This window comes from Balaenoptera borealis, assembly GCF_965194805.1.
Source record: "Balaenoptera borealis genome assembly, chromosome: 12".
Classification (NCBI taxonomy): Eukaryota; Metazoa; Chordata; class Mammalia; order Artiodactyla; family Balaenopteridae; genus Balaenoptera; species Balaenoptera borealis.
In genome coordinates this window covers 86,770,257-87,294,926 of record NC_138869.1, presented here as the reverse complement: position 1 = coordinate 87,294,926, position 524,670 = coordinate 86,770,257, and the positions used below count along the sequence as shown (strand labels likewise).

Here is a 524,670-nt window from a genome sequence, read left to right as displayed (position 1 = left end):
CCTCCTTGACCAAACTTGTGTCAAGCTCCTCTGAGCCCTCTTACAAACCATCTTTGGCCTGCCCAGCCCAGTTTTAGTAAAGAATCCTGTTGATTCCAGTTTGGGCAAGAATCCCGCTAAGCCAGTTTATCTAGAATCCCACCAACACCCATGATATCCAATCAAGTTCCCCTTCCTTCACTCTTGATATTTAATCAAGTTTCTTTCAGTAATTTTCCACCCAATGACTCCTTACTCTGCCCCTTTGGCTATAAATCCTCAGTTGCCTCTGTTGTATTCTGAATGGAGTTTAATCTTCCTGATTGCAATAGTCTTAAAGTCTTCCTTGTCTGTTTGACTCCATCTGGTGCAATTTTTCTTTGACAGTTTCCTCAAAGAACTTGTAGACACATCCTGGGAAAACTGCTTTTTCAGAAAAGAGAGCTAACTCAGGATTTGAGGATGCAATAAATGTAGAGAATGTGTGTCCAATGTAGACGACTGAATGAATTAATGGTAGCCAATTTCCTGAGGATACAAAAACAGATTTTAAAATTTGTCCAACATATATACACTAACAAATGTAAAATAGATAGCTAGTGGGAAGCAGCCACATAGCACAGGGAGATCAGCTCGGTGCTTTGTGACCGCCTTGGGGGGTGGGATGGGGAGGGTGGGAGGGAGGGAGATGCGGGAGGGAGGAGATATGGGAACGTGTGTATATGTGTAGCTGATTCACTTTGTTATAAAGCAGAAACTAACACACCATTGTGAAGCAATTATACTTCAATAAAGATGTTTTAAAAAATAAATAAATAAATAAATAAATAAAAATAAAATTTGTCCAAGATATGAGGATGTGGCTGGTAAAATTGAAGGCAGGAGCAGCTTTCCTGGGCTGAACATTTGCAGAAATAAAGAGCATTCTGGGTGATTGGATGTAATACATAGATACCTCAGCCAGACACAAAGCTTTAAGATCAACATGAGAAGCATCTGGATGCTTTATTAAATCACAGATTCCAGAGCACACTCTCTGAGATCATAATTTAATAGATCAAGAGTGAGGCCCAGAATTCTTCATTCACAACAAGCACTTGAAGCAGCCTAGAGATCATACTTCAAATACTGCTCTCACCTTAAAAAAAAATAAAATAAAGCAAAAAATATTCTAGCTTTATAAATGTAACAAATATTTTGTTGTAGTAAAAGAAATGAAAATTAAATTGCACTGCAATATCACTATCACCTACTAAAATAACAGAGAAGCCAAAGTTGACAACATAGCATATTGGGGAGGGTGAAGGGAGAAAGGACCTCAGTCATTACTGGCTGGGAGTATAGATTAATAAAATTCCTTTGGAGGGCAGTTTGGCAGTAGATGTGAATATTTCAAATGCACATATCCTAGGACACAGCAAACTCCTTTTTAGAAATTTATCTTGTGGTATTACAAATGCACAAATTCAAAATTACATATACATATATATGAATAACTTTATACATAAGTGTCTCTCTATATAATATTATATATAAATGTATAAGGTTATTCATTGCAGCATAGTTTGTAAAAGCAAAAGATGGGGGAAAAAACCTAAATGTCCAATAGAGGGCTGGTTAAATAATATACAGTAACCCATAGGTTGGAATACCATGTGTCCTTGGAAAAGCATAAACTGTCACTTTTTTTTATGATATCGAATGTGCTCCAAGAGATATTGCTTAGGGGAAAAGGGTAAGGTACAGACCAATGTGCATAGTATGTTATCATTTGTGTTACCTCTTTTTGAGATAAGATATATTTATTGCACATGGTATATATTCATATATGCTTAATATGATTCTGGAAGGAATTAATAACAATGGCTCTCTGTGGGGAATGTAATTAGGTGGCTGGGAAATAAAGGATGCAAGGGTTTTCTGTATAGCTTTATATATATGATATTTTAACAAATATTTTAATAATTTTAAATTAAACTATATTTTATGTATAAAATACTTAAATAACTTTTATTTTATAAAATATTTTATATACATATAAAAATATTTTCCCCCAAAGTTCTGACAAGATGGAGATCACAGCAGAAACTACACAATATTGACATTCTTCTGTTCTGCTGAAGGAGGAATCCTTGGATCTAACAGGAAATGTCATGTGGGATGTATTTTCAGTTTTGTCTCTAAGCAGAGACATACCCTCCTCCTCAAAGCCAGAGAGCCTCAGTAATGGTTAAGTATTTTATTGGGGAGGGGGACACATTAAGTTAACAAACTTGGTGAAAATTGCAGTACAATTAAAAATAGGCTGAAAATATCCTGCAAGTGTAACACAACATATAATAATTTGTTGTGTATATCTCTGTGGACGATTTTAGGCAATGTTTTGTTATATCCCTCTTCCTCGAAAAAGTCCGTGTGAGTATAAGTACACCTCTCGCCCTGAGGCAAGTTGCTATATTAGATGATGATAGGCATTATTCACATGACAAGTAGGAACCCATCCAGTGAAGAACGCACTATTTACACAGGGGCCGCCCTGAAAGTACTAAAGTCCAGAGAACCTCACGACGAGGGTGGGATTCGAACCCACGCGTGCAGAGCACAATGGATTAGCAGTCCATCGCCTTAACCACTCGGCCACCTCGTCGGACGATATTAAGATACAATCATGTCCTTCATTACTGCAGTTCCGTTCTGTCGTACTGTATCTAATTGCCTTTCTTTTCTGGTTTAATCCTGACTCAGTCCTCACAATCAGATATTTTTATATACATTTCACAGCAACCATAAAACTGAAAGTGACACTTAGAGTGGTTCGGTTACTTGGCACATATAAAATGAACAGGTAAAACCAGTACATGTCGGTATTTAAATACATAGGTCCTTGTTGAACACATGAATGAATGAACATAGCCAGGATTTCAACCCTGACTTGCTGACGCGGCTCCAGTCAGCTGCCCTGTGTTCTCCCAGAGAGTAGGGTGCCTCTGCCGCTGCACTCTGCATTCGAGGGGCCGGATTCCCTACGTCCTGATTAGAACACGTCCCGGGATTCCGGTTTTCTGGGAGAGACCAGGAAACAACAAAACCTGGCTCTGTAGTTCTTATATTTGCTTCTGAAATATGCTGGACTGCTGAAAGACTCCTTCATTTCGGTCTTGTTACCTTCTCTGGGGCTTGGGATTCATCAGTCTGCGACACACAGCAAAGGGTGAAAACGTGGTTGAAAAAAAGTATCAGCAGAAAACCCGCAAGCGTCCTGACCGGGCCGTTTTGTTTCTAGAGCAGATTGGCGTCTTAGAGTGTACGATTGATTTACGGTGGCTACCACAAACACCGAGAAGGGCCAGGTGGGGAAATCCTCACTAGTGCAGGAGCCAGGACGCCTGGGTCCTGTTGTGGTTCTGTCCCACTAACCGTGTGACCTCGGGCAGGCCACTTCACCAGTTCCATATCCACTCCTTCCCTCTCGCCCCCACAATTCCACCACCACCACCATTCTTCCCCACCCTCCCCACCCCCAGGAGGAAGCTGAACTTGACAACTTCAAATAAACTCAGCATCAATAAACCCCTTTCACTCACTAGGGTTCAATTGCTTTTCTATATTTAGTGCAGACTTTTGGAGAGAAATTTGAAAAGACTCTCACATGCCCAAATGCTGTAGCTCCTTCCTTCCTATGAAATCTCTACTTCGGTTCTCAACTTTGGCAGGAGTGACTCTCTTCTTTCCCTCTCACGTTCCTTTACTGAATTTCATAAACTCACTTTCAACATACAACATACCCTGAAACCACTTCTTTCCCACTACAGGTTTTGGCCCATAAGGAGAAGTCCAGGCTCAGTTCCTCCACTTCTCTGTTCTTCTGATGTTAAATATTCATCCCCACAGTTGTATTTCTGTTGCTGTTTGGCTTCAAGATAACCTGCTCCTCTGCTGATCCAGGTCAGCTTCCTGCATTTCTTGCTCCCAACTGCTCTGATTCCCAGGCACCCTAGGCAGGGCTCCCACATCTAGAGCTTTATCACTAGTCACCCTGACCTGTGCTCCACGTGCTCCTGAATGACTTTAGGCCCCATATAATATCATATTTGTTTATTTTGAGTGACCTCCCTAGAGAATTCTCCAACTCTTTGTGAGATCAGAAATGTCACAAAGAGTGCACTATCTAGGGGCTAATTGTTGGGAAGTAGGAGGTCCATCAGAGCTTCTAGTCAGTCATAATTGGTGAACGTTTCCTTTAATTTTCCAGTTTTTAGAGCTGCATTCTTTGCATTACTTGACTTGTGGCTGCTTCCTCCATTTTCAAAGCCTTCAGTGTAGCCTCTAGCTTCAGTCCACACATTGCCTTCTTCTTCTTTGCTTCCCTCTTATAAAGACAGTTGTGATTATATTTAGGGCCCATCCAGATAATCCAGGATAATTTTCCCATACCAAGACCTTTGATTTATTCATATCTTCACTCTCCTTTACCAAATAAGGTAACATTTACAGGTTCCAGGGTTTAAGACCTAGATATCTTTGACGGCTGTAATTTGGCTTACACAGCACATATATTTTTGAACCCAGTGATACAACTCCTGGGCACATCTCCCAGATATTTAGGGAAAACTTTACAACGATGCTTACTGTAAACAGGCACAGCATCTAATTTTGTCTTCAATCTAGTCATTAGTCCTCCTCTTTTCTCTTCTCTACTCTTCTCATTCTAAATGTTATTAATGTGTGAGTTCTCCCACAGAAAAGCCAGAGTATTTGGGCTTGGTGTGATCCCTAGTTTTTATTTTCAATCCTTCTTGAACACTATTTTCCCACTCTTATAGCTTTTTCCTCTGTACCTTCTCCTGCCAAAAATCCATAAAGAACAATTTAACCTAAAGTAGGTTTTGGAAATTTCTACTTCCATAGGTAACAAAAAACCTTTTTTCCCATCGAAAAATTACCTGGATCCTTATTTTCTCTAACAGCAGTGAGCCTGTTATCCAGATCATGTTTTCTGAGAACAAGTATTTAAAGAACATTTTTCTGTAATATGATTGATTTCACAGAGGGGTCATATTTTTCCCTGTGGTTCCCCTTGTATCCTCAGAGATCCTTATGACCAGTAAATAATATACAGTCCCAAAGACATGGGGAATTCCTGAGCTGGGGAAGATGGTGCTTATCAAAGGGATATAACTAGATTATTCCAGGCTGAGAAGTTCCAGTTTAATACCAACAACAACAAGAATAGCCACCAAATAATAAAAGCACACTCTGTTCTAGGTCCCAGTGAATAAAAGTTTTGTACATTTCTTCTTTAAACCTCACAACAGTCATGAAATATAGTATAATATATAATATATATTAAATATAATAATACCTATTATCATTTTCAGTTTACATGTGAAGAAACTGAGATTTAGAGAGATTAAATAACATATCCAACCCAGGCACCTGAGACATCTCCAAGGCCATTTCAACCCCCAAATCTGGCAGGTTGCAAGGCTCTGTAAACAAATAGATAATACTGTTTCCCTTTTCTCCCTAAGCCAGTGTTCTCTATTGCAAAATCCAAGTGGTGTTTGCTCCTGAAAAAATGTCTCTCTCACATTAGGTTTCATTGGACTTTCTCATTCAGAAAACAGAATTGCCCAGCATGACCTCTGGGGAGGGTAAAGGGATCTTGCTAATTTGCTCCTTAGGCCTCTTTTGTGGTTTCTTAAAACCTTTTAACAACTTTCTGAGGAGAGGTTAAAATGAGGATAAATTGAAGAAGAAGAAATATATGCTATAGAGCATTGCTCTGTGCAGAGTATGGACCTGAAATCTGGCCCTGTCAGTACTGATCTTGAGGATGTTTGGGCATCTACAGAGGGAGCTGCAAGTTGGAGGGACAGAGGCAAGACTCCACCATTGGATTTGAGAGTATTTTAGGAGGGGAAATGCCAATAAAATGATCCAGATATCACTTCTCATTGCCTTGTCTGCCTAAGAACAAAATGGAAAAACAAAAACAACAACGACAAACAAAAAACAAAAACAAAAAAAAACAGAAAGAGAAAAAAGAGAACTCCCAATTAAGTGTCAAAACACTAAATCAGGGGATTCAGGTCACATACAATTCTCTAGTACTCTGAAGATAAAAGCTTACCAAAAACTAGTTCATTTAATTTTCCCACATAAAAAGATTCTTGTTGAACTTTGATAGTGCATCTTGATGTTCTGTATTAGCCACTATACATCAAATCTTAGTGCAGGAAACAGTAACGAATTGCTCTTTTCTTTTACTTCAAGGTTAATCATGATATCCTTGGTAAACATTTTACCTTGGAAGGGAAATCTCTTGTGGAGATAAAACCCAGGCAGAAACAGGAAGAGGAACCCCCCAGGGACTGAAATAACATATCTCTGAACACTGTTCTTGTGTTTGAAAACTTCATATTGAAGTATAACAAACATACAGAAAAAGTACACAAATTATACTTGGCAATTTTTCATACAGTGAACCCATTTGTGTAACCAACACCCAGATGAAGAAACAGAACATTCCCAGTATCCCAGAAGCTCTTCTCCTGTCCTCTTCTAGCCACTACCCACAAGACAGGAACTAACTTAACTTCTTATACCATACATTAGTTTGGGCAGTTTTAAAATTTCATACAAAAGGAATCATACACTCTGTTGATTTCTTTCACGCAACAAGTTTATGTTTGTGATTTTCCCCCCCTTACCCCTATTTGCTTTGGGTATATCAGAGGAGGTAGGACTCGGTTAAAAAAACAAAAACAAACTCCCCAGCCCAAATTCTCATCCTGATCATCAGCTCCCTCATCCACTTCTGTTGAGCAGAATCCCAGTGTTGGGTGTTTATTTACTGGACATGAGGACAGACTCAGTCTAGGAGAGTGTGAACAAGAGAGTGGCTTAGAAAGTAAAAACGACTCAAAAAAATGATGGAGACATTTCAAACAGACATAGGAAGCCAGTTTGAAGGGACTCCCAGTGGCCAAATCTGGGACTATTTGTGCACCAAAGTAGTTAAGTATCATAATCAATTATAAACCATCGAAAAACTAGAAATCCATACAAATGATTGTTTAGTAGCATGCCAAGCACTGACTGTAAATATGGTGGAGGGACTGGAGCTGGAAAATCATTATTCTGTAACAATCATAATAAAGATTTGCTCAGACTATGCATGTTAAATCTTGGGGGAGATTTTGATGAGGAACAGGATATTTGTAGTCTTAAATCACTGTCCTACGAAGCAGGGATCAAAATTAACCTCACCAGTGAGTGACAGACAGTCCTTACCTGCCTCCAGGTATGATACTTTGAGAAGCACACAGCATTATCTACGTAGTAATCCACTAGGGAATGCATAGTCTGAATCTAATCAGGAGAAAACAGTCAAAAACCAAAGTGAAAGACATTCTATTTTAAAAAATAAAAGAAAAAAATACACTATTATTGAAATGGCACATTAATGTCATGAAAGAAAAAGAAAGGCTGAGGAAATGTCCCAGATTAAAGGAAACTAAAGACATGTCATCTAAATACAATACCTGACACTAGACTAGATCCTGTACTCTAGGGGGTAATTGGTCAAATTGGAATGCAGACTGTAGATTAAATACAGCTATTTATTTAATGTTAAATTCACTGAAGTTCATGATCGTACAGTGGTTATGTAGGAAAGTATTTAAGGGTAAGTGAACATGATGTACTGCAGCTTACTCTCACATGGGAGAGAGAGGGAGGAGATGGGGTAAAATATTAACAATAGCTAAGTCTGGGTAAAAGGTGTATGGTTATTTGGGGTAATATTTTTATTTTTTTCAAAATTTTAATAAGTTTGAAATTCAGAGGGAGGAAAAGAGAGACTGCGATGGACGTGCCCGAGAAATCAATGCATGTGAATTGGGCCCGGGCCAACTCTTTAAAGTATAGGAAGCTTCCCCCCTTCCCAAACCTTCCGAGGTACTAATAATTCTTCATAGCTCCCTGGTTCCCAAGGGATTGGTCGCGGAGAAACAGAAGCCAGTCCTGCCTTGCCTGCTCACCGTTTATCTAAATAACATCCCAGCCCAGCCCAACCCACCCTCGACTAGCTCCGCAAGGCAAGGGGACTCCAGGGTTTTGCCGGAGGTAAGTGTGGCTAAGTTGGACGATCTGGGCGCCTACTGTCCAGGACATCGTGAGCTCGCTGGGATGTTCCCTGCCATCACCACGAAACACTCAGTGGATTTTTCTGGCTTCCGGAAATGGAGATGATTTGAGGGTCTTTGTTCCAAGGGAGTTGGTGCTGGACGCGGGAACTGGAGCTCTGCAGGCGCGGACCCGCTTTGACTCCACCTCTGCTCCCTTCCCAACGCCACCTCCTCAGTGGGTACCCCGGCTGCCCAGCTACCTGCTTCGGCCTCCTGAAGCCTTACATGTGGAAAGTGCAGGAATGGAGGGAGGCTGGAGAGAGTGAGAGACAACAGATTGTCGAGACAACAGATTGCCTCTTTTCAGCCTCCTTCCTTTGGAGTCTCATTCTGTTGCTTTCTTATGAGGCCGCTGCTCAGTCCGTTTCGCAAATGGAGAATTTTACATTCACGTTCCCTCTGCAATTTACTAAATCTTTGAGAAGCAAAGAAATAATGATTATAAATCACGAAAGGAATCCGAAGAAAAGCCTTCGCAGTTGGGGGTGTAGCTCAGTGGTAGAGCGCGTGCTTAGCATGTACGAGGTCCCGGGTTCAATCCCCGGCACCTCCACCAGTTTTGAGGGGATGCATTTGTGATCAAACCACTTTTCCTTTCATCTCTCCCTTTAAACCTGGTGTCTTCTTTCATTCAATTTTCTGCCTACCTGTACTGCCTTTGTAGTAAGTAGTTTCTGCCCCGAGAGCGTTGCCACCACCAGAAATATCCTAAATCCTACGTGACAAGCGTTTTTGAAAGATAATTGGCCTGATTTCTTTGGATGCCAAGTCAAAAACAGAAAAGAAGAAGACAGAAAACAACAGACTCTCGGTTTCATTCACTTTCTTCTGAATTCTGAAGAGTTCTTAGAGCGAAAACCAAACTGGAGGTGGAATAGGAGAAAAATATCTTGTGATTTCTTCCTTATGAGCATCTGACCACCCCATACTTTGTTTTCTTGAATCACCAGATATGGAAACCGTGGGTTCCAGTCATAACCGCAAGGTTCTATGCACAGAGAAACAATAAAGCACTGTCTGTCATTGTACGTGATGCCTTCCAAGCCTAAACTGAATGATACAGAGTGAATGAAGACTGGCTGCTTCAATGAATCCAGACCACTGCCGCTTTGCTGAGATAACTTATTGGGAGTGTGAGAGATCAAGCATCTAAATATCTCCTGTTCAAGAAAATTTCAATCAAGATAAATGACATGGGCTCATTTCAGAAATAAATCTGAGTGAACGACAACTTCCACTTTGCCAACACAAACAAGTATCCCACAATACCCATATGTCTTAACCAATCTAAAAATCAAAGCTGATTTGCTTAGGCCCACCTAGTCTGAAATATTGGTTTCATAATATGAGAGGGAAAAAATAATCAGTTGTCCCTTTTAAACGTATTGATTTCTAGGAATTAGTTCTTATTCTGAAAAATAATTCTGTACAATATATATTTTTAGTAAGTTTTTATGATCTGTACCACCTATTTAAGTCACTTTAACTATATCTGTGGTCACAGAGATTTAATTTCTTCATGACAAGATAAGGATATCCACTATCGTTACTATTTTAACGCTATAATGGAGGTACTAATCAAGGAATTTAGCATGAAAAAGTAATTAGAGGAGTAGGTAGTGGATAGGAAGGGATAAAGCTCTCTCTATACATCTTGGTAGGGTTATATATCTAGAAACTACTCCTCAGAACAGAAAAGCTACTACAAATGGACAATTTAGTAAAGAACCTGGTTGTAAAATTAACACACACACACACACACACACACACACACACACACGTCTTCCTACATCCAGACTTTGGAGGTTTTTGGTTATTGATTCATTATTTTGAAAGTTGACAAATGAAGGAAAAGAATCAAGTATTTATACTACCTCTCATACAGAATGTATGTCAGGATAAACATACAGTTGATGAGGGAAAATTTTTTTCTGTAGAAGAATGACAGCTAATACATGCAGGAGGAATGATAAAATAGAGTCAACATTTTGCAACTGATATTGCTATAATGCATCCTGGTCACAATCATCAGTGGTTGCTACAACCATGAAGTGAAATTGGATGGGGGAGCTCTAGAACAGATGGAGCAGGCTGACATACCCGATCAATTTCTCTCTAAAAGTGAGACTGCTACACAACATGTGCCTCTCGACACAGTGAAACAGAACATGCCCGGGACCACCAATGAAATACTTGTACTAAAAAATTAGTGCTTCGTCTAGTCTAATAGATGGAACCATCTGTTTACAGTAAATATTGGGAATATAGGAATATGTTTAATAACATCACAAAAATGCAATCAGTCAAATCCAGAATGTGGGACATTCTCCTGGACAAACTGAAACTCAAGAAAGAAATGGCATGGGGGATAAAGGGAGGTGGAACTGATACAGATTAAATGACATGTAAGGAGAATAATAGATAAATGCAACATATTTGGATCCTGATTCAAACAAGGTAATTGGAAAAAGAAACAATCAAACACATACTGAGGATTTGATTATATTAAGAAGGTTTATTATTTTTGCTGGTTGTGATGTTATTGTGGCAGTGTTAAAAAAGAAAGTTTATAACTATTAGTTATACATGGGAAAATATTTATGGTTTAGACTAATATCTGAAACTTGATTTTTATTCCAGGAGGGGAAAAAAAAGCACAAAAAGAAACAAACAAAACTATGATAAATGCCGAAGTTGGGTGGTAGGTACATAGGTATTCATTATAGTATGATTTCTACTTTGTTTTAAAATGCCCAAAACAAAAAGCTAAAAATTTAATACTTTATATATATAATATGCTTTATATTGTATATTAAATTTATTTAAATTTTTATTTTCATCAAAGAATGGCTTCTATTTCTTTTTTGTTTGTTCTTCTTTCTCTAGTTCCTTTAGGTGTAAGGTTAGATTGTTTATTTGAGATTTTTCTTGTTTCTTGAGGTAAGATTGTATTGCTATAAACTTCCCTCTTAGAACAGCTTTTACTACATCCCATAGATGTATAGACTACATCATGAAATTTCCCAGTGGTGTGTTGTAGTCATCTATGTTTTGTTTTTGTTGTTGTTTTGTTTTGTTTTGTTTTGTTTTGATGCCAGCCTTTCCAAAAGACTCTTGATCTGAATGACGTATGTTCATGGTCCTACTGGGATAAAAGCTAATTTTACAACTTCTTGTTCTCAGCTGGGCCTAGTCAGGTGCAAGAGAATCTGAAGGCTTTAGTGACATTGATTTACAAAACACATCTTCTTTCTGACATTCAAGGCCTCTAAAATTCATACGATTCTTGCACAACAAAGTAAACAAAATATACTTTAGGGGAAAATTGACCATGTATTCATAAAGAAAACTATTCCGGGGCCACATTAGCTATATAGGCTTGGGGATGTAGCTCAGTGGTAGAGCACATGCTTTGCATGTATGAGGTCCTGGGTTCGATCCCCAGCGTCTCCAGCTTCTTAGTACTCTCTTGGCAGCATCCTAGAATGTTGGATCGTATTAAACAGATATAGCTGGTTTTCAGCACTTTAGATATTTCTGAGCATTTAAAGTTTAAACAATACGCTGCTGAAAAAAAAATATAACTTGCTTCGATTGCCAAGACCCCATCAGACTCTGATGCTATAACCCTCTTTGGGAGGAGGGGAGAAATGGTAGGGTTAAGAGAGATTAGGCTGAGACAATGGATAGGTTGGTTTCCACTCCTACCCTTTGTTTTTGTTTTTCTGTTTTTTTCAACAATTCTTTGACCTTTGTCACAAGTGTTTCTATCTCACTAGGTCATAAACAAATATTTTATTTCTCATTCCTTCTATTTTAGAAGAGATCATATTTGAAATCAACTGCTGAATACAAAGTACACTACTGGTATGAGTGGGTAAAAATATGACTAATTTCTAATAAATTGGCTGCCTGAAGCTAAGAATGTGACTAGCAGAATCATAGGCAAAGAACAGTCTTCAGGTAAGAGGAAAGACTTGGTTAGAAATGTATGCAAAGAGGGGGAAGAATTTTTACTAGCTTTTCCTTTGTTCTTTGTGTAAATGAGAAAAAGCTGCTGCTATCAATTGTCATCAAGGATATAGGCTAAGAAACAGTTTTCTCTAAAAACATAGGCTGAGAAAATTTGTTCTCGGAAATCGTATCAGTAGGAATGGAACATCCCACTATTGCCTAGATTATCTGAGCCACGTGCCTCAAAATACCTTGGCCTTGACTAAAACTTTGACTATGACTTTGACATAGAAACTCAGATTTGATTTCCCACAATTTCCAGAGTTTCGGTAAGGGTTTTCAGAAATATCTTCTAGTATTTATCTTAACACTGTAGTTTTAAGAAAACAGGATATGATTCCAATTCTCATGCAATGCATGATACAGCCACTTTATACATAGCCCTTCTTTGCTTTGATTCTCTAAAATGCTGTTTCATTTAAGTTAAATTAAATTAAACTAAATTAAATTAAACTCCACCCCACCTAACAAATCCTATAATAACTCTATCTCTTGCTTTGTTTGGTGAAAGCCTGTATTTCTATTTGAAATCCTCCCTTTCTTTTTTATTTCTTATTTATTTATTTATTTATTTTAATTTTTGAATTTTATTTTATTTATTTTTTTATACAGCAGGTTCTTATTAGTCATCAATTTTATAAACATCACTGTATACATGTCAATCCCAATCTCCCAATTCATCACACCACCACCCCCAACCCCCACGGCTTTACCACCTTGGGGTCCATACGTTTGTTCTCTACATCTGTGTCTCTATTTCTGCCCTGCAAACCGGTTCATCTGTACCATTTTTCTAGGTTTCACATATATGCGTTAATATACGATATTTGTTTTTCTCTGTCTGACTTACTTCACTCTGTATGACAGTCTCTAGATCTATCCACATCTCTACAAATGACCCAATATCATTCCTTTTTATGGCTGAATAATATTCCACTGTATATATGTACCACATCTTCTTTATCCATTCGTCTGTTGATGAGCATTTAGGTTGCTTCCATGACCTGGCTATTGTAAACAGTGCTGCAATGAACATTGGGGTGCATGGGGCTTTTTGAATTATGGTTTTCTCTGGGTATATGCCCAGTAGTGGGATTGCTGGGTCATATGGTAATTCTATTTTTAGTTTTTTAAGGAACCTCCATACTGTTCTCCACAGTGGCTGTTTCAATTTACATTCCCACCAACAGTGCAAGAGGGTTCCCTTTTCTCCACACCCTCTCCAGCATTTGTTGTTTGTAGATTTTCTGATGATGCCCATTCTAACTGATGTGAGGTGATACCTCATTGTAATTTTGATTTGCATTTCTCTAATAATGAGTGATGTTGAGCAGCTTTTCATGTGCTTCTTGGCCATCTGTATGTCTTCTTTGGAGAAATGTCTATTTAGGTCTTCTGCCCATTTTTTGACTGGGTTGTTTTTTTAATATTGAGCTGCATGAGCTGTTTATATATTTTGGAGATTAATCCTTTGTCCGTTGATTTGTTTGCAAATATTTTCTCCCATTCTGAGGGTTGTCTTTTCATCTTGTTTATGGTTTCCTTTGCTGTGCAAAAGCTTTTAAGTTTCATTAGGTCACATTTGTTTATTTTTGTTTTTATTTCATTACTCTAGGAGGTGGATCAAAAACGACCTTGCTGTGATTTATGTCAAAAAGTGTTCTTCCTATGTTTTCCTCTAAGAGTTTTATAGTGTCCAGTCTTACATTTAGGTCTTTAATCCATTTTGAGTTTATTTTTGTGTATGGTGTTAGGGAGTGTTCTAATTTCATTCTTTTACGTGCAGCTGTCCAGTTTTCCCAGCACCACTGATTGAAGAGACTGTCTTTTCTCCATTGTATATCCTTGCCTCCTTTGTCATAGATTAGTTGACCATAGGTGCGTGGGTTTATCTCTGGGCTTTCTATCTTGTTCCATTGATCTATGTTTCTGTTTTTGTGCCAGTACCATATTGTTTTGATTACTGTAGCTTTATAGTATAGTCTGAAGTCAGGGAGTCTGATTCCTCCAGCTCCGTTTTTTTCCCTCAAGACTGCTTTGGCTATTCGGGGTCTTTTGTGTCTCCATACAAATTTTAAGATTTTTTCTTCTATTCCGTAAAAAATGCCATTGGTAATTTGATAGGGATTGCATTGAATCTGTAGATTGCTTTGGGTAGTATAGTCATTTTCACAATATTGATTCTTCCAATCCAAGAACATGGTATATCTCTCCATCTGTTGGTATCATCTTTAATTTCTTTCATCAGTGTCTTATAGTTTTCTGCATACAGGTCTTTTGTCTCCCTAGGTAGGTTTATTCCTAGGTATTTTATTCTTTTTGTTGCAATGGTAAATGGGAGTGTTTCCTTAATTTCTCTTTCAGATTTTTCATCATTAGTGTATAGGAATGCAAGAGATTTCTGTACATTAATTTTGTATCCTGCAACTTTACCAGATTCATTGATTAGCTCTAGTAATTTTCTGGTGGCATCTTTAGGATTCTCTATGTATAGTATCATGTCATCTGCAAACAGTGACAGTTTTACTTCTTCTTTTCCAATTTGTGTTTCTTTTTCTTCTCTGATTGCCATGGCTAGGACTTCCAAAACTATGTTGAATAATAGTGGCAAGACATCCTTGTCTTGTTCCTGATCTTAGAGGAAATGCTTTCAGTTTTTCACCATTGAGAATGATGTTTCTGTGGATTTGTCGTATATGGCCTTTATTATGTTGAGGAAAGTTCCCTCTATGCTCATTTCCTGGAGAGTTTTTGTCATAAATGGGTGTTGAATTTTGTCAAAAGCTTTTTCTGCATCTATTGAGATGATCATATGGTTTTTCTTCTTCAATTTGTTAATATGGTGTATCACATTGATTGATTTGCATATATTGAAGAATCCTTGCATCCCTGGGATAAATCCCACTTGATCGTGGTGTATGATCCTTTTAACATGTTGTTGGATTCTATTTGCTAGTATTTTGTTGAGGATTTTTGCATCTATATTCATCAGTGATATTGGTCTGTAATTTTCTTTTTTTGTAGTATCTTTGTCTAGTGTTGGTATCAGGGTGATGGTGGCCTCATAGAATGATTTGGGAGTGTTCTTTCCTCTGCAATTTTTTGGAAGAGTTTGAGAAGGATGGGTGTTACCTCTTCTCTAAATGTTTGATAGAATTCACCTGTGAAGCCATCTGGTCCTGGACTTTTGTTTGCTGGAAGATTTTTAATCACAGTTTCAATTTCATTACTTGAGATCGGTCTGTTCATATTTTCTATTTCTTCCTGGTTCAGTCTTGGAAGGTTATACGTTCCTAAGAATTTATCCATTTCTTCCAGGTTTTCCATTTTATTGCCATAGAGTTGCTTGTAGTAGTCTCTTAGGATGCTTTGTATTTCTGCAGTGTCTTTTGTAACTTCTCCTTTTTCATTTCTAATTTTATTGATTTGAGTCCTCTCCCTCTTTTTCTTGATGAGTCTGGCTAATGGCTTATCAATTTTGTTTATCTTCTTAAGGAACCAGCTTTTAGTTTTATCGATCTTTGCTATTGTTTTCTTTGTTTCTATTTCAGTTATTTCTGCTCTGATCTTTATGATTTCTTTCCTTCTGCTAACTTTGGGTTTTGTTTGTTCTTCTTTCTCTAGTTCCTTTAGGTGTAAGGTTAGATTGTTTATTTGAGATTTTTCTTGTTTCTTGAGGTAGGCTTGTATAGCTATAAACTTCCCTCTTAGAACTGCTTTTGCTGCATCCCATAGGTTCTGGATCGTGGTGTTTTCATTGTCATTTGTCTCTAGGTATTTTTTGATTTCCTCTTTGATTTCTTCAGTGATCTCTTGGTTATTTAGTAACGTATTGTTTAGCCTCCATGTGTTTGTGTTTTTTACGGTTTTTTCCCTATAATTCATTTCTAATCTCATAGCATTGTGGTCAGAAAAGATGCTTGATATGATTTCAATTTTCTTAAATTTACTGAGGCTTGATTTGTGACCCAAGATGTGATCTATCCTGGAGAATGTTCCCTGCGCACTTGAGAAGAACGTGTAATCTGCTGTTTTTGGATGGAATGTCCTATAAATATCAATTAAATCTATCTGCTCTATTGTGTCATTTAAAGCTTCTGTTTCCTTATTTATTTTCATTTTGGATGATCTGTCCATTGGTGTAAGTGAGGTGTTAAAGTCCCCCACTATGATTGTGTTACTGTCAATTTCCTCTTTTATAGCTGTTAGCAGTTGCCTTATGTATTGAGGTGTTCCTATATTGGGTGCATATATATTTATAATTGTTATATCTTCTTCTTGGATTGATCCCTTGATCATTATGTAGTGTCCTTCCTTGTCTCTTGTAACATTCTTTATCTTAAAGTTTATTTTATCTGATATGAGTATTGCTACTCCAGCTTTCTTTTGATTTCCATTTGCATGGAATATCTTTTTCCATCCCCTCACTTTCAGTCTGTATGTGTCCCTAGGTCTGAAGTGGGTCTCTTGTAGACAGCATATATATAGGTCTTGTTTTTGTATCCATTCAGCAAGCCTTTGTCTTTTGGTTGGAGCATTTAATCCATTCACGTTTAAGGTAATTATCGATATGTATGTTCCTATGACCATTTTCTTAATTGTTTTGGGTTTGTTTTTGCAGGTCCTTTTCTTCTCTTGTGTTTCCCACTTAGAGAATTTCCTTTAGCATTTGTTGTAGAGCTGGTTTTGTGGTGCTGAATTCTCTTAGCTTTTGCTTGTCTGTAAAGCTTTTGATCTCTCCATCGAATTGCTGAATTCTCTTAGCTTTTGCTTCTCTATAAAGCTTTTGATTTCTCCATCGAATCTGAATGAGATCCTTGCTGGGTAGAGTAATCTTGGTTGTAGGTTCTTCCCTTTCATCACTTTAAGTATATCATGCCACTCCCTTCTGGCTTGTAGAGTTTCTGCTGAGAAATCAGCTGTTAACCTTATGGGAGTTCCCTTGTATGTTATTTGTCATTTTTCCCTTGCTGCTTTCAATAATTTTTCTTTGTCTTTAATTTTTGCCAGTTTGATTACTATCTGTCTCGGCGTGTTTCTCCTTGGGTTTATCCTGTATGGGACTCTCTGTGCTTCCTGGACTTGGGTGGCTATGTCCCATGTTAGGGAAGTTTTCGACTATAATCTCTTCAAATATTTTCTTGGGTCCTTTCTCCCTCTCTTCTCCTTCTGGGACCCCTATAATGCGAATGTTGTTGCGTTTAATGTTGTCCCAGAGGTCTCATAGGCTGTCTTCATTTCTTTTCATTCTTTTTTCTTTATTCTGTTCTGCAGCAGTGGATTCCACCATTCTGTGTTCCAGGTCATTTATCCGTTCTTCTGCCTCAGTTATTCTGCTATTGATTCCTTCTAGTGTAGTTTTCATTTCAGTTATTGTATTGTTCATCTCTGTTTGTTTGTTCTTTAATTCTTCTAGGTCTTTGTTAAACATTTCTTGCATCTTCTCGATCTTTGCCTCCATTCTTTTTCCGAGGTCCTGGATTATCTTCACTATCATTATTCTGAATTCTTTCTCTGGAAGGTTGCCTATCTCCACTTCATTTAGTTGTTTTTCTGGGGTTTTATCTTGTTCCTTCATCTGGTACACAGCCCTCTGCCTTTTCATCTTGTCTCTCTTTCTGTGAATGTGGTTTTTGTTCCACAGGCTGCAGGATTTTAGTTCTTCTTGCTTCTGCTGTCTGCCCTCTGGTGGATGAGGCTATCTAAGACGCTTATGCAAGTTTCCTGATGGGAGGGACTGGTGGTGGGTAGAGCTGACTGTTGCTCTGGTGGGCAGAGCTCAGTAAAACTTTAATCTGCTTGACAGCTGATGGGCAGGCTGGGTTCCCTCCCTGTTGGTTGTTTGGCCTGAGGCAACCCAACACTGGAGCCTACCTGGGCTCTTTGTTGGAGCTAATGGCAGACTCTGAGAGGGCTCAGGCCAAGGAGTACTTCCCAGAACTTCTGTTGCCAGTGTCCTTGTCCTCATGATGAGCCACAGCCACCCCCTGCCTCTGCAGCAGACCCTCCAACACTAGCAGGTAGGTCTGGTTCAGTCTCTTATGGGGTCACTGCTCCTTCCCCTGGGTCCCAATGCGCACACTACTTTGTGTGTGCCCTCCAAGAGTGGAGTCTCTGTTTCCCCCAGTTCTGTCAAAGTCCTGCAATCAAATCCCAGTAGCCTTCAAAGTCTGATTCTCTAGGAATTCCTCCTCCCGTTGCCGGACCCCCAGGTTGGGAAGCCTGACGTAGGGCTCAGATCCTTCACTCCAGTGGGTGGACTTCTGTGGTATAAGTGTTTTCCAGTCTATGAGTCACCAACCCAGCAGTTATGGGATTTGATTTCACTGTGATTGCACCCCTCCTACCATCTCATTGTGGTTTCTCCTTTGTCTTTGGATGTGGGGTATCTTATTTGGTGAGTTCCAGTGTCCTCCTGTCGATGATTTTCCAGTAGCTAGTTGTGATTCTGGTGTTCTTGCAAGAGGGAGTGAGAGCACGTCCTTCTACTCTGCCATCTTGGTTCCAATCTCGCAATCCTCCCTTTCTTGAGCAAGGATTAAATTAGCCTTTTACATGTTAAGATTGAACAATCGTGATTTATTTAACATTTTGAATATAGAAGCTAAAAATAGGTATTGTGAGGTTACGAGGTTAGGAAACAGAAGCTGGTCTTTCAATAAAATAAGATTACAGTTAAAGTTATTGAACTTAGCATAGGGAAGGTCTACTTAAGACACACAAAGAAACCACTACATAAATAAAAATATTGGTTCACTTGCCTAGGTCAAATTTAATGTGACCTTTTGACAAACTGATAAACCGTTTATATTTATATAAGCTACATATGATGAAAATTGTTATTAAAAATAAATAAGAAGCTTCTACAAATCAATTTCCAAAGGAAACCAATTAAAAATATATAAAATAGTTTATTTTTACTTATCTAATCAACAATTTGGATGAAGGTGGAACTTATGTAAGGCAACCTTGATTGTTGAATATATTAACATGCAGTGAAATATGTAATTGGGTGTGTGTGGTGTCTGTGTTTCAATCTAAAAAGAAATGCAAGTGCCATTTATTTTGACTTAAAATATTTTGGACAAGAGAATTTAATATCTTGTCCCAAAACTCTCCCGTTAGCCAATAGGCACTTATTTTGAATTCAATCTGATAAATTATAGTACCATTTATAGCTTTATACTTCAAGTTAGAAAGAAAGAATGGAAAGATGGAAGGAAGGAAGGAAGGAAGGAAGGAAGGAAGGAAGAAAGGAAGGAAGAAAGGAATTTCATGTTGTGTTTTTGCCAAAACAAAATTTTAAAAAATTTAAAGGACATTACTGGGACAGTTAGCAAAGTCTGAATAAGGCCTGTATATTAGATAACAGTACGATATCAATGTTAATTTCTGATTTTGGTACTGTGGTTATATTAGAGAATACTATTATTAGGAAACATACACTGAAGTAGGTAAAGGTAAAGGATCATCATGTCTGCAATTTACTCTCAATGATTTATATATATACATATATAATAAATTAAATGAGATAAAATATTCATATTTGGGAAATTTGAATGATGATAAATAGGAATTCTTTGTCCTGTTCTTGCAACTTTTCTGTAAAAATAAAATTACTTTAAAAGTAATAGTTAAAAGAAAAAGAAGAATAAAATATAAGTTAGGATAATCAAATCCCTTAACAAAAGCCCACATTTGGTTAATGACAGATCCAGGAAATGGATAGATACTTTATCATCTAAAACTCGATGCTCCTTTCTCTTCTGTGCATGGTCAGTCACTTTATTGCCAGCCTTTTCTCTGCATTCATATATACAGATTTTGTTTTTTTACAATAACAATTTGGTCCATTGAATGAATATTGCTTTCTTTAGAGGGAAGAAAACATCTCTGAATTGAATTGAGAGCCACTTCACTTTTTAATCTATGCCCCAGTGCAGAATCTTAGGAGTTTTCTGTTGAGTTTGCACTGTAAGGAGACCAACTCAGTTCTTTGCTGAGTATGAGGAGACTACAAAGCTCCATTAAGCCTCCTTACATAACCCCACTTGGGGTTCAAATAACCTTAGAAGAGTTGACCTCCAATTTCTCTTATTTTGGTAGTTAAGAACTTCCAATAAGAAACAGAATGGAGAGTTAAAATTTTCAAAGAGAACTCCCTGTTAGCACAAATACCTTCTCACTAAAACATTGGTGAATTCATCATCATTAGATACAGAGAGAAAGGATAGGATTATGTCTTATTGATCTAAAATTAAGGAAAAGGAATGGATGCATTTACTTTATTTCTGTCAAAGTTTTACTCTAAAAATGTCTTGGAAAAAAAGTCACTGTCAGCAATTCTTCCCCTGGAGTTGCAGAAATAGGTTCTTTCTCATTTGGGGTGATTTTCTCCCTAAAACTTGATGCCAGTTCCCTTTTACTATTTTTTACATTTATGTTTTCTGCACCTCTGGTTAACTTGCTTAAAATCTACTCTTTTTCATTTTAAATCTATCTTCCAAAAAGTAAACAATATGCTCTGCCTCTCTTTCCTACATAATTCTTCCCCTTTTTTGCAACTCAAGTGTCCCCCTCTGTGACTTCCCGGATTAAACAGAATTTCTCATATATGTTCTCCTAAATCTCAGTCATTCTTTTTTGTAGCATTTATCATAGTCATGATATTATATTTCTGTCTGTGATTATGTAATTGATTTCTATCTCCTCCTTCCTTCCCACTAAGCTCTTAACTCCTTGGAGGTGGAGACCAGACTTGTTCAGCTCACCTTTCCACATGCTGAATGAGTAGGCATAATTTTTGGAATGAGGGGATGAATGAATATTTCATAGCTATCAGCTAAAATAGATAAAGGTAGATCTTCTGCTGCTTGGGGCCAGCTGTAAGAGTTGTTTGTCTACACAGATTTTCTTTCAGAACTCATTTCAGAGATCTCACATCCAGAAATATAACTTCTTGAAACTGATATGCTGGCCCAGAGTCATGACACAGATGACCAGATGTTTGCCTCTAATGGCCCAATTTTAGTCAGCTTAGGAGAGGGAATAATAGTCCCATAAAAATCAACATCAAGAAGTAAAATATGCCCCTATAACAGCTATGTTTCCTTAATACCCATTTGTGATTTACTTTATTGGTTTATGAAAGTCAAGGATTTTTTTTTCAGTGGTTCATGGACACCTAAGAGTTTAAGGGGATCAGTGAACACCTTCAAAGAATATAAAAAATTTATCCATATGTCTGTTGGAGCACTTTTTGGTGGTGGTCATTGGCAAGTTTTCATCAGATAATCTAATGCGTTTATGTGCCATACAATTTTAAGAACTATTATTTTAAACCATACTGGATACTGTTTGATTTTATAAATAAGATTATTTGACATTTTAAACCATGACTTTGAACTGGAAAATATTAGGTTTAGACCCTAATTTGGTCATTTATTTCCTAGCTGTGATTTGGGCAAGTTACTTCATTTCTCTCCAATTCTCAGTTTTCTCATCTCTAAAATATGCATAATAATGCTTACTTTCGTGAGTTTTTAGGAATTTAAAGGTACGTGAGGAAACACAAAAATGCAACATAGTAAGTGTTCGATAAATTGCAGCCATTTTTCATCTATGTATAACTTAAGTAAGATTGCTTGGAGTTTGAGAAATCAGCAGAATATATTTGTAAATGCTTTGAATAAAAAGTTTTCCAATTTTATTCTGGAAATCTCCATTCATAATTGATCTTGAGCACCTAAGTAGTTAAATTCCAGTACAGTATAACCATATGATAGACCATCAGCAGAGAGCCTGAGGGTCATTGAGAATGCAGGTGTAATTAGAAGAACCTCCAACCAGTGGATTTGATACTGTGATTAAAGAAGATATCGGACAAAGGACTTTAGGAGGAAAAGCGGACACCTCACTAGGCCCCGCTGGGATTCGAACCCAGGATCTCCTGTTTACGAGACAGGCGCTTTAGCCAACTAAGCCACAGAGCCTGCTGCCCGGAAGTTAAAACCTCCTTTCCAGTCAAATTGTACTCAATTAGGTGAAAAGCTGAGTTAATTATAGTCACGGCTCACTCTCTTGAGTAAGTCGACCTTGCAGAACAGACAGACCCGTGACGGAGACTCCTGGAACTTAAGACTCCCATCAAGCCTAAGAAAACGCATACACGCACTCACACCATAGCAGAGAAAATGTACTTAGAACAACCATGGAATGGGAAAGAGTAGATACGAGCCGAGTGTTCGTTGTGGAAGAGGGGAATTCTCCGAATGAGGCCAGAGAAGTTCTTATATTCCATCCGATTGTAGTAATTTAGAATCCTCAAGTAAGTGGGTATTCTAAAAGTAGAGTGAAAAGCTTTAATAGCAGAATAGGTCAGTTAGAACTTCAGTCAAATTAATGGCATTCCTGGTTGATAGAAGAGGGCACACTTGTGCACTGAAAAACAAACAAAACGGAAACAAACAACCCAAAATTCCAAACACATTCAGAACCTGCTAACAGCTGTCCGCTTGTGCTCTGCTTGAGGAAATAGGAGACGGTCATTCAGGAGGCGGCTCGGTCAGAGTTCACTTAAAGGTTTTATGATTCAAATCCCAGGAGCCTTTGCCTGCCCGAGGCTGGGAAATGACCTCTGTTTCTGCAGCTCTTAGGAAGGTGCACAGATGGAAACCACAGCTCGGTAGGCTCTGGGAGGCGTCGCAGATCGGGAAATTCCTCCTTTTCTATACTACCTTCTTCTTGTTGTTTCTTCAAAAGGATGTTCTTTAGTATTTTCCTCATGGACCCTCAACTTGTAGAAGCTAAACAAACATTTACTGATTGTACAATTACGAAATTAAGAATCTATTCTTAAGCTGTTAACGCTTGCATCCTGGTTTTCTGCCTTTAATTGGAATAAGGCTGGCGCTGAAAAGGGAGTGAGTTCATCAAATGAGCAGATGCCACGGCACATCTACCCAGCTTCTGCTGCCTGGTTAACATACAAAATGCGAGGGCTCCAAAATTCTTTATTTAACCAAGTAAAGGCTGAAAGGAGCTCTGGGCCTGATAAGACCTTTGAATCCCAAAGTCTTTTTTAATTCCTTTCTTGGGTCAAATGGTCTGGCACTGTCATTTTCTATCCCATTCAGAATGTTTTTATAGTGAATATAAACTTATTTTCTTGCTAACCAGGATAGTCACTTTTTAATTTAATATATACTAACAAACTTCTATGATAAGACTCACACTACTACTCCATTCACAGTTACTGTATATTTGGAAAATATACAGTTTGGAAAACAACACGTTCAAAATAATAATGGACAAGGAATCATGGTGTTTCTGAATTCTAATTAGCTCAATTGTTTATGATCAGGACGGTATAAATTTCAGTTACAAAAGCACAATTGGGATGACAGCAGTTTTGGCGAAGTATTGTTCAAGTATTGTCCAACAAGAGTGATATTACTGAGTACCTACTATGTGTCAGGGGCTGAAATGAGTTCTATGGATACAACTAGGTACCAGATGGCCAAAGATGATAGAAAATAGAACAAGAAATTTTAATAAAAATTTAATATGATAATAAAAGAAGCACAAGGTGATAGATGAGCACCTAACAGGGCTTGTAATACTCTGTACTATGAACACTGCCCAGTTCAATACATTTTTTGATGATTTCTCTTTAATGTATTTGATTTTTTGTAGAAAAAGTATATTTTATATATATATATATATAATGTATAACTGTACAATTAGTACTTGGAAACATCTTTTAAAACTTTCATGTTAATCCCAGGTATTTAACCAAAATAGGAATCTCTGCCAAGGTGGAATGAAATAAATCTGACCAAGGCCCAATAGTAGGAAGGTCTGCAAGGTACATGAAATAAAATTATCATGAGAGTAGAAAGAGGCAGAATCCATGGAACCTATTCCAATGAGGTCCTCCCGGAAATAGCCTTGCACTCAGGAAAGCAATATGTGTGAGAACTGAAAGAGCAAATAGCATATGAGACCCCAGGACAATTTGATGCACAAGTGCTTGATTAATATTAGACCCAAAATAACTAAATGAGGGATATGAATATAGATAGTGGAACAGGGGATTTTTCATAACTGCAATGATTTCTCATTACCCTAATGAATGCTTCCTCTGTTGAGAATTGGGTGATTCAACATAACACTAGCTAGTAGATGTTATCAGTTGAATTTTGTCCCCCTAAAAATTCATATGTTGAAGTCCTAATCCCCACTGCTTCAGAATGTGACTGTAGAAGTAGTTGAGAAAAAGGGTCATTACTAATGTAATTAGTTAAGACAATGTCATTCTGGAGTAGGGCAGTCCTCTCTATTACAGTATGACTGGGGTTCTTGTAAATGGGGGAAATTTGGAAACAGACATGCACACGTATGAACATGAAAGCAGAGATTGGGGAGGGGGATGCACCTATAAACCAAGGAATACCAAAGATGGTCAGCAAACCATCAGAAGCTATAGGAGAGGCATAAAAAGATTCTCCCCCATAATCCTCAGAAGGAACCACCCTGCCAACACCTTGATTTTGGATTTCTAGCCTCCAGAATCATGAGATGATAAACTTCTATGGTTTAAGCCATGTAGTTTGTGTTATTTTGTTACAGTAGCCCTAGGCATCATCCTCTGAGTATGAGCTAAGTTTTTTCCTAAATTTTTTTTTTCCCTAAATTTTGCCCCAAACTTAACTGAAAACAATTTATTTCAAAAAGGGCTGAGAACTATATTCAATTTTCTATGATAAACCATAATGGAAAACAATATATATAAAAGAATATATATATATATATATATATATATATATATATATATATACACATTCTTATGTAATATATATATATATTTCTATATAGATATCTGAATCACTTTTGCTGTACAGCAGTAATTAACAAAACATTGTAAATCAACTGTATTTCAATAAAAAATAAAATAAAAAGAGAGCTAATGAATAAGGGGTGATAGGAGGTAAGTGTGAGAGGCTCATGTACACTAACTAAAAAGCTGAACAAAAATTGCTATAAATTTTTTATAGATATACATACATGTAGTAAAAGATTAAAATGCAGATTGAAAAGATACTAATGGACTTCAGGATGGTGGTTACTTTTATGGAGAGAGGAAGGGGAATGGAAAGTGAGGGGTGATGCTTCAACCATACTTCTAAATTATTTCCTTAGGGAAAAAAAAAAGATCTGGGTAAAGGGTACATGACATCTATTATAATATTCTCTGTATTTATACTTTAATATTTCATAATTAATTTTAAGTTCAATAAAATAAAATATATTTGCATAAACTTTCACATTATCGTATTAGAAAAATAACAAAAGTAAAAGTAAATATTAGTGCACTTGCAAAGCCCCAAGTATTCACATATTAGTTTTACATGTAATAGAGCCTCTTCCCTTAACAGATATTGCCAGAATTTCTATAGTTTCTAGAAAATAACAAAGAGCAGAGACATAGTCTTTGCCATTAAGTTGCTAAAATGTTAGTTGACAAAACAAAATGTATCTACTGGTAATGATACTGTAGCTTTACCTAGGCCACATGGAAATGGGCTTTCCCTGCAGCATAGTGACATAAGTAAAGACAAGCCTTGTAACATTTTATGTCAAACAAACATACCAGAAAGCTAATACAAGGGGAAAAAATAAAGGCAATGACTTGGAATAGCAATCTAAAGTTTCCTCACTTTGTGAAACAACCATTCAAAATAACTTAGAATTTACCCTAAAAGAAAACTTTGGGGGAAAAAAGTAGTAGGACCCTTTAAGGATTAAGCACAGGAAGTTCTATGTGAGCAAATTAGCTCTCCCCAGTATAACTTTTTTCTGTCTCTTCAGTTTATTTTCATTTTTAACTTTTATTGGTGAATAGCTTATTTAGAATACCAAAAGATATGAATATTGCATTTTTATGCATCTAGCACATTTGTTACTTTGTTCATTACTAGAAAGTTAATCCTTTTGTTGCCATTTGGTAGCAACTGTGAAATAGCTATTCCAACCCCCTTATCCAACCCTCCTCTCCTTTGATCACCTCACACTATATGAATTCAAAAAATGATCGTCAGATTGCCTTCCCTGAATGTTTAAAATCTCCCAGATTTAGGACATTTTCCTGAGGTCCTGTTGTCTAGAATGCACTCTGGTTATAAATGTCTTTGTGACGAGAAGCGCTCTAACTGGCTTCTTTCCCCTGATCTGGTTTGTTCTCTCTTTGGATCTGAAGGGCCAATACAGATAAGAAAGAAGAGAGATTAGCTTTCTTTACTACTTACAAACAGGACAAGTTTTATTTCAAATTACTGAGAGGTCATTAGTCACAATTTAAGATTAAACTGTGCAAGGACTGCCCTCTGCTACAATGTAGGTCTGTTGGATCTCATTTCTCCTTGAAATGAAAAAAATAAGGTATATTCTTCACTGAATGACCTTGGTTCACATCTACTTTTTTCTAGCCACAAGACTTTGTAGAAACTACTAAATGGAGTCCAACTCAGGGTAGGCTCAGAGGAATTCCATTGGTGGTAAATAAAAGGAGTGTTTTTAGTCTTTTACTTCAATGTTAATGTATAAGGCTCAGCAAATAGAAGACTTTTCCCCAGCTATCTGCTCTCTTATGTTCATAGAAAATTTTCCTTTTCTTTCTATCTTTGCTCCTCTTAATACTATCTGGGGGACAAAAACCCTACAGAATATGAGATCTAGTTTTACCTATTTAAAATAGTCATCTCTTGAAATATTGTTAAAAACATTATTACTTTCCTCTTAGGGACCCAGAGTCATATGATAAATTAAAATGAGCCTTTCAAACCATAATTCAAAAAGAGTCATGTACCACAATGCTCATTGCAGCACTATTTACAATAGGCAGGACATGCAAGCAACCTAAGTGTCCAACGACAGATGAATGGATAAAGAAGACGTGGCACATATATACAATGGAATATTACTCAGCCATAAAAAGAAACAAAATTGACTTATTTGTAGTGAGGTGGATGGACCTAGAGTCTGTCATACAGAATGAAGTAAGTCAGAAAGAGAAAAACAAGTACCATATGCTAACACATATATATGGAATCTAAAAAAAAAAAAAAAGTGGTTCTGAAGAACCTAGGGGCAGGACAGGAATAAAGACGCAGACGTAGAGAATGGACTTGAGGACATGGGGAGGGGGAAGGGTAAGTTGGGAAGAAGTGAGAGAGTGGCATTGACATATATACACTACCAAATGTAAAATAGATGGCTAGGAGGAAGCAGCCGCATAGCACAGGGAGATCAGCTTGGTGCTTTGTGACCACCTAGAGGGGTGGGATAGGGAGGGTGGGAGGGAGATGCGAGAGGGAGGAGATATGGGGATATATGTATACGTATAGCTGATTCACTTTGTTATACAGCAGAAACTAACACAACAATGTAATGCAATTATACTCCAATAAAGATGTTAAAAAGAAAAAAAAAGTCTTCCATTATAAAGTCTTAGCCCCAAGTTATCAGTATCAAATCCCCTTTTTCATGAGGAAATTTTATTTCAGAAAATGTAGTGTCTTTCCTTGCTTCAAGTCTAGGTCAGAGCCATCTCAAACCACTGATAGATATCACCAAATTTAAATTTTGGCAGGGGGCGGGGCGGGGAAGCTTAGAGTATATTTGTTCTGTCCTGGAAGGCACTGAATTATTAAGTGATCTACTTTCTTCCCAGTGACCAGCTTTGCAAACACAGGGATCTCAGGAAGTAACAGTTTTCATTTCACAGTCCTTGAACAACTGTGGTAAGATAAAGAGAGAGAGAGAGAGAGAGGTGCTTCTCTTTACTTAGCAAAATGGTATGTGAAATTAAGTTATATCCCATGGATCACCCCTGTCTGCCCTTGACCTGGCCAGTCTGGGGGCTGCTCCTGTATCTGTGACTACCTCAGTCACCAGTGGTGTCTCTAGATAAGCTTAGACTAACTGAGAAAGGGATAAGCCTGCAGGTATACCTCTCTTATGCCTCCTCCTACCTTTGTGGATATTTGGAGATAATTTAAATAGAGAATTTCTAGGCCAGTGGTTCTCAACCTTAGCTGCATATTCAAATCACCTAGGGGGATTTTTAAAACGCTGGTGTCCATTCCACACTCCAGACAAATTAAACTAGAATCTCTCAGAGTGGGATCCAGGCATCAGAAAATTTTAGAGCTCTCCAGGTGATTCCAATGTGCAGCCAAGTTGTAGAACCACTGCTTCACTTTCAAAGAAATTTGGGGCTCAGGGAAACTGTATTGATTTTATCTTTCCCTCCCATCACCCAGTACACACTTTACCTACCAGATAAAATAATTTAGTTAGGACACTGTTCTTGAATTGCACCTAAAACTTCTTTATTGGTTAAATTAAGGTGAGTCTTTTCATGTGGTTTGGAATAGAGAAATCTTAAAAACAATCTTTGATGAAGTTGATCATAGTCTGGTGACCTGAAGTGACAAAAAAATCAGGTAGTAAGTCAGAATTACAACTCAAAACTGGTTCCTAGGTAGAACTGTTGGTATCTCACCACTGCTAGACTTGACTGTGGGTAATACGGCACATTGAAAATGGGAGGAACAAGAAAGGATAAAGTCTGTGAACTATTTCCTTATTAACCGCTCAGCTGGTAGATGCTATGGCTACTATTTTAAGTTTGTTCGAAGTGTTCTAATATCTTTAGAGCTACACCAGAGTTAAACTATTGTAGGTCTGTAATAAATATTGGCAAGACCAATTGTTCAATACATGACAGCACAGGATGATTTAGCTAATAGAATGCAAGCTTCAGCGCACCACACTTTCAAAGGCCCATTTTAAGACCCATACTTTAATTTTGTGGTTTTTCTTAAATAGTCAAGAGGCACAAGCACTAGATCCACCCATGAATGACAGACCAAATCATTAAAGAGTCCAACATAAAGGATCGTAGCCATTATTACTTTTTAACACTGGGCTCTTGTACCTCTAAGAATTTGGTACATTCCATCCCCTAAGGTTCAGGTGCCCTTAACTACAGCCAGGCAAGGGATGCCTGGAGCTGCTGGAGGCCTTGCTGAGAAATAAACGGAACAACAGAAAACTGTTTTCTAAATTTCCTTCATTTGCTAATGTGACAAGGTGTCACAAATTGGAAGTTGAGACAAAAGCACCAAGATACAGGAGATGCTGCATTCCAAAGGGGAATAGCCCTTCAACAAAACACACAAAGGAGCTAGCCAAAGAAAGTCCTTACCCACATGAATGGTGTAAAAGGGCTAGGTTTAGAAAGAGAAGTGGATTTTTGGAGAGAATTAAAGTCAGTAACTTTAGAATCAGTGAGGCAAATTCAGAGATTACAAAAGAGATCAGTATAGAAGGAATCAAATCCACAGCGATGTGAACGCTGCGAGCTCTGGCAAAACGCACTGAGGGGGAAACATGTCTGCGTCAAAATGTTTCTACTTCACTCCTTTGTGTTCGATTTCTGAGAGAACTGTCACGTTTTAAGAAGCGAAATTTACCCAATACTTTCACAGCCTCCGGCCTGGGAAGAGTGTATTTTCTTTCTAGGGGAGCTTCCCGTGAAATCCATCTTTCTTATTGAGCCTCAGAGTATGAAACCTGAGACAGGAGCTCAGCCTACCGTCCCATCTCCCATTCGAAACGCCAGCAGCAAAATTAAGTGCAAATACTAATCCGTTCGCAAATCTTCCATTTAGAGTTTACATGAATAACTGTCATTTTGTTTTTTCATGGAACAGGGACTAAAGTCACTCTTGATTTCACTTTGTGGAAGACCATCTCTAATCCCTGCTGAGGATGGAAAGGAATAAAATTTTTAAACGGAAAGGTTACTAGCATAACCCGAGCAAACTGTTAAGTACCTGGAGGCAAGATGGTTAATCTTCAGATTCTGCAGGAATGGGCTGTGACCGTAACGCAGAAGAGAATTGTTCCCGGAGCTAGAAAACAAAAGCATGGAGATGCTGGGGATCGAACCCGGGACCTCATGCATGCTAAGCATGCGCTCTACCACTGAGCTACATCCCCACCGCGCTTACATACCGCTTTCTGAGCTACCTTCATGAAATAAAACAAATTTACATTTTAAAACAAAATTACTTCGTTCTTTTCTAAACGATACAATTCTCACCTTCTATTTTATAGAACTCTGTTACCAAGGAATTCTTATTAACCTGTATCTTGCAAACATTCAGAGACTGATGAGAATACACTGATCTCGGAAATGTGAGTAGGAAACAGTCTCACAGACCCTCCTTTTCTGAGTGCTTTTCTCGTTTGCCAAAAGATATGTGGGACAAAGGAAAATTCCTTACAGGAAGGATAAAAAAAAATACTTTGCCAATGACTGTCTTTAATTATGAAACCTACCAAACTATCCCCTCCCCAATTCCCCTCCCCAATTCTGCACCCTAGTCCCGGACTCCAGAAACCGCTATGCAACTATTCTTAGAAAACAAGGAGCCAATGAAGGTATTTCTGTTAGAAAAATAAATTCCTTCCACTCTTAGCAACTGGGAGGGATAAAGGGTAAAGATGTTGGATTGCTTCCTGAGGCCTCTGATCCTCATTTTATCCAAAGAATACAAATCAAATCTAAGGAATACGAATCCTCGGATCTTGTTCTGATTCTTTGGAAAGAAAAGCCAGGAAGTAAGAAACGTGTTACTTTTAAGACTGAGGCAAAACCTCTGCTTCCGGGTTGCTTTATTTTTCTGCAGAGGGAGTGGTCCTTTGGAATTCAGATCACTCCCTCAACAAGGGTCTCAACAAATCAAGAAGGTTTTATCCCTGCCTAGTTCTGGGAAGTCCCCGGATATGGTAACCTGTGAGCAAACCTGGCAGACTGAATAAGAATGTCAAATAGAAAGGAAACGAAAACTGAGGATACAACATGCCTACAGGAGTGGAAGTGTATGTAGTTCAGAACGGTTTGAGTTGGGAGGTGCAAGGTGGAGATGAAGGCAGAGAAATCAGCTTGACCAAGATGACACCAGCATTTCTCATCTTTTCACCTTGCTAAGAGAACCTAAATTTTATTCATGTAGTAGAGATGATGGTCCCAGACAGTTTACATAAAACATGAGTCATCTAAAATAATTATGGTTTTTCCATTTCTTTTTGCCAGGGATTGTTTTAATGGTAGATCCATGACCCTCTGGTGGATAAGTTACACTAGGCAATCAGCCTAAAATCTTCGGATTTTTTTCAGGATAAAAAGAGAAACATGTGAGGAGAGCCACACATCTTAATTTAGCATTGCTATTTGATTTTCAAATAGTAGTCTGCAAGCTTGAGAAAAACAGATAAAAATTGTATATTTTTTGTAAATAATGATTATTCCTTTAAGAGAAATGTTAAAAAGGCTTGCTGTGAATATTAGTTATCTATTGCTGAATAATACTCCAAAATGTACAGGGTTAAAAAAAATAATATTTATTATCTCAGATTCTGTGGGTCAGGAACTCCAGTGTGGCTTGGCTGGGTAATTCTGGCACCAGGTGTCCCTTGAAGTTGAACTCAGGGTGTCTACTGTGCATGCAGTGCTCTGAAGGTTGGACTGAGTCTGGAGGATCTGCTTCCAAGATGGCTCATTCACATGTGGGTAGGAAGCCTCAGTTCCCTGTCATGTCTTGGTGACTGATTCAAATGGGAGAAGACTGCACTAGGGTGTGATTACCAGGAGGTAAGGATCATAGGGGGTCTTCTTGAAGGTTAGCTAAGACACTGTGTTATCCTTAATTGTATATCAGTACTTATTACAATACCCAGTGTAAGTAAATATTTGAATCATTTTTAAAATGTAAATGAGTGGATGGATAGAGAGATAGATGCTTGCATAAATGAATAAACAGGAGAATATTTTCAGTGGCTACTTAGGAAATTTTAAAAGTGAGAAATCATGAAATTTGGCTTCAATCCTCTCCATTCCATTCAAAGAAATGGAAAATGTATAAAAATGTATAACTTATCAAAGCTAACAAAAAGTTATAGAAAATCTGATTCAATATATTACCATTTTAAAAAACTGAATCAGGAATTGAAGCAAAATTTCCATAAAATTTGATTTCCAGTCTGAGATCAATTTACTGGCATGTTCTATGAAATCATAAAGGAAGCATTAACCTCTGTGTTGTACAAAATATTCTGAAAAACAGAAAAACTATAAATTATTTTAGGAGATTAGTATAATATTGATACAAAAACCCAGTGGAGAAAATACAAGAAGGAAAAATTATAGGACCATTTCACTAATAAGTACAGAGACAAAAACGTATAAAAAACTAGCAAACAGACTTCCAGTGTCTGGTTCCATATATAAGGGTCTGGGAAGTCACCACTCCATTCTATCAAGAAGGAAAAAGCTGAGCAGACTGAAAAATCAACACCTCTTCTTGAATCTATAAGAGAGGTGCAGACACAGGGCAAATGGCTGCCCCCAAGATTGGAGAGATAGACAGGTGAGAATAAAGGGAGTGATGACTTACCTGAGCAGTGACTCACAAGTGGAAACCACAGGAAGAACCAAAACAAGAACTGTAATTGATAAATTGCTTAAGGATCCATGTAAGCAAGTCTGATAGTTAAAAACTCCAGGGACCCTGAGTCATGGCCGGGGCAGGGTGGAGGTGGCGTCCCCACACTTCTGGGAGTTTTACCCCTAGGAGTTTGACCAAATTCTAACATTAAATATGCAAATATTGGGGGGAAATTCCTTCATGCTTCCAGCAGAGTGGGGAGAAGAGGAACCATGTTGAGATATGCCAGAGCACTCTGCTGTTCTTAACAAGGCCTGCCTACTAAAGAATCTACTTAACCAGACCCTAACTTGCTGGGGTTTTGTCAGAGCCTAATTGTCCTGAAGGAAGGGAAATACTCAGTTCCAGCTGGCTCTAGACTTTCACATGAGAGAGGGAAAAACCCAACTCCAGCATACTCTAGCTATGTTGTCCCACCTAAGTCGGGGTATTTGGGGTGGGGGGGTACAATTGAGAAACAGTTGTGAAGTTCACGACCCAGAGGTAAAAGCATTAAAAGACTAAGACCTAATCATTGGACTAGAGAAAGCTTCTCCTCCCCCAACATCTCACCACTACGTTACTAAAGTCCTATATATCCTTTTATCAAGTAAACCATGTCAAGCTATACAGAAAAAATTACAAAACATATCAAAAGGCAAAAAACAATTTCAAGAGACAGAGCAAGAAGAGAACCAGACATTGCAGGGATGTTGGAATTATTAGACCAGAAATTTAGAACAACTATGATTAATATGCTAAAGGATCTAATGAATAAAGTAGATAGTATACAAGAACAGATAGGCAATGTAAGGAGAAAGATGAAAATCCTAAAACAAACAACGAAAAAAGAAATGTGCAAGATTAAAAACACAGTAACAGAAGGAAGAATGCCTTTGTTAGGTTTATTAGTAGAGTGGACATAACTAAGGAAAGACTCTGAACTTGAGGCTATATCAATAGAAACCTCCAAAACTGAAAAACAAAGAAAACAAAGGCTGGGGGAAAAAAAAAAAGAACAGACTATCCAAGGACTCTAGGACAAGCACAAAAAATATAACATATGCATAATGGGAATACCAGAAGGCAAAGAAAGAGGGAAAGGAGCAGAATATTTGAAACAATAATGACTGAGAATTTCCCCAAATTAATGTCAGACAGCAAACCACAGATCTAGGAAGTTCAGAGAGCACCAAGAAGGATAAATGAAAAAAGAAACAGAAAACTATATATAAGGATATCATTTTCAAACTACAGAAGATCAAATGTAAAGAAAATACTCCTGAAAGAAGTCAGAGGAAAAACAAAACAAAACAAAACAAAACATCTAGCCTATAGAGGAACCAAGGTAAGAATTAATTTGACTTCTATTAAGAAACCACGAAAACAAGAATAGATTAGAGTGAAATATTTAAAGTGTTGAGAGAAAAAAACACAGCCTAGAATTCTGTACCCTGCAAAATTTCAAAAGTGAGGGAGAAATAAAAACTTTCTCAAACAAAAATGGAGGGAATGTGTTCCCTGTAGACCAGTCTTGCAAGACGTGTTAAAGGAAGTTTTTTAGAGACAAGGAAAATCATACAGGTCAGAAATTCAAATCTTCATAAGGAAAGGAAGAATATCAAAGAAGGATATGGGAAGGTAAATAAAAACTTTTATTTTTCTTAGTTGATCTCACAGATAACAGTTTGTTCAAAATTATAATAGCAACAATGTATTTGATTATATGGTTATGCAAATATTGTATATATACTTATGTATGCTTATATATAACTGAAATAAATGATAGCAATAATACAATAGCTAGGAGGGAGGAAAAGTAGGATTTTTTTTATTACAAGGGTATTTACACTACCTGTGAAGAAGTATAGGGTTATTGGAAGGTGAACTTGGATTAATTGTAAATGTATACCACAAACTCTAGAGGGACCACTAAAAAAAGTTAAAGAATTATAACTGATAAGCTAAGAAAGGAGAAAAAAAAGGTTTTTGGGGTTCCTCAAAAAATTAAAAATAGAACTACCATATGATGCAGCAATTTCACATCTGGGTATACATTATTAATATTGTGATTTATAATAAGAAATGTACATTTGGCCTTCAGCCCTGCTGCTGGCACAGAGCTCCTAAAATCCTCAGAATTTCCTAGGTGATGAGAGAGACAAAGATGTTTTTGTTATGTTAATGAGGTGAGCTTTGGCCTGCTTCTAGAGTTAGGGGCTGGTTGCTAGGAGAACAGTCATGCTATTAAGGGTGCCTTCCATTTCCACAGGCTATTCCTAACCTTTACTACATTTGCAGACCTCCTGTACTGGACTGTGACCAGTTTTTCTGCACAGAAGCGTTGAGTAATGCCAAAGATGCAGCGAGAAATAAAATGGTAACTAGGTTAGTAACTATGCATAAAGAAATTCCTCTATGGTCATAGGGTGTACCCTTGAATACTGATGTGCAACTACCACATCGATACTAAAAAAATGCTACCTTCTCCTCCCCTTAAAAAAAATTACTGAGATATTTTATTTTTACTGATTATTTTCCAGTGGATAGTGGGAATGGATAGGACCTCCTTTAATTGAGCTAAATAATTCTTTGATATGCAGCTGTATTCCCTCTTCCTGAGTGCAGTCATAGGATGAATTTACTTGTGAATTGTCCCTCTGGCTTTGTACTACTCACTGCATAATAAGACACCCCAAGGAAGTTTCCAGGAAGCAGGGGAAATGGCAGTGGTTATTTAACAAAACGGAAGAGAAATAAGCACATAGATGGAAAATAGCTCGATTTAAAGGGAATGATAATGGGGGGGAAATGAGAAAGAGCTAAAATATTTTATAATGTAAGGCCAAAGGCTGAATTAGACAACAACGAAAACGAGAGGACTTACTGGAGATGCCGGGGATCGAACCCGGGGCCTCATACATGCGAAGCATGCGCTCTACCACTGAGCTACATCCCCTGCTGAGGGTCAGGTACCGGGCAGCATTCCTGTCCCTTTAAAATCTCAAAGCGTTGTGCACAATTTTGGGTTTTTTTGTTTCCAACTAGAGAGTAGCCGTCATTGAAGACGAATTACACCTAAAGCCTCTTTCGGATTATATCCAAGTAGCCCCCTTCGGAGACCCGCCGACAACACCCAACTCGTATTGTTACTGAGAACAGAGCCCAATTTTAGTAGCTTGACCACAATTATTCTTATTTTAGTAGTTTCAGCACAATTGTTTTCTCTCCCGTCAGTCAAATCGAACCCCCGGTGGAAAGAACTGAGGGATTTTTCAGGACCTTTTGAAAAATGGTCTACGAGCCAAAACAAAGGCTCATGGAAAATGCGACACAATTTTTTTGCAGCAGAGTAAGTTGAATGGTCAAATGAATCTTTGGAGCTGCGTCTTCCAACTTGATCCCGCTTGGAGGAGAAAAAAAAAAAGAAAATTGTCCAGATAGATGAAATTGCGAAAATCCTGCCCTAATATTTGTCCCCAGAGGCAACGGCTTGTCCCACAGAGACCTTCTAGCCCACCCGACCACAGATAACCGGAGTGGTTATCTGTGAACTTTGGCTTCATGAAGAATCTTAGATTTAAAGAAGCCCTCATTCCCTTGTTTCCCCCTTTCCTTTATCCAGTGGCCAGCTTCTCGTTCCGCAGGCTACTTTACCCCGTGGAAGAATGAACCTGGACAAGACCTCCTAAACCAGCATCCGGGTCCGGAGCGCTTCTGCACCCGCAGCCCCGCTGCACTAGTACAATCTACTGAAAGGGCTTTTCTGACCCCAGACCCAGCTGCAGTGATTTTTGTCTCTCACTTCAGAAGTCATACAGCAGAGAAGAGAAACTCTTCAATAGTGAAAATGTCAATACCAAAGGCACGATTCATGATGATAAATTGGACTTCATTAAAATTAAAAATTACTGCTGCTCTGCGAAAGACACTCTTAAGCCATGGGCTGGGAGAAAATATTTGCAAAACACGTATCTGATAAAGGGATGGGATCTAAAATATACAAAGAACTCTTAAAACTCAACAAGAAAATGAAAAGCCGATTATAAATCAGGCAACGTATCTGAACAGATACGTCATCAAAGAAGAAACACAGATGACAGATAACCATATAAAATGATGCTCCACAGGGAGATCAGCTCGGTGCTTTGTGACCACCTAGAGGGGTGGGATAGGGAGGGTGGGAGGGAGGGAGATGCAAGAGGGAAGAGATATGGGAACATATGTATATGTATAACTGATTCACTATGTTATAAAGCAGAAACTGGCACACCATTGTAAGGCAATTATACTCCAATAAAGATGTTTAAAAAAAAAATGATGCTCCACGTCGTACATCATCAGGGAATTGTAAATTAAAGCAACAATGAGATACTACTACACACCTACTGGAATAGCCAAAATTCAGAACACTGACAACACCAAATGCTAGGGAGTTGTACAAACCCTACTCCATTAGTTTCCCTCAGATATTTACCTTCCCACAGTTTTCTGCCCTCAAAAGCCTTTAAAACCCTTTTCCTTTATCTCATCACTTCTCTACAAATTTATTTTTCTTTCCGAAGACACTATAAAAGCTCAGGGCTAACTACCCCTTTGAGTCATTTATCACTGAATCCTCCCATGTGTATGCATGATTCATGCATTAATAAACTTCTGTTTCTCTCTTCTTAATCTGTTTTTTGTCGGTTTAATTTGCACAGTTCCAATCAACGAAGCTAAGATGGGTAGAGGAAAAGATGTTTTTTCCCCTCTCCTACACTACTTTATCATCCTAAATCCCAGATCGAGAATATTGAAGAGCCAACAGCCAATCAATGAGGGAAAATATACAATGTGCCTTTATTGTTTAAGCCACTGAGATTTTGTGGATGTTTTCTTTTACATCATGATCAAGCCTAAGCTGAGTGACACGGGGAATTATGCCTTTTGTTATATGAATAGCAATTCTATTTTCCCAGTCTGAATTTTTCATTGACTTTGCTTGTGGCTTTTTACCTTGTTTTACAGGAGGCTTTGTTTTGTTCTGTTTTACTCTATTATTATTCAAATTACACATATTTATTGCAGAAAATTTGGAAAGTAAGAAAAGGATAAAACTACTAAACAAACTCTACTTACACTCTTACCACTCTTTCAGAAGCTCTCTTGAAATCAAATCTGTCAAAATTTTCCTTTAAATAATTTTGGAGTTTTGAATCACAATTGATTCAATAGCCTTCCCCACTCCAAAGTTATTAAAAATTTCACATGTGTTTTTGAAGTACTTGTTTTCATAAATCTCAAACACCATTTAGAATTCATCCTGCTGTGAGTTGTGGGATATGGAGTCAAAACTTTTTTTCCAGGTAACTACCCAGTTTTTGCCACACCAATTATTAAATAGTCCATTTTTATCCATAATGGGGGATTATAACCCATTGTGCTCAGTAATTACCGTCAGAAATAAAGTATGGATACATAATATTTGAATTGTGCAATTTATCTAACAGACACACACAGAACTCCTGATGAGAACACAGTTCCCTCATAATCAAAATAACATTATACCAATTAGAAGACTCTAAAGCCCAACTAATATTCTTTGTTTTACTCTCCTCCCTCCTTTTTTTCCCCTGAAAGATATTGTAACTCTCTTTCTTTTCAAATGTGTATCTGAATTTCCTTTCAGATGTAAATTTTACCTTGTTTATGATAAAGTCCTTTGTTGAAAATATGTATATCTGAATCTCTTTTCAAATATATATTTTATCTTTTTACTGTGACACACTGTTTTCAAAGCATATACGTACTTGAATAGCTTTTTAAAAGTATATATCAACCTTTTGAAGTTGACTTTCTTGTGAACAGAAGGATCTCTCTCCCCAGTGGCTCCCAAAGTAATTCTTGAAAACTGAGGGATTCAGAGTCTTGTGGAAATGTGACCACTGACTTAGAAATTTTAAATATGGCTTTCTGTATACAGGAAGTAATGGGGGGAATATCCACTGGCAGAAATATCCAATGGCATGTTTCCTCTCAAGTCTTAACACATGCATTTTTATGAGTGAATGATTTGGGTAGAAGACGATCTCTGTCATTCACAGGAAAACATATATTAGTCTTTAGGTATAGGAAAGATAAAGGATGGTAAAAGGATATTAAATATTAGCACTTTATCAGAAGGAATTCAGGTAAACTTACAGAGTGGCAATTTACCAGTATTTGCACATAGCTGCTCCTGGACTGTAGTCCTCAATAAGTTCCCAAATAAAACTGAAACTCATAGCTCCCGCATTGTGCATTTTTATTTCAGTTGACACATGTCGACTGGAAAAAAAAAAAAAAACACAATGTGAGAGTTGTGAGTTAAGTTTTATTTGGGGCAAAGTGAGGACTATAGCCCAGGAGACAGTGTCTCAGATAGCTCTGAGGAACGGCTCCAAAGACGTAGGGGGGAAGGTCAGTATTATATAAGATTTTGGTGAAGGGGGTATGTGCAGTTAAGTACACATTTTGGCAGAGGCTTGCTGCTAGTCAGGAGGAGCAGATGTCACCGTTAATGATTTTAGTGCTTTTCTAGATATGACAAGATGTAAGAATTTGGGCTCATAAAATCTCCTGAAAATATCTAACTATTTGAAGGCCTGTTGTGCCAGTTTTTCCCAGAGCACAGAGTGCATCATTTCTGATCTCCACTCCAAACTCCTTTCAGGGTGTGTTGAAGGTCAGTGGCTGCAGTGGCTAGTGATTTAATCCTTGTAGAGACAGACGGCAAGTGCCAATTTTTAGTTGGCACACCTCACAAATATGAGTGAAATTTTGCATATAGATTTTGAGTTGAGTTACAAAACTGCTCTAATTTGCACATCTATATATTTTCTTCTGTTTATTCAAATGCATTAATCCTTAGAACTCTGCTGTCCAATATGGTAGCCACTAGCACATGTGATTCTTGAGTACTTGAAATATGACCAGTTCAACTTGAGATGTACTGTAACTGTAAAGTACACAGCAGATTTCAAAGACTTAGTAAGAAAAAAAAAGAATGTAAATTATCTAGGTAATATGCCTTTATATGGATTATTTATTGAGATGATAATATTTTAAATATAGTGAATTAAATAAAATATGTTTTTAACTTCACTTTTTTTTTTCACTGTGACTACTAGAAAATTTAAAATTATATATGTGGTTGGCATTTGTGGCTCATATTATATTGGGCAGTGCTTCCCAATTTACCGTGCTTTTGCTTATATCAGGAATGTACAAGACCCCACTTGGAATCCAGTTTGCTTCTGTCACAATGTAATGATTTACCAGGGACAATGGACATGATCCTAGTTGTGCTTTACACCAAGACGCAGAGGCAAATTAAAGACAGCCCCATTTCCCCACCCCACACATTTCTCTCCCTCATTGAGACCTGTCACTTTTCTGTTTCTTATTCTTTATTCTGGCAGTCAGATGAATCTATTGGACAAACTGAGAGACAAGTTCTTCCCAACAAGTGGGGTCCTTCCAAGTTCAAATTCTACTTCATGGGATTTCTGTGAACATGAACAAAACTCTCATATGGTCAGAAGCGGGCAAAAAGGAGATGAGATACCAATCACCTCACCTAGATTTCTAAGCATTTCCCGGGATTTCTAAGGAAGTTCAAGGAACCTTATACTATCTGGAGTCCAAGATCAGTCTAGCTTAATACACATTTTTTCCGGGAATACCGTTAATGAGTTCCCAATCTTCAAATCACAATAAGCCCTTTTACATTCTCGCTCTACATACTGTCTCTCTTTTCCATAATAATAAAACCCCTCCCAATCACCGATTGCTGCAGAGTTGCCATCTTAGGGATCACTGTGGTTGCCAAATACCTCCACAAGACTCCATCTTAAATTTGCAGGCATCTTAATCGTGTTCAAACCCAAGCTACTACTCGTTCCAAGCTCGATCTAACACCCACAAAGCAAAAGTACAACAGACTGCAAACACGCAGAAGGGGATTCATTATTCTCCGCACACATTCCATGATCAGAACCCCCATCCCCACTCCCGTTCCTGTTTACTTGGGCGAAGATATCAAACATTTAAGATTAATCAGCTTGTTTCTGGCAGTTCACAGGCCAGAGAAGGGACACTTTTCGGGGATGTTAGGAAAGAAAAGCTCACTTTCGCCCGAACAGGGACTTGAACCCTGGACCCTCAGATTAAAAGTCTGATGCTCTACCGACTGAGCTACCCGGGCCCACAAGCAGGGGGATCTCTCACGGCCTAGTAAAGGTAAGTTCGTTAGGTTAGTTTCAATTTTGAGTTCTCAAAGTGTTAAAAAAAGTCGCCGGCACAAGTACCTCACATACTCAAGCCAAAAGCAGCAGGCAGATCTCACTTCTACACTAACTTGCTGCCACCACAACAGACAACAAGTTTGAAACAATTTGACTTCCCTCAAAAATCCAGCGCTCTGAGGAGCTACCTCAGCTATGGAAAGAGCCCCACGATGCTCTCAAAAGCCAACAGTTTGGGTAAAAATGAGTGGGATCTTCTTGTGGGACAAAAGTTTGCTGCTCACTTCCCTAAAATCACGTAAAGCCAACATTTTCTTATACCTATAGGATGCAAAGCAGAGAGGTGGAGCTTGGACACGTCCTTCCTACCCATCTACCCAAATCCGATTCATGTTTAGAGATCCATATTCAAGCCTTCTTCTCCCTACTTTGCTAACTCCAACCTCGCCTCCTCCCTCTTCCCATTCACGCACTGCTTCGCCTTTCCGCTCTGGTCCACTCTGACACCTCCTGCGTGAGATCTTCCCAATAACTCAGTCCACTCCATCCAGGTTCCGGGTTTTTGACACTCCAGTCAGGGTTTCCCAAACCTGCCAGATTTTGAGTCTGCGGAGCTTTCTAATAGTATAAATTACTGTCCGGCCTCTTCTAAAATATGCTTTCGGACTTCATCCAAAATTCATATCTGGGTTACCTGTCGGACAAAATAGGCGGAAAGTGTTTTTGCGCCTGAGTGCCTGAGGTGTGAGATACTCTCTAGGCATACAAAGTGCTAGTTCCTTTCCCAGCCCACACATTTCCCTGCTCTCTCACATTCCGGAGAGAATTCCGTCCGAAAGAGGTTGTGTATTCTGTTTCTTCCTCCCTCTTCCCTCCTCCTTCTGTCTTTCAAAACAGAACCTCAATAAGGAAAGCAGTTGCCGGGTCCCGACCGTGTTGCTGTCCTAGGTTTACTAGACACACTCTGTCGCTCTGCATTTCTTGGTAGGTTTTGTGAATTCTTTCCGCTCTGTCATCTCTTTCCTTCCGGAAGGACCTAAATCCCCTTCTATCCGCCCCGTCCCTACCCCACTCCCGCAATATTAACGTTAAGGACTTCCCTGGTGGCGCAGTGGTTAAGAATCCGCCTGCCAAAGCTGGTTACAAGGGTTCGAGCCCTGGTTCGGGCAGATCCCACATGCCGCGGAGCAACTAAGCCCGAGCGCTACAATTAGCCTGCGCTCTAAAGCCCGCGAGCCACAACTACTGAGCCCACGTGCTACAAATACTGAAGCCCAACAGATAAAATACTTAACTTTTCTTCTTTGTTTTCTTCTGCATTATCTCTGTGGTCTTTTAGGCAGCTTTGGAGGCAGAGGAGGATGAAGTTGGGGGAAAAGAGGAATTTGAAGAGAAGAAAAATGCCCCATTCCTGGGACTTTCCTCGGTGAGGGAATGGAAATGCCTTCCTGAGAGCTAGCTGTGGAGCAGACTTTGAAGCAAGCTGAGAGAAGTAGGGAAGATACCCGAAGCAGAAACAAAGAGCCGCAAGGTCCGAAATCAATCTAAAGCCAGCCATTCTTTTGTTTTCCTGCAATGTATACCAATGACTTCTAATTCTCCAATTCCAATGGGTCTCTTTCAGTCCGTGTGCTACTCTCATCTCAGGGGACTTCTCTTCCATAGCCACGTGAAAATCCAGGTCTCTAGATGAAAGCTATCTGCTGAATTATAGACTCAGGTATGACCTTGCTTACCAGACATCTTCATCATCATGAAGTTGCTTCCTACACATTCAAATTCATCTCATGTTCAAACAGTGCCAGAACCAGTGATTATCTGTGGCAGACACTTACCCCTTTTCCTTTAGTAGCTGAAGGTTTTCTGTCTTCTCTTTCCATCTGGACCTATATTTCCGGAGGTAACTTTTTGAGTTCTCTTCTTTGTACTCACTCCCCTGAATTTTTTGCTAGGTCTCTGGCAGTCAGGAGCAGTGGAGGTACAGTCCCCTGCTGTGATGATGTGGGAAACTGGTGGTACCATGGAGATGACCAGAGAAGGAGTAACAAATCCCAAGGTCCAAGCTGAAGCCACTTGAGGCACACTGACCAGCAGGGAGCCAAAGGTGAACCTTAGAGGTCCTAGGTATTAGTTATTTCCTTTCCCTGGGAAAAGTGCCCAGAATATGGATTCCCTTGGGGGCTACAGTGTCTACAGTCCCAGTGCCCTTCAGAGACTTTCTGTCTTTCATGATTCTGCCCACTGCCTTCATTTATCTGAGACCGTATGGAGGCTCCATGTTTAATCCAGTGAGTATGAAGAGGAAGACAGAGAAGATGCATCAGTGTTTCTGGCACGGAAAACACCAAGGGCAAGCTTTTGTTCTCTGCCAGGAGCTGCTAGGAGCCACTGGAAGGAAAATAAAGAGGACAACAGATAATTCACTCAAAAAGGAATTTAAAAGCAGTCTCTACTTGGCATCTGCCCTAAAATAGACACTGCTTTGTAAAAGCATTTCTCAACTGGGAGGGTCCAAAAACGATGCCCTTGGATGTCTGTGCTTTAGGTGTTTTTAGCAGCTGCTGGGTAAACTGGGCATCCTAAGGTCCAGTGTCTGTGGAGTCCTGTCTTCTTCATCTTCCTCTGTGAGTTGCTAATCCTACCCTCTCAGCCCTCCTAGCCTTTGAGAGGCTAAATGGAAATCTTTTTTGTTTGTACACACGAACAAGCTTCCCTCCCTCTGCAAAATTCAGCTTTTACATTATTATTCTACTCCTTTGATACACAAACTAGCATCTAAAAAAAAAATTGAAAATGGAACTGATTTTGATATATTCACCTAATGTAGAATTATGTATAGCAACAAAGTTGTTCTATAATTTTAATTAGCTCTTTGTTTATACCAATAGTGTTTATTTTAGGAAACAAGAAATTTATGCATCCATCTGTTTTTATCCCTCCCTCTTCATCTCCCCAACCCTGCACACACTACCCCTTTGGTTGCATCTCAGAAATCTTTGGTGTGATGTTAAATCACGTATTCCACCTTATGACTTTATTTAAAATTCTAAAAACGAGAAACTGGAATTCAGTGGGCAAATGTAGGAAATGTAGAAGGGAAGACATTTTAATTCATTACTCGCCAAAATCCTTGCGGTTTTATTTCAGCCAGGAGTGTGTGTATGGGGTTGGGTGTTTTCTACTACATGGCCCGTGAAAATCTCCAATGAGACCCAATTTATCATCTGCCAAAATCCAGCTTCTAACAAAAAATTTTAACGCCTTAAGCCTAATTTCCACCCAAATCAAACTATTCCTGCCACCTAATAGCTTCCAACCCTGAAACTTCCAACAATGTTCCCAGTGTTCACGTTGACAGTCTCGTCATTCCTTAGCGCTGCTGTTTGGGTTGTTCAATGTTCTCTCAGTCACTCACTCAGAAAGATTTGGGATCCACTTCCCCCACCTCAACTGCTTGCGTCCAGTAATGGATGCAGGGGTGGAGGGAAAAGAGGTGGGGATGAGAAGGGGGAGGCAGGGCAGTCAGGTGAAAGCTTTTCTCTTGTCTGTTAGATGATGCAGATCTGACTGCTCATACAACTAAAAGAACTAAAAGAATAGGGCTGTTTATCTTCCCCTTTATGCTGTCCTTTTTCTGTCCTGTCTTTATTTGCATATGCCAGTTGTGGTGGCAGGCTTCTTGCTTTGGAAGTGAAATGTCTGATGGGAATGTCTTTCTTTTCCTTTCTTCCCTTCTTCCCTCCTTCCCTCCTTCCCTCTCTTCCTTCCTTTCTTTCTTCCTTCCTTCCTCCCTCCCTTCTTGCCTCCCTCCCTCCCTCCCTCCCTCCTTCCCTTCCTTCCTTCCTTCCTCTCTTCCTCTCTTTCTCTCTCCTTCTTCTTGTCTTCATTTTGCTGATGCCCCGCCCTGGGAGGTGGTAAGCCAGAGGCAGTAAAAATGGGAAAACTATAAAAGCAATCCACTGCCCTTTTTCGCAGAGTATATGAGAAAAGGGGTTGATAAAACCTAAGTGGAGGTGCCAGGGATTGAACCAGGGACCTCGTACATGCGAAGCACGCGCTCTACCACTGAGCTACACCCCCCTACTTCTATTTTCTTCTGGCTGTTTCATAAAATGTTACTTCTCCATTTTTTTTTTTTTTTTTTTTTGTAAGCTAAGAGTTGGCTGGAGAAAGTCTACCAGGTTAAATTACACTATTTCTGAAATTACTAAACTGGATACAGTCTAGTGGCTTCTCCCTGGACTGCAGTTATTTAATTAACCCAGGAACAGTTGAAAGAATAATGCTTTCTAAGAGATAATTGACTGAGAATGTCTTACTTTTTTTTTTCTTGTCTCTTTCTGTTCTTTTTCCTTCATGCTCCTCAATAATACTACCAATGGATTTGATTGCTCAAGCTTGATGATGTGAATCTGCCATGTTTGTCGTTTTGGGTTCAGGAAATCCTGAATGAGCCAGATCTTTCTTTTTTGTTTCCTTCAATTAAATGTTCCTTGGGAAGACAGACATCACCAATGATGATGAGGCCTTAGAGTGGAAAGGGATCAGGAGCAAATGGGTATGAAGTTAATTTTGCTATGAGCAAGAAAAAGTGAGTTAGGGAATATAAAGAGGAAAGTGGGAAACGTTTGTGCCAACATGGTTTAAGAGAATAAAAGAAAAGGGCAGGAATAAAGGTGCTAGAAACCGAACCCAGTACTTCATTTCGTGCACTCTATTCTCACATAATCCAAGAAATTCGGAAAAATACCTGTCCCTACTGATTTCCATTATTTGCTACTGGTTCTCCAAGAATAAGTCTAGAAATGAAAAGCAAGGATTTAGAAATTTTAGAGGCTCTTGTAATTGCTTTCAATCCCAAGTGCGTGATCAGAGGACTTGACTCATTTTAATAGTGTGTAGCTCTAATGGGGTGCTGTCCAACTTGCTTGGTGTATAGAATGTGGAGAGGGAAGCATACTACAACGGGAGAGACAACACTTTATTCAACTTAGGCTTTCAGCTGGCACTCTTACACATAAAGGTAGGTTAACAAGAGAAAAACAGAGCTTGTTAATGTGTGCAACAGGCATCACGCAGAAGAAACCTAAACAAAAAGTAACTCAAAGTGGCGGCTTAGCACCGCGGCTAACGAAGTATATTCAACAAAGAACAGTAAATTTGTAGACAAATGACAGGATCGAGGAATGCTGTTTTCATCTTCCAAGGGCAGAAAACTGTGGGAAATTAAATATATGGGAGAAAACTAGTGGAGTAAGATTTGTTTGCAGATTCCTCTGGTGTGTCTCTGGGCTGATAAGAGTTTGTCTCCAGTAAAAGGAGAATTTATATCCTGCCTTTGGGCGGATATGGGAGGGTAGAGAGAGCTTTTTTGTATGTTTTTTTGCATCTTAATTAACTTCAGCCCAAAATAATTTTCATGTCAAAGAGGCATATTTTGCATGACATATTCTGGTTTCATACATAGTCATGTGCAGAGGGAGCATGTTACAGTGTGTGATATATTAGAGCTAATTTGTCACTTCGACTCAAAAGTGCATGAAGATCTGAGAAATTATGAGTATGTTTTCTATATCTTATCATATTTAAATCCTTTTAAGTTGCTTTTTAAATTTACAGTTTGATGTTATTAGTTTAAAAAGCCATTTAAAATTACATTATTTCTACTTAAACTAACTTACTGAATGCTAAACTAGATGTATTTCACTTTATTTTATTTTATTTTTTAATTTTCTGGCGGCGGCGCGCGGCTTGCAGGATCTTAATTCCCCAACCAGGGATTTAACCCAAGACCTCAGCAGCGAAAGCGCTGGACCGCCAGGGAATTCCCATATTTCACTTCTTTTTTTTTTTTTTTTTTTCCCCGCAAAATAAGGAGGTAGCTCAATATGGTGAGGATAGAAGTGATTCCAAAAAGCGAAAGCCAGTTTTAGGTAGAAATACGAACACTCACAAGGAGCTGGTCTCCTTACGTGGAAGGAGAAACACGCGCCTGCGATTGGAGGTGCCGAGGATTGAACCCGGAGCCTCGAGCATGCTAAGCACGCGCTCTACCACTGAGCTACACCCCCTTACTTTTTGTACTCTTGGAATAAAATTTAATGGCAATATTTATCTATCTTTAATGGCAATACCGCCTTGTGTTTCCAGAACCTGAAATTGTTAGTACAAAAATCCCTTATGTACGATTCCATTATTTCTGAAATTCCTTTATTGCATTCTCTTCCCAGGCTACATGAAGAGAAAGGTATCTGCATGCTAGGCAGAAAGGTACATTCCTAGGATCTATTCACACCTGTCAACCTACAAGAGGTGAATAGAAGAAGGAAAAGAAGAGCCTAGAATCAGTGACACTCAAGGAACAACTGGGAGAACTAGCCCCCCAACTTAATTTCTTCATACAGATCCCCATTGTAAGAATATGCTGTCACCTAGAATATCATTGTGTCAGAATGTAAGAAAGTGCTTAAAGATGATAGAATGCTCAACAGATTATAGTATCTTTGAGACAATCTTGGAAACACTGAGCATTAAAATGAATAAGAAACAATAAAGGAATACAACGTAGTGGATGAAATAAGACTGCTAGACCAGAGAGTTGACTGAAATACTAGGTCTGAGTGAGGAGATGGCCAGCGTCAAAGGATCCTCAACTTTTGCTCTGAGGATGGTAAGAATGACTCTGTTGTCTGTTACAGAACATGGGGACTTCAAAATTTCAGTCTGAATTGAGAGGCCAGTGGCTCAAACAGATTACTCAGACACTTGTTGAATTAAAGTTCTAAAATCACATGTATTTTGGCTAGAGTAAGATTCCATAAGTTCATTGTGGGTTCATTCATAGAAAAATCTAGAGCAATTTTGTGACCTTCAGTGTTGCCTAAAGGATTAGTGGGCTAGAAGACATAAGAAACCCCAAAACCCTTGAAATAAGGCAATTATAACTTTCTCTCTAGATTTCTGTCGTGGCTCCATTACTTGAATAGACAGGAAGCTCTGGGAGCAGCAGTATTTTCCCAGCACACACCAGGCACTGATCGCTAGCTTATCACCTTCTAGAATATGGTGGAGGAAAAGCTAAGGAAACAAAAATGTGGCTCATGTTTTTAGTAGGATGATGTTTCCTTTAACTGAAATTACCTGTAAGTCCCATGTTCTTCACTATAGAAAATGTACATTGCTTCCCCCACCCTCACCAAACTTGAGGAATTGGGGATGGGTCTTTCCACTTTTTAATTTTTCTTATTTATGCCCTTTAATTTATTGATTTCAAACTTTTCCCAAATCTAAGAGCAAGTGCACTTGAACTGAATCAAGAAGCCTCTTCCCAGTGAGTGATAGATGATGAGCATCACTTACTGCCAGGTGTTGGAGAGTTTGAGTTTTGAGGCATTGAAACTTGCTGGGTTTCCCAAGGGCAAGTTGAAATCCTGCTCACAGAACTCTCGGTTGAGTTCTGACTGTGGTCAATATGACACATTTATTTTTTCAAACTTTCAAAATAAAAAACAGTGCTTGTTTAATGTAGCTGGAGGTAACAAGTGGATAATAGTAATAACAATGGGTCACATTAAATGATTATATCACCTCCTTGATAAACAGACTCCCTAAGAGGTGAAGTAATTAGTTGGCCACTAGTTCACAGCCAACATGTAACAGGGCAAGTTTCAAAGCCAAGCAGATTTCCTAGAACACCTGCTCCAGATCCTTCTTTACAGTCAGGAATCCTGAAGTCAAAAGACAGATAGAATGACTTTTGGATTCATTTCCATTTGAAAATGTCATTATCACTCACAGGGAAAGGGGTGGCCCTACATAATTTCTTAATGTTGAGCAGCTCTCAATGCTGTGGGGAAATTAGAAAGAAGGGAATGAATTCATAATATGTACCACGAAATAAAACACCTTAAATGCAGCAATATGGCCTGCAAACCCTGCTGTGACTTTTTGTAGGGGACGCTACAGTTCTGGTTCTGGACGCCTCAAGGAACGGAGGACAGAAAGACAGGAGAGAGGAAAACAAAGTATTCCTGAGAGTGAGGCATTATAGCATCTCTTTCAAATGGAATTTTCTCTGCAATAAAGAGAATGCCAAGGAGTTTGCGACTAGGACAATATCTACCAAATAAATTAGTTGAATACATGTCCACTAGCTAGACCTGTAGATTCGGGTAGTTCCCTGGGTAAGTTTCAGAATTTTTAATCTGGGGAAACAAAGTTTGAATCCCTAGGGGTTCAGGTCCCGTGTGTTTACATTTATTCTCCAGTTATTTCTAATTGGCAAAAGGCTACTGAAATCTTGTCTGCTTGATGTTCTGTGTATTTATAATGGACTCTTCTACCCTAGTGGCTGGTAAACTGTTGTGTTCCAGCTAAGAATGGTTTTGGAAAGTTTCATGGATGTGCATGTCATCCTTGCGCAGAGGCCATGGGAATTTTCTCTGTATCTTTCCAGTTTTAGTATAAGTGCTGCCGAAAGGAGTACCGTTTTTTATTTTTAAAGGTGAAAAATAAAACGAAAAATAGTATTGCGTGACACGTGAAGTTTATATGAAATTCAAATTTCGGTGTCCATATATAAAGTTTTATTCGAACACAGCCACTTTATTTACACATGGTCTACGGCTACTTTCGGGCTCTCAGGGAGAGTAATTGCAACAGAGGCCGCACGTGGCACCCTTTTCCCTTCCCACTGCTGCTGTGCGCACTTCGCATTGCAGCGACTCAGTGATCTTTCCTCCAGTTTTTCAGTGTCCCGTGCATCTCTGAACCATAACATTTTATTGTTATTACTTTTATTAGTAGTGCTTGCACATCATGTGAAAACAAAACAAAACAAAACAAAAAGTGTGAACTGTGGCGCAACCTTGTTTTTATTGTGCAATTAGGCTTTAGCATGCTAAAGGAATTCAACATTCGTGGGCATCATCCGAGTGAATAGGTACCGGTCCGCGGCCTGTTACGTACCAGGCCGCACAGAAGGAGGTGAGCGGCCAGCGAGCGAGCGAAACTTCATCTGTCGCTGCCCGTCGCTCCCCACCGCTCCCCGTCGCTCCCCACCGCTCTCCATCGCTCGCAGTACCGCCTGAGCCATCCACACCCCCGTCCGTGGAAAAATTGTCTTCCACGAAACCGGTCCCTGATGCCAAAAACGTTGGGGGCTGCTACATTACGACATTCCTTATTAATGCACAGGAAGGAAACTCACCCTTGGGATCAACTAAAAACCCTTAATATGCCGAAACCCGGGATCGAACCAGGGACCTTTAAATCTTCAGTCTAACGCTCTCCCAACTGAGCTATTTCGGCCACCTGGAAAGTCTATGTTCCTGACATTTCTTTTTTAATATTTAGATTGTTTTCAACTTCCGTTTTTAGACGTTTTCAGATTCCTTAAGCATGGCTGCCTAATTGTCCAATATACTTGCCTATCCGGAAAGACCTGGAATCTATTGCCTTCCACGTATGCCAGTTGCATCCAATTCCTGGCAGTATTGGATGAACACGTAAAGGTGGGAGAATTTGAAAAGAGGTAATAATGAGGGATTCAATAGAAAGCCTTTCCGCTCCTTTACATCCTGTCAGTTGACCCAGGTACGGCTCAGAAACTAAAGAAAATATTATGGGGCGGGTCCCTTATTTTTCTCTTCTTTTCTTTCATCTCTCACAATCTCCAAAAATGCTGAGAAGTGGAGTCCAATGATGCTGTGAATTTGCTAAAAGAATACCATATACATAAATATTACCAGACTAAACACTCGAGACAATATTCCCAACTGTCACAAAATTTAGAAAATTTGAAACGGCATATCTCATCATAACAGAATTTCTTCACAAAAATTCCTTCAAAAATGAAAATGAGACTACAACCAAATCAGCTTTCGATCGGCTCCTTCGTTAGCCAGGCAAGGAAATCATTTAGCACTGTGAGGTAATAAACAGTGCACAGCATCATTTCATATTCAAGTATAAATAGAATATATGAGCAGGGCCTACACACATGAGTAATTTGCATGAGAAAGTAGCTTATGTTCCCATGGCTCCTACACTTGGTACAATCCTCCATTCTTCAATCTACCTCTATAGCTTCATAGGGAGTTCCTACAACTAAAGAAGAAGAAGAAGAAAAAAAAAAGAACCAGACCTGGTTTATAGGTGGTTCTGCTCATATACTGGGACCACACAAAGGTGAGCAGCTTCCATAGTACCTGAATGTTGGTGGTGAAGGTAAACTCTCTCAGTGGGCGTTACTTCAAGCAGGGCACATGACTGTTCATTTTGCTTGTAGGGTAGGGATCTACACTAATTCATGAGAGGTGGCTAATAGTTTGGCTGGTGATTAGGGGCTTGGAAAGAAAATTATTGAAAAAGTGGTGACAGAGAGGTCTGGGAAAGAGGCGGGTAGATAGAATTCCCCAAATGTGCAGAGTCTAAGGATATTTGTTTCCATGTAAATGCCCTCCAGAGACCAACCTCCTCAGAGGGGATCTAATAGGCAGTTGGACACGATGACCCATTCTGTTGATGTCTGGAAGCTTCTCTTTAGCCACCATTCTACTTGCCCAGTGAGCTTATGGACAAACTGGCCATGATGACAGGAACAGAGGTCATACACAGGCTCAGTAACAGGCACCTCTGTGCACCGAAATGATGTAGTTCAAACCACTGCTAAGTGACTAAACTACCAGTATCACAGACAAACTTTGAGCCGTCACAAGCTATCATTCCATGGGGGAAGCAGCTAAATCCCTGGTGTCAGGTTCATTATATTTGACCAATTCTGTATTAGGGGGACAGTGTATATCTCACTGGAATAAATATTTATTCTGGATGTGGATTTTCCTTCACCTCCCACAATGCTTCTGCAAAACCACCAACCATGGATTTACTGAATGTCATATTCAACAGCATCCACAGCATTGTTTCTGAGACAAGAAGCCAGTTTATAGCAAATAAAATTTGGCAATGGGCTAATGTTCTGGAGTTCACTGGCCTCACCATAAGCCCCTAACCCTGAAGCAGCTGGCCTGATAGGATGGTGGAATGACCTTTTGAATACTTGGTTATTGTATGAGCTGAGAGACAATACTTTTTGGGGTTGGGGGCTGTGTAATGATATCCAGGATATGGTGAATGCTCTTAATCAGTGACTTATAATGGGAATGTGTCTCTCTCATCAGGACTCATGGATGCATGAATCAGAGTGGAAGTGGTCTTTTCACTGTTATGGCTAACAGACACAGGGGCATTTTGCTTCCTCTCTATTCCACTGATAACTTTTATTTGGACTCCAAAGTCTTTAGGTGATTTTTCTGGTGTTTCTTTGTGATTGGAACTTACGAATAAAAGGCATGATTTTATTTAAAAAGATAAAAACAGTGTGGAAAGGGTGTTTATTGAGTGATGTCAAGGAAAGCTTGACAGCGTAAAATCCCTAATTTCCCTACATCAGTACTCTGAAGGATTCACTTTAGGAACTGAAGGGAGGAATGTGTGGTCAGGTAATTTGTGTAAATTACTGAGAGGGGAATAATTCCTCATGACAAAAATCTGACCTCCTTTCATAATCCCAATAAGGATACGTGACTCCTCATGACAAAAATCTGACCTCCTTTCATAATCCCAATAAGGATGAGTGACTCCTCATGACAAAAATCTGACCTCTTTTCATAATCCCAATAAGGATAGGTGACACTATTTTGACTAGATCAGAACACTTGTGGATTCACTTAACTTCTGCACTTTTCTCAACCCTGGGAGCTGCTGAGCCACTGTAAAGAATAATTAATGTTATTCTGTAGTGGTTCCCAACAAAGATACTCCTTAAGTGGAGGTGCCGGGGATTGAACCCGGGGCCTCGTGCATGCTAAGCACGCGCTCTACCACTGAGCTACACCCCCACTGCATATGGCTCATTTCATTCATATTAGAAATTAGTGAGGATTTGGTGAGTCTCGCAAAATCACCAATTGTTCTGTGAGTTAACTTAACGAGCTCTAGCGGGTTCACTCCACCCAAAGTAAATGTCTTAACACCAGATTACTTGCTCAGAAAGACTGATGATCCATTGCCCCTTATTTCTGCTGACTACAGAAGATAATCATGCTTGGAGGTAGAAGAGTAGAGAAGCACAGAGAAGGGATCATCACTGGGCAGATTTGCTTCTCCTTAGCCCACAGCTATTTCATTGACCAAGGCACAGTTGAAAGAATAATGCCTTCTAAAAGATAATCGACCGAGAACGTCTTACTTTTTTTCCTCTTTCTGTTCTTTTTCTTTCATGCTCCTCAATGGTACTGCCAATGGCACTGAGTCATCAAACTTGATGATGTGAATCTGTTGTGTTTGTTGCCTCAGGTTCAAGAGATCCTACATGAACCAGATTTTTCTTTTTTGTTTCTTTCAATCAAATGTTCGTTGGGAAGACAGACTTCAACAGTGATGATGAGGCCCTTGGAGTGGAGTAAAGAGTTATGAATTTAACTTTGCTATTGAGCGGGAAAAGGTAAGTAAGGTAATATAGAGAGGAAAGTGGGAAAAGTCTGTGCAAGCATGGTTTAAGAGTGAAATAGGACAGTAATGGAGGTGCTAGAAATGAAAGGTTGCATCAAAGATGCTGGCTTGGAAATGTTGGATGAATATATGGCAAAATTAAGTTAAATGAAGCGATTTAGTATCCATATCAAGGAATATCAAGAAAGAAGTTATTCATTTAGAGAAGAATTGGATTGTCAAACCTGAATCTTTATGACCCTATTCTTTCATCTGCTTTCAGTTTTCAGTACTCTAATCTGATTGGTGAACTTATCCTTCATTTAATTCATTTAAGAACGCTTAATACTATCTCCTGGACATTCCAGACAAAGGGCAAAACTCTACCAGTGATGGCATGCCAGCTGCAGGGATGTTTTGTCAGTAAGGAAAATGAGAAGGCTCAAGTAATTGTTAAAATGTCCAGTGATGTTCATCTCTTTCCCTCATGTCACTGGTTAATTAAGCAGTGAAATCAAGATACGAAATGTCACATAAATTCTCACACATATATGTCATACATATAGCACTGATACACACACAATAAAGAGATTATTCTTTTATGGGTCATTTCACAGTGACTAAACCTCACAATACTCCCCAATGCACACACACACACATAAAACCTCAAAGTAAAATGAAATTAAAAGTGTGATGCTGAGTAGCAAGTATATTGGAATTTCTTATCCTGCAACTTTCCTAGATTTTTCCAAGTAAACTTTATATTTTTATTTTAAAACTGTAAATGAAATCACAACCAAAATAGGTCAGTTAACAAAGCACAATTGTTGGATTATGATAGTTCCATTTGGATTCCAAAGGTTTGATATAAAATTCCTGTAAGAAAATGGGATGTATTAAGAAATCTGGGAGACCAGTTAGTTTTGATGTCACTCCCATGATTACATATGTGTTGTGTGTGCGTGTGTTCAAAACAGAATAACAGCAAAAACGCCTAATCATTGATAACAATGACGGCATTTGGACTGGAGAAGCCTGAGCCGGAGGCTAAATTCTGCAGTGAAGGGGAAGGAAATGATGATGAGAGATGACAGGACTAGGGGAAAATAGAGCGCCAGAAGATAGTATATTAGGAAGGTTTGCCTATCAGAGGAAAGAACCTCCAGAAAGGACCTCTAAGCAGCAACTGGCATCTGTACCAGAAGGAAAAAAAAAGTCTTTAATACAATTCACTTACACTGTAGATTTCAAGAACGTGATCCTACAACATATGCTTGGCTGAATCACCAGATGTTAAGGATGGGTAGGCATAGTGCGTCTCAAATCTGAGTGGAAGGAGCGTCTTCTTGGGAGACCGTGACTTTGATGCTATGTCAAGCACAGTGGCACGGAATAGCTTGGCGGAGCTCTTCTTGCAAGAGACATTTACGTTGGGTGGAGTGCGCTCCCTAGAGCGCATGTAAGTTAATTCATGGAACAATTTCTAGTATGAATGAAAGAGCTCGACTACGTCGGGGGTGTAGCTCAGTGGTAGAGCGCGTGCTTAGCATGCACGAGGCCCCGGGTTCAATCCCCGGCACCTCCACTTGGGCATCTCTCTTTACTGGGAACCGCGACAAGCAAACCAGGAGTGTCTTAGGCTTTCTTAGTGAGAGAATATTCAAGTTTCCTGCCTTGTCGTGATGCCACAATCTTCTTTGTCACTGTGGAATACAACGATGCTCGTGTTGAGTTACTCAAACCGTTTATTCATGTTCTTATTAGCCATCTGCTCTCTAGCCATTTTGAACAATCACAGCTGTGCCGTGGGGTACACACAGCGTAAGGGATGCCTGCCCCCACCCTTACTATTCTTAGGTATTGTGTGATGACTTCTGAAATAGCCGAAATGAAGCCAGGTACTTCTGATCCTCATGTGTCTTTGGTGGAAATAGCATTGGGTTTAAAGCAAAGATCCACAGGAGAGGAACAGAGAAAGTCCGTCCAAACTATTGCTCTTCAGACTCCCGCTGGGAGAAGTGTAGAATATAAGCAGTAAAGGAGAACACTGAAAATGTCCTAAAAGATATCTAGAAGAAAACTGGGTTTCAGAGGACTGACTTCTGCGTATGAGTAAGAAGCAAGAATGTAAGAACTAAAGAACCTGCTCTCAGAGACTTAAACGGTCGACTTTCAGGTCGAAAGTTTGATGCGCTATCCGAGGTGCTGACACTTGTATTCTTGGACATCTATTCAAAAGTATTCGTTTGTTGTCCGGCTTACCTTTCTTTCTCATTTGTCCCTCATATTCCAAGCCCAATGCGCTAAAAATCAGTTGTTGCCTCAGACACGTAAGCCCAAAGCCACCGGCGGACCCTGCTTCTACGCTCAACATTGCTCCCACTACAGTCACACGGGAATCCAGGTGTGGCTTTCCAGCTGCTCTTTATAAAGCTATCAATTCCAGCAGTACTGCACCGCAAACAAAAATTCAACCACACGAGCGCCCTACAAAGTGCTCAACTTGTTTAACCAGCGAGGAAAAGAGCAACTAGTAGCTCTCAAACTACGATAACTGGAACAAAACAAACTGGATTCTTGTGGGACATAACGTTTTCACCTACTTCGCTTAGAATAATGGCGCCTTCTCTTGCGGTGGACCTGTAGAAATGCAGAAGAGATAAAGACCTTGGATACATCCATATTCTCCCTCATCCAAATATTACTGATGTTTAATTCTCATTCCCAAACTTTCTTCTAGCGTCCTCGTTCTCTTGCTCCTCCTTGGCTGCTTCTTCTCCCCCTCCCCACAGGACACTCTCCGCTCTTCATCCCCTCTCTTCTCCGTCCCCCTTCAACTCTCCCGTTCTCAGCATTAGTCTAGGAACAACCGAACCTTGCTGACCTTTCAGAGTCATTTGGGGGAGTTTTAAAATTACATAATTTCCTGCCCCTCCCCTCCTCCATCTATGACAGGATTTCCTCAAAAAACCAAACCAAACCAAAACCAAACCAACCAATCAAAAAACACACAAAAAACCACGTGTGTCTGCGTTGACAGTGGTACACATTTGAATAAAGGCTGGAAACTTCTACTTTTTTGTGTCCCAGGGACAGATAGGTTTTGAGGACCTGCCCAGATGTGAGGAGGTCTTATAAATAACGAATTTATTTCCTTTGCTTCCTTCGTGTTCGCCTTATTGTGGAAAACATTCTGTCTGAAAGAGGCGCAATATCGACGGGAGCGTCTTTTCTAATCCTCTTTCCTGTCTTCTGTCCTTAGGGGTCTCAGAGCTAGAGACGCAGCGTCCTGGGCAGAATGCTGCTTCCCGCGTTTCCAGACAAAGATGTTGGGCGCAGCGGTTTAGTAAAGTAGTGACTGACTTCACTCTTCATTTCATGCCCGTATTGTGAGTTAATTACACTTCATTCTTATCTCCCTAGTGGACCTAAATTTCCTGAGCAGTTCTCATGGCACCGGTCTTTGTATTTCCCTGCACTATCTTTTATAGTTTTCTGAGAGCGCTGTAGACAGAAAAGAAAGAAGTTGAAGACACAAAAGAATATTCCGTCCGACACTCCCCTTGGTGGTGGATAGGAACTGCCACTCAGGAAGCAGCCCTTGGAGGGTCCGATACTTATGAAAGATTCTACCTGTATTTAGACACCTTTCAGTTCAGAATGCAATGTCCCTTCTCTTGAGGGTTTCAGAAAGAGCAGGGTAGCTTCAATCTTGGAATACCTGCAGGTAATAGTGACAACTACCCTCAGCAGGGGGTGTAGCTCAGTGGTAGACAGTGTGCTTAGCATGCATGAGGCCCTGGGTTCAATTCCCAGCACCTCCAGGGAGTTAATCTCAGCCCTAAACTAAGGCTCACAATTTATGAAGTCACTGTCAAGTGACTTCATCTTACATTCCCAATAAATTTGCAAAAATGGCAATGGTTGATTCCACTGATATCTCATTGTTCAATGACCTGTGACATTCAAATGTTTACCACAAGTATCTGCAAAAAACCACAGGTTTACATTTTCCACAAGTTTTAAACTTGTTTAACTAAGGCTTTTTTTTTTTTTTTTTTTTTCCTGCCACCAGTTCTAACATATTGTAGCAGATTTCACTTCCGGTTGTAATGAATTGTTTGTTCAACTTCCCACAAAATATTCTCACCTGGAGTTTTACACGTAGACTATTCATGCAGGTTATTTCTTTAGTTACTTCAAATGGGCACCGACTCCTTGAATAAACAACTGAGTAATATTGGTAACACCTGTGGACTCATCAGGAGTCAAAAGAAATGATGCCAAATCATTTGTCTTATTTTAAAATTCAACTATTGATGCTGCCTCACAGATGTAGAGAACAAACTATGGTTACCAGTGGAGGGGAAGGGCAATAGAGGGGTTGGGGAGTGGGAGGAACAAACTTGGGTGTAAGATAGGCTCAAGGGGAACAAAGCCAATATTTTGTAATAACTGTAAATGGAAAGTAACCTTTAAAATTGTGTAAAATTTTTAAAATTAAAAATAAATTAAAATTAAAAATTTAACTTGATTTTTTTTGTGAAGAAAGTCTGTTGTAATAAGATATGCCATTTTAAATTTTCTAATTTTTGTGACAGCTTTCCTGTCAGTTGAGAATATTGTGATGAGTGTTTAGTCTGGTAACATTCATGTATATGAATGAGTTCTGTTCCAAGAGTGAGTTCATAAGTCCAATTTGTTCATAAGTCCAACAAATTTAGCCTAGGTACGCAACTAACACAATCGGCTATATAGTACTGTACTGTAATAGGTTTATAATACTTTTCACACAAATAATACATTAAAAAACACAAAAAAATTTTTAATCTTACAGAACAGTAGTACAGTATAACAGCTGGCATACAGGGGCTGGCATCGAGTGAACAGGCAAGAAGAGATACTGACTGGAGGGGGGAGAGGAGGTTGGAGATGGAAGAGCTGAAGAATCGTGAACAATAGGAGACAGAGGGCAAGCTGCAATTTCACTCTCACCTGACATTGATGGGCCGCATGGTCACATTTTTGAAAGTTCGCAACTTGAAGATTCCTACGTAGGGGAGTTACTGTATATACGTACAGTAAGTATATATATATTTTGCAAATTTATAGCATTATTGGATTCCATTTCTCAGCATTTTTGGAGATTGTAAGAGAGGAAGAATCAAGAAGAAGAGAAAAATATGTTGTATTCCATTAGCATGTTAAAAGCTGTGCCATAGTTCAGCCATGAAGGAGCTCACAGCCGAAGCACACTTTTATTGTTTTCAAATGGTTTTGGTTTTGTTTTTAACCAAAGTAATAAGTGCATTTTATGATTTCTTTGAGTTTACATGGTGCTCCAACATATTAATACCCTGTGAGCAGTAAGCACTGCTGATTTTTATTATTTTAAAATAATAAAATATTATGCACGTGACATTGAAAAACTTGGGGAATGGTCACTGAGCCACTGTGATGTGTAGTGTGCACAGCAGAAGTGGGAAGGGAAAAGGGTGACACGTACCGTCTATGTTGCAACCACTCTCTGTTGTAGCCCAAAGGCAGCCACAGACGATGTGTATGTAAATGAATGAAGTGGCTGTGTTCGAATAAAACTTTATATATGGGCACTGAAATTCGAATTTCATATAAACTTCACATGTCAACTAATACTATTTTTTGTTTTATTTTTTCAACCTTTTAACGTTCCCAAACCATTCTTAGCTCGCAGGCAATAGTTTACCAACCACAAAGTATAGGGTCTCAGAACTTGTAAATACTCAAACTTTAAGAACAGGCAAGCTTTCAGTAGCCTTTTGCCAGTTAGAAATAATGGGAGAATAAATTCGAACAGAAGGACCTGAGCCCCTAGGGATTCAAACTTTGTTTCCCTGGTTTAAAAATTCCAAAAGTTTACCTAGTAAGCTACCCAAATCTATAAATCTATTTACTGGACATACATTCAGCTAATTCATTTGGTAGATATTATCCTAGTTGCAAATCTCCTTTGCATTCTCTTTATCGCAAAGAAAATTCCACTTGAAAGAGATGCTGTAATCACTAGCTCTCAGGATTACTTTGTTTTCCTCCCTCTTTTCTGTCTTCCATTCCTTTAGGTGTCCAAAACCAGAGCTGTAGCGTCCCCTACAAAATGTCACAGCAGGGTTTGCAGACCATGTTGCTGGACTTAAGGTATTTTATTTCATGGTGAGTATTATGAGTTCATTCGTTTCTCTCTTCTCAATTTCCCCAAAGAATTGAAAACTGCTCAACATTATATGATTATGTAGCACCACTTCTTTTCCTATGAGTGATAATGACATTTTCAAAGAGGAATAAATCCAAAAGCCACTAATCTCAAGTGGTCTTTTGACTTCAGGATTTCCATCTCTAAAGAAAAGACCTGGAGTAGGTGTTCTAAAGGAAATCTGCCTGGCATTGAAACTTGCCCTGTTACATGTTGGCTGTGAACTGGTGGCCAAGTAATTACTTCATCTTTGAGGGAGTCTGTTTATCAAGGAGGTGATATAATCATTTAATGTAACCCATTGTTATTACTATTATCCGCTTCTTACCCTTAGCTACATTAAACAAGCACCTTATTTTTTTATTATTTTGCAAGTATGAAAAAATAATGTGTCATATTGGCCACAGTCTGAACTCAACGTAGGGTTCTGTGAGCAGGATTTCAACTTGCCCTTGGGAAACCCACCAAGTTTCAATGCTCAAAACTCAAACTTTCCTACACCTGGCAGTAAATGATGCTCATCATCTATCACACAGTGGGAAAAGGCATCTTGATTCAGTTCAAGTGCACTTGTTCCTAGATTTGGGGAAAGTTTGAAACCAATTAATTAAAGGGCATTCAACAAGAAAAAAGTAGAAATACCCACCCCAATTCCTCTAGTTTGAGGGGTAAAACAATGTATGTTCTCTATAGTGAAGAACATGGAACTTTGAGGTAATTTCAACTAAAGGAAACATCCTACTAAAAACATGAGCCACATTTTTGTTCTCTCAACTTTTCTCCCACCATATTCTAGAAGGCAGAGAAGCTGATATCAGTTCCTGGCGTGCTCTGGAAAAAAAACTTGCTCCTCCCAGAGCTTCCTGACTATTCAAACAATGGAGCCATGACAGAAATCAAGAGATAATTGCCCTATTTTCAAGATTTTGTGGTTTCTTGTGTCTTCTAGCTCACCAGTCTTTTAGGCAACATTGATGATCACAAAATGGCTCTAGATTTTTCTATGAATGAACTCACAATGAATGTATGGAGTCTCACTCTAGCCAAAATACATGAGATTTTAGAACTTTAATTCAACAAGTGTCTGAGTAATCTGTTTGAGCCACTGGCCTCTCAATTCAAACTGAAGTTCTGGAAGTCCTCAAGTTCTTTGACAAGACACCATAACCATTCTTACCATCCTCAGAGAAAAAGTTGGGGATCCTTTGACGCTGGCCACCTCCTCACTCATACCCAGTAATCCAGTCAATCATCTTGTCTAGGAAGAAGTTGTTCAAATTTCTAATTTATCAATGATTTGTAAAATAAAAATCTTACCGGCATTTTCCAGTTTACAGGCCATATCTTTTCCTCCCTAGTTACTTTCTACATTTCTCTAAATTTGTAACCTTAAAAGCAATACTTAAGTTTCTTTTTTAATGTTGTAAGGAACCTTCCTTAAATCAACAATATCCCTACAGTAGAACAGAATAAACCACTGCAAGTCAATAGATGTTTGTCTGGTTTCTAGCTCTTCATACTCCTGTTGAGCCAAGAGCTCCATGTGAGGAGGGTAAATGCATGGACAAGATTCTCCAGAACAAAGCTGGGTTGTACTAGTCTTGGCTCATATCTAAGTAAGGGAAACAAACAAATAAACAAAAAACTACCAGGCTCTAAAACGAGACCTAAATCCTGAACCATCAAATTGAAAGTTTAATTTTCTATCAAATTATCCAGGATTAAAGACATTTTGTTATGAAACTCTCTGCAATTCAAAAAATTTAGGTTTCTGCCTAACCTATATTTTTTATCCTTTCTTTTGCTTTATAAACCCCATGTGCTAACAAATAGTCACTCCAGACAAATCTTAGGTACAGAAGCTCAAAACTGTCAGCAGATTCCATTTCTAAAACAAACGGGTCTCCTCACAGCTACAATGGGGTCGAGAAAATGTGGTTTCTTACTGCTCTCTTTAGAGCCACAAATACCAGTGACTATTTGCCAAAACCAAAAACTCAACTGCACGCATGCCCTCCTATGTACTGTTTGTCTTTTTTTGAAAGAAAGAGCAGTGAGAGATTCTGCAAACCTTGACATGCTTAGAAAAAACAAGCCAAGTCTTACGTGGAACAAACACTTTCAGGCTACTTCACTTAGGTTAAAGGGAACTTGTTTCCTGTTTACCTAAAGGAAGAGTCAAAGAGAATGCACCCACCAAAATCCTATGCCAACACGAAGTGTTCTTCATCTTCCCTCCTCCGCATTTTGGGTCAGATATTGTAAATTCATTCCCATCTCCCCATCAAGGTCTAAACTCCCAGAGGTAGCACACACAGTACTATGGTTTAAATCACTATGCGTTACCTTTTATGTCTTTCTGGCAGCATTTTGGCACAATGAGGAAGGAAGTTGTAAAAAGGAGGAATATTTAAAACTTTTTTTGGAGATAATTTCAAACATAAAATACAGGTGCAAAAAATATCTTATATATCCAGATTCATCTATTGTAACATTTTGCCACATTCATTGGTTCTCTTTCTCTCTCTCACTTGCTCTCTCTCTTCACACATAAATTTTTTCCTAAACCATTTGACAGTGTTGGCAAACATATCCTTTTACCCCAACATACTTCCTTGTATTCTTTCAGGGCACTCCCTTATGTAAGCACAGTAAAATTGTCAAATGTAGAGAATTTAATATTGATACAAAACTATACCCCTCATACTCAAATTTTGCTAATTGTCCCGATACTATCCTTTACTCCATTTTTTTTTTTTTCCAAATCCAGGACCTCTCCATGGTGACACATTTCATTTATGTTAATGTATTTTTAGTCTCCTTTAATTTGGGACCGTTTCTCAACTTTTCTTCGTCTTTCATGACATTTTCATTCATTGACATTTTTAAAGAGCATGTTACAGTTGGTTTGTATAATGTGTTTCAATTTCGGTTTGACTGCCTGATTAGATTCAGATGATGATGCATTTTGGTCAGAATACAATAGGAGTGTTGCTGTGTCCTTCTCAGTTTATCTCATAAGAGGTACATGATGTCAGTGTCCCTATTATGATGAAGTTAATCTGATAATTTGGGGTAAGGTTTTCTCTGCTGAGTTTTTTTAAAGGTCAAGTTACCATTTTCATAAGAAATATGTGAGGATAAATACACTTTGATAAATACATCTTTCTTTATCAAACTGTCACCCATAGCTTGGGCACTGATTGATGAATTTTGCCTGAATCAGTCATCACAGGACAGTGGAAAATGATGATGCTGTCATTTCTTCCACACTATAATTGGCATACTACGTAGGGTAAACTTTCTTTTCTTTCCTTCCTTCCTTTCTTTCTCTTTCATTTCCTTTTTTCTTTCTTTCTCTTTCCCTTTCTTATCAGTATGAACTCAAGTATTCTTATTTTATCCATCCAGACTATATTCTTTTTATTACTCATTTTAATGCTCAGTGTTTCCAAGATTTGACTCATAGATACTGTGTTCAATTATCCTTGAGTACTTTCTTACATACTGGCTCAGAAAGATATTCTAGGCTCATCTTGTACTTTTCCTGTCCCAGCCCTCTGGTGACAACAAGTTCTTCCAGGAGCTTTGGTTCCTTCTAGTGGAAATCTGTATTAAGAAATTAAGATATGGGACTAGCTCCTCTCATTGTTCTTTGAGTGTCATTGATTCTAGGCTCTTCCGGGAGACAGGGCCAGGAAAGGGCTCTTCTTTGCCTTCCTCTATTCAAGTTTTGTGTAGCCGGGTCTTTGGGGGTAGGTTGACAAGCGTGAATCGGTCCTAGGAACGGTGACTTTCTGCCTAGCATGAAATTGCTTTTCTCCTCATGTCACCGTGAAAGAGAATGAAAGAAAGGACTTTCAGAAATAATGGAGCTGTACATAAAGGATCTTTGTGCTAACAATTTCAAGTTCGCAGAAAAAAGCAATGCAGATAGATATTGCCATTAAATTTTATTCAGCCAACTTGATAAACGGGTGAGGGGGTGTAGCTCAGTGGTAGAGCGTGTGCTTAGCATGCACGAGGCCCCGGGTTCGATCCCTGGCACCTCCAGCGGGAATACCTTACAACTCGTTCAGTGTTCCTTTGGTCCTTGGCTTCCTTCTTACTCTCTGGTTTTCTTACCTGTTGAAACTTCTTCGTCTCTCGTAATTCAAGCCGATTTGCTCAAACTTATTTGTCCACCTTTAAAAGCCATCCACTCTAGTCACTGAGCAGCCACTCCTATGTTGGCTAAAGTCTGTACTACACAAAAATTAACTACTGGGGAAAATTAGAGTTCTGAGAGCAGGAAAATCACTTTGACCATACCCCCACCTCATCTTTCATCAAACTAGCATCAGGAATCAGTTCAACGGGGGTTTTCCTGGATTTGGAGAAAATTTAAAATTAAGAGGCTAGAAAGTCTGAAGTCAACCTGCTCTAGTACTTTGGGGAACAAAGTTTCTTCTCTGGCATGAAGAGCACAGGATTCTCCGGTAGTGAGACGTAGGACAGACTGGCTGCATAATGTGCTGGCCACAAGGCTCTCTGAAATGCACTGGTCACAGACACATGAGGCTGGCCATGATGACAGCTATAGGAGAGAACGCTCCAGCCAAAGAAGCAAGCCACTCTCTTGAGTCCTTGCCCTCTCTTAAAAGCTTGAGAGTGTCCCTGTACAATGCTTGGTGTCAGTCTATTTATCTCTTGTAAAAATAAAATACAGTGTGTGTGTGTGAAAAACAAACAAACAAACAAACAAAAAAAAAAAAAAAAAAAAGCTTGAGAGTGGATGTTCACCAGTGCCAGGTTTGAGCTGAGAAGGCAGGAGATACTCATTCACCACACAGACTTGCTGGTCTGTCCTGTCCTGTTTGGATCCCAAAAGGAAAGAAGTAAAAAGAGTACAGGAAAACTTCTTTTCTCCTTCTACTTGTCCTGACTCTCACTCTGGGTATGCTTGGGAGAGCATCACCTCTTGAAAAGGCTGCTAAAGGAGAGACACAGCTGAAGCCCTAAGCACTTATGGAAACATCAAAGAACACAGATTTAGGACACTGGTCTCCAGAGATTTGGGATAGTTGCTTGGTACTTGTGGGACGATTCCACCTTTTCCTACAAGTAGTTTAACTTCGCGGTCCTATTAATAACAATGATTTTGATGAATCAACATGAATTTGATTATACAATCCAGTTTACGAAGTAAAAAGTTTTTGTGTCTCACCTAAACCAGGGGAAAATGTTGTAGAGGGAGACCTGAATGCAAAGCAAGAGGTTTGAGGGAAAGAGAAAAGCTATTCTTGGTCACAGAAGAGGTGAATGGTTTGATTTGTGTTAGTTTATTGTTTGTTGCAAACAATTGGCCACTTTCAAGAAGCCAAGTCACATAAAGTGATTGGCCCTTGTAAAAGTTTCATTTCAGCAGTTTGGGAACATTGCATCTCTCTTACCTTATAAATTTGGTTGACTAGACGCGCAAAATCTCCAGTAGTTCTCTGAAATTAACCTACATGCACTCTAGGGGGCGCACTCCACCCAAGGTAAATGTCTCGTAAAAGAAGCGCCCCACCAAGCTATTCCGTGCCATTGTGAAGTCGAGTTCTCCACGGAAGACACTCCTTCCACTCTCTCAGAGAGACTTGAGACCCACTACGTCTGCCCATCCCTTGTATCTGGTGATTCAGCCAAACATGTTCTAGGATCACGTTCTTGAAATCTACAGTATAATTGAATTGTATTAAAGACTTTTTTCCTTCCGGTAGAGGAGTCAGTTGCAGCTTACAGATCCTCCCTGGAGCGTCCTCACTCTGATACGCAAACCTTCCTAACATACCTTCCTCTGGCGCTCTATTTTCCCCTGTTCCTGTCATTCCCCCATCGTCATTTCCTTCCCCTTCACTGCAGCATTTAGTCTCTGGCTCAGGCTTCTCAACCTTAATTGCCCTCACTATCATCAATGATTTCAGCGTTTTAGCTGTTGTTCTGTTTTGAATTACACACACACATAATCATGAGGGTGTCAGCAAAATAAGCTGGTTTCCCAGATTTTAAATATATCCCCTTTTCTTATAAAAAAATGTTCGTTTTCGTTTTGTTTTTCCAGCCTTGGAATCCAAATGGAAATATCATAATCAACTCTGCTTTGTTAACTGATCTATTCTGGTTGTGATTTAATTTACAGATTTAAATATGAAAATCTAAAGTTCACTTGGAAAAATCTAGGAATGTTGGAGGGTAAGAAATTTCAACACACTACTTAGCAACACATTTTTAATTCACTCCTACTTTGAGATTTTCTTTGTGTGTCTGTGCATTGGGGGGAGGGATGAGTATTGTTACGGTCAGTCACAAGACACTGTCACAAGACAAGACACAAGTCACAAGACAAAATGACCCATAAAGGAAGAACTTCTCTACTGTGTGTGTGTCAATGTGCTATGTATGGTGTATATGTATGAGACTATTTGACATTAGGCGATCTTTATTTCACTGCTTTATTAACCTGGTGACATGAGGAAAATACCTGAACATCACTGGACATTTTAATAACTACCCGAGCCTTCTCATTTTCCTTACTGACAAAATACCCTTGCAGCTGGCATACCATCACTGGTAGAGTTTTGCCTTTGTCTGAATGTCCATATGTTAAGGGCTCCAGAAAGAACAATATTAAGCATTCTTAAATGAAGGATTAGTTCACCACTGAGATTAGAATACTGAAAACTGAAAGGAGAAGAAAAGCAAGGTCATAAAGATTCAGGTATGACAATCCAATTTCTTCTTAATGTCGAAACTTCTTTCTTGATATTCCTTGATCTCAATACTGAATCACTTTATTTTTATTTTATTTTGCCATATATTCGTGCAACAGGTTCAAGCTAGTATCTTTGATGCAACCTTTCATAATGCCTTGGCAGTCATAGTTTTTTAAATTAAGTGCCATTTTATAAAAATCCCCTGGATCACTAATGAAATTATGAAAAATATTAAACATCTACTCCTATTGACCTTTTAATTCAATCTTCCTTTCAAAGAACTCTTTTTATTTTGAATTTATTTCATGTTATGATGTTAATGTTACTTATGTTTTAAGTATGTTGGTAATTTAGTCATTTTGCAGTGGTTTCAATCTGATCTATTTTGGTATACAGAAGTCTATGTTACTGAGCTATATATGACTTCCATTTATGTCACCGTGGCCACTATTTTCATAATCCCATTGGACAAGGACAGTGATGGCTAAGGAGAAGCTTCCAAACATCAAGAGAATGGGTCATCTTGTCAACTGCCTATTAAGATCCCCCTCTTAGGACGTTGCTCTTTGGAGAGCATCTACATTGAAAATAATCCTTAGATTATTTAGTAATCTATCCCTCTGCCCATTTAGTAAAATCTATCCCTCTGTTTCTTTCCCAGACCTCTCTGTCATCACTTTTCAGCAATTTTCCCTCCAAGTACTAATCATCCAGCCAAACTATTAGTCACTTGTCTTGAATTAGTGTGGATCCCTATGCTCTATCTGTCCTTCCAAGTAAAATGAACAATCACGTGCCCTGCGTGAAGTCATGCCCACTGGGGGGATTTACCTTCACCACTGGCCTTCAGGTGCTATGGGATTTACCTTCACCACTGGCCTTCAGGTGCTTTTGTGTGGTGCCAGCATAGGGTGCAGAATTATTAATAAACCAGTCCTGTTTTGTTTTTTGTTTTTTTCTTCCTCAGTTACAGGGAACTCACTATGAGGCTATGAATGGGGGTTGAAGAGATAAAGTACCAAGTGTAGGAGCCATGGGAATATAAGCCACTTTTCCATGCAAATGACTCATGTGTGTCGGCCCTGCTCATATATTCTGTTTATACTTAATAATGAAATGATGCTGTGCATGCACAACTTTATGGCTAGATGGATTAGAGAACAAGTAGGTCACGATTGGAAGTTCAAGTCTCATAGTGACTCATGCCCAAGCATTTATTCTCTCTCATAACATAGACCAAAAACGATTTTTTAACAAGAGAATAAAAATTTGAGGAGGATGTCATAGTTTTGCACCAAATCCCAAAGGTTTGTCCTGTGATTCACTAATAGAAGAATGCCAAAAACTCCAAATACCATCTCTGTCTTACATAGACATTTGAGTACTCTGCTGGGTCAATACAGGTAAAGTGATAGTGTAGCTTTCGTACAGCCTGGACCTATTGCAGAACTTTCTCTTGTTCTGGGCTTTAAATAAAACTGGTAGCTTTACAGGCTACTTGTTAAGACCATCACGTTATTAGGTCTGAAAGACTCTATATTGCCTCCAAAATTCAAAGAGGTCCTCTAGGCTTACCTTTCTCACAAGTTTTAAAATTTGTTCAACTAAGTCTTTTTCTGTTCCCTTCATAATTTTACCACCACCAGTTGTAACATATTGTGGCAGGTTGTAATGAATTGCTCTTTGTTCAACTTCTCACAAAATAGTCTCACCTGGAGTTTTTCCATGCAGACTATTCATGTAGGTTATTTCTTCAGTCACTTCAAACTGACATTGACTCCTTGAATAAACTACTGAATAATGTCAGTAACATCTGTGAGACTGACTCATCAAGAGTCAAAGAAAATGACGCCAGATCATTTGTTTTATTTTTAAAATCAACTCAATGTTGCTCCTGATGTCCTCAAGGCTCAGTCAGTGGGGTCTTAGATTTCTTTTCTCTAGACTTTTTTTTTTTTTTTGGCCACACCCTGTGGCTTGTAGGGTCTCAGTTCCCTGACCAGGTATTGAAACCTGGACTACAGCAGTGAAAACTTGGATTCCTAACCATTAGGCCACCAGGGAACTCCCTGGATGTATTTCTTTGGCTACTACAAGTAAACACTCTGTAATTACTTCTCCGTGATAAATGGTTTCCTTGCACAACTTACAGAGGAGCCAATTATAGAATGACTTGGTTGCAACCTCATCTTCATTAAAAACATTTTTGTGTGTGTGAAGAAATTCTGTTGCAATGAGATATGCCATTTCAAAATTTCTAATTTTTGTGACAGTTGCTGTCCTGCCAGTTGGAGTACTGTGACGAGTGGTTATGAACCTGTATATACACTGGTACTGAACCTGTATATTGCATTCTGGTAATGAACGTGTATATTGCATTCTTTTAGCAAATTTATAGCGTTATTGGATTCCATTCCTCAGCATTTTTGGAGATTGTGAGAGAGGATCAAAAAGAAGAGATAAATAGGGATCCCCAAAAATATTGCCTTTAAGTTCCGTTACTTTCTCAACAGTGTCCTGGGTCAAGTGACAGGATGCAGGGGAGCAGAAAGGCTTTCCATTGAATCCCTCATTATCACCTCTCTTTAAAATCTGCTTTATATCACTTTGTTATAAAGCAGAAACTAACACACCATTGTAAAGCAATTATACTCCAATAAAGATGTTAAAAAAGAAAATCTGCTTTATACCTGTCCATCCCGCGCTGCCAGGAATTGGATCCAACTGGCATACATGGAAAACAATATATTCCAAGTCTTCCTGGGTGGGCAAATATATTGGCCAACTAGATAGCCATACTTAAGGAACCTGAAACCGTCCAAAGACCGAAGTTGAAAATAATCTAAATATTAAAAAGAAAAGTCAAGAAGTCATTTTTTCAGGTAGCCGAAATAGCTCAGCTGGGAGAGCGTTAGACTGAAGATCTAAAGGTCCCTGGTTCGATCCCGGGTTTCGGCAAGCTCAACATTTTAGTGAATACGAAATGATGCTCACGATACACCATACTCCTTTAGCATGTTAAAGCCTAATTGCACAATAAACACAATGCTGTGGCCATAGTTCAGCCATGCAGGAGCTCGCAGTTGAGGCCCACGTTTATTGTTTTTAAATGATGTGTAAGCACTGCTACTTTAAAAAATAATAATAAAATATTATGTGTGCGAAAAACGAGGAACGATCGCTGAGTCACTGCGATGTGTACCGCGCACAGCAGCAGTGGGAAGGGAAAAAGCTGCCACGTACCGTCTCTGTCACAAGTACTCTGTTGTAGCCCGACAGCAGCCATAGATGATGTGTAAATAAATGAGGTTGCTGTGTTCGAATAAAACTTTATACATGGACACCGAAATTTGAATTTCATATAAATTTCACGTGTCACGAAATACTATTCTTCGTTTTATTTTTCAACCTTTTAAAATAAAAAACGGTGCTCACATACTTCGGCAGCACATATACTAAAATTGGAAAGATACAGAGAAGGTGAGCATGACCCATTGCGCAAGGATGACACGCAAATTCGTGAAACGTTCCAAAATCATTCTTAGCTCGCAGGCAAGGATCCCATTGCAAATACTCAGAACTTTAAGAGCAAGCAAGATTTCAATTGCTTTCTGCCAGTTAAAAATAACTGGAGTCATATCCCGGCCGCCACGCCTTCCCCAATAACTAGAGAACAAGTGCGAACATTGCAATACTAAACTGCTAGGGGTTCGAACGTTGTTTCCCCAGCTAAAAATTTGAAAGCTTAACTAGCGAACTACCCAAACCTATAGATCTAGGTACTGCACATATAATCAACTAATTCATTTGGTAGATCTTGTCCTAGTGGAAATCTCCTCTGCATTCTCTTCATTGCAGAGAAAACTCCATTTGAAAAAACTCTATAATAGCTAGCTCTCTGGAATACTTTGTTTTCCTCCTCCTTTCTTTCTGTCTTCTGTGTCTTTAAGAACCAGAGCTGTAGCATCCACTAGAAAATGTCACTGCAAAGTTTGCAGACCATACTGCTGGAACGGAGGTGTTTCATTTCGCTGTAAGTATTGTGAATTCATCCTTTGTCTCTAATTTCCCCACATGCAGTTAAATTCTCGAGGAAGCACGCTACTCTTCCTCACATCCCTCTGCATTATGTTTTTTCATTTTTCTTCCCATCTGTGTAAGCAGAGGGGAAGAAAATTGAAGGACTGAGCATTTGAAGATACAAGGGTAGGTTCCATAATGGGCTTTTCTCTTTGGGTGGATGGAACTGCTACTCAGGCAGTCCCTTGGCAAGCAGACCTCAGAGACTGCTAACTTTGGGAAGACCATGTGTCTTTTCATCTGGGCTGCAGTGCCCCTTCTCTTGATGTAGCCGCAAGACCAGATTCAGAGTAGGAGCTTCACAAAATAAAGGAGCTGAACAGATTAAACTCTTCTGCCAACTATTAGATCCTCGAAGACATCCAGAAAAGGAAGGTAATTAGTCAAAAACTTTTTCTCAGCAGCCACATGTCTGGGTGGATGTAGCTGAGTTGTGGCAAGATTATGGAGCATGGAAGAAGTCCTAGGTTTAATCTTCCATATTTCCATGCTCGCACTTCACAGCTGTAGTTTCCTGACCATGTCAGAACCTCTTCTCTTTTTCTCTCTTTTTTTTGGTTTTTTCTTACTTTTATTTTGCATTTCTCTACTCATCTTTTCCTGCTCACATTCAAGCGAGACTACTTATCTAATTTAGTTGGTTGCTTTAAGCACTCAAGCATTTCTACTCCAAGGACTTTGGAGTCCATTACCGAACCTGATTGTGTCAGAACAAGGAAGGCTGCGTGGAGTGGGATAACAAAGGAAGATACTGTTCACCCAGGGCAGTAAACATACCAAATGCACATTCGCGAGCCAGTAAATGATTCATTTGCAAAAATAATTGAGGATGGGGGGAGGGGGGAAGAATGGGAAGAGAAAAAAATAAGAAGACCATGCACAACTTCCTACCCCTATTTTCTCAACTGTGCCTTTCTTGAGAGACAGGTTTCTGAGGAGCAGAAGGCCTGCCCACTAATTTTCTTCCACTCCCTCCTTATCTCCCAGGCTCCACTGAGGGCAACTCAGTGCAGTCACCAGACATTGAAGTCGACAGATCTCAGTTCTATCCGCATGGGTAGACGTTGCACAATAAATCCACTTCTCATAAGAATGCTGTTGTTACCCAAACCTCAATTCGTTAAAATGAATATTTGAGTCAGTGAGTGTAGAGTTTTCTAGTGCGACTGAAATAGCTAGATTGAGAGATCCTTTAGCATAAGAGTACCCGTATCTTTTCCCATAGTTTGGTGGCGATGGTTATGTTTAGTCAATAATTCTTTCCCAATTCGCATGTAGAAGCTTCCTGACCACAGACACCTTCCTCCATCCTTGAAGTGAATTGTCTAGGGGGCTGAAATGGGGGGAGGGGTTCGAAATTCCGTGCTTTGCCATCATATATAGATATATTAAGGAAACCCTGCCTGGTACATGTCAGAAAATCACACAGAAAACACTGGAGAAGCCAGCAGCTAAAGTTGAAAGGCTCTGGGGGGAAAATGGCCATCATCAGCTGCATAGACAGAAGTGATCCCATCTCAGAGGTTTCAGCTATTTAATTTTATCCTTTTGAATTTCTGTGCCAATCTTTCCTGTCAGTCATTGCATTCTCGGAGGGAAAGGAATGTGAGGGCTTTGTTCTCTCTGCTACTCTTACTCTGCTGCCCCGTGTCTGTTCTTAAAAGTTGCCCTCCTTCAAACGAAAATGAAGAGTAGGTGCATTTCTGAAGTTTTGTTCTGATGCTATTTGGAACAAAACTCACAAGATGAAGTGTGTAGTAAGAACTGAGAACAATCTCAGAATGTGATAGTGCATGCGCAACAGCCGCAACTTCTGATTCAGCATAGGTGGGGCTCCACTCCAGGCTGCCCAATGGGGTTGAGTTCATGCATTCATGTCGTGGCATTAAATTGTTGAAAACTAACCTTTCTGTTACAAAATTTTAAGACAACAAATCAGCTAGCTTTTTTTATCATTGATAATTCTTTGGCCAGATAAGGAAGATGCCAACAGAATGAATTGTAACACCCTGCTGACAATATTAGAATCTGGTATCTGGGTAACAGACCCAAAATAAAAGGAGTTTTACGGAACCATTAACAAGCTTTGAAGACTGGTGGTTACTTTCCAAGGAAGTCAGCATTAAACTTTTGGAATCAAAGCTCATTAGTTCATTTTCTTTTTGTCATGTGCAAATAATCATCATTTCCCCCCCTTCCCAAAATTTTATAATTCTCTCTTTTTTAAAACTGTCTCATTACTATTGTTTCTAAGCCAAGCCTGATTATTTTAAAAAGTGAGTTACTATGGTAAATCCCTCAACCTCTGTTGCCTACCTTTCTTCAAGAACCCAGGAATCATTCTGCCCACCCCTCTCCCTCCCTAACCACCACTTCCAGATGAAGTTTGTCACCAGATTGTCTTACTTCCACTCACTTAACTTTCTAGACCGATGGTGGTTCTCTAACCTGGCTGGCCATCTGTAAAATCTGAAGAGGATTTTAAATTATAAAGATTCCTGCCTTATTTTTAATTCATTTACGAGTTGTGTGGTGGGCCCAGCAATCTATACTTTCATCAAGTTCTCAAGCCATTCTCCAGGTAGGGGTACTACTGACATTCGTCTACAGCATTTATGTACCTTTTTCTCTCTACCTTGGAAGGTTGCTTGTGGTTGACTTTGCTATTTATCATAACATTAATGTTAATATATTTAAATTTTTATTTAATATATTAAGTGTATATTAAGAAATATTGATATATTTTCATATATATTTCCAGTGACATCCCCAGAGCCAGCTGAGTTTCTGTCTTGTTAATGGGCAGAGAAGGGAACTGACTTGTGGTACAGAGGAACTGGAGAGTTAGTTAGTTATGTTATTTCTGTTCTCAGAAAGATAGGACCTCACACTGGTAAGAGAGGTCGGAATGAAACTTCAAAGTAAGACATTAGATGAAATGATTTAGGATTACCTTAAAATTAAAAAAAAAATCTTAAATTCATATCTGGGTTGACTGACAGGTCAAAATCTGGCTAAAGACAATAGCGTCTACTTTGAGTTTCATTGGTTTTAAGGTTTGGGGACTTGTTCAGTTGCATGAAGGATGTGACAAAAAGTTAATTTGCTTTTCATTTTCAGGTCATGTCCCCAAGCCATGTATCATCCCCCTCCTGTTGTCTTCTTTTGGTAGAAGACTGCTTAACACAGTCGCAGTATTTGATGGGAGGGTCTATTCTGAGGTTTTCAGAACCAAGTCCTTAAGATCCCGCCGCAGGGTTCCCGATCACCTGCTGGGCCAAGAGATTTGCGAGCAGGGACTGTCTTGCCTTGTCTTCATTTAGCTCCTGGCCGTTTTGTGTCCTCTCTCCAACTGGACCTTTATTTCCAGAGGCAACTTTATTTTCCTCTTCGAAGTTTCTGCCCAGCTTTGTCTGCCGCGGTTCTGCCAGTCAGGAGCAGTGGAGGGGCAGGGATACCGGTGTAAAGATGTGGGAAACGCCTGGTAGCGCAGGGCCTTTTCCAGAGAAGGAGCAACCAACCCAGATGCCCGCGGCGAAGCGTGGGGACTCAGGCGCCAGCACGGAGAGGTTGAGGTAACCCTGACCACAAGTGGACGAGGTAGATTTTGAGGCCTTTATGGTTTTGCTAGTTTCGTCTCCTGGAGAAAATGGTCCACTCGGAATATTGATTTCCTTGCAGTTTACCAAAGTCAGTGTCCCAGTGCTTTCTGAGGAAATCTACGCATAGTCCCTGCCCTTCTATCTTGCTTGAACTTTTCTGCCTGAGTTTCCCTGAGGCAGTATCGAGGCTCCACGCCAAATACAGTGAGGTCATGCAGAGCGAAAGGAAAAAAAGACAGATGAATAACGCTTGGGTCAAAGCTGTTATTCATTGTTTGGGTGGCTCTGACCCCAGTCAAAAGCCAAGGGTATGAAAGTTCACGAAAAGATGACTTATTATTAAAAAGAGATGAATATATAGTTCCCGTCTCAGGCCCTATTCTGAAATGCATCAATACAGAAGCATTCTCTGACAGAAGAAAACCGAAATAAGGTCACAACGTGGGCTCCGTGGCTTAGTTGGTTAAAGCGCCTGTCTAGTAAACAGGAGATCCTGGGTTCGAATCCCAGCGGGGCCTCTCTAGGTGTGACCTGTCTGGTTCTCCAAGTGCATCTTTTGCTCTCTTAAAATTCGACTTTGGCGGGGTTTTTCCTACCAGCAGCCTACCAGCCACCCATTAATAGGTAGTTTCCAAAGGCTTTGGAAACAAAATGGAACTGATTTTATTACATCCGCACAACGCAGGACCATGTTAAGAAAGCAAAGAGCAGGGCTGTGATTTTAGTGTACTGCCTATTTTCTTAATGTTTCCTTTTGGAAATACAAACCACATCTTCCCTTGGGATTTTCCTTGCAATGTTATCTCAGGTATTCCAATCCTAATTTCATGTAAAGAATTAAGAACAACGAATTGAAATTCAGAGAGGGATTGTAGACTCTGGGCGTGGATTTTAATACGAAGCTCGCCAGTGCTCGAGATTATAATTCAATGGTAGGTGTGTGGGAAGACTGAGAGTGGGTGTGGAGGTAGATGTAATTAGCCCAAGAAATTTGTGAAAGCATAGAATGTCGATTTAATGTTGGTCAGGGCCGGCTGATATACGGGACCAGAGCAAAATGAAAATGTAGGGTCCCTTACCCAAAAAACGGAAAGATGCCGGTAAAGATAATAAAACGTTAATTTAGCTTTTTTTCTTCCTCGCTCTCTCGACCTGTTATGGTATTTCTTAATTTGCTATTTGATGTCATTATTATTAAGGGAAAATAGCATCGTAAATTATAAGAACGAATTTTACTATTCATTAAAGATGAATCAAAAATCACAGGGCATTGCAATCGCACGCATACGGGAGAAGCAAGGAATGCCGGACATTTCCTTCGCTCATGTGACATCAATTACAAGACCTCAATTCAAAGGGTGGAGTGTCAAGGACTATGTCGCGGGGGTTGCTAAAATTGCTCCTCCTACCGACTGTAGGCTGAACCACTCAGCTTGCTCAAACCCGCGATTAAACCAGGGACCTTTAGATCTTCAGTCTACCGCTCTCCCAGCTGAGCTATTTCGGCTCCTTAAAAGTAAGATTCTCTGACACATATTTCAAAACTGAGATTGTTTTCAACCCGTTTTTAGAATGTTTCAGACTCTGCAAGTGTTGCTGTCTAATTGTCCAATATATTTACCCACCACAAAAAGTTTGGAATGTCTTCCATGTATGGTGCTTGCATCCAATTCCTGGCAATGTGCGACGGTAGGAGAGAGAAGAGAAGTAATAGGGATTCATTGGAAAGCCTCTCTGCTACTCCGACACAGCTCAGAAAATTACAGTAAAAAAATTTAATTTCTTAGAGTCCCTTATTTTTTCTTCTTTTTGTTTGTTCTTGCATAATCTTCAAAGATGCTGAGAAACAGATTAATTTTTGTGAATGTGGGATCAGTTTTCTGTTTCCTGGTGATGATTTCGAGTGATGATGAAAGGTGATGATTTCCTTTCTTTTATGCTCTTCCATCTACTCTGCCTTTTGGCACAGGTGAGAAGGTCTTGGAGAGGACTGACCCGGCTGAGAAGAAACCACGAGCAGGAAAGGTAAAAATTTGGGTTTAGAATTTACTATTCTTGAGCATAGACAGCCACCAAAAAAAAATCTAATTTAAAAACTGTAGAAATAGTGGAGTTAACAGAATAAATTTTCTGACAAAAGAAAATAGCTTTGCCAAAGAATACAGAAAATGGGCATATTTCCTAATATATCGGGAAAAAAGCCACTATTACTCGGGGGTGTAGCTCAGTGGTAGAGCGCATGCTTTGCATGTATGAGGCCCCGGGTTCAATCCCCGGCACCTCCATAAGTACTTTGTTTTCTGGTCTCCAATATATTTTATATTTTTACATTCCTTCAGTCCCGCGGAATCTGCTCTTCTACTTTTCCACCTTTCGTCACTTTTTTCCCCCTGCTCACATGGAAAGTAAACATGATTGCTGGGACAGCAGAAGGAATAAACAAGAGAAGGAAAAAAAATAAATAAATAACAGGCTTATTCCACATCCGCGAATGTTCCCAATTTAACCAGCTTTTTCACCTGAACTACCATTTTACAATACTACTTAAGAGAAGAAAGATCCAAAGTAAGACGGGAGAAAAGAAAAAGAAAGAAACCCGTGTGCAATTTCTTTGGCCAGAATAACTAATCCTAAAGACAGTAGCCACGTGAAAAATTAGGGTGCTGTGAGCAGGATTCCAACCGTCCCTGGAAAAACACTTTGAACTGCAAACCAAATGCCTTAGACACACAACTATTCATGAACTTTTATCACATACCTGGAATAGAACACATGAATTCGAACAAGGACTTCTGTTTCTCCAGTAAGAGCCCAGAAAAAGACAAAATAAAGAAAGCCCCACCACCAACCTGCTTTAATTTTGGAGACAAAGTGATGTTCATCCCTTGCCCTAGAGAACACTTGACTTTCAAATAAATTCAAGTAATGGAGAGGTCTTGGTTTCTAAAAAGTCAGCCATCTCTTTGTTTCCGTCCCATCCTTTCCACTGAATTCTCAAAACGTTGAGAAGCAGATACTCAGCAGCAAGTGGGTGCGGTGGAGGCAGGAGACGTTCCTTTTCAATAAACCAGACCCCGTGGACAGTATTTCTGCTCAAAGGTTGTCCTTTGGGGACTGGTGGAATTGATACTGTTTCCTTTTACAGACAGCTTAAGAGATCTGCAATTTCTGCAGAGATAATCATTTTACGTGGAAGCTGATGGCAGAAAATGGGACTTTTATTGGTCTTCTAAGGAAACTTTAGGACCATAACAATAACCAGTATAAATCAAAGAAGAATGAGATCAGCCTAGGAGCAATCTCATTTCTTTGTTTTTCACAAGTACTAACAATAACCTCCTTATCTATTCGTCTTTTTTTTTTTTTTTTTTTTGGCCGCGCCACGCAGCATTTTAATCCCGCGATGAGGGACTGAACCCGTGACTCCTGCAGCGGAAACACCGAGTCTTACCCACTGGACCGCCAGGGAAGTCCCATTATCTACACGTCTGAACGCATAACTTTAAGTTCTCACTCTACCTACTCTTCGGAGGCTTTCTACTCCTAGCCACATACATGTCCAAACTTGAGGTTCGGAGATGTCCACAGAATTCCAGATTCAGGTTATAATGTGTGTAGGTAGACATCCTCAAGAGGCTATCTTGTAGGCATTTAAAATATGTCATACCGAAACCCAAACTCAACGTTACCCCTTTATTACCCCGCCTTATGCTCCCGACACAAAAATAAATCAACAAACCAATAACAACAACAAACAGAATTCCCACCACTTCCCCTGTTTTTATTAGCTTTGCGAAAGGCATCACTGTCTGCATAATCCAATCTACCTGTAAGTCTTCCTAAGTATTAGGTATTGGACTCCAGTAAGAGTCCAAATCCTGTGTTATTCTACCACGTTACATCAAATTTCTCCCTTGCCTTTCCTCGTTCGATTCACTGTTTTATTTGTCTAGCAGACCCTTGAAAGCACCTCCGAAGTTGTCTTTCAGTCTAGATTAAGACAGAGCAAAACATCACTGGATTGTATACATTTATGACTTTCTCATTCTATTGCTGCCCTGGATTTGCCCCTCAATATCCTGCTTTTCAGAAGCTAGTTGAAGCCAATGGCAGGATGTGAGAAGTGAAGGAACACCCTAACATGCTCTAAAGACCTTCCTAGAAGAAAGCCAAGTTCCACCTGGCTTCCAAATAAAAGTTGGATACAATGTAGGGGAAAAGGAAAAATGACTCCTCAATAAGAATCAGGGCAATCATCAGTTATAGATTTACTGAAGTATAGGGTCTATCTGGTTGTGTAGCTCACTGGTGGAGCATAAGCTAAGCATGCAGGAGAATCCAGGTAATCTTGGACTCCATTATTGCTTTTCCCTTTCCTCACGAATACTGTATTTCAAGAACACATCCAAATGTCCCCATTAAAAAAAATTCTTTTGTCATTTTTTTCCCCCTGCTCACATCCAAAGTAAATCCATTACCCAAAAGATTGCTTTTAAGCTGATCTATTTCAACTCTATGACTCTGGCATCTACCAACCTAACTGCATCAGCACAAGTAAGATAAGAAATAAGAGAGTGAGCCCATGCTCCCTTTTGTTCCATATCACAGTTTACACAGGAAAAGGAAAGAAAAAGATACAAAAGAAAGGAAAAGAGGCTCATAGTCAACTTTTGTTAAAGGATTCCTTTGTGTTCTGGGCTCTGCCTGTGTCAATTAAAAGACTGAAGACTGAGGAACAGAAAACCTACCCACTGATTTTCTCTCCTCCCACTCCCTTCCCACACCCATTGTTGCTAGTAGTTGAAACATTACCAAATGTGGCAGGATATCAAACACCAACTTTCTCAAAGTGAGGGGAAAAGGGAACAACATCTCTCAAGGATTGCTGTGCTTTCCAAACTTGAAAGTGGAGAAAATTATTATTGCTGATGACAGTAGAGATTTGGTCAACATAGCTTAGTCGGAAGAGCTCTAAAAGGCTGGACTAAAATCAGGATTCCCTCCCCATGATTTGAAAAGCACACAGTTTGTGTCAAAACAAATTCTCCTTCCTGTAACATGTCACCCTAATACAAATGCTTCTGAATTCACTTTCTCAAGAAAAGGGCTTAGAGGGCTAAGGCAAGAAGAATTGGAATTCAGTCGTCCCTGCCTTCACAAGTAAACACTTATGTCCGGTATTTTCAAGCCATTAAATGAAAAGCTTCCTGGATTACTTCCATCAATATCATATGAAGATCATGATAAAGAAGTATAGTTTAGGGCTTTGGACTCATGGAGGTCATTGGTCTTACACAAAGCTGAAAGCATCGCAGTGAGAAAAGAGCTATTATCTCTGCTCTTTCCCACACGGCCAATACTATCAGCTTTGAGTCACCCAGGACCTCCTCGAATTTTCATGTTCTGAAGAATTGCAGGTTTTCCCACTGTGATAATGGGTTCCTTCAGGGAAAGCATTTTGACAGTTTGCTAGGTTCCCCAATCCTGTTTCTCTGCCCTGTGTTTGTCCTTTCATTGCCCCAGTCTAGAAAAATGTCACTTTTTTCTTTTCTTTTTTCTTTTTCTTTTTTTTTTCTTTTGCTGTGCTGCGTGGCTTGCAGGATGCTAACTCCCCCACCAAGGACTGAAACCGCGCCCTCGGCAGCGAAATCGTGAAGTCCTAACCACTGGACCACCAAGGGAATTCCCATGACAGCTTTTTTCTTTTTTTTTTTTAAGTTGATAGAACTTTAGATTTTTTTTAGTTGATAGAACTAAAGATTTTTTTTCCCCCTGAAATCCTTTGTAGACATAACCTTCAAGACGTGGGGGAATGTGGAACGAGAACTGAAGACAATCTCAGAACATGTGGTGATGCGTGAGCAAACAATGAGTGTCAGCTGGATAAAGGATGTTTGTTGGCCGTCATCCGACCCAACCTGGTGTGGAGTTCAATTCGGCTGCCTCTGGACTGAAAAGCACTTCATCTGAGCCAGTACTGCTGGAGATTTGTGTTGGAAATCCGTGACTTTTCCAGGCGAAAGAAAGTAATTTTCACGTAGTTTCTTCTGAGTGGACCTTGCAGCGGGCTAACAGAAGTAGGAAAGTCCTAGAATCAGAGACTGTGTCAGTCGGACTGTAACCTGAGTGAAGCCGCTAGACAATATCCAGTTTAGTAATTTCACAAATGGTGGAATTTAACCCAGTGGATTTTCTCCATCAGAAAATAAAGCTAATCTCAAAATAAAAGTAGTATTTTATAAATGATCCCCAAAGACTCTGCAGAGCAGGGGGTGTAGCTCAGTGGTAGAGCACGTGCTTTGCATGCACAAGGTCCCAGGTTCAACTCCCGGCTCCTCCATTTGGGTTTTTGCCTCATACGCCCCTTTCATTTTTGTCATACATTTTGCCACGTTTCCTCTGCTCCCATTTTAAAAAATATGTAGTCCAATGGATTCCCTTCGATATTATACCATTTCTACTCCACGGGTCTTGGAGCAGGGAATCCGAGATAAGCCACGGAGGTGCAGGGCACAGACCCCAAGTATTTTTTGGTGAGTGAGTGGGTGGATGTTGGCCCAAGGTAAGGTGACATTTAGCAAAGGCTTTGCCACGCGAACGTTTAAAACATGATTTGGAAGGCTGAAGAGCTAGCTCACGCTCACCGGAATAGCTTAGACGAGCAAGCGACCAACGGATTTTAAAGGTTAGATCCTAGGTTGGGGCAGCACAGTCATTTTTATTCCATATTAAATCAACTTCCACAGGAAATTTACACAAAATATATACTAGAAGACACCCACTAACTCCCCACCATCCCCTCAACCAAAACACCTAGCTGAAGTAAATCTCAGAAACCCTGCAAACAGCAGATTTAGATTCCTTACCTTCTACATTTCCTCACTGAACTTCACTTTTCTGTTCTTAAATCATTAAATGAATTAACAACACCTCATGCAACACCACACTGATGTCCCAGAGGAAGATGTGGCCAAAGGTGTTTGGGTGGAAATAAGAATAGATATATAATTTGCTTGTATTTAACAAAACAAGACAAAAGAAGCAAACAAACAGAAACAACAAACAGAAACAACTTGTTTAAGAATCAGTACAAACTACAGAATATCACTGCTCTGCACTTTGTTCTCTGTGCAAGTCGAGTGTTGGGTGAATGCACAAAAACTGTTCCATTTTTCTTTACCAAAACCTTTGCATGATAACTTTTGTATTTGAAAAGGATGTTTTAAAACGTGAAGTCAAAATTTTTTAAATGACATCTATTTTCCCTCATTTGGAGAAACTAAAATCACGTTTCTCCTAGTTCCTTCAAGATCACGAGAAAGCAGGGATCAGTCACAAGCTCAGCTTCCTCTGGGACTCAAACCCTGGACAGACGCTCAAACCAGCCAAGCCACTAAGCTCCCTTCCTACCAGGGCCATCTCTGGGCTGTCTCCATCCAAGTATGTTGTTGTCAAGCTGCTGTCTAAACCATTTCAGGGCAAAGATTAAGTGGATGAGTTTTCCTTCTCTTTGACTCTCATTCTCTAGACTTCTGACATGGGAGAGTAGACAAAGCAGTGAAAAACAGCTTAGACCACCTTTTTCCATTTTGCCAAACACGGATTCTCAGGACATTATTCCTTTTGCTCTTTACAGTCTCACTGTATTTAGCATGGAGCCCTCCTTCTGCCTTAGGAATCTCTCAGGCAGCTGTCAAAAGCCATGACACATAAGAAGTCCCCATAAAGAACAGTACTCTGGCCACTGTAACCCGTGAGGGAATCCATATTTTGGATCCGTTTTTCCAGGAGAAGGGAGTATCTAAACCCTAGGGCTGTGAAGCCTCAGCCATGGCCATGCATGGCCCATGTTAACTCAAGTGGCTTCAGGCTGGAACCCTGAATACGTTGCTCCTTCTCCAGGTGGCCTCCACCAGAGGGCAGATCCCACACCATCACATCGGGGGGCCCTGCACCTCCAATGCTTCTGGCTGTCAACCCCAGCTGGAAATGCTAGAACAAGGGTGCAAAGGAGCAGAACCTGAAAAGTTCCCTGGGGAATTTAGATCCAGCTGGAAAGAGAAAACAGGTCACTCTAGCAAACTCTGGAGCCCAGCGAAACTCCAAACTCTGGAGCCCTGCACCTCAGTGGCTTTGTCTTGGGGACTGTGCAGTTCTGTTTCTGAGATCCACAATGACGCTTAAGGGAGACACTTTGGAGGCTGAGCAAGAACAGCGAAGCGAATTAAACTTTTATAACAACCTTCCCACTCCAACCCGATGCTCTTGGACAAATACTCAAACCTCAGCCATCACAGAGATGCAAGGAATAGACACTTTCCTCCTGTTGCCAAAATCTGTGATGACCAAAGGTGAGTTTTAGGAGTAATCCTAAATCATTGTATCTTCTCTTTTACTTTTTCTCACGAGTGGGAAATCTGTATTTTCCTGAATATCGTAATCAATTACATATATATCAACTCTTCCATTCCTCCTCTGCTCCTCCCCTTCAAAAAAAAGCCCAAATGAGGCTTAGTTGGCTCTGGAAAGTCGCTGAAATGGGCGCTTAGAGGCGAAACGACTTTTAAAAGTAACTTGGTGAATAATATAGGCAGCCTGAAGTGACTCACTAACACAGAGATAAAAGGTTTTAGACTAGAATGCAATGTTCCCGAACCTGGGGAACCGTCGGATAACTTTATAAATATCCGTATGCCCATTTCTACCTTGTAGCTCCTGAGTGCACTCAGAATCACGGGATGGGGGTGGGGTGGAGATCTATAGGATGGAAATGCCTCCCCAGATGATTTTGTTGATCATCCAGGTTTGAGAACTGTTAATCAAGAAAGTGGAGCTGCGGGAACTGAAGTGAGCTGCTAGGAAACAACTAGCCTGGAGGAAGCGGTGAAACGGAATGAAAGGAGAAAGGAGAGACGGGAAGAGAAAGTGAAGGAGAAGGTGAAGCAGCAGGTGATGAAGAAAGTGGATGGGGGCGGGTAGGAGGATGCAGGTGGCTGCGGTTGGGGAGGAGGAACTAAACGAGGAAAGGACGAAAGAAGGCTTGGGACTAGGTCTTTACGATGCCCACTGTTTGGTTGGCCCGGGAGGTAATTTGCGCCCGCGTTGCCTCTGTCTCCTCTGCTGGGATGCTCCCATCCATCCTGCTGGATGCAGGAAACCAGAAGGTTATCTTCCTCCTAAGGGAAGCGGGCTTAAAAGCGTTTGTGCCTCAGGAACGCGCAACCCTTTTTTCCCGAGTCTGGCTTTGAGAGAGACTAGCTGCTCTTTCCAACACCGGAAATAAATTTTTCAACTACGGATTTTGGAAGCCTCTGAGTTTCGTGAGAAGCGTCTTTCCCATGGACAGTATCTTAAACGCTCCTTCACCGGGAAAAACCTGGGAACACAGCGCTCCATGGCTGGTGATTGGACCGACCTCTTGCTGCCCAACCAAGGTTCGGTGTGTGGTGAAAGCGCAGGGGCGAGTGGGGAAAGGAAAAGGAGAAGGAAAACTTTCTCTGGAGCCCGCGGCCTGTCCATTGACACAAACCAGCTGAGAGGAAGACGTGGTGGGAGGTGGGAGGGGTAATCTAAAAGAATTTTCCCAAAGGCCCCCTTCCCCTTTTTCTCTTTCAGTCTGTCTTTTTCTTCCCTGCTTCTTAATAATAATGAAAAAAATGCAGCAAAGGAGAATGGACCCTACATGGCGTACTCGGTGCTCCGCCTTCAGGAGACTGATTCCGAGCGAGCAGTTTCTACACTTTACTTGGTTCCCGGCTTTATTGTACTAAAGTAGTCAGGTTGGGAGGTCCAAGGAATGTCAAGGCCCATAGTTACATGATTAACCGAAGGATACACAAGTTAAGGTCTACACAAAGAAAACAGAGAAGGATCTCAGCTGTGAGGGAATTAAGATGACAAATGGAGGTGCTGGGGATTGAACCCAGGGCCTCGTGCATGCTAAGCACGCGCTCTACCACTGAGCTACACCCCCCCGCGTGGTTGTCTACTTATTGTCCCATGTTATTTATTTATCACTGTATGACGGTGTTGGCAAGCCAAAGTCCATTATGTTCAGTTCCTCTGTTTCTGAAACCTCTGGCGTGACTCCTGTCTCACAGCTAGGGCAGGAAAAGGAGAAATGGATTCTGGACCGAAAAACCCTTAGGTCTTCCCACAATCCTCCCCATCACGGACTTTCAGCCAACTGCCTCTTGCGTCAGTTCTAGTCCACCACGAGGGACAGTCCCAGAACTGAATCTTCTGTTAAGTCTTCAGATTCTCCCTTCTTTATAAAGTCCTCCTCTGCCCACGAAGCTGCCAAAAAATGCAAAACGTAGTGCTGGGGATACAAAGGCGCGCTCCGTGAGTACAGCCGAGGGAACGTAGGTCCAGATGTGAAGTTAAGACAAGAGGTGAATTAATTCACAATACTTGACCGAAACAAAGAGCGACAAGTATGTGTCTCAGGCAGTCTTGCGTGCTCTTGCAAACCACTGCATTCGGCATCTGGACTCGGGACGTGACAGCGGCTTTGTTACGGCGACGCTATCGCTCTGGTTTTGCAGGCAACGCAAGAGTGGCGGCAGACAGAGGCAAGAGTAGAAATGTGGGCGCTCCTGTTGTTACAGCATCACTTTCAGATCAAATTATTTGCGCAAGGAGGAGAGCGCAAGGGAAGCTGCGCGCAACCTGCGAAACCAATTCGCCCTCTGTTAACCTTCCCTATGCCTGGACAAGTCTACAAATTTCATCAGTACCCAGGGCGCAGAACGTCGACACCTCCCACCTTTAGGCACACGTTGGTGCGACTGTTAAGCTAGGTAAGATTTTTGGATAAAATCCTAAACCTTCTGACAGGAGAGGGAATGGGGAGGAGAGGACAGGTACCGACCGGGATGGGTTATATTATCACCATACTAGAAAGACGAGCGGCTGGGAAGTGGAATAAGCAGAAGAGGTGTTGGAGAAGGGAGAGTGGCCTGGTTCTTGGAAGGGAAAAGGATGAAGCCAATGAAGGGGAAGAAAAGAGGCAGCAGAGGAAGAGGATAGAAGAGGACTAGTTTGGAGATGGGTCTCAATGGAGAGGCTCGGAGGTAGAAAGTGACCAAGCCCAGCATTTCTGCTACACTTTCTGCAGGCCCTCGGGAAGAGAAGAAGGCTCCTTCCTAAGGTAAGTGATTTGAAAGCGTGTGTCCCACAAAAAGATACGTCCCGTTTTGCCCAAGATTTTGTGACTCTGAGAGTGCCTTGCTCCACTTTCTGTCACAGCAAACACAGGCTGAGCATTTTCAAGGGCGCACCTGTGGTTGCATATCTCTGGAGCAGTAGAACCCGGTATTCGAGATTTTAGAAAGGCGACGTTATACGTATCCCGATGCAGCGTTGAGTTTAGAAACAAATTCCAACCGCAGTTTTGTGTTTGGGCATTTCAACTGCCATCAACTAGTTTTTAGCGTGTTTGGCTTTAAAATACAAGGGAAAGAGTGGAAGGAAAAGGTTAAGCAGTGACTAAACGTTTTTGATTTGAATAGATTCTCACTGAAACCGTCATAATCTTGGGTAGCACAGTTGGACCTGCATTAGGCCCTTAGTCTGAGGACCCAGGATTCATGACCCGGTTCTGGTGTAGACTCTTTCACTTTCCCCATAACTTCATGTATACATACATACACAAAAGGCTACTGAAGCCAGCTTTCGTTTGTAGCACATTACTAATCACATGCTTATTCTTTTGTTTTAGCCTCTGTTGAATGTTATTTAAAATCATCATAGAAATCAGACAGTGGCATAGGTCCTATAAGTCACCCTCCTGTTGAATGTGGGTGCTAACTGGTACAAGAGCCCTGTTAGAAATGCATTCACTCTCTGCAGCAAACCTTTGCTCTAAATCCTTTTAAACGCTCTCTTCTCTTGTATATCTAAAAGAGAGATCATTTTTATTTTATAAAAAGAGTTTAACTTTAGAACAGTTGTAGATATAGAGAAAAATGGAGAGGACATTACAGAGAGTTCCCCTATACCCTGCACTCAGTTTCCCATATTGTTAACAGCTTACAGTAGGATGATACATTTGCCAAGTTAATGAACTCAAATTGATACATTTTAAAAAACAGAATATACAATCTATTTAGATTTCCTTAGTTTTGCCTAATATACTTTTTCTGTTCCAGAATACTGAGCCAGACGTGCAACAGAGGATCTAGTTTAATGATTTTTACATTGGTGAAATTTATCTAAGTGGACTTTCCCTTGCCAACTTTTAGGTTTCTCAAAACCATCCAAAAATGGCACTGATATGTTACGAAGAATTTCTAGGGCAAGCTGATTTTTAGTGTTGAGCAGGTGCCTTCCACATACAAGGTCTTGAGTAAAACCCCTGTAACTCCATATGTGTTCTTTACTCTGTAACCAAATCCTTCTTGCACCTTTTCATTCATTTTCTCCTGATTTCCCCGCTCATACGACAAGAAAACCAATGATTCAGTGCATTGCCTTTGCAGCTGTTCCAGTTCTATTCCATAGACCTTGGTTCCACATAGGGTGGTTGTTTTGGCAAAAGGAAGATGGGATGGGAGAGGAAAAGTTGGGGGGGGGGTCCATCCTAAATCTCCACCAGAAAAAAAAAGAGGCCCAGGGAATTCCCTGGCGGTCCAGTGGTTAGGACTCTGCACTTTCACTGCTGAGGACGCAGGGTCAATCCCTGCAATCCACACTGTGAAGCCAAAAAAGAAAAAGAAAGAAAAAAAAAAAACAGTTAAGAAAAAGAGGCCTACCCCAACATTAAGAGGAAGTTCGCTTTCAGTACAGGGAAAAAAGATGGAAAGAAGAGGAAAAATAAAGAACCTGACAGACATTTTTGTTGAGTCTCATAATTTTTGAGTCATGAAATAGACAGTAGATGGAGGAACAGAGATGCTTCCCACTGAAATTCCCTACCCCTCTTCCTTAATTACTTTCAGCAATGTTTTATTGTTTTCAGTGTACAAGTCTTTCACCTCTTTGATTAAATTTTTCCTAGGTATTTTAGTTTTTCAGATGCTATTGTAAATGGAATTGTTTTTTAAATTTCCTTTTCAGATTGTTCATTGCTGGTGTAGGGAAAAACAACTTACTTTTGTGTGTTGATCTTATGTCTTGCAATTTAGCTGAATGTGCCTGTGCTCCTGGACTTTTCTTTGTTGGAAGGTTTTTGAATACTGATTCAATCTCTACCTGTTACAAGTTTGTTCAGACTTTCTAAGTAGGAAGCTATCCTGAATGTAGAAGGAGGATCCCTCTGCCAGGTGAATTTCTCAAATATTGGTGCCCTGTATTTATAACGAAGGCAAAGAGTAGAAAGGTTAGAGAATAATCCACTTATTAGCTTTGAATAAATTCTCAGGATAAGTTGAATTCCTGAGTTGGATAGTTCAGTTGACAAGCATCAGACAAGCATAGAAACTCTTTGAAACCCAGCTTTCTCCAGAGAAATGTTTGCAGTCAACTTTTCTTCCCCTTCCTATCCTTTTCTTGGCCACTGTCTACCAGTTCTAGAGAAGGATTCTGAGCCAGAAAATCCAGGGTCATTATGGTATCAATAACTATATATGCACTAGTATTTCACAACTGGGTATTATCTGGTGATTAGATGCCAATGACAAAACGCAAGGTATCGGTAATCAGTGGGCATACTAATTTTGCTTTTTTAAGACTCTTGCCTCATTTCAGGTTTTCTTCTTAAGGTCAGCGATAGAAAGTCAAATGAAAAGGATTCCGTTTCTTGCCTAGCAATAAGCAAACGACCACGAAGGGACTCGAACCCTCAATCTTCTGATCCGGAATCAGATGCCTTATCCATTAGGCCACGTAGCCACTTGGTGAATGTGTGCCTTCAAACGTGAAAGCTGAAACGTGGTAGGTTTCTGTTCTCAAATTTCTAACTTCAATGGAAAGAAGATCTCATTAATAACATTCCTGCCCCAAAAGGAATAAAACTGCATCAAGTTCCTGACAACAATTACTTAAAATTAATAAACGGTGAGGCGATCAGAAGTGACACAGCCTTTGAAGGCTTTCTTACCTAAGTCTGATGCAAGTTAATGATGATGCAAGTTCAGTGGAGAAATATGAGCCAAGAACTAAAGTCTGCAATGAAGGGATGATGATAGTGTAAGGAGAGGGAGCTTCAGAGTTTGGTGTGTTCTGACCTGTTCCATCTCAAAGATACAATGGCGCCTCCTCCAGGGAGAAAATTCTGTAAGCTCAAACAGGAGCAGCGGAGGGTAAGAGCTAGGGCCTGGACTGAATGAGTCGGGTTAGACCAAGGAAATGCCTTCTGCTGTTTCCTACGAAATTGTTTTAGTTAAATCCCTTTCCTTCTCGAAATGGGTTCAATGAGAAGCATTAGATTGGATAATGGTCCCTTGTTGTTTTCCTGTTTGGAGAGCTACTGGCTCCAGTAGAAGCTGAAGACTGTAAATCCACACCACATTGGGCAGAATGTCTGGGCAGCATGAGCTGTTCCACATGGTTCCCACCCTCCCATCAGCCAGCTCCAAGACTCCCTTGCCAAAGGAATGTTTGGGGGCAATTTCATCCATCAACAGAAAGGGACCCATTATGGAACACTTTCTTGCATCTTCAAATTCCTCCTCCTTCAACTCTCTTTGCCTCTGTCTACAAAGGCTGCAAGAAATATGTACAAGACAATGCAGAGAGAGAGAAACAGAAATAGTGTGAGTGTTGCCTGGAGAAATTTAGGTGAGGTACTTGGCAAGAAATGAAACCCTCTTTGTCTAGCAATGTAGTCTGAAACCTGGCAATGCTTTGTCTAGGGGACGCAGCATCTCTGGTTCTGAAAACCTAGAGAAGGAAGACAAAGAAGAGAAAAGGAAGGAAAATGTTCCTAACGATTATAACATCTCTCTCAAACAGAATCTTCTTAGCAATGAGGAAAATTCAAGAAATCTGACTTGGGAACTAATACATGAAAGATAAAACAAACTGTCCAAATGTGTGAAGATAGATAAGATACTAAGGGAAAGCCTGGCCCCTAGGGCCTGGGTAGCTCAGTCGGTAGAGCATCAGACTTTTAATCTGAGGGTCCAGGGTTCAAGTCCCTGTTCAGGTGTGCTCCCATTTATTTTATCTTTATTCATACAGGAAGAGTTAGGGGGAAATGATATCCTGCTTTTACACTGATTGAAACTTTGCTCATTGCTTTATAGGTGTGAAATGATTACATGATAAATTTACCAACCCCAAGGGACAGTCTTGGGAAGTCATTTGGAATAGGGATTGCTGACCTGAAGATTTGGATTTTATGTGGTTTTTAGAAGAGAGTCTCTTTAATCAGTTGACTGGGAAAAAAATCAACCAAGACTTCTGAATTCTTAAAAACAAAGGGAAAAAAAAGTCTTGAAACCAGAGATACATGACACTTTACCCGTATAGAGAAACAATTCAAATGACAGCGGCTGTCTATCTCAGCAGAAACCATAGAGGTCGGAAAGAGTGGCACAACATTTTCCAAGTGCTTAAAGAACAGAATTATCAATCCAGAATACAATATCCAGAGAAAATATCCTTCAGGAATGAAGAGAAAATCAAGATATTCTCAGATAAAGGAAAACTAAGATAATTTGCTGCCAGCGAACTACCTTAAAAGAATGGCTACAAAAAAAAAAAAAGAATGGCTACAGTAAGTTCTCCAAATAGAAGGGAAATGATAAGAGAAGGAATATTGAATATCAGGAAGGAAGAAAAAAACATGGTAAGCAAAAAAACATGGTAAGTACAATAAACTTTCCTTGTCTTGAGCTTTTAAAATTATGTTTGAAAGTTGAAGCAAAAGTATAACACTGTCTGATGTGGTTCTAAATGTATGTGAAAGAAATAGTTAAGACAATTATATTACAAGTGAGGAACAGTAAAGTGACAGAAAGGGAGGTAAGGTTGCTACATTACACTTGAACTGGTAAAATGGTGACACCAGTACAGTCTAAGTTAAATATCTATAATGGAATTCTTACAGTAACAACTTTTTAAAATCTATACAAAAGGATACAATAAAAAATAGTATAGATAAATGAATATGGAATTCCAAAATATGTACAAGTAGTCCATAAAAAGGCAACAAAAAAAGAGAACAATAAGAATAACAGATAAACAGAAAACAAAAAAAATAAAATGCCAGACTTAAGCCCTACATACCAATAATAACATTAAATGTAAATAGTCTAAGTGCACCAATTAAACCCACAGGGTAGATTAGAAAACATGACCAAACTATATGCTGTCTGTCTACAAAAAAATTCACCTCAAATATAACCTGTAAATATATAGGCAGTTTGAAGTTAAGAGGATAAAAAAAAAGGAATGTCATGCAAACATCAATCAAAAGACAGCAGGAGTAGCTATATTAATGTCAGATAAAGTCAGTTTCAAAGCAAAGAAAATTATCAGAGGCAGAGAAGGACATCATATAATGATACAAGTGCCCATCTACCAAGAAGGGCATAGTAATCCAAAATATGTATGCACCAAACAACAGAGCTGCAAAATATGTGAAGGAAAAAAAACACCTGATAAAACTGAAAGATAAAATATGCAAATCCACTATTATAGTTGGAGACTTCAACGTCTCTCTCAGAATAACTGATGGAACAACTAAACAGAAAATGATCAAGGATATAGAAAAACTTGAAAATGCCATCAGCCACTAGAATCCAATCAACATAGAACAGTTCATCCAATACAAGCAGAGTACAGATTCTTTTCAAATCCATCAGAAGGTATTCCAAGATAGAACATATCCTGGGATATAGAATAAACCTCAACAAATCTAATAGAATTGAAATATACAGTGTGTTCTCTGACCACAGTGCAAATTAGTCACAGAAAGATAAGAGGCAGATATTCAAACATTTGGAAACTAAACAGCACAGTTCTAAATAACCCACGGAACAAACAGGAATCTCAATGGAGATTTTAAAAGAAATAGAATGAAATAAAAATGAAAATACAATGTATCAAAATTTCTGATACACTAAGACAGCACTAAAAATTTCTGATACATATTAAAACAGCACTGAGAAGGAAATTTATAGCCCTCAGTGCATACAAGAAAAGAAAAATCACAAGTTAGTCATCTAAGTTTTCACTGAGATAGCCAAGGGAAAAAAGAGCAGAAGAAACCTAAGGCAAACAGAAGGAAGAAACTAATAAAAATAATACGCTTGTCAACGCCTGGGCCAGCACCACGGTTGGGAAATCCGGCATCGGTTTGTCTCCCGGGCTCTTGCAGCTCTGGTTCTGAGACGCACAGAGACCAAGCTGGGGACAAGCACAGACAGCAGGATGCTGCATCGGTTTTTGCCCCTCTTAGTATATACGGAACCCTTTTCTGGATGAAAGAACACCAGGGGGGAGGTTCAGCCGCTGGGCCCGACGTGCAAAATGAACTCGCCGGTTGCCAAATTAGTTCTTGAGATCCCATTGTCCCTGTGGAAAGGGGAGACGCTTCCCATCTTCAGCCAAAATTTGTTCCGACAGTCAACTCAGGTACTAGGTTTGGAGGAAATTCTAAATTATCTCTGATGGGCTAAGCCAGAAATCGACCTTGTTTAAAAGTTCCCCCGATGATTCTGAAAGTCAGCCAGGTTTGGCAGTTCTCGGCCTTAGAGACTCCCAGACGAGTGAGCTGATAATGTTCGGGAAAGTTAACACCAGGAGGGAGATCAGTGCGTCAAGGGGAAAGAACGAGAGCAGAATACAGGTAACGATAACGAAAGGCAGGCGTGGAGTCCGCGGCTTCAGCGGCCATAGGAAGGTGGAGGAGGAAAAAAGTGGACGAGTGCTTAGGTTGGCATCAGTTTCGGATGGGCGGAGAGGCGGTTAGTTACGCGTCTCTGCTGCGCTTCCTCTGGGTACGTGGGGAACAAGCAGGCCCATTCCCGGTAAAACAAGTGAGCTGAGAGCGCTTTCCCGAAGGAAGATCCCCTTCGTTTTGTCCGACTGTCGCGGTTTTCAGAGAGCCTCGCTGCTCTTTCCGTCGTTGGAGCACTTGAGAGAAGTCCTGCGGTTGAGTTTCCGTTTTTAGTGTATCCCGGTAGTATTGGAGGTTTCAGACCGCGCGGCAGGGACGTCACAGTGTCCGGATCCCCACGTGCTAGGGGTAGGAGAAGAGCGCAAGGTAGAAACAGGGACCGCCTTTGTCTTTAGACTTCACCATCTGAGCTATACGTAGGAGTGAGTGTTTTTGTTGTTGCTGTTGTTTGTTTAATGTGTTGAGCTTGGAATGCAAGACATTGAAGATAAGAAAGGTAAGGCAGTAACCAAGTATTTTTAATTTGAAATGGTTTTCAGAGGCTGAACTCTAGATAGTTCGGTGTGTAGGTTGTCATGACTTTAATCTCAGGGCCAAGATTTCGAGACTGTTCCTGTTGGCATCCCGTTCTTTCTCCCACTTCCTTTTTGTCTTTCTTCTGCTTGTTGAAGTCATCTTGGTGAGGTCGCGGCTCACAGCAAGAGACGAGGGACTTCACTGGAATCCATTGGGTTATGTTTTTACTTTGTATATGTACAGGACTATAACGGGGGAAAAAGGGTTAGGAGAACTAAATCTGTATTCCTTGAGGTTTGAGGGAAAAGTGAAACCAAGACCTGGAGATGCCGGGGATCGAACCCGGGGCCTCATACATGCAAAGCATGCGCTCTACCACTGAGCTACACCCCCTCACCAATAGTTCGCCTGATAATGCTTCTTTGGGAATAAATTTTATTTCCTGAGGCTCTGGATCTTTGGGTGTCTTGGCAGTAGAGGAACCAAAGAAGGATACTGATGCTTTAGAGTATAGAACTTGAAGTGGAAGGCAAAAGATTGGAAACATGTGTCAGATAACCAAAAGAAGGTGCCACCATAGCTTTAAAACATAGTTGGGGTCTCCTATTATGCTTGGCAAGAGGTAAAATCATGTCCCAGTTTTTGGACCTTTTGATTTCCTCCAGATATGTCTTAACCTGAGACACAAGGCCATTGAAATTCAGCTTCTTTCTTGCCTAAAACGCTTCATGGTATTTGTTGTTTGCTCCATCGGAATATTAAGGACCAGATTTGATGGAGGAAAGCCACAGGCAGTAAAAAACCCTAGAGCGATGCATTCAACATTGCAATGTAAGGGGCTTTTTTTCTCTTCTAATCTAGGCACCAGGCTAATTTAGCAGGCCCCGCCAATAATCTGAAATCTCTTCTTCATAAGCATTCATAAGGCATGAATGAAACAACAGCTTCAGGGATGGAGAGGAATATTAAATTATGAGAGCGAGACCAAAGACAAATAGCCTCAAGACATTAGGAATAAAGGGGAAAAAAAGTATTTATTTATGTTTGTTTGTTTGTTCATTCATTTATTTAGGGAGGGGAAAAAGCCATGTCATTACCAAACAGAAGAAAGTGCAGAAAAGGGGGAGGTTTTAAAAATTCTTTTGGAAATGGGAGGAAGTTTGGAAGACGGAGAAGATGAGCAAGCTTTGCTCATGTTAAATTCAAGATCTATGTGGTGCACACTTGTGAGAATGTTACATGGTGAACTCAGACAATTACCCCTGCATCCAGCTTTGGATTTGTGAGTAATCAGTAGATACAACTATGTGGAGGATGGATAAAGACAGAAAAGTATTCTCATTAGTGATATTCGTAGGAAAATAAATTTGCTCCCGGACATTTCTTGAACCCTGGGATTTATTGTGGTTAAGGCTGTGTTCTTTGAAATATATAAAAGACTGCAAGAGAACCCATTTCCTGGCACCAGATATCCAGTGGCTAACCCTTTCTCCTTCTGGTTTGCTCATTTATGGACTTTTGCCAATATTCATAAAATAACATTGAGTTCCTTTTGAAGTTGGAAGAATATGGTTTGTCTGACAGATTTGTTCTTTCAGTTGGCTCATGAAATTTTTAGCCCATGAAGTGCTGAGGAGGATTATCTTAACTGTTTGATGTTGTAAAATATTAGGTTTATGATGCTTTCCAATATTAGGAAGGTTTGCAGAAACACTGCTGGGTCATAATTTTGTGTTACACCTGGTGAAAACTGCATGTCTATTGGGGTCTCAGGAATTCATAATAATAAGGTATGCCTTTTTTTTTCTTTTTGCCCCAAGAACAAAGTGGGGATTTTTTAAATTAAATATTTAGAGTTATAAAAATTGTTAACTATGTTGTACACCTGAAACTAATGATATTGTAAATCAACTATACTTCAATTTTTAAAAAATCTATAGCCATCTTCAGACTATGGATTCATTTAATACAGGATTCTTATCAGGAATTAAACTTCTAAATTGAGAGAAAGAACACACTCATGCCATATATACTCAATTCAGAAAATCTGAAAATCTATGACGTGTATGTTTAACCCTGCACTGTCCAAAATGGTAGCCACTAGCCACTTTGAGTATTGAACACTTAAAAATTGAGATGTGCTGTAAGTGTAAAATATATATCAGGCCTCAAAGACTTAATATGATATTTAAAATGTAAACTATATCACTAATAATTTTTTGATTGACTATTTATTTAAATGATGTTTTTGATATACCAAGTTATTTAAATATTCTTCTTCAGTTAAGACCACTTATTTTTATTTTTTATGTGACTACTAGAAAATGTAAAGTTACAAAAGTGACTCATTTATGACTTTATTATATTGCTATTGGACAGCCTTAGCTACAGAAGACATGACATGTTTAGATGCTGTTCTGGGAGAACACCAGAACCAAGGAATATGGAGCACAGTCTACCAGTTTCCTACTATGTGTGGACATGACACAAGGCATTCACTTGCATGATCTCCTTTGGTATTTACAGTATCCCTTTGTACATAGACATCATTAGCCTCATTTTTTAGATATTGAATGTGAGGCTAATTATGTTTCGTGAATTACCCTAGACCTCCCACTTCAACAGAATGTAAAGGAATCATTACTGTGTTAGGCAATACAATACTCAATGATGCTGTTTGTCCAATCAAATACTTCTTAATGAAATAAAATGCAAGCTTCTTAATTGAGGAGGGATAGATTGTTAATGGATAAGTTTCTAATGCCAAGTTCCTGTACAGCGAATGTCCCTACCTTGACGTTGCTTCTCAGTTTGTACCAATTTTCCATTTGCAACTTGATGCCGTTCTGATGTTGAAATAGTGTTGGTTATTTTCTTCTGACAAAGTGTCCAAGAGTTGTCGGTGGAAAACAGACACTATGAAACTGACACAGAAATTTGAAAAGAAGAAAACAGTTCAAAATGACACAAGAGTGACCTATTATCCCTAACAAAGAGTTTCAAGAAATAAAGTCAAAATTAAAAGGAAAAAATGGAGTATTGATACCTGAGTCTTGACGACTTTACTTTCCATTTGCTTTCATTTTTCAGTATTCTAGGTCCCCTTGTGAAAATTCAACAGAATAATTCTTAAAGAAGTGCTTATTTTCATTCTTTCCTGGATAACAAAACAGAAATAACTTAAGATGTGCAAATTCTAGACAGGGGTGGAAGGCTGAAGGAATGAATGTCTTGTCAAAAAGAAAACTCTGCATGTACTTGTAATTGTTTAAAAGTTCAATGATGTTCAACAAAGCTCCTTATTCTAGCAGTTTAAAAACAGGGTGGACTCAAGATACAAACCCATATTTTCTGATTGGAAAATTTTCCTTGCATATACCATACCCACATACATACACTTACACAGTGTAGTAGTTCTTTTTCCTGCAGGTTTCCCCACCACCACCAACAACAATTCTTGTGATTAAAAAGATCACACGCACACACACAACAAAAAGCAGAAATGAATTGTAAGTGCAAGGGCATGTAGCATATTGGAATTTCCTAGCTCCTAGGAAAACAATTTCCTAGGTTTTGAAACTTTAAATAAAATATCACTGTCAGTAAACACTTCGTGGAAGACACATCACACACAGACACACACAGACACACACACACACACACACACACACACACACACACATATCCCTTGATTGCGCTTGCAAAAAGCCGTAAAAATTGTAGTTATATATAGATTTTGGGGATTGGGGCATAACTGTCTTGTAACGGGTTAATAATTACACCAAAGTAAAACGCTACTGCCGAAACCCGGGATCGAACCAGGGACCTTTAGATCTTCAGTCTAACGCTCTCCCAACTGAGCTATTTCGGCCGCCTGAGAACACTCACCTTAGCTGTTCTCCCAAAATTTAAAGTTTTCATTTGTGGGGGCCAGTCTAATCTTATTTTGTTCAACATCACCCATTCGTTCGCCCCAAAATATATGGGCTCCCCTGAAATCCATGTCTAAAAATAGGATCCAGTTTTAGGAGACTGGATGGGTTGGTAGAGGAGGAGGGAAGTATAGGGGGAGAAATGGATTCGGCTACTCCACTACTCAAAGACGGCTCAGAAAACTAAGGCAATTCAAAATGAAATTATCGAGCCTCGTCTTTCGGTTCTTTTTCTGTTTCGCTCTTCAATGACAAGGCTAAAAGGATTATTGGGCACGTTAATATGGAGACGGGCTTCTTGCTTTGGCTTGAGGAAATCCGGAAGGAGCCAATTCTTTTCTTCTAGTCACTTCCTTTCCCTTGTCTTCCTTGTGCTGACACGTGGTTGTTAGTGCGGAGACACAGTAGAAACCGGAAGCATTTAAAGGCAATCCATTGGATAATGTGTCTATTTCCGTGTGAGCAAGCAAAGCGTAAAGGGAGAAAAAGAGATGCACGTGTATGGTTTCCAGCCCTCTCGTAAGGAAAGGATAAACCACCACTGAACTACACGTCTCACGACAGAAAGGTCGTGAAGATCATCTTTGAAATAGTAACCATATTTCTGAGGGGGGTCTTCAAAGATACCGTAGTTGGCCAGATAGAAGAGCCACTGTCTCAAATCCTACTATTTCTTAAACCTCTAAACTGTATCCTCTTAAGCTGCTACACTAGGAGAAATGTAAGGGTCGCAAACCAAATAGCACCGTTTCTGCTCTTAACACATTTCATCCTATCAGCTCTTTCCGAGGTTCCCGCCCCAGAAAACTGCCTGGCGGCGTTTTTTCTGCAACCACCAGGAAAGATTTCCAGATGGAACTTTTTTTTTTTCTGACTTCAATCTCTCTCTCTTTTTCTCTTTCCTATTCTTACAAAATTTTTCAAGTCCTCTCCTTCTTAAGAAGAGATGAACTACAGTCTGAGAGAAGATATTTCAACACTTATGTTTTACAAAAGACCATTATCTGTGAAGAACTTCTACAAAACACTAAGAAAAAGACTAAAATCTCACTAAGAAAGAGCAAATTAACATGCACTTCACAAAAAGAGGATACCCAAAATAGCCAATAAGCAATTTAAAAGGTGCCCAACATAATTTGCTATGAGGGAAATGCAAATTTAAAAACCAAATGAAATAATACTTCTCTTCACCAGAATCAATTACCTTAAGAGAACTGACAATATCAAGTGCTGCTGAGCATGTGGAGCAACTGGAATACTCACTCACACACTGCTGATGAGACTGTAAACTGGTGCACACACATCGGGAAACTATTTGGAAATATTGACTAAATCTAAATATACATGTAAGCTATGCCCCCAAAACGCCACAGCTGTATTTATACCCAAGGGAAATGCATGAGTATTTCCCTTGAAAGACAAATATAGGAATGCTAGTGACCACATTAGACATTTCAGCCCCAAACTGGAAGCACTCTAAATGTACATTGACAGTAAAATGAATTTAAAAGTTGTGATGCACAATATTCATACAATGGAATATTACCAAGCAATGAAAAAGAACTGCTGCTACTAGCAACAATATGGATGTATCCAACTTTTTAAAAATTGAGTGAAAGAATCCACACTCAAATGAGTACATATTGGATGATTCTATTTATATTATTTCAAAACGCAAGAAAAACTAATCTATGGTGATAGAGGTCAGAGAGTCACATTGATTGGGATGAGGCACAAGGAAGCAGCTGGGGGCTGAAAAATCATGTATCTTTGCCAGAGCTGTTGGTTACATGGGTGTATGCATATGTAATAACCCATCAAGCTGAATCATTAAATTTCATGCATTTTTGTTTATATTAATTAAGCCTCAATTTAGATAACAAGAAAAGAAGAAAAAGGATCTCCTTGGATACCTCATCACCTCCAGTACATCTTATCTCTTCATTAGTGCTTTTCAGATTGTGGTCTGCAGACTGGTGCCTGGCTAAGAATTGTTTTTTACCTATCTGTGAGCATTAGGGACTTTTTATAAGATGTGAACAGTGCCAGGACATAGGACTCCTTTTGTTAAATAAAATAGAAACAATTTCAGGGCCTTTCAGGATTTCAGAAATAATAATCTCTGGAATGAGGAAAGGGCAGCACCCAAGAACCACCTGCTAAGTGGATTGTAATAAACCCCTGTGTATATCTGGACAGGTTCTCAAATCTCAATCTCCGATTCTGAAAGGGTGGAGCTTTTTGCCTTTAGCCAAAATTTGGTGCGAGTGGAAATTCGGATGCAAGTCTTTGGATGACTTCCTCTAAAAATATTTTAGATTCTCTTACTGATTCTTTCTCCCCCCAGCATTTCTCTAACTACCCAGGGTTTTAGCCCCAGCCACGCACCTAGCCACCAACCAGACCAAGCATCATCCTATGCTGGGGAAAGACTGATCTGGGAACATAAGGAAAGGAATTAGAAAGCAATGTGGAAATTAAAATATCAGCTACACATGAGTGTCCAATACAGAGATTAAAATGCGTGTAAATGCGACTAGTAGTGCGCTAAACTACTGTGCAAATTTCATTCCGGAGCACACAGTAGGGAGGAGAGGAGCAGCAGCTGACGGAAGAGGGAAGAGGCGGGGTGGGGTGAAGTGGAGGAAGAAAAGGAGAAAAGGGATAGAGAGGAAGTGGGCAAAGGAAAAGCATCCTCAAAATGATTAGGATTTGAGGGGAAGTTGATGGGGCGAGGTAGGGGGGGGGGCGGTGTCTAAGCTCCACGTCTCTCCGTGGCTTTGTCAGGGTATGAGGGAAGAGATGAGATCTTTTTCTCTCAAGGGAGGTAGGCTTGTCCCAGAAAAGGATTTGGCTCTTTATGTCGAAGACTGTTCTGGTTTCGGGAGCACCTAACAACTCTCCATCGCTGGATAAACAGGCTGAGCGCTTTGGGGGACGAACGTGAGGGTGAGATTTCGTTTGAAGTTCAGGAACCTCTGGGACTGGTAGCTTAGGAGCTGCAGGGATGCCCCGGTTTGGGGGCGTGGATGCGGTGGGAGCAGAATCGACAGTAGAAGCTGCAGTTTTGAGGTTGAACACAACCGAGACCGTGGAAGCGTCTTATTTTTTTAAGGTTTTGCTTGAAAAGCAAAAAATTGAGAAAGTTCCTGTTTGCTTGCTGCACATATTTCTAACTCTTAGAAGCTTATTGAAACACAACTTTGTCCTGAAGAAACTCTTCCTGGCATTTGCAACAGGCTCCTTTACTCCTCACACGATGCTCTTGCCTCAAAAGGAGTCTGAAGAGTGGAACAGGGTCTGAAGACTCTGGTCGTGGAAAGCCACAGTCACTGAACAGTCGGTGATACCTACAGACGAAGCCATGGTCTCTTCACTCCTAGTACAGGCACAGAACAATATAGATGAGTCCCTCACAAGTCAAGTGGATGACCTCAAGATTGGCTGTACAGCTGGTTTGTGACTGCCTGGTGGACAGTTACAGCTTCTGGAGAATAAGAAAAGGGGAGGATGCATTATGGAAGACCTCCAGGTTTCTTGGCTTCTGTAGATGGAGAAAGAGACTGCTTTTATGCTTTCTGAATGTTTAGCAGTTTGCTGGCTTGGTTTTCCCTTTGGTGGCTGAAAACAAGAATAGATTAAAAAAAAAAACCCTATCAAGCTACCAATGGCATTTTTCAGAAGACTAGAACAAAAAATTTCACAATTTGTATGGAAACACAAAAGACCCCAAATAGCCAAAGCAATCTTGAGAAAGAAAAACGGAGCTGGAGGAATCAGGCTCCCGGACTTCAGACTATACTACAAACCTACAGTAATCAAGACAGTATGGTACTGGCACAAAAACAGAAATATAGATCAATGAAACAGGATAGAAAGCCCAGAGATAAACCCACGCACATACGGTCACCTTATTTTTGATAAAGGAGGCAAGAATATACAATGGAGAAAAGACAGCCTCTTCAATAAGTGGTGCTGGGAAAACTGGACAGCTACATGTAAAAGAATGAAATTAGAACACTCCCTAACACCATACACAAAAGTAAACTCAAAATGGATTAAAGACCTAAACATAAGGCCAGACACTATAAAACTCTTAGAGGAAAACATAGGCAGAACACTCTATGACAAATCACAGCAAGAACCTTTTCGACCCACCTCCTAGAGAAATAGAAATAAAAACAAAAATAAACAAATGGGACCCAATGAAACTTAAAAGCTGTTGCACAGCGAAGGAAAACATAAACAAGACGAAAAGACAACCCTCAGAATGGGAGAAAATATTTGCAAACGAAGCAACTGACAAAGGATTAATCTCCAAAATTTACAAGCAGCTCATGCAGCTCAGTATCAAAAAAACAAACAACACAATCCAAAAATGGGCAGAAGACCAAAATAGACATTTCTCCAAAGAACATATACAGATTGCCAACAAACACATGAAAGGATACTCAACATCACTAATCATTAGAGAAATGTAAATCAAAACTACAATGAGGTATCACCTCACACTGGTCAGAATGGCCATCATCAAAAAATCTACAAACAATAAATGCTGGAGAGCGTGTGGAGAAAAGGGAACACTCTTGCACTGTTGGTGGGAATGTAAATTGATACAGCCACTATGGAGAACAGTATGGAGGTTGCTTAAAACACTAAAAATAGAACTACCATACGACCCAGCAATCCCACTACTGGGCATATACCCTGAGAAAACCATAATTCAAAAAGAGTCATGTACCACAATGTTCACTGAAGCTCTATTTACAATAGCCAGGACATAGAAGCAACCTAATTGTCCATAGACAGATGAATGGACAAAGAAGATGTGGCACATATATACAATGGAATATTACTCAGCCATAAAAAGAAACGAAATTGAGTTATTTGTAGTGAGGTGGATGGACCTAGAGTCTGTCATACAGAGTGAAGTAAGTCAGAAGGAGAAAAACAAATACCGTATGCTAACACATATATATGGAATCTAAAAAAAATGGCTGTGACGAACCTAGGGGCAGGACAGGAATAAAGATGCAGATGTAGAGAATGGACCTGAAGACATGGGGAGGGGGAAGGGTAAGCTGTGACAAAGTGAGAGAGTGGCATGGACATATATACACTACCAAATGTAAAATAGATAGCTCATGGGAAGCAGCCACATAGCACAGGGAGATCATCTCGGTGCTTTGTGACCACCTAGAGGGGTGGGATAGGGAGGGTGGGAGGGAGACGCAAGAGGGAGGAAATATGGGGATATATGTATGTGTATAGCTGCTTCACTTTGTTATAAAGCAGAAACTCACACCATTGTAAAGCAATTATACTCCAATAAAGATGGTTTAAAAAAAAAAGACGGTGTATCCCGTGGATTTCTGCTTAGGCATTGTGATACCAGAATCTGAAGCTGTGCAAAGAGCTCTGATCTGGAGATAGGGGTTGTTCAGTAGTTTGGAAGGAGGGTGTCCCTGGAGAGTAAGTAGAGTAAGGTTGGAAATGATCTATTGGGATTGGGAGAATAAGAGCTCTTTCTCTATTTGTGGGAAACAAAGAAATGAACTTTCCCCTAGATTGATCTTGGACCCCAGAGTTCAGAATGTTTGCTATTTCAGACTGGAAACTTTCTTCGAACACTCAGAGAAGTACTATTTCCCTTTACAGATTTCTGCTGAGGTGACTGCTATCTTTTCCTTGTTTGCCATTTGTTTGTAGTTAAATGACTTCTATGTAAGCTCCAGAGTTTGAGGGGCTCTGAGCCAAAAAGTGCCCACCAGCACACCGTCATCAACCACTCGCAGTGAAATCTAGTGAAATATTTTAGTGAAATCTTCTCAGCCTCCTGCATCCTGGTTAGGAAGGAGCTAGAATAAAAGAACCACAGAAGAACTTAAGTGATTAACTTTCTGACAAGGAATCAGATGGCTTGTCCATTAGGCCACACAGACCTGCGTTTGCTAATGCTTTCAGATTCCATACAACTGGAAATTAGGTGGTTGGGAAAACTGCTACTTGCTTTTTATAACCTATTGACAGTGGCCCACGTGCTAGTGATTGCTGAGAGTGCTTGGAGAGATGCAGTCAATAATAGAGCAAACAACAGATAACTTTAATGAAGGAGCACAATTCCTCCCTGTGTCCCAAAACGGTTAAGAAAGAATTGCCATAGCCAAGATGACTGAGTTTGACAAAGATATTTCAGGAAGCAAGAGTTTTTAGAGTATGTGGGTAAGAAGAAAATACAAAAGTGGAGGTCCTACGGATTGAACCCAGGACCTCGTACATGCTAAGCCCACGCCCTACCACTGAGCTATACCCCCTCACTCTTTTCAGCTTCTCAGAAGACTTTCTGTGACCTTCTAGTGACCAGCATTGCATCTTTGAAGACCAAGTTATCAAAATAAGCCACCTTAAGTTCAATTCTGCTATTTCTAAACTCCTTACACTTTATCCTCTCTCAGGCATGGCTACTCCAGGAGAAAGGAACCTTAATGGTAGAAAGAAAGGCACTGTTCTTGATTTGTGGTCAGCTTGTGATCAGAATCTGATCACAAAGTTGGGTTCCCATCAGATTAGATTGCTTGGATTGTGCTTCCATTCCATCACTTGGGTGAGTCACAGGACACAACATTCTCCCACAATTTATCTGAATATTACTCTCTGAATACTTTTGACTCTTGGAAACATTAATGTTTTACATAGTCAAAAAATAAAACTGACTCAAGTGTGTGTGAAACTACTGCAAAATTGAATATGAATAGAAAAAAATCTAACTGCATTTCAAAAGGATAACATAACCTCATTCAAGAGAAAAAGAACACATCCAAATAAATGTTTACACAGTACTTTATCCCAATTGTAAAGACAAGAAAAAAAAAAAAGCAAACAAATCATAACCTCTATGTAGCAGGGTTATTTTTTGTAGTGTTAAGGGTATGTCAATTCTGATATTTTTTGTGAATTTTATTTATTTTTATGCGTGCGTGTGTGTGTGTGAATTTACTTTTGTGTGGTTGGGAAAATGAACACATATAGTGTTGCTGGAATTCAGGGCTCTCACTGTAAGAGAAGGAGGTAAGTAACAAATAGCCCTGTTGGCTCTGGATATGAAATGTGTGTGTGTGTGTGTGTGTGTGTGTGTGTGTGTGTGTGTGTGTGTGTGTGTGCACGTGTGTCTGTTTGTATATCTGTCATTTTCCCTCCAGATCTGTCTGCTAACAGGGCCTAGAAAAACTAATACCTCAGTAGCAATAAGCAATGCTAGTCCCATATCTTGATTTTTGAATACCAATCCCCACTAAAAGGAAACAGAGCTACTTGTAGGATTCACAGACTCTAAGACTGGATGAGGGAGAGTACAAGATGATCCTGAGTTATCTTTCTGTGCTAGAATATAACTGCTCAAAAATCATGAGGACAATTCAAAAGGATCCAGAAACCAACTTGAAGGGCCTCTCACTGGTCAAATCTGGGGCAGTTTGAGATGAATAATGACAATAAATGATTATAATCCTTGGATACTTAAATGAATAAATATGGAAGAAGAGAAATTTTTCCTTACAGTGGTATGCCAACTAATAAATGCAGAGGTAATAACAAAGTTATAAAATTACCATCAGAATAATAATAGACTCTGACAAAATTCATAGATCAGTGCTAAAAGCATAGGTAAACTTTTGATGAGGATCGGAATATCTATATAGTCTCAGAGTATCCCTTACTGATTACTTATTAATTATTGGGGAAAGAAACCTATTAGACACAACTTTAACCAAGTAATCAAAGCTGACATCACTAACAATGGGAGAAACTGACATCACGTGCTCCTTGGTGTGATAGAGGGAAACATAATTTCTGTGATATTCCTCCCAATTATTCATAACCTGAACTTAGTCTAATCAAAACATAAATTGAAGAATATTCTACAAAATCATTGGCATGTGCTCTTCAAAAACATGTCAGTCTCACAAAAGGCAAGATTGAGAAACCATTCCAGATTAAAGGAGACTAAGGAGTAACTAAATTCATATGTGACTCTGGAATGGACCTTAGTTTGGGAGAGAAATTTCTATAAAGTATTTTATTGGTAAAATTAGTTAAATATGCACTGTATATTAGAAAAGACTTCTTATCAGTGTTAAATTTCCTGAATTTGATCATTGTGCTGTGGTAAGGAAATGCCCTTACTCTTAAGAAATATATACTGATGTATAAAATATAAAGATTATGATGGAAGTGTATAATAAGAAGATTTGTGGAGAAAAAGATATAATATCTGCAAATTGTTCTCAAATAGTTTAGAAAAATATTGTTTGTCCGAGTAATTATATATTCCGCAGTTTTTGGTTATCAAGGGAGAGGCAACCCAGTGTTCTGAAATGATCCCAAGATTTGGACAGTAGGTGCTCTCAAATTGTTTCCATCATATTGATAACATTGCTAAGCAGAGACAAAGATGCAAATTTCCCAATTTATATTAGAATTTAGCGGTGTTTTGCTCTCTTTTCCTTTCACACTCCTTGCTTGTGAATTAATCAACTAAGGACATTTGAAAGAGATTGAATTTCTTTCTCAGAGCTGAGAGGTGAGGAGGGAAAGAAAGAGTAAAGTTGTGGTATGGAAAGAAAGAGTAAAGTTGGGAGACAGAATTCCCTTCCCTCTCTAATATTCAGCGGTGAAGATGGGCAGAGATAGTGATGGATTTGTAACCATAATGGCCCTTTAACGGGGCCATCAATGGACTAGAAATTTTGAGGAGTGCCTGGAAAATACAAAGCAGAAGTGATTATATGGGCAGGAAACAGTAGAGGAAATGGCTGGGTTTTCGCTACAGTGAAAATGTCTTAGACATTTGTGAACTACATGTCTTCTTGTTTTGGCAGCTAATAATTTCTATTTTGACATACATACCAAAAAAATTTTTTTCTTGCCACTTCTTCATGGTAGCATATTTGTTGTTAACTGACATTTCCAGGCATAATCTTATTTAGAGATTTGAAAAGAAGGAACAATGGATGAGTGATAAAATAAAAGGAAATTGGATAGTACAAAATAGCAATTTGGCATGTGTAAGCTGAGTCGTGTAAAGCCGATTCTTTTTTTTTTTTTCATGTTTCGCAGGACTCTAGCTTCATGACAGCTGTCCTTTCCAGTAGCATCACCCACTCATTCAACTAGTATTCTCTGGTTTATTTTTGGACTAAACTTTTGGTGATGGAGAGACTAATCAGAGGGAAGACTTTCTGTTTCTCATGCTAAAACTTCACATAAAACAAAGGAAACTAAAGCAATTTTTCCTCAAGCCTCTTATTTTCTTCTCCTTTTTCTCTTCTCTCAGTAATAGTGGGAAATAGAAGCCAAGATGAAAAGTTATGACGGCACACTTGTTTTGGGTTTAGGGGATCCTATGAATAGTAGGCTGAATAATTGTTCCCAAAGATAGCAGGTCCCAATCCCCAGAACCTGTGAATGTTATCTTATATAGAAAAAGGTCTTTGCAGATGTAATTACATTAAGGATCTTGAAATGGAGAGATTACTTTGGATTATCCGGGTAGGCCTGATGTAATCACAAGTGTCCTTCAAAGAGAGAGGCAGAGGGAGATTTCACACACACAGAGGAGAAGGCAGTGTGACCACGGAGACAGAGATTGGGGTATTGCTGCCACAAGCCAAGGAATGCCAGCCTCCACCAGAAGCTGGAAGAGGCAAGAACGGATTCTCCTCCTAGAGCCTCTGGAGGTAGCAGCACTCTGCCAACACCCTGATGTCGGTCTAGTGATATTAATTTTGGACTTCTGGCCTCCAGAAGGGTAAAGAATAAATTTCTGTTATTTTAAACCACCGAGTTTGTGGTAATTTGTTACAGCCTCCGTAGGAAAGCAATAGACATCTACTCTCTCAGCTGACTTGAGTGGTTTTGAGGCTCATGAAGCCTCAATAGCGCAACATTAAAGTGAATGTCTTAGATCATATGTTTACTTTTCTTGTGAGCAGGCAGGCAATGGGTAAAGGAATCAAGGAAAAGACAACTTAAATCTCACAGCTTCCTGAGAGCCAACAGCTGGAGGTGCCGGGGATTGAACCCGGGGCCTCGTACATGCGAAGCACGCGCTCTACCACTGAGCTACACCCCCTTCCTGAAGTACTGGTGGAGGTCCTTCAAGAAATATCTCACCGTATTCTGTGGGCCCGTCTCCCCACTTGCTGTGTTTGTTGTTTTAGCAGTACTGTGTGTCGGAGCAGGATATGTGACTGCTTTAAGATAGAGAAGGCCAGGGAGCTGTGGGTGATACTGATTCTTTACCAAATAAAACTTGAAGTGGAACGAAAAATATTGAAAACATATGTCAGAAAATTGACGAACTTTTCCTTGGATAAAACACTTCTTGCTATTTGCTGTTTGCTCCACAGGAATGTTAAGGGCAAGATTTTAATGGGAAAACCCCAGGTGAAAATAAAAACCACCGGCAATTCGTTCAGCGATTCATTCCCAACAGTCTATTCATCTTTATTACATCCTGATGGCAAGTAAGAAGGTTCATAGAATAGTCTAGGAGAATAGTGCTCAAGGCACGCACTAAACAGCAGATTCAGGGATGGAAAGAAGTGTTGATTAAAAGCAAGTTAATAGGTATCTAGACACAGGTTGGAGATACCTACTGGGTTTACAGAGCAAGAAACAAAGTGGGAGGCACATAAAAGAGAACCCAGTCATCCAAGAAACAGGAAGAAAAGCAAAAAAGAGATCTATTGTTCTTTTGCGCCCTCGGCAGCGAAAGCTCGGAGTCCTAACCACTGGACCAGGCCGTTACCCTGGGGAGCTCCTCCTCCTCCCCCTCATCTTCTCCCTTCTCCTCCCCTCCTCTTCCTCCTCCTCCTTCTTCTTCAGAATGGAAGAGAGATTATGCGGAGGAAATGGCGTTGGTTTTGGACATGCTGAATTTAACAGATCCATCCATAGGTTCCCGCCTGTCAGTGTAGCGCAGTGAACTCAACTCAGCGCTCTGATATGAATACACGGGAGTGGGAGTGCTCAGAAGGCACAGCGTACAGAGGGTGAGCAGAATGAGTACTGGAAACGTCCTTGGAGATTTAGCGATCAGGAACTCTTTTACTGATAGTTGTGCAAAGCCAAAAAACAAAAACAAAAGCAAACGAACAAACAAAAATGCTTCTTAGTCTGATCTTGAACCCTAGCAGCCACACTGGTTAGCATCATGGCCTTGAAACTTCCATAGAAGACCCAGAAGGACTCGTTTTCTGGTACGACTCCTAGTATGTGTTATATCTTCCTCATTCATCTTATGTCTTTCCCTATATTAGTAAATATATCATTGAATATCTTTTGGAATTGAGAGGACATTATTGGTTTGGCAGAATTTCTCTCTCAACTGGCTCATGGGGCTGTTAGAATAGATAGGAGGAGACAGAAGTGGCAGGTTTTGCTGAAATTGAGCGCTAGAGAAGAGGCACCCACAAAATTCTGCAAGCTCTAGTGTATGAGCGTGTGTGTGTGTGTGAGAGAGAGAGAGAGAGAGAGAGAGAGAGAGAGTCCAGGAGGATGAGTGGGAAATTATCTAGGCTGTTTGAGGGTGAAAGCACAAATATGAAAGTTTCCAGAGTCATTGAAATTGGAGAAGCCTAACTACCAGTTACATTACCAGAAGTTCCTCACAAGGAGTTTTGGCTTCATTTTATCTTTTTCTGTTTACTCCAACATACACTGAACACCAAAATTGTTTATCAATTTTCTGTGAAAATAATCAGCAATTAGCAGATGTATGAAGTGCTTTTCTAATGCATCTAAAACCAGGGAGAAAATTGTAACTGGTTGGGTGCCATTTTTTAATGACAGACCAGGATGAAAGGATAAAGAAGATGTTATATATGAGAAACATGGATGGGTCTTGAAGACATTGTGTTAAGTGAGATGTCAGACAGAGAAAGACAAATACTATATGATAGCCCTTATATGTGGAATCTTAAAAACAAACAAACAAATGAAAAAAACAGAGTAGAATGGTGGTTACCAAAGCCTGAGGGGTGGGGAATTGGAGAGATGTTGTTTAAGGGTACATACTTGCAACTAGTAGACAAATAAGTCCTGGAGATCTAATACACAGTCCAGGGATTACAGACCACAAAACTGTGTTGTAAACATTTAACTTGCTAAGAGACTAGATCTTAATTGTTCCCACCACTAGAAGAATAATTATGTGACACAGTAGAGGTGTTAGCTAACACACACACACAAAGTTGACAGGGCAAAAGGGATAAAGTATTCATGTAAAAAGGTTTTATGTAATGCTCTGGAATTTGAATTAACACTCATGATGTTTGGTGTTTACAACATCTCGATTTGTTGACCTGGACAGAGAGGTTTAGTCATATTGCTCTAAGTTTCCCACCATGATTGAATATGAAGAAACTGTGCCTAGAGTAGGCAGTAAAGGATTAGGTATTCTTTTTTCTCCTATTAAATATGTCTTTGAAAAAAATAAATCACTGCCTTTTGAGTCAGAGTGACTGCATGGCCTAGTGGATATTGTCTGCTTCCATATTCCTATGCAGCCAATGGTCCTGCCCAACTGTGACCTCTCACACATTCACAGAGGGTGTCACACACATGGCCACCTCCCCTTTCCTCTCAGAGGTCCTTAATCTTTAATTCCTCCCCGAAGAAAGCTAAACAAAAGCTTGTTGAAGGATAGAGCCCCCAAATAAAACATAGTTGAATTTCCAGAATTCATCTACAACGTACTTTAAAATGAGCCCTTTTTGTCCTGGGCCAAAGTTAGACACAGCTAGCCTTCAAAGAAGTACCTCCATTTGTCATATGTTGCTTTTATTGGCATATAATTTTTTTGAAATTTCCACTCTATATTTCCTATGGTTTTCTCATACTAAGTTCCTGGCTTTTCCACTCTATCCTCTTCTCCCTTAAATTTCAGAGGTGAACTTCCTTGGAGAAGTCTATGGTTGGAAGGGAAAAAAAATTTCCATTTGGACCTGAGCCCTAATATAATACATAAAAGCAATGGTAAGAATTCATGATATTCTTTTTCAAGTTTAGTCTATTTGCCTTTTGCAACTTGATGAATTCCTATTGTTGGAGCATGTGAATACATTTCTCCTGACACAGTAGATACAAGTGGCAAAAAGACATTGTAAAATTGTACTTTGAAAACAAGAGAGAAAAATATGTCAACAGAACCGAAAATGACCTATTACTCCTATTAAAGAAAATCTGGCTCCTGAGTGCTAGCTCTTATTCTTCCTTTGAAGAGGTAAATTCCAAAGTGAAGGCATTTTAACTTGAGAAAGATCTTATCCTATTTAAGATGTTGCCGAGCAGAAACAAAGATACAAACTTCCTAGTTTATACTGGAAGTTAGCATCGTCTTGATTGCAAAACTTGCAAAACTTTTATTAAAAAGAAACTTCACATCTAATTCAATTATGTATATTGATTCAAAAAATTAATATTAATAAATATCATATTACCATGAGAGGGGAAACAGTGTCAATTATTAGAATACAAAAATTGTTCAACAATAGAAATACATTTTTTGCAATTGTTTTTTCTACATTAGAGTAGGAAGTTGCAAACAATTATAATACAGCCATATATTTATAATATATACCCTTTAAATCCACGTCACAGCACTCAAACCAGTGATTCTCAAACTTTCACGTGCAAAGGACACACTTGGGGATCCTGTCGAAATGCTGATTCTAGTTCAGTAAGTCTGGGGTGGAACTGACATCCTGCATTTCTAACAAGCTCTCAGGTACCCCCAACTCCTTTGGCCCAAGGACCACACTGACCCTGGGTCTGGAAAATTCCTTTCCGATAGAGGGTGCAACAATCTCATATAAAATTACTTCTGTATATCATCTAAATTATCCAGCTAAATCCTATTCTCGGGTAAGAGTAAAGACAGAACAAAACTGGAAATTAATCTGTGACTTCTGAAACCTTCAGCCCAAGGTATTGCTCAATGTATTCCCAATGGAGCTATTGCTGCCTAAGTGTGACTTCTCCACATCCACTGATGAAAATAAATTTCTCGATTTCCCATTTTGGAACGCTCTCTTCTTGCTCAACCTGCAGTCTGATCATGGCCAAAACGGCTCAGAAAACAAAAGAAACTAAGAAAAATTGGCTTGCGACCATGTGTTTCCTTTGTTAAATTTTCCCATCCTTATCTCTTCTTTCCTGCTTTATTAATAATACTGTGACGTGCTTTTTGTTCCGGAATCTCGAGCTGCTGAATGAGCCCAGACTTTGTCTTCTCGTTCCATCTTTTCCTCCTTTCGCAGCCACCCTGGGTGTTGCCAAACCCGAGAAGTAGTAACAGGGCAGCGCCAATACTCATAGCAAATAGTTGTGAAATCGGTTTACTTTCTTTCTGAGCAGGGAAAAAAAGTAAAATGGGGAAAGAGACAAGAACAACTTTCAAAAGTGGAGGTGCTGGGGATTGAACCCGGGGCCTCGTGCATGCTAAGCACGCGCTCTACCACTGAGCTACACCCCCTCCCTCAATCTGCGCCCTCGGGAATATATCCAAAACAGAAAATAGCCATTTTGAGTAGGTTTTACAAGAATTAATATCAAGCTAAAGTCCAATCTGCCTAATTTCGCTTATTTCCGAAATCTTAAATTTGGAACCTAAATCTAGGTCCTATGACATGCTTTGCTAAAAGAAGAGTAAGTTGCATTCTAGACGGAAAGCCCTTATTGGTGGTCCTGGGACCTTTTCGCTCCAATCAGTCTGGAGTCACTTCCTTGACGCCTCTAGAAGACCACGGGATGAAATATTTTCTCTCCTTTTTTCACTCCCTCCTTTCCTCTTTCCTTGCCGCTTGAAAGGGCTGCCAGTAAGCCACAAAGTATAATGCGGGGGATGCAAAAATAGAGACCATGTGAGCTCCAGAGGGGAGAGAAGACAGTAGGACAAATGGAGAGCTGCTTATTTTGGTGGCCGAGGAGAGAGGGCGCATGGGCTATGATCGCGCCCCCCTTGGGGGTGGAATTGAAGGTCATTAAGAAGGCTACACCTGTGATGCACATTCACCCTTTGTAAAACCTTCCGCACGGTGGGACTGGTTCACTAACCACATCCTTCTCTGAGGCTCTGAGCCTCTCGCTTTCAGCCCCACAAACCGACAGAGCCTCAGATCAGATTGGAGAAGTGGCTTATATGGGCAAAAGACATAATAAGGTAATGCGGTAAATAATACTTCTCCAATCAGAGATGAAAAGGACGTTAATGAAATGACAAATAATGAATCAAACACTCAGTTCAAGATGTTAGAAAATGAACAAAATAAGCCAAAAAGAATGAAGAAGGAAGGGTTGATAAAGACAAACTCAGAAAATGAGTTTTTTAGAAGTACAACTAATAAAGAAAAAAGCTGGTTATTTGAAAAGTCAACAAAATAGACAAACCTCTAACCATCCTAATCAAGAAGAGTGAAAATAAGTGCAAATACACAAAATTAGAACTGACAGGAGAAAATAACGATCAAAACAGAAAAACCTTTTAAAAATCATGACACAACTCAGCAAATGATTTAAAAACTTTAGATGAAGTGTATTTTATAAATGCATTATACCCAAATTACTTCTTGTAGAGACAGAAAGTCTAAACAGACCATTACTACAGAAAAATAGAAAAACAGTTGAATAAGTATGTCCCCCAAAAGGGCACCAAGCACAAATACTTTCACAAAGAAATTTTACCGAACTGCTAAATATCAGAGAATCATGATGCAACTTAAATTTTCAAAGCACAGAAAAAGGAGCCCTTCCAATTCATTTTATAAAGTGAGTATAGCGTTCATCACAAACTTTTTAAGTTCACACAGAAAATGAAAACTATAGTCTAATTTCACATAATACAGAATATCCAAGTGGGGTTTATTCCAGAAATGCAAAGATCACTCATTATTAAGGAAGACATTAACAAAGATTCTCTCCTCTACCAATCTCTACTCAGGGTTCCCTGAACTCTTTTTCAAATAGGCCTTGACTTTTGGATTTCTGTTTTCATCCCTGTGTTGTCCAATATTAGCAAGAATCCTGTTAGGTTGGTTTGGATAGAATCCTCTATCCTCCATGTCTGGTCACCCTTGATATCTAATTGTGTTCCTCATCCGCTGCCATCCCCTGGGTGATGTCTGATCACCTTGGCCTACTTTCAACAAGAATCCTGTTTGGTTGGTTTAGCCAGAATTCTTCCTTACCTCTGATGTTTCTTCTTAGTAATTTTCTATCCACTGACCCTCACCCCCACTCCACCCTTCTCCTTAGTTATAAATTCCCACTTGGCTATGCTGTATTTGGAATTGATCCTGGTTCCATATTGAGGCCTTTTGCCCATTGCAATATTCCTGAATGAAATTTGTTTTTACCACTCTAGCTACTGTCCAGCTCTGGTTTATCTTTAACAATATTAATATAATACATCAAATTGATAAAGGTAAGGAGAAAAACCATACATGATCATCTCCAAGAGCTGCACAATAGACATTGACAAAAGCCAACATACATTTCACATTGTAGTGGGTTGAATAGTGTCCTCCAAAAATTCATGTGGACTCAGAACCTGAAAATGTGACTTTATTTAGTAATAGGGTTTTTGAAGATGTAATTAGTTAAAAAAACGTCGTATTGGATTAGGGTGAGCCCTAAATCCAATGACTGACGTCCTTACAAGAGGAGAACATGCAGAGACAGAGATATACAAAGAGAAAAAGGCCATGTGACGATGGAGGCAGAGATTAGAGTGATGCAGCTACAATCCAAGGATTGCCAGGAGCCACCAGAAACTAACATGAGGCAAAAAAGCATTCTTCACTAGAGACCTCAGAGGGAGCATGGCCCTACTGACACCTTGCTTTTGGACTTCTGGGCTAGAGAACTATGAGAGAATAAATTCCTATTGTTCTAAGCCACCCAGTTAGTGGTACCTTGTTACGACAGCCTTAAGAAATTAATACAAATGTGCCAAAAGCACTCAATAAAATAAGAATTGATGGACATTTCTCAACATGATAAAATACTTCAGGCCCAAAACTAGCATTTTAGTTAACTGAGCAGCACTAGAGGCTTTGCGGGCAGGAAAAAATAATATTCAGTATTTCTACTGCTATTTAATATTAAGCTGGAGACAGTTGTCAAAGCAATTAACAAGACAATTAAAGGCATAAGAATTGAAAGAAGTAGGGAAAACGATGTTATGATTCAGTTATAATTATGTGTCTGAAAAATCAAAAAAAACAAAAGAAAAACTATGAAACAATAAGAGATTTTAGTGAAGTGGTAGGTTAGAAAAATAACACACAAAAAATCAATACCCTTCACGTATACCAAAAAAAAAATAAATATATATATATATATATATATATATATATATATATGTATATAAAAAACACAATAGACGAAGCCATTAACAACAGCAAAGAAAGGGAAAAGGGGGTGGGAGGAAGGAAGCAGGGAGGGTGGGGAGGCGAGTAAAGGGAAAAGGAAATAAAATTTTAAAAGAAAAAAATTCCTGGGTATAAACTTTAAAAATTTCCAAAATCTATATGAATAAAACTCTAATACACTCCTTGAAGTCACAAAAATATACTTGAACATTGTAAAAATATATAATATTCTAATAGAAAAAGACACAACTTCATATAATTGTCATTTATTCCTAAGATAATTTATTAATTTAATGCAATCCCAATAAAAATGCCATCACATTTTTCTGCAACTGAGTAATTTTTATAAAGTTTACTTAGAAAAACAAGCCATCAATAATAGCCAGGAAACCCCTAAAATAATAAGAGCAAAAGCAAGGAGGGAGAGCTAGCCCAACAGGCTTAAAACATACCAAAACCCTCTGTAACTGGAATTGTTTGTTATTGACACAGAGAATAGAAAATCCTATAACAAAACCAGTTGCAAATAAAAATTAGTTTACAATAAAGGCAGTAACTCATATCAACAAAGGAAAGATGAACTTCTAAATCTGTAGCACTGAGATAATTGAATAGTCACATGAATAAGGATTAAATTGAATACATTTCTCACCCTGCATACCAGGATAAATTCCATATGTATTAAAAATTTTAATGTTAAAAAAATGAAACTATAAAAATACAAAAAGAAAACATATGTGAACTCCTCTATAATCTAAGGAGTAGCAAAATTACCTAATATGGCCCCAAATCTAAAAGCAGTATTCTAAATATTTATAAATATGATTACACAAACATTAAAGGAAAACTTTTTGCATTGCAAAAAAACACCATAATCAAAGAAACAAATGATAATAGGCTGAAAAAATTATTAGCAATTTATATCATGATAAATGGTTACTATTCTTTCTATATAAATAAAATTTTTAAAAGGAGTAAAAGGCCAACAAATCCGTAGAAAAAATAGTTTAGAGATATGAATAAAGACTTAAGAGTAGGAAATACAAATGGTTCTTAACTATATGAAAAAAATGCTCAATTTTACTCATAATAAGGGAAATACAACTAAGTTAACACTATGATACAATTTTTTCGCCTATCAGATTGGCAAAAATCTACAGGTTGGATAGCATATTCTGTTGTTCAAGGCTGCAGAGACATTACTCCATCTGTGGATTGCTGGTAGGAATACAATCCTAAGGGAAGGAGATTTGCAGTATCTAGAAAAATTACATATTTATTTACCCTTTGACTCATAAATCTCTCTTCTAGGAAGCTATCCAAAGATATACTGGCAAAAGTAAAAAATAAAAAGGTAAGTAGATGCTTAGGACTATTTATCACATCACTATTTATAAAGCAAAAGATGAGAAATGATCCAAATATCCATCAAAAGGAAAAACTGAGATAACTATGGCACATCAATATAATGCCACTGTAAAATGGAATACAGAAGGACAAACTAAATTTTGTTTCTCAAAACAATCAAACAAAAAACAACCCAAAAAAACCTTACTTACATGGAGAGAAAGGTAATACCTTAAGGACAAAAAGAAGTGAAAAAAAAATGATTACTACACTATTTTAAGTAATCATTTGTTAATTGTGATTTTGGTATTGTAATTATGACCTCTTTGTGTTTATGTAATTAATCAAATAAGTAGTTATGTTGCTGTCATTAATACACTAGAAGGAATCAATAGCAGAATAACTGAGGCGGAAGAACGGATAAGTGACCTAGAAGACAGAATGGTGGGATTCACTGCTGTGGAACAGAATAAAGAAAAAAGAATGAAAAGAAATGAAGACAGCCTAAGAGACTTCTGGGACAATGTTAAACGCACCAACATTCACATTATAGGGGTCCCAGAAGGAGGAGAGAGAGAGAAAGGACCCGAGATAATATTTGAAGAGATTATAGTCAAAAACTTCCCTAACACGGGAAAGGAAATAGCCACGCAGGTCCAGGAAGTGCAGAGAGTACCAGGCAGGATAAACCCAAGGAGAAACACACTGAGACACATAGTAATCAAATTGACAAAAATTAAAGACAAAGAAAAATTATTAAAAGCAACAAGGGAAAAATGACAAATAACATACAAGGGAACTCCCATAAGGTTAACAGCTGATTTCTCAGCAGAAACTCTACAAGCCAGAAGGCAGTGGCAGGACATATTTAAAGTGATGAAAGGGAAGAACCAACAAACAAGATTACTCTACCCAGCAAGGATCTCATTCAGATTCGATGGAGAAATCAAAAGCTTTACAGACAGCAAAAGCTAAGAGAATTCAGCATCACAAAACCAGCTCTACAACAAATGCTAAAGGAACTTCTCTAAGTGGGAAACACAAGAGAAGAAAAGGACCTACAAAAACAAACCCATAACAATTAAGAAAATGGTAATAGGAACATACATATCAAAAATTACCTTAAATGTGAATGGATTAAATGCTCCAACCAAAAGACAAAGGCTTGCTGAATGGATACAAAAACAAGACCCATATATATGCTGTCTACAAGAGACCCACTTCAGACCTAGGGACACATACAGACTGAAAGTGAGGGGATGGAAAAAGATATTCCATGCAAATGGAAATCAAAAGAAAGCTGGAGTAGCAATACTCATATCAGATAAAATAGACTTTAAAATAAAGAATGTTACAAGAGACAAGGAAGGACCCTACATAATGATCAAGGGATCAATCTAAGAAGAAGATATAACAATTATAAATATATATGCACCCAACATAGGAGCACCTCAATACATAAGGCAACTGCTAACAGCTATGAAAGAGGAAATCAACAGTAACACAATAATAGTGGGGGACTTTAACAGCTCACTTATACCAATGGACAGATCATCCAGACAGAAAATTAATAAGGAAACACAAGCTTTAAATGACACAAAGTACCAGATCGATTTAATTGATATTTACAGGACATTCCATCCAAAAACAGCAGAATACACTTTCTTCTCAAGTGCACACGGAACATTCTCCAGGATAGATCACATCTTGGGTCACAAATCAAGCCTCGGTAAATTTAAGAAAATTGAAATCATTTCAAGCATCTTTTCCGACCACAACGCTATGAGATTAGAACTCAATTACAGGGGGGAAAACGTAAAAAACACCAACACATGGAGGCTAAACAATACATTACTAAATAACCAAGAGATCACTGAAGAAATCAATGAGGAAATCAAAAAATACCTAGAGACAAATGACAACAAAAACACGATGATCCAAAACCTATGGGATGCAGCAAAAGCAGTTCCAAGAGGGAAGTTTATAGCAATACAAGCCTACCTCAAGAAACAAGAAAAATCTCAAATAAACAATCTAACTTTACACCTAAAGGAAGTAGAGAAAGAAGAACAAACAAAACCCAAAGTTAGTAGAAGGAAAGAAATCATAAAGATCAGAGCAGAAATAAATGAAATAGAAACAAAGAAAACAATAGCAAAGGTCAATAAAACTAAAACTGGTTCTTTGAGAAGATAAACAAAATTGATAAACCTTTAGTCAGACTCATCAAGAAAAAGAGGAAGAGGACTCAAATCAATAAAATTAGAAATGAAAAAGGAGAAGTTACAACAGACACCGCAGAAATACAAAGCATCATAAGAGACTACTACAAGCAACTCTATGCCAATAAAAAGGGCAACATGGAAGAAATGGCCAAATTCTTAGAAAGATACAAACTTACAAGACTGAAGCAGAAAGAAATAGAAAATATAAACAGACCAATCACAAGCACTGAAATTGAAACTGTGATTAAGAATCTTCCAACAAACAAAAGTCCAGGACCAGATGGCTTCACAGGTGAATTCTATCAAACATCTAGAGAAGAGCTAACACCTATCCTTCTCAAACTCTTCCAAAAAATTGCAGAGGAAGAAACACTCCCAAACTCATTCTATGAGGCCACCATCACCCTGATACCAAAACCAGACAGAGGTACTACAAAAAAAGAAAATTACAGACCAATATCACTGATGAATATAGATGCAAAAATCCTCAACAAAATACTAGCAAACAGAATCCAACAGCACATTAAAAGGATCATTCACCATGATCAAGTGGGATTTATCCCAGGGATGCAAGGATTCTTCAATATATGCAAATCAATCAATGTGATACACCATATTAACAGATTGAAGAATAAAAACCATATGATCATCTCAATAGATGCAGAAAAAGCTTTTGACAAAATTCAACACCCATCTATGATAAATACCCTCCAGAAAGTGGGCATAGAGGGAACTTACCTCAACATAATAAAGGCCATATATGACAAACCCACAGCAAACATCATTCTCAATGGTGAAAAACTGAAAGCATTTCCTCTAAGATCAGGAACAAGACAAGGATGTCCACTCTCGCCACTATGATTCAGCATAGTTTTGGAAGTCCTAGCCACGGCAATCAGAGAAGAAAAAGAAATAAAATGAATACAAATTGGAAAAGAAGAAGTAAAACTGTCACTGTTTGCAGATGACATGATACTATACATAGAGAATCCTAAAGATGCCACCAGAAAACTACTAGAGCTAATCAATGAATTTGGTTAAGTTGCAGGATACAAAATTAATGCACAGAAATCTCTTGCATTCCTGTACACTAACAATGAAAGACCAGAAAGAGAAATTAAGGAAACAATCCCATTCACCACTGCAACAAAAAGAATAAAATACCTAGGAATAAACCTACTTAAAGAGGTAAAAAACCTGTACTCAGAAAACTATAAGACACTGATGAAAGAAATCAAAGACGACACAAACAGATGGAGAGATATACCATGTTCTTGGATTGGAAGAATCAATATTGTGAAAATCACTGTACTACCCAAAGCAATCTACAGATTCAACACAATCCCTATCAAATTACCAATGGCATTTTTTACAGAACTAGAACAAAAAATCTTAAAATTTGTATGGAGACACAAAAGACCCCGAATAGCCAAAGCAGTCTTGAGGGAAAAAAACGGAGCTGGAGGAATCAGACTCCCTGACTTCAGACTATACTACAAAGCTACAGTAATCAAGACAATAGGATACTGGCACAAAAACAGAAATATAGATCAATGGAAGAGGATAGAAAGCCCAGAGATAAACCCACGCACCTATGGTCAACTAATCTATGACAAAGGAGGCAAGGATATACAATGGAGAAAAGACAGTCTCTTCAATAAGTGGTGCTGGGAAAACTGGACAGCTACATGTAAAAGAATGAAATTAGAATACTCCCTAACACCATACACAAAAATAAACTCAAAATGGATTAAAGACCTAAATGTAAGACTGGACACTATAAAACTCTTAGAGGAAAACATAGGAAGAACACTCTGACATAAATCACAGCGAGATCTTTTTTGATCCACCTCCTACAGTAATGGAAATAAAAGCAAAAATAAACAAATGGGACCTAATGAAACTTAAAAGCTGCTGTACAGCAAAGGAAACTACAAACAAGACGAAAAGACAGCCCTCAGAATGGGAGAAAATATTTGCAAATGAATCAACAGACAAAGGATTAATCTCCAAAATGCATAAACAGCTCATGCAGCTCAATATTAAAAAAACAAACAACCCAGTCAAAAAATGGGCAGAAGACCTAAATAGACATTTTTCCAAAGAAGACATGCAGATGGCCAAGAAGCACATGAAAAGCTGCTCAACATCACTAATTATTAGAGAAATGCAAAGCAAAACTACAATGAGGTATCACCTCACACCAGTTAGAATGGGCATCATCAGAAAATCTACAAACAACAAACGCTGGAGAAAAAAAAAGGTCATGAAGAAGCTAGGGGCAAGATGAGAATAAAGACACAGACCTACTAGAGAATGGACTTGAGGATATGGGGAGGGGGAAGGGTAAGCTGGGACAAAGTGAGAGTGGCATGGACATATATACACTACCAAACGTAAAATAAATAGCTAGTGGGAAGCAGCCGCATAGCACATGGAGATCAGCTCGGTGCTTTGTGACCACCTAGAGGGGTGGGATAGCGAGGGTGGGAGGGAGGGAGACGCAAGAGGGAAGAGATATGGGGACATATGTATAACTGATTCACTTTGTTATAAAGCAGAAACTAACACACCATTGTAAAGCAATTATACTCCAATAAAGATGTTAAAAAAAAAAACTAAAAATAGAATTACCGTATGACCCAGCAATCCCACTAGTGGGCATATACCCAGAGAAAACCATAATTCAAAAAGACATATGCACCCCAATGTTCATTGCAGCACTATTTACAATAGCCAGGTCATGGAAGCAACCTAAATGCCCATCAACAGACGAATGGACAAAGAAGATGTGGTACATGTAGACAATGAAATATTGCTCAGCCATAAAAAGGAACGAAATTGGGTCATTTGTAGAGATGTGGACGCATCTAGAGACTGTCCTACAGAGTGAAGTAAGTCAGAAAGAGAAAAACAAATATCGTATATTAACGCATATATGTGGAATCTAGAAAAATGGTACAGATGAACCGGTTTGCAGGGCAGAAATAGAGACACAGATGTAGAGAACAAACTTATGAACACCAAGGGGCGAAAGTGGCAGGGGGGTGGTGGTGGTGGGATGAATTGGGAGATTGGGATTGACATGTATACACTGATATGTATAAAATGGATAATTAATAAGAACCTGCTGTATAAAAAAAATAAATAAAATTCTAAAATTCAGAAACAAAAAAGAAAGAAAATATATTAAAATTCAGTTATAACAATGAGGATCTGTGGCATATGAGTCACAACCTACTCTCTCCCCAGGCCAGCCTGATGGAACCTGTACTCCAAACTATACAGCCAAGAAAACAGGGCTCCATGCCCCCTACCCCCCATCCGGTTTCCACTTGGAGAACTATAATATCTTCCCTCCATTTCTAATCCTGCCCTCAGGTCCTTCTTGCAGAGATTAAGTTTTGGACAAGTGCAGCCAAGAGGTGAGGGCTCCTGTCTTTCACCGAGTCCCCACTCATGGAAAAGAGGTTCTATTTTATTGGAGGCCTGAAAATACTGGGGCCCCTTTATGCCCAGCATGAGACAGAGGTTCCAGGCCAGGAGAGAGATGCCAAGAAGACCTGAGGCTATTGCTCCTTGCCCAGCATCCAGCTACTATAACAGGAGTGCCAGTCATAAAGAAGTATGCCACTGTCCCTGCCCCCAGCTGAAATGCTGAAGGGAATCCTTCAAGTTGGAGCAAGGTGATAAACAGAATACAAAACTGAATGAAAATATACAACTCCCTGGTAAAGGTAAACATATAGATAAATATAGAATCCTGTAAAATTTATGATGTAGGTGTACAAGTCACTTTTAAATCTGGCATAGAATTTAAAAAACAAAAGCATAAAAATTATAACTCTAAGTTAATGGTTACACCATATAAAAAGATTATTTGTGTCATCAATAACAAAGTAGGGGGCTTCCCTGGTGGTGCAGTGGTTAAGAATCCGCCTGCCAATGCAGGGCACATGGGTTCGAGCCCTAGTTCAGGAAGATCCCACATGCCGCAGAGCAACTAAGCCTGTGCGCCACAACTACTGAGCCCGTGCACTTAGAGCCCATGCTCCGCAACAAGAGAAGCCATTGCAATGAGAAGCCCACTTACTGCAATGAAGAGCAGCCCCCGCTCGCTGCAACTAGAGAAAGCCCGCGCGCAGCAACAAGGACCCAACACAGCCAAAAATAAAATAAATTTAAAAAAAAATAAGCCTCTTTCATTCCACTTTACATTGAATCTGTTGGCTTCAGCGGACTCTGAAGTTATCAGAAACAAAATAATGGCATGGAACAGATAAGAGAGTTTGATAATATGGGAGCCCGAAATTCAAGGGTCTTTTTCCTCTGAGTCTGAGCCTCCATGTCTCTGGACCTGTACTGAAAATCAGGAATGAGAGTAGAAGGTAAAATAATTTGGTTGAGGAGAGAAAAGCCATTGATTCCATATACTGTATTTGGTTCTATACAGCTGTTTTCAATCAAAAAATGGAAGAAAAATGTATTCATAGATGACAAGAGTTTGGTTGCCTTTTTATTTTCTGGTTAAAAGACTGATAGAAGATTCTGATTTCAATCCCAGTTGGTCCTCTTTAGGCTTTTGACCTGAAGCATGATTTAAAGTAAGTGGGGAACTGCTTTAATACACTAGGTCCCTCTCATTTCACTGTCCCTGAGACCAAGCAGTAATATTCACTTAGAACTGATGGTTCTTCTCACGTTGGCACATTTGTTAGTCTCAGCAGTTGTCCCTCTGTGCTGCAGGCAGCACCTCATTCTCCTTCATGGCAAGGATGGTGTACATGGTGGTTCTCCCTAAGGAAAGCTTAGTGTTTAAACATAGTCCAGAGGAAACGACAGGAGAAATACCCAAGCAGAGAAAAAAGCTTCCTCTGATTCACCAGTTTTTGTAGGCTATGAAAAGACATGGATCATATGAGCAAGGATATTCAAAAGTGGAAATTCTAAAACAGAATCCTATTAAGATGCAGGCTGGAAGAGGCTGTTTACTGTGCTGACTGCCAAGCTCTTCAGAGGCAAGAGGTCTGGTGAGGTCAGATATGAGTGTATTTAAAAGCTGATGAAGAAGACTGAGGTGACCAGAATTATCTATTGATATGACTATATTAATGATCCTCCTTTGATCCTTTTGTCAGATAGAGAAAGGGGGAGTATATCCTGACTTCCATGTGCTGATTGATATTCCCCCAGACAACTCATTGTCAATGGTTCATATCTTTAAAATTTCAAGGTATACTTTGTGCTGGAGACACTGCAACTTCTTAACACTGTAAAGGAAGCTACCCCTTTGCCAACGTCTACTCAGATGACTGGACTAATAGTTCTAATGTGAGCATCTTTGCTAAAGATTTAAGAGTTATCATCTATACTGAGAGCACATATGACTTCGGGTTTTTGTGATTTTGGAATGCTATAATATGGAAACACAGAGATTTTTATCTGCCTTGGGAACCTAAATTAAAAATTGGAAAATGTTAATGATTTATTAGCGAAAAATAGCATCTGAAAAATAGCTCAATTATGAGTAGTGAATACTATTCTAAAGGTAGAACTTTGAAGCTAAATAAAAATGTATTGTAAAAACAGCATCTCAATATGATTTTAAGAATCCAGAAGGACATATTCAAAAACAACAATCTACCATTACAGAAAGATATTGGCCATCTCAAAACTCTCATACATAGCAAAGGATTTTGGTGTTCCCAAGATGACCATCTGGTGGCGCCTAAGTCATTCTCCAGAACTTTGATGCTTAAATTACCAATACATAAAAGCACTTATAATGGTGAGGACAAATTCCTCCAAACTTTCCAAAGTTATGGTTAGGAAAACTTTACCCAAGAAGCTCTCTGGGTAGCTGAATCTTTTCTATCTGTATTTATCATACCTCCCTTTCCAAAAAAGAAAAGAACTAAAGTTATGGCAAGGCTTCCATCCTTTATCTCAAAGACCATCTGGGTATTTACAAATAGATTTCATTCAGTTGTCCAAATTTTTTAAAACTTTAATATGTTTCAATAATATCTTCAAAAGTAAAATTGTATAATTTTTGGTTGGAGTGAAGCTTTCTCTTCCAAAAGACTAATATTTTAACTTAGTGTTGTCCAACAGAACTTTTTACAACAATGGAAATGTTGTATCTGTGCTGTCCAAATGGTAGCTATTAGCCACATGTGGCTATTGAGCACTTGAAGTGTGACTAGGGCAACAGCTCTGTTACCAATATATAGTATCTTCTACAGTTTACAGAGTTTATTTCTCTACTTGGGAAATACCTTTAGCACTCTTAATGACAGAGAAACTCACGTTAGAGGTGAGATTCTTAAGATTCTCCCATTAAGACATACATTTCACTGTTCTTATCATTCTCAAAACTTTGAGAAAGTAGTATAAATTCATGGTTTTTTTTTAATCAACATTTTCAAGTTTTCAGAAGAGCTTTCTTTAACATACCTTCTGACAAGAGCTAGGGGAAAGACTTATATAAAGAAGGAGCAGAAGCAGAGAAAGAAAATTATTTGATTGGCTATAGCTCAAAGCCTAGTTGGCTGTTTGTGACTGGTTGTCCTTATTGTTTCTATTTTGTAACCTTGAAGCATTTACAGCCTTAGTTTTAGTTTGCTTATGTGGAAATTAGAGCCACCTCAGTCTATTGGCCTCCTTGTTCAATTAATTTAACAGCCCTAACATAGTCAGATTCGGTAGGGGGTCCACGGAGAAAGAGAATCAGGCATGGCTTTCCTGACATAAGAGAAGCCATTTTAGGCCTAAGCCATTTTGTGACCTAAGCCTGGCCACAGTGCTTGCCCTTGCAGAAGAAGAAGTCTCAGTAGTTAATGATTTTAAGGGGAACAAAAGAATATAAGAACAAACAGCTATTATTAGAACAGGGAAATAACCATATCAGAGGCAATATACCAGTTGTAAAGACTCCCAGTTTTGTTTCAAAGGTAAAGATTAGCCTGAAGCACATTCTTGAACTGTTGTGCAGATCCAAACCTTCTCGAGCGCTCAACCACCAGACTAACTGGAACCTAAGGAACGATAATGCTGACCTTTGCTGACCCTTGCGACTTCAATCAACCAATTCTATGCTGAATTCTCCTCTGCTCGAGCCCCTTCGTGAATATGCATGTACCCTTAGCTTAAAACTTTGCCGTTCAGGGAGACACAGCTCTGAGAAATATCCCCAGTGTTCTCCCTACTTACTGCAAGTAGTAAATCCTTCCTTCTCCCGCTCTTTGGCTTGGTTGTGTCTTTTGGCTCAACACTCACCAAGAGGTGAACTCAGTTTTCAGGTAACACTAAGATAATATGATCTATGCCACAAAATTCCCATAAACTTTTAACATATAACATTGTTAGAGAAATCTATAAAGTTTAGATCAATTCTTCCTTTGACAGATTCTATCTTGTTACTGACAGGGTTCCGGACATACAACCCCTAAATATGACACTTTAGCATATCGAATATTTTAAGCTGAAGGAATTTGAGAAAACAGCAGAAGCAGAAAGTTCACTCTGACTTCCCTCCATTACCTTTCTTTCCTGAAACAGGTCATAAAAGGTGACCTGTGACCGGTACTCTCCGTATGCAGGAAAGAAACACCCTTATCTCCAAAGACAAAGGGATGCCAAGAAGAAAGAAGATCCCTAAAAGACAAGCCTTGCTAAATTTCCCCCATTTACCACAATGTCCTTAACCTATGTCGATGAAAAATTAATCTATAGATGATCTAAGAAAGAAATGGAAAATATTATTTGAGCCAACCTGAGGATTATAACCTGAGAGACAGTCTTTCAGAAAGCTCTGAGGAGGGACTTCCCTGGTGGCACAGTGGTTAAGAATCCGCCTGCCAATGCAGGGTACACAGGTTTGAGCCCTGGTCCAGTAAGATCCCACATGCCACGGAGCAATTAAGCCCCTGCACCACAACTGCTGAGCCTTCCCTCTAGAGCCCGCAAGCCACAACTACTGAGCCCGCATGCCGCAACTACTGAAGCCTGTGCACCTAGAGCCTGTGCTCCACAACAAGAGAAGCCACCACAATGAGAAGCCCGCGCACCACAAGGAAGAGTAGCCCCCGCTCTCTGCAACTGGAGAAAGCCCGCACGCGGCAACGAAGACCCAATGCAGCCAAAAATAATAAATAAATAAAATAAATAAATGTATAAAATTAAAAAAAAGAAAGCTCTGAGTACTGTTCTACCCATTAGAGGTCAAAGTACAGTTGTATAAGTTTTAGAGACAATATGTCATTGATAAATACGTCAAATGACATAGTGACAGTTTACACAATCCAGATCTGCATGTACAAAGCAAGTAGTGGGTCATCCTGACCCCTTACAAGTTTAAGGAGGAATGTTATCTCCTAAGGAGGTCTGGTTAATGCAGATGCACGATACACACTAAAGGGGAGAGAGGACACCCAAAAGGGCAGAGAAAAAATTCATGTTTAAATTTTTCTTGTCTTATCATAAAATATGAATTTTATTTCATCAACTATCATATTCCTCCATGACTCTCCACTATGCCTCAAACCTAGCATAAAATACACAGGTTTAACTACTTCTTTGGGTCTTCATTTTCTTATGAGGGTTCCCATGTCATAATAAAACTTATACTAAATAAATTTGCATGCTTTTCTCCTGTTAATCTGTCTTTATTGTTTCAATTTTCAGACCTAGTCAGGGACCCTAAAAGGGTCGAGGAAAATGTTTTCCTCCCCTACATTACACTCCAATTTTGCAAGTATTGTCAAGTATACATACAGCCCAGCAGGTACAAGTTGCAAGAGATACTACCAGACCCACACATACATGGGTTAGGAAACTGAGAATTTTGGAAAAGACAGCATGAAAGGTTAATCTTAGAACTACATTGGGAAAGGACTGTTTCAGGTATTGTTCTTGTTTGTTTTGTCCAGGTCTTGCAGCATGCGGGGCCTTAGTTCTCCGACCAGGGATCGAACCCGTGCCCCTGGCAGTGGAGGCACGGAGCCTGGGTCACTGGACAGCCAGGGAAGTCCCTCAGGTATTGTTAAACACAAATATACCCTTAAACTCTGGAGCAAACACTCAGTGGCAGGTTTAGCCTGGGCAAAAAGTGCTTATGCCCTGGGGCCTCTCCTGGCCAAGTATCTCCCTAATGATACCAGGGTTCCTAGAATTCTCTGCTCAAACAGCTCTGATCCTCCCTTCTTCCAGGCCCTGCACAGGCCTCCTTCTGAATCTATCCTCCTGGGGGCAGACCATGACATTAAGGTGCATGGTCCTAGGCCTAGGAGGTGGCCCTGGAATGGCTCTTTGCCAAGGGTATGTATGAATCTTGGAAGTGTGTGTGAGATGTTCACACGTGTATGCGTGAGGCCCTTCAAAATGTGGGATGGAGACAGGAGTGGTAAGAATATGGGGTAGGAGTGTGTATCTTTATTTTCTGATTGATTCCCCTCCTTAACTCATCTTTTACAATTAGCCAATCACATGCTACTTCAAGTCAGGTAAAAAGGGGAGAACTTATTTAACGCAATAAAGAACTTCTATCTAGATCTAAAGCTTACATTACACTTTAAAAGTTACTCTAAAGTCAGGAACAATGAAAAAAAAAAAGTCAGGAACAATAAGTCAAAGAAATGCATATAATGTATAAAAACGGAGAGATGGAGAAAAGAAGAAAGGGAGGCTGTAATGGGAAGAGAGTGGTAGGGAAACCCATAGGAAAGCTTTCCTCTCCTAGGATCTATTCCTTGACCCAGGAACAGCTCAGAAAACGAAGGAATCTAAAGAAAATTTCCTTCACATTTTCAAAAGTTCAGATGGACTTCACATTTGTTCTTGTTTTTTCTCCTTTCTGTGTTTCTTGCCCTTAGATGATACTGCGAAACGTAACTATGTAATTGTGCTTGTTAATTTGGTACCTCGCTTGTTTTTCGGTTTCTGGAGTCCAGAGCGGTTTGGTGCTCCCCCAGCCTCTTTAATCGTGTCTTTCGCTAGTTGACTCAGCTACCCAGGGTGGTGCCACGGCCCTAGAGCAAAAATGCGCCCATATTAAAAACAAAATAGAGTCGGTTTGTTTTCCTTGTTTTTTCTGTGACTTAAAAGACCTGAAGGGAACAAAAGAATCAGAAAAGAGGCCAGACGGCGGACATTCTCAGCAAACGAGAATGTGTCCGGGAATGATTCAGAACTAAAAATAATTTTAAAGAAAGAGAAAAACCCTGGAGGTGCCGGGGATTGAACCCGGGGCCTCGTGCATGCTAAGCACGCGCTCTACCACTGAGCTACACCCCCTCCTTCTGGAAGGAGCTCAGAAATATTCCTATGACCCGTTACTACATTTTCGACGAAATTTTCCTTCATCAAATTCAATCTTTGAATTTTCTATACTGGATACTGTCTTGTAGCTAGGCTGTGAGAAGGCAAACTAAACATTTTACCGAATGTCCCGTCTGGTCCTGAGCTCTCCCACTACTGGTCACCCTCTCGGACGCCACCTCGACGGCCACCTGCCGGTGGAGAAGGGAGCAGTCCTGACTGGCCGCCCCCAGGGAAAGGTCTGGGATAAGACCTCTGCTTAAAAAGGTTGCCAGAAAACTGAGTACAATGCAGGAGGATAAAAAGAAGAAAGTCTAAACGGTGTCATGGGGATTCAGGTCCAGGTAGGAGAGAAGACTGAAGGGGCATTGTAGACAGGCCCGCGTCGGTCGCAGCCCCCGACTCCGGTACGTTCCCGCGTCCAGCCTCGGAGTCGGGAAACCGCATGGCGCCTGCGTCTCCCGGGTTCTGAGCCTCGGATCGCGAGCACCACCGAGAAGCGCGCACCGGGAAGAGGAGCGAGAGAAACCGAGCAGCCTTATAGCGCCCCCTTTCGGGCCGAATCCTCCACGGAGTGAAAAGCACGCAGAAGGAAGGCGTTTTAAGGAGTAGGCTTGTCCGTGCGCCTGTAGTCGTTAGACCCCTTACTCTCCGAGGTTCAACCATTAGGCGCTTCCCGCCGTTCTCTGGCTTTGGGTACGAGGGTCAACCCAGAAATGAGTATTTGGGGCAAATCCTAAATCCTTTTCCTAAGTTTTCTTCTGATTCTCTCTCACCCCTGTGGGACTCTTGGAGACCTGAAATCACGATCTCCCTTTCGCCTCCTCCCCAGCTCCGGACCTGGCCATCCCGGCGGATCAGACCCTGTCGAGACCCAGGGGATTTGCACGTGGGGCGGGGGGTGTCGGATAGACAAGGGGAAATGGGGTATACAAAGCATGGGCCACAGGCGACCCTCAGACCCAGAGGTTAAAGGGATATATAAGTGTTTTTTATACAACACCTCTGCGGTCCCTAAAGATGGAACATCACCTGGAGGACCTTAATAAAACTACGGACTTCCGTCCCCACTCCCTAGACGCTGAGTGCGCTCAGAATCTCCGGCTCTGCTCGGGAATCTTATGTTATTTAAATGTCCCTCAATTGGAAAAGGGAACCTCCTACACTGTTGGTGGGAATGTAAATTGGTGCAGCCACTATGGAAAACAGAACGTTTGTTCCTCAAAAAACTAAAAATAAGAGTTGCTATATGATCCAGCAATCCCACTCCTGGGCATATATCCGGACAAAACTGTAATTGGAAAAGATACATGCACCCCTTTGTTCATTGCAGCACTATTTACAATAGCCAAGACATGGGAGCCATCTAAATGTCCATCGACAAAGGAATGGATAAAGATGTGGTACATATATACAATGGAATACTACTCAGCCATAAAAAAAGACATGAAATAATGCCATTTGCAGCTACATGGATGGACCTAGAGGTTATCATACTAAGTGAGGTAAGTCAGAAAGAGAAAGACAATATCATATGATATCACTTATATGTCGAATCTAAAGTATGACACAAATGAACTTATCTGTGAAACAGAAACAGACTCACAGACTTGTGGGAGGGGGAGAGGGAAGGACTGGGAGTTTGGCATTTGCAGATGCAGACTATTATACATAGAATGGATAAACAACAAGGTCCTACTGTATAGCACAGAGAACTACATTCAATATTCTGTAGTAAACCATAATGTAAAAGAATATGAAAAAAGAATGTATATCTATGTATAACTGAATCACTTTGCTGTACAGGAGAAATTAACACAACGTTGTAAATCAACTATACTTCAACAAAATAAATGTTAAAAAATAATAATTATCCCTCAGTTGAATCAGATAGACCAGTTTGGGAACAACTGGGCCTGAAAATCTAGGGACAGAAACTGGAATGAACTAGGATCCTGGGAAAGTTAACACAGAAGGAGGAGAAAGACAAGAAGGGAAGTGAGGAGCAGGAGGCAGAAAGGTGGGAGGAAGAGTGCAGCAGAGGGGGTTCCTCAAGACGCTGGGGATTTGGATGCGCAGAACAGTAGAAGTGTCCCAGATCCCTATCGCTCCTGCGCTTTCTCTAGGTAGGAGAGAAAAAAGGCCCCTTGCTCTAAGGTGAGAGAGCAGAAGGCATTGGTCCTACTAGTCCAGTCATTCACAGACTTTAGGTGCATCAGAATCATCTGGAGGGCTCGTTGAAATATAAATTGAAGACATCATCCCCAGAATTTGATTCAGTGGGTCTGGGGTAGGGCCCGAGAATTTGCAGTTCTAACAGGTCTTCAGATTTTGCTGATGGTTCCTGGGACCAAAATTCACAACCTCTGTAGAATCTAAATCATAAGAGAATCTCATCAGTGGAGAAGGCCCTGACTTAAATCTGCATAACAAACCGTACCCTCTTTTACCGTGCTTTTCTAGGTCAACTCCTCACGTACTTCTTTCTTTGTTTTTGGCTGAAGATCATAGTTAAGCATGTATTCTAAGCTACTTCTTTGAGAGTTGTTCATTTCCCTGGGTGTCTCCCATGTGTATATGAGATATACACGTTAATAAACATGTCTGCTCTTTCCTTAATCTGTCTTTTGTTACAGGGGCTCAGCTGAGACCTTAGAAGGTAGAGGAAAAGTTATTTTTCATCCCCTACAGTTGGAAGTTATGTAACCGAATATAGGTGTCTTTCTAAAGTGCAGCAGGGAAACCAATCTATGTGGTTGTCAGGGAACAGTGTTGAGTGTTAAAGAAGGATGCTGTCTGCTTAGACCTGGGTTGCTGGGACATCAGTGGGAAACACTGACTTTGCTTGCTTGCTTGTTTTTATGTTTGATTGGGATTCCCAGGCAGAGGGTGAGAAGACAGACTGTAGAAAAATGCTTATGCTTTACAAGGTTTTCAGAAAAAAACAAAATTTCTGAATTTAGACATTGTTAAAAATCAAAATTCAACTGCATAAATTTAAAAGATCTTATTGGCTTTGTTCAAAAATTAATGAATCAGGCAGCATCCCATCTAGCAGATAGAAAGAAGCTCCAAAGTGCTGTACAAAGTGAAAGACTTTTACAGACAGGAGGGGGCAGGACAAGGATGTTACTAGCAAAGAGTGGATTGTTTGTGGCAAGGTCACCTTCCTTTGGAGGATGGCAGGGGTCTATCAGGCAGATTATCTCACTAGTGCTGACTAGGTAATTCCAGATTGACTGGTTTAAGATTCCACTCCATAGATAGTGATTTCTCTGATGGATCTGGGCAAAGTAAATTGAAAATCTTCTGGAAAGGATTCACCAGTCTAAATGCCATTAAGAAAATTCATGGTTCATAGGAGGAGGTCAGAAGATCAACATTAACAGGAGTTTGGAAGAAGTTGATGCAACCCTCATGGATGACTTTGAGGAATTCAAGACTTCAGTGGAGGAAGTAACTGTAGATGTGGTGGAATGCATGGAAACACCTCCACCATGAAACAAGGGGTACGCAGCTCACAGAAACAGAAGTCATATCTTCCACCCTCAAGTAATCTCTAGTGATGATCCTTATGTAGAGCTGCTGGACAGAGCTTAAAGTGATAAAATTAAAATGATTTCCCTGCTTAGAATCATTTTGGGTAAAAAATCAACCGCTCCATGCTGCCAGCCCATGCTGGGAAAATAAATCTTCCAGAGTGCTGAAAATAGGACACCCCCACCATGTCAACGTCCCATGCCAGCACATGCTTTCACAACCGATACTCCACCCAACAATTGTTGCTTATGAATTCATCAGCCAAAGAACTATTACAATAACCCCTTAAAATGTCTTCAATTTTTGAAGAAATTAAAACTGGGGGATAAGAAGGATGGAGAAAAAGTAAAAGAGAGCAGGGAAGGCATGGGCGAGGGGAAGGAGATTGGCAGTTAGGTACTATCTCTTGCCCTTCCAAGGAACCATAGAAATGACATAAAAGACATGTATTTGGAAGAATAAAAATGTAACTGCTCTTGAAAGGGAAAGAGATTTTAGATTAAATGGAACAAACAGGTGAAAGATCAGAATTACAGAGAAACAGCAGAGAAATCACTGTTCTATCTGAAGGGGATGTGAGGTAAGGATGCTCTTTCCCTCCAGGTATAGGGAAGGCACCTCCACCTGAGAGTTTTATAACCTGTTTTCTCAAACTCCTTCAGTTTCAATACTCAATATACCAAGGTACCACATTTTGAAGTAGCATGTCCTGAACCCCATTAGTAGCTTAACCTTAATTTTTAAAGCTGCAAAGATTGCATAAAAGGCAGCAATTATTAATAAAATGCAATATCACCATGAACAAAGAAGGGAGGAAATATAAAAATCTAAGAGGATTCTCCACTGAGATTCAAAACGTCTTGAAGTTCTCACTCCCTTGAAATGAATAGAAACTGGAATCTGTACCAGACACATTTTAAGTGTGTCTAATGAAAGAAACTTATAAGGAATTTCTCCTCTCTCTTTTCAAAAGATTGGTGATGTTTCAGTTAAAGCAAAATATTTGAAGTTATATTATTATTTTTGGACCTTCACTTTTACTCACTCTTTAAAAAAACAATCAAGAAAATACCTCAGAATAAATTTAACCTAGGAGGTGAAAGACCTGTACACTGAAAACTATAAGACCCTGATGAAAGAAATTGAAGAAGACACAAATAAATGGAAAGATATGCCATGCTTATGGTTCGGAAGAATGAATATTGTTAAAATGTCCATACTACCCAAAGCAATCCCTATCAAAATTCCAATGGTGCTTTTCACAGAAAAAGAACAAACAATCCTAAAATTTTTATGGAACCACAAAAGATTGTGAATAGCCAAAGCAATCTTGAGAAAGAAGAACAAAGCTAGATGCATCCATTTCCTGCCTTCAAACTATATTACAAAGCTATGGTAACCAAAACAGTATGGTATTAAAAAAAGACATCTAGATTTGTGGAACAGATTAGAAAGCCCAGAAGTAAACCCACACAAAGGAGCCAAGAATATATAAGGGGGAAAGAATAGTCTCTTCAATAAATGGTGTTGGGAAAAACTGGACAGCCACATGCAAAAGAATGAAACTGGAGCACTATTTTACACCATACACAGAAATTAACTCAAATAGATTAAATTGTAAATCAACTATACTTCCATTTTTTTAATATTAAAAAATGGATTAAAGACTTGAACAAGAGGCAAAGAAGAGGCAAAAGAAATAAAAAGTACAAAACCGGGTTAGGGGAGACCAATTTTTATTTGCAAATGGTATGGCTGCTAAGATGAAAATCCAAGAGAATCCACTAAAGAGTTTAGACTTCAAAAGTTTGTTTTCTCCTCTGGAATGTAACCACCAGTTTCCAAAGAGCGCAACTTAATTGCTATGCAAAACTCATTCCCAGCTAGTATCCCTAGTCCGCCTTCAATTTTCTAAATTTGTTTAGTAGAGGGTATTAAGATTCCTTCAGTCTGTATTTTCACTCTTGGCCAAAGGATTATTAATAAAATCACTAACTCTAGAATGTTCTTTTCTTAAAATTATGTGCCCAAATGGTTTCATTTCTGCAATATGGTCCATAATAGAACTGAAAACGGCAGGTCTGTAGTTTGTTGAGCTTTATATCTTCCCTCATTTCTTTTTTTCCTCTCTGAAATGTAAATTCTAAGGCTTTTAATCCTAAAGTTACATTTACAGCAGTGCAAATATTTGTCACTTTTTTTGCTCTGCAACAGTTTATATAATCTTATGTTGGAAAGACAGGGAAGCGCACTTGTTATTACTCCAAATCTCGTGCTCATTCTGGGACACCCTCCACCCCACCCCCAGTAGTCTCTCCCTCATCAATGTCCCTAGATTCCAGCCCTGAGCTAGATGTCAAAGTCTACAGTCGGCACTCCAAAAATCTTGATTGACAGGTTAGGCGATAATTTGAGTTTTGTGTTAACCCCAAGAGAAGATACCGTAGGAGAAAACAGTGGGAAGGATGGGAGACGTTGGTGGGGAAAAGTCTTTTTGTGAAAGAGTGTAAGATAAAGGAGGGGAGAAATTTCTCTTTGATTTGGTTTTGTTTCAAATAGCTGGCCATTTTCGAGAAACCAAAACCATTGAGTAAATGGATGCATGAGTATTACTGCTTTACTTCTAGGGTTGGACGTTTCACATCTTTCCTATTCCACCCACACTTTTGATGAGCATGGTTCTTTCAAAAAACCCTATTGCTCTGTGGCTTAACCCATAAAGGAACCAGTGGACATCTTCTTGTCAAAAACAAGTCAAATTTGGGAAGTATCCAAGTCAAGCATGGAAATCACCAAGTTCCTTGACAGCGTCCATTCACTCCGTTCTTTTTAAACCCACAAGCGTATATGTGTGTGTGTGTGTGTGTGTGTGTGTGTGTGTGTGTGTGTGTATATATATATATGTATATATATGTATATATATATATATATATACATATATATATATATATACTGAATAAACTATTCTTTTCTAGGCTTAAGCTAACCTTGCACTTACAGGAGAACCTTCTATGAAGCTTCCAGGCTATCTCTGCCCTTCCTCCATCACCTCCATTATTCCCTTCAGACTCCCACCCTCCGAATGCACCATCTGTGCTCACTCCTTCCTCTTTGCTGTTTTCCATAAGGGATGCAACATCAGCTCTCGACTCAAAGTCTTCCTCTCTACCCCACCTCTCGAAGTCATTAATCAAAAGACTTCAACAGGTCCACAACGATGAACCGTCTAACAGTTCCTGACATTTATGTATTAGTTTTTACAACTTTTAGACAGTGTTGGAAATAGTTTAACTGTTGGTGAATTTTTGAGAAGTCTTGTTTAGCTAGATCTTCAGAATCCGCGGTAGAAAAGCCCCCTCCCCCTCCTGTTTACATACCTTTTGTACGCTACGTGAAAAAGTTTTTCTATCAGCTGGCCGCGTGGCCTAATGGATAAGGCGTCTGATTCCGGATCAGAAGATTGAGGGTTCGAGTCCCTTCGTGGTCGTCCTTCTTTTTTCCCTTCGCTGGTCTCATTCACTGCCGGGTTGGGTAAAGCTTGGAAGATATTTAAAATCTGATTTGCTTCCTTTCCCTTCTTGTTGATGATGTGAGTTCAATAAATAAACTCTTATTTAACATTTAGATATTGGAGGCCTGGTGTGTGACGAGTACTGTACAAATGAACAAGGAGGAAATACCACGTGTCCTCAAGGAGCTTACTTTCTACCGGACCCAACAAATGAAATCAAGTAAACAGAAACAAAATAACTAAAATTTGTTTCACGTCCTATCAAAGAAATAAGCAACGGGCTGAGATCAAAAATAAGGGATGGGGGCTCCTTTAAACAGAGTTTTATTATTCCTGGCATAAGGAATAATAGTGCTAACTCGCTGAGAATATGAAGGCACTTGGTCTTTTCAAAGTTAAAATACTGAACTTTTTTCGTGGTGGGGTGGAGGGAAGGTGTCACTAAAAAAATCAATTAAATGGGGTAATGGTGAGTTAAATTTCTGGAAACAAGGTGTCTACTAGGATTCTCTACTACTGTGGCTCTGAATGGTTTGAAATAGGTGTTCTCCAGATTTTCATTAGCTACCATAAATATAATGGCCTCTACTTCCCAAATAGCAATCTCAGAGAGAAGCCTAAAGGCAGAAGCCACCAAAGGCTTTTATTCCAATTGAACTGTCCTCTAGAGCAACTTCTACGTAGCCATGATAGGTTTAGTTTTAGCAAGACTGCAAATGCCATAAATGGATCTGAACTGCAGGGAGGTTCCTCAAATAATTTAAAAATAGAACTATGGTATGATCCGGCAAGCAACTCCACTTCTGGGTATTATATCCAAAAGAATCGAAAGCAGAGTCTCAAAGAGATATTTGCACCCATGTTCATAGCAGCATTATTCGCAATAGCCAAGAGGTGGAATTAAACCCAAACAGCCTTAGAAGGATAAATGGATAAACAAAATATGGTATATACCATGGAATATTATTGTCTTAAAAGGTAAGGAAATTCTGTCACATGCTACTACATGGATAGACCTTGAGGACATTATGCTAAGTGAAATCAGCCAGTCACAAAAAGACAAATACTGTATGATTCCACTTATACAAATGTAGATGAAAAATTAATCAACAGTCCATCTAAAGAAGAAAAAGAGAATTTTATTCAGGCCACATAAGGACTATAACCTGGGAGACAGTTTTTCAGAAAACTCTGAGGACTGTTCTGCTTGTTAGAGGTCTGTGATACAGTTATATACATTTTCAAGACAAAGGATCATTCATCAAAATGACACAATGACAAGTTACATAAAGTTCACCAAAGATACATAGTCCAGATCTACATGCCTTAGTTGCTCCGCGGCATGCGGGATCTTCTCAGACCAGGGCTCAAATCTGTGTCCCCTGCATTGGCAGGAGGATTCTTAACCACTGCGCCACCAGAGAAGTACAGGCATGATATTTTAAGTGGTGAAGTACAGTCTCTTTCTCACCTCATGTTCCATGAAAGGGAGATATCTGTAATAAAAATGGATGAAATGGGGTTAAAATAGGAATTTTCAATGTGTCATTCCAATAAAGTGCTACCGTTCTACAACAAATTTATAAGAAATTGAATACTAGAGCTGATGAGTTAACTGAATTCTCTACTAAATTTCAAAGAGAAATCAGATTTGGCGACTTGTACTATTGCTTTCCTAGGAACACTCTGATGGTGGACCACACTCATCTCATTTACAGTCAGACCTCCATATCTGCAGGTTCTGCAACCATGGATTAAACCAACTCCATATCAAAAATATTCAGAAAAAAATTCCAGAAAGTTCCAAACAGCAAAACTTGAATTTGCCATGCACCAGCAACTATTTACATAGCATTTACTCTCTATTAGGTATTATGAGTAATCTAGAGATGATTTAAAGTATACAAGAGAATGTGTATATGTTATAAGCAAAGAATTATGCCATTTTATATAAGGAACTTGAGTGTCAATCGATTTTGGTATCCACTGGGGTCCTGGAACCAATCCTCCATGGATAGCAGGGGACAACTGTATATCTACTCATCAGTGGAGATATTAGGCCTGTGTTGTAGTGGTTATAGTTTGGTCCCCTTCTGGACCTAATTTCTATGCTGGGTATTCCACATTTTTTTAAAGTATCTTTTTTAATTTGAGCTGGAGCTATGCACAATTTAGTTGAATTTTAACTTCACCTTTTAAATCTTAGACATGCTTTACACTGGATAGTATTGGTTAGGTGCATCATATGAACTCAGTGGCTAGGATGAAATTTATCATTCTGAGGATAGCTTAGTCAAACTCTCATTTACTGATATTTTCATTTTTAATTTCTTTTAAAATTATGCAACGCTTCACAAATTTGCGTGTCATCCTTGAGCAAGGGCCATGCTAATTTCTGTATCATTTCCAACTTTAGTGTATGTGCTGTTGAAGCGAGCATGATTCTGCATTATTTACTCACACTTTAAAAGCCAAACAAGTCAGGTACTCATTCCCTATTACCCTCCAATCAATTTTTAGCTAGTACACAATCATGTGTTTTATAAACCTTTCTGGATATAATGAGCATCTTTTCCTGAGACAGAAAGCAGGGAATCATGAATATTACAAAACACTATTTTTACAAGGGAAGTCTCAGAGTGAATGAACACTTCCAATATTTCACCTACCTTCTGAGTTTCAAAGTTTTCAAGCATCTACAGGCTCAAATGAAATATTCTTCATTCTTGCCTAAGAGTCAGGCTGGACCTTGGAACTGGTCACTGGCTGAGACTCTTTCCTGAAGGAGTATGACTGAAAACTTTTATCTCTGCTAAACCAAGCTCCAGCCAACTCATGCCTGTGCACGCCCTGATGGATTTGCTAATGTTGAGTGAGTGTGGTATAATAAATATATGTGGTCTTTGTCCCTGGTTCCTGGCACAAAGCTACTCAAACTCTTGGGATTTCATAGTGATAGGAGTGTGGTTTGTCAGTCACATCCTTATCCTTTTCCTTGCTCTTATCCTAATGAGGTAACTTAGGGTGGTGCCCTTAGATAGCCTCAGAATAAGGCTGGTCACCAGAAAGACCAAGAGATTAGAAGCTTGGCACTATCAGTCCCACCCACCCACCTCTGAGAAGGGGAAGAGGTGCTGAGGATCTGCAGAAAGTGTGCAGCCCAGCCTTAAAGCAGGTGGTCCCTGGACCCGAGTCTGACCTACGCGGAGGACCACAAAGAAGTCCCAAGTTTGAAACGTCCGAGAGCGCCAGAGCAGAAAAGTGGGCCCCAACTGCAGTTCCAAGCTGTCCACACAGCCGAGAACCACCTCACCTCTGACTCACCCCACCCTTCCGGCCAGTGAATCCGACCTCCTCCCCGCAGCTCCAGATGGGGATGGTAAAAATTAACTGATCCTAAAGAGGCCACTCCTAGAGCGAGCCTAGCCTACAAAAACCAAGGTTACTTCCCGGTCCTCTCTAGGACGTTGGCTGTCTCGCCTTCTCAGTGGTTCCTCCAGCTTCAGTTTCCTGCATCGAAAGCAGAGAAGCAGCTAAAACTTTCAAACTTACTCCCCAACACCACCAGAGTTAACTGGCTGTTTGCCTCTGTACCAACACTACACATAGCATTTACAGACCCCTTTCTTTGTGCTAGAAAGAGTTATGCACTTTGCACACATTGTCTCATTTAATCCTGGAAGTAGAGCATGAAGTAGATGGTCTCATGATATGTTCTTTGGAACATAGCTCCAAAGAACTTGAAACAAACTTGGCCTTTTGCCACAAGTACTCAGTCACTGTGTTTCTTCCTCAACTTCTATGATAGGAGAATTCAACAGTTTGACGCTTTTGAAAAGTCATCACTTGATTGTATTTAACTCATATCCTACAACCTCTCTAGATTAACTTGGGCTCTAAAACCTGTAACAAATGTTCATTGCTTTCCTCTTCAGCACAATCTGTAACCAGGTCCCAGTCTAGCTTTGCTTTCCTACTTCTTTTATGGATGAAACAATGGTTGAGACTCTCCCAGAAAAGGCTTGTAGAATTTTAAAATTTGTAGTGGAGGAAAAAATAATTTTCCCTCTATTCTTCTAAGTTCTTGACTGGGTCCCCTGTAATGAAAGTCAGATAAACAAGAGAAAAACAAACAGAAGTTTATTAACAAGTGTATATATACATGGGAGATACCCAAGGGAAAATGAGTAACTTTAAGAGGTGGCTTAGAATTCAGGCTTAACTACCATCTTCAGCTAAAGATAAAAGACTCAAGGTGTGGGGGAGGTCAGTTATACAGAGGTGACCAGGAAAAGGGGAGGAGAGAAAATGAGAAAAGGAGGAAAGGAAGTAAGAAAGAGGAAGCTTTCACAGAAGAGACTAATAGGTCAAGGGTCAAAGTTCAAAGGCTAATACCTCAAACCATAAGTGATTGAATTAGATAGAAATTTTAGTCATTTTCCCCTCTCCTATTTTTCCTTTTCTCTCTTGTCATCACTACCCTGATGTTAATGAAAATAAAAATACCTGAAAAACGTACATATAAAGCACTTGCATGTTCTACCATATATAAAATATATAACCAACAAGGACCTACTGTATAGCACAGGCAACTATACTCAATATTTTGTCTAGGGCAACTGTCTTAGTCAGATTGGGCTGCTATAACAAAATATCATAAACTGGATGGCTTAAATAACAGAAATTTCTTTCTTACTGTTCTAGAAGGTAGAAAGTCTGAGATCAGGGTGGTCCGAGAGGTCAGGGTTCCAGTGAGGAACCTCTTCCTGGTTGTAGAAGGCTGTCTTCTTAGAGCAGAGTGAGGAAGTAAGCTCTCTCAGGACACTAATCCCTTTCATGAGGGTAGACCTCATCTAATCCTCATTACTTTCCAAAGACCCCATGTCCAAATACCATCACATTAGCGGGTAGGGTTTCAACAAACGAATTGGGGGGAGGGAGGAGGGAACATATTCAGTCCATAAGAACAACTTTCATAGATTTGAGGTGTCTTACAACTCTAAGTTGTAGAAAACTGATAATAGTGCAAATGATTTTCATCCACAGAAATGCAGGTGAACTGTGTTTAGTGGAATGCAATTGATCATTGCCCTGAAATTGACAGGTTAAAAAAATCCATTTGTAAATTTATTCCAACATTACAGACTGTCTATAAATATGTGGTACTTTGAATTTTCTTTTGAACCAGTTGTAACATCTTACTGCTTGTTACATTTTTCATGAATTAAGTAGTCTTTGACATATATATGTTTTTATTAATGTGAAAGTCATAATTTTACCTTTTTTTAAAAAGTATCATTTAACAATTCGGAAACAACTGAGGCATATTCACTAGTGGCAGAAATAAAATATCAACTTTGTGGGGGTAAATGTAGATTGAAAAACATGGTTTGGAACCCACCTGGAACCCAGTAGACACACTGGAACTACACCTGGAACCCAGTAGACACACTCACCCGGCAGCTCATGAAGACACAGGTACCCCTAGAAACCACCAAAGCAAAGGGCTAAGGGAGACCACAGAAGGACAGCTGAACATTAATGCCACCCAAAAGAGAAATGTGGGTCAAAGAAGGTAAAAACCCTTATTGACTCTTACTCAGTTTTCTCTTCCCATGGGGAGGGCAAAGAAGAGGATGAATGAAGTGGTGGAGTATCTTCTCAATAATTCCAAGAGGCACTTGCAAGTGAAACGGGAAATTTCCTCTTAAAAAGTAGTTTTGTTAAAATTCTGTAATTGTGTGGTTTTTTTAAACTAAAATTAACCTTTTAAAAATCCAATATCACAGTCATATGAAAAGTCATTTATGATAGCATCCTTGCTTCTTTTTTTCTTCTAGAACTCTCCAAGAGAAACAGCTGCTATCTCTTCACTTCAACTATCTTCCTGACTTTTTTCAATTCACCCAGTTCTCCAAAGAAAATACACATTCTTCCAGAGTATTCATAGATACACTTGTCTGCTCCTCTGAAAATGATTTTATTAGGCAGTGGATATACATGTATATGATATAGTATGCCCTGTACAGTTATGTGTTTAATAAAAATAATAGAAGTCTTGTGAGAATCGATTTCCCCTCCGTAAGCTTTTATATTTCATTTCATATTTCAGTTAACCACAGTTAATTTAAGAACTGCAGGGAGCTGAGCATGTTTGGTAGTACTTGAAACCATTTGGTTCCAGCCATCTGAGCTCAGAATGTGACCTCTCAAATCAAACAATCGGATCTGTCTCTGATGAATGTCTCTGGAGAATTTAATTGTCAAATAAACCAGGTTTTCTTTTCACCTGCCTAGTCTCTTGCATTTTGACTATTAGGATAAAAAGCAAAGATCAAATGAGTAGTCATGAGTGGTCATAATGACAGCGAAATACAGGGTCAGTATATATGAATCTTCAATAGCTGGCATTAAATACTTTGTCTCAAGATCCGGAATGTGTATAGTCTTCTCCTGAGAGATAAGGGAATCTTGGAATGTCGTGTTCCTGAGGCAGAATCAGTCATTTGACTGGAATATAAGCAACACAGAGTATAAACTTATTTTACTGTTTTTAAAATTAAATTTAAATTTAATTCTATCCTATCCTACCCTATTCTATTCTACTGCCACAGCACCAGGGTTGCATCCCCTGGTACATAATAAGCACTCATTAAATATTTGTTGAAAGAATGGTAATTATAAATACAGTGAATGTTCAGAAAAAAAAAAAGTAGATAAATGAAATAGGATCTACCTATCCTGTGGAATGATTTGCAACATTTCCTTTGTAAGGAAAAAGATTAAGTGTTCACATGGAAAGAGCTCAAGATCTATTAAGCGAAATAGTGTGTAAGAGAATGGTATGTTTCGTATGACTGCATTTCTGTAAAAACGAACAAAATATTTATGAATATATATACACGAATGCAGAGAAAACAGGAGTGTAAGAAATATAGTAAAATACTGATGGTGGTTAGATTTGGAGGAGGAAAGTATAACTTCCACATTTAATTCAGGAGTTACAACGGCACTCAGTTTTGACTGAGGAAACAAAATAATTATCAGATGCCAACGTGAGTGTGAATGTGCATAATTTACAAAGGAAATGTTTGAGAACTAGTACATGACTTTAGAAAATGGAGAAGAGACCGGAGGATCTATATAAGATTTCTTTGCAGACAGCACTGCCATGAGCCAGAGGGGAGTGGGGTTGGTAGGAAAGTGCTACAGGAAGTATTCAGGGCAGGGCCTGGGTCTGCAACAAAGTGGATGAGCCGGATAGATAAGCAGGCAGGGTACCGGACCATCGCCCCCTTTCTCCTCCAGCACCAAAGCGAACGGAACTATCTGGGTTCCCAAAACTCGCTGTTTCTAGATTATCTCGCGATGCCTCAGAAAAACCAACACTTGCAGTACTCTCCTGTCTTTATTAAGCGTTTTCGCTCCAAAATATCGTGGCTTCCAAAAAATATCGCGATGCTTCAGCTTTCAATATTTTTGGTGTTAACAGTCCCTGTGAGAAATTTTTAAAAGTCAGTTTTTAATACAGTGAGTTGATAAATTGCTTATGCATATTGCGCTTATCAATACTTTTGTTTTGGAAATTAGGGGAAGGGAAAAAACGGTGTGTCAGAAGTGGGATTCGAACCCACGCCTCCATACGGAGACCAGAATCCCCAACTTAGAGAAGCTTCGCTTGAGTCTGGCGCCTTAGACCACTCGGCCATCCTGACACCCTGCGAAAGGAGCGAGATTTTCTATTGAAATAGACACAAAGAGCAGCGTCTCTGTGACGTATACTCCGGAGAGAGGTTTACGTCCGGGTCGCCGGGTAACGGTCCGAGAATAAAAGGCCACCTGTGGCCTGAAAAGGAAGACCGCTCATATTTCGGGAGGGAAGGGAAAAAAGAACATCATTTAGCTCAGGTCGCTTGGTGGGTTTTCCAGCCTCTAATCTTTACCAAAATCTTGAGCGTAGTTAGCCTCGCCTAGGCTTGCTTTCTTTTGAAGACAGTGAGGAACATCACCAAAAATGTAGCAAAAGACCCCGATTCTATGGCATGAACCATTTTATCTTCTCTATTAGGTTCCTTTTCGTCCCCAGATCTGCCTTGCCACTCGAGAAGTGTTTGTTTTGGTCTCCGAAAGTGACAGCCGAGGAATAGCCCGAGAAAATCCTTGTAGGGCGCGACAGCTCCCGCCGGTGTAGACTTGACAAGGCCAGTTTCTACCCCAAGGGATTGACCTGTCCCAGGTCCAGAGAAACTCTGGGAGCGACACGCTTGCTTCCTGACCTTCCTGGTCACTCACAGATATTCCGGAGTGAAAGTCTCCATGGCGTCCATTGCCAGGTCGTGGATAAAATGGCGATTTTTAAGGGGGATAGCGGGGGGGAAATGAGGGACGTGCCACATCTCCTGTCTCAGCTTTGTGCAAAGTAATCTGAGCTCTGAGTCTGGAAGGTCACATATTTTAATGAAATCCTGAGACTAAAAAATATGAAATCATTCCTCCAACTGGATTGAGAGTCCTTAGGGGTCAGGGAAACTGCGAAAATAACCTTTGCAGGCCCAGTGCCTGCCCAGGACCGTGCCTGGCCTACATGGTAGGAACTCAACAAGTATATTTGACTCACTTGTTTCAACTGCTGTGTTTGGGCTGTGAAGTTCAGACAGTAGAAACATAGATTTGGGAATTTTAAGTAGATTTTGTCCCGATAGGTTACCTTTTGTATTTATTGATACACAAAGGTTTTCCTTTTTCTTTATGTATGGCAAAGGTTAGTTCTGTTTTCTGCATAAAGAGAAATAGTTTTAATTTCGGTAGAACCTGAGATTTCTAGACTCCCTTGGTTTCATATGCTATTTTTGATAGAGAAAATGGAGAGTGAGAACTATAGGGGAAAATAGTTTCCTAATTTCCCTCCCCTCAAGATTTGAGATTTGCTCTATTTTCTTTCATAAGCTATAATTGTCCCAGAAGTGATTCCCGACGAGGCGACTGTAACTTCTTAAAAATTTATAATTTTTTAAATTGCAAAGTACTGCAATTATCCCATATCGAATGGATATTGTTGAACATAGGATTTTTTTTTTTCATTTTGATGAGACATACGCTAAAGAACATCCTTGCATAAATATTTTCAAATATCCATAATTATTTCTATTAGTGGAATCACTAGATCAAAGTTTATCCAGTTTATAAAAATTATTTTTTAAATTTTGGTAGGTGCCGTTTATTTATTTTTATTTATTTATTTTTGGCTGCACTGGGTTGTTGCTGCGTGCGGGGGACTACTCTTCTTGGCGGTGCGCCGACTTCTTATTGCGGTGTTTCTTCTTGTTGCGGAGCACGGGCTCTAAGCACTCCGGCTTCAGTAGTCGCAGCATGCAGGCTGAATAGTTGTAGCTCATGGGCTCTATCTAGAGTGCAGGCTCAGTACGTGTGGTGGGCATGTGGGATCTTCCCAAGCTGGGGCTCAAACCCGTGTATCGCTGTATTAGCAGACGGATTCTTAACCACTGCGCAACCAGGGAAGTCCCAAAAAACGACCTTTAATTTCCAACCTTGAAATGAATCTCTTGACTGTTTTATGTGGAAATGTACCTGGGGCAATACTGTCATTTTCACGTATTGTTTGCACAATATGAAATCTAAGCTACTTTATTAATACCCTAGCAAAGTCAGTTCCCCTAGAATAATCTACACTGGTTTGATTGAGCGTTCTCATTATTCTTCACAAAGACCTCACATAGAAATTACTCAGCCATAAAATGGAATATTACTCAGCCATAAAAAGAAACGAAATTGAGTTATTTGTAGTGAGGTGGATGGACCTAGAGTCTGTCATACAGCGTGAAGTGAGTCAGAAAAACAAATACCATATGCTAACACATATGTATGGAATCTGAAAAAAAAACAAAAAAATGGTTCTGAAGAACCTAGGGGCAGGACAGGAATAAAGACGCAGACGTAGAGAATGGACTGGAGGACACGGGGAGGGGAAAGGGTAAGCTGGGACGAAGTGAGAGGGTGGCATGGACATATATACACTACCAAATGTAAAATAGATAGCTAGTGGGAAGCAGCCACATAGCACAGGGAGATCAGCTCGGTGCTTTGTGACCTAGAGGGGTGGGATAGGGAGGGTGGGAGAGAGACGCAAGAGGGAGGGGATATGCGGATATATGTATACACATAGCTGATTCACTTTGTTATACAGCAGAAACTAACACACCATTGTAAAGCACTTATACTCCAATAAAGATGTTTTAAAAAATTAAACAAATGGATTGTCAAAAAAAAAAAAAAAAGAAATTACTGGGTTAAAGGAGGTTCAGGAGTGTAGTGATTTAATTACATGATCAAGTCAAAAGTTATTGCAGGACAAAGTTACTAGGTACCAGCCTCTCAGCCTCAAAAAAAAGCGCACTGAAGAAGAAATGTAGACCTAAGTGTTCAGCTTCTTCTGACTACCGTGGTCCACAACGAGGTCTCCTACAGCACACAATGTTTTACTTATCCGCAAATGGTCTTTTGTCGATCTCCACTTTTTCATGTTATTTTTTCTCCTCTTAATTGACTTTAGTAACTTTTCCAAGGACAGGGTCATGTTCTCTTGTATTCTCAATAGTCAAGTTCAGCCGGGGCACAATTAGCACTGGTTAATTGTTTATTTGAATCAAAGAATCATTGTCTCGCATTTGTGAAGAAGCAATCCACCCACCATTGGTACACTAAGCTTTCAAGTTTTGTTTTTTATTTTGCTGAGAGATGTGTGATTTCCATCCATACTTCGGTCAGGATCACAGATAAATGAAGGTATTAACAAATGGATCTATTTACTATATGCTAGCTTTGCTCTTAATTTCTTAGTGCTTTTAAGTGTTGCCTTTAATTGTCATGTGTATTCTCTCATCTTCTCAACTGCATATCCTGGATGGCAGGGGCCATGCCCAGTTCCCTTTCATTCTCTGAACCTGTCCCTTCTAGGCCTTGTCTGCTCCTGGGGAAGATGCTCTTCTGTACCTGCTGGGTCAGTATCAGAAAAAACTAGAGCAGCTGAAGACAAACACAGTTTTCCCGGGGCCGCAAAAGAACAAAAGAATGAGGTGTTGAAGGCCTAATGTGTAATTAACAACTTCAAATTTTCTGAGGAAAGAACCAGAGAGGAGCCAAAGAATGCTACTGGGCTCATGTTTGCCTAAAGGGGTCCATATTGTGACTCAACGAATTCAAATGCTTACCTTTCTGCAGAATGAGTAAATTTAGAATCATTTACAAGGTTCATTTAACTTCATTCAAAATGGCAGGTTAAAAAAAAATTGTTTTTAATAACTCAAAACCCACCACCCAAAAGAATCAGATGATAAACAGTACGAAACACGTCCACACACATCCTCCTCTATCCTATCCTCCCACACACCCCATTGGTAACCACAGTCCTTTTATCCATATTATAAAAAGGGTATCGTAAGGTATAGTTTTTTAAGACTTTTTTTTTCACTCAGCATTGTTAAGATTCACTATTGTAGTAGATCCCAGTTCAGACTGGAAGTAGCTTTGCTGAATCCAACAAGGCTGCTTATCACTGCTCCAGGTGCTGCTGTTAATAAAAATTCAAGACGCTGCTCCTAAAGCACTGGGTCTACTGGAGATAAAGCAGACCCAATGTGAGACCCTTTAAGTTAGCCTGGAGACAGCTCCATCAGTCCAGCAGCAAGGACCAGGGAGTATATCCTAGGGGCACATTTTCTTGGACTGGTACAAGCAAAGTGCCCTCTTTGTGGGCTCTATTTTTCCTCCCTGCCCCAATGTACTACATTAAGTGAAACTGGAATGCAATTCTGACTGGGTCTCTTCACCTACTTTTCCAGTCGCAGATCCTGAGTCTAGAGTAGACAGAGTTATTGTTAAAGTCCCAGGACAACAGACTGGCACTCCAAGCCTTCAGTCCCTGCTCCGCCTTCCCATGTGGAAAAGCATAATCCATAGATATTGTGAGGTAGGATGTGATGTATATGGTCATGTGTTCCACCTCAGTATGAATTCTGGCCCTGCTGCTTCCTAGCTGTGCACCTTGGATAAATTACTACCCTCCTTGTGCTTCAGTTTCCTTGTGTAAAATAAAGGCAATAGTACCCATTTTGCAGGGTTGTTATGGGCATTAAATAAGCCCTGGTGCATAAAGCACTTCATATTATGTGCTAAGCACTGCTCTGTATCTGTGTAGTATTTTATATACATACATAATATATGTTATCATATGTATTTATATCTATTGAGAGTATTCAGCAAAAGCTAACCTAGCCTCATGGAAGCCCCTCTCTTTACCTCCTGGTTATTTCTCTTAAAACCTGATGAATAAATGAATGAATTAGGACATACCACCAATTCATGATCTTCAGCCATGAACCACAATGCTGGGTACAGGACTAAGTAAGACCACAAAATCTTGTCTTCTGAGGCCATGTCCAGAAGCAGGAAAGATCCAAATACCCTGGAAAGGAGCTGTTCTCTCAGCCTATCTTTCCTCCTTAGCACGTGGTGACCTCCATGCCCCCAAGGGCTTAGGCTGCTGCTTCTGAGTTGGGAAGCAAGTTCTGGGCTCTCTGATCTACACCAAGCATTGCTGCATTACCCCACTGTTATAAAAAAGGACTTGAAAGAACACTTTCCCAGTGAAGTGACAGGATTAACAAAGCTGTAGGCTGTGGATGTCCAACACTACTTTCCCAGCACCATTAGAAAGTAGTAACATGGTACTGTTTTTATCATCCAGTTGGAAGTAAAATATTGGCCAGAATGGGATTCTGGACCCATATGAACCCAGTCCTACCAAGACCCAGAAGACAACAACAGTGTAAACAACATCCATACTCACTTTATTTTCAAACAGAGGCGCATGTACCCAAAGAGAAGCAGGACTAAGAGCCACTGTGGGAGCTTTCTCAAAGTGATCTGCCTTGGCCTTCTGACCTCAGAACACCTCATGATCCAATGGCCGTGGGGATGGAAGGGCCCCTTGATGGTACACATATTAGAAAGGTAAATCCCTGGCACACTGCCCGGAATCCTTCCAGGGATAGTGTGTGACTGACCATCAGTCCACAAGTGTGAGTGGGAAGGGACGTAGGAACAATGGATGGTGGTGGGCAGAAAATTATCCTGGATGACGTGCATCCAGCACCAGGATACACTTTCCTTAGAATGAAGGGAGCTGACAAAGCCCTCAAAAAGACAGAAAAGAGCACATTGATTAGAACATTATCTCATAACGGAGGTGGGACCATTTCCCACCATTATTGTAAAACAACAGTAACTAATCAAAACACATATAGACCTCTTTAATGGAGTTAAGAAAACTACGGCCAATTGGGAATCAGGGGTAGAGGTACTATTCCCAGGAGGAAAAACTGGGACAAAGGGAGCCATGCTGACAGGACTTTCTAGTCCAGCTCTAGGTTCTTAGAAAGAAGCCCTAGTTCAGAAATGACAGCAAATACCCATGATCACTATGTGGGGCTGAGCCAAGGTGTTAAACATCTTGAATGGCTCTCCGAACCCAAGATTATCCATATTCTTTATCCCCTCCAGTAATGTGTAAGACCAAGAAGTGTGGAACACTGGAGGTGGACATGTGGTTTTTATTTCTGGGCAATCTTAATACTTCTCATTACATCTCACAATTTTCGTGGGAAGGGAGGGGATGGCAGAGAACATGGACATCCTGTCTTGCACTGCAGGGCTCGGAAAGTGGTACGGACATCCAGCTGTGATGGGCAGGAAGTGTCAAGGCCACAGGATGCCTTATGCCTGGGGTAGGAGTATGGTCAATGGCCCTTTTGGCCTGAGTTCACCTCCTCAAGGGGAGGTCTCCATGGAATGACCATGATTCCCAACATGGCCAGAAAACCCATCGATCCCACTCATGGGGCAGATGATCAGAGGAGCTGCACTCTTCCCTCCCGAGTAACTCAGACTGAAGTAGGGCCGGACAGGCCCACAGAAGGTAGCATGAGAGAAAGTAAAGGTGTGACACCTCTCTGTCACGTTGTAGAAGGAGACCTCGCCAGCATCATAGTCCAAGAAAATCCCCACCCGTTGGAGAGGGGTCCGCAGGGGGAGGGCAGTCATTGGGGAGGTAAGAGCCCAGTACTCTTTCCCATACCACAAGGACACTGCCCAGAATCCATTCTGGGGGGCCGAGGTTACTCCGCCTTTTCTGCACACTGAGTCTTCACAGACACCTATGGTCCACTTGGCTTTATCTCCCACCTCTACCTCCCAATAATGTCTCCCAGCGATGAAGCATGGAGAGCCCAAGACACAGGGAAACAGATTGAACCGCTCAGGGTTGTCAGGCAGGTCCTGCTGGAGGTAACTGTACCGCACTTGCCTCAGGTTATCAGAGAGGATCAGGCTGGGGTAGGCCGTGTCTGGATCCAGAGTCACATCCACTGCAGAGGAACAGAAGGGCAGAGGAAGGTCAGCCGAGCGCCAGGAAAGCCCACTCTGAACACACAGCTTTTCTCCTACCCCCTAAGAAGAGAATAAGAGCCCTCCAACAAAGGTACATTCATCTTACACTCAATTACATCCTGAAATTGACATTCCAAAAATTACTGCTTGGATTAGCCAGTTACTTCTTTTAGCTAGGATATATTGAAAGTACTGAAATTTTTACCTCCATTTGCTTTTTCACATCTTAAACCACAATATCCATTATTAAGCTGAATTTGAGGTTTTCTTACATGTATGTCCAATCCCTTAATCTAAGTCTTGGGGACCAGAAGTTTCACAGAATACAGAATTTAGATAAGACAGGGTGTGGTATAGCACTCTACAACCAAATATCAACAGATCTGCTGCGAAACATATGAATGTTCACATTACGTCAGATAAAGACACTAGTCCCACATGCATCTTACAATCATGTGGTGGTTTCCTGTTTTAAAATCACTGGCATATATTCTCTCATTTGCTCTTCATACCTGGTTCAGGAGGAAGATTCCCAAACATTCTCTCTCTGAACCAAAGCTCAGCTAGGTTGACTGATTCCCACAAAAGGCTGATGACAGGCAACTGGTGGAGGTGACCAAGAACCCCAGAGGCTTGGTTTTTGGTTCAAATATCTGTTCACAACAGTTGTCCATTTTTTCCCTCATGTCATGGGTATACCTCATACCTCCAACCAGACATTTAACTCCAAGGATAGGTCAGTGTCTTATGCTCTTTTGTTCCCTCTACAGTATCCTGCGCAACATTAGGAAATGTAAGACATAAGCTAAGTATTCAATTAATACTTGTTGAAAGAATTAAATATGGATTACAGCCAGGGGATATCAATGAAAGAAGACCCATTGTATGTAGAGTCCCTCTGTTCATGAGGAGAATCTCATGAAACAGAAGTCGGTCCTGTGACTGTGGAAAGTACAAACCTCAGTTCTGAGTACCTATGGGGTCACAGATTTTCCCAGTGTCTCTGAACCTGAGGTGAAGGTGATGGTCAAGGAGAGGGAGAGTTTCAACACTTGCTCTGAGGCACAGAGAAGGGATGACAGCAGATTCCTCTTAGACTGTCCCTAGCACTCAGAATAAGAGGTGAGCTCAGTTGTTTTGGAAGGATGACTGCCTTTTGTAAACCACACAATGCCCAAGGCTAAGTGGGTAGAGCAGCATACCAGTGTACCAGCAGTGGCAGTGCTCTACTTTTTGGAAACTGTAGTTTCACCTCTATAATCCTTCATAGCATCTGAGTTTGATTTCCTCCTATTCAAAGGTCCATGGTTTCAGCTCTGAGGCATTTTAGGAGGCAAAGATATTATAAACACATAGAAACAACTGATGTATTTTTGTGATTATTATCATTTTTCATACATGTAACCTAAAGGATCCTAATTTAGGCACTTTCCAAAATCATTCACAATAGTAGTTACGTTGATAAGGATTTTTACTCCTTTTTCCAAATGGTTTTGTCTCCTATCACCCACCTGAGTATAACTGGGCCTCTCTCAATTCTAAAAAACAAAAGAGAAAAGAAGTTACAGAAGTCATCTGAATATTTCCAGGAAACACCTAAGAGACGGAGCTTTGGTTAGTCATCATAAAGCAATGGTTTCCATTAGACACCCCAGAACCCCTGTTGTCAGTCATGCACTGATTTCTTCATACAGTGTATGACTCCATCTTCCAGCCTAGAGCTCAAAGGGAAGAGGGATTGGAAACTTTGGGCAGAAGGATAACCACACGCCCGAGATTGGTAGCATATGGGGCCAAACTGAGCCAAGATTAAGGATTCCACCCTCCAGTGGGCCAGCTGGCTCTGCAGGGGGAGATGGAGGTTCTAAGTCCGCATCATACATAACTCTTGGCTTTCATAAGCAACCTGTTCTAGGGGATGAGTGGTTCAAGTGACATCCACTACCAAGCTGGAGCAAACAAGACCATTTGCAGTAAAATGCATTTACAGTTGAAAAAGCATTTTCACAGATACGTTCTCAGTGAGCCTTTTAAGTGGCAGGAGAAGAGTAGGAAAAATAAATGAGAGTCACATCAAGGAACGTCATGCCTGAGCTTCTGGTATTAAGTGGAGTTTCTCCCTGTTTTGCTTGTGAGCATTCCCTAAGTCTACATTGCTAGATGTGAAAAAAGTATGTATCTGAAAAGATACAATGCAAATAAAGTTTTAGCAAATACAGGAAATTATCAGAATTATGGGGATTTGTAATTTGTACTAAATGAGAAAAGGGATTACCTACATATAAGGATTTCAGATTCTACCAGGCTGCCTAGAATTTTAGCATTTAGTATACAGCCATATGTGCTATATGCTCATATGTGATCATGAGCAGAAAATTTTGTATTAGGAAGAGCATCCCTTAAATACCTTGAACATTTTATTTAATAAACATAAATGTAGGGTTCATTACATGTCAGGCTCCATTCTAAAAGGCTTTAGAAATGGTAACTAATTTAACTTAATCCTTACAACCTTGTGAGGTAAGAGCTACTATCCTCCTCATTTTACAGATGAGGAAATTATAGTGTAGAATCCTTACCAAGTGGCAGAGCTGGGCCCAGGACCCAGGCAGCCGGACTCCTGAATCCCTGTTCCTAACCATTTCCCTCGAGGTGCTGCCTCAATCAGTGCTGCTTGATTCCTCCTGTCCTGGTCAGCACCAGTGCCCACACGCAGCAGAAACTCTATAAATTATAACTACAAATACTAGCTCAAATGAAATGTAGCTAGGATAGTTTCTGTTGATTCTCTTTCTCAATTAAAAATAATTTTAAATAACCAAACTAATTCTGGATTAATTATTGGATTGCATATTTTTCTCCCCCGTTAATGTAGATTAAGAAATGAGTGCATATAGTTAAAAGGCTTCAAATTGAAACAAGAGGCTATTAATTGAAAAAATTAACAAAGCAAAAAGGAAGATGTAAAATATCAGGGGAGGCCGGCCAGTGGGTATCGCGCATTCCCATTTTCCCACACTTTAGTGCAGATGTTCATCTTCCCAGGAAACTTCAATGTCAAAAGCCCATTAAGTAGATAAATTTACCTTGGATTTTCTCCATATCTGACTGCATTTTTTCTAAGGGGAGAAAAGAAGATGTTTAGCTTGCATCCCATTATCTGGCTGGAAAATACATCCTCTCAGGCAATATAGTTATTGAGAGCATAAACCCTCATGGATCCCTCTTCTCACATTACCTGTGAACTGCTTTAGACTCTCAGTCAAGAACAGACACTTCTGGGCAAAAATGTGGATTTTCTCTTGCAGATCTGGAGGTGTGATCCAGGGTTCAGGGATCCTGATTCTTTCAGCCCTAAGTTTAAAAAAAAAAAACAACAAAAAAACAAGTGAATCCCTCCCCCAACTCCACAACCTTTCAGGGTCCAGGACAAACCTGGGCTAAACTGGCCAACACAGGTGGACAGTCTTTAAAAGCAGCCACTCTAGCCTTTTTCCTATTCTCCTTCTAGACTATGATCCTCTGGACCAGAATAGGAGAGACATCTTATTCACCTTCTTATTCCCCCACAGTACTAGCTCCTGGCTTTTCACATGGCATGTCCTCAAAGATTTACTGAATTAAACTGAATATAAGCCTGACCTTGCCAGAAAGCACTAGATTACATGATAAAGTCCTTGATATTTGTGGTGGGCAATGACCCATAATCCTCAGGTTCCCAAATATGGCGAGAATGACATCTTCAGACAGACAGGTACTCTCTGGACAATACCCAGTTACCCACCACCCCCCTCAAGGGGTCTATGGCAAAGACTGGCTGCTAGTTGCCCACCCAATATGCCTTCTCCCATCTTCCAAATTTTACTGGGTTCATGCCTGACTGGTCTAAATTTGACCTTGTGACTGAGTTCTGGCCAATGAGAGGTAAGAAGTATCTTGTGGTAATTTGAGAAGTCTGCTTAAAAAGGAATGTGGGGCTTCCCTGGCGGCTCAGCAGTTAAGAATCCGCCTGCCAATGCTAGGGGACACGGGTTCGAGTCCTGGTCCGGGAAGATCCCACATGCCACGGAGCAACTAAGCCCATGCGCCACAACTACTGAGCCTGCGCTCTAGAGCCCGCGAGCCACAACTACTGAAGCCCGCGTGCCTAGAGCCCGTGCTCCACAACAAGAGAAGCCACCGCAATGAGAAGCCCGTGCACCGCAACGAAGAGTAGCCCCTGCTCGCCGTAACTAGAGAAAGCCCGCGCGCAGCAACAAAGACCCAATGCAGCCAAAAATAAATAAATAAATTTATTTTTTTTTAAAAAAGGTTTCTGGTTATATAAAAAAATAAAATAAGGGGCTTCCCTGTTGGCGCAGTGGTTGAGAATCTGCCTGCTAATGCAGGGGACACGGGTTCGAGCCCTGGTCTGGGAAGATCCCACATGCCACGGAGCAGCTGGGCCCGTGAGCCACAACTACTGAGCCTGCGCGTCTGGAGCCTGTGCCCCGCAACGGGAGGGGCCGCGATAGTGAAAGGCCTGCGCACAGCGATGAAGAGCGGTCCCCGCACCGCGATGAAGAGTGGCCCCCGCTTGCCGCAACTAGAGAAAGCCCTCGCACGAACCGAAGACCCAACACAGCCAATCAATCAATCAATCAATCAATCAATCAATAAAGTAGCTAAAAAAAAAAAAAAAAAAAAAAATCTGTCTTTAAAAAAAAAAAATAAAATAAAATAATAAAATAAAATAAAAAGGTATGTGATGTGACTTATCTTCTTCCTACTGGTTAGCATTCTAGGAACTATCTTGGACTGTAAGAATGAGGACTGTATCTTACAGATGGCAGAAGGGTAGATGGAAAGAAACCTCAGAGTCTGATGATCACTGGAACCACCAGACCAGCCCTGGGCTACCTACTTGCACATTTTTTAATGGTGACAAAATTTTAAAATTATGTTTAAGCCTTAAGCCAATGAAATTTTGGGTTTCCTAACTCAGAGAGCCAAACCCAAACCTTAACGTCCCCAAATGCTAGAATCTAAAGGATCTATCTCCCTGTTAGTGCAGAGCTAGACTGGTACCAAAAAGTAAAAGTAGCAGTAAAAGTGAAGGGAGTATTTGTTGGGGTCACTTGGCAGGGACTAGTACAAGTTCCAGCTCATCACCATCCCATCTCAGCAGCTCTCAAAAAGCTCAGTTCTATCAACAGTTCTGTCCACATAGCCCTCCCAGCCATCCTACCCCATCTATGTGCCACCCCCACCCCGTAATCAAGCTGCATTTCCTCTGGAGGGTTTTCACCCTTCAGGGTTTTAATTAGCTTCAAAGTTCAGTTCCCTCAAAGTCAGGCTCCGCCCCAGTAGGCACCAAACATTATGCCCCCAAGGGCTATCCCATTTGTCCTTGCCATCCAACCCTGAAAACATAATTTAATCTTGGCTTCTTGCACATTCTGGGCTTCTCCTGCTCGGTCATGTCCCAACTCCCAGGTAGCTCTTCCTCACTTTTCATCTGATGATACAGTACAGAAATAATGAGAACAAGAGCCAGAATCCAGGTAACTCGTAACTCATTATATAACTCTGAGCTGGTCTCACTTTTCTTAGACCATATTTTCCCCATTACAGAAAAAAGAGAGAGTCAGAAACAGAGACACAGAGAGAAAGAGATAACAAAAAGGAAAGGATTCTGAAATGTTTAGGAAACAAAAACTATAAAATACCCTTGCACTTTGCCCAAGTCCCTGTAAGTCTCTACCCTCTCCATAGAAGTGTCCTCATAAACCGCCAGCACCCTCCCAAATGGACCCCCTACTCCACCCCTTACCCTCATAATTTGTCAATAATTCCTGAGTTTTATTGAGAAAAGCTGCACTTCATCTAGTTATTTGCACACTAGTGACTTGGTTCAGGGACAGGCAGGACATGTGTCAATTTGGTAAGATGTCCTCAGGCTCTGGGCTCCTTCCAGAATTTCTAAGTATAAGGGAAAATCTTTTCAGGCTTGATTTAGCACGGGGGAGAGAGAAAACTGTACCTGTTCAACGTGTCTCCAATGTCCTATAAGAGAAAGGAAAAGGATAAGCATGAGAAATCATTCCTAACTTCCATTTTCTCTCACAGATGTTTGCTGAAAACCCAACTATGGGGTGGCTCTCTTGGGAGAAACCAGGGAGACAAGGAGTACAACACACAGTCCAGGAGCTAAAAACCGGGCAGAGGAAACTGGGATGCACACTATTTGCTATCCTAGCACTTCCTGAGCTCTCCTCCTGCACACTGGTCAAGGATCTCAAGATTTCAAATTTACTGACTCAAGCATCCCACGCTTGGACCACAACTGCCTGCCTGTCTAGCTTGATTTCTTTGACTTATTACTGTGAAATCATTTCAAATACATAGAAAAGCTGCTAGTACAAAGAGCTCCTGTATACTCTTTTTCCCAGACATATTTATCTTTAGGATCATTTGAGAGGTCATTGTTTATATTATATCCCTGTACCCCTTTATGATTCTGCACCTCCTAAGAGCAAGTACATTTTCTTTTATAACTATAGTACAGTTATCAAACTCAGGAAGCTGAATATTGATACATTTGTATAATCGACAATCCATAACCTAATTTAACTGTCTTATTAATATTCTTTACAGCTACTCCCCTCCCCACTCAGGTATTCCAGGATCGTTCATTGCATTTTTATGATGACATGTGTCTATAATCTGGAGTGGCTCTTGTCTTTTGTTGACACATTGCCTTAACACTAGCTAATTATTTTGTAGAATATCTCTCCATTTGGGTTTCCCAGATATTGCCGTCATGATTAAACTAAAGTGCACTATCTTTTTTTTTTTTTTTTTACTTCATTTATTTATTTATTATTTATTTTTGGCTGTGTTGGGTCTTTGCTGCGCGCAGGCTTTCTTTAGTTGCAGCGAGTGGAGGTTACTCTTTGTTGTGGTGCGCGGGCTTCTCATTGCGGTGGCTTCTCCTGTTGCGGAGCACAGGCTCTAGGCGAGCGGGCTCGGTAGTTGTGGCGCACGGGCTTAGTTGCTCCGCGGCATGTGGGATCTTCCCAGACCAGGGCTCGAACGCGTGTCCCCTGCATTGGCAGGCGGATTCTTAACCACTGCGCCACCAGGGAAGCCCCTTACAAACAAGTTTTTAAAAATTCAGAAGAGATTGCAAACTGACATGGTTTCCTGGTTCCTTCTGCTAACCCAAACTGGGATATATGATAGATATGTGAAAGAAATTGGTGGATGTCAGAAACTAATATTTTTTAAGTGTGAGAAATCCTTTGGAATATAGAAGTTAGCTGAGTCCTGTTACCTTGAGGAAAACAGAACCCTAAAGAAAGAGGTTTGAAGGCCAGGGCTAGAGGATAAGCTGGCCCTCAAACATGAGAGGATCCTTGCCTCCTTCATCACTAAGAGCAAAAGCAAGTCCTCAAGCTGTATCATCTTCAACTAGTGTACGCTGTTTGCTTCTAAATAAACATGATATTCACTTGTCCCTTATTGGTGATATTTTATAGCTACTATTTTTCCTTTTGTAATTAACAAGTAATCTAAAAGTGATACTTTGAAATTATGTTAATATGCCAGTCCCTATCGAACTCCCCCTCCCCTTAGATTTAGCATCTGTCGATAATTATTGTCTAAATTAACTTTTAATATGATAGTTGCGAAATGATCATTTTCTACCTGCAAAATTCCTTCTAGCGCGTCCCTGGTGGTGCAGTGGTTAAGGATCCGCTTCCCAATGCAGGGGTCACCGTTCGATCCCTGGTCTGACAAGATCCCACATGCCACGGAGCAACTAAGCCCGTGCGCCGCAACTACTGCCACAACTACCGAAGCCCACGCGCCTAGAGCCCATGTGCTGTAACAAGCCACTGCAATTAGAAGCCCGCGCACCGCAACAAAGAGTAGCCCCTGCTCGCAGCAACTAGAGAGAGCCCACGTGCAACAACGAAGACCCAACGCAGCCAAAAATAAATAAATAAATTTTAAAAATTCCTTCTACATTACTTAGTCAACATTCTACTGGAAGGAAGAATTTTCCCTTATTTATTATTAGTATGGACCCATCAATTCGTACTTTATTCAATGGGTTATAATCCATCACTGTTCTTATTTATATTGGTGCTCAAAATATCCGAAATTTGGCCACAGAGTGTCTGTCACTCTTTCTCGTATCTCCTCTCATCACATTCTCCCCATTCCCATTATTTTCTGATTTATCCTTCCAGTCTTTCCTTTGCAAAAATAAACAGATACATGTATTTTCCAATTATCTCATCTTTCTTACACAAAAAGTAGCACACTCTATATTTTGCACTTTGATTTTTTTCACTTACCAATATATTATAGAAACCACTCTGTATCAGTTCATAGGTATATTGCTTTTTCTTTTTTTACAGTTGCCTAATATTCCTGTGTGTATGTGTGTGTACCTACGTACAATGTTAAATACAGGTAGACAATAGTGAACATCTTGCCCTCTTCCTGACCTCAGTGGGAATGCTCTAATTTTCCCCCATTAAGTAAGATTCAGCTTACTTTTCAAATGACTACTACCATGACCCCTCTTCCCCATAGAGTCCACAACCCCTCTTTTTTCTCTACTTTTCCTTATCATCCAGTTTTGTTTTTTAAATAAATATATTTATTTATTTATTTTTGGCTGTGTTGGGTTTTCGTTGCTGCACGTGGGCTTTCTCTAGTTTTGGCAAGTGGCGTCTACTCTTTATTGCGGTGCGCGGGCTTCTCATTGCTGCGGAGCACAGGCTCTAGGCGCACAGGCTTCAGCAGTTGTGGCATGCGGGCTCAGTAGTTGTGGCTCACGGGCTCTAGAGCACAGGCTCAGTAGTTGTGGCGCACGGGTTTAGTTGCAGTTGCTCCACGGCATGTGGGATCTTCCCGGACCAGGGCTCGAACCCGTGTGCCCTGCAGGCGGATTCTTAACCACTGCGCCACCAGGGAAGTCCCTATCATCCAGTTTTGATTTCACGGTCCATGTGTTCAAAAATATTCTCACAAATACCTTCTACCTTAAAAAAATGGGCAAACCCATAAAGATACATAGCAAATTAGTGGTTGCCACTGGGTAGAAAGGAATGAAGAGTGACTGTTTAATGGGTACGAGGTCTCCTTTCGAGGTAATGAAAGTGTTCTGGAATTACACAGCTGTGATGGTTGCACAACACTGAGTTTACTAAATGTACTAAGTTGTACACTTTGAAATGATTAAAATGGTGAATTTAGGTTATGTATATTTTATCACAATCAGAAAACAAAAAACCAAAAAACAACAAAACAAAAACCTCAAATTTTGCAAAGCCCTAATCCTGGGATGAGCCCAACTACCTGCTCTCCGTATGCCTGGCACCAGAGCAGTCACAGTCAGAAAAAGCAGGGACAAGAAAAAGGTCACACAACTGGGCAGACAAGTCCCAGTATAAACTGACGTTCACTGACCAAGTAATTCTAATACATCTCACAAACCAGATGGCTTTCCCATACTCTGAAACAATAATTTCAGAACTTTCCCACATTCTTCAAAGCTCATATTTTCTCTAACGCCTGCTCAATGGGAGCAGATGGTCCTGCTTTCTAACTTCAAAAGAGAATAAGAGCCAACGGGGGACTTCCCTGGTGGCGCAGGGGTTAATCCGCCTTCCAAAGGCGGGGACTCGGGTTCAAGCCCTGGTCCGGGAAGATCCCACAGGCCGCGGAGCAACTGCAGCTAAGCCCGTGCGCCACAACTACTGAGCCTGCGCTCTACAGCCCGCGAGCCACAACTACTGAGCCTGCGCTCTACAGCCCGCGAGCCACAGCTACTGAAGCCGTGTACCTAGAGCCCGTGCTCTGCAACAAAGAGAAGTCACCACAATGAGAAGCCCGCACACCGCAACGAAGAGTAGCCCCCGCTCGCTGCAACTAGAGAAAGCCCAGGCGCAGCAATGAAGACACAACGCAGCCAAAATAAATAAATAAATAAATAAATAAAATTTACTTAAAAAAAAAAAAAGCCAACTGGTTTTAGCTACCAAAGTGCACAACCTGCCTGCATCTACCTGCCCCCACGGTCCTTTCTTCCCATACAACAGAGGATCTTCCAAAACTAAGTCCCACACATATGCTTTAGTTATCTTTCCCTTCTGCCTTCTCAGAAACAGCACATTAGTGATTAGTTCATCCTTATAGCTTCAGTAATTTTCTTCACCTGAATCCTTACAACATAGGTGCTCCTTTCCACATTTTCTTTTAAAATATGTTTAGCTAGTTTCTTTAAGCATCCCCTCCCCATAAAGCCCCACAATCCTACCTCATCTCCAAGTATTTTTTTTAATATCTCCTTCACAGTCTTACTTCTTGAAATAGTCATTTACTCTTCCAGTTTCCATTCACCCTCTGTCACCACAACTCTCCCTCATGCGGCTCCTGACCAAATTATTCCACTGTGGTAGATTATCAATGATTATCTGAGATGAAAATCATTGAGATGATAATGATTATTATCAAGATTATCAATGATGCCCATGTTTTTAAACCAAATGGATCTCAGCCCTTATATTATTTCACCTCAACTGCATTAGATTCTGTTGTCCACTCCCTCCTTCCTGAAACATTCTTCCTCCCTGGCCACATTCTCTGGTCAATTGTTCCCTTTGCAAGCTCTTCCTTCTCTCCCTGGCAATTAAATATTGGTGTTAGTTAAGGCTCAAGATTAAGACTTCTCGTTTTAATCTAAAGCCAGGAGTCAGTGAACTTCTTCTAAGGAAAAGGCCATACAGTCTCTGTCACAACTTTTCAACTCTGCTGCAACAGACAATACGTAAGTGAATGGGCGTGGCTATGTTCCAATAAAAAGTATGGATAATGAAATTCAAATTTTATTTAATTTCACATATCATGAAATAACATCCTTCTGATTTTTTCCCAACCATTCAAAACTGTAAAAAGCATACTTAGCTTGCAGGACATACAAAAACAGGTGGTGGGCCATAATTTGCTGACCCTAACCCTATCCTATCAGCCCCTTTTTAATGGCATTTATCAACACCAATGATACTTGTTTGCTCACTTCTTTATCATATGATCTCAACAGTAGAATTTAAATTTCAGGAGAGCTTATTCACCACTTAATTCAGGTGCCTAGACTAGTGCCTGACCCAGAATAGACAATTCATATGCACTGAATGAACAAATGACAGTCAGGCATCAGCTCATTTCCAGTGGTCTTCCTGGGTTGGGTGTATTGCAGTTTTATCACCTGCATTACCAAGACTAAATCACAAGACTGCTTGGGCTGACCACTCCCGCTCAAGCGTTTCTTTGTTTTGTGGCTGTGGTAATGCACACATACATGTTAAAATTACAGGATAACTGGAGTGAGGAAGGTCTTTAAATGGCATGTGGGCCAAACCCCTCATTACATAATGAGTAGATGAGGTCACTGAGGCCCAGAGAGGTCGAGAGCCTGTGATCAGGCTACTTATCAGTGCAGGACAGGCCTGGGCATTAGGCCTCCCTTTTGCCCTTTCCATGAGACAGTGCAACTGACTGACCCAAGCTGTGTCAACCAGGTCCTCTATTGTACATTTCCCCTCCAACGTGCCCAATAGAGAGCTTGGCAAGTCCCTGCTACTGCCACAGAGTTGGCAAGGCAGTAGGGGGTCCTGGATACTGCTTGGCAAAGAGAGAAGGGAGACCTTTTAGCAGGAGCTGTCTTGGCAGGGTGCGCTAAGCCTTACCTGCAGGAGCTCCCTGGTGGGCTGCTGCTGCTTCTCTTCCAGCTGGGCGATCAGGTTGCTGAGGTGGGAGATGTTGCAAGAGAACTGAGTGATGGCACCATTGATACTGTTGTAGATGGCCAAGTCTAGCTCCTCGAGACGGGCCAGGAGGCGATACTCATGCTCCTTCAAGGAATGATACAGCTGCTCAAACTCCCAAACGATCTTCTCCCTCTCCATCTGGGTCAGGCTCTGTGTGGATGACAGGGAAGGGCAGTGAAGAGAGGAAAGGCTACTTCTAGAGCCCTTCCTATTTCTCCCCCGGCTATCCACCCCAAGACCTCATCATTTCATTCAGGTATACTATTTACTGTGCAACAGTGATGCACACGCACCTTGTTTATAAATCCTTTTCATGAGCTTATACTTCTCCTGAGTGGGACAAGTCTTTCAATGCATAAACAATACAATATAATCTTAGAAATGAAAGAGTCCTTAAAGCTCAACTAATTCAGTGCTTTGCAAAGAGAATGCCATTGGCACCCTGGTGGGGGGACAATTCTGCCTGCATGGGACTGTTCTTTGCATTGCAGGACATTTAGCATCCTTGCCCAACCCTCCCCAATCACTCCAACCAAACACCCACATACCACTGGAGAGGAGGAGAGGGCAGTACTCACCTCGCTGAAGAACCAAAAGTCTAGTCCAATCTACCTATTTCACAGATGAGGAAACTGAGGCCTAGAGAGGCTGTATTACTCTCTCCATCTATTCAATTGGCTACTGACAGAGCCCAGAAGTATGTCCAGGTGCCCTGATTCTCAAAGAAGGGCTGTTTCCGCCCTTTGACAATCCCCCCACAGAGGACACAGTGGTGTGCTTAAATGATTTAAGTCCACTCAGGCTCACTAGAAGATTCTCCTTCCATCAGACCTATTTTCAAGCAAAGGGAGCTGAGGTCTCAGTGGATTTTGTGAGCAGAACAAGTGGTGGGATCTTACGGCATCACGGGAATAAGTTCCCAGTCCAAAAGTTCTTTACTACACCCTGGCCAGGACCGACAGAATTTCTCACAAGATGGTGCTAGGCACTACTAGTCTAATAAGAGTTTGCTTTTCAGATGCAAATACCTCTAATGGATGGGAATTTGTAATATTTTATTTATTGTTCAAAAGATGCTTAAACACTTAGATGGTAGACATATAAGTATATATTATAAAAGTCTCTATTTTTTTTTCCAGAACAAACCCCCCCAAATATCCCTATCACAAATTAGCACATGAGTCACTTGCTAAGGCTTTGGGAGACGAGGGGAAGGGAACAAACTGAAAAGTTCAGAACTGAACTGTCAAGAAAAGGAACATTCCAGCAAGAAGCAACAGTCGGGCTTACAGAAAGCCACTGTCAGCAACTGTCTGCAGAATGGTACAAAAGGAGGCTAACTGTGCCCAAGAATTTCACCTGCATTAGCTTTGTCAGGGATCAACCTTGATCTGCACAAAGCTAGCAGATGACACTTTTGATAGGTCAGATCTCTAGGGGTTCTAAACTCAGCTATTCCATCCTTTCCCCCAAAAATGTGGGAATCCCTTGGTTCTCCAGGTGAATTCCCAACTGCCATATAAGGTTGTTCCACCCACACCTAGAAGTTCTGGGCGACCTGACTGCACAAGGTTAAGGGGAGTTTAACAGCCTTACAAAAAAAAGAGAGTGACCGGCAGAACTGATATTACCTGTGAATTCCAAAGAACCTTACCAAGAGCTCAGCTCGTGCCTGTTCCCCCTGTGCCCGACGCCTCTTCTTTAAGTCTTTCACTCTTTTTAGGTGGTCCAGCTGGTTCTGGATTTGCTCCTAAGAAAAGCAAAAACAGGTGGGCAGTTCAAGATTAGGCAGACCATAGCATCAATATGGCTATTCTGCTTATCACACGTGCAACCCACATTCCTGATGCCAAGTTCCTGGTTAGAGCCTATCCTTGGACCACACTGCCATCACCAGGGCACAGGGGTCACCAGACCTCTCCTTTGGTAGTTTGTATCTTAAATGGTGGGTCACCTACCTGCCCTTGGAAGGATACTGCATGGCTTAGTGGAAAGGTGAATGGACTAGGAGGCTTTAAGTTGTCACTCTTTCACAGACGCGTACTGAGAAAATGAGTTAACTTCTCTTATTTTCCTCTGGTGTGACATGGGCAAACACCACCTTCTCAACCTACTAGAGGGTTATCACCAGTGTGAGTAAAAGAATATTTTGGAAAGCACCATAAATGTTAAGTGAATAATTTTGCATGAATGTACTCACATTTAAACATGTACATAATTGTGTACATATTCCTGCAGTCCTCAAACACACAGATCATGCACTCCTTGAATGTTGCCTTACAACTGTTTTATATTTAATACTTTGTTTCCACGTTATTGTTTAGCTGTGCCAGTCTGTTGGTTCAAGAGTTCACAAAGGGATCCACACATCATTTTATTTCACTCAATCTTCATAACTGTGTTATCTCCTATGAGTCTCACGGTGGTTAAATGACTTAGGTAGTAAGGAGCTCGTTCTTTTCCGTGAGCTTCTAGAAGAGGACGGAGCACAGGGAAGTGCTGGGGAATGGAGAGGTGATGGGCCTCTGCTTGATGTGTATACAGCCAGTTAACGTCCGACTATGTTTTGTTTCAGATCATCTAGGAGCCGACAGGAGTGCGAGCGTCTCTGAAGCTTGTCGTTGTGGACGTGGTTTTACGCATATCTTTTATACCGTCAAGAGGGGTCTCCATGGGCCGTCTTTATGTATAATGTGCCCGTGAGCGGGTAAACATAGAGGCACATAAGGAAATGAGAGTGGGGGTGGGGAGACTTCTGGCTTCCTCACCAGCTACAGGTTTTCCTCCCAAATCTGAGTGCCGAGGCTCTGGAGCGGACAGAGAGGAAATGACGGCTGTGAACCACACGTCCGGCTCAGCCATTTTCTAGGCGGAAAAAAGGAAGCCCCTTTGGCTCTCTCCTCCCTTTGTCCGACTCGCGCTCCGGCCCCTCCCCGCCCCGCACGCCCGGCCCTCACCTTGAAGCCCTCCACCGCCTCCTCGAGCGGCAGCACGCTGTGGCCGCGGTGCTCGCGGGAGCGGTCGCACACCACGCAGATGGGCATCTGGTCCTCCTCGCAGTACAGCTTCAGGGGCTCGCGGTGTTTCTCGCACACGCCCATCTCGCCTCCGGGCCCCGACGGCCGCTCGGTGCGCAACTGCTTCACCAGCTGGGTCACGTTGGCCAGGTGCCGGTTGGGCCGCATGTGCCGCTGCGGGAAGGTCTCCCGGCACTGGGGGCACGACACATTGGTCTCCGCCGCGCCCCAGCAGCGGGCGAGGCAGGCGCAACAGATGTTGTGGCCGCAGTCGAGCATCATGGGCTCGACAAAGTACTGCAGGCACACGGGGCAGGTGGTCTCCTGCTGTAAGCACTCGGCCACGCTCCCGGAGGCCATGGCGCGGGCCCGCGGGGGCGCACGGGCATGGGCCCCGGCGCCCAGCCCTGCGCGGAGCCCAGCTGTACCGCGCTCCCTCCCGTTCGCTGCTTCTGGGCGGCGCCGGGAGGCGAGCCCGGCTGACGGAGGGCGGCTCCTCCCCGGCCCTGATCCCAGACGCGCCCGCGCGCTGGAACCCGGCGCCGCTGCGCCCGGCTGAGGGAACGTGGGGATATTGCGACCCCACCTAGCCCAGCGGCTATGCGAGGGGGCAGCTGGTCGGGCGCCGCCGGTTGGACTCGCAGAGCCAGGCGCTCAGAAAGCGCAGGACAACGTGGCCGCGTCCGAGCGGATCCCGGCAGCCCAGCAGACCTCACCCCGGCGCGAGCGGAAGGGGCGGCTCGGGGGCGGGGCTTGGCCAAGGCCTCCTGCGCACGGCAAGATTTCCTGGATTCAGGCCTGGATGATTTCCTCCGCAGAGGAGCGGGGAGGCCTCGCCGCCCGCCCTGGGGCGGAACGCGCGGGCGCGGGAGCCTTGGATACCGGTCACAGAGGCAGGCGGTGTCCGCGGGGTGCGGAGGGGACAGGGTATCCCCTGCCTGCACGCTCCGGGCCCGCCGCCGAGCTTCCGCGGCCCTGGGGCTGGATCCCTGGTCTTTTGTTGGGTTTCCTGTCTGGTGCCCAGGCCTCAGCAAAGGCGAGAGAAAGCTAGCTTTGTGTTGGTGTGGTAAGAAGAGATACCTGGCCTCCCCGGGAGGCCGGAGGGATGAGGGTTGCAGACTGAGCCCCACCCAGCCTGTGAGGAGCTTTATCAAACAAACCCTATTTACAGGCGCTGGCAATTCTGTTTCGAAAAAGAAAGACTTAATTATCAGGCGGCAACATTTCTGTGACAGAAACAGACAAGCCCAGTTCTGCTGCTTCCTATTGTGCCTAAGCAAAGTGGTTTACCATTCTGAGCTTCAGTTTCCTCTCTGGTGAAATGGGAATAATTATACCCCAGCAAGGAGGGAGACTTCCTTACAACTTTTATTTTTTAAACCCTAAGTATGTTTATCCATTAAAATAATAAAGTACCCACTGCATAGAGGTGTGTTGAATAGAACCTAAACATGCTTGCTCCTTCCTGAAGTATAGGGAGATTGGTAATCCTGTGGGTGACACAGGCTCTTTTCATTATCCAGTAAACTTAAAAAAATTTTGCGTTGTTCCCTCATCCCTACCTTGGTGTTTCCTAATTTCCTTTGCTATTTTCTCAGTATTGTCCTTCCTCTAGATTTAATTGAATTTGGGCAGGCTTGCCTGTGTTAAATTTAATTTCCATTACTATAGCTTGACCTAAATGATTTCAACAATGTCAGTTTGCAAATGTGTTTTAAATGAGTTAGTAACTGGTTGAATGTGACCAATTCCACCAGTTTCCCTGTTTCTAGTCTTTTTCTCTAACCTATTTACATAACACTTCAATAACTCTTACATGTCTGTCAAGGTTCTAATTCAGGGCACACTTTTAGAATAGGAAGTGATGTGTGCTCTCACATAGTCCAGCATACTTTATATGTCAAGTATAAAGTATACATAAATAAACTGAGATCAGATACTTTAGTAACTCCATGAGGACAGAGACTTCTCTCCAGACCTTCTATGATCTCCATTACGCCTTGCACATAGATTTAATCATATGAAAGGACTTCAACACTTGTTGAATTATTAGACTAATAATCAATTAACTTAATGATTCTACTGTCACATTTTATGCATACTTCTTATCTTTATCACAGTTATTCATTTGTAAAGGGTGCAAACACAAATGCCTACTGGAGACAAGAAGGTAATTTAAATGAGCAGGCCAGTCCAGGGTCACAATAGAGAAAGATGGGGACAGCGAATAACTGGAGGACAGATGAGGCAGCTACTTCTCATGGAGAATGTGAGCCCAGCATATTGCCAAATTTTTGATTTTCAGGAGAAGGCAGAAATCTAGAGATTTATGTGAAATTGATTGACTTTCAAGTGTTGGAAACTAACTAAAAATTGTAAAAATCATCTCTGCAAGATGAAATTGACCTCCTCACCTCCAGTTTGGGACTTCTGGTACAGCTATTTGTTTTAATAAGTGCTTTTCAACCTTAACACAACATGGTAGGAACTGTCATTGACTACTTTATAGCCAATCTCCACTCCTTCCTTAAAGTTTTATTCCAGGTAGCAATATGCCCAGCTGAAAGATACTTCCCATGTGCCTTTACTGCCAATACTGTGGTATATTCATGAAGGCAGCTCTGCTGTATGAAATCTTGTCCAGCTGGTTATGGATGTGCTCAGGAACACTAACTCACCTAGCGCTTCTTTCACACTTCAACATGGCCCTGAGATTGTGGGTGGCTAGTGATATCTATGTGGAAAGTTTTGGGTGGTCATTCTGAGAAAGCTTCTTAAAGGAAGACTACTCAGCTGGAAAGTATACCCTTTTAACATTCCCCCTTCCTAATTCTTCCAGCCTGGAATGTGCACATGATGGTGGGAGGTTGCCCAGCTGTCCTGGACCATGAGACAATCTTGAGGATGGAAGCCTGCACTAAGATGATATAGTAAAAGGTAAAGAAGCCTGGGTCCTTATTCACTGCAGAGTGCCTGCATCTAATTATATATGTAAGAGAGACTAAAGCAACTGTCCTGTTTAAGCCACTTATTTGGATTGTCTGCATATGCAATGGAAACTAAACCTAACTAATAAATACAATTTTTATTAATAAAGTGTTTTATTTTAAAATAAATTCCCACCTATTTAAAAATAAATTCCCTATCAACACAACCTATCTGCCCTCAGGGTGCCAGTAATTTCTGTTAGTATTGGCTAACTCCAGAGGATACTCTTCAGCCTTTATCTTAATGTTCCTGAGGCATTTGACACTGTTGACCCCTTTCTTCTTGGACCATTCTTCTTCCAGGCACCAAACTGAGGAGAACCTGATAAGGCCTAAGATATTTCTGCTTCCACTCTCTCCTCTTTTATCTGTCTTTACCAAGTGATGCTAAAGTTAGTCTGGAAATATAAAAATAAAAAATAGGAAAAACACAAGGCTACAATAATTAAAGTAAGAATAAGCTGATAGATCAATAGAATAGACTGGGAACCGAGAAGTAAACCCAAATCTTGTTCTCAAACCCAAGTTCCTGTGCCCCACGAACAGTGAGTTTAAACAAACCAAAATGTCAGAGTTTGGAGCAGAGAAAGGTTTATATTGCAGGACCAAGCAAGGAGAACGGGTGGCTCGTGCTCAAAACCCCTAAACTCCCCAATGGTTTTGGAGGAGAAGTTTTTAATAGGCAAAGTTTGGGGTGAGGCCTGCAGGGTGTGTGACTTTCTTCTGATTGGTTGGTGGCGAGGTAACAGGGCAGGCAGTGCTCCAGAAATCTTGTGTTCAGCTTGAAGTTACCATCCTCCACCTGGGTGAGGACCTTAGTTCTGGCAGAAGAACTCAAAGATGTTGTCATGTATATTCCTTGAGGAGGAACCAGGACCCTGCTCCAAGGGTGCACTATTGTTTCGTGACTGCTCTTCCTTTCCTTCTTCATTCCCTCCCTTCCCTGATTAGCAACTTTTTGAATCTGCTCTTTAGAACTCAGGGAAGCTCAAGGAGGCTGAATGAAGTCTATGGACACAGGAAGGGTTTGTACCAGGGAGGGCCCCACAGGTCCTGCCTCATTTCACAGGGGAAAAGAACAAGTTGTTAATAAACATGTGGAAAGAAGTTTAACTCACGATTAATAAATTAATGTGATGTTGCTTTTAATTTATGAAATGAGTAAAGACTAAAAAGCTCAACAATACTCAGTATTGGTGAGAACATGAGGAAATAGGCATTCCAGTATACCATGAGAGGGTAAATTTGGAGAACATTGTTGAGAGCAACTTAGTAATAGCTTAAAAAAAACAATTTTAATGCACATACTCTTTGAACCATCTACTCCTCTTCTCTCCCATCTGTACAAAGATGATTGATTGGACTTCCCTGGTGGCACAGTGGTTAAGAATCTGCCTGCCAACGCAGGGGACATGGGTTCCAGCCCTGGTCCGGGAAGATCCCACATGCCGCAGAGCAACTAAGCCTGTGCGCCACAACTACTGAGCCTGTGCTCTAGAGCCCGCGAGCCACAACTACTGAGCCCACATGCCACAGCTACTGAAGCCCGTGTGCCTAGAGCCCGTGCTTCACAACAAGAGAAGTCACTGCAATGAGAAGCCTGCGCACCGCAAGGAAGAGTAGCCCCCATTTGCTGCAACTAGAGAAAGCCTGTGTGCAGCAACAAAGACCCAACGCAGCCAAAAATACATAAATAAATTTATAAAAAAAAAAAGATGATTGACTGTATAAGGATTGTCATTATAGCATTGCTTGCATTTGTAAAATGCTGGAACCAATATAAATATGCTTCAATAGGGGACAAGTTAATGAAAATACTATTCAGGCATACAATGGAATATTATGCAGGGACCAAAAAGAATGAGTTAGATCTATATATACTAATATGGAAAGATGTCTGAGATTTATTCATTCATTCATTCATCCATCCATTCATTCATTCATTTAAGTGTTTGTTGAGGGTGTACCATGGCTCTCTTTTAGGCTCCAGGATACAGCAGGGAACAAAACAAAGTTCCTGGGCTCATGGATTTGCTTTCTAGGGAGAAATATGGACAATAGATAAGCCAAGAAATAAATATGTAGTATGAAAGATCCATGAAGAAAAATTAATCAGGATATGGAGGATGGAGAGTGATTGGGGCATTATTTTATATTGGGTGGTCAGAGGAGGTTTCTCTGATGAGGTAGCCAAATGGCTGCTGCAGTTTTGAGTCTCAAATCTATATGTCATTGGGCATTTATCCCAGAGAAGTGAAAACTTAACGTTCACACCAAAAGTTTGCATAAAGCATTATTCATAATAGCCAAACTTGGAAACAGTCTTCAGTAATGAGTGGTTAAACAAATTGTGGCACATCCATATCATGGAATACTTTTCAGCAATGAAAAGGAATGAACAATTGAAATACACAACTTGGATGGATCTCAAGGGAATTATACTGAGTCAAGAAGGTCTGTCTCGAAATGTTATATTCTGTATGATTCCATTCATAGCATTCTTGAAGTGACAAAATGATAGATATAGAGAACAGAGTAGTGGTGTATGGTTTATTGAGAAGGGGGAAAGGAGGTGTCTGTGACTATAAAAGGGATCCTTGTGATGGAACAGTTCTGTATCTTAACTGTGTTGTTAATCACATGTGATATCTACACATGATGAAACTTCATAGAACTAAATACACACACACACACACACACACACACAAGTGCATATAAAAACAAGTGAAATCTGAATAAGGTTGGTGGATGATATCAATGTCAATTTCCTGATTGTGATAGTGTACTATGCTTATGTAAGATAGTAACATTGGAGGAGATTAGGTGAAGAGTATACTGGGTTTCTATTATTCTTACAACTATATGTGAATCTACAATAATCTCAGAATAAAAAGTTTTAAAAATTGTCTGCACATCACAACTTCCATGTCTTGTCTTTTTCCAGTCAAACAAAGCCCTGTGTTTTACACTTAAGGGACTAATCACCAGTGACAAAGGAACACTATGTGCTGCTTGGCTTACATTTGGCTTTTACTACCCATCCCTGAACCAGTTAATGTGGCAAGGGGGCTAAGATGATACTCAACAGGTCAATGCCAGCCAAGACCCATCCTTGAAGTCAAAACTCTGCAGACCTCCTGGGTGATATGCAGTGGACTAGACTGGATGCTAGTGAAACATCCACAAGATCTGCTACATCACCTTCCCCTATTCTGACTGTTTAGTCACTTGGGCCCTATATCCTTTACAGTTAGGTTCTCCTGCATATGATAGGAAAGCCCAAGAAAGGGTTTTTATCTCCCTCATGTAAAAGAAGACCAGAAGAAGGCAATTCAGGGCTAGTATGGCAGATTCGTCATCCTTAGTGGTTTAGTCACTTTCTGTTTTTCTGCTCCATCATTCTTGGGCATGGTACCTAACCCTCAAGATCATGTCATAGTCCAAGATGGCTGCTGGAGTTTCATAATCCAGACAGGATGGAGAAAGGACAAAATGTCACTTGTCCCAAATAACTGAACCCTCTTTTTAAAAATGGTGGCCATTTAATTCATTGTCCAAACTTGAACACCTTTGAGATAGACAGTGGGTGCTCTTAATAATTATACAAAAACAGCAGGTGGAAATAGGAAGTATCCCAGATAAATCAAGGCAAATCATCACTGTGTCTTTGAAGGCTGTCCTATTCAGAAGATTCTTCTACTCCACAATAGCTTTTCATTTACGAGCGTAACTTAAAAATAGTCCCACTTGGTCAGGGCTATGTTTCTCCTAGCCCAGCACTTTGATTCAAATATGGTGAGAGGGAACGATGCTGTCCTAGACATCATGTGAAACATGGCCAGGGCCAAACCCTCCTTGGCCCTCATCCTTTCCCTCTCTCCTTCATTTTCCAACATCTTCCCTCAGTCAAAAGTCAGAAGTCCCTATGAAACAGACCTGAGAAGTATGTGTATGCCCCATGCTGAGTCATCTCATGAGCTAAACTCTCAGTTGTGTTCTGAGGGGACCACCAGGAATAATACTCCTATCACTAGGGAAATTCCTAGTGCTTAGAGGTTACCTCCCAGAAGAAGACAAAGGCCAGACGTCTCTTTAGATGATGCCAAATTCCTGACTACACAAATACCAAGAACACAGGATGATAAAACCTTCATAAAAATATGAGAACTGTCTCAAACTTAGTGTTGACAAAAAATTAATAGTCAATCTAAGAAAGAAATAGAAAATTTTATTTGAGCCAACCTGAAGATTATAACCCCAGAGTCTCTCAGAAAGCTCTGAGGACCACTGGTTAGAGGTCAAAGTACAGTTATATACATTTTTGAGACAAAGGGTTATACATCAAATGACATACTGACAGTTTACATAATCCAGATCTACATGTACAAAGCGAGTAGAGGGTCATCTTGAGCCTTTACAAGATTAAGAAGGAATGTCATCTCCTGAGGAGGTCTGGTTAATGCAGATGCACTATATACACTAAAGGGGAGGGAGGAGGCCCAAACAGGCAGAGAAAAGTTTTATGTTTAAATTTTTCTTGCCTTGCCATAAAATATGAATTTTATTTCATCATTAGTATAAGTAAAAGCCTGCTCTTCGTCATTCGTTTTATCCCAGCTTGGAAGAGCATTTCAGGGTAGCTTGTGAAAGGAGACAAAGTAGGAAACACCATATTCCCTTCCTTTTCAGCGTCTTGCTGTTTTTGCTCTCTCATTGACTTGGAGATGATGGATGGCTGGGGAGGGGGATGCAGAAAGCAAAATGGAGGGTATCACTACATCCACAATTAAAGAACCCTGGAGAGAAGTGATCAAAGGACGCCCAGTAATATGGAGGCCTTTCTGCTTTGGGGTGAAAAGTGGGTGGATCTTTTCCACCTTTTGAAGTTTATACCGTGTGCATGCCTTAATTATGCAAAACAAACTAAATTAAAAAATAAGGACACAAATGAATTCTCAAGTATTTAAATCACTTCTTTCTGCACAGAGAAATGGATATTCTGTTTTAAATTTTAAACTTTTAAAATGGTTTTGCTTGATCAGAAGAATGACTTTTGTTTCAGAAATTTACTTTTTGATTTTGAAGAATATTGGCTCATTTATAAATAAGGTCTGAAATTTCTTTTAACAGTAAAAAATCATGAGGTATCTCATTCTGAGATAGTGGTCTGTTCATTCCACATCCTCTGAAATTTTCCATTCTAAGACAGCATTTATCTTGCTATTTTAAAATATATTTACTATTCAAATCTAGGTTTTGGTCTAGTTGAGACTATGTGAGAAAAACAAGGAGTGAGATGCAAAGTTGTTATAAAGAAAAAAATTGTCAAAAAAATTAATTTAAAAAGTATGGTACATGCTACAATGTTATTGTCATTATTTGTCCTTTTAACAAATGTGTATACTGATGTGAAAAGATATCCAACTTATGTTGTCATGTTAAAACAAGTTGCGGTACATTATGTAGAATAAATTAATTTTTTTGTAAAATTATAATATACTAATGTAAATACTGAAACAATACCAGAGGAATATAAACAAAACTAATAAGTGCGTGGTGTGCTAGAAAGACTGGGAGGAGAGGATAGATTATGAGTGACTTTTTTACTGTCTAGGTTTTTTTTTTTTTGGCTGTGCCATGCGGCTTGTGGAATATTAGGAAGTCCTAACCAATGGACCACCAGGGAATTCCCTACTTTTTAGGTTATACATTTCTGCAATACATATTTTATTTTTACTAAAAGCACATATTATTTTGTTAGCAGAAAATACAGTACAGATAATTTAAAAGTTACAAAAAAGGAGGGGTAGTTATAGAGAGCTAGGCAAGAGACTACAAAGGGTTACAAGCAAAGAACTCAAGGCATATGCTCTCTGACATTTTTTTTCTTTCAAAGTTTAAAACTCGAATACTTTATTGTATGGTTAATACTCTTTTCAACTACCTCAAATCCTTTGTGGCACCTATAAGAACATTAATAATTAAACTATTGGGAGGATATTGACAAGCTGTGAGAGAATCTGTTTTGGAATAAGTTTAGGAGTGACTACGTGGAAGAAAATTTGGACAGGCAGTACTGATAAATTTGGCTAGATAAATTCATGAAAACAAAGCAATGGCGATAAAATTGCTTGTGGAGGACAGACTCTGAGTCCTGAACCCTTATAGGAGGGAGGTTCCATTGAAGCTTTGTGAGCATAGGAGTGGCATATTGATGGTGCAAGCCATAGTAAAGGCAATACCAATCAGGAGGACCGATTTGGGGGCTATTGCAATAATGACACAAGAGGACATTAGTGGGGTAAGAGCTAATAGAAACGCAGGAATGGGCAGGTAAGCAGGAAAAGAATCAGGACTCATTGCCATTCTCAGCTATTTCTATCGAGAATGAAGCTGAAACAGCAAGGAGGAGAGAGTCATCTTAAAACAGAGAAATTAAGAGGTGTGCAGTCATGAAGTGAGCAGGAAGCAGAGAGAGAGAGTAAGACGTCTGATAAAGGAGAGGAATTTGCTTGCACTTTGGGAAGAGAGCTCCTTCTGAACAGGTGTGGCTTTGTAGTTTTCTGATCATCTCCCAGCAACCCCACTGAAACAGAACTCATAGGGCAAACTCTCAGAATGGACTACTATGGATCTAAAGGAGGACTGAGAATAAAGACGAGGGGGAAAAAATCAGGAAACTTTTAAGAATAATTGATTTGCACCTATTCTTCCTCTTATTCTTTCAGGTTGATGGAGAAGGAGAGATGGGTGTTTCATTTAATAAGAACCTATTTAGAAGCTAGTATATACTGGGCTCTATTCATTAAAGCACAAAATCCTTCTAGATTCTACAAGGTAGTGCTAGTATCATGATCTCTATTTTATGGCTGGGGAAATTGTTAACTAAATTGTCTAAGGTCACAGAGTCAGTGAATGACAGAGCCAAGACTAGAATCCAGGTAGACTGGCTCCAGACTCTAAGCTCTAACCACTACAGTAAGTGGCCTCTCTATCTGACCCAGGTCTCTGCTAGACAACTTTTTTATTTTAATCAGATACCAGTATTGCTGAGTTCATTTAATTCTCATAACAACATTCCCTGGTGTAGGTTATTACTTTAGTGACCAGTGTAAAGAGTCCTAGATTAAAGAACAATCTAAGACATGATACAGGATAGGAGAATTCAAGGCATACTCAGGTAATGCTGTCGCTGAAAAATGTGATTATCTTCAGTCGTTAAAAATTTTTTTTCTTGGCTGCACCGTGCGACTTGCAGGATCTTAATTCCAAGACCAGGAATCAAACTGGGCCCCAGCAGTGAAAGCACCAAGTCCTAACCACTGGACTGCCAGGGAATTCCCTGAATATTACTTCTTTTTGAATTGGCAATTAGCTTGCTGACATTTAACTGTCTTCCATTTCCTGAGGATAAAATCTTTGGAAACAGTGGGGGAAAAAGCTAATCTGACCCATTCTTTCAAACAACAAGGGTTTGGGGGATTTCGCTGAATACCAGCACTTTGATAGGAGCGGAGGGTGCCTGGTAAATACCCTCTGCTTCCTGCCCTTATGAAGTTTACAGGCCACTGGGGCTAGGTGGGGGCAGGGATGGTAGCTACTTCCAGGATGGTCACCATCAGTTTCTTTCCTCTCCATATGCACGTGACATGCATCATTGAGAGGTGCAACCTATTCTTGCCTTGAATCTGGACTTGCCTAGAATGCTCTGACCAAGAGAGTATGGCAGAATGATTCTACACTGATGCTGGGCCTGGCCTACAAGAGGACTGACATCTTCTGCCTTGGACTCTTAAGAGTCCTCAGCCACCATGGAAGACGTTTGTATTAGTCTGCTCTGGCTGCCATAACAAAACACCAGGCTGTGTGGCTCAAACAACACAAATTAATTTTTTCAGTATATTTTCTAGAGACTGGAAGTCCAAGGTCAAGGTGTCAGCTGGGGTGGTTTCTCCTGAAGCCTCTCTCCTTGACGTGCAGACAGCCACCTTCTCTCTGTTCTCACAGGGCCTTTCCCGTACACGTTTTTAATGGTGTTTGTTGTTGTTGTTGTAGTTGTTTGATCGGGCTAAGTGACTTTACTAGAGAAAGCCAGGATTACAAAGGACTTGAGGGTTGGTATTGGAGCCCTTCTTCATGCCAAAGGTGAACACAATATTTACAAAGCCCTAGTTGTACTGCATACACCTCTTGGCCAGGTCCATCTTCTTTTTCTCCTGTTTGGCCACCTTGGGAGTCTGACCTCTTACTTTCCCAGCACCGGCCAGGGAACCATGGACTTCACCTCTAAGCACGTGGCTGGCTACCTCCAGAGTGCTCAGAGCTTCCGCCCCACACTGACCCGCGGTAGCCTCACCCTCTAGGCTGAGGATGCTCCTGCCAGGAGCACGACTTGAGCGATGCCCTCCAGGGAAGCTACATGAGCCTTGATTTGGGCGACCGTCTCCTGGCCCGTCACCTCGAGGGTGTGTAGCTCTTGGGCGAAGACACAGAACTACACGTCGCCCACTGAACCGTGGGCACCACTGCCGCTACCGCGAAGACGGAGTCGTGAAGAAAGAGCTTTAACGGCGTTTTTTGATGAACAGAAGTTTTTAGTTTTGATGAATTCCATTTCATCAACTTTTTTTCTTTTTGGTTACTACTTTCTGCAACTCACATCCACATCCAGTCTTCATGCTCTAGGCCCTTAAACCCCACTCACCATGCCTCTTTCTGGTCTATACTAACTCGCCGGTTTTCTCCCCAGGTCTACACTGGCTCGCTCACTTCTTCCCCGCTGAGCTCCCGCCAATTCTGTTGGTTTGCCAGGCACCTCCTCGGGAACAGAGCCCGCGCTCTGTGTCCTTTCTGGGAATGAATAAAGGGAGTTCTCTCTTGTCCAGTCGGGGGTCGGTTCCGGGTTGTCAGGATCCTTGAGCCTCGGTGCCCCGGGGCTTGCAGGGAAAGGCAGAAAGAAGGGAGAGGAGAGAAATGCCAAATTATACCCCGGATTGAGAGGAAAGCCTCGCGAATTCAGTCAAAATTGCTGGCTCTACTGAGAAAAAGGTTAAGTTAATTTTTACGGATTTACATTCCCATTTTTTCGCATAAACCCTAGACTGCAAAAGAATTTCACAGCTCATGGTGAGTGCACTTTCAGCACAATTGCAGATTTTACTCATTGGGAAAGTCACTGTCGGGCTGTCAGGATGGCCGAGTGGTCTAAGGCGCCAGACTCAAGCTGTAAGTCTAAAAGCTTCCTTCACAGAGAGGTTTCTGGTCCCCGAATGGGGGCGTGGGTTCGAATCCCACTTCTGACAGACTGTTTTTTTCCTCCGGCTCTAATCGCAACCACTTTCTCAGCCATTTTTTGTTTCCATTCATTCTTCTCTCTACTTTCCCTTTTACAACCCTAACGACGGACCCTCAATTAGGAAAAGAAAGACTCTTTCTTTTCCGTTTTGGTTGCTACTTATCACGGATCACGTTTTGCTCTGCACTCTGGTTTGTTCATTAAGGGCGCTTTTACTAAACGCTCGTTAACCCTGGGGAGTCCTGGGAGAAAAATGAGTCTGGTGGGAACAGAAAGACATGTACACAGACTCGGTGTTTATAGGCTGGTCCTGAGCTCACGGGCCATTGGGACCGTAGTCTCATGCCCTTTCTCACTGCCCGAACCCATCAAAAACTAAAAGCGCGGAAATTGAAAGCAGCGTGGTTCACTCTGTTACAGAATTGGGATGTGAGAATAGGAAAGGTTCCACCGAGATTTGAACTCGGATCGCTGGATTCAGAGTCCAGAGTGCTAACCATTACACCATGGAACCTCCTGTGTGCAGACACTTCTACACTGTCCATCTGATTTCCTTGTGCTTTCTATTTTTTTTTTTTTTTCAATTGAGGTATAGTTGATTTACAATACTATATTCGCTTCAGGTATATAACATAGTGATTCAAATTTTTTATAGATTGTACTTCGTTTAAAATTATTTTATCCTTGTGCTTTTTAATTAAAAAAAATTTTTTTTATGAGAGAGATGTATAGAAAACAATTTAAAATGAAACGTGCCACTTTAACCAAAAGCTCTGCCTCTTCTCCCTAATTGATTTGTTTGTTTTCATTTACGGGGGCGTTTTTTGGAGGGATGGAAAATCTCTGCTCTTTCAGCCGAAGGGCGATGGAGAAGCCAAAAGCAAGGATGGGAGGTGGGTGGGAGGGGACTTTCACTGATTGTTTCCACTGAGCCTGCTTCCCAGATTTCTTTCCCTTGATGTCAGGGTCAGGGCAGGATCCTGATCCAAGAAGATGGATACCTCTGGAGGTTTTGATTTTGCCTTCATTTCCGACCCACGCAAAGGCAAATTGGATTTTAATCTTGCTGTTCAAAAGGGAGAAAAACATTAACATCTTTTTTCTACAGCTTCGCTTATTCATTCTAGGATACTTGCAGACGCCTCCAGAGCAACTTGGAGTTTCTTGGTGCTTCCTGCTTAGCTGTAATCATGGGCTTGCCATTTTAAAATCTGTCCTCCCTCTCCGAGATGCCTTAAGTGCAGGACCGGTTCTCATTCCTCTTTGACACCCTAAGGTCTGGTACATAGTAGAAGCTTAATCAATGGCTAGTTGTATGAACGCCTAGATGAAAGGTTGAATGAATGAATGCATGCATGAATGAACGAACGAGTGAATAAATAACCAGGTAGCCAAGCGCTGGACTTTTTTGAATGTTTCTTTTTCCTTCTCCCCATAGGCTAAATCTGACAAGTCTAAAGGACATGATTGTTGCTTTTTGGGGGGTGAGGGGTTCCTTTCCAGGTCCTAGCACCCAGATGGACATTCCAGTGTTCACATGGCCACACAAATGTGTCCTCGAGTGTGGATGGCCAAGAGAGGACGTCATAGTGCTGTGTATAGTCATTTATTTCTCTAAACTTTAACTTTACTAACATAGCATGATTATTTACCTAGTAACTGTTAAGAACAACATATAATAAAGAGATCATACACGTAGCATCACTGGAAGAAATACTCAGGTATAAATTACTACTTTAGTCAGTCTAAATATTAATTACTGGCCAGTCATTCTTCATGTGCCTCTGGTAGTCTCCCAAGGCTGAATTGCTTAGGAATCCCTGAATCATTTTCTGGCTTTCATCCTTTTGTTGTAACTCCATCCAAGCAAGGTGCCTGTCAAGAACTAGCTGCTCAATAAATATGGGTTGAAGTGAATATATCTTGTGGAAGGTGGAGAGGGAAGCAGTGAAATTCAAAGACTTTTGGCCAGGTCACTATAGAGTTCTCCTAAGTGTCTATTCCTTCCCTCCATGCACATAAGCTGTCCGTTCTATCTTCTTGAGTCTCCTAGCCTTAAAAGACAGTCTAAGTTATCTCAGATACAGCTGAATAATGGACCAAGTCGTTCTTCCCCAGTACACGTGGCACACTTTTTATTCCATGAGCCACAAGCTTATTTCTTAAAGAAAAATGTCCATTGGTTTTAAAATTACACCAGAACCTCAAAAGCCCACTATTCAATTATAAGCTTTAAACTGCTCTCTGAGGATAGGCAAGGCAGAAGGGGTATAAATGAATGTTTTTCAGTCTTAGCACATTTATATCCCAGGGAAGGGTAGGGAATATAGAGCTGGAAGATAGTACAGATGGCCGTGGGTTGGTTTATTTATTTGTGAGTTTGGAGTTCAGAAGACTACACTTTTCCCTTGGAATCGCTCATGTTTGGTTCATAAATATTGCAAGGTGAATGCAAACAAAGACTGCTGAGGGGGATGATTGGGGGAAGAGATGACTGGTACCCACGATCCAGAAGCAATCTGATCCCTGGCAATCTGCGCAAGAATGATTTGCTGTAACCTGGTAGCAGAGCTGAATCCAGAAAGAGCAAGTCAGTGTGGCGTAATCAGAGTCAAAAACCAAGTTTAGCTGGAGTGTCCCGTAGAAATGGGGCTTCAGAACACATGACCCTACCTCAAACTGAAGACCTCAAGGTCTTCCTGGATCCTCAGCTCTGTGTACCTTGCTCATTTCACAATTAGGAAGATATTCTTTCATGTATTTATATATTTATTCACTGATACTTACTACAAATATCTATTTAGTTTTCATGATGTGGGGAAGTGAGAGAAATATGGTTCTATATCTGACAAAGCTTATGACGTATGGGGAAAAGCAGATGATTACACAAAAATTTCCAAAAGTTATGGTAAATGCTAAAATAAGTGATGGATCAAGTGATAACAGAGCATGGCCAATGCATACCAACAGGAATACCCAATTAAGGGCAGGTAGCAATGAGGAAAGCCTGCCAAAGAAGGGGCGGCTGAGCTGAGGCCTGCTACAGGCTCCCCAGCACGTTCCATTTCTCTTTCGTGGTATTTATCAGACGGGGATTTTTTTAAACGATTCATTTGTGGACTCGGGAATTCACTTATTCGACTTATGAAATAGATATCTACTCATCCTAACAACTCAAACAAAAGTGCCTAAAGTAGAATTTATAATCTCCCCCTTCCCTATCCTCTGACACTGTTATCACTGGAAACATTGAAGTGTGTTCTTCCATACATTGTACTGTTGTACTGTTCTTTATTTTGGTAACTATATATCTGCAATGTCATTCATAGTTCAGTTGCATTCTTTACCGTAGAAATTGTATCATCTTGGGGCCATTATGCGTCTAATGCTTGTCTTCTCTACACTGCACCAGGGCAGGGACCCTCTCCTTTGTTGCCTTCCAGATCCTCAGTGCCTAAATGTAATTCTGGAGGGAGAGATTAAGGGAGGCTTCCAGCAGAGAGCAACTACCTTGCTGAGGTGTAGAGGATAAGAAACTTTGAGGGCAGAGAGAATTGCTTGGAGCAGAGGCTGAGGGCGCCCAACGGAAGACGCAGAGACGCGCGCCGTGAGGGGGGAAGCGCTCTAGACCGTGTGACCTGAGAGGCAGTTGAGTGGCTAGGCGAGGCGCCTTGCGTAGAGTGGCCACAGCTCAGATCAGCATAATTAGGATTCAAAATGTGAAATGAGAAGGCTTTGGGGATGTTGAGAACCGCGGCCGGGCAGGACCTGTCTCCAGTTGCAAGTGGATTCAGGGAGACTGACACCTACTCACTGGTCCACCACTTATTGAATAAGGTAGTAAGTAAGAACTGCTGTATCTACGGGGCCTAAGTACCTAGTAGGTAACACATAGTAGGCGCTGATTTCTTTTCTTTTCCTTTTTTTTTCACATAAAAGAATGAATTAAATGAAGGTCTGTTTTACGTTCGATACTATTGGGTGATGAAACTACAATAACGGAGTAAGTACCACGCACAGTGGATGCTCATTAACATTTTGTTAATTGAAATAATCAGTTGAAGGCCTATCATGTGATGAACACTGTTTTGGGGGACGGTGCATATGGGTGTTATCTCTGGCCTCTGGGAAAAGCAGCAGTGGTAGGAGAGGAACCTACCTGAACTTGGAGCCTGTGAGAACTGTGTATATTGGACATGAAAGAGTACCTACTCAGACAAGGGTGAGGTGCAAAAGCACATTGGCAGCGGTGGGATTCGAACCCACGCCCCCGGAGAGACTGGAGCCTTAATCCAGCGCCTTAGACCGCTCGGCCACGCTACCTCCGCCGAGTTATGATTTTTACATGCATGTCATCTGACCCAAACTGCGCCCGTTTCAGGTCTTTTTCTCTCCCCCCCTCCCCACCCCTGCCCCCGCCACTCTGAGCTGTCTCCGCGGGCCCTTCCTCCAGCGTTCCCCTCTCCACTCCCAGCACAACCCGAGAACCCCCTGACCCCTGACACTTTGCTTTCTCATGGCTCCCAGGTTCACCGTGAACGGCGACGGCGCAGGTGGCGCGCAGGAGGCTCCTGCCCCGTCTGTCATCAGCATAGGAAAAAGGAGTCACGCAGACTGAGAGTTCCAGTGGATGCTGTGGGCTCCAGATCCACTTGGATTTCAGGGAGTAAGCCCCCGGACTTCAGGAGTGAGCAAATCTGGACGTTTGGTTTGAGCCCGGGAGCTGCCAAGGAGAAATGAGGAAAGAATCTTGAGGCCCCCTCCCTTCCTCGCCCTCCTTCATCCATCTCAGGAGACCAAGCTCCTCCATGGAACCTCACGAGGGAGGAAAAGAGTGCGGTCCTTGTTATTTGAGTCTTGTTTGCCTTTCAGAAGGTAGCCCATCTCCACAGCCCCCGGTCATACCGAACAGACTGCAAAGTCCGCACTCAGTTGACCTCACCGCCCCTAAAGTCTTCGCAGGAAAGTTTGCAGGGGAAACGGGGCTGGGCCGGTAGTCTGGCCCTTACCTTGTTCTGTGTGGCTTTGCCATCCAAACTTCTAATATTTTAGACGCGAATTAAACTATGGTTCCGCCTTCCTTTGAAGCACTGTGATTCAGAGAATTCTAAAATGATTCTTTTAATAAAGTTGGTAGAGGTGTTGTGTAAGCGGCAGGAACAGTTGCCTCCTTAGCGCAGTAGGCAGCGCGTCAGTCTCATAATCTGAAGGTCCTGAGTTCGAACCTCAGAGGGGGCAACGCAAACTCTTTTCTTCCGTTTGTGTTTAAAAAAAAAAAAAACATTCGGAGGAAATTGCTTTGATGAAACTAAACGGGAATTTTTTTGTTTAACAGAACCATGTAATGTTCAGATACAAAATAGTAATTTTCAGTAAGATTAAATACTCCAAAAGTCTTTATACCGATTGTAGATAGAGCTAGGAGATTTTTAGGCTGACTTTCAGATATGCTTGGCAATTGTCTTTGTTACAAAAACATTAAGGTCAAGAAACTTACTGGTTGAGAGGGAGAAGGGGATGGAGGGTTATACTGGGGATGTGGAAGGTGTAGTATGATGTGCAAAACATTTCTATTAATTATTGATTATCTTTTGCCATTCTTCTGGAATTACCACCAGATCACAAACGCCATCCTACATGAAAAAGAAAAAACATTTCCCCCCCTCAGTCTCTTTGCACTGGACTTCTTTTCCTGCTTCCAGTGTTCTTGACTGGGTCTCTAGGTCATCCAAACTGCAAAATACAGGAAAGAGTAACAAGAGAAACAGGAAACAAAGAAAGAAGAAGTGATATTTAGAGAGACAGGATAAGCACCTGACTCAAATAAAAACAAGCAAGAATCAAAGCAGAAATAAAGACACAGAGAACAAATGTATAGATACCAAGTGGGGAAGGGAGGGTGGGATGAACTGGGAGCTTGGGATTGGCATATATACACTACTATGTATAAAATAGGTAACTAATGAGAACCTACTGTATAGCACAGGGAACTCTACTCACTGCTCTGTGGTGACCTAAATGGGAAGGAAATCCAAAAAAGAGAGAATATATGTATATGTATAGCTGATTCACCTTGCTGTACAGCAGAAACTAACATAACATTTTAAAGCAACTATACTCCAATAAAAATTAATTTTAAAAAAAGCAAATTGATATTTAATATCCAGCTCTTAACATCTCAGCTTTTTGAGTGGGAGGTATTGAACAGATATTTATTGAGCACCTACTATGTGCCAAGCACTGTTCAAAGCTGTGTCCCTTACTATTAATCCATTCTCTCTCAGCTTCAAATTCACCCTCTTCTCTGATGTTGGCTCTGGCCATCTGCAAATTACATATCTAAAACTTTGCCAGTTGGCTTTCTCTTAGGTTCTGTCAATAAGAGGAACCAGAAGGAGACGGGAAGGCAGGAGGAGAGAAAAGGAACTGTTTTCTGAATTTTGCTATTCCAGTCAGGGTTGCTCCAACAATGGTAGTTGATTCCAACCATCATTCTCTTTGTGCTCTTCCTCAGAGGCCCAACCCCTACGCTTTTTTCCCCTCCGCCCTAGAAGGTGGTAACTACTTTCCATAGTTATTATCTCTGGGTTACCACAGTGTTCTCAGTTGAAATACCTGGTGTTGTTTCTGAACTAGAACTTGACTGATACGTAGGGGCTAGGGATACCACACTTTACACAACAGAAATTGCTCCTGATCTCATGGAGTTTACTATGTTTGGGTGGGACCTGGCAGACTGCAAGTCTGAATTTTTAACAGCAACCTCAGGAGATCAGATCTGAATGCAATCAGCTGAACAAGTTTTTGGAATCCCTCTGCACATATCCAGTTATCTCATGTTGACTATTGTGGGGAAGGTCTTCCTCCCAAGATTCTCCTTTTTTGTCTGATCACTCACGGCTTGCCTGCTGATCAGAACAGGCGGCAGTACCCTCAGGTATCCACAAGGCAGATCAAGAACAGAGCAAACACTCCATGCTTTCCAAAGAATTCTCAAAAGATTCAAAGTGCCCTTTCCTATTCTGCTTTACTGCTGTCTTTCCAAGTAAAGGGCTTATTAAGGCAATGCCCTACTGAGAGAAATGAATTATTTTGACACCTCTTCCTCTCTAGGTCCCCAGGAAGAGTCTGGGCCCAAGTCTTCTGCTTCTTTCCAAATGTTCCCAGTCTCTGCACCATTCCCCAACACTGCCACATAGTCAGTAGGCCAAGTCTACATGGCTACACAGTAACCTAATTTGTGTTTTCCTATCACCTCTTGCCCCACGCTGACACATTCTTTACATGAAACCAGCATAATCTTTTTGAAATCATCTCTGACCATGTTGTCCCTCTCTGCTTAAAATCCCCAGTGACTTTATATTGCTGCAAGGATGAAGTCCGTACTCTGCACTCCTAGCCATAACCTCTGAGCCTGTCTGTCCCTGCCTTTCTGTTTACCTTGCCCCCCACCTCCATCAGTATTGTCCCACGATATCTGCACTCAAGCACCTCAGGCCTTCTTTAAGTTCTCTGAAAGTATTCTGCTTTTTTGCTCTTCCTAGAATGCTGGAGCCATGTTTTTGTCTAATCTATTACTATGAAGCTGTTGGTTCTCAGTTTAAACATCATGTCCTGGGAAAAGTCTTCTCTTACCCCCTGGAAGAGGTCACCTCCCTTTATAATCCACTGTCTTGGAGATATGGGGTGGGGAACACCTATAGCTTGCATACGTTTATCTTAATTTTCTACCTCTATGCTCCCTTTATCCCTACTTAAGTCTATTAACATTTTCCATTTTATCTTATTACAGTGAAGTTGTGTAGACCACCTCAAATCTATTTTGAATAGTGGCATGACTAAATACATAATTAGAAATGTACTATGTACCATTGTGGTAAACCCAACCTTTGAGGAAGAAATTTCTGTTGCAGGATTTAAGGGAGGAAAGTGGATGAGAGATTAAGTAATTTGTCTAAGGTGGCACAACCAACCAATTAAATATGATGTTCTAATTCATCTATTTTATAATAAAAATAATAATGATGATAACACCTAACTTTCATTGAACTGTTAGCATGTCCCAGACACTATTCCAAAAGTTTACTTGTATTATCTCATTTAATTTGGAAACTCTGGTCATGAGATTTTACTTGTTTGTTTCTCTACACACCTCAGTAACCTGTACTTTTTCCTAAGAGCATTTATCACAATGGCTGTTTAAACATTTATGGTGTAATTCATTGTTTAAAAGGCTGACTCTCCCTTCTAAAGGGTAAACTCCATGAAGGCTGAGGTGGGGGCTTCCCACTGCTGTAAACCAGGGGCAAAGCAGAGCTCCTTGCTCAAAATAAGTTCTCAAAACCTAGTTGTTAAGAGCTTTTTGTGCTAGGCATTCTTAAGGTCTGGGGGGAGACTGGAACACAAATTGTGAAGATGAAGGACAAGACGGTCCAGGTGATTACATCTCTAGTAACATACAACTTTTAGAAGTAATTGTTTATATTACTCAAATATGAGCGTTATCTTTTTCTTATGACCTGGGGGCAGAAGTAGTTGTGAGCCGTATTCAAAGAGGCTAGAATGGAATTAGGAATAAAGAAAAGGAACATTAACAGAACTGGAACTTTGACCATGTACTTTTCTTCACATTAGGATGTACAGGAAATGCAGCACCGCTAAAGAGGCCCGGGTAGCTCAGTCGGTAGAGCATCAGACTTTTAATCTGAGGGTCCAGGGTTCAAGTCCCTGTGCGGGCGTAGCTTTTGACTTTTACCATCCAGTTCTGACTGCACCCTTGCAAAGCATGCATCTCTTTACAAGGTATGTGTAAGTGACTCAGGCAAACGCCGAGGTGAATAGATGGGACCTTTACTGAAAGATGAAGGGAGCTAGCATTAAGGAGAGCCTTAGAGTACATGGCTTTGTACCAGAACCAAATAATTTTCTAAGAGTGAAGTAAGAGTTGGTAAATGAGTGGCTGAGGAGGCTTTTCTGGACATCAAATTTCCATAAAGGTAACAAGAATATCTAACCAATGATAATGTAACCTTATTTAGAAATATACTATGATCAGAATTCCATCTCTTCCCAGGGGCAGCCAACCCACAGCTTGGCTTGGCTTGGCTTTTTGGTGGTGAATGCACCAGACCATCATTGCCTAATATCATAGTCATTAATATTTTATTACTTCCTTACTCTGATTATAGGTTCACAGAGCAATCTTCTAATGTTCTTTGCTTTTCACTATAGAGTTTATTTTACAAGGGAAAGAATATGCTGATCAACCATCAGTATGGCTATAATATGTTCATACTCTGGCTTGGAATGTCTCTGACATTTGGTTATTGCGAGTCAGTCCTGTAAGCCTGAAAAAATCTGAGTGAATTAAAAAATAATTTCTGATTCTACAAAGAGGAGGAACAGATTCAGAATAGTGGTTCCAACAAGAATCAAGATTCTCTAAGGAACTGCCTGAACAGCCAGACAATCCAGCTCTTTGGCCTCTCTACAATCCTTAACTGCATCTCTTAAACTGTAGCAGATGTAGGCTCCTGGAATCAGAGGCTGAGGGTCTAGAAGACACTGTTAAGTTGTTCCCTAGTATATGCCTTTTTCATTCTGCACCAGAATGAACTGTTGAAAGAACTATCCTGAAATACAGGTCCAGATATTTAGCAGGAGCAACCTAAGTATTGCCCTCTCTTTTTCCAGCACGGACTGGGCCAGAGAAGTATGCCTGCAGGATGAACTTCAGTAAGTGTGACTCCTGTGGGGATTACTGCAAAAATCCAAATTTGAGATGTTGATCGCCTGGAGTAATATAGTGGTAGGGAATATGGCAAATAAACCCCAAAACAAAAACAAAGTAACATTTAATATGCTAATTAATTCATTGACTTATTTGACAAGTGTTTATTGTTTGTCAGATACTGTGCTAGGCACTGGAAATACAGGAGTGGATAAAACAGACATACTTCTTAGGACACTAGCCACTGAATTTAAGCCCCACCCCCACTCCCATCCAGTATGATCTCATGTTAATTTAACTAATTACATCTGCAAAGACTCTATTTCCAAATAAGGTAGCATTCTGAGGTTCTGGGTGGGCATACATTTTTGTGGAACAATATTCAGTGTAGTACAGATGAGAAACCAGTTAGGACCAGATTAGATAGGGAGGCCAGGGCAAGGAGATGGCATGTATATATGAAGAGGAAACAAGAAGACTTACTGAGAAAACTGAATGTCAGATTTTCATATATCTGTCCATTCATTTTTTTCCCCCAATAAATTAGATTGCACCAATAGGATACTGTTCCAAGAAGAAATAGCAATCAGAAGAACTTGGACAAGAGGTTGTCCACTGGAAGGAGATGAAGATAACAAGTCATTATACATAAACAACATGTTTCTATATTTTTGCACCTACCAATCAGGAGGAAGAAAGCTTAGCCTTAAGCTCTTTGACCAGCACGCAACTGGCCCAGTCTCCAGGAGGTAGACTTTTGCCAGACGAAGGCGGTAACCGTTTGACGGAGGGCGAGGGCAAAAAGTAGACCTGCCCCCTCTGAGGTTCGAACTCAGGACCTTCAGATTATGAGACTGACGCGCTGCCTACTGCGCTAAGGAGGCAGACGATCGGCCTTCCTCATCAAATATCTTTAACACTGGAATTTACTTTGCTTAAACTTCGGTCCTGTTCTATAGTCCCTTTACTTTAAAGTCTGAAAATGAAATGCTCTCCTGTAACGTCTTAAAAGTGCAACAACTTCTACAACCTGAATCAGATGAGGAAAGTCGTTGTCGATGCCGCTGCCTTTGCTCCCCTCGTTCTGAACTGATGACCCTCACCTCTCACAACAGAAGGAGAATTTCCTGAACTTCTTGCCCAGATACCTGCACTTAACCTACACCGGCGTCCACCCCTGTGGTCTCTATGGAAAAGGAAAACGGCCCGATTCCTCTCTCACTCTCCCTCTCACCTTCCATACCCGATTCTTCTCATCAGTACTTTAAACACGTTAAAGTGTTTACTATCTTAAATAGCAAAACACTTCCTTTGACTCGGCGCCTCTGTCTCAGGTTGTCGCTCTGTTTCGTTTATCCCCCTTCGCAGGCAAATCTCCCATACAGCGGTCTGTCCTCATTTTAAGAAAACACCTCCCCAAGTCCCATCAGTTTCTCAACAGACTACAATCTTCCCCGACCACTGCTCCGTCCCGAAGAAGTCCAAAGGGGGTTCCTGGACATATGGGACTTGATGCTTTAAAGAATAAGGTGTCCTTGGTGCAAACTCTTGGGAATCTGCTGGTATGAGAGAGCTGTAGTTACAGAAACAGGAACAGGTGAAAAGCTTGGTTTACCCAGACTCTTGGTTTGCCCCGGGAATGTCTCGGGAAAGCCCCCCCTCCTGGAAAACCTCTTCCTGGGGTGAGAAAAGTCAAGGTTTCAGAGATGGGTTGCGGACGGCTGGGCAAAGTACCAAAAAAAACCCTATGACAGCTTTACCTCCGCTGACCCCTCCGCCCCTGGAGGGCTGAGAGGAACACTGATTTTATTGCCAAATGGAGGCGGCTCATATTATTCGACTTCTGTAGTTGCAATCTCTGTTTTTCCCCTGGCCGCTGATGAGGGCAACCGGAATTTTTGGTTCCCAATAATGGGCAGTCCAGTGTTGCATCCCTCTGAGTGCTGTAACTTACATATGCGAAATAGGTGTTTTGTAGTTGTGAGCGTTAACAGTTTGGCTCTGCCTGTAGATTAACTGTTGTGCTTTTTATCGAAATAATGTTAGCTTAATTTTTAACATTGTGGATATTTCGACCATATTTCCTGAGTCTAGATAATGAAAATGAGAACGAACGACTACCATGTGAATGCCAGCATGACCCAGACCTCACCGAAAAAGTCTAAATGGCAGATGGAAGAACACATATAACTGGATTAGGGAGGTAAATTACCAAAACAGAGTACTGCACAATATGTAGAAAAGGATTTGGATTTGGGCATAGTAAAGAAGGAGGTGTGACAGTACAAGGGGCGACTGAATCTCCAAAGTCTGGGTTAAGACGGGGGAGAACTTTCGAATCAGAGGGTTTTCTTCGTCTCTAAATGACACCAATGCTCAGTCAAAAATAGTGTTGGGTATAATACTTGAAAAGAACTTGCATTCTCTATTTCCTGATTCAAAGGTTGCATTCCGAGGGCAAACAAAAAGGGAAATTTCGATACCATGTATTGGCCTCTTGTACTGTGAAGCCCATTCTGTCGGATGACCTTGTTCTCTACAATATAATGACTTCAAATGATGTGTCAAGTTAGGCAACCAAAAAATGTTTCCCCTAGCTCCTACGACTTTAATTTGAAACATGGTGTCGAAAAATCATCTTCTTGATTTGTATGTAGATTTAATAAAACCACTAGATACATAAAACAGAAGATTGTTGATATTTTGTTCAAATACGAACTAGGCCGTGCTCATCTATCTGCACATTTGGCAACAGTGCAAATGTAAATTTTGGCAAATTCCATTTAGCCTTACCAAAGAAAATAAAAAGATCTTATCTGCTAAATGTCCTGCACTCCTTGTACACACACATTGCTTTAAAAGTTTGTAGTTTGCTTACTCATGATATTGAGGCTTTCATGGTTTATTGAGGTTTATGGTCAGTTTTTATTTTCTTCAAAATGTGCAGAAGCACTTACTGAGATTTTTTACTTCACAGAAATGGAATGAGATAGCCTCTTTAGGCATGTGCCTACAAGGTGGCTATCACTGTTGCTGGCCATAGAAAATACTTTAAAATATTGGTCTGCTGTAAAATCTTTATTTTCAAAGTGTGGGGTAAAAAGAATGTCCTTATCTAATTTGGAAATACTCCGAGGATGGGAATGGAGAAAAGTACTATGGTAAAACAGAAATGTGTATGCTCTTTCTCCAATATTGTTTGATGTTATGTAGATTGGGACAAAAACTCATACACTAAAAAAATGATTTATTTGGGGGAAAATATGACTGCTTCAGAACAAAATAATAATAACAACAACAACAACAACAACAACAATAATAATAATACCAGAAAGGGACAGCCAAGCAGTCAAGTTAAACAGGACTTTCTTAACTTATTTGCTGAAAGTATAACTTATTTGGAATCCAAGTTTTATTTCACAAGTTTAAATTACTGCTGTGCTTTTTATCAAGATGAGAACTGGGCAAGGAGCAGGTTTGGGGGATGGGTAGGAAATCAAGAGATCTTTGAACATGTTAAGCTTGCGATGCCTTTTAGACATTCAGTGGAGATGTCAGTCATGTACTTTGATCTGCTCAATGGAGAGATGGGGTTGAAAGTTTAAGTCTGGGACTTCTCAGGGTATAGATGGTATTTAAAGTCAGGTGATCAGGTGAGCTCAGGTAGGGAGAGGGTGTATGTAGAGAATACATGAGGACTCAGGTCAGGACCCTAGAGAACTCCAAAATTTAGAGACTGGGAGGAGGAGGAAATAAAGAAGGAACTACATTTAAGTGGAAAAAAAAAAAAAAAAACCCCAAACAAACAGACAAACAAAAAAACCAAGAGAGAGTGGTGTTCCAGAAATCAAGTGAATGTGTTTCCATAAAGAGGGAGTATCAGCTGGGCCAAGTGTTATTGAGAAGCTGAGCAAATTGAAGACTGAGAATTGACCATTGGATTTTGCAAGACGGAGGTTGCTGAGACTCGACAAGGGAGTTTCAGTGGAGTTAGAGGAGATGAAGGTTTGGTTTAGAGTGGGTTAAATGGAGGAGCACAGTTGGGGGTATGCTCTACCCATTCAGCTATTCAGATTCAGGTTTGGAGAAAGTGGTGGTGTGTTTGATTTGACCAAGGGTGGGGAGTGGGTCACAGGAGATGAAGGTTATACAAGCTAGTAATGCTGGCAATTAATTATGAAATCTAAGCTGTGGAAAGAGGGAAGTAAAGACGTGAGGAGGAAGGGGATACATTTTCTCTTGTTTTTCTCCCCATTCTCCTATCCCCATCCTCCTCAGTTTCTGAGATCTCTAAATTCTGAGTCAATTCTCTTCAAGTATGAGAAGATTCTCATTAAAATATCCTCATCAGCTCTGCAGCCTTCGTTTCATTCAACTCCATCCAGTCTTGCTGACCTTGAGGGCTTCAAAATATTTTAGCATGCAATAGCATCTCTTCATCTACATGAACAACTGTGTTAAGGCACCAGACTCAAGGCCTGTCATTCTCATTGTTTTCTCCCTGGTTTTCAAATCCCACTTCTCCGTAAGAAAAGTATCACCTTGGCGAAGACCTGCTTCTCCTCCAACAGCAGGTGAATAGCATCATCACATTTGCATCCTTTTTAATCCCTTCCTCTCTTTTACTCACATTCTACCAGCTTCCAAGCCCTGTGAATTCTACCTCCTTGGTACTTCCTGAATCTGTCTCCTTTATTCCATACCAGATTACTACCACTGTTTTACTTTTTCTTTCTCCTCATCCTCCCTCCGTGTCTTTCCTCTGCTACTGCAGTGGCCTCCAGTCTGTTTTCTGGGCTTCTAACCTTGCTTGTCTCCCATTGTTTGTCTACACAGGGCTGTCATACACAGGCGCCCTATAAAAGACACTTGTGGAGAAGGTAAATAGGAGCTGAAGTCTGACCTGAGTTCTGAGAGCCAAGCCATGAGCCCTTGGATAGAGGTGGCATTTTCCTTTTTTTGTACTTTATCAGCCCCGAGGGTTGCCTTTCTGTTATTCATCCACCAATATGAGTCGTTATTACATAATTTGCACAAAGGCATTCTGTGTGCTAGCTGAGGCCCCACTTCTGCATTACAGTCAGGACAAGCTTGCAAAAAATACCAGTTACACTGTCCTTTCTGTTCAGAAGGGCACTTCTTTGTCTTTCCAAAGCCTTTGAGGTAAAGTCAAAGTCATTGAAGATACAGCTCGCAATGTGTTCTCATTATCTACTAATATGTAACAGAGAATTCCAAAACACAGTGGCTTGTGGTATGCAGAATAATGGACATTCCAAAAGATTCTCTAATCCCTGGAAACTGTGAATGTTACCTTACATGGTAAAAGGGACTTCACAGATGTGATTAAGATTGAGGACCATGAGATGGGGAGATGATCCTAATCACAAGAGTCCTTAAAAGTGGCAGAGAAGCAGAAGAGTAGGGAAAGGGATGTGATTTGAGGACTTGACCCACCATTCATGGCTTTGAAGAACCAAGGAATGTAGCGGTCTTTAGAAGCCAGGAGTGGCCATTAGCTCAAGCCAGCAGAAAACAGAGAGTTCAGTCATACAACTAGAAAGAAACAAACTCTATAAACAGTGTGAAGCGGGAAACAGATTCTCCCCTAGAGCCTCCAGAAAGGCATGCAGGCTGCGAATACCTTGCTTTCAGCATGGTGAGACCATACCCGTCACTTCTGACCTGAAAAATTCTAAGATAATAAATTTGTGTTTTTTAAAGCCACTAAGGTTGCTATGATAGCAATAGAAAACTATTTTGTTATCTCTCTTGATTCTGTAGGTTCACTGGGCTCACCTGGGCAATTTTGCTCCGTGTGGTGTCAGCAAGAACTCCAGACCTCTGAGGACTTGATTGGGCTGAGCTCTCCAAGATGGCTTGCTCACGTGACTGGTGGTGGCAGTTAGTGTTTGTGACCTGCTAGGAGCTCTGTTGAGGCTGTTGTCCAGAGTGCCTAGCTGTGACCTTCCCATGTGGCTTGGACTTCTCACAGTATAGTGACTGGGTTCTGAGAGGGAGCTTCCCAGATTGAGCATTCCAAGAAACCCAGTCAGAAGCTGCCAGGGTTCTTATGACTCAGGCAGGCCTGGAACTGGCAAAGTGTCACTTCAATGAAGTTCTGCTTGGTCAGCCAAGATTCACTGTGGGAATGTGCTACACAAAGGTGTGATTACTGAGAGACCTGCTATGCTGGGGTCAGTTTTGGGAGACTAGCTACCACACAAGGTAACTCTTTTTTCATTTGCAGCTTCATCTTAATCTTATTCCTCTTGGCCCATGCACCGTTGATGCTCTGCTCAGGTCTAATGGAACTAGGAACTAGGGATTTTCACACCTTTTCAGCTTTGCACCTGTTGATGCTTCATGGAGAGAATCTTCCCATGCCCTATAAAACTGACACAATTCCAACATGTGGGATTTCCCCCACACCACCAAGCAATTCTTTACACTAGCTGGGTGTCCTACAGTTCAACTCAGTTCTGACACTACCTACCCAGAGGTAGCATCAGATTTTACCACTTAAGGGCTCAGCTCCACAAGACTGCCCACAGTTGCCAAACATGAGTCCAGGTTGTCAGCTGTGCATCTGATTGAGTGACTAGAGATGGGAATTTTCACAGACTCCCCTCCTTGGGTTCAATTAATTTGCTAGAGCAACTCAGAACTCAGAGAAACATTTTATGTACTAGATTACTGGTTTATTGTAAGAGTCTATCACTCAGGAACAGCTAGATGGAAGAGATGCAAAGAGCAAGGTATGGGTAAAGGGGGGATGGAATTTCCATGCCTTCTCTGAGCTGGTCACTGTCGCCACATCTCCAAGTGTTCATCAGCCCAGAAGCTCTTCAAACCCTGTCCTTTTTGGTTTTTATGGAGGCTTCATTGTATAGGCACAATTCATTAAACGTAGGCCATCGGTAATTTAACTTAATCTCCAGCTCCTCTCCCCTCCCAGGAGGTAGGAGGTGGGACTGAAAATTTCAACCCTCCAATCACATGGTTAGATCCCCTGGCAACCTGTGCCCATCCTTAGGAGACCTCTGGGGTTTTCCCAAAGTCTCCTCATTAACATTACAAAAGGCACCTTTAGGGCTCTCATCAATTAGGAAAGTCTAAGGGTTTTAGGAACTGTGTGCCAGAAGTGTGAGGAAGACCAATTAATATTTATTATAAATCACAACGATCAATCACATCTTTCTTACCTGCCTAATTATAGCTCATCTTTAAGACACATTTCAGCTATCATCTCCTTCAGTAAACCATCCCCATCTTAGGTTAGGTGCCCGTACTGATGATTTTCTCTACACAACATCCTGCCCTTACATCTATGGAAGAATACGAGTGTGTCTTAATTCTCACTGATTTACTTGTCTGTATTTTTAAAAAATCAGGCCATAAGCTCCTCAGAAGAGTGCATTTTGTACTCTCCGATTCCCCAGATGGACCTAGTATAGATGGCACAAAGAAGGGTCTCAGTAAATGTTGGCTAACAGAGTAGTAATTGAACAATTCTCTGCATATATTTATTACTTACCACAAAACGAAAATGCACCCAACATGACATTGTACAAATGTCCTGGTTTTAACCATGCACAAAATTATGTATGCCTGAGGGCGGGAACTAAAAAGGAAGAAGGGAAATGCCCATAATCAGTTGGGAAGGAAGAACTGTGGGTATCTTTTTATTTTTCTCTTTAATGTTCTAATATCATAACGCTGCCACTGTTAAAATAAATGAAAATGTGTAGACATCTGGTTCCAAAGCGTCAACAGCCTTGTCACTTGCAGCACGGACCGCTGATTGGCTTAACCTGGGAGTTTCTTAGAAATGCAGACTCTCAGACCTCACCCCAGATTTACAGCATTAGAACCTGCATTTTAGCGAGACCCCCCCCCCAACGCCGTGATTTTGTGTGCGCATTGAAGTTTGCGAAGAACACAACCCTCAATACAGTCCTTCACCCTTTCCTTTATTAAATTTACAGCCATTTGTTTAACAGACCTTTTTGCAAAGATTCCGAGGACAACACGATAAACCGAGCTTATTCACATCTCTGCCAGGGCTTTCTGCGTCTCCTGAGCTCGGTTCTATCAGCCCCTTCTAGCAATCTAGAGTGGGTAGTGGGCTGGGCACAGGGGAGTCGCCGCGCGGGTCGCGCCGCGCAGCACGGCAGGGCCGCCGGCCGCAGCCTCCAGGCCCGCGGCGCCGCATCTCCCCGCGCCGGGCACGGTGGCGCGCGCCTGTAATCCCAGCTTCCCGGGAGGCTGAGGTCGGCGGATCGTGGGTGACCGGGGGTTCGGGACTACCGCGCTGTGTAGAGCGGGCGTCCGCACCGGGCCTGGCACCAACATGGGGCTCCCGGGGGAGCCCGGGGGTACCAGGTTGTCTAAGGAGGGGGGGACCCGGCCCAGGCCGGACACGGAGCAGGTCAAACTCCCCGTGCTGGGCGGCGGTGGGACCGCGCCTGCGAGCAGTGCCTGCAGTTCTGCCCGGACATCCGACGAGACCCGGTCTCTTTTGTTTAATCTTCCCTGGATTCTCTTTTTTAAGAATCGTTTTTCCCCAGCATTATTTTTGCACACAGCAGACCACCTAACTTCACGGAGTACACGGGGCGGCGTACATACTACTGTTAAAAGATAAACTGAGGCATATTAAAATTTTTAAGATTTTACTTGAGCAAAAATCGATTCCAATCGAGCAGCATCCAATCTAGCAGGTAGGAAGGAGCTCCGAGGAGCTGTACAAAATGAAAGACTTTAGTAGGCAGAAGGGAGCAGGAACAAGGAAGTTTACTAGGCAAAAAAGCTGGTTGGCTATTGCTAGGTTACTTTCCTTTAGGGGATGGCAGGAGTCTATCAGGCGGATAACCTAACTAGTAGTGCTGATCAGGTGATTCCTGATTGAATGGTTTTAGATTACATTTCTAGGGGGCAGAGGTCGTAGTTAGATCTAGGTTTGGTGACAATGAGGCTTAGCATAAATAACTCCATTTGGGGCCTGTCTTTTTTTTTTTTTTTTTAACACTACTGTATACTTTATCTTTAGGTTTTGCACACAGGGGAAGGGTGGTGTAGTCAGTCCACACTGGAAGAAGCTCTTCTTAGTGACTTATTATCCTGGGGATTTCTCCACCCTGCAATCAGCCTTTCCCAAAACAGTAAGGCTGCACTGCATTTTGTAAATACTGCTGCATTATATTGCATTGCATGACAATTGTATAATCCAAGACAGATTTGCCACAGGTCTGAACTTCCAAGATTTTTCAGGAACTTCTCACTCAAAAACCTGTACACAATTGTTCTTCCTGGATTGGACAAAAGACCTAAAGAGACATTTCACCAAAGCAGATATATGGATGGCAAATAAGCACATGAAAAGGTTTTCAACATCATTAGCCACTGAGGAAATGCAAATTACAACCACAATGAGATGTCACTGCATACCTATCAGAATGGCTAAACTAAAACTAGTAACAATGCCAAGTGTTGATGAGGCTATATACATTGCTGGTGGGAATGTAAAATGGTGCAGCCACTCTGGGAAACACTTTGGCAGTTTCTTTAAAAACTAAACATGCAAGTACCATGCCACCCAGAAGTTGCACTCCTGGACATTTATCCCAGAGAAATGAAGACTGATGTTTACACAAAAACCTATCCTCAAATATTTATAGCAGATTTATTCATAATAGTAAAAAGCTGGAAACAACCCAAATGTCCTTTAATGGGGAATGTTCAAACTGTGGTATATTCATACCACAGAATAGTATTCAGTAATAAAAAGGAATGAACTATTGAAGCACTCAACAACCTGGATGAATTTCCAAAGAATTACAGTGAGTGCAAAAAGCCAATCCCAATAGGTTACATATTATATGTTTCCATTTATATAACATTGTTGAAATTACAAAATTATAGAAATGGACAACAGGTTAGTGGTGGCCAGATGTTGGGGGGGGGCAGGAGGAAAGTGGATGTGGCTATAAAAGGGCAACATGAGGATCCTAGTCGTGATGGAAATGTTCTGTATCTTGACTTTATCAATATCAATACCCTGCTCCTGATATTGCATTATAGTTTTGCAAGATGTCACCATTGGGGGCAACTCAGTAAAGGGTACATGAGATCTTTCTATATTATTTCTTATAATTGCAGGTGGATCTACAATTATGTATAAGTTTAAAATTGAATTAAAAAAAGACAGAGGTCAGGACACTGAGACGCAGCCATTTCTAAAGAGTCCTTAGACTCTTAGGGGAGAGGGAAGATGGAAACAGAACAGCTGGAGAGTACAGAGAAGAAAAGGTCCAAGGAAGATTGATTCATGAAGGATGAGTTGTCAATAGTTTGTGTCCTGCACAGAATTAAATTTAGGGCCAAAAAAAGAGACAAAGCATTAGAAACTTGGGAAGTTGATAGTAATGGTTTCCTGGGTTTGGAAGGCAGACCTCAGCTGACAAGCAACTGGTGAGGCAAGGAAGTGGAGGCAAATACTGTTCCTGTAACAAGTTTGGTGGTGGTTGGAAGGAAAGATTCTGGGGAAGAAGCACGAGGGCCAGACAGGAGGGCATGTGTTCTCTTTTTTGTTGTCTGAAGATGGACATGCAGGCATTCTGTAGTTTGAAGAGAGGCAGGTAAGAGGGAGAGAGATCAAAGACACGAGGGCAGAATGGAATTGGGAGAAGGGTCAAAAGCTCAGATGGCATATCTATTAGCCTCGGAAATGAGGGGAAATTTGCCTCTGAGTAGAAAGGAAGAGGTTGGGATATGTGAAGAACTACCAAATTAGGAGGTAGGGGAAAAAGGAGCTACAAGAATATCATGACTCTCTTCTCTCCTTCAAGGCTCAGCCTCAGTTTACCAGGCACCCCGCACGCCGCCCCGCCACCGCCCTTCCAGCCAGGAGCCACCTCTTCAATTCAACTCAGATGACTTCATTTTCCAGGAACCTTTCCTTCAGTTCTCCTGCCTTGCCTCTCTCTTTCTCTTCAGAGTTGCATAGGAGTCCACCTAATAAATATTTATTGAAGGAACATGACGTCGAGAATAAAATGCAGTTGGTATTCCTCATATTAAACTTCTCCTTTCCATATCTATCTGGATGACCTGTCTCCTTTGCATTACAAGCTGGCAGAGAATAAGATTAGGGGGAAAGGGAGATCATGAAGTAGAAATGAACAGGAGAAAGAGGAGTACTTTGGGGTCTCTTGACTTTGGCTTACGGTTGTTGGAATAATTCCATGGGAATGAAGAAGGGATAGGTTTGAAGAAAGAGGAACATAGCATAAGTGGAACAGAGCCCGAACCAAGAAAGAAGATACACACTAAATATTACAAAGAAAGGAAAGTGGTTTTCCTTCTGCACGTTTGGATCTACCTCTTTTATTTTGTGAGATGTAGAAGCCCATCCCTAGGCTACTCTGACTGGAAGAATCGTTTTATTGCACAACCCTCTGTGTCTTCCTATATGAATTTGAGAAAAAAGTTGCCTCGTGTTTCGGTATATTCTTGTTTGCATTCTGTTCTCTCAGTATTTTAATGTAGCTCCGAAAAGAGGCATGCCGAAACCCGGGATCGAACCAGGGACCTTTAGATCTTCAGTCTAACGCTCTCCCAACTGAGCTATTTCGGCTCCGCCCACAACGCTTTCAAATAATGTCTTATGACTTATCCTCTGTCTTTTTATTCACTAAATATAAAAAATTTGATAAACAGAATCATAAACACTTTGAGGAAAGCAAAGATAAATTTAAAAACGGTTTTCATCTTCGAATGACTCACCAATTTATGAGGAGAACGATAAGAAGACAGTTACAAATTAATGTCATAAGAACTGCCGTAACGACTTAGTTAAATCTACAATTTATTCCTGAGTAAATCCACATGTCTGGAGCAGGGAAGGAGACTCTATGCAGCTGCGTGGCCCCGGTTACTCCTTCTTGGGCGTTGCCACATCTTCCCCTTGTCCAGATTTTATTGGTTGGTGCGGAACAGGAGGTTCATGTATAAAATGAATGTGATCTTGCATTGCCTCATTGAATAGTCAGAAAAGGAGTGCCGCATTCGTACGTATGGAGCATTAGCTCTGTAGGTTTATTTTGAGAGGCGTTTACCATATTCCCTGGTGGTCTAGTGGTTAGGATTCGGCGCTCTCACCGCCGCGGCCCGGGTTCGATTCCCGGTCAGGGAAAAACTCTTTTTCCACCTACACGGCTATCGCGAAACCAAGGGGGAAAGTTGTAAATAAGACTAGAAGTTGAAGTGTATACTAAAAGTTGAAGTGTATACAAGTTAACTTTTAATTTTCATATGAGGCATTTTCTGCCTAGAAACTCTGCAACGTTTTTGATATTCCAGCCGCAAAATGACAAATGATGTAAATTTCAGTTATTTACGAAGTTTTGTTGATGAGCATGCTACCTGACATTGACCAAAAAGCTCGCCACTATCCTGAATGCTTCAAAATTTTAATTTATTCAGTTGGATGGTTCAGTGAGCAGGAAATTTTGGAGGTAACTGATTAGCTTTAGGAGTTGGTTGAGATTAGCATAACACTTTGTAAAGAGAGTTACGAATGAAGGTGAAAGGGAAGAAATCGCGAAGTTATTTCCTGGAGGTTTGCCTTGGCTGGTTGTCGGCGAGTTTCTGAATTCCCGAGAGCGGCTGGAATTGTGAAACGCACTCTCTCCGGCGGGTTTTCTAGTTTCACTGATCCAGCTGGGAGAAGGGGGATCGGCCTAGAAATACTGACACGGTAACTTAACCTTGGATCAAGGCGGTCTCCGGACTGCCTCATCTCCACAGCGCCTCCACCTGTTTTCCGCTATGAATTTACAATTTGTCTGGGGTTTCCTAAGAGAGGAAATAGGGGAAGGCCATATTATTAAAGGAAAACTGCTGTCAAAAAACTAAGAAACAGGCAAACGATGTATTCAGCATCTCTGAATGGGCACCTGAGAAATTTACTGACAGCTACTTGAGAGAAAGCAGATTCTGTTATCCTTCTGACTTTTGACAAGGTTTGATGCCTTTGTGCTAATTGGCTCCTGTCTGACAGTATTGGGGCACGAATCTTTGTTACTTAGTTTGTCTAAATAGCAGCCACAGAAGTATTGCTTACTATTTCCTTCTCATTTCTTATAAAAGTTCAATGCACATATGAACTCTCCACAAGCTTCCAAACAAAGATCATGGTGACCCTGATCTTACTCTACCAACAGATGGGGACACGATGTTTTTATGATCATGTTAAATGAAGCAGTAATACTCTTTTTCTAACTAATTGCACATTCCCTGCTCTCCCCCAACCCCCATATATAAATTCACAAATTCCAAAACCTCTTTGAGATGGGACACTCCTTTGTCATCTTGCCAATACTCTCCTTGAGTTAATACACTTTGACGCCTATGTAAGATCAATTTGTCTAAGAAATTTTGTTTTGCCGTAAATATAAAAGTAGTATAGTTTGTCAAATTTCTGTATATACTGAAGCTGTTCTGTTTCTTTCTGCTTTGTGTTTCACAGGAAATCAACCCCATAGGGCTGATGGCAATCACTCCTGAACAACATCCTCTTTTAGTGATGTCATATTTTGTCTCCTCTGTATGCAGCAAGAATCCTTTGCTTCATTTTTTTTTTATATGTCTGTTTTTAGGGAGGAGTCTGGGTAGAACCCCTGAATGTGTTTAATGGTTTTCTAAATTTTAAAACTTTCCTACATAAACCTAATTGGATTAGAGACAAAGGACTCTTCTTTGAAAGTGATGTGACTTCTTTTTTTATTCTTCTGTTATGAGCTATTACTTATTCTCCATGGGGGGGAAAAATCTCTAATCTGTATTTTAGCACAGTAGGTTCTGTGCTCATGAGACTGCTACCTAATTACTTGTCAACTCAGAGAGAAAATGGCAAAAACGTAACAAAACCAAAATCCACATAAGTACAAGAGGAAGGAGGGAGAAGTTGAATGACTATAAGAAAAAGGACAACAGTTGGGGGTCAGTAAATCAATCTTAAGGGCCAAGGTAGGTTTGCACTACACTAGTCCCTATGGAAGATGAAAAATGAGCAAGACACGCTCCTATCTCTTAACATCCCTAAACCCCAGTTTTCCCATCTGTAAAAAGGGAATAAAAAATCTACTGCATAGATTTGCTATGGGGAGTAATGCACAAAAAGTGCTCAGCCATACTATTATCCTAATCCATATGATTTTATTGTTATTATTTTTTTTATTACATTTGTGGTGCTTAGGATGAGTGGAGGAGACAGATATTGTGAACAAGTTTTCCATTGGGCAGAAAGAGTAATCTGCTAAGAAAAAAAAGTGTGGAAAATCACGGTGGTGTGTGTGTGTGTGTGTGTGAGAGAGAGAGAGAGAGAGAGAGAGATAGACAGACACAGAGAGAGAGAGAAAGAGAGGGAGAGAGATTCGGAGGCAGGGTGGAGAACTGACTATTTGAAGTGGGCTTTGAAGAATGAGCAAGATTTCTGAGAGGGAATGAGGAGGAGACCGGCATTCCAGGACAAGGGATCAGGGGAAGCAAAGCGCGGAATTGTGAAAGCTCCTGGATCATTCAGGACTTTGAAATCCGAACTCTTTGAATTCTGAACTAAAATTTGGAAAATCTCTGCTACTGATGGGATGGCATAAGTTTTCAATGTCAAGCTTTCTGGCCATACCCAGTGAAGCTAGAATTACACTTCTGTATATGTTCCGATGGCAATTGCTGACAAATCCACCTCCTAAAGGTGCATAGTTGCTTCCCAGAAATTTTCTCAAGTCGGTCGGTCCTGAGGAACTAATTTTAAATGCTTTACAATCAATTTAGTCTCTAAAGAGAAGATCATCAGAGTTCCCTGTTCGACTTCCAGGAACCTGTGAGGGTGGTTCCGAATCTCACTCCTACCCAACTGTCGGCCTGAAGCTGTGGGTTCCCCAAGACTGAACTAGAACCAGCGAGAGAGGCAGTCCTCCCCGCTTCCTAGAGAGTACACACTGAGGTGGCAGTTGGATAGAGGGTACTAGAAAGCGCCTCTCCAGGGACCAGGAAGAGGGATATATTTGTATACCATTTAAATTCTTCGTTCTGTGTGGCGTAGGCCTTTAGTCCTTGCAGGGACTGCCTCCTGAGGAGCACGGTTGGGCTCATTATTTCTCGGAATGTTAGAATCATAGATCCGGAAACGGTCAGGTAGCGGCAGCTGACGGGGGCCTCCCCACCATCACCCGGACTGGACCGTGGGGGCTTTGGGAGAAGCTCTCCTCTGCTTTTCATTCTCCTTCTCCTCTTTCTCCTTTCTTCCACTTTTCACCCCTGGCTCCTTCAGGAATCTGTGTCTTCCCTCCGGGAGCGGGCCTGTGGGGTGGGGAAGGGGTTGCAGGTGCAATCCCGACCCCGGCCCCCCTCCACCCAAACTTTTCCTTGTTACGCTTCTCGCCAGGCTTGTCTCACTCCAGCCCCCAGCCCCACCGCATTCCTCCGCGTATTCGTAAATTCCTCCAAGCAGGCCTTTCCAGATCTACACTAAGTCAGCTCCTTCAACCAAGTGTGAACCCAGCCCTCCTTCATTCGCAGCACTGAGTTGTAATAACTAGATGAATGTTTGCCTTCCCTGGTAGCTCTGAGGGTGAGGACAGCAATGGTCAAGTGTTTCTGCTGAATACCCAGTGCACAGCTTAGTGCCCAGGTACCCAGTAGGCACTTGGTCAATACTTGTTGAACGAATGAGTGGACTCCTGATGCCCACTCCTTGATATAGTCACTTTATCTCAATTTATTTCTTCATTTTTCTGTTTCCCCCCTCTTAGTTTACCATGTAGGAATGTGAGCACTAGAAAGAGAAAATTGGTCTCTGAATTGATGCCTTCGATGGATCAAGATGACGCTGATGAAGCATTGAACCAGTCAGCGCCTAGCAGGAGGGTACCATTCTGTGTCTCTGAGGGTTAAAGTTGTCACAAAGTGGTCAGTTTCCATCAAAGTCTGTCCATCTTGCCCTCAGAGATCCAGAACTGGTGGGGGTACATGGTGCTCATAGTGGGGAGGAGACTACTGCTGTTGTGAGGGACTGAGAGAGAGGACCAGGGAGAGGGCTCAGAATGACACAGCAGGTGCGAAAAGAGGCTCCTAGCTTGGGATATATGGAGAAACTGGGGAAAGTGAGGCTTTAGCAAGCGTAAGGGTAACTATGTTGCTTCTACTCTCTTGAGAATCCTTTTTCTTAGTGATTTTCCTAAGGTAATCTCCTTAGGAAATAACACTGGTAATTGCTAAAGTATTGCAGCTACAGATAATGAGATACTACTAAATCAGTTTTTTACTTTTTATTTTCTTAGAAAGAGAAGGCCGTTGAAGACAAAGCAGAGAGAGATTTGTAGATGCCTACTTTGAAGATTAGAGAGATGTGGCCACAAACCAAGGAATGCCAGCAGCCACCTGAAGCTGAAAGAGTCAAGGAACCGGATTTTCCCCTAGAGTCTCCAGAGGAAGGTTGGCTCTGAGGACACCTTGATTTGGGAGGTGATACAGATTGGACTTCTGGCCTCCAGAATTGTGAGAGAATACATTTCTGTTGTTTCAAGTCACACAGTTTGCGCTAATTTGTTACAGTAGGCACAGGAAATGAACGCTCATGCACTATGCAATAAACTCCATATGAGCAACTCTAGTATAGGAATTTGTAAGAAAGCCCAGTTTTCACTGGAATAGTGGATAAATACACTGTCAGCATTGACTTTCTTGGAGATGAATGCCAAAACAAACAGAAACTCCAGCGTTAGCTAACTTTCTCTATCTAGATATTATTTTTGACATAATCTGCACAATGTGTTCTTGTTTTATGACACCCTTGTCTGAGCCAAAACTTTTAGGTCAGGGAGACCCACGCCCCACCGTCTGCCCTAAGAAGAGGAATGCAGACAGCAACTTTATCAATGTATTGCATTATATTGTGACAGCAACTATGTATATACATTTTGCCATTTCAAATGAGTTGGTTTAATTCCAGGTGGAACAATTCAGGATAGAACAAAGACTTAAGAACACACTTTGGCAGGATTCTGGGCTGGGTTTATGCAGGTCTCATAGCTAAGGCAGAAATGGCTGAGAAGAACTAAAGACAAGATGAGCCACTGTATGATTTCTTTTTTTTTTTTTTTTTACAAAAGTTTATTCTTAAATGTACAGTAGGTTCCAAGACAACGCTTCATTCTAGCTATAGGTGGCAACAGATGTTATGGCAGGGAATCCAGATGTTTAAACAGGAATGGAATTAAGGATCATCATAGCCTCAGACACAAGGAACAGCTTACTTTCTGCCAGACTTCTTAATTTCACCCGTGGCCAGGGGGCCTTTCCCCGCGGCCTCCGCTTTTAGCTCCTCGAGTTTCTTCTGCTCCTCGTCTTGTTTCTGCTTGAATGCCTTATCTTCCTCGTCCACCTCCTTAGCTTGCTTCTTGGGCTACTTCAGGGGCTTCTTCTTGCCACCTTCGCGGCCCGACCGCAACTATATTTTTAAATGATTCGAATCTTGGCGTTTCAAAATGAACCGCCCAACGCCTTTGGTCCTGGGGGCACTTCCGCAGAGACCGTGGTCCCCCTGAGGACTGCGCTCTCTGCTCCTTTCGTCGGGTTGCCTTTCTTTCCTAGAATCCCCTCGGGAGGAGGCCAAACCACTCCCGGACTCACTCAGCTGTGTCGCGGCTCGGGCTGGACATCCCCATCCACGGCGGACCTGAAACCCACGCGGGCCCCGCGGCCCAAAGGGGCGGGAGTCTCGGATGCCCTGGTTTCCTCCCGCCCTACTCCCAGCTGTGGGGAAGCAGGGTGTCAGGGGTCAGGATGGGTGGTGGCTGAACACCAGGCAGAAGTTCTAGGGTAGTATTAGTGGGAAGAACGCCAGAAAAGAGTCCCGGGTGGGAAACGTGTGCGGGAGTCGGAAGGGGAGGACTTTCACTCTAAGGGAAAATGTGGAAAGAAAACCAAGCCGGAAGTGGTAGCGTGGCCGAGCGGTCTAAGGCGCTGGATTAAGGCTCCAGTCTCTTCGGGGGCGTGGGTTCGAATCCCACCGCTGCCAAGTACCTTTTTCTTTCTTAAAACTTCCTGGTATTAGACGTCCTTTATTCACGCCCAATGTGGACAGTTCTAACATACTACAAAGTCGGTCCCTATCTTCCCCTCTTTTGACTTCTGTTTACCCAGGGGCCATAGATAACTGCCCTAGAACAATGCTCAACCGAAAATAACCGCTCAAATAATCTGTCTATTTGAGCGGCCAGTATATTCTAGGCACAATTCTAGGCCCTGCGGATGCAGCAATCAAGTAACACGACCAAAAAGTGCTTTTATGCATACAGTCTTTATTACAAACAAATGAATAGATGTCAGATTCTTGGGAAAGCCCTTGTATTTCAATACATATCCTGCCAGTGCCTCCGAAGGAATAATTTATGTTCAAAATACTGTTCTCCCTCCAGCCTCTCTGCAGCGCACTTTGTGTTTGGAACCCTAGTTATTCAGACCTGAGAAGAGGCTCTGGAAAGCGCCAGCGCCTCGTCCCGCAACTGCCGGACACATCGCACCAGCGCTAGGTGCCTTCGCCCCTCTGGGCGCTTTCGAGTTCAGCTGCATCCAACACCTCTGTGACTTGGGGTGGGCGCTGTCTTTGCTCTGAGCAGATCCTCGTGTCTTTCTCATCCTCCAGGACTTAGCTTGGAAATTGTTTCCGCCCGATCTCCCTCTCTCCCTCCTGCCAGCTCCAAGTTCCTTGCCTTCATGGAACTTAAAGCGTAGTGGGGTTCATGTAATAGATAAGTTATTGCCCAAATATGGTTGAGTCTCTACCAAAAAAAAAAAAAAAAAAAAAAAGTCCTCTACGTGAGGACTTTGAAGGAAGTTCCCGATTTAAGAGAATTTGTCAACCTAGTAGGTATCTCACAGCATATCATTATGGTCAAAACTCCTTAATTACTGAGATTGGACACTTCTTCTGTGTTTGGTCATCATTGTTTTTCAGTTTTCTGTGAAATACTTCATGCTTTTTGCCTATTTTTGGGTTGTCTTTTGCTTATTGACTCATAGGAGTGTTTATATTAAATTGAAACATGTTAAATTGCCACTATTCAACCTCTTTGGCCATTCATGGGATTCGACATAAAATATTTTAGATAATAATTTGCCAAGTATATTTGTTCCAAGTATCTTTTTTCATTTCATGAAAAAATTGTATTTTCACTTTCCTTATGGTGATTTTGAAAAAATAATTCTTCATTTTAATCTAGTTGAATTTATCAGAAAATTAAATTAATTACTTTCCTTAAAATTAACCTTTTTTGAGGTTAATTTTGAGGTGTCTTGTTTGAGAAATCTTTTCTTGAGCTGAGGGCATACAAATATTTTCCAAAACTTACTTGTAAAAGACAAAATTTTACCTTTTATAGTCTTGGCTATTCTTGGCCAAGAATTACATATATTTTTTTTTTTAATTAAACTTTTTATTTTATATTGGAGCATAGTTGATGAACAATCTTGTGATGGTTTCTGGTGTACAGCAAAGTGATTCAGTTATACATTTTTCCATTTAGGTTGTTACATAATATTGAGCAGAGTTCCCTGTGCTACATAGTAGGTCCTTGTTGGTTATCCATTTTAAATATAGCAGTGTGTACATGTCAATCCCAAACTCCCTAACTATCCCTTTCCCCCATTCTTCCCGCCTTGGCCAAGAATTATATTGCATTTCAACATAAATTTTAGAATCAATTTGTCAATTACCATAAAAATGCACCCTTGGGATTTTTACTTAGGTTGCAATGAATGTATAGATCAATTTTGGGGAGAACTGACATCTTTATAACACTGAGTCTTCCAATCCATGAAGAAGTATAGTCTTAGACAAAAATAGCCAAGTCAGTCTTGAAAAATAATAACAAAGCAGTAGGACTTACCCTACCAGATGTCAAGATACTTTAAAGCTATAGTAATTAAGCAGTTTTGCATTGGTGTAGGGCTAGACAACAGACCAATGGAACAAAGGCCAAGATGTCTAGACTCCACTCTCACCAACCCATCTTCAATATGATCATTGTCTTCCTATTGCTATGATCCTGACACCAGCTTTAAAAACTCTCAAGTAACTCTCAATCCCATAGGAAGAAACCCCAAATTGAACTCCAGGAATCTTATATTTCCTGAACATTTAAAATGAACATTGTGAAAAGGCAATGAAGAAATTTCAGATATTTTACCTGGTGGAAAGAGAAGCTTTTGTCTTGAAATTTTTGAAGGACTACCTTGTGAGCAATGGGTTAATCTTACTCTGCAATTATCCCAGGGCATAAAACTACAGTCCATGGGTAGGAGCTAAGAAAGACATTTCTGTACATTTGTGGTTCTAATTCTGAAATCTGTATTTTATCACCCTTTTAAAAACTGAGTGAAATGGGCATTCTTTACCTCTTCTGTACAGGTAAAGTGAAAACAATCTCATGGTATCAATGTTCATGGTGAAATTTTTCTGTCTTCGCATTTAGAATTAATTAGGTTTAAAAAAGTGAGTTTTATCTGGTGATTTTTCTAAGAAATAACTAAATCAACAACTCTTGTTTTGGTAACTTCACAATTAGAACTACAAGAATCTTAGGGTTTCAAGAAACACTAACATGTTTGATTATTCAACTATGCATCTGATCTTTGAATTCCTTCTACATTATGCCTGTCTACCAAACATACAACTGTATAGCAGAGTCTATTCCACCTTAGGATCCCTTCTAAATGACTTTTTCCACAGGTAAAATATCTGAAACTCCTTCAGTGTTTTTTTTCATAATGTTCATTTTAAGTGTCCAGGAAGTATCAAAAGACTCCTGGAGTTCAAGATAGTAATTTGGGATTTCTTACTGCAGGACTGAGAGTCAGTTGGGAGTTTTAAAAGCAGCTGTACACCTAAAACAACCAAAATATTGTAAATCAACTATACTTCAATAAAAATAAATAAAACTTTAAAAAAAAGCAGGTGTCAAGATCATAGGAATATTTTAGGGAGACAATGGTCATGCTGAAGATGGACTGGTGAGGATGAAGTCTAAAAGTGTTCTATTTGGGCTCAGTACAGAGGCTTCTCAACTTTCACAGTGGGATGTCAGGCCTGCCACCCCCTCCAGTTAACTGGTGTCTGAAGAACATGACTCTGATCAATAACACAAAACATCAACACTCCAGGAATGTCCAGAATTTAAACTGGAATTGAAACCTTGCCAGATTCTGTTAAAAGACTGACTGAAGAAGTGACTTGAAAGGATACACTGGAGGGTTCTCATGATGGGCTAAGGACTTTGAGTCCAAAATCCAAATGAACCTCATGGCCTGTGGGTAAAAAAACCATCCTGAACATGTGTATACATTTTCCAAAAGCATATACATGCTGTTGTAATTAACAAAACCTCAGATTTTCTAGGAGAACATGACAACATTTTGCCATCAAGCATTAAAGTACAACTACTTGTAGTGTGTGTATGCACGAGGGAGAGAGTGTTGGTAAAATTTATTGATCATCAAATAAGGGGTCCTTGCAGTCAAAAGAGATTGGAAAAGCACTGCCAATTCTCCAGACATAGCCTAAACTCTGTCCTTAAGTCACGTTATATCATCCAAAAGCCACATATACAGCGTGTCATCCTCCACAGAAACAATTTTAGAGTTATATCCTAAATGTTTTCATCTTGGTTTTCTTCAACAAACTATATAAGAAATGGCCATATAAAGAACACGCTCTAATTTCCTGTAGAAACTGAACTTAAGAAACAATGTTTAATCTGTCTTCTGTATCATAAGCCATGTAATTCCCTTTGGAATTTGTTACTAGAAAATTGTGCATCTTGGACTCCTTGTCCATATTAGATAATGTGTAACCATTTCCCAAGATGTTTTCTGTGAAACAAGAGTCCATGAAGGTGCTCCTCCAAACAGAATTCCTTCGTCCATCACTTTGGGAAAGCAATGCTTCTTACAGTTCCTTTGTTTAAGATTCAGAAAGGATATTAGCATAGTATAAACACTGAGAAGTCTTTAAGGGAATAAAAACCTCCACCCAGCCAGCATTTCTCAAACTTATTTTTAAAAAACATTAGCTTGTAAAACACTTTTGACAAATGCTGGGGAACCCATTGCTCATCTCTTTACCAGTCAGGGAACTTAGAACTAAATTTAATTCTCAATTATGGTCATTATGTTAATTAAGTTGACACACATTTGCATCCTCTTCTAGGATTTTCAATTTCTATTTTAACAGCCTTATTGCATGTGGGTATTTAATTCTGTCTGCAGTAAGGACCTATAACATTCGCAAGAGAAAGGATAGATGTTAGATACTGAAAGACTTGAAAAGATAGATATAAATTTACTAATCTATTTGAAACAGCATTTCATATGTCATGCAAACAGATATAGCAAATATTTAAGAAATCAACATCTTGAAGAACTTTTAGTGTATTTATAACAAAGTGGGTCAGGCTTCATGCTTTTTCCATACATACACTGCTGCTTGAGCAGTGTATACCTGACTTCTACTTATCTGTAATTTTAAAATCTGCCCTTGTCCTGCCTCCCTTCCCCCACTGAATCTCAGCAATTCTGATCCTTTAAGCAGAAGTACCATTCAGGCTTTAAGTTAAAGCAAAACTTGCTAAAGATGATCAATGTTTATCAATTAAAAAAATGTTCTGTGCTGAACTGAGGTATAGCTTCATATCCAAGAGATGTGGTGCAGGATTATGGAAATTGCTCAGGTAAGTCTAAGCATTCAGTGGGCATTTGTTCAGAATTTACTAGTTAAGTGATCCACATCAGGTTTCTTCATCTTTTTATGCCTCAATTTCCTCATCCCATAGGGATGTTGTATGGATTAAATGATTAAAAATTGTAAAGAATAGTGCCTGGCATGTGTCAAGCACTAGTATCTAATATTACCGTACTATTATTGATAGACAAAGCCTTGGAAGTGAATGTGCTCACTGAAGAGACACTGAATAGGAAGGTCAAGGACAAAGGCTTGGTGGGGTCTCACAATTAGGGGGTCAGGGAACCAGGAAGAACCAATACAGGAGACAAGAGGGACCAGTATAAGAAGGAGAAGGAGAAATGAGAAAGTGTAAACACCAGAATCACTACCCTCAAGTGTTGGTGGTCAAAATATTGATGAATGAAAAGGTCTGAGAACTGGTTACTGGAGAGAGGGATTTCCCATTCTCATCAAGTTTGTGGGTTCCCCACACTCTATGTTTTCTTTTCTTATGTCCAGTAAGATTTGAGCTCACTCTGAAAGCTTTTCCACACTCCTCACATTCATAAGGTTTCTCCCCAGTATGAACTCGCTTGTGTCCAATCAGAGCTGAGCTCTGACGGAAAGATGTGCCACATTCACTGCAGGTAAATGGCTTCTCACCAGTGTGGATTCTTTTGTGCTGCCTCAGGACTGAACTATGATGAAAGGCCTTTCCACACACCTCACATCTGTAAGGCTTCTCTCCGGTGTGGATTCTTTGATGATTGGTCAAGTTTGATTTCCCACTGAAAGCTCTACCACACTCTGAACATTTATAAGGTTTCTCTCCAGTGTGGATTCTTTGATGGATGGTAAGGCAATGTCGATCCTGGAAAGTTTTCCCACAATCCCCACATCGACAGGGCTTCTCCCCTGTGTGTTCTCGTTCATGAGTCCTGCGTTTACAGTTATGACGAAAGGCTTTCCCACACTCCTTACACTTGTAAGGCTTCTCTTCAGTGTGGATTCTTCTGTGCTTGGTGAGCTCTGCCTTGCTGCTGAAGGCTTTTCCACACTGAGGGCACCCACAGTGTTTCTCCTGAGTGTGGATTCTTGTGTGTTTGCTTAGGTCTGAGCTCCGGCTGAAGGCCCTCCCACACTCACTGCACTCGTAAGGTCGCTCCCCAGTGTGGATTCTTGTGTGTTTGATGAGGTCTGAACTCCCGCTGAAGGCCTTCCCGCACTCCTCACACTCATAGGGTTTCTCCCCAGTGTGGCTTCTGCCATGGATGATAAGGGAATGCTTAAACTGAAAGGCCTTCCCACAGCCACTGCACTCATAAGGCTTCTCCCCAGTGTGGATGATTTGATGCATCCTGAGACGGTTCCTGGTCTTGAAGGCCTTCCCACAGTCGCTGCACTGGTAAGGCTTCTCCCCACTGTGCGTTTTTTTATGTCGGCAAAGAGCTGATCTACTGTTGAAGGCCTTCCCACACTGGCTACAGTTAAAGGGTTTCTCCCCTGTGTGGATTATCTGGTGCATAGAAAGCTGATTTTTGGTCTTGAATGCTTTCCCACACTCATTACACACATAGGGTTTCTCGCAAGAGTGAATTCGCTCATGGAGAATTAGGTCAGAATGCCAGCTGAAGTTTTTGCCACACCTGGCACATTCATGGAGTTTCTTTTCTGTAAGAACTCTATACGGAATACATTTTGAGTTTCTTCTAAGTACCTTCTGGTTCTTTCCTTTCTTGAAGGTCACTTTCTCACAGCGTTCTTTCTCTTCTCTCAGTTTCTTCCTCATAGGCATTTCCCATTGATTCTCTAATTTGACATCTTGTACACAAACTTCTCCAACTTCTGGATCCTGGGAAACAACTTTTAGGAGACTTTTAAATTTCACCCAGCAGACTTCTCCATTTTCGAAAACCTCCTGTTCTGAACTTGCCTTCTCATTCTCCGGCCGTGTCTTGGCAGCTGATACTTAAACAAGAAAATAAAAATGTCAGATGTTCAGAGGAAAGGAAATAAGTGGGCTGGAAGAGGTGAAGCAATGGTTAAGCTGTTGGAAGAGTAACTGACTTTCCCATGCTTGAAAAATTGCTAACGTTATGGCAAAGGTCAAAATAGGATGAACTACTGAAAAGTACTAAGATATTTAAAACTGAGTAAACTTTACAAAAATCCTTCCAAATCTACTCATGTTCTAGAATCTCCTAGTTTAGTGAATGACAACTTCATACACGTAGTCACCTAAGACAGGAAACCGGAAATCATCCTCAACTTCTCATATATACTCACTAACATTGTATAAATGTTACCTGTGAAGTGAGCTGCAAAGTGGGTGCTGAAGTGCCAGTGCAGCCCCCTTTTTAGGGATCGGTCTGCTTTGCTCCTGAGAGTGGGCCCTGAAGAGCCTTATTTCTGTGGTGTAACTCCACCCATCTGGGTAGGGCAGATTAGATCTGGGGCAAGACCTGACCCAAACCAGGCCAGATTCTCTCTTCATGAACTTTGGAATCATGATGTGAAAGCAGATAAGGCCAGGCTCTGAAGATAGCTAGAGCATTAGCACTTAAATTTGAGAACCAGTGGTGGTGGGATGGTATGTCGTGTAGGGGAGGGAATGCTCTGCCATCAGGACTGAGAAGCAGAGAAGATCCATCTGCCAAGAAAGGAGAATGAAGCAGACCCACAGAGTAGCAGAGAAGACAGCTGGAGAGTGTGGCCTGATGGCATTCCAATCCCTTCTTGAGCCTCATGTATACCTGCCCTTAAGTTCCATGACACACCCTGAATAATAAATTATTTTTCTTTTGGTTAAGCTAGCTGGAGTTACTTTTTACAGTTGGTAACCAGAGTCCAAATCAATCTCTTATTATCTCTTAACTCTATCCTGTCTTCTTCACTTCTACTGCCAGTGCATTCTCACCAGCTAACTTTAATAACCCTCAAACGTCCTTTAGTCTGTCTCCCCTCTAATCCATCCTCTACACTGCTTCCAGATTATTCCTTCTAAAAATCAAATCTAATCACATCACTCTTTAGCTTTAAACACTTCAATGGCACTCCATAGTTAACCAGACAGAAAGGAAGTAAAGTGTACAGTCAAGAGCCCCAGCTCACTGTCTGGGTTCAAATCTTAGTTCTGACACCTAATACCTGTGCAAATTTGGGAGGATGTTGTAACCTCTCTCAGTTGCTTTATCTATAAAATGGGATCTAGACTATCCACAATAATTAAATGAGTCAATGTATGCAAAGCACTTCCAATACCAAAATAAGTACCTAATCAATCTTAGCTGTTATTATAAGAATAAAGTTAAAGGTCTGTAGTTTATCAAAAACTCATTCAATCATGATCTTGTCCCTGACTACTGCTCCTGTACTGTCCCCACTGGCTACTCCAAGTCCTTGGCTCTGGTCACACTGAACTATTCACAGTTCACATTCTTTTACTCCTCAGTACTTTCCTACTTGTTATTCCCCTCTGCTCTTCCTTCAACTAAATGACCTCACTTATCCTACATAACTTAATTCAGTTGTCATTCCTTCTGCAGTCTTTTAGTCCCCCAGGTCAGATTTAGATGCTTCTCCTCTATGTTTGTATATACCAGGTACATATCCCTATCTACATATCCCAAGAACTCCCACCATACTGTACTATATAATTACTTATTTACTTACCTGCCTTCCCCACTAGAAAATAAGCTTCCGTAACTCAGGGCTCGCCCATATCTTACCTGACTGCATATCTCTAGAACCTTGTATAGTACCTGGCATATGATAGTTGCTCAAGAAATGTTTTTTAGATGGAAAGAAGGGAGGAAGGAAGAGTAGGCATTGTGGATACAGCAGCTGGAGTTGGCCTATAAACAAAGGACAAGTTTTTTTTTGAATGACAAATACAGAAAATAGTTTGAATGAAGAGCTGGTAATATTTCATGACTGACTAGATAAGAGGTTCAGGGAATGGAAAGACAAAGTAAGAAAGAGGTAGAACCAGATATAGAAATAGGGAGAGCTTAATGAAGAGACAGCCTTGGAGGGAGAGATGAATTTGACTTTAGATAGGTTGCTTTCCAGATGACAATGGGATATTCAAATAAAAACCAGGAGTTAGAAACATGAGACTGCTGCCCAGGAAAGAGGTAAAGGTTAGCATTATCAATGTGGCAGGCATCTGCATCAGAGCTAAGAGCTGAAGCCATGAGAGAAACTAACTAACTTCACAGTAAGAGAGAATAGAAAAGGCAAGGGTCAAAGGCTCAGGTCTCCAAATGGGGGAAGGTCCTAAAAAAAAAAAAAAAAACAACTGGAGGCAGAAAGGCAATGCTCTCTGAGCACTGGAGTAAATGATACACAGAGAGGAGATGAATTGTCTGAGCCTTTTTGGAGGACTAAATTGCAAAAAGCCTATATTAGATAGGTTGAAAACAGCCAATTAGATAATGACAGAATAATTATCCAAACAGTTTGTTTCCTCTGCCTTAAGATTTCCTAAATAGATATCCTTCTGGGCCCTTCAGGATGGATGACCCACCACTAAGAACATTCTATAACCATTTTGTCACATGGAACACAGAAGGGGACTGACAGCTTCTCTGGCACTCACCTGGGTAGGAGCAGCTCAGGAACTCCCTGGCCTGTCGATCCTGAGCACAGAGCTCTGCCTCTTGCTCCAGATGGGAGATCAAAGGAGGTTTAGGAAATGGAAATCCTGGTTGTTGAGAAGGAAGAAGACAGTGTGTAGAGCAACAGAGAACTGTCCTAACGCTTACCTTGACCCCTCTGTTTGCATATGGAAACAGGAAAGAAATGTCCATTTGGGTAGAGAAAAGGGTTTATTCAGGGGTCTGGTAACATGTAAATGAACAGGTCTAGGAAATTTCTCAGAAAAGTCAATACTCAGAAGGGCAAAGAAGGAGATTCTGGGAAATAGTCAGTTGGTTGTATTTTCCCTGTTCTCTTTAGGAGGATGGGAGTCTGTAGAGGGAGGTTAATCTGTTTTCAGCCGCTAGGAAGGAGTTCATGACTAGGAGCTGAATACAGAGCATTTAATGGAAAATGAGAGGCTTGAAGAGGCAAGAATCCAGGGAGAACAGAGGTTAAGTGTCTCCTTTTTACCCAGGGAGAGTTTCATTGCAAAGAATCAGAAAACAACAACTAGGTTAGCCAGAAAATTATCTTGCTATGTAACCGGGGCAACTCAAAACTAATTTGGGGGAAGATATTGATGATATGGAATGAGAGCTCTGATTTTCAATATGAGACCCCATACACATCAATAAATAAAGCAATTAAAAGAAAAAGGAAGGGAGAAAGTACTAAGCCAAGTGCAGGGAAAGTCCTTACCAAGTGATACCATGTTCCCATAATTTTCCAACATCACGTCTTTATAGAGGTCCCTTTGAGCATGGGTCAGACACTGCCACTCCTCATTACTGAAGTTCACAGCTACATCCTCAAATGGCACTGCCTCCTGAAACAATATGTCCCTGCTGTCCTGGAGAAAACTCCAAAGTTCCCTCAGGAAACAGAGGCAGAAGAAAGGAATTTGTAGGGAGGTTTATGGAAGCGAAAGGCTGTTACTGTTTGGTGTATATTTGGGGATGAGGTGAAAGGTAGCATCAGCTTTCCGTAGCAAAAAATAACGAAAGAGGAAACAACCCACAAATGGTTTGTCACCCAACAAAGTATCCCTTATGAGAGGGAGCACCTGGACTTGGGAGGTGCATAGCCAGGGAAGGCAGTGAAAATAAGGCCACATTTAGGAGGCAGTGATATATTTCCAGGAGGGAAGGAAGGGGCCTTAGCTCACTTGGAGTTGGCTCATCAGTGTGATTTTTGCTCCTGGCAGGTTTCCTTGGCGTCCATCTTCGGCAAAGGCAGGACAATGAGGAGATGGCAGAGCTGAGAGAAGAGAAATAAGCCAAGAGTCAATTCAGCACAGTGTTGAAACCTTCTGCTTTCATCCTCTCCTCCCCAAATGTAGAAGCTTCTGAAGCTCTAACCTAGGGATTAAGTCTACTGCATTACAGTATCCTCCTTCTCCATCATTCCCCTAGTCTCAGTTTCCAGTTTGGGGTATCAGGCCCTGGCCAGCAGCCAAGCCAACTGTAAGTGCGTTCTTCTTCTCTCTCACCTACTACACCTTTTTCTCTGGTCTCTCTTCATCCTAGAATACCTTACACCCTCCCCAAAAGGCCCAGATCACCGACTCCCAGCTTATACGATAACCTGGCTTCCTGTGTTTGAACGATGAAGTCATCTTGCCCAAAAAGACTTGGGGTGGAGGTGGAGGGAAAGGAATGAAGGAGAGGTATGGATCAGAAATATCCAGGGATAGGTCCAAAGCTTTTTTCTTTAGGTAACTTAATGGCTGGTCAAACTCAAGTTAGTTTACTAGAAAACATTTTTCCCTTGTTCTTCTTAGAGAAAATCACTTCCCCCTTTGATTCTGAGTCTCTTTCCTGTTAATTCCCTAGTATTAAGTGATTCTGCTTCCCCCCAACTGCTCTCCCAGTATAGTATAGCACACACAGCTTTTAAAATGCAAAAGAAACTTTCTCAGAGTGTACACATGACTAGGTATAATTCATATGGATTGGGCAAGAAGTACAGTTTCACATTACTGATTAATGGGGCCCTGTTTTATTCCTTGCAATCCAGCTCAGCCTTTCTGTAGCTTCAGTGTTTATGGTGGTTTATCTTTCTTGATAGTAATCAACATATTCCCAAGTCCAAGACCATTCCTTTCTGGTCTGAAGTCATCTACTGGTAAGTCTCTAGGATAACCCCTTGGCCTCAGGACCCTAAAACTATCATTTCAATTTTACCAAAACCTCAATTTAGGAGTAAACTGGCTTCTTTCCACAGAAATAGGCCAAGAAGACTTTTCTTTGGTCTAGGCCACCCTTAGCTTTTGATCAAGAACAGGCCTGTGTTCAATCATTGTGGGTTCCATACAGTTTTCCAACTATCTCCTCTGAAAGCCTGTTACTTTATAACTCTTTGTCTCAAAAAGTTCCCAAACCACCTGGAAGGCACAGAGCTCACAGCAGATACATGTTTTGCTCTGAAATGTTCCATAACAGTTCTTTTCCTTATAACATCAATAAACTTAAACCTCCAAATTGGGTTTTTTTTTCAATCAACATTTTATAATGAACATTTTCAAATATACAGAAAAGTTGAAAGAACTGTATAGGAAACATCCATATATTCACCACTTACATTCTACAATTAACATTTTGCAATATTTGCTTTATCACATATCTGTCCATCTAACTATCCCTGTCTCTGTCCATAAATTCATTTTATATTTTGTTGCATTTCAAAGTAAGTTGAAGACATCAGCATACTTCACCCCTAACACTTTATGATACGTATTATTAACTAGAGTTCAATATTTGTTTACATTCTTGCTTTTGAAGTAAAATTTACATACAGTAAAATGTACAAGTCTTAAATTTTTGACAAAGCATACCCTATTTAACCCAAACTCTCCATATACGTCCCAGTTGGATTTTTACCATATCTTCTTCATAAATTAGGAAAGTTTTGTTACCTTGTCATGGCTTTTTTTCCCCTAAGTGCTCATTACATTAAAAACTGTTTTTAATTGTGGTAAAAAACATATAATATGAAATTTACCATTTTAACCATTTTTAAGTGTACCATTCAATAGTGTTAAAAATATTCGCAATGTTGCATAATAGATCTCCAGAACTTTTTCATCTTGCAAAACTGAAACTCTATACCCATTAAACAACAACGCCTTATTTTTCCCTCTCCCAAGCCCCTGGTAACCACTGCAGTGATTTTTTTTTTTTTCCTAGCCTCGCGGAGGCTTGTGGGATCTTAGTTCCCCAAGCAAATCCTGGCCACAGCAGCAATGGTCCTAACCACTGGACCGCCAGGGAATTCCCCCCACTGTAGTGATTCTTTTTTTTTTTTTTGTAGTGATTCTTAAACTTTATTTTTTAGCCTCAGAATTTGAAAGGTCAGTTTCTGCCCTCAAGTTAAAAATGAACTTGGGGGAATTCCCTGGCGGGAGTTCACATGTGGGAGAGAGTGAAAGCTCCAGTCTCTTCCTTTTCTAAGGACACTAATCTCATCACTGGAGCCCCACCCTTATGACATCATCTAAACATGATTACTTCCCAAAGGCCTCACCTCTAAATATCATCACACTTCGGGGTGTGGGTTAGGGCTTCAACATACGAATTTTGAGGGGACACAAACATTCAGCCCATAACAAAACTATTTGTTAAAGCAGTGTATAGATATTATCCAGGGTGAGATTAACTCATTTACATTTTATGTTAAGTAACTGTAAACTTTATGGCCCTGAAAATCACCTATAAGAAGAGAATTCAAGATCTTTTGAGAAAAAGAGGATTTGGATACTCAGGTCAGATGTGAACCATAAAATTATATATATTTAAAAAATGAAATAAAATGAACAACCAAGTTAAGCAATATTCATTATCTTCTACCTCTCCTAAATTTGTGATAAATATGTTCTATATTATTAATTTTCATTTATGATTACTTATACAGTGGAAATTTCAAGATTTCTCTTCTGGAAGTTCCAATAATATGCTTAGAAATTCATTTTACGTTTTTTTTCTTTGTAGGTAATATATACTAAAAGCCTAGTTTTGGGGTGTCGAGGGGCCTAGTCCTCTAAAAGTCTGTGCCTTTCAGGGTCTGATTTTATGACTCCAGAATTGTTAAATACCATCAGCCACTTCTATACAAATCTTACCCACTTTTCTCTTCATATATGCCACCAAAGAGCATTTTTAAAGCCCAGCCCCACATTTCCCCATCTTCCTTTATTCTTCTCAAAGCTTCATGACAATACCTTTGCTCTTTCTTTTGCCATGGCTTTATCTTCTATTTCTCAGGTATACCTATACTATAATTTAAAAATCTCAGGGTTAACACATGTACAGAAATAAAATTACCTACACTCAAATTTTACATGTTGGTAAAATTGTGGTTGGGAGGAGTTACTGTATTATACCACAAGTTTTATATGTGCAAATATTCATGTACACATATGTAAGCTACTTATCATACATAAAGTACATATAATAGTGAATGAATACATTCAATATCTTTCATAAATTGCTTTGAAGAATCTTTTTTTATGAATCTTTATTTTTTCCAAATTTGGTTTAAGATGAGGGCAGAAACCTAATAATTTAGTTCCTCTCAATACCGAGCCAAGCCTAGTATAGAAATAACAGATTTCCTATAAATACTCAATAATGAGCATATTTCCAGGTCCCAGGAAGCATCTCCCACCTAGTCTGTGTCCCTGCCCCATTTTCAGCTGCCATAACTCCTGCCACAATACCCTGTGTGCATTACCTCTTTCCTGCAGGAGCTTGGTATCATGGATACAAAGCTGGTTTGATGGTCCTGGAGTCTCATCTGATACCACCACCTATTGCAAGGAAAAGAATACATTTGGAGAGGTTATGGAGGGATGGAAAATGTATGGGAAGCTACAACCAACTATGAAGTTCTGTTCATGGAAATCAACTCTCAGAACTACCAAGAGGGGTGAGAAAATCAGGGACTCAGTCCCTGATATACCTTATGAAAAACAGAAATGGCATCCAATTGTTCTATAACGTAAAATGATTACCAGTCCATCCAGGAAAAAAAGTATTTTGAAGGAGAAAACTTCCACAAGGTCAATCCAGGCCCACCACACTCCCACTGCTTTCCTCCTTTCTTGGACTTACTTCATCCTCCTTGTGATACACTGCAGACACTCCTCTTTTTACCTGCTGCATCTTTTTACCCAGCTTTCTTTTCCAGTCTTCTAACACTGTCCCGGTTTCTTCTCTGCTGGTTGGATCCAGCTCCCAAAGTCAATCATGGCTTTGCCTGGACAACCAGTTTTGAAGTGGCTCCAGTGGATACCAGCCTCCTTTCAGGGATTTAAGCCTTGGTGGTGCCAGCCAAAGGGCCTCTCCTGACCCACAGGGCAGCTGCTTTTTGGCTTGATGTGTCAAATACTGCCCTGGATTTGGGGTTCATCAGCAGTACTAAGCTAGTGGTGATCCCATACCTTGTTTTCCTGCATATTCGATGAAGGGAGGAGAAAAGAGAGGAATGTGACCAAAGCAAAAAGAAGGAATCACTGAGAATCTGAGGTATCTATGGGAGATGAGGGAGCAGGGGAAGACAAACTGAAAATGATAATGTATCCAGAATACAACCTCCACTGCCACTATCTTGTCCCAAGCCACCATTGTCTGCATTGCCCTACAGAATTACGTTAGCCGTCCAGCTGGTCTCCTGCTTCTATCCTTGACTTCCGCCTGCCTCTTCTCAATACAACAGAGTAGGCCACTTAAAACTTAAGTTGGATTATTTCATCTCTCTGCTTAAAACCCCTCAATGGGTCCATCTTACTCAAAATAAAGAGTAGCATAAAAGGCCCTAAAGAATGTGCCCATTACATCTCTCTTGTTCATTCAAAATAAAAGCTGAAGTCCTTACAATGGCATACAAGACTACAGGGTGTGCTATTACCTCTCCTACTATTCTCCCCATCATTCAACCCTCTTCAGTCACACAGACCTTTCTCTTCCTCTTTAGGCACATTTCCATTTTAGGGCCTTTGTACTGGCTGTCCCCTCCACCTCAAGCTACCCTCATGATGAATAATTTTGCTTCCTTCAACTGTTTGCTTGTACGTAATCCTCCCAAGGAAACCTACTCTAGGTCCCCTATTTAAAATTACAGCCTACCCCCTCCTTCCAATCCTGACATGACTTACCTTCATATATAGCACTTTATCACTTTCCAACATGGTGCATAAGTTACTTATATTCTTTCTATTGTTTATTGTAGATTTCCCCTTCACTAAAATGTAGGCTCCCAGGCTTTTGAGGGCAGGGATTTTTGTCTATTTTGCTCACTGCTGTATTCCCAACTTCTAAAACAGTGCCTGCACCAGTAGGCGCTCAGCTAGAAATTGGCTTAATGGATGAATGTACGAATGGATGCTGGGGAGGAAAATAAACGGAAAAAAAAAAAAAAAAGGGTAAGAGGCTGCTGAGAGTAAGAAGAACGGGAGGGAGTTAGGAATGCAGGAGGAAAACGCCCGTATGGGGCAGGAACCCGCGGCGGACCCCAGCTCCCGGCGGACCAGGCTACAAAGCCCCGCCCCGTCCCCCGCCAGCCGTCCCGGGCCCCAGGGAGGGGGTGTATTTAAGTGAACCAGGTGGTGGTGCCAGGATCCTCCCAGCCGCCCCTCGGCGGGTTCGGAGACCCCAATGGCAGCTTGGGAGCCCCTCGGCTAAAGTCCCGTCCCACGCTGGCTGAAGACACAGACCTTCCTGCCGACATTCTCCTCTTAAAAATGAGAAAGTAGAGAAATCTATTCCAGCTCCACTTCCTAGTCCTTCAATAATCATTTCCGGTGACTTTCTAGGAAACCTCAACTCGCTGGTCGAGGAATTTCCCTAGAAAGCCTTCGCAGACTCCAAACGTGTTATTTCATGTTCTTCAGAATGCATCTCTTAAAACAGAACCACAATGTCATTACCCCACCTAACAAAATTAAAATAATTCCTGGGTACCATCTAATACTGAGTCCATATTAAAATCTCCCAAATATATAAAATACGCTGGTTTTTTGAATCAAGATCTAAAGTCTACATACTTTATTTGGTTATTTCTCTTAATCCTCTTTTAATTTAGATCTAGAATAGTTCCTCCATCTTTCACTTTTCCCCGCATTGAGTAAATTGGGTCATTTGTCCTGAATGTTCCACATGCTGGCTTTGTCTGTTTGCATCCTCATTTAATTTGTTTCTCTAGACTTGTATTTGTTAACTAGATGTTAGCTCTAAAGGTTTAGAGTTTGGTTTACCTTTATGGGTAAGCATTCTTACGTGGTGCTACGTACTTCTTTTTGCTTTATATCAGGAGTCATATAATGTCTGATTATTTCACTCTTTGTGATACTAAGATTGATCAATGAATCAGCACTTGCTAGTTGGATCCCTCCATGTAAAGCTCCTCATCAACCTTTCATCGGATGGTTTCAACCACTGATGATCTTTGCCTGAATCAACCATTTTATTGCAGAACTGGGATTTTCTAATTCAATATTTTTTTCACATTTATGAGTTGGAATTCCTTTTTAAACAAGAATTTTATCTCATTAACCTATCAATTCAGGGTTATTTGGTTATCCTGAAATGTCAGTTCAAACAGGAAAGACAGAATAAATGTTTACTTTTCTATTTAATTGCTAATTTTCAGGGTAAAAAGTTGTGCCCTAGGTGCCACGGCCACTGATACGTTAGCCATTCTTCAAAATGGCCATCAATGAGCACTGCCTTAGAGTATTCACACTCTTGTGTAGCTCCTTCCTACATTTTACCAGCGTTGGTTTGTGTGACTAACTGAGTATGGCAGAAATGATGTTATGTTACTTCTAATATTAGGTAATAAAAGAAACTGTGGCACCCCAGTGTTCATTGCAGCACTGTTTACAATAGCCAGGACATGGAAGCAACCGAAATGTCCATCAACAGAAGAATGGATAAAGAAGATGTGGTACATATATACAATGGAATATTACTCAGCCATAAAAAAGAACGAAATTTTGCCATTTGCAGAGACATGGATGGACCTAGAGACTGTCATACAGAGTGAAGTAAGTCAGAAAAACAGATATTGTATATTAATGCGTATATGTGGAATCTAGAAAAATGGTACAGATGAACCTATGTGCAAAGCAGAAATAGAGACACAGACATATGGACATCAAGGGGGGAAAGGAGGGGTGGGATGAATTGGGAGATTGGGATTGACATATCTACACTATTGACACTATGTATAAAATAGATAACTAATGACAACCTACTGTACAGGACAGGGAACTCTACTCAATGCTCTGTGGTGACCTAAATGGGAAGGAAATCCAAAAAAGAGGGGATATATGTATATACACAGCTGATTCGCTTTGCTGTACAGCAGAAATTAACACAACATTGTAAAGCAGCTGTACCCCAATTTAAAAAAAAGAAAAGGAAACTGTGGTTTCTATCTTGGTCTCTCTTTTTTTCCCTTTCTCTCAGATCACTCGCTCTAGGGGAAGCCAGCTGCCAGACTGAAAAGAGAGACCCAGGTGGTGAGGAACTAAAGCCTCCTGCCAATAGCCATATGAGTGAGTCTAGAAGTGGATCCGTCAGCTCCCTGTCAAGCCTTCAGTTGACTGCATCCTGGGTCAACATCTTGGCTGCAACCTTAAGACAGAACTAGAACCAACCCCTAAACTGCTCTCAGATTCCTGACCTGTAGAGACTGTGTGAGAGAGTAAATATTCAATATTTGATTCTAAATTTGGGGGTAATTTGTTATGCAGCAATTGGTAACTAATATTTTTTGTTGTTTTCTCTTTTTGAGCATCATTAACTCATGGAATTTTTAAAAACATTCAAGGAATCTTAATCAATTGCATTTTTTTTTTCTTTTTCTTCTTGATGTTCAAATGATTCCATCTTTGGCCAGTGGGAGTCCCTTTATTTTGTTTCCTGTGTCCTTTTCATCTAACTCTAAGAGTCTTTGATGGTTTTTTTGCCTTCTGGCAGTACAAGATATTTCAGGCTCATTTTGTATATTTCCTGCTCCAGACCTGGAATCAGCCATTTCTCCAAGGAGTCTTGGTTCCTTTCAGAGGGAAGAGTGATTGCATAGCTTTGTGAATGGTCATAACTTCTTTTAAAGCTTATCAAAATGAAATAAAATTAATTATGGGATTGAATCCAGGCTAAACCACTTGGTAGCTGTGTGCATGAGAACCAAAGCAAGGTATACATCATGCCCCAGTTTCCCCAACTGTAAAATAGGTCCAGGGTAAATACCTAATTTTTGGAGTCATTATGAGGATTAAATGAGACAATATACAGAAATCATTTAACACATCACCTGGCATCAAATTTCATCATTAGAATAACAGAATTGCAAGACTGAAAGATACCGCAGTGATGACCAAGTACAATTCATTCATTTCACACTTGAGAAACCTGAGGCCCAAGAGATTAAAATTTTGTCTAAAACTACAAAGGAGGATAAAATTAGAAGAGAAACTAATGACTCCAGAGTCTTGGATCTCATACTTGGGCTATTCTGATAAAAAGCAGTCTCTCCAGCCCGATCAGGGCTTTTATTTATTCAAAAACAAAAGAGGTTAGAAAGTACTTGGCACATTAGTTATAAAATGCTATTATGGAAAGTTCATCAGTCTTACGTTCTGAAGACCTGATTCCTGGCTCTGCCACTCACTAGCTTGATATTTTGGTCAAGTCATTTAATTCCTTTGCATCTCAATTGCTGCATCTGTAAAACAGTAACAATAAATCCTTTAATCTCAGCTCATTGTGAGAGTGAAAATACAATATACGGTATATGAAAGTGCCTGGCTCATAATAATTGCTAAATAATGATCATTATATTAAAAAAATTCCTTCAATCCTCCAATTTAATACAAATGTATCCTTCTCCTCTAAAGGAAATTGGGTTTTGATTAGACTGATCCCTAAGTCCCTAATTCTGAAACTGAGTTCAGTGAATACCGCACAAAGGCACTGAGCAAGAGGCTGCAGGAAAGATGCTATGCATGGTCACCCACTCTTCAGGCTGAGTAGGTACAGTCTTTCTTCCTGATATCAATCTACTTAACAGTACTAACGTCCAGTACACATATACTCACAGGGTATATTTATGAGAGACTTTGCTATAACCTTTGCTGATATGAAGATACTTTACTTCCACAGCAGATCCTTAGTCTATGACTTTAATAATCTAGTCCAATTGAGATATAATTTATTTACATTATTCTTGGTTAACCCCAATCTCATAAAATCTCCTAAATAATCTCCTAAAATAATTAATGCTGGAATTTTGCCAGGGATCCATGTCAAGCTTTTCAGCCTAATTCCACAGTTCATCTTTTTTTAGTTTTTGAAAATTTGGATATTTGCCAGTCTTAGGCATGAGTCTCACTCCTTAAAAATGGCCTCCAGGGGCCCTGTGACTAATCTGCCTGAAATTCAGGATCCTTCAAGCAATTTTATCTGGGTACGAAGACTTGCACTCGTTTAAGGCAAGTAGTTACTCTTTTACTATCTCCTTGTATGACCTGAAATTTAATTTCCTCATATTAATGTTTGTCCTACCATTCCCAATTTGAAGGTCATGATCCTTGATGGAGAAACAGAAGCCTGATTGGTGTTAAGTAATTCTATGGCCCCTCTGCTGTCTGTTGAAATTACCAAATTCATTTCCAGGGGCTTTTTAAAAAAAAATAGCGAACATTTCAGGCATACAAAACAATAATATAAGAAACACTTAACATCTATCTTAAGATATAAATATTACAGATATAATTATATCCCCTTGTCTACTCCTCTCCAATTCCTCTCCTCTTCCTTCTCAGGTTAACTACTATCTTGATATTGATGTTATTATTCCGATGCATGTTTATATATTTTTAGTACATATGTGGGTAGCCATAAACATTTTATAGTATAATTTACGTTTCCCTAATTTTATACAAATAGTTTCACTCTGTACATATTTAAGTTTGAAAGGCTTGACTTGATTTAGGTTCAATATTTTTGGCAAGAATGCTTCATAGAGGTTATTATGTACTTTGTACATACTCAACTTCGTGGTTTTGAGATATATCCTTAATGAAAAGTCCTTAGCTCTTATCCTTAGCTCATTCATCTTATCTGTCACAGGTATTTTTCATTTTCCTTCCAACAGTCTTGTTCATTATTCTGATTATTTTTTCAGTTCAACTCAGAACTTTAGCAAGTATTTGTTTTTTGTCTTTGAGTTTATGGATTTCATTTTGTTTATATTGGCTGTCTTTTTGAAATAATTTTCTTGGAGTTTCCCCTTCTAAAAAGATTATGTCCCATAATTTTATGCTAGCCAGTTTATATTCTAGTGTAAGAAAGAATAATCTAAAAAGTATTTGCCACTTCCTCAAATTTTTAAATATATCTTTTGTGCTTAACTTAATTACTTAAGTAATTAACTTAATTACTTAATTACTTCTCTTCAAGTTTTTACTGCTAATCGTTATACTGAAATATAACATACTGAAAATATATTACAGAAAAATATAATACTTTAGAAATATAATATTTTGGAAAATACAGCATACATTACTTATAATGCATGCTTGTGGGTTTTCATAATCCCCAAATTATAAGATATTTAAATGTATGTGACACATAGTTCTCTTTTAAATAAAGCTACTGATCAGAGGCAAATACTGATATTTGTGAATGATGCAGCAATATTTTTTCAGAATCGTTTCAATTCATTCATTTAACAAGAATTTCTTCAGCAACTGTTATAAGAGCTAGGGATACAGGAATGAACAAAACAGTTAAAGGTCTCTGCGTGGTGGAGCTTGCGTTCACGTAATTCTGATTAACTCGTGCTTCCATTTTCTTTCGTTGTTTTCCCTCTTCACACGCTGAAGATCAATTTCATATTCAAGCTCATGTGTTCTCCATGTGGCAACAGGTCCAAACTAGCAAGCAGGGACCGGAACCGTCCAGCTTCTCAGGGTTTGTAGTGCTGGACCAAAGAGAAGAGTCCTCCGGGGGTCCTAGAAGGGCAAGCCGCGCGTTACCATGGAGACCGTGGAATGGAAAGGTTCTGTCTGCACTTCGGAGTTCAGCCCCTCGTCTCTGAGGTGCGGGTGGGGTTTTTTGGACCTCACCTGAGGAGGCCTTTGCGCTCCTTCGGCCCCACCGCGTGGAAGGCAGGACCCGCAAGGTCGGCGGAGAAGGTGAGGTCGCGGGGCAGGTCTGTGAGGCCCTGTCCGGGGTTCTGGCGGGAGCCCCTCGCTGGGGTTCTGGCGGGAGCCCCTCCCTGGCCTTCTGGGGAGGGGCGGGGCCTGCGGTCGGAGGTGGGATGGGATGGGTTGGGATGTAGGCGGGCCCGCCTGCTGAAGCATATTTTATCTTTACCTCTTCTAGACTGTTTTTCTCTCCTTCTCCTCCTTCTTCAGACCATCCTTTAATATTACAATTAAAGTTTTTTTATTTGGCAAACTGGTGAATATAGCGCTTATTCTGGGTCAGGCCTTGTCCTAAGTGTAGTATACATATTGATATTCATTCGTTTAATTCTCAACCCAATGAGGTAGGTACTATCACTACCCCAATTTTTAGATAGGCAACTTGACGCCTAGATATGCTAAAAGCTTACCCACAGTCGCATAGGTGGTAAGGTGAGGAGAGGAAACCCAAACGATATGGTGCTCTTAGTCTTTCCTCACGAATTCTGAAACTCTCATCAGAGCTTTAACTTCCTTCCTTTTTGCCAGTTTCTTTTCCCGTCCGGCTGCTTGGTTCTTTTGTGATTTTTGTTGATGTGATACTACTCCCATTCATGACTTTCCCTCCCTCCCTCTCTCTTTTTTTCCTGCCCTTTTCTTTCAGGCCAGTAACCTAAAATGCAGAGTGGAGCCACTGAACTTCACTGGTATCTAAAGCCATACTGCCAATGGACAAAAAAATGCAGAGCACCTCCTGTCCCTTGGCTCAAATGTCAGTCACTGGGAGAAGGCAGTTACTTCTGATGAGTGTTCACAGGGATTTGGCCTCCTTGAGGAGACCTGTCCTGGGCAGCAGGCCCTGGAAGTCCTACCTGGAGAGAGACGGAACAGGATGTGGGTACATGATTCACCTAGCAGAGAGAAGGTCATAGTAGTGATGGGAGATGAAGAGCGAGATCTGGATGGAGAAGAATGGGTAAGAGGAGGCAGTGTTTCTACTGGCCAGGGAAGAGAAACAATGAATGATGTGGTTTTCTTAAGGGCTAAAGAAAATAGTGGCTAAGTGCCTCAATTGAGTTTCTTCCTTAACCTCTTTGTTATTGACTGTATTGATAAGTCTTTAAAGTTGCATGCTTTTGTAGGAAAGACTGTGCGTATCCTCTGTCTTTTTCTAAAATGGAATGAGAATTGGATTTTCCCTTTCTCTGTAGTCCAGAGAGATTTTTCTTTCATATCTTTCCTAGGATTTTAATTTTAACATGTAAATAATCCCTTTTTCTTTTCCCTTTGATGACATTCCTACATCTAGGTTCCATCCAGTGCCCAGGAAGGGCAGAGCTTGGCATGTGAGAAGATTTTGGCACCAGCTTTCGATTCACCAGTTATTCAACATTGGCCCATAGTCATCCAGCCTGAAAACGTCATTCCTTTTTCTTGGGTCCTGCAAAAGAGAGGTGGGGAGCTAGCAGTCATCCTGCTTATGAGGTGAGTTCCAGAGCATATCTTTGAAATGATGGTACCAAGAACTGATTTTTAGTTGTTATACATATGAATATTAAAAAAAATAGACCTAAGTGAACATTGGTCTGTATTATACCTCATATATCTATGGGAGGAGAGGCCAGCCCTCAGTATTATAAGGCCAGCTTTCCTTGTCAGCCCCTTGTACATCTGGAGCAGATGCTAAACAATTCGTTCATTTATTTATTCATTCATTTAATTCATGCATTCATTCATACAACATTTGTTGAATATATTTTAAGTGCCAGATAATTATTCTGGGCAGTAGAGATATAAAGTTGAAGGACGTTTGGCTCCTGCCCTCAAGGTACTTCAGTCTGGTTGGGGAAACAGACTAGGACATCTGTGATAACATTCCAGTGTGATGAATACCATGATAGAAGCAGGTACAGGGTGTTGTGAGAGTAGGGTCAGAGGTAAAATGGGAATAAAATATTTGGCTTTATGTTTGAGTAAATGTATAGGGTACAGAAAAAAGGGTTTGAGAAGCATTGTGCTAGACTGTGAGCTTTTTGAAACGAGGGACTGTAGTTATCCCTAGAACACAGTGGCATATGATTCATGTTTAATAAATACCTGTTGTATGATCACTGAAAAAACCCATGTGTATACCAGTCTCTTATTTTAGGTGTCGCCGCTTGTCTACAGTCTATAGATAGCATCATTGCAATAATATACACTTGACCATTGAACAACACAGGTTTGAAATGTGTGGTTCCACTTACATGCAGATTTTTTTCAGTTGGTACATAGTACATGATCTGCGGGAGGATGTAGAACTGCGAATATGGAGGGCGGACTGTAAAGTTACGTGTGGAGTTTTTTTTTCTTTTATGGCTGAGTAGTTTTCCGCTGTTTATATGTACCACATCTTCTTTAGCCATTCATCTGTTGATGGCCATTTAGGTTGTTTCCATGTCTTGGCTATTGTGAATAGTGCTGCTATGAACATGGGATGCATGTATCTTTTTGATTACAGTTTTGTCCAGATATATGCCCAGGAGTGTAATTGTTGGATCACATGGTAATTCAGTTTTTTTTTTTTAGTTTTCTCAGGAAGCTCCATACTGCTTTCCACCAACAGTGTAGGAAGATTCCCTTTTCTCCACAGCCTGTCCAGCATTAGTTATTTGTAGACTGTTTAATGATGGCCATTCTGACTGGTGTGAGGTGGTACCTCACTGTAGTTTTTTTTGTTTGTTTGTTTGTTTTGGCCACGCTGTGCAGCATGTGGGATCTTAGTTCCCCAACCAGGTATCGAACCTGTGCCCCCTGCATTGAGAGCTCGGAGTCTTAACCACTGGACCACCAGGGAAGTCCCTACATGCGGATTTTGACTGGGCAAAGGGTCAGCATCCCTAACCCCCTTGTTGTTCAACTATACTGTGTTTATATTGAGGATACAGTAAGTCCTCTACATACGAACGAGTACTATTCTGAGACTGCGTTCATAAGTCCAATTTGTTCTTAAGTTCAACAAAGCTAGCCTAGGTACCCAACTAACACAATCGGCTACATAGTACTGTACTGTAATATGTTTATAATACTTTTCACACAAATAATACATAAAAAACAAACAAAAAATAAAGAAAACATTTTTAATATTACAGTATAGTACCTTGAAAAGTACAGTAGTACAGTCCAACAGCTGGCATACAGGGGCTGCCATCTAGTGAACAGGCAAGAAGAGTTACTGACTGGAGGAGGGAGAGGAGGTGGGAGATGGTAGAGCTGAAGGATCATCAGCAATAGGAGATGGAGGGCAAGCTGCGATTTCACTAATGCCTGATGTTGATGGCACAGGTTCTGTTTCCTTGCTGGATTCAATTCTATCTACCCTCTTGAGAAAAAACGATCCAGTGATGTCTGGGTAGTAGCTCCTTTTTTCTCATCATAGATGACACAGTAGCACTGGATTGCATTCTGAACGGCTGCTGCAACCTTCATATACCGTTTTACGTTCGGGTCCTGTGCCTCAAAACTAACAGTGCCTTCTCAAATAAAGAAAATCCCCTTGCCATTTCCTGCTTCATGAATCTCTTCGGTTTTTCAGTTACTTCTTCTTCCTCTTGACTCTCTTTGTCCTTTCTCTGGGCACGTTCGCATCTTTGAAAGTTCGCAACTTGAAGGTTTGTATGTAGGGGACTTACTGTAAACTTTATTTTGGATTTTGATGAAGAGATTATTCCTAGAATAGGTAGAATCTATGCCAGAAGAGCCTTTGCATTCTTGTTAGGGAGACAAAATAAATATGTGACCTGATTAGCTAAGATTTAACAAAATAGCATAGGTAACAACTCACATATTAGTACACAGTGAACAGTAATTTTTAAGAGAACTCAAAGACAACTCAGTCCTTGTTTGACAAGGGTTGGATCTAAGTTAATCAGGGGAGGTTTTCTACAGGAGGGGTGTTTAGTGATTTATATATATAGAAGAGGAGTTTAGAGTTATATTTTGAAAGAAAATACTGAAAATAATCTAGCAGTCAGAAGAGAATGTATTCAAAGTGAGGTGTGTGACATTAGGCCAGGGCTAAACAGATTCTTTGAGTTGCATCTTGTTCTTGAGCCTCTTTGGTGGGATCACTGCAGATATAACCTATCTTTTAGTTCCATTTTGTTCAGTTTGGAGGGCACTCTGAGGTTATAAATCCATATCTTTACGTGCTTAGATTTTCCATTTTATTTTACCACATATTTTATTTCCTTTTATTTTCTACTTCAACTCATTATCCTTTTCCTTTTCCTTTGTCTTTCTTGGATAGCACTATCCCAGTATTTCTTAATTTTGTCTTGTGTCTTGCCCATAATGTTTAAACAATGTTTAGGCTTAGAAAATGTCTCACCATAGCCCATTCTTCTTCTTCCATATAATTACCATCCATTTTTTTCCCCCCACATGAGTGCAATAAACAAGTGACATTTTCTTCTTTTTTCTCCCTCCCTCCCTTCCTTCCTTTCTTCTTTTCTCCCTCTCTCTCTCTTTAGTGTCCAGTGTTAAGACCAAGACTGGAGGTAGGGAATCAACTGAAAAACTATGTTTAGAAAATGAGCAGTCACATTGGGTCATCTTGACAAATAGAAGAATCAGTGTGGAAAATCCACAGAAGCATTGAAAGATAAGAATAGAAATTCTAGGAAGGTAAAAGACAAAGCTAAGAAAATCCTCATTTCAGAACAAAAGATAAGGATTTAGAGGAAGGCTTGCACATAAGCTTGGAGTATACCAGGTATGAGAGAATTTTGAATGGGCACTGTTTATTTGAATATAGCACAGGTTGTAAAAACATCTATCGGCAGTCATTTTCTCCATGAGAAAATAACATATCAAAGAGAAGCCTTGTGAATATGATGAATGTGGAAAAGCTTTCAGGGTGATTTCAGCCCTCACTCTACATAAAAGAATCCACACTGGGAAGAAACCTTACAGATGTGAAAGTATGGGGGAAGGCCTTCAGCCGGAGCTCTGCCCTAACCCTACACAAAAGAAACCACAGTGGGGAGAAACTGTGTATGTGCAACCAGTGTCACAAAGCCTTCAGTGGGAGCTCAGCTCTTAGTAAACACAAGAGAATTCACACTGGAGGAAAACCCTATGAATGTGGGGACTGTGGGAAATCCTTTAGGAAGAGATTGACCCTAACTGAATGCTGCTGAATCCATAATGGGGAGAAACCCTTTGAATGTAAAGAATGTTGGAAGACCTTTAGTAGCAGGTCAGCCTGCTCTCAGCATAAAGGGATTCACAATGAGGGGAAATCCTATGAGTGCAGTGACTGTGGGAAAACCTTTAAGACCAGGAGCTGCCTTACCATGCACCAGAAAATCCACAACGGGGAGAAGCCTTATGAATGACTGTGGCAAGCCCTTCCAGTTTAGGCACTGCGTCAGAGGATCCACACTGGAGAGAAGCCCTATGAGTGTGCAGAATGTGGAAGGCCTTCAGTGGGACTTCAGACCTTACTAAACACAAAAGAATCTGCACTGGAGAAAAACCCTATCAGTGTGCCAAGTGTGGGAAGGCTTTCGGTTGCAGATCTGACCTTATCAAACATAAAATAATTAACAATGGGGAGAAACCGAGTGGTTGTAACCAGTGAGGGAAGACCTTTTGTGGGACGTCAGATCTTACTGAACACAAAAGAATCCACAATGGGGAGAAGCCTTATGAGTGTCAAGACTGTGGAAAGGCCTTCGGTTATAGCTTGGGCCTTAGGCACCACAGAAGAGTTCATACTGAGGAGAAACCTTTTGGATGTAATGAGTGTGGGAAGACCTTTCATCAGAACTCAGCACTTAACGTACACAAAAGAGTCCACATAGGAGAGAAACCATGTAAATGTGAAAAGTAAGAGAAAGCTTTCAGAGTGAACACAGATCTCAATGGGCATAAAAGAAGAACACATACTGAAGAGAAACTCCCTGAGTGTGAAAGTGAAAAATTAAGTCCAATGTTCTTTTCTCAGCCACATCCACATCTACCTCCCTGCCCTTACTTTGACACCAAGGAGCCCTTACTTTTTTGGGGAACTTAACCCTATTTAACATTGTATCCTGCCTCCTGGTATTCTCAATTGCTCTTACCTTACCCTACTTTTTTCCGTACCTCTTAATAACTTCTAATATATATTTTATTTATAATGTTTATTTATTATGTGTATTATCTTGTCCCTCTGCTTGAATATAAACTCCATGAGGACAAGGAACTTGGGCCCTTGTTTATTGAGATATTCTAGGCCACTAGAACCTTGCCTGGTAAATGTGGCAGTGGGGGGCACAATAGATAACTTTTGAATGGAATGATTTCTTGGTTTCCATGCTATGCTTTTTTCTGGGTTGCCTTTCAGTGTCTCCAACTGTTCCTTTCCTCTTGCCTTTGCTGACTCCTTTAGGTTCCCTTATTCTAAGTTCTGGCTGAGTATCATGTTCTATTCTTTAGGCAAGGGGTCTTAATTGCCAGTATCTTCTCCTGACCTTCACTCCAATCCTGTTAAACTCAGTGATGCTCTGCTATCAACTCTATGTCAACAATATGTGTACATAAACCACACACATGCTATTTCTCTATTCATTGGGGGCATTTCAAGGCAAATCATGGAATGGGAAAAATAAATACCTGTGTTTATACCACTCTCTTGCCTGAAAGTCTTCTTCCTTTTTTTAATCTCAAGAACGTCAGCAAGTCCTGTCAATGCTATATTTAAAATATATCCTGGATACATTTCTCACCATCTCCATTTAGGTCATGCCACTGGTCTCCCTGCAGGATAGACGCCAGACGGACTCTGCAGAGCAGCCAACCAGATTATTTGAAAATGCAAATCAGGTGATGTCACTTAAAATTCTCCAGTGGCTTCCCATCACTCACTTCCCACTTTTATAAAACATTTTGCTATATTTACTTCGTCTCTCTCTGAACCATTTGAAAATACGTTGAAGATATCATGATACTTATCCCTAAATACTTCAGCATGCTTTCCTGAGAATAATGGCATTCTTTTTCACAGTCACAATACCATTCTCATACCCAAGAAAATTATTGATTCAATAATACATCTAACATCCAGCCCACATTCAAATTTCCCCATTATCCTTGGAAGTCTTTTATAGCTGTTTTTTTCCCCCATCAGTCAGAATCCAGTTAAGGTACACACATTGTAATAGTTATGTTTCTTTAGTTTACTTTAATTTAGAACTATGCTTTCTAATACGGTAGCCTCTAGTCACATGTAGCTACTGAGCTGAATGTGGTTAGGGTGATTGAGATGTGCTTTCAGTTAAAATGCACACCAGTTTTGATTTAGTACAGAAAAAATGTAAGATACCTCAGTTTTTATATTGATCACATGTTGAAATGACAATATTTTAGATATATGAATTAAATACAAATGATTAAAATTAATTTCAGCTGTTCATTTTAAGTTTTAAAAATGTGACTACAGGAAAACTTAAAATACATATGTGACTTGAATTTGTTGCTTACATGATATTTCTGTTGTATATTGTGGAACCAGAACAAATCACTCACCTTTTTCTTTCATGGCATTGATTGTTTAAAGAGTCCAGGCAATTTGTTTTATAGAACATCCTACATTCTGAATGATCACTTTCAGAATAAGAATTATAGTATGTGAAATATAATGCCTCTCATGGTTAGCTTTTTCCCCTGCTGTTCCCATAGAAAGAATCTCCTACAATTCTGCCACTTGCTCCACACTGACTTTCTTGCTGTTAGGCAAACACGTCAAACATATCCTTTGCGATTTCCTGGGAATTCTCTTCCCCATAATTTTCACAAGACTGACTCCCTTACTTCATTCAGGTCTCTGCTCACATATCACCTACTCAGAGAGACCTTCCTGACCATCCTTTCTAAATAGCACTTTCCATCATTGTTTCCCCTTACCCTGTTTTGCCTTTCTTTTGTAAATTTCAGTTTTTATTGAGATATAAAATTGTAGGATATTTAAAGTGTACACTGTGGTGATTTGATATGTGTATGCATTGTGAAAGGATATCACCCTCTCCCCTGCCCATCTAGTTAACTAATATACCATCACCTCACATATTTATTCTTTTTTTGGGGGAGAGGTGAGAACATTTAAGTTTCACTCTCTTAACAAGTTTCAGTTATAAAATACAGTGTTATCAACTACAGTCACCATGTTTTACATTAGATCCTCAGACCTTATGGCTTGTGGGATCTTAGTTCCCCAACCAGGGATGGAACCCGGGTCCATGGCAGTGAGAGTGCAGAGTCATAACCAGTGGACTGCCAGGGAATTCCCCTTGTAACCTTTTATAAACCTCTCCCTATTTCTCCAATCCCAGCCCCTGTCAACCATTTTTCTACCTTGTTTTTTTCTTTTTAATTCCACATATAAGTGATATCATACAGTACTTGTTTTTCTCTGGCATATTTCACTCAAGGTCCATCCATGTTGTCACAAATGGCAGGATGCCCTTCTTTCTCATGGCTGAGTAATATTCCATTTTATATGTATATATATATATATATATATATATATATATATATATATAAAACATCATATATACCATATATATATATATATATATATATATATATATATATATCACATCATATATACCACATCTTCTTTATCTACTCATCTGCTGATTGGCACTTAGGTTGTTTCCATATTATGGCTATTATGAATAATACTGCAATGAAAATGGGGGTGCAGATATTTCTTTGAGATTCTGTTTTCATTCCTTTGGATATATACCCAGAAGTGGGATTGCTGGATCATATGGTACTTCTATTTTTAATTTTTTGAGGAATGTCCATACTTTTTTTCATAATGGTTTATACCAGTTTACATTCCTACTAGCAATGCACAGGGTTTCCTTTTCTATATATTGTCACTAACACTTGTTATTTGTTGTATTTTTGATAATAGCCATTCTAACAGGTATGAGGTGATATTTCATTGTGGTTTTAATTTGCATTTCCCTGATGACTAGTGATGTTGAGCATCTTTTCATGTACATGTTGGCCATTTGTATATATTCTTTGGAAAAATGTCTATTCAGGTCCTCAGCCCATTTTTAAATTGGATTTTTTTTTTTTGCTGTTGAGTGTATGAGTTCCTTATATACTTCAGATGTTAACCTCTTAGCAGATATGTGTTTTGCAAGTATTTTCTCATATTTCATAGGTTGTCTTTTCATTTTGTTGATTTTTTTTTTTTTACTGTGCGTTTGGGGTCATACCCAAAAAATCATTTATTTCCCCCTTTGTTTTCTTCTAAGAGTTTTATGGTCAGGTCATAACATTTGAGTCTTTAATCCTTTTTCAGTTAATTATTGTGAGAGGTGTAAGATAGAGGTCTAGTTTCATTCTTTTGCAGGTGGCTACCCAGTTTTCCCAGCACCATTTATTGAAGAGACTGTCCTTTCGCCATTGTATGTTTTTGGCTCCTTTATTGTAAATTAATTACCCGTATATGTATGAGTTTATGTCTACGCTCTCTGTTTTGTTCCATTGATCTATGTGTCTGTTTTTATTCCAGTACCATACAGTTTTGATTATTATGGCTTTGTAATATAGTTTGAAATGAGGAAGTGTGCTGCTTCTTGGAAGTTTCTTCTTCCAAGATTGCTTTGGATATTTAGGTTCTTTTGTGGTTCCACACAAGTGTTAGGATTGTTTGTTCTATTTCTGTGAAAAATACCATTAGAATTTTGATAGGGATTGCATTGAATCTGCAGATTACCTTGGGTAGTATAGATATTTTAACAATATTAATTCTTATGATCTATCCTTGAGAATATTCATGTGTGTTTGAGAAGAATGTGTGTTCTGCTGCTCTCGGATGAAAGGTTCTGTAAATGTTAAGTCCATCTGGTTTAATGTGTAGTTTAAGTCCAACTTACACATAGAGAGTTGAGTGTGAGGGTTGAGCTACTTTTAGATTTTTTTCCTTTTTGCTAACAGATTCAGAAAAGGCTAAGTCCATCCTTGTCATTTACTTCTGATACTCTTCCCATATGAGGTTCCTAAGGGAGTTATATAAAAGGAACAATAGTCAAATAGGACTAATTACAATAGTTAATATTTACTGAGCACTTTAATTACAGAGCATACTGAACACTATGTGCAGTATTTTTCTTAATCTTCTGTGTGGCAATGAGCAGAATTATTCAAAAGTGATCCTGGGATCTCACTCTAGGTTGCCTAGGAAAGGAGCTAGCTGGAACTGGGGTTTCCTCCTCCTCCTGGAAGGAGGGGCTGCACCTAAACTCAGTTTACCGTAGGACCAGTGCCTTACACTCCCTAACAGGAGGCGCTACAACTTTCCACAGTATCCATGGTCTCCAGGTGCCAGGTAGCTGGCTCTCTTCAAACAGCTGGCATCTAAACCCAGATTGGCAACCAAGTAGTCTTGATGTCTCACTAAGAAGTAGCATTCAAGTTTACTTTTTGAGAAGGTATGGCAGTTGGGTCAGGACTAGAGCACTGACCCACTGCATGTCAAACAGCTTGGCCTTGGCCCTAGTTCACCTCTCCATGGGATTATGAGAGGACGGAGGCCCCTTGCCTCTCGTGCCTGACTCTTGGTTTCTGTGTTTCCCCAATAAATCTTGTTCTTTGGTTCTCACTGTGTGATGTTGCAGAATTTATCCTAAGGCCTGTTGTACCACATTCTTGCAGCAAATTTGAGTTAGAGATGCTGGGGGTATGGAGAGGGTGTGGATGGAGAGCGCCATCTTCTGGGAAAGAGTGTAATGAATTATAAAATGTGTGTGTGTGTGTCTGGGGTCTGGGGAGAGGGGTGTGGGTTGGAGGATTGATTGATGAAGGAAAAATTGTCTGACACTACGGAGATGGGGATCCCCAAGGAAGAAGAGGGCACAGTGATCAGGGTCTCAAGGACCTCACACCCAAACAAATTTGGCCAGTTATTGGGCTGCAAGCTCTGTGATGAAGATGGATGAATTTCAAACTGGAAGACCTGAAAATGAAGATCTACCACTCAGGGAGATGGAAGGCAGGGCTCATTGGGACACAATTGTTATGAAAAAGCGGGGAAGGGAATCTACTTCCCTGTGAGGACCATTGTGACCTCTGCGGAGATCTGAAGTATTTAGTTCTCGTTACCATGTCAGTGCTTATGCCTTGAAGGACCATTTTTTTCAATAGCACCACCTTGTGGCACTAAGCCGAAATGGCAGTAGTGGACTTAGGGGTCCTTTCCTGGTTGGGTGTGCGAACTGATATAAACTCATTTTTGTTCAAATTTGGAGATCATTCTGGGGGAAAGGGAGCTCAAAATGGAGAGACGTTCTGTTAATATTGCAGTTGAGGGCTAATGAATAAATTGGAAAATAATGACAATAAAGAAAAGCAATGGGCCATATTTGTACTCAGAGTTCATGAAACATTTCTTACCAGCAGGATACAATGATAGCAAGGATGGAAACTTTTCTTTTGATATATCAGTTGGCGCACAAGAACTTAAAACCCATCATTTTCATGTGGATACTGTAAATGGGCACCTAAAATCTTAGATAAAAATAGATTAAAGTTATATTATTCTTTGACAGTATTTCCTTTGTTTATACTACTGTATCTTAAAAAAAATTATAAAATCTCTTGAATCCTCAACTCCAAAGAAAATCTATATTTTTATAGACTAGTGATAATAATTAGTGTCCTCTTTAAGAAGTATCTGCTTTTTCTGACAAATGTCAAATAGCTAAGATTATTCTCTCTCACAAAGGAATTTTTTTTCTGTTAACAAAGGTCTGCCTTTGTTTAATAGAACTGAAAGAACAGATGAGAAATAGCCTAACATCAGTTTAGCTCTTCAGGCAGATAGTGGCTTCCTTTGCCTTTGAAATGACATAGCAATGGCACTGTAGATGTGAGGAATCTTTCACTTGCAGAGAAGATTTTCAATCTCTGAAATGACCAACTTGTAGAGAAGTTTATTTTATTCTCCAGCATAGAGATCCCCAGATTTTGAGTGTATTTACCAGTAAAATAAAGTGAAAAAAAGGGAGCAAACATGAGATTACTAAATTTTTATTTTGTCAAGTAAGAGCATCAAGCCCCTTTCCAATAAATCACCATCTACTACCACCATAATTCAACAAAAGAAAGAACATTATAAAGCCAAAGTGCAAGAAGATAGTATTAAATAAGGAATAACCTTTTATATTGACTTCATTTAACCTTAGTCGAAACTTCTTATTTTTCTCCTTTCTCCAGATTGGCGGGAAAAAAAAAGTTGGACTGGTCATGACCTGGAGTCTGACACTTAAGACATTTGGAAAGTACTTCTCTAAAAGCTTTGAGAAATCCTTATCCACCTTCTTTCACATATCTATCAGGAAGGAAATTAAAATCTATAAAACCACATTAATTTTCTGTTTAGAGACATTCAGTGTCTCCCTATTCTCTACAACAGTGATTCTCAAACTTTAGCCTTATTGAAAAACATGGTTCGCTCGGTCCAAACTCATTGTTGATTCAGTAGGTCTGAGGTGGGGCCCAAGAATTTGCTTTTGTAGTAAATGGCCAGGTGATGCTGATGCTGCTGGTCCAGGGACCACACTGCCCTACAGGGAAAAGCCTAAACTCCTTAATAGGCCATATCAGGGTAAAAGCTAAGCTCTTATAACAGATCCCAAAATACAGTGGCTTAATTAATATTAAATAATATATGAAACATTTTTCTCCCATAATAATCTAGAGGCTTTGCTCTGCTGATGGAGTTGTTCTGTTCCCATCTTACTGTTCCATTCCCTCTTAGGGTTTTTGTCAGAGTAGGTACCCTTCACGTTCACATTCCAGCCAAGAGGAAGGAGAGGGTGGAAGGTGAGAGCAAGTGGCTTCATATTTGAGATGACCCAGAAGTTGCACACATCACTTCCCTGGAATTGTGTTGATGGAGGCCAGGCTAGGAAATGTAATTTGTAGCATGGTAGCCCTACGCTCAGTTAAAACTTGAGGCAGAAGGTGGAATGGGTATTGGTGGGCTGTTAGTCTCCACCAGAGGCTCCTCTGGCAGTAACAGGTGAATGAAAGAGAGTGTTATTTCTAATAAAAGTGGTACGTCGGGGGAGAAAAGAAGTTCAGTACAATCTTACATTAGAATAGATGCTTATGAGAAATCTTTCCTCAGTTCTTTGTACATTACTGTACTTACAACATTTCATAATTATATGTTTATTTATCTATAGTCCCTGATTAGTCTTGAAGCTTTTTAAATGCATGAATTACATTTTATTATATATTTGTATCTCTGTCTCCTTATCATTTCTCTCTTCTTCCTATTTATTTACAAGGTCAGTACCTAGTACAATTCTTGGTACATGGTAAACACCCAAGAAATGCTCTTCTAATAAATGAATTGATTCATCTTCTGTTGGAAAAGGTCAATATTATTTCTTTAGCTCTCTACATTCTGATTTTTCCATCTAATTCGTGACTTTGCTGGCCCTTTTTCTATCCACAGTATTCTCTTTATTGCACTCTTCACATCTTTCTTTCTTAAAGTGTAGATCAGAGGGTTAAGGCTGGGTGTGACAATTGTGTAAAAGAGAGTAAGGAACTTCCCCTCATCTTGCGGGGAGCTAGTCTGCGGCTTCATGTACGTATAAATGATTGTTCCATAAAACAGAGTTACTACTGTGAGACAGGAACCACATGTATTAAGGATCTTTCACCACCTTGCTGCTGACTTGATCCTCGTGACAGCTTGAGTGATAACTCCATATGAGATCAGAATTAGTGATAGAGGTACTAGAAGAAATATACCACTCCAAGAGCAAAGATAACAATCTCAATTACTTTTGAATAGACACAAGCCATCTCGATCAACTCTGGCATCTCACAGAAAAAATTATCCACCTCCCTGTGCCCACATCTTGGCAACTTCAAAGTCAAAGAGCAAACAATTAAGGCACTGCCAAGACCACCTAACCAGGCAGTCAACACCATCTTCTGGCAAAGCTGAGGGTGCATTATTACTGTGTAGTGAAGAGGTTGACAGACAGCAGCATAGCGGTCACAAGCCATCACAGCCAAGAGAAGACATTCCGTGTCTCCCAAGTCAAGGGCAAAGAATTGGAGCACACACCCTCCATGTGTAATGGACATTTTTGGACCCCATAGATTTACCAGCATCTGGGGGATAATGCTAGTTGTATAACAGAGGTCCAAAAAAGACAAATTGGATAAGAAGAAATACATGGGAGTATGGAGCTGGATGTCTAGGTAAGATACAAGAATGATAGTTGTGTTTCCTACCAGAGTTACAATATAGAAGATGAAGACAACCACAGAGATGATGTGTTCTAATTGGGGCTGATCAGAAAAGCCCAGAAGGATGAAGTCTGTTCTGGAACTTCCATTGCTGGTTTCCATTGTTCCTTATGAAAGGCTAGGAGGCAATACCATAAAAACAAAAAATAGTGTCAGCCTTAGGTAGAACTAAAAATCTGCAAAGTTTGTCATGAATATCCAAAGCTCACTTATTTGCATGCTTTCTCCCATTTTGGAACACCTCTTAACATATCTCTTGTGTTCATTTCCCAAAATCTCTACATATTTAATCATATCCAGAGTGGTTTTTTTTTTTTTTTTGGCCACGCCATGAGGCTTGCAGAATCTTAGTTCCCCAACCAGGGATCGAGCCTGGGCCCCCAGCAGTGAAAGCCGGGAATCCTCACCACTGGACCGCCAAAGAATTCCCCAGAATGGTTCTAAAGATAATATACATATATTTGATTCGCTTTGTTGTATAGCAGAAAGTAACACAACATTGTAAAGCAATTATACTCCAATAAAGATCTAAAAAAAAAAAAAAAAAGTTAATACGTCAGACCCAATCACACTGAATTGTAAATCATTGAAAGGGCTTAATATTCTGTGTCACTCATGGTTTTATGTATTTTGATTAAGTAATAAATCCATAAAGTTAATTATATAACTTTAAGAGTGGGTTATATTTTGAGGAGTTGTTCCTCCTTGAAACTATGACATAAGCATCACTTGCTCACACAAATATTTTTCTTACAAAACTGTTGAGCTTGAGGTAAAAGTTAAATGACACTTTCCTGGGGTAAGCTCCACCATTTGCTAACAGCCACTTTCCATATTCACTTCCAAATGTCTACATCTCAACCTTTGTAATCATAATCATCATCACAACCAGGCTCCTCCTCTTTTTCCTCCTCTTCAATATTACAGACACTGTTGTTCCTGTATCATTTTTATTTTTTATTTTTTTGAATTTTATTTTTTTATTTTTATACCGCAGGTTCTTATTAGTTATCTATTTTATACATATTAGTGTATACATGTCAATCCCAATCTCCCAGTTCATCCCACCCCACCCTCACCCCCCCCTTCTTGTATCAGTTTTGATGTTCTCTCCTATACTGCCCTTTTTTTGTGCATGTGTTTTTGATGCCAGGAAAAAAATCCTCCTTATTATCAACCTTTATTTACATGTACAGAGGCTGTATATTTCTTTGAATACCTTTTATGAATCCTATTACACCATCTAAGTAGCCTTATTGATTTGATGCAGAGTTAAAAATTGAACTAATTCCAGAAACTTTTGGTCACCACATATACATAGCAACAATCTGTTTTAGCTCCTATTCACTTGGCCATTCAGCAAAATTAACAAGGCAGTTAATTCAAATAAAAAAGCAGTTTATTAAACAATCAATGAATTGTTTTTCCCCATGGAGTTTACTAATTACATGAGTTTATCCTCTGGTTGCTTTGGAACCCTATAGGTAAAACTATCACCTAATTTCAACTCTAAAAGAATACAGATAAGGGATAAAATTACATCAGTCTTACTATTTCTGAATACTGTATCATATTAAACAGATGGAATGTTTACTGAGTTAGTTTATGAATTTTGTAATGCATATAATCTCTGACTGTGAACTTCAGACCTAGGGTACTTTACATTTATAGTGTCTTTGGGGCCAAGGAATAATAACCTATTTGTTGCAGTTGTAGTAAAATAAGGTAAAGATAAATTACCTACAGTATATCATTGTAATAAGCATTTTAGTTAGAACATTATACTGTTATAATCATGAAGAAAGAACTGTTATTACCAAGTAGTATCCAAGCAGTATGAGATAAGGATGTAGTTTTTCTCAATACAAAATGGAAATTTAATTTAATTAATGAGTGTCTAGTTTTTATGGAGTAGATGTCAGCTAAGTTAAGCATAGTGCTTAAGAGCACAGGTTCCTGACTCAGAGTGCTTGGGATCAAATCCCAGCTTCACCACTTGGAAGCAATGTGTCCCTGTGCAGTTTATTTAACCTCTCTGTATACTAGGTTCTCTATGTATTCAGTGAAGGGAGGTTGTGAGGGTTAATATTTGTGAAAACACTTGGAACTGTGCTTGGTTTATATTTAATTCTAAAAATGAAAAACTATATTCACCTATCCACAAATCATTATTACTCTATCTATCCCTTATTCCCTTCATTTTTCTCACTGGTGATTCACTGTGATGGTCTAGAGGTAAACTGGAATGCTTAAACATTTTTTTGGCATGATTTTTTAAGTGCACAAGCATACTTATATACACAAAATTACTTTCAAACTCAACGTACAGATTGAACCGATAAGCCTCAGAGGAGGAGAGGATTTGAGCTTCCAAAATGCCTTGATTACAAAATGCACTTGGCTTTTTTTGACCTCTTCAGGTTGGGATAGTGTTGGGAATCAAAAGGCCATAGAATTTTAGAGTTGATATGAACCTTGGAAGCCATGAATCCAGCCTTCTGCCCTGCACAGGAAATCTTTCCACAGAATATTTACACAACTCCTATTTTCATAAATTCAGTAACAGGAAAGTCAGTTGCACATGAAGCAGCCTCTTTCCTTTAATCAATGTCTCTTACTTACTTCTTATGTTGAGCTCAAACATGCCTCTTTGTAACATCCAGGCATTGGCTCTTTTTTTAAAAAATTAATTTATTTCATTTATTTTATTTTTGGCTGCGTTGGGTCTTCATTGCTGTGCGTGGGCTTTCTCTAGTTGCAGGCGATTGGGGGGCTACTCTTCCCTGCGGTGTGCAGGCTTCTCATTGCGGTGGCTTCTTTTGTTGTAGAGCCTGGGCTCTAGGCGTGCAGGCTTCAGTAGTTGTGACAAATGGGCTCAGTAGTTGTGGCTCGCGGGCTCTAGAGCACAGGCTCAGTAGTTGTGGCGCACAGGCTTAGTTGCTCCGCGGCATGTGGGATCTTACCGGGCCAGGGCTCGAACCCGTGTCCCTTGCATTGGCAGGCAGATTCTTAACCACTGCGCCACGAGGGCAGCCCTGACTGTTTTTCTTTGTCCTGGAAATAAATACAGAATAAGTCAATTTGACATGGCTTTATAAAAAACAGTTTTATTATAAAATAAAACATGGATACAGAAAGAAAAATAAAAGCTTGATGAGCTAAGGTGAATATTCTTGTAACTGACACCCAGGTCAAGAAGTAGAATGCTGCCAGCCACCCGAGGAACTTCTCTTTGTGCCTCATCCCAATCATAACCCTTCTCTGTCCTCCAAAGTATCCACTGTCCTGATGTTTATAGTAATCACCTCCTTGTATTTTAATAGTTTAATTACTCAAATATTCATCTCTAGACAATATTAATTTGACTCATTAAAAATTTTTATGTCTTTTAAGCCTCTTTTAATATTATAATCTATTGTTAAATATACATTTAGATTTATTTTCCCAGGCTAATTGCATAGATCACTGTATGGTCTTTAATTACTATGCTTTTCTGGTTGCTATCCATTGGATGCACCGTGGTTTATCAAATGCCTCAGATTAGGGAGTTTAGAAGTGAACACAGTACTCCAGATGTGCTACACTGTTGAAGAGAACGGCGAACATCTATGATCTACATACATTTCCCAAAATATGTGTTAGCTAGATTTAGCAGGTGAAAAATATTACTGGCTCAGTTTAAGCTTTGGATTATTTAAGGCCCCTTGTTAGAAGTGCTGTCAAGCCAGGAATTATACTTTATGCATAATTTAATCTAGTGAACCCAAATATAGGACTTCTCATTTTATGCTTTTTAACATTTTCCATGTTAATTTAAGCCTTTAAGTCTCAAATTTTAGATATTATTTTAAATTTAAAAGTCAATATGATATAAAAAAGAGACTTAGAACATAAGCTGAAGAAATAGATGTTAAAAAAAGAGGCATGTGGACCTCCTTGGTGGCGCAGTGGTTAGGAATCCACCTACCAATGCAGGGGGCACGTGTTTGATCCCTGGTCCGGGGAGATCTCACATGCCGCGGAGCAACTAAGCCCGTGCGCCACAACTACTGAGCCTGCGATCTAGAGCCTGTGTGCCACAACTACTGAGCCCGTTTGCCACAACTACTGAAGCCTGCGCGCCTAGAGCCTGTGCTCCACAGCAAGAGAAGCCACCCCAATGAGTAGCCCCCGCTCGCGGTAACTAGAGAAAGCCCGCGCGCAGCGCAGCCAAAAGTAAATAAATTAATTAAAGAATCCATTTGAAGCTGGCGCCATTAAAAAAAAAAAAAGAGGCATGTTATATTTTACTTAAAACTCACTTTTTCATTTTTCATAGTATGGACTTCAGTTTCTAATAATTTAGAATAATTTTACATTTTACTTTCTTCAGTGAAGTTAAAGACAAATGAACCATAACTTTAGTGTACAGAATGATATGGAGAGAAAACCAGAAACATAACATTTCATAGTTGTCTAAAATTTTGTAAAAAATGAAAAGATATTAAATGGATCTCATTAATTGTGAAGTGAGAAGTATATTGCTGTAGCTGTACAAAGCCAAAGCAGAAAAATACAATATAAAAATAGTTAAGACCCCAGACTCTAGAGTCAGACCATCAGTGATATTATTAGAACAGACCTCAGCTACTTTCTCACTGTGTGAACTGAAGCAAGCTAATTACCTTCTTTAAGCCTGAGTTTCCTCATCCATAAAATAGTTACTCTAGTAGCAGCTGCCTTGTAGAATGGTTTGTGAGGAGGATTAAATGATATATTAAACATAAAATGTTTAGTAAGATGCTTGGCATATAGAGAGCATTTAGTAACTTAAAATATCCACTAACTGCTCTTGTTGAAATTTAATATAGTCTTCATTCCTGGGAGGGCATTAGTATATTGGTATTTATTTATATCTCACATACCTTTCACATTTTTGTTTTCATATTAGACTGATGTCTAACATCTAAGCTATCTAGGATCTGTTTTCTACTCCATGTCTTCTGTTGGAGATAGCAGGGCATACTTACCAGAAGACAAAAATATTAGAACGTATTTATGCTTTCCTGAGGGAAGAATTCATAGCTGTCATGCTCTTATGTAGTCCAGAAGTACCCATGTGCCCATTATGATGATCCTTCATTTCATTGATAATTCAGAAAAATTGTTTGGCAAGTTACTGAGTATGAAATATTGGAATAGCCACCGGTTTCTTATACTAACATCACCATCACATTCATATTTAAATGCAACAGCTGAACTGAGATTTAATAGAAGTCTCTATCTAATGTGGATGTTGGAGAAAAACTAGATGTGGGACTGGTGGAAGAGTTGAAAATTAGGTTTTGTTAAATATATTTTTGATAGATATTTGTAGTCTTTTTTATTTTTTTAACATCTTTATTGGAATATAATTGCTTTACATTTGTAGTCTTTTAGTGTATATTCTTGTTAAACACATTTGTAGATAGATTTCTGCCTAGTTAAACGGAGTGCTCTGTTGGTCTGTGTGTACTACAGGAACCATAATGATGTAACAGGGAAGTATTTATGTACAACTTTAAAGGCTACTATGTTGATGTGGTTTAGACCTTGGGGACTGGTGCCCCACAGAGGTGATTAACAAATCTTTGACTACAGTCAGAGGCTTATCCAAACAACAACTTTATGAAAAGTTCCCTTAAGACATTAGGTTCTATTTTCTATTTAGATTTCTTCCATGGTAATTAATTTCAGAGATATTAATTTTTTATGTATATATTAAATTTACTATTAAATATTATAAATATAATGTAAACTATATCTATAAAAATCAACACGTTTAATTGGAATTTGGTTTATTCAACAGGTAACATATTAATCAAGTTGGAGAAATACAGGCAATTTCTAGATGTTGTATCCTCAGGAAAGAAACTATTTGATTAAAAAAATTATGGAACAATTATCATTCTAGGTTCATGAGCCATATCATCATGTTCCATTTTCAATGAATTAAAAATAATACCATGAACACCTTCCAGCCTGCCACTCTGTTCAAGAACTGGAAACTTACTAATAGCTTAGAGCTACCTGTATGCCTTTACACTGTCCCGTCTTCCTGCCTGACCCCCAGGGGAATCGTGATATTGAATTTTGTGTTCATCACATACTTACATTAGGATATAATTTATACGTTAACACACTCACATACATATGTGAATGTCTAAATAGCACGTATTTTTTCTATGTGCAACTTTGCAGAATTTGTCTATTCTAACAGTTTTTTGATTAGGTCTTTAGGATTTTCTATATAGAAGATCATGTCATCTGCAGAGACAATTTTACTTCTCCCTTTCTGATTTAGATGCCTTTCATTTCTTTTCCTTTCCTAATTACTCTGGCTAGGACTTCCACTACTATATTGAATAGAAGTGACAAGAGTGGCCATCCTTGTCTTGCTCCTGATCTTAGAGGAAAAGCTTTCAACCTTTACCGTTGAGTATGATATTTGCTGTGGGCTTGTCATATATGGCCTTTCTTATGTTGCGGTATGTTCCTTCTGTACCAATTTTTGCTTAGAGTTTTTACCATGAATGTATGTTGAATCTTGTCAAATGTTTATTCTGCATCTATTGAGATGATCATATGCTTTTTTCTTTTACTTTATTAATGTGATATATCACATTTATTCATTCAGGAATATTGAACCATTCCTATACCTTAGGGATAAATTCCACTTGATCATGTTGTATGATCCTATTAATGTCCTGCTGAATTTGGTTTGATAGTATTTTTTTGAGAAATTTTCACCTATATTTATCAAGGATATTGGCCTGTAGTTTTCTTTTCTTGTAGTGTCCTTATCTGGCTTTGGTATCAGGGTAATGCTGTCCTCATCAAATGAGTTGGGAGTTTTTTTTCCTCTGCAGTTTTTTTGGAAGAGTTTGAGAAGAACTGGTATTAATTCTACTTTAAATGGTTGGGAGAAATCACCAATGAGGCCATCTGGTCCTAGAATTTTCTTTGTTGGGAGGTTTTGATTACTGATTCAATCTCTTTACTAGTAATTGGTCTGTTTAGATTTTCTATTTCTTCATGATTCAATCTTGGTAGGTTGTATGGTTTTAGGAATTTACCATTTCTTCTAAGTTGTCCAATTTATTGGTGTATAATTGTTCATAATAGTCTTTTATGATCTTTTGTATTTTGTGTGGTGTCAGTTGTAATATCTTTTTTATTTATAATTTTTTTTTTTTTTTATGGCTGTGTTGGGTCTTCGTTTCTGTGCAAGGGCTTTCTCTAGTTGTGGCAAGCGGGGGCCACTCTTCATCGCGGTGCGCGGGCCTCTCACTATCGCGGCCTCTCTTGTTGCGGAGCACAGGCTCCAGACGCGCAGGCTCAGTAATTGTGGCTCACGGGCCCAGCTGCTCCGCGGCATGTAGGATCCTACCAGACCACGGCTCGAACCCGTGTCCCCTGCATTGGCAGGCGGACTCTCAACCACTGCGCCACCAGGGAAGCCCTCATTTATAATTTTATTTATTTTTGTCCTCTCTCTTTTTTTCCTGGTGGAGTCTGCAAAGCATTTAGTAGGAACCGCATCCTTTTGTTGCCCTCCAAGAGCCCTGGCTGCTGTTTTCTCAGGCCCTTCCTTCCCCACGGTCTCCATTCCGCCCGAGTCTTGCAGCACATCCTCCATATACTGGATGGGGTGAGAAAGAAGTCGGTTTCTTTGACAGTGTCCTACACAGCTAGGGAAGCCGGGTGCTCACTCAGATGCTCTCACTTTCTCACGAAGGAGAAATCACAGGCTAAGGAAGTGTCCCTTGGCACTGAGCTGTGACACCTTGGAGGAGAGGTGGCAGGTAGTAAAGTAAAACTGTTCTTCTTACCCTCACCAATGTGTCCAATCTTGGATTTGTTTCTGCTCCAACGATGTGCTGGTACTTTTCCAATGGACTCCCAGAGTTTCACAAAGGCACTGTTGTCTGTTGGTGATTGTCAAGGTCAGTGTTCTTTGGGGGGAAGATGGTAGAAAACTCCTACAGTAGTCTCCCCTTACCCACAGTTTTGCTTTCTGTGGTTTCTGTAACCTGCAATCAACAATGGTCTAAAACTATTAAACGGAAAATTCCAGAAATAATTCATAAGTTTAAAATTATGTGCCATTCTGAGTAGTGTGATGAAATCTTGCACTGTCCTGCTCTGTCCCACCTGGGACATGAATTATCCCTTTGTCCAGCTTATCCACTCTGTATATGCTACCTACCTGTTAGTCACTTAGTAGCCATCTCAGTTATCACATCAACTGTTGTGGTATCTCAGAGCTTGTGTTCAAGTAGTTCTTATTTTAGTTAATAACGGCTCCAAAGCACAAGAGTAGTGATGCTGGCAATTAGAATATACCAGAAAAGAAGCCGTAAAGTCCTTCCTTTAAGTGAAAAGGTGAAGGTTCTTGACTTAATTGTTCTATATTATTATTAGTGATTGTTATCAATCTCTTATCATGCCTAATTTATAAATTAAGCTTTATTGTAGGTATGTATGTATAGGAAAAAACATAATATATACAGGATTTGGTACTACAATATTTGCAGTTTCAGGCATCCACCGGGAGTCTTGGAATGTAACCCTCATGGATAAGGGTGGACTATTGTATTTTGCTATTTTAATGATGTCACTCTTATGGTCCCAAGCTTTTAAAATTTCCACTATAATTTATTGTTTCACCCATGAGTTTTAATCCCAAAATATGTGAAACTTTATCTTTATTATCTTTAAAAATTAGCTTAATTTGGTCAGAGGACACTTTTCTGTTTTGGCCACACTGCACGGCTTGCAAGATCTTAGTTCCCTGACCAGGGATTGAACCAGGGCCACAGCAGTGAAAGCACCAAGTCCTAACCACTGGAACTCCAGGAAAATTCCTCAGAGGATACAGTTTTAAAAAATTATTTAAATACATTGTAACATGTAGAACATGATAAAAAATTTACAATGTACTACGTGTACTTGAGAAGAATGTATATATGACCCTTATATCAAGCTTGTTAATTGCTGTTCTGATATTCTGTATCTTTGTTCACCGGGTTTGTCTAATCTATAATAACTAAGAGAAGTGAATTGAAATTATATACCATGATGGTATATTTGTCAATTGATCCTTATAATTCTATTAATTTAAAAAATATATTTAAAGGGTTTCTTGAAAGTACAGTTTCAGTCTGATTCCAGTCATGTAAGAAATATATTATTTAAATGAAGAGAGTTTAATTAAAAAAAATATGTTAAACAGATTTTGGAAGACTTAAAAAGAAAAAGAGGAGCTTCCCTGGTGGCACAGTGGTTAAGAATCCGGCTGCCAATGCATGGGATGCGGGTTCAAGCCCTGGTCCGCTAATATCCCACATGACACGGAGCAGCTAAGCCCACGTGCCACAACTACTGAAGCCTGCGCGCCTAGAGCCCTTGCTCCGCAACAAGAGAAGCCACTGCGATGAGGAGCCTGCGCACCGCAATGAAGAGTAGCCCTTGCTCGCCGCAACTAGAGAAAGCCTGCGCACAGCAACGAAGACCCAACGCAGCCAAAAATAAATAAATTTATTTTAAAAAAAAAAGGAAAAGAAACACTGAAGTGGCTGACATAGTAACTTCAGGAACTAGCTTCCACCCTAGGGCTAGGAATACAAAGGGAAGAGAATCCAAATGCTTGCGGAGGGACTTGCAGAGCTGAGACTCAGACTACCAAACGGAGGTCTCCACTTGGCTATGGCTGATGCCTCTGGAGCACTGAGGATTTGGTGCTGCCTTGTTGTTTCTGGTAACTCTGAAGAGGTACAAGGACACTGGCTTTAGAATCACTAAAATAGTTGGAAACTGGAACCAATTGTTGCTTCTGGGTTAAGTTCTGTTACTGGGGTAATATAGGAACAAAAACAAAAGAGTAATGAGGAAGTTCCTTCTTGCCGTGTCCTGCCTTTTAATACCTTTTTATGGCTCTCTGATAGAATGTAACTAGCTAGAAGCCATCTTGCAATGAAGAAGTGTAGTTTTAGATTACCAAATCCAGAACTGCAGAGCAAGATATAGAAAAGTAGGTTCAGAATAGAAAGTTTAATATGTAGCATAATCCAGCTGTGTATCGAGTTTAATATCCAGCTCATCTTTAGTTACTTAGCATCCATACATACCCTTGTACACGTATATGAAGATTTACGAGCTAGCGTAACAACTTTATGCTTCTGCCTAACAAGATATAGCTATTTTTCAGGCTACTGAAAATGTTTTCATTCTTTCCCCAAAAAGAGTAGACAAAAAGTCCCGACAGTCATTTTTTCTTCATTTATGGGAATTTTAACTACTTTTCTATTTCAGACACAGACCATCCTGAACATGCAGTAACCTAAGACTATGGCTGCCTTTTAAATTCCTTAGTGGCATCTTTTGAAGAGACAAAGTTTTAATTTAAAAAAGTTCAATACATGAATTTCTGTTTTATGATTAGTCTTTACCTACTCTAAGGTTATGAAGATAGTGTTCTATATTTTTTCTAGAAGCTTTATAATTTTAGCTTTTATGTTTAGGTCTGTGATTCATTTCAAGTTAATTTTTATGTATGGTGTGAGGTAGAAGTTGAACTTCAATATTTTCCATAGGATATCCAGTAATTTCAGCACCATTTGTTTTATCTTTTCCTTATTAAGTTTTGGCACCTTTGTCAAAAATCAGTTGACCTTATACGTCTATTTCTGGGCTCTCTATTGACATCTTTGTCTGTGCTTAGGCCAATACTGCAATGTCCTGATTGCTGTAGATTTATAGTAAATCTAGGAATTAGGTGATGTAGTTCCTTCAACTTTGTTCTTCTCTTTTAAGATGGTTTGGGGATATTGTAGGTGTTTGCATTTCCGTGTCAGTTTTGCAATCAGCTGGTCAATTTCTTAAAAAATGTGGTTGGTATATTAGTTTCCTATTGCTGCTGTTACAAATTACCAAAAACTTAATGGCTTTAAATAACACAGATTTATTATCTTACATTTTTGGAGATCGGAAGTCCAAAATGGGTGTCTCTGAGATAAATGCAAGATTTTAGTAGGGTTGCATTCTTTTCTGGAGGCTCTAGGGAGAATTCATTTTCTTGCCTTTTCCAGTTTCTAGGGTCTGCCGTATTCATTGGCTCATTGCCTCCTTCCATCTTCAAGCTAGGAATGGCCAGTCTAGTCTTTCTCCATTGAGCACTCTGACATTGACTCTTCTGCCTCCATTTTCCTTCATTTAAGGACGCTTGTGATTACATTGGGACCATCCAGATAATTCAGAATAATCTCCCTCTTTTAAGGTTTCTGATTAGCAGCTTTAATTCTCTCTTACCACATCACATAATATATTCACAGGTTCAAAGGGATAGGATGAGGACATCTTTTGGGGAGCCATTATTCTGCCTACTTAGTTGGAGATGTTTTGAATCTGGAGATCAGTTTGGGGAAAACTGACATTATAACAATATTATGTCTTCCAATCCATGAACATGGTCTAGCTCCATATTTGTTTAGGCCTTCTTTGATTTCTCTTAGTGTTGTTTAATAGTTTTCAAAGCGGGCTTTTGCACATCATTTGTTTAGATTTATTCCTATTTAAAAATGCTATTTTAACTGATTTTATTTTTAAATTTCAATTTTCTATTGTTTATTGCTTATATAGAAATGCAACTGAATTTTTAATTTTCATCTTGTATCTAGCCACCTTTTTACTTCACTTATTAATTCTTGTTAAGGTCTCTACTACAATTTTAAATTGAATTTATATTTATCTTGTTCCTGAATTCAGGAGGAAAGTGTTCATTACTTCATTATTAAACATCCTGTTAGCTCAAGCTTTTTTTTTGTAGCTAATCTTTATTAGATTAATTAAACACACTGAAGCAGAGAGTCTGGCTGACACTACCACCAAGTCAGCATCTTGACAACCATCAAGCTGGAGATGAAATACTGGCATCTTTACACCTTCACTTTCCAGAAGAAAACACTGCAGAGAATGGTCTCTACCTGCCTCCCCCTTCAGATTCTTACACAAATACATCTAATTGTTTTCACTTTCTAGCCCTTATAGTACAAGAAACCAAACCAGAGGGGTGCTAAAGTGGATTCTGAGTACTAATCAACAATATATTGCACACACTGGTAACAAATAATACATTCTTTAGTCTGTTGGTTCTGGGTTATTTTACATTTTGATTGATCTTTTCCTTGGCTGCATTAATTCTGAAAAATTTAAGAAATTACATGAATCGTCTACTAACTGAGATATTCCATATCAGAAAAGCTTCTCTCTGCTTCTTTCACATATAAAAGACAATTTATTTGGACATAGAATTATTTGCTAGTGAGTTTTTCCATTGCAGAATTTCAGTGGGCATTTCAAGGCCCATACTTGGAATGTCTTTTTTATTTCCAACATTTTTGCTTCCATCAAAGTTACTATATCTATTTCTTTCTTTTCGTCTGCAATTTTGTCACTACACTACAAAATGTTAGCCCTGGCAGTAAAGAGTAAGTGAAGTGATGGACTGACTCAATTTCTGAACATCCTATTCCTAGATTTTCTAATTTTATAGGGCACTTGTTTTCAATCTCGGCTGAACATTAGCCTTTTGGCAAATATAATTGATTGCTTTGGGAGGTGGTATAGCTCTGTGGTTTAAACAAGTCCTATAGATGATTCCATTATATATCGTCTTTTAAAAATGACATCAGAATAAATCTTGCTATGAGAAATGAATTTAAGCTGATAAAATGTTTTCACCTTAGAGGCAGCTTTGCCTCTTACACATGAGTAAAGGAGATTCTCAGATTATAATTTCCTGATTTTTCAACCATTGATGCTATGCATTGAATTGTAGATCAGCAATTACATACTGATAACCTACTCTGTAACATGGAATTTAAAAAATTTCTTCCAACTAGTTAGAAAAATTGTTTATTGAGCCATCTAATGATACTTTCAGTATCTCCAGTATCTATTTTAGTAGTTGACACAAAGTAGGGACTTATCTAATATTTGTTGAAGACTGTAATCACATACTTTCTAATATTAAAATAATTATTTCTGAAACTGGTTATGTATATATTAGAATGTTTGTTTTTCACTTTGTTTTGACTAATTACTAGCAAAGAATTAATTGTTACCACTCATTTTTTAAAACACCTTTTTTTTTTTTTTTTTTTAGTAATCAATTTTTTATTATATCCCTATCTACTCGCGGCACTTGCCATTAGAACAGAGTATATGTTTAAAATTAGTAAGATTCAGAAGCCCTAGAGTTGGTGATGCCCATCTTATTACGATGTACTAACCCATCCATTTATTTTGTATCACCCTTTCTGCTGGAGCCAGTCAGCAGAGAAGGGCATGAGTCACTCCAAGGTCAGACAGTGTTATTACCTAACTCTTATTGTAATGGGCAAATCCACCATTAAGCTTCAGACTGAGAGAGGTACTATTGAGCTGGCAAAAGCTTTTTTTTTTTTTTGAGGCCCTGAAATTCGGTTTATTGAAGAAAGAGTAATGTGACATTTGTGGCTTAATTTGTGGAAAACTGCATTCTCTTGACAGAGTAAGGAGGAATGGAAACATCTGGGCACAGGCTCTCTTTCTTCTCACAGTCTCTTCCCTTCTTTCCTTCCTCCATCCCCCACCCTGTCTTTATTTATTTATTTATTTATTTATTTCACACACACACACACACACACACACACACACACACACACACACTGTATTTTATTTTTACAAGAGCTAAATAAACCGACACCAAGCTTTGTAAATGGATGACCACAACAAAAGCAACAATGATTGCAATTACCAAACACGAAACACACTCATACTATGTCATAATATTGACATTCAGTCCAGTAATCCTCCACTGTAACAGCTCCTTTACTTTGCAGTGAAAATTGATTTTTCAATTTTCAAAAAATATATTTTTTGCCTCTGAGTCCTTGTGGGATTTTTTTTTATTCAAACAGAAAGTCACAAAAATTTTAATCATCCTCATCAGTTCACTCAGTCCTATGTAATTAATTTTTTTTCATCTTGATCTTTTGTTAGCACCTTTATGAATTCATCAGTTTTCCATCAGAGTTCTGAAAATGCTTATTCATTCAGTTCAGCAGTATAGTCAGTTACCAGAAACCTGTACTTGTCAGAGTCTTTTCCATGAATTCCTTGAAGATGAAACCCTTTTATAGGAACATTTTTGCAAAAGCATCAGAGTACACCCAGAACTGTCTGTAAATGACAAAAGACTTAAAAATGACCACGGTTAAAGATTTGATGAAAGTTCATAATAATGCAATTGACAAGGAAATTTAGTTATTTCTGAGGTATACATTTTAAAGTAATACCTAGAATTATGACTTATAACATTATACCAGAACATATAAGATTTTTAGAAATTTCATGTAATGTCTGAAACATTTATATTAACATATTTCCATACAAATAACCCAAAGAAAGTTTAGTATTAGTGTTTTTTGTTTGTTTGTTTGTTTTATAGTGCAGGTTCTTATTAGTCATCAGTTTTATACACATCAGTGTATACATGTCAATCCCAATCGCCCAATTCAGCACACTACCATCCCCACCCCACTGTGGTTTTCTCCCCTTGGTGTCCATACATTTGTTCTCTACATCTGTGTCTCAACTTCTGCCCTGCAAACCGGTTCATCTGCACCATTTTTCTAGGTTCCACATACATGCTATACTGTCTTGATTACTGTAGCTTTGTAGTATAGTCTGAAGTCCGGGAGCCTGATTCCTCCAGCTCCGTTTATCTTTTTTTTTTTTTTACACTTTTATTATTTAATTTATGGCTGTGTTGGGTCTTCGTTTCTGTGCGAGGGCTTTCTCTAGTTGTGGCAAGTGGGGGCCACTCTTCATCGCGGTGCATGGGCCTCTCACTATTGTGGCCTCTCTTGTTGCGGAGCACAGGCTTCAGACGCACAGGCTCAGTAATTGTGGCTCACGGGCCTAGTTGCTCCGCGGCATGTGGGATCTTCCCAGACCAGGGCTCGAACCCGTGTCCCTTGCATTGGCAGGCAGATTCTCAACCACTGCGCCACCAGGGAAGCCCCCAGCTCCGTTTTTCTTTCTCAAGATTGCTTTGGCTATTTGGGGTCTTTTGTGTTTCCATACAAATTGTGAAATTTTTTGTTCTAGTTCTGTGAAAAATGCCATTGGTAGTTTGATAGGGATTGCTTTGAATCTGTAGATTGCTTTGGGTAGTATAGTCATTTTCACAATGTTGATTCTTCCAATCCAAGAACATGGTAGATCTCTCCATCTGTTTGTATCTTTCATCAGTGTCTTACAGTTTTCTGCATACAGTTCTTTTGTCTCCTTGGGTAGGTTTATTCCTAGGTATTTTATTCTTTTTGTTTTAGTGGTAAATGGGAGTGTTTCCTTAATTTCTCTTTCAGATTTTTCATCATTAGTGTATAGGAATGCAAGAGATTTCTGTGCATTAATTTTGTATCCTGCAACTTTACCAAATTCATTGATTAGCTCTAGCAGTTTTCTGGTAGCATCTTTAGGATTCTCTATGTATAGTATCATGTCATCTGCAAACAGTGACAGTTGTACTTCTTCTTTTCTGATTTGGATTCCTTTCATCTCTTTTTCTTCCCTGATTGCTGTGGCTAAAACTTCCAAAACTATGTTGAATAATAGTGGTGAGAGTCGACAACCTTGTCTTGTTCCTGATCTTAGTGGAAATGGTTTCAGCTTTTCACTGATGAATAGCTGTAGGTTTGTCATATATGGTCTTATTACGTTGGGATATGTTCCCTCTATGCCCACTTTCTGGAGAGTTTTTATCATAAATGGGTGTTAAATTTTGTCAAAAGCTGTTTCTGCATTATTGAGATGATCATATGGTTTTTATTTTTCAATATGTTAATATGATGTATCATACTGATTGATTTGTGGATATTGAAGAGTCCTTCCATCCCTGGGATAAATCCCACTTGATCATGGTGTATAATCCTTTTAATGTATTGCTGGGTTCAGTTTGCTAGTATTTTGTTTAGGTCCATCACTGATTTTTAATTATCATCCTTATTGTAATATATGATGTTCATATGAATAATTGTGCAAATGAAATGTATTAGATAGAAATTAATTAACATTAACATATTTACTAATTTGTAAACAAATAACACAAAACTTGATATTAACAGATATATTGATGTACTTTGACCAGCAGTTAAAATTAATATTAATAGCCCTGTTAATGTGACATTTCAGTTGTTTCCTTTCTACCAAGGGTCACTTAGGACATATAATTTCCTATGGAATTCAGAGAAATTTGCCTAGATCATTTGTAGCATTTAAGAATTTGCAATCTGAGATAATGAATCCCCTGAGAGTAGAAGGAACTGAGGTCTCCATGGTTCATTTAACTCTACTGTTTGTTCAATGGGGGGATGTTGGGATAATAGCAAGTAATTTCAGAAAACAATTTTTAAAGATGCTTACCTGCCAAAGCATTTATACTCCCTCCTCCCACTGCCCACTTGGCCTTCCCCTCTCCTCACTATTCCAATACAGACAACACATTACATATACAAAAAGAACCGTAAGTCTGAGACTCATAGGTGTTTTTCATTAGTAATACTGTTTCACTGTGGAGAGCCCTCTTTGAAGAGAGTTACAAACTTTAAGAGTTTGTGACTGCAGAATCCGTTGTCCAACCTTCAGTTTCCCAGTACCAATTCTTGTTAAAATATTTATCATATAATATACTAATATATTCAATGCTTAAACCTGTTATCCTAAGATATCATAATATCATGTTTAGTAGGGTGGATTAGATTAATTTATCCAAAAAAGGAAATCTTACAAAATTAAAAATTTTATCCTTTTAGTCAAGGTCTCTTTCAAAAAACCTGTTTATTCTTTCTTTTAGCAATTGAGGGCCATTTTTTTCTTGTAGATAATTGATAAAATCTTTTTTTACATTTTGGAATTTGACTTTAGTTTTTCTAGTGTCCTTTTAAAGTTCTGTTTTTACTTTTTTGATATTAACTTCTTGAGCAGATCAACACCTCCTGCTCAGTGCTCTAGACTTAAAACATCACCGTTACCTTTTGCTTATGTCTTTCCCAGATGAGCCACATTCAATAAATTTCCAAGTCAGCCTCCTACATCAACGTTTCACACTTTTTTTCTTCTTTTAGATTTTAACAAACTTATCCTAGTCAAGGAACTTGTCATCTGTTGCATAGATTGTTGCAGTAACCATAACCAGTCATGTTTCCAGTGTTTCCTATTCTAAGCCATTGTTCACTTAATTAAATGTAGTCTTATTAAATAGAGGTCTTATATAACTAGAAGAATTAAAATCCTGTAACATTAGTTCACATATAGATACACACATTCTTTAAAATTACCTTCATTACTGGTCCCCGGTTCTGGTTCAATGTATATCCCCCTTTCAATCTTACATACATACCGCCCCATGAAATCTTCAGCTTGAGACGAATTGAACTATTCCTCATGTCGATGCATAATCTTAAATGTCTGTCATCTTTGCAATACACTGTTATATTGTGGAAAAAAGAATGGATGTTTGGTAATTGAAAGGCTTTCAAATTCCAATTCTGATGTAAGCTATTGAAACTCAAGAGTTAATGAGCACAATTTCAATATCTATCAGCTGTGCAAAATACCTACCTTGAAGGGTTATTGATGATTAGATAAAAATTTTAATACAAAGTATCTAACACATTTACTAACTGATGGCAGCTTTTCAATAGTTGTGGGTCCTTAAACATTTACTTGATTATGATGTTCTCTCAGTCAGTGATATAGTCCTATATATTCCTACTAAATATTCAAAATCTTTCCACTTGTTCCTGGAAAAGAATCTTTAATTCTTCCTCTTTTTTTGGAATTTAGTGTTCTTCCTCTATTCCAGATTTACATTGTTTTTAAAAACTTTATTGAGGTATATACTTAATATACAAAAGGTTGCATATATTTAATGCATACATTTTGATGAGTTTGAACACATGCCTATACCCATGATGCTATCACCACAAACAATATTAAAATATCCATCATCTCCAAAAGATGATGTTCCTTGCTTTTTTGTGTGATAAGAGCACTTGTCATGAGTTGTGCAGTTAAAAACTTAAGAGGGCAGAAGCCCAGTATTAAAGGTACATTTTATTACTATTGCATTCTGCCTGGACACACTCACAATTCTGAAATGAATTGTCTTAACAGTCCTAAAAGGTAGTAAGTAGATAATTTAAGAAAGCTGTCTGAACAGCTCTAAATAGTCTCTATACCTAAGCTTACAACACAAATCTTGTTGGGTTTTGCCCTCCAAACTAAAAATTACCATTTTCTCTAAGTAAGACTAAGTTAGACAAAGGATATCTTAACTAGTAAAAATGGTCAGAGATATTATTTAACATGACAGAATTTTTATTTTCATTGTTTTGTGTGATGGGTGTGTATGTGTGTGTGTGTGTATGTGTGAAACTTTAAACATTTTATGGCAATCAGCCACCAATCAGCCAAATTTTAAAGTTATTTAGAATTTTTTTTCCAAAATAAATATACCAAAGTCCATTTGTCTCAAGAACTGGACCAAGCACCAGATGATATGTTCTATTTCAAAAAGTAGGTCTGAATTACAGTTGCTTCTTGTCTAGGATAACATGTGATTTTTCCATCCAATAATTTACTTAGATATTGATTGTACCAGAAGATATGCCAGGAAAGCCCAAGTGACTCTTGTTTTTCTTACCTGTTAATTTTTCACTACACAATGTTATGTTGATTTCTCACCATATTAATTCAACATTAAGTAACTATAAAATCATTTAATATGCTTTCAAAAATGTAACTTATTTTATGAAAAAGTTTTTAGCTGGATGTGAATCCTAGAGCTAAGTTTAGAATTCTCAACTTTTAATGATACAAATTCTAAGCATCAAAAATATACTCATATTGCTGAAGTAGTCAAGCTGCTTTCCATTCTAGAAATACGAATTGTTTTTTCTTATATTGATTCTTGCACAGTTTCAAAAGACATTCCTGGCTGTTCCCATTATGTACAAAAATTTTTTCATGTTGTGGTTCATTATTAATATCACTACCTTGTTCTCTCATTGATTCAGAAGGCTCATGCTGATGATATTTAAAAGAAACATTAAGAACTTATCCACACACTTTGTCCATATATTTTATTTATTTGAATATTTAATGATACATTCTTTAGTTAAAAATACAAAACACTAAGTGTAACAGTATGTTTTTTTTTCTTTTTATTTATTTATTTATTATTTATTTATTTTTGGCTGCATTGGGTCTTTGTTGCTGCACGCAGGCTTTCTCTAGTTGCGGCGAGTGGAGGCTACTCCTCGTTGCGGTGCGCGGGCTTCTCATTGCGGTGGCTTCTTTTGTTGTGGAGCACGGGCTCTAGGCACACGAGCTTCAGTAGTTGTGGCACACAGGCTTAGTTGCTCCGCGGCATGTGGGCTCTTCCCGGACCAGGGCTCATACCCGCGTCCCCTGCATTGGCAGGCGGATTCTTAACCACTGCACCACCAGGGAAGCCCCAACAATATGTTTTTAAAGAAGCAGTAGCGTCTAGATAAATTGAGGTTGATAAAGTTATGAGATTCATGGTTGGTCTAAGGTGTAGAGTGCCTCACACTGAACGCACAGTGGCACTGTGCTGCCAACTTAGACATGGTCAACCTCGCAGAGTGATGAAATGTTTCTCCCCATGACACTGTCATAGGAAGTCCACTGATGAATGGTTGCCATGCTATTTTATGATGATAGCTTGAATTAATTAGTTTCTAATTTATAGTACTTTTTTCTTTTTCTTTTTTACTGTTTAACACAGTGTTTCACTATGTACCAACCAAAATAGAACTATTTTTAATAGATTTACTACAAACAGGATGCCCTTACTGGTGCGTATTGGCCAAGTATTACCCTTGCCTAACACCATTAGAAGGAATATGAGAAACATGACACATTTTGCAAGAAGAACATCTAACATGATCTGAGGAAGTATGAGACAAGAATGAGTTGTTAGAGAAACCCCTATATAACTACTCTAATTGTTAAATAATTTCATTTGATGTCTGCCAACTATCCCTTGGAAGTGAAAATGCTCCTCACCAGGTTGCCCAGTGCCCCCTTTACATCCTTACTTCTCAGACTGTAGATGAAAGGGTTGAGTGTAGGAGTCACCACTCCATAGAAGAGAACTGTGAGCTTGGGCTGGTCCCTTGAGATAGAGGAGCAGGGCTGAAGGTACATATTAATGCCTGGGCCATAAAATAAGAAAACTACAATGAGATGGGAGGAATATGTCCCAAAGGCTTTTTTTCATCCTTCAGAAGATTTAATCTTAAATGCAGTGTGTCCAATAGAAGCAGAGGAAGCAAGAATTAAGCATAGTGGCACAACTAACAAAAAAAATGCATACCACAGAGAGTGTGAGCTCATTAGCACCCTTTTCACCACAGGCAGTCTTTATCAGAACAGGAATCTCACACAATAAATGATCCAGTGTATTGTGACCACACAGTGGTAACTGTAATGTAATAGTGGCCTCTGAGACAGCATAGGTCATTCCACTCAGCCACACAGTGGCCACCAATAAGATGCAGACACGCTGATTCATGATGAGGGTGTAGTGTAGAGGCTTGCAGATGGCCGCATAGTGATCAAAAGACATAATGGTCAAAAGCAGACATTCTGTGCCCCCCCATTATGTGGAAGAAATAAAGCTGAACGGCACACCCCGTATGGCTGATTGTCTTCTCAGAAGTTCCCAGGTTAAACAGCATCTGAGGAGCAATGCTTGTGGTGTAGCACATGTCCAAAAAGGAGAGGTTGGTGAGGAAGAAACACATGGGGCTGTGCAGATGGGGGTCTAACTTGGACACCAGAATGATGGCTATGTTTCCCACCATGGCCATGGGGTGTGTTAAAAGCAGAACAATGCATAGAGGAAGCTCTAGCCAAGGACAGTCAGTAAAGCCTAGTAGAATAAACTCTTCGGGATGGCTCTTGTTATTTAGATCCATTATCTTCAATTTTCACCTTTATCAGAGAAGTGGCAGGAAAGGTAGAAATAGTTTTGAGAAATGACAAAACACAAGTATGCATTGTGCACAGTTAAGCATCCAGTCATAGAAGATTGGGTACAGTAACTGGGAGGGGGGGTGATAATTAAAAAATGTGACACCAGGTGACTTAATTTCTTTTCATGACACTACAAATTAACAAGTAACCTAACCTTTCTGAAACTGAAACTGAATTTCCTGCTCTGTATAATAAAGATGACAATAACTATGTCCTTGGGCTATGGTGAGGATTGAATGCCAAGAAGTGACTGTTTTGGATATTCCAAAGTAATGCTTTTCATAATTCAGGTTGCATAAATATCAGCTGAAAAGTCTGTTAAAATGAAGTTTATTGGTTCCTATCTTTGGGTGTCTGTTAGAGAAGATGTGGCACGGGGCCTAGGAATTAGATGGTTGGTTTTCAAAAACACTTTTGCAAGGCATTATTGAAATGTTAAGAAGTCTAAAAGTGTTGAGGAACCATAGCATAAGAAGGAGGTGGAGAAAACCCTGCACTATAAGAATCATTAAGATAGCCTTGTCTAGATCCAAGTATCAATATATTATTATAGTTGAATACTTACATCATTCTCATGGGGTCAAATCAGGCTGTTTTTAGTCAAACCCATTTTAGTAGTTTAGAAATGAGCAAGAAATTGAAACACTTTCATGTCAGTTTCCCAAAGTATGAACTGAGAGACTTAAGCTATGACATATATATTTTCCTATATTCAAAATTTGTTTTTGGATGTAAATTTTCTCGCATAACTATTTCATTCAAACTGGGCATTTGATTTTTCATTTTAAATTTTAATTATCTATCTTGTACGAATTTTTCTTTATCAAGTGAGCTTATCCTCTTTTTATAGAAGACTCTGGATAGTTATCAATGATTTACTTAATTGTATGTAACTACAAATACAACCTTTATGTCCAGGGAACTGGTGTCAGGAGGAAAGTCTTTATTCCAATTCAGGACCAGAGACTTATTCATAGCCACAAATCATTTTACATACTGGGGCTATATTACTCTAAAAAAATTTTTTTTAGCTGAGAGGCATATTGTAACAATAAAATCAGCTAGTTGAGTAAAGCAATATTTTGAGAAAATTAATAATGTAATGAGATTTTTTTTGTTTATGCTTAAATTTTTTTCTTTATTTTAAATTGAAGTAGAATTTACAATGTTGTATTAGTTTCAAGTATACAGAAAGTGATTCAGTTTTATATCTATATATCTATATAATATTCTTTTTCAGATTCTTTTCTATTATAGGTTATCACAAGCTACTGAGTTTAGTTTTCTGTGCTATACAGTAGGTCCTTGTTGTTTACTTATTTTATATGTAGCCCTGTGTATATGTTAATCACAAACTCCTAATTTATCTCTCCCCCTCTTCACCCCACTCACCCCTTTGGTAACCATAAGTTTGTTTTCCATGTCTGTGAATCTACTTCTATTTTTTAAATAAGTTCATTTGTATCATTTTTTAGATTCCACATATAAGTGATATCATATGGTATTTGTCTTACCCTGTCTGACTTACTTCACTTAATATGATAATCTCTAGGTCCATCCATGTTGCTGCAAATGGCATTATTTCATTCTTTTTAATGGCTGAGTAATATTCCATTGTATATATTTACCACATCTTCTTTAGCAATGCCCCTGTCGATGGACATTTAGGTTGCTTCCATGTCTTGGCTATTGTAAACTGTGTTGCAATGAACATTGGGGTGCATGTATCCTTTCAGACCATGTTTTTCTCCGGATATATGCCCAGTACTGTGATTGTGGGATCAGAGGGTAGCTCTATTTTTAGTTTTTTAAGGAACCTCCATACTGTTCTCCACAGTGGCTATACCAATTTACTTTCCCACCAACAGTGTAGGAGAATTCCCTTTTCTCCACACCCTCTCCAGCATTTATTAATTGTGGATTTTTTGATGATAGACTTTCTGACTGGTGTGATGTCATATCTCACTGCAGTTTTGATTTGCATTTCTCTAATAATTAGCAATGTTTAACATCTTTTCATGCGCCTGTTGGCCATCTGTTTATACTTTTCCTTTAGTGGTAAAGCGTGCTTCATGAAATCTGTAATCTTTTGTAAGGTGAGGAATATTCAGATGGGAATTTAAGGTAGTGTACCCCAGTGACAAAATTCCTAGTTACCCTGCCAGTTAATTATTGGTTTAAGGACAGATTACATTGGTAGGGTTGCAAAGCACAGTTTTCACATTCTCTATTTCATTAAATCCTCAAAGCCATCCTGTGAGGTATCACACAAAGCTACTCAAGGCTAAAGGTATGAATGTGGCCCTTTGATTACACACTACCTCTAGGTCAGATGTGTGCAATACAATAATAAAATAATAATTTCAACTCATCCTTAATGAGCCCTGTGTGCCAAATACTACAGTAAGCATTTACACCCATTAAATCATTTAGTACCTATCTCCAAGCCCTATGACAAAGGAAATTTTAGTATCTATATTTCAAGATACTGTTAATCATTCATCCATATTGTCGGCTAATAACTAGGCAGGTTCTAAATATCAAAAGGCAATCAATGGAAGAGATATGGGAACATATTGTATATGTATAACTGATTAACTTTGTTATAAGGCAGAAGCTAACACACCATTGTAAGGCAATTATACTTCAATAAAGATGTTTAAAAAAAAAAAAAAAAAAAGGCAATCAATGAGGTAATGAGATAGCGAGACTATAAATTCGTAGTTTCAAGATTCCACAGGTGTATATTTAAGCGCTGTAATTCTATCCTAGATCTCTAATCTTTTCCATGTGATTCTCATGATATTTCATTACTTTTAACTCGCGGATACCATGACTTTTTTTAATCCAATTTTTGACCTACTTCCAGTGATTTTTCCATCACTATTTAACAACATAGGGATCTATTTATCCATGAATGTTTAAAGTCACTTTAAAACAGTGTCAGACTATTCCTTTTGACCTCTCCATTGTCTCTCCACTAACATTTTCATTGTAGTGTATGTTTTTATACATCATTTTCATCACACAGTATTTTATTTATATTTACAGTGATTATTAAGTTATGTGTAGGAAAAGATTATAGAAGAAAGAAAATCTTTTTATCTGACCTCAAAACATTTGGATGAAACTTATGGACAAGTCAATCCATCAAATTTTGACTGTATATTAAAAAAGTTCACAGGATTGAATGAAGGCTACACACTTCATTTGGATATTTAACATCTGTCAGTTACAGTGTTTATTAAAATTTACATGCTTTTAAGGTTGGTTTAAGTGGGAGACTGAGAGAAATTGATTACAAAGAGAAATCTAGCTGCTTCTATAACCACCAAACTAGTTATTTACAAAGTTTAGAGAAGGCTCCCAGATAAAATGCTCTCTGATTTTCCTACATATATTAGGTACTGTGATGTACACACATTCCAACATTCCCTAAGAATGGATAGCTTTTAAAACAAGTGTCTTTTTACTTACCTTATTATGATAGATATCGTTTAAGGTAAAAGAATTGTGAAGGAACACACTTGAATTTTTCAAACTTTCGGAGAGGGACAGAGAAACTGTAGTATGCAGATGAGTATTTAAGAATTAGCTTTTACCATTGGCTAGTTACCATTCTAATTACCAAATTAGAATTTACCATTTGATACAATGCTGCCAAAAAAAACACAACCCAGATTGGGAAGACAATAGTAGATAACATCAAGAATGCTTTGTGGGTGTGCTATTTGATTATATTTCTGAGACTCTTGGGCACTGTTTCAAACAGTCCATTTATGCTTATCCCAGATGAGTTAGCAGACAAAGTTCCTTGGGACAGAGTTCTCCATGGAAGTGCTTCTTATGTACAATTAGTTATCTATTGAATTGAGGTTGGTAGGAAGTCTCTTCTGTTAGATTTGTTTAAAATAAGCTCATTTGATTTCCCAGCACATTGGGAACAAATTTTATTTTATTTTATTAATTTATTTTCCTTTTTTTATGTTGCTTTTATTGTCATTTTTTTAATCGACACGCAATATTACATTATGTTCAGATGTACAACGTAATGATTTGACATTTGTATACATTTGTATACTTCTACCCACTTTTCAATTAGATTGTTTTGTGTTGTTGAGTTGTATGAGGGAGGTCTTTGTATACTAAACTTTGGATACTAAACTGTTTGGATATATGATTTGTAAATATCTTTTCCATTCTGTAGATTGCCTTTTAATTTTGTTCATGGATTCCTTCACCATGCAGAAGGTTTTTAGTTTGATGTAGTCTCATTGATTCATTTTTAATTTTGTTGCCATTGCCTTTGGAGTCAGATCCAAAAAATTATCACTAAGAGCGATGTCAAGTAGCTTACTGACTATGTTTTCTTCTAGGAATTTTATGTGTTTTGGTCTTATATTTGAATCTTTAATCCATTTTGTGTTAATTTTCTGTATGGTATAAGACTGTGGTCCACTTTCACTCTTTTGTATGTAGCTTTCCAATTTTTATTGTCCTTTCCCTCTTATTCTTGCCTCCTTTGCCATAAATTAATTGACCATGTGTGGGTCTCTATTTTGTTACATTCATCTGTGTGGCTGTTTTTATGTTAGACACTATAAGTCTGTATTATAGTTTGAAATCAAGGAGCATGATGCCTCCCACTTTGTTCTTTTTTCTTAAGATTGCTTTGGCTATTCAGAATCTTTCGTAGTTCCATACAAAGATTTAAAATTATTTGTTCTAGTTCTGTGAAAAATGCCAGTGGAATTTGATAGGGATTGTATTGAATCTGTGTATTACTTTGGTTTATATGGACATTTTTAACAATATTAATTCTTTCATTCCATGAGTGTCGAATATATTTCCATTTATTTGTGTGTTCTTTAGTTTCTTTCATCAGAGTCTTACACTTTTCAGTATACTGGTCTTTCACTTTGGTTAAATTTGTTTCTAGGTATTTTATTCTTTTCGATGCAATTGTATATGGGATTGTTTTCTTAATTTCTCTTTTGGATAATTGTTGGACAATAGTTTTAAATAGGATACAGTTAGAGCAAAGCTAGTTTGAGTAAATGATTCTGGAGGATTTAAATGTGAGTTCCTTAAATATCTTACTTTGTTTATTTGTAGAATATCTCACATAAGATTTAATATTTCTGGCCATACAATAAAGGGGCACACAAATGAGTTGAAGAGAGAAGGAAAAAAACATAAGTGGTCTTTCCAGTGAGGTGGAATGAAGTGACATTAAAAAATCTTTTAAAATATTTAATAATTTTCTAATATAAAGACTAAAGGACCATCTCTCTCTGAACCTCTCACTCTGTTTCTCTTTGTCTCTCTTTCTGTCATACATACACATTCCACATAATAGCAGTCAGATTTGTATACAAACCTTAAGATTAAAAAGTTACACATATAATACATGAGTACATTATTTTGAGAAAGAAATTAAAATGCACTGAATAACAGGTACAAAGAGATATGTTTCCCTTTGACATACTCCTCTCATGGTTCATGATCCCATCTCTTTCCTTAAAGGTAACCACTGGTATCATATGAGTGTGTATTGTTCCACATTACTCATGTGATGGGTGGATATTTCACTCTCTTTCCTCCACCTCAGTTCCATTCTTTATCACACTATGTATGTTCTACCCTATGCTGTCCCTCTAGAGTCTGAATCAAAAGGATTCCCTGATATATGGCTTCTGGTTGGGTTCAGCCAATGGGAGTGACCAGTTGAGGATTAGAGAATGAGGGAACAGCTAGTTTGGGTTCTTTTCCCTTTGCTCCCTCTCAGCTGGGACACATGAGGCTGCCTTTGTTGCTCAACCAAAGTCATAGCTCCTGGAGGTAGCCACACATTCTCTTTTCCTGGTTTCTTGTACCACTTCCCCACTTTGCTACCTCAGGCCTTGGGTTTGTGACAGACTCCCCACTGTGGCTAGCTCCAGAGTAGTGCATGCATAGTACAATATAGAAGTCCCTTGTTGGTGTTCCCAAATCCTTCTCACACCTTTGTCAGTACTTCCTTTGTTCAACTTTCCTCATTATCCCAGTTGGAATGTACCATCTATTTTAAGCTGGGATCATAGCTGATATAACACTCCATTTACAAACAGATCATTTCCAGCTTCAGGACTTTTGAGTTACTTTTTCTTCTGCCTAAAATGCTCTTGCCCTGATTTCATCATGGCTGACTCCTTCCAGTCTTTTAGTTTTGACTTAAAGATCATCTTCTAAGAAGAATTACCCAATATGAATTTACTATCCAATCTCTCTATACCATATTCTCTTTTGATTTTCATCAAAGGATTATTTTCTTATTTATTTTGCTTTCTAAGTCTCTCTCTGAAGAATGCAAATTTCATGACAGTAGTAACTCAAAAAATACCATGGAATCATACATATTATTATGTCACTTGATTTTCAATGCACACACACACACAAGCACACACACTTTTTCATGGCAGATAAATTGACAAATCAATAAAAAATCTTTCTTTTTTAAACACAACTCTTTCTGGTATAGTTTTGCTGCATTCCATATGTTTTGGTATGTTGTGTTTCTGTTTTCATTCTTCTCAAATTATTTGCTCAGAAATTTGTTTCTTCTGAGACATTTATTACTCAGGAGTGCGTTATCTAATTTCTACATACTCATGTGTTTCACAATATTTTTCTTATTGATTCTAATTTCAATCCATTGTGCTTAGAGGACATACTTTCAATCATTTTAAATTTATTGTAACTTGTTTCATGGCCCAACTAATGGTTTTTATTCTGTTGAATGTTCCATGTGCACTGAGAAATATATGTATTCTGCTTTTGTTGGGTCAAGTGTTCTATAGATGTCTTTTAGGTTTAGTTTGTTTATAATGTTGTTCAAATCTTCCATTTCCTTGCTGATCTTCTATCTAATTGTCCTATCCATTATTTTAAGTGCAGTATTGTGGTTCAACTATCATTGTGGAATTATCTATTTCTCCAATCATTTCTATTAGTTTTTACTTTATATATTATGGCAATCTGTTTCTATATGCATACATGTTTGTAATTGTTATATCTTCTTGATGGATAGACCAAATTTATCATTATAATTTTTTTGGTCTATAGTAGTAATTCTTGTCTGTATGTCTATATTCTCTGCTATCAGTATAGCTATTAGTTCTGTCTTTTTTCCCCTTTATTTATTTATTATTATTTTATTGACGTGTAGTTGATTTACAATATTATACTAGTTTCAGGTATACAGCATAGTGATTCAATATTTTCACAGATTATACTCCCTTAAAAGTTATTACAAGAAAATGACTATAATTCCCTGTGCTATATAATATATCCTTGTTGCTTATCTATTTTATACATAGTAGATTGTATCTTTTAATTCCAGACCTCTTTCATCTTCCCTCCCCACTTTGGTAACCACTAGTTTTTTTCTGTGAGGCTGTTTCTGTTTTGCATATACATTTGTTTGTATTATTTTTTAGATTCCACATATAAATGATATCATACAGTATTTGTGCTCTCTCTTGGTTACTGTTTGAATGAATTTATCTTTTTTCATCTTTTCTGTTTCAACCTATTTGGGGTTTTTAATCTAAATTGAATATCTTTTAGATAGCATATAGTTGGATAATGATTTTTTAATCCACTCTGTCAATCTCATTTTTTTGATAAATTAATAGATGACTTTTCAGAAGTTTTGGGTCTGCAGAAAAATTGAGCAAAAATTACAGAAAATTCCCATATACCCTCCTTTTCCCTACAAACAGTTTCTCCTATTATTAACACCTTGTATTAGTGTGGTACATTTGTTATAATTGTGAACCAATATAAATGCATTATTTTCAGCTAAAGTCCATAGTTTACATTAGGGTTCACCCTTTGTGTTGTACATACTATGGGTTTTGACAAATGTATAATGACATATATACTCTATTATAGTGTAATACAAAATAGTTTCACTGTCTTAAAATTCTCTGTGCTCCAACTATTCATCTCTCCCTCCCCTGAGCTCTGGGCAACCACTTCTCTTTTACTGTTTCCACACGGTTACCTTTTCCAGTATGTCTTACAGTTGGAATGATATATAACATAGCCTTTTCAGATTGGCTTCTTTCACTTAGTAATATACAATACATTTAAGGTTCTTCTATTTTTTTTTTGGCTAGATAGCTCATTTATTCCTTAAATAATAATCCAATGTATAGATGTAGCACACTTTGATTTTGTTTATCCATTCACCTATTGAAGGACACCCTGGTGGCTTCAAAGCTTTGGCAATTATGAATAAAGCTATTCTAAACATTTGTGTGCAGGTTTTTGCATGGACATAAGTTTTCAAGTCATTTGGCTCAATAACAAGAAGCATGATTGCTGGGTTGTATGGTAAAAATATACTTAGTTTTGTAATAAACTGCCAAGTTGTCTTCCAGAGTGGCTCTGCAGTTTTGCATTCCCACAGGAAATGAATGTTACTCACACATCCTTGCTAACATTTGGTGTTGTCAGTGTTTGGGTTTTAGACAATCTAGTAGGTATGCAGTGACATATCATTAGGGAATTCTTCTTTGTTGAGCTGTTTGTTCATATTTTTGGCCAATTAAAAATTCAGTTTTCTCTTTTCTTTTTTTTTGAATTTTATTTTATTTATTTTTTTATACAGCACATTCTTATTAGTTATCCATTTTATACATATTAGTGTATATATATCAGTCCCAATCTCCCAATTCGTCACAGCAGCACCCCCCCCCCCACTGCTTTCCCCGCTTGGTGTCCATACTTTTGTTCTCTACATCTGTGTCTCAACTTCTGCCCTGCACACTGGTTCATCTGTACCGTTTTTCTAGGATCCACATATATACGTTAATATATGATATTTGTTTTTCTCTTTCTGACTTACTTCACTTTGTATGACAGTCTCTAGATTCATCCACGTCTCTGCAAATGACCCAATTTCGTTCTTTTTTATGGCTGAGTAATATTCCATTGTATATATGTACCACATCTTCTTTATCCATTCATCTGTCGATGGACATTTAGGTTGCTTCCATGACCTGGCTATTGTAAGTAGTGCTGCAATGAACATTGGGGTGCATGTGTCTTTTTGAATTATGATTTTCTCTGGGTATATGTCCAGTAGTGGGATTGCTGGGTCATATGGTAATTCTATTTTTAGTTTTTCAAGAAACCTCCATACTGTTCTCCATAGTGGCTGTATCAATTTACATTCCCACCAACAGTGCAAGAGGGTTCCCTTTTCTCCACACCCTCTCCAGCATTTGTTGTTTGTAGATTTTCTGGTGATGCCCATTCTAACTGGTGTGAGGTGATACCTCATTGTGGTTTTGATTTGCATTTCTCTAATAATTAGTGATGTTGAGGAGCTTTTCATGTGCTTCTTGGCCATCTGTATGTCTTCTTTGGAGAAATGTCTATTTAGGTCTTCTGCCTATTTTTGGATTGGGTTGTTTGTTTTTTTAATATTGAGCTGCATGAGCTGTTTATATATTTTGGAGTTTAATCCTTTGTCCATTGATTCATTTGCAAATATTTTCTCCCATTCTGAGGGTTGTCTTTTCGTCTTGTTTGTAGTTTCCTTTGCTATGCAAAAGCTATTAAGTTTCCTTAGGTCCCATTTGTTTATTTTTGTTTTTATTTCATTACTCTAGGAGGTGGATCAAAAAAGATCTTGCTGTGATTTATGTCAAAGAGTGTTCTTCCTATATTTTCCTCTAAGAGTTTTATGGTGTCCAGTCTTACATTTAGGTCTTTAATCCATTTTGAGTTTATTTTTGTGTATGGTGTTAGGGAGTGTTCTCATTTCATTCTTTTACATGTAGCTGTCCAGTTTTCCCAGCACCACTTATTGAAGACACTGTCTTTTCTCCATTATATATCCTTGCCTCCTTTGTCATAGATTAGTTGACCATAGGTGCGTGGGTTTATCTCTGGGCTTTTATCCTTTTCCATTGATCTATATCTCTGTTTTTCTGCCAATACCATACTGTCTTGATTACTCTAGCTTTGTAGTATAGTCTGAAGTCAGGGAGTCTGATTCCTCCAGCTCCGTTTTTTTCCCTCAAGACTGCTTTTCCTATTCGGCATCTTTTGTGTCTCCATACAAATTTTAAGATTTTTTGCTCTAGTTCTGTAAAAAATGCCATTGGTAATTTGATAGGGATTGCATTGAATCTGTAGATTGCTTTGGGTAGTATAGTCATTTTCACAATGTTGATTCTTCCAATCCAAGAACATGGTAGATCTCTCCATCTGTTGGTATCATCTTTAATTTCTTTCATCAGTGTCTTATAGTTTTCTGCATACAGTTCTTTTGTCTCCTTGGGTAGGTTTATTCCTAGGTATTTTATTCTTTTTGTTGCAGTGATAAATGGGAGTGTTTCCTTAATTTCTCTTTCAGATTTTTCATCATTAGTGTATAGGAATGCAAGAGATTTCTGTGCATTAATTTTGTATCCTGAAACTTTACCAGATTCATTGATTAGCTCTAGTAGTTTTCTGGTGGCATCTTTAGGATTCTCTATGTATAGTATCATGTCATCTGCAAACAGTGACAGTTTTACTTCTTCTTCTCCAACTTGTATTCCTTTTATTTCTTTTTCTTCTCTGATTGCTGTGGCCAGGACTTCCAAAACTATGTTGAATAATAGTGGTGAGAGAAGACATCCTTGTCTTGTTCCTGATCTTAGAGGAAATGCTTTCAGTTTTTCACCATTGAAAATGATGTTTACTGTGGACTTGTCATATATGACCTTTATTATGTTGAGGTAGGTTCCCTCTATGCCCACTTTCTGGAGAGTTTTTATCATAAATGGGTGTTGAATTTTGTCAAAAGCTTTTTCTGCATCTATTGAGATGATCATATTTTTTTATTCTTCAGTTTGTTAATATGGTGTATCACATTGATTGATTTGCATATGTTGAAGAATTCCTGCATCCCTGGGATAAATCCCACTTGGTCATGGTGTATGATCCTTTTAATGTGTTGTTGGATTCTACTTGCTAGTATTTTGTTGAGGATTTTTGCATGTATATTCATCAGTGGTATTGGTCTGTAACTTTCTTCTTTTGTAGTATTGATTTGTGACCCTATCACATCTATCACAAGTAGATGTGATCTATCCTGGAGAATGTTCCGTGCGCACTTGAGAAGAAAGTGTAATCTGGTGTTTTTGGATGAATGTCCTATAAATATCAATTAAATATATCTGGTCTATTTTGTCATTTAAAGGTTGTGTTTACTTAGTGTTTGTGTTTGTGTTAAAGTCCCCCACTATTATTGTGTTACTGTCAATTTCTTCTTTTATAGCTGTTAGCAGTTGCCTTATGTATTGGGGTGCTCCTATGTTGGGAGCATATATATTTATAATTGTTATATCTTCTTCTTGGATTGACACCTTGATCATTTTGTAGTGTCCTTCCTTATCTCTTGTAACGTTCTTTATTTTAAAGTCTATGTTATCTGATATGAGTATTGCTACTCCAGCTTTCTTTTGATTTCCATTTGCATGGAATATCTTTTTCCATCCCCTCACTTTCAGTCTGTATGTGTCCCTAGGTCTGAAGTGGGTGTCTTGTAGACAGCATATAGATGGGTCTTGTTTTTGTATCCATTCAGCGAGCCTGTGTCTTTTGGTTGGAGCATTTAATCCATTCACGTTTAAGGTAACTATCGATATGTATGTTCCTATTACCATTTTCTTAATTGTTTGGGTTTGTTTTTGTTGGTCCTTTTCTTCTCTTGTGTTTCCCAGTTAGAGAAGTTCCTTTAGTATTTGTTGTAGAGCTGGTTTGGTGGTGCTGAATTCTCTTAGTGTTTGCTTGTCTGTAAAGCTTTTGATTTCTCCATCAAATCTGAATGAGATCCTTGCTGGGTAGAGTAATCTTGGTTGTAGGGTCTTCCCTTTCATCACTTTAAATATGTCCTGCCATTCCCTTCTGGCTTATAGAGTTTCTGCTGAGAAATCAGCTGTTAACCTTATGGCAGTTCCCTTGTATGTTATTTGTCCTTTTTCCCTTGCTACTTTCAATAGTTTTTCTTTTTCTTTAGTTTTTGCCAATTTGATTACTGTGTGTCTCAGCGTGTTTCTCCTTGGGTTTATCCTGCTTGGGACTCTCTGCACTTCCTGGACTTGGGTGGCTATTTCCTTCCCCATGTTAGGGAAGTTTTCGACTATAATCTCTTCAAATATTTTCTCGGGTCCTTTCTCTCTTCTCCTTCTGGGACCCCTATAATGCGAATGTTGTTACATTTAATGTTGTCCCAGAGGTCTCTTAGGCTGTCTTCATTTCTTTTCATTCTTTTTTCTTTATTCTGTTCCACAGCAGTGAATTCTACCATTCTGTCTTCCAGGTCACTTATCCGTTCTTCTGCCTCAGTTATTCTATTGATTCCTTCTAGTGTAGTTTTCATTTCAGTTATTGTATTGTTCATCTCTGTTTGTTCTTTAATCCTTCTAGGTCTTTGTTAAACATTTCTTGCATCTTCTCGATCTTTGCCTCCATTCTTTTTCCGAGGTCCTGGATCATCTTCACTATCATTATTCTGAATTCTTTTTCTGGAAGGTTGCCTATCTCCACTTCATTTAGTTGTTTTTCTGGGGTTTTATCTTGTTCCTTCATCTGGTACATAGCCGTCTGCCTTTTCGTCTTGTCTATCTTTCTGTGAATGTGGTTTATGTTCCACAGGCTGCAGGATTGTAGTTCTTCTTGCTTCTGCTCTCTGCTCTCTGGTGGATGAGGCTATCTAAGAGGCCTGAGCAAGTTTCCTGATGGGAGGGACTGATGGTGGGTGGAGCTGGCTGTTGCTGTGGTGGTCAGAGTTCAGTAAAACTTTAATCCACTTGTCTGCTGATGGGTGGGGCTGGGTTCCCTCCCTGTTGGTTGTTTGCCCTGAGGCAACCCAACACTGGAGCCTACCTGGGCTCTTTGGTGTGGCTAATGGCAGACTCTGGGAGGGCTCACTCCAAGGAGTACTTCCCAGAATTCTGCCGCCAGTGTCCTTGTCCTCACAGTGAGACACAGCCACCCCCTGCCTCTGCAGGAGACCCTCTAACACTAGCAGGTGGATCTGGTTCAGTCTCCTATGGGGTCACGGCTCCTTCCCCTGGGTCCCGATGTACACACTACTTTGTGTGTGCCCTCCAAGAGTGGAGTCTCTGTTTCCCCCAGTCCTGTCGAAGTCCTGCAATCAAATATCACAAGCCTTCAAAGTCTGATTCTCTAGGAATTCCTCCTCCCATTGCCGGACCCCCAGGTTGGGAAGCCTGACATGGGGCTCAGAACCTTCACTCAAGTGGGTGGACTTCTGTGGTATAAGTGTTCTCCAGTTTGTGAGTCACTCACCCAGCAGTTATGGGATTTGATTTCATTGTGATTGCACCCCTCCTACCATCTCATTGTGGCTTCTCCTTTGTCTTTGGATGTGGGGTATCTTTTGGTGAGTTCCAGTGTCTTCCTGTTGATGATTTTCCAGCAGCTAGTTGTGATTCTGGTGCTCTCGCAAGAGGGAGTAAGAGCACGTCCTTGTATTCCGCCATCTCGAACCAATCTCTCTCTTTTCTTATTGTTAAGAGTTGTTTGGTTTTTTTGGATATGAAATATCTGAGGTATACTTTATTGTGAGATATGTTGTTTTGCCAATATTTTGCCAGGTGTACAGCAGAGTGATTGAATATTTTACAGATTATACTTCATTCAAAGTTATTATAAAATATTGGCTATATTCCCTGTGCTGCACATTACATCCTTGTATCTTATTTATTTATTTTTTTAATAGAAGTATAGTTGGTTTAAAATATTAGTTTCAGGTGTACAACATAGTGATGCAATATTTTCTTAGATTATACTCTACTTAAAGTTATTATAAAATATTGGCTATACACCTTGTGCTGTACAATATATCATTGTAGCTTATGTATTTTATACATAGTAATTTGTGCCTCTTTTTCTTTTAACACCTTTATTAGAGTATAATTGCTTTACAGTGGTGTGTTACTTTCTGTTTTATAACAAAGTGAATCAGCTATACATATACATATATCCCCAAATCTCCTCCCTCTTGTGTCACCCTCCCAACCTCCCTATGCCACCCCTCTAGATGGACACAAAGCACCGACCTGATCTCCCTGTGTTATGCGGCTGCTTCCCCCTAGCTATCTGTTTTACATTTAGTGCTGTATATATGTCAGTGCCACGCTCTCACTTCGACCCAGCTTACAATTCCCCCTCCTCATGTCCTCAAGTCCATTGTCTACATCTTCATCTTTATTCATGTTCTGCCCCTAGGTTCTTCAGAACCATTTTTTTTTTTTTTAGATTCCATATATATGTGTTAGCATGCGGTATTTGTTTTTCTCTTTCTGACTTACTTCACTGTGTATGACAGTCTATAGGTCTATCCACCACACTACAAATAACTCAATTTCGTTTCTTTTCATGGCTGAGTAATATTCCATTGTATATATGTGCCACATCTTCTTTATCCATTCATCTATTGATGGACACTTAGGTTGCTTCCATGTCCTGGCTATTGTAAATAGTGCTGCAGTGATCATTGTGGTACATGACTCTTTTTGAATTACAGTTTTCTCAGGGTATATGCCCAGTAGTAGGATTGCTGTGTCGTATCTATTTTTAGTTTTTTAAGGAACCTCCATACTGTTCTGCATAGTGCCTGTATCAATTTACATTCCCAACAACAGTGCAAGAGGGTTTCCTTTTCTCCACACACTCTCCAGCATTTGTTGTTTTTAGATTTTTTGATGACGGCCATTCTGACTGGTGTGAGGTGATACCTCATTGTAGTTTTGATTTGCATTTCTCTGATGATTAGTGATGTTGAGCATCCTTTCATGTGTTTGTTGGCAATCTGTATATCTTCTTTGGAGAAATGTCTATTTAGGTCTTCTGCCCATTTTTGGATTGGGTTGTTTGTTTTTTTGATATTGAGCTGCATGAGCTGCTTGTAAATTTTGGAGATAAATACCTTGCCAGTTGCTTCATTTGCAAATATTTTCTCCCATTCTGAGGTTTGTCTTTTTGTCTTGTTTATGGTTTCCATTGTTGTGCAAAAGCTTTTAAGTTTCATTAAGTCCCATTTGTTTATTTTTGTCTTTATTTCCATTTCTCTAGGAGTTGGGTCCAAAACGATCTTCCTGTGATTTATGTCATAGAGTGTTCTGCCTATGTTTTCCTCTAAGAGTTTTATAGTGTCTGGCCTTACATTTAGGTCTTTAATCCATTTTGAGTTTATTTTTGTATATGGTGTTAGGGAGTGTTCAAATTTCATTCTGTCACATGTAGCTGTCCAGTTTTCCCAGCACCACTTATTGAAGAGGGTGTCTTTTCTCCATAGTATATTCTTGCCACCTTTATCAAAAATAAGGTGACCATAGGTGCGTGGGTTTATCTCTGGGCTTTCTATCCTGTTCCATTCATCTATATTTCTGTTTTTGTGCCATACAGTACCATACTGTCTTGATTGCTGTAACTTTGTAGTATAGTCTGTAGTCCAGGAGCCTGCTTCCTCTATGTCTGTTTTTCTTTCTCAAGATTGCTTCAGCTATTTGGGGCCTTTTGTGTTTCCATACAAATTGTGAAATTTTTTGTTCTAGTTCTGTGAAAAATGCCATTGGTGGTTTGATAGGGATTGCATTGAATCTGTAGATTGCTTTGGGCAGTATAGTCATTTTCACAATGCTGATTCTTCCAATCCAAGACCATGGTATATCTCCTCATCTGTTTGTATCATCTTTAATTTCTTTCATCTGTGTCTTACAGTTTTCTGCATACAGGTCTTTTGTCTCCTTAGGTGGGTTTATTCATAGGTATTTTATACTTTTTTTTTGCAGTGATAAATGGGAGTGTTTCCTTAATTTCTCTTTCAGATTTTTCATCATTAGTGTATAGGAATGCAAGAGATTTCTGTGCATTAATTTTGTATCCTGCTACTTTACCAAATTCATTAATTAGTTCTAGTAGTTTTCTGGTAGCATCTTTAGAATTCTCTATGTAGAGTATCATGTCATCTGCAAACAGTGACAGCTTTACTTCTTCTTTTCTGATTTAGATTACTTTTATTTCTTTTTCTTCTCTGATTGCTGTGGCTAAAACTTCCAAACGTATGTTGAATAATAGTGGTGAGAGTGGACAACCTTGTCTTGTTCCTGATCTTAGAGGAAATGGTTTCAGTTGTGCACCATTGAGAATGAAGTTTGCTGTGGGTTTGTCACATATGGCCTTTATTACGTTGAGGTAAGTTCCCTCTGTGCCTACTTTCTGGAGGGTTTTTATCATAAATGGGTGTTGAATTTTGTCAAAAGCTTTTTCTGCATCTATTGATATGATCATATGGTTTTTCTCCTTCAATTTGTTAACATGGTTTATCACATTGATTGATTTGTGTACACTGAAGAATCCTGGCATTCCTGGGATAAACACCACTTGATCATGGTGTATGATCCTTTTAATGTGCTGTTGGATTCTGTTTGTTGAAGATTTTTGCATCTATGTTCATCAGTGATATTGGCCTGTAGTTTTCTTTCTTTGTGACATCTTTGTCTGATTTTGGTATCAGGGTGATGGTGGCCTCGTAGAATGAGTTTGGGAGTGTTCCTCCCTCTGCTATATTTTAGAAGAGTTTGAGAAGGATAGGTGTTAGCTCTTCTCTAAATGTTTGATAGAATTCGTCTGTGAAGCCACCTGGTCTTGGGCTTTTGTTTGTTGGAAGATGTTAAATTACAGTCTCAATTTCAGTGCTTGTGATTGGTCTGTTTATAGTTTCTATTTCTTCCTGGTTCAGTCTTGGAAGGTTATACGTTTCTAAGAATTTGTCCATTTCTTCCAGCTTGTCCATTTTATTGGGATATAGTTGCTTGTAGTAATTTCTCTTGATCCTTTGTATTTCTGCAGTGTCAGTTGTTACTTCTCCTTTTTCCTGTCTAATTCTATTGATTTGAGTCTTCTCCCTTTTTTTCTTGATGAGTGTGGCTCATGGCTTATTAATTTTGTTTTTCTTCTCAAAGAACCAGCTTTTAGTTTTATTGATCTTTGCTATCATTTCCTTCATTTCTTTTTCATTTATTTCTTATCTGATCTTTATGATTTCTTTCCTTCTGCTAACTTTGGAGTTTCTTTGTTCTTCTTTCTCTAATTGCTTTAGATGTAAGGTTAGGTTGTTTATTTGAGATGTTTCTTGTTTCTTGAGGTAGGATTGTATTGCAATAAACTTCCCTCTTAGAACTGCTTTTGCTGCATCCCATAGGTTTTGGGTCATCGTGTTTTCATTGTCATTTGTTTCTAGGTATTTTTGATTACCTCTTTGACTTCTTCAGTGATCTCTTTGTTATTAAGTAGTGTATTGTTTAGCCTCCGTGTGTTTGTATTTTTTCCAGTTTTTTTCCTGTAATTGATATCTAGTCTCATAGTGTTTTGGTCGGAAAAGATACTTATGATTTCAATTTTCTTAATTTACCAAGGCTTGATTTGTGACCCAAGATATGATCTATCCTGGAGAATGATCCATGAGCACTTGAGAAGAAAGTGTATTCTGTTGTTTTTGGATGGAATGTCCTATAAATATCAATTAAGTCCACCTTGCTTAATGTATCATTTAAAACTTGTGTTTCCTTATTTATTTTCATTTTGGATGATCTGTCCATTGGTGAAAGTGGGGTGTTAAAGGCCCCTACTATGATTGTGTTACTGTCGATTTCCCCTTTTATGGCTGTTAGCATTTACCTTATGTATTGAGGTGCTCCTATGTTTGTGCATAAATATTTACAATTGTTATATCTTCTTCTTGGATTGATCCCTTGATCATTATGTAGTGTCCTTCTTTGTCTCTTGTAATAGTCTTTATTTTAAAGTCTATTTTGTCTGATATGAGAATTGCTACTCCAGCTTTCTTTTGATTTCCCTTTGCATGGAATATCTTTTTCCATCCCCTCACTTTCAGTCTGTATGTGTTCCTAGGTCTGAAGTGGGTGTCTTGTAGACAGCATATATACGGGTCTTGTTTTTGTATCCATTCAGCCAGTCTATGTCTTTTGGTGGGGGCATTTAATCCATTTACATTTAAGGTAGTTATCGCTATGTATGTTCCTATTATCATTTTCTTAATTGTTTTGGGTTTGTCATTGTACATCTTTTCCTTCTCTTGTGTTTCCTGCCTAGAGAAGTTCCTTTAGCATTTGTTGTAAAGCTGGTTTGGTGGTGCTTAGTTTTCTTTACTTTTGCTTGTCTGTAAATGTTTTAATTTCTCCTTCAAATCTGAATGAGATCCTTGCTGGGTAGAGTAATCTTGGTTGTATGTTCTTCCCTTTTATCATTTTAAATATGTCCTGCCACTCCCTTCTGGCTTGCAGAGTTTCTGCTGAAAGATCAGCTGTTAACCTTATGGGGATTCCCTTGTATGTTATTTGTTGTTTTTCCCTTGCTGCTTTTAATATTTTTTCTTTGTATTTAGTTTTTGATAGTTTGATTAATATGTGTCTTAGCGTGTTTCTCCTTGGATTTATCCTGTATGGGACTCTCTGCGCTTCCTGGACTTGACTGACTATTTCCTTTCCCATATTAGGGAAGCTTTCAACTATATCTCTTCAGATATTTTCTCAGTCCCTTTCTTTCTCTCTTCTTCTTCTGGGACCCCCTATAATTCGAATGTTGGTGCGTTTAATGTTGTCCCAGATGTCTCTAAGACTGTCCTCAATTCTTTTCATTCTTTTTTCTTTATTCTGCTCTGCGGTAGATATTTCCACTATTTTATCTTCCAGGTCACTTTTCCGTTCTTCTGCTTCAGTTATTCTGCTATTGATTCCTTCTAGAGAATTTTTAATTTCATTTATTGTGTTGTTCATCATTGTTTGTTTGCTTTTTAGTTCTTCTAGGTCCTTGTTAATCGTTTCTTGTATTTTCTCCATTCTATTTCTGAGACTTTGGATCATCTTTACTATCATTACTCTGAATTCTTTCTCAGGTAGATTGCCTATTTCCTCTTCATTTGTTTGGTCTGGTGGGTGTTTGCCTTGCTCCTTCATCTGCTGTGTGTTTCTCTGTCTTCTCATTTTGCTTAACTTACTGTGTTTGGGGTCTCCTTTTTGCAGGCTGCAGGTTTGTAGTTCCCGTTGTTTTTGGTGTCTACCCCCAGTGGCTACAGTTGGTTCAGTGGGTTGTGTAGGCTTCCTGGTGGAGGGTATTGGTGCCTGTGATCTGGTGGATGAGGCTGGATCTTGTTTTTCTGGTGGGAAGGACCGCATCCGGTGGTGTGTTTTGGAGTGTCTGTGAGCTTATTATTATTTTAGCCTCTCTGCTAATGGGGGGGGTGGGGTTTGTGTTCCTGTCTTGCTAGTTGTTTGGCATAGGGTGTCCAGCACTGTAGCTTGCTGGTCATTGAGTGGAGCTGGGTCTTAGCATTGAGATGGAGATCTCTGGGAGAGCTTTTGCTGTTTGATATTATGTGGAGCTGGGAGGTCTCTGGTGGATGAATGTCCTGAACTCGGCTGTCCCACCTCAAAGGCACAGGCCTGACACGTGGCCGGAGCATCAAGACCCTGTCAGCCACATGGCTCAGAAGAAAAGGGAGAAAAAAATAAAGAAAGAAAGAAAAGAAAATAGTTATTAAAATTAAAAAATTTTTTAATTATTAATAATTAAAAAAATTAAAAAGTAATAAAAAAAAGAAAGAAGAGAGCAACCAAATCAAAAAACAAATCCACCAATGATAACAATCACTATAAAAACTATACTAAAAAACGGACAGACAGAACCCTCAGACAAATGGTAAAAGCAAAGCTATACAGACAAGATCACACAAAGAAGCATACACATACACACTCACAAAAAGAGAAAAAGGAAAAAAAAATCTATATATATATAAAAAAAAAGGAAGAGAGCAACCAATCAGTAAAGAAATTTACCAATGATAATAAACTCTAAATACTAAACTAAGATAAACATAAAACCAGAAACAAATTAGATACAGAAAGCAAACCCCAAGTCTACAGTTGGGGTAAAGTCCACCACCTCAATTTTGTGATGATTCGTTGTCTATTCAGGTATTCCAGAGATGCAGGGTACATCAAGTTGATTGTGGAGATTTAATCCTCTGCTCCTGGGGCTGCTGGGAGAAATTTCCCTTTCTCTTCTTTGTTCGCACAGCTCCTGGGGTTCAGCTTTGGATTTGGCCCCGCCTTTGTGTGTAGGTCGCCTGAGGGCATCTGTTCTTTGCTCAGACAGGACGGGGTTAAAGTAGCAGCTGATTAGGGTGCTCTGGCTCACTCAGGCTGCAGGGAGGGAGGGTACGGAATGCGGGGTGAGCCTGCGACGGCAGAGGCCGGCGTGACGTTGCAATAGCCTGAGGCATGCCGTGTGTTCTCCCGGGGAAGTTTTCCCTTGATCACGGGACCCTGGCAGTGGCGGGCTGCACAGGCTCCTGGGAGGGGAGGTGTGGATAGTGACTTGTGCTTGCACACAGGCTTCTTGGTGGCTGCAGCAGCCTTAGCGTCTCATGCCCGTCTCTGGGGTCCGCACTGATAGCCACGGCTTGCACCCGTCTCTGGAGCTCTTTTAGGCGGTGTTCTGAATCCCCTCTCCTCACACACCCCAAAACAATGGTCTCTTGCCTCTTAGGCAGGTCCAGACTTTTTCCTGGACTCCCTCCCAGCTAGCTGTGGCTCACTATCCCCCTTCAGGCTGTGTTCACACAGCCAACCCCAGTCCTTTCCCTGGGATCTGAGCTCTGAAGCCTGAGCCTCAGCTCCCAGCCCCCACCCGTCCTGGTGGGTGAGCAGACAAGCCTCTCAGGCTGGTGAGTGCCGGTCGGCACGGATCCTCTGTGCGGGAATTTCTCCGCTTTGCCCTCTGCACACCTGTTGCTGCACACTCCTCTGTGGCTCCAAAGCTTCCTCCCCACCACCCCCGTCTCTGCCAGTAAAGGGGCTTCCTAGTGTGTGGAAACTTTTCCTCCTTCACAGCTCCCTGCCAGAGGTGCAGGTTCTGTCCCTATTCTTTTGTCTCTGTTTTTTTTTTTTTTTTTTCTTTTGCCCTACCCAGGTACGTGGGGAGTTTCTTGCCTTTTGGGAAGTTTGAGGTCTTCTGCCAGCGTTCAGTAGGTGTTGTGTAGGAGTTGTTCCACATGTAGATGTATTTCTGATGTATTTGTGGGGAAGAAAGTGATCTCCACGTCTTACTTCTCCGCCATCTTGAAGGTCTCCTCTTATTTACTTTATACCTAGTAGTTTTTACCTCTTAATCTTTTTGATGCAATTGTGAATGAGAATTTTTTTTGTTAACTTCTCTTTCTCATAGTTCATTTTTTGTGTATACACTTGATCTTAGCCAAAAGGCCGAGAAGCGATCATTTTTTGTGTATAGAAACAACATATTTCTGTATATGAATTTTATATCCTACATCTTTATCAAATTTATTGATGTGTCTAGTAGTTTTTGGTGGCATCTTTAGGATTTTCTACATATAGTATCATGTCAGCTGCAAACAGTGATAGTAGTACATCTTCTTTTCCAATTTGGATTCCTTGTATTTCTTTTTCTTTTCTGATTGTTTTTGCTAGGTTTTTCAAGACTATGTTGAATAAATGTGGTGAGAGTGGGCATCCATGTCTTGTTCCTGATCTTAGAGGAAATGTTTTTGGCTTTTCACCACTGATTATGATGTTAGCTATGAGACTGTCATTTATGGCCTTTAATATGTTGAGGTATGTTCCCTCTATACTCATTTTATTGAGAGTTTTTAAAAAATCATAAATGATGCTGTATTTTGTCAAAAGGTTTTTCTGCATCTATTGATATGATAATAAGATTTTTAACCTTTAATTTACTTTTTTTGTTGTCACAAGAGATATACTTTATTTATTGAAGTATAGCTGATTTACAATTTTATGTTAGTTTCAGGTGTACAACACCTGAATATTTTTATTCAATATTCAATATTTTTATAGTTATATTTCAATATATTTCAATATTTTTATAGTTATACTCCATTTAACATTATTACAAAATAGTGGCTATATTTCTTTTGGCTGTACAATATACCTTGTTTTGTTTATCAATTTTTTTATTTTATTTATTTATTTATTTATTTATTTATTTATTTATTTTATTTTTAAAATTTAATTAATTAATTAATTTTTGGCTGCATTGGGTCTTCGTTGCTGCGCGCAGGCTTTCTCTAGTTGCGGTGAGCGGGGGCTACTCTTCGTTGTGGTGCCCGGGCTTCTCATTGCAGTGGCTTCTCTTGTTGCGGAGCACAGGCTCTAGGTGCGCGGGCTTCAGTAGCTGTGGCTTGCGGGCTCCAGAGTGCAGGCTCAGTAGTTGCGGCGCATGGGCTTAGCTGCTCCGCGGCATGTGGGATCTTCCCCGACCAGGGCTCAAACCCGTGTCCCCTGCATTGGCAGGCAGACTCTTAACCACTGTGCCACCAGGGAAGCCCTATCAATTTTATACATAGTAGTTTGTATCTCTTAGTCCCATACCCCTATCTTGTCCCTCCCCACTTCCCTGTCTCCACTGGGAACCACTAAGTTTATTCTCTATATCTGTGAGTCTGTTTCTGTTTTGTTATATACATTTGTTTTATTTTTAGATTCCACATAAAAGTGATAATATAGAGTATTTGTCTTTCTTTTATTTCACTAAGCGTAATACTCTGTGTGCATGTGTGTATATATATACATACATATACATGATATATTTATATAATCCCATCTCATTTATCCATTCATCTGTTGGTGAACACTTAGGTTGCTTCCATATCTTGTCTATTGTGAATAATGCTGCTATGAACATTGTGGTGCATGTATCTTTTCAAATTGGTGTTTTTGCTTTCTTCAGATACATACTCAGGAGTGGAATTACTGGATCATATGGTAGTTCTATTTTTAGTTTTTTTTCTTGGGAACCTCCATACAGTTTTTCATAGTGGCTGCACGAATTTACACTTCCACCAGCAGTGTAGAAGGGTTCCTTCTTCTCCACATCCTTGCCAACATTCGTTGTTTGTAGATTTTTTGATGATAGCCATTCTGATAGGTGTGAGGTCATATTGTGGTTTTGATTTACATTTCTCTAATAATTAGTAATGTTGAGCATCTTTTCATGTGCCTGTTAACCATCTATATATCTTCTTTGGAAAAATGTCTATTCAGTTCTTCTATTTTAAAATCTGGTTTTTTTTTGATATTGAGTTGTATGAGCTGTTTATAATAATTTCAGATATTAACCCCTTATCAGTCACATCATTTGCAAATATTTCTTCCATTCAGTAGGTTGTCTTTTCATATTATTGATGGTTTTCTTTGCTGTGCAAAAGCTTTTAAGTTTAAGGTTAAGTTTAAGTTTTTAAGTTTAACTAGGTTCCATTTGTTTATTTTTTCTTTTATTTCCTTTGCCTTAGGAAACAGAACAAAAAAATGTATTGCTATCAGTGAGTGTTCTGCCTATGTTCTCTTCTAGGGGTTTTATGGTTTCCAGTCTTACATTTCTGTCTTTAACATATTTTGAGTTTATTTTTTATATGATGTCACGAAATGTTCTAATCTCATTCTTTTATATGTAGTTGTCCAGTTTTTGATTTTTTCAAACTTATGAAACTTTTCAAACTTATAAAACTAAACAAAAATGTCATACTATACAAATTGTTTTTAACTTGCTCTAATGCTTAATGAGTCATTCATTTTTCTGGATTAATAAACATAAATAATAATCTCTAATGCTTACAGATAATTCCTGCCTATTCGTGTAGCATAATTGTTAAGTAGTTATTTTTGCATGTCCGGATTATTTCCATTCTTAATTACTATACACACATATCCAAAAAACCCACAATGTATTGGATTGGCCAAAAAGTTCGTTCAGGTTTTTCCATAACATCTTACCCAATATTATGTTTGGGTCTACAATGAATCAGATAGTTTTTGGTGAAATGGGAATATCTCGCAAAACACACATCTTGGTCATTAGCAAACGTCAGTACTGTCCCCTGATCATAAAATTATTACATTCTTCTTTTTCTTTTCCAGCTCTATTGAGATAAAATTGTCAAGACAAGGTGTATAATGTGATGACTTGATATATGTATCCATTGTGAAATGATTACCACAATCAAGTAACACATCCCTCATCTCACATAGTTATCATTTGTGTATGTGTGTGATAAGAACACTTAAGATCCAATCTGTTAGCAAATTTCAAGTATAAAATACAGCATTATGAACTATAGCCAGCATGCTATATGTTAGATTGCCAGAACTTATTCATCCTATACTGTAAGTTGTCATAGCAACAGTCAGAGTTCTCCATTCCTTGTCATATTATCACTACTCTATGAGTAGTTATTAATCCCTCACAGATCACAGCACCTCTCTGAGAACTAGATGTTCAAATCCAAGGCAATGCCTCTATAGATGCCCTGAGCTATTAGATTGTGTTGTAACCGTGTTCATTTCTCTTAAAAACAAGTTTTTTGGATAATTTCCAAACATATTCAGTCAGGATTCATCAGCACATATATAAATTTTATAAATTATCTAAAAACCTTTAAAATTATTTATATTGATTATTTTTAGTTCCGTTTTCTTCTTCCACCCCTGAATTTAAATATGATTTCTCTTTCTTTTTAATAACAATTTCACCATGGGGACTCCTGGTAAAAATTTCCCATATTTTTCTTGTAATATTCTGCAACAAATATCTCTGAATCTTAAGAGTTTGCTTTTTTTGGATGTTTAAATATCTTTTATAGTACACACAACTCAAAAATAATTATTTAATTCTGTATAGTGTCTATATCATAATTAAAGTGGAAGAATTTTAAAACATTTTTATGGGAGTAAATTATACACACCACAGAGTTTTTAGGTATTTAAGAGTAATGTGGGACAGACATATGTGGGAGCAGTACCCCAGTGACCAGGGCAGAAGTCAGATGGGCCCCTCAAGGACTAGAAAATGCCTAGGAGTATAGAGTGAGAATTAGCCAAGCTTCTGAGTTACAATATGGCAATTTATACTCTAAGACTGTACTTTAGCCTAAACTGAAATATTTTGCAAAACCTGTCTATTGTTGGTTAAATTATTTGTTAGCCAACTTCCTTCCAAAATTTGGCAGTGAGAACAGTGAGTACAAAGGTGTCTCCAAAATTGCAATCACTGTTACTAAAGGAGGTCCTTACAAAACAGGTTGACGAGTGCAGTCTTTTGTTTCTTTCTTTCTTTCTTTACTCTTACGTTGTGTGTGCATCTTTTTCAAAGAGAAGATTTGTCTGATTCTCTGGAATCTACCCATGAGTCAAAACTTTCTTCTTACCCAGAGTTCTCCAAAGAGCTGCCTTGACTTCGTTGTTCCGTAAACTATAGATGATAGGATTGAGCATGGGAGTCACCACTGTATAGAAGAGGGCCAGGAGTTTATCCATCCCTGGTGAATGGCTAGCCTTGGGCATTAAGTAGGTGACAGATCCTGAGCCATAGAAGAGTGTTACTACAAATAGGTGGGAAGAGCAGGTGGAAAGAGCCTTTTGGCGGCCTTCAGGGGAGGGCATGATCAGCACAGCAGCTAGAATTCTGCTGTAAGAAGCAATGATTAATAAAAATGGGCTGGAAATGCAAAGGATGGCCACAGCAAAGACTGCAGCCTCATTATGGGATGTATCCCCACAGGCTAGTGCCAGGATAGGGGGGAGGTCACAGAAGAAGTGGTCTATTTCACAGGGGCCACAGAAGTTCAAAGAGAAAATATAGTTGGTCTGGCCCAAGCCTACAATGCATCCCACTCCCCAAGAAACCATTGCCAAATGGACACACACTCCACGACTCATTCGTGTTGCATAGTGAAGTGGGGAGCATATGGCCACATAGCGGTCCAAAGCCATGGCTGCCAAAAGACAGCACTCACTGATACCAAATAATGTAAAGAAAAACATCTGTGTAGCGCAACCCTTCTGGGAGACTCCTTGGACCTCACTCACAAGGCTCTGCAGCATCTTGGGTATGACAGAGCAAGTGTAGCCAATCTCCAAAAGAGACAAGTTGGCCAGGAAGAAGTACATGGGGGTATGGAGGACCGGGTTGGTCCAGATGGCAAAGGCTATGAGAGCATTGCCTGTCAGTGATGCTGAGAATATGAGTAGGATGAGGGTAAATAAAAGGAAACACTGTTCGGTGACCTCAGAGAATTTGGCAAATGCAAAGTATTTCACAGACACGCTGTCGTCCTGCCACAAGGAACAATTGAGGCTCATGACCTGAAAAAAAGAAAGGCAAAGTCATCAGATTCTTTCAGATAGAAATATAAATCTTTATATTACTCTTAGTAAGCTCTACTGAGTCAGAGAGATAAATTTCTCACCAGCAATTCTAAAAATCAGAAATTTAAGAAATTATACTCATCCCTGTACGTTTTCAAATCAAATCCTATTCTGTGTTCATTATCCCAGTTGATTTATCCAACGTATACTTAGTCAGCAGGCATAAAATGGAAAGAAAAATGTCAGCACAATTCTCTCATCCCTTCCTTTAATCAGTTGTTAAATACTACCACATAAAGATCCTCTCTTACTCATTTCTTTCTTGTTCTTTTGTCACTGACTTGCTTTCTTTACTCATTCATTCAACAAGTATTTATTGAACACAAAGTATTTTCCAGTTACTGTTGTACGTCGTGGATTCAACAATGAAAAAAAAACCACTATTTCTCAAATAGAACTTATTTAGTTAAGGAAAGCAAAAATTAGATGACCATTTAATAAATAAATAATTGCTGCCATGTAGAGAATTAAAACCCAAGTATGTCTCGGCAACTGATCAGTATAGATTGAGTGTTCAAGGAGGGTTTTTGGGGTTTTTTTTAACATCTTTATTGGAGTATAATTGCTTTACAATGGTGTGTTAGTTTCTGCTTTATAACAAAGTGAATCAGTTATACATTTACATATGTTCCCATATCTCTTCCCTCTTGCATCTCCCTCCCTCCCACCCTCCCTATCCCACCCCTCTAGGAGGTCACAAAGCACCGAGCTGATCTCCCTGTGCTATGCGGCTGCTTCCCACTAGCTATCTATTTTACGTTTGGTAGTGTATATATGTCCATGCCACTCTCTCACTTTGTCACAGCTTACCCTTCCTCCTCCCCATATCCTCAAGTCCATTCTCTAGTAGGTCTGTGTCTTTATTCCTGTCTTGCCCCTAGGTTCTTCATGACCATTTTTTTTTCTTAGATTCCATGTATATGTGTTAGCATACGGTGTTTGTTTTTCTCTCTCTGACTCACTTCACTCTGTATGACAGACTCTAGGTCCATCCACCTCACTACAAATAACTCAATTCGTTTCTTTTTATGGCTGAGTAATATTCCATTGTATATATGTGCCACATCTTCTTTATCCATTCATCTGTTGATGGACACTTAGGTTGCTTCTATGTCCTGGCTATTGTAAATAGAGCTGCAATGAACATTTTGGTACATGTCTCTATTTGAATTATGGTTTTCTCAGGGTATATGCCCAGTAGTGGGATTGCTGGATCATATGGTAGTTCTATTGTTAGTTTTTTAAGGAACCTCTATACTGTTCAAGGAGGGTTTTTGTCAATGAGAAGCATGAGCTGAGATGTGAATGACAAGAAGGGGAAGACTGTATCACAGCCATTCATATTTTTATCTATATTGTGATGCTGAGATAATTCCATCATTCCAGCAAATTTCTGTATATTTAATATTTCTCATCTGCCATCTCTTCTCCACCAGAATGTTCTTTGCTAAATGAAAATTACCATTACTTCAAGTTAAAATTCAAATTTATTAATATAATTCATGAATATCTATGAATCAAGTCACTGATTTTCGATAGAGACGTCTATCTCATCCCTTATCCAAATGGACCCCATATTGTAGTCATAGCAAAGTACTTGCATCTTTTAGTACATGTCTTGAATATTTTTATTTTTTTGTGCTCATTTCTCCCCGGGGGCTTGACATTTGCTCCCCTATTTCTCCATCTACTGAACAGCCTATGTTCAAGTTCCAGCATAGCTTCATCTGCTCTCCAGAATCTTCTTCCCAACTCCCCTTCTCCCTCGCCCCCATACTAGTTAGTTACATGCCCCTTCCACTCTGTGTTCCCAACACTCTATAACTGCTATTTGAGCACTTACACTACTCCAAGGACAATTAATTGTTCATGTCTTCCTGAGTGTAGCCTCAGACACAGACATAGAATGAAGAATTTTACTTATACCATTATATCCACTACCCTTAACAATGAATAAGCTCTTACGTAATATAAAAAGTTTGAATGCTAAGCTTTACTCTGGCTGCCTATATATTCTGCCCATTGGTGCATATTCTATTTTCTGAAGTTAATTATGATAAATCTCATCTCCCTCAAATATCTCAAATGTGACAGTTATTTTTCTCTCAATCTGATAATTACTATCAATTCCTGGAAAAAAAATATTCCTTGTTCTTTTTGTGGATGGACTACAGTTTACATTTTTCTTTTAAAATGTCATCAATCAAAATTCTAAACAATGTTTGTCATGAAAAGGGCAGAAGAATGAGGAGGTTTTACTTTATTCTTCTGGATTCTATCTGTTCATTAGCATAACCTGAGATCATGCTTATGCTACATTCACTTATAATACATCACTGTTTATTCCACATTAACATTTGATGCCAGTATGTATTAAAAAAGTATGCTTTTTGAGGTTCCAAATTGTTATGAACAGACAAAAGTATTAGGTGCATTCACAAAAACATATGTACAAAAATGTACAGTGTTGGGTATACACATATACCTGTACACTCACAGACAGAAACACACGTATTTAAATCCATACTAAATAGCATAGTAATGAGTATTCTGGAGATAGTATCTCTGGGTCCAAATCCTAGTACAGTCATCTAACACTCATTCACAGCTAACATTCCCTTAAATATCTGTTCCTCAGTTTTCCCACTTATAAAAGGATGTGATAGTAGTACCTCCCGAATGGGGTTGCTATGAAGATTAAGTGAGTTAATTCCTATAAAAGCACTTAGAAAAGTGGTTACGTACTCAAGTATTTAGCTAGCAGTGCCTGTAAACTTGCATACTCTCATAATAAATTTACTTTCGCGTATACCCTCTCTTGCCGAATTTTAAATCACAATCCCCAATCATTTCTCCTATTCATTCTCTTCATTTCCATTTCATGTTTTTCTATTTATCTGCCATGATGGAAAGAGAAAAAGCAAAAAACACATACATACATATATACATATAAACATAAAAATGCCATGTGAATGTTATGTCCTGAGAAAAATAGTTGTATATTATGAATCATTTAATCTACTGATTTGGATTTCCACCGAGCTATGCAATAGTTCTTAAAAGTTAAGGATGGAAACAAGTGGACTGATCCAAAATTCTGTTAAATATGAAATAAGAACTCTGCACGATTACAGGGGCCCTCAATGTATATGACTGTTGAAAAATTTGCTCACAGTATCAGGTAGTCTATATAATGCATTTGCACTTATATTAAAGCATTTATAAACATTGTAATTAAATTAATTAATATAATTTAATATCTACATTTCCCTTGTAGCAACACAATTCAGTTAAAGCTGTGGGGGAAAAAAAGATACAATGGTTTACGTTTTTTAATTCAAAACATTTAAAAAATATCCTGGCTTCTCAATAATAGCTTATGCATTTGCTTAGAAAAGTCTGGAAGTGGAGTTATCATCCCTTTTGCTAGTTAAATACACAAACATGTATCTTGCTCATTCTATCTTCCTGTGTCTGGGAGGAACTGCAGTTTCCTCAGTGACACTGATGGAAAGACCAAGGGGGAAATCCCAACCAGAAAAGGAGAATGCCTGACTCTTAAGTAGTGACTTTGCAAAGATTTCATTTCAAAAATACCCTTGTCCTATTTAGACTTAGACAGAAAATGCAATTGCCTATTTTGGGGGTGGGAGTCAGGGGATGTGAGGAATGGGAGAAACCTACTGGTGGATGGCACATAGGGAGGGCTGACTGCACAAAGACTAATGCATGCTGTTAGTCATTCGATATTTTTAGACCCACAAGATGAATTAAAAAATCATCCTTTTGGGAGATTGGGATTGACATATATACACTAATATGTATAAAATGGATAACTAATAAGAACGTGTTGTATAAAAAAAATAAAATAAAATTCAAAAATTCAAAAAAGGAAGTCATCCTTGATAAATACTTTTTAAAACCTCACAAAGTTCAGAGATAGCTGAAAAAACAAGATATCAGGGGTAGTGAAGATCTGTGAATGCTTCTAAATATTTAAACTGACAAAGAATGATACTCTGTCTGGAAATAAATATTAAATCATATAGAAATAAATGTGTAGGTCTCACTGGAGGTGAGAATACAAATGAACGTCATCAAATTCCCTTCTCCCTCCCTGTCACTTGGAATAATACTAAACGAGGTAAAATCTGATTTTTTTCACAAACAAAGAAAACTTTATTCTTTGATCAAAATATGGAGAGATGCGAGCTCGAGCTCTAGAGTACATGCTCTCCTGATTTTTAAAATTACACATTCTATTATTTTCAGGATGTACTCTCTGTTGGCCTTTGTCCAGGGACCTTGAGATCCATATAGTAGAGGTCAGCTTTATGTATATACCAAGAATATTTAATTTTAATCATTGTCTACAGAAAGAGAGTGAGCAGGCGTCAGGAGTCTGCAGAAAGGAGCATCACGGGCAGTACAACAGTTTGGCACGGACATTCTTCTGTCTCTCACCTGATGCATTTTCTTGACTTAAAGGCTCTGATCCATCATTTCTGTGTGAAGGAAGGATGATAAAGCCCTTCCTATCTTTCTTGCCTCGTTGTTAGAGGCAAACCATGAATGAAAAATAAGGAATTAAAATGCAGTTTATCAGCATCAAAACCACTTGCCCTTTAAAAGCCTTATGTTAATGAACTCATAGGACACTGCGTGCAGTATTCTCTATTATTACCAGTCTATAAAAATAACCTATATTAAGAGTCAGTCGTCAACCAAATATGCACTGTGATATTAATCTAAAGATATAGGAGTTTCTTGCCCACCGATAAATTTTGTTTTCATAAGGAAATGTTTATTTCCTATCAGCCAAAGTAAAACATGTGATACCTTATTAGATATTTTATCTGAAACACATAGTACAGTGCCTGGAATACAAGAAAAAAATATATTAACCTTCATCATTCTAAAATTGTCATTTCTAAAATGCTTGAGTAGTAGATACAATTTATGTAAATTGGTCATTAAAGATTGTGGAGATGATTATCCATTGCTTTCCATAACTTCCCATAGTCATTTCATTGAGGACCTAATATTTAGCTGGTGATATTTAGCTGGTGACATAGCCAGCAGAAACTATTTTATCACTTGATTGGAGTAACATATACAGGATAATCAAGGCATTTTCATTACCCAACAATAAGAGATATATCTATTTTCTGTGATACAATTTATTTAGAACAACTTACAGCAATTTTATGACAGGGATACTGGCAAATTGAGTAAATTGTTACACTCTTCAGAGAAGGAGAAAAATAACATTAAAATAATGGCCAGAACTGAAAAATACTTTGGGTATTAGCTATTCATTTTTACACTTCAATCCACAGTCTTCCACAACCTTCTTTTCTTAAGACATCAGTTATATCACATACCTTTAATCATAACATTTGAGGAAAAAAATTAGACGGTATTTGCTTCCAATGAGCCACTCCCTGATTTCCTCTGCACACTCTCCTTATAGTCTCTCAAAGTTCAGAGGATGTAAATCTCCCCAGTTCTCACTTCTAAGACCATGCACTAAGAAACTTTTGTTGTATTCAGGACCATGTCTGATCTCAAGAAGAGTGTGTGTCTCCTGAGAGAGAGCATCATGTCCCTCCTAACAATGCCCTTAGCTACACACACACACACACACACACACGCACACACACACACACACACACACACAGAATCATGCAGGGCTGTGCTGATTACATCATGGTATATTTGAGCTTTTCTAGTCCTGAAAAAAAAGACTATGAATATGTTATACTTCATTTATTCTCCTTGTTCTGAAACCTTATCCTGTCTCCCTTCCCCAGGAGACATATATTCTTTTCACTAGAGTGTCAGGAAATAGTTTGATTCTATCTCTCAGGAATTGCCACAGACAGGTCTGTCTCTATTTGTTGATAAATGGTAATATTTAGGAAGCAAAAGAATTAAATGTAAAAGACAATGTAGAAAGAAAAGTAAAAGTAAATCAATAGTAAAATATAATAACCTATATTGTAGGTAGCTGTTATCATAGACTGTGTACATAATATGATCTGAATTCAGGGGAAATGTACTATGGTAACCAAGTATTTGACCACTCTAAACTATTAATATGAAATATTCAGATTTTAATTTTTTGTCTGAGTTAAACAAGATAGTCATCAAAAATAATTATGAAAACTACAAAAGTAACTTTCATGTCATATTATATTGATGCAGTTAGTATTTATTCTGATTATTATAGAAGACTCAATAAATCATAATAATCTTCTAGTTACACATGAGTTTGACAAAGTGCTTACTTGTTTCTATCAAAAGTAATATAAAAATTTTTAAAAAGTAATATAAAAAATCAAGTCAAAGATATATTAGAATTATGAAAAAACTGTAAAGTACCAAATACTTATTTAAATGATATAAAAAAGTAGGTAAGTTACTGAATACCTATTATTGACATGAAATAAAGGCAAAGGAGGAAGACTAGGGAAGAGGAAGTTGTGATTTGGGAAGAAAATTCCCCTTATTGCCTCCTTATTAAATAAATTATGCACAGGAGGAGGTCAAGATGGTAGAGTAGAAAGATGTAGAACTCACTTCCCCCCAGTGAACTCATCAACAATACATCTACATGTAGAACAGTTCTCACTGCAAAGTAACTGGAGACTTGGAGAAAGACTTTTTACAAGCAAGGCTGTAAGAAAGATCCACATGGAATCGGGTAGGAAGAGAAGCCATCTGGTTGGGACGTGTGCCCCTGGGAGGGGACTCAGAGGAAGAGAGATTACATGGGCAGAGATCCTTCCTAGGTAGTGAGTGGTTCGAACCACATATAGGGCATCTCAGCCCTTCCCTGGAGTCCTACACAGGGAAGATGAGCCCCCTTGGCTGGTTGGAGTACTGGTGCGACTAACAGAAGGGCTGGGGAAGGGAAGCCTGGACTCCAGTCCTGAGGAGCACGTGCACACTTGCTTGCTCCTGAAGCAGTGAAGAGAGGGAGGGTTGAAAACTGCATGAGTGGCTGGCGGTTTCCCAACACTGCCCCCGAGGTTCATGCCCCAGCCTGAGCCTAGGGAATGTTCCAGCCTTGCTTGCTTCAAGATGCAGCTCCACATTTACATTTTCCACACTTTTCTCTCTCTCTCCTCTTTCTGGGACCCCTATAAGGTGAATGTTGGTGCCCTTGATGTTGTCCCAGAGATCCCTTAAATTGTTTTTATTTTTCAAAATTTGTTTTCTTTTTGCTATTCTCATTTGGTGATTTCTATTAATCTATCTTTTAGATCACTTATGCATTCTTCTGTATCACCTAGTTTGCTGTTAATTCCTTCTAGTGTGTTTTTCATTTTAGTTATTGTATTCTTCAGTTCTGATTGGTTCTTTCATATATTTTCTAGTTCCTCATTAAAATTCTCACTGTGTTCATCTTAATTCAGTTAGCATTACTAGTACTTTGGATTCTTGATCTAGTAAATTGTTTATTTCCGTCTGTGTGGGAGCATCCTTATAGTGTCTGTGTGTGCCCAGTGGCTTTGGTGAGAGAGATGGATTTGACACGAACACAAGTTATGCCTTTCCTCAGGGTGTGCTGACAGCTCTCACCTTGTTAGGAGGTGGGGCTGGAGATGAAGGGGCTGGGGCCAGAGCCAGGTGTGAACCAGGGCTTCCCCTCTGTTCAGTAGCCATCACAGTCCTATTGGGGGTGTGGGTGGGTCTCAAGTTGCTGGAGCAGAAGCCCTGAAGGTTGGGTCAAGCTGGCTTCATTCCCTTTAAGTGTGTGCCCTTCGCCCTCTCAACATTAGTCCCCTGAGCCCCAGAGGTGAGAAGTGCTGGAGCAAGAGAAGCTGGTGTGATTATTCAGCATTGGTCAGTGTATTGGGTGTGGTGGTCTGGTCGCCATCAGAGATGTGGTTTGCTTCTAATGTGCTGCCCGTGTAAGTGTCAGTCATGGCCTCCCCCTCCCTGCTTAGAGGCCATTTAGGGTTGGAGCTGCCACAGCATCTCACAAAGAGCTTTCTCCTTGATCATGGCAGCCTTTGCTCCAGTGTGGAGCTGTGACTAGAAGCTACAGCTGTGCTGGAGCATTAGCTCAGCTCAGGGTGGGGTACGCAAAAGGGCAGTCTCATGAAACCAGTCAGCCAGCTGCATGGTTTCACTCTGCCCTTTCCACCCTACTTTGGGAGGAAGGAAGCGTTTGTGCACTACTCTCAAGCAGAGTCAAGGCTTCCCATAGCCCAATTGTTAGTCCCACTGGGCTTCCAAACACCCAAGGGGGCTCTCCTTCCCTTTGTTGGACCCCAGAACTAGGGTGACAAATATGTGGTTTGAGCTGCTCGCTCCCCATAGAGGATCTCACCTTATGTCATCTCCCTTTCCTCTGAGACCCTTCCTAGGGGTACAGGTCCCAACCTGATTGCTTCTCTTCCCTTCTGACCTGATTCTGCATCTTTCTTACAGCCTTGGTTGTACAGGAGTCTCTCTGCTAGTCTCTAGGTAGTTTTCATTGAGAATTGTTTGACATGTAGATGTATTTTTGATGCGTTTTTTGGGAGGAGGTGAGTTCCGAGTCCTCCTAAGCTGCCATCTTGATTTGAATCCAGCATATTCCTTAATCTTGTATGTCTTCTCTTGATCTTACCATGCACTAGGCTCACTGTTGATAGCCTCTAAAAAATTCTTGAAATAAACATAACAAAATTAATAGTTGATGACTCTGAGTTGTAGGAATATGTGTTCTATTTTTTTTTAATATTTTAAGCATCTAAAAGAATAACAAAGAAAAACTAGAATTGTTTGTTAAAATATCAGTTCAGGATCAATCCAAGAAGAAGATATAACAATTGTAAATATTTATACACCCAACATAGGAGCACCTCAATACATACGGCAAATGCTAACAGCCATAAAAGGGGAAATCGACAGTAACACAATCATAGTAGGGGCCTTTAACACCCCACTTTCACCAATGGACAGATCACCCAAAATGAAAATAAATAAGGAAACACAAGCTTTAAATGATACATTAAACAAGATGGACTTAATTGATATTTATAGGACATTCCATCCAAAAACAACAGAATACACTTTCTTCTCAAGTGCTCATGGATCATTCTCCAGGATAGATCATATCTTGGGTCACAAATCAAGCCTTGGTAAATTAAGAAAATTGAAATCATAAGTATCTTTTCCGACCAAAACACTATGAGACTAGATATCAATTACAGGAAAAAAACTGGAAAAAATACAAACACATGGAGGCTAAACAATACACTACTAAATAACCAAGAGATCAATGAAGAAATCAAAGAGGTAATCAAAAAATACCTAGAAACAAATGACAATGAAAACACAACGACCCAAAACCTATGGGATGCAGCAAAAGCAGTTCTAAGAGGGAAGTTTATAGCAATACAATCCTACCTCAAGAAACAAGAAACATCTCAAATAAACAACCTAACCTTGCACCTAAAGCAATTAGAGAAAGAAGAACAACAACAACAAAAAAAACCCCATGTCAGCAGAAGGAAAGAAATCATAAAGATCAGATCAGAAATAAATGAAAAAGAAATGAAGGAAACAACAGCAAAGATCAATAAAACTAAAAGCTGGTTCTTTGAGAAGACAAAATTGATAAACCATTAGCCAGACTCATCAAGAAAAAAAGGGAGAAGACTCAAATCAATAGAATTAGACAGGAAAAAGGAGAACTAACAGCTGACACTGCAGAAATACAAAGGATCATGAGAGATTACTACAAGCAACTATATCCCAATAAAATGGACAAGCTGGAAGAAATGGACAAATTCTTAGAAACGTATAACCTTCCAAGACTGAACCAGGAAGAAATAGAAACTATAAACAGACCAATCACAAGCACTGAAATTGAGACTGTAATTTAACATCTTCCAACAAACAAAAGCCCAAGACCAGGTGGCTTCACAGACGAATTCTATCAAACATTTAGAGAAGAGCTAACACCTATCCTTCTCAAACTCTTCTAAAATATAGCAGAGGGAGGAACACTCCCAAACTCATTCTACGAGGCCACCATCACCCTGATACCAAAATCAGACAAAGATGTCACAAAGAAAGAAAACTACAGGCCAATATCACTGATGAACATAGATGCAAAAATCTTCAACAAACAGAATCCAACAGCACATTAAAAGGATCATACACCATGATCAAGTGGTGTTTATCCCAGGAATGCCAGGATTCTTCAGTGTACACAAATCAATCAATGTGATAAACCATGTTAACAAATTGAAGGAGAAAAACCATATGATCATATCAATAGATGCAGAAAAAGCTTTTGACAAAATTCAACACCCATTTATGATAAAAACCCTCCAGAAAGTAGGCACAGAGGGAACTTACCTCAATGTAATAAAGGCCATATGTGACAAACCCACAGCAAACTTCATTCTCAATGGTGCACAACTGAAACCATTTCCTCTAAGATCAGGAACAAGACAAGGTTGTCCACTCTCACCACTATTATTCAACATACGTTTGGAAGTTTTAGCCACAGCAATCAGAGAAGAAAAAGAAATAAAAGGAATACAAATTGGAGAAGAAGAAGTACAACTGTCACTGTTTGCAGATGACATGATACTATACACAGAGAATCCTAAAGATGCTACCAGAAAACTACTAGAACTAATCAATGAATTTGGTAAAGTAGCAGGATACAAAATTAATGCACAGAAATTTCTTGCATTCCTATACACTAATGATGAAAAATCTGAAAGAGAAATTAAGGAAACACTCCCATTTTACCACTGCAACAAAAAGAATAAAATACCTGGGGATAAACCTACCTAAGGAGACAAAAGACCTGTATGCAGAAAACTATAAGACACTGATGAAAGAAATTAAAGATGATACAAACAGATGAAGAGATCTACTATGTTCTTGGATTGGAAGAATCAACATTGTGAAAATGACTGTACTACACAAAGCAATCTACAGATTCATTGCAATCCCTATCAAACTACCAATGACATTTTTCACAGAGCTACAACAAAAAATTTCACTATTTGTATGGAAACACAAAAGACCCCGAACAGCCAAAGCAATCTTGAGAAAGAAAAACAGAGTTGGAGGAATCAGGCTCCTGGACTTCAGACTATACTACAAAGTACAGTAATCAAGACAGTATGGTACTGACACAAAAAGAGAAATATAGATGAATGAAACAGGATAGAAAGCCCAGACATAAACCCACGCACATATGGTCACCTTCTTTTTGATAAAGGAGGCAAGAATATACAATGGAGAATAGACAGCCTCTTCAATAAGCGGTGCTGGGAAAACTGGACAGCTACATATAAAAGAATGAAATTAGAACACTTCCTAACACCATACACAAAAATAAACTCAAAATGGATTAAAGACCTAAATGTAAGGCCAGACACTATAAAACTCTTAGAGGAAAACATAGGCAGAACACTCTATGACATAAATCACAGCAAGGTCCTTTTGGACCCAACTCCTAGAGAAATGGAAATAAAAACAAAAATAAACAAATGGGACCTAATGAAACTTAAAAGCTTTTGCACAACAATGGAAACCATAAGCAAGATGAAAAGACAAACCTCAGAATGGGAGAAAATATTTGCTAATGAAGCAACTGATGAAGGATTAATCTCCAAAATTTATAAGCAACCCATGCAGCTCAATCTCAAAAAAACAAACAACCCAATCCAAATGTGGGCAGAAGACCTAAATAGACATTTCCCCAAAGAAGATATACAGATTGCCAACAAACACGTGAAAGGATGCTCAACATCACTAATCATTAGAGAAATGCAAATCAAAACTAAATTGAGGTATCACCTCACACCAGTCAGAATGGCCATCATCAAAAAATCTACAAACAATAAATGCTGGAGAGGGTGTAGAGAAAAGGGAACCCTCTTGTACTGTTGTTGGGAATGTAAATTGATACAGGCACTATGTAGAACAGTATGGAGGTTCCTTAAAAAACAAAAAATAGAACTACCATACGACCCAGCAATCCCACTACTGGGCATATATCCTGAGAAAACCATAATTCAAAAAGAGTCATGTACCGCAATGTTCATTGAAGCTCTAGTTACAATAGTCAAGACATGGAAGCAACTTAAGTGTCCATCGACAGATGAATGGATAAAGAAGATGTAGCACATACACACAATGGAATATTACTCAGCTATAAAAAGAAACAAAATTGAGTTATTTGTAGTGAGGTGGATGGACCTAGAATCTGTCATACAGAGTGAAGTAAGTCAGAAAGAGAAAAACAAATAGCATATGCTAACACATATATATGGAATCTAAGAAAAAAAAAATGGTTCTGAAGAACCTAGGGGCAGGACAGGAATAAAGATGCAGACGTAGAGAATGGGCTTGAGGACACGGGGACGGGGAAGGGTAAGCTGGGATGACGTGAGAGAGTGGCATGGATATATCTACACTACCAAATGTAGAATAGATAGCCAGTGGGAAGCAGCCACATAGCACAGGGAGATCAGCTCGGTGCTTTGTGACCACCTAGAGGTGTGGGATAAGGAGGATGGGAGGGAGACGCAAGAGGGAGGAGATATGGGGATATATGTATATATATAGCTGATTCACTTTGTTATAAAGCAGAAAGTAACACACCATTGTAAAACAATTATATTCCAATAAAGATGTTAAAAAAATAAATAAAAATAAACTATTATGTGTGCTTAAAAAAAAAAAGGCCAATGACAACAAATGTACAGATGCTTTTTCTAGCACTAAAGTCTGACTACCTGAAAAACAGCTTATCATTCTAATATATAGCAGTTCAACTCTCAGAAAGTGTTTCTGAATAACTCACTTCAATACTCTTTCAATTGAATATATTTCCTCTTGCTTAATTATTAATGTTCAATAATAAGAACAATCACCACAACATATTTGGTATGTCAAGTCAGTGAGGAACTAATACATTATTTAATGGGTCAAATGATCAAATATTAGATTTCTGGCTAACCAATGTAATGAAAATATACATAAAAGGGTTAAATAGTAAAGATTTTGCTGCAAAGGATGAATCTTACTTGGATAATGGGAGAAAATATAGATGAGTACTTGCATAAACTTAGTATTTGGAAGGTTTTCATAAGGCAAATCCAAAGCCATGGTGATGTCACGAAAGGATGCTCAACATCACTAATCATTAAAGAAATGCAAATCAAAATTACAATGAGGTATCACCTCACACCGGTCAGAATGGCCATCATCAAAAAATCTACAAACAATAAATGCTGGAGAGGGTGTGGAGAAAAGGGAACCCTCTTGCACTGTTGTTGGGAATGTAAATTGATACAGCCACTATGGAGAACCGTATGGAGGTTCCTTAGTAAAAATAGAACTACCATACGACCCAGCAATCCCACTACTGGGCATATATCCTGAGAAAACCATAATTCAAAAAGAGTCATGTACCGCAATGTTCATTGAAGCTCTAGTTACAATAGTCAAGACATGGAAGCAACCTAAGTGTCCATCAACAGATGAACGGCTAAAGAAGATGTGGCACATATATACAATGGAATATTAGCCATAAAATGAAACGAAATTGAGTTATTTGTAGTGAGGTGGATGCACCTAGAGTCTGTCATACAGAGTGAAGTAAGTAAGAAAGAGAAAAACAAATACCATATGCTGACACATATATATATAGAATCTAAAAAAAAAAAATGGTCATGAAGAACTTAGGGGCAGGATGGTAATAAAGACGCAGACCTACTAGAGAATGGACTTGAGGACACGGGGAGGGGGAAGGGTAAGCTGGGACAAATTCCCCCTACTTTAAAATTTTCTTAATAGGATCAGTACTAATGCTTGGGAGGGGTAACAGGAGTCCTGATACTCCATCTTTTCACTGTACAAACTTTATGAAGTGCTCCAATTCCCATGATGTTTCTGACCAGGGTCAGTTTAAGGAAGAAGAAAATGCCAAGATGCCTTGGCTCCCCCTCAGCTGCTGACCCACCTGCCTTCCTCATCTGTCTTTTGTTCAGCCTGTATTTGGGAAGCTCTGCCTTCTCGCAATCTGTTTTAATCTATACTTTGTTGTTTCTGTTAAATATTCATGACAAGTAGGGTTGATGGTAGTTCTATCGAAACTTTTTAGAAGAGAAGACATCAAAATCCAAAGGAATGATAGCTAACCAGAAGACACTCATTACATAAGGAAAATTTCCCAACTACTTTGCTAGTGTTCTTTTTATTCTTTTCTTAATAATCTTTCAATATTACACTGATAATGTTGGCTTGACATTTTACCATAATTGGGGTATAGATGCAGATTACAGCAAAAATGAGAGTTTCATCTTAGCATCTCTGGTCCTTAATTTCCAGTGGCTTCCTTTTACCATTGATGCCCATCCCTAGAAGTGGGTATTTAGAGGTCTCAGCTGGAATTTCACCTATCGGTGCCAATATGTGGATCAATAATCAGAGCTCACTAGATGATTTTATCTTATTGGGATTCTCTGATCGCCCCTGGCTGGAGACACCACTCTTTGTAATCTTTCTGGTGGCTTACATTTTTGCCCTGTTTGGAAATATCTCCATTATCCTAGTTTCCCGCCTGGATCCCCAGCTTGACAGTCCCATGTACTTTTTTGTCTCTAATCTATCCCTTCTGGACCTCTGCTATACTACCAGCACTGTCCCACAGATGCTAGTCAACCTTCAGGGACCAGAAAAGACCATTAGCTACGGTGGTTGTGTTGCCCAACTCTATATTTTCTTGGCCTTGGGTTCTACTGAATGCATACTTCTAGCCATCATGGCCTTCGATCGTTATGCTGCTATTTGCAAGCCCCTTCACTACCCAATCATCATGAACCAGAGACGCTGTATCCACATGGCCACTGGGACCTGGATTAGTGGCTTTGCTAACTCCCTTGTGCAGTCCACTCTCACAGTGTTGACCCCAAAATGTGGACAGAGGGTGATGGACCATTTCTTCTGTGAAGTTCCTGCTCTTTTGAAACTAGCTTGTACTGATACTCATGTGAATGAGGCTGAGCTCAATGTGCTTGGGGTTTTGCTACTTCTGGTGCCCCTCACCCTCATCCTGGGCACTTATGTGTTCATTGCTCAGGCAGTAATGAGGATCCACTCTGCTGAAAGTCGCTGGAAGGCCTTTAATACCTGTGCTTCACATTTGCTGGTGGTCTCCCTCTTCTATTTTACAGCCATCAGTATGTATGTCCAGCCTCCCTCTAGTTATTCTCGTGACAGAGGGAAGATCATGGCTCTGTTCTATGGGATTGTCACACCTACACTCAATCCATTTATCTATACACTGAGGAACAAGGATGTGAAAGCTGCCCTGAGAAGGGCACTGACTAAGGAATTTTGAGTCAGGACAAGATGATCTCTGAAGAGAAGACCTAAGAAGTAAGGATGGATGTGTTTGCCTTTCAGAGAAGATGTCAGACATGGAAGTGATGAGAGAACAGTGTATCAAGTGTCATAAAGTTCACAGGTGGAACAGGGCCAAGAAAGAAACAATCAACTCTTAGTGATCTCCACACAGCACTTATCCACTTTTGAGACATCTGTTTTACAATATTGAATCTTACCAAGTCATATCACTTTTATCCCTAACCCTAACTACTAGTTAACTTAATTTTAGGGGGAGAAACTGGTTTAATAGCTAGAGGAAAGATATTTAGAAAGTTTAGAAAATATATTTGGAATAAACTGTTTCTAAGTGAATGCCAAGTAAATTGGAAATGATCCCATCTTTTAAAAAAATGCCACTACTATCCTGAGTTAACTTTAACCAACATGTGTTGACAGCATTTAATCATCTTTTAACATTCAAAGTCCAATTATATCATTCACCAAAGGCCCCAGAGGCAAGTGATATCAAAAGACATTTAGGTCAAAAGCATATAAGATAGAAGTATGCAAAGGGAAATGCATAAAAACATTTAGAGATGGTGATTTTAAATATAAATTACTTTTACCATAAACCTCAGTCAGTCTTATACTGTTACGATAAACAATGAGGTTATGGTCGATACAAATAGAATTTACTCTGGAGGAAGAGAGAAAACACAAGGATGCTTTGGACAGTGAACAGTGGTGGAAAAACTAAGGCAGAAAATATTCTAACTTGAGAAAACTTACTAGTAATTTATGAGCTTAAAAATGTAACTTCCTTTGTCACTTGACTGGGTAAGTTTGGCCCATTTCAATGTAGGGGTTATGAGAATATCATGTTGAATTAAAAGCCTTGGTTGATTGTTTAGCTTTATTTAAAAAAAAAAAAAAGTCTTATAGCCTCTGGCTATGAACTGCCTCACAAATACATATTAGTCAAAGATGCCTAAAGAAAATAGAGTGAGTTCAGCAAAAACTCAACATCATTGCCTGAAATGCAAATCAAATCTCATTCTTCATTAGTGAGTATATGTAGCCCCATAAACAGAGTGATGTACAATCTGTGTGCCTTTTGGGGAAAACCATTCATTATCTTTGACTATAGATTCTTTGCCACCAAATAGGGATATTAACACTTGCCTTAATTCAAACGTGTATGAAATTGTCTTTCTTACAGAACATTGAATTTAATATTTAATATTGTAGCTCTGTGTCCCATAAAGTAAATCTAAGTAATAAAATTTTAATTCTAAATTCATAGAACTCTACATAATTTTCTATTTGATGATTTATAAAATCACGAACAAAGCACTTATTCTGAGGCATTAGTACAATTTTGCCAATCTCTCTTTCATATACACATCCCCAAACTTTCTTTATAAAATTATCCTTTCCAAAGTGCAATCTATTGATAAATACATTTAATCATTTTTATTTATTTCAATTTTCTGCAGTTATGTCAAAGTAATGAATCACAGTCTCTTAATAAGATATTCTCTAAGGTCTTGATAAACATGAATTTTCTCAAAATCCATCATTGTGTTTCATCAGTGTGTTTCTCCCTTAATTTTGGAGAATAAGTATGCTGGATGGTATGAATTCTGGAGTCTGAATTAAACTGGTATATGACTGGGAACATTAACAATCTATGTAAGTTCAACACTGCCAAAGATCATGTAAATTTGGAACTGCAAATACTGAAGATAGGATTTAATATAAAATATGCATGAAATCTCCCCCAAAAGATGAAATATTCTGGTAAATTGAGATCACCTCATGTAATGGAATATTTCATATGAATTTCTCTTCTCCCCACACGTCAGCATGAATCCTGGTGCTTTCCTACTCAGCATACTCAACTGCATTTTAGTATTTGTTTTTCTGAGAACACTGGTTATCCTCAAGCACATGCGGCGTCCTCCCCTCAGGTGGGTCCTATTTGAACACCTCATCAGTGCATTGCCTGTCAGTATAAGTCCTTCCCAAGCCCAGGCAATATTCATCTTTGTAATTTCTCAGATTTCTGCAGATTTCTCTATCATGCTTTGGACCTGATAAATGCTCAGTAGATGCACCCACCGTATTTGGATCTAGAGCTGCTGCTTTTATTCTTTTTTCCAAGGACCACTGCAACCCTCCCCTCTCCTCCTAAAAAGAAAAGTGCAAAGATCTACTTCCTGTCAATTACATACAGTGAGCACTTCCACTTTCTGTGGTCCAATTGGGAGACAGATGAAGCTAGAATATGAGGAAACAGCTTTTAGAAAAATGAAGGTTCCTGGTTATATGAGAGAAAGAGAGTCTGTTTCCTTAATTCTAATGTAATCTGGAAAAGGATACTAAACATTAAAAAAATTTTTTTTGATCACAGTGTTTCTCACAATTCATGATTCATTTTTACATAGGACCTCATGTCAATATGATATTATATATATCTTAATATATGTATTGAGAAAAAATGTTTATAGTGTTAATTTATTCATTCTGTTAAAGCAGTGTACTTCTAAGAGGTTGTGTATTTTACTTCTCAGAGGGTATTTGAGGTTACTAAATAAAAATGCTATATCTTCTTGAGTTTGTTAGTTTTGCTTAAAGGTCTAGATCAAATTTAAATAAAAGAACACTGAAACTACTATTTTGTATTGGAACAAACATGGATATACTATGTTGTAGAAGTTGCATACATTTTGAAACAAAAACATGGGTCAGCAAAGAAATTTAGTGCTGCTGTTGGAGATTGCTTCAGATATGTCCCCAAAACCCTAATGGTATATTTTGATTTACCTTCAATATTACAGGCATATCAGAGCAAACACCTGAGACTTAACCAAAAAAACCGTTCTGAATTTTTAATATTTTTACCTGAATGCTAGCTGATATTTTAGAAGTTTGTACATTTAAATACACAATTAAATTAATTATAGTACATGTACTGTCAAGCAGGCAAATTAATATAGCGCAATGTTGAAAACATGATTAATGAAGAAATCTTTTTAATATTCTTGAAAGTATTACTAAAACATCAGTAAATTTGTTAAACGTTATATTAGTAGATTTTTAAAATATCAGTAAGTCATTAAATAGAAAAATGGTTTGTGATATAGAAGGAGCAGTAGGGAAGCATGTTCAATAAGGTAAAAAATATCTATTTCAAAACAAAGTCTAGTATCTATTATTTATTAGAGGAGCACTAGAAAATTCCCAACAGTGTCAGGAACAAATCAAGGTTTAAGTAATGTGGCACTACACTGTTTCCTCTTTCTTACCATGTGTGATACCCCATTTTAACATCTACCGTCTAAGTACACTGGAACCACATAAATCAGAAAAATAAAATGTGACTGTAAGTGATAATTGTCTTTTCTGGGTTGACACAGTTTAAAAAAACATTTTTTTTTCCTACTTCTTGCATTCCTCTTGTGCTGTAGCAACCTCAAAAGCCACGTTTTGAGATGGCTAGATCACAAGATAGACGAGGTCTGGATCCCTTAGTTACTGGAAAGAAGGAAGCACCGACTTCCCAAATCAGATTTTATGTGAATAAGAAATATAGTATTTTGTTTTAAATCACTGGGGTTTGGAATTGATTTGTTACTGCAGCAAAATCTATGTGATTGTACCTTGACTAATATAAGTATAGTATACATAAAATCCCGAATGTAAGATATTTTATTATCTAAATATAATTGTGGAAAAAATGCTTAAAACTGATACCTGCGGTAAATATCACAATTAGGTAAAATACCAGTATTCCCATTATGGACCATGTAAACTTATTAGAAATGTAAGCCACTATTGCTTGTGTTGCCCCTTACATCAATAGCCATATTTATAAATGTAACCCAGCACATGATTTTCTGAGTTAAAATTATAAGATTAAAAAACCCTAAATTTCTTTCTAAATCCACAGCTTGATTTGTGAGATGGTTATATGTTAGAGAAAGCACAAACCAGTGAGCAGGCCAAAGTCATATTTCTTACATTAATTAAATTTGTACAAAAATATGGCACTACTTAATATAAACTTATCCACCTGAAACTCTATCACTCTTTTTATTACAAATACTTTGATTTTTCATAAAAAAAGATTCCAGGGAAAAATTTGGATTAACAACTCCATTGGACCACAGGATTACTGCCTTAGGACCACCTGCTTATGACCATAATTCTACAAGAAACAATCTTATTGGGCTTCCCTGGTGGCGTACTGGTTGGGAGTCTGCCTGCAAATGCAGGGGATACGGGTTCGAGCCCTGGTTTGGGAGGATCCCACATGCCGCGGAGCAGCTGGGCCCGTGAGCCACAACTACTGAGCATGCGCGTCTGGAGTTGTGCTACGCAACGGGAGAGGCCGCGACAGTGAGAGGCCCGCGCACCGCGATGAAGAGTGGCCCTCGCTCTCCGCAACTGGAGAAAGCCCTCGCACAGAGACGAAGACCCAACACAGCCAAAAATAAATAAATAAATTTTTTAAAAAACAAACAAAAAAAGCAGAACTTTAAAAAAAAAAAAAAGAATCAATCTTATTGGTTACTTTAATTTTCTAGATTAAGGAGTAGCAGAAGAAAAAAGAAACCTGTTAAATGAGTTCTCGTATTTTAATCCTGGATACTGAAAGTGAAAAGTAGAAGGAAATGGAGTTAGGTATTTCTCCCCAATCACATAGCAATAGGTTCTAAATCAAGAAATCCTTGAAAGTAGAAGGTGAATGAGATTTCAGGTCTTGAATTCCTCACTCATCTATCTGTGAAATGTTCTCAGACCATAATGAAATTAAACTAGAAATCAGCAACAGAAAGATAACAGGAGGATATCCAAGCATGTGAAAATTAAATAATATTCTTCTAAGTAATCCATGGATCAAAGAGAAAATCACAAAGGAGATTAGATAGTATTTGGAAGTAAGCAAAAATAAAAATGCCACATATCAAAATTTGTGCGATGCAGCTAAGGCAGTGCTTAAAGGACAAAGCATATTATTAAATGTTCATATGAAAAAAGAATAAAGGTCTCAAATCAATAATCTAAACTTCCACCTTAAAATCAAAACTAAAAGAGAAAAACAAAACCAAGTGAAGTAGAAACCAGTAAATTATAAAGAAAAGAGTAGAAATCCATGAAACTAAAAGTAGAAAATATTAAAGTCATTTAAACCAAAATCTGATTCTTGGAATAGATCAATAAAATTACTGAAACTTCAGCATGACTAACAAGGAAAATAAGAAAGAATATTCAATTTATCAATATCAGGGATGAGAGACTATCAATAGAGATTCTGAACATTCAAAGAATAATAAGGGAATATCATGAAAAATATTTGCACGTATATTCTACAACTTTAGTGAAATCAATGAGCCTTAAAAACCAAACACTAAAACAGCTCACTTTTGACAAAATAAATAAACTGAATAGTCCTATAACTGTTAAGGCAATTAAATGTGTAATTGAAAAACTTCTAAAAAAAAATCTCCAAGCCCAGATGGCAAATTCTTCCAAACATTTAAGGAAGAAATAACAGCAGTTCTACATATTTTCTTCTAGAATATAGAAGAGGAGTGTAGTTGATATGATTCAACAACAGACCACAAGAGAAATTGAAATAGAGAGGTTTATTACTCACAGGTCCAGGAGGAAGTACACAGTATGCCGAGACAGGCCACAAGGGAAAGTGAAAGCAGAGTGCAGACAGAGAGTGGTAAGATCTGGGGCACATGTCCTTACTAGGGTCCATGGGTGGAGTGGTTTGGGGTTCCCAAGCTAAGGCCAGATCAGTCATTTCAAACCAAAAGGGTGGGGTTTTGGTAAGCTCCACAGGGGTACACCAGGGGAAGGTCCTGGGAGGCAAAGAAGAGATTGTTGATCACAAGGGCTGTTGGGGAAGTCACATCAGGAACTTACATTTTCTTGTGACTCTGAGGCTGTTATGTAGGGAGAGCAGTTGCATAAAGGGGCTAGTGTCAGTTTAAGGTCCCTGCCAGCCTCTTGGCCAAACAAAATAGATGCCAAGGCACCAATACTATGGAGTAGCTTAGCTAAACTCTCGACAATCTTCTAATTTAATAGTTCACTATTTTCCAAGCAAAACCAAAAACATTATTGATCTCAAGGGGAAAACCAGTAATGACTCAGTTACATTTTATCATTTATCTTCATAGACAATGGGGAGATATCAAAGGTAAAGTGAGAATTAAACTTTTAATGGAAAATCTTTCCATCTGAGACATATAAGCAATTGCAGACCATACAATGTTATCAATTGGATTATAAATAAAAAGAAGTTCTGGTCTTTCTGCTAGCTTAGGGAAGCTGTGGAAGAACATCTTCATGGCACGGATTAAGAGCTGGAATCTTAAAGTCATAGATGCACGAGTCAGAAATTGAAAGTATAGATGGAAAAAAAAAAAGAAGAATTTTACAAGAACATTGCAGTTAGATTTTTGTCTGAATTCTAAAAGGTCTGCATAAAATTTTTGTCCAGAATCTTGCTTTAAAGAAAATTCTTCCTCATACTAGTGTATTCACTGTATCTCCAGGAACAGAGTTTGAAGATTATTGTTTATTTTGAGAAAACCTCCATGTGAATATAGCTAATACCCACTATTTCTAGTTTGATTACAGGGACATAAATCATAATTTTAAATTGATTCAGACAAAAAGACAACCATTTTTTAAAATATACTTTAAAATTTCTCTTGAGATTTCTTCTTTGACCCTTGTGTTATTTAGAAGTGTGTTGTTTAATCTCCATATATTTGGAGATTTTCCAGTAATCTTTTTGCTGTTTTCTTCCAGTTTTATTGATATAATTGACTTTAACATTGTATTCATTTTACATGTACAACATAATGATTTGATATATGTACATATTGTAAAACGATTACCACAAGTTTAATTAACACCCATCACCTCACATAGTCACAATTTTTTTTCTTGTGATGAGAACTTTTAAGATCTACTCTCTTAGCAGCTCTCAAATTTGCAATACAGTATGGTTAACTTTAGTCACCATGCTGTACATTACATTCCCAGAACTTACTTGTCTTATAACTGGAAATTTGTACCTTTCGACCACCTTCTCCCACTTTGCACACCCTCCCCCCCAACTGCCTCTGTCAACTACCAACCTGATCTCTTTATCTATGAGTTTGTTTGTTTTTTCATATTCCACATATTAGTGAGATCATACAGTATGTCTTTAACATTTCACTAAGACAACCAATTTTAATATTTTGCAAATATAGGTCCTTTCTGAGCTTTCTAGTAATTTAAATGAATGATATCTAAACACTTTTGTTTGCAAACACACCCATTTGTCTACGATCTTCTTAAAGTGTTCAATTCTGAAATGATAAATTCAATTTTGGTCAGATAAGGGAGGTAGGTATTATTTTAAGAGTTTTGTTGTTGTTGTTGTTGTTGTTTTTAGTGTTTTGGTGGTCATTGGATGCTATTAACATGTATTGATTATATTTATCCATTCTTTAAAAAAATAAAACACCCACACACTTCTCTGATTTTATGTGATTTTATTTATGAAATATAGTTCATTGTTTTATTCTATGTGAACTATCCCACAATTTAAAAAAATTATCCCACTATTTTAATATGTTGAAATCTTTGGATTCTCTATTAACCAGCATGTATAATATTGATTCTAAATGTTGATTTAAAGTCTAAATATTCTAAATGTTGATTAACTTCTAAATATTGATTAAATATTGATTCTAAATATTGATTTCTTTTGGTAATACCCTACTATCTTTATCCAAAGCTTTAATGAAAGTATACAATAGACCACAATAAAAAAAAAACTATGTTAAAATAGAAAATTCTCTCCTCAAAACTGAACCTCAGAATATGTTTTTTTGATCACTCACGAGTTGCCTTTTTTATTGTTCATAATAGCCTTGTAAAACCAAGGTGAAACATATTGCAATATTTAGGCAGCACTGTATTAGTCACTGGCGATCAAAACTGATTTTACAATGTTTGAAATTCAATTTCTTACCCTTAAAAAATATGAAAATATTTTTATTAAATATAAAAATAGGGGAACAGAGCTATTTTTAAATAGTTGTCAAATTGAATATAATTTACATTGAATTTTTAAAAATTTTATTGGAGTATAGTTGGTTTACAATGTTTTAGTTTCAGGTGTACAGCAAAGTGATTCAGTTATACATATACATATAGTCATTCTTTTTCAGATTCTTTTCTCATATAGGTTATCACAGAATATTGGGTAGAGTTCCCTTTGCTATACAGTAGGTCCGTGTTGGTTACCTATCTTATATATAGTAGTATGTGTATGTTAATCCCAAATTCCTGATTTATCCCCCCCTCCATGTTTCCCCTTTGGTAACCATAAATTTGTTTTTGATATCTGTAAGTCTGTTTCTGTTTTGTAAATAAGTTCATTTGTATCTTTTTATTAAAATTAGATTCCACATATGAGTGATATCATTTGATATTTGTCTTTGTCTGACTTACTTCACTTAGTATGATAATCTCTAGATCCATCCATGTTGCTGCAGATGACATTATTTCGTTGTTTTGTGGGGGTTTTTTTGACATTTAAGAGTAGATATAAGATTTAAAAAATTTTTTTAAATTTATTTCATTGTTAAAAAGGTAGATCTCATGTTAAATGTTCATACCACAAGTTTTTGAAAATGCCTTTCTCATTAGGTATTTGAAAACTGAATACATTCATCCTTGGATAAAAATTACCCATCTATAGGACTGTTAAAATGGCGACTAGATTATTAGGTTCAGAGTTATTTTAGAAAAGATATAGTGTTTGGATAAAGGTTGGACTCAATGACCTCTAAGTCTTGTTTTAACTCTAAGATGCTTTGATTCTGTAATTTTGTATGAGTTTATGTAACAATTACTAAACATTCTCTTTTTTACATGAGGTCCAAACAAACACGCATGAATTCATGGGTGACCAATAAAGTTGAAATTGATAATTCTTGCTAGAGGAATGTAAGTCTGAACTTATACTATAGAAAATAAATCTTATACTATAGAAAATAAATAAATAAAACCAGCTCAATTCTAGAATAAAGATGCTCAGTTTTAGGATTAAGTGAGATTGGTTCCTACTGACTAAGATCAACTCTGGTGAGTGAAACATTCATCAGTTGACAGGCACTTACATTGTTTTCATATCTTGCTGTTGTGAATAATGCTGCAATGACATGGTAATATAGATATCTCCTCAAGATAGTGATTTCATTATCTTGGGTATATACCCAGAAGTGGGACCGCTGAATCATATGGTAGTTCTATTTTTAATTTCTTGAGAAACCTCCATACTGTCTCCATAATGGTTGTACCAGTTTACCTTCCTCCCGAGAGTGTACAAGGGTTCCCTTGGTGGCAGCTGCAAGAATTGGGGTGCCAGAGGAGTGTACAAGCTCCTTTCTGGGAGACACTAGTGAGCTGAAGTAAGGCAGAGGGAAAGTGCAAAGATGACATCCGTTGGCTTCCATCCCTGAGAGAATATCAGTAGACCACTATATGTGTGCCCAACCAGATGCCTGCCCCTCAGGCTGAAGCTCCAGGAGAAGCAAATAGGCCTTTATCACATAAAGAGTTAGGGTGTGTTTAAGTCTGCTGTCTGGTCTGGTCCCTGGGGCAAGTCAGTCCAAGTGCGCAAATACTTTAAGAGCTGTCTCTAAGTTTGCTGTAGCCTTGTGGGTGTCATGGACACACCCAAGCCAGCATTTGCTATCTCTTATCTTTCTGATGATGGCCAGTCTAACAGGCTGAGGTTATTTCTCATTGTGGTTTTATTTTGCATTTCCCTAGTGGCTAGTGATGTTGAATATCTTTTCATATACCTATTGGCCTTTTGTATATCTTTTTTGGAGAAATGTCTGTTCAGGTCTTTTACCCATTTTTAATTGAGTTATTTGAGGTTTGTTTGTTTGTTTGTTTTGCTATTAAGTTGTATGAATTTTTTTAAAAATTAATTTTAGATATTAACCCCTTATCAGATATATGGTTTGCAAATATTTTCCCATTTTGTAGGTTGCCTTTTCATTTTGTTGATGGTTTATTTTGCTGTACAGAAGCTTTTTTGTTTAATGTAGTCTCACTTTTTAAATTTTTTGTTGCTTGTGCTTTAGGTGTTATATCCAAAAAAACTGCTGCCAAGACCCATGTCAAGAGCTTTATCCCTGTTTTCTTTTAGCAGTTTCATGATTTCAGGTCTTACATTTAAGTCTTTAATCCATTTCAAGTTAATTTTTGTATGTCAGATAAGGATCCAGTTTCATTCTTTTACATGTGAATATACATGTGATATCTCAATATCATTTATTGAAGAGACCATCTTTTCTCCATTTAATATTCTTGGTTCCCTTGTTAAATATCAGTTTGCTATATATGCTTGGGCTTAATTCTGAGCTCCCAATTCTGTCCCATTTTTCTATTTGTCTGTTTTTATGCCACTACCATACTGTTTTGATCACTATAGCTTAACACTATAGCTTAAAATCAGGAAGCTTGATGCCTCCTGCTTTGGTTTTTTTTCTCAGGATTCCTTTGGCTATTTGGGGTCTTTTGTGGATCGATATAAATTTTAGGGGTGTTTTTCCACTTCTGTAAAAAATGCTATTGGAATCTTGATAGTGATTGCATTCAATCTATAGATGACTTTTGGTAGTATTGACATTTTAACAATACTAATTCTTCCAATCCATGAAAATGGGCTATGATTCCATTTATTTGTGTCTTCTTTGATTTCTTTTATCAATTTCTTGTAGTTTTCAAAGTTGAGATCTTTCACCTCCTTGGTTAAATTTATTCCTAAGTATTTTACTGTTTTTGATGCTATTATAAATGAGACTGATATCTTTATTTTATTTTCAGAAAATGCATTGTTAGTGTATAGAAATACTACTGTTTTTGTATGTTAATTTTGTATCCTGCAACTTTACTTACTTCATTGATTAGATCTAACATCTTTTTTGTTGAGTCTTTAGGAATTTTTGTATTGGGTTGGCCAAAAGGTTCATTCGGTTTTTTCCATAAGATGGCTCTAGTAGCACTTAGTTGTCTTTAACTTCATTCAAAACAATATTGTTAGATTGTATATGACAGCTGTCATATCAGTGTGCATTTAAAAAAAGACATCAAATCTGGTGAATTTTTGTGTAGCCATTTTAATCTTGAAGATGGAAGAAGAAAAGCAACATTTTCGGCATATTATGCTTTATTATTTCAAGAAAGGTAAAAATGCAACTGAAATGCAAAAAAAGATTTGTGCAGTGTATGGAGAAGGTGCTGTGACTGATTGAACATGTCAAAAGTGGTTTGCGAAGTTTCGTGCTGGAGTTTTCTTGCTGGATGATGCTCTAGAGTAGGGTAGACCAGTTGAAGTTGATAGCGATCAAATCGAGACATTAATTGAGAACAATCAATGTTATACCACACGGGAGATAGCCGACATACTCAAAATATCCAAATCAAGCATTAAAAATCATTTGTACCAGCTTGGTTATGTGAATTGCTTTGATGTTTGGGTTCCATACAAGTTAAGTGAAAAAAACCTTCCTGACCGTACTTCCGCATGTTATTCTCTATTTAAATGTAATGAAAACGTTCCATTTTTAAAACAAATTGTGACAGACGATGAAAAGTGGATACTGTACAATAATGTGGAACGGAAGAGATCATGGGGCAAGTGAAATGAACCACCACCAACCACACCAAAGGCCTGTCTTCATCCAGAAAAGGTGATGTTGTGTATATGGTGGCATTGGAAGGGAGTCCTCTATTATGAGCTCCTTCTGGAAAACCAAGTGATTCATTCCAACAAGGACTGCTCCCAGTTAGACCAGCTGAAAGCGGTACTCAACGAAAAGCGTCCAGAGTTAGTCAACAGAAAACACATAATCTTCCATCAGGATAACGCAAGACCGCATGCTTCTTTGACGACCAGGCAAAAACTGTTACAGCTTGGCTGGGAAGTTCTGATTCATCCTCCATATTCACCAGACATTGCACCTTTGAATTTCCATTTATTTAGGTCTTTACAAAATTCTCTTAATAGAAAAAATTTCAATACCCTGGAAGACTGTAAAAGGCACCTGGAACAGTTCTTTGCTCAAAAAGATAAAAAGTTTTGGGAAGATGGAATTATGAAGTTACCTGAAAAATGGCAGAAGTTAGTGGAACAAAAGGGTGAATATGTTGTTCAATAAAGTTCTTGGTGAAAATGAAAAATGTGTCTTTTATTTTTACTTAAAAACTGAAGGCACTTTTCAGCCAACCCAATATATAAACTTATGTCATATGTAAATAGAGACAATTTTGCTTCTTCCTTTCAAATTCTGATACCTTTTTTTTTTTTTTTTTCTTGGCTAAATACTATAGCTAGGATTTCCAATTCTATGTTGAATAAGAATGGTGAGGGGGCTTCCCTGGGGCTTCCCTGGGACTTCCCTGGTGGCGCAGTGGTTGAGAATCCGCCTGCCAATGCAGGGGACGCGGGTTCGGCCCTGGTCTGGGAGGATCCCACATGCCGCGGAGCAACTGGGCCCATGAACCACAATTACTGCGCCTGCACGTCTGGAGCCTGTGCTCCGCAACAAGAGAGGCAGCAATTGTGAGAGGCCCGCGCACCGCGATGAAGAGTGGCCCCCGCTTGCCACAACTAGAGAAAGCCCTCGCACAGAGGCGAAGACCCAACACAGCCATAAATAAAAATTAAAAAAAAAAAAAAAGAACGGTGAGGGAGGCACACTTGTCTTGTTGCTGATCTTAGAGGAAAAGTTTTCAACCTTTCACCACTGTGTAAGATGTTAGCTGTGGGCTTATCATATATGAATTTATTATGTTGAGATACGTTTCTTCTATGCCTAATTTGTTAAGTGTTTTTGTCATGAATTGATGCTAAATTTTGTCATATAATTTTTCTGCAGCTATTGAGATGATCATATGGTTCTTTTCTTTCTGTCTATTAATATGATGTATTACATTGGGTGGTTTTCATATGTTGAACCGTCCTTGTACCCCAGGTACAAAGTCCATTTGACCATGGTGAATAATCTCATTAATGTGCTATTTAATTTGGTTTGCTAGTATTTATTGAGAATATTTGCATCTATATTTATTAGGAATATTGACTTGTATTTTTCTAATCTAGTAGTGTTTTCTGGTTTTGGGATCAGAATAATGCTGGCCGCATAAAATGAGTTTGGGAATGTTTTTTTCTCTTTGATTTTTGGAAGAGTTTGAGAACGATTGGAGTTAATTCTTTTTTAAATGTTCGGTAAAATTCACCAGTGAAGTCATCTGGTTTGGAGCCCCATTGGTTTTCAAAGCTAAATGTTTGGGGGGCTTGTCTTCCAGGTGCAGGTCTTAAAAGTTGGGGTGCTTGATGTTAGATTCAAACCCTTGGCTCCTTGGGGAGAAGCTCCAGGTTTTGAGTTTCCTCTAGTGAGATTGTCTCTCAGTCTCTCCTACCTGCTTCAATATAAATTTTTTCTTATTTGTAGATGTTTAGGAGTCACAAAGCCAGTTTTTAGGTTTTTGTTCTAGAGAAAATTGTTTCATATGTAGCTGTAGATTTGATGTGTTTATTAGAGGAGGTGAGTTTAGAATCTTCCTACATCACCATCTTGAACCAGAACTCGTGATAGCTTTCTTAAGTTCTCTTTCTGAAAATTCATTGTTAGTGAAAAAAAACACTATATTTATGTTGATTGCATCCTGCAACTTTACTGAATGTTTTTACTAGTTCTGATAGTTTTTTGATGGAGCCCTTAGGGTTTTTCTATATTTAATATCATGTCATCTGCAAATAATGACAGTTTTACTTCTTCCTCTCCAATTTGAATTCCTTTTATTTCTTTTTTCCAATTGCTCTCTCCTGGACGTCCAATACTATGCTGAAAGAAGGGGTGAGAGTGAGCAGCTTTATCTTTTTTCTGTTCTTAGAGTGAAAGCACTCAGCTTTTCACAGTTGCATATGATGTTGGCATGGCTTGTCATATATGACATTTATTATGTTGAGATACATTCCTTCTATGCCTAATCTGTTGAGAGTTTTTATCATGAAAGAATGTTAATTTTGTCAAATGATTTTTCTGCATGTATTGAGATGATCATATGATTTTAATCCTTCATTCTGTATACATGGTGTATCACATTTATTAATTTGCCTACGTTGAAACATCCAAGCATCACAGGGATAAATACCACTTGGTCATCCTGTATATCCCTTTTAATGTGCTGTTGAATTTTGTTTCTAATATTATTTTGAGGATTTTGCATCTATATTCATCAGGGACATTGGTTGTAATTTGCTTTTCTTGTAGTATACTTGTCTGGCTTTGGTATCTGGGTATACCTGGTCTCATAAAATGACTTTGGAAGTGTTCCCTTGTCTTCTATTTGTTGGAAAAGTTTGAGAAGAGTTAATATTAATTCTTCTTTAGATTTTTGGTAGAATTTACCATTGAAACCATCTGGTCCTTGACTTTAAAATTATTAAATGGAAAGTAATTTGAGCAGAATGCTGTGTAGCCTTTAAAACTTAGTAAATATGTATCCATGTAGCTTCAGAGGAAACCTTTGTAACATAAATTTCATAAATTTATAGTCATATGATTATTACTGAAAATATTAATAATGTGTATAAAACATGGCAAGAGAATTCAGAAATTACAAAACAACATTGTGGGCTTACATTCATTTCTAAGTACTTATAAACTAGTGACAAATATTTAAATAATAAATTTTAATGGACTGGGCCTCTTTATGAGATTCTCAGGTACTGTTGCTAAATTTGTTTTAGGATCTTTTAGTAGATAGTTTTATGTTTATTAGAGATCATAATGGATGCCCAAAATAGCTGTTCCAAATCTGAGATGCAATGCATAGGCTTCAGTTTCTATAAATACTGACCTCTAGTTTTCCAGGACACCCAACATTAAAGATTTCTTTTAATGTTTAAAATCTTGTTTGCCTTTTTGGAATGCATGATTTAGCTATCACAGTGGTTCTCCAAGTGTGATACTCAGACCAGCAGCAGCTGCAGCAGCTGCAGCATCTGGGAGTTTGTTAGGCGTTCAAATTTATGGATGTCACCTCAGACCTCCTGAATCAGAATTACTAAGTGTGGGCCTTAGGTACTTACGTTTCAACAAGCTCTCCAGGTGATTCATACCACTGCTAAAGGTTGCAAACCATTGAACTAGGGACAAAAAACCCCCACAGTTTACCAAACCACTCCTCCTCTGTGCAAAAAGTTCCAAGTGCCAGGTGACAGAGAGGTAGAGAAAATGAAATGTTTTTATTCAGTTCAGGCTTCCATTACAAAAGATGAAAGAAAATAAAAAGAAAAGCCCAACAACAACAAAAACCCTGAGTTCTCAAGGGAAACAACATGCTTAAAAAGATGTCACTATAGATGAGAAAGGTCAGAATTTTGTGATCAGCTTTGATAACTACCTACATACCAACAGCTGCTGTGGCAAGTTTTACAATCTTGAATGAGGAAAGAGAAAAACGTTTTATGGAAACTGACAGAACCTTATGTTCTTCAAATTGAATTTGAAAAAGCAAGACTATTAATTCTAACAAGGAAAATGAGCGATTAATAAAGGTCATATATTTAATTCACATGAATATATTACAAAATGAGCAATTTAAGAAAAGCCAGTAAATTAGGAAACATTAATATTTTATGTGTTTATATAAATATTCAGTAAAGTAATTGTACTATAACATGTAAAGTACTTATACTGTACTATAACAGTATAGTAGTTGTACTATAACTATGGTGATATCATAGTCTCTGATATCACCATGCAAGGCAAAGACTTGGATAGGTAAACGTTCAGTGTAATTTTGGCCTTTTCCCCAGTGTTTCCTCATGTCTTTCATAAATACTTAGAGATTTTAGATGTAATGTGATGGTATGAATTGCAAAGGAAAATGTTTGGTACTCAGACTCAATTCTGTTACTTAAGTATTCTAAACCATATTTTTTTCTTTTAAAAATAGAGATTAAAATGCCTACACCATAGAACATAAAGAAATAAAACTTGTATGGATTAAATGAGACATATTTTATGACAAAATAGAGCATGGTGTCTGTCTCATGAAAATGAATGCTCAAAATTGTTCAGTCTTTTTATTTCCCAGACTGTTGATAATTACCGGTATAAATATGGCAGACTAAAATATTTAATGTACCAAAATCAAAATTAAGTATGGACAATAATGTTGTTTATTATTTGATCAGATCAAGGGAAAGGGGGACAAAAAACAAGGCACAGAAAGGGAGAAATTAGAAATGAAGTTTCAAAGAAGAAGCTGTTAGGTACCAGAAGAAGCTCTGTACAATCAGATTAAACACTAAATCTGAGAGTGAAATATAAGTATTCCCTTTGCAAAAGTTTTTTGCTCTTCATTTCAATGAGACATTTATTAAATAAAGTGTTAATTGGAAGGGCAATAGCACTACATAATTTGGCCCTTGGCTCTGCAATTACAGGGGCTTTCGCTATAATAGAATTGTTTGCCAGGGAAGAATCTTAGATATCACCCCATTCAACAATATTTCCTCTAAAGAGCCATTCAATCTACTAAAATAGGGCAATATGCTATAAACAAATAAAATTTGTCCAATTTTAAGAAAACCTCTAATCAAGAGCTGATCACTGATTTTCTATTCTTGACTTAAAGCAAAGCAATGGGTTTCATCTGTGGAAATAGAATGGTGTTTTTTAGTTGTGGAAATTCAGCTGTCTTTCTGTGACAGGACCAGTGACTCTGATCACATTTGCACTCAGGAACTAGCAGTTTACTAGTGTTTTCTGTAAGCTCCATGAACACAAGTAATACATATCTTCACCTTTGGATCCTCAACATCTAGGGCACAGCTGATGAATAACAGGTACTTAAAAGTTAATTGTTGAAAGAAGCAATGATGAATAAATGAATAATTTATTTTAACATCTCTCTACTGCATTTCCCCTATCCTCTTTATCTTCCAGCTGCCAACACAATGTGTATCTCCAAAATGGTTATGGCAAATGTAACCACAATGAGAGGATTCTTCCTCATGGGGCTCTCCAACAACCGTGAGCTGCAAATCTTACGTGCATTGCTTTTCTTGCTGATGTACCTATTAGCCTTAGCAGGTAACCTCATAATTATCACCATCACAACCCTGGACCAACATCTCCAATCCCCAGCGTATTACTTCTGGAAACACCTTTCCCTCCTGGGCCTCTCTTTCATTTCTGTCACAGTCCCCCAGTTCATTGACAATTAACTTATGGGCAATGTCTATAGTGCCACAGTCAGTGCATACTTCAGGTTTTCTTCTTCACATCTTTGGCCTGGGCTGAGGTGGCCATTCTCACAGTGATGTCTTATGACCGCTCTATAGCCATTTGCCTCCCATTGCACTGCGAGGTCATCATGGATCCCAGAGCCTGTAAGTGGGCTGTGATAGATGCATGGCTGAGTGGAGCCATCTCTGGAATCTTGTACACGGCTGCCACATTCTCCATTACATTCTGTAGGGCCAAAATACTCCACCAGTTCTTCTGTGATATCCCCCAGTTGCTGAAGCTCTCCTGTTCCAATGATTACCTTGGAGTGATTGGAGTGGCTGCTTTCATGACTGTGCCGGCATTAATCTGCTTCATCTCCGTTGTTCTCTCCTACATGCACATCTTTTCCACAGTTCCAAGTATACCCTCTGCTGAGGGCCGATCCAAGGCCTTCTCTACCTGCCTGCCCCACCTCTTTGTTAGGTCATTTTTTCTCTCCGCGGGCATTTTTGAGTTTCTAAAACCGACTTCAGATTCTCCAACTGCTTTTCACATTATGATATCTATCTTTTATGCAGTAGTGCCCCCAACACTGAACCCTATTGTACGCAGCTTAAGGAATGAGGCCATGAAGGGAGCTTTAAGAAAGTTACTGTTGGGTGGTGAATTCACCAGGAAAAAGACACTTTTGTCCTGTTTTTGGTGACTGTTCAATATTATACACAAGAACATTTTTTTAATAATCGGAATTCCTTCCATATGTAATGTTGAGGAAAAGCAGTAACAGTTTTCTCTGCACGTTTATCGTGTAAAGTAGCCATTGTCATTACGAACACTCTTTGTCTGATTTCTTCACGTGTTTAGTCATTGAAACAATTTATTTATTCTTTCATATTAAGAAAAAATAACAATTTATACTTCTACTTCCTTTTCCCTCCCAATACATATAGAAACACAGACACATACACAGACACACTGATGAACATAGCACACTTAGTACCTGACATATAGTAAATGCTAAATAAAATGGGGTTATCCTAACCCTCCAGCACTGTTGGTGGGAATGTAAATTGGTGCAGCCACTATGAAGAACAGTATGGAGGTTCCTTAAAAAACTAAAAATAGAGTTACCACTCCAGCGATCCCACTCTGGGGCATATATCTAGACAAAACTATAATTCAAAAAGTTACATGCACCCCAGTGTTAATTAAAGCACTATTTACAATAGCCAAGACATGGAAACAACCTAAATGTCCATCAACAGATGAATGAATAAAGAAGATGTGGTACTTATATACAATGGAATATTACTCAACCATAAAAAAGAATGAAATAATGCCATTTGCAGCAACATGTATGGACCTAGAGATTATCATACTAAGTGAAGTAAGCCAGACAAAGACAAATATAAGACATTACTTATATGTGGAATCTTAAAAAAATGATACAAATGAACCTATTTACAAAACAGAAGTAGATACACAGACATTGAAAACAAACTTATGGTTACCAAAGGGAAAGGGGTAGGGGGGAGGGAAAAACTAGGAGTTTGGAATTAACATATACACACTACTATATATAAAGTAGATAGCCAACAAGGACCTACTGTATAGCACAGGGAACTATACTCAATATTCTGTAATAATCTATAAAGGAAAAGAATCTACATATATATATAAAAGAATATATATATGTATAACTGAATCACTTTGTTGTATACCTGAAGCTAACACAACATTGTAAATCAACTATACTTCAATAAAAAAATAAAATGAAAAAGAAGGGGGAAAAAAGCTGAGTTATATATGAGAGATTTCTTTAAGTATAACTTTTCTAAGCACTTATTATATTAAAAAAATAATAATAAATTTTTTAAAAAGTAATTTATGTTTCCATTCAAAAATGAACATTCCAGAGTGCATACAGAGGCAGAAGGGACAAGTCATCAGAGGTGATGGTAGTCCTACATTTGTCTTAATCACACAGCACATCATAAGTACTTAGTAAATAGTGATCAATTTCAGTGGGTTGGTTGATCAGTTATTTGATGGCGACATGGCCTTTGGATTACAGCTGTCAACCCAGAATGCAAAACAACAACTACTGCATGAACAACACTGAGAAATTCAGAGCATTGTACCATCTAGAGCAGTGATGCTCAAAGAGGGTGATTTTGTCTGTAGGGACACTTGGCAATGCCTGGAGATATCTTTAGTTGTCACGACTGTTTGGGAGGATGCTCCTGACATCTAGTGGGTAGAAGCCAGGGATGCTGCTAAACATCTTACAATGTACAAAGCCCCCCACACAAAGAATTATCCAGCCCCAAATGTCAATAGGGCTGCTGTTGAGAAATACAGATCTAGATGCACTATGCCTTAAGGAAGTTACTACAAGACAAGCTAAATATGTTGGTACAAATTTATTCTTCAAGTAAGTATATTCCAGCCAAATATGGAAGTAAGAATAAGTTGTGGATTGACAGGATGATGTTGATCATTCAACATCATACGTACAGTAATGGAAAAGAGGTCATGGGAAAGACTACCTGCTGCATTTACGAAGAGTCTTTATATGACAGCTGTGTCCATTCATGCTGCCTCCTGCAATCAGGCTTCCACCTCTATTATCTCACCAAAACTTTTCTGCTTAAGGTCGGTAATCACTTCCTTGTATTTAGCAACAGTGTCAAGGTTGAATCTCATTTCTTAGCAATAATTGTATTTGGTGATACCAATATGAGAGAATTTGTAGAAGATGGCTGAGAATATGAAAAATGTCATTAACTGTTGCTGTCTAATAGCTTACATTTCTTCTATAAAACAGAGGTGAGGGCGCTGCTAATAATGAAGAGAGTATAGGTAAGTTAATGAAGGAATGGTGAATATTTGAAACAATTCCCAAAGGAAGTAGGAAACAGTGGGAACAAAGGGCAAATAACTAAAAAGTAAGAGTGAGTTCACTATTTTATAAAGATACCAGACTACATTATTGTGGAATTTCTCCAGATTTTCTGGGCAATATGAGTGGAAGAGACTTTCTGCTGCTTTGGGGTATTTGGTGGAAATATGGAAGGAGGACATGTATGCCGGAGAGCTGGAAGTCACAGGAAAAAGAACAGAAGTTTTCTACTGTAACTCTTACAGGCATGGGTTATGGATCTATAAGAACGTAAGTGTGGTCTGAAACTGAAGGTATTTTTGAAGCCAAAGAAATGAAAAAGAAGTAGTGTAAAAGGCTACATATTATTTGATTCCACTTTTACAATTATTTATATGATTACTTTCTGGAACTGCTGAAACTATGGGGACAGAAAGAGATCTGTGGTCACAGAGGCTGTCTGGGGGAGATTACTAGAAAGGGGCATGGGACAATTTTAGGGCATGAGGGGGCTGTTCTACGGCTTGATTATGGCTATGGTTACATGACTATATGTTTGTTAAAAACCACAAAATATATAGTCAAATGGTGATTGTTACTGTATGTAAATTATACATTAATAAAAATTTTGGAAAAAGAGAAGTAGTGGGAGAAAGAAGCGGTAGAATTTTATGAGCTAACACCAAGATCAAGCATGAAAGGAGAATATATAGTTGGGAAGAAGTATAGGTTGTTAACATGATGAGATCCTCAAATCCTTTAGTCATCTTTGAAATGTCTTTCTAGGACTCTCCTATGTTTTTGTGACATCTTTTCATAACAACTATTGCACTTATCATGTTGTATTCTAATTACCTGGTATCTGTCTGTTTTCCTCTTTATATGATGAATTATTTGAGGGTAGAGAATTAAGACTTGACCTCATACACATTTGTATTTTCTGATGTTCAGCAGATACCACATCCCTTACACTAAGTTGGTGGTCAACAGTCATTTTGAATAAAAAATGAATGAGGCCAAAGAGGTCTGAGATTTACAAGGAGGTTGCACCATCTACTTGGATATTGATTGTGCCAGCATCATGACCAGTGTGAAGCTGGATTATCTGTTGATACAAAGATACCCTGATGATGGCCAAATTTGGTGCTAGGAAGAAAACACTGATACAAGTGCCCAATACTCACTGAGGAGATTAAATGGATGAAGGAAACAAGAAGATGTAGAGAATTTTGCTGTAAAAAGATGTAGGCTTCAAAAGACAAGATATTTTTATGTGATAAGGAAGAAGTAACAAGCTAGAAGAAAAATAAGAGAATGCATACCTTGACACACCCCGCACTGCCAAACTGTGAAGGAAGGAGCAACTTTGAATGATAAGGGAAACAATATTTGGGAGAAAAACCGTGCATTAATGTGCAGAAAAGTCATCATAAAAAAGTAATGATATTAGAGAACTTTGTCATAATATTGTTAGAGTTCTAGGGAATTGTATTAATGAGGAAATATTCAAAGGGAAGCATCTCAATTCAGAATAAGAATAATAGTGTGGGATAGGAAAGGTGGGATAACTGAAGGTGAAAAAAATATTATGTTGCCTGCTTTTATCTTTCTTCGTATAGAACTTCTGCAAATGAAGATACTTGTTCATCACCCAGATCTATACATTTTGGTCCTAGAGAAGACAGAAGGATGCTTTTTCAAAGATGCACTAATCTTTTGGGTTGAATGTATGAAAATAACAACTATTTACCCATGAAGGGAAGGGACGGGCAGGATATGACAAATTTCAGAATTATTTTCGTAAGTAAGAGGAACATATAATTTCACTTTGGTTTACATAATAGGCTTTTGGAAAGCAGTGTATTAATTATTTATATGCCAAGTCATGGTTGCCATGCACTGCAGTAATATTATTTATTTAAAACAACTTTTTGGTAAATCATTTAATTAAATGAAAAAGGGGAACATTTTGTATTAGGTGCTTCCTGAAGATAAGAGAGAAAATGGAATCATTTTTCCTTAAGATAGATTTGATGTAATCATAAAAATAACTTTCACATGAGAAGTACTATAGAATGAAAACTGGAAGGATCAAATTAAACTTAGGTCACTAGAACTTGCATTGCATATTAATATAATTATTTCAAAATGAGGGTTAATCTGAGGTTTTCTGGAAGAGACAACCTTTGGACAGGCAAGAGAGAAACATTATGGTTGCATGAACTAGTGTTTTGGAAGTCTTCTCTCAAATTTCACTTAATCATATTTTCAAAATAAAATTGCAATATCTTACTCTATCATGTTGTTTGAAAATGCAGAGGATACATACGTCCAGAATCATGCTCACTATATTCATGATCTCCTGTTTTTACCTGATACGTATTTTCATCTGATATGAACTTGCAGTTGGTCTTGGGTGAAGCTGGAATGGGACAATCGTGGGAATGGTTCTGAGTTGCAACCCTAAAGAAAAAAGTAGTTTTTTCTTTAAGGAAAAAATTAGATTCCTATTCAACCCTAAAGCAGAACTTAACTCTTGGTCATATCATTTTTGTGTAGGTATATAAAAATTTATTCAAATATATTAATAAAAATCAGTAAGATTTTTACTGCTTTGTTTGTTTAGACTAATATTAAATTTGTTTATATCTTGAAGTGCACACCAGGAGACTAATGGGGACAGACAATGGTCAGTTAGATATTAAGAATTTGATTTATGATTTTTAAATTAAACCAGATTAAAATTAAGAAAGCAGATAATTCCCATTTGAATGAAATGATGTCGTATTAACACAATTTTTAAACATGCTCTCTGCCATTTTGAAAGGGATAAAAGTATATGTCCTATGCCAATTAATAACATGAAAATGCCCTTGCATAATGTACTTCTGCCATGAAATCATTTATTTAATTATGGATGTAGTTTAGTATCATTGAATAGATGATACTTTCACATATTTTAGAAAATAAAGTATATGAAAGATGTATGATGGAATATATTCTTCTTATCCCTTTACCACATCCATCTATCTCCTCCAAATAAACAGTTATTAATTTCTTTTTAAAATTTCTTTTATTGAGGTAAATTGATTTACAACATAGTGTTAATTTCTAATGTATAGCAAAGTGATTCAGTTATACATATATATACATCCTTAGTTATTAATTTCTTAATACACAACAAAACAGAGAACTTGAGGGAAGGGAATAGTGGTGGTTAATTTAACTATTTCAAATGTAATCATAGAAGAAGTTCTAGAGCAAGGCAACTTAAGGATGAGTTTGGAATAAAATGATGCTGCTATAGAGGTAGGAGATAATTTCTATTATCACTGTCCTGTTTTTATCTAAATTTATTCTTCCTTAGCTCAGAATCTCACTTCTTGTAGATCCTTAATTGTGATAATACATGTGTCATGATCTGGAATAATCTAAAGAAATACTCCAAATACACAATTTTATTATATGTATATATATTTGTAATCTGTATATGGCATTATATATATATAATGCATATAGCTTTCAAAGCTAGATCAAAAGAATTTATAGATACTCTAGTAACAAATATCAGACATAAACTTGTAATCCCAACAGTAAATTGTATTGAAATATGAAAAATCTATACTATGACTCACAAATAGCAGTAAACTGTAGAAAAGCATGAGATTTCATTATAAAATTGAAAAAAAATATTCAAAATGCTGCAATAGAAATATCAAGTGGCAAAAAGCTTCTATGTTACAAAATGAGATACATTCTTCATAGTTATATTACCTAAATTATTATTCAACTTGGTTGAATTAGAACTTTGGCTATGGAAAGCCATTATAACAATGATCCAAGATATCAGAATAACTAATTGAATGGAATGAATGAATAAGTGAATGAATGGTTGAATGAATATATACAGAGTTGATATTAACAAGGGTCTAGTTCTCATTCATTCACATTTAGTGGCTCTTGGAGAAAATAAAACACCCTCGAGTTTTCCTAAAGTGTCTTCCTTTTTCAATAGTAATGACCCTTTACTTTACAGTTGAGTGGTGTTTTGTGTGTAGTTACCAATCTCTTTTTCCTTGGGGAGGGCTTAAACTTTGAAGAAAGTTTATCTCAATGTTCTTTGTTAAGCAGCCTGCCCCCAGAGGCCTCTTCCAGGAGTTAAGTTGTGAAATTGTTAAAACCTTGGCAAAATTGAGATAGAAGCACCAGCGATTGCCTAACAAAGCTGGGACCTCTGGAGACAACCTTGAAAGTGTTTAGTATGTACGCCCTGATAAATTATCTTGCTCTTCAGGGAAAATAGTTTTGAGGCATTTAAACAATTATGTACTTACTCACTTTGTGCAAACATTCGTAACATTTTAGTAATACAATTATCTGGAAGTTTTCTAATGAGCCCCCTAGTGGCCTTAGTAGAACAAGACCTTGCTTGACAACAGCCAATTTCCAAGGAGACAAGTTTTAATTGCTTGGAAACTGCAAAATGATGGCTCTAAGCAGCTGCTGCTTGATCTTTGTGAAATGACTGGATTGTTTTTTGGTACAAGGTTTAGTACAGATTAGTGATTGCCATAATCTGGAGTCTCAGTGAGAAAATAAACACTGTAGGGGCCTCCAAAGTTATTCTAGTTACCTACTCTGTATATTAGAAGCAGGAATTCAAACTCCAAAATTTCGAATTCTTTTTTGTTTTGTGATTAAATGATCTAATGAAATATTTCAAATAGACTGATTCAATCCCTCATTCTTTTTAACTATTCCATGAAAACTATAAACCATGCTGCTCATTCTCAGTGTACTATATACATCAGTTAAGAACACAGCTTTTAGATTCAGATTGCTTGAGTTTAAACAATGGCCCACCATTGTTATTAGATATGTGACCTTAGGAAAGCTAATTAGCAATTTTGTGGCTCAGTGGTTTATCTGTAAAATAAGATAGTAATAGTGCCTCTCTCATGTGACTGTTGTGAATATCAAATAGGTTAATATATACTAATCACATTAAATAGTGTCACACACAATAAGCATGCAAGAGATGTTAGCTCTCATTAATCTGCCACCCAAATAACAATGTGTTGTTTTCTACAGTTGTTTATTTCAAAAATTACTTTTGCATTTTTGAAAGTTATGTTCATTTAACAGAAATTAAGGAATAACAGTCTTAACTAAGATTGCACTGGTATTTAACAGTAATGTCCAACTTCAAACTCAAGTCTACTGATTGTAATCTGGTGGTGCTTCCACCACCTCACAGCTATTTCTGTGCCCACCGACAATTGCTGTTACAGTCATTCCCTTCCAATACTGACAGAGTTGAAAACAGTATGGTAAAATCTGGAAGAAATAAGCCCTGACTATTCTGTTTCACCGAATGTCAGTCAAATTTCAAAATACCCGTTCTAGTTCCCTGGATGATGGCATAAACACACTAACTCAATCTCTTATATGAAATGTAGCTGTAAAACCTGAACAGAAAGCAAGGAGAAGCTATTTGAGCATCCTGAAAAATAAATATTTGCAGGTGGATTGGGGAAGAATAATAGAATTCAAATTGCCACCAAATTGGCAGTGTTTACCATTATCCCTCTGCAATACCCCAGCCTGAGCTTAACACAATCAGAAGCAGAAGTAAAACAGTTTACACCATATCACAGTCACAGAGAGCTCTAGGAGAAGCCCTCCGAGATTCTCTGGCTCAAGGAGCATGAAAATGAATTCCTAATGCTCAGAATGAGGAATACCAAAATCTGCATTCGTCTAGATGCTCTAGAGAATTTCCAGAACCAATATAACAGGGAAGAGCCAATTCTGACTCCATATTGGATCTGTTTCTTTGTTAACCTTTGCTTTTCGTTGCTTTTTTATTATAATCGCTGTCTATAGCTGTAAGCATACAGAATGGCCTGCCAGAGGGAACCCTGCCCCTCTGCGGAAATGTTACTAAATTACTTTTGTTCAGCTCACAGGGAGACAATCTGACCCTGCCCACCTGTGAATGGCTGCAGAAAAGAAGAAATTAACATATCCCCTCCCCAATGCAGGCCAAGCCAGGCAAAACTAATGGCCCTTTTACTTTATTTCCTGGCCTCCTCCCCCTCTTTGTTCTATAAAAGAAACTGGCATCCAGACCCCATAAGATGGTTTTTTGGGTGCACTAGCCCGCCATCTTCTCAGTCTGCCTATTCCTTGCCTCAGCACCCTGTCTCCCTATTTATTGGCCTGTCGTGTGGTGAGCAGAGCGAGCTTGGACTCGGTAACACCAATAGGTTGTGTATCTGTAGAGAGATTTATTTACGAAATTGGTTCATGTGATTATGGAGGCTGGTAAATCCAAAATCTGCAGGTGCGCTGGCAGGCTGGGGATCCAGGGAGAGCTGATGCTGCAGTTCAACTCTTAAGGCGGTCTGGCTGGAGACCCACATGAAAGCTGATGTTACAGATCAACTCCTGTTATTTTTTCTCTTCTCTCTGTTTTTTCATGCCCAGCCCATTCCATGAAAGCAGTGACAGTGGCAGCAGTGGGAGTAGAACCCACAAGAGTCAAACCTCTCGTGTAAGGGAACCTGACTTTCCATTCTGTACAGCTGCAGTTTCATGAGAGTGGAACCAACACCACTGATTTTTTTTTCTCTGTCTTTCCACCTCCTTCTTCTCCACAGACTGAGTGCAACTGAGAAAGTGCATGGCAGAGCACTAGCTAGAGCTCTAGGTTCTAGATAGAGAACCATAGAACTAGATATTACCAGGGAGATAAGAGAGAGATAGCAAGTCTCACGTGTGTGGATCTGATACTAAATAGCATAGCAAAAACTTCAAGAATTGAACTTCCAGGTTCCAAACTGATTACTGAATGGGATAATCAGTGAGACAGATCTGAAAAACACTGCAAAAGCTTTGAAAATTGAGCTAACATTGCAACTGTAGTCCACAAGAGGTAGAGACTTAAACTCAGGTTAACTGCCTGCTAAAACAAAGACACTGACACTTTCCATAGGATTTAAACAAGACCTAGAGTCTCATGTGTAATATTCAAAGGAATTATGATACAATCCGAAAATATTCAGCATATAAAGAATAAAAAAAGTTTTCAACTTATATAAGAAAAGATACCCAACTGAGAAAACACAGATGTTAGATTATCTGATAAAAGCAGAAATAAAAATGTTTGAACAAGCACTTGAAAACACTCATAAAATATGTGGAATAATAGAAAGTCTTAGCAAAGAAATAGAATATTTTAATTTTCAGCTACTCAATTGAAAGTATATTAGTTTGGGACCAATAAAATTTGTCTTTTTTTTTCACCTGATGGCTGCATAACTCTATCAGATGTTTATTTTGCTGCAACTCAGTGTTTTCATCTGGAAGGTGGGAATGATAGCATTACTTATCGCAGAGGATTTATGTAAAGAGTAGATTAGATTCTGGGTAGAAAGTGCTCAGAGATTTTGAGCGCTCTTCTCTACACAGCACTTACAATAATTTTCCACACAGACACTGAACCCTACATTAGCCAAATGGCTCTTGAATTTTCCAGGATGATGACCAGCACCAGGGGGTCTCTAAATTATTGGGATGAGTCTCTTTAAAAGTTTAGTAAAATACAGGAAAATTAACCCCCAAATCAGGGAGTCTAATTTAGTATGCTTATTACAGAAATTTATCATAACAAAAATAAATAAACATACCCATTAATAAGGGTGGATATATAAAAAGTTTGCTGTATTCATATGAAGACTTGTATATAATTCAAACATCATGTTTCAGGAGAATATTTATTGCTATGAGAAATTATCAAAATATGGTACCTAAGGAAAAAACAGATTATAACATATACTTTCTGATCCCCATTTTGAATATTTTGTGCATGGAAGATTGATTAGAAGAACATATGGCAAACCATTAGTAGAGGTTTTCTCAGATGGAGACATTAAGGATTTTTAATGTTTTTATTTTATTTTCTATATTTTTTAAATATTCTGAAACAAATATTTTAATTTTAATCAGAAAAAAATGGAAGACAAAAATGTTGGAAAACCCTATCTAAAAGTGAACATTGGCATGTTCTCCACCATATCTTTTAAAATAACTCTAAAACACTCTACAATATGAAACAAATTTTTCCTTGAATGTTGGTTTGTCTAGCAATTTAGGAACTGCAGAGGTCGCTGATAAAGAATGAACTGGGGGGCTTCCCTGGTGGCGCAGTGGTTGAGAGTCTGCCTGCTAATGCAGGGGACATGGGTTCGAGCCCTGATCTGGGAGGATCACACATGCCATGGAGCAACTGGGCCCGTGAGCCACAACTACTGAGCCTGCACGTCTGGAGCCTGTGCTCCGCAACAAGAGAGGCCACGGTAGTGAGAGGGCTGCGCACCGTGACGAAGAGTGGCCCCCGCTTGCCGCAACTGGAGGAAGCCCTCACGCAGAAACGAGGACCCAACACAACCAAAAAAATAAATAAATAAATAAATAAATAATAATTAAAAAAAAAAAAAAAAAGAATGAACTGGGAATTTAAATTCAAACTATCCATAGTTATCAGTATAGTTGACATATTAGATTGTGTTAAGCTTATGACACTACTCTCCATTCCTCTTTGGCACCAATAACTTAGTAAGAAAGTTAAGAGGTATCTTGAAAATATTGATAAGTGAACTGTTACTGAAGTGAAGTGACAGAGGGTTGTTGGGCTGGGCACCAGGACTTGTTCTTCTTAGTCTTCATGATTGAGCAGAAAGATATCAGGAAAGCCTGAAAATCTCAGAGTTAAGAGCAAGAAGACAGATTTTTTGATACTTTTTTTCTTAATCATCCCATCCCTACAAAATTTTAATACCTCAGATATATAATATATGTGTTTATGGACTGTGGCCTTTGGAGGGACATTGTAATATCTAAGATTTTTTGTAGCCCAAAAGCCAATTTTCACCCTCTTAGGAGCAATATCATCCCAGTTGAGGTTACATGATGTGGATTAACATGTTATATCTCTCTATTTATTTGTGCTTTTCAAATTTCTCTCAGCAATGTTTTGTAGTTTTCAGTGTAGAGAGCTTTCACATTTTTTGGTGAAATTTATTCCAAATATATTATGGTTTTTTTCACTGCAGAGGGCCAGGGGTTCAATCCCTGGTTGGAGAAATAAAATCCCACAAGCCGTGCATCTCAGGCAAAGAAAAGAAAAGAATATTGAAAATCAATACCCTAAAGTTTCATCTCAAGAGGCTGAATGAATGAATGAATGAATGAATAAAATCAGCAACTCAAACCTAAAGAAAGTAGAAGAAAGGAAATAATGAAAATAATAACATGAATCATTAAAATAGAAAACGAAAGTGCAACAAAGAAAAGTCAATAAAGTCAAAACTTAGTTATTTGAAAAGATTGGTGAAAGTGATAAACTCCAGTAAGACTATTAAAGAGAGAGAGAAAGAACTCAAATTATCATTTTAAAACGTAATATCACTATAAACATTCTCAATGTCAAAAATTATAGGAGATCATTATGAACCACTTTATGCCAGTAAATTTAATAATGTAAATGAAATTTACAAATTACTTCAAACCAAAAGTAAATTACTAAAACTGACAGTAAAAGAAAGAAAATTTGAATAGTTTGATATATACATAAGAAACTGGAGCTGCTATTTAAGATCTTCCCCAAAAGAAAACACCAAACCCAGATTTCACAGGTGAATTCTACCAAATAGTTAAGGAGGAAATAATAGCAACTTATACATATTCTCCTAAAGAAAGAAAAAGGGAATACTTCTCAACTTCTTTTATTAGGCTAGCATAACCTTGATACCAACACTTGAAAAAGGACTTAACAGAAAGGAAAATTGCAGACTAATCTGTTTCATGAATATAGATGCAAAATTCCTTTCTTACTACCTCCTATGTGATTCTATTTGTGCAAATCACCATCATCACTCATTTGGATTATTGGAATAATCTTATTTCCACTCTTATCCATCCCACTATTCTCAAGTCAGCATCCAGGATTACTCTGTTAAATATAAGCCTAATGTTCCAAGCTTCCACTTCCACTCCACCCTTGATTACTCAGCCATGCTGATCTCTATTGTTGCTGCTAAAACACACTAATTACATCCTCTTCTCAAGGTCTGTGCACCAGCTCTCCACTTGTATGAAGCATTCTTACACTTGATAAATCCACACATCTAATTCCCACAGCTCTTTCAGGTCTTTGTCCAAAAGCTACCTCCTCAGTGTGGATTTCTCTTATTGCCCTATGTTAAGTTACAACAACAACAAAAAAAGCGTATCCGGAGGAGGATTAACCAAGATGGCGGAGTAGAAGGACGTGCTCTCACTCCCTCTTGCGAGAGCACCAGAATCACAACTGGCTGCTGGACAATCATCGACAGGAAGACACTGGAACTCACCAAGGAGGATACCCCACGTCCAAGGACAGAGGAGAAGCCACAGTGAGACGGTAGGAGGGGCACAATCAGAGTAAAATCAAATCCCATAACTGCTGGGTGGGTGACTCACAGACTGGCGAACACTTATACCACAGAAGTCCACCCACTGGAGTGAAGCTTCTGAGCCCCACGTCAGGCTTCCCAACCTGGGGGTCCGGCAACGGGAGGAGGAATTCCTAGAGAATCAGACTTTGAAGCCTAGTGGGAATTGATTGCAGGACTTTGACAGGACTGGGGGAAACAGAGACCCCACTCTTGGAGGGCACACACAAAGTAGTGTGCGCATCGGGACCCAGGGGAAGGAGCAGTGACCCTGGGGGAGACTGAACCAGACCTACCTGCTGGTGTTGGGGGGTCTCCTGCAGAGGCGGGAGGTGGCTCTGTTTCACTGTGGGGACAAGGACACTGGCAGCGGAGGTTCTGGGAAGTGCTCCTTGGCGTGAGCCCTCCCAGAGTCTGCCATTAACCCCATCAAAGAGCCCAGGTAGGCTCCAGTGTTGGGTTGCCTCAGGCAAAACAACCAACAGGGAGGGAACCCAGCCCCACCCATCAACAGTCAAGTGGATTAAAGTGTTATGGAGCTCTGTCCACCACAGCAACAGTCAGCTCTACCCACCACCAGAGCCTCCCATCAAGCCTCTTAGATAGCCTCAACCACCAGAGGGCAGACAGCAGAAGCAAGAAAAACTACAATCCTGCAGCCTGTGGACCAAAACCCACAGTTACATACAGAAAGATAGACAAGATGAAAAGGCAGAGGGCTATATATCAGATGAAGGAACAAGAAAAAACCCCAGAAAAACAACTAAATGAAGTGGAGATAGGCAACCTTCCAGAAAAAGAATTCAGAATAATGATAGTGAAGAAGATCCAGGACCTCGGAATAAGAATGGAGGCAAAGATCGAGAAGATGCAAGAAATGATTAACAAAGACCTAGAAGAATTAAAGAACAAACAAACAGAGATGACCAATACAATAACTGAAATGAAAACTACACTAGAAGGAATCAATAGCAGAATAACTGAGGCAGAAGAACGGATAAGTGACCTGGAAGACAGAATGGTGGAATTCACTGCTGCGGAACACACTAAAGAAAAAAGAATGAAAAGAAATGAAGACAGCCTAAGAGACCTCTGGGACAACATTAAACGCAACAACATTCGCATTATAGGGGTCCCAGAAGGAGAAGAGAGAGAGAAAGGGCCAAAGAAAATATTTGAAGAAATTATAGTCGAAAACTTCCCTAACATGGGAAAGGAAATAGCCACCCAAGTCCAGGAAGCACAGAGAGTCCCATACAGGATAAACCCAAGGAGAAACACACCGAGACACATAGTAGTCAAAATGGCAAAAATTAAAGACAAAGAAAAGTTATTGAAAGCAGCAAGGGAAAAACGACAAATAACATACAAGGGAACTCCCATAAGGTTAACAGCTGATTTCTCAGCAGAAACTCTACAAGCCAGAAGGGAGTGGCATGATATACTTAAAGTGATGAAAGGGAAGAACCTACAACCAAGATTACTCTACCCGGCAAGGATCTCATTTAGATTTGATGGAGAAATCAAAAGCTTTACAGACAAGCAAAAGCTAAGAGAATTCAGCACCACCAAACCAGCTCTACAACAAATGCTAAAGGAACTTCTCTAAGTGGGAAACACAAGAGAAGAAAAGGACCCACAAAAACAAACACAAAACAATTAAGAAAATGGTCATAGGAACATACATATCGATAATTACCTTAAACGTGAATGGATTAAATGCTCCAACCAAAAGACACAGCCTCACTGAATGGATACAAAAACAAGACCCATATGTATGCTGTCTACAAGAGACCCACTTCAGACCTAGGGACACATACAGACTGAAAGTGAGGGGATGGAAAAAGATATTCCATGCAAATGGAAATCAAAAGAAAGCTGGAGTAGCTATACTCATATCAGATAAAATAGACTTTAAAATAAAGAATGTTACAAGAGACAAAGAAGGACACTACATAATGATCAAGGGATCAATCCAAGAAGAAGATATAACAATTATAAATATATATGCACCCAACATAGGAGCACCTCAATACATAAGGCAACTGCTAACAGCCATAAAAGAGGAAATCGACAGTAACACAATAATAGTGGGGGACTTTAACACCTCACTTACACCAATGGACAGATCATCCAAAATGAAAATAAATAAGGAAACAGAAGCTTTAAACGACACAATAGAGCAGATAGATTTAATTGATATTTATAGGACATTCCATCCAAAAACAGCAGATTACACGTTCTTCTCAAGTGCACACGGAACATTCTCCAGGATAGATCACATCTTGGGTCACAAATCAAGCCTCAGTAAATTTAAGAAAATTGAAATCATATCAAGCATCTTTTCTGACCACAATGCTATGAGGTTAGAAATGAATTACAGGGAAAAAAACGTAAAAAAGACAAACACATGGAGGCTAAACAATACGTTACTAAATAACCAAGAGATCACTGAAGAAATCAAAGAAGAAATCAAAAAATACCTAGAGACAAATGACAATGAAAACACGACAACCCAAAACCTATGGGATGCAGCAAAAGCAGTTCTAAGAGGGAAGTTTATAGCTATACAAGCCTACCTAAAGAAACAAGAAAAATCTCAAGTAAACAATCTAACCTTACACCTAAAGAAACTACAGAAAGAAGAACAAACAAAACCCAAAGTTAGCAGAAGGAAAGAAATCATAAAGATCAGAGCAGAAATAAATGAAATAGAAACAAAGAAAACAATAGCAAAGATCAATAAAACTAAAACCTGGTTCTTTGAGAAGATAAACAAAATTGATAAGCCATTAGCCAGACTCATCAAGAAAAAGAGGGAGAGGACTCAAATCAATAAAATCAGAAATGAAAAAGGAGAAGTTACAAGAGACACTGCAGAAATACAAAGCATCCTAAGAGACTACTACAAGCAACTCTATGCCAATAAAATGGACAACCTGGAAGAAATGGACAAATTCTTAGAAAGGTATAACCTTCCAAGACTGAACCAGGAAGAAACAGAAAATATGAACAGGCCAATCACAAGCAATGAAATTGAAACTGTGATTAAAAATCTTCCAACAAACAAAAGTCCAAGACCAGATGGCTTCACAGGTGAATTCTATCAAACATTTAGAGAAGAGCTAACACCTATCCTTCTCAAACTCTTCCAAAAAATTGCAGAGGAAGGAACACTCCCAAACTCATTCTATGAGGCCACCATCACCCTGATACCAAAACCAGACAAAGACACTACAAAGAAAGAAAATTACAGACCGATATCACTGATGAATATAGATGCAAAAATCCTCAACAAACTACTAGCAAACAGAATCCAACAACACATTAAAAGAATCATACACCACGATCAAGTGGGATTTATCCCAGGAATGCAAGGATTCTTCAATATACGCAAATCAATCAATGTGATACACCATATTAACAAATTGAAGAAGAAAAACCATATGGTCATCTCAATAGATGCAGAAAAAGGTTTTGACAAAATTCAACACCCATTTATGATAAAAACTCTCCAGAAAGTGGGCATAGAGGGAACCTACCTCAACATAATAAAGGCCATATATGACAAACCCACAGCAAACATCATTCTGAATGGTGAAAAACTGAAAGCATTTCCTCTAAGATCAGGAACGAGACAAGGATGTCCACTCTCACCCCTATTATTCAACATAGTTCTGGAAGTCTTAGCCACAGCAATCAGAGAAGAAAAAGAAATAAAAGGAATACAAATTGGAAAAGAAGAAGTAAAACTGTCACTGTTTGCGGATGACATGATATTATACATAGAGAATCCTAAAACTGCCACCAGAAAACTGCTAGAGCTAATTAATGAATATGGTAAAGTTTCAGGATACAAAATTAATGCACAGAAATCTCTTGCATTCCTATACACTAATGATGAAAAATCTGAAAGAGAAATTATGGAAACACTCCCATTTACCATTGCAACAAAAAGAATAAAATACCTAGGAATAAACCTACCTAGGGAGACAAAAGACCTGTATGCAGAAAACTATGACACTGATGAAAGAAATTAAAGATGATACTAACAGATGGAGAGATATACCATGTTCTTGGATTGGAAGAATCAACATTGTGAAAATGACTATACTACCCAAAGCAATCTACAGATTCAATGCGATCCCTATCAAATTACCAATGGCATTTTTTACGGAACTAGAACAAATCATCTTAAAATTTGTATGGAGACACAAAAGACCCCGAATAGCCAAAGCAGTCTTGAGGGAAAAAAACGGAGCTGGAGGAATCAGACTCCCTGCCTTCAGACTATACTACAAAGCTACAGTAATCAAGACAATATGGTACTGGCACAAAAACAGAAACACAGATCAATGGAACAAGATAGAAAGCCCAGAGATAAACCCACGCACCTATGGTCAACTAATCTATGACAAAGGAGGCAAAGATATTCAATGGAGAAAAGACAGTCTCTTCAAAAGTGGTGCTGGGAAAACTGGACAGCTACATGTAAAAGAATGAAATTAGAACACTCCCTAACACCATACACAAAAATAAACTCAAAATGGATTCGAGACCTAAATGTAAGACTGGACACTATAAAACTCTTAGAGGAAAACATAGGAAGAACACTCTTTGACATAAATCACAGCAAGATCTTTTTTGATCCACCTCCTAGAGTAATGGAAATAAAAACAAAAATAAACAAATGGGACCTAATGAAACTTCAAAGCTTTTGCACAGCAAAGAAAACCATAAACAAGACGAAAAGACAACCCTCAGAATGGGAGAAAATATTTGCAAATGAATCAACGGACAAAGGATTAATCTCCAAAATATATAAACAGCTCATTCAGCTCAATATTAAAGAAACAAACACCCCAATCCAAAAATGGGCAGAAGACCTAAATAGACATTTCTCCAAAGAAGACATACAGACGGCCACGAAGCACATGAAAAGATGCTCAACATCACTAATTATTAGAGAAATGCAAATCAAAACTACAATGAGGTATCACCTCACACCAGTTAGAATGGGCATCATCAGAAAATCTACAAACACCAAATGCTGGAGAGGGTGTGGAGAAAAGGGAACCCTCTTGCACTGTTGGTGGGAATGTAAATTGATACAGCCACTATGGAGAACAATATGGAGGTTCCTTAAAAAACTGAAAATAGAATTACCATATGACCCAGCAATCCCACCACTGGGCATATACCCAGAGAAAACCGTAATTCAAAAAGACACATGCACCCGAATGTTCATTGCAGCACTATTTACAATAGCCAGGTCATGGAAGCAACCTAAATGCCCATCAACAGAGGAATGGATAAAGAAGATGTGGTACATATATACAATGGAATATTACTCAGCCATAAAAAGGAACGAAATTGAGTCATTTGTTGAGACTTGGATGGATCTAGAGACTGTCATACAGAGTGAAGTAAGTCAGAAAGAGAAAAACAAATATCGTATATTAACGCATGTATGTGGAACCTAGAAAAATGGTACAGATGAGCCAGTTTGCAGGGCAGAGGTTGAGACACAGATGTAGAGAACGGACATATGGACACCAAGGGGGGAAAACTGCGATGGGGTGGGGATGGTGTTGTGCTGAATTGGGCTATTGGGATTGACATGTATACACTGATGTGTATAAAATTGATGCCTAATAAGAACCTGCAGTATAAAAAAACAAACAAACAAAAAAACTAATACTAAACTTTCATTGGGTTATTTGTATGGAAATATGTTAATATAAATGTTTCAGGCATTACATGAAATTTCTAAAAATCTTATATGTTCTGGTATAATGTTATAAGTCATAATCCTAGTTATTACCTTAAAATGTATATCTCAGAAATAACTAATTTTCTTGTCAACTGCATTGTTATGAACTTTCATCAAATTTTTAACTGTGGTCATTTTTAAGTCTTTTGTCATTTACAGACAGTTCTGTGTGTACTCTGATGCTTTTGCAAATATGTTCCTATAAAAGGGTTTCATCTTTAAGAAATTCATGGAAAAGACTCTGACAAGTACAGGTTTCTGGTAACTGACTGTACTGCTGAACTGAATGAATAAGCATTTTCAGAACTCTAATGAAAAACTGATGAACTCATAAAAGTGCTAACAAAAGATCAAGATGAAAAAAAAAATTAATTACATGGGACTGAGTGAACTGATGAGGATGAGTATAATTTTTGTGACTTTCTGTCTGAATTTAAAAAAAAAAATCCAACAAGGACTCAGAGGCAAAGAATATACAAATAAATTTTCACTGCAAAGTTAAAAAAAAAAAAAAAAAGCGTATCCTTTCTTGCTATGTTGTTATCAGTGGCACTTATCTTAATCTGGTGTATTAAATTTTATTAAACATGCTGTCTTTTAAATTTATTTTATTTTATTTATTTCTATTTTATTTAAATGCAGTCTCAAAAAAAAAAAAAAAAGCTCCCACAAAACTATTGTCTATTTTATTCACTACCGCAACCCAGCACCTAAAACAGTGTCTGGAACATTTTTGTGCACTCTCTATATTTACTGAATTAACTAATGGATTGTGATTACCTGTTCAATGTTTGTCAGCTATGAAAGCTACCCTCAAGAGGTCAGATTTGTCTTCTTTCAAACATCTAACCTACAATCTATCCGCACTATTTCCTTGAATGTGATGCTAAACTCACAAAATACTCCTCCACTTTATCAGAAGACATGGCAACATAGAAAGTAAGCAATGAATATTTGTGATCAAGAAAACAGTTTTTAGCCATATAGGGCCAGTGGCATCTTGGGCATTAATGTCTTGGGATTTTTCTCTCCAGAGACTTATTCTCTCCATATTTCTCTTCGATAAGTATCAATTTATACCCTTCTTTGGTGTGCTCGTGAGACAACTAGATTAACTTTTTAATAATAAATATGGGGCAGAGCCTTTTGTTGGTCATAAGAAAAAGGAAGTGATGAGAATATAAAAGAGAAGAGACCGCTCTTATCCTTGAAATGCCTAACACCTAGTAAATGCAAAAAAATATCACTTAGAGCAATATATTTAATAAAAACTAAAAATGATGAATTATAAACTGAGTTCTACAGATAAAGAAAAGGGAAGGATTTGGGAAAATGATGATCAAACAGGAAAGAATGAACAGTGAGAATAAATTTGTTTAATTTACATTTAAGGATTAAGTGTTTTATAGAGATTCTTGGCAGAAGTAAGTAAAACACCCTTTATGTATGGTATCTGTTGAAATACTGCAAAGAATCTAAAGTTATTATTTGTGCTATTATGATAAATAGGCTTTCTGAACATAGGTAGAGAAATTATATATTTCCTATATTCCTCTACTCCTTTTTTTTCTTTCTTTCATTTTTATTTTATTTTATTTATTTATTTATTTTTGGTCATGCTGCATGGCTTGCGGAATCTTAGTTCCCTAACCAGGGCTCAAACCCCAGTGAAAGTGCCAAGTCCTAACAACTGGACCACCAGGGAATTCCTATTTCCTGTTTTCTATGTCAATTCAGTTAGCCTTTCTTTCCTCTGTCTTTCTTAGATAACTATAGGACTCTTATGCTTTTAGGTTCTTTCTCCTGTCCTTCATTTATTTTGCTCTCTTCTTTCTTTTATTTTTCTCTCCCCTCACCCTTTTTTCTATCTTGTTCATTTTACCTTTTACTCCTCCTATTTGTCTTCTTCTTAATCTCACTATTTTTTAAACATGAAAATGGCATAGAATTAAAAACCATGTGCTTGTCTTTCTTCATAAATGTATGTTGTGTTCCTCGTTCTAAATTTGAATAGAATGTGAACTGAATATTTTATATCTCTTCAAAAATTAAGATGTTTTTATCCTTCTGAATTTTACTGTGTATGCAAGGCTGTTTTGTGAAAGTGTGTACTAACTTAAGAAGCATAGAAGCATCATGACATGGGAAGTAGAGTTATTTGTAGATGATTCCTCAAAGAAGATGGATATATGCTACATATGTAAAGAAGTGAAGAACATACAAAAGAGTGCAGGGACTATGACATGGTCTTTTCCAGATGAAGATAAATCAGAATTTGTTCTCTGCATCTAATGAAAAATCTGAAATGTTCTCAGAGCTGAAGTTGAGATAACTCATTTCATCTTGATTTGTTCTTTTCTATGCAAGCCCATACTCCTCAGGCATAATGTAGAATTTAGAATGTTTGTTTTGATTCTGTCCAAAATTGAAATGAAATGATCATTTTATGGAATCTACATTAAGGCAGACTAACATAAGCATTATTTGGGAAGTCTCAATAGAAAAACTGTATTCATCCCACCACCTTGCAAACCAGTTCATCTGTACCACTTTTCTAGATTCCACATATATGCATTAATATACGATATTTATTTTTCTCTTTCTGACTTATTTCACTCTGTATGACAGTCTCTACATCCATCCACGTCTCTACAAATGACCAGTTTCGTTCCTTTTTATGGCTGAGTAATATTCCATTGTATATATGTACCACATCTTCTTTACCCATTTGTTTGTCAGTGGGCATTTAGGTAGCTTCCATGACCTAGCTACTGTAAATAGTGCTGCAATGAACATTGGGGTGCATGGGGCTTTTTGAATTATGGTTTTCTCTGGGTATATGCCCAGTAGTGGGATTGCTGGGTCATATGGTAATTCTATTTCTAGTTTTTGAAGGAACCTCCCTACTGTTCTCCATAGTGGCTGTATCAATTTACATTCCCACCAACAGTGCAAGAGGGTGCCCTTTTCTCCACACCCTCTCCAGCATTTTTTGTTTGTAGATTTTCTGATGATGCTCTTTCTAACCTGTGTGAGGTGATATCTCATTGTAGTTTTGATTTGCATTCCTCTAATAATTAGTGATGTTGAGCAGCTTTTCATGTGCCTCTTGGCCATCTGTATGTCTTCTTTGGAGAGATGTCTATTTAGGTCTTTGGCCCATTTTTTGATTGGGTTGCTTGTTTTTTTTAATATTGAGCTTCATGAGCTGTTTATATATTTTGGAGATTAATCCTTTGTCAGTTGCTTCATTTGCAAATATTTTCTCCCATTTTGAGGGTTGTTTTTTCATCTTGTTTCTGGTTTCCTTTGATGTGCAAAAGCTTTTAAGTTTCATTCGGTCCCATTTGTTTATTATTCTTTTTATTTCCATTACTCTAAGAGGTGGGTCAAAAAAGGTCTTGCTGTGATTTATATCAAAGTGTGCTCTTCCTGTGTTTTCCTCTAAGACTGTTATAGTGTCCAGTCTTACATTTAGGTCTTTAATCCATTTTGAGTTTATTTTTGTGTATGGTGTTAGGGAGGATTCTAATTTCATTCTTTTACATGTAGCTGTCCAGTTTTCCCAGCACCACTTATTGAAGAGACTGTCTTTTCTCCATTGTATATCCTTGCCTCCTTTGTCATAGATTAGTTGACCATAGGTGCATGGGTTTATGTCTGGGCTTTCTATCCTGTTCCATTGGTCTATATCTCTGTTTTTGTGACAGTACCATATGGTCTTGATTACTGTAGCTTTGTAGTATAGTCTGAAGTCAGGGAGTCTGATTCCTCCAGCTCCGTTTTATTCCCTCAAGATTGCTTTGGCTATTCAGGGTCTTTGTGTCTCCATACAAATTTTAAGAATTTTTGTTCTAGTTCTGTAAAAAATGCCATTGGTAATTTGATAGGGATTGCACTGAATATGTAGATTGCTTTGTGTAGTATAGTCATTTTCACAGTATTGATTCTTCCCATCCAAGAACATGGTATATCTCCCCATCTGTTTGTGTCATTTTTGCTTTCTTTCATCAGTGTCTTATAGTTTTCTGAGTACAGGTCTTTTACCTCCTTAGGTAGGTTTATTCCTAGGTATTTTATTCGTTTTGTTGCAGTAGTGAATGGGATTGTTTCCTTAATTTCTCTTTCTGACCTTTCATTGTTAGTGTATAGGAATGCAAGAGATTTCTGTGGATTAATTTTGTATCCTGCAACTTTACCAAATTCATTGATTAGCTCTAGTAGTTTTCTGGTGGCATCTTTAGGATTCTCTATGTATAGCATCATGTCATCTGCAAACAGTAGCAGTTTTACTTCTTCTTTTCCAATTTGGATTCCTTTTATTTCTTTTTCTTCTCTGATTGCTGTGGCTAGGACTTCCAAAACTATGTTGAATAATAGTGGTGCGAGTGGACATCCTTGTCTTGTTCCTGATCTTAGAGGAAATGCTTTCAGTTTTTCACCATTGAGAAAGATGTTTGCTGTGGGTTTGTCATATATGGCCTTTATTATGTTGAGGTAGGTTCCCTCTATGCCCACTTTCTGGAGGGTATTTATCATAGATGGGTGTTGAATTTTGTCAAAAGCTTTTCTGCATCTATTGAGATGATCATATGGTTTTTATTCTTCAGTTTGTTAATATGGTGTATCCCATTGATTGATTTGCATATATTGAAGAATCCCTGCATCCCTGGGATAAATCCCACTTGATCATGGTGTATGATCCCTTTAATGTGTTGTTGGATTCTATTTGCTTGTATTTTGTTGAGGATTTTTGCATCTATATTCATCAGTGATATTGGTCTGTAATTTTCTTTTTTTGTAGTATATCTGTCTGGTTTTGGTATCAGTGTGATTGTGGCCTCGTAGAATGAGTTTCCTTCCTCTGCAATTTTTTGGAAGAGTTTGAGAAGGATGGATGTTAGCTCTTCTCTAAATGTTTGATAGAATTCACCTGTGAAGCCATCTGGTCTTGGACTTTTGTTTGTTGGAAGATTTTTAATCACAGTTTCAATTTCATTACTTGTGATTGGTCTGTTCATATTTTCTATTTCTTCCTGGTTCAGTCTTGGAAGGTATACCTTTCTAAGAATTTGTCCATTTCTTCCAGGTTGTCCATTTTATTGGTATATAGAGTTGCTTGTAGTAGTCTCTTATGATGCTTTGTATTTCTGCAGTGTCTGTTGTAACTTCTCCTTTTTCATTTCTAATCTTATTTATTTGAGTCCTCTCCCTCTTTTTCTTGATGTGTCTGGCTAAAGGTTTATCCATTTTGTTTATCTTCTCAAAGAACCAGCTTTTAGTTTTATTGATCTTTGCTATTGTTTTCTTTGTTTCTATTTCATTTATTTCTGCTCTGTTCTTTATGATGTGTTTCCTTCTACTAACTTTGGGTTTTGTTTGTTCTTCTTTCTCTAGTTCCTTTAATTGTAAGGTTAGATTGTTTATTTGAGATTTTTCTTGTTTCTTGAGGTAGGATTGTATTGCTCTAAACTTCCCTCTTAGAACTGCTTTTGCTGCATCCCATAGGTTTTGGGTCATCGTGTTTTCATTGCTATTTGTCTCTAGGTATTTTTTGATTTCCTCTTTGATCTCTTCAGTGATCTCTTGGTTATTTAGTAACATATTGTTTAGCCTCCATGTGTTTGTGTTTTTTATGTTTTTTCCCTGTAATTTATTTCTAATCTCATAGTGTTGTGGTCAGAAAAGATACTTGATAAGATTTCAATTTTCTTAAATTTACCAAGGCTTGATTTGTGACCCAAGATGTGATCTATCCTGGAGAATGTTCCATGAGCACTTGAGAAGAAAATGTATTTTGTTGTTTTTGGATGGAATGTCCTATAAATATCATTTAAATCTATCTGGTCTGTTGTGTCATTTAAAGCTTGTGTTTCCTGATTAATTTTCTGTTTGGATGATCTGTCCATTGGTGTAAGTGAGATGTTAAAGTCCCCCACTATTATCTTATTACTGTCGATTTCCTCTTTCATAGCTGTTAGCATTTGCCTTATGTATTGAGGTGTTTCTATATTGGGTGCATATATATTTATAATTGTTACATCTTCTTCTTGGATTGATCCCTTGATCATTATGTAGTGTCCTTCCTTGTCTCTTGTAACATTCTTTATTTTAAAGCCTATTTTATCTGATATGAGTATTGCTACTCCAGCTTTCTTTTGATTTCCATTTGCATGGAATATCTTTTTCCATCCCCTCACTTTCAGTCTGTATGTGTTCCTAGGTCTGAAGTGGGTCTCTTGTAGACAGCACGTATAGGGGTCTTGTTTTTGTATCCATTCAGTGAGGCTGTGTCTTTTGGTTGGAGCATTTAATCCATTCACATTTAAGGTAATTATCGATATGTATGTTCCTATTACCATTTTCTGAATTGTTTTGGGTTTGTTTTTGTAGGTCCTTTTCTTCTCTTGTGTTTCCCACTTAGAGAAGTTCCTTTAACATTTGTTGTAGAGCTGGTTTGGTGGTGCTGAATTCTCTTAGCTTTTGCTTGTCTGTAAACCTTTTGATTTCTCCATCAAATCTGAATGAGATCCTTGCCCGGTAGAGTAATCCTGGTTGTAGGTTCTTCCCTTTCATCACTTTAAATATATCATGCCACTCCCTTCTGGTTTGTAGTGAATAGTGATCTTCACTATCATTATTATGAATTCTTTTTCTGGAAGGTTGCCTACCTCCACTTCATTTAGTTATTTTTATGGGGTTTTATCTTGGTCCTTCATCTGGTACATAGTCCTCTGACTTTTCATTTTGTCTATTTTTCTGTGAATGTGGTTTTCATTCCACAGGCTGCAGAATTGTAGTTCTTCTTGCTTCTGCTGTCTGCCCTCTGGTGGATGAGCCTATCTAAGAGGCTTATGCAAGCTTCCTGATGGGAGGGACTGGTGGTGGGTAGAGCTGGGTGTTGAGCTCTGGTGGGCAGAGCTGGGTGGTGAGCTCTGATGGGCAGAGCACAGTAAAACTTTAATCCACTTCTCTGCTGATGAGTGGGGCTGGGTTCCCTCCCTGTTGGTTGTTTGGACTGAGGTGACCCAGCACTGGAGCCTACCCAGCTCTTTGGTGGGGCTAATGGCAGACTCTGGGAGGGCTCAAGCCAAGGAGTACTTCCCAGAACTTCTGCTACCAGTGTCCTTGTCCCCATGGTGAGCCACAGCCACCCCCCACCTCTGCAGGAGACCCTCCAACACTAGCAGGTAGGTCTGGTTCAGTCTCCTATGGGGTCACTGCTCCTTCCCCTGGGTCCTGATGCACACACTACTTTGTGTGTGCCCTCCAAGAGTGGAGTCTCTGTTTCCCCCAGTCCTGGCAAAGTCCTACAATCAAATCCCACTAAGCCTCAAAGTCTGATTCTCTAGGAATTCCCCCTCCCATTGCTGGACCCCCAGGTTGGGAAGCCTGACATGGGGCTCAGAACCTTCACTCCAGTGGGTGGACTTTTTTGGTATAAGTGTTCTCCATTTTGTGAGTCACCCACCCAGCGGTTATGGGATTTGATTTTATTGTGATTGCGCCCCTCCGACTGTCTCATTGCGACTTCTCCTTTGTCTTTGGATGTGGGGTATCTTTTTTGGTGAGTTCCAGTGTCTCCCTGTCGATGATTGTTCAGCAGTTAGTTGTGATTCTGGTGCTCTCGCAATAGGGAGTGAGTGCACGTCCTTCTACTCTGCCATCTTGAACCAGTCTCCTCTGTCCCTTTTATCATTGAAATTAGTAATGTTGGCAAAAAAAAAAAAAAAAACCAGATTGCATTCTAATATTTATCATGATAGAAAAATAAACACTACATTTCAAGGGAAATGAAGTTTGAAGGCTACTACATTTTCTCCCACAGCTCTCAGGGCCTTTCTAATATCCTTATTCCTCAAAGTGTAAATTATGGGATTTAGCATGGGGGTGACAACACTGTACAGTACTGAGATCAGCTGGTCTTTTGCCAATGAGTAAGATGAGATGGGTCGTACATATGTGAAGATGGAGCTGCCATAGTAGAGAAGGACAATGACCAGGTGAGATGCACAGGTAGAAAAGGCCTTTTGTTTACCCTCTGAGGAGTGGATCCTCAAGATGGTAGAGACAATGTAGAGATAGGAAAGGATGATACCCAGAAAAGGAGCCCATCCAATGAAGACCCCAATGAATAGTAACACCAACTCATTGATGGAAGTGTCCCCACAAGACAAAATCAGCAAAGGGGGGATGTCACAGAAGAAATAATTAATCTTGTTGTTACCACAGAAGGGCAGGTGGAATGTCAGTACTGTGTGCACCAGTGAGTTGAGGAAACCACCAGTCCAGCACGAGGCTGCTAACTGGCTATACAGGACCTTGTTCATAATAACTGAATACCTTAAAGGTTTGCAGATTGCAATGTAACGATCATATGCCATTGCTGCCAGCAAAAGACACTCTACTCCCACAAAGAAAAGGAATGCAAAAAGTTGAGCCACACAGCCCCCATAGGAAATGCTTTTCTTCTTTGATAGGAGATGAACCATCATTTGGGGGACATTAGTGGTGGTAGAGCAGATATCCAGAAAAGCCAAATTCCTCAGGAAAAAATACATGGGGGTATAGAGTCGTGTATCAGCCAATGTTACCAAAATAATGAAAATATTTCCTCCCAGGGTACAAAGGTAAATCATAAGAAATATGGTAAAGAGTAAAAATTGCAAATCATTTAGGTCAGAGAATCCTAAGATGATAAATTCAGACAGAGTGTGGTTTTCTCCTTCCATGACGTGCTCTCTTGGGAATCGAGAAAGAAGCAGTAAAAACTGCAGTATTCATGTGCTACAACAGCAATAATCTACAAAACAGAAAAATATAGATTCATAGATAAAATAATCATCAGGAAAAACACTTAAATTTAGAATCCATGACAAATTACAGTGGTGTACTACAACCATCACATAAACCACCCCCCATATTTAAACATTTCCTATGGGAAACATCTCTTACAGAACATTAGCAACACCTTTCCAGGAAAAAAGTAACTATTTTAAAAGTCTACATGTAGCATAAGGGCTATTTATGTAGATGGGTGGTGGCAAGCCCCTTTCCTAACACCTCATTGTGTCTTAGAGAAGGTTGGTGAATATCCATCATATAATTTGTGTAAGAGTTATTTGAGTCTCTCCTTGTGATGCCTCCTTGTCTTCCTTACACACCTGGAGACTGCTTTTTATAGTTTTAATATAAATTATATTTTAAGAAAATAAAGGTGGAATAGAAAATGCAAAAAACAAGATGTTACCAGAATATGATACCATGTACTTTGATAAAAGTTTTTTAAATAAATGATAGTTGACACTAGCTAGCATGTCCTGGAACAGACTCTTACAACCCACGGCTCTAAGACTTAAAGATGAGAATGCTATCAATGAAATTGGTTATTGAAACCACTCCCCAGTGCTTAGAACACTTAAGAATAGAAAAACAGACATCTTTTATGTCCCAGGTTTGGTGAATAAAACATGTCAAAAACTTTGTCTCATTTTAGCTTCAAACAGCCTTCTGCAGCCTATATTCTTCCTGTTATCTAGAATGGAAAGTAAGTTTCATCTTGAATGCCAATTCTGATCAAAGTGTAGCAGATACTCAGAACAGTATTTATAGGATTATGTAAGGATGTCTTGGACTCAGGAAAAAAAAAAAAAACAAACCAGGAGTACAGAGATCAGTAGAAATTTATACTATGGGTCAGGTAGAGAATGGAACGCATAGGTACCCTATATTTCCCAGCATCATACATCATGATACTATTTTGCATTCAGAGCAGGTAATTTTAAAGTCAAACTTCTCTCTCTTTAACTGGTATGGTCACCAACAGCTGCCTTGGACTCTGAACAATGATTATGTAGTTAATAAATTTTTGCCTTTTGAATAATCTTCACTAGTTCTTAACTATAAATTTTCTGACTACTTCAAAGCATCTGTGTTTTTATAAAGAATATGGGCCCTACTCAGATCAAATAGTCTGAGTCACCATCCCACCATAATCATCTCCATCAAAAGTATTTATTAACTTCCCAGCTAGACTAATACAAGCTATTGATAGCAAAAAAAAAAAAAAAAAGAAAGATGAATTTGGCCTGACACAATCTCATTGCTGAATAAGCACCTCAATTATTATCATGAAAATGGGTAAACAGGTACATCTGTTGTATATAAATACCACATTCATCTACTGCTGATGGCTTTCCTACATTTCCTAAATCACCAGGATACTTAGAACTCCTGCAGTCTAATTCTCAGATTGTAGACTGTTTGGGGATGTAGGAGTTTCTTAATTAAATCTATAGGTAGAAGATAGTATCATTTCTAAATAAAGGTTTTCCACTTTTCTTTTATAGAAAGTGGCCACGGTTCACGTTTACTTTATATTCTATTTCAAAATTTTGTATATTTTTTCTGATCATAAAAGTAGAATATGTTGATTGTAGAGTGCTTGTAAAATAAAGAAAATTATAAAGAAATAAACTAAAAATCAGGACTTCCCTGGCGGTCCAGTGGTTAAGACTCTGCGCTTCCAGTGCAGGGGGCTCAGGTTTGATCCCTGGTAGGGAAACTAAGATCCCACATGCCGTGCAGTGCAGCCAAAAAATAAAGCAAAAAACAAACAAAAAATCCCCAAAAATCAAAACAAACAAAAAATAAGATGACAACTCATTAAAAAAAAGAAAAGAAATAAACTAAAAATCATCCTTAATCCCAATGAGTGCTAATTTTTTCATATATTGTGCCAATAATTTTCCTATTTATATATATTCGAACTAGAAATAAGCTTATATATAATTTTGCATCTAGCACCATACTATGATATTCCTCCTGTCATTCCAGTCATTGAAACTTTTCTACAATATGGTCTTTAACGGCTGTATTCAAGTCCATCACATGGATGCACCAGGCATTTTTTTTTTTTCGCTATTATAAATTACAATAATGAATATTCAGTTACATAAATATTTCTGCATACCTTTTATTGTTTCATAAAAGCACATTCCCAGAAAGTATAAATGAATATAAATATATTTACATCTTTGTTATATTTTACCAAGTTACCATTTTTTAATATTATATTCTGAATGGGAGAAGTTACCATAAAGTAGGCAACCTTAGACTATCAGAGAAAACATGATATAAATGAGAGAACACGTCTCACAACAAGAGAGTCAGAATACCTGGGTCCCCTCCTCAGTTCTACTACCCACTAGCTGTTTGAACATGGGAAGGTCATTTAAATTTTCTGGTTCTCTATTGATTCATATGTAAAATTATAGGAACTCTCTGTCTCTAAAATTCCAGAAAAATATTTATATTTTATGACATAAAAATAACAGTTTTAGTTTGACTAATCATCCATTCTGATTGCTTAGAGTGATGAAGAAATAAAAATTTTTTTAATCAATTTCTCATCAATGGTTTTGGCAATGTCATATCACAATTAATGACCTCAGTAAATTAAGTGCACTAACTATGATCATAGCATATTACAACTCAGAGAGTAAATTTGAAATAAAGCACTGAGTAAAATAAATAATGCTTGGGACAGCATTGGCTTTAATGAGACAAAAGCCCATTTATCTTTCCCACTTCTATCTTTCTCCAGATCCGTGAAAAGTTTGAATTACTCTGACTCAGATGTTTAAGATAGAGGTCAGAATTTATAAACATTCCCATACATAATGAAGAATAATTTAAACTTGGATCTCTTGGACATAGGATAAAATTTTGTATACATTATATACTTAAAATTGTCAAAATAAAAAATAGTAAAAAAAAAAAAAAAACTAGGTAGGAAAACAACATAGTATCTAAGACAATAACTGGTAATTCAAAGCCAAATAAATTTTATTTGGCTTTTTATTTGAATTATTTAGTGCTTTTTTTTTTCCCTAGGTTGGCCAAACTGTTTCCAAGACACTTTCTAGAAATATGTTTCAGTTTAAGGCTGAAAGAACAAAATCATAGGAAATATTAATGAAATTGAGATTAAGACTGAGAGTCTTATTTTTAAAAGTTATGGGATTAAATGCATGGAATCAATACAAATCATTTTATTTCTATTTAACTTCGTGGAAGCCATGACATTTGAGTGTCATGAAAAATAAGCTTTCCATGAAGAAAATCCCTCATGAGTTAGTCTATCGGGGGCAGTACTTGGCTGAATTCCATCTCAGTGGAGAACTGAATGGAAGACAGAGAAATAGGAATCCCAGAAGTTCGGTCCTAGAGCTAAGGAAAAATATAAACTGGCTTTCAGAATTCCTATCAATATTAAAGTGAGGGATTCAATCTGAATTCATCCACAAAACGAACTTTCCTGTGCATCTAACAGCTTTGTCTGGTAATATAAATAAGAAACTCTTGTTTTGAAAATTTTGCATTTTTGGAGAGTGGTTTGGTGTTATTTGAGTAATACGGGTGTTTTCATAGACTGTCCAGTTTAATAAGCAAAGGAAAAACTCTACAGTAGAGTACTTCCATTAATTAATGAATTCTCTAGAACTGATAACACAGTATGTATTGATTGAAAAATCATAAAGAAGGCAGAAATCTTGAACGATCCTGCTTTCTAAGCTTTCATCTGCTGTACCACCACTATCCCTCTTCTCTCCCACACTGAAGTCGAAGTCAGTGCTAACCGTGGCTGATTATACAATCAGTGAGCATTACTGAATCTAAGGCACGGTGCTCAGTGCTGAAAATTCAGTGGGGTATCTTGGACCATCTCTCATGGAATATACAGAATGGAGACTCTGTAACTCCAATTGGGAAGGAGCCTTTAAAAGTCATCAGGTCCAGGGACTTCCCTGGTGGCACAGTGGTTAAAAATCTGCCTGCCAATGCAGGAGACAAGGCTTCGAGCCCTGGTCCGGGAAGATCCCACCTGCTGCGGAACAACTAAGCCTGTGCACCACAACTATTGAGCCTGCGCTCTAGAGCCCACGAGCCACAACTACTGAGCCCGTGCACCACAACTACTGAAGCCCGCATGCCTAGACCACATGCTCAGCAACAAGAGAAGCCACTGCAATGAGAAGCCCGTGCACCGCAACGAAGAGCAGCCCCCGCTCGCCACAACTAGAGAAAGCGCGTGCGCAGCAACGAAGACCCAATGCAGCCAATAAATAAATTAATTAATTAAATTAAAAGCTATTAAATAAATAAATAAATAAATAAAAGTCATCAGGTCCAGCCACTGAAATACCCTGTACAGATGTTTTGCTAGGTGATAATCCAGCCTAAGATTGAATACCGAATTGACGGGAGATGTAAAATCTGTAATGGGAGCCTATTCCATCTTTAGAGAAATCCAAGTATTAGAAAAATTTTTGGTCACTCTGCTTTATAACTGGAAGGATGGTTAAGTTCACCTACTAGCTGTGTGAACACAAGAATTCAGCTTTTCCACCCATTTACTAGCTGTGTGACCACTAACAAGTTATAACATTCTCCCTCCCTAAATGAAAATAACAATATCTTTCTCATTAGAGAATTGTGAGCATTAAATGAGGTAATGCAATTAGTACTTAACCTAGTGTGTAGTACATAAAAATAACAAGATATGGTAGATATTATTATTGTTATTTCACATATTTGGTTTTAGGTCTGCCCCTGAAACCACAGGTAAAGTTTTCTCTCTCTTCTACGTGAAAGACTTACTATATGAAACTTTGACTCTGGACTAAACAAATCTATTTCATTTCTTTGTTTCTCATATAATATGGATTTGATAACAGTCATTTATGTCAAATCATGCCAATATGTTTTATCATCCAGTAGGACTTTTCACTTTTCACTGTCATGGACTGAAAGACTTGTCTCTTATTGAAAGAATTCAAAATATTGGCAGAACAGGTGAATCAAACATTTTGGAAAGCCAAACACCTTTCCTGTAGCTAAAAAATTACATGCTGAAGGAAGGTACACAGTTTACATATACTTGAGCTGCCCCACATACCCAGAGACAGGATGGGCATCTTACTGCCTCCCTTAAATAGAGCTCCATGAGATCTTTAATTTCCTTTCTTCCTAACTATTCCCTACTGTTTTTCAAAGAGTATGTTGAAGAAAAACCATAAATCTAAGCACTCAGCAGACATAGAGAATGGACTTGAGGACACGGGGAGGGGGAAGGGTAAGCTGGGATGAAGTGAGAGAGTGGTATGGACATATATACACTACCAAATGTAAAATAGATAGCTAGTGGGAAGCAGCTGCATAGCACAGGGATATCAGCTCGGTGCTTTGTGACCACCTAGAGGGGTGGGATAGGGAGGATGGGAGTGAGACGCAAGAGGGAGGGGATATGGGGATATATGTATATGTATAGCTAATTCACCTTGTTATACAGCAGAAACTAACATACCATTGTAAAGCAATTATACTCCAACAAAGATGTTAAAAAAAAAAAAAAGAAGTGGGGGAGGTGGGGAAAAGGAGGAGGAAGAGGAAGAGGAGAACAAGAACAAGAAAAAAATACTTGCCTGTAGTAGAAAAGAGAACATAAGAGTAGATGTTAAAATTCAAATTCCCAGAGCCTGGTATGAGGTTGCTTTTATGGACTCTTAGAGTGACAGACTCATTGTCCCTGGAGTTTCTATACTGTTAGAAACACTTAATGAGAGCCCAGGCATCCCTAATTAAGTGCCAATGTTCTGAGCATTAGAGAAGCAGGACATGCTGCTTTAGGGAGTTGAAATAAAGTCTCAGGTAAACTGTAATCCTTCATGGTGACTTCATAAGAGCTCTCCCCAAAAGAGACTGACTTGGGAGACTTTTAAGCCTTTAGACATTCCTATTTCAATCATGTTTATTTGCTACCACCATCCAACTGCCAATGAAAACAAATTGAGGTCCCCATAAGTTTTGAAAATTTCCAGGGTCACACAGAATGAAGACTCCTCACTTTCACTCAGGTATCTGGCCTAATCTCACCTCCAAATCAGAAGTATCTTCTTCACTTTAGCTGGTAAATACTCATCCGTCTTTGCATGAATACAGATCATGAAGAACAAAATTTCAGGTTAAGAAATTATGGCTTATCTTCTAAGTAATTGGGAATCAGTTAAGAGTTGAAATGAAAAGAGTGATGTGGGGAAAAAAACAGTATTATAGAAAATTAATCCAAGGACTCTATGCAGGGTTTTCTTGAAAATAAATTCTGGAGGTAAAGAAAAGTCACTTGGAAGTTAATGCAATGATGTAGTCGTGAAGCTAAGAAAGCTTGACTGTGAGGGGAAAGTGATGATATTGAAAAAGGGAAGAAAAGGATAAAAATCAAACTCATTGCATTGTGAAGGAAAAAAATAGATTAGTTTTGTGGTCATGTTTATTTTCTAGTCAAAGGAGAAAGAAAAACTAAAAAGAGCTGAAGGTTAAATCTTGGGTGAAGTTTGGAGAATGGTAATGCCATTGACTTAAAAAGGCATTTAGAGAGCAAGCTTACTGTGGCAAAGAAATGAATTTTAAATGAGTCAGGTTTTGTGGTACTATCAGGGCACTGAGATTAAATGAAAAATGTATATAAGACATGAGTACAGTGATTGTCACAAAAAGACTGCTTGACAAAGGTTAGCTCTATTATTAATATTATTTTTCAAGCAGAAATCTCCAAAGAATATTTGAATATATTAAACTTATTCTCAAGAGTTAGGTATTAACACATTCATGTCATTTCGAATGAAGGTACTATTTGATTCACAGACCCTCAGAATGGGAGAAAATATTTGCAAATGAAGCAACTGACAAGGGATTAAGCTCCAAAATATACAAACAGCTCATGCAGCTCAATATCAGAAAAACAAACAACCCACCCAATCAAAAAATGGGTGGAAGACCTCAATAGACATTTCTCCAAAGAAGACATACAGATGGCCAAGAAACACATGGAAAGATGCTCAACATCACTAATTATTAGAGAAATGTGAACCAAAACTGCAATGAGGTATAACCTCAAACTGGTCAGAATGGCCATCATCAAAAAATCTACAAACAATAAATGCTGGAGAGGGTGTGGAGAAAAGAGAACCCTACTACACTGTTGGTGGGAATGTAAATAGGTACAGCCACTATGGAGGTTCCTTAAAAAACTAAAAATAGAGCTACCATATGACCCAGCAATTCCACTCCTGGGCATATATCTGGAGAAAACCATAATTCGAAGGGATACATGGACCCCAATATTCATTGCAGCACTACTTACAATAGTCAGAACATGGAAGCAACCTAAATGTCCATCAACAGAAGAATGGGTAAAGAAGATGTGGTACATATATACAATGGAATATTACTCAGCCATAAAAAGACCAAAATAATGTCTTTTGCAGCAACATGGATGGACCTAGAAATTGCCATTCTGAGTGAAGTAAGTCAGAAAGAAAAAGACAACTAGCGTATAATATCGCTTATACGTGGAATCTAGATAAATGGTTCAGATGAACTTATTTGCAAAGTAGAAATAGAGTCACAAATGTAGAAAACAAACTTATGGTTACCAAGGGGGGAAGCGGGGTGGGAAGAAGTGGGAGATTGGGACTGACATATATACACTACTATATATAAAATAGATAACTAATGAGAACCTGCTGTATAGCACAAGAAACTCTACTCAGTGCTCTGTGATGACCTAAAGGGAAAGGAAATCTAAAAGAGAGGATATACGTACATGTATAACTGATTCACTTTGCTGTACAGCAGAAACTAACACAACATTGTGAAGCAACTATACTCCAATTAAAAAAATAGTTTATTCACGGAACTAAAGAAGTCTACATAGCATGAAACAAAAAAGCAAAGAGCCAAAGATGAAATTTTTGTTGACACCAAAATTTAGGGCATGAGAAAGAGAAATAAAGACAATTAAAACTTACAGGTTAGGACAAAAGCCATATAGGCAACAAAATTTACTTACAGGTAACACACTTATCCAGGAAACGAATGTACTCCTACTTTCACACTCCATGTCTGTAACTGGCAAATAACAATTAACCACAAAACAACACATTTAATTTAAAGAGGAAACTAGAAACTTTAAATTTATCTGAGAAAAACAGGTAATTTTCAGCATACAGTACTTGCATCTTATCCTTAGTTCAATTTGTTGTTAAAATGGCAGCTGTATCAGGTAATAGTCAGGATAAGTCTCCGGTGTAACAGACCCAAATAAAAAATAACTTTAAAAAAGATAATGGAGAACAGTATGGAGATTCCTTAAAAAACTAAAAATAGAACTACCGTACGACCCAGCAATCTCACTACTGGGCATAAACCCTGAGAAAGCCATAATTCAAAAAGAGTCATGTACCGCAATGTTCATTGCAGCACTATTTACAATAGCCAGGACATGGAAGCAGCCTAAGTGTCCATCAACTGATGAATGGATAAAGAAGATATGGCACATATATACAATGGAATATTACTCAGCCATAAAATGAAATGAAATTGAGTTATTTGTAGTGAGGTGGATGGACCTAGAGTCTGTCATACAGAGTGAAGTAAGTCAGAAGGAGAAGAACAAATACCGTATGCTAACACATATATATGGAATCTAAAAAAAAAAAAAGATTCTGAAGAACCTAGGGGCAGGACAGGAATAAAGACGCAGATGTAGAGAATGGACTTGAGGACATGGGGAGGGGGAAGGGTAAGCTGGGACGAAGTGAGAGAGTGGCATGGACATATATACACTACCAAATGCAAAACCGATAGCTAGTGGGAAGCAGCTGCATAGCACAGGGAGATCAGCTCGGTGCTTTGTGACCACCTAGAGGGGTGGGACAGGGAGGGTGGGAGGGAGATGAAAGAGGGGAGATATGGGGATGTATGTATATGTATAGCTGCTTCACTTTGTTATAATGCAGAAACTAACACACCATTGTAAAGCAATTATTCTCCAATAAAGATGTTAAAAAAAGTAATTAAGGAACAAAAATATTACAAAATAAACTTTAGAATGTAATTGTTAAAAAAATAAGATAGAAGTGTATTTTTCTTTAACGAGATTCTGGAGATAGGAGTCTACAGTGAGTTTGGCAGCCTGTTCTGCTTCACAAAGCTATTGGGCATCTGTGCCCTTTCCAGCAATTAATTCCACTCTTCACACAGCATGTTCTTTATCTTCATGGTCCAAGATGGCACTCGAGCTCCAGTGGGATGGAAAAGGAGGCAAAGAAAATGGAAGAGGAAAAGAGCAAATCCTGTAATGAAATATTTATAAGTACAGTCTGGACCTGGTTTTAAAGTGATGGCTAAAAACTCTCACCTCAGCCACTTTGCTTACAGAGCTCCCACTCTCCACAACGACACATCCTGCAACCACCTCCTTTATGGGGTCTCACACTCCAGGGGCCACTAGGCTTACTCCCAATCACCTGTTTGGACCAGGTACCAAACAACCCGGGACAGGCTCTATACCCCACAGCGTACGTATATTTTCTCCCATTCCTTAGGTTGCCTTTTTATTTTGCTGATTGTTTCCTTTGCTCTATAAAAGGGGATTGTTTTCTTAATTTATTTTTCAGGTAGTTTGTTATTATCTATAAATGCAACTGATTTTTATATGTTGATATTATATCCTGCAAGTTTCCTGAATTTGTTTATTGGTTTTAACAGTTTTTCAGTGGAGCCTTTAGAGTTTTCTATATAGAAGATCACGTCATCTATAAATAGAGAAACTTAACTTCTTCCTTTCTGGTTAGGTTGCCTTTTATTTCTTTTACTTGCTTAATTCTTCTGGCTAGGACTTCCAGTACTATGTTGAGTAGAAGTGGTGAGAGTGGGCCCCCTTGTCCTGTCCTTGGTCTTGGGGGAAGAGCTTTCAAGTTTATCCTCGGTGTAGGCTGCATGTACCCTCCTGTTGTGGTTGGGCCATGATTGCTGTGGGTGCCCTGGAGGGCAAGGCTGGCCCTGGCCCAGCTGGCTCAGAGGTTTGACCACACCTACTGTGAATGTGCTAATGTGTGGGGCTGTTCCCTGGCATGAGTGGCTGCAAGTTGGGCTTACCATTTGCAGGCTTACTAGTGTGCGGGGCTAGCCTAACAGAGCAGGAACTGCTTTGGAGGGGTACCAGTGCCGGCTGAGGTGGCTCACTGTGGTGAAGGAGCGTGAGAGCTTCTTTGGAGGGGCCAGCTGGGATGGGTGGATCGGGTTGGGTGCTTACTCAGAAGAATTCTGGAGCAGAGCACACGGTGTTAGTTAGATTGATGAACAGTGACAGAAATATTGCCTGCCAGCACTGGGCCATTTAGGTGGAAAGAGTGAAAAACAGGAAATTCCTTGGCGTCCAGTGTTTAGGACTCCGGGCTTCCACTGCAGGGGGCACAGAGTTGATCACTGGTCAGGGAACGAAGACCCTGCAAGCCACGGGGCATGGCCAAAAAAAAAAAAAAAAGAGTGAAAAACATTGGTGCCCACCAGTACTCTGTCCCCAGAGAAAGTTCCACTGGATCTTTGTCCCTCTGGCTCATGCCTTAAAATTAATCAGTGAATCTCCTTCTTGTATGTCCTAGGAACTTTTCAAGCTGCTGCCTCTGTGCTGAAACCCAGAATGGGTGAGTTTGTATGTGAGCCTTTCAAGGGTGGAGTCTTGGTTTCCCACAGTCCTCCAGCTCTCCTGGACATAAGATCCTTTGGTTTTCAAAGCTAGACATTATGGGGGTTTGTCTTCCCAGTGCCTTTCCCCTGGGCTGGGGAGCACGACATGGGGCTTGGACCCCTCGTTCATCATGGGGGACCTCTGAGGTTGTGGTATCCCTCCTAGTTGTCGGTTACCACACCAGGGTGTGGTTTCTGACAAGACCGCATCTCTGCGCCTCCTATACATCTCGATGTGGCCTTTTTTTTATATTCTTAGTTGTAGAAAATCTGTTCTGCTAGTCTTTAGGTTGTTTTCAGAGATAGCTGTTCTACATGTAATTGTAGTTTTGGTGTGTCCGTGGGAGGAGGTGAGCTCAGAATCTTCCTACTCCACCATCTTAACCTGGAACCAAGAATGGGTAATATTTTAAAACATTACAGTTGTCTCTAAAACTAGAGAGCCTCACGTTGAATCCTAGATTCACAATTTATTGCTATAAACTTGGAAATTTGCTTAAATCCTTGGAGCCTTGGTTATCTTGTGCTATATGATTTTAGTACCTCCTTCATTGGGCTTTTGTAGGAATTAAATAATCTGATACATGTAAAGAACTCAGAACAATAACTTACACACAATGAGCACACAATAGTGTTATCTTTGTATAATATTTGCAACATTAAATAACAAGGAACTCCTGCAAAGCAACAAAAATGAAAAATTAATAGAAAGATGGACAAAGGATATGGCACTGACAACAATTGTTAGTTGTACTACCTCACAACTACCTGTTGAGGTAGTACATGTGCCTGACTCACAATGGGCACTCAGTAAAAGTTAGGTCCATTCCCCTTTCCCGTTCATTATCTGCCGTGTATTATCAGAGAGGTAGGGTCACAGGTGCCTCTGTCATTTCCAGTGTTGTGGGGTGTGCAGGAGCTGCCATTTTGGGTGGGGGCCCAAGTCATGGGTGCCTCCACAGCTGGAGGGATGGGGTCACAGACCCCGCTGCTTCTGCCCGTTTACTTTGGCTCTGAGTGCCACTGTGGTTGGGAGGTCAGAGTCACGTGCACCACCTGCTACTACTGGGCTCTCTGGGGCTTTGTGATCAGCTGCTGTGGCCAGTGGGGTAGGGGAGTGCTGGGATTGTAAGCACCACCTCTGCTATTCCTCAGTTTGGCCTCCTTTATGTGTTCCATCCACCCTCCTTTAGATGTACAGATGTGTGGGATTCTCTGACATCCTGGTGTGTTGGGCAGAGGCACCTTTGTTGAGTTGTGGATGTTTTACTGGTTATAGATTGACGGGGAGAAATCAAAGGAGCACCTCACCCTGACATGTTGCTTTATGTGACTCCCATTCGTTAACTCTTGTTACCAATTTTCTTTTCACCATCTACACCAGAGTATTCTCCAAGATAATTTCCAAGATGAGAAAGTGAATATATACTTCTGTCCTAGGAAATGAAAGGACACTGAATAGCAACCAAAATCCTATTGCTGTCCATGGTTCTGAAACTCAGACAAAAACAGTAAAGAAAGAAAATAGGAAGAATGAAAAAAACCAAATAGGAATTCCCCAAGCCTACCTCATCATGTTGTATGTGTGAACATTCTGTTTCTTCTTACAGTTCTTTTCAGCACCCAGGAGACATTCTCCCTCAGGATTTTTTTTTGTCTAGAGATATGTGACCCATAAAAAGGCAGGCAAATTTTCAGAAAGAGAGGAGAAGACTTTTGAAAACAAAGAGCTTATCCTGAAATCCCAATATGAACTATCCTTTCAAATATTTTTCTACTGTTTATAATCACTAAGAGTGTCAACCTTAAAAGCCTTCTTACCTATGAATCTGAACACTCAATCAGGTAAGAGAATAAAATAGAAGACAGGCTGGGAAGTTGACCATAGTTTCTGTTAGTGAGTGATCTGTCTGCTTGCTAGTATTAAAATTAAATACCCAGTATTTAAAGTTGATTTCCTGTCTTATGATAGACTCTTTATTGTGTCTGTGGATTATGAAAGCACTTTACTTCCACAGTTGTATTGTCACGTCACATTCCTCATTCAGCATGCTTGTTTCTCTAGATATTCTTCAGATTGAATCTTTAATGGCTAGATACTGACACCACAGTGAAAGAAATCATTTAGTACAGAGGAATCTAACTGCTAATTTTCTTTAAAAGTTAGGAAAAGTTGTGTGTGTTTTGTTTTGTTTTGCTTATCCCCAAATGAATTTTTATAATATTGTTCTGTGGGTCAGAAAACCAAAATGATATTTGGCATATCATTTTTACTTTAAACCATGGTGATAAAATCATTTAAATACACAAAATATACATGGCTATCAAAAAAAAAAAAGCTACTCTGAGTTGCTTGAAACAGCCCTTTATGGATGTGTAGTAGAGATTAGATAATTTTCTCAAATTTTCTTTCAGGTATAAAGTCTAGAATCCCTCAAAGTGTTTCCCAGTTCATTCTCTTTTTTACTCTAGTCACATCAGATCATTTTTTCTTCTGCCCTCAGTGATTTCTCAAAACTGAACTATTTCCCTGTTATAGGACACTCTCCAATATCTGCATGTCTATTCAAATTTCCTTACCGTTCTTATTTTTCTCTCAGTGCCTCTCACATTTATAAGTTTCCCACACACCCTTGTTTCTTCCCTCCTAATATGCAAGAGCCAATTCATTGCATCTGTAAATAAAAAGAACAATAAAAATAACAAAGAGGAAGCTATTTCATTAGTTGTGTCTGCTTTTGTCAGGGTACCTGAAGAAAAATAAAAGCCATGTACTTTGCAAATAATGGAGGAAAAGAGATTCAAAAGGTTTCCTGCCTTTCAGTAAATAGTGCAAATATCAAACTTCATTATAACTAACTTACTTACAATTCCTCAAGAGTTTTAGCAGTCACTGAAGAAAAGACTATTATTTCAATCCTGTGAATGAAATGAAAATTAATGCATTCCTTTAGTAGAAAACAAGAATTTTATTTGATAGAAAAGTCAAAAGAGAAAACACAATTTTCAAATGAGAGAAAATGGAAATTTGTGACCATTTTGGAGAGAGCTGATATAAAGCAGACAGACTTGTGGTGTCATAAAAGATAACCTGATGGCCAGTGACACATTGTTGGAACTAGAAGTAAAGAAGGTGAATTTCACTTGGGGTCGAATATTTCTTAATATTTGAAGAGCAAGTTTATGGAGGCAAAATTAAAAAAAAAAAACACTTCAGAAAACAGATCATAAGAAAAGACAAGATTTTAAGGGGGTTGAAGCCATACATATTTCAAAGAGAGGACAGTATAAGGTTAAATAAGGAAGTGGTGAGCTCATCTGAGAAAGAATTTTTCTTATCCAGGGATTTGGCAATTTGGGAAATGAAAAAGAGTCCCAGGGCAACTAGAGAGTAGAAGCACAATAACATTTGTCATCAAAGTAGTATTTTAAGGATCCTGTTTTGAGAAAATATAAGGCTCAGATCATAGGAAAAAACTAAGCTCATCATCACATATAGCAGTAATAAAATTTCAAATATATCTCTGGGTAATATCTGATTAATGTGGTCTTATTTCTTACCCCAGTAAGGCTTTATGACATTTCCAAGGGTGGGGGTCAGAAAGGGATCAGTATAAGAACACCACTAGCTCCATTAACAGTCTAAGATGAGGAAAAGCTATTACTATTATTTTAAAGAGCATTTTGGTTTAAAAAAAAAAACTTTATTGTTGTAATGAGTTTATCCCTGTCTATTTTTCTAAAGTTAAAATCCTTAAGATGGCTTGTTAGGTCTAGAGATAGCAGTGTGGTGGACTACTTAAAAAGTTGCCTCCTGTTAGAGTTAACTTAGAAAGATGAAAGGAAAGTTTTACCAGAATGTAGAAGTTCACAGCCAGAGAACATAGGAGGCTGCAATGTCTTCTAAATTACTGGGAGAAAGAAAAACATTAATGACTAATCTGGTAAAGAAAAAAGTGATTGACTTATGGTCCATAAGAGACAGGTAGCCTTAATATTTTAACTTTCTAATGGCCTAAATACAGCACCACCTCTGAGATTGGGATTGTAGAGAACAGCAGCTCTATTCCTTAAAACATTTTTTTTTTTCTTCTTTTTCCTTAAAACATTTTTGTCTCGGCAAGAAATTCTGGGCTGGAAGGACTGGTTCTCATTAAAGATAGTGTTCCACATATTATTTTGTCTTTTTTTTAAAGTGATGCTGAACCAAACTTCAATCACTGAATTTCTTCTCCTGTGAATGATAGACATCCAGGAACTGCAGCCTTTTCTCTTTGTTGTTTTTCTTACAATTTACTTCGTCAGTGTGGTTGGGAATGGAGCCATCCTGATGATTGTCATCTCTGATCCAAGACTCCATTCTCCTATGTATTTCTTTCTGGGAAACCTGTCATGTCTAGATATCTGCTACTCCATGGTGACACTGCCAAAGATGCTGGAGAACTTCCTCTCTACACACAAAGCAATTTCTTTCTTGGGATGCATAATCCAGCTTCAATTCTTCCACTTCCTGGGCAGCACAGAGGCCATGTTGTTGCCCATGATGGCCTTTGACCGCTTTGTGGCTATCTGCAAACCACTTCGTTACACTCTTATTATGAATCATCAGGTCTGTACCCAGATGGTTATCACTATCTGGATCATTGGTTTTTTCCATGCCCTGCTGCACTCAATAATGACCTCTCGCTTAAACCTCTGTGGATCCAATTATATCCATCATTTCTTCTGTGATGTTAAGCCATTGCTGAAGTTGGCCTGTGGGAACATTGAGCTCAACCAGTGGCTGCTCAGTACTGTCACGGGGACCGTTGCCATGGGCCCATTCTTTCTAACACTTCTCTCCTATTTCTACATTATTTTCTATCTTTTCTTCAAGACGCATTCTTGCAGCATGTTTCATAAAGCACTGTCCACTTGTGCCTCCCACTTCATGGTAGTTGTTCTTTTCTATGCTCCTGTTGTTTTCACTTATATTCATCCTGCCTCAGGTAGCTCCATGGACCAGGACTGGATCATTGCCATTATGTACAGTGTGGTCACTCCTGTACTAAATCCACTGATCTATACTTTGAGGAACAAGGCAGTAAAGGGGGCCTTGAGGAGGGTGATCAGAAGGAGGCTCTGACCTGAAGAAATCTAGAGAACTCTTCTGAGGCATAACTAAAAAGGCAATGAGAAAGTTGAGATGTGAAATTATACTGCGTCTCAAATTGTTCACTATTTGTAAAACAGAGGGAACAGTATAAAGGAAAAATAAATGGGAAAGTCCAGTCTAGATGTGTTAAACAATGCATTCTTAGGTAATATAAGGGAAACTTGAACAAATAGGACACTCTCCATGGAATCTTAATGTTGAATTTGTTTGGGGGATATCAGTTGATGAAACTGATTTGTTATGTATTCTTTTGTGTTCTTGAAAAATCAGATATACAAATTTGCCTCAATTACCTATACATTGTGTAGTTGGATAGTATTTAGGCCTTTATCTGTGTGTTCCCTGTAAGTTAACATATTATAATGTGAACAATAAAATTATTATGCTGTTATATATTAAGGATTTGAATTTAGGGCCATGGTTACTCAACTGGAAAAGTAAATGTTAACTCACATATGAGTTAAAGAAAATTTTTAAGTAGTATGTCATGATTTCTTTTTCTCCAAGCAGGGAAGCAAGTAAGTAATTAAAACAAGTAATGAAGGGCTTCCCTGGTGGCACAGCGGTTGAGAATCTGCCTGCCAATGCAGGGGACACGGGTTCGAGCCCTGGGCTGGGAAGATCCCACATGCTGCGGAGCAACTAGGCCTGTGAGCCACAATTACTGAGCCTGCGCGTCTGGAGCTTGTGCTCCGCAACAAGAGAGGCCACGACAGTGAGAGGCCCGCGCACCGCGATGAAGAGTGGCCCTTGCTTGCCGCAACTAGAGAAAGCCCTCGCACAGAAACGAACACCCAACACAGCCAAAAATAAATATAAATAAATAAAAAATTTAAAAAAAACAAGTAATGATTTGAGTACTAATGAACAGAGATAAAGTCACCAGTGTTTTATCTAAAGAGTTTTGTGAACTCTGACTCCTAAGAGGTTTTATAAGTCAATAAAATCTTTGGACAAACTGTCAAAGGTTACTGTAAAATATTGCTAGAAGTGGAGGCAGCTTGAAAAAAGTCTCAGGAATACCTTTCCAGCTCATCAGTAGGTTATTTTCCCCTCAATGTTTGGTCATGGAAAAGTGAGTTTCAAAACTCTTCCTTTTTATTTATTTTGTTTTTTGATTTCTATACTTACTTTCACAGATTGTAATGTGGCATAATATGAAGAATTTATCAAAATTTTGTCTTGTTTTCCTTACCTGTCGCCAAACTTATACTAAGTGAAAGCTATTAAATATTAATTGCTAAAGTATTTTTGGAGCTAATAGACAAGAATTACTATTTTCCTCACTTTCTAAGTTCCTAGAAGTGCTGCTGGACCTAAAACAACAGTGGGTGCCAGCATTTACAACTATTTAGAGATACAGAATTCCCCAGCATTCCAGTGGTTAGGACTCCGCACTTTCACTGCCGAGGGCCCAGGTTCAATCCTTGGTTGGTGAACTAAGATCCTATAAGCCGGGCAGTGCAGCCAATAAATAAATAAATAAATAAACTAGAGATACAGACAGATAAAACTATAAAAGGATATTTTGAGCTCATGGATGGACTGTTCAAATTTTTTACATTCCCTTTTGCAAACCCAAAGAATTTGGCTCTAACCTTACTCACATGCTTCTTCTATCTTCCAACTCTACCTTCTTTGGTCCCTCAATTCCAGTTTTGTTTAGAAAAGAATGTGTGTGTGGAGAAGGCATCTTCTACCCTGAACTATCTCAGACCAGAATTTCTGTTGATCAGAATTTTTTATATAATCCAACCTACATGGAGGCTGTAAACTATAGAGGATCCCATGGGCTTTGGTTACCTATTGCTGCATAACACACCATCACCCAAACACAGAAGGTTAAACACTTATTTAATTAAACTGCATTATTCTGTGGTTCAGAAATTGGGAAGAACACAACAGGGAAGCGTTGACTCTGTTTAATAATGTTTCAGGTCTCAACTGAGATGACTTTATCAATAGAGGTATGAAAATAATTTGATAAACTTCAATATATTTTTATGACTAAAGTTCTCTTAACAATAAAAGTAAAAGGACACATATAAAATGTTGTGGCTGTATGTCAGTCTCTTCAAGCTATTCTTACTTAAGGAGACAGGGCAGTGACTAGAAAGAAGTTGTGAGTTTTAAGAAATCTTTCTTTTTTATTTAAAGTCATTATTTACTTTGTTTATTTATTTATTTATTTATTTTTGGCTGTGTTGAGTCTTTGTTTCTGTGCTAGGGCTTTCTCTAGTTGTGGCAAGCGGGGGCCACTCTTCATTGCGGTGCGCGGGCCTCTCACTATCGCGGCCTCTCTTGTTGCGGAGCACAGGCTCCAGACGCGCAGACTCAGTAGTTGTGGCTCACGGGCCTAGTTGCTCCGTGGCATGTGGGATCTTCCCAGACCAGGGCTCGAACCCGTGTCCCCTGCATTGGCAGGCAGATTCTCAACCACTGCACCACCAGGGAAGCCCAAGAAATCTTTCTAATTTTACTTCCAAATCAATGTTAGGCTTCTGCTTAGTTGTTGATTTTATTTTTTTTAATAAATTTATTTATTTTTATTTTTGGCTGTGTTGGGTTTTCGTTGTTGCATGAGGGCTTTCTCTAGTTGTGGCCAGCGGGGGCTACTCTTTGTTGTGGTGCCCAGGCTCATTGCGGTGGCTTCTCTTGTTGCAGCACGTGGGCTCAGCTGCTGTGGCTCACAGGCTTAGTTGCTCCGCGGCATGTGGGATCTACCTGGACCAGGGCTCAAACCCATGTCCTCTGCATTAGTGGGCGGATTCTTAACCACTGCACCACAAGGGAAGCCCCTTAGTTGTTGATTTTATTCCTCAACTCTAGCTATAGGAAATTTTCTCAATGGAAAATTCCTCCAGGATTTTCACCAACGAGTAACTCTGGGAACTGAGTCTCCAAGGCCAAAAAGATTTCTTCTGCAGCCAAACTCTTTCTGGTCCGAAGAGAGATGAAGATTGATAATGCTCATCTCCTAAACTGCATTATCTTTACCTGGTCTCATCAGTGTATTCCAAGGCCCTGGATTCTTTTGTTCTGTTCCATCTACCCACCAATAACATTGGATAGAATGGATATTTCTAAGGTCATCATTTATGGAGTATAGATTAAGGAACCCAGAGATAAATATTGAAAATGTCATTTGGCAAATGGAGAAATGAGATCAGTTTTAAGTGGACTATAGAGAGTTCAAGTTCTGCACTTGGTGGACTATATAATCTTGAAAGTCTATTTGATTTGTGAATCTGTTTCCAAAGCCGTATGCCAGCTGTAAGAAAATATCTCAAATGGTAAAACTGCTACTGTAGAAATGTCTAGTTGGAGGTTAAATATACAAGTCTAAAGTTAAGAAAATAAGTTGAAATTGAAGGTATAATTTAAGAGTTATCTGTTTATAGATATATATAAGGCACAGAACTGGAAGGTAGAGAAGAGGAGAGGTACAATAATGAATAATAAGGAGGAAGAGCAGTAACCAGCCAAGGAGACTGAACAGGAGTCTGCACTGGAAACCCAGGAGAGCATGGTGGGTATCCTGAAAGCAAGATTTTTTTTAAAAGTGTTTGAGGTAAGAAAAGAAGGATCAACTGTGTTAAGTCTTATTGAGAGGTCAAGTAACTTAAGGACTGAGAATTGAACTTAGACATTGACAAGAGGGAATTCAGTGGAATGAAAAGAGCAAAAGCTTGATTGAAGTGGGTTCAAGAGAGGAGTCAAGGCAAAAGTCAAGGTTCGATCCCTGGTCGGGGAACTAAAATCCGCCATGCCACGTGGTATGGCCAAAAAAAAAAAAAAAGAGCTAGAAAGTCACCAATAGATCTGAGCTTAGAAGGATGAGCAAGAGCTGACTGAGAGCGAAGAGAATGAACGTGGTGCATATAAGGGAATGCAGTGCAGCCAGTGTTTCTGGGGAGCAGATGATGAGTGGACTGTGGTGCAAGATGAAGCTGGTGAGACACCTTGAGGTCAAAACCAGAGGAGCTGGGACTTCTCTGGTGGCACAGTTGTTAAGAATCCACCTGCCAATGCAGGGTACACGGGTTTGAGCCCTGGTCCGGGAAGATTTCACATGCTGCGGAGCAAGTAAGCCCGTATGCCACAACTACTGAGCCTGCGCTCTAGAGCCCGCGAGCCACAATTACTGAGCCTGCAAGCCACAACTACTAAAGCCCGCGTGCCTAGAGCCAGGGCTCCACAAAAAGAGAAGCGACCACAATGAGAAGACCGCACACCGCAACAAAGAGCAGCCCCGCTCGCTGCAACTAGAGAAAGCCCGCACGCAGCAACGAAGACCCAACACAGCCATAAATAAATAAATAAATAAAAATTTAAAAACAAACAAAAAACAAATGAGCTTTGTAAGACATGGCAGGGTATTTTTCATAATAACGATGGTTTTCTAGACACCCATTTTTAAAAAAATTTTATTGAAGTATAGTTGATTTACAATGTGTTAATTTCTGCTGTACAGCATAATGACTCAGTTTTGCATATATTCTTTTTCCTATTCTTTTCATTATGGTTTATCACAGGATATTGAATAAGTTCCCTGTGCTATACAGTAGGATTTTTCTCTTTATCCATCCTATATATAATAGTTTGCTTTGCTAATCCTAAACTCTCAGTACTTCCCTCCCCCATCCCCTCTCCCTTCTCCTCCCTTTCCCCCTCCTCCTTGGCAACTGAAAGTCTCTTCTTTTTTTTTTTTTTTTGCAGGATCATAGTTCCCTAACCAGGGATTGAACCCAGGCCACAGCAGTGAAAGCACCGAGCCCTAACTAATGGACCACCAGGGAACTCCCACAAGTTTGTTCTCTATCTCTGTGAGTCTGTTTCTGTTTCATAGATGTATTCACTTGTGTTATATTTTTAGATTCCACATATAAGTGATATCGTATGGTATTTGTCTTTATCTTTCTGACTTACTTCACTTAGTATGATAATCTCTAGGTCCATCCATGTTGCTACAAATAGCATCATTTCATTTTTTAATGGCTGAGTAATATTCCATTGTATATACATATACCACATCTTCTTTATCCATTCATCTGTTGATGGACATTTAGGTTGTTTCTATGTCTTGGCTATTGTAAATAGTGCTGCTATGAACATATGGGTGCATGTATCTTTTCAAATCATAGTTTTGTCTGAGTATATGCCCAGAAGTGGAATTGCTAGATCATATGGCAACTCTATTTTTAGTTTATTGAGGAACCTCTGTACTGTTTTCCATAGTGGCTGCACCAATTTACATTCTCACCAGCAATGTAGGAGGGTTGCCTTTTCTCCACACCCTCTCCAGCATTTATTGTTTACAGTTTTTTTTGATGATGGTCATTCTGACCAGTGTGAGGTGATACCTCACTGTAGTTTTGATTTGCATTTCTCTAATAATTAGTGTTGCTGAGCATTTTTTCATGTGCTTTTTGGCCATCTCTATGTCTTCTTTGGAGAAATGTCTATTTAGATCTTCTGCCTATTTTTCCATTGGGTTATTTGTTTTTTGGATTTTGAGCTGCATGAGCTGTTTGTATATACTCAAAATGGATTAAAAACCTAAATGTAAGGTCAGATACTATAAAACTCTTAGAGGAAAACATAGGCAGAACACTCTCTGACATAAATCACAGCAAGATCTTTTTTGATCCACCTCCTAGAGAAATGAAAATAAAAACAAACAAACAAAAAAACAAATGGGATCTAATTAAACTTAAAAGCTTTTGCACAACAAAGAAAACCACAAACAAAACAAAAAGACAACACTCAGAATGGGAGAAAATATTTGCAAATGAAACAACCGTCAAGGGATTACTCTCTAAAATATGGAGACCCATTTTTAAACAAAGAAGTGACATGATGAGATTTTCTTTTTTTGAAAAGATAATGCTGACTACAGTATGGAGAATGTATTGGATGGGGCAAGATCCATGTTAAAACAGTTAGGAGGATAACCGTTCTCCAGTCAATCAACAATACCCTGAACTAGAATAGTGACTGTGTAGGTGGGTAGGAGCATATACTGGACCCCTGGTATATGCCAAGCACTAAGCTAAGTACTGAGATGCAGCCTCTGCTTTGAAAGACTGGTAGTCTTATGAAGAAAACAGATTCACAAACAAGTAGTTAAACCATCAATCATACAAAGTTTAATTAAGAAAACTCCTTTACACTTTAATAACTCCAGGAAGTCTCTGTTGTTTCTCATTCTCTTACCTTTATGCCTCCTTACTTTGACCATCTTTTATGAGGTCCAACTCTTGTCCTCATTGCTATTTTAGTTTTTTATCCATTCCTCATATTGGTGTCATATGGAAAACCCATTGCCAATAGACAGGATCCAAGGTTCTATCTACCTGTAGCTAACAGTGAGTGAATCCTCCTCATGCTGACTCTTTTCTTGTAGCACATCAAGATGGCAGAATGAACTGTGGCAAGAACTCTGACTTTGTCCTCTCAGGGCTGTCCAGTGACCCAGACAAACAACAGCTCCTCTTTGGTCTCTTCCTGGCCCTCTACTTGCTGAGTCTCTTAGGCAACTTGCTACTTCTGCTGACTATTGGTGCTGACATCCACCTCCACACCCCCATGTACTTCTTCCTTAGCCAGCTCTCCCTGGTGGACCTCTGCTTCACTACCAAAACAGCCCCCAAAATGCTGGAGGCTTTGTGGACCAGCAATGGATTGATCTCTTTTTCTGAGTGGGTGGCCCAATTATATATCTTTCCACTTTTTGCTGATATGGACAGCCTGCTTTTGACTGCCATGGCTATTGACCACTATGCTGCCATCTGCCATCCTCTACACTATCCACTCCTAATGACTCCTTGCAGATGTGGACTGTTGGTGGGTGTGTCATGGAGAGTGGACCACTCAGACTCTTTCATTCAAAGCTTGTCGCTAACCTGACTGTCATTCTATACTAATCTAGAGATTCCCCACTTTTTTTGTGATTTCAGCCCACTCTTACGGCTTTCCTGCTCTGATACCCACCTCAATGAGTAACTATTGATGGTTCTGACAGGACTTTTAGGAATCAGCCCTCTCCTCTGCATCATAAGTTCTTATGCCCATATTTTCCTTGCTGTAGCTAGGGTCCCATCAGCACAGGGTAAAAAGAAAGCCCTGGCCACATGCAGCTCGCACCTCTCCATGTTCATTCTCTTCTACAGCACAGTCTTTGCCACCTACCGGAAGTCCCAACTTCTCACATCTCTGGGGAGCTGGTTGCTGCTGTCATGTATACCCTGGTAACTCCGACTCTCAACCCCTTTATTTATAGTCTGAGAAATAAGGATGTGAAGAGTTCACTGAAAAGGGTTCTGGGTATGGAGAGTTCTTGGGATTAGGGATAACCCCCATAAACAAGCATTTGGGAAAAATCTCTCTCCACTTCACCACCACATTTACAAAGTGCACCAATTAACATCAAGATTTTCACAGAGCATTACATAATCTACTGGAAAGAAAACTCCTGAAATAGAAATCAGGAGAACTAGGTTCATTCAAGGTCTCTCCTTGCCCTCCATGTATAGGGGCCAGTTTTGAATTTCACCTGGGGAATTCCCAAGGTTGTGAATCAACACATGGGCAATCCCACTGACCTAAGAAAGCAGAAATCAGAATTTGGGAAACCTGGGGCACCTGAAGCAACTGAAAGTTGTAGGATAGGCATAAGAGAAGAGAGATCTGTGCAGAGGACACCCCAAAATTACATTTGGGGGCAGATGTTGTAGCTGTGACTGATTTCCAGGTTGTACATGTGAATGGAAAGACCCTTTGAGAAAGATGCTTCTACAGAATTGAAATAAAATAAACACTAGAAGAAGAGCAGGGCTTGGGGAAGAGCAGTACCAGGAAAGTGTGCTGTTCTGGCCCTGCTAAACGGGGGACAGCCTGTTAACACCTCATTAATATCCTTGTTATCAACCTACCACTCTTAAAGTCTAAGCGTTAAGAGTAAAAACCACATCTTTGAGTAAGGTCTACTCTAGACCTGGCCAAACACAGGCTAAAGCCAAAGCCCTGACTGTGCCCACCAGGAAGAGAGAATTTGGAAGCTGAGTCATGTCACACAAGAGAGTGACACCTTGGGCTTTCCACAAATCCATACTACCAAAGCATAAAACCAAGCCTACTCAAGTTCAAGATGATCCTCCGTGACTTGAAATGTCTGCTAGAACAAAAACTAATCTTCTGAAGAAGAAGATGACAGAATCCAGAGTTTCCACAGTGATCTGTATTCAGACAAGTAATTATTAGTCATACAAATACATGGGAAAATCTTATCAATATTCAAAAGAAAAGGAAGCCAATAAAAACTGAACTTGATGTGGCCCAGATGTAGGAATCCACAAAGATTGTACAACAGCTACAAATAAATTCAAAACATGAAAACAAAATATGTTCAAAGAATTAAATCACTTGAGCATTAATTATCAACTTTTATCAATGGAAGCTAAAAATATTAGGTGAAAGACTGATGGAGAACTGAATAATACATGGATCAGATGGATGCCACTTATGGTCAAACAAAAGTGGTGGCAGTGATGGGTGGCATCACTAAAAATGGGACAACCAAACATTATGTGCCTCATGATATAATGCAGTAGAAATTGCAGCAACTTTGTGTTATTCTGCTAAAAAGCTAACCAAGATCCAATTAAGCTTCTATCTCAGTATCAGTTTTGTAGTGTAAGTGCCTGATAATTACCTTTTTTAATTGTGATGCAAGTGCCTGACATTAAGCTTTTGATTGCCAGGGCATCTATTTCAAACACATTCATCTCAAATAAAGATATAGTCAACTACACAACTAGATAAAGAGCCAGGCCACCCCACCCATGAAGTTCCCCTTTTAGAAAACTCTGGGTGACCTCAGTTAACTGACTGCTTGAGTGACTCTGCTTTTCCCTTCTTACTCTTTAATTCCTGGTCTTGCGTTTTATATTCACCAATAAATAGTGAACCCACGCAACCCTAGGCACCCCACCCTCGATCCCAATAAAGGCAGAGCCCCAGGTCCATGCTCTCTCTCTCTCTCTACCTAAGATCTCTTTGTGTGGCCCCAGGTATGCTATGTAACCTCCAGGACCTATGGGTAATAAACCTTGTTTTTTCAAAGTTCCCTGATGGTTGTTGCTGAGGTGCATCCTGCAATCATAACAAGAACCACAATGGTCATCCCAGCCCCAGCACTGGCTCTGGTCAGGGAAATAAATGTTGGTGGGGGCAGGTGAATGCCAAGGCATTCCTAGCTGATGGCACAACTACACCATCAATAGGCTGAGACCGACACAAAACAAGTTTATATAAAATACAAGATATAGGAGTATATGCCAAACAAAACCATAGGTCAGCAGAAAGTCTAATTTAGAATATGGAACATTCTAGAGATAACCAGATTTCTCCAGTAGGTTGAAGGTAAGAAAAAAAGAGGGGAGGACTGCTGTGAAATAAGGGACTAAGAAACATAACAATATACATTGTGTGAATCTTGTTTACATCCTAATTTTAAGAATTTAAAGATAATTGGAGAAATTTGAACATGGTCTGTGTATTAGATGACATTGAGGAAATGTATATTAAGTATCATAATGTCAGGGTCAGCATGTTTTTTTCTTTAAATGCCTTTATCAATCAGAGAGCATATTGAATACAGTTGACCCTTGAACAACACTGAAGTGAGGGGCAACAACCCACTGAGAAGTTGAAGATTCACCTATAACTTAGAGTTGGTTCTCTGTATACATGGTTCCTCTGTATGTATGAGGTTCCCTATCCCTGGATTCAACCAACCACAAATCCTGCGCTGCTGTAGTATTTACTACTGAAAAAAATCTGCGTATTAAGTGGACCTGTGCAGTTCAAACCCATGCTGTTCAAGGATCAATTGTACTTGCACGTAGAACAATTACTTACATGACTCACACAACACAATACTTACACAACATCTGGAATTTGCTCTAAAATTTTTCAGAAAAAAAAGGAGCTACAGGCAGTTGAAATAGGATTGGCAAATGTTGATATTGAAGCTAGATGATGGCTGTATGGGGTTCATTATAATGTTCTATATACTTTTGTGTATATTTGAAATTTTCTACAATAAAACAGTTAAACAATTACAATGCATTCAGCTTTAAATATCTTTAATATGCATGTCTTTAAACCTGGCAATTCAACACCTAGGAATTTATTGTAGGAAAATCTAGATGTTAACTATATTTGCATGGTGAAATAATTGAATACAACTAAAAATTTGCACAATAGAAGATTATTTAAACAAATCATGTTTAGCTATATTAAAAAGCTCAGAAGAATAAATAAGTACGTATTTGTCAAAATAAAAAGAGGTTCAAGACATAGTAGTCAATGGAAAACTAGATTACAAACTTCCATGGTTCAACTTGTTTTATACATATACACCCAAGTAGCCAAGATTTCTAGATTTGCTTTGTGTTGCTATTTTTATACATCTATTTCCTATGGTAAATATTCATAGATTATTTAGTAAAGAAATAATAAAATATTAAAGTAAAATTTTTAAGTTAGCACTTCAAAATTATTGCTCTACAATACTCATCTTTAGCGTGAGTATGATAACTATAAAACTTTTCACAGAGAGAAATGTCAGAACAGAACAAAGTTATTTCTACCCAGCCAACCCCAGAAGACATCCCAAAGTCCAAATAAAATCTTTACCACAATCCTCCTTCAATCAATTGTTTCAGTTTGCTTAACACAGAGAAGCCTCTGTAGTGCCTGGTGAACCTCCTTATTCCTCAGGGTATTAATCACAGGATTGAAGAGAGGGGTGACCACAGTGTAGAGCAGGGCAAAGACCTCGGAGAGGAGCTGGGAGTGGACAGCAGAGGGTGCAATGTACAAGACCATGAGGGTGCCATGGAATGCGGACACTACAGCTAGGTGGGAGGAGAAAGTGGAGAAAGCCTTTCGCCTGCTGGCCCCAGCAGGAACTCTCAGCACAGCCACCACGACCCAGGCATAAGATGTCAGAATCCGTCCAAAGGGAACAGTGAGGCAGATCACAGAGAGAATGAATGTTGTCATCTGGGCTACACTGGGATCTGAGCAGGCCAGGCTCATCAAAGGCATGAAGTCACAGTAAAAGTGGTCAATGTGGTTGGGGCCACAGAATCTCAGTTGGGCCATCAGGACTACAACCAATCCATCTGCCATAAAGCCGGAGAGCCACGCTATGACCACCAGCCCCAAATACCATCTGGGCCCCATCAGGAGTGGGTAGCAGATTGCCAGGTAGTGATCATATGCCATGACAGCCAGGAGGAAGCATTCAGCCGTGGCCAGAGAACCAAAGATAAAGAACTGGAGCAAGCAACCAGCCACAGAGATGGCTGCCTCCTGCAAGAAGTCCTTCAACATTTTTGGCACTGCTGTGGAAATACAGAGGATCTCCAGGAAAGACAGATCAGCCAGGAAGAAATACATGGGTGTGTGGAGCCTCTGAGAGCTAACCATCACCACAATGATTAACATGTTCACTAGGATGATAGAGGCATAGCTGAGAGAGAACACAATAAAGAAAAGGAGATGCAGTTCAGCTATGACATAGAAACCAAGAAGGACAAATTCAGTAACCGTTTGGTTTCCTATGGAGACAATTTCCATGAGGATCATCCACGTTTCTGCTCGGCAGTAATTAAGGGAGAAATTTTCATGCATCTTTGTATCTTCTACACCAAGCCTGAGATAAGTAGAGCTAAAATGAAAAAGGCAAAAGTGAGTCTCCAAAACAAGAGCTGTTTATACAAGTCCTCATCTGTCCCCCTTTTTAGTTGCTTTTACTCCTTTTCCAACTCCTATCCTTCCCTGCATTCCTTGATTGTACGTTCTTCAAGACTCAAGAGAATTTATCCAGACTCACAATTTCCAGTCTTCAGAGCCCTTTAACCTATTAGTCCAACCTAACATTTTTATGATATAATAAATCCACCTTCCCAATCTCTAACCAGTCATAGAGCCTTCTGCATGTGCAATAGTGTAACGCCCTACAAATGCCTGCTTTCCATGTCCTATCATCAACTTGAAATCAGCATGATCAAAAAACAAACTATTGTATCTTCCCTGACCACAACCAGCTCCACTGTGAGTGGTTTGAAAATTCTGCCTGATACCCAAGCTTGTTATATTGTAGTCATCTTTATCTTAATACTCTCTCTCATTCCTCAAGCACTTTATCTGTTGTTGCTTGGAAAATTCTTATCTATTCCCTCTTCACTATTCCACCATTAGTCTCACAACCTCTTTATGACTATCTTAGCACAATTATAGACTTAAAGTCTCTAGATTACCCTCTCCCTTATCAAAATAATCTTCTTTATATTCTAGTTTCATACAAGATTTTATAGTAAAAATGTGATAAATAATAATGTTGAGGAAAGTGTAGTCGTGGTAGTAGAGAGAGGCCAAACCCAGACAAGGAGCTGGGGGGTGTGAGAATCAAGGTCAGAGAGGTTCCCTGAGGAAGTAGTTGTAGGTTAAGTTTTGAAGAACAAGTAAGAGTTGACCAGGCAAAGGATAGGAAAGTGAGCGTAGCATTCCAGGCAGAAGAGGCAAAATTGAAAGCAAAGATGTGTAATTGAGTGAAGAGCTAAAAATGGTTCTGAGTACCTGCAAGGAAGATCTCCTATGCTATCCAAAGGGATGTGTGTGTGTTTTTATTAAAAACAATGAGAATACATCAAATGATTGGAAGTCGAGGGGAAAGGTACAGGAAAAAATGCAGGGGTGTGTGTGTGTGTGTGTGTGTGAGAGAGAGAGAGAGAGAGGGGTGTCTCAGAATGTGCTAGCAGAGTTTGTGAAAATAGGGTTGTCATCTCCACAATGAGACTGCTCTTGGGAGTGTTTTAAAAGTTCACCCATGTGAAAACTATTTTCAAGTCATAACTATTTCCAAGTCCTGTATTTCAGACCACCACATTCCCCACTCTATTTTTCAATGGGTTGGGGAAGTGGGGTGAAAGAGGAAGATAAAGAGAAGGTAGTAGGATGTGAGGATTATAGAGAAATGGGAAAGGTTCAGTGGAAGACGCTGCAGCACAGGGATTCCAGAGGAAGACTGTGGGATTTCTTTAAATTGCTTTTCAGAAAGAGACTTTTTGACTCTCTGGGTTAAACGAAGTGTGTTACTGATCAGAAGAGAAAACTCCATAAAGACCAGTTCTTTAGCTTTTTTTTTTTAAAGGATCTGTGAACTAAGCTGTGAACAATTATACAAAAATAGGAAACTCACTTGAAATAGCACTTCTAAAAAAAAAAAACTGTAAGCAGAATATGTGCCAAGGTTTTCTGAAGAGTTCAGAATATTGAAATTTCCCACCTTCAACTCCTCCCTTCTTGAGCTCAATGTGAAATCATGTAGGACATTGATTAGAAATGTCACACGTGTCACCCTCCACTCGCCAGAGCCATTCTCTCCTCCTCTCTCCATCTCCTTTCTTAGCTCCCAGATTCCTTTGGCTTTTCACTGGAGGTCCTTCCCTTTATTGCAAAGGAGGGCTGACAATTGCGAAGAGGGGAGGGGCCCCTGAGAACCAATTGCCCATTTACTGGAGAGCAGCCTTAAATGAAAAAGAAATATCAGCCCCCTGAAATACTTGTCCTTTTCCAGAGGAGGTTCCTGAACTGTTGACTTCACCAAAAGTAGAGCAGAAACCAATAGTCATGGGAACCCACCTTTCCATCTCCATAGGGGCTAACGCTCTCCACCAAGCATCCCATCCCCCAATTTCCAGTCTCTTTCCCAGAACTCATCACAAAATTCTCCTAAGTTTTCTGCAGCATCCCTAAACCACCACCCCCAATAGTGGTCCTCCCAGAAGACTGCTCTCAACCCTTCTGCCCCACCCTCCAGCTTTCAGACCCTTTCACCATCCCAGAAAACTATTTCAATTGAGACAGCGCTTATTAGGAGTGTTTTATATGGATTATCAAAGACTTTAAGGGAAAGAAAGCTGGCATGTTGTTACAAACATTTGGCTAAGTCTTCATAAATGAATCAAAAAGAATGGCTGCTGTTTTACAAAACACAGAGGAGGATGCCAAGTATGAGCAAAGACACTGAGGCAGGAAACAACCTAGGGTTTCAGGGCAAAATAAGGAAATCTGCCTAAAATGGCCCCCAACCATTAGATTCTCTAAATGTTGTGTGTATCAGTGATTGATGATATATGTATATAGTTTACTAAGGAGTCTCAACGTATGGATTGTAAATGTGCAACAGTTTTATTTCTATGGTTACTTCTACAAACTGTGCTCTGTTTACTCCCTCCCTTTCCACTGGGTTGCCAACTGCCTAATGACCCTGAATCAAATTCCCTAATTTGTCAGTCATGTTTAGCTTTAAAAATGTTCTCTGGGGTTTCCCTGGTGGCGCAGTGGTTGAGAATCTGCCTGCCAATGCAGGGCACACGGGTTCGAGCCCTGGGCTGGGAAGATCCCACATGCCACGGAGCAACTAGGCCCGTGAGCCACAATTACTGAGTCTGCGCGTCTGGAGCCCACAACAAGAGAGGCCGCGATAGTGAGAGGCCCGCGCACCGCGATGACGAGTGGCCCCCTCTTGGCACAACTAGAGAAAGCCCTCGCACAGAAACGAAGACCCAACACAGCCATAAATAAATAAATAAATAATTTTAAAAAAATTATGAATACCAACTCTTAAAAAAAAAATGTTCTCTGGCTATTAAGACTGTTTACTTTTCCTTTCCTTCTATTAAGGCATAATTTTGCACACAAAGATCTGTTTATTTTTGTTTCAATCACATTTTCATATCAATACTCCTTTTTTAATAACTCCAGCCAACAGCCAGTCCTAGATTTGCTCTATTAGCTTAGAGTAAAAGGGAGAGAGCCTGGTCTTCCCCCATGACCCCCACTCTTCCCTGCCTCTACTTTTTCTGGTAGAGGAGATAAGGAAGGAGAGGAACAGTATGCTGGGAAGGTTGCATCCTCTTCTTGGTTGGAACTTCTGCTCTAGCTCTTTGTGTGATTAATTTAAACAGGGGTGAGCAGCTCCCCTAAGCCTTGGCCACCCACTCAGCTTCAGCTTGCAAGTTGAATCCCAACTAGTGGCCTCATACTAAATTCTTGATGCCCAAAACTCTTTGCCCAGTGATCCAGTATGGCCCCTAAATCATCTGCCCTCTGTGACCCTGACTCTGGAGCCTGTACCTACAGGAGGATTCATCTTTGTACTGCTGGGAAATCAGTAATTCAAGGAAGCAGAGTCTGTCTCTTCTCTGCCTGGAGGCCTCACCACCTCATCACCTCTCCCAAGGCTCCTTCCCTAACTCGGTTAGCGCCTGCTGGCCAGTGAGCATCCAGCTGGGAAATCAGAAGTCAGTCTCCCTTTCTCTGCAGGTATCTCTTTTCCTTCAGGGAATAAGACTACTGGAAGGTCAGAGATGGGACTAGACTCTCTGTCCAAACAAGCCCTGCTTTCCCCACGAAAATAACCCACCCCTTCCTCCCAGCTTTCACCTTAAACACGGCTCTAGAGAAGTCCTCACAGTTTTCATTTCATGCCTTCATGCATTTGCAAACACCCTGTTCTTTGATACCTAAAAACTCCTTTGTATCCATCAAGACTCACATTGAATTTTACTTCCTCCTTGAAACATTTCTCTGCTTCTCAAAAGTCAAATCCTTCATCCTCGGTGGTTCCTTAAAGCCCTTTGACTATCCCATGTTTATGACACTTACCGAAATGCTTCATGATACATCTGTTTATATCTGTCTTTCTACTATTAGACTTGAGCTCCTTGAAATCAGGAGCTCTGTGTTATCCATATGTAAGTAAAAACTGGGTTAGAGGTAGAGCTCTTTCTTCTGACCTAAATCTCTCAGCAATCCTTATTGGGAGATAGCAGACTCTCTCAGAAAGTTTGAATTTAGAGTGAGTTCTGGGGAAATAGGAAAAATCTCACTAGTAAACTTAAAACTACACTTTCATAGACAGGTGGTGTGGAACAGATTTTGCAGCATCTGCAAAAGAATGCCAAGGAAAGGAATTGGAACTTGATATAGTGTGTCGTGGGAGTCATCGTGCCTTAAGCAGAAGAATGATGGAATTAAAGTTTTGTCCAAGAAAATCCATCTGGCAGGGAATTTGGAGACAAAGAAACTGGATAACAATTAGAAAGCAACTTTGATGGTGTATCTATTAATTCCTCCACTTAACATTTAGTTTTTACTGCTCTGTCTTCCAGGCTGTATCCTAAGCTTTGAGAATACAACCGTCAATAACATAGAGCTCCTGATTTCAAGGAGCTCAAGTCTAATATTAGAAAGATAGATATAAACAGATATATCGTGAAGCACTTTGGTAAGTGTCACAAATATGGACAAGTCAAAGTGCTTTAAGGAAGCACCTTAAACAGCCAGGATAAAGGATTTGGCAGTTGAGAAGCAGAGCAAGGTTTCACACAGGGGGTCAAATTCAACATGAGTCTTGATGGATAAAAAGGAGTTTTAGATAGCAAAGAATGGGGTGTTTGCAAATGCATGGAGGTATGAAATAGAAACTGTGAAGAGTTCCCTAGAGCCATGTTACCAGAGCTTAATGAGGGGGTGATACATGAGACTGAAAGTGTAGGTGGAGTCCAGATTGCAAAAAATCTTACGTGCTCTACTGAGGAGCTTAGACCTGGTCATCCAGGCAGCCTGGTTTATAGAAACACCGGCAGCCTCAAAACCACAAAGACCTGGATTTGAGTCTTGCTTCCACCTCTTACTAAACACTTTGACTCTCAATTCTTCATCTGTGTCTTGAAAATAATATCTGCTTTGCAGAATTTTGGTGAAGATTAGGTAATACGTATGGAATGTATATTAAGTATACTTAAAATATAACTAATGTGAAGTTCCAGAAATCCCAATAAATTTCAACTATTATTTTTCAGTAATAAAAAATCAATAGAGAATTTTAAGCATAGAAATAGCATGCAAAAAATAAGAAGACTGATTGCTGAGTATAAATGTAACTAATTAGTTTCAGGGAGCTGTTGCATCAGTCAAGGTGAATGATGATCAGGATTTATTTTAAATGTGGCAATAAGAGCAGAAAAGAGGGATCTAGGGGCTTCCCTGGTGGCGCAGTGGTTAAGAATTCGCCTGCCACTGCAGGGCACACGGGTTCGAGCCCTGGTCCAGGAAGATCCCACATGCCGCGGAGCAACTAAGCCCGTGCACCACAGCTACTGAGCCTGCGCTCTAGAGCCCGTGAGCCACAACTACTGAGCCCATGTGCCACAACTACTGAAGCCCGCACGCCGAGAGCCCGTGCTCCACAACAAGAGAAGCCACCGCAATGAGAAGCCCGCATACGCAAGGAAGAGTAGCCCCCGCTCACCACAACTAAAGAAAAGCCCGCACACAGCAACTAAGACCCAACGCAGCCAAAGATTAAATAAATAAATAAATAAATTTTTAAAAAAAGAAAGAAAAAGAAAAGAGGGACCTAACTGAGAAAAGTTTCTGGGATAAAAATCGGCAGAATATTTCGAAAGATTGACATGGGGGCAGGGAAAGAGAGAGGGGGAGAAGGGAGTCACTGAACATTAGTCCATATTTCTAGCATGAGGAACCTCATGGGTGGTAGCATCATGAACAAAGGAAGTGGTACTAAGATCCTGAACCAGGATGGCAGCAAAAGAATGGAAAGTAAAGGATGAACAGTTAAGAAGTTTCTTTTTATGGTTTCAAGTGTGCATTTTGTGCATGTGTGTGCGTGCATACGTGTGTGTAAACACATGAATGAAAATAAAATAGTCCATAAGTTAACACTCCAATATAAATAATGTTTATCACACTGAATGAAAGTATTCAGATGATTCTTAATTTCTTCTTAATACTTGTCAATTTTTTCTAGTTTTTCTCAACTAACAATATTTCTGACATGAAAATAAATATTTTAATAGCAAAATAAAACATCTTTTATGATATTAAAAGTGTATTTATTATAAAGTGTTTTATGACACAAAAATTTACATTTAAAAAGTCACTGGTAATCTGACGTCTTGGGAATATGTACCAGATCATATTGAATATTAGATTTTGCAGCATACCTTTACATTTTGTCATTTTTCTTCAAAGGAAGAAGCCTGCAAAATTTGGAAAATATGTAAAGCTCACATCTCAATAATGTCAATGCTATCACCTTCATCCATCCCAATGTTAACTTTAACTATGCAAACCTGACTGTCCTATGAGCCTTGCTTTTGTGATCAGTTTGGGTTTAAGCACATATCAATAACAGTTGTTGCCTTCCAAGGATCCTAACCCATCTCAAAATCCCCACCTGGGAATCCAAGCCTGCATTCACTTTTCACGTTAAACTATATTCCTCTCCTTACCCTCCACTGAGCAAGATCTCTCCTACTCTGCCTTTGATACTCAGAATCAAGGAGTCTCCATGAAGTGCCTCTATCCAGTCTTGTGCTGGAATCTCTACAAAGGGAAACATAGTCACTACTCCCCAGCTTCTGAGATGTGATGGCATAAGACAGAGCTACTGTCCAGAACAGACAGAACAGTATGATTCCACATCTTTTGCAAGCCTGAAGGTTAAAGAATCTTAGGGTCAGAGAGCAAGGGTACACACTAACCAATTCTTGGAAATATTAAGTTAAATAATATGAAATTGCTGGTTTGAGGTCCAAAAAAGTTGATATCTGCAGTAATATGTGATTTAACCTACACCTGAGGACGAGGTCACTACATGTTCACTCTAGTTAGAGCCACTGAAGCTGAATCCTCTCCTCTAATCAATCTAAAAAGAATTCCTGTGAAATGGGGCATTTTAGGACCTATTTCAATGAGGAGAAAGAGAGAGAGTCTTGAATATTCAGTAATCCTACTTTTAAAAAAGTAGAGTACTCTCTGCTTTGGAGAAGCTGAGAGGCAACCAAAGAGTGAATTAAAAGGAATACTGGGAGTGTGTGCAAGTCCAGATGGTTGAATAAAGCTGGAGAGGAAACCACATAATAGAGGACATCTCAAGATCTTCATATGTCTTCTCCTTGCCCAGTTGACCCACCAGGCTGAATGGAGAGAGCCAGCTGCACCTTGGTCACTCAATTTGTCGTGAGATTTTCCAACTCTCCGCGTCTCCAGCTGCTCTTTTTCTCCCTCTTCCTCCTCATCTACCTCTTATCCCTTGTGGGCAATGCACTCATTGTGCTCATTGTAAACCTGGATGGGCGCCTCCACACTCCCATGGACTTCTTTATCTGCAATCTCTCCTTAGTAGAGCTCTGGTACACCATGGTCACTGTGCCCAAAATGCTGGCCAATTTTCTAAGTTCCCAAGGTGTCATCTCGGTTCCCAGCTGCATCACCCAGTACTACTCCTTCTCTTTGCCTGCCACAGAGCTCTTCTTTCTCACCACCATGGCCTATGACTGCTATGCTGCCATCTGCCGACCACTCCACTACCCACTCCTGCTCAGCCCTCAAACTTGTGGTACCCTGGCTAGCATCTGCTGGTTTGTGGGATTCCTCTGCCCCATGTTCCCCTCATTCCTCCTTACACAAATCTCCTTCTGCACCCCCAACCAGATCAACCACTTCTTCTGTGATGCCATTCCAACTTTCCCCCTTTCCTTTGCAGACACATAAGCCGAACAAGCAGTGGGCTATGCTTTTAGCACTGCCATTATCCTAGGGCCCCTGGTCTTTACCATGGCTTCCTATGTCCAAATCCTGGCCACAGTTCTAACCATGGCCTCAGATGCTGCCTGGCGCAAGACCTTTTCCACATGCACAGCCCATCTTTCTGTGGTCACAATCTACTTCGGCATTCTCACATTCATGTATGTCCACCCAGCAGTAAAGTATGAGTCAAATATCAACAAGATTGTGGCTATCTTCTACTCAGTCATCACCCGCCCCTTTCTCAATCCTCTCATCTATACACTCCGTAACAAGGATGTCAAGGAAGCTCTGAAGGTGTTGGTGTCCCAGATGCAAAAGGTCTGCTACCCAAGGAGGGAGACAAAGTGATAGAGCCACATGAGAAGCCAGAGAAACCAAAGCTGGTGCAATATCCAGCAGAAAACAATTCCTAATCATTGACTTTTACTTGTGCAATGTAGCTTTTCTATTTATTAAGTTTATATATTTGCTTTCGGGGAGTTATCTGTGGCATATTTTAAGTGAAAGAGGTGCTCCTCCTGCCACCCATTATGTCCATTTGCTGCCCATTCTTTCCATTGTTCAGCATCTCCAGAGGAGTGAATAATCTCATGTTAACATAAGTGCAGGGAAATTGCACAGGCTTTGTAGTCCATGCATCTGTGTTGGAAATCCAGCTCCCCCACTTGCTATCACCAGTTAAGTAAGCCAGTGAGACTTCTGAACAGGTAACCAAAGAACATAAAATCCTTTTTAGTTCTCTCAGAGGGAAGTTCTGATTTTCAGTGGACCTAATAACATGTAAAGCAGTGAACAAGTGCTGGTTTATTTGATTACATTGGTCTGTAGTTTTCTTCCTTGTGGTGCTGTTATGAGCTGAATTGTGTGCCTCCACCTCCCCCTTCCCCAGAAAAATTCATATGTTGAAGCCCTAAGGCCCAGTGCCTCAGAATGTGACTGTATTTGGAGAGAGGGTCTTTAAAGAGATAATTAAGGTTAAATGAGGCCATTGGAATGGAGCCTAATCCAATATGACTAGTATCCGTTTAAGAAGAGGTGATTAGCCATACACAAAAATAAACTCAAAATGGATTAGAGACCTAAATGTAAGACCGGACACTATAAAACTCTTAGAGAAAAACATAGGAAGAACACTCTTTGATATAAATCATAGCAAGATCTTTTTTGATCCACCTCCTAGAGTAATGGAAATAAAAACAAAAATAAACAAATGGGACCTAATGAAACTTAAAAGCTTTTGCAAAGCAAAGGAAACTACAAACAAGACAAAAAGACAACCCTCAGAATGGGAGAAAATATTTGCAAACAAATCAATGGACAAAGGATTAATCTCCAAAATATATAAACAGCTCATGCAGCTCAATATTAAAAAAACAAACAACCCAATCAAAAAATGGGCCAAAGACCTAAATAGACATTTCTCCAAAGAAGACATACAGATGGCCAAGAAGCACATGAAAAGATGCTCAACATCACTAATTATTAGAGAAATGCAAATCAAAACTACAATGAGGTATCACCTCACACCAGTTAGAATGGGCATCATCAGAAAATCTACAAACAACAAATGCTGGAGAGGGTGTGGAGAAAAGGGAACCCTCTTGCAGTGTTGGTGGGAATGTAAATTGATACAGCCACTATGGAGAACAGTATGAAGGTTCCTTAAAAAACTAAAAATAGAATTACCATATGACCCAGCAATCTCACTACTGGACATATACCCAGAGAAAACTGTAATTCAAAAAGACACATGCACCCCTATGTTCATTGTAGCACTATTTACAATAGCCAGATCATGGAAGCAACCTAAATGCCCATCGACAGACAAATGGTTAAAGAAGATGTGGTACATATATACAATGGAATATTACTCAGCCATAAAAAGGAAAAAAATTGGGTCATTTGTAGAGTTGTGGATGGATCTAGAGACTGTCGTACAGAGTGAAGTAAGTCAGAAAAAGAAAAACAAATATCGTATATTAACGCATATATGTGGAACCTAGAAAAATTGTACAGATGAACCGGTTTGCAGGGCAGAAATAGAGACACAGATGTAGAGAACAAACATATGGACACCAAGGGGTGAAGGTGGCGGGGGGTGGGGGGGTGGGGTGATGAATTGGGAGATTGGGATTGACATGTATACACCAATATATAAAAAATAAATAAAATTCTAAAAGTCAAAAAAAAAAAAAAGAAGAGGTGATTAGGGCACACACACACAGAGGAAAAACCAATGTCTTAATATGTAGGAGAAGACAGACTTCTATAAGCCAATGACAGCAGAATCAGAAGAAACTAACCCTGCCAACACTTTGATCTCTAGATTCCAGAACTGTAAGAAAATGAATTGCTTTATTTAATCCACCCAATCTGTGATACTTTGTTATGACAGCTCAAATAAACTTTGCCTGTTCTTTTTTTTATTGAAGTATAATTGATTTACAGTGTTGTAGTTTCAGATGTACAGCAAAGTGATTCATTTATACATATATATATCTCTATTCTTTTTCAGATTCTTTTTCCTTATAGGTTGTTACAAAATATTGAGTATAGCTCCTTGTGCTATACAGTAGGTCCTTGTTGGTTATCTATTTTATATATAGTAAAGTGTATATGTTAATCCCAAACTCCTAATTTGTCCCTCCCCCTCTTTCCCCTTTGGTAACCAAAAGTTTGTTACCTTTTTTTAAAATTATTTATTTATTTATTTATTTATTTATTTATTTTTGGCTGTGTTGGGTCTTTGTTGCTGCGTGTGGGCTTTCTCTGGTTGCGGCGAGCAGGGGCTACTCTTCATTGCAGTGCATGGGCTTCTCATTGCGGTGGCTTCTCTTGTTGCGGAGCACAGGCTCTAAGCACGCAGGCTTCCATAGCTGTGGCACGCAGCCTCAGTAGTTGTGGCTTGTGGGCTCTAGAGCACAGGCTCAGTAGTTGTGGAGCACGGGCTTTGTTGCCCCGCAGCATGTAGGATCTTCCAGGACCAGAGCTCAAACCCGTGTCCCCTGCATTGGCAGGCAGATTCTTAACCACTGCACCACCAGGGAAGTCCCCGTAAGTTTGTTTTCTATGTCTGTGAGTCTATTTCTGTTTTGTATATAAGTTCGTTTGTATCATCTTTTTTAGATTCTGCATATAAGCAATATCATATGATATTTGTCTTTGTCTGGTTCACTTCAATTAGTATAATAATCTCTAGGTCCATCCATGTTGCTGCAAAGGGCATTATTTCATTCTTTTTTATGGCTGAGTAATATTCCATTGTGTGTGTGTGTGTGTGTGTGTGTGTGTGTGTGTGTGTATACACACACATACCACATCTCCTTTATCCATTCACCTGTTGATAGACACTCATGTTGCTTCCATTTCTTTTTTAAAAAAATATTTATTTATTTATTTGGCTGCATCAGGTCTTAGTTGTGGCATGTGGGATTTTCATTGCGGCACGTGGAAACTTTCATTGCAGTGCACAGGCGCTTCATTGCAGCACACAGGCTTCTCTCTAGTTGTGGGCATGTGGGCTCCAGAGCATGTGGGCCCAGTAGTTGCAGTGCATGGGCTCAGTAGTTGTGGTGCAGAGGCTTAGTTGCCCCACGGCATGTGGGATCTTAGTTCTCCAACCGGGGATCAAATCTGTGTCCCCTGCATTGTAAAGTGGATTCTTAACCACTGGACCACCAGGGAAGTCCTCTCCATTTCTTGACAATTGTAAATAATGCTGCTATGAACCCTGGGGTGCATGTATCTTTTCAAATTAGTGTTTTTGTTTTGTTCACATATATACCCAGGAGTGGAATTGCTGAGTCATAGTTCTATTTTTAGTTTTTTGAGAAACCTCCATAGTTTTTCCACAGTGGCTGCACCAATTTACATTCATACCAACAGTGTACAAGTGTTCCCTTTCTCAATATCCTTGCCTATTCAATTCGTCTGCCCATTTTTAAGTTGAGTTGTTTGCTTTTTTGATGTTGAGTTGTATGAGCTGTTTACATATGTTGGATATTAATCCCTTATCAGTCATATCATTTGCAAATATCTTCTCCCACTCAGTAAGTAGATGGCCTTTTCATTTTGTTGATAGTTTCCTTCACTGTGCAAAAGCTTTTTAGTTTCTTGTAGTCCCATTAGTTTATTTTTACTTTTATTTCTCTTGCCTGAGGAGACATCCAAAGAAATATTACTAAGACTGATGTCAAAGACTTACTGCCTGTTTTTTCTTCTAGGAGTTTTACAGTTTCAGGTTTTATATTTAAGGCTTTAATCCATCTTGAATTTAGTTTTGTGTATGGTATAAGAGAGTAGTCCGGTTTCATTCTATAGAGTGAAGTAAGTCAGAAGGAGAAAAACAAATACCGTATGCTAACACATATATATGGAATCTAAAAAAAAAAAAGGTTTTGAAGAACCTAGGGTCAGGACAGGAATAAAGATGCAGACAATAGAGAATGGACTTGAGGACACGGGGAGGGGGAAGGGTAAGCTGGGACGAAGTGAGAGAGTGGCATGGACATATATACACTATCAAATGTAAAATAGATAGTGGGAAGCAGCCACATAGCACAGGGAGATCAGCTCAGTGCTTTGTGAGCAGCTAGAGGGGTGGGATAGGGAGCGTGGGAGGGAGACGCAAGAGGGAGGAGATATGGGGATATATGTATATGTATAGCTGATTCACTTTGTTATAAAGCAGAAACTAACACACCATTGTAAAGCAATTATACTCCAATAAAGATGTTTAATTAATTAATTAATTAAAGAAAAGAAGTTCCAATGCTTTGATCAGATGCAACAAGAGGTCATCTTTGTCCACCTCACAATTCCATAATTGCAACTTTCCCTTGTCATTTCTTTTTTTTTTAAATTAATAGCTACTTTATTTATTTATTTATTTATTTATTTTTGGCTGTGTTGGGTCTTCGTTTCTGTGCGAGGGCTTTCTCTAGTTGTGGCAAGCAGCGCCACTCTTCATCGCGGTGCGCCTCTCACTATCGCGGCCTCTCTTGTTGCGGAGCACAGGCTCCAGACGCGCATGCTCAGTAGTTGTGGCGCACGGGCCCAGTTGCTCTGCGGCATGTGGGATCTTCCCAGACCAGGGCTCGAACCCGTGTCCCCTGCATTAGCAGGCAGATTCTCAACCACTGCGCCACCAGGGAAGCCCCCCTTGTCATTTCCTCTATCCTTCATTCAGAAGGGACGTGAGCAGGATGAGTACAAACACCTCTGTGGTGACTGAATTCATTCTAATCGGCTTCTCCCACCTGGCCGAGCTCCAGAGCTTGATCTTCTCTTTCTTTCTCACTGTCTACCTGCTCACGGTGGCTGGCAACCTCCTCACTGTGGTGCTGGTCTCAGCTGACGCTGCCCTCCAGACCCCCATGTACTTCTTCCTTCGAATCCTCTCAGCCCTGGAGATTGGCTACACGTCCGTCACCAACCCCCTACTGCTTCACCACCTCCTCACGGGTCAGCGCCACACCCCTCGCTCTGGCTGTGCTCTCCAGATGCCACGGAGTGTTGCCTCCTGGCAGCCATGGCCTATGACCGCTATGCAGCCATCTGCAAATTCCTTCGCTTCCCCCTGCTGCTGAGCTATCGGCGTGCCTGTGTCTAGCTGGGTCAGCGTGGGGCTGTGGAGCAATGGTGGGCCTGGGCCACACCTCCTTCATCTTCTCCTTGCCCTTCTGTGGCCCCAATGCCATCCCACACTTCCTCTGTGAGATCCAGGCTGTCCTGAAGCTGGTATGAGGGGACACCTCACTCAATGAACTGCAGATTATCCTGGCCACTGCTTTCCTCATCCTCTGCCCCTTTGGCCTCATCCTGGGCTCCTATGGGAGTATCCTGGCTACTATCTTCTGGATCCCATCTGCTGCTGGCCGCCCCAAAGCCTTCTCCACCAGCTCCTTCCACCTGGTGTGGTCTCCCTCTTCTATAGCACTGCGATCTTTATCTACATCCGCCCTAAGGCCAGCTATGATCCTGTCACTGACCCTCTTGTCTCCCTCTTCTATGCTGTAGTCACCCCCATCCTCAATCCCATCATCTATAGCCTCCAGAACACTGACGTCAAGGCTGCTCTAAAGAGAACCATCCAGAAAATGGGGCTGGCAGAGGTTTGACAAAGGGTGACTGACGATGACTACCATTCCCATTCAGCCCCAAATCACCAAAGAGGAAGCATGGTTCTTATCTTGGGAGAGGGCAGCTTGTCAAGAAGACAATGTTGCCTTTAAAGAACTATTGGAGTCAAACCCCTCTTCCAACTCCTGCAAGACACACACACACACACACACACACACTATTCTGCCTTCTGTTGTAAGAAACAGGAAAAATTTAGGATGGAGGATCAACTTTACAAGCAGAGCAAGTTGACAGCTAGGGAAACATTACAAAATGTCATCTTCACCAGACTATCAAGGTAATAAAATTTCCAGCAATAGTAATGATCCTTAAAGTTATTTGACATTTATATATCCTAGGTAAGGCATTTATTTTCTGGGTGGTACTGATAATTAGTACATTAGCACACATAATTATATCTAATTAAATCCATCACCAAGTAAAAAGAAAAGCCCTGAAGAAGTGAGGGCAATGAAAAAAGTTTCAATAAAAGTAAGCTCTTATGGAAATCAGTATGACAGGGTGGTTAAGAGAATAGATTATAATGTCAGACTGTAATTTAAGGCCATAATTCTTTCAAGTGATTACCTGTGTGATAATAGGAGAATTACATAATCACTCTGAGCCTTAATCTATTTATCCATAAATTTCGCATAATAATGGAGTCTGTTTCTTTGGATTTTTTGAAGCTTGTTAAATAGCCAAGCTTAATATCGCACACAAAATAGTGCCTCTGTAAATGTTTTTATTACAGAGCCAGACAGATCAGTACAGAGGATAATATCCATCCCACATTGGGCGCTTTTGTTGGGGTAGAGAAGGGTATTCTTGGAGTGTTAATGACCACGGGAACCAAGACTCAAAAGAGAGTGGAGGAAGAAACTGCACACGCTACTGCCACCCGGCACAGACATAAACCAAAGACAGTCAGGCCACTGTAGAGTACATATAATGGCAAAGCATGGAAGAGTCAGAGACACACAGAACAAAGAAATGAGATGAGCTGAGACAATCAGAAAAGATGTCTCAGGGGGGCAGGTATTCACTAATCATTAAAAATATAATCCACACCCTTTTTCTTATACCCAACACTTTTTTCAGTTTTACAAGCATTTATTGAAGGCTTTCCATATGCTCATTTTCCTGCTTGGCACTGTTGTATATACCAAGGAAATACAGGGTGGTGATTTTGCCCAGATGGTGCTTGCTAGCTGGTTGAGGAAATCATGCTCATTCCCATGAATGTTTCAGAGGACAACGCAAAGTAGAGAATATTCAAAACACTAGGTGAAGAGACAATAAACAGTTACTCCCTCGTCTCCTACCCAACAGAGGAATAGTATGGTCCTCCCTGGGGTCAGGGAACTGTCTGGCTCCTTGACTTTTGAGGAATTCAACCCAGTCCCTAACATATTCCTACAGTCTATATACTTATCAATGAGTAAAATCTCAAAACTACTGTTCCTTATCACTTATTGAGACATCCTTTGACAGGGACAATATTTAGGAAGGGTTGGCTAGAGGACTGGTAATACAGCTTTTCTCCTGATATCTAAAATCTTATCTCCAGACTAAAGCAGACCAAGAGACAGCTGCACATCTAAAATGCATTATATTCCATCTCCTAGTCATCTCTAACTATTCTTCATAGAATTGTTCTTGCTAAATAGTGCTTTGGCATTCTACCATTGGTTTACGTTAGGGAAGACTACAAGAAGCAACATTATGAAACCCACAGAGGAAAAACTTCTCTCACATCTCAGTGCTAGGAATAACTGTACTTATGTAAGCAATAACATTTTTCCTAACAGCTTTATGAGAGTACAATTGATGTATAATAAACTGTATATATTTAAGTGTAAAATTTGATATGTTTTGATGTATTATACACCTGTGAAACCATCACCACAGGCATGACATGAACATACTTAAGCCCCTCAAAGTTTCCTCATGCCCTGTTGCAATTTCTCCCTTCCACTCCTCCCTGCATTCCTCATTCCCAAGCAACCTCTGATCAGCTTTCTGTGGCTATAGATTATGTTGCTTTTTCTAGAGTTTTACATAAATGGAATCATAAAGTATGTACACTTTTTGTGACTGCTTTCATTCAGCACAATTATTTTGAGAGTCATCCATGTTGAGTGTATCAACAGCTCATTGCTTTTTATTGCTGATTGTTATTCCATTATATGGTCATATGACAATTTGTTTATCCATTAACCTATTGATGGAAATTTGGGTTGCTTTCAGTTTCTGGTTATTACAAGTAAAGCTGCTCTGAACATTTATGTGCAAGTCTTTGTATGCTTTTATTTCTCTTCGGTTAATATTTGGGTGTGGAATAGCTAGATCGTATGGAAAGTGTTTGTTTAACTTTTTAAGAAACTACGTAATCACTTTGCCCTGTTTGCATGACAGCTAGTAAACTTAAAGCCAAATTTGTAACTCATTTCCAGGAAATGTACATTCCCTCACAGTGTACTTTTGAAATACTCGTCTGATATCTGACTTCACCTTATTTTTTCTAGTCTACAATTTTCTTTGTGCAGTCTACCTCATCCTTATTTTGTACATAATAGGTAAAGCTTGTTAAAGTTTTTCTGGAGCAAGATCTAGGTTCATGAGCATGCAAAAGACAGCAGACGGGATAGCTGAAAGGAAAAGCCTGGGTTAAGACTGAAGACCTGGGTGAACATCTCCCCTCAAATACTAAACTCTTGACCCGGTGCAGACTCCTTTCATCATCTCTCTGGTTTTCAACTTCATCATCAGTAAACAGTAGGGTTGAATCAAATGAGCTCTATGTCAAGTTCGAGCTCCATTATTCTATGCCTATTTCCCCAAGGACTTTCTGCTTCTTGTGGCTGATTCTCACATAAAGAACCAAAAAGAAGATCATGGTGGCCTCTTCCCTGGTGGTCCAGTGGTTGAGACTTCGCCTTCCAATGCAGGGGGTGTGGGTTTGATCTCTGGTCGGCAAACTAAGATCCCACATGCCTCGGGGGCCAAAAACCAAAACATAAAACAGAAGCAATATTGTAACAAATTCAATAAAGACTTTTAAAACAAAAAGGTCCACATCGAAAGATCATGGTGAATGCTCCCTCCCCACCATTGCTACCAAGGGATATTGAACTACACTAATCCTGGCCAAATATAAGTTTGTTCACTTGGTTCCCATGGCAAATACCACTCAAAATAGGCAGCAAGTTTCTAAATTCAGAACTATGACCCCAGATCTAAAAGAATTCAAGCAGACAGGTTTCTGTTTATTCACACAGAGATTTCTAGCAAAGAGCAGACATGCATGTACTCATCAGAAAAGAAGGAAAAGACACAGGGAGGAGCCAATTATTGGAGAGATCTCTGGATGGCCAATGTCCACCTTCACCCAAGGTTAAGGAAGCAAACCAAATGACACCTGCTCCCCAAATCCAGTGTGCCTTCTTCCCCGTCTTTCTGATGGATGCTCACCATATCTGGGTGCTGTTATCTAAGCAACCAGCGTCCCATCTAGAAAATATCATCTGAGGTTGCAGTATCTCACACAGGCCCTCAGCTCGGTGTCTGGGTGAGATCTCCCAAAGAGGGGAAAGTCTCATCAGCATCTGTGGTGTTATTAGGAGGCAGTCCCAACATCGTGGTGGGTTTGCAAACCAGGCACATGCACTAAAAACATTAACACAACGGCCTGACAAGGTGCCTGAAATGCACTCTTAAAGACTCATAAAAGCCCTTCCCTTTGAATCACAGATAATTTTTTACTTCAGGAATTTCTGAAAAGGTGCATCACTTGCATCGTTTCTCATTTACAGCTTAAGATAGAGTTCTAGGAGCAAGACGCCTCAGGACTTGGAACCCAGACAGGTGGAGAAGCCAAAACAAAAAGGAAGCGTCCGGAAGGGTGGAAAGGTGGCCAAGTTCGACTTTGTCCATGTCGCAGTGTGCCCCAGTCAACAATAAGGCTTCTCTTGGGTAAGCCGGACCTCATCTGGGCTCTCCTTTCCTAGCACCTCTCTGAGCTTTTCCTGATGACCTAATGAGGCAACAGATAATTTTATAGCGCGCCCCCTTGTGGTCAGGGACATGGACCAGATTACCCCCACCTCTTCCACACAGTTTGTACAGACTGGAACACCCGGATCACCTTTGATTTGGAGTTGGGTGGGAACCTGCAGTGGTGGAGCTGAGAGCTCAAAACTATTGGCTTTTCATTCCACTAGGACAGTGGTTCTCAAAATGCAGTCCCCCAACCAGCAGGAACGACATCTCTCAGGAACTTAGAAATGTAAATTCTCAGGTGCCTCCTCAGACTTACTGACTCAGGAATTCCGTGGGTAAAACGCAGCTTAAAGACTAAAATTACTACCCTAGACCTTAGCTCAGGGGATAGTTTCTACGATATTTCAGGGTCAGGGCTTGCTCTCCAGAACACTGAAGATGCAGTTCTCCACCATGGCCACACGGTGGCACACACCAATCCTGACATCCTGACTTTTTTTTTTTTTTAATGACTGGTCATACTGGTGGAGGATGCTACTGAACCAGTCATTATTTTGTTTTATTTATTTAATAATTTATTAATTTATTTTTGGCTGCATTGGGTCTTCGTTGCAGTGTGCGGACTTATTGCAGTGGCTTCTCTGGTTACGGAGCAGGGGTTCTAGGTGCGTGGGCTTCAGTACTTGTGGCATGTGGGCTCAGTAGTTGTGGCTCACGGGCTCTAGAGTGCAAGCTCAGTAGTTGTGGTGCAGGGGCTTAGTTGCTCCGTGGCATGTGGGATCTTCCCCCACCAGGGATCGAACCCGTGTTCCCTGCACTGGCAGGCGGATTCTTAACCACTGCGCCACCAGGGAAGTCCCCATTCTGACATTTTTAACTTAAGTGCACTGTATCTGCATCGCTATAGGGAAAGGCCTCTGCCCAGAACTTGGTGGGCTCCTGAAAAGTTAAGGAGAATTAGAAAGTCAAAATGAAAGTATCTGTAAACAATTACTTTAAACCAGTTCCCAAGACTGCACAGGAAAGTGGGGTTGGTCCAAATAATTCATCTAGAAAGAGAAATGCTGGCTTCCACCAACCACAAGCTTAAAAATAATTTTCTTCCAGTGAAAAGACACCTTATTGAAGGGAAAAGCTGGTGCACAAAAAAACATATGAGAAGCACCAACCTCCAGGAGGTGCATCCAGTGGAATTTGGTAATAACTTTCATCTCCAGAAAGTCTGATTTTCCAGTTGGGGGACTGAGCAGAGAATGGTATTTCCTCAACAAGGACCTACTGTATAGCACAGGGAACTCTGCTCAATGGTATGTAACAACCCAAATGGGAAAAGAATTTGAAAAAGAAGAGATACATGTATATGCAAAACTGAATCACTTTGCTGAAGACCTGAAACTATCACAACATTGTTAATCAACTATACTCCAATATAAAATAAAAAGTTAAAAAAAGAAAAAAAGAACGGTATTTCCACCCTCACCGTATTACCTCTGACACCTCTTCAACCAGGAAACATGAAGTGCTGAGAAGAAGCTGGGCCATCAATAGTCTCCACCACCATCACCCTTGGGTTTGGCTTCCACCCCCAGTTTTGAGTTGTGTGAAAGACAAAAAGTGTTGTTTGGTTGGGTTTTTTTTGTTTTTTTTTTTTAATTTCTAGTCACCCAGACTCCCACCACATCCTGCCCTGATGTAAAACTTAGGCAGGAAATTCCACCAGTGAGGCAGAGTTCAACTGTAAAGAAAACACCATGCCCCATACCACCAATGTTCAGAACTTTGGCACACATCAACTGCAAAGCAAAGATTTGGGAGGAGGGAGGAGAGAGCAAGTTGATGATGGGCTGATGCAAATGAGGACACGAGCTGCAGGGCTCAGAAGGTCATTTTGGGGGGATGGAAACATGACAGGGGGACCTCTTCAAAAGGGGGCCACCTTCTCCTCCCTCTTTTAACATCTCCCATGAGGTAGACCAGGGGCTCCAATGAGTGACTAACAAATGGGAGTAAAAACCCTAGAAAATAAGTTGGATGAGAAAACTCTACAAAGAGGTTTTACCCCCCACCCCCCCACCCCCCCGTACCGCCTGTCATTCTCCTGCTCCATGCCTTCTGCTCCCAGATCATTCCCCGGGGACCTGAGAACCCAGGGATCAGCTGTCTGGTGCTCTCTGGGATTTCCTACATTTCTGGGAGGCATGGCAGAGACTCTGAAGAGGAAGGAAGGACAGAGGCCTGCTTAAAAGCCCTACTTAGTCACCATGCAATCCCAGGGATTTGCCTGAGGGCCACGAGATCCCTGGAAATGCTGACCAAAGAAAATCAACTTGAGCTCTCCTACTTCACCCCCGTTTCTAGTAGGGCCCCAAATCTTCCCTTGACGATTCCCACTGAGAAAGGACGAAGCCGAGGTCTAGGCTCCTGGAAATGGGTCACCTCTGCTTAGCCCCAGGTAAGAGCTTCAGGCTTCGGTCCCAGGTCTGGACAGGCCGCAAAGTGTCACCCCCAGCCTCCTGTCCGCCCCATGCAGCTTCTGGTGCGGGATGAGGCTGGTCTTCTGCCTGAAGCTCCTGCCGCCCACGCCGCAGCTTTAGGGCTTCTCGCCCAAGTGGACCCTGCGGTGCGCGAGCATCTGCTGAGGCTCTTGTCGCAGCCGTCCCCAGCCACCTGGACGCTCACCCGCGTGCGCCCTCCGGTGCGGGATGAGGTGCGAGCTCCGGCTGAAGCTCCGCGCGCAATCCCGCCACTTGCAGGGCTTCTCGCCCACGTGGACCCGCCCGTGCGGAACGAGGTTGGCGCGCTGGCTGAAACATTTAGTACAATTCCCGCCCTTGCAGGGCCTCTCGCCATTGTGGATGCGCCGGTGCTTGACCAGACACTGGGCAAGACAGAAACACCTGCGGCACTCTGCAACGGTAGGACTGCTCGCCCGTGTGGACGCGCTGGCGCACGAGTAGTCATGAGCTGCGGCCAAAGCGTTCCCCGCACAGCGCGCACCAGAAGGAAGGCTCTCCGTTGTGCCTGCCCAGATGGTGCGTCGGGTCTGAGCTCCAGCTCAGGCGCTGATTGCACTATGGACACTGGAAAGGCTTCTCGTCCCTGCGGCTGCGCTGCTGGAGGTTCCATTTGGAGAGGTGGCTGAAGTCCTTGCCACACTGCGGGCACTGGTAAGGCTTGGGCGGGTCTGGAGCAGAAAAGGGTCTCCAGGGACAGTCAATGGCAGTGCAGGGGATCAGTTGCTTGCCGTCTGAAGGGCACCAATAGAGAACCTTGTCAGAAGGCTCCCCGGAGACCTCATCCCCACTGGGCAGAGCTGAGGAAAGGAGTCCCTGCCTCGCAGCCCTCCCTGGGCGGGGCAGAGGTTTCATGCATGTCACCTGTGGGAGAAAGTAGAAGCCAGGGTTAGAGATGGGTGGAAATGGACTGCAGTGTAAATCAGCAGATTGTGCCTTAGTACTGGGGCTAAGATTGACGCCTTGAGCAGATCGCTCAGTATCTCTAAGCCTTCTTCCTCATCTGTAAAATGAGAGAATCAAGACATACTTAACAGGTCTGTTAGTATGATTACAAAGCTACTTAATAAATATGTGCTGAATGGAGCACTTGAGAAAGTAAAAGGAATAAAAGATGCACACATTCAGGGTGTCCATGGTTACTTCAAACCCCATGATCTGGCTTCTCACCAGAAACTCAGACAATTCAAAAAGAAAACAAATATAAAGTTATTTCTACTTGGTTTTAGTAGGTTTAATTTCCTCATTCTGTTTGACTCATAATTATTTGGGGGTTGGGGAGGGTGAGGTGAAGGGGAACTTCTAAAGTATCTGAGTGAGGCAGGCACTCAGCAAATACTCTTACCAACAGCAAAAACAAAAAAATTAAAAAGTGGACAAATTTGTCCAAAAGAACCATGCAAGAACTCCGGAAACTGACCAAATGCATCCAACAATTTGAGAAGTATTTATTCAAGAATACTTCCTAAACCTTAGCAAGAACCGTGGGTCTGTGTCATTTTAATCTGGAGCTGCTCCCATCACTTGCCCAGGTGTCTGGCCCCAAAATCCTGCCAAGGAAGGGGCAGGCCATGAAGATCAGCAGGGAAAGGGCTGACTTTATTTGGAGCAGAACAGAGAATATTCTGTGCCCAGGGAGTTGTCAAAATAATAGCAGTCTTAGTGGCCAATAACCAGGAAGACCATGTTCTCATCTAGCCTGAGATCTATATACTGATTGAGGAAAGCAACAAACCTGCAGATTAGCCAGAAATTTAACAGGGAGATCTAGAGAACAAGACACCCAAAGTGGGCCTTGATAAGATCCTACATGTCCCTCATGATCTGAAGGCTTCACACACACAAGGCTGCAGATAGGAGCAAGATACTCATCTGGGGCTGAACATGAGGCCTTGCAAACACAGAAAGTAAAAGCCAAGACAGATATACAAACTGCCTGAACTTTGAATGTGTTCTCCAAGCCACATAGAGCCATCAATCAAGGATGGAAGACTTAATGGCTCAAAGTGTTTAAGCACAACCTTTAACCAATTACTGGCTAACCAATAAGCTACATTGATCTGGGGAGATCTCTAAGAAACAAGTCTTAAAAATGAAAACAAAAATGTTAATACAGTGTGGCTAATAATGCAGGAAAAGAGAGCCCCAAGAATTAGTCCAAGCAAGTCACTAAACAAATAAACAATCAACAGCAAATGCCACCCTTGGGATCAGAATCCAGATTGGCATAATTATCTAAAATATCCAGTAATCAACAAAAGATTATGAGATATGCATAGAATGAGGAAAGTGTGACCAGATATACAAGAAAATAACAGTCAGTAGAAACCGTCTCTTATGGACCCCAGATGTTAGACTATCACAAAAACTTCAAAGCAGCTGTTATAACTATGTTCAGAAAACTAAAGAGAGTTAATGATACTATATTGTACATTTGAAAGTTAAGAGAGTAAAACAAAAGTTCTCCGCAGAAGGAAAACAATATGTAACCATGTGTGCTGATGGATGTTAACTAAATTTTGTAGTCATCATTTTGCAATATATACATGTATCAAACCATTACGTTGTACACCTAAAACTAATACAGTGTTATGTTAATTATACCTCAACCAAAAACAAATATTAAAAAATAAAATTTAACAAATAGAGAGAGAGAGTAACTAGGCTATGATAGGTATGAGCAGGAGGTCTTAGGGAAGCTCAAAGAAGGAACACCTAGTTCAGACTCTGGGCTGCCCTTGAGGAGAAACCTGGATTCCGAATGTGGAGCAGAATTCTGAGGGGTGAGTACGTGTCCCTCGGGAGAAGCAGAGGATGGGAGTCCTGGCACAGACAGGAGTGGGGTCAGTCAGTCACATAATGGACAACTACCCAGCACCTCGGGTAAGGCAGGGGAACGTGCCAGATGCTACAGGGAGACAGAGACACATAGTTGTCTGCTCCGGGTTCTTATAATCATCCCACTGATAAATGGAATGTTTATAAATGGAATATTTCCTGCCATATCAGTAAACAAAGGATGTCACAGTCGTCAACGATTGCAGCCCTCCAACGTGAGCCAGTGAGCCCTGAGGAGACTCAGGGCTGAAAAGAATACCTGCCATCTAGCAGCTGTCAGACTGCAGCCACTCCCTGCGGTGAGCGCTGAGGAAACTCAGGGTGTGAAAACACAGGATACTGGCCCCAGATAGCTGAGGTGCATATCAAAGGAATGATTTCAGTGAGCCCAGACTCTTGCATCTTCCCCTGCACAGAAAAGCACTAAATGTCTTAACTTGAGATAGCTGGTTTTCTTTAATTAACAATAATCTTTTGATGTTCAGACTACCTGCCCTTTGCTTTACAAAACTCCTATATAACCTGGCTCCCCCCCTCGCCTCCTCGGAGCAGTTTCTAAGAGTTATCCGAAACGCTGTCTCCCAGGCTGCAGTCTTCATTTTGCCCCAAGTAAAACTTAACCAGCGGGACTTCCATGGTGGCGCAGTGGTTGAGAATCTGCCGGCCAATACAGGAGACACGGGTTCGAGCCCTGGTCTGGGAAAACCCCACATGCCGCGGAGCAACTGGGCCCGTGAGCCACAATTACTGAGCCTGCGCGTCTAGAGCCTGTGCTCTGAAACAAGAGGCCACGATGGTGAGAGGCCCGCGCACCGCGATGAAGAGTGGCCCCCGCTCGCCGCAACTAGGAAAAGCCCTCGCACAGAGGCAAAGACCCAACACAGCCATAAATAAATAAATAAATAAATAAATAAAAATTTTAAAAAAAACTAGCAACTTTCACGTTGTGCATTTTTTTTAAGTCCTCACCACACACACACCTCCAGTGGAGCAGCATTTATAAAATGCAACTTAGCAACTGAGGAAATGCAAACAGCACCTGCTACTCCATCTTGCTGCCTGCTCCCCAGGTTAGCACCTTTGGCAGCTGCACAGATGTAACCACATCCAGAGAGCTGCTTACCCATGGGAAAATCTAGGTCAAGGTCCTTCAGGATGTACTGTGCACAGGAAATTCAAGAAAAGAGAAATGGATTTGACTGGGAGGCAAGCCCTTCAACTTCTGAAGTAGAATCTTGGGGACTTTTAGGCTCAGTCAAACTATGTCACCTCTCCTCTCAATTGATGGTTCTTACAGCCTAGGATTTTACTTGGAAATTAGAAATCCACTGTAAATCTCCTTTAAATAAGTAAAGGAACAAATATGTGAAAATAATAACACATTAATTCTGAAATAGGGCCTAGAGAAAAACCCTAGAGTTAAAAAGACTTAGGCAGATACTGTTGCAGGAAGTTGAAACGTGTTGAGATAAGAGATGTTCAGAAATGCTGGGGCGAAAAAAAAAACCTTGGGCTGATGTGGTGAGTTTGCTTTAAAAATAGAGATAAACCACATTTCAAAGGCAAATAGAAACTACTTTGCGATTTTTTACTGTTTTGTCTTATTCATATCTTGGGCTATCTTCCAGTTGTTCCCTTCCATTAGCATGAAGCCTGGGAAAGTGGCTCCATTTACTACATGAATATGTATAATTTGTTTTGAGTTCCTCTAAACCTATCCATGAGCTATGGGACTCCCAAACGAACAAACAGAAAAAACGAGACACATATAACTATACAATTATAAACACGTATATACACCGAGAGACATGCATATACAGATGAACTCTGTGAGGAAGGATGAGATACTCAGAGTTCTCTCAGTAGGCTAGCGGGCAATGATAAGGCTAGGTTATGGTCTGTGTACGTTTTTAGCTATTTAAAAATAAAAAGTCATCAAATGCATGACCTTCTCTTCCTTAGCATGAGGCACAAATACATGCACAAAAAGATTCATGTATACACACATGCTATAAAGGAGGATGATCTATATTCACTGTTCACTCAACGTGATCTCAGATGTGTGACAAGTCAGTGAGCCTGCCACACTCCTGCCAGTGACCCATGGGAGCCAAGAAGTGCTGAAGACACCAGAGTGTACCCGCTCTGTCCCCAAGTCTCATCACCACATCACCTGCCAATGACAACATCAGGCCTCTCTGGTTCCATATTCTAACAATAGAAAGAACTTTTCCCACATTTCTTCCAACACTCAATCCAAGCTAACATATGTGGGCTTTAAAAAATCTCCAAAATGTCAAAAAATATATAGCGTTTGGAATATAACAACCAGATGGCCCCAAGCTTAACTGAGCATCAAAATATTACTGGCCACCGTTGTCAAAAAAAATTAAAAATCCAAGAGCTGATCTTAGTAGACACTTTGTTTCAAAGAACCTCAGAAATTGACTGTGGTTCCACTGTACCCTCCTGTCACTCTGACATTCTCATTTTTAGAGACATTTTGGGCTACATTAAAAAGACAGACATTGTCTCTAGACCTATATTGAACTAACTTTTTAAAAGGTGTAAGGAATACTCCAAAATGTAGAAAGAAGTTGTATCTGGGTAGCGGGATGGTTTTTAACTTCTTACACTTTTTGTATTTGCAATTCTTATACAATGAACAGGCATCACATTTGTATCAGAAAAAAAAAAAAAAAAATCAGTGCATCTCCCTTACACCCCTGGAACAAATCTAACTTCATACTCCAAATATCTTTCTCAAGACACGCTGATAGAGCTGAGCAAGTGCACAGCTCCAGCACACAGTAATTTCCATAAATTCCTGCTGCCTGAGCAGATCAAGAATTAGAATACAATAAGATCTGGATGGTAGAACTGTGAAGTATTGACAGATCAATCTCTTTTAAAGGACTCAGAGATAGTGAAACTGAATCCGGCCTCTGTACACGGACACGGAATTAAATCTCGAGGCAGAGTTTTGGGTAAAGTAGAAAAGAATTATTGCTTTGCCAGGCAAAGGGAGTCACAGCAGGCTAATGCCCTCAAAACTGTGTGTCCCAACCTGGAGGGCATAGTGGGGAGCTTTATAGTAATGGTTCAAAGAGGGCGTGATGAGTTCGTGGACCTTCTTCTGATTGGTTGGTGGTGAGGTAAGTGGGAGTCAGCACCAACTTTCTCGTTCCAGCTGGTCTGGGATCTACGTGCTTGTGGGCAGCGTACCGTGTTAACCATTAACCTCTCCCACCTGGTGGGGGCTTCAGTATCTGCAAAACAGCTCAAAGATATTGTTGTGTGGATCCCTTGAGGGAGAACCAGGACCTTGCCCCAGGGCTGCACTATTCCTCCCTTGTCTCCGCATCCCTTCCCTTCCCTGATTAACAACTGTTTGAACCTACCCGTTGGAACTCAGAGAAGGTTGTGGAGGCTGAATGAAACCTATTTCCTGTAATCAAAGAAATGGGGGACACAGGAGGGCTTTTGTGCCCAGGAGCCCCACAGGGTCCTGCTCGGTATCAATAGCTATAAGTTGCATATAACCCAGCAGATGAGAAGCCATATGGCAGTGTCAACTACAAATTGGCATTTGCCATCTACCTCTACAAGGATTAAATCAGGTGCCACTACAGCTGCTGACCTTCAACACCCCCTGAAAGGAATTCAGGGTGGAGATCAGGAATGAGGCACCCTGTGCTCTGAGAAAAACTGGCAGAACAGGTAGATATTTTCAGGAGCTGATTTTATGAGCCCAATTCTTGTATCTCCTCATATCTAGAAAAGCACTAAATTCCTTCATGGTGACGTCTGCTCCTCATGACTTGCAGTAACCCTCACGAGAACTTCTGCAAAAATATGTGCTTGATTGCATGTATTCCCTCTTCACCAAAATCACAAATATATTGACCTTCCCCCCCTACCTCTTTGGAGCAGTTTCTCAGAGCTATCTGAAATGCTGTCTCCCGGGCTGCAGTCCTCATTTTGCCCCAAATAAAACTTAACTCACAACTCTCATGTTGTACATTTTTTTTAAGTTGACAGCAGCATAAGGCACTGATGCAGAATGACAATTCCAGGGTGAGGAGGTCTACGTGGCAAACGCCTTTGAGAGCAGGGACCAATGATGGGAGCAGCAAAAGGCAAAAGACTGTGTTTGGCAAAGTTGAATTACCAAAAAAAAAAAAAAAAAAGAAATTAGCAAATGGATGAGTAGACTGGTAAGAGAATATATGACTATGGAAGAGAAAATAAAGAGTAAATTTGATTTCCCTCTCACACAATCCCTTCTCCAAATATTGAAACCCTCCCTTCTGCTCAGTTACTATACCTTGGATGCAGCCCTCTCACCTGCAAGAAAGGTTGGAATAAGCCCCAGATCAGGAGGTCTTGGGACATCGAGAATCTATGGTTCCTCACGTTGCTCCAGCTGTGAGGTCAGCTCAGTTTTAGGAAACAAGAATTCTATTGGATCAATCGGAAGATCAAAAATTCCTTACTGAGCTATGTACAGCTACTATGCCCTACGTTCTCTGTACCTTGACACTCTAAAACACAAAATTCAAATAGTCCTTATTCAACTTGTCTAACCTTGCCTTTTGAGCTACTGCCCCTCCACCAACTTAGGTTCACCTCTCATATGTCCTACTTATATGTGTTCCCATTTCACTCTCTAAATTCTAGAATGGCTGCCGCTGGACCACAATATCCTGGGTGTTGAGGCTAGCTGCAACGGTAGGCTTGGGCCATGTCGTTCATTCAACATGTCTAACACCAACTTCTGTACCCACCTCCACCGTCTCATGTTACCCTAACCTAACCAGGCAGACTAGTCTATTTACCAGTGTCCAGTAAGTCCACCTCCCTTTGAGTCTTTGCTCTCCCCTTCTTCCCACCTGGAATACCTTCTCTGCTTCTCCCCTCTCCATAGTTTATTTTTCCTACCCATCTTTCAAGTTCCACCTTGCTTCCCATGAAGCCATCCTTGACGATCCCACGCCACATAACACTTATTCTCTAGACCAGTGCTTCTCAGACTATCTGTGGTGAAGGACCAGAGGTTTTTTGTTTTGTTCTTTTGGTCAATGAGATGGGCCCACTGGCCACATGCTTGGATACTGTGGCAATGTCAAATTGCTCTAAAAGTTTCTAAATGCTTTCTCTCAATGTATGTACTTATCCCATCACAAACTGATAACAAACAGTTCACAGACTGGCACTGGTCCAATCAAATGCACGATGCTCTAAAACACTCATTTGACATTGAGCACATTCAACCTTCTTTGTTTAACGGATGGTTTTTCTCTTGTCATGACAACAGGAAGGTAACGGCCAAGTGGGCACGGGCCTTGTCTTATTTCTCTGTGAATGCCCCACCCCAAACTGTAAGGTGTGGGGATGACTGATGGTAAACCCTGTCGACTAAAAAAATATATTCACAACCTAAAAGTTGAGAGTTATGTTTTATTCGGTGGAAATTTTTAGGACGTCAAGCCCGGGAGGCAGCATCTCAAGTAACCCTGAGAAAACTGCTCCAAGGAGGCGAAGGGAGAACTAGGATCTATAGGAGTTTTGCAACAAAGAGCAGGTAGTAGGATCAAAAGAGTATTGTTAATTTTTAAAAAAACTGGAAATGTCAAGTTAAGGAATTTAGCATTTTTCTATGTATGGGAAGAGGCAAGAGTCTGGGCTCACTGAAATCATTCCTTTGATATGCACCTCAGCTCTCTGGGGCCAGTATCCTGTGTTTTCACATCCTGACTTTCCTCAGGGCTCACCAGCTCACCATTGGCGTAGCCGCATGGCTGCAATCGCTGATGACTGTGACATCCTTCGTTTACTGATGTGGCAGGCAACATTCCATTTCTCAGCCCATAGAGGATTAAGGGGGAAGTTTGGGATTTGAAATAAAGGAAAATGTGATGGAAATAAACTAGATCCTTCTATTATAACCTTGATATCAATATAAGAAAGAAAATACTGGACTGGTAAACCAAGGAACTGATTGAAGTTGTTATGGCTCTGAGCTTCCTTGTGCCACACAACCTCAATCTCCTCACAGCACCCACTAAAAGTCATGCCCATAAAGGGAGTGAGAATACCACCTGAGGACTGACCCAGAAATCTCCATCTCCCTAACCAGGGTCATGTCTCCCATTCCCAGGCCTTTTAATTTTACACAGCCCATTGGTATAGCTAGATTTCTCATCACATCTCATTGTACTATTTAGGAAATAAAAATGTTTTGTAATAAAAATGTAATAGAGAGAAAGGAATGTTATAGGCATTTGGGGGAGAGTAGAGGTTGAGTCTAGACTTAAAAGAGCCTACATTTCTAGAAAGAGTTATATGGAGCTATCACTCATGTTCTAAGTGCCCCATATAAATACCTTCAGTTTCCAGAAAGTTCTTTGAGAGTAATACTGGCCAAAAACATACTGCATTTTCAGATCACTCCAACATCAATCAGTACCCCATTGGGGGTCAGAATCGGTGGGGAGGCTCTCATTGAATAGTACTGAAAATCATGTACTGCTAATGAAGAAGAATTCTGAAAAAGAGAAGAGATAGGAAGTCTCACTCACAGAAGTAAGATATCTGTAGTTCTGCTACATAACATCCCTGTAGAGGGCCCTCTGTGCAGAGTCCAGACACCCCGACTCTTCCTGGCACAAATGCACGGGCACCTCCTCAAATGACAGCAGCACCTGGAATGGCATGACAGCCCAAGGATGAGACCCATAAGAGGCTGAAAGACAAGAAGGGACATTCAAACATGAAGGGGAAGCAGGACACAAAGACTCAGAGAGGAGGATGGCATGAGGAGCAGATAAAGGCAGAGTGACCTGGAGAGAAAATGGCCCCAAATGAATTAAATGGCCAGAACTGTTTAATAAACAGAATCACAGCATCATAGAGTCATTAGGGCATTTGAGCAGAAAAATGGGCTCATCTGGTCCAATCCCATCGTTTGGAAGATGAGAAAACACAGGCATAGAGTGATTTAAATGTGCCCAAGGTCACATAGCTACCTAGTGGCAGAGCCAGAATTAGAACTTAGGTCTCCTTTGGCCCAGCCAAGTTCTCTGGCCATTGTGCTCTTGTCCCTACATACGTGCTGAATGAACAAAAATGAATGAATCCTTCTCGCCTGGTTTCATCGTAAGACTTCAGTCAAAGCTGTGGTTCAGAGAAAACTGAAAGGGTCAGGCTTGTGAGATGGAGCAAAGGGAAAGAGATGGCTGAGTACTGGCCCAAAGAGCAAAAAGGGAAAGGAACACACACACACACACACACACACACACACACACACAGTCACCACAGAGGTAGGAAAGAGGAAGAGGTGAAAGCAAAGATACAAGGGGGAAGGCAAGAGGCCGTATTCTCCCCTGAGCCCTACTTGCAGAGGGCATGGATGCCGTGGTCAGTCTGCGGAGGACAAACACAGGGTAGCTGATTTGAACCTGACCCCTGAGAGCTACCTCCCCTCTCACATCCTGCTCTTCTCCTGGCCCTCTTTGTCACCTCCCACCCTGCCTTTCGCTAAGGCTCCCTCTTCCCAGCCTCTCCCCCCTGACTCTCCCTCCCTTCCTTAACTTCCCAAGCCCCAGAGGGCCCACCCTCTAAAGTGTGCCCCTGGCCCTGGCGGCGCCTGCTACCGGAAGAAGCCTCCTTCCCTCACTCTGCAGAAGGAAGTAGGAGGTGACTGGGGAGGGAGAAGGAGCCGCGCAGGCAGGGTGAAGCGCTGGCGGAGAAAGAGGAGAACGACGACAAAAGCCCAGAGGAAAACTCACCGGCCCACAGGGAAACTGGTGCCTGGGCTCCCTGGGCAGCCTCTTTTCCGAGCTAAAGGGCAGACCGCTCCCCCGCGCATCTCCCTTCCCCAGCCTGCACTCAGGGCTCCCACCAGCAGATGGCTCCCGGGTCCCCCAGCCTGACCTCCTCCCCGGGCTCTCCAGGGTTCACAGATCCGGGCCCCAGGGAGGCACCGGAGAGCCTGACGGGAGAGGATCTCGCTTGGGGGCCGGAAGGAGACGTAGGAAGCAGGACTGGTTGACGAATAGAGACAAAGGCTTCAGCTCAGTCCGGAAACGCGAGTGGGTGCTCATCCAGGTCGCTGTCAGCCTCTCCGCCTCCCTACGGTGTGTGCGCTCATTGGCCTTAACTCTTCCCTGTCAGGGTCAACTAGGAAAGAGTGAGGAGAGGAACGTGGGAGAAACTCAGGCGCCATGGGGCTGAGACACAGGGGCCTTGGTTCCTCCGGAGATGTAAGGGGAAAGAGGAGAAGGAGCTGACCTGACTTGTAGCTCAGAAGAATCCCGGATTGGTCCTCTGAGAACGGAGAAAAACAGGAAGTGGGATCTAGGTGCAGACTTTGGGCTTCAAAGATGCCACCCACTCCTCTATTCACCCTCCTTTCTTCTGCCTTTCAAGTCTGCAGGTAATTGTCAAGGCCCCACAGTGTCCCTTATGCAAAACATTCTCCGTGATCTGGTAAAGGCTCTTTGCCTTCCTCCTCCACTCAGCATCTCTTTTCTATTCTCCTCATTCTCCCTCACTCTCACCCAACCCCAGACCCACTCCAGCTCTCCCCTGGGAGCCTCCCTTCCCTCTCTCCCTCCTCATCACCCTGAAGGGATACGCAACACTATCAATCTGCCTATCCACCAAAACTGCTCACAGATGTCAAATGAGTTGTTCAAGATCCGGCTTCATGGCCAGAATCTAATACACTCTTTCCACTTTGTCACTAGAGGGGTAGATATAGATATAGATGATTGATAGATAGATACATACATGCAAACATACATACATAGACTCCAGGGATTCTAAGGAAGCATTTGATGCAATCGTTCTATACACACCACTCTTTCCTTTAAAAAAAAGATAAAAATACAGAAAATTCATTCTGTTTCTTGAAATGTCACCTTTAATGCTTTGTAAGAAAACTAAAGTAACCTGGATATCAAAGAAGGGGGCAACAGTAAATTATAATAAATTGACACATTGAGCACACATGTATCTTGTGGATATTATAGTGCCTGATCGTTAGCAGATGATCAATAAATATAAATTATATTTTCATATATACAAGATATATGTAATAATGTAGACATTATTTCATCATAAAACTAGATGACTAGCGCCAAGTACAAAAAATAAACTTATGGAAACCATAATGAATTCAATTATGTAAAAATATGAAGGAAAAAGAGAGTAGGAAAGAGAATATCCTAAATTATTGATGGTGGATAGTTAACAGTATCGGTTGTATGAATTATAGATAGGCTTTTTTCTTTCCCTATATGTTTATATATCTCTGTTTTCTCCCATTTATCTCTTATATTTCCTGCTTTTCCATAAGTGGTATATATTATTTTTATAATCAGAAAATAATGAAATGAAAAGCAGAATGTGAAAAAGATTATGTTTGTTTTCGCAAACTCTAAAGGCTCTGGGAAGCAAGAAGAGACTTGGAAAGGCTTCCTGGAGGAGGTGAAGCTTGTTCGGAACCTGGAGGGGTCAGGAGGACTGAGGTAGGTGAGAGGAAACAAGGAGGGCATTTTGTTCAAGCAAAGAGAAATGCCAGTGCAAAGATACAGAAGTGGGGAAGCACAGGGAGTCATCCAATCCAATCAGTGCAGCAAGTTTATGCGAGGAAAAGCAGAACACATGCTGGGCTTGGAAACTTGAGGCTGGATTCTTGGAAGCCTTGAATGTCAGACCTCAGACTTCTGGCTCTATCTGGGGAGAGTGGGCACAGGAGAAAGTCACATCCTTCTACGACCTTCCAATACCCTTACTGAGGCAGGAAGCATTTAGGTTAAATTCAAGATGAATACAAAGACTCTGAAAGATCCTGAGAGACGTGGAAAGAAAATGGAGGGCACCGTGGGGAAGGTTTCTGTGTGTTACTACATTATTCAAGTTGTCTTCACAAGCCCTAAACCACAGGCAGCTTAGAGGATGGGAGGAAGTATTTGTAAACCATATATCTGATAATGGGTTGATATTGATAGATAGATAGATAGATAGATAGATAGATAGATAGATAGATAGATAGATATACACACATATTACTCAATAGCAAAAAAAAAATCCATAAAAAATTGTCAAAGAACTTGAATAGACATTTTTCAGGAAAAAAAATGTGATTAAAAAAATGGACAAAGATCTGAGCAGACGTTTTTCCAAAGACCTACAAAGGACTACCAGGAACATGAAAAGGTGCTTGACATCACTAGTCATCAGGGAAATGCAAGTCAAAACCACAATGAGATACCACCTTACACTCTTCACAACAGCTATCATCAAAAAGACAAGAGAGATAACAAGTGTTGGTGAGGATGTGGAGAAAAGAGAATCCTGGTTCACTGTTGGTGAGAATGTAAATTGGTATTTATATATGTGTGTGTGTGTTGCATTTAAAAATATGAATATTTATATATAATATTTATATTTATACATATATATAATATGATGGAATATTATTCAGCCATAAAAAATAAGGAAATCCTTCCATTTGTTACAACATGGATGTACCTTGAAGTCATTATGTAAGTGAAATGAGACAGAGAGAAAAAGACAAATACTGTACAATACCATTGATAAGTAGACTCTAAAAACACTAAACTCATCCAAACAGAGAGTAGAATGTTGGTTGCCAGGGGCTGAGGAGTGGGGGAAATGGGGAGGTGACGTTCTAAAGGTATAAACTCTCAGTTATAAAATGACTGGGGACCTAATGTACAGTGTGGTGACTATAGTTAACAACATTGTACTGAATACTTAAAAGCTGCTATGAGAGTAGATTTTTAATGTTCTTACCATAACAACAACAAAATGATAATTATGTGAGATGAAGAATGTGCTAACTAACCTCAGTGTGATAAACACTTGACGATACATAGATGTATGAAATCATGACTTTGTATACCTTACATTTACACAGTGTTATACGTCAAATATATCTCAATAAAACTGGACAGAAAATTTAAAAATGAAGTTAGTGGTCATGAATGTAAAGTGAAACTTCTCGGCATGACTGTGGCCTTTTCTCCGTCCACGATCAGCTGAACGAATGTAGGGATAGGATAGGATCTGAGGTGGATTTCAGCAGGAACGTTGATAGTATGTGCACAAAGGACTAATTACAGTGACTGACCAGGGAATCTAAGCCGGATAGAGAGAGGAGTGAAGATGTGAGGGAGGTGAAGGACAGTGATAAATGTTCAGATGGCTACTGAGGAAGGAACTGAGAGGACACAGTATCATCTCCGTGGATACTGAATTCACTGAGAATCGTGATGGTAGCCGCACTGGAGTGAGTGAGCGTGAGCCAGGGACAAAACTCTTCAAGGAATAAAGGGGAGCAAAGGGAGTGAGGTGGGGGATGACAGCAACAAGGGGGTTAGGGGGCAAAGCTGATGACATGAGAATCAAAGCTGCATTCAAAACTGGGGATGACATCATCGAATCTACAGCATCTCGCACAGGTAAGGGTTGCTACCCATGTTTTACAGATGAGAATCACTGAGGTTAAACAGCTGGCTTAAGGTCACTCAGCAGAGGATGCAATCCTAAACCAGTTAAGAATTAAGAGTAGCAATGATGTGAGAAGGAATTGTGCTGCCTCTGGCTTCCACACACTGCCAGGGACACTCTATCCGAAAGGGCCTTTCCCTCCAGAAATTTCCCTTCCCTACCCTGAGGGAGCTCTCTCTGGACACCTCCATACAAAGGGCTAATTATGGGAGAGGGACATAGATTCCCCAGAGCTCCATCCTCTCTTCTAAATAACAGAAATTGTTGATTTCCTGGCTCTCTCTCTAGTAGAGGCTCATCAACACCCTTTCTCATTCTCTACAACTGCTTTGCCCATCCCACGTTGTCGTCTCGAGGTACCTGCCCTGATCTCAGGCACCGGTTCCAGAAATCAACAGCCATGTGATTGGGCCTTTCTTTCATCCCTTCCACTGTCATTTCAAACCCAGAGAATCCAGAGCAGGAGCAAGAGACCAACTTCTCATCTGGAAACTGAAGGCCTAGATATCAGTGCCAGAGAATAAGACATGAAGGTAGGCTTATTACCACATTGCACTTTTAAAAAGTGGTCTTATGGAAGAGGGGCACATTCTAGAATATGAAATGATGTGTAGGGACACGTTATAGAATATTTTTTACAACAGATTTGGTTTCTGGATGCTTTAGGGGGATTATGGGGTGTTTGGGTATGTGTACAAATGTGTCTGAGCTATGTGTTTGGGTATTTGTGTGTACATGCAGTAAAGATGTCTGTGCAATTTGATCACTGTGTGCTTGTTTTCAGGATTTGGTAGGTTTGCCTAAGAATGACTTAAGACTTGCCTGGCTGAACTGGTGTGTGTCTATGTAAGCAGAGAATTAGAAAATTTGACTCTTTGTAACTCAACATCTCTAGCACCATTGGACCATAAGCCTGAATGTCAACTCTCCTACTTTATTCATCTCCAGTATGACTATAAAATTATCCAGAAATAAAGGTCAATCTTTGTATGTAGTTTTATCCATCACAGTCCCTAGCATAATTAGAGCCTGGTTCATAAAAAAAAAGAAAAGAAAGAAAAAGAAGCAAGGATCCCAGAATTAATCAGATTGGGGTTGAAATCCTGAGAGGCATTTACAAACCATGAGAATTTGGGCAAGTTATTTAACCTCAATTACCCTCCTATCCTACTGTATAAAATAGGAGTATTATCTATTTTTTCACATGAGTTAACATATGAAAAGGGGTATATATGTACATACCAGTTCTGTCCTTAAGTAGTGTAGGAACCCTCTAAAAGCCTGTTTCCTGATGTGAAATAGTGATAATAGTTAACATTTATTCAACGTCTACTATGTGTCAGGAACTGTTCTAAGAGCTTTACCCGTTGGAGCTACTTAATCAATTCTATTTTCATATGAGGAAACTGAGGCACAGAGAGGTTAAGCAACATTGCCCAAGGTTGTTCAGCTAAGAAATGGCAGAAGCAAAAATGGAACTTAGGCGATCTGACTCCTGAACCCTTATTTTTCATCACGACATTAATACTTGTTCTGCCTAATGAAGATAAAACGAGAGAACCATATAAACATAATGTTTTCTTAGGGGGAAGAGAGTTCCTTCCTGACAAATAAAAAATTAGGGGATGATGAGTTTTAAATTAAGAACAGTGAAAATGATGTTTAAAACAAGCTATCTGTATAATCATACCCATCAGGAACCATGTAGTAGAAAGCTTTCTATGTGACTTTTATCCATCACATCAACCATGATGGTTTTTGTACCATCAGGAAATGTGATTGAGCATCACTATCAAGGGTTAAAAAGCTTCTGCATCCACTTTTCATTTGTTTGAAAAATATTTATTAAAATTAGAGCCAGGAGGACATGCAGGAACCTTGGAGGTTATAGAGTACAAAATCCTCCTACTACACATGAAAAAATTGAGGCAAAGGGAAATGAAGTGACTTCCCCATATCAAATCACTAGTCAAAGGCAGTTATGCTAGGTGGAACTCAGGTCCCCTGACTTTCATTTTACCCAGATCACCCTGGATTTAAAGGCTGGTACACATGTGCCAATCTTTGTTGCTCATGATCATCACACTAGATAGTAAGCAGAAGGGGCATGGACATTAGAAGCAGCCTAGAAGAGAGATTCACCACAGATTAAAATTCAGTAGTCAGCAGTATAATGGATTGTATTAATAGAGGTAGAGCACCTGAAACAAAGAAGGAGATAGTTCTGCTCTACCAAGTGTTGGTTATATCAAACCTGGAGTACTGCGTGTAATTTTGGGCACTAAACATTGCAAACAAAGAGGAGGGAGGCTCAGAGTGAAATCTGTCTTCAAATACCTGAAGGGTTATCATGTGGGATGAAGATTAGATTTCTACTTTTACCATAGGACTCCTTCCAGAAGCAGCTGAAAGAGTACTGATTTCTAAATCAAACAGGCCTTTTAGTACAAGTCCACGGGGTCACTCACTAGCTATGACCTTGGGATGCTTTACCCTTTTGAGCCCAAGTTTGTTCATCTATAGGATGGAGATTCTATCTTCCTCATAGAATTTTCTGGTAAATATATCAACTAGGGTATACTAATATAAACTACGGGCTCAGATCTGAAAATTGAGCTTCCAGTAGATACATAAGCATTGTGTCTGCTGCCATCCCTTCTCCCACCCCACGCCCACTGGCGCGGGTTTTCCTTTGCTTGGAAGGGTAACATCACCCTTTCGTGAAGCATATATCGTCCTTCCAAACATTCTGCGAGTTTTCCCGCTTTAGGCCAACCACAGCGCAGAGGAGCGCTTCCTCCTGCTGGGTTTCTCCGACTGGCCCTCCCTGCAACCTGTCCTCTTCGCCCTTGTCCTCCTCGGCTACCTCCTGACTCTGACGGGCAGCTCGGCGCTAGTGCAGCTGGCGGTACTCGATCCGCGCCTGCACACGCCCATGTACTACTTCCTCTGCCACCCGGCCCTGGTGGACGCGGGCTTCACCACGAGCGTGGGGCCACCGCTACTGGCCGACCTGCGCGGCCGGGCGCTGTGGCGGGAGCTCGGCCCCCGCCTGGCCCAGCTGTGCGCGTCGCTGGCGCGGGACTCGGCCGAGTGCGTCCTGCCGGCGGTGATGGCTCTGGACCGCGCGGCCGCCGTGTGCTGCCCGCCGCGCCTCCGCCGCTCGCTGGCCCGCGCCTCCTGGCTCGGCGGCCTCACCAACTCTGCGGCGCAAACGGCGCTGCTGGCGGCTCGGCCGCTGTGCGCGCCCCGCCGGGTGGACCACTTCATCTGCGCGCTGCCCAAGCTGGCCTGCGGCGGCGGCGGCCGAGACTCCGCCGAGCGCCAGATGTTTGCTGCCCGCGTGGTCATCCTGCTGGCGCCGTCCGCCGTCATCCTGGCCTCCTGGGGCGCCGTGGCCCGCGCTGTATGGGGCATGAGGACCGGAGGGAGCCGCAGGAAAGCGGTGGGCACCTGTGGGTCCCACCTGACAGCCGTCTGCCTGTTCTGTGGCTCAGCCATCTACACCTACGTGCAACCCACTCACAGCTACAACCAACAGCGGGGCAAGTTCATTTCGCTTTTCTACACTGTAATCACACCCGCCCTCAACCCACTCATCTACACCCTCAGGAATAAGGAAGTGACGGGGGCAGCGAGGAGGGTCCTGGGGAGTCTTCGGAGAGGGCAAGCTAGACAGTGAGTAAGTCAGGGAGGGAAGGAAGTGTTACCCCAGGGCCCAAGGCGGGAAATGCCCACTGGAAAGTCAGTCAGTTTAGCCTTCAGGCTGCTCATTTCTGTATGAGAATCTGCAAGATTTGTCCTTACGGAGTCCATGGTTAATGGGGGAGATCCCTTCCTCCCATCAGGAAAGGTTCGTGTGCTGTAGGGAAAATCCCATTTATACGTGCAGGTCTAGTGAGGGGGGAAATGGCCTTCAGGCTTTCTCCTAGGCTGCTGAAAAAAAGAAAGTTTGATTTTGGGAGGACCTTCCCCATCCTCAGGGGATTCTATAACCACCCGTCAAGAGTCCATATGCTGGTACGATGATGTATGACGGATTCCAGTCTGATGGAAGAGAGCGTGGAAGACCCCATGGTGTCTGCCATCAGACATATCCCTACGTGACAATAAAATCATAGACTCTACCCTGTAGGAGGCCCCATCCAAAAGAAGAAGCCATGGTCTCTTGTCTCGAGGAATCAGTCCAACCCAATGCCCACCTATGCAGTTAAATAGTGCCCACCTCAGAGCAGTTCACTCATAACTGTAATAAGCAACACCTATAAGTGTGGTTTGTGCTGAGCAGGGTTAAGTTCAGGAACCTCTTCTGCAGGAAGTGGTTCTTGAGCAAGTTATAAAGAAGAGACCGGACTAGTGGAGAAGAGGGTGGACATGTTTCAGGTTGTAAGAAAAACATACATGTGATCAGGAAGGAGACATGAGGGTGAGATGGAGGAGTAAACGAAGGGAGAAAGATGGAGGAAGCAGAGAGAAAAAAGCTCCACTAGCCAGAACTTGGACAGAGCGCTGGGGTCAACCCAGAAACAAATCCTTACCCCCCTCACCCAACCCAGAGAAGACCTGCTAGACCCTAAGGCAGGCAGGACAGAGACTGGTCCACAATCCCCCAACTTTCAGAAAGTCCGTTCCCACCTAAAGCATATCTATTCCCAAGGAGCCCCACAAGAGACATAAAGTCTCTAGATCCCCAAGGTGAACATCTTGCCATGCCCACCGTTGTCCCCAGAAATAAGAATGGTTTAACTGGATGTGAGAAATAGAGAGAGTAAGAAGGGGCACAATGTCAAGTTTCATTTCATAACAAATAGCTTTCATTAAGGAGAGGTAGTTTAATTGAATTCCTAAATTATTTATTAATATGATTGTAGTCATGTCACAGTAAATAATTCACTTCGTAATAAACCATTTCACTATTCTCTGTAAGTAGAAAGTCAATTTGGCTCAACGATTATTCAGTGATATGATAGAAGCACTGAGCTAAACATAGATGCCAACACAGTAACTAGAAGAATGTGGGAGTAGCTGATTCACTTTGCTGTGCAGCAGAAACTAATACAACATTGTAAAGCACTATACTCCAATTAAAGAAAAAAAAAAAAAGGAGAAGAAGAAGAAGAAGATTGATCACAACCTAAAACATACTATCTTGTTGGCTGGGAAAGGAAATAGGAGTTTTTCTGTGAGTCAGAGGGAACCAGGGAAGGATTAAACTGCAAGCTGGTTTTGAAAGCTGTCTCTAACAGGCCTTCAAATTCTAATATATTATATCTATATATAATATGTTATACAAAATTTTGCCAATTATTCAATCATGTTAGAATGAAAGAAGCAATGAGTTAGAAATATCCTACATTCTTCCTCGCCAGTCCACTCCAAGACTTCTCTTGCTATTCATCTTTCTCATTAATTTTGGGAAATTTTCAAAGGGTGTGGCTAGTAAGGAGCAAAAGGAAATAAGGCCTTTTGCTCCTGATATCACTCCATCCCCAGGGTGGTCACCCCCCAACGCAAGGGTACGTCAGGAAGAGTAAATGGCCCTTTTTGATGCCATAATCTGCCATGATCTTCCCATCTTCCAGTTTCTTTCCATTGCAAGTCACAACCTGCTTCTTAGGGGGTATGGCAGTCTTTGTCTCGATCATCTCTTTCACCTGGGCCACTGAGCTGGACCTTCGCACCTGGAGGTGGTGCCTCTGCCCCTCATTACCGGACTCCACCAATTCCAAGGGCAGCTCCTCATCACTGGGCTTCACCACCTTCAGGGTGAGGTGAATGGTCATCTCCTTGTCGATGCCATACGATGACAGCGTTCTCTGGGGCTTTAGGGTCTTTGAGCCCAGCAGGAGGACCTGGTCATGCACGGGAACCTTGGTCTTAGACCGGACATGTTCATTGATGTTCTTCACTCTGCCTTCTGAGTGGACAGTGAAGGTCATTAATTCCCATCTCTGAGAATGGACGTTCACCTGGACAACAAAGACCAAGAGACAGTTGCCTAGAAGGCCTGCCACCTTTTGCGCCCTTCGTGCCCCCTCCTTCATTACTCTGACCCTTCACTTCGTGTCTGGTCCTCCTGGTCCGTTACAACAACCTGTACCCCTCCCTTTTTTGAAACTTCTCTTTTGAAATTTCCAGGTCATAATGCAAGAAAACCAGTCTTATTCCTTTGTAACCATACCTCTTATCCATCCCAAAATGTTATCAACGACTTCCCACCTTATTTACCTGTCTCCTATCCAGATAAAGTTTGTCAAATGTCAAAAACTGAATACAACTAGAAAGCAACCAGAAATGTACACCAGAATCTAAAAACACCTCTCAAAGAGAATTTCCAAGGCTTGATGGCCTAACGGAATACCCACGTGGCTGTCCTCCATGACTATGACTACTTTACATGGAAACCCTGTTTAGGACACATCTTCTCTGTACTGTCAGTACTTTTTAAAAAAATAACAACTAGCTTATTTTAATGACCCTATGTTCAGTATCACTTGTCCATATGTATTTTCTGTGTTTTTATATCTACCTATTATAGACTATGATCTCCTCCTTTAATCCCATCAGGGCCCCACTCACAGAAAGTAGGGAGTATATCTAAGTCTTACTTCAATAATCTGAACACGGGGAATCTCCCCCTGTCTTGTCACTGGAAAGTCTCGGAGGACCTCTTTCAGGCTTCATTCAAAAATATCTTCCCAGGCTTCCTTGGTGGCGCAGTGGTTGAGAATCTGCCTGCCAATGCAGGGGACACGGGTTCGAGCCCTGGTCTGGGAAGATCCCACATGCCACGGAGCAACTAGGCCCGTGAGCCACAACTACTGAGCCTGCACGTCTGGAGCCTGTGCTCCGCAACAAGAGAGGCCATGATAGTGAGAGGCCCGCGCACCGCGATAAAGAGTGGCCCTCGCTTGCCGCAACTGGAGAAAGCCCTCGCACAGAAACGAAGACCCAACACAGCCAAAAATAAATAAATAAATAATTAAAAAAAAAAAATCTTCCCAATCTAGATGCCACAGACATTTCTTCACTGAACTCTCACTATTCTGTGCTAAGCATTGCCCTCATTCCAAGTTCTTTTTGTAGAGCATATATTCTTACATAAGGCAATGTATCAGGGCATTAACAACTTAAATGAATTCTGTGAACCTCTCTTTTGGGAAGAGAAGGAAGCTTAAGAGCCCTGGACCCCTAAACAGGATAAGGGAGAAAGGGATCAAGACAATATTTCCATAATTTCAAGTCTTGCCAGCCCTGCAGAGCACAAAGCCCACTCCCACTTCCTACCATGTACCCACCCAACAGTGGCCAGTGCAAGGTCTCAACAAAAGAGAACTCAGGAGCCAAACGACCTGGTTCTCTACATGGAAACCTTCCTCACATTCGGTAGGTATCAATGCCTCTCTCATCCCCTTCCAGATGCCTTCCCAGCCACCCCACCTACCCAGCACTCTCCCTCATCCATTCCTGAGAGCTCTCCCGTATCTCGGAGGTGCTCTCCCTTTCTCCATCCCCCCATCCCCATTATCCAATCCCAAGTTACACAGAGCTTGGCAGCCATCTCTGCAATCAGGGACGCAGAATCAGGAGACAGAGAAAAGGTCCTGGCCTCCAGTTTATATAAGCAGCTAAGAAGGAAATCCCCTGCCTGACGGCTGTGCTTATCAAGCTTTCCTGTACCATTTGTTCTCATAAGGTCTCCTCAATTTACTTTCACTTTTGCTACAGCAGAGTCAGTAAACAAAAATACCTTCTGATCAAGCACTTCTCCCCACAACCAATCCATTTGCCCTCCCTGTTCCAAATATGGCATGGTCCTTCTCTGCTGAGAAGTTTTCCCTGATTAACAACCCACCACTCCCAGTCCCGATTTATGACTTCCCAGCCTGCAGTCCTGGACCCTCACCGGCTTGAAGACCTTTAAAGCTTGTGGTCTCCCCTGCTGCTTTTAAGAGCCCCCCAGTAGTGAGAGACCTTCCTGAGGACAAGGGCGCCTGGGAGAGGACGGTAAGAGTCAGTGTGGAGCGATGTGACCAGCAGCAGACTGTTCACACTAGCCTGGCGGAATGTGTGACGCGCGCCTGGAGGAGACATAGGATACGTAACCCTGGACTGAGAAGAGACGTGAGTTCCAGTGCCGGGGACGCCACTCACTAAATTAACTTGAGCAAGTCTGTTCACCTTCCTAGATGTTGGTGTTCTGGTCTATAAAATGATATGATCAGAGAGAATTCCTAAGTATATTCCAGGCTCAGAAAACTTTGTTTATAAAATGTCCTTTACAAAGAACTTTAGATTCCTGGGTCTCGAGCTTCCTAGCACTCTTCCTACCCTGTCTGAGAACGTGCAAAGCAAATCCACTACTTGAGAACAATCCAAATCCCACAATCAAATGCTGACTCCCATCCTCCACACACAAAACAAACACACATCCCTTTCACAGCACAGTGCCTCTATCTCCTCACCTTTACTCCTGGACACTCACTAGTGTGATCTCAGAGATACCTAAAGAGCTACTTACTCCCTGGCTCTGGAGATTTGGATTGGGACAAAAAGGAAGTACATAGGCTGTGTGTGCTCAGGGCGTTTTCTTGATCATTCTGATCTCCTAACATACCAGTCCCAGGGACGCCACTCACTAAGTTAACTTGAGCAAATCTGTTCACCTCCCTAGATGTTGGTTTTCTGATCTATAAAATGATATGATCAGAGAGAATTCCTAAGTGTATTCCAGGCTCAGAAAACTTTGTTTAATCCCTGCCCTCTCCGAAAGTCTCAGGACATCGTCACAAAACCCACTTTTAAAACATCGTTTATTAAAAGTGCTTCAAATGTTTTCAAAGTAAAAGGCCTGTAAAAATGCCAAGTTGTCATCTTTGCTGTGTTTTCAGTGGCCATTTACTGTACCTTCACTGACTGACAAATTTCAAATGAGCCCATTCTAATACAGGGGTTTCCATCCTGGAGAACCGGGTTTTACAGAAGTGCCTACACAGAGTAACGGGGTCCAAGAGCTCATTCCACTATTTGAACAAGCTTAACATTAAGTCATGTTCTCCGATTTGAAGCTCTTATTAGGCAGTTAATAAAATTGGTAAAACGAATTATTATTTAAATGTACTTTGTGGGGTAGACATACTTTTGTAAACAGAATGAATATGAAGGGGGAAGGATGCAACCTGATGGAATAGACTGGAAACCTTGACCTGCTGTTCTCCCTTCAGATATCTCTCCAGGTTCTCTGATTAGAAAACCAGATTGTGACCTTTGGTTGCTGCACGGTAGAAAAGGGCTGCCCTGCGTCCAATGTCCAGCAGGATCCAGGGACTCTGCAACATCACCAGTGGCCAAATAGAAGATGTCAGATCAGGTTGAGGGCGACAGGGAAGTGAAACCCCAACAGGAGGACAAGGATGAGAAAGCAGGTCTGGAAAGAGAAAGAAAAAGCTGTACACAGCAGACTTGAGTAAACTGCTTCAATTTTCAAATTTTATTTACACCTATTACTTTCTTAGGTCTCTGTGTCATTTCTGGAAAGAGAAGAGGGAGAGTAGATGGTTAAAGCTTCTTATAATTAAGTCTCTCTCTTCTCACACCCTTTCTCTCACCGCGTGGCATGAGGGACCTGAGAGAGAAAGGAAAGCAGAGGATGCAACGAGCCTTGGGATGAATGAGAGCAAGCAGAGTTTAGGGGTCTCTGTGTAGGCAGGAGTATCCCTGGGTGGCAGGCCCTGCCTGGCCCAGCCCGTGCTTCCCCACTGGGCAGAGGTGAACAAAGAGCCTCGAGTGCAGGGGTCAGAGCCCGGAGGAAGATCGCAGCCTGGTGCCAAGGGAGAGGAGAACTGCTCTCCCAGGACTGTGAGTGAGGAAAGACTACACTGCGAGGCAATTCCGCAGGGCAGTAGAGAAACTGCCCACTGGATCTGGGGATTTCCAGCCTAGAGTTACTCCAGGGCAAGCCAGGGATTTTCCCGGGGAAAACTAATTCAGGAGATTCCCTCCCCAGATAGGATCTGGATTCTGAGAAACGATATCCTTTCAAGGAACGAGAATAACAAATCTGGACTCTGATCTCTCTTTTCCCTCCAGCGGGAGGGCTGTTCCAAACCCCCAACGCCCCTTTGCTGACTACAGCTTCCTCTTGGGACCTGACAACTCTTTGCTTCTCTCCACAGTGTCAATCTGATTTATTTTTTCTCCCTGGGTCACAATACACTTTTTCAGAAGCAAAAAGATCTCTTTTCATTTGCCCCTCTAACAAATTCAGAAAACAGCCAAGGTCAAAGAGCATTTTGTGGAGATTTTGGTGGTTATAAAACAAATGTCTCAGATATCTAAAGCCTCCCAGCTTGGCACTAGCTGATGGGGTGGTCTAGGGCTAGTCACGGCCCCCACTGAGGCCTCCTGGAGCAGAAGCCTTGTTTCCATCTCTTTCATAATGCCCATGAGAGAGTTCGTAAAACTGCTTTGGGATCAGGAATATTGCTTCAGAAATGCCAACCAGACTCAATCAAAATGCAACTGTGAATTCTTATTTAATGATGGTTGGGGAAAAAGTTTGTCCACTCTCAAAGAAGGATAATTTGGAAAATACATGTCAAAATCAAACATGGACATGCCAAACTAAAACAACCCAAATACCTTTCCATAATAGGGGAATAGATAACTGAACTGTAGAATACCATCAGAAATAAAAATGGATGGGTTATACCTGCAAGCAATGATATGGATGGATATGCCACATACAGATTGATTGGAAAAAAAACAAGACCAAGGAGACTACAGAAAAGTATGATACTTTTCATAACTCTTCAAAACAAGCAATACTAAAAAGAGATAAGCTACATTGAAATTCAGAGTATGTTTGTTTTTTAAATAAATGAAGCCCAATCTAAATGCTGATAGGAGTAACTTGAAGATTTTCAATAGGGAATAAGGCATTTAAGAACCCTCTGATACCTCATCCTGTCATATTTAGAGTCTAAAGTTTAACTTTGGGAACTTAATGTTTGGTGAAACAACTTACTGAATGTCACTAATGTATGTGACATTCAGTAATGTCACTAATGTATGTGACATTCTTATTACTTAATTGAGAGATGTAATGTGTATTCACTCTATTAAAGGTAAAATAATGTTATGATCTAAAACATGAATGTTCTAAAGGGAAATCAATACAAGCAAAACTGAACAATATAGTGTTTAGGACCATATATGTGTGCCATCAAGCTGTCATAAAAATGTAAAAACCATGAGTGTTGATTATGACAAAATTATGCTTTAGAGTTTACATATCTTACATGTATTCTTTTGTGGTACCAAAACTGGTGACAAAAATATAATTTTAAAAATGTCATCTACATATCCGAAACCCAGCAATTCCACTTTAGGAATTTATTCTATTAGTATACTCATATATGTATGAAATAAGATATGTACAAGCCTATTCATGTGATATTATTTGTAATCAAAAAAATGGAAACAACATTTATCAATAAAGAATAAATGAAGGTGTATATAGTGGAATTAACTGAAAAAATCAAGTTACAAAATGTCTAATATTCTGATATTTAAAAAGATAAATATATACACATATGCTGAAATATGCATACAATATCTCTGGGAGGAAAGAAACTGTATTGCCTAAGGAACTGGAATGGGAAGGAGATTTACTTATTATGTGCCTTGTCCTGTTGTTATGTTTTTAGTTTTGCATTGTCAACTAAAAAAATATATTCACAACCTAAAAGTTCAGGGTTATGTTTTATACAGGGGACATACTGAGGACCGCAAACCCAGGAGACTTTCTCAAGTAACCTTGAGAAAACTGCTCTGAGGAGGCAAGGAGGGAGCTAGGATATATAGGAATTTTGCAACAAAGGGCAGGTAGTAGGAACAAAAGAGTACTGTTAATAAAAGAAAACTAGGGATCTCAAGTTAAGGAATTTAGTGCTTTTCTATGTATGGGAGGATGCAGGAGTCTGGGCTCACTGATATCATTCCTTTGATATGCACCTCAGTTACCTGGGGCCAATATCCTGTGTTTTCTCATCCTGAGTTCCCTCAGATCTCACCTTTGGGAGTGGCTGCAGTCTGATGGCTGCTACATGGCAGATATTCTTTGTTTCCTTCCTGAGTTCCCTCTGGGCTCACCTCTACTGCAATCACTGATGACTGTGACATCATTAGTTTTCTGATATGGCAGGCAATATTTTATTTCTCAGCAATCTGTGTATGTTTTATCTATTCAATAGCAAAAGGGTGGCGGGCAGAGGAAGGGAGTAAAGGGAGGGGTATGTATCTTTTTTATGCTGTCATTGGCTCAGGACAGAACTGGCTATAACATATGCACCAATGGGAACCAATTTCTATGCTCATCACTAGTTGCCAAGCAAATAGCCATGAAAAGCTAGTGCTATAATAGGTTAACTGTCAGGACCCTGTGCCTTCCCTACTCCCAAACACACAACATCCACTAATATTTTACATACCCCAAAACTTGGAAAGATTAATAATATACTCTATAATATTATCTGAAATCAAAGGAATTTAAAATTAGCTAAAATCAGAGGCCAAACCTAACCAAAATAAACCAAAAAATATATATAACTCAGGGATAGTCACTGAGCCTAGATCTTGTGTCTGATGGCAATGTGTGAAAACTGACTAAATCGACAAAATAACTGGAGTAGCTAATGCACTAGGAGGTGTGGGGTGGTGTGTGGGCCAGTGGCCCACATCCACTTTGCAGCAGTCAGGCCTTCCTGGAAAAAATTCAGGCTCTGCTTCCTACTTTTTATGCAAGTTATTTAACCATCCTGAAGCTTAGTACTTTCTTCTGTAAGTTGGGGATTTCACTTAGGATTAGGTTCTGCTAATCCTTAACACATATCTAAAAATATTTGGCTTCAAAAAGATAGAAGTGGCTTCAAAATCCAGAGGTAGAAGACTCAGAGCCAGTATGATAGTTCTGTTCCACAAAAAAACTCAGCACCACACTCCTTTGAACTCTGCTATTCTTAGGATACGGTCCACATTTTTGTGGTCCAAAATGGTATCTAGTGCTCCAGCCATTACATCATTATTCCAGGATATGACAGAACTGATGAAAGAAGATGGCCAAAGAGAGGGCTTCAATAGTATTTTAAGAAAGGCTCCAGGAAACAGCCAGAGGGGATTTCTCCTACATCCCATTGCCTAGCATCTTACAACCACATGAAGCTGAAAGGGAGGTTGTGAAATCGTTTTTACTCTGAGTAGGCATAACCTATCTGAAATAATATGGGAGGAGGGAGAACTACTACTAGGGAATAATGAGCAGTCTATGGTATAATAGGAAAAACGGTATCTACATCACATGACAGTTATGATGATTAAATGAGATTTCATAATTGGTTAGGCTTTCGCTAATCTACAGAATTAAGACCAGAAAGTGGAAATAGAAATGAGGCAAATTTTAACACAGAATAGCCCCGTAAAAATATAAAGTATAAAAAAAAATGGAATGGATAAAGCAACTATACTCTAATAAAAATTAATTATAAAAAAAGTGGAATGGGAAAAAATGGCCCGAGACGATTCAAAAAGTGGTGAGTTATAAGGGGATTTTGGTGTATCAAAGGAAGATTAAGGGGCTTCCCTGGTGGCACAGTGGTTGAGAATCTGCCTGCCAATGCAGGGAACACCGGTTCGAGCCCTGGTCTGGGAGGATCCCACATGCCGCTGAGCAACTGGGCCCGTGAACCACAATTGCTGAGCCTGCGCGTCTGGAGCCTGTGCTTCGCAACGGGAGAGGCCACGATGATGAGAGGTCCGCGCACCGCGATGAAGAGTGGCCCCCACTTGCCACAACTAGAGAGGGCCCTCGCACAGAAACGAAGACCCAACACAGCCATAAATAAATAAATAAATAAATAAAAATTAAACTTAAAAAAAAAAAATGAAGATTAAACATTAACTCAAATGGCTCTTCCACCCTTGGGCTTCTAGAATTCACTCTTTCTACACTGTAGTCCAACACGGAGAGAAAAAAAAAATCTTTTTTCATCAGAAAATTTACAACAAACAAAGGCAGTATGCTGCACTAGACTAACTCTCCGGCCAATAACAATGATAAATTCTGTAAAAGTAAAATATGGATAATAACTGTTTGAAGTCAGTGGGAGTGATCAAAAGCAAAGAGAAACTGGAGGGCATTTGACCCTTTGAAAAAGAGAGCTATCCTACCTGGAAATTAAGGAGGAGAAATCCCAGGAAGGAGGAAACTGCAAAGGTACAAACCCAAAAACTAGATAAGAACTCCTCTCAAATCTTTGGCTGACCAGTAACCTAGAGATGTACAGAACAAGCTTTTAGAGTCCAGGAACAAATCTCTAACCTAGAGATTATCATATTAAGTGAAGTAAGTCAGACAGAGAAAGACAAATATCATGATATCACTTATATGTGGAATCTAAAGTATGATACAAATGAATTTATTTACAAAACAGAAATAGACTCACAGACATAGAAAAGGGGAAAGCAGAGCGGGGAGATAAATTAGGAGTTTGGGATTAACATATACACACTACTATATGTAAAATAGATAACCAACAAAGACCTACTGTATAGCTCAGGGAACTATATCCAATATCTTGTAATAACCTATAATGGAAAAGAATCTTAATGAGAATATATATATATATATATATATATATATATATACACACACATATATATATATGTATATATATATATATGTTCAGCTAAATATATGTGTATATATATATATATATATTCATCCATTATATATAGCTGAATCACTTTGCTGTACACCTGAAACTAACACAACATTGTAAATTAACTATACTTCAGTTTAAAACATGGTTAAAGAAGACAGAAATTCCAGATTTATATAAGGTTGTTGGTTGCACAACTTTGTCACTACTTTTACAAATAAAGAAAATCAACAATAAATAAATAGGAGAAAAGGAATAGTTTTTCCTTGCAATAGAATTCAAAATAACAAATAGAAAGAATGATGGAAATAGAAATTTTCCATTAGGCAAACATCTCAGAAATAACTGTTGTAGTCAAGAATCATTTGTGGATGCTAAAATTGGTGGGCAACAGGGTGGTGGTGGTGTGATGAATTGGGAGATTGGGATTGACATGTATACACTAATATGTATAAAATAGATAACTAATAAGAACCTGCTGTATAAAAAAATAAATAAAATTCTAAAATTCAAAAAAAAATTTAAAAATAAAAAATAAAATTGGTGGGCAACAGTACAATGAGAAAAAAGATATTTGCATAATCTAAACACATCTCCCACAGGATACGTATTTATTATAAATAGTAATTTTATAGTGGAGAAATCTGACAAGTATCACCTTAACTCAATGACCAAAGTGATCATCACTAGTAATAAGACATTTCAAAATCACATACATCATGATTTTATCCCTGAGAAGGACAGCACTAGTAATAAAAAGGAATTTCCTCAATCTTCTAAAGTGTATCTACAGAAAAACCCATAAGCCAACATCATACTTAATGAAGAAATACTGTCCCATAAGATCAGGAAGAAATCAAGGTACTAGCCAGGCAAACAAGGAAAAAAAGTAGAAATAACACCCATAAAGATTTGAGGGATGGGGAGGGTGGGAGGGAGGGAGATGCAAGAGGGAAGAGAAATGGGAACATATTGTATATGTATAACTGATTCACTTTGTTATAAAGCAGAAGCTAACACACTATTGTAAGGCAATTATACTTCAATAAAGATGTTTAAAAAAAAAAAAGATTTGAAAGAAAAAGCAAAAATATTTTATTCACAGATGAAACTATTTTTATGTAGAAAATCATAATTGTTTGCAGAGAACCTCCTAATGAATCTACAAAACAGCTATTAGCCTAACAAGTACATTTAGCAAGATCACAAGATATAAGGTCAATATACAAAAAAAAAAATCAATTGTATTTTACATAACAGTAATGAACAATTGGAAAATTAACAATTTCAATATAATATACAATAATACAAAAAATAACCCTTAAGGATGAATTTAATCAAGATATGCAAGTCTACTACACTAAAAACTATAAAATGTTAGTGAGAGAAATTAAAGAAGCAGGGTTTTTTTAATGGAAAGATAGCCTTGTTCAGGATTACAAGTCTTAATATTGTTAAGATATCAATTCTTCCTCAAATTGATCTCTAGGCTCATTGCCATATTAATAAAGATTACAGCAGTCTTTTGTAGAAATGAGCAAGCTGATTCTAAAATGTATATGGGCATTCAAAAGTCTTAGAGGAGCCAAACCATCAATGCCTGTAACTTATAAGAGAAGTAATAGTAAAAATGACTTGAATAAAAAACACATCAGGACCAATAAGTACATGACAAGACAGTCAACGTCATTAATCATCATGCAGAAAATTAAAACTTCTATGAGACAGCACTTCACACCCAGTAGAATGCCTGAAACAGAAATACAGACAACACCAAGGATCACCAAGGATATGGAATAACTGGAATTCTCTACATTGCTGATGGGAGTGTAAATGGCACAGCCACGTTGGAAAACAGTTTAGCAGTTTCTTATAAACAGATGCTTATCATACAACCCTAATATTTCATTCCTAAGTGTCCACACAAAGAACTGTTTGCAAACGTTCATAGCAGCTTTTTTCATAGCTGCAAGCAACTCAAATGTCCATCAACAGGTGAATGGATAAACAAATTGTCATGTATTCATACGTGGAATATTGTTATCAATAAAATGGAACAGACTAGGGGGATTTCCCTGGTGGTCCAGCAGTTAAGACTCTGTGCTCCCAAAGCAGGGGGCCCGGGTTCGATCCCTTGTCAGGGAACTAGATCCCACATGCATGCCACAACTAAGGAGCCCACCTGCCGCAACTGAGACTCGGTGCAACCAAATAAATAAATAAATAAATATTTTTTTAAAAAGGAAGCTTCCCTGGTGGCACAGTGGTTAAGAATCTGCCTGCCAATGCAGGGGACATGGGTTTGAGCCCTGGTCCGGGAAGATTCCCACATGCCGCGGAGCAACTAAGCCCGTGCACCACAACTACTGAGCCTATGTGCCACAACTACTGAAGCCCGCGCACCTAGAGCCCGTGCTCCGCAGCAAGAGAAGCCACAGCAATGAGAAGCCCTTGCACTGCAACGAAGAGTAGCCCCCGCTCGCCACAACTAGAGAAAGCCCACGCGCAGAAACGAAGACCCAACGCAGCCAAAAATTAAAAAAAATTTTTAAAAGAATATAATAAGTACTCAATAATTGTTTGCTGAATTAATTAATCCATATTTTATATCGGCTTTCTTTGCCTTCAGCCAGTAAGTCTGAGGTACGTGTAAAACTTCATCTGTCTTTCAGCACATTCATGGTTTCCTCCATTCTACTAGACAATGTTTGACCTGGAGACACAGGGGAAGAGAAGGGGCTGCTGGATGTTGATGTACCTGGGGATGCTGGGTGAAAGGAACGGGAAGAGAAACGTCCACCTGGTAAGACCCGACAAGTACCCAGGGTGAGTTTTTATAAGACAGGTGGGAGCGCACTGCTCAGACACCTCTCATCCCTCTAGGTCTGGACAGGAATAGGCCGTGGTCAACCACAGCTCCCTGGTGGACTTCCTCCTTCTGGGCCTCTCTGAACGCCCAGGGCTTGAAAGAATCCTCTTCATGGTTGTCTTGATTTCTTACCTCCTGACTCTAGTGGGCAACACACTGACCACCCTGCTGGCCCTGCTGGCCCCCAGGCTCCACTCCCCAATGTACTTTTTCCTCTCCAACCTCTCCTTCCTGGACCTCTGCATCACTAAAAGTTTTGTTCCCCAGATGCTGGTCAACCTCTGGGGCCCAAAGAAGACCATCAGCTTCCTTGGCTGCTCTGTCCAGCTCTTCATCTTCCTGTTTCTGGGGACCACTGAGTGTGTCCTCCTGACAGTGGTGGCCTTTGACCGCTACGTGGCTGTCTGCCAGCCCCTCCACTATACCAACGTCATCCACCCCCGCCTGGGCCGGCAGCTGGCAGCTGTGGCCTGGGTAATGGGTCTGGGCCAATCAGTAGTCCAGACACCACCCACCCTCCACCTGCCCTTCTGCCCCCATTGGCAAACAGATGACTTTGTATGTGAAATCCCTTCTCTAATTCAACTCTCTTGTGGAGACACCACCTACAATGAAATTCAGTTCGCTGTGTCCAGTGTCATCTTCCTGCTCATGCCACTCGCCCTCATTCTTATCTCTTATGTGCCATTGCCTGGGCAGTGCTGAGGATTAACTCCGCCAGAGCACGGAGAAAGGCTTTGGGCACCTGCTCCCCCATCTCATTGTGGTCGCCATCTTCTACAGTTTAGTCATTTCCGTTTACCTCCAGTCCCAAAATCCCTATGCCCAGAAGAGGGGCAAGTTCTTTGGTCTCTTCTATTCAGCGGGCACTCCTTCACTTAACCCTCTCATATACATCCTGAGGAACAAGAAGGTAAAGAGAGCAGTCAGGAGGCTGCTGGGGAAGGACGAGGACTCCAGGGAGAGCTGAGGGAGAACTGCTTGATGTGAGTGAAAAGTGAGAGCAACTTCTTCATGGTTTTGTCAGGAAGTCTGTGTTCCCCGCACCTCTGCTCTCCTCACATCCATCATGTCACAGAAATGGATGACAGCCACGTGTGTGTGAATGCATGCAAGTGTGAGTGTGAGTGTGTGTGTGTGTGACAGAGAGACAGAGACACGGAGACACAGAGATTGAAAATGTGCTAAGTGGAAGTACTTATCTCTATATGAAACATATGAATCAAATTTAATATCTTCTCTATTTTGTATTTCATACATTTCACCTCCATGGTGATCTCCCCAATTTTATCATTTCCATTTCCAACTCACCTCCTTGTCACATCATCACTATTTCTTTACCTCTACTTCTAATTTCTACCATAGTTTCTTTACTTCTCCCTCGGGTTTTTTTCCACTTCCTTAAGTGTCTGTTTTGCATTGTTGTTCTATTTTATCCCCCAAATGACAGCAAGGAAGGGGGGAAGCTGAAGTCCAGGGGTTCAGAAACTCGCCCAAGGACATGCAGTGTTAGGACTAAAACCCAGGCCTGGTGACTTCCATCAGGCAGCTTCTCAAATACACACTGTTGCTTTCATACCGTCGTCAAATATTTCAGTATCCTTAGGCTGGAATTCAGAACAGAGCCTTAGGAGAAAGCTTAACTTCTTCAGTTCTAGTGTTGCATCTTCTACGGCACCCACAAATCGAAAACAGCTCAGACAGAGAGGGAGACCTCAAAATGTTTACGCCTACAGGACAGTTTTAACAATGTGGGCTTTGGTGCCATCGACTGGCAGTATGTGGTATTACAACTGGCACCCCAGACTCCTCACCTAAGACCTCTCTAAGGTCATCAGGTTTGTACTCTTGCTCAGAAAGATGATAATTATCATATTGTTATTATTAGGTATTTATATAGTGATTATGATATCCCAGGTACCATTTAAAGTAATTTTTACACATTGACTCATTTAATCTCTATTACAACACTATGAAACAGGTAATATTGCCATCCTTTTTCAGATGCAGAAACTGGGACACAGAATTTAGTAGCAGCTTAACAATTTCAGACATTTGGACCCAGGAGGGCTGGTTCAAGTCTCCAGGCTTTTAACCCTGTGCTTGAATACAAATAGTGTCTCCCCAGCACGGGTGAGAAGTCTCACATCTCTCAGTAAACTTTGAGGAAATCATCCCAGTCTAGAAATATGTCTATTTATTAGATCCCCCAGCTGAAGGAGGTTTGCTTCCCTGGAATAAGAGTTTATCAGATGCTCGAAAGCATCCCCTGAGAACAAGAAACAATAGCTGCCTGGAGGAAGTTTTGGTACAGTTCACGTTGTGTGTTCCTGGCTTAATTCCCCCACTGGATTTCAGACTCATAGAAGCAAGGACCAGAACGTTGCAGAACAGTGGCCCCCAATTAGTTCTATAAATGAATGAATGAGTGAGTGAATGAATGAATAAATATCTCCAAAAAATGTGTAAAGTTTCCTGGGGTCCTAATCTCACAGATGCTGTCTCCCAGCTTTCCCCATGGCAGTGGCAACAATACCAAATTCTCTCGGATACATGCTGATGAAATAAGAAAAAGGGAAATCCTAGTTTTATTCTAGTCCCAACACAAAATGGCTTTGATTCAACATTTACTCTGGCATCAGCAAAGAACAGCAGCATTAACTCTATTTTAATCCTAATCTTCATTTTAGCCATTCATGTACTAATCTTCTTGCCTCCTTGACCTCCTAATTTGATTGTATCCTATACTAAATGTAGATCCCCTATTTTATATTTAATAATCCTAATCTCAACCCTACAAGAGATGCTAACCCTAGTTCTACTTTTCAAATCACTTATGTAATACATTTTTGTCATGATCACCTCTATCCTCTTTCTCTCACTGGGACCTGGAAACCTCTACTTTTTTGGCCTGTTTATCAGCTCCCTGTGCCCAGAGGCCCTAATGTTCTCATACAGTAAAATCCTTTCTAGACAGACTCTAGGGGAAATACAACAGAGAATTAAATGAAACAGTGTAAACAGTCTGTTTTAATGAAAACTGATTTGTTGAATAAATGGATTAACAGAGGTTTTAGGACTAACATCTTATTCCGAATGCATTTAGCCTGTGTGGACAGTTATCTACTGGATACCGTAGGGGAAAACCAGCACAAGCTTACTCAGTCACAACCCTCAAAGTGTCCAAAGCAGATCAAGATGGTCAGAGACACAATTCCAACATAAGTAACCACTATACAACTGAGTTGGGGGCAAGTACGAGGCCAAAGGCATAGAGAATGAAAGAATAAAGTGTATGAGGATTGGGTGGTGTGGGCATCAGAGAATTCTTCCCAGAGGTTTAAAACACAGCAGAGGGAACAATATTAATATGAAATATTTGCTGATTTACTGCGTGGAAAGAGCTGGCGTACATATGTTGTGCATTAAGATGGGAAGATGCGGGGGAAGGAGTTACACCAGGGAGCCAAATGGTTTAAGGGGAAAATATGGATTATTTTAGAAATATAGAGAAGCTACTGAACTGGATACAAGTGGAAAAGGGGATTCCTTGCAGATGATTAAAGACTACAGGATTTAGGTCCTGTGAGTGTGGGCACTTCCCTATCCAATACGACACATGAGTTGGAAACACTTAAGGGGACATTATTCAAGAACCTCAGGGCTCACTGAACCATGAATAGGTCCTGAAGCACAGGGCCCAGCTTCTGTTTCCCCTGTGCAGAATTAGTCACTCATGCCTGAAGGGTACCAGGATATGCCACCCCAAAATATGTCTCTTTGGCATATGGATTATTTTAAGCTAAAGGCCCATTGAGAACCAGCAGCTGCAAGAAAACCTCTACAACAGGGCACAAGTTTTCTTTTTGTAAATTTACTTTTATAAAGGTGTCTCCCTCTCCTGTACCAGGCAGAGGAGGACTCTTAACAACTCTTATCTAAAGAGAAGGCACAGACTTAAATCTGCATAACAAACCTTACTAAACAATCCCTATTTACCACACTTTTCCTGATCACTTTCCCAAAGCTGGCCGCCACTACCCAGAAGCCCAAAACCCCTTAACCCCTTTTCCTTTGTTTAGCTCAAAATGGTATATAAGCCCCAGTTCTAACCACCCCTCCGAGTTCCTCATCACTGAGTATTCCCAAGCATATTCGCGATGCACGTGTTAATAAACTTCAGTTTTTCTCTTATTAATCTGTCTTTTGCTGGTCTCCACTTGCAAGGCCCCAGCTAAATAAAGAACCTAAGATGGGTTGGGGAAAGAGATTATCTGTCCTCCCCTCCACCCCCGAGAACACTCTGTGCGCCGCTTAGTGTTACTGCAGCTCGGCTCCCTCTCCCCACGGCGTCGCAGTTCCGGCACAGCGCCCCCTCGCGGAAGCCTCCGTGCGGTTCACGGCAGCAACACAGGTCTCGTCTCCCACGACCGTCTCTAGTGCTCCCTTCCTGGCTCCAGGGGCCGCGTAAGTGGATGCCTCATTGGTTAAGTATTTTGAATATAACCCCTGTTTGGGGGGGAAAGCTGTCTGATATGAAGCCCACCCTCCGATTCCCCTCGGGTTAATGGACCCTGAAGTACAAAGTAACAGAATTCCCTGCTTCAAAAACCGGAGAGAATAAACTCTATCCAGAGTATCCTAAAATTACAATGGACCGTGGGAGGAACCACAATTGGCAGAAACGGCTAGGTGTGGGACTACCGCTGGCCTTGAAGCATCCAGAAGAAATCAAAGACCTGGGAAGAGGCTGAAAGTCAGCAAACAGACAAGACTGGGTGATGGACCTGCGAGGGAAGACAGCAGCGTGCGAGGTGCAGTGAACGCTCGCTTTGGAGTAGGCAGACCAGATGCGGTGGATCATTCTTTCCAAAGAAGGCTGCAGCAACATATTTATTGCATCCCACGTGTTCTTTTCACAGTGGGACTGATACTCAGACCACCATGACGTGAGGTCCATGTTTCCTCTCTTTGAATCTGGGCACACCCTTGTGACTGCCCCAACCAATGGGATACAGCAGAAGTGATGCTATGTGACTTCCAAGGCTATGTCAGAAAAAAGATACAGCTTCGACCTAGCTGGCTCTCTCCTCCCATGTCTGTCTGTCTGTCTGTCTGTCTGTCTGTCTGTCTGTCTGTCTCTCTCTCTCTCTCTCTCTCTCTCTCTCTCTCTCTCTCTCTCGGGACACTTGCCTTTGGAACCCAGGCACCATGTTGTAAGGAATCCCAGGCTGCATGAAAAGGCCAGGTGTAGGGGTTCCAGCTGACAGCTCCAACTGAAGTCTCAGCCAATACCCATCTTTAGACCCTTCTGATGATTCCAGCCCCCAGCCTTCAAATCTCCCCACTGTCCCCTGCGTTCCTGACCCACAAAACCATGAGAGATAATAAATGATTATTGTTTTAAGCCAGTGTTTTAGGGTAACAGGTTACGCAGCAACAGACAATAATTCACTCAGCCTGGATGCTGGCTCTCCTCATCAGCTGTGTGACCCTGGACGAGAGTCTTCCTCTCCGAGCTGCAGTCTCCTTGCCAGGTAACAGACATGAGTGCACAACACCTTCCCACAGCGCTGTCCTGAGCAGCAGATGTAACGACTGCGAGATGCCCACTCTCCTGGCTGTTCTCTCAGGCTACCTTGTTTATTTATTTCACCTGCCTACTTACTTCATCTTCCCTCTTTGAGAATGTACATTCCATGAAATCCCATCTTGCCTACTGCTCTACCCCAGGGCCTAGAAGCACCTGCCACAGTAACTTCCCCAAGCAAGCTTGTTGATTGGGACTTCCCTGGTGGCGCAGTGGTTAAGAATCTGCCTGCCAATGCAGAGGACACAGGTTCAATCCCTGGTCTGGGAAGATCCCACATGCTGTGGAGTGGCTAGGCCCGTGCGCCACTACTGAAGCCCACACGCCTAGAGCCCGTGTTCCCCAATAAGGGGGGCCGCTGCAATAAGAGGCCTGCGCACTCTAAGAGTAGCCTTCGCTCTCTGCAACTAGAGAGAGGCTGCGCGCAGCAAGGAAGACCCAACGCAGCCAAAAAAAAAAAAAAACCTTTTGATTGATTGAAAAAATAACAAAACTAACATAGTAGCAAAGTGTTCACAAAATTCTTTCTGTTAGTAAATGACTAGGGCAGGGAGGCAAGAGGCCAAGTCAGGGCAGAGCGGGGCCCACTGAGGCCTGGCAAGCAGTCTAGAGCCCACAGTGCTCTATAGTCAGGAGGAGATCTGAAGCCTGAGGGTGAAGCCCATCCTGACCGAGGCAGGGCTGGAGAGGCCAAGGGAACAGTTCCTCCCAGAACTGCTGAGTGGTGGTCGCACCACCCGGCAACACATCCTCCTCGCACCAGGAGCCTCTGCTGGCCCTACCATTTGACCTGGTCCCTGTCTGTGCTCCTGCCAGCAAAGAATGTCTGGCTTGACCTTGGCACAGTAGAACTGACCCTCTGTAATTTGCAGCTCCGCTAAGTGCAAAGAAAGTTCAAGGTGGTAACTCTGGTCTCTTCTGTTCTGCCCAGGGCTGGGATATAGCTCCTGCTGCTGCTTCTGAAGCCAACGGTTCATTTTCCATACTAAAGGCTTACCTAATCCACAGGCTTCTTCCCCTTTTCTCGAGAATATTCTACTGTGGGAAAGGGGAAACTCAAATCAAGTCCTATTGGTCCAATGTGGATAATCACAGTAGAATGGTTTTCAAGTACTGCTGGTCCAAGATTTAACCACCCATGCTCTCAGGGAACTTCAGAACTTGGCTCTTCAACAGGATGGTGAAATGAGAGGGCCCATCCAATCCTTGTCACTCTTTTGCAAAACAATGAAAATCGCTTTAAAAAAATCAGTGCTATGGGGAAAGAGAAAAATTGAGCTTCAAAAAGGCACTTCTCCAAGAGAACACAAAGAATTACAAAAGTCCCAAGCAATGTTTTGTTTTGTTTTGTTTTCCATTGGCCATTCAATACTTTCTTTCATGTGGATAGCCAGTTCCTGCCAAGATGCTCAGAGTTCTTAGACAAAGACTTTTAAGGCTGGAAGCACTCAGGGGCCATCTCATCTGCTGCCTCCTAGCAGTCATACTTTCTTGTTATTCTTAATTCCTAGGAAGAAGACTCCTCACATCTGTTCAGCCAAATGCTCCAGGCTCCCATACCTGCCCATCACTGTCAGAGAACTCATTAAACAGTAGCAACAGTGGCTAGTGTTTACCCAACATGCTCCACGAGCCAAGAACCATCGTGAGCACTTGTCCTTGCAACCACCCTGTGGAGAGCTGGATGATGAAGATGGTGATGATGATGGTGAGTCTTATCTTCATACGTGAGAACTTGGAGAATAAAGGAAATTTTTTGCATGTCGTAGAATCTGAAGCTCAGGTAGTTAGACTCCAGTGCCCACACTTTTAACCACTAATGTCATCCCTCACTAATCTCAGTCCTAATAGTGTCCTGCTTTGCCCTGCTAAGCCCTCAATGGATCAATAAAACACCTTTTTCCATCCCTCCACTGCAGTGCCTTTTCATCAACGTGGAGTCTCCCGCGCCTCCCTCCTTGGGCTGAAGCCCACTCTGTTCACAGTAAAGAACAAGGTGCTGAGTCACTCCGTTCACTGGTTTATTGAGATTTGGGGAGCTCCTTCCCCAAGAGACACCACAGTGCAAAAGGGACGCCACTTTCCGCCCCATAGGACCATCTTCCATCTCAACAGTCAGGAGTGCCTTCCTTTGGTCAGGATTCTCACTGAATATCCACTGGAAGCAGCTCCCCAAACCTGCCCCCATTTCTTCTCCTTTCTTTCCCCCAGAAAAACACAAAACCAAAGGGAACACTCTTGGGAGAGGATGATTGTGAGTGTGGACCGAGGGTGGTCCATGAGCACAAAGGAGAGGCTGGAGAGTGTGAGCAGAAACCAGGTGTGACACAGAGAGGATGTGGACAGCCACGCCAAACATGAACTGGGGAAAAGTGTGTAGCAGTGTGCAGGGTGGGTGCATATGACTCTGTTAGAAGAACAGAATGATTTTAAGGTGCAGAAAGAAGAGGGTACGCAAGGCACCACGAGGGCACACAGGGAAAGTGCACGGATAAGCTTGCATGTGTGCACATAGGGAAGACATGCTAGACAAATGACACACGCCCACCCACACACGCCCTCACAAGGACACACCCATGACCATGAGAGGGGCACACACAGCCGTGAGGGAAGGGAATACAATGGAGCATATGCGGCCACAGGAAGGGTGGAGAAAGCGCATGTGAAACGCATGTGCACACAGGAGCCTGTGCAGTGGGAACGAGCAGGGGAGGGGAGGGTACGTGTGTGTCTGGCAGAGAGGAGGAGCATGTGAGCCTTGGCAAGAAGAATGAGTGCCCTGGAGAAGCAAAATTCGAGAGGAACAAAACTTGTGGATGTGTGGAGGGGCAAGTGGGTTGGAAGGAGATTAGGATGGTGAGAGAAATGGCCAGGCCCTGTTAGGGTAGAGGGAGCACTTTGGGGAGACCCCTGCTGGATGGGAGCAGAGCACAAAGGCAAGGGAGCTGTGGGGTTGCCGTGGCAACGAGACAGAGGAAAAGAAAAGGGTGTATGTAGTGAGGCCACTGAGGAGCCAGTGAGTGAGAAGCTTCAAGCCAGGTACAAACTAGATTATGAAGTAGAGATAGCAAATTATACGAACGAATGAGAGAGAACAGGGCCTGGCTCCGGGAGTACTGGAGACCCAGAAAACCCCGGGACTTGCAGAGGGGCAGGTATTTACAAGAGGTGGGATGGAGTAGTGTTCTTCCCACCTGGGGTTGGTATCCCCTGCTTCCTCCCAACCGCCCTCCCCTTCTCCCTCTCCCTCCGCCTACTGGCCTGTCCCCGCTTACACCGCCCTCACTTGTAAAGCAAGTGGACTCGACTCCCATCACAGCTAAGCCGGTCGGGGGGTTCAGGGGGCCCCCTGGGCAGGGCCCCCGAGGGGTCTGGGGGTGTCGGAGGGTGACGCCGGGAGCGGAGCTGCTGCCGGGACTGGAGCTGATGGCGCAGTTCAGAGACGCGCTCCTCTTTCTGGAGGAAGAAAACAATTGGGCGAGTGGGAGACAGGAAGTCAGGAAGGGCTGGGGGAGGGAAAGAGAGGCAGAGGACAATGTGTGGGAGACGCAGGGGTAGACTGGCGGAAGGAAGTAATATGAGGCATGGGGGGAAGAGGGAGAGCCGAAAGAACACAGCGGGGCACCAGGTGAAGGAAAGAGATCAGGGAGACAAAGGGGCTGGGGGGAGGGGACACAGGTCCGTGCACACAGCTTCCAGTAACTCACGCACAGATTAGTGTCATCCCAGCTTGAGCACCCCCCAGCCTGACACTGCGCCGGCCCCTAGCTACAGTCAGGGGCGCAGTGGACACCCTGGGGACCTGCCCAGACCCCTCTCACTGGAGGGTACCCTCAGGCCCCACAGCCAGCCACCCCCAGCCCAGGGCCACCCCTTCGGCTCCTCCGCAGGTCAAGCCAACCGTGCAGTTCGTGTTCCAGAGCCGCCTCCACCTGCAATTTTACCTGAGGCCGGCTCCACCCTTTCCCCTTCCCTGTCCTCCTCTGCTCACTCCCTGGCCGCTTGTCTCCTGAGACCCTCCCTTGGTAAACCACAGGCCCCCGAAGGCTGATCTCAGGCTCTCTGCCTCCAGAAGCCGGACCTGAGACGTGGGCCTCCCCGACCCGCCACCAGCCCTGCCTTCACCGCACACCTCAGCGATGATCTTCTCCAGTTCACGGTTCTCCTTCTCCAACAGCCGGGACTTCTCCTCCTCGTTGTTGTTGGTCGAGGACCCCGTCTTCATGGTGTCCTGCGCCTCTGACTGCCACTCCCCTCGGGTGATCAGCCTGCGCATCTGGGGTGGGGGTTAGGGGCATGGATGGCCGAGCAGGGACTGTGTCAGTGCTTAGCTGACGGTGGCTTGCAGTTGAAAAGAACGAAAACAAGAGGGACAAGCTGGGCCCGAAACAAGGGATGAAGTGGGAGGAGGGGACATGCGACGAAGGCGTGGAGGGGACACGGGCTGGAGAGGGTGGGAGGACACCCAGAACCGCACCTTGGGCACGAAGAGCACAACCAGGGTGATATAGGAGGAGAAAACTATGGCGAGAGAGGCAAAGGCGAAGGCCGCATCCTGCTGGCTGGACAGGATCATGGTGACCGGAGCCGTGATGAGGCACAGGACCTGAGGGCAGAACATGTTTGGGGTCACAGATCTGCCGGCTCAGACGAGAGCGAGGTCTTCTTCCCCTGGGAGAGAGTCTATGGGGACAGGTTCCTGGGCAACTTTCCATTTGAAAAGGACCCAAAGTCAGGATCATCCTCAACTCTAGGTTGAGAAGAATGCCAAACAAACTGTTCCAACCCAGCTCCAGCTCTAGGTCAACCCCTCCCTCAAGGCAGGAGCTCCCAGGACCTCTATACACACATCAGAGTCCCCGAGAGCCAGTCCCTGGGCATCCCTGGCAGGAAATCTCGATTCAGATTCCAGCCTGTGAACCACAGACAAGTAACTTCACCTGTTTCTGCTTCCTCATCTATCTAGTGGGGATGCTAATATCCACTTCACTGGGTGGCCGTATGAAGATTAACGTGTGCTTTATAGACTGTAAAGTGCTTAACAAATCCGAGACATTAAAAAACGTTTGAAGACTTCCACCCAACTGACCCCACATCTGGCACCTGATTCATCCCAGGCCACTCCACCTGGGTTGCTATAGTCCGTCCCCAGGGTCGATGCCAGGGGTCCGGGGAGCTCACCGCCACATTGTAGATGGCCATGCCCACAGCCCGGTGGTCGTTGATCTTCTCGGTGGACACGCTCTTGGTCTCATAAGCAAGAAAGATACCCAGCAGCAGCAGGAGCCCCTTGTAGCCATAGAAAATGCCTAGGATGGCAGGAAAGGGTCACGCGGGCGACAAGACCTTCAGGCCGCACCCACTCCCCTCCTCTCTGTGGTCTTCACCTGCGGCTGCTCCTCTGATCACCCCACAAGGAAAAGGGGGGCTCCTCTCCAATCCACCCGTTCTGACCTAGCACACCCCTCCCCGTCTGCTGCCCCCACTGTCCATCCAACTCGCCCCAACCTCACTGCTTCCTCTTGGGACTAGGAGCCGAGTCGCACAGGACGATGATGGTCATGAGCAGCTGTCAGCCAACAAAGGCCTGGGCCCCGCACAGTGTCTCACTCCCTTATTCTCCAGGTGGGAAGACGGCTTTCCACACTGAGCGTAGGTTTGCCATTTGTGCTCATAGGTCAGAGCGATGTTAAAAAGGCCAAAGGGGGCCTAACCCCTCACAGCCCCGGTCTTACTCCAGGGAGCTGACCAGACGGAGACGGTGTCAGGTCTGGAGATGAGGGTGAGGCATCATCACTGATCCCTCTGATGAATGCAAGCTCTGCCTCATCCCTGCATTAGACCTAAGCTCCTCACGCGAAAGACCAACTCTCCCCATTCTCAGAAAAGATGAGTGCAATGACAAACAGGAGGACACGCGCTCCGGGTGGACATGAGCTCTCTGCCTCTTTTTCCAAAGACACGTCTCCCTCCAAAGCTACTGTCCCTGCCCCGCCCCACCCCCTGCCTTAGTGGCGTCTTCCCCCACATCCCACACACCAAGCCACGTATTCATCTTCTTGGAGCTGCAGTGCTCCAGCTGGGGCAAAATAGACACGTCAATATCTTCCTTCGGTTCCTCCTTGGCAAAAGTCTAAGGGAGAGACAGGGCCACAGGAGAGATGGTTGCCATCCTCCCCTTCCCCCCTCTGCTCAATCCCTGACTCCCAACTCTGCCCCCTCTTTCTGATGAGATCCTCAATTCTGATGCCAGATCCCACTCTAGGTCCGGGAGCATTTGCCTAAACACCTTAAAAGTGCTTGTTCCCTCGCTTTCCATGATATCTGAAGTCTGCACGTCCTGCCAGCTCCCCACCACTTCCTTACTTCAGATGAATTCAGAGCCTCTGGTGGGGCTCCCTCCAGGAAGGAGGTAGAGCTGCTGAGATGCACTGGGCTGGAAAACACCTCCCACGAGCGGCTCTTCTCCTCAAGACCACAGGCAGCCCCGGAGGCCCTTCCACCAGTGAGCCCCCTCGGCCTCCTGACCACAGCGCCTTCTCCCAAGCGGTACCTCAATGGTCCGGTGCAAAGGGTCCACGATCTGCCAGATGGCGAGGGTGAGGACGTCCATGCCCACCAGCAGGCCCACCGTGGCATACAGCTTCCAGGGCTCCAGGGTCTGGGTGAACACACAGAGTACAGGCGTGTTGGGGTGGGGGGTCCTCCAAACCCCGAGAGCCAAGGCGCTAGGGGCCGAGGCATCGGAAGCAGCTCACCTTCCTCCACTCCTTCTTCTCCTCCTTCTTTGTGAAGACCGTGTGGACCCACCAGATCTTGGTGAACATGGAGCCGTAGCCCAGGCTAAAGCCCAGACCCAGGAGCCAGAGGCGGGCCTAGGAAAGGAGAGAGGGCAGGAAAGAACAGGGCGGGGCAACAGGTGGGACTGTGCCAGGATGGGGCAGGCTGTAGGAGGGGACAGATGACAAGGCAGGCAGGACGCAGCCAGTAGGGGGGCCGGGGGGGAGGGGAGCAGCGGGGTGGCGGCGAGTCTCCCTACCTTGCACAAATTCCTCCCATCCACCTTTGCTACTTTGCCACCTGGGTGATCGTGCTAAAAAACTCTGGGTTTTAGTCACTTCTGACTGTTCTCCAGTGCCTACAGGTTGCAGCCTGAACACCTCCAGATGTGGCAAGAGACCTTTCACAACACGGTCCCACCCAAATTCCCAGGCTCATCTCCCCCCAGGCCCTCACCTGCCCCATGCTCCAGCCCTGCTGAACTGCTCATTTGCTCGCCCTCACCCTTGAGCTACTCTCTTTTGTGTCTTTGCTACCCACAGGATGCTCCCGCTGCTCCTGGAGTAACCATCCTTTATTTCTCCAGCTGACAAAATCCCCTGCATCCTTCACTATTCAAATGCCGCTTTTTGTGAGGTCCGCCCAGCTACTCGGACAGTGAGCTGCTTTCTCTTTGCTCCCACAGCAGATACCTCTCATGTGTCACTGCAGCTAATTGTCTGCTCTCCCACTGCATTAGGTCTCACTGGGGACAGAGAGCCTCTGAGGAATTGTAGGTGTATGTGTGCGCAAATGCCATGTGCACGGATGCACGATCAGGACAGGCACAGGGCAGAGGAGAGAGAAGGAGTAAGGAGGGGCAGGGAAAAGGGTGGGTGTTTCCCACCAGCATAAGAGAGAACCAAACAAATATTGCTGCTGAAGCAGCCCCAGAACCTTCCACGTACCAGGAGTCCCACAAGGCCTCCTCCCTGTGTGAGAGCGGTCCCTTCCCCCAGCTCTCCTTGCTGTTGGTTCAGAGCCCCGCCTGCGTCCTTCCAAACCACAACTAAGGCTCCCACGGGAAGTCCCCAGTTCTTGTTCTCAGCCCCCCTGCCACGGACAGGCCACCATTGTCCAAGGGTTCTCTGCGCAGACCCCCTTCCTTCGCCTTCGATACCTTCCCCCTCCTCTCTGCAGGACATGCCATGGCAACCTTGGAACTGACAAGTGAGCTACAGAATGAAAACTTCTGGAGGCACAGAAAGAAGGCATGGAGCCAGACAGAGACCAGAGGGGCAATGTCAGGAGAAGGAACTGGGACAAGGGTCAGGGAAAGACAAGGAGAAGGACAGGCAGCGGACGGCGCATCACAGAAGGTGCTCCTGAGGGGCCAGGAGAGCCATGCTCTGCAAGGGACCTGCCACCCCCTCCTCACCTGGCAGACGAAGGGGAACTGGCTTCTCCCGATGTGGTAACCATCCAGCCCGAGGGGGAAGACGGCAGCTAACGCCAGAGAGCAGCCCACAGCAGTCAGATTATTCAGGTTGGGCTGTGAGTTCTGGATATAACTAGGGCAGAGGCAGAAGGGTGGGAGGGGGAGAAGAGCAGAATTACCCCTCCTCTCCAGGGAGGCTCAGCTCCCCAAACGCCCTACGAGGGCCTGACCCCAACCTCAGGGCCGGGGCAAAGGAAGGCAGGCTTGGAGCAGGCAGCGGAGCCTCGAGAGACAAAGCCAGCTGGGTCATGGCGGGGCTGCAGAGGGCTTCCTGCACGGGACCCCGCCATACACAATCTATTAGAGCCGCACACTGTGCTACCCGGTCCCAAAGGCTTTTTTTTTTTTTTTTCCATTAGTTGCTTTGGAGCAAGGATGGGAGTTATAGCTGGTTTCTCCTTTTTTGTTCCCATTGGTCACTGGGAAAGCAATAATTCAGAGTGGAAACCTCAAGGATGCACTGCCTCAGAAGCCACACAGTTTCCTTCTCACTCCCTTCAAGCAAATGACTGTTATCTTGGAGAAGCAGAAAGGACAGGGAAATGTCAGCAGAGAAACTTACCGGACATGGGAGTTATAGATGTTAAAGGACAGACAGACAACAGCTAGGACAATGCCCAGGCTGGAGAGAACGGATACGGAGATAAAGAGTTTCTGTGACAGGAAGCGGAACGTCTTGATGACCAAGGTCTGGTCAGCTGGGGGGGACCCTCCTGCATGGCACAGGGGAGGGGGAGGGGAGGGGGACGAGAAAGGAGGGAGGACAAAGGGATGAAGGTGGGATGGGAGAAAGGGAAGAAGGACAAAGCTGCTGATGGGCACCCAGGTCTTAGCTCTGAGGACAGGAGGCCCTAACTGCCCTGAATAGGGGCCGCTGCAGGTCAAATGCTCTTTGATGCTGGGGCTCTTAGGAAACAATCAGAAATGAGACTAGAAGATGGGGCTAGAAGCTGAGCTGTATCACCGAAGTTGTAGAGTCTTTTTTTTTTGTTACTGTTTGTTCTTTATGTTTTTCTGTCCTTCTTGCGGCAAAGGAAAACGGAGGGGAAAGAAGGGGATACTGAGAAATAAATTTTATGAGGTCTCTTACAACTCAAATCAAAAGCTGCAAAAGACAATCATAGAATCATGAAGCTAAAGGCCCTCAACGTACTGAGTCTGGCCTCCTAACCTCAGGAGGAATTAAAAAAAAAAAAAAACTGATCCGTGATTTTACTGCTGGCAGGGTGATATTCCCAAAGGTGTTTTTCAGTTATTATTAAAGGGAAGCTCAAACTTGTCAAAGAGTTCACAGAAAGGAAAAAAAAAAGACTAATTTCAATTTGCTTAGCTTTTTTTAAAAAAAGCATAATTTAGGCCATGAAGCATTTATAGCAATACAGAACACTGTCCTAAATTCAAATTATAAAAAAAATTTCCAAACTCCACCAGTACTGAGAACTACTAGATTTCAGCTGGGCAGGGCAGATGGCAGCTGTCTTCCACGCTGTGTCTCCCCTCCCTCCTTAAGATGCCAAACCTTTGTTTGATCAATAGAGCCCTCCTTTCGCCCACCTCGAGTATCTTTCCCATTTCCTATCATTTAGCTCACCAAGCACACAAAGAATATAATTGCTTCCTTTTTCTCTTTAAAAAGCACATTTTAGCAGAAGACAATTCAATGAGGTTTTGCAGCCTCTCCTACAGTTTAAGAAACCATTTTCCTATCAAAGCTGAAGAGGCAACTCTAGGATTAAAGTAGCTGGTTTAGATACCTCAAGTCACCAGAACATCTGGGAAACCCAAATGGAGTTGCCATTTCCCACCCCCTGCCTCTAATCCCCAGTCATCCCAGCAATGTACTATTTTTAAGAGTGCACTGCTACCAACCGCCTATTCCCTCTCCAAATACACCAGTCTCCCCTACCCACGTCTTGGTGGTTTCATTCCCTTTCTCTGAACCCCAGGCCCTGGCCCATCTCCCGGCACATTTCAACCTAATGGCACCTACCACCCCACCCTCATTCAAACACCATTTTTCTGAATTGTTCAGAGGGGTTGAAGGAAAATATAAACAGGATCCACTTACCAATCCACTTATCCGTTTTGGACCAGGAAAGGTCATCCTTGGTGCTGTCATAATAGCCAATCTTCTTGTAGCTGCCACCTGGATGGACGATCACAGAGGGAGTGACCACAGGTAGGTGAAGAGCCGATCCCAGGCATTCTCAACCTCCCGCTTCCCTAAAGTAGTTCTCCATGGTCGTATCTGATTTTCCCTTCACCTGAGCCCCTGAAGGATACTTGGGAGGACCTGGGGGTCACTTGAATCAGCAATCTGACTTAAAAGCACTATAGGGTGGATTCCAAGGCAACGCAAACAAAGAAGAATATGTTATATGCTTAAAGCCCTTCAGTGAAGAAGGCTGTACAGTTTGTCTGCCGCCCATTCCACAGGCTCACACCTCAGCAAGATGTCTCTCACTGTGATTCTGGCTTCTAAACCTTTCAACGTGTTTCTGCTTATTCTCCCTCTCATGATAGACAGAATCACAGGATCTATTTTCCCAGAGGCTTTCATTTTAATTTTAGAAATTTCTCTTCCGTTGACTTGGCTTCTAATTCCTTAGACAAGTTGCATCTGCCTCTTAAAAAGCCACGAAGTGAAATTCAGTCACTCCTAAGATTTCTAGAGCTGCCCCAGTTACCATAACTCTCCCTTCTAAAGCCAATTCACACCCCTTTGACCATGACTGAAGTCTATTCCCTCTTGTCCTGGTTACAAAGAAGATCTGAGAGGGTGTGGGAGGTGGGGAGAAGGAAAGAAAGAAACTTTTCACAGGAGGCCAAGAAATGGTTCTTTTGGCCCTGCTCTAAGAGGCTGAGAGGGGGGTGGAGTTGAAAAACTAATTCAGAAGTTTTGCAAGTACGTGAAGTGTGCTAAGGTATAAGAAAATACCATCTAGAAAAGCCAAACTATACGTACTACAGAAAAATTAGAAATAATTGTTTACAAATCAAGGGAATGCAATGGATTCCCTTTAAAAATAGCAGGTTTCCCAGATTCGGCTTTTCTTGAGTCCATGAGTGCGCCACTAACAATTTATGAACCCCTCCACTCAAGCCACCGAAGGGAAATCTTTCAAATCAAAATGGGGGCCGCTGGGGAAGGAGAGTGGCTGTTTTCAATCTGCATGCACAACCACTGCAACTCAGAGAAACCCACCCATAGCTAAGCTTTTTATTATCATCGTTATTATTATTACTATTACTATTATTATTATTTAAAAGCTTGATGAAAACAATTAGGAGAGCGGGCAGGAGGTAGGGAGGCACCAAGGCAATCTTTTGATGTCTCCTCCTGGTGTTCTCCTCCCAGGCGGTGTCCTAGCCCAGCCCCAGCCTGGCCCCCGACCTCCGCGTTCCCTCACGCCCCTGTGCTCACCCTGCAGCTGCTCGATGAGCGTCCACGCCATCCGAGAGCCACTGGCATCAAACACCACATGGCCCTGAGGGGGAGAAACATGTGGAGGAAGGCAAAGCGATAAAAGCAAGAGCAAAAAAGAACATCAGGAACTCTTTGAATCCTTATGTTTTTGATGTAATCGAGCTTCTGAATGAATTCTATTTATGGCATTTGCCTGCATATAGGACATACCCCAGATGCCTATACCCTAGATTTTAGAAACATTATTCTTTTGAAAAGAAGCTTCACCCAGGAGATTTGAATGGGAAAAATCCCCAGGTAGAGCACCAGGGGACCTGGCTTCTGGCTGTGTGACCCGAGAAAGCCACCAAATCCCTCTGGACGCTGTTTTCCCCCACTTTAAAAGGAATAAGTAGATGATCTTTCAGGCTGTTTCCTCTTTTAAAATCCTATAATTTTCATCTGACTCATAAATATCGGGACTGAAGAGAAGTGAGGGGAGAGGTTGAAAGAAACGGAATATACCATTTCCCTTCTAGCCTTCTGTGGGGTTTTCTGGTTTGGGGGCTCCTACTTCCCTGGTCTGAGACCGATTATTGCAGAGAGGTAACTGAGAAAGACAGAATGCATGTCTCTAGGAGAAGGAGCTGGGAGGGGTCTCTCTGGATGGGAGGGCAGAGGCAAGTGAGGGGTTGCTGTAACTCACGGAAACACCCTCGAAGGACGAGGAGTTCATTGCCCGGTAGATTTGGTCTGTTATGGTCTGGTTGTTGTAGTTGAAGTCTTCCAGGCGCACCCCCGAACGGCCACCCCCTCCAGACGTCTTGTTCAGGGCCAATGCCAAGGCCCAGATGGCATCATAGGCCAGTGGTGCCTCCTGGAAGCCTCCCGTCTCCTCAGGGTGTCTTTTTAGTCGTTTGGTCAGTTTCTCCACAAACTCCTGGGACGTCTGGGGAGGGAAGAACAGGAGGAAAGGATTGGAGTGGGGGTGGGCTTCTGATTCTGCTCCGGCACTTTGACTTGAAAGGATGGTTTGTGTTCATGTTGTCAGATTGAGAGTATGTACATTGGACATCTTTAACTATACCCACGTGTCTGTCTTAGATCAGAAGCTACTAGACTAGAGCAGGAGTTAGCTGGGTTCGATGGCCTCAGTGTGCACAGCTGCTAGCTCAGAACTGCAAACAGAGAAGTTTAATAAATAGATGCTCTGCATAATGAACAGCAAAGGATAGAAAGCAGAGAGAGGGCAAAGCAAAGACCTGGCTGCGCCAGTGAAGAGTGGCAGCATTGGTGTTCTGTCAGCCTTCAGACTTTCCCAATAGAGCTGACGCAGGAACTAACAACTCCTCCAATTCTGAAAGAGCCCGGAAAAGGTGACACCACAGCCTTCCTCACTCTGTCAACCAGGAAGATTTTTCTTTAGCATGCTAACTTCCTGCCAGCCTCATGTGCTTTCAGTTCACTGTCTCTTGGAGGGTTTTCAGAAGACTTGGGGCTGCAGAAACACCCTTCACACATTTGAAGACAATTATTCAATCCCTATCCACACCCTTCCCAACCCTCCGTCTTTTTTTCCCAAGAAAGCTAAAAAGAATAATAGCTCCTTTAACTCTGTCATGAAATGGATCAAGAGACCTGAATTTCTATACCTGGCAGTAACATTGTTTAGCTAAATGACTGTAAGTAAATTGCTTCAGTTTTTGGAAATGTCTTCCATATAATGGGGAAAATCACTTCTGCCCTTCTTTATCTCCCAGAAACTGTACGAGGAAAGGTTCAGTGGCCACCTCTTGGCATGGCACAGGTAATACACGGGGGCACTACACAACTCTGTTTAGATTTGGAATTTATTAATATACAAACATACTTTAATGAAGGAATGAATAGATGAATGAAGAATAAATATAAATCTTTGTTCCTGGTGCCCTGCCCTCTTTTCCTTCTATTCAACTTTCTGGAGACATGGGGGAGTGGGAAATGCAAAGGATGGGCAGTGTGGTGCAGTGGAAGCAGGCTGGGCTTTGAAGACAGGCAGGCCTGGGCTCTACTCCCCTTGAGGACAGGACCAGGTCCCATTCTGCTCTTAAACCTCAGCATCCAGCACTATGCCCAGCCCATTCTGGACAAATAATAAGTGTCTATAGATTAGGGCAGTGAAAATGCTCTGTTTGGTGGATACATGTCATTATACATTTATCCAAACCCACCCAATGTACAACACCAAGTGAGCCCTCATGTAAGCAATGGACTTTGAGTGTCAATGATATATCACCGTAGGTTCATCAGCTATAACCACTCTGTTGGGGAAAGCTGATAAAGGGGGAAGCTATCAACGAGTGAAGCAGGGAGCATACAGGAAATCTCTGTACCTTCCTCTCAATTGTGCTGTAAACTTAACCTGCTTCCAAAAAATTGTCTTTAAGAAAAATGTCCATTGGATGGATAAATGGAAGGATGGCTTCTAACTAATCCACCTACCTGCTATATAATCTGAAACAAGTTATTAAACCTCACTATGTAGTTATTCAGCTTTAAAATGGGAATAACATTAACTACCTTGAAGAGTTATTATAAGGATGAAATAACAACATGTACAAAATGCTGGGTATAAAGTAAGTTACATTTTCTCTTTCAACTCCATCTTTGTTACTAATATTGAAACCTATAATTCCAGCTCAATATTTCAAGTCCTGAATCTCCAACTGTCTCTAAGCCATTTGTAACTATATAATCAATAACCTGAAATTAAAAGTATCTAAGAATAAGCTCTATTTTCCAACACTCCCCAGTATATAAGATTGAAACCTTAGAATCACCTTAGACTCTTTGAAATCTCCAAGTCCTCTTAATTCTTTTGTTGAAATGTTTCATTAATATCACCACTCCTTATACAGAATAATGTTAATCATAATAATAGCTAACATTTATATTGTCCTTACATATATCAACTTACTAAATTCTCAAATAATCCAATGAGGTAAATACTATTATATGCCCATTTTAGAAAGAGATAAGGAGACTAAGGCACAGAACAGTTTCACTTGCCTGAAGTTATACTGCTAGTACGTGGAAGAGCTGGGATTCAAACCCATTCAAAGTCCATACTCTTCCAACGACCCTACACTGTCTCTGTAAGCTGAAATGTCTCTCTCCGAGAGCACCCGTTGACAGACAGCAGCTAGCCTGAGACTTTCTGAGTAATCCTTCAGCCTCCAAGTCCATCCGACCTTCAGTTCAAAGTAAACACTGCATCCGAAAATCACCCAGATGGGAAGAGAATCATCTGCTCTGCATGCTGCCGTCCCCTGCCCGGATCCTCATATTCTCTGCTGGCTCCAGGTCACCACCGCTAACACACTTGGCCACTGGGGGCACCACTGTCCCCACCCATGACTAAAATTACCAAAAAATCTCTCCCCTTTGGGTCAGCAAAGATGGTTGTAAATTTTCAAATGTAAATGTTACAAGGCGGCTTAAGGAAAACTGAACAACACAAATTCCCCAACCCATAGAAATTAGTGAAATGACCAAGTACAAATTTACGATCCTAAATTATTAACAGCCCTGTCTGGCTGTCTCCCTGTATGAGAATAGGTGCCCAACGGTGATCTAAAATGTGTATCCTGAGGTAGAGTTTTATTTTCTATCATACCCAGGTCTGACGGGACTTCTATCCCAATCAGAATCTACTGACAATCTTACCACCAGGTGTGCTGCCTTGTACCTGATCTCTAGTACAGCTCCAACCCAGAGCTACTTTTCTCCAAAACCACTCTAACCACTCTCCCATATCTGGCTCCTAAAAACTCTTTCTCTAAACCAGAGTTTCTGAATCTCTGCACTAGTGGCATTTTGAGCAGGATAATCTTGTTGTAGGGACGATCCTATGCATTGTAGGTTGATTAGAAGCATTCCTGGCCTATTCATTAGATACCAGTTGTGACAACCAAAATTGTCCCTAAACATTGCAACCTCTGATTGAAAACCACCACCCTAAGAGTCCCCAAAGTGTGTCCCCCAGACCAGTAGCATCTACATCCCCAGGGAGCCCATTGAAATGTGAAGTCCCAGTCCCCACCCCAGACCCACTGAATCAGAACTTCCAAGGGAAGAGCCCAGTTGTGGTTCTGACAGAGGCTAAAGTTTGAGAACTACTGATCTAAACATAAGGCCATCCTTAGAGAGTGAAGGCAACTCTGCTTCTTTTCTAAATCTCCTTGGCTCTGGGCCGTAGACTCGACCCTTGCTTCTTGGTCCACTTCTCTTGGTCCTATCTGATTCATCTACAACCTCTTCTCTAGTCAATTGTTAAGATGGCATCTACCCTCTAAAAAATCTTGGCCTCTTCACCTGGCATTTTAGGTTACTGAGCAGGCCTAGCAACAGCTCTAGACCTCAAAGGCAGACACCATCTTTCTCTAGAGATGAAGAGCCAGAAAGAGACCCTCCAACTCATCCTGTTCAAAAGCCCAGAAGTCGCCCTATACCCCCAACCAAATCCTTGTGTCCTACCAGGGGCTCCTCTAGTTCCCTGCTATGGGGCAGAAGCCACTATTGGCAGGTCCTGGGCTCAGGGTACCAACAAGCCTTTCTGGCTTTGATTGCCAGCTCCTCTACCTCCACAGGTTCTCAAGGACAACTCACTTCTCAGATCTACAGGGAAGTGATCTTGCAGAACTTTTCCATCTTATTTTTCAACCAAGATCCCTTGGAAATGTCCCAGGACAGTATCCATGATCAGAGTACCTGTGACAACTGACCTTTCCATCACAATCCACTGCAGAATAAACTTTCTGAATTTTATTTCTCCCTTGCTCAAAAACTGTCATCTGCTAAACAGTGTTAGCTGATAAAAGTACAAGCTTGTTAGTGAGACTTCAGGGTTTTCCATGGGAGGTGATAGAGCAGAGGGTTTGGAGTTAGATTCAACCAGAATTCAATTCCAGCTTCACCACTCAGTAGCTGGTGACCTGCAATAAATCACTTAACCTTTCTGAGTCTCAATTTCCTGGTCTATAAAATGGAAATGAAAAGTCTACATCAGAGTATTGCAATGAGGATCACTGAAATCACGTATCTAAGCTCCTGGTTTACTACATAAAAGTGATTATTACTACAACTTTTTAAAAATAAGATATTAGGGTGGCTTTACAGTCATTCACTCGCCCCTAGCATGCTCTCCAAAGCAGGTATTCCAGACCAGGGGCTACACTTGGAATAATAAGCAGACACATAGGTTGCCCTATCAAGCTCACCCAAGATTCTCGTACTCGTCAAGATGCAGTGCAGAGCAAGAAAGGGGTCCCCCCGCCACACCACGCCCTACTCACTTGTGCCCCTCACCTGTAGGCTGATTCCCACATCAGAGAGTGTGTCTTTTAGCTCCAGGTCTGTCACTAACCAGCTATCTGGGGCTAACAGATTTCAAAATCCCTTCTACATCTAAAATTCTAAAAGAGAATCATTAAAAAAGCATCAGGAGCCAAGTTAATTGAGTATCAGTCAGGAGTGAATATTAAGCAACTCTAAAGTGCTCTGAAGTCACCAAGAAAATAAAACGAATTTTGGCCCAGGACCAGCGCTCCTGTAAAGGTGTGCTTGCAGATACAGCATCTATATTATCATTAACGCCTCTCCCTCATTTGACTTCTTGCCAACTGCTCCTTATTTCCATGGTAACAGCTCTGCAACTCATCAGGGGCCCACTGAACACACCACTCTCATATCTCTCTCTTCCCCGCCCAAGGAAGTCACAGCGGAGGCGGAATCCACAGGAAACATGATGCAAACAAGTTCAGGGTGGGCAGAGGTCCCTTGCCTTCCTAGACCTCCAAACTCCATACCTGTTCCCCTCACCTAAGAGACCCCTTCAGTCCCCTCCACCTGCCCAGGTGCCAGCTTCCAAGTCCTCACACACTCACCATGTTGGAAATGCTGCGGGTGTTGGCAGGGTTCAGCATGACAATCTCAGTGGTGATGTGGCCCTCCACCGCCTCGGTCATCTCGTCCACTGTGCAGTTGATGGACGGGTCATAGATCTTGAACCAATTGTCGGCATACCACCCAATGAGGAACCAGACGTACTTCTTCCCGAAGAGCCGCTCCTTGTATACCTGAATGCAGAGGAGGAGGAGGGCTGGGTCTTTGTTTTGTTTCTTTGTCTTATCTCACTTGACACTATGCAGCCTCTTCGGATTCAGAGAAGAGCAGAGAATTGAAACAAGAAATCTACAAGTCTGGGGGTAGCAGGGAAGGCTGGACTACTCCTCCTTCTAAGTGCCTCCCCAGCCTCTATTTTTAAGTGGTCTTTTCCAGCCAGACAGGAAAGATGGGATTCACAGGCTCTTCCAGAAACACAAAGCGATAGGAAAATAAGACCTGGAGAGAGTGTCACATGTGTGAGAAGACAAGATGTGGAGTCAGAGCCAACAGACAGGGATTTCGTATTAATCCTCACCTCCGATCATTTGTTCAGAGATGCAGAGGGGAGAGCCCAGGAGACACCCAAGGCAAAGAGCCCACCCAGTGCCCCTCCATCCTCAGATTCCAACTCCACCTCACAAAAAACTTTCCGGGCTTCGGTCTCATAGAAAAGTCCCACGATGATCCGGGCGTCTTGGCGCTACAGAATGGAGAGAGAACAGAGCTCCTGAGGGATGCCGGAAGGGACTAAGCCAAGCACTTTCACAGCTTTGATTTCCTGCCCTAAAGTGCTTAGTGCAGGGTTCTGTCAATGGGTAGTAGATAAATGTCAGCTAGAAGATGGAGCCAAACTTCCCCAGGAGACGCTACTGCCTCACAGAATCGAAATTATGTGACACGATGCAGGTGTTAGCTAAGGCTACAATGGTAATAAATTGCAATAGATTAATGTATCAAATCAACACATTGTACTTTTTTTTTTTTTTTTTTTTGGCCATGCAGGCATGTGGGATCTTGTGGGATCTTCGTTCCCCCACCAGGGATCAAAACCATGCCCCCTGCAGTGGAAGCACTTGAAGCGCAGAGTCTTAACCCCTGAACGTCCAGGGAAGTTCCAACACGTTGTACTTCTTAAACTTACACAATGTCATATGTCAATTATACCTCAATACCAAAAAACAAAAACAAAACAAAACCTGTCCCTGCCTGACTCTCCTTTCCAACCCACCGCTGTTTTCCCCACCCAGACCCTTGCAGGCTGGGTCCATCACCCCCTGCCATCCCACCTTAAGGTTTTTGACGGGCACAGCTGGATCTGAGAAGAAACTCTGACGGAAAGTAATCTCGATTCCAGCCTCCTTTACCCGTTCCTCCAGGTCATCCAGAGTCTTGGGTGGGGATGAGGAACAAATAGAAAAGACACAGGGTGCTCAAAGGAGTAAAGACTGGAGGTGGTACCGAGGGCTGCGTTCTCAGAGCAAAGGAAGAGCGGTTGTGAAGCTCCCTTCAACAGCCCCGTCCCCGGTGGGGAGAGTTCGAAGGAAAGCATCTGGAGCCTTAGGATGTAGCTTCCAGCTGGGAAGGTGCTTGGTGAGCCCCTCCTGAGGATCTGTGTCCAGGGAAGTCACCCCATCACCCCACTCCTACCTGACAGCAAAAATGGGGGAAAGGAAAAGAGAGGAACCAGAAAAGACGAGGCAGGGTCTAGTACAGGCAGGATGATGTCAACCTCAAGAGGCAAGTGGGCAGTCAGACAAAGGATCAGAGAATGTCCTGAGTCACTGAGAGAAGGTTGGCGGAGGATTAAAGAGCCACCAAACATGAGAGTGAATAGAGGACCCAAAGCACAGAATTACAGAGAGGGAGCAGACTGTCTTCTCTGGGTACAGAGCCAGGTATTTCCTTTCTTCCTCCACAAATCTCCCTCTTCCCCTCCACCTCTCCTTGCACGTCCGCATCTCGGAATCAATTACCAGACCATGTACATGCACGCATCTGTCTGCCTCTTTCTTCTCTCTTCTCTCCTTCTCCCTGCGTCCTCCCTCTCTGTTCCCTCTCTTCCCTTCACACACGCCCACCACCCCCCTGGAATGCCTCTGGAATCTACTACTTCCCTAGGTTCTTATCTCATATTCTCTCCCTTATCTTGCCTCAACTTTAGAGTGAACCTATTTTAATAGAACTGGGTCACTTGGAATCTCTCTGTCTGCGGGACAGAGCATCAAAGCAGGAAAAAAAAAAAATCCTAAAACCAGAAAGTTGGAGAGGGTCCCGGAAACTCAACTTGTTCATTCCTTTGGCTACAGGAAGAACATGCACTTAACCCACTCGGAGTGTGTTCTCTTTTGATAAAGAATCAAGGTCTTTGCCCCGCAAATGAATCCCGTGTCACATCTCCCTGTGCTGGGGTTTGAGCAAAGGCTCCCTTCACCCTGTGCCTCCTCACCGAGGTGAAGACCTCAGTGGTCTGCTGGATGGTGGCGATCTTCTTCCAGCCCCACTTTTCGAAGAGTTTCACCCGGGTAGGATTGTGGAGTGTGGCTGACGGATGAGTTCGGAAGAACGTAGGAAAGCGTTGCCGGTTTGACAGGGCCGGTGAACTGGAGCCATAGGAAAGCTACGAGAGATGGGGACAGGATGACGTGTTCATGGCAGCCTCACTAAGAGCTGCCGAGAATTCCTTCAACCCTTCCCCGCCTCTGGGATTCTCTCTCTCACTCTATCCCAGCCTCCCTACCTCTGCCCAAGGAAAAGTGATTCTCAAAAGCCCCCTCCATCAGGGTGCCCTTTCACTGAGCTGACTTCCACTCCTTCTGATGGAGAGCAGGTCAGCTGCAGCCCTGGCAGGCCAGTGTTGCTAGGAGGCCAACTAGCTCAGGTCTGCAAAGGACTCTGTATCTCGGAAGTGGGTCCGCTGTGGTCCGCAATACACCCCCTCTGTAGTACAGCCCAGGCGACAGCCCCACCTTCTGGCCCCCAGGGCCTTGCTTACCACAATGAGGTTCCACATCCTGGCAGCCTCAGCCACGAGCGTGGACACGGAGCTGCAGCCAGGCATGAGGATGATCTTGATAGGGTCATTGTAGAGCAGCTCGTACAGGTACTTGGTGGCTTGGCCTGGGTCACACTGAACGAGGAGGGAGGGGATGAGGGGAAGCTCCCCCAGGGCTCCTCCCCTCCCTGCAACACCTACTCTTTTCTTTTCCCCCAACAACCTAGTTACTTCCCCCACTACCCATCCCTCTGCTGAAACCCTTTTGTCATTATCACCATTTCTTCTCCTTCCTGAGTCTCCTTTCCCCTCATTTGTGAAACACCCTTCTCTGTCTTCCACCTGGCGCCTTACCCACACCCTCTCCTGCACACCCCCCATCAGTATGTATGCAAACACTGCCTTCCCTCCTTTCAGCGCATCCTCAGACATCCCCTAGCCCACCTTTGCTCCATCACCCCGCCCCCTTTCCCCAGGTTTCTATGCTCCAAACATCTGTGAGTAGAAAAAAGTCTGCAGGAATATGAATAAATTTTTCCTCAAGTCCCCAGACAGCCTCCTTAAAGCCATATTATGAAGAGTCCTCCCTCACCTCTGCAAACTCCCTCTCCCACCTACTATTTTTTCTCCCTCTTCTTTTATCAGGGCTAGAGATAAATAAACAGGAGAGAACAGGGACAAGACCACCAGGGGGTCCTGGCTCAGCGGATCCATGTCCTCCTGCTGGGCTCTGACATTTGACGGGTGCATTGGGAAAAAAAGACATTCAGGGATGAAAGGGGGTGGGGAGAAACAAGGATGAGGGAAGAGCTGGGGAGAATAAATAGAATGGGATGCTCAAGAAACCAGATGCTTTTAGGGGTGCCTGAAAGAGAAGAATGGAGCTGGGAAAGCAAACAATGCAGAGAGCTTGAGAGGAAGGCGCGAGGGGAGGAGGGGAAGTGGGGGGAGGAAGAGCCAGCCACGGGGCTCCCACTGCCTGTTCCCCTCCTGCTGAAATATGACATTTCAGAAGCTGCTGGAGCCCCAAACGAAGTGGGGAAGAAATGGAAGCCAGTGGGGAGCCAGGGCAGAGGGGACAGACAGGAGACAGAGGGGACTGGGGAGGGTGATATGGGGGTGGGGGGGCAAGCAGAAGGAAATAAAGAAGGCCCCCTAGTGCCTGCTCACTTCCCACTGAGGCCTGACATTTGGGACACGGTGGGAAGTTGGAGAAGGGGGAGCCAGGGGAGGCTGGCCCAAAGAACCAGCTCCCTGCTGCCCGCCCACCCACACCCCTGCTAAGGGCAGTGCTCAGTGTCTGCTCAACTGCGTGTTTGGAAGGTTCTGCATCCCTCCCACTTGGGCATCTTTGTGTATCTTTACCATTCTCACGTCCCACCTTCCCGCATCTATCACTCCAGATCCTGCCCCCAGCTTCTCCCAAGTGCCCTCTGTGGCCCTCTCTTTCTTGTCTGAAGAGAAGGTTAATAGGAACAATGAAGACAGATAAGAACACATAAGATACAGGCAAACAGGGCAATGTACGCTACTCCAGTGTCTCTCCTTCTGTTTCCTCATTCCTTCCCGACCTTCTCTTACACCCCTTTCCCCTTCCACGCCCTATTCATCACTGCACATCCCTTGGGCCGCGTGATTCTCACCCCCTCTCCAATAGACTTCCTCCGCTGCTCTCTCAAGGAGCAAGGATCCGGATTTGCAGGCAGGAAACGACACTTTCCAGTTTGTCTGCCTTTCCATCTCCCCCTCGCTGCCTCTGCTATTTTCTCTTCCAGCCCCCCTTCTCTTGGGTCCTCATCTGCTCCCCAACACCTCCAGGGAATCACCTGTCATGGTGCATGAGTTTGAGCTCACACCCAGGGCTCCCCTAGCTCCCTTCAATCCCCTATTCTAAAGCCTGCACATATCCCTCCCTGTCCCTCTCCCCATACTCCCCACCCCCACCCCCATAGCCAGCTACCTCTCTTGCTCTCCTAAGCTTGACTCCTCCATGGGATCTGACCCTCTTTCTCTTCCTGCCTCTCCTACCCTAACTAATTCTTTTCCTGTGCCCTGCGGCCCTTCCTATAGGCATCCTGGGGTTAGCTTCATGGGATTTTGATTGGAAAAAGTGCACATCCTTGGGACTCATCCCTGACCAAGGATTTAGAATCTGTATTTTTAACAAACTCCTCTGGGGATTCTTAGGTACACTGAAGTTTGAGAATCACTGTAAAAGCATCAGAAGGGATTCAAAGTTCCCTAAGAGTCCTTGTGTGCTCTTCTCCCCAAGCACCCTATCTTCAACCCCGCTTCTGCCCCCTCCTTCCTCACATACCTGTATCTAGGTGTAGATTGCTGTTCTAAAGAACGAATATAAATCCTCAGTCCACCCCAGGTGTTAGATCACCAAGTGCTCCCCTCTGTACTCTTTCACTCTCCCCCAACCCCTTAAGTCTCTGGGGCCTCCTATGAGAGAAGAAAGATTTGAGGTCCCAAATCACCTTCCTTCCTTGTGCCACATCCTTCCCCCATACTCCCAATCATTCATGTAGGGGACAGGGGTGGGAAAGGAATCCTGCAGGACTATCCCCTCCTACCCCAAATTTTCTTACTTTCCCCCCTCTCCCTCTTCCCCACCCCCCTAACCCTACATCCCATTTCCCTTCTCACATCTCAGAGGCTACAGTGCTGCAGGGAAGACACTTAGGAGCCGAGTTCCACACGATGCCCCAGGGTCTCTCGCTGTCCCCAGCCCTCCTCCTGGTCCCCTTCCCCACTGCCATTCTTTCCTGTTCTCTTTCTCTTCCTTGAGTCCTGACTCTTCACCATCCCCATGCTCTGCGGGGGCTCCTGTGTGGACCTCTAATCCCATCATTTTCCTAGTGCCTCTGCCCATTCCTTGACCATTAGCCTTCCCCAACCACAATATGCCATGTAGTCTCACAATCCAGGAATCTGCGACAGGGTTGGGGATGAAGGGATGAGAAAGAGTCAGGTAGGGACCACAGCTACCCTGCTGTTTGTTGTGCTAAATAAACTAGAGCGCTCAAGTCCATCCGAATTTTGCTCATTGGGTCCCTATTCCTTCCAGCTCCAACCTGCTGCCAAGATTTACCTTGTTACCATGGTAAATGTAAACCCCAGATCCAGCTCCCGCCTCATTCCTTCCATCCCCCAACCCATCCCAGGGTTAGTTTACTCCCTGGAGGAACTGGATCAGCTTGTACCCTAAACCCATCCCCAGTTTCTCCAACCACCCCCCACCCCGACACTTCCAAGGGTCTCCAGGAGCAGAAGGGTCAGCCTTGCAGCGTGATTAACCACCTTGAACCCCTAGACCCTCATCTTGAACCTCCAGCCCTTGAGACTCTCCCCGAGCCCGCACACCCCCAGCCTGTCTCTTGCTGGTCACCCGTGGGAGGGGTCAGCCTGCCAGTCCCAGAAGCGACTCACACTAAGGTACATGCAGCCGGCCGCCTGCCCCCGCCCTCGCCTCCCACCCACTCCCGTGTCCGGGGCTACCTTGCTGTCGTGGTGGATGAGCTTGAGCTCATAGTCCGGCAGGATGTCCCTGCGGCTATTCACGTCCTCCAGCGCCATCTCCACCGCGGGCTGGCAGGCCTGGCCCCCCGGCCAGCCCCCGCTCATGGGAAACAGCGCCCCGATGTACACCGCGCGCCGTTCTGAGGAGGGGTGCGGGGGGACCCGCGGGTGAGGCCGCGGGAGATGAGGGGAGTGGGAGGCCCACACCGGAGCCACCCCCGCCGCCATCACCACCAGGAGCGGCAGTGGCCACCCCAGCCGGGGAGAGGGGACCCCCGGACCCATGGCAGGGGGCGGGGGTAGCTGCTGGGGGAGGAGGAGGAGCTCAGGGGGGACACTTCTCCCGGGGAGGGCTGCTGAGGGGATGTCGGGGAAGCGCCTCCATCCCTGGTTTTGTGCAGAGGAGGGGGAGAGGGCCTCGGGGAAGCAGGGGAGGTGGGCTTCGTACGGCCCCCACGGCTCTAGCTCCCGCCACCGCCACCGCCACCGCCACCGCCACCGCGGACTCTCCTCGCGGACTGACTGACCGACCGAGGGGAGGAGGAGGAGGAGGGAGATGCGGGGCTGGGAGGGGGCTCTGACGTCAAGGGCGGCGCGCGGCAGCCGGGGTGGGGGGGGCAGAGTTAGGGAGGGAGGAAGCGGGCGGGGATGCAGGCGAGCGCCGCTGTGGGAACCACAGTGTGAGAGGAGGGGAGGAGAGCGAGGATGCGACCCCTAGGGTGAAAGAGATGGACGAGGAAGGGAAGGATCCCACCTAAGGAAACACGAGTGGAGGAGGAACGAGGCGAAGGGGCGTGCCGGGGGGGGCGGGGGGGGAGCCGCGGGAGGCTGAAGCTGTGAGGAGCGAGCGATGGGGGAGGGGAGGACGAGAGTGGGACGCGAGAGAAAAGGGGCTGGCGCCTAAGCGTCCTAATGCGGGTGTGAATAGATGGGGTGAAGGACTGAGGGTGGTGAGGGAGAGGGCGATGGGAACGGTTTTGGAGAGAGAGGGAGAGCTGGGTGGGGAAGAGGGAGGGCTGGGGTACAGGGGGAGGTGATGGGGGTAGAGGAAGGGAACACGGGGCTCGGTGGACAGAGGCTGAGAAAGGGTGGTGGAAGAAGGAACTGAGGTAAAAGAGAAGGGGAAGGGCGTAGGGAAGGAAAGGATGTGGGGAGGAGCTGAAGGAGGGAGAGTGAGGCCTGGAAATGGGTGGGATGGGTGGGCCAGGCTGATGGAGTCAGCAGGTGAAATCCTAGGAAGGGGGCAGGCAGGGAAAGGTTCCAGAGAGGGTCGGAAGGAACCCCACAGGGGAGGACGAGGTGGAAGCTCCGGGTCTCCCAGCACTCTGCCGCCCCCTGCTGGGGCTCTGCCATTTGGCAGAAGCGGAGTCTGGGAGGAGGCGGAGCCGAGGGGCGTGCAGCCAAGCGGGGAGATGGGAGGGACCGCAGCCTCGCAGAAATCCGGGACTGGAGGCTGGAAACAGGTAGGGAAAGAAAGGGCCAGCCGCGTACTGGGGTGGGTGGGGGAAGGTGGGGGAGGAATGGGAAGGATGAGAACTCATAGCCTAGGGGCAGAATCCCTGGGGGTGGAGGGTGAAGAGTGAAGGGTAAGGGGATTGCAGCGCACGCGACGAGGGTTTCTGATCTCACCTGAGTGTGGCGTTCGATTCACTGGCAGCAGGAAAGACGGGGATCAGAGAGGAGTTACCAGTGGTGCCCAGCTTCCCAGGCCTGATCCCCAGCCCCCTCCCACACCTGTCCATGCCGAAGAAGACCGGGGCGGGGGGTGGGGGGGGAGCAGAAGCCTGCGTTTCTGAGGGGAGGGTGCCTGGGGATAAGAGCAAGGTGGGGCTGTGGGTCAGGACTTGTTGGTTTTCTTCTTTTATTTCTCATAGGAAAACAGAATTTGAGACAGGAGTGCCAACAGCTAAAACATGGGCAGATCCTGGTTTTGTGGAGCCTAAATATTATAAAATTTGGGGGTCTCTCTTTAAGAGAAAAAAATTACAAATGCAATTGATTTGAAACTATTGCTGTTAAAATATCTTACTTTTGCAATTTTTACAAAAACCTATGACCATGTGAACACATTATTAGAACCCTCTATGTTATTCGAGCACAAGAAGAGGCCTGTGTAAGTGAGGAACCCTGGAGCTTAAAGTTCATTAGCTTCATAGTAAATCCACCCCTGGCTGGGAGTCCCACTTTCCAGAATGGAATGGTAAACTACAGAATGGTAAGCAGAATAATTAAGTGAGGAGAGCCAGGTCCAAGGATCTTGAAAGGTAGAGGGTCTACAAAGGTAGAGGAAGCATGAAGTACGCCTGCATCCCAGGAGAGAAGACTGCAGAGGAAGAATCTGGGTGCCCAGGAAAAGGGGAAGTTTGCAGAACTAGATGGAAAAAAAAGGGGGTGGTGGACACAAGACGGATTCCCTTGGGGAATGATGGAGGTTGTCCAGGAGGTATAGAAAAGGACTGTCCTCTTCCTACCCCATCCCTGGGTTGTCCTTAATACTCTGACAATTCTGCCCCCACTTTTAAGTCTTTTAAATTTTTACCCTGATAATTTTCCACCCCGGACAGTCTTTTCAATCTTATCGATTTTTCTAAATATGATATATGATTTATTGCTGAGTCTTTACAATAATTCAGGTATATAATGAAGGGAGAAGGATCAATTCTAGAAGAAGGTTACGCATAGAAAGTTCTAAGTTTCGAGAAAGGAACTGAGGCTGGGGAAAATTGGAGTAGTTAAACCTTAAGAAGGGTGATGGAGGGAGAGATTCACAGGAAAGGAGAAAATGTGAGACCCAAGGATTAGGAGCATGGGGAAGATATTAAAAAAGAGAAAAGCAAAGGAAGGAAGCCCCCAGCATAGATAAAGTGCACACGGGGGACTGCAGCAGGAAGTTTGAGGCAGGTGGATGGAGGAAAGTGTTAAGCATTCACCTCTGCCTCCGCATGCCCCCCATTTTGTATAGCACCCTGTTTTTCCCCACTTCCCACCCCACTCCCATCCTCTGACAAGCGTCCTCATCTGCTGCATGCAGGCAGCTGTTCCCCTCACCCTGGCAGTGGGGCTTGGGGGTGCTCCACTGGCCCTGACTACAGATGCTCCGGGAGCTGCCCACCAGATGGAAGTCGGAGTCACACCGGAAATCCACCCGGGCTCCGTCCAGAGCTGGGAGGTCCCCACCCGTCAGGAAAACCTTCCCATTTTCCAGGGTCAAATAAGACTTGGAGCAGATTCGGACTGTGGAGACAGGAAAATAGAAACAGGCGAGTTGGAGAAGACTCCTTCCCCTTAGGGAGCAGGGAGGGGGCTCAGATTTGAGTTTGGGTCCACAAGCATCCTACTCTTCAGGAAATCAGGTGTTAAAAGGATTAGCTTCTCTAGCTGCCACTCCTCCCTTAACCCTGTAAGCATCCACACATTCCAAAAAAAAAGAAAAGAAAAAGAAAAAGCATTTCCATCCTAGGAACCCAAGATGGAGCTATAAGCACATAAAATGGGACCTCTTCAAAGTCAGCTACAGTGGGCGGTTCTTTGGCTTTGAAATGTGTGGATGTATGTAACTTTAGATGCACAATCAGATTTGCCTTATTATAGTTGGCTTATACTCATGATAAACTGGGTTTTAGTTTGGGGGTATATGGTCTCTCCGTTGGAGACAAGTATTCGAAAATGTGATGAAATCATTTTAGAATGTTTTTGCATAATCTGCCACTAATAATCCTCAAAGAGACTAACTCACAAGATGAATAACCAAGTTATTTTCTCAAATGGGCACTGGCCTAATGAAGGGAGGATGAAATGAAATGTGCAGGCTGTTAACTTTGCTGCCTGCAATTGCACACAGCAAAGCCCCTCTTACATAGTAGTCGTTCAAAAATGTACTTGTGAATTTAGTTACACTGGATTTAAAGTGCTGACCTGCAAGCAATGATGCTAAGTTTGAGACAGGAAGAAGAATTGGCTTGAAGAGGAGAGGGGCTTTGAGAGGCTACTCACCACAGCGGCTGGGTGTGTCCATATCTGTCCAGGAGCCGTTGGCCAGGCACTTGCGGACCTTGGGCCCCACGACCTCGCGCTCCCCCCGGCACACATACTCAATCTCATAGTCCACGGGCAGGAAGTTGATAGCCTTCACCTGGTCTCGAGTCAGGCCCCTGTACCTGATGCCGCCTTCCCAGGGCGGGTGTATGATCTGGCAACCTGAGGGGTGAGTCCAGAGGCAGGCGGAAAGAGAGGGATGGTGGGGAAAAAAGGAAAAGGCAGAGTCAGCAGCGGGAGGCAGGGGAGGGTAGGGCGTGGTCAACGGGCAGGTGGAGGACAAAGGGGATGGGATGAGGTGCGAAAGGGTGAGAGTGGGGAGGGGTACAGACCCTGGGCTGAAGGACACAGTGGAATGAGCCAGGGTCAAGGAGCTCACAAGTGGGAAGGGAAGGGTGCTGGTTGGGGTAATGGAGAAAAGTAAGAAATCGTGAAAGGGTATGCTATGCGAGTGAGTTTGGTAAGAAAGGCTAAAGGAGAATCTGAGTTGAATTAGGATGAGAGGAGGGGTGGGGGGTCTTACAAGGCCACCTGGGCAGCAAGGTGGGACCAAGGAAAAGGCGGAATGGAGGTAGCAATGGGGGGGGCCCAGGAAGAGGGGCGGGGTTGAGGGAATAATGCGGGGTCACAGAAAGGGGGCCTAGTGTGGTACCGGGGGCCAGAGAAACGGGTGCTGGGTAATAATGTGGGGTGATGGAAAAGAGGTCAGGAGTAGTAAAGTGGGGCCGAGCAGACGGGGCTGCCAGGCCGGGATGCTACGTAGAGCCGACGGGATAGTAGAGGGGATGCGAGGAAAGGGGGAGTGGAGTGGAGGGGTGCCCGAGGTCGCCGGAGAAGGGTGCACCTTCCGAGGTGGCGTTGGGGGTCTGCGCCCCGCCCGCGCCCGGGGGGCGGAGGAAGAGTGGCGCCAGCGGCAGCAGCAGCAGCAGCAGCATCTGAGTGAGAGGCGGCCGTGAGGACCGGACCGAGCCCCGCCGGCGCTGGCCCGGACCCGGGAGGCGGCCCGGCCTCCCTCCGGTCGCCTCCCGGACTCCGACCCGGCTCAGCCCGGGGACCCGAAAAGCGCCCCGTGGAGGAGGCGGGGGCGGAGCCCGGCGCGGGGTGGGGGGAGAGGAGGAGAGAGAGCCTGTCCCCACCCTCCTCCTGCCTCCCTCGGCCCCCCCCACCCTCCCGGGACTCCACCTCTCACCACCTCCTCTCCCCCGGCCCCCGCGGTTCGCCGGAGCCCGGCTTCCCCACGCTCCCCGGATCGGCAGCCTCGCCGCTCCCGGTTCCTTCCCCGCCGCTCCTCTTCTCCCGCGGCCCCGCGGCCCCCCGACCCCCGGCTCGGCCCTCCCCGCGCGCCCCTCTCCAAGCACTGCCTCCCCCGGGCCCTGGCTCTTACCTCGGCGCGCCGGCCCAGCTCCCCGGCTCTCCCGGGCCTCAAGGCCCCAGGCCCCGCCGCTCCTCCCCGCTCTCCCCTCCTCTCTCTTCCACCTTCCCCCTCCTCCCGACCCTCCTCCCCGCGAATCCGGGCTCCTCGCCGGCCAGGGTCTCTCCCTCCTCTCTCACCTCCCCCAAACCCCACCCCCGTCTCTCCTTCCCCAGGGCGGCGGCGGCCGCGGGAGCGGGGAGCCGGGAGGGAAGGAGGCGGCGCCGGGGACCGGGGAAAGCTCCCGGGCGGAGGGAAGAAGGAGGGTGCGGGAGGAGACAGGGCGGGGGGAAACCGGGGAGAGGGCACCTCCCACAACCCGAGCCCCGGGAGCCGCCCGGATCCCGGCCCCGCCCTGGACCGCCCACAGCGCCGGGGGGCGGGCGGCAGGGGAGCGGGGCTCCGAGGTAGGGGAGAGGGACGCCGGCGCACAAGCACACACGCGCGGGGACCTGCAGGCTAGACCACTGGAAGCTGAGGTGGGGGCGAGTGTGCCCGAGCCAAAGGCCGAGGAGCTGGAGCTGAGACAGGGAATCTGGGATGCAGGTGGAGAAAGACGGCTGCACAAAGAGAAGGCAGCCCTGGTTCGGGGTGAGACGAGAGAAGCAGAGGCCGAGGGCCAGGAAGAGAACGAGACGGGTGGGAGAGAAAGGAGAAGCCAGGGTCAGACAGGGATGGGCGGGGAGGGGAGGGGGTGAAGGCCGGGAGCCACCTCAGCGCGACAGGAGTTGGGTGGAGAAGACAGAGCTGGAGACCAGAGCGGCTCCGTGGGTCCAGCAGCAATGCTACTCGCCTGCTTCGGGGAGGGAACGCGGAGAGAGGATTGGAAGCAAAAGATGGGGAGGGTAGCATCAAGGAGAGAAATTGAAGTAGGAGGGGGAAAAAGAAAGAAAGAAAGAAAAAGACCAGGAAATAAAGAGCCTCCAAGTGGGCAGAAGCCAGCATTATCTCTACTCCAGCAGGGCCTAGCAATCAATATTTCTTGACTAAGGAAGAACTGGGAGCTCTAGAGACAGTGGGGGAAGTGCAGGCCTTTTGACAGTTCCGGAGACTCCAGGCTGTTGTCTGGTGGTGGAAGGTGTGTGCCTGTGTGTGTGTTGGGGGGGGGGGGGGCGCGCACGTGTGTATATTGTTCATGGGAATGAGTTTGGGCTGCCAGAGGAGAGAGAGGGCTCCTTCTGGAGGATGGGGTAAAACAAAAAGCTTCTTTCTGGCTTGTCCTGGGAAGGAGGTGGGGAAAAGCCAAATGCTGTGAGACTGATTAGAACTGAGGTTCTCAACCTTCAACCCTTGAAACATTTTGTCATGACTCCTTTACTGTGCTGAATTGAAGCTCATAGAGGAAATAACCTACCTACACACAAAACTTAAAAAAAAATCAACATGCTTCCCTGTCTGTGACATAAGAAAAAAAGTAATTTGTAGTAAAAGAACATAAACAGTATTTTAACGAGTATTGAAGTCATGATGAAGTAGGCAGATGCTTGCACTTATCCATAGAATTACGGGGCTGGAACTGCTACAAATGCGGGATGATACAGGTGCTGAGTTGGTGACTCAACTACCTCCAGCACGTCGCCATCAATGAGGTGACTTAACGAAATGTTGAACAACTCTTGGTAGCAAAGTCAGTCTTCCCTGAATTCATGCAGAACCGTAATTGCATTCCTAGAAAGTTCATTGTATATTAAAACCACTTTTAAAATTGTATTAAATTCTAGGCTCCAATAATTAAACACAAGTTTTCACCTACATGAATGTCCTGGGGGACATTTGAGAATCTGGAGGAGGGACAGTTCTTCATTGTTCAGGCTATGCTTTGAAGAGTATCTTATTCCCCTACCCTACCCATAAGGGCCCACAGTTCCCCCCTCATCACTGTAATTACAAAAAGAAAGCCCACGAATCTTCAAACTGTTCCCTAGGGAGTGGCTGAGACCCACTGAGCTAGAAAATGGGCAGAAGAGAAGAAGAGAGTGGGGCAGAATTTCTAAACACTCAAAATGATAGCAACCCCTCCTCTGAGTGACCTGCCGTTCTTTCAGCAGGGCAGAATCAAAGATGTGGGTGTCAAGTTATTGGCAGCAGAAAAAAACATCATATGGATGAGAATTTTCCCAGACTGCTTTAGAAAGAAGAGTTTCCTGTCTCTGTGCCCTGTCTATGGGCTAGGTCAGCTCTCTGGTCTCGGTGCTCTTTCATGGTCCTGGCAAGGTTGAGTGCCCAGAGGACACCCTTCCCTGTCCCAGCAGGGCCTTTCTGTAGGGGAGTATCTGAGTAGGCATTCTCTCAGGAGCCCACAAGTTCCTCACCTAGTTTTTGTTTTTTTTGGTTTTGGTTTTGGTTTGTTTGTTTGTTTTGTTTTGTTTTTTGCCACATGCAAGACTTGTGGAATCTTTGTTCCCTGACCAGGAATTGAACCTGGGACCCTAGATGGTGAGAGTGCCAGGGAATTCCCTAGTCGTTCATTCTGGAAACTTGTCTCTGGCTTCCCTGAAGTCCTGAGTCCTTTACTATGCTGAATTAAGGAGGATGGAAGGATGGAATTCCCCCCTGGAAAAGAGGAGTCTATGATTCTATGAACTTGAAAATTATCTTGGTAATATTAATCACCACACTGCTGATGCTAACCCAGGAAAGGAAACAACTTTAATGTCCAAATCACAGAGTGTTTATTGATTCAATAAATTAGAATGTTGTCTGTTCAAAGGAATAGTTATAAAAACATGTTCAAAAGAGTATCTAATGACATTTACATGGGAAAACATGAGAGTTCGGGGAAAAAAAAAGCAGAATACAAAATGTGTACAACTGTGATATAATATGTGTTTAAAAGCTGAAAGAAAATACATCAAAATGTTAGCAGTGATTACCTCTGGGGCCATGAATTGTTAGATAACCTTTTTTGGTCATATTTGTTCAATTTTTGTTCAAATGTTTTACAAGGGTTACCTTTATAATCCTTTCTCTTTTTAAAGTTGGGTTTTGTTTTCTTTTAACCTTCCAAAGCACATTGAAACAGTCTAGCCAGTATCTGTTATTCAGTGGGCAGAGGCATTTGAGGGTGTGGAGAGAGGCTCCAATTATATTTACTATACAAACCACTCACCTTTTTCCACCAGTAGCTGCAACTTCCTCCTTTCACACTTTTTATCTTCCAATATAGCTTCCCAGCTTCCTGGTCCATATTCCTCAGGGACATTTATTGAGGTCCTTCCCCAATTGCAGCTTGAGTACCCTAACCCCACCCTCCCCACAGCCAATCCACTTCCTCCTTCCACACCAGGCACAGAAGTCCTCTCCTCCGGAAAAGTCCCTGGACCTGATTCCATCCTTCTGCCATCACTCCTGTATTCTTTGTGCCTTTGGAGAAACCACCTCCTTTCTTGGTTTTTGACTGTTTTTCATAGAGACGGTGGTGTTCCCACTTGAATTACCTGAGAATGACCAATCTCCTTGTTCATTTTATTTCCCATACTTCCACTTCCTTTCCTGTCTTCTGCCTTGTCTTCTGCCCAACCCTGAAAGCAAAGAGCCCAGAACTTAACACCTTGTAAGCTCTGAAAACATATTAACCAAAGTAGCTTAATTTATTGATGATCTGCTAGATGCTAGGTGCTTTTGGGGTGAGGGGATGGTATCTAAGTTAATTCTCTTACAACCATGCAGAGTAGATGTTAGTGCTTTAATTTTGGAGCCAAGTAAACTGTGATTTAGAGAAATTAAGAAGCAAATCAAAGGACATCCAGCTACAAAATCAACAGAGCCAATATTTGAATTCAAGTCTTTTACTCCATTTCCAAATTCTTTCCAAGGCATTCAGAGACTTAGTCTCAAGGCACTTCTCTCACCCAAGTCCCACCTCAAGGCATTCTTTATCAAAGGTCAAACTGCATTTCAGTTCTGTCTTCCCATCTAAAGCAGCAGTGGTGACTGTGTAAAGGGAGGATATTCGTGCCCTCTTACATTAGGATGAAAGACTTACCTTTCGGGGGCGGGGGGCGGTTTCTGTCGTACACAGCTCTTGCTGTTTAGAACAATGTATGGGATGAAGATTTAAAATTCAAACATGAAGTTATTTACATGCTGGACTTCACTCAGGCATATACAGAGGAACCCAGTCTGGAATTCACAAAACTTCAATAAAATAAAAAAGCCACACTGTGAATGCCTGGTCGAGCACTTACCTCCCCTACCCACAAGGTGCTCTGGGGTCGTGGGGAGCACTGTCTCACAGGATCTCAGGGCCAATAACCAGATTACAAAGTTGACACCATGAGTTACCTCTGCAAATAATTTCTCCGTAACTAAGCCCGTCTATAATAATGAATGAACACAATGTAATGAAATGCTCGGTCAACCTAAGCAACAAAAAAGGAAAATGGTAAGTTTGTCCCTCTTCTAAAGGGTATATGAGGTCAGGTTAACAGATTTAGAAAATACTCCATTCTCACAAAGAAATTTAGTGCGTATTTCTACTCCTGGAACTATGAGACAATTGGATTTTTAAGGATTTTAAAATAAACAAGTATAATGTTTAATTAAATATATATAATTAAGTATATACCAGGTATGAGTACCTGTACATAATTATTCATGCCATTTTGAAAAGTGTAAAAGTGCATGTCTTAATGCATGTATGAAATTGGTTGGTGGGGTTTTTGTTTGTTCATTATGCTGCAACAGATTTGTCTCTTCTGATATGTCCAATTCATGTACCCTATAATGATTCTCACTTATGCTAAACACGCTAGCACACTAGCCAAATAATACTCAGAGTAAAAAGACACATCACCCAGATTTTTCTATTAGAAACTACAGAATGTTGGAAACTCTTATTATTTGATATGTATATGCAGATCTCAAGCCCATAATAAACACAATTATGTTTCTGCAGTAAAAGCCATGACTATTAACATTAGGTTGAGTAAACAAAGACTATAAATAGCTTCACCTCTGGCTTTGCCACAAAATGGATGCAAGTCAGGCCAGGTTTTGCCACCCAAATGAGTTAGAAACAAAATTTTTGGTTTTCAGAACGTTGCGGACTTTGGAATTACAGAAAAGCATGTGTGGAACCAACTGTATAAACATGAGAAAATTTTTACAAATAGATGTTTTTAGGAGTCAAATGAACACATCTGAGGCAACAGACTAGAAATGTCTTTTTATTATTTTTTAAATTTTTATTGAAGTATAGTTGATTTACAATGTTGTATTAGTTTCTGGTGATTGTTATACGTGTGTTTATACATACAGACTAGAAATTCTATTTATGGAAATACCATAAAAACACCATTGAGGATCTCCATAAAGGCCCTATATGGAAACCATGACCCTATTACAGTGGGGCAGGTGGGTCCTGCCCTGGTCCAGAGAACCATATGTACCATTCAGATCCTAGCAGAAGGGAATGCCTAGAACAGCTGTGAAGCAAGCTCTGCTTTTAGCAACCTAGAGTAAACAAACACCTGCTGAGTTTTAACTCTTCCCTATTCTTCCAAGCCATCACTCTGAAACTCTAAAAACCAACATGACTCATCCACACCTTCAGATGCTTTCAGTATTCATTGCACTTAGATCAGCACAGAAACATAATACCTTATTAGTGCACAATTTACAAAGAACTCACATCTCTCTTAATCCTTTCAACTGCTTCAGTGTGGTAATATCTCCATTTGTCACGTGAGAAAACTGCTGCTCAGAAAGTTTAAATGACCTGCCCAAGGTCACACAGCCAATAAGTAGCAGAGCTGGGCAAAAAACCCAGGTCTCAGATCCTCCCTCCTCACTCACGGTGCTCCAGCCATGCTGGCCTGATTACATTTTTTAAGCTGCTCAGATACAGTGCTTTCAACTCAGGAGACACCAGGCTCCTCTGCCTGGAGATGCCCTCCTCCTCCTCCACCTCCCCACCCCATACCATCTTCACTTCATTAACAACTTAAATATCACCCCCTCAAGGAAGCCTTCCCTGAATTCCTCAGACTAACCTAAACCCCCACCCCACCCTGCTAGGTGCTCTATTGGCACACTGTATTCATCATTCAAAGCACTTATCTCATTGGTAATTAACTTAATTGTGGAATCATTTACTTAACATCTGCCTTCCTGACCAGATCTTAAGCTCCATGAGGGCAGGGACACTGATTATGGTGCCCATTTTTTCCCTCCTACAAGAGCTGCACCGTGCCTGCTATTTGGTTAGAAGTTTGATAAAAGATCAATCAATAAAAACATCTTCTGACTCAAAGATCAGTATTCACTCCACTGTACAGAATTATCACACCATTTTCCAAGCCTATTACCCTCTTGGTGGTCTTTGTTGTTTGTCAAAGACCTTCTAGTTATTGGTGAAATGGGTACTTTATTCCACAGGCCATAATGGTGATACACCGTCCACGCATTTAGGTCTTTCCGCCCTGTGAGTTACAGGGTCATAATAATAGCATTTATTATAAACAGTTTGGGGTTGGGTACTTTACTTGGATTGTCTCACTTGCCCCTTATAACATTCTCTGACATAGATATCTTTATTTCCATTTTGTAAATGGGGAAAATGAAGCGCAAATAAATTTAATAATTTGCCCAATGTCTCACACATAATAAGCCAAGATGTGAACATTTATCTGACTTTAAAGACCCTGCTCATCCTGGTGACCAGCTGTGGGAAGCATCCCCAAGGCACCTAGGGGTCTGTCTCCCTGCGAGTTATCTGCATATCAGCATTGCTATTGTGGATGAAACCAACGGGGCCATCATTATGTGGGTAAGATTTCTGTTAGGAGTAGATTCACCCCGCCACAGAGCAGGGAGCTTGGCGGGGACACAGGCAGGGTCCCTCTCCAGGAAGACTTCTCCAGTGTTTTTCTGTATGTTCCCTTTTAGCAATATCTCTACTTACTTGCCTTATTTGCAGGTGCTGTTGTTTTGCTGTCCACAATGCTGGGATACCCAGTACCCTTCCCTTTCTGCCCAGTACCCTTTCCTTACAGCCCAGTAGCCCTTACGGTTAGCAGACTGAAGCCTCCTCACCGGCATTAGGCCTGGCAGGACCTCTGCTCATCTCCCACCACTCACAAGTCCTCTAATGGCATTACGGGTATAATTTCTGGTGCCTGCACAAGTTTACACCCACATGGCAGCTCTAATGGTGGCCCAAGTCAGACCACTATACTAGTACAGCAAGATGCCACCAGGAAGATGGTCCTGCTGCCCTTCCTGCTGCTCTTAAGGAAGTGCCCTTCCAAAGATCAGCCTTCTTGCTCTTATTCCAAGATCCTGCTGTGAAATAGGGACAAAGGTGGAGAATTTCCAACTGTATCTGGAGCAAACTTTCATTCTGTCTTGATAATTACAAGTAGGACAGAAGAAGGGGACAAATAAAAAGAAGAGGGAGACCAAGACCCAGTAGACCTTAGGAGAAGAACAGGTGAACTTCTTGTCCCTAGTTGCTGTCAAACAGCCAGCAGGCAAGACAGGGTGTCTTCTTTCATCTTCCTTCTGTACTCACTGTCCTAAATCCTAGAACCAATGCCCTTTGAAGTCTCCTTCCCTAAATCCAACCCAACTGAGGCTATTGTGGGGAACTTTTTAAATAGCAGGAATGTACCAAGCAAGTATCCCTGAATTTTCTAGCTTCTTACCAACATGTTACTAAAGGGATTGAGGGTAACAAGGTAGCTTCTAACTCTAGGGACCCATGATGGAAGAGCACAAAGTAAACTGGAGGTTAAAGTGGGAAGAGCAGGATGGTGGTCGGGAAGAGGATAAAATGGCTCCAAATAGAAGCACGACTAGCATGGGCTGAGCACCTACAACCATTTTTCTCGATTCTAACTCCTGAGTAAATGTGAGTTCATTGATGCATTAATATTTCAGTAAGTATAAGCTCTGTACAACTTTGTCAAACGACTATAGTATGTCGTCCACTAAGTACTCTCACTGGGGCAGATCCCGACTGAACTCCACCCAGTGTCTTCTCAGCGCTTGCTTTTGTGTCCAACCTCAGAGCAATAACTTAACTGGACCACTAGATGGCACCAGTTACAAGGCAACCTTAGATTCCCTCCAGAAACAGTATTTTTCCCAACTAAGGAGACTTTCCAGGTTTGTTTGTTTTGTAACTTTAAAAAAAGTCATTATTATAAAGGCCATATGCTCACTGTGAAACTATATCAAACAGTGTATGAAATAAAAAGGAAATGCCTCAATTCTGGCAGTTTCCTAGCCTTGATTTGAATACAATAGTGTGTAGCCCTGATTAACCCCAGTTAGGCAGAAAGCTGTGCTGGGCTAATAGAAATCACCATAATATCCCAAGGCCACACCAGAAGTATAGCCATACCCAACACAAAACCACTGTACCCAGGACTATTCCCCCCACCCCACCCCCCGGCCCAGACACACATGTCTCCACATTCAACTCCACTCTCACTGATATTAAGGCCCCAGTCCCCTTTATAGTTTACCATCTCCTTTCAAAATCCTCGTCCTTCTTTGAGGGAATAGCATCACCAGACTAACTGAGCTGGCTGAACTTCTGTGGTTTGTTAGTAAGTCAGTACCTGAATCAACGGTTTCAGGAAGCGTATTAAAAATCCTACAGTCAAATATATTAACATGATAGGTTTTTTTTCCTCCTCTATAATATTTTTTTCTGAGATAAAACTATACCTAACATGCCTCCTTTATCAGATGACTTGGCAACACCAACCATTCGGAATGCTGCTGAGAACCAAGGGTAAATGGGAATCAGATTGCTCCAGTTGGTCAAAATGGCTGTCCTAAAGCTCATTCAACAAGAAAGACTAAGTTTGCGTCAACTTGATTGATTAAAAAATCTGGACGTCGGTTTTCTCATCTGGCACTTGAAGGATTCTTGAGCAGCTGGGTGCTGTGGCTCCAGAAGCCTCAACGTCCCCTGAAATACACACAGAAATGGAATTGCTGCTGGTGGGTAAAACTAATGTCTTCCTTTCCTGGAGCAGCAGGGAAGATGACACAGAGAGGAAGACTTCGGTCCTGTGCCTGTGAGAGTCTTGGAAGCAGTGGAAGTGGCCGTGGGGAATAACATTAAGAGAAGGGAGAGGTGAGGGGGGAAGGGAGAGGAGATGCTGACTCCGGCTAAACCACCTTTGGCCCCTGAAAATCAACCAAAGTCGTTTATCATTGGTCATCCCTACACCTCAAAATAGCTCCCTCCAGGCTAGCAGACACCTGAAGTTCCTCATCACACAAAGCCCTTAATCCAGGATTCAAGGTCAAAAGTCAAAAATACTAACCTCTGGGGACTTCCCTGGTGGCGCAGTGGTTAAGACTCCGCGCTCCCAATGCAGGGGGCCCAGTGTTCAATCCCTGGTCAGAGAACTAGATCCCACACGCATACCACAACTAGGAGTTCGCATGCCAGAACTAAGGAGCCCGCATGTAGCAACTAAGACCCAGCGCAACCAAAAAAAAAAAACTAACCTCTGAGTTAACAAGTTGGTGTGATCTAGATCAAGTAAGAGTGTAAATATTGACCTAGAGGGATTACAATGCAAGAAGGTGCCTGAAGGGGGAACCCACAGCCTGAAAGGGAGGAGACTACAAAGTGAGGAGAATACAAAGGCTGGAGATCAGAAGGTGAAGATTCCAGTTTGCCATTCATTCTTTCCACAAACTTAACCTATTATGTATCCCTCACTCTTCTAGCCAAGGAGGATACAGGGAAAACAAGATAAAGTCCTGCCCTCATGGCCTGACTTTCTACGCCCAAGCCCTGCACAAAAGGTGTTATTATGGTTTTTGAGAGCCAGACACAGACCTAAGTACTTTGCGTATCTTATATTCAATCCTCACATCAACCCCATAATCCCCATTTTACAGTTAAAGACACGGAAGTTTCTTTACTTTCCAAGGTAATAAGTCCTCCCACAGGACAGTAGACTGGAGTCTGACATGTTTATCAATCAGCTGCATGGAGCTGGAATTTGCATCTGAGCATCCAGGTTTATTTATATATATATATATAGGAAGACGCAGGGTCCGCCATATTCTGGAATAGGGATATAAGGAGTCCTGAAAGAGCTGTAAGATTTCCTTACTACAGAATTCTCTCTCCATATAGTTTTCCCTGCTGGGGGCCGGGGGGGTGCTGTAGTTGCCAGGCTTTAAGATGATAGCCAAAATGACAGTCGCCCAGCTCCAAAATGGCCACCACTGTGTTTTCGTTCTATCGGAGCAATCGTGTAGTGACTGAAGGGCCATCACTGGTGGGTGCTCTCAAGAACCGGGCCAGATGCCAAAATGGCCACCTGGGTCCTCCCTCTCCTGAGCTATTCGCCCCCCAACATTTTAGGCCTCCATAATCCAGGCTGGACAAAAGCAGAGGAACGAAGCGGACAGGGGAGGAAGGCAGGTAACCAAGGGCGGTGGGTCTGAAGTGAAAGGGCAAGAAAAGCTTTGCCCTTTGGAACTGGATGTCACTGCACGGTCCACAGGCGCCTCGCTTTTGCCTGAATATGTGTAGTCACCGCCTCCAAGGGCTTCTGGCAACCAATTCTCGGAGGAGAAGTCGAGTACGTCAGCTGTTGCGAGGCAGGCTGGGAGCGCCTCCTGGGCCTTCGCCTGCAAGATCCTTAGGGGATGTTGGCGAAGAGTGACGGCGTCGGGGAGATGGAAAGGAGGCAGGAGGAGCAGGAAAAAAAGACGAGAAAGGAAAATGTATATTCTCGTAAGGTCTTATAGCTAGGGAAAAACCTTAGAGTTACCTAGCCTAACTTCCCATTCTATGTTGGCTGGATGTCCAGGGATGGGAAGCTCGCTCGGGCAGTCTCCGCCAGGGCTGGACGATTCTGATGGAGAGAAGATTCTCCTTTGTATTGAACTGAAATCTACCTTCGAGGACTTGCACCTAATTGTTTTACCCCACGAGGACCTGCAGAACAGTTTAATTCCTCTTCCATAGGGCAACTCATAACATTTTGCTCAAAATCAGCACGAATTCATTCCCATTTATTGGGGGGCCGGAGGTAAGTAAGCTTACGTGTTTGACTCACCTGATTCATAACAAGCTGAATGCTTTTCTTTTTGAAAAATGAAAAAATTTCAGAATAATAACAAAGAAACCAAAATGGGGGAAAATGTTAATAGATAAAATGTAAACCTTTGGGTACAGGAATTCACTTGCTGGGTACCTGCATCAGCTTGATTCAGATCAGTGTTCTCATTTTTCCTGCAGACCCATGAAACACTGGGCTAAACAGATATAAATTAGACATTTTACAGTCTATCGGTCATTGAGTCTCCATGGAATTTGCAGACCAGTTTAAACACATATATACTATGAAAATAAGGCCACAAAAGTGGAAAAGAAAATATCGATTTCCTCCTGAGATTTATACCACTAGAGGGAGTTCCAGAAGAAAAATCACTGCAAGTGAGGGCTAATAATGGCACTTACAGAATGTTTACTGTGTACCATTCACAGTTCCCATGGGCTCATTCATGTAATTCTGTTCACAGCCCTAATGAGGTAGATGTCAGTATCCCCCATTTACAGAGGAGAAAGCTGAGAGGTATAGTGTGTCCACCTGTACAAAGTATACAACTTTGTGCTGGGTAATTTATCAACATTTATTAAAACTGCAATTGCACATGCTCTTTGAACCAACAACTTCACCTGTGTAGAAGGCAGTGAACTTCATGGGCATTTGACCAGGGCAGTCACACAGGGCCCATGCTTAGGAAGGGACACTATGTTTGGGCCATGATGCTCTGTGTCACTATCTTGAAATTCCTTTTTTTTTTTTTTTTAAATTTTATTTATTTATTTATTTATTTATTTATTTACGGCTGTGTTGGGTCTTCGTTTCTGTGCAAGGGCTTTCCCTAGTTGTGGCAAGCGGGGGCCACTCTTCATCGCGGTGCGTGGGCCTCTCACCATCGCGGCCTCTCTTGTTGCGGAGCACAGGCTCCAGACGCGCAGGCGCAGTAATCGTGGCTCACGGGCCCAGTTGCTCCGCGGCATGTGGGATCCTCCCAGACCAGGGCTCGAACCTGTGTCCCCTGCATTAGCAGGCAGATTCTCAACCACTGGGCCACCAGGGAAGGCCTTGAAATTCTTAATAATTTCCTTTCAATTTGTGTTTTGTAAGTGAAGTCTGATGGGGTAATAGAACATGTGCTGAGGGCTTGGAGCCGAGGTTCAAGCTTGATCTCACTTCTCAGCCTCCCCAGGACTGGTTTTTAGTTGCCTTCAACTTCCCCCAGGAACCATTGCCACTCTCTGTGCTGCCCTCTCCCAGCAGGAGCCTGGACACAGGGGAGAGGTGGGGTCAGACATATACACCTGTCTTGCCAAGTTGAGAGGCAGGACCCCAGGCACATGGGAAGGCCTGCATTCACCCCCCTAAGTATCCCAGTGCCTGAAGGAATGTGATATTAAATAGCAAAAACAAAAACAAAGCCACCATAACAGGTCAAGAGTGAAACCACAAAGAAAGCAAGAACCTCCTTGGGAATTCCCTGGCTTTCCAGTGGTATGGACTCCGGACTTCCACTGCAGGGGGCCGGGGTTCGGGAAACTAAGATCCCGCAAGCTGCAGCACAGGGCGGCCAAAAAAAATTCTTTTTTCTTCATCTTACTGAAACTTTTACAATCAGAGCCTAATATAAAGCTTGACGCACATCGTTTCTGTTAAATATTTATTAATTTAAATTAATTGAATACATTTTTATTTAACCTAGTAAAATGGATATTTTAAAAATTGAAACAATCTAAATGTCCTGGGAAACTAGTTAAATAAGTATGATACATTCATGCCATAAAATATTGTGTAGCTGTGTAAAATAACAAGGATGTTCTTTAGGTACTAATACAGATTGTCTCCAAGATAAATTGTTGTTACCATTTATGTTAAAAAGGGAGGGAGGGTAGATTAGTTCTCACATGCAGGAACTTTCTTGTGGGGCTCCCTCTAGTGGCACATATGTGGAAGGATTCAGAGAAAACAAGTTGGCTCCGGATGGCTGGGCGATTTTCAAGTATGTCATTTTATACCTTTTGGATTTGGAAACAGAAGCAAATGAACAACCAAATAAACAAATAAATAAGAACCTATTTTCAAAAGTTCAAGAGGGCTATATTATGTATTAATGTGGAATTATGCATTACTAAGTAAACACCACAAGAAGAAGAACACAAGAAGCAGAATAGTGCATGATATATATTTTACACATTCTCTGTAAAAGCTTACGCAGTACTGCTATTGGGTAACATCTAGGTAAGCTCCCATTTATTGAGAGCTTACTATTTCACATAGGGATAGTGTGTTAATATACACATTAACATATTTATAGTATGTCACTTTGCATACATGACTGTGTACACGGCCTGTTATCAGACCTGGTGAGAGGTGTAGATCAAATGGAAATTACTGAGGAGAGTAAGAAACAACCCAAGAATATTTGCAAGATCATATAATATACGCCACACAAAATTAAAGTAACTTTTAAGTGCTGAAGGAAATGACCAGCCTGACCAGCAACACAGGGTTGTTAGACACGTCCACACCATGCACCATGCCCAACAAAACCCAGATGTTCCTATACCCAGATTTCTGTAAATGGCAACTCCACCGGGTTTGTTTTTGCTGGTGGCCCTGCCCGTTTCCTTTGTCCAGAGACCATGTCATCCAAGGGACTGCTCGCCCCAGCTCCAGAAATCCACCCCCTTTCCAAAGATGTGAGGCAGTCGAAGGCATGGAGGCGAGTGAGGTGAGCTCTCCAGAGGTAGGGGGTGTAGTCGTTATAAGTGGTTTTGGTTGGCTAGCTCCTGACCCTCTCTGATCTTCTAACCCTCCACCCTGATCTCCTATCCAGCTTTTGACAACTGGACTAGTGCCAGACAATTTCAAGCACCCTACGACCCCCAAACCCTGTCCAGGAAAGCATCTTGTGCATAACTTTCTTACCTGAACCTGAACTCGTATCTTGGAGGAAGAGCATCACAGGATATGTTAGGTTCTAGAAGGAGAGAATCCCCACAAGAGAGGAAGTCAGGCAAGCACAGAGACTCCTCTTCCCACCTCATTCATCCCTCCAGACCTTGACTTTCACCCTCACGGCTTCAGAATAGACAGCCTGCTTGTGCCCAAACTACAGCCGCCTTGCAGAAAAAAAGAATACACCACTCCCAGACTCAGCTGACTGGAGTCCATCCTTCTAGCCCCTCATGCTCATCTCAGACAAGAGCAGAAAATGTCTGTCCCTGTTCTGTTCCTAGCCCTTGGACGGTGCTGCCCAATATAATTTTTTTGTGATGATGGATCTGGTCTTTATTTGTGCTGTCCGATGCAGTAACCACTAGCTATATGTGCTACTGAGCGTTTGAAACATGGCTAGTGCAATCAAGGAACTGAATTTTTAATTTTATTTAATTTAAATGGGCACTTGTGACTAGTGATTACAGTATTGGACAGCATGGCTTTAAATTGTCCATCCTGACTTTTTTTTTTTTTTTTTTTTGATGAGACATCCTTGTTTGAAGATTGGAAAATATATTTTTCAAACTTGGTGCTGATACTGGTCTCACTCTTTAGTGATCAGCCAAGTCTGGGGATAAGGAGAAAGATCATATTCCCATCCCAGATCTCACTTTCCCCTGTGACACTGAGGAAATTGGAGAGTGATGCCCAGGCTGGGGGCTGTGTCCTGACTGCTGATCTGTCCTCAGTGCCTGTATTGATTGACAGCCGCTGACTTTGCGGATCTTGCTTTCTTCATGCTTGCCTCTTGGAGCACAGGTGGCCATCAACTCCTGACAGTTGACTCGTGACTTTTTTTTTTTTTAATGCATTACTTTTTTTTTTTTTTTTAATATTTATTTATTTATCTGGTCGCACCAGGTCCCAGTTGCGGCAGGCAGGCTCCTTAGCTGTGGCATGAGAACTCTTAGTTGCAGCATGCATGTGGAATCTAGTTCCCTGACCAGGGACCGAACGCAGGCCCCCTGCATTGGGAGCATGGAGTCTCATCCACTGCGCCAACAGGGAAGTCCCAACTCGTGACTTTTTGAAATGTATTCTTTGGGAGGGAGAAGCTAACTAAGTCCAAGCAACACATCTGAACGTAAGGAAGGGTGTTTGGATTTGCGGTGGGAGAGAGGAAGGTCAGACATCAAGAGGAAAGAATGGCCTGGTAATGAGTTATGAGACCATAGAAATAGGAAACCAAGTCTAAATGTTCCTTCTTTTTTAAAAATCCAACACAGATCCCTATCTTTTGGCTAATACCTGGAGGAGAGGGATTGAAGGGACCTTGCAGATTGCACCGACAAGCCTCAGCCTGAGGGCCAGTGAGTGATCCATCCCAACAGGTCAGATCCTAGAAGCCCCCTCAATGGCTGGCCGCGGGGAGAGAGTGGGGGAGGACGGCCCAGTACCAGGCAGCCTCTGCTCCGTAACTCTGAGGGGGTGGGGAAGGCAAACCCTGGTCATGTCCTGGTTCTGTAGCCCTTTTGTGTAAGTGCCTGGCAAGGGTGATGTGGGGCTGTGCCTGGGAGCACAGCTGCGACTCTGCTGGGGAGGAAGCAGGGCCAGGGCAGCTCTGCCCTCCCCGATCCTCCCCTGGGTCTTCTTCAGCCGTGGGGACACGCATCCCGAGGGCCTCTGCTTGGCCTGACCCTGTTGCAGGGGCTCTCTTTCCCCACTGACAGTGGAGATGGCCAGTTTTTTGAGCTCCTCTCTGCCCAGCTGCCTCCCCTCCCTCCTCCTCCTCCTCCAGCTGTCTTCCAGCTCTGCAGGTAAGATTTATCTTTATTCCTGCCCTGGGGAGACCCTGAGAACAGAAAGGCTAGTTCCCTGGGCTCACCTCCTTCAACTCACCCTCAAGTTGCCATGCAAGTTACCTTTTCAAAACATAAATGTGCTGACGTGGTTCCCCTCAGATACCGCCAGTGCCTCCCTACAGCCTTCAGAAGGGGACCCAGATCCATCATGCGACCTTAACTCAGGGCTCTCCTTGAACTTGGTCTTACCTATCTTTCCAACTTTGCTTTCTCACCTATCAAATGGGGAATATCATAATAACAGCCTCTTGGAGTTGCTGTCAGGTTTCAGTGAGATAAGATATATAATATGCTTAGTTGTGCTTGTCCCATGGTAAATCATGATAAATGTTTGTTGAGCTGTAGTGTCTCATCATGTTTGAGAGTTCTGTTTCACACTATCAGGCACTAATACGTTTTTACAGAGGAGCCCTGCTCTCCGAAGACAGGTTCCCAATCTCAGGGAGCCGCCTAACAGAGAAGGCTCAGAACATATACTCCCTTGGGAAATGGCTGCAGGTCTAATGGAGAAACCAGCTTCATCTTCTAGTAGCTCCAAGTCTGACAAGGAGATATATCCCACAGAGGAAAAAAGACTGGGAACATGTACAGGGCAGGGTCCAGGAGCTGTAGAGAGGACTGAAGATACAGAGGAAAAGAAGAAGGAGGAAAGAAGGAAAGAAGATCCTCCACCTCTAGGGTGGAAGATCTCAGAGGAGAGGAATTTGGGACCAGGGTGTGAACAAGTACAGAGGGCTGAGAAGTGATGGAGAGGTGGTGGTGGAGGAACGACCAAAGCAAAACCTCTAAGGGGAGAAGAAGGATCAAGTTGGCCAAGTCTGAACAGGGAGGCCCACGGGACAATTAAACTGCAAGATGCTGGACCACATTCCAAGGTGGGACCTAAAGGCTGGGATGACCACATGCTAGAATGTTCTGTCCAGGGAACTCACGGTATCTCTATAACCAGAGACCTTTAAGAAAAATTGAGCTTCTCCCTGGCTCTAGAATTCTATTTAAAAATCAAGTGTCTTCTTCTTTCCCTGTTTTGAAGAAGCCCTTCCCATGAAGGGCTTGTTTGTCAAGGTTCCCTCTGATGCTCAGTTTCTTTTCTTTTGTGTCTTGGATAGGACAGTTCAGAGTAATGGGACCAGGGCAGCCCATCCGGGCGCTGGTGGGGGATGAAGCGGAATTGCCCTGTCGCATATCTCCAGGAAAGAACGCTACAGGCATGGAGGTGGGATGGTACCGACCCCCCTTCTCCAGGGTGGTTCATCTCTACCGAAATGGCAAGGACCAAGCTGAAGAGCAGGCGCCTGAATACCGGGGCCGCACGGAGCTGCTGAAAGAGACTATTGGGGAGGGGAAGGTGACCCTCAGGATCCGGAATGTAAGGTTCTCAGATGAAGGAGGTTTCACCTGCTTCTTCCGAGATCATTCTTACCAAGAAGAGGCAGCAATGGAGTTGAAAGTGGAAGGTGAGTAGTGTCTATAATAGTAGGTATTGTCTGTTGCGTGGCCAGGACCTCCCTTTGAGCCTTCAGTCATTCTCTCAATTGAGATGAGATCCTTCAACCCAAACAGCTCATTCCTGGGAATTAACTCCGTAGAGATACGCACATCAGTATCTCTGGGAACTCATATGCTCACATTGTCCGTTACATCATTATTATTCTGCACGGGAAGGAAGCCAGAATCAGAATCCGTGCCCATGAGTAGGGAAGTGACTGAGTAAACACTGTTACCCATACAGTGACTATCATATAGCCATTTAAAAGATTGTTTTAGGGCCATTCCAGACAGCTTGGAGGCATTTTACAAGGTATTGTTGAGTGATAAAAGCAAGCTACACAATATAGGGAACAAAAACAAAACCTTACGTTTTATATATCAGAGAAATATATAAAGATATCCATAAGAAAGCTAATATCGTTCACTTTGGGGGAGACAAGGGAGGATGGGGTGTGATCCAACTAAAAAAGAAAAAAGACCATAATTTTATCCATATCATCATATTTATCCATTTATATAAAAGTGTGTATATACCATGCACATTTGTGGGTATGTATAGAGAAATTTAAAAAAATTTTAAATAGAAAAAATGATAAATGTAGGCAGCAAAATCCAGAATAATCAATTTGTGATTATTTTGTGCTACTAGAGGGGAATATGAATTATCTGAAAGTTAATCAAAGTATCCAAGTGGACCTTTTCCTTTCTTGTTTTGCTTTGGATTGTCTTTTCATTTATTTGTTATAAACAAGGGCCTTATTCCTAAGGCGTCAAACTGATCAAATCCTATTACAGTGAATTCCTCAGTTGATGTGTTTGTGGTGTTTTACTAGATGGGGAACATTATTAAACAATATATTCCTGGTAAACATAGTTGCAAGGAATTAAACAAGTAGAACTAATGTCTGAATATAATCATAGGAAGAGATGTTACCTATAGATTTTACCTCCACTGTTTCCTTTCTCCAGAATTTCGTTTGTGGTATGTTTTATGTGAGGGATGACTTTGAAATTTATTTTTTTGTTTTATCCCCGAGGGGTTAAGACACGGACAAGGAGGGGGAGATTGGAAAGTTAATTGCTATTTAATTGAGGAACAAAAATATTCTGAGGCCTGAGCCTCAGGTCATTTCCCTTCCCTCCTCCCCACCTGCAGGGCAAACATCAAACAATCGATCACTTTTGTATCTCAAGGGCCACTGTTGCAGTGCTGGGACCAGAAGATGGCATTGTATGCGGGATAACAAAGCACTATTTCTAGAGAGGGATCTCAGGGATGTGAAAACAGCTTTGTGTATCACAGAATGTTCTTCATACAGCTGTTTTCACTGGGGGATTTTTACCTGCAAGGAAGTCTGATAGTGAGGATCTCTCCAGTTTTCCGATTTTCCTCATTCCTGTTCAGTAGCTTCCTAGCTCAATAACTGCCTCCCCCAGTACATCCCCCACCCCACTCCAACAAGCAAACAAACAAACAAATGAACTGCTTGGGGAGAAAGTTTTCCTTTGGGTGGATTTCCACATTCCGACCCTCTTCCTCCCTTCTCATAATCTGCATACCTAAGAGTCTTTTAAAAAAGAGAGTTTTATGATGGACCACCCACCTAGCATGAGGATCCAGGAAGCTGAGACAAATTTAAGACTGAAATGCAGTGACTATGTGATTGCCAAGTTTCAGGTGTAATTACCTCCCCTCTTTCTCTAAAGAGTTTCTAATCTCTCCTTCCAACTTTGTATTTTTCTTGTCAGTTTTGTGATTTTATTACTAGTTGTCTCTAATCCTTTCTTTAAACTCTTCATTATGAAACTTTAAAACATATACAGAAGTAGAGAGATTATTATAATGAGCCTCCAAGTTCCCATCACCTGACTGTAACAGTTATGACCCAAGGACAGGCCACCTGTTTCACTAGACCCCACTCATCACCATCCTCCCCAAATGAATTCCTCTGGCAAATCCTAGGCAGCATTATCGTGTCATTGCTAAATCCTCAAAACTGTATGTCTCAAATAGAAAAACTCAAAAAAACCCCACAAAAAACAAAAAAAAACAAAACAAAATCATAACCAAAATACTATTATTACATCTTTAAAATTTAACAAAAATTCTTAACAATACCCAGTCTGTGTTCACATTTTTATGATTGTTTTATAAATATATTTTTACAGTTGGTTTGCTTGAATCCAATCCAAACAAGATCCACAGGCTGGTATTCACCCTGTAGAGTTTCCCACGGTCTAGATTTTGCTGATTTCATTCCCATGTTGTTTAATACAGTGTTCCATACCCTTTATTTTCTGTAAACTTATAGATTAGGATATGAACAATAAGATTCAGGTTTGATTTATTTTGTCAAGCATATTTCATAGGTGATGCTATCTATATACTTCGTTCATATCACTTTACATCAGAAGTCTCATAATGTCTCCTTTTCTCTCTTTTTGTGATCCTAACCCTTTGTTAAAATATAAAAGGTGTACAAAAAAAGGAACTAAAATATGTAATTGCTAAACCATGTTGCTCCAGGTAACTTCCAATGAGAACTTTGAAAGTAGTGCTGGCTGTGTTTTCTCCTGGGGAACACAGTAACAGACAAGAGCCTGAAACCGCAGCTTGAAGGATGGTACTTATACCTAAGAAACCAGTTTGACGTTGTTTGCTGTGACTTAATGCCTACCCTGATGGCAGTATCTTTATCTAGCCCCCTAACGCAGAGAACAAGATGAAAAGGGCAGGCCCGGCAATAGATGGCGCCAGAGGGCCAAAGGTCATCCCCTGTCTCTTCATCTTTCCCACTCCGTGTCTGCTCAGTTACCAAATCCGGCGGACCCTACTTTCTCAAAAGCTCCAGAAGAAAGGTTCTTAACTTTTCTTTGTGTCATGCACCCTTTTGTCGGACTGGTAAATTCGATGAACCCCTTCTCAGAAGGATATTTGAAATGCATAAAACATATTTGTACTGAAATACAGTTATCAAAATATTAAAGTAAGATATAGGGTGGCCCTGATAATAGTGTCATTTCAAAATGAACATAAGTGATATTTTGAGATTTCTGTACCGTGATATGAAAATATTTGTGATTTTTAGGGATGACAAAGTCTCAGGTTCTGTTCATATTGTTGTGGAGTTTTGCCTACAAACATAATTGAAAGAAACACTAAATTTCAGTTTAAAGTTTACTGAAAATATGTATTTTTTTTCCTATTTAAGTTCACCTTGACTTCCTACACCGCCACCACTGTCCTAGGCTCATGTTTTTTACTTTCACCATTACCATGGCCTCTTAATTGACTGCCCTCGCCCCCCTCCTCCAGTCCTGCAGTCAGTAAATCAGATCTTGTCACTCCTCCGCATGAAATGCTTCAGGGTACCCCGTGACCTTGAGGATCAGATCTAAGTCCCTTTCGTGGTTCTCAAAACTCTCCAAGACTGGCCCAGTACACAGCCTCGACTCCTGTCATTCTAAACCACTGGTCCTTCCCAGAAACAACCACTTACTTTTCCTTTAAACCTAAACTTAGGTGTTAGTTCTGAGTCATCTTCTTTGAACCTGACTCATGGAGCCGTGGGCACTGTGCTGGGCGTTGATGATACAGTGCTGGGCCACCCTGGTTCTGCCTTTCAGATCCCTTCTACTGGATCAACCCTGGAGTGCTGGTGCTCATCGCGGTTCTGCCTGTGCTCCTCCTGCAGATCACTGTGGGCCTTGTCTTCCTCTGCCTGCAGCGCAGACTCAGAGGTACAGGCTGGAGGGTGGCTGGCTGGGGATCCTTCCCTGAAGTGCCTGGTCTCTTGGAGCTTGGTCAGCTAACGTTTATTTTTGAGGGACTTCTGGGTTCAGAACTCCATAATGACAAGTTTTACATCCTACCGAGTGTAAATATCATTTAGATAATAGGACCTTTCATTTCCCTATGAGGTAGGGCTGATATATAATAGCCCCATTTTACAGAGGAAGCAACTGAGGCCTGGAGTGGTTCAGAGATTTACTCAAGCTGGCACAGCTTATAAGTGGCAGAGCTCAGGCCTAAACCCCTATCTTCTGGCCCCTGAAACATACACAGTAGCTCATGCAACTGGGGGAGTGTGAGCTTCAGAATCAGGCAAGTCTGTGCTACTAGGTTTAAATAAAGATACTGTAAGTAAAAGTCCCTACCACATAGTAGGTGTTGTTTCCTCCTTTTCCATCCAACACTGAGGACACAGGTTCAACCATCTGAAGCTTCTCTCTTGTGCCCAAGAGCTTTCATTTTGAGACTTCTCCCTGCCACCAAGCGTTCTCAAAGCTAAAGCCCGCCGGGCCTCCAATTCTCCTCCCCCTCCCATTCCTAAGAGGATAAAGCAGCAAGGAGGGCTTGGAGTATATGAGGGGGGATATTGGTGGGATCTTCTCTTCCTGTGACCTCGTCCCAGATACTCAGTTACCTCTTCTCCCACATGAGAAAGGTCTTCAGCCCACATGGCTGAGCAGAAAGAACCTGATCAGTGGAGTTGGGCAGCCGGGTTTAGATCCAGTTCAGACAATGACATGAACTCTCCAAGCCTCAGTTGCCTTGTCTGATTCAAGTAGAGATAACACCCTTCCTCCTACAAGTTATGGGAGGATTAAAGGGGATAGTGTTATGTAAAGCGCCTAGTACAGAGCCGGTCACAAAGCAGCTGCTCAACTAAACGTTTAGTTCCTTCCTTCCTCATTCAGATGGGAAGTAGCTTTAGATTTACAGTGACAACCCAGCGGGGTGGAGTGACATTGTGAACTGAGAACCAGCAAGAAAAGGAGCAGAGAGCAGTGGGGGCGGTAATAAAACCTTAGATTGGTTTGGGGCATTGGTGAACATCGCTGTCTACTGAGCTTCTCCGCTTTCTTTAACCCAATATTTAACCCAGGCAATAGCCAGGGAATGAGCCTGAACTCCTGCTTTCAAATCTGGTGCTCTTCTCACTCTAAGGATGTTCATGGGCTACTGAGAAACACCCTGCACAAAGGCCCAAGGCAATGGGTGTGGAGGGGCCCCATCTAGTGCCTGAGCTGGAACTAAAAATGTCGCCTTTTTCTATTTTAGGAAAACTTCCAGCAGAGATAGGTGAGTTCCAGGCACCTTCCCTCCCCATGCCTCCCTCCAGGTCTTCTGGCGTAACTGAAATGGTCATTTTCTCAGACCATCTCTGCCTCTGTCCCAATACCCTGTGCTCCCTTCAGGCGGAAACTTCACTATTTAAAACTCTTATAACCAGTCGTAGAGTCTCATTCCTCTTCCCTGCCTTCAGCCAGAGAAGTAAAATCCTACAGCTTCCTTTCCTCCATGTGCGTCACTTACAATTTCAAGTGACTAAATAACAAAGGCTCAGAGGAGAAAAGATTGTTTTGAGTGCCATACTAATAATCCCTTTCCATTTGTTCTTTCAGAGAATCTCCACCGGACTTTTGGTAAGTCCTGGGGTACCCAGCCCCTGCAGGTCAGCTTGGTGCTTCACTCGGCTCCTGTTACCTGGGGACGTAAGGACCCCTGGCTTCTGGTTGGTTTCCTCCCTCTCTTGTTCTTTCTTTGAATGTCATCATCTGCACCTAGGATGGGTTGGATAATAGCAAACACTTACATTACGCTTTCATGTACCTGGCACTGTAACAGCTTCCCAAATGTTAACATTCTAGGAATTACAAGTACTTTATGTACATTACTTCTTTTTTCAGGAATTACAAAGGGGAAGTAAACAGATCCTTTGCACATCAACTTGATGTCTAGTTGGGGAGGTGATACATATACATAAATTAACTGGAGAACAAAGTACATATACATCATCGACAACTCACACAGAGGAATGAGTTTTCACAGCACAGAATGAGTAACTACATGTGACTCCTCAGGGAAGGCATCTTGGGGGAAGAGTGAAGACATCAAACCCCACGAGAATGTTGGCCTGGACTTCCTGGTGGTCCAATGGTTAAGACTCTGCACTTCCACTGCAGGGGGTGAGGGTTCAATCCCTGGTGGGAGAACTAAGATCCCGAATGCCGTGCAGCAAAAAAAAAAAAAAAAAAAAAAAAATAGAATGTTGGCCCTAGGACATGGTCTCTGTCCTTTTTGTTCACTGCAGATTGTCCAGTGCCTAACGACAATGCCTACAACAGAAGGGCACCCAAATAGTTGTTGAATGGATGTTGCAGAAATTATAAGATGGTCCCTGCTCTGAGCAGCCCTCCTGAACAGCCTCTCCTCCTGAGGCTGGAGGTGCCCCTGGCTCCGCGCTAGCATTTAATCAGTGTGCCGAAAAAACAACACACACAGTCTGCAACTCAAAGGGGAGGAACAGGATCTTTGTTTTACAGGATTCAAATAACAAAGGTCTTAACTTTTTGTACTCTTTGGTAATCTGGTGAAGCCTCATGGACCCCTCCCTTTCCAGAATGTTTTGAACTGTACACATAAAATATAACACATAGGATTATAAAGAAAACCATTGTTTTGAAATAGTTTTCGAAATATAAACAAATGTGTGATAAAGTAACAAATGTTTCTTTAAATAACAAAAATATACATTAAATAATAAAATGTAGCAGCAGGTCTAATAATTTGGTGATTTCAAAATATTGATAAACAGTATTCTGAGATTTCTGCAACAACTCTGAAGGGAATGTGGTTTCCATTGGTGATAAAGTCACAGTCACTGCTGATAACTGGTTTGTTAGCTACATTTTTAGTGTAAGAAAATGCTAAATTCAGTTTGAAGTTAGTGAAAATAAAAATGTAGCGCTTTTCTCATCCAAATTCATGAACTCCCTGGACTCTATCCACAAACTATTTTGGAACCCAGGTTAAGAACCTCCCCCCTCCACCACCCAAAAGAAACCCAATAATAAATGGAGAGGGGTGGGTGGGACACAAGGGGGAACACATGTTAATCCTGTTTGTTCTGTGGCAAACGATTCAGATCCCCACTTCCTGACGGTGCCCTGCTGGAAGATAACCTTGTTTGTAATCGTGCCAGTTCTCGGACCCCTGGTGGCCTTGATCATCTGCTACAACTGGCTACACCGAAGACTGGCAGGTGCAGAGCTGGGGCAGCAAACAGGACCACTGAGCAGCAGGGGAGCAAGCCAGCCCTGAGTGGGAAACATAAAGAGGGTGGATGGAACCAGGGCTCAAGATTCAGAGCTGGAATTTCCTTCCTGCTCTGTCCACATGGCCAACTCCAGGCTCCTCAGAGAATCCATGAAGAGAACCACTTACTGAGCTCTGTGGGGTCCCTTAGTGGAAAGGGAGGGGGCGTGACTATGAATTCCACAGGGAGGATGTGGGAGGAGTTAGTCATCTTCCACTCATCATCTATTTCTCTTTGTTTTCAGGGCAATTTCTTGAAGAGCTAAGTAAGTTTTCTTCTCTTTCTTATAAGCTGAGAGCAAAAAAAAACAAAAACAAAAACGAGGAAAGCAGCAAGGGGAAGAGGGGGCTATTGAGGGATCAAAATCCCAAAGGAAAGGAAGGGCTGGTGAGCCTGGCTGGAGGGAGGACTCCTCCACCTTCGTGCTCCAAAGCAAGAATCCCACTCCAGCTGGCCTCCTTTCTCGATTGTTCCCTACAGCAGCTGCCCTGGGCCTCACCTCCAAGACTAGATGACTCCACAGGGCCTTTCTTCTCCCTGGTGTGACAGTTTCATGATAGAAACTGTTGACAGCTTTTTCAAGTTATTTTCTCCTCCTTCTAGGAAACCCCTTCTGAATGATGTCGCATCTTGGCAGGGTGGAGAAGAGCCTGGTTGGCCCAGAGACTGGTCCTCGGGGATGTCGCATCCATCAAGTTGCACACTCACTGGCCTCTTTGCTGTGGGGACATTCCAATCTGCACTTGCAGGGATGCTCTGAATTCCAAACAGGATCAACCTCTCTTCTGTCACCTACTTAGTCTCTCCCTTTCCCCAGCCCCTTCCTTCCTCTCCCCCTTTACGCTGCCCACATATTTCTGCTCCTTGGTCTGTCTTCCGTCTGGAAACCCTCTCTGGCTACAACCGGGCAGCCGCTCTCCTCTCCAGCAGAGGGCACCTGTGCTGCAGAGTGACACAGACAAGAGGGTCTCCGCCATGAACTGGAGACCAGGAACCTCCTCACGGCAAATTATAGCACACCAACTTTGCAATGGTGGTTGTTTCTTCCAAGATCTCAGCCCTGCTGGGAAGGAGCAGGAAAAGCCCAAAACATCCAAGACAGCGCCAAGTGACCTGCACAGTGAGGACATGGCGAGCCCTAACCAAAAACAGGAGATGGGGAGAAACCCACAGAACACTGGCCAGAGCTCCATCTTGCCCCGGGCAGCCTACCGAGGTGCCAGGGGAGCAAGGGATGACAACTGGGCCACACACCTGCTTTAAAATGCCTCCCCTTCTACATCTGGTCCAGAGGGGTCCCTCGGACTCTCTCCCCCACTCATCCTTTTTCTCCCATCTTCATACCTATTGGAGTGTCCACTGTTTTCTTCAACAACTACTACTTGATGGTCTATGAGACACAAAGAAACAAGCTGGGTGCTAATTAATAATACTACAAGTTTCCACGTGCCACCCCTTGTCCCTTTTCCTTTCTGTATTTCCTTCATTATTCTTTCACCTCTCTCTTCCTCTACCCCAGTCTTCTTACCCTGGAGGTCAGCCCTCAGGAAAACCAAACAGAGAAAGACCTCGGGTGGAAAGGCCATTTATTTACATTCCAAGACCTTCACTGCCTTATCTGCTTTCTTTCCTCTGCTGCCTTCTCCCCTCCCTTCCTTCCCTCTCCTGAGGGTATGGATCCAGGAGAAAGATCCATCTCCTCCCCTGCCACAGTGGAGGCATGGGGAAAGAAGCCAAGCCACTGACCCAGGATCGCCCAGCATTTATGGGGACTGCCCAGGCAGATCCCCTTGCCCCTGTAGCCCCCCCAGTGACCCAGAAGGTCCTCTTTCTCCCCAAAGCAGACGTCGCAGATAGGGCAACAGTAGAGCTTCTGCTTCCAGTGAGTCTGTTGGTGCCTGACCAGCCCAGAGAATAAAGTGAAGGACTTGCCGCAGTGGAAGCAGCGGTTGGACTGCTCTGTGAAGTGGGCCTTCTGGTGGCTGGAGAGACAGATTTTCTTGCTAAAAGTCAAGGGACAATGAGGGCAAGAGAAGACCTTGAGTCTTGAAGGCTTTCCTGGGTGAGAGCTGGACTTGGTATCCAGGCGGGCGGCTCTCTTGTTGGCTGCCTGGGTCCTGGTCACAGGCTCTGGGGTTGTAACGACTGGGAGCTGAGCCTTCCCAGTGATTACCTGGTTCTTGGTCGCAGGTGCCTGGCTCCTGTCTATAGGTGGCTGGGTCTGAGCCTCGGGACCCGTGGTTTTAAATGAGGGTCCTTGGGTCCCGGCCACTGGTGCATTGTTCGCAGTTGCCAGCCCCTGGAATCCAGCTGTGTTGTCTGGAATCTTCACGATATGCTTCTGGTTTCCAGCCCCCAGCTCCTGGCCTTGGTGTATCTTCTGGTGGCGTTTGAGCTCTGACTGGTCCCGAAAGCACTTCCCACAGAAGGGACACGAATGGGGCCGGTAACCCAGATGGACACGGCGGTGACGGCTCAGTCCAGAAGCATCACAGTAGGTCTTGTCACAGAGTGAGCAGCAGAAGGGCCTCTCCCCAAGGTGCTTGCGCCGGTGGTAGCTGAGGTCCTTGGGGTTCAGGAAGGACTTCCCACACTGGCCGCAGCTGTGAACAAACTGGTGGTTGTAGAGGCTGGAGCGCTTGCTGAAGCACCTGCCACAGGTATGGCAGGTAAAGGGTGGCCCAGCCCAGGATGCTGGGAACACTGGTGTCCTGTCCAGGGACCCAGCTGGAGCAGAGGATGGGCCTGCCCTTCTGCGAGCAAGGGAGACCTTCTTGTCATCGCTATTTCCCTCATCTCCCAAACTCTGACTCTGTTCTTGAAGTTCCTCTCTCGTGCCTCCTGTATGGAATGAGGAAGAATAGCGAGATTCACCACGACAACCCTGACACAAGCTCTCCCTTCAGTCCAAGCGACTTCCCCTCTTTCTGCCCTCCCTCTCCCACCTGACATTCACACTCACTCTTAGACCTCAGAGGCCAGAGATAAGAATAAACTTTTTCCAATTAAAAGCAAATAAAAATTTAACTGGAATCTTCCAACAATATCAGAGATCAAAATTTTAACATTTCTTGAAATCCATTTCCTTTCATTTTCTTTTGTTTTTAAATTGAAGTATAGTTGATTTACCATGTGCATTAATTCCTCTCATTTTCAATTTTGTTCGTACTCCCAGACACCCCAGATACCCACAGGTGACCTCATAATACATCATGCAAATTGGGACACTTGAGTGACGGAAGGTGCTATTAACAATCAAGCTAGGATGAGAAGCATAAACCAGGATTGTCCTGGCAAACCAGGAGCGAGGTCAGCTCAGACTTAAATTTCTCTCAAGTCTTTATTCTACTCTTAAGAACAAGTCTCCCCTGGTCCAACTCAGCATCAAGCTCGTCTCCCTTCCCTTTCTTTTCTTTTGGAAAGGACTTTAAAAAAAAATTTTTTTTATTTACTTATTTATTTTGGCTGCGCCAGATCTTAGTTGCAGCATGTGGGACTTAGTTCCCTAACCAGGGATCAAACCCGGGCCCCCTGCATTGGGAGCATGGAGTCTTACCCACTGGACCACCAGGGAAGTCCCGGAAAGGACTTTTTAATCAAGGCGGTATCACTGACATAAGCAACTGACATGGAATCTCTCCATCTCTAGAAACTGAAGATATTCATTTGTCCTGACTGGCTTAGATACTCATCTTCTTGAAGCCAGGGGACTTGAGCAGATGATGTCAAGGTTTCTTCCAGCTCCACGTCTGACCAGGCAGGAAGGATGCAGGCTAGGAGTGGGTATGCAGACCCCGATCCTCTTAGTCATTTCCATCCTCCCAAGGCATGTCCTGGGTCCTTTTCACCCTCCTCTCTCCTTTGCAATTCTTACCTGAATGAAGGCCTTCTCCGTTTGGGGGACGGAGATCTGCTCTCCACTGTTTCTCTTCTTGTTCAAACTTGGCGATCAGATCTGGATTAGACAGAAAGATTCTGACTGGGGAGTGGGAAGGAGAGGAAGAGTTGAGGTCCCAGGCTTGGCCCCTTCACACCTGATGGGGACAACAGGCTACCTTCTTCCGTTATATTTGGTTTAAGAGCCATAATCTGGGACACTTACGTGCAGGGAGGAGAGACACAAAAGGCCAGCTCTTAACAAAGTGCCTGGTACATAATAGGAGTGACTCAGTAAATACTAGTTGGATGAATAGGCAGATTTGCACACTTTGAGAACATTATCATCATGTTACAAGCCTTATCTTTGCCTTCATGCAAGCTTTCATTTCTTCTTTCACCCTGAGCCTAGTAACCCAGATCTTGCATACCTGGAACGTATAGAACCAAGGATCAGTGAAGCTAACTGTGAGCTGATCTACCTGCCCAGGGAAACAAGATGTTCCAGAGGCCTGGGACAGAGGGCTTGTGAGGAACCCCAGCCTCTTACCCACAGACATCAGGTTTCTGAAGGTCTCTGACATAACGTCCTGGTAGAGTACCCTCTGACTGGCATCTAGACATTCCCACTCTTCCTGGGTGAAATTCACTGCCACATCCTCAGAGGTGACTGGCTTCTGGAAGAACAGGAGAGATTCAGAGAGTCTGTATATAGACAGACAGACATCCAGTCTCAAGATTCAGACAACTAAGAGAAAAAGAAAAACATGGAAGGAAGGGAGAAATAGGAAAAGACAAGTACAAAGCCAGCAACTTTAATGTACAGACAGGAAAGGAAGGATGGAGAGGAGGGAAGAACAATGTGGGAGGAGAAAGGAGGGGTATATACTGAATATAAGTAGGAAGAACACAAAGGAAAAAGGCTGCCACTCTGATGAATTTCAGCAGGTACTCCTTCAAGGATGCCAGCGTGGTGTGGAGTCTGAAAAAAAGTCCTTGAAACCCCTTCTCCTGGGTGCTGTTCAGCTTGGAACACTCTTGAGATTCCATTTGTTCTGTAGACAGGATAATGGATGAAAGAGCTCCTGGAGTCCAGGACCCAGTCCCTCCCTCTGTCTCTCGCTTGGTCTCCTCACCTTCACCCACGCCTTCCACCAGCATTCTCCCTTCACGGCTTCCTGCAGGGCCTCTTCATCCACCTGAGGGAGCAGCTTCTGTACAGGTTCAATTGGCTTCAGCAGGTCAAACACCTTCTCTTCCCTGATGTCTCTTTCTAGCTTTATCCACTCCTGGCCTGGCCCCCAAGGCTGACTGGGCTCCTTCCTGGGGCTGTCTACCTCCCAGTGACTGAGCGGATGGAGAGACTTTGAAAAGGCCCCAGGGTTTGATGTGGCCTCTGGTGGCAAAGGTATCTGCTCCAGGGGACTGTCTTCCTTCTTTGTCCTGCTGTCCAAATTCTCCTCTTCCACAGCTGAGAACATCTCTGATTCCCTCCAAGCCTAGGCCACAGAGTTCAGGAAGCTGGTCACCCTTGGCTCAGCACCCACTGTTCAGTAACACCAGGTTGGGGCTCTGAAGGCGTCGTCTGCCTTCTGCTTCACCCTGTTTCTAGCCGCTGGCTGGTGCCCACCTCTAGGAACCTGAGGTCAGAGAGAAATCATATCAGCAAGAGGGGGAGTGAGGAACAGCAGTTTCCTAATTTGGTCAGGGAACACCAAGAGTTACTGAACCCCTGCTTTGTACCTAAAACCCCTCAGCACTGCCCCATGAGGTAATGATTAATGACCCCATATTAAGGAACCTAAAGTACAGAGATGCTAAGTAATGTGCTCAAGGATACTCCCGGTCCACAGCAGAGTTTGTGTTCAAAGCCTTGACTCTACCACTGAGGACGTGATTTCCGCTGTCCCAAAGCCCTCTCTAGAGCAACAGTACGGTATTCTGGAAAGAAAGCACGTGCCTGAGGTAACCAGCCCTGGATCTGTCACAAACCACCTTGTACAAGTTTCTTCATTCTGATCTGGTTTCACTGGAAAATGAGATTAAAGGAGACTCTCTAAAATCCCATCCAGGACCCAAAAATATACGATTCTGTGGATTTTTAATACATACAGATCCTTGTAAAGAATGATAATAGAGGGACTTCCCTGGTGGTCCAGTGGTTAAGAGTCCTAGCTCTCACTGCAGGGGGCATGGGTTTGATCTCTGGTCCAGGAACTAAGATCCCACATGCCTCGAGGCATGGCCAAAAAAAAAAAAAAAGAATGATAATGGTAACAACCCAACAGCAAATGCTTCTGCAGGGCTCCCAAGGAGCCCGGCGCTGGGCTGCCTGCCTAGCCCAGGAAGTTCCTGCTCTGCCCACACGTGGCTGAACTCCCACCTCCTCCTACTGACAGCCACTCACCCGGCTTCTCCTCCCTCCAGATGGAATGAAAAGAATGAAGACATAAAAACCTGTTGACTTTCTTCCTTTCACTTTTTCTGAAAGGTGGTAGAATTGAAAATGCCAGCAAGGAAAAGGGCATTCAACAGTGGAGTTAGTGGGATCGCTAAAAAGAAAGCTGGCAGGAAAGGTGCATTCCTGGGAGGTGAAGTTGAGTCCCTCCTTCCCTCCCTCCCTTCCTTTCTTTCAAGACCATCCACGATCATTGCATGAGAGGGGCAGGTCTGGATTATTCTCCTACTCTCCAGCCAAACACAATGAAAGTAGCACTTCAAAACAGTCTCAGTAATAGTATCCTCAAGGTCCTGGCTTTCCTGTTCTCCCGCAGGAAAGACCCACCCCTGTCAGTCGTTCTCAAAAAGCATTTGCTGCGGGTTGTAGCCTGAGGCCCTCGGTCCAGATTCTAAGCTGGTTCTCCGGTTTGGGAAGGGAGCATGACTATGGAGACTGAAATTTCTGGCAGCTGCTGCCTGCCTCTGGCACTTTTACCTCGATAGTACTTTCTACATCCACACGCCCCAGAGCTCAAGCCGGCTGGGCCGCGATGGAAAGAGGCTGGATATAACTCAACAGACTTTCCGCGCAGATGGGTTTACCTGTTGCCGGCCCGTCCCTGCCCTTCCAGAATGTAAATCCCTCGAGGAAATGTGTCGCCATTTTCCAGTTCTCTGAGTCCACCCAATCTCTCTCTAACCCCAAACCCGTCCATGGTTTCCCATAGCAATTCTGAGGACGACTGAAATCCCCACCACACCTGCCAGGCTTCGTGGGGTCCGCCCTCGCCGCCCCCCACCCCGGTGTTCCAGCCACTATTGTTTTTTGCCCTTCAGCCAAGCAAAACGACCCTCGGGATTTGCCCTTCTCACCCGGTCTTCGGGTCTCTGCTCTGTCCCTCAAGGACCCTTTGCAGCTCCTGCCCAGCTCTGCCGGACCAGATCGCGAGCCCACAGGGCGTACCTCCCGTCACTGCGCGCGCAGCCCCACACTCCGGTCTCGGGGCCTCCCGCGGGCAGGGACGGAGAGTTTCGCTCACCACTGCGTGGCACGCTCGTTAATACCCACTGGTTGGGGTTTCTGTGCCCTGAACTGGTCCCGTTGACTGGGACGGCACTGCCCGATGCCTGTCTGCCCCGAAACTTCGTTGCTGCGATCCCGACTTTTTCAGCACGTGCCAGGAGCCCGTCCTCTTCGCCGAGTCCCCCACGCGGCCGGAGTGGTCGGCGCCCTGGGCCATACCCTAACCCAGGTTTCCCCATGGGCCCCAGGGGTTGGAAGCTCCCCTCGCCTGCCGAGGTCAGGGGCGGAAGGTTGCGGGACAAAGACCCTTCACTAACTTCCACCACCGCGAGCTCAACTCCCCGCTGTCCTACTCACCCGCCGCTGCCGAGGACCGGGACTTTGGGACGTAGGGTTTCCGAGGGGCCAGCGGCGAGCCCGCTCCACCCCAGCGCACGTTTACCGGCTGCCCACGACCCCGTCCCGGCCCCACCAGGGCCCAGCACCGGCCCCGCTCTCCTCGCCTGTTTCCGAAAGGCCACCATGCATCCTGCCGGGTTAAGCTTGTGGGCCCGCCAAGGTCAAGAGTTCACAGTCTAGGAAGCTTAAAAGGACGAGGACCCGCCCCGCCCCACTAGCCCATTCCTCCTACCAATTGCAGCCGCTGGTCCCACCTAGCGCTCGGATCTCATTCCCAGTCTTAATTTAGTCTTGGGGGAAAAAAGGATTAAATTACCTCTGATCAAAACACATAATCACCAACCACCATCACCTAGAGCCCAAAGGAGAAAAATGAGACCTTTACGCGCTCCCAGAAAGAGACCTGGAGGCACACAGCACCTTAAAAAAGCAAAGGCAGCACTGCCCTGGTGGCGCAGTGGTTAAGAATCCGCCTGCCAATGCAGGGCACAGGGGTTTGAGCCCTGGTCCAGGAAGATCCCACATGCCACAGAACAACTAAGCCCGGGCGCCACAACTACTGAGCCTGCGCTCTAGAGCCCACAAGCCACAACTACTGAGCCCGTGAGCCACAGCTACTGAGCCTGCGCGCCACTACTGAAGCCCGCACGCCTAGAGCCCATGCTCTGCAACAAGAGAAGGCACCTCAAGGAAGAGAAGTCCCTGCTTGCTGCAACTAGAGAAAGCCTGCAAGCAGCAAGGAAGACCCAATGCAGCCATAAATAAATAAAATAAAATAAATTAATTTTAAAAAGAGAGAAAGAAAGAAAAGTGAAGGCAAACCGCTGTGACTTAAATGATGACAGCAGACAGAGGTAGGGGAGCAGAGAGGACATGTTCAGGTAAAGTTTTACTTACCTTGGCCACTTACCCAAACCGAGTTTGACCTTTCTCAGTAATGCCTTTTTTTTTTTTTAAATCACCTCAATGGAAATCACATTTATTTCCTTTCCACTTAATTAGCATTTACCATATACCATTTTGTATCATGATCATATTTTATATTTCACATTGGCATGGGGTTTTGCAATTTACAAAAAAAAACTTGTAAACATAGCCTCCATTAAATCCTCACAAACATCTTGTGAGGTAGGAATTTGTTATTCTGTCTTCACAGATGAGGAAACAGGCTCAGAGATGTTGAGCCTTGTCAAAGTGCACATCTGGTTGTACTGGGACAGGAAACCAGACCCCCTGCTTTCAAGTCTGTACACTGGAGTCTTGGATCCATGGTTAGTACTGGATGGCTGGCAGATGCAGGTTTTAAATCTCTTAGTGTTCCCAAGGTACCTGACCCTGTGATCTGCCCTTGTGGACAGACCATTCATGTGGGTGGGCTGAGGAGGCTCCCACAGAGTCAAATGGAGACAGTAGGCTGGTGGAGATGGTGATGGAGGCAGCCTGTGCTCAGTGGCACCCCTTAGGGTTTTGGACCTGCCACCTTCCTAACATGGTTACTGGGTACACTCATCTTGAAAAGCAGCATCAGCTTGCTACTGGGCTCCTATCAAAACTAAACCCCTGACCCATGGAGGCCTTCTGACACTCTAGCTTAATGCTCACATTTGGGGGTAGGTCAACTTGGACTCAACTTCTAACAAAGTGGGAAGGATCCAATAATCCTCATTTGGAAATGGTATATTTAAGGATGTGGCTGGCCTGGCTTCAACATCTCTACTTTACATGGAAAAGTGGCAGATATCCCTCTGGGAAAAACTTTATCCCCTACTCTGCCAACTGAAGCAAAGCTGCTGGTCCCATGGGGCTCTCAGTTCACAGAGATTCCCCTAAATGCCTGGCCCTGGTTCACTGCGGTTCGGCTAGGCTGAAACCCAATGCTGTCCCTGGCTGATGCAGCCATTCAATCTCATTGCCACTGATGCAGAGCCAAAAATGGATGTTGTCGCTCCTCTTGGTGGGTAGAACACAAGGTCATTTCATAGCTCTCGCCAATAACCTCTTTGATCAACCTTCCTATAATTTTACTGACTCTTGTGCTGTTGCCTACCTATGTGGTACGCCACTTGAAAAACTGGACTGGTGAGACATCTGTCTTTGGAGCTGCAAACTGTGGAAATAAACCATAACTGCTTATCTAACCATCTGGGTCACTCAGGTGAATGCCCACAAGAAGAGCCTCGTTGCTGATGGAATTGACTGGAATCAAGCTGCTGATGGAAACATGTTTTGTGAAGACAGTCCCCACTGCTGCCTGAGTCCATCATCATACCAGACATGGCAAGACATTCACCATCATAGACTGGGCACACAGTAAAGGACTCAGTTTCTGATTTGGACTTGCAATTACTGCCAAAAGTTGACTTGTCTTACGATGAGGGAGGCCACATAGCAAGGGGCATTGTCCTCATCTGCTCCTGGCAGATGGACTTCATTGGCTCTTTGACCCCCTCAAGGGCTATCAGCGGCGCCTCACCACTGTTGACACTGTAGGGTACAGTGCTGTTATTCTAGCCCAGCCTTCTCCATCCATACCATTGTGCCCCTTGAAACTAATCTGTGCCATGTTTTTGGCCTCCCAGGAAACGCAGCAATGGTTTGCCTTTTATTTGCCTATGCTAAATGGCCTTGCTGATCTGCTTACCATCCCCCTTGAAGGATAAAATGTACTCCTGTTCAACCTTACTGTAATTTGTAGTGCTACTCCAATGAAAGACTTTATAATTAGTTCTATTTAAAACAACATGCCAACCTTGTACACCTTATATCCTGAGGCTCAATTTTCAAGCCACTATGACTTCCATGGTTAAAGATAATATCAGGCATGCTTTAATGAGTTCAAATTCTTATCTCATGTAACTGAGTCAGTATGAGGGTTATAGTAATTATCTGCTTTGTCTCCTGCCCCTGTGACCTGGTAAGTTTTGTTTCTATTTTGGACTTTCTTAACCCTCAACTATTGGCTCAGCTCAGCCTAAGACTCAGACTTGTCCCATCCCTAGTGGAACCCAATTCAATAGTTCTACGTCCTGGATTTGTCAGTGCTTCTATTCCTATTCGTGTGTTTTATCCTGAGTCTTATAACTGTTTGTTTATCTTATTCCTTTGATACCCTACTCCTGTTCCTTAAATGGGTTCCATTGGTTTCCTGCCTGATCTCCAACTTCTAAGGACTGTTGCTCTTCCTTGGCCTCTTGTTTTCTGTGTCATGCATTCTTACACTTGAATTGTTGATCCCTCTTGTTGCCAAATGCCTATCGGGTCTTCTGCCTGTTGTTGGCACCTTCTCCTTTTCATTCCACCCTTAACTGTCCATTGGATTTAGCCACACGGAGCTCTTTGCTGATGACTCCCCAAAAAGGGATTTGGTGGATTGATGGGCACTGAAACTAGAATGCAGGGAGCTGGTATAGACTTTCTAAGGGACTTGGCTTTAAAGGAGTGCAAAGAAATAGCATAGTAGCTTATTTATTCTTTTTAAAAATTTTTTTGGCTGCACCACTCAGTTTGTGGGATTTTTCCCTGACCAGGGATTGAACCTGGGCCCTCGGCAGTGAGATCACAGAGTCTTAACCACTGGACCACCAGGGAATTCCCACGTAGTAGTAGCTTATTTAGATGGGAGAGATTTGAGTACATTTAAAGGTCAAAAGGATGGTCCAGCAGTGAATATCTTCATGGTAAACAATTACCAACAGTTATGTATTAGGTTACTTTTCAATCCCACTCAACTCAAAGGCTGTATCATTACCCTATTGATTTGAATTTCTAAGTCTTTTGCCTCTGCATCCTGAGGAACCACATCTTTGCAAGGTATAAAATCTAAAGCTGCAACATGATGATGGAAGACCAGAGAACAGATAGGACAAAAAAGTCTGCATGAGGCAAATCAGGTGGGTAGGAATGAGATTTTCGTATGTGTCCTGGTCAAATTCCAGAAGGAGCAAAGGGAGGGCTAGTTTCTGAACCCAATTTAAGCAACTTCAGCCACCTCATTTCCACACAGAATTTGCCTACAGTGCTTTTTGAATCTCTTCATGGGATTAAGGAGCATCTCAAATATAAAGGAAACTAAACTTATACTAATGTAAGTAAGCAGTGATCTATTATACCTGCAAATATTGTCAAAGACAGAAAATGGATTGTGGGATTGAAGTCTAGAACACAGGAGTTATATTTATCTAGTGCCATGCTGTACAATACAGCAGTCACTTGCCACATGTAGCAATTTAAAATTAATGCAAATTAAGTAAAATTAAAAATTCAGTTCCTCAGGTGCACCAGCCACATTTCAAATGCTCAGTAGCCACATGTGGGAAATGGCTGGCTACTGTATTGAAGAGCAAACCTATAGAACAGTTATATTATCGCATAAAGGTCTATGGGACAGTGCTGATCTAGCAATATCCTGGGTAAAGGGTGTCCTGCTAATACAAAAGGGTGGGCATAGGATTATCACAACTTAAGTATAATATTCCTTAGGCCATCCAGTTTCCATTTCTCTGATTCTCTACTCATCAATTCTGAACCCCAAATTTCCAAACTTTTGGAGGACATCTATTTGAGAGAAGGTGAGTTTGGTTACCTATGAGCAAATCCAAACATTGGGAAGGTCTTGCTTAAGTGGGTGACTGAAAGTGACAAAATATGGAGCTGGAAGAAACATGAGAGATTACTACACTCCATTCTCTGACCTCCTTCCTCCTCACCGTGCTCACCTAGGCCAGGTTAGATGTCCCTCCTCTGTACACACATGTCCCTCCTCTGTACATACCTGTGCATACCTCTATCATAACCCTATTTTACTATCTGTTTTTAGAGTGATCTATGCCTCTAGTTGTAAACTAGCCAAGGGCAGGGATATCTCTTTATTCATCTCAGTGACTAACAATGCCTGGTACATAGGAGGTTCTCAAACTTAAGTTTCTCATGCAGAGAAATTGTATGGTACAAGTTAGACTTTTACGGCCTGGTTAGCAGTTCCCCGATACAGGTATGAATGGAAAATAAAAGACCACATAGTGACCTATAGCAATCTCATCAAGATAACCTTTGAGGTTGCGGGCAGGGGGACTGGAAGAGGCAGATAAGAACAATTCCTTATTCACCATCTTTGTCCAACCCAGGTCTTTCCAACTGGGAAACCCAGCATTTATGAAACATCTAATACATGCTAATGCTTCACAAAAATGAAATTCTCCTATAAATGCTATGAACTATTATTTTCCCACTTTACAGATTAGGAATGAACATCAAAAAGGATAAGCAACTTGAACAAACACAAGGCAACTAAAAATAGCCAAGCTAGTTTTAAAGTCCAGAACTATCTGACACTTCTGTATCAGATATAAATGGGAAAATAGTCACTGAACCCTGTAGAAGAGAACTAGCATTAAAAAAAAAAAAAAAAAAAAAAGGTTCATTTAAGAGACATGACTTTGTCATGAAATCACTGAATCTTTTATTTTTCCTATTTGACTTCTCAAAAAGGGTGGCATAGTTAAGAATCTTCTTTGATATGGCTTGATAATTGTATTGTCTTCTCTATTCTGAGACTTTTCCATAAGAATATTCACTTTAATCCGACTGCTACTGCATGGCTGGAAAAGTGGATATGCAATAACACTTTCATACTCTTTTATCTCTTTCTTTACACTCTCATGCTTCTCACGTACAGGAGGCAGGCTCTGGTCTTTTCTCAAGATTCCTTCCTTGAGTTTTTGCTGTACAAGTTCTCTCCCTCGAATCATGCGTTCCTGGTGAGCTTTAATTTGCATCTGTTCCCTCTCATTTACCTGCTTTCTTCTCTGTGCGTTCTGGATGCCATGTACTTCTGGCACAATTTTGGGCAATTTTATTTCAGTAGGGTGTGGTGGTAATTGTCTAAATGTTTTATTCTTAAACTCTCCGACCTGTCCTGCTCGATATATGTGCATTTCTACATGTTTCACTTCTCTCTCAGGTACCAAATAATATCGTTTTTGTCCTTCTATGCTTTGGGTTGTTTTCCCCTCCAATCTCTTCTTGATTTCATTGCCTGTCTCTTGTTCTTTCATCATTTCCATTATTCTTTTATTATAATAAGACTCTGCTTTGGCAAGCCAGTAGTCAAGAGAAAGACCTTGCTCCCTACAGAGTGTTTCATACTCCTCTTGATATTTTTGAATTATCAGTTGTCTTGCTGCTATTGTATGCACGCCACCTAGATTCTGTCAAAGTGAGGTACAGAATTTTAAAATATGACCATCTTTTTACTTTGAACATATTTAAACAGGAGCTTACGCTCACTATTGACACCAAGAAAGGACCATGGTCTTTCATTAATTTCGGAGTAATAGTGATTTTACTTCTATCATTCCTAGGTGAGCCTGTGAGCTCTGAAAGTTGGAGTTCTCACCACCAAAATCAGTAACTAGTTTTTTAAAAACATAGGGTTGGGAGTTTTAAAAATAATACTTTGTTTTGCAAGTAAAGATTTAACTGGAAAACATTTGCCACTGTGGACACACTACTGGAAAGTGTCACTTGGACGGAAGGGTTTTAAACCTAACTTTCCTTCTCCTAGTCATTTCAAACTGTATGATGTTAAGATAATTTATTTACCAAGATTTTTTTCTCCAGTGGGGACTGTTGACCTGCAGCAATCCTAGGGTCTTTAGATACTTTAGCCCAGGCCAATCTGTAAGACAAAAAAGCAAAGGTAGATTAGAATGTGAGAGATGTCAGAACAAATCTGCTCTCATACTGACTGAACCAAAAAACCCAATTGTTTTGGTCATGGCCAAGGGTATTTCCCTCAGAAAGAAAAAACCTGGTAATAGGTAGGACTACAGCAGGGCCATTTCCCAATGGGAAACCACTACATTCCTATGGTAACGAATAATGAATGCTCTTTTAATAAGAACATATAAATAAGAGTACATACAGTCATCCCTCGGTATCCACGGACACCCCCACCAAGGTCCCTTGGTTCCAGGACTCACCACCCCCACCCCAGATACCAAAATCCATGACCTAGTCCCTTATATAAAATGGCACAGTATTTGCATACAACCTGAGCACATTCTCCTGTACACCTTAAATTATCTCTCGATTACTTGTAATACCTACTACAATGTAAATATTATGTAAATAGTTGTAAATACAATGTAAATAGTCGTAAGTACAATGTAAACACTATGTAAATAGTTGCCAGTAAGTGGCAAATTCAAGTTTTGCTTTTGGGAACTTTCGGGAGTTTTTTTTTTTTTCAAATATTTTCCACCCACAGTTAGTTGAATCTGCAGATGGGGAACCCTCAGATATAAAGGACCAACCATAATCCTTTCATATAAACTTAAAGCATACTTCTCCTGTGGACTCAACATGAACCATTCTGAATCCTGTACCAGGGATTGGGCAAGGGAAGAGACAGGCTCCTTGGTGAAGCTTTGCCCAAGCACATCTATGACAGATTGCTCAGTCCCGCTGCCTCCTTTGTCTTCTGAGATAATTCTAGACTTCAGTGTTATCAGTTCACTCTCTTTGTGCAGTTTCTTGATCCGGGCCCTCTCTGCCTCTATCACCACATACAGCATCTCTGCCCTATAATCTTTCGTTCTGAAATTCTGTTCTTATTTGACTGCCCACCCCTCTGCTTGCCTGCCTTATTCTGCCAATCATCCTTCACCTTAAGTCCATTATGAGACCATTCCCTGTTGATCCGCTTGGAATGAGACTCTGTGGTTACTCTGGGTTTATTTATAGGACAGGCTGATGGCAACACAAGTGAAGACTACCAACTTTTTGTGTGTCATCCCTGGTCTAATCTGAGCTCACTGTGAGGTCGTATTTAAGCCACTGAGGATGCCTGGCATCTCATCTCTATGCCTTTATTTATACCATTTATGGTTTAGAGCATGGGCTTTGAAGCCTTACAGGGCTATGCTTGAATCCTAATTCCACCACTTCCCAGTGTGTGACTCAGGGCAAGTAACTTAATCTCTCTCTAAATCAGTTTCCTCATCTACAAAATGGAGATATAAGACCAAAATTTGCCTCTTGGAGTTATAAAGAACAAATGAGAATTAGATTAAAGAGCCTGGCAAAATGCTTGATATATGGTAAGTTCTCAATAAATGGCAGTTGGGGCTTCCCTGGTGGCACAGTGGTTAAGAATCCGCCTGCCAATGCAGGCGACACGGGTTTGAGCCCTGGTCCGGGAAGATCCCACATGCCATAGAGCAACTAAGCCCGTGCGCCACAACTACTGAGCCTGCGCTCTAGAGCCCATGAGCCACAAATACTGAGCCCACTGCCACAACTACTGAAGCCCATGTGCCTAGAGCCTGTGCTCCGCAACGAGAGGCCACCACAATGAGAAGCCCACGCACTGCAACAAAGAGTAGCCCCCGCTCGCCACAACTAGAGAAAGCCCACGTGCAGCAACAAAGACCTAATGCAGCCAAAAAAATAAAATAAAATAAAAATTAAAAAAATTAAAAAATAAATGGTATCCATCCTCCACAGGTCAAGCCCTGACTATAAAGTCTTTCCAGTCTACTCTATGTAACAGTGATTTTTGCCACACTATGAATATGAACACACATTTTTTATTTCTACAACTCATTTGAAAATCATGGTTTCCACTGTGCTATCTGTATCCATATATCACTTTTAACATTTTGATAATGAAATTCAGACTCATAAAGAGTTGGAACTATAATTTTTCAATCTACAAATACAATGATCTATCTATCATATCAGAAAGGATCTGATAACAAATACTGGATCTCACTGACCTTTTGGGCATATTCTTATTTGCCTGACTACATATACCTATTTTGAGATTTTAAAAATATGACCACCTTACTTTTATTTCTCTGTACATAGTATCTAGCACAGTACTTAACATTAGAGTCTGTAATCCCAAATTCTCAAAATTAATGATTTGTTGATTGGTGATTATCCTCATCACATAATATCTGAGTATCTTTCTCTCTTACATTCCCCATAACACTGTATCTTTTTATTAAAACATTTACCAGTCCTCTTTGTAGTATACAGGCCTATTTGTTTTATATGCCTATCCTGGGCTCTCACATTTTGTCCTATAAGTGTACTTTCATTGCATTCTAATTACTCATTTGTACTCCTTAAGGTCAGAGACCGTAGTTTTCAGCTTTGCAGCCCCAACTTCAGCTCGAAGACTGACATAAGTGCTTAATAAATACGAACTGAACAGATTGTGAGCTTTTGTTGGGAAAGGGCCATGCCTTATAATGCTTAGTTCCTTTACTGCATTAGGACAGTATTCAACTCATGGTGGATCTTCACTGAATTTTGTCAAACTTTAAAAGGAAAGTTGGGGAGAAAAGACGGCTAATTTCAATTTCCACTTTCAAAGGCGAAAGACACACAGAGAAGAGAGAATAAAAACTTGCCTACCATCACGGGCTCAGCAACAGACCTCTCCTTGTAGGACAAATTATTATGAGGCTTGTCACTCTCCAGTAGCTTGCTCAGAGTTTTAATCCCCTCACTACTGTGAGTGTTTCCATTATCGCAGAGAGAAGTAGATCAAAGCCTCTCTCTAGGAGAGATCACAGCTTGTCTCGTTCAAAGGAGAAAATAGTGATGGCTCCACAACTTTTATATGTAAGGAGCTTAGCACAACTATCAGGTTGAGCGGGGCTGGAGGGACGGGAAGCGAACTAGGAAACTCATCTAGAAGCTGTCCCTTCAGGACAACAAGATTCTATACTTCAGGGACTTCCCTGGTGGCGCAGTGGTTAAGAATCCACCTGACAATGCAGGGTACATGGATTGGATCCCTGGTCTGGGAAGATCCCACATGCCGCGGAGCAGCTATGCCCGAGCGCCACAACTACTGAAGCCGGCGCGCCTAGAGCCCGTGCTCTGCAACAAGAGAAGGCACCACAACGAAGAGTAGCCCCTGCTTGCTGCAACTAGAGAAAGCCCGCACACAGCAACGAAGACCCAACTCAGCCATAAATAAATAAATAAATTTATTTTTAAAAAAAGACTCTATACTTTATTTTTTATTTATTTATTTTTGGCTGCATTGGGTCTTCATTGCTGCACGCGAGCTTTCTCCAGTTGCGGCGAGCGGGGGGCTACTCTCTGTTGTGGTGCGTGGGCTTCTCATTGCGGTGGCTTCTCTTGTTGCGGAGCACGGGCTCTAAGCATGCAGACTTCAGTAGTTGCGGCACGCGGGCTCAGTAGTTGTGGTTCGCAGGCTCCAGAGCGCAGGCTCAGCAGTTGTGGCACACGGGATTAGTCGCTCCACGGCATGTGGGAATCTTCCCCCACAAGGGCTCGAACCCGTGTCCCCTGCATTGGCAGGCGGATTCTTAACCACTGTGCCATCAGGGAAGCCCAGATTCTATACTTTAGATGGTAGGTTACAGATGAATTAAAATAGCAAGATTTAAAAAATACTTGTCCTCATGTTTTATAAAAGATCAGGGAAATGTCAGCTGTCCACCTAAGGGATGACGATGATGAAGTAGAGTTGGTCCATGGGAGGTGGGGGACAAGGTGGAAGGGGGTCCGCAACTGAAAGCCAAACTCGACCAAGTCTTACTGAAATCCTACCCAAGGTTGCTCCCTTGACTAATGCTAACTTCCCTCATCTGGCAGGCATCTAAAGAGGAAGGAGTCCCAACCTCTTCTGCTCCGCCACCTCCAAAGTCCTGAGCCCCTTCCCAAGTGTCCTACTTCATCCCTGTTTCCTATCGTACCTAAGGACTAGATGTTCCTCCTCCGCCTTCACCCTCTCCACTTCCTGCCCCGTAAGAAGTCGACTCACCCCTTCCAACGGCCCAGAACAGTCCCGAAAGCACGCGAGCCAGGAGGGGCTCTGCAGAGAGCCCTTGCTTAGACCGCGAGGTCCAAGGAGCGCTAGAACTGTAACTCCCAGAATGTTTCGCTTTGTTTTTAACCACTGCCCGGCAGCTAAAGAAAAATATCAACTCGGGAACGGAGGAAGTAGTAGTTCTCTAGTCCAAAGAAATTAGTATTCAGTAAGGTTAGTACGATTTTTCAGGAGAAACGCTCCCCGCAACTGCGTCCCTTTAAAATTCGAGACCAATAAAATAAACACCCCAGTACTGGGTCCTGAGGGGAAAAATAACCGGAGGCGCATCTTCAATCACCTGTTTCCTTAGCCGACATCACAGAACCAGGCTGAAGGTGGCGCTAAAACTTTCCTTCAGAGAGGTTCCTCCCCCTCTCCAGGCTCTCGGGACCACGTTTGCGATTAATTATGACGTCACAGCCAATCGTGAGGCGGGACGCATCGACGCTCTAGCCCGCCGTGCTCTCACTGCTCCGCTGCCGCGTAGAGCAGGCCCTCTAGCCCGCGGAGCTGGCTGGTCCCTCACGCCAGCCCCAGATAAGCCCCTAAGTCGAAGTACCGGACCCGGGCTTGGAATTCCGGATATTTGGGCTCCTTGGTCGCAGAGGCCCAAGGTGTGCGTGGGAGAAGGGGTAGGGTTCTGTATGCTTAGGTCCAGGGACAGAGTATGAAGGACGCTTCAGTGGGGAGGGAGTTACTCTCTTTCTTTTATTAATACTCTCGTCCCCTTCCCAGCCCTCGACCACCTGTCCATCATGGACCTCGCCAGCACCTGCTCCAGCTTTCAGTCTGACCTGGATTTCTGTCCGGATTGCGGCTCAGTCCTGCCTCTTCCCGGAGCTCAGGATACGGTCGCGTGTACTCGCTGTGGCTTCTCCATCAACGTGCGAGGTGAGGGGCTCGTACGCAGCGGCCCCGGCAGAGGGCCCAGCGTGGAAGGGTCAGAGGCTTTAGGACCTCAAGATCGGTTGGATTGAAGAGGGGGACCTTAAAGCAGGGTATCAGGCACTTTTGGTCTTGGGTCGAAACCTGAAGGGAAGAATTTAAGGCCTCCTGGCCTAACCGAGAGGGAGTTGTGGGTGTCAGCCCTCTCCACAACCAACTCTTACTGCCTGCGCAGACTTTGAGGCGAAGGTTGTGAAGACCTCAGTTGTGTTCCACAAACTGGGAACAGCCATGCCCATGTCGATGGAGGAAGGACCTGAGTTCCAGGGACCCGTGGTAAGTGAGTGACATGGAGGACTGGCCCCGTTAGGAGGGTGGGAAAGAAATGGAGGGGGGATTGCACAGATCTGGAGTGTTTTGTACCCAATTCTAAGAGGGAAGAGGGGGTCTTTAAAACAGCAGTGTCTGAGGAGTGTGATAGCCTGATGTCTGTGATCAGTAGGGGGAATTATTAACCCACCAGTTGCTTCCCAGGTTGACAGGCGCTGCTCTCGATGTGGGCACGAGGGAATGGCATACCACACCAGACAGATGCGCTCCGCTGATGAAGGGCAGACCGTCTTCTACACCTGTACCAACTGCAAGTGCGTATCCTTTCCCTCCCCTCTGCCCTTTCTCAGTCTGTTTGCTACCTAAACAAATCCAGCGATTTACTTTTTGTACTGAATAAACAGTTGTTTCCTTTGGTTCCATCCCTCATTTCTGTACAGTTCAAGTAATAGGGAGATTTGTGGTCTTTTTTTTTTTAATTACACTTTTCTTATCCTTTTTATACCCAGTGAATTAAAGCTTTTAAGATATTTAAAAGGAAAGAAAAAAATACAGAAGGCAAGTATTGCTTGGTGATCAGTGTGTTATGTTGGAATCTTCCGCTGCACTCAAGGTAGTTTTACTTTGGTGAGAATTACTCTTGAGTGATTTAAAGAACACGGAATAGTTTTAAGAACTCCTCTTTCTCTTTGGTGTTCTGCAGTTTCACTACAATATATCAAGATGTGGCTTTCTTTTATTTATGTGTTTGGGATTTGTTGGGCTTTCTGAAAGTAAGAATTGATTTTTTTTTCCAGCAACCTTGGAAAATTATCAGCCGTATCTCATTGAGTATTGCCATTCCCCTATGTTCTCAATTCTCACATTCTGGAGCTCTAATTAATTAGTTGTTTATTAGACCTTACCTTCTATCCTCCATTTCTCTCACCCTGTCTTTTATATTTTCCATCTCTTTTTATTCTGCCTCTGGGTAAATTCTTCTGGTCTTTCTTCTGGTTCACTAATTCTGTCTTCAGTTTATTTCAATTATTGTTACTTAAAAAAATTTTTTTTGAGTTCTACTTGATTATCTTTCAAATCCCCTCCTCATTTTTAATAATTCACACTTCTTTAATCATATTTTAAATTGTTCCTTTTATTCTTAAAATATATATTACATTTAAATATACTAAACATGATATTTATATTCTATCTGCTAATTCTCATACCCACAGTTTTTTTGGGTCTGATGCTGCCATCTTTTATTTCTACTAACTCTCTCATGGTGCTTTTTTTGTTTTGTGATTTTTGATGATAAGCTCAGATTTTTTAGAATTTGGACTACGGAATTCTTTGAGGCCTGGGGTGAAAGCTGTACTCTTAGCATTTGTGTTTCCTGTTCAGGTGCCTTGAGGTGCTACCAAGCTAGAATCACTTTAAATAAATTCTCAGCTTCATGTTTTTTGGAGCACATAGGTAGTATGAATTTGGACTGCAAATCCAATGTAAAGGCCAGCTTTTGGTTAGAAAGTCTCAGGGGAGATTTTTTTTTTTCTCCCTCTACCTAGTGAGACAGTCAAATTCCTCTTCTGAAGAGTTGGATTTTTTTTTTTTTCTTGTTCACTTTTATACAAAGGGGTAGCCCTTTGGGGGTCTCAAACTTATTCAGAGTATCTCCTATCAGACATTGTAGGTTTGTCTCTAGTTCACCCATGTGGCTATCAAAACAGCAAGGGAACCATGGTAGCAGGGGCTTCAGTTTTAACTTACCTGTCTAGATTCCTGGTTTTATATCATTTGAGCCAGTGTGAAGGTTGCCTTTACTTTCTTGCCTTCTCACCAATGGATTAAAAATATTTATAGTTAGATGTGCCTTTTGCAAATATTTTTTTCCCAGTCTGACCTATTTGTTTTTTTAACTTTTTATTTTTTTAATGACCAGAAGTTTTTAATTTTTACGAGGTCTACTTTATCCTTATTTCTTTTATGGCTAGTGCTTTTTGTTTTCCTAAGAAATCTTGGCATACTTCATAATTTGCAAGATATATTTTTAATCCCAGCATTTTTAGTTGTCTTGAATTTGTGGAGGGTTGTTTAGGGGAGCTAGTCCTCCACGGTCATAAATGAAAGTCTTTCTTGATTATTTAATTGATTGTCTTATCTTACACTGCTAGAACCTCTTCCTTTGGTCAATATAACAAGTCCTTTCTTTCTCTATAGGTTCCAGGAGAAGGAAGACTCTTGATTTTTTTTCTGAGCGACTCAACAATCTCTCCTTCTCTTCCTTGGAAGGTGAAGGATATTGGGTTCTTAGATCCTTTGTCCGTCTCCTGATTGCAGTGTTTTGCTCCCAGAGGAAAAGCAGATCATCATGTGGGGATTACCATTGTCCTCAGAGTACTCCTACTCTAGTTGAGTTTCCTTTATTAAAGTTATAGTTTTCTATAAGAGCCAGACGTATGTATGTTATTTATAATCTGTCTTCTTCCAAAAGAAATTTATATTAGCTTAGAGAGATGTATTTGTCCTTTCAACAAATATATCAGCTACAAAAAGAGAATATAAATTAGTACAACAAAAAGAAAAAGGGGAAAAAATAAATAAAACAAAAAACAAGGACAAAAAAATGGAGCCAGGAATGAGGTTAATATAAAAAGGCAATTCTAGGGCTTCCCTGGTGGTGCAGTGGTTAAGAATCCGCCTGCCAATGCAGGGGACACGGGTTCGAGCCCTGGTCCGGGAAGATCCCACATGCTGCGGAGCAACCAAGCCCGTGTGCCACAACTACTGAGCCTGTGCTCTAGAGCCCGCGAGCCACAACTACTGAGCCCGCGAGCCACAACTACTGAGCCCGCGCACCTAGAGCCCATGCTCCGCAACAGGAGAGGCCACCGCAATGAGAAGCCCGTGCACCGCAAGGAAGAGTAGCCCCCGCTCGCCGCAACTAGAGAAAGCCTGCGCTCAGCAACAAAGACCCAACACAGCCAAAAATAAAATAAATAAATTAAAAAAAAAAAAAGGCAATTATAAGTACTCCCTCATTATCTAAATCTATTTGGTTCCTGAGTTTAGGGAAACAAAGAGTGGGAGTTTGGATAGTGGGAGATTCAACAGAAAACTTAACCAGATTCAGTTGATATGTAAGTCTGGACAATAAAAAGTCTGACACTCTGAGATACAGGTGGACATTTTGGAAATTTTTTTTATTGCTCTTGAGATAAATAATATATATATATATTTTACATTGTAATAGATTCATATATAGAAAGGTAGAAAGAAAAAAGTAAAAATCAAAAGGAATCCCATTCCACAGAGATATTTGTTTTTTTTTTTTTTAATGGGATTTACTATACATGCTGAGTTGTATCTTGCTTTTTTTCAGTTCAAACCAAAAACTTAAAAGGGAAGCAAATGCTTAGTCCAGGCACAATAAACATTCAAATTTCAGTCTGGGAATGCTGATTCCTGCATTCCTTGGTTTAAATGGCGACCAAGAGGTGATGGTAACGATTATCTTGTAATTGTGCGGCCCTTTATATATTGTGAGCTCTCTAACATACACTATCTTGTTTGATCCCACAGCAACTTGGAGGGATGGGCAGGGCAGTTTTCTCCACTGTATGTTTGAACAGTTCTGGTAATTGACTTTCCTGCCTCACTCCTGAAATCTAAAACAAATCTGTTCATGTTTCTACCCTGCTTTAAGCCTTTCACCGACTGGATAAAGTGCAAGTTTCTTAGCAAAGCATACAGGGCGTCTTATATAACCACGCCCACCTGTCAATCACCATTTGGCACTCCCCTTACATCCCTTCAGTACGAAACTGCATTTCCTTCAGTGCGGACAACTACGACTTTGTAAGCTGCTTTCTTTACCTAAAAAGCCCATTTGTCTGCCTTCCTGTTCTCTTTTTGCCACTCTTGTGCTCCCTGAGAAACATACACATATTTTTATCTTATAAACTGGCCTATATTGTAATTTATGACAATTTCTGTGCTTAATCTTACTCATCTCCACCCCAGAGCAAGGGTAGGCAGTATGTAACTAAATTCAGTTTCACAGATGAGACTTACATCTATGTTAATATTCCACTGTCTTATATTTCTGTTAGTATTTATGCCAGTCTTTCCCATTAGACTGGGAGCTAAAACGCAGGGTCTGAGTGTTTTATACGCCTCCATCTTCAAGTTACAGCACAGTGAAAGGAAAAAATCCAAGTTGAAGGCGCATTGTGCCCTGCTCGAACACCTACAAGCACAGGGCGAGGATTAAAACCCAGATTCTTTTTTTTTTTTTTAAATAAATTTGTTTATTTTTTAAATTTTATTTTTGGCTGCATACGGTATTTGGTTTTCTCTTTTTGGCTGCGTTTGGGCTTTCTTTAGTTGCAGCGAGCTGGGGCTACTCTTCGTTGCAGTGCATGGGCTTCTCATTGCGCAGCACGGGCTCTCGGCATGCAGGCTCAGTAGTTGTGGCGTGCAGGCTTAGTAGTTGTGGTGCACGGGCTTCGTTGCTCCGCGGCATGTAGAATCTTCCCGGACCAGGGCTCGAACCCGTGTCTCCTGCATTGACAGGCGGATTCTTAACCACTGTGCCACTAGGAAAGCTCAACCCAGATTCTTAATCAAGTGTGTTTGTAACTGCTCCCAGGTCTCGATTCTCTAATTCCCAGACGAAACAATAAGAAGACGAAGCTAGGCCGTGGTAGGATCATTACTATTGCCCCTTAGTTTTCTCCGCGCTCCCACACAGCCAGGGATGGGGGTGGGATGGACTCAGCTACTGGACATCTGAACCACGTGCGGTAACCAGTCTGCAGCGCGAAGCCCGACTCTACCCTCCTTGACCGCAGGTTCCTGCTCAATCTCTCTGGTGCATGAGCGTGCTGCCCTTGATCGCCCCGCCCCTGCCCCCACATCGCAGTGACGCCCCTTCCGCCAAAGTTGCGCAGCCTCCTTGCGGCGCCTGCGCACTGTCACATTACGGCGGAACTAATCCGGCGACCTTGAGCTTTGACGCATTTAGTGCCAGGAAGAGAAAAGGGGGACCACAGAATGCGTCACACCCGGAAGCGGAGATCCGGAAGTGGGGTTGGACAGGTTATCCCCAGGGGTGGGGTAGCGGAGGCCCAGGAGGAGGGGGAAAAAAGAAGGTGGAGGATCCTGGCTACTAATCTGAATCCGATACCGATTCTCTGAGACCTCAGAGACACAGAAAAGACAGAAGGGTGCCTCATCCCCCTTCCTCCCCTCCTCCCTCTCTTCAGCCTTAGCCATGGCGGAGGCAGGGGCCGGGCTGAGTGAGACCGTCACTGAGACAACGGTTACCGTGACAACCGAGCCCGTGAGAAAGGCGGGGGGCGGTGCTGTTTACGGGTTGGGGAGATACCGGGAGGGAAGGGATAGGGCTTTGGAGAGTTGCTGGAGGGGCTGGGCCTGGGGATATGGGAGGAAGTGGGGTTGGGAGAATCTCAAGGTATTGGGAGATTTTGGGTGTGTCAGAGTTGGTGCAGATGGCTGGTCAAGAGACATGCAATAGAGTTAGGATATAGGTGCTGCTGCTTGGAGTGGTGGTGTGTATAAGTAATGAAAGAACGGGAATTTGGAGATTAAGGAGCAAGGGATGTGCTGGGGGGAAATGAAGGGCTGTGTGAGAAAGCATGGTTGGAGGCCAGCTGCAGGGGAATTTGACTGGAAGCATACTTATCAGTAAATATTTGTTGAAGGGATGATTGTAAAAGGAAGCAGAGGGAATGGGGGAACAAGAAAAGGAAGATTAAGATAGTATTCTGAAAAATCAGAGGAGATATAAATAGAGAAAAATGTAGCATTTTTGCAAAAACAACTTAAGTTGCCTTCAAAGGGAGAAGGTTGTGTTGGGTTTAATAACCCTTGGACTAAGGGAGTTTAGAGTAATAGTTACTAGAGATGCCAGAATGCTGGGGGATAGGTGGATAACAAGTGGGGAGGGCTGGGCTTGAGGATGAGAGAGGTGAGAACAGAGTCCTTTCTTTAATGGGAAAAAGAATAGTGGGTCTGGAAAAAAGAAAGGGAGATCAAAGATTAGGCATTGGTGACTGAGAAAATAATTTCCATGTATTAATACCACCAAGGATGATTTGGGGAGGAAGACGGAGAAACAGCGAGGTTTATATTTTCCTTTGAAGATTTGCTGGGACCTTTCCTAGGTTAGGAATTGTATCTTCTCTGTATACTAGTGGTTACCAAGAACAGGAAATAATACTTCATGATTCCTCAAGGAACTCCCTGAGGCCAAAAATCTGTTCTATTTTATCTTCTCCCAGCACTCAGCTCCTCTGGCACTATGTCTGATCCTGATTGAGTTGGGGAAGGGAAGAGAGGAGGCCCCCGGGAGGAAGTGGGAAAGGTTAATAGGAGGGGACTAGCTAGGTATGCCCATCCTTCTTAACGTTCCAGGAGAACCGGAGCCTAACCATCAAACTTCGGAAACGGAAGCCAGAGAAAAAGGTGGAATGGACGAGTGACACTGTGGACAACGAACACATGGGCCGCCGCTCATCAAAATGTGAGTAATTGTCGGCCCACGGTAACCCTGGAGTCCTGGCTCCCCTCAGCATGTCTGCTGCCTTCTCACATTCGCTGACCTTCCCGAAGCCCCCAGATACTCACAATCCTGTGGCTGTCCTGGTGGTCCAGTATCAGGGAGAGAAGGTTAAAGTTAGAGGAAAAGAGGTAGGGAGAGGCTTGAATTGGGATGTGCCAAGGCCTGAAGTCAAGAGGTATCTGAGGTGGGATAAGTGGAGCTTTGGATTCCTGGCTGGAAAGGACGAGGGAGTTGGGTGTCTGAGTCCCAGAGTGTGGGCCTGGGGAAGTTGGTTCCTGGAAGGTAGAAGGAGAAAATGGTGAAAGTAGGGATTTTTACTGAGATCCAATGGGAATGGAACTGATGCTCCATCTTATCTCTTCCTCCTTTTTAACTGGGCTCCTCCCTCCAAATCCAGGCTGCTGTATTTATGAGAAACCTCGGGCCTTTGGCGAGAGCTCCACGGAGAGTGATGATGAGGAAGAGGAGGGCTGTGGTCATACACACTGTGTACGGGGCCACCGCAAAGGACAGCGTCATGCAACCCCGGGACCAAGCCCCACCACCCCTCCCCAGCCTCCTGACCCCTCCCAGCCCCCTCCAGGGCCAATGCAGCACTAAATTCCTCTCTCCCCCACCATTCCTCTGTCTGTCTGGCCCTGAATGTATTCATGTGGCTACTCGGGGACTAAACCCATGGTTTGATCCCTTCTCCAGCCCCCTCCTCCCCTCTCCTCTGCCTGATAGAGGGAAGAGGGGGAGGAGGGTGGACAGAGATCCTGGAATTCTGACTTGCTGCTATTCCAGAACCCAAGCATCTGGGTTCCCCCAGCCCTCATTTCTGCCTCCTCTCTTCAGGGATCCAGGCATCTTGGTCCCAGTCTTTTCCCTTTGTTCTCACTGCCAAACTACCTATCCTGTGATCTAATTATCTAAGCCCCTTGCACTCTCTACTTGAGTTCCAAACAGTTAAATTGGGTTTCCAACAGCCCCAGCTTTCACTGCCAGGGTCCTAGTCAGATTCCAGGCAATCTTGCCCCCGCTATGCTTGTTAATCCTGGCTTAGAGCTTTTCCACTAATGTATTTATGTCATCCTAACTCTTAGTCCTTGCCTGTGGGATGTGAGGTCTTATGTGAGACCTCAGGGCTCCTAGCCCTTTCCCTCCTCTCCTGCCCACTCCCGTCATGCCCTTAAGAGGAGTTAGGAGAGAGAGAGGTCTTTGTCATTCTCACCTTGGGAGAATGGGAAATGGAAAAAGAAATAATCATGTCCTCTCCCCTCTCTCTTCTCGTGTGACCTAGGGTTTCTGACAAAGCTGGCTTCAAGACTGGTCACTTAGAGCTAACTGTCTACTCAGGCTTTGGTCTTCCGGCTTAGGAGACAGATCCAACACGGTCCCAGGGGCCTGGGTCCCTGGGAGAGGAAGGAACAGGGAGGGAGCAAAGAGATGCACTCTCACCCCTTCCTTCCTAGGCTTTGATGTCTCTGCCAGCCCAGATGTCCTGGCCTTCCCCACCCCTTACTGGGATCTGGATATCATTTTCCAGGCCTCTTGCCATGCACAGTTGCAGAGATCAGTCAAATCCATACCACCACTGAGATCTCATTTATTGCCACAGATGCACAAAATAAATAACCCAACATCACAAAATGTGTTAAATACGGGCCCATTTATACAAATGGGGAAAGAAGTGAGGCTATATACAAGGGTGAATTTGGGGTGTCTGGGCCATTCCCAGGTTGAGGAAAGGAGAGGTAGCACCATTGGTTGCTTGTTGTGAGTATGTGCAGGGGGGAGGTTTTAAGAACGTTCTTAATGGGAAAAGGCTGTAAGCATAGCAAGCCGCCATGGTGGAGTAGAACTGGCCTGCCCCCATCTCCCCCAGAAAGAGGGCCCTAAGGCCCAGGCCAGAGTCAAGCCTCTTGTTCTGGGGGAGGAGGCTTTTGTTTCTCTTGAGGAGAAACCTCAGAATGGACGAGGCAGGGAAGCCCAAGCCTCAGACCTGTGGAGAGGGCACTGGGCCCTTCTTTGCCAGGAGGAGAGGCAGGGGTGGGAGGTAAATGTTTGACCGGCAGGGCCTCTATGTATTAAACGTGGGCCAATTACCAGTACTGATGGGGCAGGACCTGTCCCCCAATTCAGGCCTGGGAAAGATAGAAGGGGAGAGATCCCTTGGGAAGTACTGGGGTAACCAAGGAAGAAAAGCATCCCAAGATTTGGGGGGGGGGGCCGGGGGGCAGGAATGAATTAAGCTTCGGGCATGGATGTGGAAACTGGAGGCCAGTTGAGGTCCTAACTATCTGGGAGAAAACAGACAATGTAGGTGGGGGGGTGCTTATCAATACACCGGCAATGGGCGTGGACATGATGCCTGGATGAGTAAGGATTTCCGTGCCCAAGAGGAAGCAGCCTTATTTCGGACCAAGCCAGAATAGGGGTTGTGGGTGAGCTTCTCAGCCTTCCGCTGGCACGAGGCAGAGGGGGACGCGGGGGTCGCGGGTGCACAGCAGCGGGAAGACGCGCTCACCCATGGGACCGGGCGCCTGGAAGGCGAAGAGCAAGTCCAGGGAACGGCCGTCGTAGAAGGCCACGCGGCCCCGCTCGCAGTCCAAGTCCACGCGGATGCGCCGCGGCTGGGGCCCGGCCCGGCCCAGTGGGGTGGGCTCCGGGGCCGTGAGCGCCCATAGGCGGCTGCCGCGACGCTCCACGGCCCACACAGCCCCCGCGGGACATAGGCCTACTTTGCCCTTGCGTCGCACCGACTCCCCGGCCGCGCCCAGGGCATAGCGGCTCTCCCCGTCGTCCTCATCCTCCCCGGAAGAGTCTCCGCGCGAGGCGGTGTCCGCGGTCTCCACCTCCCAGCAGTGGCGGCCAGCCCCGAAGCCCTGCGCGCCCAGCACCGCCGGGAGCTGATCGAAGCGCGCCGGGCCGTCGCGGGGTGCGGGTGTCCCCGGTGGGGCCAGTCGGACGCTGCGGCGGTCCGCGGAGACCAGCAAGCGGCGGTGAGCGGTGCCAGGATCCAGGGTCAGGTCGGCTGGAGAGGAGAAAGCAGGGGGAGGACCGTGTGAGCGGGCTTTCCGAGTCAGAGGAGGGATAGGATGGAGAGGATGCGCGGAGGGTACACAAGAGGCCCACAGCAGCTCAAAAGGCGGCTGTAGGACCAAAGAGGGTGACGGCATATGAAGAGCAGGCTTGGGCAAGACCCAACCTGCGCTGATGGGCCACTTCCTTCTGGAGAATTGGACTTGGAGAAGGACGCTGCTGGCCCAGGCCAGGGGGCACAGCGCAGAGACTGAAGGAGGGGTTGCCCGGGTTTGTGGGCTTGGAAGAGTGAGGCTCGTCTGACTTCTAGGGAGGGTGTGGACTGATACCTCAATCTGCAGCATCTGGGGCGGGGGGGTGGGGTGGGGTGGGAGCTGGGTCAACAGGATGGAGAAGATGGAGCTAAAGAGGAAGACTGATACCAGATACCAGCACCCCACGTGATAGAGGGGAGGGCCAGAGGGAGAAATCCAAAGTATCCTGAGAAACCAGCCCACCACCCGCAGGAACAGGTGGGAGTAGACAGGCCTATTTCTATAGGGAGGGCAGGGCAGAGGAGAGAGAAGGTGGTGATAGCCAAAGGGACCAGAAAGAACTAATCATTGGCCTTGTGTGTATGGGGTGCTTTGAGGAAAGATTTCTGAATTAGGGGTGCTAGAAGCAATCTGGGTTGGGTGGGATGGTGGGTGACCAAGAGGGAGGAGCACCTTCTCTAGGCAGTTTAAAGAAGGGCAGAGGGCAGCCTTGGAAATGATGGAAGGAACTCCCCAGAAGCTGCAGAGAAGGCCCAGAGCCTCAGGGGCAAGGAGACGCGGGAATCCTGGGACACTTCTGGAAGGGAGTGATGAGAAGTGGTGGCAGCAGGGATTCCCCAGAAGCAGCTGACCCCCAGGGGTCTGTTGTGTGAGTGTATGAACAGGTAAGAGGAGAGAATAGCTGGAATATGAGGAATGAAGGGTAGACCTTGTTATAGGTTGAATTGTGTTCCCCCCCCCAGAAAGTTGTGAAGTCCCCCCAATACCTCAGAATTTGACTGTATTTGGAAATAGAATCTTTACACAGGTAATCAAGTTAAAATGAGGTCATTAGGGTGGACCCCAATCCAATATATCTGGTGTCCTTATAAAAAGGGGAAACTTGGACCCAAAGACAAGTGTGTATAGAGAGAAGATGCTGTGAAGACAGGGAGAATGCCATCCACAGGCCAAGGAACACCTGAGGCTATGAGAAGCTAGGACAGAGCCCTGGAACAGAGTCTCCCTCTCAGCCCCCAGAAGGAACCAACACTGTCGACACCTTGACTTCTACCTCTAGAATCATTTAACTTCTGCCTCTAGAACCATGAGACAATAAATTTCTATTGTTTAAGCCACTCGGTGTGCAGTGCTTTCCTATGGCAGCCCTAGGAAACTAATACAGACATCAAAAAGGACTTGATCATATTTGAGAGAGAAAAGGGAACAAACTGAAAACAGCCTCTCATTTAGTTCCCTCCCTTCTGCCCTCCTTACCCGTCAGTCTGTGAAGCATCTTTTTGACCACTGGGTATTCTTCAGGGAGATCGTCCTCTGAGTTAGATGACTTGGGAGTTGGGGCATCGAACCTGGATAGATGAGGGAGAAGGGTCAGGAAATTAGTAGACACCCTCTGCCCTCTGATGTTCCCACCCCCAACCCACTCACATCTCTGGAGCAGAAAAGGGTGAGGCCACACCCAGAAAACCTGTCTGTGAGTGGGGACAAAGATGTGGCTCCTGTAAGAAGGTGATGGATGTGGCAGCTGATAGTGGAAAAGAAGAAACAGTAAAAATGGAACTCACCTTCTCCATGTCTTCTTCGTATCCTGGGGTGGGCAGAAAAAAAATGGATGTGAGCTCTGGGCTTCATACTGTGGGGAGCTCTCCCCCCGCCTCCTCAGGTAGCTGGGTATGATTTGGTGAGGTCCCTCCGCACATCTCAGACTGATCTCACCTCTTTATCCCCTGTGCTCCCTTTTCCTCTCATTCTCCCCCTTCCCCTTTCATGACCTTTCCTTCCTCTCAGTCACCACTTTCTCATCCTCCTAACTCCACCCCCACCATCCTCCTCCCTTTGCCATGCCGCAAAGCCTCTCAGTTCCCCTTCCCCCGCCTCATCCAGGCCTTTTTCTTGCCCCCAGAGTCCTCACCGTTCCCTGTTTCCTCCCAGCCCGCCCCCCTTCTCTTTCTCAGTGGCCCCCATCCTTATCCACCTTCCTGAGGGTGTATCCCCCGCCTCCTCCATCACACGGACCAAACACATACTTAGAGTCCTTAAGCTAAGAGTTCATTTATAAAAGCCTTATAATAAAGCTGCTTCCCCTTTTGCCATAAAAGCCCAGTGTCGTTTATTGGGCCCTTTGTTCTGTGTCTCTCTACCCTGACCAAGAAAGCAGCTGGACTTGGATGTGTCCCAGAAGGCCCAGCAGATCTGCAGGGTACCATGAGAGCCAGGAGAGGGCGCTGGACGCTCCCCCTCCAAATACTAGGATTCCCTCTTCCCGCTTCGCAGTCTAGTGGGAAAGACTGGGGCAGACCAGTAGGGTGGTGAAGGAGAGAGGAAAGGCAATTTGCCTAATTATGCCAATTACACCTAGACTAATTAGGTATATGTAGACTTCAAAGGGTGGAAGCAAGACTCGAGACCGGCTCGGCTGCTGGTGAGAAGCCAGTCGGGAATGCGGGGCGCCTGTGGGTCGGCAAGGGAATGGGGTTGGTTGACGGCCAAAGAGTCAGGGCCCAGGAGGGACGCGGGAGGCTAGGTGGGTGGGTGATCGGGGTGGGATGTGGAGAGGAGCCAGAGGTCCCAACGTCTGTTTTCCCGGACCTTGCCTCCACCCGTGGCCGCCTCTGCCTGGGGCCCTGGGAGCAGCGGAGGACGACAATAACAACAGAGCAAGGCCCAGGCCGGAGCCCGGGGACCAACCCACGACACTACAGGGGAGTTTGGATCTGCCTCCCTCCCTTCTTCCCAACTTTTGACAGCCGCCTCCTTTCCCGCCCCTCCACTCCAGCTTTTTGTCCATCCTCCCTCCTGCTTCTCCTCTGCTGGGCTAGTTCTGATCTCCCTCACCAACCTCCCAGGCACCCAGCACCCTCCCCTCCGCCCGGCCTCCGCCTCCGGGGCGCCTAGCGGCATCTTTCCCCAGCCTCCCAGTTCCCGCGCTCTTCGCCGGGCCTTAGGGGTCTCCTCGTGTTCTGTCTAGTGCCCCAACCCCTTCCCTCCAGCCCCTCTCACAAGACTCAGGCATCCGTCCAGCTTCGCTCTGGGCAAAGCGTCAACTCCTTCCCGGCATCTCTCACTTGACAGCTGCCGCCCCCTCGTCCTCTGCTTTTCTCTCCCCAGCTCCATCTTTTGCCTAAACTTCGAGAAGGGCCCCAGCTCGGGAGGTGCCATTCCCCGCTTCCCCAGGGAGCCCGCGGATGGCCCCTTCGGCCGACAGCTGCGGACTCGCGAAGCGCACCCCTGGCTCACCTCTCCGTGCGGGTCCAGGCAGCCCGTGGTGGGGATGCGGCCCCCTCGGCGTTTCCCCGCTCGGGCCCCGGGCTCGGCCAGCTTCTCCCGCAGCCCGCGGCTGATCCGCGCTTCCACCGCCAGCCGCACGTTAGACCTCAGGCTGCGGCGGGGGCACGGCCGGCCGCAGCACGGGCAGGCGGTGGGGGGCACCTCGGGGCCGGTGCCCGGCGGGGTCCCCCAGCGGCGGTCCAGGCATGCGCGGCAGAAGCTGTGCTCACACGCCAGGAGCACCGGGTCCTCGAAGGGGCCCCCGCACAGCGGGCACGTCGCTAGCTGCTCCAGGCGCTGCACCAGCCCCCGGCCCAGCAGCTCCGATGCCTCCATGGGGAGCCAGCGTCCGGGCGCCGTCCCTTCCGCGACCATCGCGACAACCTTCGGGCTACGCAGATGGCTGAGCGCCTCTGCTGCTGGTTGCGTCGCTGCTCCTCTCTCCGCCTCCCGCATTAACTTTCTGACGCTTTCTGGCGCTCTCCTGGGATCGCCTCTCTCTTCAACCAGTCTGTCTCCGCCAATCTCCCCACCACGTCAGGCTTTATAGGGAGGGAGGAGGCCCCTGCGGGAGGTAAACATCAGGCCTTGCGTAACACCCCATCTGGTTCTCCCGCTTCCCCGTGAGGTTTGGAGGAGGGTGGAAGGGAAATCTAGGTCTCGAGCCGAGGAGGTGGTCGCTAGGGGGCGCTCTGGGGGCAAGGTAGCAAGGTGTGGGGTGGGTAGCCCCCGTCACCCCCCCGAATTGCCCGAATCTCGCCTCTCCCTTGGCCTGCGGTGTACAGGTGGGCAGGGCGCCCCGGCTCGCTTTTGGCATGTGTGCCCACATCGCCAGGGTATGAGTCATTCCAGGTGGCTGGCACACCTACATCTGGGGGCCTGGGGCCCGGAAGCACGGATCCTGGTTTGTGCGGCTTTGGCAGGCCTCTGAGTGTTGGTGTGTGGCTGTCATTCCAGAGGCCTCTCTCCTCTGCATCCTTCTGCCTTACCTGTTAAGGGCTTAAGGACACTGAAGCTGTGGGGTAAGGGGTGGGGAGCAGGCGCCCACACTCCCACCTCAAGGAGTCAGCGTAGGGCTCTCTCAGCTGCGCCTCAGGCTGGGTCCCATGGCCTCCCTTGTTTCTTCCTATGTCTCTCTTTCTAGTTGTCTCTCTCTCTTTTCCCTGTGTATGTTTTTATTTCCACTTTTCTCTTTCTCTCCCTCTTTGGCATGTACCCAAAGGTTGTCTATTTTCACTCTTTTGGTCAACTGAGGCCCAGAGACCTGGCACTGTCAAGGTCACACAGTAAGGGAATGACCTGAAGTGGAGCCATACCCAGATCTTCTGATTCATGGCCTTGCTGTGACTCCACCCTGCCGCTTTTTAATTTCAGATCCCTAGAACTCCCTTCTACTTTCTGATTTTTTTTTTTTTCCCGGAGTTTTCCTCATGCCCTCTTCCCTCACCTCCATCTCTCTCTCTCTTTCCTCCTTCCCTCTCCTCTTCCCTCCTTTCCTCTCCTCTTCCCTCCTTTCATTCCTTCCTCCTTGCTCCCTCTTCTTCCTAGTTCCTCCACCTCTCTCATGCTAGGCCTTTCTGTCTGGTACGCCTGTGGGGCTGTGAATAAGTAAACATTCAGATGTCTACAACTATGATCACACACACTGTTGTACAAACATGTGTGTGCATCCAGCAATGTCTAAATGCCCCAAAATGCACAAATAGACAGAGACTTTCATATAATGCAAAATCACAGATATGCCCAAATAGTCTCATACCCACTGAATATCACTGGGATGGACATCCAGGATTATTTAGGGACAGATAGACGTATTCAAAGAACACATGCAAAGAGACACCGTGTCATTAGTTTTATTGTCAATAAGAACAGCAATACAACAGTAAGTCTTTATGAGGCAGCAGCATGTTATTAGGCAACTCCTCCAGGCATCCTTCTCTCCCCTACTTATCAGGGAGACACTCAAACATGACACCCTGATAAACAAAGTACACAAACACACTCATCTTGGAACAAACCTCCCAGCTCCATGCTCATAAAACGCACAGCTATCCAAGAAAAAGACTTCAGATATGACCAAAGTCTGTTTTATAAAATGGACGTCCATGTAATGATAGGTAGAATAATGGTCCCCCGGAGATGTCTATGTCCTAATTCCTGGAACCTGTGAACATGTTACCTTACATGACAAAGGGGAATTAAGCTTGCAGATGGAATTAAGGTTGCTAATCAGTTGAGTTTAAAGTAGGGAGATTATTCTATATTATCCAAGCGTCCTTAAAAGTGGAGGACAGGGACTTTCCTGGCGGTCCAGCAGTTAAGACTCCACACTTCCGCTGCAGGGGGGCGCTGGTTGGATCCCTGGTCGGGGAACTAAGATCCTGCATGCCGCGCGGTGAGCCAAAGAAAAAAAAGAAAAAAGTGGAGGACAGAAGCAGAAGAAGACAACCAGAGAGATAGAAGTTTATCTCTCAGCCTGACATTGCTGGCTTTGAAGACTGAGGATGGGGGGGTCATGAGTAAAGGAAGTGGGTGGCCACTAGAAGCTGGAGAAAGCTAGGAGATGGATTACAGATGGAATCCAGCCCCACCAACAGGGCTTGATTTTAGCCCTGTAAATCCTATTTTAGACTTCTGAACTACAGAACTATAAGATAATAAATGTGTGTTGTTTCTCAGATTTCAAACAAAAGTTTGTGATAATTTGTTACAGCAGCAAATAGGAAACTAATACACATGATTTCCCTTTCTCCCTCAGTCTCTGGCCCTTTGGGACTGTATGCACTTGTTTTTGCCCCTTCCAGTTTGTCACATTTTTCGGATTTCTCTGCCTCTCTGGGCCTTCTGGTCTGTCCTCTTCTGTCTCTCTGTCTCTGTCTCTCTCTCCCTTTTTTTTTTTGGACTGCTTCATTTTCTTGGCTCTATCCCCACCCCAAGGCCTCTTGGACATTGGGTTCTTTCTGGATCTGGGCCTGGAATATCAGAGAAATGCCTCTGAGTCTCATCAGGAACCTTGTATCGTCACCAATCCAAGAGCCTTTCTATGACCTTCAAGTCCTAGTCGATGGTTCACATCCTTAGTTGCACATTAAAGTCATTGGGGGAACTTTTAAACTCCTGATGCCCAGGAGACACCTCAGATCATTTAAACAGAATCTCTGGGGATGGGTCCCAGGAATCAGGAGTTTTAAAAGCTCTCCAGGTAATTCCAATGTTTAACCGAGGGGGGACCCCCCCTGTCTTACATGTTGAGGTTACAGGTGGACCTTCCCCTCCCCATTTTTCTCCTTATGCTTTACCTGCAGTGCCTTATATTTTCTGTTCCTTGAGCATAACAAGACTGACATTACTGCCAGGCCTTTGCACTCATGTTCCTTCTGTTTGGGCCCTTCTTCCTCTAGCAATATCCATGGCTGTCTCCACCTTCTCATTCAGTTCTCAACTCAAAGGTAACATATTCAGAGAGGACTTCTTTCACCACTGTATCTCAAGTAGTTTTCCTCCAAAGTGCTCATTGTCTCTTTACCCAGATATATTGATTCATGGTATTTATCACTATCTGAAATGATCTATTTACCTGGTTTGATCTGTTTCTATCCAACAGAAGGTAGCTTTATAGGAACAGGAACCTAGCCTGTTCACTGCTGTTTTCCCTGAACCTGGAACCGTGCCTGGCACACAGATGGTCTCAATAAATATATAGCCAGTCATTGAACTGCCCATCACCAATAGGGCAATGCGAAAGGGTCTTTTGACTGACTCTGCTTAGATCTTCTAAATGCCAGATACAGATATTCTTTTTTTTTTTTTAATTTTTGAGTTT

The 524,670-nt window shown here is 41.2% G+C and overlaps 21 protein-coding genes, 4 long non-coding RNA genes and 3 pseudogenes across 51 annotated transcripts; 13 read left to right on the top strand and 15 right to left on the bottom strand.

Annotated features, from left to right (window-relative positions):
- Positions 1 to 89,799: 89,799 nt before the first annotated feature.
- On the bottom strand, positions 89,800 to 134,133 carry LOC309607947. Its single transcript, XR_014232594.1, has 3 exons — positions 127,824 to 134,133; positions 127,305 to 127,412; positions 89,800 to 95,608 (listed from the first exon to the last, which is right to left on the bottom strand). It is a non-coding gene; the product is annotated as an uncharacterized lncRNA (long non-coding RNA).
- A 1,738-nt stretch (positions 134,134 to 135,871) lies between these two features.
- On the bottom strand, positions 135,872 to 140,147 carry LOC309607943. The gene is made up of 2 exons (XR_014232591.1): positions 138,077 to 140,147; positions 135,872 to 136,248 (listed from the first exon to the last, which is right to left on the bottom strand). It is a non-coding gene; the product is annotated as an uncharacterized lncRNA (long non-coding RNA).
- A 7,450-nt stretch (positions 140,148 to 147,597) lies between these two features.
- On the bottom strand, positions 147,598 to 164,756 carry TRIM27 (tripartite motif containing 27). The gene is made up of 8 exons (XM_082346927.1): positions 163,998 to 164,756; positions 162,695 to 162,790; positions 160,960 to 161,190; positions 155,238 to 155,260; positions 152,454 to 152,569; positions 152,302 to 152,334; positions 150,727 to 150,753; positions 147,598 to 149,193 (listed from the first exon to the last, which is right to left on the bottom strand). The coding sequence occupies exons 1-8, from the start codon at positions 164,415 to 164,417 to the stop codon at positions 148,598 to 148,600; spliced, it is 1,542 nt and encodes a 513-aa protein (XP_082203053.1). The 5' UTR covers positions 164,418 to 164,756; the 3' UTR covers positions 147,598 to 148,597.
- Positions 164,757 to 164,811: 55 nt separating this feature from the next.
- LOC309607939 lies at positions 164,812 to 180,722 on the top strand. The gene is made up of 3 exons (XR_014232584.1): positions 164,812 to 165,123; positions 166,897 to 166,994; positions 168,395 to 180,722. It is a non-coding gene; the product is annotated as an uncharacterized lncRNA (long non-coding RNA).
- Positions 180,723 to 201,124: 20,402 nt separating this feature from the next.
- LOC309607937 lies at positions 201,125 to 202,664 on the top strand. Its single transcript, XR_014232582.1, has 2 exons — positions 201,125 to 201,270; positions 202,416 to 202,664. It is a non-coding gene; the product is annotated as an uncharacterized lncRNA (long non-coding RNA).
- A 554-nt stretch (positions 202,665 to 203,218) lies between these two features.
- Positions 203,219 to 204,774, bottom strand: LOC309608040 (translation machinery-associated protein 7 pseudogene; annotated as a pseudogene). Its single transcript has 2 exons — positions 204,673 to 204,774; positions 203,219 to 203,584 (listed from the first exon to the last, which is right to left on the bottom strand). The product of its transcript is annotated as a translation machinery-associated protein 7 pseudogene (transcript).
- A 651-nt stretch (positions 204,775 to 205,425) lies between these two features.
- ZNF311 (zinc finger protein 311) lies at positions 205,426 to 226,355 on the bottom strand. Of its 7 annotated transcripts, none has more exons than XM_082346885.1 (7): positions 219,648 to 226,355; positions 218,605 to 218,942; positions 218,225 to 218,300; positions 214,662 to 214,753; positions 214,196 to 214,322; positions 213,456 to 213,560; positions 205,426 to 210,823 (listed from the first exon to the last, which is right to left on the bottom strand). In XM_082346885.1, exons 2-7 carry the CDS (start codon positions 218,653 to 218,655, stop codon positions 209,247 to 209,249), a joined length of 2,028 nt encoding a protein of 675 aa, XP_082203011.1. In that variant the 5' UTR covers positions 218,656 to 218,942; positions 219,648 to 226,355; the 3' UTR covers positions 205,426 to 209,246. The 7 variants fall into 7 exon arrangements, with proteins under 7 accessions (XP_082203011.1, XP_082203012.1, XP_082203014.1 ...); XM_082346886.1 differs by having other exon boundaries at positions 218,605 to 225,512; positions 225,627 to 226,355; XM_082346888.1 differs by having other exon boundaries at positions 220,206 to 220,231.
- A 729-nt stretch (positions 226,356 to 227,084) lies between these two features.
- On the top strand, positions 227,085 to 371,424 carry LOC309607885 (olfactory receptor 1M1-like; annotated as a pseudogene). The gene is made up of 2 exons (XR_014249678.1): positions 227,085 to 227,171; positions 368,787 to 371,424. The product of XR_014249678.1 is annotated as an olfactory receptor 1M1-like (transcript).
- Positions 227,097 to 331,235, top strand: OR14J1 (olfactory receptor family 14 subfamily J member 1). Its single transcript, XM_082347015.1, is given in 4 exon segments — positions 227,097 to 227,171; positions 319,885 to 320,162; positions 320,166 to 320,180; positions 320,186 to 331,235. Coding segments are annotated over 3 exon segments (972 nt in total). The 5' UTR covers positions 227,097 to 227,171; positions 319,885 to 319,895; the 3' UTR covers positions 320,876 to 331,235.
- On the bottom strand, positions 237,538 to 242,755 carry LOC309607879 (olfactory receptor 2G3-like). The gene is given in 3 exon segments (XM_082347017.1): positions 237,538 to 239,400; positions 239,404 to 239,490; positions 239,493 to 242,755. Coding segments are annotated over 3 exon segments (972 nt in total). The 5' UTR covers positions 240,105 to 242,755; the 3' UTR covers positions 237,538 to 239,127.
- LOC309607883 (olfactory receptor 2B11-like) lies at positions 258,176 to 262,459 on the bottom strand (annotated as a pseudogene). The gene has a single exon. The product of its transcript is annotated as an olfactory receptor 2B11-like (transcript).
- Positions 284,498 to 293,111, bottom strand: LOC309607878 (olfactory receptor 10C1-like). Its single transcript, XM_082347016.1, has 2 exons — positions 286,465 to 293,111; positions 284,498 to 284,548 (listed from the first exon to the last, which is right to left on the bottom strand). The coding sequence occupies exons 1-2, from the start codon at positions 287,396 to 287,398 to the stop codon at positions 284,505 to 284,507; spliced, it is 978 nt and encodes a 325-aa protein (XP_082203142.1). The 5' UTR covers positions 287,399 to 293,111; the 3' UTR covers positions 284,498 to 284,504.
- Positions 301,269 to 307,150, top strand: LOC309607875 (olfactory receptor 2B6-like). Its single transcript, XM_082347011.1, has one exon. The coding sequence runs from the start codon at positions 301,845 to 301,847 to the stop codon at positions 302,835 to 302,837; it is 993 nt and encodes a 330-aa protein (XP_082203137.1). The 5' UTR covers positions 301,269 to 301,844; the 3' UTR covers positions 302,838 to 307,150.
- Positions 347,060 to 360,249, bottom strand: LOC309607881 (olfactory receptor 5V1-like). Of its 2 annotated transcripts, none has more exons than XM_082347020.1 (2): positions 360,224 to 360,249; positions 347,060 to 348,122 (listed from the first exon to the last, which is right to left on the bottom strand). In XM_082347020.1, exon 2 carries the CDS (start codon positions 348,049 to 348,051, stop codon positions 347,104 to 347,106), a length of 948 nt encoding a protein of 315 aa, XP_082203146.1. In that variant the 5' UTR covers positions 348,052 to 348,122; positions 360,224 to 360,249; the 3' UTR covers positions 347,060 to 347,103. The 2 variants fall into 2 exon arrangements, with proteins under 2 accessions (XP_082203146.1, XP_082203145.1); XM_082347019.1 differs by lacking the exon at positions 360,224 to 360,249 and adding an exon at positions 353,806 to 357,002.
- On the top strand, positions 362,987 to 364,906 carry OR12D2 (olfactory receptor family 12 subfamily D member 2). Its single transcript, XM_082347024.1, has one exon. The coding sequence runs from the start codon at positions 363,153 to 363,155 to the stop codon at positions 364,035 to 364,037; it is 885 nt and encodes a 294-aa protein (XP_082203150.1). The 5' UTR covers positions 362,987 to 363,152; the 3' UTR covers positions 364,038 to 364,906.
- A 3,346-nt stretch (positions 371,425 to 374,770) lies between the features above and the next one.
- On the bottom strand, positions 374,771 to 409,405 carry OR11A1 (olfactory receptor family 11 subfamily A member 1). 3 transcript variants are annotated; one of them, XM_082347014.1, is made up of 4 exons: positions 407,026 to 409,405; positions 405,817 to 405,939; positions 395,373 to 397,261; positions 374,771 to 375,807 (listed from the first exon to the last, which is right to left on the bottom strand). In XM_082347014.1, exon 4 carries the CDS (start codon positions 375,768 to 375,770, stop codon positions 374,781 to 374,783), a length of 990 nt encoding a protein of 329 aa, XP_082203140.1. In that variant the 5' UTR covers positions 375,771 to 375,807; positions 395,373 to 397,261; positions 405,817 to 405,939; positions 407,026 to 409,405; the 3' UTR covers positions 374,771 to 374,780. The 3 variants fall into 3 exon arrangements, with proteins under 3 accessions (XP_082203140.1, XP_082203139.1, XP_082203138.1); XM_082347013.1 differs by lacking the exon at positions 405,817 to 405,939 and adding an exon at positions 405,622 to 405,782; XM_082347012.1 differs by lacking the exon at positions 405,817 to 405,939 and having other exon boundaries at positions 407,026 to 409,404.
- On the top strand, positions 383,154 to 383,726 carry LOC309608038 (olfactory receptor 11H7-like; the record flags this gene model as incomplete). Its single annotated transcript, XM_082347269.1, has 1 exon — positions 383,154 to 383,726. One exon carries the CDS (start codon positions 383,154 to 383,156, stop codon positions 383,724 to 383,726), a length of 573 nt encoding a protein of 190 aa, XP_082203395.1.
- On the top strand, positions 388,746 to 389,969 carry OR10C1 (olfactory receptor family 10 subfamily C member 1). Its single transcript, XM_082347023.1, is given in 5 exon segments — positions 388,746 to 389,264; positions 389,267 to 389,356; positions 389,359 to 389,504; positions 389,508 to 389,676; positions 389,679 to 389,969. Coding segments are annotated over 5 exon segments (906 nt in total). The 5' UTR covers positions 388,746 to 388,966; the 3' UTR covers positions 389,882 to 389,969.
- A 4,147-nt stretch (positions 409,406 to 413,552) lies between the features above and the next one.
- Positions 413,553 to 414,464, top strand: OR2I1 (olfactory receptor family 2 subfamily I member 1). Its single transcript, XM_082347080.1, has one exon. It carries the CDS (start codon positions 413,712 to 413,714, stop codon positions 414,456 to 414,458), a length of 747 nt encoding a protein of 248 aa, XP_082203206.1. The 5' UTR covers positions 413,553 to 413,711; the 3' UTR covers positions 414,459 to 414,464.
- Positions 414,465 to 415,584: 1,120 nt separating this feature from the next.
- UBD (ubiquitin D) lies at positions 415,585 to 426,403 on the bottom strand. 2 transcript variants are annotated; one of them, XM_082347041.1, is made up of 3 exons: positions 422,851 to 425,470; positions 418,320 to 420,203; positions 415,585 to 416,745 (listed from the first exon to the last, which is right to left on the bottom strand). In XM_082347041.1, exons 2-3 carry the CDS (start codon positions 418,467 to 418,469, stop codon positions 416,275 to 416,277), a joined length of 621 nt encoding a protein of 206 aa, XP_082203167.1. In that variant the 5' UTR covers positions 418,470 to 420,203; positions 422,851 to 425,470; the 3' UTR covers positions 415,585 to 416,274. The 2 variants fall into 2 exon arrangements, 1 of the variants encoding a protein (XP_082203167.1); XR_014232578.1 differs by lacking the exon at positions 415,585 to 416,745 and adding an exon at positions 416,752 to 417,511 and having other exon boundaries at positions 418,320 to 426,403.
- A 162-nt stretch (positions 426,404 to 426,565) lies between these two features.
- Positions 426,566 to 434,410, top strand: OR2H2 (olfactory receptor family 2 subfamily H member 2). The gene is given in 3 exon segments (XM_082347028.1): positions 426,566 to 429,041; positions 429,044 to 429,109; positions 429,112 to 434,410. Coding segments are annotated over 3 exon segments (855 nt in total). The 5' UTR covers positions 426,566 to 428,473; the 3' UTR covers positions 429,333 to 434,410.
- Positions 434,411 to 435,951: 1,541 nt separating this feature from the next.
- GABBR1 (gamma-aminobutyric acid type B receptor subunit 1) lies at positions 435,952 to 463,666 on the bottom strand. Of its 7 annotated transcripts, none has more exons than XM_082346827.1 (23): positions 463,644 to 463,666; positions 462,937 to 463,027; positions 462,051 to 462,254; positions 461,106 to 461,291; positions 459,687 to 459,707; positions 458,037 to 458,197; positions 454,533 to 454,667; positions 453,987 to 454,157; positions 452,827 to 452,928; positions 452,175 to 452,240; positions 451,540 to 451,731; positions 446,322 to 446,564; positions 445,634 to 445,697; positions 444,278 to 444,355; positions 442,772 to 442,922; positions 442,150 to 442,282; positions 440,711 to 440,827; positions 440,506 to 440,613; positions 439,992 to 440,085; positions 439,134 to 439,261; positions 438,430 to 438,558; positions 438,085 to 438,228; positions 435,952 to 437,408 (listed from the first exon to the last, which is right to left on the bottom strand). In XM_082346827.1, the coding sequence occupies exons 2-23, from the start codon at positions 463,025 to 463,027 to the stop codon at positions 437,235 to 437,237; spliced, it is 2,892 nt and encodes a 963-aa protein (XP_082202953.1). In that variant the 5' UTR covers positions 463,644 to 463,666; the 3' UTR covers positions 435,952 to 437,234. The 7 variants fall into 7 exon arrangements, with proteins under 7 accessions (XP_082202953.1, XP_082202952.1, XP_082202955.1 ...); XM_082346826.1 differs by lacking the exon at positions 463,644 to 463,666 and adding an exon at positions 463,477 to 463,579; XM_082346829.1 differs by lacking the exons at positions 452,827 to 452,928; positions 463,644 to 463,666 and adding an exon at positions 463,477 to 463,580.
- Positions 463,667 to 473,664: 9,998 nt separating this feature from the next.
- Positions 473,665 to 489,370, top strand: MOG (myelin oligodendrocyte glycoprotein). Of its 4 annotated transcripts, XM_082347009.1 has the most exons (8): positions 473,672 to 479,290; positions 480,445 to 480,792; positions 484,454 to 484,567; positions 485,892 to 485,912; positions 486,236 to 486,256; positions 487,759 to 487,875; positions 488,174 to 488,194; positions 488,533 to 489,370. In XM_082347009.1, exons 1-8 carry the CDS (start codon positions 479,209 to 479,211, stop codon positions 488,544 to 488,546), a joined length of 738 nt encoding a protein of 245 aa, XP_082203135.1. In that variant the 5' UTR covers positions 473,672 to 479,208; the 3' UTR covers positions 488,547 to 489,370. The 4 variants fall into 4 exon arrangements, 3 of the variants coding, with proteins under 3 accessions (XP_082203134.1, XP_082203136.1, XP_082203135.1); XM_082347008.1 differs by having other exon boundaries at positions 473,665 to 479,290; positions 488,174 to 489,370; XR_014232575.1 differs by lacking the exons at positions 487,759 to 487,875; positions 488,174 to 488,194; positions 488,533 to 489,370 and having other exon boundaries at positions 473,665 to 479,290; positions 485,716 to 485,912; positions 486,236 to 486,288.
- Positions 489,371 to 489,498: 128 nt separating this feature from the next.
- ZFP57 (ZFP57 zinc finger protein) lies at positions 489,499 to 506,917 on the bottom strand. Of its 3 annotated transcripts, XM_082346902.1 has the most exons (7): positions 506,821 to 506,901; positions 506,475 to 506,664; positions 502,268 to 502,343; positions 492,942 to 493,445; positions 492,356 to 492,482; positions 491,804 to 491,884; positions 489,499 to 490,770 (listed from the first exon to the last, which is right to left on the bottom strand). In XM_082346902.1, the coding sequence occupies exons 4-7, from the start codon at positions 493,284 to 493,286 to the stop codon at positions 489,536 to 489,538; spliced, it is 1,788 nt and encodes a 595-aa protein (XP_082203028.1). In that variant the 5' UTR covers positions 493,287 to 493,445; positions 502,268 to 502,343; positions 506,475 to 506,664; positions 506,821 to 506,901; the 3' UTR covers positions 489,499 to 489,535. The 3 variants fall into 3 exon arrangements, with proteins under 3 accessions (XP_082203028.1, XP_082203029.1, XP_082203030.1); XM_082346903.1 differs by lacking the exon at positions 506,475 to 506,664 and having other exon boundaries at positions 506,821 to 506,917; XM_082346904.1 differs by lacking the exons at positions 502,268 to 502,343; positions 506,475 to 506,664; positions 506,821 to 506,901 and having other exon boundaries at positions 492,715 to 493,098.
- On the bottom strand, positions 493,440 to 502,274 carry LOC309607897 (uncharacterized protein ZNRD1-AS1). Its single transcript, XM_082347040.1, has one exon. It carries the CDS (start codon positions 501,727 to 501,729, stop codon positions 501,106 to 501,108), a length of 624 nt encoding a protein of 207 aa, XP_082203166.1. The 5' UTR covers positions 501,730 to 502,274; the 3' UTR covers positions 493,440 to 501,105.
- Positions 506,918 to 506,983: 66 nt separating the features above from the next.
- POLR1H (RNA polymerase I subunit H) lies at positions 506,984 to 510,166 on the top strand. 2 transcript variants are annotated; one of them, XM_082347065.1, is made up of 5 exons: positions 506,984 to 507,136; positions 507,258 to 507,413; positions 507,643 to 507,743; positions 507,942 to 508,051; positions 509,937 to 510,166. In XM_082347065.1, the coding sequence occupies exons 2-5, from the start codon at positions 507,278 to 507,280 to the stop codon at positions 509,959 to 509,961; spliced, it is 372 nt and encodes a 123-aa protein (XP_082203191.1). In that variant the 5' UTR covers positions 506,984 to 507,136; positions 507,258 to 507,277; the 3' UTR covers positions 509,962 to 510,166. The 2 variants fall into 2 exon arrangements, with proteins under 2 accessions (XP_082203191.1, XP_082203190.1); XM_082347064.1 differs by lacking the exon at positions 509,937 to 510,166 and having other exon boundaries at positions 506,997 to 507,136; positions 507,942 to 508,153.
- A 2,510-nt stretch (positions 510,167 to 512,676) lies between these two features.
- Positions 512,677 to 515,934, top strand: PPP1R11 (protein phosphatase 1 regulatory inhibitor subunit 11). Of its 2 annotated transcripts, none has more exons than XM_082347069.1 (3): positions 512,677 to 512,816; positions 514,155 to 514,263; positions 514,700 to 515,934. In XM_082347069.1, exons 1-3 carry the CDS (start codon positions 512,772 to 512,774, stop codon positions 514,900 to 514,902), a joined length of 357 nt encoding a protein of 118 aa, XP_082203195.1. In that variant the 5' UTR covers positions 512,677 to 512,771; the 3' UTR covers positions 514,903 to 515,934. The 2 variants fall into 2 exon arrangements, with proteins under 2 accessions (XP_082203195.1, XP_082203194.1); XM_082347068.1 differs by having other exon boundaries at positions 512,802 to 513,060.
- Positions 515,871 to 521,587, bottom strand: RNF39 (ring finger protein 39). Its single transcript, XM_082346973.1, has 4 exons — positions 520,818 to 521,587; positions 519,146 to 519,168; positions 518,838 to 518,929; positions 515,871 to 517,318 (listed from the first exon to the last, which is right to left on the bottom strand). The coding sequence occupies exons 1-4, from the start codon at positions 521,301 to 521,303 to the stop codon at positions 516,738 to 516,740; spliced, it is 1,182 nt and encodes a 393-aa protein (XP_082203099.1). The 5' UTR covers positions 521,304 to 521,587; the 3' UTR covers positions 515,871 to 516,737.
- Between the last annotated feature and the right edge of the window lie 3,083 nt (positions 521,588 to 524,670).

Bases quoted from the DNA above. Each gene is read 5' to 3' on its own strand.
- TRIM27 (XM_082346927.1), bottom strand. From the start codon at position 164,417: ATGGCCTCCGGGAGCGTGGCCGAGTGCTTACAGCAGGAGACCACCTGC. The intron at 162,791-163,997 runs GTGAGGGCCGGG...TGCTTTTCTTAG, and splicing joins AGGCGGTGGAGGGCTTCAAG to GAGCAAATCCAGAACCAGCT. The intron at 155,261-160,959 runs GTAAGGCTTAGC...TTTCTCTTATAG, and splicing joins CCACCAGGGAGCTCCTGCAG to GACATTGGAGACACGTTGAA.
- ZNF311 (XM_082346885.1), bottom strand. From the start codon at position 218,655: ATGCAGCAGGTAAAAAGAGGAGTGTCTGCAGTGTATCACAAGGAGGAT. The intron at 218,301-218,604 runs GTAAGTCCAAGA...TCCTTGCAATAG, and splicing joins TGTATCACAAGGAGGATGAA to GTGGTGGTATCAGATGAGAC. The intron at 214,323-214,661 runs GTGAGCTAAGGC...ATATTGTTTCAG, and splicing joins CACTGATGAGCCAACTCCAA to GAGGCAGTGCCATTTGAGGA.
- LOC309607878 (XM_082347016.1), bottom strand. From the start codon at position 287,398: ATGAGCCTCAATTGTTCCTTGTGGCAGGACGACAGCGTGTCTGTGAAA. The intron at 284,549-286,464 runs GTAAGAAGAAAG...CTGTTTCCTAAG, and splicing joins AGCTCTTTGGAGAACTCTGG to GCAAAGGAAATAAAAGAAAA.
- LOC309607875 (XM_082347011.1), top strand. From the start codon at position 301,845: ATGCCCATCCCTAGAAGTGGGTATTTAGAGGTCTCAGCTGGAATTTCA.
- LOC309607881 (XM_082347020.1), bottom strand. From the start codon at position 348,051: ATGGAAGGAGAAAACCACACTCTGTCTGAATTTATCATCTTAGGATTC.
- OR12D2 (XM_082347024.1), top strand. From the start codon at position 363,153: ATGATAGACATCCAGGAACTGCAGCCTTTTCTCTTTGTTGTTTTTCTT.
- OR11A1 (XM_082347014.1), bottom strand. From the start codon at position 375,770: ATGCATGAAAATTTCTCCCTTAATTACTGCCGAGCAGAAACGTGGATG.
- OR2I1 (XM_082347080.1), top strand. From the start codon at position 413,712: ATGTACTACTTCCTCTGCCACCCGGCCCTGGTGGACGCGGGCTTCACC.
- UBD (XM_082347041.1), bottom strand. From the start codon at position 418,469: ATGAGAACAAATGGTACAGGAAAGCTTGATAAGCACAGCCGTCAGGCA. The intron at 416,746-418,319 runs GTAACTTGGGAT...TTTGTTGTCCAG, and splicing joins AGATGGCTGCCAAGCTCTGT to GTGAACGTCCATTCTCAGAG.
- GABBR1 (XM_082346827.1), bottom strand. From the start codon at position 463,027: ATGCTGCTGCTGCTGCTGCTGCCGCTGGCGCCACTCTTCCTCCGCCCC. The intron at 452,929-453,986 runs GTGAGGAGGCAC...TCCCCACCCAAG, and splicing joins CCACTGAGGTCTTCACCTCG to ACTCTGGATGACCTGGAGGA. The intron at 451,732-452,174 runs GTGGAGTTGGAA...CTCTGCATTCAG, and splicing joins CCCGGAAAGTTTTTTGTGAG to GTATACAAGGAGCGGCTCTT.
- MOG (XM_082347008.1), top strand. From the start codon at position 479,209: ATGGCCAGTTTTTTGAGCTCCTCTCTGCCCAGCTGCCTCCCCTCCCTC. The intron at 480,793-484,453 runs GTGAGTAGTGTC...TCTGCCTTTCAG, and splicing joins AATGGAGTTGAAAGTGGAAG to ATCCCTTCTACTGGATCAAC. The intron at 486,257-487,758 runs GTAAGTCCTGGG...CAAACGATTCAG, and splicing joins GAATCTCCACCGGACTTTTG to ATCCCCACTTCCTGACGGTG.
- ZFP57 (XM_082346903.1), bottom strand. From the start codon at position 493,286: ATGTTCTCAGCTGTGGAAGAGGAGAATTTGGACAGCAGGACAAAGAAG. The intron at 492,483-492,941 runs GTGAGGAGACCA...CTGTTCTTCCAG, and splicing joins GGTGGAAGGCGTGGGTGAAG to AAGCCAGTCACCTCTGAGGA. The intron at 490,771-491,803 runs GTAAGAATTGCA...CATTCCATACAG, and splicing joins CGGAGAAGGCCTTCATTCAG to GAGGCACGAGAGAGGAACTT.
- LOC309607897 (XM_082347040.1), bottom strand. From the start codon at position 501,729: ATGGAAATGATGAAAGAACAAGAGACAGGCAATGAAATCAAGAAGAGA.
- POLR1H (XM_082347064.1), top strand. From the start codon at position 507,278: ATGGACCTCGCCAGCACCTGCTCCAGCTTTCAGTCTGACCTGGATTTC. The intron at 507,414-507,642 runs GTGAGGGGCTCG...CTGCCTGCGCAG, and splicing joins CTTCTCCATCAACGTGCGAG to ACTTTGAGGCGAAGGTTGTG. The intron at 507,744-507,941 runs GTAAGTGAGTGA...GTTGCTTCCCAG, and splicing joins CTGAGTTCCAGGGACCCGTG to GTTGACAGGCGCTGCTCTCG.
- PPP1R11 (XM_082347068.1), top strand. From the start codon at position 512,992: ATGGCGGAGGCAGGGGCCGGGCTGAGTGAGACCGTCACTGAGACAACG. The intron at 513,061-514,154 runs GTGAGAAAGGCG...TTAACGTTCCAG, and splicing joins TTACCGTGACAACCGAGCCC to GAGAACCGGAGCCTAACCAT. The intron at 514,264-514,699 runs GTGAGTAATTGT...CTCCAAATCCAG, and splicing joins GGGCCGCCGCTCATCAAAAT to GCTGCTGTATTTATGAGAAA.
- RNF39 (XM_082346973.1), bottom strand. From the start codon at position 521,303: ATGCGGGAGGCGGAGAGAGGAGCAGCGACGCAACCAGCAGCAGAGGCG. The intron at 519,169-520,817 runs GTGAGCCAGGGG...TGCCCACCCCAG, and splicing joins GCCTGGACCCGCACGGAGAG to GATACGAAGAAGACATGGAG. The intron at 518,930-519,145 runs GTGAGTTCCATT...TCATCTATCCAG, and splicing joins ACGAAGAAGACATGGAGAAG to GTTCGATGCCCCAACTCCCA.